This window comes from Heteronotia binoei, chromosome 5 (genome assembly GCF_032191835.1).
Source record: "Heteronotia binoei isolate CCM8104 ecotype False Entrance Well chromosome 5, APGP_CSIRO_Hbin_v1, whole genome shotgun sequence".
Taxonomy (NCBI): Eukaryota; Metazoa; Chordata; class Lepidosauria; order Squamata; family Gekkonidae; genus Heteronotia; species Heteronotia binoei.
The window spans coordinates 127647819-128198957 of NC_083227.1; the positions used below are offsets into that span (position 1 = coordinate 127647819).

At 43.3% G+C, this 551139-nt stretch overlaps 2 protein-coding genes across 2 annotated transcripts; both read left to right on the plus strand.

Moving 5' to 3' along the window:
• The first annotated feature begins 34195 nt into the window (after positions 1-34195).
• Positions 34196-484403, plus strand: ADAMTS2 (ADAM metallopeptidase with thrombospondin type 1 motif 2). The gene is made up of 22 exons (XM_060240368.1): positions 34196-34747; positions 35760-36124; positions 215643-215802; positions 336607-336806; positions 350816-350899; positions 377871-378027; positions 379467-379572; positions 382026-382169; positions 385262-385394; positions 393746-393859; positions 427147-427292; positions 434214-434389; positions 434953-435086; positions 437248-437371; positions 439353-439433; positions 447332-447495; positions 448056-448212; positions 449224-449356; positions 460102-460309; positions 461981-462110; positions 463480-463569; positions 483631-484403. Exons 1-22 carry the CDS (start codon positions 34657-34659, stop codon positions 484092-484094), a joined length of 3561 nt encoding a protein of 1186 aa, XP_060096351.1. The 5' UTR covers positions 34196-34656; the 3' UTR covers positions 484095-484403.
• A 37396-nt stretch (positions 484404-521799) lies between these two features.
• Positions 521800-527179, plus strand: LOC132571521 (uncharacterized). The gene is made up of 2 exons (XM_060238322.1): positions 521800-521816; positions 525211-527179. The coding sequence occupies exon 2, from the start codon at positions 525213-525215 to the stop codon at positions 526176-526178; it is 966 nt and encodes a 321-aa protein (XP_060094305.1). The 5' UTR covers positions 521800-521816; positions 525211-525212; the 3' UTR covers positions 526179-527179.
• The last annotated feature ends 23960 nt before the right edge of the window (positions 527180-551139 follow it).

Genomic DNA, 551139 nt, shown 5'->3' on the forward strand with positions numbered 1-551139 from the left:
CTATTTGCTTAATAAAAGATAAAGGTAAAGGTAATCCCCTGTGCACGCACCAGTTGTTTCCAACTCTGGGGTGATGTCTCATCATGACATTTTCATGGCAGACTTTTTACGGGGTGGTTTGCCATTGCCTTCCCCAGTCATCTACGCTTTTCCCCCAGCAAGCTGGGTACTCATTTTACCAACCTTGGAAGGATGGAAGACTGAATCAACCTTGAGCTGGCAACCTGAACCCAGCTTCCACTGGGATTGAACTCAGGGCATGAGCAGAGCTTGGACTGCAGTAGTGCAGCTTAATAGTGGGATCTTATTTTAGGCATTGGTGGCAAAGAGAGAATAGGAAATGGACAAGATTCACAGTGCAGCTGAAAATGCCACTCTTGGACATGTAAGGAAAAGAATACACTAATCAACTTGGATGATATAGAAGATACTGATGCACTGCAGAAGGAAAAGCTGGAGCTCTCACAATGTTTATAGACCTACTTGCAAGATTGTATTAAAAGCATCTGATGTCCCTGCCAATTTGAATCACAAATCCAATTCACAAAAGAACCCCCCTTTCATTACTCTGACACAATTCAGGATCTTGATTCCAGTAGATCAGGTTTTCTGAAAAAGGAAGTGTAGTAAAACTTACATTTGACCCAAGAAAAATATTTTAGTGTAGCAACTGGTAAAACATTGTCAAAGTGTTTAGCTGTAGAATATTAAAAAGATGTCTAAATCATCAATAGATGGAAACTGATGCTTATTTCAAAAACTTAGTTAACAGTTAATGAGTTATTATTTTAATAGTGTTTAGTACAATTTCTATGAAAGTGTGAAGTTCTTTTCACTGTGCATTTCTGTTCTTTGTTTCTATTCTAGAAAACAAGGATGGCCTACAGTAATATTTTTTTAAAAAAGTAAATGTAAATAAAGCAAACAGGGTCTGAAATAATGGTTTGAAGTTGGTTTGTTAGTCACAGTTAGTCTTACTGATGGTTTCCCATAATGTACAAATGCAGGCATCCTGGTTTCATCCTGGCTTGTTCCCTGCACTGATTCAAGAAGTACTCATGGAGCCAAGTGCCACGACAAAAGGAACTCAAAATCAAAACCACTCATGAATTTAACAATTTAGCACTCTCCCTGACCGCACCCTCAGCTCCTACAGCGCTGAACAGCAGCTGAGTATAGTATTCTGCCCACCTCTACCCTCTTAAAGTACTAGAAATGCCAGTGAACTCCTATGCTTGCATGGTAGGGACAGTAATGCCAATGGATCCTGGACTTGCTTTCAGTCCTTGTGTTCCAGAGTGGTTATTTCCCACATACTGCTTATTCACACTTTTCACAGAGGCAATGGTTCTGGAATGTTGGGGGCAAAGAGAACGAAACAGCTTCTTCACATGTCCCAGCCTTTCAAGGCTCACCGCTCCTCCTTGGAGATAAGCTGTGCACTCTCAGCATTTGAGCCACCCCATGGTCAATCAAGCTTTGGGCAACTCACCTTTCCCAGAAAGTTCCTCACAATAAGGTGTGAACAACCATGTGCTTTTCCTGCTGGACCACCACCCAGCACAGGCCTAGACTTTTTAAAGTTTAAACTTTCTATTAATGGATCTTACAAATTCTGTATTAACCCACCTGAGATGTTGGAGTGCTTCTTAAGTAATAGTACCTAATCATTAAGAACAGTGTCTGTATATTCCTTTGATGGCTTCTCTGACTCAGAAGCTGTGATAAGTAGTTCCTGTACTGTTAGGACACTTTTACTGTCAGGTCTCCTGTTTCTCTGGTACCTTTTATTAAAAGCAACAATCTCTGGAAGATTTTGTGATAGTGCAAAACAGGGACAACAGTTTTGCTTTCCATGTATGGATTTACAACCATGCATCTTGCATTTACAAAACTTAATTTCTGCCCAGGAGCAACCAAGTATCTATGTTTATATGAAGTGTCCTGTCCCTATTTAAACTCTGAGGTAGTAAAAGAAGATGTCACACACTCATACCCTTCCAGGGTTCCTTTGTACTTCTCTGTCACTGCCAGCTATGTGTAGAACTCAAATCTGGCTTGCTACAACCGGTGGAATTAGAAAGTGGTCAAAAAGTGACAGAAATACATTCTTCCCAACTGTTTTGGAGTTTTCCAAAGAGATGGGAAGGACTTCTGGGTTGACAACTACCTACCATAGCTATAAAAATACTGAGAGGTCAGACATAAGCACACTTAGTAAGTCTTACTGAATTTTATAGAATTTACTCCAGAAGTACTCTGCACTGTAAGGTCGTTTTCGCACTCACCTTCTGCCGGCGCGACCCCCCTCTTCACCGCGTAGGATCTGCGCGGATTTTGCACTAAACGCTGCGGAGCAGCCAGAAAAGCCGGAAGCTCCCGGCGCAAAAGCCGCTCAAACTGAAACCGCCAAAAAGCAGTTTGGCGTTTGCGCGGCTTTTGCGACGGGAGCTTCCGGCTTTTCTGGCTGCTCCGCAGCGTTTAGTGCGAAATCCGCGCAGATCCTGCGCGGTGAAGAGGGGGGTCACGCTGGCGGAAGGTGAGTGCGAAAACGACCTAAGAGTTCTAAATAGTTTTACTGAGAATTCTACTTTACAGTGTAATCTTAAGGAAGTCAACTCAGAAGTAAATTTCAGGTAAGTGCGCATAGCTTTGCTTCTGTACAGTGTACAATCCCTTTCTGGCAGTAAGACCCATTGAGTAGACCTCCTTAAGATTGCACTGTAAATATATTTGCATTTATCAAGCTACACAGTTGGCTTGCTATTCCCCATTAGGGTTCTTGCTGACAGGAGGAAATTTCCCCTCCCAACAACAATATTGTGCAATGTGCCTACATCACCCAGAAATGATGTGGGCATGCTGGGGGTGATACCCTGGTTTTTGGGCAAGACTCTGTGGTTTGAGGGCAATTTTACCATAGTTATTTGCAAAAACCCCAGGGTGTTGTCCTTGACGTCCCTACACCACCCAGAAGTGATGAGGGCACATCAAGGGCAATGTGTTGGTTTTTGAGGCAAAACTCTGTGGTGATGTTGGCACATCAGGGGCGATGCTTCTGGCTCCCAGAACATATCCCCACCCCCTGCCAGTGTCTCAAATGGACCTGGCAACCCTACTAAACAAACATCAGAAGAAACAAGAGACAGACATCAAATAAAATTTTCTGTGAACTGTTAAGTTCATCTATCTCATTCCGAACAATGGCCCTAGAATACAGATTTTAAAATCTGCAAAATAAGGGCATGTTCAGGTTGGGGAGATTTTTCTACAAACCTGGAACAGCCCCCAGGTTTGCACAAAAATGAAAACAGGGAATTTAAACCTTTACCGCATGGAAAGAAAAGCCTGAGATCTCATGATCCTGTCATGAGATCTAGGTGACCATTCTACCAGTTGTTTAGTAACCTCATACACAAGCAAAGGCAGCAGGAACAGCAAAGGCACACCACTGCTGAGAAAGCCAGGCAAGCAGCCAGGAGGGGGTACCACCACTGCCACTATCGGAAAACAAAGCAGTGACAGTAAAGGCGGTGGAGCGGCAGTGGCACGAGGGTGAGGGAGAGTCAGCCAGTGTTGCAGGGGCAGAAAGGAGGAAGTGAGAATGAGTGGTGAAGGTGTGTGAAATTTTCCCTTCCCTATGAATTCCACATGGTTCCACACTCTACAACTGGAGTAGATGAATCTGCAGATCAATGAGGTGCTATAGAGCAAATATGATATAGACAAGTCATTTGCAATGGAATGGAAAGGAAAACCAAAGGTTCTTTAAGGATCATCTAATTTTGGTGGCTGACTTAGTCAAAATATCCCTTTTAACCAGAGCTGGAAGCTGAATAAGTTCCTTCAGGGTCTGCTGTATTATGATTTTCTGATCTGGAAGATGAAATGCTTAAATTATGCTCTCATGAACAAAGACTGATTATAATTTCAAAATGCTCCCCTTGTTCCCAAACAATAAATATCTGTTTAACGCTGGAGGATGCATGGGAGCTTTTTGTTTTTCTCTGAAAGGCAGAGAAAGTGTAGAATTACCATTGCTACTCCTGTGGGACAAGAAACAAGATTTTGCAAAATATATCACCCTTATCAACAATGTGGAAATAATAAGGTGATCGATACTAGTACCTTCTATTCTGGCTTACTGGAAATGTTGTACCTCAGCTAGCATTGTGCTAAAAATTCACAGAATCCAGCAAATCAAACAGTTATATGTTCCTTTTTTCCTATTTTATCCCCATCTTCTACTGCTTACAGCATGTCTCTGGAGAGGTGACATTTTTTTCCCTAAAAAAATAGATACTGCCATGTCAGGTAAATTTCTCTTGGATTAATTGTCAATGACTCTTTGGATCAGTGAGGATCATGAGCATAGGAAAACAAATGTGATATGTATTCATCATATCCTTTGTAGTCCCATGGAGGCTGCATACTTATGGACACTTAAAAAAGGTAAAGGTAGTCCCCTGTGCAAGCATCAGTTGTTTTCGACTCGGGGTGATGTTGCTTTTACAACGTTTTCACGGCAGACTTCTTACGAGGTGGTTTGCCATTGCCTTCCCCAGTCATCTACACTTTTCCCCCAGCAAGCTGGGTACTCATTTTACCAACCTCGGAAGGATGGGAGGCTGAGTCAACCTGGAGCTGGCTACCTGAACCAGCTTCCACTGGGATCAAACTCAAGAAGCTGCCTTATGGTGATTCAGACCACTGATTTGTAAAGGTCAGTATTGCCTATTCTGATTGGCAGCAGCTCTCCATTGTCTCAGGATAAGGACTATCATATTACCTACTATCTGATTCGACAACTGGAGGTGCCAGGGGTTGAACATGGGACCTTCTGCATGCAAAGCACATGTTCTAGTCTAAGCCCATACCCTCTTCAACATACCCTTTTTAGCATAGACCTGCATAACTTCTCCTGGGCATCTTGGAGGCTTTTGATGGTATCTTTCTGGACCACCTTTGGGGGTTAGGATTGGGAGGCACTGTTTTGAGGTGGTTTCAGTCCTACCTTGAAAGTAGGTTTCAGAATGTGATACCAAGGGACTGCTGCATCACCCCTTGGCTTCTGGCCTATGAGATCCATTAAGATTCTAGCTTGTCCTCAGGCTTTTTAACATCTACATAAAGCTGTTGGGAGATGTCATCTGGAGATTTGAGCTGAGTTGCCACCAACTGTATCTTGTGTTTCCAGCAGATCCAAAGAAAGCTGTGGAAGCCAAAAACAGATGCCTGGAAGTAGTTTTGGATTGAATGAGGGCTAGTAACTGAAACTAAATCGTGATAAAACACAGATGCCACAGGTGGGTGTGTGGGGAATGGTTTGACCTCAAGAAATGGGATATCTCCTGTTCTTTATGGGGTAGCACTCCTCCTAAAGAAGCAGGTTTATAGTTTGTGGTGAAGCTTGACCTGGGCCTCTTGTTGGATAAATAGGTGGCACTGGTAGCCTGGCATGCCTTTCACCAGTTTCAGCTGAGGCTTTTCCTAGGTAGGAAGAATCTTGACACTGTGGTGCATACCTTGGTAACATCTACATTAGATTACTGCAATCCAGTCTATATGGGGCTGCCCTTGAAGTCTGTCCAGAAGTTGGCACTAGCATTCTGGTACAGCCAGAATATCCACTCTATACTGGCTCCTAATTTGCTTCTGGACTCAATTCAAAGCGCAGGGATTGACATTTAAAGCCCTGTATGGATTGAAACCAGCATACATGAAGAACTGCTTTCCCCCCTATGAACCTACCTGTCTACTTAGGTCATTTCAGGGGCCCTGTTTCAGGAGCCTCCATCATTTGAAGTGAGATGAGTAGCAACCTGAAAAAGGGCCTTCTAGATCATGGCAACAAAACTTTGGAATTTCCACTGTCTCTCTCTATTGTTTTCTTCCATCCATAGGTAAAGACTTACATTGTTTGCATGCCCTTAGTAATGGCCCTCCTCCCTAGTTGTGCTGTTATGTGTGTTTGCTTGTGATATGATTTTATTGAATTGTTTAAATATTCCATGTATACCTTATTTTAAATGTTGTTTGAATTTCTTCAATGTCTTAATATTGGAGGTGTTTTAATGTGTTGACGTTTGCTACCTTGGGGACCCTCTTTGGGTGGAAAGGCAGCATCCAAATGTTTTAAATAAATAAATAAAAAACTTGTAACCCACCAGCTGTAGCCTACTATTAGAGTTGTCATATTCAAGTTTCCGAAATCTGGGTAGCCCAATTTGGTTTTTATGTAAACTGCTAATTATGTAGATCTTTCAAACAAACTGCCAGCAAGGCAGTAAAAATTGAGGGCTTTTCCTACTAGGCTTTGTTAGGGTTAGTAGATCACAGCTTGAACATGAAGCAACCTTATACTGAGTCAGACCATTGGTCTGTCAAGGAAGGTCAGTATTGTCTACTTTCCCTGGCAGCAGCTCTCTGAACTCTCAGGGTCTTTCACATCACCTTTCAACTGGAGATGAAACTGGGGGCTGAACCTTATGCAGGCAAAGCAGATGCTTTACCACAGAGCCATGCTTCTCTTGCCAGCCACAGCTTAAAAAGGCACAGAGTGTAGTGTTTAGAGAGAGTGAAAAGGCTGTCTTTGAGATAAATCTGGGCACTCTGGAAATGTGAACTAAAGTTTATCACACAGCCAGCAGCCCAGGGCAACAGCTTTCATACAGCTTCTGGCTGTACTGCACAAATAGTCTGACAGAACAAAGCACCAGTCTAATTGTGACCCTGAATCTGATTTTCCTAAGATGTCCTTCATTATGTGGGCAAGTATAATGGAGTAACTCGTCCCTGTTTACTGTGGTGTAAAGTTAAGTTTCCTCAGGCCTCACAGAACTCTGATTAACATCAAGGGATAAACAGAGGAGTGGGAAAGTTCCAAATCACCTCTTCACCAGCTACAAAACTAGCTCTGTCCCTACTTACTAAGTTTATAGTTTGAGTCAACAAGAGGAATGCTGGAAGTTAAATATTTGTGTAAATGTAATTTTATTACATTTGTGGGAATGAGGAAAAAGGGTAATTAGAGAGAAATACCCAGATTTCTTTTTTTGTTTCCTGAGGGAGGGGGCACCAAACTGTCCTCTGTGTAGATTTGTGTTTGTTTCAACAAGAATGCTCCTGCACAAAGTACTGCTTCTTTATTATGCATCCTGGGTTTATTTCCTTAAATTTCTTTTCTTTTTCTTTTGCAGTAGCAGAATGCCCCATCCTTCAGCCACAAGCACTCATGTCATATCAAGTTTTATTACATCTTAGAATGAAAATATGCAGTGTGTCCACCCATTTAAAAGACATTCTTACGTTGCAGAGTCACACCGAAAAAAACAAGCACTTATTTACACAATGCCTGATTGATCTACAGAATTTGGTGCCACTCAAAGTGGTCATGGCCAAGTATTTATGTATGATCAAAGAATTCAGGTTTTCACGGCTGGTAACGTCATTAGGGTTTGTAGAATCTTTCGGGATCAAGTGCTGTGTTCTACTGGAGAAAGTTTTCCTTCCAGACGTTTCGTTCTCAGCTGCGGAGAACATCCTCAGTGGCGTTGCAGCCGGAGCAGGCGCTCAGACCTTCTTGGCTGCTGTGCATTGAGTGGGGCCAGGGCTGCTGGAGAGCTACTATTTGTAGGCTGGAGGGGGTGTGATGAAAGGGCAATTGTTTTGTGGATGTGCCCATTGTTTGGTGGGGCTTCCTGGAAGGGTAGTGATAAGGAAACTGGCTGTTGAATGTGACCATTGTTCTGTGTTAATTGCTGGGAAGGTTGGAAGGGGTTTGAAGATAAGGAAGATGGTTGTTGACTGTGCTGATTGTTCTGTGGAATTTGCTGGTTGTTCTGAGACTTTCTGCAATTTATAGTCTGTAGGGTGTTTTGCAGAGCTGGGTACCAAGATTGGTGGATGAAAATGCCTTCTTCCTTTCTGTTAAAATTGTGCTGGTGTTTGTAAATCTCAATAGCTTCTCTGTTCAGGCGAGTATGATAATGTGAGACCGTAGAAAGGACTTCAGTTCTTTCAAAGTGGATGACGTGGTCTCCTTCTTGAAGTGCATGTTCAGCTACAGCTGATTTTTCTGGCTGAAATTATTTATTATGAATTATTTATTTATTCATTTGCAAAAACACATATTCCACCTTTCTGCCCTTACAAAGGCTGCTAGCAATTTAAAACATACATGATAAAACCACATTTTAAAACCATTAAAATAATCCCCTTCCCTAACATACCTCATTAAAAGAACTTTTAATTTATTTGTATATTTATTTGTATGTGTATGTATGTATGCAGGGCTTTTTTTTTTTAGCAGGAACACACAGGAATGCAGTTCTGAGTGGCTTGGCCAGGAGTCCATCGGAGGGAAGGCACTAGACTGCCATGAGCTCCCAGACTGTGAGCTCCATCCTCTCTGCCACCTCCAGCGGGCTTGCAAAGAGAGCAAGAGATGCAAGTCGCCCATGAGCACCCCCTCCCAGGAGAAGCTGGGCCTGCTGCTGCCCAGTCCGCTGTGTGTGGCTCTCTCTCTCCAACCCTGTTTTGTTTTAAGGGGGAGCGGTGAACCAAGGCCTCTCATTGGGCTGTGTGAGAACACACATCCATGAAATGCAACTGTACTGCTCTGTGTCAATATGCAGAAAGTAACCTACTGAATAGGTGACGTCAGTTCTGGTGATGTCAGGGGTGTGTGGGCTAACATGCAAATGAGTTCCTGCTGGGCTTTTTCTACAAAAAGGTCCTGTTTGTATGTATGTGTGTGCATGTGTATTTTACTACTATGTAAAGTTGTATATTGCCATAAATTCACAGCTGATTTAGGGCAATCCTGTGACTGCCTCTGTGTCATGATCCCAGACTTCCTTGGTGATCTCCCATCCAAATGCTGACCAGGGATGAACCCTGCTAAGCTTCTGAGATCTGACAAGATTGGGCTAACCTGGGCTATCCAGGTCAGGAAATGCATATACAATACATATAAAGCAGGTAAAATAAATACAGAACATTAAAAAAAGCTAATTAGGAAGAAGGGATCATTGAAGGAATGCCAAACAAAATGAAAATGAAGAGAAAGATAAATTTCCCTGAGGAGAAAGTTCCAGAGTTTTGGTGCCATAATCTAGAAAGCCCTCTCCCAGGTTGCCATCTGCCTAGCTTAGATGGTTAAGAATAGTTTACACCGAGACATCTATAGGTGGTAGAGGAGATTTCTATCAGTGGCTATTAGCCATTATACTAAAACAGAACTGAGGTGAGTTTCTGAGGTTACATGCCTTTGAATCCTGGATGCTGGAGACAAACAACCTTGTGGGCACCTGGGTGGCCTTTTGGAAACAGGTTGCTGAATGAGAAGGATCCTTGGTCTGATCCACCAGGACTATGTTTTGTTTTCATGAATCTGAGTACATTATTTATAAAATATATTAAGAAGGAGTTAGAGCCCTTTATTGTTTTACAACACAGCACTTCAGCACTACCTCAAGTGTTGGACAGGTTTTCCAGCTAACTTTCTTCTCTTCAAATGTCTCCCTTCAAATACACACACACACACATATCCCCTTCACACACACACACACATATATATATCCCCTTCAAATATATATGTATGTGATCATGGGCACAGAATCCAGGAATATAGCACCCTCTGGAGTTTCCCCCTTTCCAGCCCATGAAGAGCCTCAGTTTTAGATTGGGTAGGGGAGTTCGATTCCACCCTGCTCCCACCAAGTGCCTCTCCCTTGGAATCTTGAGCATTCGGTGGCCTTTCATCCTTGGCATTTCCTGGGTGGCCTAATCAAGGATTGTCTGGAGGTGGGATGATCCAGTACTTCCTCAGTATTCTTTCTTTAGGGGCAGGCCCATGGCAAGTAAAGGAAATTTGGCCAGTGGCTTCCCTGGCTAGGCCCTCCCTTCTCCTACCCCAATATCCTCTGAAATTTTAGGAATGTCTGTCTGTAGTACAATTCTTATTCAGATGATAAAGCTATACAGCTATATAATTCCAGTGATAATAGTGCTATGTAAATAACGGTTGTTTCAGATGCATATTTGAATATTTAACTCTGAATACATTTACCTATCATCAATTTTAAAGTTACAAGTTGCAAACAGGCTTTGACCATTTTCATCACACTCTAGATATCTTTTTCTCTCTTCCCATCTTGTGCTTGTGGATGTAGTTAATCCTCCATAAGACAAACTTTTTATAAATGTTGTTGTTGGGATTTAGGGTATTTGTATACTCTGTTTCTCCTGACACAGTCATGACCCAAGGCAGGTAATAACAACAAATACTATACAAAAACTGTATCAAAATTGTTCTCACACATCGTCATGCAAATAAGCCAGAACCGACTCTTCAGTCTGCACCATAAGCTCCCTAAATAACTCTGTTTTACAGCTTCATCAGGAAACCCCAAGGTGTCTGTCTCACCGCTTCTAGTATTGCTTCACAGCAATGGGGCAACAACAGATCATATGCTTGAAAGAGAGAGGACTGTTAGGGCTGTTATTGTGAGGAGTATAATTGCTGAATAAAAATTGTGACCTAGGCAATTGTTACCTAAGCATAATTCCAGGATCAGGTAATACACTGGGGATATGAGCAGACCATTCTCTTGAATTAAGAAATATGGTCTAAAGTAACTTGTGAACTGGCTTTTATAAAATGTGGTGTTGCTCCATTATTAAAGTCCTGCATGATTAAAAAAATGAGCTTGCTTAATTTTTTTTTAAAAAAACTTAAAGTCAATTGTGAGAATAATACCCCTCTTTCCAGAACATTGTAGTCACCCATTTGGTTGCCAGGGTGCCTGGAGACTCAACTCACACACATCTACCAGGAGAACGTGGGTTTTGTCTACCACACTGGAAGGGACTTATGAGTACTAACAGCCACAACATTGCAGCAGCCCTCCATGTCTCTCGAGGAGGGCTGACCAGGAGAACAGATGGTTTCCAGTCGCTCCGTGCAATCCAGATCTCGGCCATAGCAGTGGGAGAAGGTGCACTGCCAGGAACTGTCCAGGCAAGTGGTTTCTAGCCTTGACCATAGAATCCATCTTGGGAGGCTAACACCACCAGCAGCTATCTTCCTACAGTGCCAGACTCCATAACAGCGAAGCGGGAGGCTCATGTACTCAACAGATGTCACCTATGCATAAAGCCATCCAGCTTATCTTAGGCGTGGATCCTGTCAGACCGCTTAAGCCTTTGTCCAACGGAACTCAAGACAAAGACTGGTGCCAATAAAAGATCGAAGAGGAGGGAGAACATCTTCACCTAGAGCCAAGTTTCTTTGTATAGACCGGGTGTTACCTAGGTAGCAATTTGGCCATCAATTGTCACCTTTTTAGATAAGCTTGATAGACTTAAGTACCCCCCACCTTAATAATTTTTCCCATTCTTTTCCCCAAGTTATCCTGGAGCCTCCCCCTTGGCCCATTGTTACCTGGAAGTCCAATCAGGTAACTAAGGCCAAGTCTGCTCATTGGTTAGCAATGAGCATCCAATCAGGGACTGCCAATTAACTGGCTATTGGCTACTGCATAAGTCCAGCCCTTATGGTCATTGCAGAGCCTCCCCTTTTTCTGATGTCATGTACCAGCTGACCATGGTCATCCGCCCCTGTACCTGCCATCCCCTAAGGGCACAAGGTAGTCCTTATAACCTGTGACCCAGCTCCACACAGGTGTGCATCTAGCAGTACCCCAGTTCCGCTGTCTAGATACATCCCTGATTCTCAGCCAAAAAAAGAGCATTGTGCCACCTAAACTCCAAAGGCTTTTGCAACAGATTATGTTCAGGACTGGCTTAAGATCCATATAAATTTAAGCATCTAAGTGGTACCGAGAGGTAGGTTCTAAATTAAGATTTATAAAGTTATTCCTGTTCGTCTTTGTGTTGTATCTTGTTATAACTGCCACGGTTTATTCCAGGATGATAATTCTGAAAGAAACAAAGAGGTTGCAGAGAGCATTTACCAGTCAAATCCAGAAGGCTTTTGCATCTGTTTTAAGAAGAAGTTAAGGACTGCTTTGCTCCAAATACATACACTGAAATATAACAGGAGGCTGATAACCTTGATGTGTTTAGGAATATCCTTGAGAAAGAATTTGACAAAATGAGCCTAAACCGGGTGCCCATTGGATGGACTTTTTTGTAATATTGTACTTCCTTCTAATGTGACAAATAGCTTTGTAAGATTTGTGATAAAAGTACTTTCGATATTTTTTTTTACTAATATGTTAGCCAGCATAGCAGTGTTTGGTTGTCTGTGTTTTCTCTGTTATGAACTGTGATCCCATGTTGTTGTCCCCCCCCCCCCCCAGCTGGGGACTGGCAACCCTAGCTGAAAACAAAGGAATGGAAGTTGGTTGAATCTTGTCTGGACTGTCCCTTTGGTGTTTTGTTTTTGTGATGAATTTCAGTACAAAATACTCCTGTGCAGGTTCTACTGAAATCTTATTCATGTCAATGAATTTTGTGTAGCATAAAGTTCTCAGTTAATTGTTCCATTTACATTGCATTTATTTTTGAGGAAGCCTGTTGATGTTGTGTTATTTTAGATGCTCACACAATGCTAGAATTTAACATTTAAAAAATCTTGCATTGTTTTCATACACTTATAACTTACAGTTTCTTCAAAGAACATGTGGAATATTATACTTTATCCTTGCAGTCATCCCATGAGGTATGCGAAGTTGTAATAGAGTGGCTGCCCCAACATCACCCAGGGAGCATAGAACAGAACACAAGTTTCCCTGCTACATTGACATAAAAAATGCTTGTTTTATTAGAAATGTATCAGTTATAGTAACATTGCAGGGTTCTGTATTTCAGCAGTAATTTGGCTGTGTCTTTTAGCTGGCATATTAAGATACATGTGTGTTATTTTGGGTATATTTTTCAGTTTCTGGTGTATACCAGCTGGGTGACAGAGGACTGTTCCCATATCTTCCTGTGACAGCAGAGCACAATGCTATGCCAGCAGAAAGTATTTATGTCTTCCTAGCAAACCCTTGTATTTGTGGGAGGCCATGTGGTTTAACATAATCCTTGTGATGCTGAGATTCTGCCAGTGCAAGGAGGAAATTTTAACAGAGTTAAAAATATAGTTTTGGAAGTAGTAGAGGTGTTCTGGACTCCTACACTCTGGCCCAGGAAAATAGTGTAACATTATAAATAAAAAAATAAATGGACTGAGTAAAAACACTGCTGTTGGATTCACTGGAGAACAGCAGATGATGATGCTCCCACGCTAATCCTCTATCATATCCCAACAAATGCTACAGCCAATCACATTCTGTGGTGTGCAGTTCTACTCAGTGTTTTTTTTTAATTTAAAATTTTATTGCAATTTAAAGTTCAGTTACAGTTACAATTACAAATAATAACTAAATTAAAAAACTATAATACATACATTATTGTTCTATTTCAGGTATAGATAATATAATAAAGTTATTATATAATAACATTCAGTTATAAAGCACAAAAGTTACATATAGTTATCTAAAAGTAAATCATATTTTTATGCAATGGGTTTTCTGGTATTGTATTATTTATAGTCATATAACTTAAAGCCGGGAACCATATTGCTACAAATTTTGATTCATAATGTTCTAATGAAGCGTTTGATGTTTGATAAGAAATTTTACTCAAAATAAAGTGTTCCCATAGTTTTGTTTGCCAAATGCTTATAGTAGGCGGGATTTGTCAACCCATTTTAAAGCAATAGTTAATCTAGCCTATTCAGTGTTTGAAGTGTGTGTATCCACTAGAGTACCTGAAGTTGTTCTAGTGGTGAGGCAGAATGATGCAGGGATACATTTGTATATGGTTGTCAGGTGGGGGCTCAACATATATACTACAGAGATCATTTCCCCTGAAGAAACTGGCTGCTTTGGAGGGTGAACTTCATGACCCAGTGTCAGATTTATGTATAGGCTAAGTAGGTGAAGCCTGGGGCCTCTAAATCTAGGGGGCCTCCACAGCCCGCCCCCCACCCCCAGCAGGCAGTCTCCCCTCTCCCAAAATTGCAAACCCAAGACTTCATGCAAGGGCAGAGCAACTCGGACCCAGTAACAATGAGACTCAGGGCCAGCCAGTGGGGCCCAATTTGAAACTCTAGGGCCCAACTGGAAAAATTTTTTGTGGGGCCACGATTCACAGCCAGTCTGCAGAATCTTAGAGATATAAATAAAATCCATCTAGATTGCCCCGGTGTGGGGGCTTCCTTAGGAGCAGCCCAAAGGGCCCAATTTGGCCAAATTGCCTTAAGGCCAGCCCTGATGAGACTGTGCAGGGAATGGACTGACAAGCCCTGCCCCTTCTAGGTCCCTGGTGCCACTATTCAGAGTACAGACTCCAGAGGCAGCAGCCCAGAATCAACAACAACCAGCTAGACAGCCTTCCCCAGTTCAAGGGTCAGATCAGCAGTGGTACATGCTGCACTTTAATCAGTGGGAGAGTACAAGTGGGGGGCTAGCTGGGGCAGATAGACCAGGCAAGCAAGCTCTCCCAAGTCCCTTCCATTCCTTCCCTCCTCCTTGGCTTGTACAGAGCCAGCACATGTGACTGACACTGGCCTCACCCCTCCCAGGCAGGGGAGTCTATCTTTCACACTTCACAGAGCCCTGTCGGCACCTGCAGCATGCACTTGCAACCTCTTTCTCAGAACTTCTTGGATATAAAAAGAAATATTGATGGTGTCAATTGTCATGCCAATAAATCCAAACAATACTGCTGTAAGTCAAAATGCCCTCAAAACGAGGTTGGGGAATTGACAGATGGGGAGGCACTTGGCTTAAAAAATTGACTTTAGAAAATGTCACGAGCAGTCTTATGACAACGCTGCCAACATGGCTGGTAGGTACAATGGTATGCAGAAAAAAATATTGGGGAAAAAAACAATTTGCAAGATTTATTCCATGCGCAGGTCACTCTTTAAATCTGGTGGGTGGTTCAGCTGTGGATTGCCGCCTTGATGCAGTGAACTGTTTTGGCATTATCAATGAAATTTATACCTTCTTTCATCCTCCACAAAGAGATGGGCAGTTCTAAAATCATTTTTGCCACCTCAGTCTAAAGTGCCTAAATATTTGTCAGAGACTAGGTGGGATGCACACGCAAAGGCCACAGAAGCTGTTTTGGAAAGTTACAGTGCTATCACTGATGCCCTCAGTCATTTGTACTCTGTCGTTAATGGGGAGACCAGGCTTCAAGCTAACAATCTTTTGCAGAAAATGGAAGAAGTGGAATTTGTGTTTATGCTGCATTTTTGGACACTGGTGCTAGGTCATTTTCACAAGGTCAGCAAAGCTCTTCAGAAATCAGACCTGTTATTGAGTTCTTGTGCAAGTTTGTACAGTGCACTTATGGATTTTTGAAGGAAAATTAGAGAAGATTTTGATGAGCTTGAGAAACAAGCAAAAGCCACCTTGCCAAATGTTAACTACAAAACAAGGCGACAAAGAGTAAAGGAATAGCAAAGAAATGACAGAAGTGCACCTGATCCCTAGATGCACTTTCTTCAAGAGATAAGTTTAGGATAAAATCCTTTATCCCTATATTAGATGCACTTGAAGCCAATTTAAAAAGAAGTACTGTGTACAGTGATGTTGCACAATTGTTTTCTATTCTTGCTAATCTGACAGCATCTAAGCAAGAAATTCAGCAAGGTGTTGAACTGTTGATAGAAGCATACCCATAAGAAATTGACCTGAAACTTATTGATGAACTTTTGCACTTTCACCTTTACGTGAGACAAAGCCATAGGCTTATGGAAGAGCATTCTCTGTCTCATACAGACCTTTATCAAATTATATACAAGGAAAAAAATCAGATGGCCTTTCCTAATGTGGAAGCAATCTTGCGGCTATTTCTTAGCTTTATGGTCACTAACTGCTTGTGAGAGAGGAGTTTTTCGAGACTCAAAAGAATTAAAACTGAATTAAGGGCCATGATGTCTCAAGAGAGGTTGCCCGCACTGAGCATTCTGTGACATTGAGAGTGACAAACTTAGACAAACAAATTTTGATGAAGTTTTGGATGATTTTGCTATGAGGAAGGCTAGAAAAAAACATTTTTAGTCTTACTGAATTTGATGGTTGTAGTTTACTTCTTAATATGTATTTCAAAAACTGACTGTTTAATGACAACATAAAATAGATCTAAAAGTGCTACTCTGTCAGGTAATCATGATCATATTATTTACACTTCCCAGGCAATATAATTTGTAAACTCAAGGCTGTTTTTTTAAGAATAACATTACAACTTCATTTTCCTAAAAATTAATGCTTATTCCACAAAAGGTTTACAAAGTTCAGTTTTTGCAAAAGTTTTTCAATGTTAATTTTAACATGTATGCATTTTTTTTCAATCACTATGGTATTTAACAATAACATCTTATATCCTTTATAGGAGAAATCGTGAATTGCAGAATTTTAAATACCCGTCATTATCCTTGGCTTCACTCAGTTTTGTTTATAACACTGTTTGTTATAAACAAAACTTTTGCTCAAGGGGACTGCATCTCCTGAATATCTGTTTGCCCTGGTGGCTGTGGAGGCACAGCAGACCTGCTGAATGGCTGCCAACACTCTGGCAGGTGGTCTTCCTATCAGCATGGAGAGCCAGTTTGGTTTAGTGGTTAAGTGTGCAGACTCTTATCTGGGAGAACCAGGTTTGATTCCCCACTCCTCCACTAGCACCTGCTAGCATGGCCTTGGGTCAGCCATAGCTCTTGGCAGAGGTTGTCCTTGAAAGGGCAGCTGCTGTGAGAGCTCTCTCCAGCCCCACCCACCTCACAGGGTGTCTGTTGTGGGGGAGGAAGGTAAAGGAGATTGTGAGCTGCTCTGAGACTCTTTGGAGTGGAGGGCGGGATATAAATCCAATAACTTCTTCTTCTAATTAGGCAGGCCAGGTTTCCTGCTATAGTGGAAGACCTTCCATTAATTACCCCAGTTCCCCACCACTGCTTCCAAGGCCAACAGGAGAAAAATGGGGGGAGGGGGCATGAGTGATATCACTTCCAGCAATACCCAGATGTTATATCCTTACAATGGGGGTAATACTCTAGGACTCATCCACTACACTATATAGTTTGGGATGAATCCTTGAGTGTTGTCCCAAAATAATGATGTCATTTCCAGGGTTTTTTGTTTTTTTTTGCTGGAAGTGATGTTATACACCAGAGCAATGCCAGCACACCTGTTCCCAACCCCTCAATTCTTCCATGGGTGGGTTGTCAGCTGTAATGACTGGCAAACCTAGTCCCAATAGCTTATTGTGAGCTGATATAAGGTTGCTCCTGTAGCTATTATCTTCCTCTCAAGTCAAATGTAAATGTATAACTATTTTATTATTTTTATTTATTTTATTCGATTTTTAACCCGCCCTTCCTGCAGAACAGGCTCAGGGCAGGTTACATAATAAAAGACAATCAACAGTTAAAACCAATTAAAAAAAATATATATATATATATATATAATCTAAAATTACAGAGCAACAATAGAGACTAAAATGGCAAATTCTGCCTCAGAAACATGGCCTATTGTCCAGGTCCAGCAGATCCTATAGCACTGGGATGAAATGAAAGGGGGCCAAGAACAATTAGGCTCACTAATGTTTGTGATGTAGTACAGTGGATTAAATGTAATGGGAGCTGCAATGTCTGAACAGGTTTCCTTAAGGCTCATGGTACAGTAGTCCTGTGGTTGTGTGGTTGGGGTGTTGCTCTACAGACCTGTGGTTGCAGTGTGGCTGCTTCTCTCATTTTTCTATTAATAAACAATGCTTCTATAAGAATCCCCCCAAATGAGCATTGCCTTGTAGAGATAACATTTTCATCTCTCAGGGGTGGGGACAGACACCAAATTTCCTGTTTTCTGTTGCATTATCCTTTCCCACTGAGCTACCAGAAAGCTTATTGTTATGAGTTTTTGAGCTTTCTGTTGTGTATTCTTCCTTGATCGATATAAACTCCTTCCTTTTCTCTAGTGAAAAGCTCATTTCCCATCACCCAAACCCCAATACTAACATGTTGTGTGCAGTGTTATTACTATTAACTGTGAGGAACCTCTGGCACCTCAACTGCGTTTGAAGCCTGAATTCTTATTCTGGAAAGCCTCTGTGTTCTATATGCAAATGCCCTAGCTGTTGGGCCATGGAAAAGACTGAAGGAGAATTCACTGTTCTCTGGTTTGGGGAGTGAGTTGGTACTTTGCAAGTCAGAGGTGCATAGACAGTATTGTGGTATATCTGCATGTGGATCTAGTGCCTTCTCTGCTTAGAAACTTTGGCGTTGGTGAACAACATAATGGGATGGTGATGATGGAGTTTCCCCAGGTTAGGGTTGCCATCTTCCACTTTTACAACTGATCTCCCGCTAGCAGGGATCAGCACATGTGAAAAAAAATGGCTGCTTTGAAGGGTGGAATCTATGGCATTGTACCATGCTGAGGCCCCTCCCCTCCCCAAACCCCACCCTCTTCTGGATCCACCCCCAAAGTCTTCAGGTATTTTCCAACTCAGGCCTGGCAACCCTACAAATGCTATAGAAGTGGTTGTTGATGTTGCTATGTAGTTTTATATTTCTAATCATATTGGTGTGCTTAAGAAGATAGGAGTCACTGGAAAAGGCAATAATGGTAGGAAAAACTGAGGGCAGTAAGAAAACAGGAAGACCAAACATGAGATAAATTGACTCAGTAAAGGAAGCCGTGGTCTCAGTTTGCAAAACCTGAGCAAGCCACCCTGAGCCTGCTTCAGTGGGGAGGGCGGGATAGAAGTGAAGTGAAGTAAAGCCTGTTAACAATAGGACATTTAAGAGGACATTAATTCATAGGGTCACCATAAACTGGAAAACTACTTGACAGCAAAACACACCCACACTGACATGGTTCTGCTGTCGACTTTCTAGCCAGGAGGGCGTAAGATTATAGCTGCATTATTGACACTGATGCTGTAGCCCATGTGCAGTGCAATCCTAAACAAAGTTACAATTTTCTAAACCTACTGATTTTGATGGACCTAGAAGGTGTAATTCTAGGGTTGCCAATCCCCAGTTGAGAGCAGGGGATCCCCCAATTTGGAAGCCCTCCCCCTACTTCAGGGTTATCAGAAAGTGTGGGGGGGGATGTCTGCTCAGCACTCATTATACTCTATGGAGGCTGATTCCCATAGGGTATAATGGAGAATTGATCCATGAGTATCTGGGGCTCTGGGGGGCTGTTTTTTGAGGTAGAGGCACAAAATTTTCTGCATAGCATCTGGTGTCTCTCCTCAAAATACCCCCTCCCCAAGTTTCAAAAAGATTGGACTAGGGGGTCCAATTCTATGAGCCCCCAAAGAAGGTGCCCCAATCCTGCATTATTTCTAAATGGAGAGAAGGCATTTAAAAGATGTGTGGTCCCTTTAAATGTGATGGCCAGAACTCTCTTCGAAGTTCAGTCAGGCTTCTCATGCTCTTGCTCCTGGCTCCACACCCAAAGTCCCCTGACTCCACTCTCAAAGTCCCCAGATATTTGTTGAGTTGGACCTGGCAACCTTAAATTCTGTTTAGGATTGCATTTTTGGTATAGTAGTCTGTTTGTATGATAAATCTTTTTAAAGTTTCCTAAATATACTTGGCTTTTCTCTTCTGTTGATCAAACAAAAGCACCCTATACAGTAGAAACTCAACTGATAGTGAAAAGAAACATTTACAAAGGAAGACAATCAAATGCCCCATTGGTAATTAGCTAAATTAATATAATCTTGATATTGATATAGGGATTGCAAATATTTCTTGAACATCACATCACAGGACTGGAATATTAATATGATGGCGGTAAAATGTTGTACATGAGAAACTGATGGGAAAATACGGGGTAGTGACTAGTGAGTTGCACCAGTAATCAAAATACAATTATACTCATCATTAAATACAGATGGCTAATGAAGGATGCAGTGACAGTGAAGTTTTATGAGTTATGATGGGAGATGAAACATCAAGGGGTGTTAAGCATTTGCCATGGATCATTAAGCCAAGACCTAGCAGCTGAGCTAAATGACAAGGAAGATGAAGAGTTACAAGGCTCATGCCTTGTACCTCTTGGATAGGTGCTGGGAGATAGGGAAAAAAGCACTCTGTTTTTTTCCCACAGCTAATGTCCCACAGCTTGGGAATATTGACTAAATAAGAAGTTATTTGAGAACCAGTAGTTATGGGCTAGACAGCTTCGAGCAGAAGTTTATAAGCTAAATTGAGAATAACAGTGCTATTGCATGTGGACTGAACACCAGAACTGGCAACACCCTTAGTTTAATCAGAAAGCCTCAGATTTTCAGGAGTTTCTAAAAGGCTGGAAGTATGAAGGAAAGAGTATATTTTTTCTAAAAAGCTTCTAACTTTTGTGCCCTTGCAGGCTTAAAAACAAAAATAAATCTGATGAATACATTGTTAAAGAGTGACAATGATTTTAAAGGCAATCTCTAGATTTTGAGAATCTTGTCCATCCGTCCACCTACATTCTTTATAGGCCACCTTTCCCACTGGGACTCAAGGTGGATTACACTGAGTAAGTCAATACAATCAACAGGATGGGACATCAAATCAACAGCACATTAGGATTTGGATTGTAGACATATGGAATGAACCAGAGATCTGGAAACAGAACTTGGGCAAAGCATAAATATTAACAGGATGTGTTAAATGATGCAAAAATTACATAGTAGGATCCGACTTACAGCAACAGGCAATATAAGCTATATACATTAGTACAGACTGCAGTCTCTAACCCTTGACAAAATAACTTTCTGAATCATTTTGTTAAAGTATAGCTCTATTAACTGCGAAGAAAGACCCTCTTGAATAATTCAGTTTGTGGGAAACCAATAGAGCGGGAATCTTCCTGAGCTCATCAGACAGGCCTCTCCTTAAGGTGGGAGCCACAACAGAGAAGGCGTATGTACAGGCAGTTGTGTATGGGGCAGTTGTTGATTTTGCCCATTTGCAGACTGGCACTTGCAGAAGGCCCTACTCAGATGAGCAAAGCTGTCATGGTGGAGCATACAGGAAGAGGCTATGAGGGATCAAGACCATAAAGGGCTATGTATGTTGTAGTATCTTAAATTGAGCTCAGTAACTGATAAATGGCCAATAGAGCAACTGTTTAATATTAAGTATTTGCAATCCTAAAACAGCCATCTCCTAAAATAAAACTAATTAAACCCTCTTACAATTAACCAAATAAAACTGGAGGCCTTGTTTTATATCATTTAGATTTCAAACAATAAAAAGCAGAATCACATGACAACAAAGTTGATTAAATTTATATGACACAACTAAAAATTTGGTGGATTCTTCAATCAGCATAACTTAAGAGAGGAATACAGCTGTGTATCCCAAAGTTGTACACTGGGATTTGTAGTGACTGTTGTAATTTAGAGATACATTCTTATTAGGAATAGGGTTGCCAAGTCCAATTCAAGAAATATCTGGGGACTTTGGGGGTGGAGCCAAGATCAAGGCTGTGACAAGCATAATTGAACTCCAAAGGGAGTTCTGGCCATCACATTTAAAGGGACGGCACACCTTTTCATTTCCTTCCTTCCATAGGAAATCATGAAGGATAGGGGCACCTTCTTTTGGGGCTCATAGAATTGGACCCCCTAGTACAATCTTTTTGAAACTTGGGGGGTATCTTGGGGAGAGGCACTAGATGCTATACTGAAAATGTGGTGCCTCTACCCCCCAAAACAGCCCCCCCCCAGAGCCCCAGATACCCGCGGATCAATTCTCCATGATTTTCTATGGGAATAGATAGATAGATGATAGATAGATAGATAGATAGATAGATAGATAGATAGATAGATAGATAGATAGATAGATAGATAGATAGATAGATAGATAGATAGATAGATAGATGATAGATAGATAGATAAATTTATTGTCATTGTTCTCAAAAAAGAAAATGAGAGCAACGAAATGAGGTACTCTTCCACAAACATACCAACACATCAACACCCCCCAAAAAGGACATATACATAGACCATTTCAATGCATCTAAAAACAAATAACCATTCATAACCCTGCATTTAGCCTAACCACGGCACTTGGATAGAAGCTGCCCTTGAATCTATTTGTCTTAGCCTTCAACACTCTATATCGCCTACCTGACGGTAAGATCTCAAATAGCAAGTGGCCCGGATGTGAAGGGTCCCTTAAGATCATTTGTATCTTCCTTTTACATCCCATATTATACAGATCCACCAATGAGGGGAGAGAACATCCACAAATCTTCTGTGCTCTTACCATCACTCTTTGGAGCACCCTTCTCTCTGCTCTATTCCCTAAATCTCTATAGGGAATAACAGAGTTCCCAGCAGACATTTCCCTCCCCTCCCCCCACTTTCTGATGACCCTGAAGCGGGGGGAGGGCCTCCAAACCGGGGGATCCCCTGCCCCCACCTGGGGATTGGCAACCCTAATTAGGAATAAGCAGGACGGAAGCTTCCAGAGGATTCCTGGTGGCTAGGAGCTGTAGGCAGTAAGAGCCAGAGAATATTCAGGGAAGGGAAGAGAATTCTGTGTTTGGCAATAAACTATTACATTTACTTTTACTTTAGAGCATTTGTTATATCAGTGGTCCCCAACCTTTTTGGCCCAGGGCCAGGATGGGGCAGGATGGGGGCACCCAATTTGGCCTCCCCCCACAGCACTTCCTCCTCCCTCTGTTTTCTTCCCCCATTTCCTCCTTCACTCCCCCAAACAGCCTCCTTCTCCCCCATTTCCACCTCCCTCCTTCCCCCCCCCGCACAGCCTTGCCACCTCTTAGTGCAACTTGACTCCTACTTTGTTCTACTGCTTCATACCAATGCGGCTGCCCACTTGGATCTATCCTCCCCCCCCTTTCACCATTTTAAGGCTCGGGAAGGGGCCATGAAGCTCCTACCAGGCTGACCCCCCCTTGGGTAGGCGGCAAGGGCAGCAGCCTGGTGGTTGGGGACCCATGCGTTATATGATTAATCCCTAACTTGTCACAGGACTGGTACTATTTAGCTGATTCTTATGTGATCTTCATGGAAGGGGAAGCAGAGAAGTTGCTAAGTTGGTTGATAACACTAACTTATTCAGAATACTAAATCTCCAGTAGACTTTGAAAAGAACCAGAAAGGTGTTTCCAAACTGGATGAATGGGCAATGAAATTGTAACTGACATTCAGTACAAATAAGGTGATGTTCCTTGGGGCAGTTTTTTTTTTTAAAAAACCCCAAAACCTCTAAGTATACACTGATGGAGTTTAAACTGAGTGGGGCTATTACCACACAGGGATTTTCTCATGTTTATGGCCTGGTTCAAAAGAGGGACTGTGAAGAGGCTGCAGGTGGAGCATCTATTGTGGATGTCCTGCGCCTGAAGCTAATATGAGGAGGGGGCAGAGCTCAGCTCTTTTCTTCCTTGCTTTGTAACCCCCTAACAGGCCTTTCTTGGTTTCATAGCTGAACTGCAGTGTGACTTTTTACCCTTACCCAACTAGGAAGGGGCAAGGTGGGATTGCTGGTCTGTGGGGTGACATGATTGGTGCCACTTTTCTGTGCCAATACACTGCAGGCAAAGGGAAGATGGTGATGGGTGGTGGCATCAGCAGCATGGGGGAATGAGGATGCTGTTCATGCCCACTTCCAAATTGCTTGTTGCCACCTCTGCTGCAGAAATGCCTCTTGTTGATCCAGTATGATTGTAGCCCCGGAAAGAGATTTTATATGTGTGCGATGGTGAAATGAAATGAAAACATCAACTCAGTGTGCAGTAGCTCAGGAACAAAATGATAGATGTAAATTCAAAATTAGTGTTAGTAAATGGATTGCAAATAAAACTTCACTGAATTCTATGGGATTTACTTCTAAGAAGACATGCATAGGATCTGATTTGCTTCTAGGAAATTATGCATAAGAGTGATACACATTGGGTACATGAAGCTGCATATAGTGACTCATACCATGGGTCCATCAAGGTCAGTATAGACCTGTCACTAAAAGAAGCTCTTCAGAGTCTCAGGCAGAGATCTTTCACATCACCTACTGCCTCATTCTTTTAACTGGAGGGGTTGGGGATTAAATCCAGAACCTCCTGAATGCAAAGCAGATGATTTACCACTGAGACACCGCCCCTCCATAAATCATGCTTCCTGTATGAAATTGTTGCTGAACTGTTGCTAGTGGAAAATTCATCTCATTTGTAGACTTTCCAGACAGCTATATCACTTTCAGCCCAATCCATTACCCAATTAAACTGAAGTACTTGGATTTAAGTTGGTATTTCTATTGACTTAAATGGAATTTAAACTTGGCTTAAATCCAGGTAAGTTAGAATTGAATTGTGCTGTGGATCATGCAGTTTGGAAGGCATGGTCTGAATGAAACACGAAGGCCTCTGTACACAATTGAGTTTCGTGCTCCATTAATTTGGTCCTCTGCTGAATTAGGCTCCACCACTAAACCACCTGTGTGAAAGACCAAATTGTATATTAATGGTAGCTTGTACTACTTCTTTCTACTGACGTGTGTAAATATGGATCTCATCCATGATGAGATCCATGTTTGCAATTCAAAAGCCCAGATGACAGATTTTACTGTTTGTGAGGTCCCCAAATCCTAGTTCACAAATTAGAGATTAGGAGCAGAAAAAGTGTGAATGACGTTGTGTAGCTTCTTTTTACCAAAGAAGCCACACTGAGCACTATACTTTCAGGCAAGGCTGCAAATCAGTAGCATATGTACTTGGATTGCACTCTTGGCCAGATAAGTGGGTGCTCATTTCTGGATGATACATTTTTTGTTACCCTTTCCCTTTTGTGCAAGTTTTGTGGGGCACTAATAGTTCCAAAAGAGCCCCGTGACGCAGAGTGGTAAAGCTGCAGTACTGCAGTCGGAGCTTCAGCTCACGACCTGAGTTCAATCCCAATGGAAGCTGGTTCAGGTAGCTGGCGCCAGATTGACTCAGCCTTCCATCCTTCCAAGGTCGGTAAAATGAGTACCCAGCTTGCTGGGGGGAAAGTGTAGATGACTGGGGAAGGCAATGGCAAACCACCCTGTAAAAAGTCTGCCATGAAAACGTGAAAGCAATGTCACCCCAGAGTCGAAAACAAATGGTGCTTGCACATTTACCTTTTTTAATAGTTCCAAGGGGGTAGCTGTGTTAGTCTGTTGTAACAAAAGCAAAACTGAAGTCCAGTAAAACATCAAAGACATCAACATTTATTCCACCATAACCTTTTGTGAGTTGGAGCCTACTTCATCAGATGAATTTGCACTCCTGTGCATATCTGATGAACAATGTTCCCTCTAAGCTGAGTTAGTGTGAGCGAGCTCACAATTTTTTAGCCTCCAGCTCACATTTTTGTCTCAGTTCAGGAAAAATGGCCCTAGAGCAAACTAATTTATGCAGTAGCTCACAATTTTAATGCCAGTAGCTCACAAAGTAGAATTTTTACTCACAAGACTCCACAGCTTAGAGGGAACATTGCTGATGAGTAGAAAAGAGTAAAAGTCCAGTAGCAGCTTAAACAGTAACAAAATATCTGATGAAGTGAGCTCTGATTTCTTGAAAACTTATGCTGGAATAAATGTTGTTAGTCCCTAAGGTTCTTCTGGACCCTTGGGAATAACAGGTCTTTCTTATTAGCTTGCCTTTGAGTTGAGCCTATTTATATGTCAACTTTGGTGGTCAGTGATGTACCATCCCTCCAATTCATTATGGAGTTCAGGATAAAAAGAGGGATGTACGTGTGTGAGGGAAAGATGACTAGGCTATTATAGTTTTGTTGCTTCTTTGGAGCTGAAAGTTCCCAAATTCAATGGCAGTGACTATGCATATTCTTCTTGGAATCATGCATTGTTCACATCACAGGAGAAAACAATACATGAAGAATGAAAGGGTTGGAAATGTCAAGGAAAGAGAAAATGGCAAACAAATGCTTTTCTTTATTTACTAAGCTTTTAAAATTTTTCTCATTTGCAAGTATGGAAGATCAGGATGGGAGGCAATCTCCTTATATATGTGGAACCTTTTCAGTTGCATCCTAAACAAAGTTATACCCTTCTCAGCCCTATGGACATAGAATGGTATAACTCTGCTTAAGACTGCACTCTTATTCTAGTCCTGCTGTGCTCATTTCTTGGCTGTTACCCATCCATTGCCCTTGCAGTTAATGGTTTATTTGCAGATATTACTTTTATTTTTTGTATTCTATTTCATTGTTGCCTATATCATGACAATTTCTATGACTACTGCTGGGAACTATTAACTGTTCTGATTTTTTAAAAAGTATGTTGCATGCTGCCTTTAGAGCTATTTGGCTGAGAGCATAAGTTCAAAATAATTTAAGAAATGATCATAAATAATGCCCCCCACCATTGCATCTGTTCTGGTATCTGTTCTCTTCACAAATACCAAAACACTGCCACATCTAATGCCCAAGCATCTGAGCCCAGGACAAACATGTAACACATGGCCCTCTCACACACATCCCAATCCATCCTGATAGATAGATGATAGATAGATAGATAGATAGATAGATAGATAGATAGATGATAGATAGATAGATAGATAGATAGATAGATAGATAGATAGATAGATAGATAGATAGATAGATAGAAGTCATCTAATGGGAAAATCTAGTTTAATTCCAAAATGATATAAATAGACCATATCATGATAATGGACTTACAGGCCAGGCCGGTCCCTCCTAGATCCCCAAACCTCAATAAAGTATGCCCCCTAGGGGTGTTCATTTGGTTCGGCCGAACCGAATAGACAGCCGAATACCCCCTGATTCGGAAGTATACGGCGTTGTATGCTTCCAAATCCAGCTCGCATGCATTACACGGGAGCCATATACGGCTCCCCATATATTTCTGAATCAATATTCGGAAGTATACGGAACTCAATGTAAAAGGCGGGAAAGGAGCTTCTGCAGCCTCAGGGAAGCTGCTTGCCTCCTTTCCCGCCTTTGGAAGCCTTTTCCCACCTCTCCCATAGCCTCCCTGGGATCAGGGAGGGAGGGGGAGGGGAAGAGGAGCCCCAGCAGCCAATCCAAAGCATGCATTTACAAAATGCATTGCAAATGCATGCTTTGCAGGGCTGTTGTGTAGCTGATGGCTGGGCTAATCTCCCAGCCATCAGCAACATTGTTGTTCTTTTGTTTACTTGGGTATCCAAGTAAACACTGTTTTCCGGCCAATCACAGAGCAGTGGTATTTTTTGAAACTGCTCTGTGTAGGGCCAGAGAACCTTTTTAAGGAGTCTGCCTGGCTGGACTCCATTCCATTGCTGCTGTGTGTATTGGTGTGTGAAAGAGATTGTGCTGCACTGGCCCTTGGCCTCAGCTGCTGCTGCTCTCTCTCAGCCTTGCCTGACCTGCCTGGAGAAGACATCTAAGGTAAGACAGTCTTGGGGTTCTTGTTTTTATTTTAGTTAGCAAAAGGACTTTTTAAGACTCAGAGTCCCTTTACTTATATAGATTTGGGTGGGTGGGTAGCTTATTTGGGTTAGGGTTAGGAGGTTCCGCTGGGGGTGGGGAGGTTGCCAATTTGTCTATATCTTACTTTAGTGAGAGGACTTTTAAAAGTGCAGTGTCCTTTTACTTTTCCTGATTTGGGTGGCTTGGATTTCTTGGGGTTAGGGTGAATGTTTTTTTGGGGGGGGCAGGGGTTGGTTCAGTTCCTGTATTGTTAAAAGTCAAGTTTTTTACTGTTTTAAAAGGATCCTGTGTTTGATTTGTTGCTGCTGTGTTGTGCTGCTGTTGTTCCTTTTCTCTTCTGGTTCTCGGGGGGGGGGGCTGTTTGGCCTAATTTTTATTGTTAAAAAGTTTGGTTTTTTAACAGTTGAGTTTGTTGGCCTTTTCTCAGTTGGATTTGTTTGGATCTGTTGCTGTTGGTTTTGCATCCTGTCCTGTTGTCCCTTTTCCTGGTTTTTTTTTGGTGGGTGTGTGGGGGGGTTAAGTTTCTTTCTGTCACATTTTTTTAATTACCTCTGGTTGGTGTGAAGGGGGTTGGTGTATGGGCTGCATGGGGTGGGTCACTTTCATGTTTTTATAGAGTTATTTTTGGAGTCTGAGGGTGCTTTTGGTTTGGCTAGGGCCACTAAATAGGCTGCCCCACTATTTTTAGGGATTGTGTTTTTTGAAATTAAAAAAAATCCAGTTTAGGGCTTTATCTTATTTCAAAATTCAACTAGGCCAGATAGGGGCAATTTTAAAGGTTTTAGGTTTCTCATAAAAGGCAGTGTGACTACTAGGCCACATCAGGCTCCCTTCTAAAGAGACTAGGGTTGCAGTGCATCTTGCTTTCAGCCACTGAAAGCTGGTGCATCCTTAGATTTCCATAGGGTAAACCACAGCTTCTCTCTAGTTATAGGGGACACCTGATTTCGAGTTTGCAAGGAAATCCGATTTGTCTCAGGATCTAGTTAGGATAAGTTTAACTAGGAGGATATAACAAGGATTGCCTTCATCTCAAGGTAGCCTTTTAAAAACTGCAGTCAGGTAGAATCAGGATCACATAGTCTCCTAAACTTTACCAGACTACTACCCCAACCCAAAGAAGGACAGGTTAGGGACCAAAAAACAAACAAACAAACAAGTTTTGGTGGGAGGGTTTTTAAAAAGAAGTCAGGGCATCTGTTGGTTCAGGGTACAGTGTAGTGAGTTAGGTTTGTAAAAAAACCCACTCTCAGTTCAGGTTGTGTGAGACTGGCTAAGGGTGACATGAGTGACAGGCAGCAGAAGAGGGGCCCTGGGGGCAAGGCCAAGGAGAAGACTAGAGGGGTGGAGGAGAGGGGAAAGGGGAGAGGGAGGACCCAGTTTCCCCACCACCACCTGTGCGTAGGGTCACTCCACAGTCGCCTTCCAGCACTCCAACCTCTGGCTGGAGTGTGATGAAGAAGGCCCGCCTTGGGCCCTTCATCGAGGCTGCTGCTGGGGTGCCCCCAGCAGAGGTGCCATTAGGTGCTGGCACTGAGCAGGGGTATGCTGCTCGGGCAGTCTCTCCTCCAGCTGATGTCACTCCTCCAGCAAGAACAGCCCTCCTTGGAGATGAGCTTTGGGGACAATTTTCTGTCCCAAACGATCACCCAAGGAGGGTGCAGAGTGTTGTGCAGGAGCTGGAGGAGAAGCTGGTTGAGGAGGACCAGTCCCTTCTTCGGTTCCTTCGGGCACCAGCAGTCCTTCAGGGGAAGGCCAGGAGGGGAGGCCGCATGGGGTGGAGGGAGAAGAAATGGAGACACACGAGCTGCTTCCATCTCTGCCCACTTCCCCCCGGTGGCCAGCCCCTCCTGCCACCCCAAGACATGATGTGTTTGCCCTGAGCACCTCACAGGAGGTGGCTCCAGACACCCAAACTGCTGGTCAGCTTGGGCATCCATACACCACCAAAGTCTGAAGCATTTTTGACTTACGGAGGATCCACACTGCGCAGTGCCAGCTGTGCAGGGCCTGGATCAGTTGTGGGCGGGACAACTAGATAATCCGGGCCCTTGGCAATAACATTCTGTCTCTCAATGTCTTGTAGTCTCTGTTTGACTATGGAGAGATTCAGGTGAAAAGCCAAGCGTAGACAATTTCTGATGGATGGCTCTAACCTAAGAGGAACAATAACTATCCTTTAAAATCAATGATGTGATATTCGTGGGGCAATGGCTGAGATTAAGCCAAGTGGTGATTGAAAGTAGGCTCACCCTAGCCTCTGTCCTTAGCAAACCAGTTTCCAAGCATAGTACTGCAATGGAAATGCAGGTTTGAAAGTGGAAAATGGCTCTCAAGAATTTGGACTGAATTTTCTCAAGGGGATCAAAACTTGATAAGGATGGACCCAACATAGTTCCATAAGTGAGTTGGGGTATTGTTTTGGCCAAGTAGAGTTTTAATGCAACTGGTATAAAATGCCCCCCTTTCATGAGAAAAAACCTAATGGTGGCCTGGGTCGATTTGCGACCAGAATTGGCAGCATATTCGTGGTGAGCCTTCTTTGACCCTGAGGACTGAATCATGACCCTCAAATATTTGTAAATTGCTACCTGTTGTAGACTATGGCCATTTATATTCCATCTCCTTAGCCTGGGTTTTGGGCCAAAAGCCATTACTTTTGTTTTCTGATAATTAATCTCTAAGAGGTTATGATCACAATAAAGACCAAATTGAGCTAATGCCCTTCTAAGGCCTACTGGTGTTCTAGACAGCAAGATTGTGTCATCTGCAAAGAGTAAGGCTACCAGTTGCCTATCTGCCAGGGAGGGGGGATGAGTATCGAAAAGATGGAGGTTGCTGATCATATCATTAATAAAGATGGCAAAAAGGGAAGGGGCCAGCACGCAGCCTTGCTTGACTCCTTTTAAAGTTGGAATAGGATCAGTAAGGAGACCTTGCTTATTGCACCTGACCCTAATAGACGTGTTGGTATATAATGCCTGGATCAGGAATAAAAGTCTCCCTTCAATTGAGGTGGCACTTAACTTCTCCCATAATTTCCCTCTGGGAATGGAGTCAAAAGCAGATTTTAAGTCAATAAAGGCTGCATAAAGAGAAACCGTTCTGCTGGTTGCGTATTTTTCTATCAAATGTGATAGAATCAAATTATGTCCCAACGTGGATCGTCCTTCCCTAAATCCAGCCTGCTCATCTACCAAATACCTTTCTTGAATCAGCCAGCACTGCAATTTCTCTAGAAGATGACTAGTGTATAGTTTGCCCAGAATACTCAAGAGGCTGATTGGCCTATAATTGGCTGGATTATCCTTCTGCCCGGACTTAAAAAAAGGAATGCTGATAGCCTCTCTCCAGGCCTCAGGTAAATCCCCTGTCAAATCTATATATGTAAACAATGGGGCCAAGAGAGAGGACCACCAGTCTATATTATCTTTCAATAGATCTGGGGGAATAACATCAGGGCCTGGAGCTTTGCCTCTCTTGAGTTTACTGATCAAAGATCTAACTTCTCCAGCCGTCACTGGAGGCCAAGGTGGCAGGTCTGAAAGGGCCTCATGAATCTGGGGAACTGCAGAATGGTGGGGATCAGAGTACAGCACTTGAAAAAATGATTCCCAATTCTTGGGGGTGACAAATGAGCCAATGGGGGAGATGTCTCTGCAGGAGTGGCTCGAGATCAATTTCCAAAACCCTGTCAAGATCTTCTCCTTGGATGACTGTATAATGCTATTCCACAGCAGGTTTTTTTGGCCTTGTGGATTTTGTGTGGGACAGTGCCCTGAAGCTGCACAGCAGTTTGGGGGGCTCTCCTCAAAACCCCCTGCTCCTCAGAGCTACTTTTCCCATGATAATTACAGTGGGGGAAGTGGCTCTAATTGTTTTTTTCTCACCATTGGGAACAGTGTTCCTTTTGAGGTGCCCACAGATGGATGCAGTCTTTTTGGGCCAGGGGGGCTGCATGTGGGGGAGTCCTGTGAAGCTGCCTGCAGTTTTCGGGCCTCTCCCTCAAACCCCCCTCTGGCCAGATCCACTTTTCCCACAGCAATTATAGTGGAGGAAGTGGCTAATTGGACTTTCCTCAGCATTGATGGCAATCGGCCTTTTGGGGAGCCCAAATACAAGGACCCCCTGGCCCAATCTTTTTGGGACTTGGGGGTTTTGTAGGGGAGAGTCCCCTGAGGGTTCCATACAGTTTTGGGGGCTCTCCCTCAAACCCCCTGCCCCCCAGTAGTCTCTGATTATGCCCTATGTTGCCATTGAGTTCAATGGTCCATAGGGTATAATGGTGGGATAGGGACTTGGAGGGTTCATCGGGGAGAGTCCCCTGCAAATTTGGGGACTCTCCCTCACACCCCTTCTTCTCCAGGCGGCTTCTAATATACCCTATTTTGCCATTGATTTCAATGGCCCATAGGATATAATGGGGCCGTATATTCGGAAATAGCCATATATCTCCAGTATATACGGCTATTCCAAATACAGATATTCGGAAATATACGGTATTCCGAATATTTTGGCCCTGTATATTTCCGAATCCGATTAATTCTGAATATATTTTTTTTGCACACCCCTCATGAAAGATGTGCTCTGCTTCTTCCAGTCATCACTGGAATCATAGATAGAGAGCATTACTTTTGAGAGAGCAAGAAAAGGCATTTTTTGATTAATTCTTCCATTAACTGTGACCTATCCCCAGCTCACTCTTGGCTTGATACCAGCTATGGTTAATGCAGCCAAGACTCCCTAAATTCCTGGAAAATTGCATTTAGAGCTTTATCCAACCACTGTATGGGACGATCTCAGCCTGCATCTTGCAGATCAGCAGTCTGCAGTCCTAAACAGTTACAGCCTTATAAACCCATTGACCTTAATGGATTTTGAAGGGTGTAATTCTCTTTAGGGTTGCACTGCTAAGGACTCTCTTGCCTATAACCTCTATTGGGATCCACAAACAAGAAGGTGTAATTTTAGTCTAGGAAATTTGCACCATGTCTTTATTGTTTCTTTGTGAGAACTATCATGCTAAGAGTCCAAATGTCACCCCAGAAAAGAACAGGCAACAAAACAAGGTCTTAGGCCTGCTGTTGTCTCAGTCTCCTCTCTACATATGCACAACTGGGATAATAATACCTATTCACCTTATAGGGAGGTAGTCACCTGTGCAAGCACCAAGTCATTACAGACCCATGGGTTGGCATCATATCACAACATTTTCTTGGCAGACTTTTTGTTGCTGAGTGGTTTGCCATTGCCTTCCCCAGTCATCTACACTTTACCCCCAGCAAGCTGCGTGCTCATTTTACGGACCTCAGGAAGATGGGAGGCTGAGTCAAGCTTGAGCCAGCTACCTGAACCCAGCTTCCACCGGAATCGAAAGATTCTGAGCTGATCTTGGACTTCAGTACTGCAGCTTATCACTCTGTGCCATGGGGTTCCTTATCTACCTTATAGGATTGTTGTAAAGATAGTTGATAAAATTAATTGAAGTGCCTCGAATCATCAGTAAATTTCTTATGACTGTTGATGATTATTATTGGTCCTGATTGCCTCCAGATACAGAGATTTGGAAGTGAGGGCAGGTCACTGTTAAGAAACTCTGTGGCCCTAAAGCCTTGTGGGAGTCTTGGCTCCAGGGACTACATTTCCACTTACCTTACAGTTTTTTTTTTAAAGTCCCAGACAAACAATTATATGGGTCCATTTCCATGCTCTGAAACAATTTTAAATTAGGATTGACTTTGGCAATGTTTGACTTCTCTTGTGAAAAGTAGTCATAGCAGAAATATCCTTTCTTGTCCACTTTGCAGTCTGACTGACAGAATACAATGAACCATTGACTTGTCTGTTTGAAAACAGATCAAACTACTACCCTATGACAAATACAATCTGAATTTCAACAGACTCTCTATAAAGCACATTTAACCAATGTTAATTGCTCTATTAGTAACTGAATGGATATCAACCAGCACTTTGGCTACAATCTTAAAAATCAGTATATCTAATTCTCATTATATCTAATCTTAAAAATTAGTATAATTCTAATCAGTATATCTAATTCTCAAAAATTAGTCTATCTCTCAGTATCTCTAATTATCAGTATGTCTAATTCTAATACAAATCAGTATATCTAATTCTCAGTATATCTAACCATACGTTTAGATTTGTGTCATAAAGGACTTTAAAAAAATGTTCTTATGGTTGTGAGAATGAGTCTGTGTGTGTAGGTGTACAGCAAACAAACTGAGCACCTGTGGAAAAAAATCTTGTTTTCATGATACCAAACAAGTTAAATCTGATACATGTGAGTTTTCAGAAAGAGGCCGTAAGTACCTTTAGGAACCTTTAAGATCTGGGATTGTTTTGACAAGCAGGATATGATAGGTCGCAGAATATTTGGTGTAGGAAAATTAGGAGGAGTGGAGCTGCAAGTTCACAACCATGATCTTTCAGGGGTCATTTTGGTGGACTATGATACCACAAAATGCTACATGCTAGAATTTCTTGTATGTACAGTGAGCGTCAGCAATCAGACTTCGCGAGAAAATCTACTTTAAAAAGAACCTGGGTGTCGCTGTCAGAAAGGGAGATGTTGTGAGATTCTTTGAAAGAGCAGCAGAAAGGACCTGACTGATTCCACGAAGCGGGTTTCTTTTTGGTGCAATCAGCGGCGCGATCTCTCTCTCTCTGTCTTTGGAGGAGAGAAGGATTTTCTCGATTGGCTGGAAGAAATGGTCAGGATCCCGCAGGAACCGCCTCTAAGCGGTGTTGGAGAAAAGTGTCCCGTGGTGGGAGGCAGCTGCGGAGTTTGGTCCCACAGGGCTGCAGGCGCGGCGAGAGTCCCAGGGAGCTGCCGCCGCCGCGAGGCCGGGTTCTAAGCAAAGGCTAGGCTGGGCTGTGGCAGGCTTGCAGGCAGCAGCGCCTCTGTCAATCAAGCGGACTTCCCTCCTGCACGCCCTGCGCTTTCCAGCCAGCCGCCTCCTGGTGTCTCTGCTGCCTTCGCCGAGGAGAGCGGCCGCTTGCTGAGCGCTGGAGAGGAGCGGCTGCACCAGCGCCAGCGCGGCTGAGGTTTCCCTGCCGGCAGAGGCGCCGCGGGCAAGAGGGCGGTGCCGGCTGCCCTCCAATGTGGCCGGAGTGCCCTGCAGGGAACTTTAAGGCTGGCCCCAAAGGCTGGGATTGGGCTGCGCTACGCCTGCCATGGGTCCTCCTGCAGCCGAGATCGCCTCGCTTCTCGCCTGCTGGGCGCTCCTCCTGGCTCCAGGGGCCCCTCAAAGTCCCGCGGAGAGAGGTAGGTGCCGGCGTTTCCTTGCCTTAGCCCAGTTGCTCCGGAGGGAGCCCCTACCTCTCTTTGACCGGCGCTTCCCGAGGTTCGCTCACCCGCTCTCAACTTAGGCCGGCCGCAAAGGACTTTTTAAACCTTCTCCCAGCCAGACTTCACCGCGCCACACTAACCCTGGCTGCCTGGAGGAAAGGCTTGGGGGACTCCTCGCCGCCACGTGTGGCTCCTCCTCGTTTGCTGTCTTGGGGGAAGAGGAGGGAAAGCAGGGGAAGAGAGAGAGCTGCTGGGAGCTCGCTGGAGAAACCAGAGTTTGCCGCACGGGGGGGGGGGGGGCGGTGCGGGAAGCGGGAACCTCGAATGAACTCTGTTTACAGTAGGACACATGTGCCAGACCCGAGTTGAGTGTGTCAATTCCTGGAATTCCATGTGTGGAATAAAACACCTGGCAAGGACTTGATTTTCTTTCCTGCTGTTGTTTGAATTAAAATAGTGGGAGTGGATGAAGCGGTTGACTTTTTCTTTCTATTCTTGTAAAAGCTTTCTGTTCCAACTGCCAATTACAAACTTTAACGTTGACTTACCAAGATTCAGAATTGGTTTTCTTTCTGGATGTTCATGGCAAAGTTGGTGGATGGTGAAAAGTTTTTATTGTCCCTTGAGATCTTCGCCCAGGCTGCTTCCAGCAACCACACCATTTAAAACTGGTTGAGGTGGGGTTGGTCCATTTGGAAAGTTTATCCCTGTTGCCCTCATATCCCTGAAAGGCAGCATCCTGGATGACAGATTAACCCTCAGCCTCTGGTGTGTCTTCCAGCTGGACTCAGTTCATAAAGAGTGATGCGAGGGTCTGCACCATAAGTGAGCTTGCCTTGTGCCATAACTGAGTGAGCGTTATGGGATGTGATATATTGAAGAAGGGCATGCCTTCATGCATCTGGGGAAAGGACTACAGTATTCTTAAGGAGGAAGAAGTCTGGAGTGTCTTTTACTGTAACTAATTATTTACTCTCTCTTTCTCCAGATTATATTTTGGGGGCACTAGAAGAATACGGACTTGTCATTCCGACTAGCACAGACTCTGAGGGCAGGTTCCTCTCCAAGGTTGTGTCTGGAGCTCCAAAGGGGCGCTTCCGAAGGGACACTCTGGGGGATCTTCCACATGGAACTGCAAATGAGCACATTTTTTATAATGTCTCTGTTTTTGGAAGAGAATTTCACTTTAGACTGAGACCAAACTCCAGGCTGGTGGCCCCTGGAGCAACTGTTGAATGGCAGGTGGACTCTAATATCACTTACATTGAACCACTCCATGGGAATTGCCTCTATGTTGGGGATATCACCGACTTGCCTAATGCTTCTGTTGCAATAAGCAATTGTGATGGGCTGGTAAGATGCTTTGCTGCTATTATATACCTAACTTAAGAGAACAAATAACCATTTTCCCTTTTAAATGTAGAGCTTCAACCTTTAAAAAAAAATCACACCTCATTTGTTATGTTAATTGAGAAATCAAATGAAAGAAATGTTCCCTTACATGAGGTGATGAAGCCGTGTAAGTAGCAGAGAAGCAAATTCACTCTGAATTGACTTATACTTCATAGCATAATTGCTGTGACAAATCACTAATTATCAACATGATGATCTAGATAGTAATCTTGAAGCTTTTCAACACATCTGAAATAGTGACCTGATGTCCACATCTGCAATTTCTTCCCCTCTATCTTCAGTTTCACAAAGATTGTGGTGGAGGTGCTTCAGAGAACAGATAATAATACCAAAAGAACAGGCTTCATTGCCAATTGATTGGCTTTTGGTCTGTGGAAAAGGGATTTGGGGCAGGACCTTGCCCTTTTAAAAGGTCTCTCGCCTGTTACATTTCTCTTATCCATCTAATCAAATCAGGGGGAACTCTGGAAAAAGTCGTTTAGTGAGTTTCACAATACATGCACCTTTTGTGATGGCTCCATGCTTGATTAACTGTTTATATGTTACACAGCTGGAAACTAGTTATAGTTTCTATTCCAGAACACACGTGCAGAAGTCAAAATGTATGAGCTAAGCTGTGTTTTTGAGAGCAATTGCTATACAGAACAAACTTTGTTTTGATTTACTTTAGGGAGTAAACTTCTAATTACATTCAATATTGTCTTGTTTAAATTGAGAGGGGGAGGTACCATACAGCTGGTACTATTTATATGATAAATGTATTTAAGCTTAAAATGTGAGCTTCCTGTATTGTCTGAGTTCATGGAGTCATACTTTCCTCAGAATTTGATTGAAAAGTAAGAGGAATGACATATGGCTGCCAACTCTGGCCTTTTGGAGGGTTCCTCTGCCTGTAAACATTTAGTAGGTGAAGCTTTTTACATTCTGTGTCTCAAGCAGCTGTTAGGCATTGGAAACTTGCCAAAAATGAGAGAAGCCCTAGGTGGCTATGTCAGATGATGCTTCATAGTGCCAATGGAGATGACCCTTGATTTGAGCCACAGTGGTGCTCAGGACAATATGAGATTTAAGTGTTGTTGTACCAGTTGAAACAATGACCACACCACTATCAGATTCAGCATTTGTGTAGGGGAGAATTGCTCAAGATGTCCAACATGAAGTTGAAAGGTAAAGATGGTAAATTCTCTTCAGGAAATTGTTTATGTTGACAATGATTGAAGTTCAGATACAATATATACCACAGACTGGGGAAAGGACCATCAAAACACTAGCAAGTCATAAAAAGCAAGGCGGCTTCTTTTTAAAAGTGAAAGGAAGACCACATGGTCTGGCAAAACAAGTGTCAGTGGACAGCAGTGTTCCCTCTAAGCTGAGTTAGTGTGAGCTAGTGAGTTTTTTAGCCCCCAATTCACACATTTTTGTCTTAGTTCAGGAAAAATGACCAGAGGGCAAAGTAATTTATGCAGTAGCTCGCAGCTTTAATGCCAGTAGCTCACAAAGTAGAATTTTTGCTCACATGACTCCACAGCTTAGAGGGAACATTGGTGGACAGGTATGTGAAACAAGAATTTGAGGAGCATAAATCATTACCAGAAATACAGATTTGTTTGAATAAATCAATAGCAGAAAACTGGCCAAGGAGGTAGATAGGCTGCAACCCAGGAAGAAATGTTTTGCGACTGCCTTTTATGCAAAAGGTACAGGTTGGCTACCAACTCTGAAACTGCTGTTTTCCAAAAGGGTGCCAGAAGAAGTGAGTCAAAAATGCATTGTATAGAGACAGTTGATAGATATTTTTGTCTCTCAAACAGAGGCGTTTTACATGATACCAGACAAATCATAAAGAAGAAGTCACTGGGTCTGGATGGTGTATACCTAGGAGGTCTTAAGAAACACAAATATGAAATTGTTGCTCTCTTAACAATAATGATAATGATGTGCAACTTGTTACAAAATGCTAATTTTTAAAAAAGGGATCCAGAGGAGATATAGGAAATTGCAGATCAGTAATTGATGGGAACTGCTATGAAAGATATAATGATTGTTTAGAATAACAAGCCCTATGGAGGATGAAGCAGCATTGCTTAAGTCCTGCCTCTCAGTCTTTTGGAGGTTTTTAGAGTGTCAACAAACATATGCATAAGCTGAGCTTGTAGACATGGTATATTTAAGCTTCCAAAAGGTGTTTCACAAAGTCCCTTACCTCAGCTTTAGTATGGGAAATTCCTGGGGATTTTGTGGGTAGAGCCTGGGGAGGGGAAAAAAGTAGGGCATATTTCCATATAATCCACCCTCTAAAGCAGCTGTTTTCTCCAGGGAAATCCGTCTCTGTTGTCTGGAGATCAATGGTAATTCCAGGAACCCTCCAGGCCCCACCTGGAGGTTGGCAACCCAACCTTCACCAAAAGCTCTTGGATAAACTTAACATTCATCATATAACAGAATGGTTCTTCTAATGGACAAGTAACTAGTTAAATGACAGGAAACAGGGGTAAATGGACAATTTGCATGATGGAGAAAAGTAAATAAAGGAATCCTACGGGTATTTTTAATTGTTCTTATCGTAAATGCAATTGAACGAGCACTGAAGCAGCCAAGTTTGTGGATGCCACCTGATTATTCAGGATGGTGAAAACCAAAGCATATTATGAGGCTCTCCAAGAGGCTCTTTCCACATTGTGTGAGTGGGTAATGATGTTTCATGTGAGTAAGTGTAAAGTAATGAGCTTGAGGTAGAAATATCTTACCTTTGTGTATACAATTATGGGGTCTGAGCTAGTCATGACTAATCAGGAAAGAGGTCTGGAACCATGGTGGAGAACTCAATGAAAATATTGTTCTATGGTGCAACTATATTTTGAATTATGTTATAGTCACCATATTTCTGAAATGATATTATAGAACAGAACAAGCTCAGAGAAGGCAACAGAAATGATCAAGACATTGGGTCAACTTACTTACAAGGAAAGTCTTTGTGGTATTTTAGTTTAGAAAAAAGGACAGCTAAGGCCAGGGCTTTTTTCGTAGCAGAAACTCCTTTGCATATTAGGTCACACCCCCCTGATGTAGTCAATCCACCTGGAGCTTACAGTTGGCCCTGTACTAAGAGCCCTGTAAGCTCTTGGAGGATTGGCTACATCAGAGATGTGTGGCCTAATATGCAAAGGAGTTCCTGCTACAAAAAAAGCCCTAAGGCTTATGCATGGTTTAGAACAGGGGTTCCCAACCTTATGGAGCCCATGGGCATGGAATTCTGACGTAGCATTGTGGGTGCAACCACAAAATGGTTGCTGTAGGAGGTGGAGCCAAATGCAAAATGTCAGAGAGTAAATTTATGCATATCTAGTAGCAACTCTTCTCCATTTCAGGCAGCTTTCCTTAACAGGATGACTTTAAACGAACATGTTTAAAAATATTGTCTTGCTTACACACAGTTTAGTTTTAGTCATGCGGTAAAGATCATTGTGCTTTGATGACAGCTGTTTCCAAAGCAATATTGTTGTTGTTTTTAATTTGCACAATTCTCCAGTGGCCAATCAGAAGCCATGCTAGGCAAAAGCCCCACCTTGCCCTTCCCACTTCCTAAAAATACTTAGTGGAAACCAGGGAACGTATCAGTTGGTGCGTGGTGACCCCCTGGTTTAGAGAAAGTGGACAGAAGGAATATTCTCTCCCTTTCCAAAATCGGAACTGTTGGACACCCAATGAAATTGATTGGGAGTTGATTCAAAACAGATAAAAAGGGGTACATCTTCTGTAATTAATGTGTGGAACTGTGCTGCAGGGTGTGGTGATGGACATTGGAATAGATGGATTAGACAGATTCATAGAATAATGCCATACGGAAGGGCATGGCAGAAACAGGTTTTGGCCTTGTGATTTGTGCCTAAAATAGCCAATTCATGGTGTGTTTTGAATCAGTTTGTGTACTCACACTATGTATGACTTGCAAAACAAAGTGGCTTATTTTTTGGGCAGTTTGTCTGTTATTGGTGGGGGATCCTCCTCGCACACCGTGATGTGCTCAGCATGATGACATCATCTGCAAGTGATGCTATCGTGCCAGGCGTGTTGCTCTGGCAAACGTGCCCAGTGCGATAGCATCACTTCCAGGTGACGGCATCACAATGGTCACATTTGTGACATGCTGGCACTTTCTAGCCCTCCCAAACCAAACAAACCAATGAACCACAAAAATAAAACCCACAATCTGAACTGAACCACTGAATCAGGCAAACCAGAAACCACCATTTAAAAAAAAATTAATAATAATATAATTTATTTACAAAGGAGGAAAATATTCAAACAGCATGGAAACCACAATTTTTGCATTTTGTGCCCATCCCTATTATGGAGTATATGTTGTCAGGCATAGCATTACATACAGATGGGTAAATTACAAATGATATGAATATTATACTCAAAATCGAAAAGGAAGACAAAGAAGTGTGAAATATTTGGATTTCTTACAAAATGAAAACAGGATCTCCCCCCCCCCCCTTACGAATGACACTATCAGCAAACTTCTTGCCATAGTGTGATTAAAAGTTCACAGGGTCACCAAAGTTAGATAAAATTGTTTTGTGGGCTATATTGTATACCAACATTGGGCAATCTAGCATATCACCATGAAAAAGTATAGTGTCAGTTATCCTTCCTCTGTAGTACAGGTTAACATGGAAGCACGTCTTTCTGAAAGGCATAAACTTTGAGGCATTTTGTCAGTGAGTGCATTTTGTTAGTGAGGTTTCACTCATGAAAGCTTATACCCTGGGAAAGTTTGTTGGTCTTTAAGGTTCTAATTTTGTTCTACTAATTAATAATTATTATCATATGGCAGTGTGTGCAGTATAACCAGGAGATTCTAACATTGTCTGGCAGGCAGAAGTGCTAGCTCTTTTAGTGTTAAGCACCACTTGACTTGCTTTTAATGCAAGAAATGTTTCAGAGGAGATTTGCCGTCTGTCTCTGTGTCATGCCTCTGATATTCCTTGGAGGTTGCCCATCCAAAATTCTAGCCAGGGCTCACCCTGCTTAGCTTCCAAGATCTGATGAGATAGAGCTACCCTGGACTATTCCGGTCAGAGTTTTGCTTTGCTACTTCAGATTAATACAGCAAAAAGGCAGTGGTTCCTTTTCTGGGCAGTAATAGCTTGTAGGACAGTGCTGATGTTTACCAAATTGGTGATGAAGAGTGCTGTGAACTAGAGATCAGATTGCCAACAATATGGAGAAAGCACGGGAGTATCAGAAAAACGTCTATTTCTGCTTCATTGACTATGCTAAAGCCTTTGATTGTGTGGATCACAACAAACTGTGGCAGGTCCTTAAAGAGATGGGAGTACCAGACCACCTCACATGTCTCCTTAGAAACCTGTATAAAGGTCAAGAAGCATCTGTCAGAACTGGATATGGAACAACTGATTGGTTTAGAATAGGAAAAGGAGTTCGACAAGGATGTATATTGTCACCCTGCTTATTTAATTTATATGCAGAGTACATCATGCAGAATGCTGGCCTGGATGAAGCAGAAGCCGAAATTAAGATTGCCAGGAAAACATCAACAGCCTCAGATATGCAGATGATACCACTCTAATGGCAGAAAGTGAGGAGGACCTAAAGAACCTCTTGTTGAGGGTGAAAGAAGAGAGCACAAAAGTAGGCTTGGAACTCAACATAAAAAAAACTAAGATCATGGCATCCACCCATCACACCTTGGCAAATAGAAGGGGAAGACATGGAAGTAGTGACAGACTTCACATTTCTGGGATCCAAGATCACTGCAGATGGTGACTGTAGCCATGAAATTAAAAGACGTTTGCTCCTTGAGAGGACAGCTATGGCGAACTTGGGTAGTATAATAAAAAGTAGAGACATCACTCTGCCAACAAAAGTCCATATAGTCAAAGCGATGGTATTCCGAGTAGTAATGTATGGCTGTGGGAGCTGGACCATAAGGAAGGCCGAGCACAGAAGAATAGATGCTTTTGAGATGTCGTGCTGGAGAAGACTCTTGAGAGTTCCTTGGACTGCAAGAAGATCAAATCAATCAGTCCTAATTGAAATCAACCCTGACTGTTCCCTGGAAGGTCAAATGCTGAAGCTGAAGCTCAAATACTTTGGCCACCAAATTAGAAGGGAGCACTCACTGGAGAAGATCCTGATGCTGGGGAAGGCAGAAGGCAAAAGAAGAAGGGGACGGCAAAAGATGAGATGGCTGGACAGTGTTACTGATGTAACAAACACAAATTTGAGCAGATTTCGGAGGATGGTGGAAGACAGGAGGACCTGGCGTGACTTTGTCCATGGGGTCGCAAAGAGTCCGACTTGACTGTGCGACTGAACAACAACAACAACATATTATTTTCAAGGCAAGAAACAGAGATGGTTTGTCATTGCCCATCTCTGCATAGCAACCTTGGACTTCTGTGGTCTCCCATCCAAGTACTAATCAGGGCTGACCCTGCTTAACGTCCATCCAGATCAAGGCAATTTTTTTTTTACCAACTTAGAATTGCCAACACACCCAGTTTTTGCGTAAAGTTCTCACACATGCTGAATTGTAAGTGACTGAAAATAATGGTTTGGGGTTTTAAAAACAGCTATACTATCATTATGTCTAGCTAGGCCCATGGCTACAGGAAAAGGTCTTCAAAGAATTACAAGTTACTATGACCTATTGTACATACCTCTGTCATTGTGAACGTTTAAAGAACCCCCTATTTTATACTAGCTAAATATTATATAGAGTTTACAGTAATACAGAAAGGGCATAGATCCAGGTGGGCAGCCGTGTTGGCCTGAAGCAGTAGAACAAAGTAAGAGTCCAGTAGCATCTTTATTCGGAATGTAAGCTTTCACATGCATGCATACTTCATCAGAAAATGGAATGGGGTACAGTGAGCAGAGCTATTTATAGCTGGTGGGCGGTGGTTAAGAATGCAAAGTGGTACAAAGTTAGAATCCCATGGCACAATATTTATTTATTTATTCTATGACTTATATCCCGCCCTTCCCATAAAATGGCTCAGGGCGGCTCACAACAAACGATAAAACAATAAACAAAGTGCAAAATTATTACAATTAAAATCTTAACATTAAAACTATACCGTATATTTCACTAAAGTCTGATAAGCTACATTAATCTAGTCAGGCGTAGGCTAGCCGGAAGAGGCTTGTCTTACAGGCCCTGCGGAACTGAGTAAGATCCCGCAGGGCCCTCACCTCTTCCGGCAGCTGGTTCCACCATGTGGGGGCCATTGTAGAAAAGGCCCTGTCTCTGGTTGTCTTGAGACGGACTTCTTTGGGCCCGGGGATGGTGAGAAGGTTTTGCGTCCCAGACCTCAGTACTCTCTGGGGAACGTGTGGGGAGAGACGGTCCTTCAGGTAGGCAGGTCCCAGGCCATATAGGGCTTTAAAGGTAATGACCAGCACCTTGTACCGGACCCGGTATATTATTGAAAGCCAGTGCAGAGCCCGAAGACCCGGCCAAATGTGCCCCCACCTTGGGAGGCCCAATAACAGCCGGGCCGCGGCATTCTGCACCAGCTGCAATTTCCGGGTCCGGCACAGGGGCAGCCCCATGTAGAGGGCATTGCAGTAATCCAACCTCGAGGTGACCGTAGCATGGATCACTGTTGCTAGGTCGTCGTGGTCCAGGAAGGGTGCCAACTGCCTTGCCCGCCTAAGATGAAAAAACGCGGACTTGGCAGTGGTTGCTATCTGAGCCTCCATCTTTAGGGACGGCTCCAGTAGCACCCCCAGGCTTTTGACCCTGTCTGCCGCCATCAGCGGCGCACCGTCAAAAGCTGGTAGGGGGATTTCCCCCCCCGGACCACGACGGCCCAAACAAAGGACCTCTGTCTTCGCAGGATTCAGTCTTAGTCCACTCAGTCTGAGCCACTCAGCCACGGCCTGTAGTGCCCGGTCCAGGTTTTCTGGGGCGCAGACCGGTCGGCCGTCCATAAGTAGATAGAGCTGGGTGTCATCCGCATACTGGTGACACCCCAGCCCATACCTTCGGGCAATCTGGGCAAGAGGTCGCATATAGATGTTAAATAACATCGGGGAGAGAACCGCTCCCTGGGGCACTCCACAATTAAGTGTGTGCCTCCGGGATAGCTCCCCCCCAATTGCGACCCTTTGTCCCCGACCTTCAAGGAAAGAGGAAAGCCACTGCAAGGCCAACCCCTGAATCCCTGCGTTGGCGAGGCGGCAAGTCAGTAACCGATGGTCGACCGTATCGAACGCCGCCGATAGGTCCAACAGCATCAGCACTGCCGAGCCACCCCGATCCAGATGCCGTTGAAGGTCATCTACCAGGGCAACCAACACCGTCTCCGTCCCATGACCTGGGTGAAAGCCAGACTGGAGTGGGTCAAGGACGGAAGCGTCCTCCAGGAAAGTCTGTAGCTGCCTCGCCACTGCCCTCTCGATAAGTTTGCCCAGGAAGGGCAAATTTGAGACCGGCCTATAGTGTGCCAATTGGGCCGGGTCTAAAGATGGTTTTTTAAAGAGGGGACAGACCACAGCCTCTTTGAGCGGCGCTGGAAAGAGCCCTTCTGTCAGGGATCTGTTTATGATATCCCGTATAGGATATCTGAGATCCCCTTGGCAAGATTTAATAAGCCAGGAAGGGCATGGGTCCAATTTACAGGTTGTTGGGCGGGCAGTTGAGAGAATCCTGTCAACTTCCTCCAGGCTGAGGGGGCCAAAACCGTCCAGAATATGATCCGAAGACATGCTCGGGGCCTCGGTTGCGTTAACTGTCTCTAAGTTGACGGGGAGGTCGAGGCGGAGTGATGCGATCTTGTCCGCAAAATAATTCGCAAAAGCCTCACAGCCTATCTCCAATTCAAAAGAATTTGGTCTGCCCTGGGGCAGCGTAGTAAGATCCCGAATTATATCAAACAATTGTGCCGGGCGCGAAGTTGCGGACACAATCTTATCCGCAAAGTATGTCTTCTTTGCGGATTTGATTGCCATCTCATAGGTCTTCAAACTCTCTATAAGATGTTCGGGTCGCTTCGTCTCGAGTACGCCGCCATTGCCTCTCTAGTCGTCTGAGATCCCGCTTCAGTTGCCACAGTTCCTGGTTAAACCAGGGAGACGGCTTAGGGCGGGGGCGCAGAGGACGCCCAGGCGCGATCTCCTCGATGGCCCTGGAGAGTCCATCGTTCCAGGACTCTACCAGATCATCCAGGGAGTCGCCAGTGGGCCAGGTATCCCGCAGAGCCGTCAGGAACCGTTCCGGGTCCATCAGGCTCCGCGGGCGAGCTAAAATATGCTCTCCGCCTAAACAGGTTTGGGGTGACATATCCATACGAGCCTTGAGGGCAAAGTGATCCGACCATGGCACTGCTTCCATTGCAATATCGTTCACTTGTACTCCAGCCGCGAAGACCAGGTCTAACATGTGTCCCGCCTGGTGAGTGGGTGTTGTAACAACCTGGGAGAGGCCTAGTGTCGCCATGGATGACACTAGGTCCATCGCCTGGCTGGAGGCCGCGTCGTCGGCATGGACATTGAAGTCGCCCAAGACCAATAGCCTTGGGCACTCCAACGCCCAGCCCGCCACGGCCTCCACCAGGGATGGTAAGGCGACGGCTGGTGCGTTAGGCGGTCGGTACACCAGCCAGATCGCCAACCCCTCCCCAACATCCCACATCAGGCCGGCACATTCAATACCTGGAATCTCCGGGGCCGGGAGAGCCCTAAAGGAGTAAGCCTCTCGTATGAGTAATGCCACTCCTCCCCCCCGCCCGCTAGTCCGGGACTGGTGAAAGACCGAGTAACCTGGGGGGGTCATCTGGGAGAGAGCGACGTCTCCCCATCTCGCACCCAGGTCTCGGTCACGCAGGCCAGGTCCGTGTCCTGCTCCAGCAGATAGTCCCGAAGGACAGTGGTCTTATTATTGATGGACCTGGCGTTGCACAACACCAGTGTCGGAGGCGGGTGAATTCGTCTGGTCCCACTACCTGTCACCATCGGGATGGGACGCAGGCTGGAAGGTGGTCGAGCGCTCTCATGTCTCAGCCTCCTTCGCTTATAAGTCTGCCTGCTCCCACCGTCATACCTTCCCCTCCCCAGGAGTACCGGAATCCCCAGGCCAGTCATCTTCTATAGTGGACACCAGTTCGTCGACTGATGGTAGCAGTACTTCGGAAGTAAAGTGCTGCTGTATACAAACTACGGAGCAGTAGGTGCAAGGTGTTAAAATGCAGTTCTTCTTATGTTATAAAGCTCAAAACCTAAAGTGCAAAAAGTGTCCAAAAAGTGCAAGGCGGCAAAGTTTAAAGTGCGGTAGTGTCCACAGAGGTGCATGCGGTAGTGTCCAAAGAGGTGTAAGGCGGCAAAGTCTAAAGTGCGATAGTGTCCAATAGGTGCAAGGCGGCAAGGAGGTGAAAATTAGCTCTCAGTCTTGGTCTTATTCTTGACTGGTATATTTGCATAGTTCTTATAATTGCTAGTATTGATGTTCCCATTGATGTTCCTGTTGGGGAGGTGGGAGAGTCTGAGAACCCAGGCAGCCTCCACCCAGCTCTAGGGCTCCAGGGGGGTATTAATCCTCCCTGTTTCCCACAATCGTGCGGCTGCCGCCCTAATATCTCAGTTACAGGGTAGGTTGTAGTTTACCCTTTCTCCCACTGGGTGTCCTCAGCTCACTCTCCACCCTGTATGCGGATTCCAGGTGTTTACAATTCCGCTAGGGAAGAGAGGAGAAAAGAGGAAGAAGGGGGTGGGGGGAGGAGAGGGGGGGCGTCGTCCCACTGGTAGCCTAGCTACCTGGTACTTCGCCCCCCTTCACCCACAGCTGACTCCAAACACCCTAAAACCACAATCTCCCCAATCAAATGCCGCTCTTAGGCGCTCCTCGCTACTCTCACACTCTCTGCCTCGCACCCCGCCTTGTGCAATCTCCGGCGCGGTCTCTGGCAGGGCGGAGACTCAGGCGGCTGGTTCCCAAGCGGGCAGTCCCCAAGCAGTCAGTCTGCGGGCTCCACCACCTCAAACTCCCGCTTCAGACTCCTGGCCGTCTTCGCTCGCCCACATTCGCGGCCGCCAGTCGGCCGCGCCGTCAGCCGTCCGCCCGCTTCAATCCGCTCCTCCGGCCACACCGTTTCTCACCCTCTCCGATCGTCTCCACTCGCCCACGTCCGCAGCTGCCGGTCGCCAACGCCAGTCGCCGGCGTCGTCAGCCGACAACCCGGCTCAAACCGCACCTCCAGCGGAACCGTCTCCGGCATCTCAGCGTCGGGGCCGGGGACGTCTCAGTCGTCTCCACCCTCGTTGGTAGGCACTTCAGTCTGCTCCGTTCGTATCAGCAGCAAATTAGTTCACCGAAGATGTAGCTTATCTTAGTGATAGATGTTATAGATGTTATGGTGGCGTTTCCAGCGTTCTAATAGTTGTTATTGCTATGGCTGGAGCTCTTAGTACGGAGCCCCTCGCCTCGCCGCCATTATAGATTCAAATGGGCAGCCATGTTGGTCTGGTAGAAGTCAGAAGGGCTCTGAGATGAGCCCTTAGTGAAATGAGCCCAATAGTGAAATTAGCACACTGAAAGAACATTTGGTCTGGATATCATGACTCTGCTGCCACTCAGATCTGTGCTGTGAGCATCAGGTTTAACCTTATAGTGCAGAGGAAAAGGACTTTTATAAATTATGAATGTTGGGACCCTGAAAACCACTTGCAGCTTTTTGTAGGCATTTTCAGGACTGTAATTTAGGACAGGGGCATTTTTGGGATGCTGAGAAACTCTAGTGGGTGGAAGGCAAGTTGAAAAATGGAAGGCAAGTTGAAAAAGTTGGTAGCTGTTAAGCTCAGCATTCTCTTATGAATGGACAACTGTTTCCTAATGGTCACTCCCTCCAGACCCAAATGTGACAGAGTTTTCAGAAGCATCCTTAGCTCTGTTGAGGAACTCATTTGCATATTAGGGCCCACCCCGACATCACCAGTGTTTCACACAAGGTTTTTTTGTTGCAAAAGCCCAGCAGAAGCTCATTTGCATATTAGGCTACACCCCCTGACACCAAGCCAGCTAGAACTGTGTTCCTGCTAAAAAAAAAGCCCTGAGAATGCATAAGATAATATAATTGTGCATTATAACCCATGAAGGTTATAGGAAGTAGTCTATCCAGATGTTCACATTGGGGAAAAACAGCATAAATACTCAAAACAGCCAAGTCAGATGTGACCAATCAAAACCCTGGAAATGTTACATGTGAGATATGCTGTGGATGAAAAAAAATAGCTTGCTCCCTGGAACTTTTAATTACAAAGGTCTCAAATAGACAAGTGAGTTTAAGATGAGAGAACCTTCGAGGGCAATGTCAATATAATGTGTATTTGTGAACCACATATTCCAGTTAGTATTTCTGGGAAATTATACTTGCTGTGACTAAGGCTCAAACTAGGTTTTATGAAGATCACATGGGTACTGTCAAAAACTGCTTTTTGCAGCAAAAAAAGGAAAAGGAACTGTCAGGAGTTTGTTTCTTCTTTCAAGACACTATCAAATTTGGATCTGATTTTGTTTGTGTGGCAGTGTCCATGTCCATGGCAGAACCGCTTCATGCTTTTCATAGCTACATAATGTTAAATTGTGTTTTTTCCTTGCAGCAATTATGCCATATGAAGGGCAGACAGTGTTTCTTACACAAGCAGTAGGCAGGGACTGGGGACTCATAATAACTGGGGTTTCTCGGCCCATGTTCCCAAATATTTAGATTATCTACCTTCCCACTTGACATATTTGTTGCAGGGAACACGTGTGTAACATTGGTGTAACTGTGGCTAAACTGGATTGCTGAGTAAAGTGTAAAAAGATGGTGGTGACACAAGTATTATTTGTTCTTCAGCATTTGTCAAACTTTAAAAAAAAAAAAGAATTTCAAAATAATAAACCCTAATGACATGTAAGGGAAGCCAACTTTCTGGCTGTGTTCCCAGATATTAATTTGCTTAGAAATGTCTGGTACAGCAGAAGTGCAATTTAGACTTCCCTAATAGCAGTAGTGACCACAGTACAAGGCACATTTTGATGAGTTAATGACAATGGGTGCTCCTAGTCAGTCATTTATCTCTAGGAAGGAACTTGTGCTTTATTACTTTTTAAGACCTGTATGTCCAATGACATAACAAAGCCTCTTTCATATGCGGTTTTGTATGAATTTTCTTAGGTGCTAGACACTAAACTACGGCTAGGGGGTTAGAAAAGGACAAGACATATTCCTACATGATTTAAATTAAATATGAGGATATTAGAAGTAACAGCCAGAGTTCTCAGGGCTCTCTAGGGTTTTTCTAGAGTTCTCTAGGGTTTTTCATAGAGCAAATGAGGCACAGCCCCTCCTACTGCCATCTTCCTTACCCCTAGTCTGGGAGGGGGGTGGTATCAGAATGTCGATCTCAATCTTTATTTTTTCTTAATGGCAGAGGAGGTAGGAAGAGGAGAAGGGAAGGCTCATCATAATCAGAAGTCATCTTCATCCATGCAGAAATAGTGAAGGAAGAACAGTCTAGGGAAGATCATGATGGATGGATAGATCTTGTCTTATGAAATCTATTGACCAGTGAGGAACTTGAATGGCAACAGAGGTCTCTGTACTGGCCAGTGACCTAGCATCCTGTACCTGGCCTGAGAAGATGGGCAAGGTCTGGCCAAGGCTGATTGAAACCCTGAGACTCTCCCCTCTTCTGCTCTGTTGGCTTGTCCTCAGCCATCCTGCTGGGTCCTTCTAGTAGGTCTCCCAAGGCTTCAGAATGGGGAAAAGGGGATTACTTGACCTGATTCCTTTGCTGTTGTCTCTGTCCTTGGCCAACAGGTCTTCTTGGCCAACAGGTCTTCATTTGTGGCTACCAGAACTGTCTGCTCACTAGATGTAGCATTTTTACATAGCCGAAATGCCCGGCTAATTTGCTGCTATGGCAGTGCTGCAGTACTTCCTGGCGGAGGCTTTTGGGGACGTACAATTTCCCTTCCCGATACCAAACCTCTCCTTCTCCCTTTATTAGCCCTTCCGGCCGCTCCTTCCCTTCTTGTTATGCTTCTGTGATGAGTTTATTCCCCCCCCCTCCACGGTTCTGGTTTCCCGGTCTTTTTCCCTGACCGAGTGGTCACACCTCCTGCGACATTGGAAGGCGGGATGAGGGAGTCTATGGTCTCCTCCCTCTGGCTTTCGTGTTGCAGCAGCCGAGAGAGGGTGTCGGCTAAGAAGTTTTTCGAGCCTGGTATGTGACGTAACGTGAAATCAAATTTGGCGAAAAACCCCGCCCACCTGATCTGTTTGGCGGTTAGTTTTCGGCGCGTGGTAAGCGCCTTTAAGTTTTTGTGATCTGTCCATATTTCGAATGGTACCCTCGCCCCTTCCAGCCAGGACCGCCAAGTCTTTAGGGCGAATGTTACTGCGAATGCTTCTTTGTCCCAGACTGACCAATTACGTTGCTCATTGGAAAATTTTTTAGATATATAGGCACAAGGTTTTAATCTGCCTTCAGAGTCCTTTTGCATCAGTATGGCTTTAATGGCTACATCGGAGGCTTCACATTGCACCACGAAGGGTTTCAGTTCATTGGGGTCTGCTAAGATTGGCTCACTGGTAAACAGTTGTTTTAATTTTTCAAACGCTTTCTGACATTCGGGGGACCATGCTGGTTTCGAACTTGGTTTTTTCGCCTTGGGTCCCCGCCCCTTAGTCTTTAGTAAGTCTGTGAGCGGTAACATCACTTTAGCGAACCCCTCTATGAACCCCCTGTAAAAATTTGCGAATCCGATGAAAGATTGGAGCTGTCTACGTGTTCTCGGGGGTTCCCAGTCCAATACTGCTTGGATTTTTACTGGGTCCATGGCTAAGCCTTTTCCCGACACCCTGAAACTCAAGTAGTCTAGTTCCTTCTGGTGAAATTCACATTTTGACAACTTAGCATAGAGTTTGTGCTCTAGTAGGGTGTTGAGCACTTTCCTCACCAACTTTATGTGGGAGGGTAGATCTTTCGAATAGATAATGATGTCATCCAGGTACACCACCACCCCTTTGTACAGGTATTCTCTCAGTACTTCGTTAATGAAATTCATAAACACTCCCGGGGCCCCCTGTAGCCCAAACAGCATCACTAAGTACTCGTCCCAAGGGGGTGTTGAACGCTATCTTCCATTCGTCTCCCTCCTTAATTCTGACTCGGAAGTAAGCGTCCCTCAGATCTAGTTTCATAAAGATGCATCCCTCTGATACTGTGCTCAATAAGTCTTTGATCAGGGGGATGGGGTAGGTGTTTGACATGGATATGGCATTTATCCCACGAAAATCTGTGCAAAGTCTAAGCCCCCCATCCTTCTTTTTCCTGAATAGCACTGGGGCTGCGTGCGGTGCCGTGGCTGGCCGGATGAACCCCCGGTTTAAGTTTTTGTTCAAGAACTTCCTCAATTCAGCTTTCTCTGCCCACCCCATTGAATACAGTTTCGCTTTGGGTAACTCTTGCCTCAGGATGAGCTAAATAGCACAGTCTGTGCTTGTGTGTGTGTGTGTGGGGGGGAAGTTCGTCTGCTTCCTTTTCGCTAAACACTTTACGCAAGTCTCGATACTCCTGTGGGATGGATCGTACTTCTATGGTTAAGCATAGTCTCTCATTCTGAGGGGGAGGCAAGGGGCATTTTTTGCTGTCAAAGTCTATGGTTTGCTTGGCCCATTGGATATTTGGTTGATGCCTCGCCAGCCACCCTACCCCCACTACTATGTCGAAGGACGATGAGGGGGCAATTACAAACACTTCCATGTCCCAGTGCTCTTTGATCCCTACTGGGAAGAATTGGGTTTCTTCTACGCACGGTTCCCCCCTCATTACTGTCCCATCCATCTGTTTGAATTGTAGCGGGTGGGGTAGGGGTGTCCTGGCTAACCCTAGTGCTTCGACTAACCTCAGGGTGATGATCTCTCTAGTACACCCGGAGTCGATTAGTGCCCGGGTGTGCATAAAACGTTTGGAATTGGGATTTAATAAAGTCAAGGGGACTAAAAATAGTTCTCCGGATATTCTCACCTGCAGTGGTGCCGGTGTGGTATCGACCTGCCTTTCGGCACCGCTTAGTGCAGGTCGTGCTCGGTTCCTGACGGCTCCGCCTCGTCTCCCAACTTGTTCTCCCTGGTAAAATCCTCGTCAAGCACCGGCAACAATGCGGTGTTGCCCCGACTGGGCTCCTTTGGTCTCCCCAGTGTCTTCTTCGCCTTGGGACCTGCCGTCTTCAGTGCGGGGGGGGGGGCTTGAGGTTTCTTGGGGCATTCCCCGACTAGGTGCCCTGGGTCGCCACACCGATAGCACCTGCGGGTGGCGGATCCCTTTGTGGAGCTGCTCGGGAGGGTAGGTTTTTTGGGCTCAGTCTTTGCCCCTGACTGAGCCTCGCGTCCCCCTCTGCTCCCCTCTCACTGTCGCTGTAGAGCCACCCGATCCATGTCGGTTTCTACCTCGCTTGCTAATTGCACCCACCCCACCAGTGTGTTTGGCCGTGTCTGGTGGAGGGCTCGATCTAAGAGGGCGGATTTAAGGCCGCTCTGGTAGGCTTCGATCTTCATCACTTCGTTCCATCCTCTCACCCGGGCACAGTGGGTCTGGAATTCTGCCGTGTACTCTCTCACCGAGCGGGTTCCTTGCTTCAGGTCTTTCAGTGCATTGAGGGCCCGAGCCTCTCGGAGAGGATCCTCGTACTGGCGCGGCATGGCTTGTAAGAAGGCAAGCACACTCACCAACTCCGGGCCTCTTGATTCGTATAGACTCACGTACCATCTCTGGGCCGCTCCCGTGAGTTTCGATCCTAGATAATCCACCCGCCTTGGCTCATCGGGGAAGGAGTTTCCCCAGTAGTGCATATAGCTGGTCGCCTGGATGGTGAAGTATTCTACTTCTTCTGGGTCCCCGTTGAACTTGAGATCAAGTTCACGGGGTTTTCTTGGTTCTCGAGGTGCTGGACCTCTCGGAGGGGGTACCGGTGGTGCCGGGGTTCCTCCACTGCCGCCTCTGCTTGGATTCGGTGGTGGTGGATGCGTGGGCGGCCTCGATCCCTGCGGTTGCCAGCGTTCCATCTCCCATAGGGACTGCATGCGGTCGATCTGCCTCCCTACTTCCCGGGCAATTGCCTGGGTGTTGCTCTGGATCTCACTTTGGAGGTCCCTCGCCAGCCCCTTCATCTGGGTTTTCACTTTCCCCAAGATTTTTTCTTCTAAGCTGGCGGCTTCATCTTCTTTTCCCGGGCCCCCAGCTCCTTCGTCCTCGTCCTCCGAGTCGGGCAGGCTCATGCGGGATGTGTCGACTTCTTCCCCTAGCTCTCCCGTCGTGGGCCTGGTGAGGAGGGTCTCGTGTTGGGCCGGGGCTGCATCCATCAGTGTGGTGGAAGTCCTTGGCTTCTACTGCTGCGGGCTGATGAATAGGGTTTGGATGTAGGACGGGGATTCGATTCTCACGGCGCGCCTATGTCCAAGGACGTGTCAGGGGGGAGTTTTCGGTTCCCCTGGAGGTTCTCCGTTATACGGAACTTTTTCAGCCATTCGACTTCAAAGTGGCCGGTTCAGATAAATCTCTTTTTAAAGATTAGTCTCAAAATGTCAGGCGATGGAGACTCAAGGCTGTATTCATTGAGACAATGTAATACTTTATTGGAAACTCATAGCTGGAAACAAAAGTTGAGACTAATACCTGGGAATGGGTGACTCTTAGTCTTATGGAATCTGCATCAAAGCGATATCTAAACAAAGACACTATTCTCAAAACAACAGGGAGTGAAGGTGCAAACTTTCACACGAGAGCTTCTGCTTATCTCGTTGCCTCTGGGAAGATGCTGGCCAGCGGTGGTATCTATTAACGGTCACATTCCTTTGCTCCCTTTACAACCTAAACAAAGTTAGCACTTCAAACGTTCCTCCCTTTGATATGCATGCTAGCTACAATATAACAGTATAACAAAAGGCTGTGGGTTAGTATGGAGAGTCCATTTGGTTAGTATTCTATAATTTCTATATAATAAAGTTACAGAGCCTGACAGCCTGGGCATTAACTGGTGCTGGCTGCAGAGGCAGCCTTGATGGTGGAGGTGACTCAGAGTCTGGTGTCTTCCATGAACAGGGGTTTTGGTTCATGCATGAGGAGCTACTTTTTTCTGTTAAGAATTTTCTTCTGTTGAATGGGGGCACCTTCTTTTGGAGTTTGTAGAACTGGACATGCTGGTCCAATCTTTTTAAAACTTGGGGGTTTAAACTAATCTTTAAAAAGAGGTTTAAAACTTGGGGGTTTAAAAAACTTTTTTAAAATTTGGTGTTATTTACCTCAAAAACGGCCCCCCTGATACCCATGGATCGATTCTCCATTATACTCTATGGAAACCAGTGTCACATAAAGGTATAATGGAGTGCCCAGTGGTCATTCAACCCCCTCGCTTCCTGATTACCCAGAAGCAGGAGGGAGAGGGACTCCAAGCCAGGGGATTACCTGCTCCCAACTGGATAGGCAACCCTACAACTCATACTCTTAACAGTCAGATGGGAACTAGGTTTCCAACAGAAGTATAGTGTCCAGAAAACATGATGGTATTGCTGTACTCAGCTCTGGTAAGACCTCACCTGGAGAATTGTGTTCAGTTTTGGGCCCCACATTTTAAGCAGGATATAGACAAGCTGAAACGTGTCCAGAGGAGAGCGATGAAGATGGTGAGGGTCTGGAGACCAAGTCCTATGAAGAAAGGTTCAAGGTAGCTGGGCATGTTTAGCCTGGAGAGGAGGCAGCTGAGAGATAATATGATCATCTTCAAGTACTTGAAGGGCTGTCATATAGAGGATGGTGTGGGATTGTTTTCTGTGGCCCCAGAAGGTAAGACCAGAACCAATGGGTTAAAATTAAATTAAGAGAATTTCTGGCTCAACATTAGGAAGAACTTTCTGATGGTTAGAGTGGTTCCTCAGTGGAATAGGCTTCCTCAGGAGGTGGTGGACCCTCCTTCCTTGGAGGTTTTCAGACAGAGGCTAGATGGCCATTTGACAGCAATGCTGATCCTGTGAATTTAGGGGGAGGTGTTTGTGAGTTTCCTGCATTGTGCAGGGGGTTGGACTAGATGACCCTGGAGGTCCCTTCCAACTCTATGATTCTGTGATTCTAAGTGCCACAGGGGCTCATTTTAGATTGTGACCATGAAGGGCTTCACCCTTCCTCACTCCTTTTTTGCAACCCAATATAGCCTAGGGCTGTCAAGCCCCCGGTTCGGGCGGGAAATCTCCCTCCTGGGAGGTTCTCAACCCACCAGCCCACTTCCACAAGGAAGTGACATCATCAAAATGGCGATGCCCATGTGGGGCTGCTCTAGGCATTTCCTTGAAAACTCTATGATTTCCCCAGACCCTCTAGCCATTTGGGAGGTGAAACGCTATGGTACAATAGGTACCATAGAGTTTTAACCTCCCAAATGGCTAGAGCATCTGGGAAAGCCATAGAGTTTCGCCGGAAATGCCTAGAGCAGCCCCACACGAATGTGCGTGCAAATGAAGAGGATGAAGAGGATTTGGCAATCCGAATATATCCTCAGTGATGTATTATTTGTCCCATTGGCTGGTGGCATGAGGATTATTCCAGTGGGGAAGCAATGACTCTTGAGGACTGTTTCTGTTTGAGAAAACAGAATGAGGGACTGAAGCACCTCTCCCCTGCACCATGGTCCTAATCAAGTTAAAGCAGCTTTTGAGAAATAAGTTCCTTGCAGTTACCATCTGGCTGCAGAGAATGCAGGTTTCTTGGCCCATCTTTTGTCTAAATATATTGTGTAATTTGGACCTAAGCAAAAATATGCATACTTCTTCTTAAAGGCAGAATATTAGCTTTTGAGCCTTTCATTTTTCAAACAAAATTGTGACCTTCTGGGTAGTAAACAGTTTCATAGCCTTGTAGTTCAGTTGAACTGCACTTGGTGCTATCTTTAAGCTGTGAGGCCTTGTGAGCAAAAATTCTACTTCATGAGCTACTGGCATCAAAGTTGTGAGCAAGCGATTTGGCTACTGCATAAATTAATTTGCTCTTGGGCCATCCTTCCTAAGCTCACACAAAGAGGGAACAGTGACTACAAATTATTCCTTTAAGTTTGTTTCCATCTGTGAATTTTCAGTATCTTCATAGTCAGTGCACGTGTTTCAGGGGCTTATTATTGCAACCAGGCTGCTCATATAATTGCATAAAGTTGTACAGCATTACATCTTTCAAAGCATTTATTCATAGTAAAGAAAGACAATTTTTCTGTTTGGTTTTGTTGTATATTATGAAAAAGTCCATGGCCTCTGATCTTTTTGAAGATTAAATTAGACAAAGGGGAAATACCATTTACCAATCTGAATTTCATTGCTTCCTAAATTACACTTGGCAGTCTAAGTAAGGTTACTGCCTCCATTTATTTGTTTTAAATGTGTTTTTCTACCAACTAGTAGTTGAAACTCTTGAGACAGTGTACAGAATGAACACACACTGTAAATACACAGGCAATAAAAAGCAGTGAGATTTCTATAAATGCAATACAGTAGATAAAACTGATATTTTTTAAAAAACCTTTTGTAACAGTTACAAAAACCCATAAAATGAGAACAATTTATTAGAAAACAATGAGTAGTTCATACTCCCCCCCTCCCCAAACTCATTAAATACCATTAAGGGCCTGGGTAAAGAAAGATGTTTTAACTTCACATCTACAGCTTAACAAAAAAACCCTCAGGAAGATAGTGTCCCCCTTCATCTCCCTTGCAGCCACTTGCCTCACTGAATTATGACATACATAAGTGGGCATCTGACTAAGGCTGCTGGTTCTGAGTTGGGAAATACCTGGGTACTGTGGGGTTTGGGGAGGGGAGGGACCTCTGTAGGGTATAGGGCCATAGAGTCCACCCTCCCAGAGCAGCTATTTTCTCCAGGGGAACTAATATCTGCAGTCTGGAGATCAATTGCAATTCTGGAAGCTCTCTAGGCCTCAATTGAAAGTTGTCAAGTTGACAATGTCAGCCCTATATCTGAAGTAGATCTAAGTGCATGTGTAGGGTTGCCAAGTCCAATTGAAGAAATAGCTGGGGACTTTGGGGGTGGAGCCAGGAGATGTTAGGGGTGGAGCCAATATCAAGGCTGTGACAAGCGCCGCAGCCACAGGTTCCCGCGCAGCAGCTGCACTGGCAGCTGTCCCTCCCTCCTCCTCCCGCTGAGGCTGGAGGCCTGGGTGAAGCAGGGCAGTGGCGCGGGCATGGAGAGCAGGGCTGGGGGCTTGGGGCCTCCTCCTCGACCTCCGGCGCTGCCGCGCTGGTGCTGGCGCGCTGGTGCTGGCGGGGCTGTGCTGCACCCCTCCAAGAGCTCCCTCACCGCCCTGGGCTGCGCCTGGCTCCGCCGCCTCCGCTGCTCCGGCGCGCCCGATCTCCTCGCCGCGCTTCTGCTGCCCCTCTGCTGCGCCAACGCCGCCAGTGAAGCCCTCGGCCGACAGCTCCTCCTCCGCTGCCGCCGCCTCCTCCTGCTGCTGGGCGCCGGCGGGCCCGCCACCTACGGCTTCACTGGGCGGGGAGGGGGCGGCAGCGGCTCGCCATTTCCCCCCTCCCCCCCGCTTCCATTTTTTGGGGGAGCGGGGGAAGAGGGTGGAAATCCTGGGGACCCCCGCCAGGGCGGGAGGGTTGGGACCCCTATGCATGTGTAAGCTTGCCAACTGCCAGGTCCTGGAAGGGGATCCCCTGGTTTCACAGACTCCTCCCTGCTGTCAGTCAGTTGGGCAATGGGGGAAAGCCATATCCCAACAGCGGTGATGTGCCTTTGATCTTTAGACGCTTGCTTGTGTTTTGGAATGTGTGTGTGCCTTTAAATCTCAGTGAGACTAAAGTTGTGTGTGTGTGGGAGGGGAGAGCAGGCAGAGCCATGTGGCTCTTTCCAGTGAGTATGTGAGAGAGGGAGACAGCGTAGTCCCTTTGTGTGTTTTGCATTCATTTCAGAAGTGACATAACATAATGGATAGTAAAGAGTTAACGGGAATCTGATTATGAGATGGAGGAAAATTCCACCCCCTAGACCTCTCTCTCCTTTACTTTCATTTTTCTGTGTTAGTCTGAAAAAGTTGGTTAAAATACAGCAGATTGCTACATTCAGCAACTCCTGTGAGTAAAGCAATCTATACCATTGCCCCAGGGAAATCACAAAAGTGTGGGCTTGCAAACTTTATTTTGTCTGCTTTGTGTGTGTGTGTGTTCACTTTCATTTAGTGGAAGTGTAGCTGCTGAGGGAAGGCAAAAAAGAGGAGGAAATGAAGACTGCATTAAGGAGAACTGCACTGCTGTATTTTTATTAATTTATTTTTAGGGAATGGGAAAGTCTACCCCCAAAGTCCCCAGATATGTTCATGTTCAACTTATTCATTAGAGAAGATAGTTGTGAAGAAGCTCTTATCCAGCTGAGGCTTCTTCCCAGCCCAGGCGGTCACTTAAAAACTTTTCTCCTCACAGATCAGCCTGGCTGTCTGACAGAATACCCTGAGCAGAAAGTGGCACACACACAAGTTTTTCATTTTTTTAACCAAAAGAAAAGGTTTATTGGGTTTTCAAAGGCAGGGGATGGGAATGTATTTACAGAAATAAAATGAAGGAATAAAGTAAATCAATTGGCAGAACTTAACAGTATACAAAGAAAACTACAGCGCTCCCACTGGATGCTTATCAAGGCTGGCCAAGCCTACGAAGAAACAAACTGAAGCTTAGGTTATCCTAAGTTTGGCTAACCCAAATAAAATCAAAAATCAGCTGTGCCCAGTATAAATTTAGTTGGCACTATACTGTCCCACACACTCAAAAGCACTTCAAGCCCTGAGGTACTGGTTATCTCTGAAGGTCCACCTCAGACCTTGCTTCCATATCATGCCGTGGCTGAATGGCTCAGACTGAGCTTCCATTCCATGCTGTGGCTGAATGGCTCAGACTGAGCGGGCTGAAGCTTAACCCTGCGAAGACAGAGGTCCTTTGCTTGGGTCGCCGCGGTCCGGAAAGGGGAATCCCCCTACCAGCCTTTGACGGTGCGCCGCTGATAGCGGCGGACAGGGTCAGGAGCTTGGGGGTGCTGTTGGAGCCTTCCTTAAAGATGGAGGCTCAGATAGCAGCCGCTGCCAAGTCCGCGTTTTTTCATCTTAGGCGGGCAAGGCAGTTGGCCCCCTTTTTGGAGCGCGACGACCTAGCAACAGTGATCCATGCCACGGTCACCTCGAGGTTAGACTACTGTAATGCCCTCTACATGGGGCTGCCCCTGTCCCGAACTCGGAAATTGCAGCTGGTGCAGAATGCTGCGGCCCGGCTGTTATTGGGTCTCCCAAAGTGGGAACACATTCAGCCGGGTCTTCGGACCCTGCACTGGCTTCCAGTAATATACCGAGTCCGGTACAAGGTGCTGGTTATCACCTTTAAAGCCCTATATGGCTTGGGACCTGTCTACCTGAAGGACCGTCTTTCCCCGCACGTTCCCCAGAGAGTACTGAGGTCGGGAACACAAAATCTCCTTACTATCCCTGGGCCGAAGGAAGCCCGTTTGAAATCCACCAGAGAAAGGGCTTTCTCTGTTATGGCCCCTACATGGTGGAATCAGCTGCCGGAAGAGGTGAGGGCCCTGCGGGACCTGGTACAGTTCCGCAGGGCCTGTAAGACGACCCTCTTCCGGCTAGCCTATACCTAGCTTGAGAATTTTAATGTAACTTGCCGGATTTCTTTTATATACAGTTGAAATATTTATTAATATTTATTGATAATCATGGTTTTATCTGTTTTTATCTGTTTAAATGCTGATCCCTTTATATGTTTAAATACTGTAATTTTGTTGGATCTATCATTGGAAGCCGCCCTGAGCCACTTGTGGGAAGGGCGGGATATAAATCCCAAATAAATAAATAAATAAATAAAATACCCCTGGACACTTACTCTCCCTCAGGGTTCTATCACTAACCCACAAGTTCAGAGTCAAGCCCCTTTTTGTCTGAAGCCTTTGTCTGTCCTGGATCTTCCCTCTGATAGCCAAACTTCAACCCCTCAGCTATCTGGGTGTGTATGATGATTTGATTTTACACAGGAGTCTGACTATTGGCCTAAACCAGAGCTGTCACCAGAGGCTTACTTGGCCTCTAAAAAGAAATAAAAATCTCCTCAGAACAGAGTCTTATTTGTCGCCAGTTCTGTCCCTCACAGCTCTCAATGCTCAAACAGGTCTTTCTCCTGTCTGTGCAACTCCAGACTGAAGCAAAAAAACCCTTGTCTTGGCCCTGCCCCCTATTTAAGTCACATTGGTTTCTTGGAGGCAGTCCAGTCAATCCCAGTGAGCTTGCTATTTAACTCACTCCAAGCTTGACTGCACGGATTGTTTTCAATCCGTCACAATAGTCCTTAAGATAACTGGGTCCCAGGCCATTTAAGTCTTTAATTTTTAATATAATTTAATTTGAGACTTATACCCCGTCCTATCCAGCAAGGCGAGCTCAGGACGGCTTACAACATTAAAACATTACAATAATAACAATAAATAAAACATATCCAATTAAACACAACAAATCTCATAAACATAATACATAAAAGCAAATGGTCATAACTCCAACAATAATACAGCCAGAAGCCACAGTTCAGCAGTTGGTACGATTTCAGCTGGTTAACACCACTTAGCACAGCTTCAGGTCATTGATACCACTCAGACCCTGATCAACTCAAGCACAGGGATAGTAAAGTGGTCTTTAAGGTTTCAGAGGAAACTCGGTAAATTAAAAGCCTGGCAGAACAGCTCTGTCTTACAGGCCCTGTGAAACTTAAGTAAGTCCCACAGGGCCCGGATCTCCAACGGGAGCTCATTCCACCAGGTAGGGGCCCTGGCCCTTGTTGATGCCAACCGGACATCCTTAGGACCAGGGATCACAAAGAGATGTTGTGTAGATGATCTCAAAGCCTGGGGGGAGGGCTCATATAGACAGAGGCAGTTCCAAAGATATGCAGGCCACAGGCCGTATAGGGCCTGTTTCTTGATAGGGAGCCAATGCAGTTCGTGCAGCACTGGCTGCATTCACGCCCATATAGATTTCAATGCTAATAGCCAGGCTGCTGCATTCTGCACTCGCTGGAGTTTCCGGAGCAGAGTCAAGGGTAGCCCCATGTAGAGAGAGTTACATGGTACCAACACTCTGAATTGTGCTCAGAAAAAATCAGCAGACAGTGAAGTCCTTTCAGAACTGGAAACCTTGCAACAGTACTCTGAATATTGGTATTTGTGGGTTTCCTGTATTGTGCAGGGAGTTGGACTAGATGACCCTGGAGGTCTGTTCCAACTCTATGATTCTATGAATAGTCTTCAAAGACAGTCTCACAATTAGGGTTGCCATCAGGGGCAAGGAAACCCCCACCACCAAGCTGGCAGGCAGGGAAATCCTGCCTACAACTGGCCCAAAAGGTGATGTGATGACATCACTTGGAAGATTGATTGATTGCGAATTTTGAATGTAGACTTCCCAGATAGTAGGCTGATACTGACCACTATACTGACTGTCTCTCTTTTCCTGCACTGCCTCATAGGAGCTGCAGTTATTTTTCTAGGGAAGACTTCAGTTTTGTAGATAAGCACATAGCTCTCAGTCTGTGCCATCGTGCCTTCACATGTTCTTGACCAGCACATGAAGCAACATATGTACAAAAGCTCACAATGCCCAGCCATTTAATGTTGTCCTCTGGGTCTTAGGATCAAAGCATTGACCATGAGATTTCTGTAATAAATGTCAGAACATCAAAAGTAGTTTTGCAGCTTACAGATACACACCTCACAACACCTGAACAGTAGGGACCCACAGCAACTAAGTGACCTACTGCAGTCCTCTTCCCATGGCTGTTTGATGACCTGTGTATCTGCATCTGTATATTAATAGGGACAGTGATTAGACTGCTTCAAAACAAAGACAAAATGTAGAGGTTTGCAGAATCAAGAACTGCCAACTATTCATCAGATACACTCCTCTGTGTCAAGCAGTAGAGGACCTTCATTTACATATGTGCAGAGTTAATCAAGCAGCTATTAAACAGAAATTCCAGCTTTTTCAGGTGTTTTGTTACCCACTGCATGTGTTGTTGATGTATTTCTTTCTGTTCATAAATTTTGTGTTCTCTGAATGTATCATATTTCCAGTAGCCTTTTCATCTGAGGATGGCATTGAGTAATTTCCTACATCAAACAGGTGGATGCCGTCTGGACTGAATGTTTGAAAGGAATCACATTGGATATCTTAGTGTTATACTGAAAGCTTCTGGATAAGTTCTAGGTATTTCCTTCTTGTATGACTGTTTGCTATGCTGTAGTGTCACAAACCCTTTCTACTCCTAATCTGTGCAAGAAGTAGTTCAAAGTTTTAAAAATTTGGTCTGACTGAGGTCTTTCTTTATGCTTCCTACATATTACACAAAGTATATTTATATCCTCTCTATACTTTCATTCCCTGCAGTTCCCAAATATAGTAACTCATTTGGACAAAGTCATAATTACCTCAGTGGACAGACAAACATCTAATTTGTGAAATGTTGGCTCCAGTGTTCAGACCACTACTAGATGAAACATATTTTTCAGTTCAGTGCACTTACAGGTTTTCACTCTCTGTCATGCAGTGGTACTGTTTCCTTAGCCATTCTCTACTTTTGAGTTTTGCATGTTCACTGCCTCAGAGTGAAAAGAGGGTCACCATTCAGGGACTGCTGGAGGCAACAGACTGCTCTGTGTTTCAGATCACATATCATTGTTCCTCAAAAGCTCCTGTATCCCTAGTTATTATGCAGTTTATAAACTAACCAAAACAATTTTTTTTAAAGCACACAGCTTCTTACAGTTTAAAATTGAGTGTTTTGGAGGGCAGGTCTTTGAAGCTTGCTGTGAATCCTACCTCCTCTCACATCTGAAATGATACACCTGAGTAAGAACTGTGCAGATTACAAACAAGTACCTGGCATTAAAAACTATTCTTCCAGTGTAATGGAACTTTCAGGCTAGTCTAGTTTTGGTAGATTTGTTGGTAGCTATGTTATGGGTCCCTATCTTAAGACTGTCCATATTTTTGGAGTAAGTTAGTAAGGCTTACTTTTGGGTAAACATTCAGGGGATTGAAACTAGACATCTTTCTATGTTCTGTATCTGGCAGATTGCTTGACTTTGATGTGAAAATTAACACAGTGCCCTGCCTTTAAAGTATTCTTCAGTATTGTGAATCTCATCCATCATGACTGCATTTATAGCTAACCAAATGCTTTGAGTCTGCCAGATGATTCTGCAGTCTTCCATCTATCTGCTTTGACACTCCACCCTTCCTCCTTTAGGTTGGGTCTATGCATTTTAATGATGAAAGAAACTCTTGCATCTTGAAAAGGTAATGTAATGCACCCCCCCCCCCCCCCCCGGAATACTGAACTTCTTTATGTTCAAAGTTAAGACAAAAGAAAAAGAAATGAAAAACTGAGGCATTATTGCCCTTGTTGGCTAGGACAGTAGGAGAGCAAAAGGCAGTATACGTAAAAGAAAAGAGAATTATCCTGACCTCAGGGTGGAGTATATTGATTTCCCACCTTTTATTTTATTTGCACAACAATGCTGTGAGGTAGATTAAGAGAGTAATTTGGCAGTCGATTGGCCATTAAGGCCACTGAGTAAAGTGGGCATAGCAAAGAGTCATACAAGAAGGAAATACCTACATTTTATTCAAAGTTAAGCTTACAGTGCAACAAATTTAGTGCAGGGGGTCTCTTATAATAATGAGATGGGATGTTGGGCACAGACACAAAATGTCTGCCATAGTTTACATGTTAGTCACACTGTGAAGATCCTTGTGTTGTGGTGGCAGCTGCTGCCAAAGCAACATTTTAAAAAATCTGCACAGCCAATCAAATCTCCAGTGGACTGTCAGAAGCTCTACTAGGCAAGAGTTGCACCCAGCTCTATCCACTTTCTAAAAATATTTGATGGGCACGAGGAAAGGTATTGGAGGGTGCTGCGGCAGGGACCCCAATGTGGCAAGTGTTTTGTTATTTATTAAAAAAATAATTTAGTTAATAAATAATTGTTGAAAGCTTTAAATAGATGTTTATAAATAAATAACTTAATAAACAGATATTGCTCCCAGTCCTTAAAAATGGCACACAGAAAATAGGAATTAAACTCAAAGTTAAGGAGTTGGCTGATGGCCATCAAATGCATGGGTTGATTTAGGGTTGTCAATCCCCAGTTGGGGGCAGGAGATCTCCTGGTTTGGAGGCCCTCCCCCCCTTCAGGGTTATCAGAAAGCGGGGAGAGGAAAATGTCTGATGAGCACTCAATTTTTCCCTTGGAGACCATAATATAGTGGGTTCAACCCATGGAAGAGGCGAGATGGTCATGATAATCAGCGCTTTATTCGATACAGCATGGTATAGGGCTGCACTCAAAGACTGGAGAACTGGCCAATGGGGCCGCAACTATATACAACTCTGGGTTCCTGCGCAAGCATGGTATTGGCTCATTCCAACTGGCTGGGTCCCTGTGATTGGTGCAGGGCAGCAGGTATTTGGATCCTGCTGCCCATTGCTCTCAGTTCTTCAAGCTCAGTCCTATGGCTCCAATGAGTCCGGCAGGAACCCCCACATAAATATTCTTCCCTTTGGTCTGCATATACAACAGAAACCAATTCCTATAGGGTATAATAGAGAATTGATCTGTGAGTATTTGGAGGCCCCAGGGGAGGGGCTGTTTTTTGAGGCAGAGACATCACATTTTCAGCATAGCATCTGGTGCCTCTCCTCAAAATACCCCCCCCCCCAGTTTCTAAAAGATTGAACCAGGGGATACCCCTGTCCTTCATTATTTCCAAACAGAGGGATGGCATTTAACAGGTATGTGGCCCCTTTAAATGCAATTGCCAGAACTCTCTTCAGAGTTCAATCATGCTTGTCACACCCTTGCTCCTGGCTCCACCCCCAAAGTCTCCAGATATTTCTTGAGTCGGACCCTGCAACCCTAGTTGCATTGAATGCATCACATTAATATGTAGTAAATTTATATAATAAATATATTAAAGTTGCATTGTCTGAAGTATTATTTTTATGTCCTAAATTTTCATTTGTGGCCATTCAATGATAATGTTGCCTACTGGGTTGGGGTAGCAGATGAAAGGTTAAAAACCACTGCTCTAGAGTATACTCCAGTGCCATATGGAGTTGTTTTATGCTGAACTGAACTACTAGCCCATCTGGCTCAACTTGGTGTACTCTGATGCTGGTTCTCTTGTGTATTAGATGGAAGATCCCTTCCCCTGTCTTGTTTTGGAAGATCTTTCAAACTTCATGCAAAGCATGTGCTCCACCACTAAGCTATGTTCCCTTCCTAGTGGTTCTGAATATCAGTAGTGATCAGACCAGCAGTCTCTTGGGGAAGCTTGTCCAAAATTACTACTTACCTCCTCATTAAATTTCCAAAGAATCTCCAAGTTCAGAGGACCTTGTTTGAAATCAACTGCAGAAAATTAAGAGGAGCGTCTCTGCCTTCACCTTGAGACAGAGGTCTGCTGATTGCCTTGCAGCATATTTACCAGTATCCTCACTTTAGACAGCTTGCCACATTTTGAACATTAAGCAGCTCCCTCTTGGAAATAAAAGAATTTGGATTAAATTCTGTCTTTTACCTTGAAAAACCACAGTTTTTATAAACTCCTTTTGTTAAAAAGTTGACAGCTTAAGAGAACAGTATAACATGGATATATTAAAAAAAATCTCAACTCTTCTCACTAGGGGGGCATGGATTATTCACAACAGTGCTTGTTTCTTAAAAAGATACATGTCAAATATTTGGCAGCTTCTGCCCACTGAATCTTAGTACAAAGAATATATGAGATTTTCCCAGCACTTTTTTCTCTCTCACTCTCTTAGGGTATAATGATATTGAATCCTGCTTGTTCTCATATTGTGGAACTGTCTTGAAATTACCCAGGTGCAAAATGAAGACCCTGTCAGAAGCCGTATGGTGTGATAAGAGTGTGGACTTGGACTAGGGATACTTTAGTTCAAAATTCCTGTGAGCTATAGAGCTTTCCTTTATATTTGTTTGAAGCCCTCACTCAGTAGACTCTCCCAGGATTATCAGTCCTTCATCAGCTGCAAACAGGAAGATGGGGTGTGTGGCAGTTCTCATCTGAGATTCTTTCTCCTTCTTCTGTCATTAGATAATGTGGGTGCAAGGGAGAGGGTGGGAGTCTTGCTGGTTTACCATCCACCTAGCTTACCAGCTGACTTCCTTCTGAGGCTGGCTGAGGTGTTATTGGAGTCGGCCTTGCATTTTCCCAAACTGATGGTTTTGGAGGACTTCAATGTCCATGCCAACGCTGCCTTTTCTGGCACCTTCTTAGATTTTATGACTGCCATGGCATCATCCCATGCTGTATTGGCCCCCATGCACAGAGCAGGCCACATGCTAGATCAGATCTTCTGTTTAGGAATTGATCTGGATTCAGGGGTTCTTTGTGAACTATTGTCATGGACTGATCATGTGAAGGTTGTTTTGGAATTTTCCTCATCCCTCTACAAGGGCAGCAACTTGCCTCTTGGATCTGTGTCCATCATGGCTGGTGAATGCTGGTGGTGATGGAATATGGAGCTCCCTTGTGGACACTATCAATCTGTTCCGGAGAAACTGGAGAGTGGAGGATCCCCTGCGCTTTTCTTAGTGAGAATTCAAATTGGAAGATAGCTGAGGTGAATAATGAGCAGGAAAGATAGATACGCTCTTATCTGTCAGATTCTATTAATGCTCAACAAAATTTAGAAACATCCAAAATTTTAATTGAACAGGATCAGAAAACAAGTCAGATGAATGAGATTACTAACCTTCTTGGTCTAGCAGAGCTCCTATGCCTTTGATGACTCTGACACTACTCCATAACTGTTAAGTAGTTTGCAAAGGTCTCTCTAGGACAAGAGCTGGTAATTCCAAAGGGAAGAGCCAATGCTCACAAGTCAGTGCTGTTGTTGCTGCAGGGCTTCATTCCTTCATGGACTGAATTGGGAGGAAGGAACATTTTTGATTCTGTACTAATTGTAGGGCTACCTGGAAAGAACCATAAAAAGGCAGGAACATAATGAGCAGGGGCCATTTTGTAGAAAAATAGGTGGTGGAGCTCATCTGGGGATTGTTATGCAGGTAGGTGGAGAGGAGTACGGGGAACCCTCAGAAAGTTTCAGGAGCTATGCTCCTGTGAGCTTCTGCTGAATTCAAGGCCTGATAATGAGTAATGATAAACATCTATAACAGATAGCATATAGCCTCAGGAACTTGGTGGCAGTTTACTGAACGAAAGAAAGAGAAGGCACTATCTAGATGCTGTTCTTGCTTCCATGTCTTGTCCTCCTTCCTCCTAGCTTTAGGATTATTAAAACTAGGTTTTAGAATTAATCTGCAGGCAAAGCATATTGACAGAATCCTTGTACCTTTGTAGAAAGTTGTGGTAGAATTCTTCATTGTGTGTTGTGTTTTATGTGGCCAAGTTATAATCCTGGAGAACAGAACCAGTCCAGCATTACCCTTGGTTAGAGGGGAGTGCCTGGTACTCACTGAGAAAGGTGTCTTGGTTTTCTATTGTCTACTCATGTACCTGGTGAATGCCCTCTAGGGGAGACACTGTAGAGGGAGAAACGGTTAAGTCAAATATTTGGGGGTCATTTGTTACCATCAAACTTTGAGGTGTGTAATCTCTCTCCTCTACTTAACTTTGCAGGGTGCCCTGTCCTCAAGTAGGTCTCTGAAGATATAGCATACCAACTTTTGAAATAAAGAGTCTTTCAAATCCCAAATTAGAGCTGAGGTTCTCAATAGTTGTATGTGTTCTTAGGTGGAGTAGCTGTATGATCTCTTCATATGTTCACTATGAACCTTTGCTGTTTGTGCATAGTGGTCTCTTTCCCATAGAGCTGCTGTCATCAACATGAAGACAGAATGATCTGACCTTTGCCACTTGCTCTGTCATCTGAGGTATGGGTGGCTTTCTAGGGGTTCACTGCTGATAGTGTGCTCCAATAGACTGCAGAATTAACTGGAATTCTATGCTCCCATCAAGGTAGCATAGGCAAAGAAGGAGGTAAGTGATGGGGATAGTTATTTTGATTTCAACTCTTAAGTCAGTAGAAGACTATTTTCATTTATACCACCTCATTGTTGTCGTGGAACTGAAGTTTGAGGAAACTTAGATACTAAGCCCTTCCTGGCTCCTGACATCCTTCCAATGCCACCCATATCTGGCTCCTGTACTAATGAATTTGTGCTAGTAGCATAGCAATGTTACATACCAGCAAGACCACCACTGCCAGCACAGAATCCTCAGTTCCGGGATATCTTCGAGCTATGCTGGTGGAGGTGACTTACAATGCAATTCTAAACAGAGCTACACCCTTCTAACCCATTGGCTTAAAGGGCTTACACTCTGTTTATGATTGCACTATTAACGGGCATTCTGTAGCTTTCCAGCTGGTATAGTAGGATCATAAGATCAAAATATTTTGATGGCTCAGTGTTGATTATATATGCACTGTCTTGTTCTATGTCTACTAGTTTGCTTTTTAGAGAGTTGGTATAGGGAGCTCTTGACTGGGACTAATTAGGTGACAGTTTCATGATGTGTGAAAGTAGTAATAATGCTTAGTGTTCATACAGTAATTTAGAGTGCTCAAAACACTTTTTGTAAGAATCTCATTATCTTGGAAAATAATATGCTTATAATTAACAAGACTAGCTCAAGAAGAACTAGCCAGGATTCCAAGTAAATTGATGGAAACTGTTGTTAAAGAGAGAGCTATTGAGCACACAGAGGAACAAACCATACTGAGAAAAAATTAACATGGATTCTGTTTAGGGAAATCTTGCTTTTCCAGCCTTTTGGAGTTCTCAGCCTGCAGGCAAGTATGTGATAAAGGATGCACTGGTAGATATTGTGTTTTTGGACTTTGAAAAAGAATTTGTCAGTGCTCCTCACCAAAGACTCCTGAGAAAACTTAACCTTCTTGGGATGAAAGGATGGGTTCTTTTATAGATTAGAAACTGGTTCAATGAAAGGATGCAGATGGTAGGTCTAAATGGATAACATAAGAACATAAGAGAAGCCATGTTGGATCAGGCCACACAGTGGCCAAAAAAAATTATATATACACACACACATATATATACACACTGTGGCTAATAGTCACTGATGGACCTCTGCTCCATATTTTTATCTAACCTCCTCTTGAAGCTGTCTATGCTTGTAGCCGCCACCACTTCCTGTGGCAGTGAATTCCACATGTTAATCACCCTTTGGGTGAAGAAGTACTTCCTTTTATACATTTTAACCCGACTGCTCAGCAATTTCATCGAATGCCCATGAGTTCTTGTATTGTGAGAAAGGGAGAAAAGTACTTCTTTCTCTACTTTCTCCATCCCATGAATTATCTTGTAAACCTCTGTCATGTCACCCCGCAGTTGACGTTTCTCCAAGCTAAAGAGCCCCAAGCGTTTTAACCTTTCTTCATAGGGAAAGTGTTCCAACCCTTTAATCATTCTAGTTGCCATTTTCTGGACTTTTTCCAATGCTATAATATCTTTTTTGAGGTGCGGTGGTGACCAGAATTGCACACAGTATTCCAAATGAGACCGCACCATCAATTTATACAGGGGCATTATGATACTGGCTGATTTGTTTTCACTTCCCTTCCTAATAATTCCCAGCATGGTGTTGGCCTTTTTTATTGCAATCGCACACTGTCTTGACATTTTCAGTGAGTTATCTACCATGATCCCAAGATCTCTCTCTTGGTCAGTCTCTGCCAGTTCATACCCTATCAACTTGTATTTGTAGCTGGGATTCTTGGCCCCAATGTGCATTACTTTGCACTTGGCCACATTGAACCTCATCTGCCACGTTGACGCCCACTCACTCAGCCTCAACAGATCCCTTTGGAGTGCCTCACAATCCTCTCTGGTTCTCACTACCCTGAACAATTTAGTGTCATCTGCAAACTTGGCCACTTCACTGCTCACTTCCAACTCCAAATAATTTATGAACAAGTTAAAGAGCATGGGACCCAGTACTGAGCCCTGCGGCACCCCACTACTTACCGTCCTCCACTGCGAAGACTGCCCATTTATACTCACTCTCTGCTTCCTATTAATTAGCCAGTTTTTGATCCACAAGAGGACCTGTCATTTTACTCCATGACTCTCGAGCTTTCTAAGGAGCCTTTGATGAGGAACTTTATCAAAAGCTTTCTGGTCTCCTTTGCCCACATGTTTGTTCACCCCCTCAAAGAACTGTAACAGGTTATTGAGGCAAGATCTTCCCTTACAGAACCGAAGTTGAGTCTTCCTCAATAACCCGTGTTATCAATGTACCTACTCATTCTGTCCTTGATAATGGTTTCTACCAACTTTCCCGGTATTGAAGTCAGACTGACTGGCCTGTAATTTCCCGAATCTCCTCTGGAACCCTTTTTAAAGATGGGGGTGACATTTGCTATCTTCTAGTCCTCAGGAATGGAGGCAGATTTCAATGAAAGATTACATAATTTTGTCAGAAGATCCACAAGTTCAACTTTGAGTTCTTTCAGAACTCTTGGATGTATGCCATCCGGACCTGGTGACTTATTAGTTTTTAATTCGTCTATCGGTTGTAGGACGTCCTCTCTTGTCACCTCAATCTGATTCAGGTCTTTCAACACCCCTTCCAAAATTAGTGGTTCTGGAGCGGGCAAACACTTCTCGTCTTCCACAGTGAAGACGGAGGCAAAAAATGCATTCAGCTTCTCAGCCATTTCCCTATCCTCCTTCAGTAATCCTTTTACCCCTTGGTCATCCAAGGGCCCCACTGCCTCCCTGGCTGGTTTGCTGCTTCTAATATATTAAAATAAATTTTTATTGTTGGTCTTTATGTTTTTTGCAATATGCTCCTCATAGTCCTTTTTTGCCTGCCTGATCACAGTCTTGCATTTGATTTGCCACAGCCTGTGTTCCCTTTTATTAATCTCACTTGGACTAGCTTTCCACCGCTTAAAGGAGTCCTTCTTACCTTTCACAGCTTCCATTACTTTGTTTATTAACCATGCAGGCCTTTTCTTATACCTGTTTGTGCCTTTCCTAACTTGTGGTATATATTTTATCTGAGCTTCTAGGATTGTAGTTTTAAATAGCCTTCAAGCTTCCCCAAGGGTTTGGACTGTATTTACCTTTCCTTTCAGTTTCCTCTTCACATGCCTCCTCATCTCAGGGAATTTACCCCTTTTAAAGTTAAACGTGGTTGTGTTGGTCTTTTGGGACAACTCTCTGTTTATACAAATGGTGAAATCAATAACGTTATGGTCACTGCTCCCAAGCGGTGCGATCACTTTAACATCTCTCACCAAGTCTTGGGCATTACTTAGGACCAAATCCAGGATCGCCCCACCCCTGGTAGGTTCTGAGACCATCTGCTCCATAGCACAGTCATTGAGAGCATCTAGTTCTGACTGGAAGGCAATAAGCAAGGGGGGACTGCAGAGATTGATACTGGAACTGGTGGTATTTATTTATTTATTTATTTTATTTTATTTTATTATTTATATCCCGCCCTTCCCAACAAGTGGCTCAGGGCGGCTCACAACATAAGAATTTGACATAAATAGAATTTAAGCATAAAAACAGTTAAAATAATTAATACATTTAAAATTTTAAGACATTTAAAACATTTAAAACATTAGGGACAGCAGACATCTAGTGTAACTACACTCAGTATTTAATTTGTTCATAATTTAGTTGGTATTGGGGTTGAACAGCTTTGTAGATGACATCAGATTTTAGGATGATGAAAACCAAAGTAGATTGTGAAGAATTTACATTGTGACCATAGCTTCTATTTCTAAACTTGGTGAGTGGATAACAACATGGCTAATGAGGTTCAAATGATGTACATTGTGACAACACATTTTGACTTTTGTATACAAATGGGGATCTGAACTGTTGGTGGCTGATTAGAAAAAAGATCTTGTAGGCATGGAGGGGGACTGAATGAAAAATCACTCAATGTATGGCAGTAGTGAAAAAAAGGCAAATTCTTTACTAGAGATTGAAAACAAAACTGTCACTATCTTAATGCCCTTGTATGTAGTGCTGGCCCAAGTGTTTTTGGTGCCGTAGTCTCACTGTTAGGCCCCAAGCACCTTGGATGGATGTTAAACGGGGAGGAGTAAATCTAGGGTTGCTAGCTCTGAGTCATGAAATTCCTGGAGATTTGAGGGTGGAATAAGGTTGCCAATCCCCAGTTGGGGACAGGGGATCCTCTGGTTTGGAGGCTCACATTTACAGCATGCATGGGCTGGGCACTGCTGCTTGTCCTTCTTGCTAGTTGCCCTCCAACCCAATGAAGGGACTCAGCCTAGAGAAAGGGGAGGGAAATGGCAGCAGCAGTTGATGTGGCTTAGTGGGAGGTACAAATAAGGCAGTGGCCCAGGCTGCACCACCTTGCAAAATGCTCTCCTGCCATGCATTCAAGCCACCACAGGAACTGCGCCATGAACTGTTGCTACTGCCACCCTGGCCAATTTCCTGTCTACCTACAGAGTCAGCAGTACAGAATTTATTTAATTTATTTTATTATATTTATATCCCACCCTCCCCTATCAGGCTCAGGGCAGCTAACAACAGTTAAAACACATAATGTAAAAATAAAATAATGTTAAAAAAATAATGGGGCAAAAGGCAATTAGGGTGACTGGCATGCACACTGACTCTCTAGCCTTCTGTCCCTTTCAGTGGTACTATCGAGACTGGAGGGATGGAAGTTCTAATATGTTTGCCCTGCTCATGTGTGCAGTCAGCAGTTTCCTCCAGCTGTCCCAATGTTCTCCATCTGGGAATTGGTTCAGTTTCTGCAGATTGGCTGCTCACTGCCTAGCATGGAGGAGCAGCCACCCTTCTTGCTACGCTCACAATTCTTTGCCCTGGTGACAAGGGCCATTTGGCTGCAGATGATCAGGGAAGGCAGAGGGGTTCCACACATGTCTCTGCCTTGGCCAGAGCAGCAGCCGCAGGTCAAAGGCACAGGCCAGTGGGCAGAGGTGCGTGGCCCCTAGCTGCATGGTGCTGCAGGGGAGACCTCTGCCTGACAGCACTGCTGGAACCTTGGAGGTATGCCACTGAAATGGCAAGTGTTTAGTCCAGGACTTGGTGAGACTTGAGAACCATTACAACCACAGGGGCAGGTCCAGGTGCACATATCTGAGAGTGCTACCAATGTGCATGGGATGTACAGGAGGGACTTACTGCAAATGTGGCCTTTTTGGCACCCTTCTAAATCTGGCATCCTGCGTGATTGGCTAGGTTTGCCTTAAAAGCCAGGCTGGCCATCCTTGTATAGATCTGTGATACAGACTGCAGTTCTGGTCACCCATCTCAAAAAGGATATAGAAAAGTTGCAGAAAATGCCAACTGAAATGATCAAGTGGTTGCAGCATCTTCCCTGCTCTCCTCAGTACAGAAAAGTGATTTGTTTGTAGGGGAAGCTTATCTTAACACAGCAAGAAAGGGATATGGATAGAGGGTTATGGATAAAGTCATTAGATGCTCCCCCCACCCTTTTAGAAATCTAGTACTTGACATCACCTAATGAAATTGGCAGTACATTAAGGTCAGACAACATAGAGTTTGCAGACATGATTGAGGATGGCCACCCATTTAGATGGCTTTGAAAGGAAATTGGATAGACCTTTCCATATAGGAAAGGCCTATCAACTGTGATTATAGTTTAATGGAATCTCCACATTCAGAGGCTTGTTTGCTGGAGGCAAAGAGTAGGGCAAACTATTGCCTTCATGACCTGGATAAGCTTCCCCCACAGCATCTGACTGATCCCAGCCATTTAAAGCAGTATGCTGAGCTAAATGTGTGTGATTGGAAAAGGTTATATTTTCTTACATATAGTATTAAACAAAAAGTCTAAAACAGTTAAGAGTTCCAATTATTCTGGAATAAATAGGTGTCAGAATGGCTTTCCGTGGGGTTTCCTCTGCTTGGATGAGAAATGAATGTGGGCCAAAAAGAAAAGGAAAAAAATTCAAAGCACAACTGGGCAGCCAGACAGAAAGCTATAATTGAATCCAGAACTCTGGATCACTTTTCTGTGCACTGGTTAGCAGTATGGCTGTAAGATTTTGTATATTGTATTTTAATCTCTGAATAATCTTTTTTTTGTTCAGACAATCATTTTATGTTCCATTTCTACAAATGTCTTTGATCAAGAAATGTCTTTGGGAAACTCCCATTCATAGGGTTTCCAGCCTCCAGGTGGAGCCTGGAGATCTCCCAAAATTACCACCATCTTCAGACTACCAGTTCCTCTGGATAAAATGGCTGCTTTGGAAGGTGGACTTTATGGCATTATAACCTGTTGAAGTCCGTGCCCCTCCCCAACCCTGCCCTCCTGAGGCTGCCCCTCCCCAATCACTCAAGAATTTCTCAACCCAGGGCAGGCTACCTTGCTTATCAATGACTAGTGACAAGCCTACTAAAAATAGTGTGTATTATAGTTGATCTGGGTGACAGCCGGCTCAATTTTTCTTTCCTTGATTTCAGCAAGCCTTTGCCTTGCTGCCTTTTCTCCAGTTTCCTACTTCTTGCAGTTTTTACTCTCTCAAGCCTTCTGCTTCTTCCTCCTTTCTTCTCTTTCCAGCCCCTGAGCTGCTTCTCTCCCAGTATCTCTTTCCATCCTCCCTGCTTCCTCCACACCTTCTTTTTAGTTCCTTTGATGCTTAGGCTTGCCAGCTATGGGCTGGAAATTTTGGGGGTGGAGCCTGAGGAGGAGGGGGCATTGAGGAGTGGAGGGACTTCAATTAGATATAATACCATAGAGTCCAGCTTCCAAAGTGACTATTTTCTATCACCTGGAGATCAGTTGTAATCACAGGAGATCTCCAGCCAACACCTGGAGGTTAGCAGCCCTATCTATCTGCTATACAAAAATGCTCTCTTCACATAAGCCAGTGGATATAAATAAGGAATTTGCATAGATTTCCATGAAGTTTGTACATTCTCAAGAGTGGTATTAGTAGTGGGCATCTTATGTTGTCCTGGCCTTTATCTTTTCAAGATAATAAAAATGTGTGTCCCAGTTCTCCTGTTGCACTGAAATGAGAAGTTAAGGGAATTGTGGACACCAGTTTATAGGTGGAGGGATTGCATCAGACATTTGGTGCCTATGGAGGTTGCCCCTTCACAGTGGAATTTGGACAAGGATTACCGTGACCAAAACAACAGCTGTGGTGGTGTGCTTATGTTAATTTATCTAATTAGATGTAAATAAAAGACTATCCACTGAGTGAGACTGCAGTTAAACTTAAAAGGTCAGGCTGTGCTAAAACTGATCGGGAGACAAACTCAGCCACAGTGTTCTTTCCCTTCCTTGGGAGTGCCAGAGGTTGGAAATGGTCCATGGCAGTGCCACTTGCTGCTGCATATTTAATCCATTGCCACTTCCTCTTCCTCTGTACCTGTGTCTGACAATTTCCATTAGCCATGGCTGCGGTTGCTGTTTTAACTGCATAACAGCTTTCAGTTTCAGTCACAGTGATGTCATAAATCAAAGAAGGAACCCAGATTCAACAGCCATGCAGAAATGCTTGCTTCAGAAGAAGCTCACAGCAGAAATCAGTTATTGCACCTTCCAAGGAGCCTGAGCTGTTCTATACAATCTCCTTCTTTGCCCTTCAGGTTGCCACCCCCCCCCCCCCGGAGAGTTAAGGATGGAGCCTGTGGAGGACAGGAGGACCCAAGGGGGATACAATTAGGGTGACCATAATGTCTGAAGGCCAGCCAGGGACATCTGGGGGGGGGGAGGTAGGGGTGTGCGCGCGCGAAGCGCGTGCGCCGTCGGAAACAGGAAGTGATGTCACTTCCGGTGATGTCATGCCACCGCCGGAAGCAGGAAGTGACACCACTTCCTGTGACATCATTTCCCCGCGTCACCTGCCGGAAACGGGAAGTGACATCACTTCCTCTGACATCACTTCCCCCAAATGACATCATTTCCCCCAAATGCCACTGCCGGAAACAGGAAGTGACTTCACAGCACTTCCTGTGACGTCCCCAAAAATCCCCCAAATATCACCGCCGGAAACAATTTTGTTCTCAAATCCTGTATATACTTCATCAGTATATGGGATAAGGCACTTTCTCAACTGTGCTGCATAATGCAGCCTATTTATTTTGTCCTGTTTGCTCTGTTGGCTCTATCTGCGCCACCTTCATCACTTTCGGGGTGTGGATCCCCCAGTGGGGTGGTCTCCCGACTCCCTCCGCCGGCTGTTTCTGATAGCCCTGCGCCCCCTCTTTCATTTGATATGTGTCCCGTGCAGGTGCCACCCTCCCGCCGGGAGATGCCGCAAAATGAGCCCCCTTGAGGCTTATGGCGGCAGGGCTCGGGGGAAGCGAGCTAGACTGCTGTTCTTTTGAGGGGTTATAGAGTGTTTCGAGCCCGTCCCTGTGGCATCGGTCTCATCGTTGCGGGACCCAGGGGGCCGGCGCAGCGGCCCGCCGAAGCAGCCTGTCACTAATAACACAGGTCGAGATGCAGGACAGGAACCCGGAAGTGACCGACAGGCTGCTTCAGCAGGCCGCTGCGCCGGCCCCCTGGGCCCTACAACGATGGGACCGATGCCACAGGGACGGGCTCGAAACACTCTATAACCCCTCAAAAGAACAGCAGTCTAGCTCGCTTCCCCCGAGCCCTGCCGCCATAAGCCTCAAGGGGGCTCATTTTGCGGCATCTCCCGGCGGGAGGGTGGCACCCGCACGGGACACATATCAAATGAAAGAGGGGGCGCAGGGCTATCAGAAACAGCCGGCGGAGAGAGTCGGGAGACCACCCCACTGGGGGATCCGCACCCCGAAAGTGATGAAGGTGGCGCAGATAGAGCCAACAGAGCAAACAGGACAAAATAAATAGGCTGCATTATGCAGCACAGTTGAGAAAGTGCCTTATCCCATATACTGATGAAGTAAATACAGGATCTGAGAACAAAATTGCACCAGAAGACACAAACACAAAGCTCCCTTACACTGAATCAGTGCTTGGGTCCACCAAAGTCAGTATTGTCCACTCCAGTCACAAACACAAAGCTCCCTTACACTGAATCAGTGCTTGGGTCCACCAAAGTCAGTATTGTCACATAAGAACATAAGAGAAGCCATGTTGGATCAGGCCAATGGCCCATCCAGTCCAACACTCTGCGTCACATAAGAACATAACAGAAGCCCTGTTGGATCAGGCCAGTGGCCCATCCAGTCCAACACTCTGCATCACATAAGAACATAAGAGAAGCCCTGTTGGATCAGGCCAGTGGCCCATCCAGTCCAACACTGTGCGTCACATAAGAACATAAGAGAAGCCCTGTTGGATCAGGCCAGTGGCCCATCCAGTCCAACACTGTGCGTCACATAAGAACATAAGAGAAGCCCTGTTGGATCAGGCCAGTGGCCCATCCAGTCCAACACTCTGCGTCACATAAGAACATAACAGAAGCCCTGTTGGATCAGGCCAGTGGCCCATCCAGTCCAACACTCTGCGTCACATAAGAACATAAGAGAAGCCCTGTTGGATCAGGCCAGTGGCCCATCCAGTCCAACACTCTGCGTCACATAAGAACATAAGAGAAGCCCTGTTGGATCAGGCCAGTGGCCCATCCAGTCCAACACTCTGCGTCACATAAGAACATAACAGAAGCCCTGTTGGATCAGGCCTGTGGCCCCTCCAGTCCAACACTCTGTGTCACATAAAAATATAAGAGAAACCCTGTTGCATCAGGCCAGTGGCCCCTCCAGTCCAACACTCTGTGTCACATAAGAACATAAGAGAAGCCCTGTTGGATCAGGCCAGCGGCCCCTCCAGTCCAACACTCTGTGTCACATAAGAACATAAGGAGGGAGGGAAGGGAAGGGAAGGGAAGGGAGGAAGGGAGGGAGGGAGGGAGGAAGGAAGGAAGGAAGGAAGGAAGGAAGGAAGGAAGGAAGGAAGGAAGGAAGGGAGGGAGGGAGGAAGGAAGGAAGGGAGGGGGAGGGAGGGAGGGAAGGAAGGAAGGGGGGAGGGAGGGAGGGAAGGAAGGAAGAAAGGAAGGGAGGGAGGAGGGAGGGAAGGAAGGAAGGGAGGAGGGAGGGAAGGAAGGAAGGGAAGGAAGGAAGGAAGGAAGGAAGGAAGGAAGGGAGGGAGGGAGGGAGGGAGGAGGGAGGGAAGAAAGGAAGGCCGCCCCCCGCCCCCCCCCCGCGCTTTCGGCCCCCTTACCTGATTCCAGGGCGGCGGAGAGTCCAGCGGCGGCGGCGAGTCCTGCAGGCCTGCGGCGGCGGCCTCGCGGCGAGGGAGGGAGGGAGGGAGCTGCCGGCGCTGGTCTCTGGAGGCCTCCAGGGACCAGCGCCGGCTGCTCCGCGGCTTCCCTGCGGCCTCCGCTGGTCCCTGGAGGCCCTCCAGAGACTCTGGAGGGCCTCCAGGGACCAGCGGAGGCCGCGGGGAGGCCTTCGCTGGCCGGCGCTGGTCCCGGAAGGCCTTCCAGAGGCTCTGGAAGGCCTTCCGAGACCAGCGCCGGGTTCTCCGCGGCTTCCCCGCGGCCTCCGCTGGTCCCTGGAGGCCCTCCAGAGACTCTGGAGGGCCTCCAGGGACCAGCGGAGGCCGCGAGGAGGCCTTCGCTGGCCGGCGCTGGTCCCGGAAGGCCTTCCAGAGGCTCTGGAAGGCCTTCCGGGACCAGCGCCGGGTGCTCCGCGGCTTCCCCGCGGCCTCCGCTGGTCCCTGGAGGCCCTCCAGAGACTCTGGAGGGCCTCCAGGGACCAGCGGAGGCCACGGGGAGGCCTTCGCTGGCCGGCGCTGGTCCCGGAAGGCCTTCCAGAGCCTCTGGAAGGCCTTCCGGGACCAGTGCCGGGTGCTCCGCGGCTTCCCCGCGGCCTCCGCTGGTCCCTGGAGGCCCTCCAGAGCCTCCGCCACCGCCGCCGGGCCCCGCGCGCGGGCGGGGAAGGCGGCGAGTGAGGGAGGGAGCGTCCCTACGCGTGCGCAGGGGCCCTGCGCAGGCGCAGGGACGCTCCCTCCCTCACTCCCCGCCTTCCCCGCCGGCGCCCGCGGCCCACCACCTCCGGGGCTGGCTAAACCGGGACCTTTAATGGTCCCGGTATAGGCAGCCCGGGAGCCGGGATTGGGTGGCCAGAACCGGGAATGTCCCGGGAGACCGGGACGGTCTGGCCACCCTAGATACAATGCCATCGTATCCACCCTCCAAAGCATCCATTTTCTCCAGGGGGACTGATCTCTATAGACTGGAGATGAGATTTAATTCCAGGGGATCCCCAGGTCCTACCTGGAAGCTGGCATCTCTACTTGCCCTTCATGGGTGTGACAGCTTTGTGCAACAATGAGAAAACTATGTTGAGGTGATCAAATAAAGAATCAAGTTGGCTTACAGTGGAGGAGAACAGATCTCCCTCTAAATGTCTTTTTAGAAGACCACATAGATTGAGCCTTTTATTTATATTTATTCTCCTCATTTCTCTCCAGTGGCTTCCAACTTTGTACTTCCTGACTCCATTTTATTTATGTACTTATTTTTATTTATTAAAATATCTGTGTCCCGCCTTTCCTTGTGGTTCAAGGTGACTTCCACATCACAGTTGAAACATTACAGTAAAAAACAATAGATTAAAATCTTAGATAATCTCCTCCCCCCAAAAGATGCATGCAGTTTATAGACCCTATTTTCAGTCTTGATTAATAAAATGGCCTTGCAGAGTATATTGAAGATTTTTTACTGTGGCGCTCATTTCTTCCTGTTTCACAGGAAGCTCACAGCAGGGGAGTTGCAGTGGAAACATAATGGGTTGATGTATCCTCACAGCAACAGCAGTTCAGTGAAGATAGGTTAGGGTAAGAGAGAAAGAGAGTGACTGGCTAATGGTCACTCAGCAAACTGCCATGACAGAGTAGAAATCTGAACCTGGATCTTCCAGATCCTAGTGCAATACTCTAATCACTGCACCACACTGAATATCACAGAAGCCAAACAGAGCCGGATTAACAATTAGGCCAAATAGGCACTGGCCTGTGGGCCCCATGCCTTTGGGGCCCCGGGCTGGCTCCCCCCCATTTCCCCCCCTGCTTGCAGCCCTCCCAGCCTACATGAGCAGTCAGCAACTGAGCTGCTCTTTGCCTGACTTGCCTGGTGTGGCTGCTGCTGGTGTCATCACCAAATTTGCCTCTCTCTGCCTCTCCTCTGCAGCTTAGTAAAAGAGGCTTTTAAGAAGATGCCTGCAGGCTGCAGCAGGGGCTGTGGGCAGTGGGGCATGCACTCAGACTCTCAATTTGTGAGGGACCCCCCAAATTTTGACCGCCTAGGGGCCTCCACAGGGTTTAATCTGGCACTGAAGCCAAATACTCTTTTCTTACCACTCCAGAAAGTTTGTCAGCCATGTTGTTCTCCCTTGCTTTTTTGCCTAACAAACTTCAAGATAAAGTTTTTGTTTTAAAAACTACCTTGTGCTAACACCTTGATGATGTGGTTGCCTCATGACACGGTTTGGCTTTCAGCATGTAAGATTTTAGTTTACACTGTCATTTGATGGTGCATTTTCACTTCATGAAAGTGACACATAGTCATAAATGCATAAGAAAGTGGAAAACTGAAAAATGTAGACTGTTTTGTGCCCTCTTAAGCACTTGAAAGTTTCCCAGTATCTTTGCCTCCTTATCGTAAAGGAAACCAACCCTGGGGATTTGTTCTGGTATTTACCAATGTATAGGTAGAGCAGAAGGACAGCAAATAGCCACACTTGTGGACAATACTAATCCTGAAGCAATATCAAGATCCCAAAAGCACTTCTGGAGCTCTAGAAACTGCTCTCTTTTCAAGCCAGTTTGAACCTTTGCTTTGTTGGCCAAGGTCTGCCCAGTTCATCAACAGGACTTCAGGCACCTTCCATAATGTATCAAATACTATACCAAATACTAGCTTGATGGGCTGTTAACCACTGAGAAAGCATCATTTATTCAACAAGCTCTACCCAAACCTATAAAGAGAAGACTATCTTTCCTTAGCACAGCAGGATAATATGTTCTGTTCACAACCTGCTAAGCTAATGTATATAAATTATCTCAGGAACTTTACTGATGCTGGAAATGATTCAATTTGAAACCTTTAGCAATAGGCTCAGATCATGCAAATAATGAAATTTTTGTTTTGCTGTTCTCAGCCCCATCCTCCAGTAATGGCTCTGCAGGAATGATAAGATTCTTGCAGCAATGGGTAAATTAAGAAAGCAACCAATAATCTCAAAACCTGTAAAAATCACTGCTAAGGGAAAAACAAGTCATGACATTTTCCCATGAATTAAATCTGCCCATCCAACACAACAGAAGTCAGATGGCAGCATCTGGAAACTAAGTTTCTAAGCACCACAGCACAATTTGAATTGCAAATAGGGTTACCAGCCTAATGCTGGAAACTGGCAAGAAACTATGGGAATGAAGCCCTGGTGAAACCGCCTTGCACAATGCCATGATGTCTCTTCTGGCTGTGTAACCAGATATGTTGTTACCATGATGTCCTAAAACTCTGTGGTAAAACCCATGGAGATTGTGGAGTTTCCTGGAGCATCATGTGACATCAGTTTTAGGTTGCTAATCAGAAGTAACATTGTGGCATCATGCAGTGCTGTTTCCCCCTATCTCCCACTTGTTCCATTGATCACTACAGTGGGGGCTGGGGAGTACCAGCATGGGTTCCTCTGCTGGTATCAGGAATCTGGCAACTCTAACTAGGACCATTATGTGTGTTGGGGGCTTCATTTCCTTGAGCTGAAACAGCTCCTTAGGACTATTATTTGCTCCATCGGAGGAAACCACATGCAGGCTCCCAGCTAATAAATAACATCTCCCTGTATTGGGGGTCAGGAAATGGTACACAAGGGGATTCTGAGACCTTTTCCATACTTCAGTGTTGCTACTATTTCCTGCAGGGCTGGCGCATGGGAGTAGGCAAACTAGGCAAATGCGTAGGGTGCCATCTCCCAGTAGGGGTGGGGGGTAGAAGCCCCCTCCCCGCTCACACCTTCCCTGAGCCTCAGACTTGCTTCCCGTCCGCAGTGCCCTCCAAATTAGGCAAGCGCTGCGGAGGGGAAGTGCAGAGTGGGTTTTTTTGGCTTTAAGAGGTTGGGGGAGCTCCCCCAGCCCCTTAAAGCCAAGAAAAAATGATGCTACCAATCTGCAGTGCCCGCTGAACTCAGTGAGCGCTGCAGAGGAGAAGTGCCAAATGTCTTTTCTTGGCTTTAAGGGGTCAGGAGAGCTCCCCTGACCTCTTAAAGCCAAGAAAATGGCACTTCCAGTCTGCAGCACCTGCTGAACTTGGCGAGTGCTGTGGAGGGGAAGTGCTGAGTGTTTTTTCTTGGCTTTAAGGCATTGGGGGAGCTTCCCCAACCCTTTAAAGTCAAGAAAAAATGGTGCTTCCCATCTGCAGCGGCTGCTGAACTCTGAGAGTGCTGTGGAGGGGATGTGCTAAGCACCCAGTGTGATGACATCACCTCTGGGTGACATCATCACTCCGCGTGCAAAGTGCACACGTGAGAAATCTACTGGGGGTGTGTGCATTGGGGTTCTGCTTCGGGCGACAGAACCCCAGGCGCCAGGCCTGGTTTCCTGACAAGTTGAATCCCCAGACAATGCTTCAGCTTTGCAGCATCACTTCTGCAAAAGGCCATGTATTTCGGGGATTTTTTTTTCTTGAATTCAGATCCAACCCTCCCCTTGTGCTCCATGCTTCCTTTGAAAAGGGGTTGTGTGGCTATGTTGTCATGTACTTCATCAGTGATGGAACCTCCTTTTTTTGTGCATGTGCAGTAACATTGTAAAAAAAAAAAAAGGCTGGATGTATTGTGGGGAACAGCATGGTTGCTGCCGTTTCAAAGGTCTGCTGCTCCTCCTTAGTTGCCAACTAAGAAAATGGCTGGTGATCATCGAATTGGATACATCAATTCAGAACACTGTTATTCAATAATCATGAAACATACTAAATGTGTCCTGATGTGCTTCATCAGTGATGGCCCCCCCCTTTTGCATATGCAGTAATATTCTAATATAATATTGCACAAAAAATGAAAGCACAATAGGAGCTATAGAGGAAGAGAAGGGTATGTGTGAAGAAACAATACAAGTGTATGCTGTCAAAACCTACTCACCTCCAAAAAATGAAAAGAAAAGAACTTAATGGATAGATAATTGTGCGGAGAAGGCTACATGAAACCTTGCTGTCCATTTTGTCCCAATGTTACAACACTGCTATATTATAATGAAAAATCATGTTGGAACACAATATTATGCTTGAAAATTAGCAGGTTGGTCAAGGGACAACCTGAGGGGGGCAGGGGTGTGTGTGAATACACAACACTGATGACACAAAAGGGCATTGGGAAAAAAAATGAAATTGGGAATTCCTCATTGGAAAACTGTGAGTTCATATCTGAAGGAAAAGTTGTAGAAAATGTGAATTTGGAAAATGTGGGGCACTAAATTTGGATCTACTCTGAGGGAGGCAAAAAGTGGTATGGAAAGTTTTACAAACTTCAGTTATTTAAGAATGCTGATAAGGAGATTTGAACTTTTGTGGAAAAGGTCTGAAGCTTTTCTTTCCCTAGCTCCACAGTCCCCATCTAAATTTGGCCCCTGTGGCACTTGGCAACTTAATTCCCAGAAGCAACTGCTCGATTGTATGAGAGTCAGTTTGGGGGAAATCTAGATCCAACTTATGGAAGAAGTCATGTTGGCCTTTCTGGAGCTTGCAGCTAGAGGGTTTTTTTCTTCATTCTTCTCAAAGGTACGGACAGGCTCTTTGTGGCTATATTAAAATAAGGAAAGAATGACAGGCTTATTCAATGAACTTTATGGAATTTATTGATCCATCAGAGACTCAAAAGTGCAGCAGCTTCCAACTGTAGTAGTGAATAGTAACTTAAGTCTGATTCAGTGTGTTTTACTAAGACAGGGCTGGTTGGTAATGAGAGGGGGAGGCAGACAAATAGAAAGGTTCTTTGTTTTTTGCTGATCTGTCCTTTCCTGACTCCTAGAGGGATTTTATGGTATAGTGGAAGATAAGGGACACTGAGTTGGTTAGGGTTACCAAAACTTCTCCTCTGAGGAAGGATGGAGTAAAACCATAGAGTTCTGTCCTAGTCTGGAAGCAATGCTGTGCAATCAGTGTGGCACTATTTTTTACAAAAAAATTCTTCTGCTCTCCTCAGTGGTTCAATGCTCAACAGACAGGGAAACTGGGAGATGTGGTCTCCCTGCCTCTTGCCCAGCAGTGCTGGTGAGCTACAGCAAGGGGAAAATAGGGGGAAGATCAGTGGTGCAAGCAGAGGTGGAATTCTAGCAGGAGCTCATTTGCATACTAGGCCATACACCCCTTATGTAGCCACTCCTCCGGCTCTTTTTTGTAAGCTCTTGGAGGATTGGCTACATCAGGGGTGTGTGGCCAAATATGCAAAGGAGCTCCTGCTAGAATTCCACTCCTGGGTGCAGGCCACTTCCGGTGCAAACCCAGAAATGACATCATTGCATCAGAGGGATGGTCTAAGATTCCACTGACACTCTATGGTAAAAACAGAAGCCTGTATCAGATCATAGATCAAGCCCTGTGTTGGTACCCAGTGGGAGACAGTGGGAGAGTGGGATATGTAAATTGCCATGACTCTGAAGGCACAACATCACTTCTTGTATGAACCCTGATTGTGATAATGTCAGTTCTGAGATTGTGCCAGAAGTGATATTGTGCCATCAGCATAAGGGTGATTTGTATGTGCCTGCCCCACTATCTCCTGCTAGTTGTCAGCACTGGCCTGCCAAGTATTGATCTATGATGTGATCCTGGCTTCTGCGAGGGGGTATTTTTTAAAAAAGGAATCTACAACTAGGGTTGACAGATCTGGGTTGGGAAATACCTGAGGGTGGAGCCTGGAGAAGATGGGGTTTGGGGAGGAGAGGGACCTCAGCAGGGTACAATGCCATAGAGTCCACCCTGCAAAGCAGTCATTTTCTCCAGGGGAACTGATCTCAGATGAAAAAATTCCATCTATTTTTTTCTCTGCTCTCTTTTTTCTCACTGCCTGTACCACTGTTAAAATTTAGATTGTAAGCTTCTTGGGGCAGAGGCTTCACTTCAAGTTTTTCTGCTGTTTCTTATGCTGCAGGTACCATGTGAGCATAAGAGAAGCCATGTTGGATCAGGCCAATGGCCTATCCAGTCCAACATTCTGTGTCACACAGTGGCCAAAAAAAGCCAGGTGCCATTGCTCCAGGCACGTTGCACGATGACAGAGCTCTTTGGGGGCAGGGATACCCCTGGCAGCCTGCTCTATGGTGGCAGGTTGGGGGCCCCAAAATGGGAGAAACCCCACCCCCAGCAGGAGCTTGGTAGCCCTATCATTGTTCCCCCATTTGTGCATTTATAGTGCAGTAGTAATATTACTTTGGCATCTGCTAATGGGATGGTAGGCATCTTTAATTAAATCTGAAAGCAGAGGAAACATACACAAAGTACAATCTGCAAAAGATTTTTGTTTTGTTTTGTTTAAGAATGGTTACTTTTTTGGTTGGGATCTTGCCAGAAGAAGGTATAGGACCCACAGAAAGAGTCCCTCTCCCTGGCCTCATTTTGACTTCTCAGGCCATTCCTTTGCCTGCTTGCTTGGAAGAAAACTAAATCCAGTATTTTGCAAGCATGCATAAAATTTCAGCCTGCAACTTTTTATTAACAAAGCTGATTACAATTATGCATAGAAAACAAAATTACATACAAAACAGTGAGAGAGAAGCCATGGCTCACTGGAAAAGCCTCTGCTTTGCATGCAGATGGTCTCAGGTTCAATTCCCTGGAATCTCCAGTTGAAAGAATCTGGTAGCAGGTGATAAGAAAGACCTCTACCTGAGGCCCTGGTCAGCAGCTACCAGTCTGAGTAGACAATACTGACTTCGATGGACTGTTGGTCTGATTCAGCACAAGATAGCTTCATGTGTGTTCAGTGATATGAAGGGCTGTGTGAATAAAGGTGTGTGAAGGAGAGCTGGAGGCCACACCATTTTTCCGTAAGGAGAATCAAGTATGGCAGCACACAAACCTACTGAACCAAGGTAAGAGATTTTTTTTCATTTACATGTTATCCGTTAGGAAAGTGATTACTGTGCTTCTATTAGCATTGCAAGGCTCAAGCTTGGGGACAAAATTAGTGAGTTTGCTCTGGCTCCACCTACTGTTTGTAGCCCTGGCCTCCACCCTCTAGGCCCAGAGAGAGAGAGAGAGGATATTGGATTTATACCCCGCCCTTCACTACCTGAAGGAGTCTCAGAATGGCTTACAGTCTCCTTTCCCTCCTCCTCCCCACAACAGACACCCTGGGAGGTAGGTAGAAATGAGAGAGCTCAAACAAAAATTGCTCTTGAAAGGAAGAGCTCTGTGAGAACTTGTGACTGACTCCAGGTCACTTCAGCAGGTGCATATGGAGGAGTGGGGAATCAAACCTGGTTCTCCCAGATAAGAGTCCATACACTTAACCACTACACCAAGCTGGCACTCTTGAGTTGGATACCACTGCCACTGAAGGGAAGAGAGAGAGAGAGGGGAAAGAAGGAAAAAATATGCTCCTGAGCAGATCAAGTCGGACCATTTTGATATAAAGGCAAGAGAAGTGCTAATGGTTTCAGTGTAACCAGGCTTCATATAGTATTTCCCCAAATGATTAGTTACCAGTTTGAACTTCATGCATATCTGGTACTAAATGGTGCAAACCTTATGAACATGCGTGGTTGGCTTTTGTAATAAAATGCTAGCCTGAATGCCTGTCTTGTCCAGATCACTGAATTGCTGTGTATAGTTTTGCAAAGGAACCAAGACATATTTTGTCCTCTTCTAGCTAAATGCTATGCTTTAAACTGCCGAACATTTTAAAGATATTTTAGTCTTCATGCATTGCCGAAGCAGCCAGCTTTCCATACAACTTTCATCATGTGAAAGAGTTGGACAGGAAAATTCTCTTGGCCCACGCTAGGAATCTTCATCATGAGGTATTCATTTGTTCCACAAATAATGGTTTTGAAAGATATTTGTCCGCCCTACATGTTTTCCAAGTCGCTTCTTTCAACAAAACCTGAAACAAATTTATTCCTTCATTCAGAAAAAAATGGTTTGATGGGAATGGGTAGCTAATGTATTCCTTGTTTATTCATAGAAAATTTTGATAAATATTTTTGAACTTTAAAATGTAGTCCACACAAATGTCTTCCCCCACCACTCTCCCTCTCTCTGTAAAAGTTCACACCCTTGGATGACAGCTTCACGCTTTGTGCAGCAGGATTATTATCGTGCCGGCTTCATGATCAAGTGATGCACACTGAAATATTTGAATGCCTGTATAAACACGTAGTGTGTTGGGGAGCCTGGTAGGTTTCCCAACTTTCAGGTGAGCCCTGGAGATCTCCTGTTGTTATAACTGACCAGCCCCCCTAAAGAAAATGGCTGCTTTGGAGGGGAGCAGTTCTCTGCTGATGTTTCTCCCCCTGCTGCACCCTCAAAATCTCTAGGTATTTCCCAACCCAGAGCTGTCAGCCTTAAATTAATACCTCTCCTCCAGGTGTCCACTTCAAATGCTGCGGTGTCTGCACAAGACATAGTCTGGACACGCTAGAACAATCTGTTTTATAAAGCATAAAATGATCCTGAGAATTCAGTCTTTGACAATGCCTGATCTTGATTTAATTATAACTATTGCTGGTCACAGAAAATATGAGTATGCAAATCAGTGGGCTTTTTTAGAGAAGAAAGATGCCTGAGGTAATGCAGCACAGAAAACCTGAAAGCAGTAAAAATTAAAAAAAAAACTTTCAGAGTCTCTTGCAGCACTTGTCTCAAAAGCAGTGTGAGTGTCCAACTCAAGCTGTAGACTGTGTACATTTAAATTATGTGTTTTGCCCTTGAGTTGGTATTGGGTATGTGTTTTTTTCTTTTAAATATAGTGCACAGTCTGTTTTTGCACAGACTTCATGGGGCCATATCACAGCCTGCTTAATATGTTAACATTGTATGTAAATTATACTTTACACTGTGAAACATTTTTATCATGTATGCTCATTCTGTTGACAGATTAATTTGCTGAGGAAAATTGAGTTCTGGCAAAATCAAAGTTTTTGATGACAAGCAGTCAATTCTGATTATGCTTTCTGCCAGGAAAGCTGGTCAAAACAATAGAACACAATATTTAGTTGTCATATACACGAATGTTTGGCTTTGGCTTGAGACAGAAATTTTCTATCTTGTGTTAGACCGCTGCTTTATGAGGGGGGTGGTCTGGTAAAGCTAAAGGTCTTTACATGTAGTATAGAGCTAGAAGGACCAGGGAATACACATCCAATGAGGCACAGCAACAGTTTTAATTATAAGTGAAACCACATGTCTAATATGACAAAAAAAGTTACTGTTCATACTTAGAAGTTTCTAATACACTGTTGTTGAAGAAATGGTTTGAAGTGAATGACTCGGATCCACTGAAGCTTTTCCACAGACATATTTCCACCTGCTGAACATGAGTTTTCACTTTCCCTACCTTCTGCAGCCCCAAAGAGCCCCTGAACTGTTATTCTGGGGGAATGGAATAGGGTTGCCAGCTCTGGGTTAGGAAATTCTTGGAGATTGGGGCTGGGGAGGCTGGGGAAGGGGGGTTGGGGAGTGGAGGGATCTCAGAGGGGTGTAATGCCACCTTCCAAAACAACCTTTTTTTCCCTGGGTAATTGATCTCTGTTTGCTGGAAACCAGTTGTAATTTTGAGAGATCTCCAGTCACCACCTGGAGAGTGGCAAACAAAGGAAACATTTTGAGGGGACATTTTGAGTTGCACTGGGAGGGCTAAAGTTTTGCTCTCTGGATGGAAACACATCAGTGGACATACTCTGCTGGATCTAAGGAAATATCTGTACGGAACCACAAATTTGACATTTATTTATTTATTCCCCACCTTTCTCACCAGTGAGCTGACTCAAAGCAGCTTACATAATTCTCCTCTCCTCTGTTTTATCCTCACAACAACCCTGTGAAGCAGGTTAGGCTGAGAGGGTGTGACTGGCCAAAGCTCACCCAGCAGGCTTCCAGGGCCAAGGGGAGATTTGAACCTGGGTTTCTCAAATGCTAGTCTGACACTTTAATTACACTACACCATGGTTGTGTTAGCTTTAGGGCAGTTGTGTTATTCATGTATACAGGTTCATTTTAAGATACCATTGGGGTGTCATAGTCCACCCCAAACTCAGGGCTTTTTTTGAGCAAGAATGCACAGGAACACAGTTCCGGCTGGTGTCAGGGGTGTGTGGCCTAATATGCAAATAAGTCCCTGATAGGCGTTTTGTACAAAAAAAGCCCTGTGCAAAATAATGGTGACATCTGGGGGTGTAGCCTAACATGCAAATAAGTCCTGCTGAGCTTTTTCTGCAAAACAAGCCCTGCAAAAACCTATCACTTCTCAGTGCACTGAATTGTTTTAATTTGTGCAGTTCCTTGATCTGCCTTTTATCTGAGAGGGGTAAATCCCCCCCCCCTCAAGGTGTTCTCCATTTTTTATAAGTATCCCTGCGGGCAGGAAATAATGCTGCAGGAAGCAACTAAACACTCTTACAAAGCATGCTTCAGTGTGTTACTGAGCTGGGAAAACAGTGGTTCAAAATGGCATTTGGATGCTGTGCAGCTGACTTGCGCAGTGTTACTTGCAGCAGCTTCTAATTAGTGGAAGATGACCTTGCAGTTCTGTCTTGGTAGTGGAGGGACATGATTGAGCTTAGTACAAAAGCACCTTATTGAGCATCTTGTCACATCTCTCTCTCTTAAAGTTTAGTGCTGCCCTTTCTAGGCCAGGGGCCAGACCACATCCATTTATACAAACCCCAAATTAATCTTAAAAACAAACTCCATATCCTTTCACGAGATGGTTCTGTGCATTATTGGTTTTTTCTTGTTTCTTGTTTTTTTTGGTTGAAAGCGGAGAGGGTTAGTTGGAGGGTTTGTTGGAGGAAATGAATTTCCTTGCACATTTCTTTGAGTCACTTTTGACTGTTTGGTTAGGTTAGATGAAGTTTTATTCTTCACTTTATTTCTGCAAACAAGTTAAAGCTGCTTTCATTTCTTTAAATTGTCACCATTGCAGTCTTCAGTAAATTATAGCATATTGCTATGGATAAAATATTACCATATTCACCTTCCGTATTTGTGCAGAGGGACTCTCTAGCATCTGCTGTGGTTCTTCAGATTTCTCTCTGATATTCTGACGAGTCTTTAACAATCCCAGTTGCCTAAGGATGTGAAGCAGATGACTTTTTGGCAGGTGGTGCCAGGAGGTGGTGGTGAGAGTGCTTTGCCACCACATTTAAGGGCTTTAAATTCCTAGATGGCTCACTGTATTCGAAGTCCAGCTTCCTTATTGGTAGCTGCTAAGCAAGAGCTGCCTCCTTTTCTCATTAGCTGGAAGTATTTCTTTCACTGGAAAAGAATGTGCTGTGGTTCCTGCAGAGCATTTGAGCATCTAAAACGTAGCATTTGCATGAGAGATCTGGGAGATGTATTGGTGGGGAAAAGAAGAATGTGAGACAGCAGAAAATTGAAACACATCTGATCAGAATTAAAAGAAGGGATCAGTAACAATTTTGATTGCTAAGGCATCAAGTGCAAATGTGTCTCATTCATCTTCAAGAAATTTTCAGATACTCCATGTCATTGTTCCTATGTATAAACACAACAGAAGGAGAACACAGAATAACCAAATATTACAATAAGAAAATACTGTTCTGGGATGCTATGGAAATCTCAAAATTATATTCATAACATGAACTCACAAATATATTTCAGAATAACAAATAACACAATGTCCAAATACCAAACTCCATACTGGTAGTGAATAGCTGTGATAGCAAACAAGGAAACCTCCTGAGTAAATAAAGTCTGAAAAAGAAAGTCCTGGCAAGGCCGTGTGAGAAGCTTATAAAGCAGAAGGTCTGTTCCAGAACAAAGGATTGCAAATCCAAATGAAGGCAACGCGGCTTCTGGATAAAATCCAACGTTTCAGGATTGATCCTTTCTTCAGGAAATAAATTCACTTCAAAAATGAAGGTCACATTCATTGAGGTCCCATTCAAATAATTCCAACAGGCACAGCTCTCAGCATCTCAAATTACGGGTAAAACCTCTCCTGGTCCAGTTGTCCCTATGTATTCAGATAATACTACCTTTAGATACCTTTAGATACTCTGTTTTTGGTTGTGGCCCGCTTCTGTGACACAAGGCTTCTGCCATTTGGCAAGGATGTGTAATACAGCCTTGTATAGGACTAAAGAATGTTCAGATTTGGCATTTGTTTGTAGGGTGCTGTAATTGTCACATGATCAATTCTAGCCTATTTGGCATTTGGAGACTTTATCAAGCCTGGTTTGTATTTCAAGAATTCTGTCTTTTGCTTGTAGTTGAATATCATTGTCTGCCTCTCCTGGTCTTAAATCCAGAGACCAAATGCTCTGTTCTGGAGGTGTGTAGATGATGCTTGTAATACATATTTAATGTAATGTTCCTAATTTGTTATTTGAAGTGGTTCCATATTATTTGCAAAAGATTTAAGATAAGATATTGGATTTATATCCCGCCCTCCACTCCGAAGAGTCTGAGCAGCTCACAATCTCCTTTACCTTCCTCCCCCACAACAGACACCCTGTGAGGTGGGTGGGGCTGGAGAGGGCTCTCACAGCAGCTGCCCTTTTAAGGACAACCTCTGCCAGAGCTATGGCTGACCGAAGGCCATGCTAGCAGGTGCAAGTGGAGGAGTGGGGAATCAAACCCGGTTCTCCCAGATAAGAGTCCGCACACTTAACCACTACACCAAACTGGCTCTCCTGGTAGTTATGCTGGTAGTTATGCTTTAGGAACATTGTAAAATGTGGTCAACCTGCCATTCAGATGGTGTATGGATTTTGGATCAGGCTATATATGAGGTTATGAGAGAAGCATCAGGTTGCAAAAATATTGTTACACTGGTAATATATATAATCAATCCAAAAACAACTTTGCTGCCTGGTGCTTTTTTCACAATCACAGCTTTTCTCTGATTTGTGTGCTAGTCTAATGATTAGATATAAGGTACCCCATGGGTGGTGGACAGTGGTGGGAGGGAAGAGACAGCCCAAGAAGGCCCAAGCCACCCTAAGTAGGTAGCTTTTGCTCATGCAGGCATCATTCATATTCTTTCATCTGGTCTACATTAAACCTATCCCGTTTTTTCTTTACTTACCAATTCCCTTGAAAAGAAGATGACACTGAATGTAAGATGACTCCTTTAAAATGTTATACGCACAAAAACATGTATTGTTTGGATACACCCGTAATAAGTTGGCCCTTTTTATTGATGGTACCCCTGTGGAAAAAAAATCTAGTCTTACGTTTGAATAGATATTGTACTGGTCAATTGTTTTGCTGTTGCTCTAAATAGCTTAGATTGCATTCTAGTTCTGAGCCATTGAAAATGCATATAATTGAATGAAACAAATGAGGAATGCCTGGTGCTTCACCAATAGTCTTTTATTACAGATGGGCAGATTTCAGATTTCACAGCATTATCCATAGAGTTTAGCCTTGCCAGGTTGACTGCTATAGCAGATAACCTCCCATGCCCTGCCCCCCTGCTGCTCAGTGGAGCAAAATGGTGGTGGTGGTGGTGGGGCTGGTAGAGCATTGCACAATGCTGTGACATGACTTCCATGTACATGACCAGAAGTGGTGTTGCACAACACTGTGTGTGTCCTTCCAAGGACTGGCAACCCTAATGCAGTGTAATGTGACAGAAGGTATCTAATTATGAGTGATACATGCATGGGGCATGTTACTGTGTGTTGGCACCATAAGAAATAACTGAGACCAAGGCCTGAAGTTTTAAACAACCAACATGCATGTTTCACATGAAAAACAAAAGCCTGGAGGGAGACATGATTATGCTTTTCAAGGGCTGTCACATGAAAAAGGGAAAAGTTGAAAGCTAAGCTGAGTCTTTGCACAGCGGAATTCTGTTGTTTGGCTGCTGGAGGAATAAGGTCAAACTTAAGCTTGTTACTAAGAAAAGAAATAGAAATTCTTTATTGTGGGAGAATTCCGAACTAGATAGGAAAGGCAGAGTAAAGGCTTCTATTTGTCTATGTAAGCTAGTATGGAGAGTGATTTTAGAATATATGGCCAGCCCTCGTGGAAAGAGATAACAAAGAGAGAGAAGGGAAGCGACTGGAAGGAAGAAACCTCCGAGAGTAACATTAAAGGTGGGCATGAACCAATCCATTTGTGCATGGATCAGGCTGATTTGTGGTTCATTCTGAATTGGTTTGTTTGCTTGTGCCGTGCCTAAACTGGAAAACAACCCCCCTTTTTTACCTTGGTGCTTTGTTTGGTTCATTTTTGTGGTTCGTTTTCCCAGGCAGCCTGATGCCAATTCAGTGAATTCCTAGGCAATGCTGGGGGTGGACTTCTGGGAGCCCTAGAAACATCCATAGTAGTTGTCCATAGCTTGCTTGGCAGCTCTGGGAGCCAATCACAGAGCTCCCATTCTGCTGTATGGGAGCAGACACCTTGACAGTGCTGCTTCTGCCTTGCAGCATAAAGAGAGAAGAGTTAGTTGTCAAAAGCTGAGCTATCCTAGGGGCATCTGTTTTGGGGGCCAAAACATGGAGATACCAAATCCAATATTTGCCAAACTTTGAGGGTGGATGGAGGAGAACCTGCTGAAGACCCCCGGTGAGTTTTAAATTTCCTTAACAAAATGAAACAATAAACCATGAACTGATTCAGGCAACCATATGAATCACAAAATGAAACGAATCTCCCACTCGGACAATCACACAAACCATGGACCACCATTTTTGTGTTCAGTGCCCAGTAGCATTCTGGGTAACAAAGGGACAGCAGCAGGAGTGGAAAGGTCCTGGAGCACCCTGTCTACCCCATACTAACTCTCTACTGCCTTCCCCTGAGACTCTGAAGTCTGTGCTAACATTAAGTGACATTGTATGTTCTTTCCAACAAAAGTGTTGCTTGTTGCCTCAGAGGGCAGGGTTAGAACTAATAGGCATAAGTTATAAGAGGTCAGATTCAGTTTGAAGATTAAGAGAAACTTCCAAATGGTAAAAGCAAAGGGTCAATGGACCCAATTCCTGAAGATAAGTTCTTCTTTCAGTGGATGTTTTTAGGCAGAGGCTGGATAGCCTTCTGTTGGGAATGCTGTAGCTTTGGATTTTCTGCGCTGAGGAGATGGTGTTCTGGGTGGCCTATAAGGCCCTGTCCAACCCTTTGAATGTATAGGTCTTTGTGTATTTCACAATGCTATGCAGGGGTTGTTTTGTAGAAAAATAGGTGTTCGAGCTCATCCAGGGATTGTTATGCGGCTGCAATACTATTCAGTGGACAAGGAGGCGGAACTCTCAGAAGGAGGAGGTGGAACTCTCAGAAAGGTTCAGGAGCTGTGCTCCTGTGAGCTCCCACTGAATCTGAGGCCTGATGCTATGTGTTCTACCCTTGAGACTTCATAGGACTGAGGTCTTAATAACAATGACCAGTTTAAATCTGATCTCAGAGTTAATTTACTGTTAATTATCATTTGCGTTATAGATGGACTCTTTCCTTACAAAATCATATTGTGACTTGTGACTGAAAGTTATATAAAAAAGAAAAGATAGCACTTCCTCAAAAGTCCAAGTAGAAAGGCTTTGATGTACATATTTTCAGTATTGTGGTGTATTTCTGGAATTCAGGGTGCTGCATGTTGCCAAGGACAGCAGAAATAGTTTCTCAAAACTATCAACAACATGAGTAAAAACAAGGAAAAACAGTCAAGCCTTTTCTATTCTTGGAAGAGTGGTTTGGTTATTGCTTTCATATTGTGTAAAAGGCATTCACACATCATAACAATCGCCAGCTTGCTATCATTTAAAGTGTGTTGATCCTGATTCTCTGTTACTTTATAATTCACATTAGCTTTTTGCTATAGCAGACCTGCAATTTCTATCCTTACTTTCTTCTTTGTGATATAAGCTGAACAGCTAATACACATGAAGGTCAGAAGCAAGGAAGGGACTGTAAAGTTGTAAATTGTACGCACTGATCCATCCTTTTACTCTTAATGAATCATTGCATCCACCATGTAAGGGAACTCAAAGTGGACAGACATCCATAACATGGTTACTGAAGACCTAGTGTGTCCAATAAGCTTTTAGCAAAGTGAAGTTTTTATACTTCACCCAATTACGATCTCATGAGTTGGATCTCAGGTATCATTTTTGTGGATGCAAGGGCTTCAGTTCACGGAGCGTGACTACCCACTTCCCCTAGGAGCCCAAAATGTCCTTCCCCGTTTTGTTTTTCAGTGAGAGAGAAAATTTTGGACTCCTACTAGGGTGGGATGGGAAAATCACTGTTCATGAGTAAAAGCCCTTTTGCCTGTGGAAGTGTTAGCTGGGATCCAAGCCTAAGTATATATGTTTTCCATGATAATATCCCTACAATATACTAGATAGATTTCAGTGCACACCTGTTTTCTAATCATATCATGGCACTCTAAAAGTCTTTTTGTCCGTCACACTGAGATCAGGCAAAGCTTTGCTATAAACAGCTAAAACTTCTTATATGCTAGGGATTCCAGCCTCCAGGTGGAGCCTGGGAATCCCCTGGATTTAGAGCTGGTCTCCAGATTAGAGAGATCTGTTCCCTGGGAGGAAATGGCTGCTTTGGAGCATGAACTCTGTGGACCCTGTCCTTCCTAGGCTCCATCCCTAATCTTCAGGAGTTTCCCAACCTGGATCTTGCAACCCTACCCCCTTCCCCCCAACAGTGGGCAGAGGGACCTGGCAAATCTACTGCATGCTCATTTCTGATTCTGCATAATGTGGCTAAGTACCACTTGAAAAGCAATTCCATATATTGGGAATATGTGTATATTTAATTGTGATGCCCGTAGGTTGTGAGCCCTTGGCTACTGCAACTGTTCAGCATTGCGTAAATGCAGTGAAATGTGCATAATGACAATATGAGGACTTGCAAATAATTGGTTTACTTTTGACTGCTAAGACTTGAGTTTAATGGGGAGCAAATGACAACCTGAGTTTTTCTTTTATTTTCTACCTAATGCCAAATTTGTACAGTAAAGATACTTCTATAAACAGGGCTTTATTGAGAAGGAATGCACAGGAATGCAGTTCTGGCTGGCTTGGTGTCAGGGGGTGTGGCCTGATATGCAAATGAGTGCCTGCTGGGCTTTTTCTACAAAAAAGCCCTGAGTGAAACAATGGTGACATCAGGGATATGGCCTAAGAAGCAAATGAGTTCCTGCTGAGCTTTTTCTACAAAAAACACGTATGTAAATATTACATTATGAAAAAATTCCATTTGGCAATGTAAATGCTTAAAGGTAACTTTTTTTTTTTTTGCTGTATGTTTGGTGCATTTCTTGGAGAAAAAAATTGCAGAGCATGTGTTTGCAGTGTAGATAGCTTGTGCATATTTCCATAGAAACCACCCTTTTTCAAGTTCCAAATCTGTCGATATTAAGCAGATGACTTTTGAAATGATAAAGCTTTGGGACATATGTTTAATTACCAAAATACAGAAACAGGAGAACTAGTTGTATTAAGCATGCCAAAAAACAGCCTGAAGCATGCTTCTGCTGTTACCCCTGCCAACACTGAGCAGAAGATAAATAGTTAAGATTTACGGTGGTTCCTGAAAGTTAATGTGATTAAAAAAAAAGTTTGTAGTCATTTTAGTAGAGTAGCTACATTATATGATTACAGGGAAACTGCTGCCATTCCCCACTGCCAAATCCCTAGCACAGATGAAAAATTACACAGATATATATTTTAATCATTATTTATTAAGCCTTTGGTACAAATTAGACACTGAACAAAAGATACAAACCATTCCCTGTCCACAGGTTTATTGAGTAATTAGGATTTCCAGGTCAGTCGTGTGATTTTGGGGAAAGATGATGTGACTTAACTTTAGAATATAGTGAGTGTTGTTAATTCTTGGTAAGCTTTTCAGATACTTCTTCCACACACGAACATCAGGACCAGGGCTGAAAAATTAACATTATGCATGCCCACATATATCTTGGACCCCCTTGCCATATCCTAAACTGATTTTAAAAATCAATAGCCATTTTCCAGCTGGAATAAAACAGGGTCATTTTTGTTGTTTTCTTTTAAGAAACTCAAGTCCAAAGCTGCTTTGGGCATAAGGAATTAGCTGTATGTTTGTTTATCTAAGTATATTAAACTTACTTTTTCTGAGTTTTTTTGGGGGGGGGGGAGGTCAGGAGTCTTTTCCCACTCTCCATTTTAATTTTAAAATACCTACACAAGTGCCATCAGTCACAACACATGGTGACCAGCACTGACACTAAGGTGCTGGTGCTAGGCCACATCCTCAGCCAAGGCGCCCCTGTCCACCCACGACACACTCTGCCCCCCCACCTGCCACCACATCATGTTTGCCACCCCACTGGGAATGGCCAAGTGGCTCCTCTCTTGCTGCCAGCCTCCCTCTCTCCCTCGGCAGCAGTGAGTAGAGGCTCCTCCAGCTGCCGAAGCAGCCAAGACAGCCAGGAAGAGAAGAAGGCGACGACATTGGATTTATATTCCGCCCTCCACTCAAGAGTCTCAGAGTGGCTCACAATCTCCTTTATCTCCCCCCCCCCCCACAACAGGCACCCTGTGAGGTGGGTGGGGCTGAGAGGACTCTCACAGCAGCTGCCCTTTCAAGGACAACCTCTGCCAGCGCTATGGCTGACCCAAGGCCATGCCAGCAGGTGCAACTGGAGGAGTGGGGAATCAAACCTGGTTCTCCCAGATAAGAGTCCACACACTTAACCACTACACCAAAGAGGTGGAGTGGCTTTCTTCCTACTGTGCCAGCCTCTTGCTACCTGCTGTTTATATTTGTGAGCTTTCCTGGTACAGATGGGGAAGCTGTGCTGGCTGTTTGGGTCACCTGTGAAAAGAGAGTGGGGTGGGAAGAGGCACCTGGCGCCCCTGTAGGAAGTCTGCCTGACTTTCTGAGATGTGCCAGGCCTGATGGTGACCCCAGCAACAGGCTTTCAAGGCAAGTGAGAAGCAGATTTGGTTTGTCACTGCCTTTCTTTGGAAAGGCTGCCTTCTCAGTCTCCTATTCAAGTATACCCACTGCTTGGCTTCCAAGATCCAACAAGACTGGGCTATACTCCCATAATTTAAAAATAGTCTTGAAACAGATCAAAACAGGAGACTAAGATTTATCCAACCAGTGAAACTATGGTGTGTTATATGTCATAAGGCTTCTGAGTTATAGTGACCCTATGAATTGATGACCTCCAAAACGTCCTATTAGTAACAGTTTTGCTCAGATCTTGCAACCTGAAGGCCGTGGCTTCCTTGATTGAGTCAATCCTTTTTATGTTTGGTCTTCCTCTTTTCCAACTGTCTTCAACTTTTCCTGGTATTGTTGTCATTTCCAGTGAGTTCCACCACAGTACAATAATCTCAGTTTAATCATTTTAGCTTCTAGGGAAACTTGAGATGATCTAGAACCCACTTATTTGTCTTTGTATAGTGGTCCATTTTATCTGTAAAACTGCTCTCCAACTAACAGTAATAATGAGGAATAATGGTAATGCTAACTGGGAAGGCCTTGAAGGACATTGTCCTCCCCACTTTTGATGGAGTTCAGCTGACTTTTGCTGACTCAATTAAAAGCCTTGAGGTTAAACCAGATCCAGCTTTATTACTGTAGAAGCAAGTTAATGCACTTGCAAAAAAAGCTTCCTTCCAACTCAGCGAAGCCTGTAAAATGGCCTCATACTGTGATATGCTTGACCGGGCCACCTGGATCCATACCACAGTAACACTGAGACTAGACTACTGGCATGGACTATACATTGGTCTCCCCTCAAAATCGATTTGGAAACTCCAACTGATCTAGAATGCCATGGCTTGATTGTCAGCAGGAGCTAAACAGAGCATGCATGTTTCTCCCATTCTGCAACTCTCCATTGGGTACCCATTTGTTACCAAGCTCCATTTAAATTATTGGCTATCGCATACAAAACCCTTCATTGGTCTTAGTCCCTCTTATTTTTGGGACTGCCTATTTCTCTGAGCTTCATCACAACAACTCCACTCATGTCAGCAGGGGTCTCTGCAGGTGCCACCCTGCAAATGGGCAAAATCAACAACTGCCCATACACATGCTTTCTCTATTGTGGCTCCCACCTTGTGGAATGGCCTGTCTGAGGTCAGGAAAGCTCCCACTCTCCTAGCCTTCTGCAAACAATGCAAAAATTGAACTATTCAAGAGGGTTTTTCTACATAGGTAATAAGGCTGCATAAAACAAATGGTTTCATAAACCTACACAGATAAAATGGTCAGGACGTACGGACTTTTCTGCTATTCATAGCATATTGTAAATAGGATCCACACCATTCTTCCACCACAAGGTGGCTACTAACCAAACTATAAGCACCAGTCTTCCCTAAGGCCAGAAGACAGTCACAATCCAAATCAAGTGAGTTTAGCTTACATATGAGGAGGCGAACCCATTCAGGTTTTAAAAAATCTAACACTGACAGTGAGACTAGTGATGCCTTACTCTCTAGATTAATTGTAAGCCGTTATTTAATAACCATTAATCAGGCAAGATCTTCAAGAAGGGAAGTGGTGTATATATTACTCGTGATCATTGATATTCATATTATAACCAATACCAATTACCATATTATTTCTATAGTATTATGGTACTATGTTATCACAGATCTTTTTTTTCCTTGCTAGAATGAATTCACTACCACTTGCTGTTTTACATGGCTAAGAAAGGGGAGCTAGAGTTTGTATCTGTGATAGGCCTTGAGCATTTTTTGTGGTATTGGTTATAATTTGGATCTGAGAAGAAAATTTCTGGATCCTCATCTGTATAAGAAGTATGTTTGCTCTTCTAATTATCATTTAATGACTTTGTTAGTGGACCTGGATTTTAATATAACATTAGATAACATATACCGTCATCACCTGCGACTCCTTGAACGCTTTCATCAGCGCTGCCTTCGCACCATCCTCAACATCCACTGGAGTGACTTTGTGACCAACACTGAAGTCCTCAAGCGGGCGGAGGTTACAAGCATCGAGGCACTGCTGTTGAAGACGCAGCTGCGCTGGGCAGGGCATATTTCTAGGATGGAAAACCACCGCCTTCCCAAGATTGCTCTGTATGGCGAACTTTCCACCGGCCATCGAAATAGAGGGGCACCAAAGAAGAGGTACAAGGACTCCTTGAAGAAATCCCTTGGCACCTGTCGCATCAACCATCACCAGTGGTCTGACCTAGCCTCAGATCGCAAAGCATGGAGGGACACCATCCACCAGGCTGTCTCTTCCTTTGAGAACGCACGCATAGCTGGTCTTGAGGACAAAAGGAGATTGAGGAAGAATCGCACTGCTACAGCACCAACCCCAAATGAGACTTTTCCCTGCAGCCACTATGGCCGGATCTGCCTGTCCCGCATTGGTCTTGTCAGCCACCAGCGAGCCTGCAGCAGATGTGGACTACTGCACCCTTCTTAAATCTTCGTTCGCGAAGTCAAGCCGAGAGAGAGAGAGATAACATATAGCTGCTGCAATTAAATGTTTGTTTTTATGAATATTGAACAGTAAGACCTGTTATATTGTTGTCTTTCAATGGATGAACAGCCTATTGACTTTAAGACCTAGATGGGAATTTAATTTTTTTTTTTGGTAGCACTTAATATATTAACACTTACGCTAAGGTTTCCAGTTTTCTAATATCCTAATGCATTCGTTATTGAATATCCCATTTTGTTGATCTGACTCACTATGCATAATCCACCTTGCGTAAATAAAATGTAAATTTTAAATTAACAGTTGCCTCCTGAGTATTTAGCAAACTGATGAATCTGATAACAATTATACAAGTATTTCTATAGAATAGAATTTCCACAGAATGGAAACCAATGCAATCAACAAAAAAATAAAGATGTCAGTGATCAATAAACACAAAATAAACTATATTTGGGTGGCTTTGACAATTGAAACTAGTTTATGTACATTATATACAAATCTGAAACAAAATAAGTCTCTTCCACTGTATCACTATTCCCCACTCTGTATTGCTTCCAGGAACCAACAACTTGTCCATTGGGGTACACATAGGGATACATAATGCAAATAGCAGCCTCTTGGGGCCATTTTAGAGATAGTAGTGCCAGGATAAGATTTGAACCCCCCCCCCCCCTTCTCTTGCAGTATAGTACCAATCTGGGCCCTTGCCAACTAAATTTTCATAAACACTGGAAGCTCTGGATGCACAACTCTCAGATTGATTTCGCACTAACTTTGCTCCACGCAGGCTTCCCCTTTTCTCTGGAACAAGTTTAGCGATTTTGCACAAGTTGCTCTGCACCACCATTTTTCATTGCGGCAGCTCCTGATTTGATGTGCAGCAATGTAAACCTGTTTTTTTCAGGTTTATGTTGCTGTGCATCAAATTGGGGGTTGCCATAATGAAAAATGGTGGTGAGGAACAACTTGTGCAAAATCGCTAAGCTTGTTCCAGAGAAAAAGGGAAGCTTGCCGCGGAGCAAGGTTAGTGCAAAATCAGTCCCAGTGTTAGGGGTGCCAAGTCCAAGTCAAAAAATATCTTGGGACTTTGGGGGTGGAGCCAGGAGATCTTGGGTCAAGCCAGGAGCAAGGTTGTGACAAGCATCATTGAACTCCAAAGGGAGTTCTGGCAATCACATTTCAAGGGACCACACACCTTTTAAATGCCTTCCTTCCATTGGAAATAATGATGGATAGGGGCACCTTCTTTTGGGGCTCATAGAATTGGACCCCCTGGTCCAACCCTTTTGAAACTTGGAGGGTACTTTGAGGAGAGGCACTGAATGCTATGCTGAAAATTTGGTGCCTCTTCCTAAAAAAACAGCTTCCCCCAGAAACCCACAGATCAATTTTCCATTATTCCCTAAGGGAATTGTTCTCCATAGGGAATAATCAAGTGACCAGCAGACATTTCCCTCTCCCTCCCCTGCTTTCTGATGACCCTGAAGCGGGGGGAGGGCCTCCAAACTGGGGGATCCCCTGCCCTTACCTGGGAATTGGCAACCCTACTCAGTGTTCCATCTGTTGTGGCTGGGGTTGCTTACCTCCAGTGTGGGCCTGGTATTCTTCAAGAGTTTTAACTGATATCCAGATTTCAGAAATCAGTTTCCCTGAATGAAATGGCCATTTCAGAGGGCAGAGTTTATGGCACCACTTCCCTGTTGAGCTCCCTTCCTTCCCCAAACCCTTCCCTCCCCAGCACAGCCCCTGAAATCTCAAAAATTCCTGAACTGAAGCTAGCAACCCTACTTAATGTGACCAATTTCTGAGGGAAGTTTTATACTACACAGGAAAGTGTGCTTAGTACTATAGTATAGTATTTCCTGTTTTGGGGCTGTCAGCACATATTTGGTTTCTTTCTTGGTACAGCAACATGGGAGAAAACAGATCTAAATAAGTGGAATCTGTTGCAGCCCATAAACCATAATTATGATGGTAAATTTCAACAGTGAAGTCATAGCATGAAAAATTCTTGTCATAGCATGATTTGTGTCACTGAAGATGGTTGGTAGCAGAGGAAACCACTTCAAGTATCACTGGAGACAGATGGAATTGGTATGTGAGTGGCTCCCCTCCACTGGAATTAAAATAAATTGCAACTGACAACTCTGCAAAAAAAAAAAGTCTGTCTGCAAAATTTTCACTTGCTAATATAGCTTTCTTTGGTAAACTCTGGGGGTATGAAATTGTCTGCTGTTTAAACTAGAAATAGGGAGCTGTTAAGAGAATGTTCTCTGTTACCCCAACTTCAGAGGTCCCGCCATGACCTTTCTAATATCCATTTTGTGCCCTGATAATCAGCATGTTGCATGGAAATGTCCGGAAATCAGCCAAGAAATGCTTGACCTGGTAATCTGGGGGTGCTGCTTTTTCCTTCATCAGAATGCGCATTAAAACAGAGATCTATATGAAAATGCTGTTCATGGAGGTGCATCTGTTTGGAACAATGTGGAAGATGCTCTGATAAAAGGCCAGAGCTTTATTCAGACTTGATTTTTCATACTTGCATGTTGTGTACTAGTTTCTTTTTATTACTGTAACTTAGGGCTCCCCAAGCATGGTGACTGTGGATGCCATGGCATCTGCCAGCACCTTCCCTGGCATTCACCAAGTGTTTTTAGAAAGTGAGTGGGATCAGGTGGGGCTTTCTGGGTTTTTGATGTTTATGGTATAGTGCCAACAGTGGCTTTATTTAGAGCACTTAATCTGTGCAAATAGTGGAGTGAAGTTCTAAAAACACAGTGGAATTTGACTCTGACTAAACATGATGGAGCTGCATGGCAAAAATGCTTAATGCACCTAATTGGAACATCTGTTGAAATCATCCAATCTTCCCAATTTTAATGCACTGTTATAGTTCAGGAGGAAGTTGATAATGACATAATTACATCAAATTTTGTTCATTTTTCTAACATCATTTTATGTTTCTGCCAGAATCTGACCAGAATCTTTGTTCTACTGTACAGTCATGCCAGGTCCAACTCAGGAAATACCTGGGGACTTTGGGGGTGGAGCCAGGAGACTTTCCCATTCCCTAAAAAATAAAAAAATACAGCAATGCAGTTTCCCTGAATACAGTCTTCATTTCTTCATCCTCTTTTTTGCCTTGAAAGGGTTCCCCAGCAGCTGCACTTCCACTAAATGAAAGTAAATGCACACACACTTTCACTCACAAAGCAGCCAAAATAAACATGGTTTGCATGCGCACACTTCTGTGATCTCACTGGGGCAGTTTACTCACTGAAGTTGCTGAATGTAACCATTTTTCATTTCATTTCATTTCATTTTATTTGATTTATATCCCGCCCTACCCCACCAAGGCGGGCTCAGGGTGGCTTACAACATAAAAATACCATCTGCTGTATGTCAACCAACTTCTTACATCTTATAATATAGTGGGTTCAATGGGTTGAAGAGGCGAATGAGTAGTGAACATCATCTCTTTATTAGGTACAACATTAGGTAGGCTGCACTTCAAGACCAAGGAACTGGGCCAACAGGACCAACTATATACAACTCAGGGTTCCTGTGCAAGCACATTATTGGATCATTCAATCCAGCAGGGGGCTTATGATTGGTGCAGGGCAGCAGGTATTTGGATCCTGCTGCCCATTGTTCCCTAGTTCCCAAGTTCTGTTCTAATGGCTCCAATGAGCCAGGCAGGAACACCCTATTCAGTCTTCACTTTAGTCCACATACACAACACATCTTATTTGGATTACATTTATGCACAACGTCATACTTAAAATAAGCATACATCATTGGATGGCTGATCCAATTAGTAGCAAGTTTTTTAGAGGCCAGAGTTCTAGTGGTTAACTCCACTGGCTTTGATCCTTCCTTGTTGGTCTGTTAAAATGGGAACTTAACTTTCCTCTTATATCCTGAAAGCTTCTCTGTGGTCATCTCTCACACGCCCTTCCTTTGCCCTTTTATGGTAGTTGACTATTGTGCTTGCTTATTTCTCAAACCTTCAACTTTAGCTAGATTCACAGATGCATAGTCAATACGTATGATTATTTAGGACAGACACCACCCTATCCTTTGCTAAGACAATGTATTCTGTTGTTCTAGGCACACTGATTAATTTTTTTTTTTAATTACAACATCTTACCCTGAGCTTCAGCTACCTTATCTACCTTAGGAGGAGGAAGGATTTGGGCAGCTGCTATTGCATGGGCTCCAGTGATGTAAAGAGGAAGTATTTTCACTTTGTTTGCAGGATTCATGGTACAAACACACTCTGGAATCCTTAGGGTCTCATCTCTATCCTCTGCCTCCTTGTTCACCTTTGTCACAGTGAAAGGGGGTTCAGGTGCACTTGCATAAACTGAACTGGCACCTTGCTGAGACGGGGCAGCTGCCCTTGCTCCCAAAGCAGTAGGTGTGTGGAGATTTGTACCAGCTAGACTCCCACACACAAGACAAAGCTGGGAATGTACACAGTTCACTCTCCAAGCTACATGAGTGAGGAGAAAGGAATGTGTAGAAGAGACACACAGCACAGAAAAGCTTTTCACAGGCAGTTATACATGTGAGAGGAAGGGACTGAAGACCATACTGGGCTGCCATCATAGAAACAGTTAGCTGGAAGCAAGTCCTGTTGATTGAAGTACAGCTTAGAGTCAAATAAACAATAACACACATAGGATCTGGCTGCAAAGCCAAGCCAGCAAGGTGAAGACCTCTTCACTAGACCCAGTTAGAGTATCTCCCCCTGCCAAAGTTCCATCCATCATTCTTGTCACCTCTTGCCTGGTGCTGGCAGCTTCTGTCTTCATGCTTCTATTGTCCAAGTAAACAGAAAAGGCTCCTGAATTCCTTTTGGGGAAGGGAGAACTAGAGAAGTATCCAGGGCTTTAAAAAGTGATGAAGATGCTATAAGAGAGTGTAGTTACCTCAGTTCCTAGTCAGGCTTGAGGGTGGGTACTTTGTTCTTATTAAAGGAACAGGGTGAGGGGCATCTCACGTAGCCAAATAGAGAACCAGAGCTTCCTTCCAGAGGGCCCCCTTCTAAGTCCCCCATCCATCCTGACCTCTCAACATTGATTAATGTGCTTCCAGAGGCAATGAAGGGAGGGATGGAGGCTGGGGAGAGGGCTTGGACCATCATACAGCTGATGCCTGCCCCCTCCAGCCTGCCCCCTCCTGCCTCTCTACCTTGAGCCATGGCAGCAGCAGCAGCTGGGTTGGAGGTTGCCCCAGTCTCCATTCCTCATACTCATTCCCTTTGGTGGTGGGTATGTGGCGATGAGCGCAAGAGATTGTGGTGGTGATGAGGCTTTAATCCAGCTGCTGATGTGTAACTCCAGTGATAATGAGGGATGAAGTTTGAGAGGATGGGGAACAGCAAACATTTGTATGGCAATGAGAGGGGAGGGCCCCCTAGCTTCTATTCTTCATTGCCATTGCCTCAGGTGGTAGATGAGCAGCAGTGAGTGTGAGAGATGGTGGTGGGGGAACCTCCAACCCAACTGCTGCTACTGTGTGACTTTAGTGGTAGTGAGGGATGAAGTCTGAGGGGGTGGAGAACAGCAAACAGCTGAGTGGCAGTGGGAAGGGAGGGCTCCCAAGCCTCCATTCCTTGGAATCCATACCTTTGCAGCCAGCTAGCCTCCTGTCCCTCACTAGGCCAGAAAGGCAACCAGGGCTGCTTGCTAGGTAAAAGGGTTGGCTGGTGTGGGACCCAGCCAGTGCAGGGCCTGTGGCTGAGGCCCCAGTTGCCTCATGGTTAAGGCCACCCCTGTTGGCTACTACACTTCAGCAGCAACAGTGATATAGGTCAGTTCACTAGTTGCTGTCACAGACCCTGCCAGGACTGAGCTAGGTGACTGCAGGGCTTTGCTGAACTTCTGGGCCATTTTATTTTCCTGGCCGGCCCCTGAATTGCTCTGATTTAGTCCTCTGGGAATATATACACAGCTAAGGAACAAAAGACTTTGCTAATACTCTTCATTATAGTACTATGACAAATAAAGGATAAATTAATTTATTTGGACGTGTACTATTCATACTTTAAATAATGCTTTATTAAGAGTAATCTCTACCAGGGGTGTCAAACATGCTGCCCGGGGGCCGAATCAGGCCCCTGGAGGGCTCCTATCAGGCCCCCAAGCAATTGGCTCTTGTCTGCTTCCTTCTCTCTCTCTCTCTCTTGCTTCCTTCTGCATCTCAGCTTGCTTTGCAAGGCTTGCTCAATGACACAAGAGCTACAGAGCAAAACCTCAATTTTCTCCATTGGTTGAGGCTCTTCTCCCTCCTGGTCCACTGAGGAGGGAGGGAAAGAGCCAGAGCTTCCTTTGCCTAGTTCCCTGGATCCCACAGGAGAAATACAAAGAAAGCACCTTTAAGACCAACAAGTGCTAATGTTTAAAGCATGTTTTAAGTTTTTTTTTTTTTAAATTTAGTTGTGTTTGTCTGTGTCCTTTAAAAGATATATATCTCTGCTACCCAATCTTAAATAGGCGCACACATGGCCCGGCCCAACATAGCCTGGCCCAGCCTGACAAGGTCTCATTTATGTCAGATCTGGCCCTCATAACAAATTTATTTATTTATTTATTATTACCTTAAATTTCTATCTCACCCTCTCCACAAGCGGACTTAGGGCAGCTAACAGTCGGTTCAGACGTTTATATTTATAATTTAAAACCAATAAAATACAGTTACAATTAAAACCATCCCATGGTGCTGTACCACTTCAATATAGGTGGGTTTGACATCCCTGCTCTACACATTCAGTTTATGGATAAGTGGTGTGTGTGTATGAGAAAATGGTAAAAATGCACAACATTTAAAATGAAATTGTCAAAATACACTAGAGATGTATTAAGGAAATGTTTTCAGAACAATTTATGGTAGGACATGCAATGTTCCAGTTCTTATATTCTTTGTAAAAATGAGGTAATTAAATTAAATTTGAAAGATGATAGTGAAAGGGGGACACTTTAAAATATAGCTTTGCAATAATGAGAGCTGAGGTTATGAAAGAAATATGTGTAGCTTTTAGCAGCACTTTCTTGTGAAGCTGAATTACTTTTATTCCTGAACCTATGCCAAACATGCAAATGCTTTCTGTTCGGGATAGTTTCCCTAAAGGGATTTTGACAACTGTTGGTGTGCGTCCTTGTCACGTAATCATACTTACTACACATTGTTAGAATTGGACCAGTTTTGCTGAACATGGTATTCTTGTGATTAGAACCTACTTAAATCACCACACAGACAGATGGACCTTTACCGTGAAAAAAATCACAGACAAATCAGTCCCCCACATGGTGTCACTTCATAGATGCAATAAACGAACCCACTTGAAACAATATTAGAGTAGGATCAGATATTCAGTCCCCATCCAAATAAAAACAATGGGGCTCAGGTTTCTGCCTGCAGCTTTCCATTGTGTTTAGTTAAAATGAGAATGGGCTGGAGTGAGAGTGTTTTTGACTTTTCCCTTCCCGGTTGACAATGTCTAAAACTGATCATGTCTATTTTCTACAAATGCCCAATCACATAGAGTTGCCATGCCAAATCAATCGGACGTGGTATCATCATATGGCATCTTATCCCTGTATGCATATTTGGATGGTACCTCCCCCTGCTTTTTGGTGTGATATTCTGTATGATTTAACTACAAAAGTGAAAATATCCATGTCAAAGAAGGGATATCTTTTCCTGTGACTCCCCTGCCTAGGCTAGTTCTGGAATGTGTTCCATCAACTGTGTAGATAGATTTCTGATAAATGTCAGCTTGAATTGCATGACTTCAAAATAATTCAGAAATATTTCTTATAAATATATACCCAGATCCCATGATAAGCTGTTGCCAGGTTTTAAATATGCTGGAATTAATACTTGGTCTAAAGAAATCATAAGTTTCGTTTTGCAGCTTTGGTTCATGCTGTCAGACGTTTCGTAACCCAGAGCAACACTGTGGCAGTGGGAGGTAGAAATAAGGATTTATAGATGATCCAGGAATGACAGAATGAGAATTAAAGTGCATTGAAGTAAGTAGATTCAGAAGGGCGTGACTGGTTAGGCTTGCTCTGTTGCTCTTTTTTTGAAAAAACAAACAAACTAATAAGTATGTATTTTCTATGTACAGTAGAATTTCTGTGTGTCCTGTATTTCCCATGTGCTCCCATGTAAATTGCAAATGTCTGAGTAGTACTGATTTACTCAGCCATTTTTATTTATTGATTTCCTGTTATGCCTCTACCTGTGGCACTTCTCAAGCCATTCTCATTATATGAGGCCACTTACACATGCATTGTTTGCCCTGGATTAGAAACTATTAAGTAGGGCTTTTACCCACTTCCTCATAGCATTGTGGTAGTTCCATGTACCTTCTTGATTTCCCCCCTCATTCCTGCTCCCTTTCCCAAACCTGCAATGCTGGGGTGGCACCCATGGGCAAGTAGGGTTGCCAAGTCGAATTTAAGAAATATCTGGGGACTTTGGGGGTGGAGCCAGGAGACTTTGGGGAAGGAGCCAGGAGACATTGGGGTGGAGCCAAGATCAAGGCTGTGACAAGCATAACTGAACTCCAAAGGGAGTTCTGGCCATCACATTTAAGGGGACGGCACACCTTTTCAATGCCTTTCTTCCATAGGAAATAATGAAGGATAGGGGCACCTTCTTTTGGGGCTCATAGAATTGGACCCCCCTGGTCCAATCGTTTTGAAACTTGGGGGATATTTTGGGGAGAAGCACTAGATGCTGTACTGAAAATTTGGTGCCTCTACCTCAAAAAACAGCCCCCCCAGAGCCCCAGATACCTGCGGATCAATTCTCCATGATTTTCTATGGTAATAAATCTCCATAGGGAATAATAGAGTTCCCAGCAGATATTTCCCTCCCCTGCCCCCTCTTTCTGACGACCCTGAAGCGGGGGGAGGGCCTCCAAACCGGGGATCCCCTGCCCCCACCTGGGGATTGGCAACCCTATGGGCAAGTCTGAGTCTTCCTGGCCTCACTTACACTGGTGACCTTTTCTCTGGCCTAATAACACATAGTGGCCACAGTGGGCTTTTTTGTTTTTAATCATCAGTTGGCATGTCATACAGCTTTATTTTATAATATAACAATTCATTTTAAAAGTAACTCTGTAGCCTGGAGGGGAGGTTGCATGTTATAGTCCAATCTTGTCAGATCTTGGAAACTAAGGCAGGTCAGTACTTGGAAGGGAGACCACTCTGCCGAGGAAGGCAATGGCAAACCACCTCTGCTTCTCACTTGCCTTCAAAGCCCCTTGCTGGGGTTGCCATAAGTCAGCTGTGACTTGGCAGCACTTTACACACACGTCTCTAGCCCTTTTTGTAGAGATATGGTTTCCCTCTTATACTACAGTAACAAAAGGGGCTACAGATTTTTTTTTAAAAATGAAAGCTGGAAATTATAATGTTATAACGATTTGTCTAATGCAAGTAAAAAGAATCCCCCCTCAGTGTGTGCATGGGGGAAAGGCCACTTTGGAAAACTAGGATAGGGAAAATGTGGGGCAGTGTGGGAGCCCTATAACTGCTGCATTGTAAAAGCAATCACAGAAGCAACATGGAAACCACACATGCCTGTACCTGTGAGGGAAACAGCTAAGACAGTGTTATCATAAATGCAGTGTTCTTGACCTCATCTTGGTAAGAAAAGTACCTAATACAGTCAAGAATCCAAACATGTTTTCAAATGAACAGTTCATTTTATTTATTTATTTATTAATTTACATTAGACTTTTATCCCACCCTCTCCGCAAGGGGACTCAGGGCAGCTTACAACAGTCGTTTACACGATTTAAAACAATAAGTCAGTAAAATCTATAAAACATTAATACAATTAAAATTTAAAAACTATTTGTTGTTTTGGGGGTGAGGGAGGACAAAGAAGAATGAAAAGTTTCAGGTCATTTCTGTCTCCAGTGGTGGCATACAGTAGGCAAGATTTTCATTTCAGCAAACAATGAAAATAATAGTCTATGGCTAAATAGTGAGTGTCACCTTTCTTATTGCAGAGTGAGAATAAAAGTTCAGAGCACTTAGTTGACCAAACAATCCAAAATAATCTTAAATACTAGGTGTTAAAACCTAGGCTGTTGCGGGGTTTTTTCTTGGACAAACATAGAAGCCAGTTAACTAGGGAGGGTAAACATTTATGTTCTTAAACTGCTGAATAAAAAAGCTGACCCATCTCCTTTTTTAATAAATTAAAGTGGTGTCTGCTAAAGGCTGTAATTCCTTCTGCAGAAGGCTGTCTACTCGTGTTTCCCAGGCAAGGCTGTCTGCGCTTATCTCATTCTTGGCATTGTCCCATTTTCAACTAAGACGTGGCAGTAAAGTATTCTGAGGCAGAGCCAAAGAGAGATTGTTGTAGGAAAAAATGTTTCTTGCATGTTAAGCTGAACTCTATAAGCTGCTAAGGCTAACACGTTTGTTCTGGAAGTTTAAGGGATGAGGGTATGCAGTGAAGGGGTTTCAGTTTGCTGGGTTTCATAAACAAAGAAAACCAAGGTGACTTCAATGATATAAACTCCATAGGAGCCAGTCAGCTGGACTGCAACTAGGCCTCAGAATTTGCATTGTGATTATAATCTAGGCTTGCTGGTCCCCAGGTCCAGGTAGAAGATCTCCTGTTTTTTCAGGCTCCTCCCCGCCGTTCTCCAGTTGGATGGCGGGGGGAAGCCCCACTCCAACAGCCACCATGTGCCTTCAAATCTCAGCAGGAAAGCTGCAAGGGGGTGGTGAGTAGACAGAGCCATGCTGCTCTCAGTCCCTGTTTGGAGGAAAACTCCACATCCTAGGCTGTTCTTTCATTTTCCTATTAGTCTGAAGAATTTGATTGAAATACAGCAGATGGATATATTCAGCAACATAAGTAAATTGCCCCAGTGAGATCACAAAAGTGTGTGCTTGCTAACTTTATTTTGGCTGCTTTGTGAGTGTGTGTATGATCACTTTCATTTAGCGGAAGTTTAGCTGCTGGGGGACAAGAAAATGACTGTATTCAGGGGAACTGCACTGCTGTATTTTTATATATTTTAGGGAATAGGAGTCTCCTGGCTCCACCTCCAATGTCCCCAGATATTTTCTGAATTGGACCTGGCAACCTTATTATAATCTAGTATGATTAATAAAACTGGGTATCCTGAGAGAGGTCCAGGGCTTTTTTTTTTTTAGGAAAAGCCCAGCTGGAACTCATTTGCATATTAGGTCACACCCTGACATCACAATTGTTTCAAATAAGAATCGTTTGTGGGAAAAGCCTGGAGGAACTTATTTGCATATTAGGCCACACCCCTGACACCAAGTCAGCCAGAGCTGTGTTCCTGTGCATTCTTGCTCAAAAAAAGCCCTGGAGAGGTCATTTTTGTCATGGAAGAAATAGAAACTGCTAGAAATAAAAGTTTCCAAATCCAAAAAAGATCTTTATCTCTGAGCCAAAAACCACTGATAGATTGTAATGATCTATTAATTAAACAGATTTTAAAAATGGGATTTTAGAGCAAGGTACTTTCCTGTGAAATAGTATTAAACTTGCTGAGTTTTCCAGTTCAAAGTCCCATGGTACTTGACATCTTAAAATATTATTCCAGGGCTGTTTTGACCTTTGAGAGTGGTCTTATCAGGGCCTGACCTGGGAGCAGGCTTTGGACTAGAATGACTCACCCAGGCCCACTGCTTGCTACTGTTTAATGACAGCCATCCCACAAAGGCAAGTATGGTATAGTGGTTAGATTTTCAGACTAGGATGTGGGAGACTGATGTTCAAATCCTCATTCTTCTGCGGTGCTTATTGGGTGATGCTAGGCCAGTCACTCAGCCTAATCTACCTCACAGGGTTGTTGTGAGGATAAAATGAATGAGAGGATGATGATGTAATCTGCTTTGTGTCTCCACTGGGGAGAACAGTTGTGTATAAATGAAGCAAATAAACAATAAATGTAGCTGGGGGCAGACAAAACGTAGATTGGTTGGTTGGTGGGAAAGAATGAATTAGGGAGAAGTGAGGATATAAGGGTTGCTAGGGGAGGGAAAGAGGAAATACTGTGGGGAGAGGATACAGAGAAAAATCACATGCCCTCCACAAGTGCTTGTGGGTTTCCTACTGCACAACTGGGCTGAGCCATGTAGCTGGAACTGTGCAGTTTTTTTTAAAGTTAGGTTGGCTGGTGGGTGGGAAGGTTAGAAGGAAGAAGGAAAAGGTGAAAGGAGATGGGGGCTTTCAGCAAAGAGAAAGAAGAAATAGTGGGGAAGGAGGAATTGAGATGCCAACGGCAAACCCTTGCATGTTCCCACTTGTTTCATAATTGTTGTCATGCTTCAAAACAGTTTTGTCACTGGTTGATGCTGTAATGCTTTTTGTATAGCTAAATGTATAGTAACTCTATTTAGTTAAACAACAACACTTTCTCATTAAAGAAACAAGGAGTTTTTAATGCCTGTGCTTAACTTGTCTTTGTGGCAGTTAGGGAATAAATTATTCCAGTTCCTTGAGAGGAGATTGCTGTAATGTTTGTCTAAACAATCAACTGTGTTGGAAAGCCAGAACACAGGTTCCAAATGAGAAGACCATCAGTGGAAAAAGAATACTTCAAAGTGTTAGAATTATTCCTCAACTGTGTGGGTTTGATTACATATGATCAAAGACCCGCATGAAATACAGAGAAGGGAAGTCAGTGCTCTAGAATAATTGATCATTCAAATTCACCCGTTTTATTTCCAGAAATGAAACTGATCTTCCCAAGGAGGAATTTCCATCACTTAAAGGGATGCCACACTAAAAACATTTCCCCTCTCACATCTGTTGTTTTACTGAATTTTTTGGAGGGGCACTTAGGTTTCCACTTTGAACTTTGTGAGATGAAATATATTGTAAAGTGAGTTCAGTCAGCTCTTAAGTAAGCAGCAGCAGAAGAAACAGTCACAAACTGCACAGGCAACTTCACTCAATATATACATTGTGGCTGAGTTAAATATCCCCCTTTAGTCAGTGGCAATCCCTCCTATTGGTCTTTCCAGGTTCATTCATTTGCATTTCCTGGAAGAAATGCCTCATGTCTTGATTTGCTGTTTTTAAGAGAACAGCCAATCGGGATGCTGGCAGCAGGATCCTGGAGAGTAATGGAAGCATGCTTCAAGCTCAGTCCTACTAACCGTGAACAGTGAGCACAGCAAATACATAACAAAATAGATACCTTCCATCTCTGTGCTCATGATCAGGACTATACAGCACATACATGCATGTGCTTACTCACTAGGTTGCCAAGTCCAATTCAAGAAATATCTGGGGACTTTGGGGGTGGAGCCAGGAGACATTGGGGTGGAATCAGGAGTAAGGTTGTGATAAGCATAATTGAATTCCAAAGGGAATTCCGGCCATCACATTTAAAGGAGCCGCACATCTTTTAAATGCCTTCCCTCCAGTGGAAATAATGACAGACGGGGCACCTTCTTTTGAGGCTCAAAGAATTGGACTCCTGGTCCAATCTTTTTGAAACTTGGAGGGTGTTTTGAGGAGAGGTACCGGATGCTATGCTGGAAATTTGATGCCTCTACCTCAAAAAACAGCCTGTCCAGAGCCTAAGTTACTTGTGGATTAATTCTCCATTATACCCTATGGGAATCGATCTCCACAGGGAATAATGGAGTGCCCAACAGACATTTCCCTCTCTCCCTTGCTTTCTGATGACCCTGAAGTGGGGGGAGGACCTCCCAACCAGGGGATCCCCTGCCTCCAACTGGGGATTGTGTAACTGACAAGGAGCAATGTGGATAATGGAGCAGGAAAGAGGCTCAAAAAAACCTCCATGAAAACCAGCCTCCAAAAGCAATAATAAATGAATTACTTCAATAAATATCAAAGGAGTTTGTTTCAATACAGATTCAAAGCATAATATATAAAGAGAACCCACAAACCCACACCCAAAGTCACTCAAAAGCAAATTAATGTCCAAAAATTCTTAGCAAGAGGGTGCAGGCAGTAATTCCATTGGTAAAGTTGTCCACAAAGAACAGAGCTCCAAAGATTTCTTCCGTACAGCAAGACACAGTAAAGAGAACGCGACGCGGTAGTACTTGATCCCACGTTTCGCAAAGGCTTCTACAAGCTGTACATACAGTATGTCACAGAAGTGAGTACGCCCCCTCACATTTTGTAAATGTTTAAGTATATCTTTTTATGTGACAACACTGAAGAAATGACACTTGGCTACAATATAAAGTAGTGAGTCTACAGCTTGTATAACAGTGTAAATGTGCTGTCCCCTCAAAATTATGAACATATGAAACTGCCTTATACTGAATCAGACCCTCGGTCCATCAAAGTCAGTATTGTCTACTCAGACTGGCAGTGGCTCTCCAGGGTCTCAAGCTGAGGTTTTTCATGCCTATTTGCCTGGACCCTTTTTAGTTGGAGATGCTGGGGATTGAACCTGGGACCTTCTGCTGACCAAGCAGATGCTCTACCACTGAGCCACCATCCCTCCCTTACAAAACAAACACCTTTGATATTTATTGAAGTAATTCATTTATTATTGGTTTTGGAGGCTGGTTTTAATGAAGGTTTTTTTTACTCTCTTTCCTGCTCCAACTGGGGATTGGCAACCCTATTACCCACCCACAGGCACAACCTTCTTGTGCTCTTCTGCTACTATATATCCAGTAAAATCACGGGATTGTATTGCCCTAATACAGGGGTAGGCTTCCCAACCCTCCCGCCCTGGCGGGGGACCCCAGGGTTTCCACCCTCTTCCCCCGCTCCCCAAAAAAACGGAAGCGGGGGGAGGGGGGAAACGGTGCCTGGGAGCATGGTGAGCCGCCCGATCCTGGGCGCCGCGACGCTGCCACCCCCTCCCCGCCCACCGCAGCTGCTCCTCCGAGATGGGCCCAGGCTGAGCCCATCTCGGAGGAGCAGCCAAGAGGCGGCAGCAGCGCAGGGGAGGGCGAGGCAGGCCAGGAGCATGGCGAGCCGTGAATCCGGGCCCTTCTAGGACCCGGACTTGCGGCTCGCCACGCCCCCGGCCCGCCTCCACCCCCCCTCCGCTTCCACCCCAGAGGCACTGCTGCCGCCTCTTCTCCGCTCGCCGTGGCTGCTCCTCTGAGATGGGCTCAGCAAAAAAGCAAAAAAACCAGCGATATTTCCTCCCCCACCCCGTTTTCAGTGCAGAATTGCCAGCCTGTATAATATTTTGTACAGCTATGTCATAGTACTTCAAAAATCTACTTAATCTGTTGGACCAAATGTGAAAGGGGATAAAAATGGGAAATGATACTTCTGCTATGCTATGAAGTTTTTATTTGTTGATCTTAGAAGCAGATCTTTAGGGGTTCACACACAAACACTAAATGATGCACTTTCAATCCACTTTCAAGGCACTTTCCAACTGGATTTTGCTGTGTGAAATGGCAAAATCCACTTTCAGTTTCTGAAGCAGATTGAAACTGCATTGCTTAGCATATGTGACCACACCCTAAGAGGATCTAGCTGAACATGTCTTGAGGTAAATGCCTTTTTTCTATCCAGCCATCGCATAAAATTAATTAAGTCGTGTTAGTTTAAAGAACAACCTTCAGAAGGGCATTCAATGTTGATTGAAGACTGCAGTTGATAGAGAATCTGTAGTCTGTGCCAATGCTTAGTCATTGTCCCTGTTCACAAAAGAATCACACCTGGATTATAATTTGAATTTGTCCAGCTCTGTCTGACTTTTGATTATGGTTCTATATTGAACTCTGATATTTCAGATATAAGTGAAACTTACTACTTTTATCCTAAGAATGTACTAATGAAGCAGAATAATTTTAATGTTGCGTGTGGTCAAAAGATGGAATTTATTCTTTTTCTCTAGCTCAGCAAATGTGAAAAGAGGCTCTGGTACACTGAGTAGTTACACAATGATTCACTGGTAAACAGCGCAAATAACAATAATAGTAACATTAAACTGTTAATTGTAATTCCAGTTTAAGTATATAAGCTCTTAGGTTTTGAGGATAACAAGTTCTGGAGAACTTGCAAGACTTTGATAAAACCATTTTTCTTTTAATTAATTAATTTATTTTGTACATTTATAGTCCGCCCTTTCCCATAAGGGCTCAGGGCGGATTCCAACATGCTAAAACAGTAAAATCAACAATAAAAATCAGAATAGTTAAAACAATTAAGCCAATAAATTAAAATTAATTATTTAAGATGGAATGGATGGTTTGAGCACATGGGGCATAATTATCATGGGCAATCTTAGGTTGCCCTAAGATGTCAACAGTATTGACTCCAGTTGAAATAGCAGTGATTGCTGGGAGGCCAGCTGGATGGTATAATAGGAGGAGGACATCTGCTTGCCTCAACCATAGACCTGGCGGAACAGCTACATTTTGCAGGACATCCAGAATGGTAACAAATCTGAAAGGGCCTGAATCTCTATAGAAGAAGATATTGGATTTATATCCTGCTCTCCACTCCAAAGAATCTCAGAGCAGTTCACAATCTCCTTTACCTTCCTCCCCCACAACAGACACCTTGTGAGGTGGGTGGGGCTGGAGAGGGCTCTCACAGCTGCTGCCCTTTCAAGGACAACCTCTGCCAGAGCTATGGCTGACCCAAGGCCATGCTAGCAGGTGCAAGTGGAGGACTGGGGAATCAAACCCGGTTCTCCCAGATAAGAGTCCGCACACTTAACCACTACACCAAACTGGTTCTCCAGGGATAGGGAGCTGATTCCACCAGGTCGGGGGCAGGGCCGAAAAAGCCATGGCCCTGGTCAAGGCTAGCCGGACGTCCTTTGGGCCAGGGATGGTCAGAAGATGTTGGCTGATTGTAATGGCCGGGGCTCATATAGGGAGAGATGGTCCCGCAGGTATGCTGGTCCCAGGCCTCGCAAGGTTTTAAACGTCAATACTAAAACCTTGAAGCGGATCCAGTACTAAATTGGTAGCCAGTGGAGAGTGTGCAGCTTCGGCCAACTGCTTGCCTATACAGGCAATTCAGTTAGCAATCGTGCTGCTGCATTCTGCACCAGCTGGAGTTTCCGGATCAGTCTCAAGGGCAAGCCTGCGTAGAGCGAGTTACAGTAGTCCAGCCTGGAAGTGACTGTTGCACGGATCACTGTAGCTAAGTCCTGAGGAGCCAGATAGGGTGCTGCCAAAGATGGTGAAAAGCAGATCGTGCAGCAACTGTTACCTGGGCCTCCATAGAAAGGGTGAGATCCAGTATCACACCCAGACTCCTCACCTTCTGAGCTGGCACAAGAGGTGTGCCATCCAGGGTGGGAAGCCGGATGCCCAATCTTGGCCCCTCGCGACTCATGTACAGGACCTCCATCTTAGTTGGATTAAGCTTCAGCCGGCTCAGCTGTAGCCAACTGGCCACTGCTTCCAGTGCCCTGGTCAGATGGTCTGGGGCAGAGTCTGACTGGCTGTTCATCATCAGATAGAGCTGGGTGTCATCTGCATACTGGTGACAACTCAGGCCAAAACCTCTGGCAATCTGGGCAAGGGGGCGCATGTAGATGTTAAATATCATTAGCAAGAGAATAGCTCCCCACGGTGCACCACATTCTAGCGGCTAATGCAGGGAGTACTGTGTACAGTGATGTTGCACAATTGTTTTCTCTTCTTGCTAATCTGACAGCATCTAAGCAAGAAATTCAGCAAGGTGTTGAACTGTTGATGGAAGCATACCCAGAAGTATTTCTTTTTAAATTGGCTTCAAGTGCATCTAATATTTTAATAGATTTTATCCTAAACTTATCTCTTGAAGAAAGTGCATCTAGGGATCAAGTGCATTTCTGTCATTTCTTTGCTGTTCCTTTACTCTTTGTCGCCTTGTTTTGTAGTTAACATTTGGCAAGGTGGCTTTTACTTGCTTCTCAAGCTCATCAAAATCTTCTCTAATTTTCCTTCAAAAATCCATAAGTGAACTGTACAAACTTGGACAAGAACTCAATAACAGGTCTGATTTCTGAAGAGCTTTGCTGACCTTGTGAAAATGACCTAGCACCCGTGTCCAAAAATGCAGCATAAACACAAATTCCACTTCTTCCATTTTCTGCAAAAGATTGTTAGTTTGAAGCCTCGTCTCCCCATTAACGTCAGAGTACAAATGACTGAGGGCATCAGTGATAGCACTGTAACTTTCCAAAACAGCTTCTGTGGCCTTTGCGTGTGCATCCCACCTAGTGTCTGACAAATATTTAGGCACTTTAGATTGAGGTGGCAAAAATGATTTTAGAACTGCCCATCTCTTTGTGGAGGATGAAAAGAAGGTATAAATTTCATTGATAATGCCAAAACAGTTCACTGCATCAAGGCAGCAATTCACAGCTGAACCGCCCACCAGATTTAAAGAGTGACCTGCGCATGGAATAAATCTTGCAAATTTTTTTTCAATAATTTTTTGCTGCATACCGTTGTACTTACCAGTCATGTTGGCAGTGTTGTCAGAAGACTGCCTGTGACATTTTCAAAAGTCAATTTCAAGCTCAGTAGTAAAATAGTTGAACACTAAATCAGCCATGCTTTCTCCTGAGTGGTCTTTTAGCTCAAGGAAAGTTAAAAATCTCTCAGTTGGCAAGCCATCTTCAGGTGATACATATCTGATAATTAAAGTCAACTGATCGGTATGTGAAATGTCAGGAGTGGAATCTACTGAAAAGCTGAAATATCCAGCCTTTCTCACATCAGCCAGAATTGCAGCCTTAACTTTTTTTGCCGTGAGTTGAATAATTTCTTCACATATAGTTTTTGACAAATAAGAGGGATTGCCTGATCCAGAATGTCCATACCAATTGATATGAGCAAGTAAAAATGGATTAAATTTTGCTTCTAGTTCTAAAAGACCAAGATCATTGCCATTATTTGGAGATCCAAAGTGTTCATTGTTTCCTCTGAATGGTAAGCCTCGTTCTACGAGAGTGCATATTACAGCAATAATTCTCTCCATGACACTGCTGTTCTGCTGTTATTTGTTCCTCAAGCTTGGAAGTAGGTGCCGTTCTTGAGGGGCAGTGAGACCCCTCTGACTGACTCCTGGAGTTTGGAGATGAATACTCCTAACTTTGGGTTTCTCTTGGAGGGTTGGCATATGCACATGTTTGGGCTTTTTCCCTCCCAGGACCCTTCTTAAGGCATGTAGTGGGCAGAGCAGGGGAGACTTTATGGTAAGAGCACCAGACTGGGGTTTTAAACAAAGAACAAAGATTTTATTGACTGTTAACAATTAACAGGATTTTAAATAAAAAAAGGCACTTTAAATCAAACACAGAAAGGAAAATACCACCGGGTACAAATTTATTTATTTATTTATTTTTGCTGATTTCTAGTCCGCCCTTTCCCAGGTTGGGCTCAGGGCAGATTACAACATAATAAATAATTAAAATCACATCATAAAACAAATCTAAACAGTTAGACCATTAAAATAAATTAAAATAAGGCAGCGTCAGTGTACAGATATGTGCATCCTTCACAGGTTGAACACAGGATGCGGTCAGTGCAGGTCAGTGCGGGGAGGCCAATTAGCTGGTGTGAGGATGCCTGCCCACCCGCCCACCTCAGCCAAAAGCCTGGCAGAACAGCTCCGTTTTACAGGCCCTCCAGATTAGCAATAAATCCGGAAGGGCCTGAATCTCCTTGAGAAGCTGATTCCACCAGGTTGGGGCCAGGGCCAAAAAGGCCCAGGCCCTGGTCGAGGAAAGCTGGATATCCTTTGGGCCAGGGATGGCCAGAAGATGTTGACTGGCCGATCGTAGAAGCCTCCGGCATGACAATAAGAAAAAATGCATTTCCACTGTCCCTGAACTGATCCCTATACTTATTTTCCCTTGGGATGAGGTTTAGTTACCAACCTGCAGCCTGGCCTCCTGCCTTCTACAGGTAGTTCTGGATCCCTCCAAGGATCCCTTCCCACTGCTGCCTTCCCTGATCCCCAAGGCCTCTCTCTGCCTGTGGGCAATCTGCAGCAAGAGCCTCCTGGCCTCTCTGAGGGTTGCAGGACCCCCCTCCCAGACTGGCTGGAGCATTTATATTGTCTGACTCCACCTCGGCTTTCCTGCACTTTTTGGCCATAGAGGCATCTGGGATTTGTAGGCGTGCCCTGGAGTTTTGCCCTACTTCCCAGGGTGGGTGGCCATTTTAACTAAACTAAACAGCCTAAACTAAAGCAAACACAAGATGGAGTCTATTCTGTCACATCCAGCAAGCCAACCCTATAGCACAACATCATTTTCCAATCTAAACATTTTCAAAAGTTTATAAACTCCCAAAATTGCCAAAAGGATTCAAAATGATTTTCTCCAAGACACACACAATTAGGAGGCTTGAAAATGATGCAAAAACATAGGTTAATAATTAACTATAATTTCTCATCTAATAATTCCAGCAGCAGCGAACACCAAGTTCCCATCCAACAATCAATAATAGCCATTTAAAAGAGCCAACTGACAAAAATGTTGTATAAAATAAATATGTAAAACTTTGATTAGCTTCTGCAATGGCTTTAGAACAATTAATCTACTATTAATGTATGAAGCAGTATTGTTTGGATTTATTGGCATGACAATTGACACCATCAATAATTCTTTTTCATATTCAAGAAGTTCTGAGAAAGGGGTTGCAGGTGCATGCTGCAGGCAACAACAGAGCTCTGTGAAATATGAAAGATAGACTTCCCTTCCTGGGAGGGGTGAGGCCAGTGCCAGTCACATATGCTTGCTCTGTTCAAGCCAAGGGGGAGGGAAGAAATGGAAGGGACTTGGGAGAGCTTGCTTGCCAGGTCTATCTGCCCCATCTGGTCCCCCACTTGCACTCTCCCACTGATTAAAGTGCAGCATATACCATTACTGACCTGACTCTTGAGCTGGGGAGGGCTGTGCAGCTGGTTGTTGTTGATTCTGGGCTGCTGGCTCTGGAGTCCTAGAGTTTGTACTCTGAATAGTGGCACCAGGGACCTAGAAGGGGCAGGGCTTGTCAGTCCATTCCCTGCACAGTCTCATCAGGGCTGGCCTTAAGGCAATTTGGCCAAATTGGGCCCTGTGGGCTGCTCCTAAGGGAGCCCCCACATCAGGGCAATCTAGATGGATTTTATTTATATCTCTAAGATTCCGCAGACTGGCTGTGAACTGTGGTCCTACAAACATTTTTCCATTTGGGTCCTAGAGTTTCAAATTGGGCCCTACTGGCTGGCCCTGAGTCTCATAGTTGCTGGGCCCAGGTTGCCTTGCCCTCGCATGAAGTCTTGGGCTTGCAATTTTGGGAGAGGGGAGACTGCCCGATGTGGGGGCAGGGCTGTGGAGGCCCCCTAGATTTAGAGGCCCTAGGCTTCAGCCTACTTAGCCTATACATAAATCCGGCACTGCACAGGGGACTACCTTTACCTTTTTAGCTGAACTTTCAGTATATTGACCCTCAGCTAGCTTGGTACTCTCATCATGCATCTTGTTGAGGGGATCCTATGTCTTATCTGGCACTGCGTTATTGGGCATCAGGTAGCATGCTCACACGCAACCTGTTCTGTGTCTGCTTCTGGGTTTTGTTCAAGATCCTGGTTCTAACCTATGCATCTCTTCGCATATCCGAAGGATCAGTTCTACCTTTTATAAGCCTATGTACCTGTTAAGAGCTGGACATCTATATTAGCATTGCCTCCATTTTAAAAAGTAAAAATGGTGGCTTTTCTATGGCTGTTCCTGTACTTTGGAAATTAGGAAAGCACTATAACTCCAGGCCTTTCACAAAGGATGAGAAATCCAAGGGACCATTTTCCATCAGACATTTGGTTTATGTGGCTGTTGTATCATGTGGATATTGGGCCTAACTTGTATTAGTTCAGTTATACCCTGTTCAGGATTTTTTAAAAATTGAGCGTTTAGGATTTTCTTTACTATTTCATTACTTCGGTCTTTGTAAAAGTAGTATATAAATACAAATGTTAAATATTTTAAATAAAATAAATAAACAGTTAGGAATGGGATTTATAATTTATATATTCTAAGGAGGAGGTCTTGATTTGATGAGATCCAGAATACAGTGCAAAGTGTTTTCAATCTTCCTATCCAAAGTACAATTCAAAAATACTTTGATGACTTTTTAGGCCCAAATTACATTGCTTAGGACCTATAATTGGATATTTCCATGTGTAGTTTATGTTAGAAGCAATTATACAGTGAAGGACCCGGGCCTGAAAATGGAGGATAGGGAAGGGGAGATAAATTAACTCTTTCTCTACTTAATATTGTCCCATTCCAAGCTGCTATTATCTCTGGTAAATTTCCCTTTGTGAGATCTTTGTAAAATATACTTGTGAGAAAGGGATTAATGTATTCGATGCACCTGATCCAATAAATAACAGATTTTGGGAACTGGACTGTTTTGTATGTTAGTGACATAGACACTGGCATATAGGTTCTTTCTGGATTGCCGTGTTTTATGGACCTTTGCCCTGCCTGCATCATCAGTTAGGGTGTCACACACAGAAGAAAGTCAACCCAGTGTTGAACTCTTCTTTTGCTGAATCTATTACTCACTGGATTTTTCTGAAAAATCATCACTTACTGCTGGCCTGGGACAGACAGTTGCTTCACGTATTCTAAGTGTGGGAGCCAAACAGGGAAGATTGATTTAGAATGCTAAGAATACTTAGTATGTAGTATGGGCATACATACAGCACTAAAACAAGTTAAATGATAAGTTTCATTTGCTGAATTCCACAGCTTTTGACACATTTTCCGCAATGCTAGTCCTACCTATCACATTTCTGTTCTTGTTCATCATGAAGACCCCCTCCACTTTACATAGTATGTTAAGTGCTGCTGATTTATAATTTTATGTCTTCTGGTTTTAAGATGTTCATTTATTTGATCAGTTTCCTTGCATAATTTTTCTATCAGATGAAAGCCCAGTATAATGCATAAAACTACTATCTCCAGCTGTGCTTCGGTTTCAGCAAAGCTGCTCCATTATGTACTGTCCAACCACAACCTGGAACCCAATAATGAGTTAATTCTTTGTGCTATCAGATGTGGATATCCCAATTCATTCTATTCTGAATTCTTTCTAATTACCCAGATGACAAACAGTTCTGGATAACAGCCTTCACTTGGCACTTTGAAACCTAACAATCTTTGTTTCCAGCTGGTGTTTTTGACCTTTTCAACTGGAATGAGAAATGCACAATCTCTTAGAATGAATTGCAGTAAAAAATTTGCTTCTGTGACTATCCATCCCTTATTTTGCAATAATATAATTGAAGGGACTGGATTTTTTTTTTAAAAAAACACACACACAACGTAAGTATAAGGTTTCTGACCTTTTAAAAAAGAGCTTCTTTTTAATTGATAGCGGAAACTCAAACCACTTGTTGGAAAAATCCATAAAATATAGATTAAACTCCTGGAAATAATATGGCAAATGAGCTTTATTCTCAAGGCATCTATATTTGTAGACAACATAATTTGATTTTGAACAAATGGATTTGTTTTAATCCTTTTGCACAAATTCAAGCATTGGAGTTTTTTGCATAGCCTTCTGTGGAGAGTTCTTTGTGCTGTGCTGATCTTCCCAAACAACATATGCACATATGGGTTTAACCCCCCCCAAGTATTTTTATGGTTCTGCTTGGCATACTTTTTACATCTGAAATAATGACTATGGGATGTAAGACTCTATGAGAGAGTACAAGATTATATTTTAAAAGAATGTCATAATTTATGCAAGGTCATAGGTACAGTTAGGGATTTAAATCTAGGAGTTTTTATTTCCTGAGGTGAATTAACAACCCAGTTTCAAGTAACTAGAATTGTTGCAAGTCTCAAAGAATCACTTCAGAACTGGGGCCAACACTTTTTCTTAAGAGCTGTTTATTTTGCCCCAGTATGGTTTATGCCATTCTCTTCCTTAAAAAAAAAATCAAATTGTTCCCCACTAATGTCTGTCATAGGACTTGCTTCATTTCTGTCTCAGATTTCTTTAGACAACATTTCTCAGGCATGTCTGATCAAAGTGGTTGTCTGAAATTTTCCAGAACGCTGACTGTTCCCTGTTTTTTTGGATAAGACAAATCAGTTTTAACAGTGTCCAGTCTTTTGGCAAACTGCTAGTCCAATGATGACTCATGTACTTTAGCTTTCCAAAGTTCTCAACAGATCCAGGTGGGCAGCTGTGTTTGTCTGAAGCAGCAGAACAAAGTTTGAGTTCAGTGGCACCTTGAAGACCAATGAAGTTTTATTCAAGGTGTGAGCTTTTATGTGGGTCACACCTTGTATAGATATGTATCTGAGGAAGTGTACATGCACAAGAAATCTCATACTTTGAATAAAACTTTGATGGTCTTAGATATCACTGGATTCAAAGTTCTCAACAGTCTGCCTGTATTAGAAAATGCTAGGACGCACTACTTCTCACTGCCTTTCCTGACTACTATTTTTTCTTTTTCTTCACTTTTTATACATGCGCTTTACATTTTACTGTGGTCTAATGGAACAAGAGACAAGAATGATGAGTCAGTGGATCTCAACAACAAATTCACAAATGCTGACCTCCAGATCTCTTGATGTGGAGGACTCGTCACAGTTATGTTCTTTTTTTATATTCACTGATACTAGGTTTGCTCTTCTCTTCTTTTCCATTCCGCTTTTTTGTGCATGTGGATCTGCTGTACTGTGCAACCATTGCATACATACAATAGCTCTTTTCACATTCACTGGGTTTCCTATTGTCTGATGAAGTGTACTTCTAGCACACGAAAGCTTAGATTCCGAATAAAACTTTGTTGGTCTTAAAGGTGCTACTTGACTCCTGCTTTGTTCTACTGCTTCATACCAACATGACTGCCCACCTAGGTTTTTTTTACTTTAGGATGACTTGTGGTAGACATCCAAGTACTAGATGGGTGAAAAAAGTGTTCTGATGCAAAATGGTATTTTTTTTAACATGTGTTGGATTCTTTACTGACAAAAGTAAAACTTGGTGTATCAGAGAAGCATTGCAACCATCACTTTCATTGGTTTCAATGGGAAAACACATTTCCAGGCATCATGGGCTGCCTCCCTGTCACTGCATAGGTCAAGCCTCTGGTTTCTATTCTTGCCTTCACTGCTCTGCTTGTCTGTCAACTTATATAAGCAGTGTTTTCTTCTGTCCCCTCTACATCAAGCAGGCTCCCCTCTAGATCTGCTTATTATAGAGTGGGGCAAGTCATAGCTTCTTCACCACTACTTGCTCTGTCTTACAGCTAATACAAGCAAAGCAGTTTCCATGCATTTTCCTAGTTTAGTATGTCTACAATGCTAGGTAATGTAAATAACTCAGCCAGGACTCATGGCTATATAGAAAGAAAAAGCCCTCTCCATACCAGTGAGATGATGTAATGGTTGATAGCAGGGCTTTTTTTGGTAGAAACCCTCTGCAGGAACTCATCTGCATATTGGGCCACACCCCCTGATGCCAAGACAACTGGAACTGTGTTCCTGTGCATTACTGCTAAAAAAAAAAAGTCCTGTGGATAATATATAATGCATAGATATATATAATGTATATATCATGCAGGCAGCCTTAACTGTCACAGAGATTCAGGTGGGTAGCCATGTTGGTCTGAAACAGCAGAACAACCTTTGAGTCCAGAGGCACCTTTAAGACCAACAGAGTTTTATTCAAGGTATAAGCTTTCATGTGCACGCACATTTCTTCCAGATACAATGAAATGAAAGTTACAAGTCCATACATATAGGGCTTTTTTGGTAGAAAAAGCCAAGCAGTAACTCGTTTGCATATTAAACCACACCCCTGATGTCACCATTGTTTCACACGGGGCTTTTTAAATAAAAAATCCCAGCAGAAACTCATTTGCATATTAGGTCACACCCCCTGGTGCCAAGCCAGCCAGAACTGCATTCCGGTGCATTCCTGCTCAAAAAAAGCCCTGGGTGATAGAAAGTAGAAATGCTGAGCATAAAAACATCAGTCAGCACGATCCTTACGAGTGGGAATGTATCCAGTTGGATAGTCTTTCTAGTACCATATATGTTCCCTAAACATTCCACCTCCCACTTCCTGGAAAATGAAAACCAGACAGCAAACTACCAGAATAATTATTAAATCAAAAGGCTTCTACCTGCTCTTCAGTGTTGTAGATAATTTTGATCAGCAAAGGAACCTTCCCAATAAATGGATAGGACTGGATCTTCATGAGTAAATTTCCAACTGTTCAAATTTCAACACATTTAGCCTTGTTCAACATGCTCAAAGCTCAGCCAACCAAATCTTTAAAAAGTCTTCCCATGGTAGACAAAATACTAGTATGAATCAGATCTGACCTGCTTGGACTTCTATCTCTGAGAACATTCTGCTTTCACAGAATTCAGCCAACATGGCATTTATCAGATTTTGCCCACTATTTACATAATCTTTAATTCTGTGTTCTTTTTGTTGAAAAGTCATCATCTGCATGTATAGCTGTTAATCTTGCATAGTCCATCTGCTTATTTATATTTCAGAACATATTGCCTGAGGAGGAAAATAATCCTTTGTTTTTGCTTGCAAGTGTCAAAAAGAGTTTGATTATTACATTATAACTGAGGCTGAGGCTTAAAAGTTTAGATGGAGCTTTCTAAATCTGACTAGGTGGCTGTGTTCTAAAGCAGGAAAGAAAGAACAGGAAACCAGTTCGACAGGATAAAAAATGATTGCTTAGCTAATTCCTAGAGTAGACTGAAACTGTGCTATTCTGTGTTTCAGTGGTTCTGATTGTTTTCTGATTTCTGCATGTGCCCAGGTGGAAATGGCTGTCATATCTCATCTCCTAATGTAAACATTCTGTGCTTTTGTGCTCAGTTTCTTTGATAGTTAGCCTTTACGATCAACAGTAAAAAGGGGTAGAAATTGGCAACATACATTTATTTATGCTGGCTTTGTTCATTGGAATTAACTTCTCAACTATCCACTAAACATCTGTGAACTAAGACAGATCAGCCTCTTGAATTTCTTACATCCCGTTCACTGCTTAACTCTCCATAGCCTGACAAAGCTTTCTGCTGAATCTTCCCCATCTTTCCCTTTTTAAAAACCTTGATGATAGGCAATTGCTCCTTATTTATTTTGGCCATGATATTTTTATGCTATGTTTTTGCCTACTGTTTCCCTGAGGGCTCCTCAGGAAAATAAGCGCTTGCAACTTGGCATATCATATTGGCAATAGTGCTTGAATAATAATAATTTTTAAAAGTCCAGATATTTCTTTGGTGACATATCGCCACGTGTCTGTGAGAAGACAGAGGGGGAAGAGGGAAACCCTGGAAACACAAGAACTGAAAGGATGTTTATGTTCCCCTTTGATGCTGATGAGACAGACAAAATATCCATTATCAATTATCCCTGCTCCCCACTCAGCAGCAGCTTGAAACCAGGTATAAACAGAATTTCCAAGGAAAGCAAGAGAAAACACAACAGGCTCAGAATGTACCCTTCCCATTGCCTGGAGCTTGATGCTGCAGCTGTGCAGTATTTTTGCATCAAAGTTGCTGGCAACAAACCATCCCTTCAGAAATTTGATCTCTTTCTCTTCGTTTTGGTAGAGCCAGTTTCCATCTTACATTTTCAACCATGAAACATGTACTGTGTGTAGTGCTGGAACAGATGAATATCATCTTCGCTGCAAATGGAATGGGTGATGGTGGTGGGACCTCTCCCCCCTTTTAACCATTCTCTTGAAACATTCTCTTGTCATAAATGATTATCAGTTTGTGTGTATGAAGGATGTTGCCTATGTCAAAGGCTAACATAAATGATTACTTTGTGTTTTCTTGTTATGCTCTTTTCCTTGTGTGATTTTCACCATTCAGCATGGGTTCATTGGTCATATGTGGTCCAGGTGAACCTGTTGGAGTTTGCAAGTTCTCTCCCTGAAGTCATGGAAAAATTTACATATTTGTTTATGCATGCTAGTGTCTTCGCTAGTTTAAGTTTAAAGACCAAGAGCCTGCCAGAGCAAGGTGACAATATGCATAATTAATTAGGTTTGGGATTCTCCAATAGATCTGAAGATGTCCCATGGGTGGAAACTGGAAGACTGCTGTTTTGAGATGTTGACCTTTTTAGATTGTATGGGAGTCAGCGACATGCAGGGTCTCTGCCTGCTTACATCGCATCCCCTTTCAGTCTGACCAGTTTGCCATGGGGCCTTGGTATGGAACTGTTCTGTGTTGAATCTTTTTTTTCCTCCTCAGTATCCAAACTGCCTGTTCAGACTGTTCTCAATTAGCTTGCCTCATGCCCTCCACACCTTCAAGCCCTTTCCTTGATCTTCTGGCTTCAGAGTATATGCTACCACTGGCCTTACTTTTTCAGCTCTAGTTATGTTTATGTCTTCTGGCATAACACTGAAAAACTACCTCTGTTGCGGATGCTCCTTGAGACTGAAAATGTTGCTAGGGAGAAAAGAGTAGGAGAAATGTTCAGACCTCAGTTGTAGACACCAGATAGATAGAATGGCAGCAACAGGGGTATTTGCAGTTGCCTAGGCTGCCAACATTGCTTCTCATTGGTTTTCTGCTTTTGACCACTGAACACATGCAAGCTATCTGTTTAGGAAGAAGAAAGAGGAGGAGGAGGAGAAGATTGAATTTATACCCTGCCCTTCACTTGGAGTCTCAGAGCAGTTTACAATCTCCTTTCCCTTCCCCTCCCCACAACAGACATCCTGTAAAGTAGGTGGAGCTGAGAAAGCTATTTCGAGAACTGTTCTTTCAAGAGCTGTCACTGGCCCAGGGTCACTCAACAGGTGCATAGGGAGAAGTGGCGAATCAAACCTGGTTCTCCCAGATTAGAATCTGCATACTTAACTGCTACATGAAAATGGCTTACCAAACTAGAGGAAGGCTGAGTGAAATAAGAGATGCTTCTAACAACCAACATTTTTCATTTGCCATCATGGAGCTGTTACTCTACACCAGATTGATCTAGAAAAAATTTAAAATCAATTATTTTCCAATATCCTTTTATTTATTTATCAGTTTGTGTTTTGCCCTGTGCTTGAGGCAGCATATTACCATATAAACATAAAAACAATAATGTATCATTACTTTTTAAAATAGACTGCTAGTAGGACACCACACGGTATGCTAAGTTGGCATCCTTTCATGCCATTGACTGACAAACACCTCACTGGACAATTGCAAAGCCCATGGTCTCTGAGAAGAACTGCTGACTAGGACCAGGCCTCAGATTCAGTGGGAGCTCACAGGAGCAGAGCTCCTGAACCTTTCTGAGAGTTCTGCCTCCTCCATCTGAGAGTTCCACCTCCTTGTCCATTGAATAGTATGTGCAGCTGCATAGCAATCCCTGGATGAGCTCCACCACCTATTTTTCTCCAAAATGACCCTTGACTAGGTCTAATATCTACCTCAGCCAGGCTGCCTCCCCCATATTTAGACCAATGGGGACACAACAAGCAGAGGAATTCGACAAGGTCATATACAAGCATTCTTGAAACGTTGATAGCAAGATAAGACTTGCACATCAGAAGGTATAAATGTGTGACATTTAATATAACAATGTAGCATTTTTCAGTGGTAGAAAAATGGAAGATTGAACATAACTTTTTCATACTCCTTAGTGAGACCTATGTTGATAGACCCCATAAATGTACTAGTTACACCTGATTAATACTGAAGGTTTTGCAAGGACTGGATTAGTTTTCATTGCATTGGCACATTACAAAATTTGGTATTAAAGTTTAGGTGAGACTAGCTAGTAAACGTGGAATCCATGGTCACTTATAGATAAATTAACGTCTTGGAAATGGGTATGATTATAAGATACAGTTCTCATGTGAAATTGAAACAACAGAACAAAAACAAGTAGGCAGTGACAGTTACTTGCTAGTGTCCTTTCAAGCCAATTGATGTATTTCTTAATTAGAAGGCTGCCTCTTGGGCTAGAGAATAATTAGGTAATGAAACAGAGAGAGAGCAAAGAAATGGGTTAAGTTATTTAAAAGATTATGTTCTCATTACTGGAAACTGTAGACACTTCTGAAAATTGCATAATTTCAGATAGTCACATATGAAATTATTATTTGGAGGGTTTTTTAGTTTACCTTCTTTAATATATACCCTTGATTAGCCACAAGAAAATGAAACTGTTCATGGACTTGGTGAAAGGTTGTCACCTTGAGAAAATGGGAATACTGTCCATTATATATTATGGTGCCACTCTATGGTATCATAGAGTTTTACTGCAAATCCTAGAGTGTTTCTGGTGTGATACGGTGGTAAAAAGGTAAAGGTAGTCTCCTGTGCAATCACTAGTCATTTCCGACTCTGGGGTGACATTGCATTACAACATTTTCATGGCAGACTTTTTATGGGGTGGTTTGCCATTGCCTTCCCCAGTCATCTACACTTTCCCCCCAGCAAGCTGGTACTCATTTTACCGACCTTGGATGGATGGAAGGCTGAGTCAACCTTGAGCCGGTTACCTGAACCCAGCTTCTGCAGGTGGTACCATAGAGTTTTATTACAAGTCCTAGAGCATCCCTACCGTAATGTCTCCAGAGTGTTGACATCACTTCTGGGTGATGTCATTGCACCGGAGATGTTGCGCATTGACAGAGCTCTTTCGGGGCAGGGATCAAGTCCCCGACAGCAGCGGTGGAGAAGAAGAAGAAGATATAGGATTTATATTCTGCCCTATACCCAATCTCAGAGTCTCAGAGCAGTCACAATCTCTTTACCTCCCCCTCCCCACAACAGACACCCTGTGAGGTAGGTGGGGCTGAGAGAGCTCTTACAGCAGCTGCCCTTTCAAGGACAGCTCCTATGAGAGCTATGGCTGACCCAAGGCCATTCCAGCAGTTGCAAGTGGAGGAGTGGGGAATCAAACCCGGTTCTCCCAGATAAAAGTCCACATGCTTAACCGCTACACCAAACTGACTTGACAACCCTATACCATTATAAAAAATGGTAATTTAATAATCATTAGGAATTTTTAAAATTTAGAGGCCCCTATTAGAGGCTAATACATAAATCCAGCTCTCCTACTTCTAAGAAAAACTGTTTTGATTCATCCTGAGCTACAGACTGCTATCAGGTTTAAGTAAGTGCACTTAACTTCCTCAGGAGTATACTCATAATTGTAGACCTTTTGGCTTGATACATGTACAAGATACTTTGAATAGTAAGAAGAGGGTGTTGTGGTCTGTTGAATTGATGATCTCAGTTTAAAGATGTTCTTTGGATTCAGCAACGATTTAAAGTTAAATTGCCAATTGTATAACAGACTAAACTGGTCCAATTGAAACTGCTGTGATGGTATTATGACAGATGAAAATAGCAACGATATAGCCAATCTATAGCCTTTCCTTTGACTCATCTAGAGGTACAGCATTATGCCTGTTATGTCTGTTATTCTCTATAGCCAATTCAGTAGTAAATGTATATATTAAAATTACTTAGATGGTTCAGTTAAAGTTTCTGTTTTATCAGGTTTTTGGTTTCTTCTTTTTGAAGATTAACATTTTGTACTTAAAATGTATGATACATCAAGCTTTCTGTCAATCTGATCAAGATCATGTATACTTTCCCAGATGGTTGCTTTGAAATGGATGTGTATCATATACTGTAGTATTGGATTCTGGAAAAAAAATGCTACTGTTCTAGACAAAAAAGAGCAAATGGAGATGTGGGATTTAAAACTCAGCTAAAAGCTCCTCACAGTTAATCAGCTCTGTGTGTGTGTGTGTGTGTGTGTGTGCGTGCGTGTGTAAAGTATTTAACTAAATCCATTCTTTCTCTCCAACTCGTCCCCTGCTTGGCAACTGATTGGAGCTGTGAAAGACCTCGTTCATTCTGTAAGAATCATGGGGTAGCTGTGACCATGTCATCTTCTTTTCTGTTCATGCTTTTCTGGATCAACCAGCACATTAAGGTTGTACTCCTAAGAACACTTCCCTGAGAGTAACCCCCATTGAATAAAATGGGACTTACTTTGGAGTAGATCTGTGTAGGCTTGCTCCCTAAAGCAAGTAATGTTGCTTTCCTTTTATGAATATTTTATATTGCACCTGAAAGCAAATAAGAATAATCAAAATATATGTCCTCAGAGACATAAATTTATTTGTCATTATGCACAATATAGAAAGTAATGTTAAACATGTAAATTCACTATTGTATATTTGGGTTCCCATGCTTTAAATTATCTGGTAGACCCAAATAATGTTCTATCACAAGAATTCTTTTCTTTTATGTTTCTTGCGGCTTAAGAACAAATAAATCCCCAACCTGATAATTTACACTTTATGGCTGGAAGCTTAGAGTTAATTTAAGCTGCTCTAGCAAAGCTGTCATCTGAGTGTTAGGAAAACTTCTCAGTTATATTTGGAAAGAACGGAAAAGATGAAGGCACTTTAGTCTGTCAGTGTATGATCATTCACCTGCCCCTTCTCTGGTTCATACTATTTTAGTGAAGCATTCTATTTTCTTTTCTACAAGTCTTTATCTGGCAAATGTCTGCCTGAACAAACCTAGCCTTCAACAAAGGATGCATCTAGTGTGGTCTGGTGTGGAGGGTCCACATGTGTCCAGGCACTCTGGAGGATGTTAGGAGCAGCCCTATAAGTCTGTGTCAGCCCAGCCTCCCATGACAGCTGTGACAAGACGTGTATATCAATATTTCTGCTATCTCAGTGATTATTGGGGATGGGCACAGACAGAAAAATTGTGTTTGATCTGGGGCTTATGAACCAAGCAGCCCTGACCAAACCCTGGACAGAACCCCTGGGCCCCAAACCCCACCCAAACAGAACCAGTTCAGGTAGCATCAGGCCCAAGCCCTGATGTGCCCATGTTACCTGGAAGCAACACATGTTCTGAGTAGTTTGCATCACTTCCAGAAAATGTAAACATGCTGGGGGCAGGGCATGATACCATCCAAAACTGGTGGGCACACTGTCATGCTAAACACAATCCTGAGCCCACCTGAAAAGCTCAAGGTGAGTAACCAGAGAAGGCACCTTCTCCAGATCTCAGCTTGCAAGCCTTGAACTGGGCCAAGTCTGGGCCAGATTGTCTTGGCTTTTGGGCCTGTTCCCATCCCTGAATAGCTCATGCTACTCAGATCAAAGGTTTGCTCAATTTGTTAATTTTACTATTCTGTCATTGTACCATTTTACATTCTAAACCACTGCCTACCAGATAATTTTATTTCACTGTCATTGGTTCTTAAATCTGTACCATGTTGCATTCTGGGCCACTGCCTACCAGCTATGTATGGCTCTACTCAGCTATGTATGGCTTTGCTCACTGTGCTGGATTCCTCATTTGATGAAGTGTGCTTAAGAGCACACGAAAAGCTTACGTTCTAAATAAAAATTGGTTGGTCTTAAAAGTGCAACTTGACTCCTGCTTTGTTCAACTGCTTCAGACCAACACGGCTGCCCACTTGGACCCATCCCTAGTGATTACTGTGAATAGATTCAACTCATACAAAACTTCTTATTTCTTTATATCAACCGATTAGTCCTGGGTTGTCTTAAAAATCTAGAGAACAAAAACTCACCTCTGATTACATTGGGGTACAAGCTTTTAAATTGCATGCCCCCTACTCTGGTTTATGATTTAAAAGGGGGGGGGCTGTTTGCAGTTTCTGAGAGCGTACGTGCTGGCCAGAGCCTTTCTTATTGCTTGTTTGGACACAGGAACAAATAGAACACTATGGGATCAAATGGATTTGGGGACACATTAAAGTAATAAATGAGAGGTTTAGTATGATTTGTATAAAGAAACAAAACTCTAAATGCAGGATAATGCTCTCCTTGTATTCCAAGAGATAACCTTAGGAATTCAAAGCATTTTCACTTGCTTGAACCATTTGGTATTTTGCTCAGAGGTAGCTGGTGGTATGAAATCATCAAAATAGACATAGTTTGGGTATAAGACATCTATCAGTTTCATGAAACCTGAGGCAAGTAACTTAATTCTAGGTGCTGAATATGATCAAGCACTTAAACTGATGCTTTAATATGAACTTTCTTTTAAATTATCAGTGCAGTACTCAGTTCTTATTTGGGTTGAATGTTAAAGTTTTGCAAACGAGTACCATATATAAATCTTTTGTGACAGGGTTTCTCAAATTTCCTCAGCTTTTCTCTGATCTTTCTCAAATCTGGTGTGTTCTGAACTTTTGGAAAAGATTCCAGAAAGCCTGATGGGTGCTGTCTGACTGGGTTCAGATCTGTCACAGACTGCAGTTTGTGATACTTCACCCACTGATATTTGTGATAACTGGAGTCAGAATTTCCATGTGAGGCAAAATTGGTCAAACTTTTATTAAAGTCTTCCTCATTAACCATTCTCATTCACCCCACCCCCCTCCATTTCATCTTTGCCTTGCCTGTTATCAAACCTTTGCACATTTGAAATAATGCTTTGCCAGTAATTGATTCCCTGTCACAATTTGATCTGGTTTTGGTTGGTTTCCTTGAATGCTGTTAATTATTTCAAAGATGCTTACATGGCTTAATGGGGGGAGGAAGCAACACAGAAGCAACACAGAGTCACTACTTGGAAGGCAGACCACCAGGAAAGACTCTGCCGAGGAGGCAATGGCAAAGCACCTTTGCTTATCACTTGTCTTGGAAGCTCCTTACCAGAGTCACCATAAATCAGACATGAATTGACAGTACCTCTCTCCCCTCCCCCCTTCCCCCTCTCTCTCACACCCACCCACCCACTCCGTAATGCCTAACAATCCACTCCCATTTAGACATGGCATTCTTTTTTTTTTTTGCTCAACTCCCTTGTGGGAAACATGTTAGAATTTCTTGTGAGGGATGACCAGTGTTGGTTATTCTTAAACAGCTTAGGGACCCACTGACTCTGGGGAATCCTAAGGAATAAATTATTGTTTAATAATGGAGCACTGGGGTCATAGGACTGGGTTGGAAAAGGAACTGAAAACTTCATTGAAAAAGTGGGACATGAAATTGCTGGAGACTTGCTGTTTTCCGTTATCTAATGCTATCATTTGAGGTTCTGATTCATTAAAAGGTAAAGGTAGTCCCCTATGCAAGCCCCAGTTGTTTCCGACTCTGGGGTGACGTCGCATCACAACGTTTTCACAGCAGACTTTTTACAGGGTGGTTTGCCACTGCCTTCCCCAGTCATCTGCACTATCTCCCAGCAAGCTGGGTACTCATTTTACCAACCTCAGAAGGATGGAAGGCTGAGTCAACCTTGAGCTGGCTACCTGAACCCAGCTTCTGCCGGGATCGAACTCAGGTCATGAGCAGAGAGCTCAGACTGCAGTACTGCAGCTTTGCCACCATTCATTCATTACCAAAGCACAAATGCACCCTCCAGAGTGTCTTCTACCAATTAACAGCTCCATTTTCAATGACTGATAGCTTTGGGCAGGAGTAAGAAATCACTTTGAGATCCTGATTTTATGCTTGCAGTGCTGCTCATATTAATAAGGTTCATATAAAGCAATGATGATGGGACTTCATAATTGGCCATGAAGCTTCATTATTACTTATCTCTGGAGAAACTTTTAGCCTGCTGGTAATTAATGTTTAAATGGATTATTGTACCTAGTGGCTGGGAGTTGGCAAGCCTCTTCTGAATTCTTTATGCCTGTTGAGTGCCTTGGCAACCAATCTCAGTAATATTGCCTTTAGAAGTTTGGGGATTTCCACCACCCTTCTGCCCCTCCCTGCATTATTTATTTTACTTGCATGAGGTACATGTCTATTTCATTTATATGGTGTCTTTTTAAAGAGCTGGAAAACCCAGGTGCTTGGTTTCTCTAAACCAGTACAATTTGCCCTGCAGGAGCTAAATAAAGTTGCTTTTTAAGACCAGGCCATTATTAAAATCACTTGCACATTGTTTTTGAACTGTTCCATTCAGGTTGATATGCCTATAACCGTATTAGGTACATTTTGCAGGACTTTTTTTTTGGTAGAAAAAGCCTAGCAGGAACTCATTTGCATGTTAGGCCACACCCCTTGACACCAAGCCAGCTGGGACTGTGTTCCTGCTAAAAAAAAGAAGAAGAAGCCCTGATGTTCAGTATTTCACTAGCATTAAAAAGGCTTGGAAGGATGTAATCCTGATTAGGATGGCACTTTTGGCCATAGGTTTTATGAGGCCTCCACAGTTGCTACATAGTTTAGAAGATTTTTCATTACAACTGTATTGCCACTTGCTCCGTGTTGCTTCCTTTTTTCTTAAACCTTGGTGATATGTAATCAAGCATAACTTTATTGTAAAGATTGTGTTGTTTCCATGTTGATCACCTTCTGCTGTTATTACGATGGATAGCTGGATATGTCCATCATCTTAAAAACCTATTAATTTAAATCATAATTTTGTTGCTCTTATATGAGCAACTGGTCCAATCTTAAATTGGCAAGAGTAGTTGAGTGGATAGAATACATATATTAAGGTTGAATAAAAATACAGGATTCATACGGAGACATTCATCCACTGATGTAGAAATGGTCAAGCTTTCATTTTAACATAGTCAGAATGTTAAAGTGCCTCAGCATACACCCAGTGCTATGTATAATGCATGGTCTGCTTTGAGAGAGAATTCTATGAAAAAATTTAAATTGCTAAATGAAGATTTAGAAAGGTGGCTTTAAGTAGTACATATAACAAATAGGATACTCTTCCTAGCCATTGTTATGACAATCTTTTACATGAGATTATGTTTAAAAATAAAAAAAGAGTTTCAAATAGGTTTGAGGTTTATTTCAATTAAAGGCTGTACCAGTGTTCCCTCTAAGCTGAGTTAGAGTGAGCAAGCTCACATTTTTTTTGCTTCCAGCTCTTACATTTTTGTCTCAACACAGGGAAAATGGCCCCAGAGCAAACTGATTTATGCAGCTCACAACTTTAATGCCAGTAACTCGCAAAGTAGAATTTTTGCTCACAAGACTCCAGAGCTTAGAGGGAACATGATAAAGGACGTTCAGCTATGATAAAGGAAGTTCAGATACTGTAGGTATTTTGGAAAACCTTATTTGCGTTATTGTATGCTTGTTTTGCAGTCTTTCAGCAATTATATTTTCAGTGGAAATCATCTGTTTTTGCATTGTCTTGTTTTATTCAAATACTTCCTGTGATTTAATTCAGTTTCTTTTAAAATCTTTTGAGAAGTCCACATACTTGAATGGGAATTGGATCAGGTGACACTTTTTGACACAGTGATTGAAGTTACCCACACAAACATATAACAGTGTATAGATAGGGTCAAGGATAGTTGTGACTGGAATAATGACTCCTTTGTTTAAGACTCCCTATGTGCCCCTGCAAAGGGCAGCAACTGGCAGAAGACATCCTGCATCATTTTTCATCCCCCCCATCCTCAATAGCCTCTGTGCATAAGTACTGGCCAAGTTTGGCAGCCCTATCTTGAGAGGAAGAGCTCTGTGAGAACTTGTGACTGACTCAAGGTCACATTAGCAGGTGCATTTGGAGAAGTGGGGAATCAAACCCAATTCTCCTAGATAAGAGTCCATGCACTTAACCACTATATACCAAACAAGCAGGGTTTTTGTTGTAGAAAATGCCCATCAGGAACTCATTTGCATATTAGGCAACACCCCCTGATGGCACCATTATTTCACATAGGGCTTTTTTGTAGAAAGGAACTCATTTGCATGTTAGGCTGCACCCCCTGACACCAAGCCAGCCAGAACTCCATTCCTGTGCGTTCCTGCTAAAAAAAAAAAAAGCCCTGCAAACAAGTATTACAAAACCTTAATACCTGATTCATCCCTTCCTGATCAAATCACCCTAATCAATGGGTGATTCTTGCAGCTGAGTAGCCTTTTCTTGCAGCTTAGTAGCAAACATTAGCATTCTTACATTCTTGTCAAAAATCGTGTCAAGAGATATTAACAGTTCCTGTTTATACAAGGAAACCCATCCACAGATGCAAATATGACAACATCTTTGTCCCTTCCTGGGAATGCCATTCAGCATTCCCCCAGCACATTGTTCCATTTCTAGGTAATTCCATCAGTACATTGTCAACATGTTCCCAGGTACCATTTTTGCTTATATCAGGGCAAACATTCCCCCATTGCGGTGTGTCTGACCTGGGCGCCTAATGACAGTTCACCCCCAACTTCGTTTGGGTCACTTCCATCTTCACAACCCCTGCTCCATTGACTTCTGGACCTCTGAATGGTAAATATATTTTCCTCAAATCCCTGCTTTAATTCCCTCTCCCACCTATATTTCTGCTACCTTGTGTGCTTGTTTCTAGTGTGCATTTGTTTTCTGTATGTCCGCCTTATTTTAATATTTCCTCTTTCAATAAAACAAGGTTTCTTGGTTAAGCAACAGTCTGGTTCATTTTGAGAGTTCTCTAAGGGAAAAATCCTAGTATAAAATTTATGGAATGATCTTACTGTTGCTTCTTCTTGCTAGATCAATAGGGTCTCCTTTAAGAGCCAATATTCCCTCAAATATTAGGAGACCACCCCTATGAGTAACATTCTGCAGTTTGTCCAATCCACCATGGTATCTTTGTACATCATTAAAAAATTAATTTACTGTAAGTATTTCATAGCTAGTGTATCTAACCAGTAGAATCTTCCAGGACAATTACATTGACTAAGAATCAAACATTCAGAAAAATTGGTTGGATCCTACAGAGGACTTCCTCTGAAGGAAGGAGTGCAGGAGTTCGCTGATTCCCCGCTCCTGCTACAGATCTATGCCCTCCCAACTTTTCCAGGGGGAGGACTGACCTTGGAAGCAGCATTTTGGAGATGCTTTGGGCTGCAGTGGGGGTGGTGGTAAGGTGAGGAATTTGTTTAGTGTTGACTGAAATCCTTCAGTCAGCTGAAATGTTCAGTGGTGGTATCTATGCCAATTAGAAAACCTCTTATTGTATTTGTAAACATAAAAATAAATCTCTTATTTGTTGCCAACTTTTTTTTCACATTTATCTCCACATGTATGAAAACCTGTGTCTATATACACAGACACAGAGATAATTTACATTGAAGATTCAGATTCAGTTTTATTACAGTCTGCAACCAGATCTAACGCTAAAACAAAACATTCTTTTACATTTAAGTATTTATTGTATATTTAGCTAGCAGCATTCCAGAGAGCTCAGACTTTTGTGGCTGTACAGTCAAGTCCTGGGGCAACCATGAGGCAGTATATTTCCTACCTATTCTTTCTAGGAAGATGTATAAAAGGTCCCAAATAATACACCATCTTCAAATTATCTGCTCTTGGAATGGTGTCTTACCAACTTTAGACAATATATTATGCCATCCCCTAAAATGAGTACAGACCTTCAGCAAAATTAACTTCTATAGCTGGAAAATCTTGTTTGTTGTAAGGAGACATTTCCAGTGGTCTGATCCTTCTAAACAACATTCTATGGTATCCTGCCTGAATGTTTATATCTGTTATACACCTATGGCTCATGTCTGCAGAGACAAATTTCATGAATGACTGGACTATTGCTCGCTTCCCCGTGCAGCTTGTTAGATAACCAGTCCTAACCAGGTCTGCTCAGAATCCTCATTTATTCAATGGGAGTTACTCCCAGGAAAGTGTCCTTAGACACATTTAAGGAGAGATGATAACTAAGATAACTTTTAAAAAGAGAAGATAATTAAGGGGTTGGAAATACAGAACAGAGAGACATAATAGTGTCTGAAGTGCTAGAGGACATTGCTATCTGCAACTGCTAATAAGAATAAAACAAGATATTGTGTGGGGAGGCTCAAGGGATAAAGTCTGTGAACAACAATGACACAATAAGGACAGTGTGGGGGTGTATGATTAAATATTAAGCTACATATGGGAGGCTGGGCACCTGGGCAGCAAGAGCAAGGAAGAGCAATCAGTGAGATGGATGAGCAATTATGAGGACACTTCATAGGATAGCGCTTGGGTAACAGACTCTTAGAATGGACCTGAAAGTGTGGGTGGGGGGTGGGGAGTACAAGGACAATTACTTATAAATATATATTCAGTAAAAAGTAAATCGGTTTGCCCATTGGGGACCCATCTTGGGAACCTGCCGTGGGGACCCTATTTGGATGGAAAGGCAGCATTAAAATGTTTTCAATAAACAAATAAACCCTTTCTCACAAACTGGGTTTGCAGAATACCAGAAAGATTCTTGAACAGCATGGCTCTGGTACATTGGACTCTGAGTCTTGTTAACTGGTGAATTCCATGATTTCTGGATAAAGAGAGGAGCACATCTAGTAGAAAAAATGGCAGCTACTAAATATGGATGGATCATCAGCAGGCATCAGACCGATCCATGAAGTGTGTCCAAGTTTTGTGTCTACTTGCTTTCTGGTTGCATTTGCCTCTGTAATACATTTTACTTTTATATGAATGATAAATTGTTATGTCTAATCAGCAAAATGGTTTGATCAAAATATTCTCTTTAAAGTTCATAAATACAATTAATTTTGGCAGTATTTATGTAATTATCAAGAGAAACCTCATTAGCTGCAATCCTTGCTGTTGAATATGGTATAAGATAACAATGTTAGGAATGTTCTGTGAATTTTTGGCATTAGCAATGCATCCTTGGTATTTAAGGTGGTCTGAACTCCCATCTCTTTCTTTTGTCTAAAATAGAAGGTAGGCTAAGAGCCAGTTTGGTGTAGCGGTTAAGTGCATGGACTCTTATCTGGGAGAACCGGGTTTGATTCCTCACTCCTCCACTTGCACCTGCTGGAATGGCCTTGGGTTAGCCATAGCTCTGGCAGAGATTGTCCTTGAAATGGCAGCTGCTGTGAGAGCCTTCTCAGAGCTACCCACCTCACAGGGTGTCTGTTGTGGGGGGAGAAGATATAGGAGATTGTAAGCCACTCTGAGTCTCTGATTCAGGGAGAAGGGTGGGGTATAAATCTGCAATTCTTCTTCTTCAAATGTTTTGATGACTACGTTGTTTTACTCAGAATAATCAACTCCAAATCGGAGAGGACAAATGAGGCTCTTCACAAGCCTGTACTCGTGAACTGAACACTTCGCACTGCAGGGAACATAATATCATGGTGAAGAGTGCATCTATCTTTTAATTTCCACTGAAACTATGGACGTAAGCATGGCCTGAGAAATTCTCAAGGAAAGCTTGCATAACTAAAAGGAGGCCTCGTTGGAATTCAACCAATTCTAAAATTACAGTATATAAATAGACACTCAGTTTCCATGTGTGTGAAATCAAGGTCAGTGGCATTTCTTTTTTATAATTATTTGAAAACTCATACTTAGCATTTGTCACATTAATACATGTATAATATGTATCTGGCTGTCTGCAGAGCGAAGGTTCTCTACAAAGACTTCATAACCTTCATGATATTTATTTGGCACTTAGTGTTGCAATTGTTGATGCTAAAGACCTGTAGTGTCCTTTGTCAAGGCAGATTGATCTATGGTCAGATTGCAGCCTATGTACAGTTATAAGAGTAAGATCCACTCTGTGGATTTAGTTCTGAAAAATATGCATAATATCGCCTGCTAAGTGTGCTGTGGATCATAATCAACTGGAAGCTAAGCATATAACCTTTCTTCCTTTAGTTGTTTTCCATGCACAGAAAGGACATAAGATAGAATTTAGTCATGTGATGTTTGAAAGATTGATTCAAGGACAGCATAGGTCTAATTTTATTTATTCAGGCTCATTCCCCAGGACATATTGAACTATTCTAAAATGTGCATCTATTCAAGCAGCTGGTATAGGTCATGCTGTCAGGGGACGTACGCAGTGCTTGTTGGCATAGTGATCTGCCCCATGCTTTTTTGTCACTTTACCTTCCTCTGATCCACCTTTGACTATATTGCAACATGTGGACAAGCTTTTCTTAATATATTTTCAAGAAAAGAATATTTACATTTATAGGAAGTATGACTGCTCATCCTACGTACATGCTAGGATTTAGAGAGATGCATCCCTCCATCCATTTTGGCAATGGAAGGCTTATTCTGTAGTCCAAAGATATGAACCTGCTGATGATCCCTGGACCAAAGGGTGTCTGGTTGTGGCTGTCTTCTACCAGAGTCAGGGCCTTTTCAGCCCTGGCCCCAGGGTGATGGAACGCTCTTCCAGATGAGATTTGGGCCTTCTGAATTTCATGCAGTTCTGCAGGGCCTGTAAAACAGAGCTGTTCTGCCATGCCTACGCTTGAGGGCAGCAAGTGGCCTCCCCCTCTACTCTCCTTTCTTTCTCCCCTTTCCTCTCTAACAGATAAATTTTAAGATAGTTACCCTCCCCCCCCCCAGGATTTTATGCCATTGAATAGTTTAAAATGTTGCAGTATTTTGTCTTATTTATCATACGTGGAATTGCTAATATCTATTTTAATTGTATAATATTTTTATATAGCGTTACCTACCCTAAGTCTTGCTTGCAAGGGAGGGTGGGCTATAAATTGAATAAAACAAACAAATAAATAAAAGGAGGAGAGTATTTCCATTGATTTCTACTCCTGACTCTCATTTTTCTCTCTATGCTATCCATGAGGGTTCACTGAGCCGCAGACAAAAAGCAGGGGAAAAGATTTTTATTTATTTATACCTGCCTTTTTTCCAATGGGGATCCAAAGTGGCTTATATCATTATCCATCCTTTCGTTTTATCCTCACAACAACTCTGTGAGGTAGGTTAGGCTGAGAGTGTGTGACTGGTCACCCAGCAAGCTTCCATGACGAAATAGGGCTGCCAAGCCCCCGGTCCGGGCGGGGGTTCCCCTGTCTGGGATGTTCCCAACCTGCTGGCCCATATTGAGTTGGCAGGGGGAACCTCCCCTGACGTCATCAGCGCAATGATGTCACCCGGAAGTGATGTCATTGTGCCAGCAATGTCATGCAGTGGCCAATCTAGGCGTTTCCGGGAATAGGTACCATAGAGTTTTCCCCTCCCAAATGGCTAGAGTGTCCTGGAAAATGCCTTGAGCGGCCATGAGCAACATTTCTGGTGTGATGACATAACTTCCAGGTGACATCATCATGTCTCGTGTGCGAAAGTCCCCCACTGGAGAGCTCTGGAGACTTGGCAACCCTATGGCCAAATGAGGATTCAAGTCTGAGTCTCTCATATCCTAGTCTGGGCACTCTAACCCTTACACTATGTGGTAGAATATAGTAGGTAGGAACTTTCCCACTGCACACAAGCTCTGCTCCATCTGCCAATCTCATAGGATGCAAATCAGCGTATGATGTGCTTTTGGACAGCCAATTGTAATTTTTTTGTGGCTCTTGGTGAAAGCTTTAAAAGGGTTCTTCATGAGTCTTTGTCCTGTGCTGTGGGAAGGAGGTGAGATACAACCAAGGTCTTGCTAATAGAGTTTGACTTTCCAATGTTGGCAAATTCTTATGTGTTTAAAATTTTGTATTTCATTTGAGATTATTTGAAAACAGCACAAAATACTGTTAGTATGCACAGAGACGAGTCTTCTGTGCCAGTTTCTTCTCAAAACATGACCTCTGGGGCATATAAAAGAAGAAGGAATAACAAGCAGATTCCCAGAGGAGGGCATGCAGTGTACCATTGTGAAGACTGAATTTGCAGCTCTCTGTGAGATGTGCTGGTTACAATGTGGTATTAGCTTTCATAAATGAAATGTCTGCAGAACCACATGAAGAATAGAATGCCAAATGTCTGGTTTGTCCCAAAGCTGTTTTTGATATCTTTAATATAATGCAGTATCTAATAGACACATGCACAGCAATGAATAAAAGTTATATTCCAAAGATTAGAGCTATTTTCCTTCTAACAAAGCTATGCATGTGCTTATATATTCAAGAGAATTTTCCACATTCCAATTGTCAAAGCCTCTATGTTGTTCAAAGACAGCAAAATTAAGTAATGTACAGCTATATTTAAGGCTGAGACAAAATTTCCCTGATAAGAACCTGAGAGACAATAGTATGGCTCTGCTTAGTAATCATTTCTACATCCAACATAGCTGGATGTGCAAAAATACTCTCTCATGCATGTATAGTTACGTTAACAGTTACATTGCATAGGAGTTCCAGCAATGCAGTTGCCAAGATATTACTGAGAATTTCAGATAAAGATTATTTAGTGTTGGCTTAAATTCTTCCAGGAGGCCAAAGTACCACTGAGGACTCAGAACCATTGAATCTCTCTCTCTTTTTCTCTCTTTCTCTCTCATCAAGTTGCAAGCAACTTTTGGTGACCACTTGTGGAGTTTTCAAGACAAGAGATGAAGAGGGGGTTTGCCATTGCTTTCCTGTGCATAGCAGCTCTTGCATAGTTTCTCATCCAAGTTCTAAACATGACTAACTGTGCTTAGCTTCCAGACTCTGACAAACCTGGACTAGTCTGGACTATAAACAAGATTAAGGTTGAGGTGCCATAAAAGGGAGAGAACCTTTTAAATAAATGTCAGTTTTTCTAGACAGTCCTCCCCCCAAACCCCGCATGCTCCAGTCATTAGTCTCCAGAGTAGTTTTCACAAACAAAAGTTCAGTGCAGGTACTCAAGTATTAGTTGCCTTACTTTCATACTTTAGTTATAGAGAACCATAGATATTTGTATATTCAAACCACTGTCATCTTATCACTTTAATAGTTTGCTATTGTTCTATTATGTTTTCTTCTAGAATGCTTCAGATATATCATCATACCTTTCTCTCTGAATTTAAATTTCTACCCTTAATACTGATTGCCCTGTTGTAACATGTTTTTCTAGTGGGCTTGTCTTTGTAATGTGTTAGGGTTGCTGTCTGCCTTACAAACTAATACATGAAACCTAGCTAGGGTTGCCAAGTCCAATTCAAGAAATATCTGGGGACTTTGGGGATGGAGCCAGGAGACTTTGGGGGTGGAGCCAGGAGCCATGGGGGTGGAGCCAGGAGCAAGGTTGTGGCAAGCATAATTGAACTCCAAAGGGATTTACAGCCATCACATTTAAAGGGACTGCACACCTTTTAAATGCCTTTCCTCCATTGGAAATAATGAAGGACCGGGGCACCTTCTTTGAGACTCATAGAATTGGACCCCCGGTCCAAACTTTTTGAAACTTGAAGGGTTTTTTGAGGAGAGTCATTGGATGCTATGCTGCAAATTTGATGCCTCTTCCTCAAACAACAGCCCCCCCCCGAGCCCCAGATACCTGCAGATCAGTTATTGATTATACCCTATGGCAGGGTTTCCCAAACTTTTTTTTCCCGTGGTCCTGTTATTTTTACACTTCTCCTTCATGGCCCACTAAAATTTGGGGGTGGAGCCAGGAGGCTTTGGGGATGGAGCTGGGAGACAGGAATTATGTCATTTCCTGTGGTGTCAAGGACCAAGTGATGTCACTTCTGGGGGACACTGAACCAAAACTCCACCTTTTCTTGTGATGTCACTTTCAGGGCACTCCCTCAAACCTGCCTCTTTTCGGAAGTAAATTCATTTTCAGAAAAATCTTTCTGAAACTCATGCTGAGCCAAAATGGGGGTGGAAAGTGGGCGGTCCTCTCTTTTCACCCCCACACCTGCATGTACCTATCTGTTTGTGTATTCTTCTCTAGCTTGCAAGCACTCTTAATGCCCATGTTCAATTGCCTGCACCACCTACACATCCCTTCCTCAACAGCACTGATCAGTGTATGCAGTTGGGAGTTCTGTTGCCATTGCCATTAGGAATGCCAGCACTGTGTACCACCCACACTGGGCCCTGGCAGTTGCTCTACCTCAAAATATGCTGACACATTTAGTAGGCCCTTCCTTCAGCTGCTACTACTGGAACCCTGCCTCAAGCTACAACCAAGTTCGCTTGGTTTCAAGAAAATCTTTTGTCAGCTATTTTCCATAGTTTTCTTTGGTTGAAACACTGGGAAATTGCTAAGATACTTAGCCAGCGAACTACTTTCATCCTTTTTAATATCTACAGGAGGAGTTTAATTTTGGTGTCAGATAGCTGTTAAAAGCAGGACCAGTAAAATGGTGCCAAGTTCATAGTACCATCTCTTCCAGTGCTGTTGAGATATACTGCAGTAATCTCCGATAATCTCTTTCTGCCCCACACCTCTTACTCTCACTCACTCACACAGAAATCTTATAGAAGGCCACCTGGCTACAACTGGGGGTGCCAACTTTTCATTGGCAGAGCTCCTATGTCTGCAACAACAGTATGATGAACAGAAAAGTTTCATCCAGTAAAAATGGAAGGAAAGAAAGCAAAAGGGAAAAAATGAAATGAAAGGAAAGGAAAGGAAAAGAAAAGTAAAGAAAGACATGGAAAGAAAGAACATAAACATAAGAGGAGCCATGTTGGATCAGGGCAGTGGACTTTCCAGTCCAAAATTCCCTCATACAATGCCCAAAAAACACCAGAATTTCCACCAGTGGGGTCAGGGCACTAGAAGCCCTCCCACTATTGCTTCACCCCCAGCACCAAGAATACAGACAGAGCATCACTTGCAGGGAAAGAAAGAAAGGAGGGGCAGCCAAAGAAAGAAAAAGCCTTCCTCACCATCAGATGACCCCAGCCAGCAAAATGCCCAGGGGTCATTTGGTAAAAAAAACAGCTACTGGAATGTCCACTCCCCGCCCCTCCCAGCTGAAAAACACACACACACCCTTCTTTGCCACCCAGGCCTCCTGCGGAAATCTCCCGAAAAGAACATACTGCAAGGCACATGAAAGCTCATACCTTAAAGAACACTTCATGGGTCTAAAGTGCCAATGGATGCCAGCTTTTCTCTCAAACACTGGGAGGAGAGGCAGCCCAGCTCCCCTCTGCACAACACAGAGACAGGGCGGGGCTAGCTTTGCTGGGGTGGGGCTAGCTTTGGCTTTTCTTGTGATCCGGTAGTGAGGCTTTCATGGCCCGGTAGCGGGTCACGACCCTGCAAATGGGAAATACTGCCCTATGGGAATCAATCTCCATAGGGAATAATGAAGTGCCCAACAGATGTTTCCCTCCCCCTTCCACTTTCTGATGACCCTGAAGCAGAGGGAGGGCCTCCAAACTGGGGGATTCCCTGCCCCCACCTGGGGATTGGCAATCCTAAACCTAACAGAAGTACCGTGTAATGTTTTCTATGTTTTAATTTCTGTGTTTTAAATTGTTTTTACTGTTTTACTGTTTTATTGTATGTTTATATTCATGCATATGCATGACCATGTGAGCCGCCCTGAGTGCTCTTTTTTGAATAAATTTCTTTCTCTGGGAGACAATAATGTTACAGCATTACTAGGGACTTAGATAAGTTTGTGTTGTTTAAGCACCCCCCAATATTGTTTAACATGTTTTTAAATAAACATTTTTAGGTGGGTGGAACAAATAGGAAGCAATGTGAATAAAAGCAAGCAAACAATTCCAGCTCCTAAATTGAACCTTTGTCCTCTAGTCAGGTTTTCTATATTACCATTCTCCACAGGGAACTTTTACTGTAACTAAATGCATACCTATCAATAGACTGATGCATTTACATTAGTTGCACTGTTTCTGGTTATCGAACAATCTTTTCCTTCAACAAGGCATAACAATACATAAAAGCACACTCAGCTATAGGATTTGTTATCTCAAAAGAACTTTTGTAGGGGCAGAGGTTGTGAACTTTTGTAACTTTGCATCTTCTCCATGAAATGCATCTGACAATAACCTCCTCAATAAAGGGTAAGATCTTTAATACTGGAATAGCTGACTCTGTTATGCTAAGGATAGCTGTCTCCATGCATCTGCCTCCTGACAGCCTCATCTAGCCATCCATAGAGAGGAGAGAGCTCTGTTACATGAAACTGGAATTTTCTGTTCTGCGAGGGGAAAAAAGACATTTGGAAATAATTTTTTCCTCAATTTGAACTGAAATAAAAAGCTGAAAATTTCAAAATATTTAATAAACCAACTGCTTCTGAAATGTCTTCAATTAGAAATGTCAACAAGAAAAATGTCAGCATTTTAAATCAATATTCAAAATGTTTTATGAGCGGTTTTTGAAGTTCTGGAAAAATCCTACTGAGTTCTAGAATGATTTGGTTTTTAATTGTTATGCTTTTTTAATTTTAAAATTTTCAGCAAGGACCACCAGCATTTCTTTTAAGTTTGATTTGATTTATCCAATTTATAAAATATATACTTTCCAGATGAGAAATGTAGTTTTTTTTAAATTCAGTTTTTAACATCAAACAAAAACAAACCATTTATACAATTCAGTAGTTAGCGTTTGTGCCTTGTAGTGGTAAAGTATATAGCAAAGTAAGTTTAAATTGTAAACAGAAATAAAATAACAGTAATACGAATAGCTTTCCTTCCAAATTGCATACATCAAATTATATCTCAATGCATTTCCGTTGGTTACTCTTATCCTTTACTATAAATACCATTTGTTAATAATATTTGGGATTTCACCTTGTGATGTTAAATATTCGAGTATAGGGAACCATATCGCTACAAAATTGGTAAATCTGAGTTTATTTGTAGCAAGTTGTAGATTATTTATTTTGCACATAATGTAAATTTGCCAAATTTTTTTGTGCCAGAGTTCCAATGTAGGTTTGCATTTATCTTTCCAAAGTTTAGCTATTGTAACTTTGGCTACGTAGACTAAGAAGGCAATTGTTTTTTTTTTACCAAGAGTGGATATGACTCATTTGAGTACAAGTTTAATAAAAGTGTATCAGGAGAGATCTCAATTAGATATTCGGTGATGAGTTGAATTTGCTGTATCACTGCTAGCCAAAATGGATGTATCAGAGGACAATATAGCCAACTATGAAGATATGATCCTTCTTCATAAGAACATAAGAGAAGCCATGTTGGATCAGGTCAATGGCCCATCCAGTCCAACACTCTGTGTCACACAGTGGCCCAAAAAAATTATACACACACACACACACACACACACACACTGTGGCTAATAGCCACTGATGGACCTCTGCTCCATATTTTTATCTAACCCCCTCTTGAAGCTGGCTATGCTTGTAGCCGCCACCACCTCTTGTGGTAGTGAATTCCACATGTTAATCACCCTTTGGGTGAAGAAGTAATTCCTTTTATCTGTTTTAACCCGACTGCTCAGCAATTTCATCGAATGCCCACGAGTTCTTGTATTGTGAGAAAGGGAGAAAAGTACTTCTTTCTCTACTTTCTCCATCCCATGCATAATCGTGTAAACCTCTATCATGTCACCCTGCAGTCGACGTTTCTCCAAGCTAAAGGGAAAGTGTTCCAACACTTTAATCATTCTAGTTACCCTTTTCTGGACTTTTTCCAATGCTATAATATCCTTTTTTTATGTGCGGTGACCAGAATTGTACACAGTTTTCCAAATGAGACCGCATCATCGATTTATATTGGGGCATTATGATATTGGCTGATTTGTTTTGAATTCCCTTCCTAATAATTCCCAGCATGGTGTTGGCCTTTTTTATTGCAATCGCACACTGTCTTGACATTTTCAGTGAGTTATCTACCATGATCCCAAGATCTCTCTCTTGGTCAGTCTCTGCCAGTTCACACCCCATTAACTTGTATTTGTAGCTGGGATTTTTGGCCCCAATGTGCATTACTTTGCACTTGGCCACACTGAACCTCATCTGCCATGTTGACGCCCACTCACCGAGCCTCAACAGATCCCTTTGGAGTGCCTCACAATCCTCTCTGGTTCTCACCACCCTGAACAATTTAGTGTCATCTGCAAACTTGGCCACTTCACTGCTTACTCCCAACTCCAAATAATTTATGAACAAGTTAAAGAGCATGGGACCCAGTAATGAGCCCTGCGTAGGCTTCCCAACCCTCCCACCCTGGCGGGGGACCCCAGGATTTCCACCCTCTTCCCCTGCTCCCCAAAAAAATGGAAACGGGAGGAGAGGAGGGAAACGGCACCAGGGAGCGGGCGAGGCCGCCGTGCCACACTGCTGCCGCCCCTTCCCCGCCCACCGCAGTTGCTCCTCCGAGATGGGCCCAGGTTGAGCCCATCTTGGAGGAGCAGCCAAGAGGCGGCAGCAGCGCAGGGGAGGGCGAGGCAGGCCAGGAGCACGGCGAGCCACAAATCTGGGCCGTTCTAGGACCCGGACTTGCGGCTCGCCACGCCCCCAGCCCGCCTCCACCCCCCTCTGCTTCCACCCCAGAGGCGGAGCGGGCGAGGCCGCCACGCCGCTGCCGCCTCTTCTCTGCTCGCCGTGGCTGCTCCTCCGAGATGGGCTCAGGCTGAGCCCATCTCGGAGGAGCAGCCACGGCGAGCGGAGAAGAGGCTGCTGTGCTGCTGCTGCCTCTTCTCTGCTCGCCGTGGCTGCTCCTCCGAGATGGGCTCAGGCTGAGCCCATCTCAGAGAAGCAGCCACGGCGAGCAGAGAAGAGGCGGCAGCTGCGGGGCAGCTCGCCACGCTTCCCGGCGCCATTTCCCCCCTCCCTTTAGCTCCACCCCAGTGTCTCCTGGCTCCACCCCCAAAGTCTCCTGGCTCCACCCCCAAAGTCCCCAGATATTTCTGGGGTTGGACTTGGCAACCCTAGCCCTGCGGCACCCCACTGCTTACTGTCCTCCACAGCGAAGACTGCCCATTTATATTCACTCTCTGCTTCCTATTAATTAGCCAGTTTTTGATCCACAAGAGGACCTGTCCTTTTACTCCATGACTCTCGAGCTTACTAAGGAGCCTTTGATGAGGAACTTTATCATCGCATTGTTTCCAGCATTTTGGCAATAAGTTTGGTATGAAATGTGATAGCTGGAGTGGTGTAGAATATCAGAAGGTCATAATTTTTAGAGTTGTCTAATTTCCGAGACAGATGATAGAGTTTCATAATTATTTCAAATCTGATCCCAGAGTTCTGAATTTAATGTTGATTCGCATACTCGTTGCCATTTAAGTTGATAAGATAATATCTGTGTATCCCTAGTGCTAAGTATGGCTTGGTAAGATTGTGATAGAAGACCTTTATAATTCGAAGCAGAATTTTGTATGACTTTCTCGAAATGGGTTAATAGTTGTTGGATTATATTATTACGTTTGATTGTTTCAGAAAGATTTTTAATTTGAAAATATGTCAGCCAATTGATTTTAAATTTTAGTTTCATTTCCAATCTATTTTTGTCCATAAATCTTTTTTTATAAATTAAATCATTAAAAGTATCTATACCTGCCTACACCACTGATTATAGTGAGAGTAATTTAGAGCAGGGGAATACCAAGTCTGACCCATAAAGGATGTGAATCTTGAGGTTTGTGGGAGGAGTGTATTTTTCAGTTTTTCCCATATATCTAGTGAAGCTCTTAAAAATATATTATGTTTTGAATTTGGTGGTCTTGCATTAACTGATTGCCAAATTACATCTTTTGCCATATATAGAGCAGAGTAAGCTGACATTATATTTACCCAGTCCAGGATGTTGTTTTTTCTGAGGATAATTAATTTTTTTTGTTAAATGGAATGCTTTATAGTAGTCTACTAATGACGGTTACTCCATTCCACCTTTGTCTATTTTTCGATACAGTGTGGTTTGTTGAATCCCATGTCTTTTTTGAGCCCATAAGAAATTGTTTAATGGCTTTTGCCAAACATTAAGGTAATTTTTGCTATATATATAGCAATTGTATGAAATAAAAATATAATTTTCGGCAAAATAAATGAGTTAATTAAGTGGAACCGATCTGTCCAAGTAAAAAATTTATTTCCCCATTTTTGAATTTGCATCTCAAAATCTTTATGCTATTTGATATGGTTTTCTTTTAATAAATCAGTAAAATTTTGAGTTATTTGTATTCCTAAATAGGATAATTGTTTGGTGCCCATTGGAATTGAAACTTTCTTTGTATGGTTTCTTGCAAAGTTTGTTTAAAATTGACAGGCATTAGTCTAGATTTTTCTTGATTTATTTGAAGTCCCACAACTTCACTATATCCCTGTAAAACCTGTTGTAAGGAGGTAATTGATTGTAAAGGAGAGGATAAAAACAGAAGCATGTCGTCAGCAAATAACGTAAGTTTGTACTGCATGTTACCAATTGTGATGCCAGAAATAGAGACTGACTGCCGAATTTGTTGAGCTAAAGGTTCTATGGATAAAGCAAATAGCAAGGGTGAAAGTGGGCAGTCTTGCCTTGTGCCTTTTTCTAAGATCATAGTTTTAGAATGTTGATTATTAATTTTTACATAAGCTTGTGGTTTATTGTAGTTTGTATTAATAGCGGTTAGAAAATTTGTTCCACAGCCCATTTTTTGCAAAAGTGTTTTTTAGAAATGATATGTTTACCGTATCAAATGCTTTAGCTATATCTAAAGATAGGAGGGCTGAGGGGATTTTATGTTCTTTGATATAGTGCATAATATTTAAAACTTTGCATGTATTGTCTGCAAGGTCTCTGCCCCTAATGAAACCTACTTGATCTTTAGCTATATAATTGTTTACAATACCATTAAGCCTATTAGCTAAAGATGCTGTAAATATTTCTAAATCAACGTTTAAAAGGAAATTGGTCCAAAGGAGGATGGGAGAGTAGTATCTTTTTGAGGTTTAAGTATTACTATAATAGCTGCCTTTTTCCAGGAAAGGGGCATTGTGCCTGTCAATAGTATATTATTACAAACGTTTAAGAGAGGGTCTATTAGATCAATGGCAAAAGCTTTATAAAAGTTAGTAGTAAACCCATCTGGTCCAGGGGCCTTGTTTATTTTGAGTGATTTGATAGTTGTTAAAATTTCTTGTTTTGTGAATGGCCTATCTAGATGTTCTTTATGTTCTTGCGTTAATAAAGTAGGATGGTATCTTTCAAAGTAACTATCGATTTATAATTGGAGGATATCATTTTTAGAATATAGTTCCTTATAGTACTGATAAAATGTTTAACATATTTGATCTGTTTTTGTCACAATTTTGCCCATTTTATTTTTAATCGCGTATAAACATCTATTGGATTTATGTTGTTTGATACGCTTGGCTAGATTTTTGAGTATATTTGGTGAGTTGTTCTACATTTCTTGTTTTAAGAACAGTAGACTCTTGAATTTGCTGTGATTCTTATATTTCAAGTTGTCTTCTTTTAGCTAATAATTTTTTATAGATATCTTGCCACCAGTTTGTTTATGTTTTGATTCTAGAAATTGAATAGATTGTATAAGGGCCTGTCTTAATTGTTCTTTTTGTTTGTTTATGTAGGCTGAATGAGAGATTATTTTGCTTCTAAGGACTGGTTTCAAGGCATCCCATACGATGGCAGGCGTGATTTCTTCAGAAGCATTTTCTTTAAAGTACAAATTGATTTGTTTTGCTAATTCATTTTTAAATTGTGTATCAGCTAATAAAGTTGAATTAAAAGTCCAATTTAGTCTCCGGGGTGTTTCTTTTCCAAATTCTATTATAGTTTCTATCCATGCATGATCGTCCATAATTTGTAGCCAATTTGTGCAGAGTTTAAATATGGGATTAACCCTTTAGATATTAATATATAATCAATTCTTGTGTATATGTTATGTCTTGATGAATAGAATGTGTAGCCTTTTTCTTTGGGGTGCAATAATCTCCAAGAGTCTATCAAGCCATACTTAGTGAGTAATATGGATAATTTAGTATTGGTCTCGGATTTAGATTTGTTTTTTCCAGGCTTATATGTTTAATTTAATTGGAGGCTTGCTATATAATTGAGATCTCCCCCTAGTATCAATTCTTCTTCTGTAAACTTCTAATTTCAGAAAAGTGTCTTCTAAGAAAGATAATTGTTCTGTATTGGGGGCTGTAGATTGAGCCTAGGATTACCGTTTTCTCATTCAAGCTTCCCTTTATAAAGAGGAATCTATCCCTTGAGTGTGTTAGCATATCTTTGAAAATAAAGTGTATATTTTTTGACAGCAATATCGCAACCCCTCTTGCTTCTGATGAGCCACCTGCTTGGTATTGGTACGCAAACCAATTTTTTTTTAATAGAGGTCTACCCATATATCTGAGATGCATTTCTTGGATAAATAAAATATCGGGATGAAGTTTCATTAAGTTTATATAAACTCTTTTGTTTTTGATGGCATTGTTTAACCCTCTAACATTAAGAGAATGGATTTTAGATTGGTATCCCATCTTGATTACTAATTACTTAGAAACACAAGTTATATAGTGTATAGCAATTAAGAGAGGAGAAGGAAAAGTAGATAAAAAGAAAAAAGAATTTATAGAAAGAGCAAAGAAAAGACAAAGAAAAGAAAGTAAAAAAAGAGAGTGAAAGAGATAGGAAGGGTAGATATATTTAAGCTTTTACTAGTGTAACAATATAGTTGCCTTTAATGAACTATTTTACCGCATTTTTTCTATACTGATGAAATATATACAATACATTCACCACTACTCTGTATCCCTATAAATTTCTATCTACTCAATATACTAATTTATCTAACTATTTCTAATCTAATTCTAATCTTATATTCTAATATCTACCTAAATTTATAAAAGAAAAAAGTTCTATAATTTCTAACTACTGTCCTAAACTCCTTAGCTAACTATATTTTTTCTAATACTATTATCCTTAAAATAATTTCTAAAAAAGCTGTGGCTTCTGACCCCTTGGTTCCTGTTAACTCACAGGAGAGTAAAACTTATACTTTACTACCAATAGTAGATCTATAACAATTCTGGGAGCTATTTGCTTTTTTTTTGTTTATAACTAAACTTTCTTCCCAATTCCTACTTTTAGAGTATTTAAAATCAAAATTCTAATTTTTTTAAAAATTATGGTTTATCAATATACACAAAGCTCAAATAGTTACTCAGTATAGGCAGTATTCTTTTCATGTTGCTGTTGTTTTAGAAGCTGAAGATACAAGAATCCTGCTGCTTTTATTTCTCGTGGAGTGGAGAATAAAAGTCTCTTCCTCTTGGCATTTTTCTTATCAGGTTCAGATTGTCCAAGTTTCTTTAAAAGATTCAAACCAGAGTCCACATCTGTTGCCTGGATTCTCATGTTGTTATGTAGAACTTAGCTGGGTAGCTGGGCCGATCCATTTATACTTTTGTTTTGCCTTCTGAAGTTGTAAGGTTATTGGTTTCATTTTTCTCCTTTTTGCTATAACGTCTGGAGGTAGGTCTGGGAATGCCTCTATTTTTAATTCGTTATATTGGAAAGTTTTCCTTATTCTTGCTTCTTGCAGAACTTTATTTTTCACTCTGAAGTCAAGAAAGGCAAGAACTATATCTCTCAGACCTTTCCATTTTGGATTGATAGGAGGTCCCAATCGATATGCTTTAGTAACAATGGGAACCAGATCTTCTTCAAGTTACAGTTCCTTTGCTAGCCATTGCACCATAAAGGATTGTAGATCAGTCATTTCTGGCATATTTTCTGGGAAACCACGAAACTTTATATTATTTTGTCTAAGGTCTGTTCCATCATCAATATTTTTGTAGACATTAAGTTGTGTTCTTTTTGTATAATTTGATTTTCCTCTTGGATGGTCTCAGCTAGAGTCATGGCTGTTTCAGAGTGATGATTTAATTTCGTTTAATTGTGCTTGCACAGGTTCAAAAAGAACCACAATTTTAGTTTATAGGCTGTTTTCTAGTTCTTTCAAGTCAGTTTTATTCACTGGCTGGGCTTCTTCCTCCTGCATTTCTGCATTCCCATCAGCCATTTTGTTTTGGGTTTCTTTTCCGCTCATGGTTTCTTTCTTTTGGGGATTTTTATTGAAAAAATCACTCACCAGCCGCAATTTCTGTGTCGTGCTGTTCCTGATCACCTGTTTCTCGGCTCCGGTAAGTCTTTTGGCCATTAGAGCTTTGCATGGCTGTTAAATTGTTGATTTTTGTCAGATTCGGGAAGCACGATTGTTTTAGGTGTCCATTTAGCAGTCGCGACGCCATGCCCCCCCAGAAATATAGTTTTGATTAATTATATTTTAAGTACAAAGGCTTCAGATAATTATTTTTAGATATATAACAACTATTCTAGAAAGTTGCTTTGGATTCACTTCAGTGAAGATATTTTAAAATTATATACAAGGAATAGCTGGGATTGCTTTCTCTTTTCCTTCCCTTGGCAGTCTCTGTAGCTTCTTCCCTTTCTATGCTTCTTTCACTCCCTTCCTCCTATGACCAGCCTAACTACTTTTTATCTGTCCCCCTTCAGCTTTTCCTCAATCCCTCTCCAGAATCCTCCCCCTTTTCTTCCACCCACCAAAGTACCTTCCCCACTCCCCTTCAGCTCCTCCTCCTCTCTATTTTACAAGGGCGGTGGTGGATAAAAACTCAGCTCCCAGCTGATCCTTCAGTTGGCTTCAGACCAACATGCAACTGCAAACTTGTTGGGCAGCTGTTTGAGTTGCGCTGTGCAATCTCAATATGTCCCTGATTGGCTCATAGTCTGTTCATGAGTATCAAACGAGGAAAGTTTGATTGCCAAGAAATTTTCTGAGAAATTCACAGCATCCCTAATCCAGTTAGGTTCCTGTGGTCTCCTTACCGATGGCAATGAAAATCACAGAGCCTCCTTTGTCAACCTCCTTTGATGGGTGAGTCTGCCACATCTCCAGGTGGCACTTTAATGACATGAGTGGAAATCAGGGATTTCATCTGAACCAACAGAAATCTTTTTTCCTAGCCCAAATGTATGTTAATGTCTATGAATCAATAGGATCAGAAACATACAAGGTATTCAGCTGATAAGAACAGCTTTTTTAAAAGTTCAGAAGTGTCTACTTATTTATGAAAAAAAATTAAAATGTTCTGAAGTTATTTCCCCACATTAATCACCCTGCAATACTCACAGGTATAAACTAAACTGAGATTGTCCCCAAAGGGTGATTTAAACATAAAGGTAACAATGATTTTGAACAATCTATCCAGATCCAGCAAGAATCTCAACTGGACAAATCCCAACAAGTGAAATAATTAATTTGGAGCACTAGGAGATTATAAGCAGCTCTGAGACTCTGAGATTCAGAGTAAAGGGCGGGGTATAAATCCAATATCATCATCTGCTTCTTCCCCTTCTTCTTCTTCTGTTGGATGTGGGTGGGCGGGTATCTTTCCAACTGCCACTAGGGTTTTTTTTTTTCCTTTTCAAGACCAGGAGTATTTCTGTTCTTAAAAGAGCTCTTTCAAATGAAGCTGCTAACATGACAAATTTAAAAGTCTGGTTTTGGATCAGTCCTACCTTTGACATAGCTTCACTGTTGTGGCTTGAGACTCCCAGCCTCATATTCCCTTTATTCTATCCATCTGCTTTTAGGGTTGCAGAGCAAAATGATTAGGACATGTTCAGTAAGTTCCATGTAATGAATGGACCATCATTCCTCCATATATCAAAGAAAATGAATAAAGGGCATTATTATTTTTAGCTCGCATTTCTGTAAGTCATGAGGACATAATAGATTCAATAAAGTCGTTGTCTTATATAACTCTGACTGTATTTATCTGTCTAGGTATCTGGATATAGAACATTTTCAACCCTATGTGTTAGTGGCTTCGACAGGCACAATACAGAGTAAAAGAAGCAAATGAAAAAAGCTTCTGTGCCCCAAGAAGCTTGCCATCTTAATTTCAATGTCTCGATATGTTTTCCCTCCACTTTTGCACTGTGGAGGGGGGTGGAATTGTGAACCTTTATTTCATGTTGTAGTCGTGGTTTTAGGATGCTCAGTTAGTTACATCTCAACCTTGGATCTGATGTTGGAAACCTAATACAAAATGTGTATAGCATATTAGCCAGTAGTACAGGCAGAAAGGAGGGGTATAAATGATCTAAATGAATGAAATTAAGAATGTCCTATATACATTTTTTTTTTTAAAAAAAAAACTAGTTTGCTACGATTAGATGCTTATGCCATGAGTATGTCATAGCAAATGGGAAAAAATAATAAGAGCTATTGATTGTGATTTTCACAAAGAGATCTGTGGAAAGATCCTGGATTAGGAGGAATTCACCTGTGACATCAGTGGAGAGAAAAAGTAAGCTCTTTTGCCAAATTAACTAAAGAAACCATTTTTAAAAAAGTTGCAGTATGAGATCTGACACCATCGCTTTAGGGAACACCTTCTAAAATACATTCTTTTGTGAAGGCTTTATCCTGCACACATCATGCTGTAAAGAACTCTAGATTGGTTTTGTGTGATGCCATGAAAAACAAAATCAGTGTAATATGATTAGCCCTGTCACTGCCATTAAGGAACCTATTTCAATTAACAATTATGTGTCAAAATGTATTTTTTAAAGCTTTCAGTCATATATAGTTATTTCATAAACTCAGTGATGTAAACAAAGGAATTGCAGAGGGTTTTCCTTATTTATTATTTATTTATTTACTTTATTTATACTCTGCCTCCCTCCACCACTGAGATCTCAAAGTGACTTACATCATTCTCTTGTCTCCCATTTTATTCTCACAACAATCCTGAGAGTGTGTGACCTGGTCAGAGTGACCAAGTAATGGCAGAGTAGGAATATGAACCTGTGTTACCCAGATCTTCACTCAACACCATCTACATCACACTGCAGAGTGGAATCAGAATAACAAAGGAACATAAACACCATGCAATTCTTGCATAATAACTGTTACTCTGATTGGTTGTTTTTGCTGACTATCTCCCGAAATTGCTTCCCTTATGCAATTAGTATTTAACATTGGGCTCTTCCACATATGTTTTCTTATTGTTGCTGCACCTGCCAGTTCAGCACAGCAACAATGAGGTTTCCAGATGGTGAGTTTCCCCCATGCCATGATGGTCTTTTTTGTTTTAGTTTTTAAAATAAGTAATAGTTAGATTGCTATAACAGTGTATCATCCTAACAATCTATCAGTTAGGCCCTCTGAATTTCTGACTTTCATTTTGAAATCCTATTTGTCCTTTTCATTGTGGAGATACTCTCTTCTGTCTCCACAGTAAAAGGGCTAGAGATATACTAAAAATGCAATACAGGAATTCGGAGAACCTAATAGATAGCCATTATAACATTACAACACTGCAGTGTTCTAGCTTTCACCAGTAAAAACAAAACAAAACACAGTGGTCAAGGGGATTAAATAGTGGCTGTTAGGGAATGTGACAGGGAAAATGGCAGTGAACGATGTAGCACCTTTTGAAACACAGCTTACCTTCCACACAGAAAATAAATAAGATTCAGCAGGGATATTGGATCAAAGATGGTTTAAGAAAACACAGAGAAAGCATGGGAAACCCAGAGAAAGACAATGGATGGCCAATGATGCTGTTGAGAAGCTCAAAATGTGCTACAGATGGGAGCCCAAACTGAAAGGGAAAAGCTGTGTGGAAGCCACAGTTTTGGTTCTACTACTATCCCTATAACAACATCTCAAATGCCTTCCATTGCTTGAGCAAAGTGTATCTGTTAGAAATTGGTTATGTAGTTAGGCCCAGGCCCGTAGCTATGGGAGGCCTGAGGGGGACAGGCCACTCCACCCAAACCCCCCTTCCACCTGTATGGCCCCTCATTTTACTGCCTTGCTCTCATTGCCCTGCTCTCACCACCGCTGCTCTTGCCGCCCTGCTCTCCATGCTGCAGCTGGTCTCACCATCACTGCTTTTGCCGCCTTGCTCTCCCCAGCACTCTTGCTGCCCCACTCTTGCTGCTTTCGCTGCCCCACTCTCCCTGCCACAGCTGTTCTTACCGCCTTTGCTGCCACTCTCCTGTGAAACATCAAATTGGGCCCCCGGGCCCCTCCACCTAAAATTTTATTCCCTGCCCCCCCCCCCCCCCAAGTAGTCTGGCTATGGGCCTCGTTAGGCCCACATTTTATTTCCTATCCCTGTTCTCACACAGACTACTGCTATCCACTCCCCACTCTTCTAAGAGATTAGAAAAGCTTTGTTGATATGGAAAGTTTTGTTGCTTTTGAATGAAAAAGTATTGGGAACTTATTGCAGCTTTTTATTTACAATTATAGAAGCTGAGTCTACTTGAAGTAGGTAAACTCCTGGAAACAGTTAGCAAAATGGTCATGTTGAATCAGATTCCCAGACAGTCATTGGCTTAGCTCCAAGGCTATACTCCAATTTTAGCCATCTCTGTTTTAAAAAATAGTGCAGTCTTTCTCCATCTCTAAATTTTAGCTGCAAAAATGACTCCAAACTGTTTCTCTCAGTAACTGGAGGGCATCTTTCTAAACTTAGGTCTGTACATGTAATTGATTTGTGGGATTCCAAACCATGGGGGCTCTTGCTGTCATGAGCCCTCAAGAGGGGGAGCTGGAAGGGTTAACAGACCAGGAAGAACCAACAGCTGGCCCATCAATCGCTCTCCCCGCATTCTAGGTACCCGCGCCGGCTGTTGATAATCAGTCTCCTCCAAGGTCTCCCCCTCCCATCTCAAGAATGTGCAGTCGTCTTCGACAAACACTGGCAGAACACAGGCGCGCCACGCACCAATGCTTCCAGTCTTTTAGCCCTGATTATTAGAAAAACTATGGCCACCCAGGGAGCAGGCTGATTGAGGCACCCATATAACTCACACCCGGGACTTGGCAACCTCATGGAAGCAACAAGTCAATTCCCTGGGTTGCATCCACGCTCCTTCCTGATTCCAATTCCTGACCAGTTTGAATTCCTTGGCACCCTGACCCTTTGGCGTTGGACACTGACTTCTGCTTCTGGTTTGCGACTTTGCTGTGGTGACTCGGCCCCTGACTGACTCCCTAAACTTTGACTCCAGACTGGCTTTAGGCTCCGTCCTTCCTGCACCCTGAGAACATGACACTTGCCTGGGGAGGGGGATTAAATATAGTGGATACATCTTTTTCTTATGAAAGGGCAAAATTCGAAGCAGTGATTATTATTCTTATGTTATATTCATCCACAAATACTTATGGTTAGGGCTTTTTTTGAGCAGGAACGCACAGGAATGCAGTTCCAGGTGGCTTGGTGTCAGGGTGTGTGGCTTAATATACAAATAAGTCCCTGCTGGGCTTTTTCTACAAAAAAGGTCCTGTGTAGACCAATGGTGGTGCCTAAGGGTGTGGCCTAATACGCAAATGAGTTCCTGCTGGGCTTTTTCTACAAAAAAAGCCCTGCTTATGGTGGTGGTTGTTTTTTAATTGCACAAATAGTTTTTCATTTAGCTAATATATAATGTTGATTTATATGCCAAAAAGGACACCTTAAGACATCTAATGTAAACTGATTTAAACACAGTATGAGATTTTATTGCAACAGCAGTTTCCCTCATAAAGTTAGAAACATCTATTTTCATATACTTGTCCATTGCACCAGGAACCTGGACTGTTCTGGAGCCTTGCGTCAGCCTTTCTGTGGGAAAACAGACCTAGGGTTGCCAGCCTCCAAGTTCCAGTGGGGGATCCCCTGGTTTTTGGAGCTCCTCTCTGCTTCAGACCAGCTGGCCAGTGGGGGGAACGTTCCCCTAAATAGGGGCATTGCACAGGGACGCTCTGGTATTTAGGCAAACTGTATGGTTTTGAGGGTGAAAAAACCCATAGAGTTTCACACAAATAGCAGAGCATTCCTGTGCAACATACCCACCCCTGAAATGCTCTGCCCAATTCCCCTGCAATACAGGTAAGGGGACCTGGCAACCCTGATTCATATCTTACTTTCCAGTTAAGTGATGTGCTTCTTCCTACTGCGTGTTATACTTCACTCGAACATGGAAATAATTACAGATGCACTTTAAAGGATCACATTGGGTGATAACAGACGGGCAGTTTGGAGGTATGCTGAATTGGCCCAGCTCAAAAAGAGCCCTCTCAAAGCCTCCACATGCTCCCCAGCGAAGCTCCTGCATCCCGTCTGCCAGGTGGTCGGGCACCTCCAGACGTGAAGGTGCCTCAGAAGCCAGATAGCTCTTTCTTCCCCCAACAAGTAAAGCACTCAAGCGCTCTTGTGCTCCCAACCATTCTTAAGGGGGGGGAAAGGTGGAAGTGGTTTGGTGCTTTCACACGTTCACATTGCCTTGCATCTGCCCTGCCTCTTCCAGACACAGACGGGGCAACTGGCTGTTGGCTCAGAGATTTGCTACCACTTTGGAAGTGGTAGCTTTTTGATCTGGCCTGCGGAGGATGGGGTGAGTGTGAGATGGGGACTGGTGGCAGATGTTTGTGTGTGGAAGGATTTTTTAGGTCAATTTCAGAGCCATCTCTGAGTCGGCCCAAAGTGGCAGTCTGTAATCACCCATCATTTATTAGTTATCAGCCCTGCTTTTCTTTATAGGGGAAACGGAGATGTTATGTTTTATTTATTAGTTTATAACCCGCACCCTCTCCTCAGAAGAGCCCACAGCACACACAAACATAGCATTAAGGCTTGAATTGATCATAAAGCCTTTAAATACAATCAAAACAGAATTTAATTAAAATTCAACTGAATGAATGAATGAACTTTTTATTACGGTCATAGACCAATATAAAAACTATAACACATGATGTAAAAACCCTCCTAAACTACATAAAATACAATAAAATACATAAAACTTTTCCGCACCTATAAAGGTCGGGGATAACTAAAATATAATTTAACCAATTTTAAAATCCAGAATCAGTTCAAATTAATATAAAATCCTTTAAATCAGAATATATAAAATTGTTCATAACCTAAAATTCAAACAGATCATACAAAACCTACAATTTCTTGTTTCTTAGTATGGAACTTGACAAGGTAATGGCAGAATTTAGCTATCTGTCTTGGATTTGCATCCACCAAAAGTTTCTCCAAACACGCCCTGTCCGCAACTGCTATTGGTTTGACTACAAATGGGGAAACAAACCTGTCCCTATATGCTTGGTGGAATGGGCATCAAAAAAACATATGAGTCATTGACTCCACCTCTCCCGTAGCACAAGAACAGCGTCGATCTTCGTACGGAACTTTTCTATATTTCCCTTCTAACACTTTTGAGGGCATGGCTGTGCATCGAGCCAATGTAAAGGCTCTTCTGTGAGCTGATACCTCCAAATAAGAAAAGTACTTGGCCATCCTCATAACATATTTGGTCTCAGTAGACGCCAAAAAAGAAGGGGCCTGTTCTAGATCCCTTTGTCTCTCTATATCACAGATTCTTTGTTTGATAATACTTTTTGCTTTGGCATTACTCTGCGTCAAGAGGTTTTTAAGTGAGAATCCTATACTTTCCAAATTGCTTTCAACCAATTGCAGCCACCTTGGCCTATAGAGGTCTTGAATTATTAGAGGAAAGAGGCCTTTTTTGTTTGTATAGATTCTTAGAAGATGAAGATGAAGATGAAGAAGATATTGGATTTATATCCCGCCCTCCACACCGAAGAGTCTCAGAGCGGCTCACAATCTCCTTTACCTTCCTCCCCCACAACAGACACCCTGTGAGGTGGATGGGGCTGAGAGGACTCTCACAGCAGCTTCCCTTTCAAGGACAACCTCTGCCAGAGCTATGGCTGACCCAAGGCCATGCTAGCAGGTGCAAGTGGAGGAGTGGGGAATTAAACCCAGTTCTCCCAGATAAGAGTCCGCACACTTAACCACTACACCAAACTGACTCTTAGCCATTGGTATGCCGAAGATAACATAATTCTGGCCTCAGTTCTCATTTGCCCAGTTTCTAGTCGCAAAAGGGCATTTGGCACACCTGGCGGGAGCTGCAAGATGTTATAGAGAAATTTAGATTGCACTTTCTCAAGAGCCTGTAATTTTTTAGCCGAAATGCCCAGGTTAATACCATAGAGCAGTTGTGTTAAAACTTTATATTGGAACAGTTTCAGTGCTACCGGAACATAAAAGCCCCCCTTAGAACGAAAAAATCTCAGGATAGCATACATTGTTTTCTTAGCTTTCTCCACCCTCCCATGTTCCGTATAGGCACCTGTATCCTGAATTACCATTCCCAAATAAGTAAATTTTGTTACTTGTTCTATTTTCTCCCCTTTCACAGTCCAATACCTCTTCTTGGCTTTTTTACCAAATGCCATCACTTTTGTTTTTTCAAAATTTATTACCAAACGTTCGTTTTCACAATACTTAACAAAGCTGTCTAATGCCCTCCGCAACCCAATAGGTGTTCTAGATAACAGTACCACGTCATCTGCATATAGCAGTACTGAAAGGTGGCGAAGAGCCAGCTTTGGGGGATGTAATTTAATATCAGTCATATGTTCCACCATATCACTGATGTAATAATTTAAAAAGATGGGGGCCAAAAGACAACCCTGTCTTACACCCTTTTTGATTTTTATTGGTTCTGTGAGTAATCCTTGCGTATTGAATCTCACCCTAAGAAATGATTCTTCATGGAGGCCACAAATAAGAAATAGGAGCCTTTTATCAATATTGGAAGCCGCTAGTTTTTGCCACAATCGTTGCCTTGAGATGGAATCAAATGCTGCCTTTAAATCAATAAAAGCCGCATATAGAGCAGTTGTACCTTTGCCAGAGTACTTCTCAATTAGCTGTTGCAATATCCGGCAATGCTCAGTTGTCGACCTTTCTTTCCTAAATCCAGCCTGTTCCAAGGGGATAATTTCTTCTTGTTCCATCCATATTTCTAGTTTTTCTAAAAGATGTCTTCTATAAATCTTACTTATAATATTTAAAAGACTTAAGGGCCTATAATTGGCAGGATTATTTCGATTGCCCTTCTTAAAAATAGGGACAACTATAGCTGTTCCCCACTGCTTTGGAATTCGACCTGTTTGATCAACATAAGTAAAAAAAGATGCCAGAAACTGTGCCCACCAATTTACATTCTCATTAAGCACCTCAGCTGGTATGTCGTCTATACCTGGGGCTTTCCTATTTTCCAGTTACATTATATGGGCTTTTATTTCTTGCGTACTAACTGGTGGCCACTGAGGGAGGTTCTCTATGTTACCTGGAACAAATCTGGACTGCAAGCCAGCTCACTCATTCTCTTGGTTAATTAAAAGCTGCACAAAGCAAGGCAGCCTTGCATGCCCTGCAGAACCCTATAGATTGCCCAGAACAAGAATCAGGAAGCTGGATCCAGAGGGCAGGGGCAGCCACCAAGAAGTCCCTTGCTCTAATAAATGATAAACAGGTTATTTGTGAACCAGGCACCTGCAATAGGCCCTATGGTGAAGACTGAAGGAGTCTAAGGGGGTCATATTGGAACACGTGGTCCTGAAAGTATGAGGGTCCCAAACCATATAGATCTTTATAAATCAAAACCAACACTTTGAATTGACACCAGGAACTAATTGGGAGCTAATGCAGCTGCTGCAAAATTGGAGTTATGTGAGCTGACCAGGAAGACCAGGTCAGTAATCTGGCCATTGCATTCTTGACTAAATGCAATATCTGAACGCGTAGACCTATATATAATGTTTTAGGTTTGCAAAGCAACAAAACAGTTTACTATTGAGGGTGAAAAAGGCTGCATTCATATGTCACATAAGAAGTCAGTTGCAATAAGATTGCATCTTTGGGCCAATAGGATTGCATGTCTATGGTATGCTTTGGAAAGCTATTTCACCAAGAGATTCATGACAATACACACCTTATTATATAGTACTTTGGCATAGAGGAATATTTAGTAGTCATATAGGATTACTGCATAACTCACATGTATTTCTATATTTTGAAACATTTTATTTTTTAGGCCCTTTTAAAATACAATTTCAAAATACAAATACAATACTTGGGATGAAATTATAACAGAAAATGAGAGAGGAGAGTCCTCCCATGGAATATATAATTTAAAGCCCTTTCTTAATTTCTGTTAGCTGCCCGCCTTTGGGGAAGTGGGAATACTTTATCTAACCTGTAAATTCAGGGTACTGGAACTCTTCTCATAACAGTTTGTGACCCCTCAGCACTGGGGTTATTTCTTTATTCAGTCTGAGGTATTAGGCTCATTTTTTTTACAATCCATGCGTGGGAATAAACACATCCTTTTTAGGCAATGCGAAGGTCTGTCTCAATTAATATGCACAGTGTATCATCACTAGTACACAAGCTTCCTGGGGTTTTAATTTCTGCTTCTTTCATTTAAAATATTTATTATAATTTTTTTATTGAAAATAAACGTGAACTCTCTAAACAATGTCTAATTCTTCAATATGAGCACTTTCTATCTCAAGTGTGCTCAAGTTTCCTTTGCATAAACAAGATTCCATTGATGATACATCTTTTTTTTTTAAATATATATTTTAAAAAACAACTACAGTCTTAGGGCTTTTTATAGAAAAAGCACTGGAGGAACTCATTTGTATATTAGGCCACACCCCCTGACATCCCTCCAAGTGATGGCACCCATTCAGTAGATTACTTTCCACATATTGACACAGAAGAGTACAGTGCCATCAGCTGCATTTCATGGATGTGTATTCTCACACATCCCAATGAGAGACTTTGTTTCACCCCTCAAAAATGGCCAGAGAGAGAAAGCCACATGCAGTAGCGCTGGCAGCGACAGGCCCAGCTTCTCCCAGGGTGGGGGGTGCTTATGGGCGGCGCTGCGTGTCTCACTCTCTTTGCAAACCTGTTGGAGGCTGGAGGCAGCAGAGAGGATGGAGCGTGTGGTCTGGCTGCCTAGTGTCTTCCCTCTGTCAGAGACCTTTTTTTGAGCCAGAGTCCTGGCCCTGGCCAAGCCACCTGGAACTGTGTCCCTGCTCAAAAAAGTCCTGTAATTTCAATATTGAAAGAATCAACATGTAAGAATTTCTTGGACTTCCTTTCTATACTCTGAAGAAGCATTCTTTAGATGGACTTTCACAAATACTTGCTTTGTCTGATCCATGGTGGATTAAAATTTGTGTTTAACCAAGAAATCATTGACAAAGGTCCTTGTGGTATCTTAAAAGAATAATGAATTTATTATGCCTTAAACTTTTGTAAGTAAGTATCCACTTGCCAGATTCCTGAACTGTTACATTCAGGACAGAGTGAGATTGATAGTAAGTAGTGATGGGCACAGAGCAGAAAATGCCGGTTCGGTTCACGAACAGAACCAGGCTGGTTCCTGGACCAGTTTGTGAACTGAACCACATTTTTTGTGGGAGTTGTCCTGTGCCATTTTGAGACACTACAGTGTGGACCTGGTTAAGCTACAGGCATCAGACTCCCAGAGTACCTCCCCAGGGACCACCCGTATGGCTGCAGGTGGCTGTTTCTTCCTGGAACCAGCCACCCAGCCCTAGTGATATGATGACTGATTGGGGCCAAGCCTTCCATCCTACCTGGGAAGGTGACAAGGACAATCAAGCCTGGCAACTGGAACTCACTGCACAGCTATGGGAGGGGGCACTGATGGATTAGCTGAGGGAATGTGTGGGAATATGTGGCAGAGGAGAAAGGATGCTTTTTTGGAGGAGCAGAAAGGGTATCCCACAGCCAGGGAAGAGGGCAGTTAATCAAGCCCCCCCAGAAATCTGTAGGTAGTTTGAGTGCCTGCGTGGAAGAGGAGAGTGGAAACCCCCCGGGCAGAGACTCAAGCAACACAGGAAGAAACAAAGTGCTTTTTGGAGGAACAGAAAGGGGACCCCACAGCTAGGGAAGCGGGCAGTTAGCCAAGCCCCCCAGAAATCTGTAGGTAGTTTGGATGCCTGAGTGGGAGAGGATACCCCCCCAGGCAGAGACTCAAGCAATGAAGGAAGAAACAGGGTGCTTTTTGGAGGAGCAGAAATGGGACCCCAGAGCCAGCAAGCAGAGAAAGGGCAATTTTCGGAACCTACAAAAGTGAATAATCCACCCCCAAATCAAATCAAAAACATGTTTTAAAAGAAAAATAATCTATCCATGTTTTCCACTCCTTACAGCAAAGAAAAAGGCAGCCGGGGAGGGGGGGGGGAGAAATGTAGCTCTGAATGCAAGGAAAGGAGAAAAAAAGAGAGAGATGCTTTTATTCTGGCAGTTTGTATAGAGGCCAGGAGATTCAACAGGTTTCTCCACCCACCCCAGTAATTCCCTCCCCCCCCCAGTCCACCAAAATATATTCTTTCACGCGCAAGGAGAACAAGACTTGCAAAAACCAGACACAAACAGAGGAAAGGACTACACCTCCGGTGATTATATACATTTCCCCACCCCCCATCCTGAGGAACTCAGATCAGTGCCTGTCATTGGAAATCAGACTTGCCTGTCAACTTCAGACTGTCACTATTGGTCCCTCGATGGCTGGAAATATCCCACCCGTACCCACTTTTTGGCGCAAAACTCTATGGGTGGAGTTTCTTTGCTGAGAGTGCACACGAGGTTCTGAATCGGGCAGAAAATTCAGAGACTTCCTGGTCCGAACATATGACTTTCAAACCGAACTGTCCGAACCTCAAACAAGGTAAAGTCCAGACGAGATTATAGTTTGGTATTTGGGCCTGTGCCCATCCCTAGTAGTAAGTTAGATGCTTGAGATAATGTTAAACACTCCCTACTTTCCCAAACAGTGAGGTCTTTACAGGGGCTGACAGCCCACAGAATTGATAGAGTCTTTGTAATATTTGATTAATAGCAAATATATGAATAATAGAAGGCAAGGAGTCCTCAAATAAGACAGGAGAGCTGCAGGTCACAACAGATCCCTAGAGAGAAAGGGATGTATGTGGTGTGTGTGTGTGTGTGTGTGTGGAGGGGGGGGGGGGAATCCAGTTATCTCATAGCCATCTCTTGTCAGCTTCATTCTTCCTTTCTGTCCCTGACTGTTCCAGAGCTCAAAACTGTTATTTCTTTATTTAATTTCTTTAACGCACGTATCAGCCATCTTTCTACCTTATAGGAATTGAAGGCAGCTTACAACGTAAATAATAAAATACAATAAAGTACATAAAATAAATAATTTTAAATTGTCTATAGGCAGAAGAACTAATCAAATGCTGTCATGAATAAAACTTCTCTCACATGCCCAAACACTATACACACCTTCCCCTCAATGGGGGAGAGTCACAAATTCTGAAGGTACTTGAACAGAGCTATCATTTCCCAACAATTGGTCCATTAACCTAATGAAGGAATGGTCTACTTTTATCTTTCTGGGAGGATTGCAAAGTTATCTTTGACTGCTTCCCCCCCCATTTAATTTTGTTTGCATCTTTCATGTAACACATTGAGAAATATCTATTGGAAGAGTCCAAACAACCTCACTGTCGAGCATGTAAGAAGGAATTTTTGCAATGTCCAAAGAAAATTGATTGCATGCAACTAGTTCTGGAACTCAAGACAGATATAACATAAGTTGAAAAGCATTGGAGAAGTTTCACCTGCCACTTCTAAGTATCTATGATATGTGAGTAAAGAAGGGTGGCTTGATTAAAATCTTGAAAGCTGTAATAATGACTTTCCAAGACAGATCAGGTTTCCTCTGTGAACTGCAATTTGAAACTTCTGAGTGAAAATCTGCTTTTTGAGGAAAGATAAGAAGTTAGCTTCTTTTGTTTTTCTCTTTTGCTTGGCTTTAGGAGTTTGTATTGCCTAGAAACAAATTTATTCTTTCAGTATTTAATGCACTTTATATATTTTTACCAGACTTTGATTTCTTATATCAAATATATATATACATATATTGTATATGTATATTGGCCACTGTGTGATACAGAGTGTTGGACTGGATGGGCCATTGGCCTGATCCAACATGGCTTCTCTTATGTTCTTGTGCACTTCAGCTCTGGGAACCCATGGGGGTCAAACCAATGGCCCATCCATTTGGATTGCCAGGTCCCAGTGCGAGGGCTTTTTCTTACTGTGGGAGAAACCATTCAGTGATGTCCCTGATGTGATGGCATCACATTGAGGGATGTTGCATGGGGGATACTCCGGTTCTTGGACAGATTCTATGGTTTAAGCCTAATTTAACCTTAAAGTTTGTCCAAAAGCAAGAGCATCCCCCAAACAACATCCCTGATGTGATATCATCACTTCCTGGAAGAGATGCCATCATATTGTCCATTCCCACTCTGAAATGCCCCCCAAATCCCCCTGCTGGACCAGTGAGGGGAACTGGCAACCCTATTTGGGCTCCTTGATTGAGGCTGCATTAGCATTGTCTTCTACTGAAAGGTTCCAATATAATCTAGTGTATAGCTGGCTTGAATTTGTTTAGGGGTGGAGAGGAGAATTGTACAAAGCATAACAGAACTGGAAACGTCAGTAATTGCTTGCCATTAATTAATTATAGCATAGTAATATAACAGGCTAGTTTGAACATTTCCAGTCAACATTTTCTGTCCCTTCTTCTGCCTGTGCAGTTGTCCATATCTCTAGCTACTCTTTTGACAATTGCACTTAGCCATTACTTGCATAGAAAATGCTGCACTCAAGTCTTCATTCCTCAAGACCAGCATGTGTCATGGTCAATCACACCAAGAGATGATATTTCAGTCAAAACTTCTCATAGTCAAACTTAATTCTTTGGTGACAGAAAGCGTTAGGAGAGAATAAGCTAACCAGTTTCCATATTGCTTTATTCAAAGTAACCACCGTTGTTCCACCATCCAGTTATATTCACATAAAGATTCCTGGCTAACACATTCATGAACAGAACTGATGTAAGGTTAGAGCTAAGAAAGGCCAAGAAAACAACCCCCCCCCAAAAAAAATTGGGGAGGGGGGGGAGAGTGGAAGTTCTCCATTCTTCCCAAAGAACTCCCCCTCTCATTGGGAAGCATTGACAAAAATTCTGACAAAATATTTTCTCTTTTGGAATTAATAAAATGCTTTTAAAAACACACTTTGTTTTATATATAGCTCTACAGCAGCATTAAATAATGACAATTCCTGCCTGTGCTGTAGACTTATTTGGTATTTTCAAGGATACATTTATTATTTAACATGACTAATTTTATGTACAAGTTGTGTACTGTCATGTCTATAACAATAATACACTATTGAAAAGTTCAAGGTTTTCAGTGTTATAAATTTTAACATTATCTGAGCTAGTCCTATTGTGACTTTATGAGTCAGATTTTTTTGTCAAAATAATACACTTTCTTTCATTTACTGCAAAATTTGTATTTTCACTTATTTTTAATAGTCTCTCCAATTGCAAAAGTTAATGTTGCCAGCTCTGGAGATTTTAGGGCGGAGCATGGAGAGTGTGGGGTTTAGGTACATCAGTGGGGCGTAATACCATAGAGACTAACTTCCAAAGAAGCCATTTTTTTTCAGGTGAAATTATCTTTGTCAGCTGGAGACCAACTGTAATTCCGGGAGATCTCTAGCCACCACCTGGAGGTTGGCAAACCTGCATGCTAAGATAGGACAGAGTGCAGTAATTTGCAGCTCTCTCTGTTTAATACAGGGTGTATTTGCAGTTTTGCTTACAGAAAATCAAGCTATTTATACTTTTAAATTTCATAACTATGCTAATTAATAAATTTTATATGCTAACCAGGTTGTTAAAGATGCATTTAATCAGGGCTTTTTTGTAGAAAAAGCCCAACAGGAACTCATTTGCATATTAGGCCACGCTGACTCCAAGCCAGCCAGAACTGCATTCCTATGCATCCCTGCTCAAAAAAAGCCCTGCATTTAATGATGTTACAGCAGTAAAAAAAGTTTAGGGTTGATAAGAAAACAGGCATTGTATATTTAAAACACCCCCCCAACCAAGAATAAAACTTTTTTTTCTTCCGTGGCTTCAAAATTTCCAGAAATGTTTCATCTCTAGGTATGATTTATTCACTTGTTTTTACTGTAGCACAAAGGAGGAGGATTTCCAATTCCAGTCTTCTTGCATAGGTACGTCTATAGGGTTGGATCCAGACTACATTTTCTACAAAGTGAATGGAGCTTTCTTGCACCCCCCTCTTCCCACTTTGCCCACTGATCTTTACAATATGTTTCTCCTGAGAAATGACGTAAGGGAGGTCTGCAGCATGAAGGAGGAAACTGGTGGACATTGCTAATTCAGTCTGCATTCAACCCATAGCTCTGCATCTAGGTAATAAAAGTATTGTGAAATGGAAGCAGGAAAAAGATGGAGCTTTTTGATGCTCATGTTAGAGTTTCTGAATATCTACAGTAAAAGCCAGGAGTAAACAAATAAAAAGTTTATTAAGGGTAAACAGAATGTAAATTTAGGCATAAAATAAATACCTAGATGCAGGAAATGTTGAAATGTATGTAGCTTGGCTATTTTGGAGGAGGCACTTGAAATCAGGCAGAAAATTTACAGAAATACCGATTAGCCACACAGGTTTGCATGTCTTTGACTGGAGAGTGCAGTATTTTGGGTGTGATTTGACCTCTATCATCTCTGAATCACAAACCATTTAGCATTACATAATTATGTTTTCTATTCCACACTGCTCTCATTAAGAAATTGATCTTTTGTGATTGCTACTTCTGGTGTTCTTCATAACATTTTTTTTAAAAAAGTACAAAAACAATTTAAACTAACAATATAAAGTAAATTTAAAGTTTTTTTAACCAGTAGTTTTGTGAGGTTTGATAACATCCTGATGCTTGGTAGCTTCCTGAATGTTTTCCAGAAATTACTTTATTATCATTTCTGCCTTTGTATGTTGTGATGCCTTTGTTCTTCATGCAGTGGTCACCATTGCAGGATGCTGTGCCCATAGTTTGGCTCAGTTAATGCATTTTAACTGGCAGTAAAACCATTTTGTATTCAGAAATCTATTGCAACCCTGCTTGCAGAAGGACTGACTATTGAGCATTTGTGTCATTTTTCCTTTGGGCCATTTTCTTGCTTGTTCTCTTTCTTGGAATGACGTCAAGGTTAATGGGCTTTGGTTCAGCAAGCTGCTGGCAGATGTTTGCATGGCCTCTGGAAAAGCATACTTTCCCTGAGTGCTGCAAACCACATTGTTGAAAATGCTAAAATATATGAGGAAACTTTTGGACAAACTTATCTGTAACATGTATGATAGTAGTCAATCTGAATCAAATATTTACAGCTCTATTTTTTTTAAAAAACCCCCATCAGAATATAGCTTTTTAATGACAGCTTCAGTTATAGTAGCAGGAACATGCAACTTGCAATGACAATAAAACGGAAAAGATGAAAATGGACACATTAGACACCAAGTTTATGTTCCCTCAAAAGTGCCCGATAGTATAGTGGGTCGAATGCCAGGGTAGGGTTGTCAGGCTTCCTGCTACGGCAGGAGATCTCCTGCTAGCAATCCTCTCTTCCCAAGTGGCAGCAGGAGGACAATGAAAAGAAATCACCATCGGTCCCAATGAAATCTGAAAGTGATGAAACTCTATGGTTTTCCTATAGAATTTCCAGGAATGCTTAGAGGAGCTGATGCCATTTCCAAGTTCTCCCTGGAAATGACACCATGATGTTGCTGACAGCCCCCATTATGTCCCCCCCCTGGCAACCTTACATAATATATGAGACTTGGGTAGACTTGTCAGCCCCCAGGACCTGGTGAGGGATCCCCCGGTTTTGCAGACTCCTCCCCACTGCCAGTCCGCTGGCCAGTGGGGGGAAGCCTACCCTAACAGCCACAATATGCCTTTTGATCTTTGGAAGCTTGAAATCTGCTTGTATTTTGTAACATGTGTGTGCCTTTAAATCTCAGCGAGACTAAAGCTGGGGGCGGGGAGAGAGAAAGAGCAGGCAGAGCCATATGGCTGTTCCTGGTGAGTGTGTGACCTTTGTTTTACATTCATTTCAGAAGTGCTATAGTAATTTATTTATTTATTTATTTTATTTATATCCTGCCCTCTCTGCCAAAGCAATATAGAACAATTAATGACTAATTAAAACTTTGAACAGTATAACAATTAAAACATCATTAAAACAATTTGGTGCTAATGTTAAATTCCAATATCTTCAGCCTTTGTATCCTCATATATTATTATCAGTTAAAAGCATGTTGAAACAAAGCTGTTTTACAAACCTTGCGGAACTGAACAAGGTCCCGCAAGGCTCTTACTTTTTCCAGAAGTTGGTTCCACCAATACAGGGCCGCTATAGAGAAGGCTCTTTCACGGGTGGTCTTCAATCTTGCCTCTCTTGGCCCAGGGATTGATAGTAGATTCTGTGTCCAAGAACTGAGTACCCTCTGGGGAACATACGGGGAGAGATGGTCCCTAAGGTAGACAGGTCCTCAGCCATATAGGGCTTTAAAGGTAATAATCAGTAGTAAGATTGATAGTAAAGTGTTAACTAGAACCTGATTATGGGATGGATGAAAACTTGACTCCCCTAGACCTCTCTCCCCTCATCTACTTTTGTTTCTTTGTTAGTCTGAAGAAGTTGGTTGAAATACAACATATTGTTACATTCAGCAACTCCTGTGAGTAAAGTGATAAATATCATTGCCCCACGGAGATCACAAAAGTTTGAGCTTGCAGACTGATTACTTTGGCTGCTGTGTGTGTGGGTTCACTTTCATTTAGTGGAACTGCAGTTGCTGGGGGAAGGCAAAAAAAGGAGAAGAGGAAATCAAGACTGTTTTCAGAAGAACAGTACTGCTATATTTTTATTTATTTATTTTAAGGGAATTGGAAACTCCAGACTCCACTTCCAAAGTCCCCAGATATTTCCTGAGTTGGACCTGACAACCCTAGAGGTGGGAGATCAGGGTTCAAATTCCTGTTTAGATAATTTTTTCTCAGTTTTTCACTGTTTGCTTTTTTTACTGAGAACATGTAGATGAATCATTTTAAAAAAATTCTTGTAAGGCACTTAAAATCTGGAGATGTTTCAAAAGCCTGCCACCCCCTTTATTTTCCAAAGAAAAGCCAGATTTGTATTTAGCATGATGTTATAGTTCATTCAAAACTTTCTGCCAAAAACACTATCTCAGCCATAATTGTCCTCATGGAGATGATGCCAAGGTAAAAATGGATGACAGCCCTGAGTTTGTGTAAGTAAATAATATTTTAAAATTGACAGCTAAACAGTTTAAATTTCCCCAAGTTGTGCAGAATAGAAACACTGAAGCTGTATTCTTTACTTGTAATTAAGTAGATAATTTGAGGCAGTGAGATAATTTTTTTAAACATCTTGTGCTTAACCAAATAAAAACCATGATGTGAGAATCTGTAGCAATATGTCCACTGTGTTTGTCAGCAAGTCCTTTAACTGAGATTTAGGAGAGTAAGATTTAGAATTTAATTACAGAAGTAGGGTACGACTATACCTTGAACAAGAATTACTCATACTCTGTCTTCTCTATTATCTTCAGTCCTATATAGCTGCAATCCTATGGAGAAAATGGCTACTCTGAAGGGTGGACTCTGTGGCATTATACCTTGCTGAGTTCCCTTCCTTCTGCAATCCTTGCCTTCCGCAAGCTTCACACACAAAATTTCAAGGAATACCCAAACTCAGTTGGCACTGAATAATATGGGACTTACTTCTGAATTAGGACCTCCCTCTTCTGTGTCTGCTGTCACTTTTTGTGGTAGTGGGTGAAAGATAGCTGGACAAGCAACAGTTCACAGTCAGCAAGTACCCAGTTTTACTGTAGAGTTTTACCAGATCCTAGAGTGTCACACTGATGGGGTGACATCACTTCCAGGTATTTGCCTGAAGTGATAGCACAATGTCATTCCAGCTGTCTCTACCCCTCCCTCTCCCACTGGTCACCAGTGGCTGACATCCCTGTTCTGAATAGACATGCTGATGCTTTCCCCTAAACCAATCATTTGGAAGCTCCTTTATGCACTCAAAAACTGTGAAGCTTCAGTGTGAAGAGACAGATTGAATCATACCTGTCCCTGACTTCCATGTGTTGATCTAAAGGTCAGAACAGAGCTGCTAAACATATGTCTTGTACAACAAGGATGCTCTTTTCCAGCCTCCAGAACAATCTGTTGAGATTGGGGATAGGGGCAAGGATACCGTTCCCATCCCTCTCCACACTTTTTGGCACGTATGGATAGGGCTTGTGTATTTGAAAAACTGGCCTGGCATCCTTTGTTCCTAATTTCTGCTCACTTTCTAGTTTTTCTAGTTAGAATGCTAATAAACAGCTGCAATTTTTCTCTGGCAAGAAATCTTTCATTTGCATGTTTCCCTGTCATTGTCTAAGCTCATCTTCTTTATTGTCTGAGCATTATTCTTACTGTGTGCTGACACTATTATACTAATGCAATTTCTCACACACTGCTGATTAATTTGTGCTGCTAATTTCAAATAAACAGAAGCTCAAACCAGCAATTTTACAATTCCAGAATGAAACTGCTTCATGATCCTGGGATAACTTTTCAACACTAGGCATCTAATTTTCTGGCAGTATCAAAGTGATGTGTTGAAATGAGAGCCTTGCATTAAAAAAGAGCCTAGTGGCACCTTAAACATTAAAATAATGGCCACTAGATTCCTGTTTATTTTTGTTAGAACAGACAAACATGGCTACCCTTCCAGAATAGATTGTGTGTGGCATTTTGCTGGAATTTTCAGGGTTATAACTGGGCTGCAGTGAACTTCCTGCTTTGCTTTGTCCTACCACAGCCTGGAGATTGGTGCTTACTGATTCCTGCTAAATATAAACACTTCCAGGGCAAGCTTGACTTCTTGCCTAACTGTGCACATGCTTCTCATTCCTCCTGCTTTCACTACCATCCGTATCATACTCTGTCATTGCCTATGTCCTGTTCAGGTGGGTAGCTATGTTAATCTGAAGCAACAGATGAAGAAGATGATGATGATATTGGATTTATATCCCGCCTTCCACTCCAAATATCAGAGTCTCAGAGCGGCTCACAATCTCATTTATCTTCCTCCCCCACAGAACAAAGTTTGAGTCCAGTGGCACATTTAAGACCAACAAAGTTTAATTCTGGGTATAAGCTTTTGTGTGCATGTATCTGAAGAAGTGTGCATGCACACAATACCTTATACCCAGGTATCTGAAGAAGTGTAGATGCACACAAAAGCTTATATCCAGAATTAACCTTTGTTGGTCTTAAAGGTACCACTGGACCTGCTCATTACTGTTCATCTGCTCTTGTCTTAATGCCTTGTATTTACACTTCCAAAGAATCTTGTCAGTGAAATAGATTTCTTGGCTGCTACCTGCTGGCTGGTCAGGCCACACCTGGCTTTTGCTCTTAATATTGGCCATAGCCCCATGATAACTCAGAGATGAATGTTATGGAAAGAGGTCATGTAGACCTTTGAGATGGATTTTGCATAGTTACACCGAAAGTTATTTTACTGGCAATGAATCTGCATTCTATAGGAAGGAGTTAGGCTTACTGGGCACCCGCTAATGATGGGCAAACTCCTGGTAACTCTTTCTGATGCCCACCAACACTTGGCAGACAGAAGCTGGCCAGCAAAAGGGAGGAGGGAAACAATCTTTGTTGGTACATGATAACAACATTTCTGATGTTTCCCATAAGCACTGGCATTGCACCAGGGCAATATTCTAATAGTTGACCTGAGCATTGCCCCAGTGCAATGCCGGTGCTTCTGTGTCATGCTAGAAGTGACATCATCATGCATCAATAAAGACTGTTGTCCCCCCATGGTAAGTACCTACCTCCCTTCATCTCCCACACATTGCATGGCAACCCTAGAAAGAAGTCAAATGAGTGGGTCTGGTATCAAAAGATTAGTAACAGGGCAGAGAGGCAAAATGAAACCAAAAGAATTGTGGCAAGAATGCTGTTTTGAACAGCCTGTGATACTACAGCTTCTTTTGCCTCTTACTCAAGATAGCTCCTCTTTTGGCATTTGTCCTCTTTGAGCTCTGTTTTTTTCCTAGTTACACTTTTCAGCACACTGTCTTCTCTGAAGTGTCGTATTTAGGGGTGTGCAGAGAAAAAAACCATTAAAATTCAGTTTTGGGTTGATTAAACAAAAAAACAACAACATTATTCCCTTGGAAAGCTGAATCTCATATTAGGTAAAGAAAAGAAATCTGAAAAAATTGGTATTCCCAATTTTTTTTTTGGCTCCGTTATACTCTATGGGCCATTGTAGTCAATGGCTAAATCCCATAGAGTACATTTCATGGGCTCAGGGGGAGGAGATTTGAGCGAGGGGCACCAAATTTGCTGTGTACCTGCTGGAGCCTCTCTCCAAAAGAATCCCCAAGTTTCAAAAAGATTAAACCAGGGGGTCCAATCTTGTGGGCACCCAAAGAGGGTGCCCCCATCCCAATTGAAATCAATGGCTGCGAAAACTCCATTGGTTTCAATTGTGAGGGGGGGATGACTAAGGTCAAATAAGAGAATCTCTTACCTAAAAACAGGGTTTTTTTTCGGTCAGCAGCAGAACCAGTGCATGTGACCGTCAGAGGCAATGCATTATGCTATTATGCCATTGCCAGAAAACCCCCCAACAGGACAAAGATCAAATTGGGTAGGAGGAATTTCCTTAGGAACCATTGTTGCCAATCTCCAGGTGAGGGCTCGAGTGCTCGCCAGGTGGCAGACATCAGCTCTCCTGGAGAAAACAGCTGCTTAAATTAAGGTTGCCAGCCTCCAGGTGGGGCCTGGAGATCTCCTGCTTTTAAGATCCTACCTGGCCTACAATGTTACTCCAAGAATTTCTTGTCTCAGACCCTAATTATTTTTAAAAACCTACTAATAGGCCTAACTAAGTTGTAAAAACCCAGAAGCACCCACAGAACAACACTCAGACCAACCAGCTTGCCCCTGAAAAGCAACCTTCTGGAAATCAAAACTTTAGAAACCTCTTCTAGCAGTACCCACTAAACAGAAATCTTCAAGAGCAACTGGCCTCCCCCTGAAAAAGCAACCTTGTAAGACTGAGAAACTTACAATAACCTCTAGTAACACAGCTGGTGCCATTGTAGTACAACAAATCTGCACAAAAACACAAGAATCACCCACTACACAGCCAAACCTAGGATCCAGAAACAGCCCAAGTCCAACAGGATAATTTTAAAAACCTGTGAAACAACTTGTTATCTAGGCTAACTGCAGGCCTCTGTCAAGCAAGCCAGTCACATGAACAGGCACACAGTCTGAAGGCACACAATCTGAGGCAGGCAGCCCACACAGCAGAAGACCAGAAGGACTGCTGTCTCAAACCTTTTAAGAAACTCCAAGGCAAGCACAAAATTCAAAAACTAAAACAAAACAATACCCTCAACAACAAGGCAGACACTTCGATACAGCCACAGGCCACTCCACCAGCATGGCACCAGCCTAAGAAGGTCAGGTCAGGCCCCACACCGAGAAAGTACAACAAACTGGCTAAGTTTTTAAACCTCTTTAAAGAGCATAAACTATCACAGACCAGGTAGAGACAGATTATATATGATTTAACTTCAGAGAATATATATATAATTTAAACAACAAATAGTGGAAATTATTTAACTCCAGATCAGAGAATATAATATGACTTTTAAACAACAAGCAGCAAAAATGACTATCAAACCCCTATGCCCCCCAACAAAGCAATTGAATTTATAAAAAAATGCCTAGGCAAGGGCAGCCTACCCCCTCAACCCAAAGTAGTCCCCCCCTTAACAACCCTACCTTTAACCCACTAGGCAAATTTAAAAAGACGTAACAGGAAAATATTTTTAAGCTTTGTCAGGCAAACCAGGAGATGCTTAGTTTTTGTTTTCACGAAGGAAAACACCCATGAGACATTTTCCTAATCTTGATGTCTGGATTTTGTCGGACTTCTCTTGAGCCTTGCAGTTGTGTGTTTTTGTTGCTTTGACTCTGCCTGAAGTGTTAGAAAACTTTTCTCATTATTGTTGTGATAGCACAGATGGTCTGTAGAAGGAACAATGTACAAATGTGAAGTCCTTGTTCCTGAATGAAAAAACAGTTTGCCTCATTAGCTGCAGTACCAAAGCATCTGAGAAAATGATATTCTGGAACAGAACAGGCAATGGAGAATCTCAAAATGTGGATGCAGGAATATCAGAGTGCTGTCTCTACCTGTCAGGGACCCACACAATTTTCCATCTTGGTTGAATAACTGCTTGGGAATATTCCATTCTGAGGAGCTTTCTTGTTTAAGCAAATTACTCGTTTCCTTAGTTTGGCCTTTATCCTACCATTCCTTGATTTGTCTGGTGTTTTTTCCCCCCTCTAGAGTAGTATATAGATGCATCTTTATATTATTTTGTTTAAAATATTCCTGTCCTGCTTCTCCAAGAATCTTTCCTGAGGTACTTGATAACAAACAATATAATAAACATAGATCAGCACAGGTCAGCACTGCTGCTGCTGCTTGACCTGACAGCAGGGTTTGATATGGTTGATTATGACCTGATGGCCCACCACCTCACGGATGCAGGGGATAGCCTTGCAATGGCTGGTCTCCTTCCTACATGATCAGGGACAGAGAGTGGTGCTCAGGGAGAGGGTGTCTCCGTGTTACCCTTTGGTATACAGCATTTCTTGGGGGGGGGGGTGGAATCCTCTCCCTGATGTTGTTCAGCACCTATATGTACCCTCTTGCCCAGTTAATCTGGAGGTTTGGGCTGGGTTGTCATCAGTACACTGATGACACCCATCTATATCTGTTGATGGCCAGCTGGATTCTGCCCCAGATACTTTGGCTGAATTTTTGGATGCTGTGGCAGTTTGGTTAAAATTAAATGGCTGAAATTAAATCCATCAAAGACAGAGGTCCTGTATCCGATTTGTAGGGTGGGTGGGATCAGGAATCAAGTTCCCAGCCTTTGGTGGAGCAGCTTTAGTGCCAGTGCCAACAGTGTGGAGTCTGGGGGTGATCTTCAGCAGCATCTGGATTGAGGCGGGTCAGCAGTGCTGATGTTGTTGGACTTGACGGCGGCATTCGACGCTGTTGACCATCAGTTGCTGGTCCACCACCTTGCCGACGCAGGGATTCAGGGGTTGGCCTTGCAATGGCTCTCCTCTTTTCTCCTCGGTCGGGGACAAAGGGTGGCGATCGAGGGACAATTGTCCCAGAGACATCCGCTTAATTGTGGGGTGCCTCAGGGGGCAGTGCTCTCCCCGATGTTGTTCAATATCTATATGTGCCCCCTTGCCCAAATTGTCCGGAGATTTGGGCTGGATTGCCATCAGTACACTGATGACACCCAGCTCTATCTGCTGATGGATGGCCGGCCGGCCTCTGCCCCAGAAAATTTAGTCCTGGCGCTGCAAGCCGTGGCAGGGTGGCTCAGGCTGAGTTGTCTGAAGCTGAATCCGATGAAGGTCCTTTGCCTGAGTCGCGGTGGTCTGAGAAAGGAAATCTCCCTACCAGCTTTTGATGGGGCACCACTGATATTGGCACCCAAAGTCACAAGCTTGGGGGTGCTACTGGAGCCCACATTGGCAATGGAGGCCCAGATAGCAGCCACTGTGAAATCCGCCTTTTTTCACCTTAGGCGGGTACGACAGTTGGTCCCCTTCCTGGAGTGCAGCGACCTAGCAACTGTGATCCATGCAACGGTCACCTCAAGACTAGACTACTGTAATGCCCTCTACATGGGGCTGCCCTTGTTTCGGATCCGGAAACTGCAGATGGTGCAGAACGCAGCAGCCAGGCTGTTATTGGGTCTCTCTATATGGGAGCACATACAGCCAAGGCTGCGGGAACTGCACTGGCTTCCAATAGTATTCTGGATTTGCTACAAGGTGCTGGTTATTACCTTTAAAGTTCTATATGGCTGAGGACCTGTCTACCTTAGGGACCGTCTCTCCCCACATGTTCCCCAGAGAGTACTCAGATCAGGATTGCAGAATTTACTGTCAATCCCCGGGCCGAGGGAGGCGAGACTGAAGACTACCAGAGAAAGAGCCTTCTCAATTGTGGAACCAACTCCCAGAAGATGTAAGGGCCTTGCAGGATCTTTCTCAATTCCACAAGGCCTGTAAAACAGTTCTATTTTGACTTGCCTTTAGTTAAATTACAGTATAAGTAGATGCCCAACATCGCTGAATTTAATAGTACAAACGCTAGCACCAAAATTGTTTTAGATCATTTTAAATTGTTTAACTTGTTTTAAATTGTTTGATCGGTAATGATTATTGTTAATTTTAATTGTTTGCTATTGTTTTATTGTCTGAGTTTGACTGTTGTTAGCCGCCCTGAGCCTGCTTCAGTGGGGAGGGCAGGATATAAATGCGAGAAATAAACAAACAAACAAACAAACAATCAATCCTGGGTTCCTCGCTCTCACTGGAGACCCAGATCACCAATACTGCCAGATCAGCCTTTTACCATCTTAGGTTGGCCAGGTAGTTGGTTCTTCACCTCTCCTTCTTTGACTTGCCAGCTTCCAGATTGGATTACTGCAATTTGAAGTTTGAACCTGATTTGGAAACTCCAGTTGGTGCAAAATGCAGTGGCATGCCTCCTGTCTGGGAGATCTGTGTGGGTGCCCACACAGCCAGTGCTTTGCCAACTGCATTGGCCGCCAATTGTGTACTGGATTAAATTCAAAGTTATGATTCTAACTAGTGCTTTTTTTTTTGGTAGAAAAAGTCCAGCAGGAGCTCATTTTCATATTAGGCCACACCGCTTTGCCTGGGAGCATGTGGCTGCCACATGGTGGGTCATGCCAGCTGGAGCCCTGGCCAGCCCAGGCAGAGCTCTGCTCCTGTGGCTCCAGCAGGAAAAAAGCCTTGGTTCTAACCTTTAAGGCCCTATGTGGTCTGGGACCAAGATACCTGTAGGAGCACCTCTCCCGATATGTTCCCTAAAGAACTTTACACTCAGCTGAACAACATTTACTGGAGATCCTTGGCCTGAGAGACATACGCCTAGCCTTGATAAGAGCCAGAACATTTTCAGTTCTGATTGCAGCCTGGTGGAACATGTTCCCAGTTGAGATCAGGCCCCTGCAGGACTTATTACAGTTCAGCAGGGCTTGTAAAATGGAGTTGTTCCAACATGCCTTTGATTGAGGAGGTGGTGCCTCACCGTATCTGGCCTGTCTTCCCCTACCAGCCCCCCTCATCCAGCCATGTGAACTAGGATACCAACATATTATTGGATAGGGGCTAGTCCGAAGTATTATCTCAGTGTCCTTGATGCCACACAGTTATATATGGTCTACTTGTTACTGTCTTGCCATCTTGTAGTTTAAATTAGGTTTTTGATTTTTATTTGAATTATATTAATCCTTATATGTTTTATTGCTATGTTGTATCCCACCCTGAGCCCACTTGTGGGGAAGAGTGGACTAAAAATGTCATGCATAAATAAGCAAACAAATACGCAAATAAAAATAAATAATACAATTAATTTAAAACCTTAAAAACGATAAAGTCCAACAATAAAATTCTTAGCAGTAAAATTCTCAGTAAATTAAATAGTTTTTTTTTTAAAAAATTCAAATATAGGGGGCTTAATACTCTAAAGTGAGTAAAATTTATGTAAACCCTGTATGAAAATAAATGACTTCTCCTAGTGTTTATAAGCAAACAAGATTAGGGACCAGATAAGCTTCAAAAGGGACAGATAACAAACAGTCAGCCAATGCAGAATGTCCAGTGCAGAGATGATATATTTCCTTCATCCAACTCCTAATAATCCAGCCATTACACTTTTGAAAAATTGTAGTTTTCAAAAAGTCTTCATAGGAAGCACCATGTGTGGTGCTTTCCATCTTGCCTTTCAAGGAGAATACCCAGCTGGTGTTCAACTGAAGCTGATAAAAGATATTATATGCCACTGAGGAGACCTGAACTTCCAATTGTAGACCATTATCAGTAATGCCCTCAAGACATAAACTTGGTCTTTTGAGAAAGTGCAGACCTCTCCAAGATGGGCTGACTCCTCAGCTCTTGAGCAACTTTGTCATTGACCCAACAGTACCTTGGTTTTATTTGGATTGAGCTTCAGTTTATTGAACTTCATCCACTCCATAGCCTTTTTCAAGCATTTGTTCATAATTTCCACAGACCCACCATATTCTGTTCTTATTGAGAAACAGGACTCGGTGCCATCCACATTTGTGTCACTTAACTCAGAACCCCTGGATGATCACAGTGTTTTTACATAGATGTTAAACAGCATGAGACAATATTGAACCTTGTGGACATCATAACTGCTAGGGATTCAAGCAGTAGTCTTTGAGCACCACCTTCTGGAAGTGGCTGCGTAATAGGAGTTATCTCCAGCTCAGCTAGCTTCTCCAGAAGGATATTATGGTTGATGGAACTGAAAGATAATAAGAAATCCAGGAAGATGCGCTATATCATTCTTCAGGAAAAGGTTATAATACAGGGTGACCAAGGCAGTTGTACTCCAAACCCAGGCAGGATAATCCAGCTCTTCCAGGACACTGCTACTATGCCCTAGAGTGTCTGGTCTGGTGAGGTGATAGTTAATTAGGTCTAGGGATGGTTCTTTAGGAGTGGCCTCACAACTACATCCTTCAAGGCTGCCAGAGCCACTCTTCCTTCAAAGAGGCATTTCTAATTTTCTGGACCCACTCAAACAGTTCGTCAGCCACGAGGGACAAGGATTGAGTCTAAATGGGGTGGGATGCTCACTTCTAAGCAGCTTGTCCACTTCATCAGACCTCCTCAACTAAAAGTTGTTCATAGAACAAAATGCCTGCCAAACAACCACTTCTCTCTGCCCACCAATCCAAGGCTGGTGGTGCACCCAGCAGCCTGAAGGGCCCAAACGGCAGAGATCTTCCCCTTCCTCTTCATTTAACAAGGTCTCAATGATGCAGACCAGGCAGAGTTCCTCACTGTGGATTAAATCCTTGATGATTGTTGATTTACCATAAAGTGATCTGGCATTTAGCAATAGCTCTTTTAGGTCAGCAGATTGATAGATCCCTTTAGTTGGGAGAAGGACTGGAAAACAGGATAGATGTAATCTATGGTGGGAGGCATGCAGGTGGATAAGAGGAAAGGAGGGCCTAGTGGTGGGCAGAGGACGAGAGGGGAGCCCTGGGAACTCTCTGCCCATCCCCCCCACCTGGAACTCATCCTGGATTCACTAAGTGGCTTTGGGGCTTCTCTCTCAGCTGTCCACAGTTGTAAAACCTTTTGTAGTATTTAAAGTATATAGATACTTACTTTCTTAAAAGAGAGAGAGGATGTGTGTGGTCTGTTGTTTGGCTCACCTGCTTGTACTATCTTGAAGTATATCTTCTGCATCTGTCCTGTTAGTTCCTGACAGCTTTCTATGCACAGCACACATGCAGACTGGATTGTGTTGGCCACTGAGACCACTATGCACACATATATGCGTGTGTCAGGGCCATAGCCAGCAGGGGGCAGCACCAGCAATGTCCTCTATCAATTTTGCTGTGCCCCCACCCCGGTCTCTCCCTTTAACTACAAATTTCTGGTGCTGCATGCCAATCTTGATTCACCCCCTCCCTGGTGTTTTTCCCTTCTGCACTGAGAAAAACCAGTACTATCTCTTAGCTAGGAAATGAAAATGAAGTCTCTCCCTCTCTTCTTCTCTTCTCCATGCAGTGCCTGGGCTGATGGCACCCTTGGTGGGCTCCCCATGCACCCTCAAGAAAAGTCAAACACCCTCAAGCCCTGCTGTAGAGTCTGGACAACTCTGGCTACGGGCACTGGCTCACACAATGCCAATTGCCACTTCCTCCCTCATCGCTCATTGGGGCCAGAGTTGCAAGACCCTTAGCAAGCAGGCACAGGCTAGAGCCCCCAGCTGAGACCCTGTGAAGCACCACTCACCACCAGGGGCAGAGCACGCAACTCGCTGCCAAAGCCCAAGGCAACAGATGCAGCCCTGCCTGCCCTCCAGCCAGACAAGCTCACAGGCTTCCTCTCCCTCCTGGCACTCAGAAGACCTGCCTACCCAACCACAGCTCAACCTTATCAGCATCTGCTCCACTCAGAACAGCAAAACCATCAAAATAACTCTCCATCCCTACAACAATTTTGCCTGGAAAAATTGCTGGGGAGGGGGGGAGGCAGAAACCCACCCGTCTCTTTTCTGCCAGGCCATTCTGGGCCTGTTTGCTGCCCCCCCTCCCGCAAGCCGCTGCTATGTGGCTCCACAGAGAGGGGGAAAGGAGTGCAAATGAGTGAAGAAGCCCCTTAATTTTCCCTCATTCCCAGCTGTGCTCTGCATCACAATGGGCAGAGGGACTGTGCAAATGCTGCTGTTCTTGGGGTTGCTGCATTGGGGCCCTGGTGGGGAAGGGAGGAAAAGCTGGAGTCTTTAATTTAATTAGCACAGCTCCTCCCCTGGTGCCCTGGTGTCCCTCCCCCCAAATTCCTGACCGTGGGGCTGGGGTGTGTGTGTGTATGCATGCACACATGTACACACACACACAATTTCATCTGTGAAATGTTGGAGAATGTGGAATCTTACTTTTAAGTGAATCTGATGAATAGGTATTGCTTATACTCAGGCCTCAGATTCAGTGGGAGCTCACAGGAGTGCAGCTCCTGAACATTTCTGAGAGTTCCACCTCCTCCTTCTGAGAGTTCCACCTCCTTGTCCATTGAATAGTATTGCAGTTGCATAACAATCCCTGGATGAACTCCACCACCTATTTTTCTATAAAACAACCCCTGCTTATACTGATCTCTGCAGTATTAGTAGATAACTAATGCTAGTATAATCACTGAAAGACCGAAGATGTTTATTGCAAGTCTTGTTTGCATGATCATGATATAAACTGTATTCGCTGTTTCGACCTTGAATTTGTTTTCAGGGGGCCCATTTAAGGAGAACACATATGGCTTAAACAGCGGGAGCAGGATAGCTTCTTCTTCAGGAGTGCCTACCCACTCTCAGTTTTTATGCACTTCTGTTGTCAATGATTACTTGGGCATGTGTATGAGGTATATAGAAGAAATGCACAAATCATTTTGTGGGTAAAATAGTGACAGTTTGACCTGTTTTAATAACATTGTTATTGCTGCTACAAGTCTGAACTAGAAAATGACTGCAACAAATGCTCTGAAATTGCATCCTTATTTGTAATTTAATCTTGAATATATCTCAGAGTGGGCCTTTGAATCTTGTTGGATGGGCTAAAACAAATATGTCTATTGGAGTGCAAAAAGGAAGGATGTGAATAATCTGTGTCTCTATTTCTAAATGCTTCATGGAGTGTCAAATGGGGAGAAATAAAATGTCAGAGCAAAATTATCAATTAATTATACTTGATAAAATCACAACACAAATTGTTGCATGTGAACATGACATATTTTAATCCTAAAATAACAACATAGAATATAGGTAATACCTGTTCATTCTCATAAATGGAGGTGAATGCTTATCCACAATTATATCTATGGTACTTTACTCAGGGGTGTCAAACATGCAGCCTGGGATCGAATCAGGCCCCCAGAGCCTCCTATCAGACCCCCAAGCAACTGACTTTTGTCTGCTTCTCCCTCTCTCTCACTTCCTTCTGCATCACAGCTTGCTTTGCCAGACTGCTCAATCGCCCAGGACCTACAGAGCAAAACCTCTATTTTCTCCATTGACCGAGGCTCCTCCCTTGAGAAGGAAGGGGGAGGAGAGATAGCTTGCTTTGCCAGACTCAATTGCACAGCTGAGCTACTGAGCCAAGCCTCTCTTCCATCTACTGGCTGAGGCTCCGCCCCCTCCTGGTCCCCTGGGAAAGGAAGGAAAGAGCCAGAGCTTTCTTTGCCCAGTTCCCTGGATTGCACAGGAGAGCTGCAAAGAAAGCACCATTAAAACCAACAATTGCCAATGTTTTAAGCATGTTTTATTTTCAGTTTAAAAAAAATCTTTAATTTTGTTTGTCTGTGTCCCTTATGCAATTTATATCTCTGCTACCTGCCATTACATTTTATGACACAAATGGCCCGGCCCAACAAGGTCTCATTTATGCCAGATCCGGCCTTCATAACAAATGAATTCAACACCCTTGCTTAACATGGTATTTTTCCATGTGGGCTTTTTCTTGTGTGGACTTTTCCACATGTGGGCTTTTTTCTTGTGAGCGTTTATGACTGTGGGGGTTTTCTGTGAGCTTTTCTCCTGTGGGCTTTTTTCCAGTTACCAACTCTATGAACTCTCCTTAGTTGCCACTGAATGGATTGAAAATCTAGATACTAGCAGGGCTTTTTTAATACAAAAAGCCCAGCAGGAACTCCTTTGCATATTAGGCCACACCCCCTGACATCATCACCAAAGGTTCGCACAGGAACTTATTTGCATATTAGGCAGCACCCCTGACACCAAGCAAGGCAGAACTGCTTTCCTGTGCATTCCTGCTCAAGAAAAGCCCTGGATACTAGTATTTAGGGGGATTGTCCAATTAGCCTGCATACCCAGTTTGGTGTAGTGATTAAGTGTGCGGACTCTTATCTGGGAGAACTGGAACCCACTCTTCCACTTGCAGCTGCTGGAATGGCCTTGGGTTAGCCATGACTCTTGCAAGAGTTGTCCTTGAAAGGGAAGCTTCTGGGAAAGCTCTCTCAGCCCCACCTACCTCACAGGGTGTCTGTTGTGAGGGAAGAAGATAAAAGAGATTGTAAGTCTCTGATTCAGAGAGAAGGGCGGGGTATAAATCTGCAGTTGTCTTCTTTTTCTTGTATCAACTTAGTTACATATTTTATATTATTATATACTTCCTGTGTGTAATTTTGCCATATGATAAACAAATAAATAAATGTGCATTGTACTTGCACTCTAATGCACGTTTGGATGTGTATCCAGTGTACAATCCTTGTTCCTTTTCTTGCAAATTAGCGATACATGGAAGCTAGGTTCTGCCGAGGTCATGATTGCGATGAGGAAGAATTAATGGGAGGGATGGAGAGGAAAGGGTTAAGGATTCTTTCTACCCTGCCTCTCTTCTCTCCTACTTAATGACATTTTCCATGAAAAAAAGTGAGTGACCAAATACACAGATTGCAAACATTTTTTGCAGGTGTACACTTATAAAGTATAATTCGTATTCTTAAAGGAGCTAATTAGTGTGATGAGTTGCTTTCCTTTTTCTGGAGTACTTTGTTAACTGTGACTATGTGGGGAGAATGATTTACTTTGTGTAGGATAAATAATGCACAGTTTCCCTTATTGGTAAATGAGGTAACTTACTGAAGACACCTTATGAGAAAATCATATAGGCCAGAGGTGTTGAACTCATTTGCTATGAGGGCCATATCTGAAATAAATGGGACCTTGTGTGTCATAAAGTGTAATGCCAGGTAGCAAAGATATAAACTTTATAAAGAACAGGGACAAACACCATTAGAGATACTTTTAAAAACTTAAAATACAAATGCTTAAAACATCAACCCTCTTGCAATATTTTGTTGCTGATTCTGCTGTGCTGCTTGGAGTGGGGAGTAAACTCTTTCCCCAGCCCACTCTTAAAGTCAATGCTCTGAGCCTAGAACCTAGGGGAAAACATGAAATGACTGGGCATTTTGAGCTTGTGTACATAAGTTGCTTCATGTACTGTTCAAGAATATGTGAGGGCTATATATTTGTCTACAAAACTATAATCTTCCCAGAAAAATAACTGCAGCTCCTATGAGGCAGTGCAAGAACAGAGAGACAGCCATGTATAGTGGTCATTAGAAGCCTGCTAGCTGGGAAAGCCTAGGTTCAAAATCCCCAGTCTACAAAGGAAATGTGCTGGGTGAACTTGGTCTGGACACACATTCTCAGCTTAATCTACCTCACTGGCTTGTTGTTATTCCTCATCTAAATAGTTCACATTGTTTTCCTACTGAGAAAGACTGGCTCATGAGGGCATGCATACAGTGAAAAAGAGGGGAAGTCAGACTCTGTTGCTCCTGGGAAAGCTGTGGCATAAAAAGCCTAACAAAGCTCAAACACATTCACATTCTGTAGCAAGGCGCATGAAAGCTGATATTTTGAATAAAATGTTGTTGGTCTTATTTGGATTCAAACGTTGCTTTTACACACATATACACAAACACACATACACACAAAATAGCAGCAAGCTGATGGCATGGAGGAAGCAAGGGGGGGGCAAACTCAGTTGAACTTGGGACAGTCATGGCAGAATGAGCTTAAAAATACTTCTTCGTTCTAGTATTTCTCTGCTTTCTTCTTTAATTGTTGCATCGTAAGTGCCAACAGACTTTTTAAAAAAGCACAGCCCCTGCATTTTTCTTTTTTGGCCCAGCCATGTCAGAACAGGCTGGAGAGGGCTGGGACGGTAGGAGGGAAGCACAGAGAGGACTGGACTTTGTCTGGGTGGGAAGAGGAAAGTGCAGGAGCCATGTGGGGGCCAGTGAATGGGCTCAGCTGCTCTGCAATTTAAAAGGCTGGTGTCATTCATGATGCAACAATTAAAGAGGAAAACAGAGACATACTAGAACCAAGAATTAATGTTTTAATCTCTGTTAGAGATACAGAGCAAAATATACCATCACAACAAAAAAGACCCCACTTTTCCTTTCCTTTTGTACCCTTAGCAATTCATTGATTCACAAATCTTGAGCACTGTCATGTTCTTGGTGTGCAGGCAGGCAGGAGTCCAAAGCCAGTCCAAGGTCAAAGTCCAGGAAGTCAAGCAGAAGCCAAGTCACCAATGCAGAATCACAAACCGGAATCGGAAGCCAATGTCCAAAAGCCAAAAGGTCAGGGTGCCAAGGAAATCAAGCAGGTCAGGATCAGGAAGGAGCATGGATGCAAGCCAGAGAATAGACTTGTTGCTTCCACAAGGTTACCAGGTCCTGGGTGGGAGCTATATGTGAGTCTCAATCAGCCTGCTCCCTGGGTGGCAGTGACTCTCCTAGAACTCAGGGCTGAGAGATCTGAAGCATCGGCGTGCCTCATGTCTTCGCTCTGAAAGTTCTTTCCAGAGCCTGCTTTGAATTCTTGAGATGGAAGGAGGAGAGCTTGGAGGAGATTGATTGTCAACAACTGACACTGGTGCCTGGAGAGTGATCGATGGGCCAGCCGCTGTTTGTTCAGCTGAGGAACTGGCTGGCAACTCTTCCAGGTCTGTTAACCCTTCCAGCTCCTCCTCGACAGGGCTCATGACAAGCAGCAGAAGACACTTATTTCTTATGCTTTTGATGCAAGGGCTAAAAGGACTGAGGCAAGCACACACCCCACTGTAGCAAGGTGACAGCATGGAGGAAGCAAGGGAGTGGGGGGACGCAGAGCCAGTTGTACCTGGGATAGTTTTTCAGAAGTGGTACCAATTCAGGATTTCTTTTCAGGCATTTCTGGGTGGTCCTGAGAAAAATTCAGGAACCATTATTTCATCATTCTCCCATCCTGAGTGCCCTACCTAAAATCTGGATTTGAAACCAGTACAAATATTTTTGAACTGTATACTGCCAATTGGAAGGCTTCTCCCCAAGGTGGCGATTGGTACACTAGGTAACTTTTTGTGCAGTCTGTCTATAATACAGTGATAGCAGGTATCACTGAGGTAACATTTATATTTTTATTGTATCAGAGAAAATAATGTGTGTGTGTGTGTGTGTATACATATATAATCTCAAAGTCAGTAAAGTTTGGGTTCCAGCTCTCAGTAAACCACATCCAGTTTTTAACAAACTTGTCTGACTGAGGTTCATTCTTTCTCTTTTATAATGTTATTATGGTTAAGAGCCCCGTGGCGCAGAATGGTAAAACTGCAGTACTGCAGCCGGAGCCCTCTGCTCACGACCTGAGTTCGATCCCAGTGGAAGCTGGTTCAGGTAGCCAACTCAAGGTTGACTCAGCCTTCCATCCTTCCGAGGTCGGTAAAATGAGTATCCAGCTTGCAGGGGAGGGGGAAGTGTAGATGACTGGGGAAGGCAATGGCAAACCACCCTGTAAAAAGTCTGCCGTGAAAACGTTGTGAAAGCAACATCACCCCAGAGTCGCGAACGACAGGTGCTTGCACAGGGGACCTTTATGGTTAGAAAAACCACAGCCCAAGTCATATGCTTTAAGGCTGCTTCATAGTTTATGAAATTAGCAGGAACAGGCTTGTATACATATACTGGTAATGTCTAAGAAGCAAAATGCAAACTTTGTCCATTTTATGGCACAGTCCATTCTTGTATTTCTTCAGATCGATATTCAACAATTGGTCATCACCTTTCAGGGGTATATTATTTGAAATCTGTGTGAGAAAAATGTTATGGGAACCCTATGGTTGAGACAAAACAGCATCCCTATATTTTTCTTACTGCTAAGGCCAGAATTTCTCAGGGCTTGAGCCAAGGCCCCCTTCCTGCAATAATTACTTAGACTGAAATTAGATAAATTCAGTTCCATTGGATCTTAATGAGAACAAATTCACAAACTTGATGTTTTCCTGCTTTTGTGCTTCAAAAATGGGGGAGGGGATTAAGATTAAGAATATTGTTTTGGAGGACTGCAATTATTATGCCCAGCTTGCATCTATAGTAATCAAGCTGTGGTCTCTTGAGTCTACAGGATCTGTCGCATTTATCATTTTCATTCCCAACAGTTCTTTTAATAATCCTTTTCCCTTTAACATTCAGTACCTGCATATACTTGTGAGGTGCCAATCTGTGTTCTTGCCAAAGCTTTTTACTGCATTTTTCCTTTGCTAAAATAGAAAAACCTGTTGTTTAACTCTTTGTAGACTCTGTAGCTAGTGACCTCTGTAACAAGATAGCTAAAGCTTCTTCAGGAGTAAATTTTTACTGTGAATTAGTTAACATGCTGTGCCAAACTGCCAATACAGTACATGGCAACCAAGGATAGCTGCTTATACTGATTAACTGCCACTTCTTGTAAATGGAAGCTGCCAGAGCTAAATATACCGAAGGCATCCACCTTTTATACTTGAAGATATAATCCAATGTTTCTGGTAAAAGCATAGGAGCATAGAAAATTGCTCCATGCACGCATCAAAGAAAGCACAGGGTCTGGAGAGTTCAATAACATCATATATGAAAAAGAGCTAAGTCGTATCATGACCTTAGGTTGTATATTAGATTGAAATTGTTCTATAGCTACATTTATTGCTTGGCAAAAGAAGTTTGAATGCTGGGGACTGGGCAGCACTAATACCCTACATCAGAGAGCGGCACAATGGGAATCTTGCACAATGTGTGAGGAGGACTAGGCTTATGCACTGGAAAATATCTGCTTTGATTTTGCATCCAGGTTTTTTGGGGGGGGGGGGGCGGGGAAGGATTTTTGTTGTTGTTATCCCAGTTTCTGGGTTGGCCTGTTACAGTTCCATGATCCTGTTCCTAGCTTCCAGAATTCTGGAATCATTGCTCCCCATTGAGGGGTGTCTGAGTGTTGTTTTAAATGCAATCTATGTTCAGGTGTAGTTGCCACCTAGTGGTCTAGTTAGTCATTGTCAGGGAATATCATTGAGCATGTCTGGGAGGGTGGAGGTGCTCTTTCCTGTTTCTGGTCTGTTTGAAGATGGAGGCCTGGCTGAGGGTTTATGATGTACACCAGCAATAAATATTGTTACACTAGCTCTGCTTGACTGATTATACTAGCAATGAAGGTGGGATTAGCCAGTATCTTCACACTCTATAAGTAACTGCATACTTGCTTGAGGACACAGAATAACTTCCTTAATGGGATCATTAAGAAGTTTGATTAGGATGTGGAGCACTGGGTCCAGTATGCAGAAACACTCTCTCAGTACTTCATTGCTAATGATGTGATGATGTGATGAAGATAAAAAGTGGGGAATTCTGCTGAGTTTTTGTGGAGCAAAGACTTAATCAGAAGCTTAGCAGTCCACGGCAAAATCTCTTGAAAAACTGGTTGAATTGGTTTCAAATAAAAATAACCCCAAACCATCAGAGATTTACAGCATTTTAAATGTAATAGTTTTTCATGACCACCTGGAATATCTATAGCTGTTTTTGTAGCAGAATACATAATTTCTCAGAGTATTGTGGTTTGGGGACACCTTAAATTCCAGTGTTGAGAGATAGGCTGGTCTGTAGCATCAGTGATGAGAGCATTTAGAGATGTTTACTGGCAGAATCTAGCTTAGACTTTCATAAAGCTTTAGACATTGCACAAGACATGGAAGTTGCAGCCCAAAATGCTTTAGAATTGCAGAGCTCTAAACAACCGAGGGATGTCCAGGCACTCACAGCTGCAATGCATAGCTTGTTCAACAATATGATAGTTATGAAGACATTTTCAAGGGAACAGAAAGGTTCCCCCAGAAGTATACAACCCTCTTTTCATTGTGAGAGAACAGAAGAGAAGAGATTGGATTTATACCCTGCTCTTTGCTAGCCAAAGGAGTCTCAGAGCAGCTTACAATTTCTTTTCCCTTCCCCTCCCCACAACAGACACCCTGTGAGGTAGGTGGGGCTGAGAGAGCTGTCGCAGAATTGTGGAGGGAAACATGATGGTCAGCTATGCTGTCACAGGATAGTGAGTGCTGGATATGCCAGAAACAAGGTCACCTGGCTAAGATGTGCCATTCTAGAAAGGCAGAGAAAAAAAGGACAGAAAGATTTCAAGACTGAGGTCCATCAAGCTGATGGTGGAGAGGAAGATTCTGGAGGCATGGATGAACTGTACACAATGATCAGTGTTACAAAAGGTCATAAGAAAAAGCCTCTGCATATGACAGTTACTATGAATAGGAAAAACTTAATCATGAACATGGATACAGGAGATTCTATGTCCATAATCTATGAGGCCACTTGTAAATGCTTGTGGCCAAAGAGGACAGGCCCTCAATTTGGAGCAACAAAAATGGAGCTGCAAAGTGGAAACCAAGACTAAGGAAAATTTAAGATTTATGAGTTGCTCTCCTCTGATAAAAATTGTCTGGTATACTATGGGAGTGAAAAAGAGCCTACCCATTTGAAGAAGAGAGTAAAACTCCTGTGAGTAAACAAACCAGGATGGGGTGCTTTGCTGCTCTATCCAAACACCCAAACAGACCTGATTGCCTGTCTGTGGTCGAAGATGAGGTTGTTTGTTCTGTAGAACAAATAATTATTTCAAACAAGTTTAATGATGTATGACTTGTGCCCATCATCCTCATTAGCTGGCAATACACATTTAATTGCTTGAATGCTGCAGAAAGTCCTTGAAAGCTGGATATGATAACAACTCATATCTCAAGGTGTGGTAAAAAAGACCCATTGATTCAACAATCAAGAGATACTGAGAACATGTGGGAGCAAAGACTGTGAAAAAGCTCTGGACCTAAGCCTACAATACAAAGGGAAAGCTGCAGCTGCTTCCAACAAGAGATTAATTTATGAGCTTGTCTAGTTTTTAACATTTCCCCTTATTGAGGCAGATACATCAACTGGTCTACCAAGCATTCGACCAGCAGACACTTGGCCTCCCCCCGCTTCACCTCCCCAACAAATGAACCCATCTCTTGTTGACCTCATTAACAGAGAACAAATTCCTGGATCTTTGTGCTATAAATGGTTTCTCTTACAATTGCACTCCAATTGAATACCAACTCATGTGTTTGCACATTGCTTCTACCATGCTGAGTTTGAGATTAGGGTTCAAAGGTACTTTAAGAATTCTCAAGTCCAGCAAATAATAGCAAACCCCCACCAACAAATTCAGATCTGAGCAAAACTGAAACCAAACAGGAAAGGCACATTCGACTCCCCAACTGACCTTTCCAGCTCCCTGCACCCATAATCCCCCATGAAAGTCAAAATCCCACATGACTACAGAATGGTAGATCTTCATGTTAGTCAACCAAGCCTACCTACAGTCAAACTCTGAAAGTCCTGTCACAATAGGGCAGGAAGAAAACTTGGAGATCAAGGAGCTGACATAGACCTCATTGGGAGATCTCTGTAGATCCAGTGCAACAGCTGAATTCTGAATGCTGTGCAATAACAGAGCAGGAACACAATTTAATAAAGACCAAGGAGGTACCAGAGAACATAAAGGAGATTTGTATGGAGATGTTTCATTTTAGGAAGGGAAAATAGACAGGAATACCAAAATAGCACTTTTGAGGAAACATCACAAGAATCAGAATCCTAGGAGAGCTGCTCTAAAAACTTATTAATGGCTAAATAATAGCAGAAAGGGTCTTAAAAACAGTGCAGCATGTAGATGAATAAGTAACAGCTTGTTCAGGTCAAGAGGTTTATCTGACTAATTTCCCAATTTTTAAAACTTTTAATCTTATCCTCTATTTCTCTCATTGCCCTATTTTGCCTTAATTATTCCATTTTGTTTTCTGAGTTTAATTTACGTGGTTCCAATGAGAATATCCAAAAAACTAATCACTAGGGTTTAAGGTTATTGCATAGTTAGTACAGCTGCCAATTTTGAAGATTATTCTCAGGCCAGTTTTTCAGTCCTGGCAGTTTGTAGATGGATAATAATGTCCTACTAAATTATATATGACCAATTTTGCATGGTCTCTATTCTCTATAAGGAGTCCCGTGGCGCAGAGCAGTAAAGCTGCTGTACTGCAGTCCAAGCTCTCTGCTCATGACCTGAGTTTGATCACGGTGCAAGTTGGGTTCAAGTAGCTAGCTCAAGGTTGACTCAGCCTTCCATCCTTCTGAGGTCGGTAAAATGAGCACCCAGCTTGCTGGGGGTAAAGTGTAGATGACAGTAGGGCAATGGCAAACCACCCCATAAAAAGTCTGCAATGAAAATGTTGTGATGCGACATCACCCCAGAGTTGGAAACGACTGGTGCTTGCACAGGGGACTACCTTTACCTTATATTCTCTATAAGGGTTTAGTTGATGTTTGGAAGTCTCACTCTGTTTTATCCTTAGCCCAGGAGTGTCAAACATGTGGCCTGGGGGCCGAATCAGGCTCCCGGAGGACCCCGATCAGGCCCCAAGCAACTGGCTTCTTCCTTCTGCCTCTCTCTTGCTTTCACCTGCATCACAGCTTGCTTTGTCAGGCTTGCTCAATCACACAGAGACTACAGAGCAAAGCCTCTGTTTTCTACATTTGCTGAGGCTTCTCCTTTGGGAAGGAAGCGGGGGAGGGATAGCTTGCTTTGCCAGGCTGTCTCAATTGTACAGCAGAACTACTGAGCCAAGCCTGTCTTCCTTCTATTGGCTGAGGCTCCTTCCCCTCCTGTTCCATTGGGGAAGGATGGAAAGCTTCCTTTTCCCAGCTCCCTGGATCCCATGGGAGATATCCAAAGAAAACACCTTTAAGATCAATGAGTCCTAATGTTTTAATCATGTTTTTTAAAAATCTTTGTGTTTGTCTGTGTCCTTTATAAAATTTATATCTTGGCCACCTGCCATTACATTTTATGACACACATCACTTGGCCTGATAAGGTCTCATTTATGTCAGATTAGGTCCTCATAACAAATGAGTTCGACACCCCTGCCTTAGCCCTTGCCAAACAGATCCAGTTGGATACAGATTTTCAGTAGCCCACATAGACTATAATTGTCTTAATTATTTTGTGTGTCTTCATATTTTGTAACCTTATGTTAACTTAATAATTGAAAATTTTGAAGTAACAACATATGTATTAGATAGCATGGATTGGTTAATTCTATGCATTGTTACTGTTCCCTTGTCTATTAAATAAATACATATTTTAAAAATAGCGCTGTGTATCTATACAGAGCAAAACATTCCACTGAGAGATACCACTAATGTGGAAGTGAAATATGCAGATCAGAAGTCATTTTTGCAATTAAGAACATAAGAGAAGCCATGTTGGATCAGGCCGATGGCCCATCCAGACCAACACACTATGTCACACAGTGGTAAAAAACAACAACAAAACAACCAGGTGCCATCAGGAGTCCATCAGTGGGGCCAGGACACTAGAAGCCCTCCCACTGTTGCCCCCCCCCCCAAGCACCAACAATACAGAGCATCACTGCCCCAGACAGAGAGTTCTAACAATACGCTGTGGCTAAAAGCCGCTGATGGACCTCTGCTCCATATGTTTATCCAATCCCCTCTAGACGCTGGCTATGTTTGTAGCTGCCACCACCTCCTGTGGCACTGAATTCCATGTATTAATCACCCTTTGGGTGATGAAGTACTTCGTTTTGTCCGTTCTAACCCGACTGCTCAGCAATTACATTGAGTGCCCATGAGTTCTTGTATTGTGAGAAAGGGAGAAAAGTACTTCTTTCTCTGCCTTCTCTATCCCATGCATAATCTTGTAAAGTTGTATCGTGTCACCTCTCAGTCGATGTTTCTCCAAGCTAAAGGGCCCCAAATGTTTTAACCTTTCTTCATAGGGAAAGCATTCCAGTCCTTTAATCATTCTAGTTGCCCTTTTCTGGACTTTTTCCAATGCTATAATATCTTTTTTGAGGTCTGGTGACCAGAATTGTACACAGTACTCCAAATGAGGCTGCACCACAGATTTATACACGGTCATTATGATACTGGCTGATTTGTTTTCAATTCCCTTCCTAATAATTCTCAACATAGTGTTGGCCTTTTTTATTGCAGTCGCAAAATGACTCGACATTTTCAGTGAGTTATCTACCACGACCCTAAGATCTCTCTCTTGGTCAGTCTCTGCCAGTTCATACCCCATCAACTTGTAATTATAGTTAGGATTTTTGGCCCCAATGTGCATTACTTTGCACTCAGCCATGTTGAACCACATTTGCCAAGTTGATGCCCATTCGCCCACCCTCGACAGATCCCTTTGGAGTGCCTCACAATCCTCTCTGGTTCTCACCACCCTGAACAATTTAGTGTCATCTGCAAACTTAACAACAACAACAACAACAACAACAACAACAATAATAATAATACCTTTTATTTATATCCCGCCCTCCCCGCACAAGCAGGCTCAGGGCGACTCACAACATATGAGTGCAATACAATAAAATCATACATAGCAATAAAATAATCATAAATCAATTTACAAGTTACATTAAAATTAACATTAATGTGCTAACATAGATCTTTCATAAGTTAGTAGGAAAAGTTCAGTAGGAAAAAACATATACAGCGACACTATCTTGACTCGGTATGGGTGAAGGCTATTTTGAAGAGGTAGGTCTTACAGGCCCTACGGAATTGGTCTAAACATCGCAGGGCCCGTACCTCCGCCGGGAGTTGATTCCATGGCAGTGGGGCTGCAATGGAGAAGGCCTGATCCCGGGTGGTCTTTAATCTGGCCTCCCTTGGCCCAGGGATATTCAGCTGGTGCTTTCCAGCTGACCTCAGCCACTTCACTGCTTACTCCCAACTCCAAATGATTAATAAACAAGTTAAAAAGCATTGGATCCAGTACTGAGCCCTGCAGCACCCCACTGAGAAAATTTCCCATTTATACTCACTCTCTGTTTCCTATTAATTAGCCATTTTTGATCCACAAGAGGACTTGTCCTTTTACCCCGTGACTCTTGAGCTTACTTAGGAGCTTTTGATGAGGAATTTTATCAACATTTTTCTGGAATAGGGTTGCCAAGTCCAATTCAAGAAATATCTGGGGACTTTGGGGGTGGAGCCAGGAGACATTGGGGGCAGAGCCAGGAGCAAGGGTGTGACAAGCATAATTGAACTCCAAGAGAGTTCTGGCCATCACACTGAAAGGGACAGCACACCTTTTAGAATGCCTTCCTTCCATAGAAAATAACGAAGGATAGGGGCACCTTCTTTTGGGGCTCATAAAATTGGACCCCCTGGTCCAATCCTTTTGAAACTTGGGCGGTGTTTTGGGGAGAGGCACTAGATGCTATACAGAAAATTTGGCACCTCTACCTAAAAAAACAGCCACCCCCAGAGCCCCTGACACTCGCAGATCAATTCCCCATCATTCCCTATGGGAATCATTCCTGGAGGTGCATAATGGCTGTGGGGGTGGAGTTTCCCCCGCCGGCCAGCTGGCTGGGGGAGGGGGGAAGCCTGTAAAACCAGGGGATCCCCCGCTGGGACCTGGGGATTGGGAAGCCTATTCTGGAAGTCAAGGAAAATAACATCTGTTGGGTCCCCTTTGTCCATATGTTTGTTCACCCTCTCAAAGAGCTCTAACAGGTTAGTGAGACAAGATCTTCCCTTACAGAACCCATGCTGAGTCTTCCTTAATAACTTTTGTTCATCAACGTGCCTACTAATTCTCTCTTTAATAATGGTTTCCACCATCTTTCCTGGTATTGAAGTCAGACTGGCCTGTAATTTCCCGGATCATCTCTGGAACCCTTTTTAAAGATGGGGGTGACATTAGCTACCTCAGTGACATTAGACACTCTCAATGACTGTGCTATGGAGCAGAAGGTCACAGAACCTACAAGGGGAGAGATGTTCTTGGACTTGGTCCTAAGCAGTGTTCCTTCTAGGCTGAGTTAGTGTGAGCTGGTTCACAATTTTTTAGCCTCTGGCTCACACATTTTTGTCTCAGCTCAGGAAAAATGGTCCTAGAGCAAGCTAATTGATGCAGTAGCTCACAACTTTAATACCAGTAGCTCGCGAAGTAGAATTTTTGCTCACAAGACACCACAGCTTAGAGGGAACATAAGTAATGCCCAAGACCTGGTGAGAGATGTAAAAGTGATTGTACTGCTTGAGAGCAGTGACCATAAAGTTGTTGATTTCACCATTTGTATAAATAGGGAGTCGCCCCCAAAGACCGACACAGCCACTTCTAACTCTAAAAGGGGTCACTTCTCTGTGATGAGGAGGCATGTGAAGAGGAAACAGAAAGGAAAAGTAAATAGGGTCAAAACCCTTGGGGAAGCTTAGAGACTATTTAAAACTACAATCCTAGAAGGTCAGATAAAATATATACCACAAGTCAGGAAAGGCACAAATAGGTATAAGAAAAGGCCTGCATGGTTAACAAAGTAATGGAAGCTGTAAAAGGTAAGAAGGATTTCTTTAAGTGGTGGAAAGCTAGTTCAAGTGAGGGAACACAGGCTGTGGCAAATCAAATGCAAGTCTGTGATCAGGCAGGCAAAAAGACACTATGAGGAGCATATTGCAAAAAACATAAAGACCAACAATAAAAATTTCTTCAAATACATTAGAAGTGGGAAACCAGCCAGGGAGGCAGTGGGGCCCTTGGATGGCTAAGGGGTAAAAGGATTACTGAAGAAGGATAGGGAAATGGCTGAGAAACTGAATGCATTTTTTGCCTCCGTCTTCACTGTGGAAGATGAGAAGTGTTTGCCCACTCCAGAACTGCTGATTTCAGGAGGGGTGTTGAAAGACCTGAGTCAGTGTTTAGTAGTGGTTCAAGGAAAGGGTCCGGGTTTGACGGGCTGGGAATGGATATGAATGTTAAAACTGAACTGGGCAAACACTATGTCCACTCACTCTGCACATTCTTGATCTAACCTACCCACTATGGAGTAGAGGAGGGCAGCTACTCTTGATCTAACCTACCCACTATGGAGTAGAGGAGGGTAGAACCATGTGCACTACTCAAGCTCCTTGTGGGAAAAATGAGATAAAAATGTGATAGATTGTGCTCTCAGTTTCCATAATTTATTATGTGAGAATCTGGGTTTCCTCAATAGGGTGTTTGGAAACTTTTGGAACACACATGCTCCAGCAAAGAATAACCAAAGAATATTATGGTCTGCATACACCTGGAAAGTGCAATCCCTCTGTCATTATTATTTACTTAGCATGAATAATTGTTAAATGACTAGCAGCTTGATCTATGAGGCTTGTGCTAGCAGAGCACGTTGAGGTTCAAATTACAAGCTACTGGGTTATCCTGTCAAAACTATATTGCTGCTAAAAGTAAATTCTCATAAGCAGAGATGCTGCAGCCAAACATAAATCATTTCACTTCATTTGCTTGTGGCTGCCCTGTGCTTAATGTAAAAAGCAGGCTAATCGATCAATGCAATGTTTCCCTGGGAAATATGTTTATAATATTTTCATATTTTCTTTCCTAATGGGACTGTACAAGTGTAAACATGTATAAAGGAAGCTTGAAAACCATCATTTTACAGAATGTTAAATAAAATGCAAGATTTAAGTTTAAAACTTCCTCCATGCTCCCTTCCCAAACTGAAGACTGTATAAATTATTATAGCTTTAAGGTGGTAGTAATTTATAATGTAAGAATGTGGCTGAAGGTTCCAAAGCTTTACGACATACTTTCAGTGCCTCTGTTACCTTGAAAGAAAAATGGATTTCCCAGTATTCAGTTTATTCTATGTTTTCATTATTCTAGCAGTCCTTTGAAACAAAGATGCTTTCACGTTTATAATTTTAAAACACTACGTCAATAGTAGATGGAAGTGTACACTTACAAATATACATAGATAAGGACACAGTTTAGGATCACCAGCTGGTGCCCATTGGAAGACTGTGGGGGTGGGGACATGGGGATACATCAGTTCACTGATGGCATGATGTTCTTTCCATGAATGTGATGCCATACCATTCTAGGACTGAGAGTCACTGAATCCTAGAGTGGTGTGACATGACTTCCAGGATCATCCAAGAAATGATGTCATGCCATTGCTGAGATAGTGATTTTTTCCCTCTGACCCCCCTCCCTCATTGGCCTACCAAGCAATAACTGAAGTTGGATGTTCAAAACAGGGGAAGCCCCACTGGAAGCAGGAAAGCAATCCTAGTGCAACTCCAGATATTCATAAATGATTCCATTGGAGAAAGTAAACATGCACAGAATCAGACAGCGTGCTTACTTAAGAAGTTTAAGTGAATTACAGTGCCGTTCTAAGTTTAGTTACACCCTTCTGAACCAACTGACTTCAGTGGACTTAAAGTGGTATAACTCTGCTTAGAATTAGGGTAGCCAGGTGTGTCTTGGAAAATACCTGGAAACTTTGGGTATGGATCTGGGTGAGGGTGGGTTTTGGGGAAGGGAGGGGCCTCAGCATGGTTACAATGCCATAGAGTCCACCCTTTAAAGTAGCCATTTTCTCCAAAGCAGCAGATCTCTGTCAGCTGGAGGTGAGTTGTAAAAGCAGGAGATCTCCAGGCCCCATCTGGAGGCTGGCAACCCTACTTTGAATGGTACTGTAATGGTCCTAACTTTCACTCCTCTCCTCAGTACAGTGGCATAAAGGGCCAGAGGAGGACATTACATTGATCATGATTCAAGGTAACTAACACCAAGTTTACCAAAGCCTTTTCAGCCACAGAGCCCCTTCTGGGTCCTGAAAATTTGGTGGAGCCCTATAATATCATTTTTTAAATTTCAACAGCTTCTCAAATAGGCATTATTTTGGTATGCTATTTTTATTTCTTGTGTATTCCTTATAAACTCTTCCCCCCACCACAAAAATGCTGAGAAAATTAATAACAAAACAACAGAGTAATTTTTTGAATGTACATTTAAAATTTTAATGCAAAGCGTGTGCTTATTTGTTTTTCTTTGCAAATCTATTTACTATTAACAGTATTGTGGAAATCTGGATTATTACATAAAGTGCAGCATTGAATCTGTTTCTGTCTTTTGTTTTTGTTGTGGTGTAATGCAAAAGTATGATTGCACGCAAATATGCTGTGGTAAAGGAGTGGACCATATGAACTGCACATTTCACAACACTTTTGAATCATATTGTTCCAAGACTGAGTTAGCTGGAATTTTGTTTGGCCTGCCAATCAGAAGTCATATTGATCAGTCTCTCAGAAACCTGAGCTGATAAGCCAACTGGTTTGGCTTTTATCAAGAATGGATTTCTGACCCAATAATTGTTGAGGTTTGTGGGAGGAAAGTATTGTAAAAGAGAGGAGCGCAACCCACACAAATGCTGTACGAAGTCATTGCAAATATCTTTATTAAGAGTGCAACTGATTTAACTCAAAAAGTCATGCAGTGTAGGAAAGCAATAATTCTTATCTTCTATGGATGAGGGCCAAAATTCCAGTTTCCACAATAGAGGTAAAAGTTTCTTTTATGTTGAAAATGTTCGCATGTCTTCCTTGCAGCGACAGATTAACTTCATTCAGCTTGGTGAAAATGTCTGCAAGGCGTGCAAGTCTCAGCAGCCATAAGTAATTTGTCAAACCATCAGACAGCGTATGCTCATGATGAAGCTTAAAAAAAGAAAAAAAAACCCTTACAATCCTTTATGATAACCACCTCACCTTTGAAGGAACACTGTATGCTGGCTCTCTTATCCAAATTAGCCCAAGTAGTGACCCAAGTCTGGCATACCAGGTCACTTCCCTTCACATATGCAGTCCGCACACAAGACCTGAGATGAAACTGGAATTGTTTCAGTCTGTGTTTTCATGGCACATGGCTCCTGATTTGACACTGGAAATCTTGAGCAAAGAAATGGTAGGAGACAAATTACTTAACTAACAAGTAACTTTATTACCCTGACAAGATAGGATTAGAAAAGTGATGAAATCTGGTCTAGTGGGCGGCTGTATCACAGAAACTAAACAAGAACAGTCAGTTCACCCAATCCTAATGTGTACATAAATTAAAGCCAGATTTCCAATGAAAATGGCTTTTAATTCAAATTATATTCTTCCCGCTTGGCTAGTCCAGAGCAAAGCAACCCAGAGAGAAGAGATTGACAATGGTCTGCCTGAACTAGGGCCAAAGGTTGCAGTGGGGGAAATGGGAAACAGAATTTAGGAAAAGGGACAAAGTTTCCCTAATGAGGATGGAGTTGGAAAGGGTTGGCTGTAGCAAGATGAACTGGTCCATGACAGGAAATTTATTTATTTAGATTTTTAAACCACCTCTCCTGTCAAGGCTGACCTCATGGCAGTAACAACCGTAAAATAAATTAAATACATAATTAAAATATTAAAAATACATTTTAAAAAAACACAACAATCAGCCTAAATAAATGATGCTCAACACTTCCAGTTGTGCCACTGCCTCATGGGGGGGAAGGCAGGGAGTGGAAGTGCCAGACAGATGGACCTGCACTGTTCTCAACCAAACACCTGGAGGAACATCTCTGCCTTACTAGGCCCCTTGAAATTGTATAAAGTCCAGGAGGGTATGAGTATTGTTCAGCAGAGTTCCACCAGGTTGGAGCCAGGGCAGAAAACTCCCTGGCTCTGGTTGAGGACAGCTGGATTTCTTTCCAGTCAGGGACTACCAATAAGTTCTTGCATGCCAAGTACAATGCTTCTCTGGGGGCAAGCCAGGAAAGGCAATTCCAAAGATACATGGGGGACTTTAAGGTTAACACCAAGCCCTTGAACCTGATCTGGTACTCCGCCGGAAGCAGTGTAGTTTGCACAGCACAGGTTGAATGTGCTGTTCACAGAGTCTGACTTGCTGGCAGGGCTGACAATTCAATGCAGAGCTAATCTGATATTGATATCTGATGAAGTGTGCATGCACATGAAAGCTTATACCCAGAATAAACCTTGGTCAGTCTTAAAGGTTCCACTGGACTCAAACTTTTTTCATTATGGTGTTTGTCGAGACTTTAAGGTTTGTAAATTTTTAAAAAGATACTCCTTGTTCTTTCTTCTCCATTGGGCTTATAGGATTTGCCTAAATACAGAAAAGCTGTGCAGCTAGGCTTGCAAATCCCCAGGTCCCAGCAGGGGTTCTCCCTCTTTCCCAGGCTCCTTCCTGCCCCCAGTCAGCTGGCCGGCGAGGGGAAGCCCCGCCCCTACAGCCACCATGTGACTTTCCACCTCCAGAGGCTTCAGTCTCCGATTGAAAGGCTTCCTCTTGGGATGGTGTGTCTGTGTTACTTTGAAGAAGTTGGCAGCAACTCGTGAGTAGAGATGCCAATCCCTGGCTTCAGAGTCGCCAGAAACACAAGAGAGGGGGGGAAATGTCTGCTGGGCATTTCATTATTCTCTATGTGGAGATCAATTCTCTTAGGGTATAATGGGGAATTGATCTGGAGGTATCAGGGGCTCTGAGGTAGAGGCACCATTTTTTTTTTAGGTAGAGGCACCAAATTTTCAGTATAGCATCTAGTGCCTCTCCCCAAAATACCCCCCAGGTTTCAAAACAATTGGACCAGGGGGTCCAATTCCATGAGCCCCAAAAGAAGGTGCCCTTATCCTTCATTATTTCCTATGGAAGGTTTTAAAAAGGTGTGCTGTCCCTTTAAATGTGATGGCCAGAACTCCCTTGGAGTTCAATTATGCTTGTCACACCCTTGCTCCTGGCTCTGCCCCCAATGTCTCCTGGCTGCACCCCCAAAGTCCCCAGATATTTCTTGAATTGTACTTGGCAACCCTATGTGCAGCCCAATTCTCAAATTGCTCTGGGAAATATAGATTCAGTTCACTTTAGTAGGATTTATTTCTCAGGGCAGTGGCAGCAGCAGTGCTAGTCTTGGGCCCATTCTCATTTTTGGGTAGTTCCTACAATCACATCAGCATAGATTAAAGACCAGCTTTATTTGGTATGTTTGGAAGAATTCCTTATTGCATGTTCAAAAACTGAGATGTAGATCTCAGTGTGTGTGGTGATAACAAAACTTACATGTGCTTGTACTAATGAAGAGAAAATGAGCATTAATTAAAGCTGGAGCTACAGTCTGGGTCTGAACTCGGGAGCCTTTGAGAAGCAGCTGTAGATGCTGTGCAGGTTTGCTTCATTATGAGTCTAGAACATGAAGCTGTGATGTGAATGTGAATGAGGAGACAATTAAGGCGCTTGCAGAGTGTTCAGCCGGAGGAGACATTCAATTAGTAGGAAGACCTCAAAACTGTAAAACCTAAAGATTGCTGTCAATTCCAAAGATGCTGGTGAATTAAACTTTTAAAGGAAGTTAAGTGGATTAAAGACACTTTAGTGACATTTTAGGAGTCTGTGAGAACCAGAGATTGTTTTTTTTTTCAGCAGGAACGCACATGAACGCAGTTCCGGCTGACTTGGTGTCAGGGGTGTATGGCCTAATATGCAAATGAGTTCCTGCTGGGCCCTTTTAAAAAAGCCCTGTGTGGAACAATAGTGATGCCAGGGGGTGTGGCCTAATATGCTAATTAGTTCCTGCTGGGCTCTTTCTACAAACAAGCACTTGGTGAGAACAATAGTGGTTGTTTCACTGACTTTTTAGTATGTTTGTGGCAAATAACACTTTCTTTTGGGGGATAATGTCTATGTATAGAAGGTTAAGAGAGTATATTTGCCTTTGCAGCAAATGGTAAGGAATATTTTATGTTGGTGAATATGAATACATTGGTTTTCATTTGTTTGTAAGTGCTGGCAAGTGCTTCTGATTTATGGCAGCCCTATGAATCAGTGTCCTCCGAAATGTCCTGTCATTAACAACCATGCTTAAGTCTTGCAAATTGAGGGTTATGGCTTCCTTTATTGAGTCAATCCATCTCGTGTTGGGTCTTATTTTTCTGCTGCTACTTTTCCTTGTATTATTTGTCTTTTCCAATGACTCTTGGCTTTGCATAATGTGATCAAAGTATTGTAGCCTCGGTTTAGTCATTTTAGCTTCAGGCTTGATTTGATCTGAAACTCACTTATTTGTATTTTTGGTGGTCCACAGTATCACTAAAACTCTTCTGAAGCTTTCTTCATTGTTCAGCTTTCACACCCATACATAGTAATGGGGAATATTTGGTCACCAGTGGGACATCCCTACACTTAAGAATCTTTTCTAGCTCCTTCATGGCTGCCCTTCACAGTCTCAATCTCCTTCTGATTTCTTGGTTGCAGTCTCCCTTTTCATTGATGTTGGAGCTAAGGAATAGAAATTCTTGAACAATTTCAGTTTCTTCCTCTTCAGCATTAAAGTTGTATAATTCCCCAGTGGTCATTACTTTTGTCTTTTTAATGTTCAGCTGTTATCCTGCTTTGGCACTTTCTGCTTTAACCTTAGAATCATAGAATCAAGAGTTGGAAGGGACCAGGGTCATCTAGTCCAACCCCCTGCACAATGCAGGAAACTCACAAATACCTCTCCCTAAATTCACAGGATCCTCATTGCTGTCAGATGCTAGCCTCTGTTTAAAAACCTCCAAGGAAGGAGAACCCACCACCTCCCAAGGAAGCCTGTTCTACTGAGGAACTCTCTAACATTCAAGAAGTTCTTCCTAATGTTGAGTTGGAAACTCTTTTGATTTAATTTCAACCCATTGGTTCTGGTCCTACCTTCTGGGGCCACAGAAAACAATTCTGCACTATCCTCTATATGACAGCTCTTCAAGTACTTGCAGATGGTGATTATATTACTTCTCAGCAACCTCCTCTCCAGGCTAAACATGCCCAGCTCCTTCAACCTTTCTTCATAGGACTTGGTCTCCACACCCCTCACCATCTTTGTTGCCCTCCTCTGGACATGTTCCATCTTGTACTATATCCTTCTTGAAATGTGGTACCCAAAACTGGATACAATACTTGAGGTGAAGTCTTACCAGAGCAAAGTGATGCCATCGCTTCACATGATCTGGACACTATACTTCTGTTGATACAGCCCAAAATTGCTTTTGCCTTTTTAGCCACCACATCACACTGTTGATTCATGTTCAGCGTATGGTCCACTAGATCCTTTTTGCACCTACTACTGCTAAGAGAAGTCTCCCCTATCCTATAACCATGCATTAGATTTTTTCTACCTAAATGCAGAACTTTACATTTATCACTGTTCATGTTATTGGTTTTAGCCCAGTTTTACAGCCTGTCATGGACATCCTGTATCTTGTTTCCATCTTTTACTGTATTTGCACCACCACCCAATTTAGTATCATTGGCAAATTTAATAAGCATTCCCTTAATAATAATAATAATAATAATAATAATAATAATAATAAATTTTATTTATACCCCGCCCTCCCCACCAAGGCAGGCTCAGGGCGGCTTACAGCTTCTTCCTTCACCTTGGCTTATTCCTTCACCCAAATCATTGATAAAGATGTTGAACAAAACATGTCCCAGGACAGATCCTTGAGGCACTCCACTTGTCACTCTTCTCCAAGAGGATGAGGAACCATTCACAAGTACTCATTGGGTGTGACCTGTCAACCAGTTACAGATTCACCTAACGGTAACAGAATCCAAACCACCTTTTACCAACTTGTCAACAAGGATAGTATGTAGAACCTTATCAAAAGCCTTACTGATGAAATCAAGATAAACTATGTCTACAGCATTCCTCTGATATAAGCCAAAATGCCCTCAAAAGAGGTTGGGGAATTGACAGGTGGGCACCTTTGGCTTAAAAAGGATCTAGAATCTATGTATACAGGATTCCACATCCAGAAATTATTGCCAAATTTGCCTAAGACATTAAGTAAAACAATTAAAAATTTATTACAGCAAAATATAGAACGCACATACAAGGTAATGAATACATGCAACACACATACAGTCCTAACAAAAATAGAGAGAAATGCATGGGGGTAACATAAGGATGGACAAACAGGGTGATAATTACCAATTGTAGTCTTCAAGGGAGGCTCCAATGGCGACAAAAGAGGACTAGGGGGAAGGGACCCTCAAGTGGCCAAAAATCGGGGATGTATCTAAACAGCAGGAATGGGGTACTGCTAGATGCACACCTGTGGGAAGCTGGGTCACAGGTTATAAGGACTACCTTGAGCCCTTAGGGGATGGGAGGTACAGGGGCAGATGACAGGTGGTCAGCTGGTACATGACCTCAGAAAAAGGGGAGACTCCACAATGACCAGAAGGGCTGGACTTATGCGGTAGCCAATAGCCAGTTTATTGGGGGCACATGATTGGATGCCCATACCTGGCCAATGAGCAGACCTGACCCTGGTTACCTGATTGGATTTCCAGGTAACAATGGGCCAAGGGGGAGGCTCCAAGATGACCATTAAGGGAAAGAATGGGAGAAATTATTGGGGTGGAGGTGATTAAAAGGCTACCGAAACTTATCTAAAAGGTGACAATAGATGGCCAAATTGTTACCTAAGGTAACACCCAATCTATACAAAGAAACTTGGCTCTGGGTGAAGATGTTCTTTCTCTTCTTCATTCCTCTACTGGCACCATCCTTTGTCTTGGGTTCTGTTGGACAAAGGCTTAGGCAGACTGACAGGATCCACACCTAAGATAAGCTTGATTGCCTTATGCGTAGGTGACATCTGTTGAGTACGTGAGCCTCCTGCTTCGCTGTAATAGAGTCTGGCACTGCAGGAAGATAGCTGCTGGTGATGTTAGCCTTCCCATATGAATTCTATGGTCAAGGCTGGAAACCGCTTGCCTGGACAGTTCCTGCCTGCGCAACTTCTTCCGCTGCAATGGCTGAGATAGTGATCGCACAGAGCGACTGGAAACCCATCTGTCCTCCTGGTTAACACTCTTCCAGAGATACCGAGTGCTGCTGCAACGTTGTGGCTTTTAGTACTCACATAAATCCCTTACATTCTGGTAGACAAAACCCACGTTCTCCTGGCAGATGTGTGTGAGTTGAGTCTCCAGGCACCCTGGCAACCAAACGGGTGACTACGATGTTCTGAAATTAGGGAACTTTTTCTCACACTGATCCAACAAGATAGTCACTTTCTCAAAAAAAGAGATCAAGGTAGTCTGACATGACTTTTCTTGAGAAACCCACGTTGCCTCTTAGTAACCACAGCCATCCTTTCTAAATGTTCCAGGACTGACTGATGATTTGTTCTAAAATTTTTCCAGGTATAGATGTCAAGCTGATGGGTCTGTAGTTACCTGGATCCTCCTTTTTACCCTTCTTGAAGATGGGGGCAACATTTGCCCACTTCCAATCTTCTGGCACCTCACCTGTTCTTCAAGAATTCTCAAAAATAATAGCCAGAGGCTCAGAAATTACATTCGCAAGCTCTTTTAGTACCTTTGTATGCAGGTCATCTGGCCCTGAGGACTTAGTTTCATTTAAAGAAACTAGGTGTTTATGTACTACCCCTATGCTGATCCTAGGTTGGAACTTCATACCCTCCTTATATGTTCTGTTTTTGCCATGGGCACAGGCTGCACGTACCCTCCAAGCCACAAATTTGTGGCTTGCACGGCAAGTGCGCCCAGCACCAACCCTCTCAGAGAGAGGGAACCGCTTACTCCTGCCTTCCAAGCCTCGATTGAGGCTTGGAAAGGCAGCAGAGCACAGTGCCCTCTCTCTCTGAGAGAGCGGGAGCCACTTGCTCCTGCCTTCCTAGCCTCGATCAGGACTTGGAAGGGCAGTGCCCAGTACCTGTTTCCCTCCCAACCATTTAAAGGGAAGATTCCTTTAAATGGTTGGGGAAAGCTGGAGAACAGCATGTGTGTGCAGCCCTGCATTTCCGGCGTGATGATGTCATTCTACATGATGTCCTTGCATTGAGGACAGCCCCGCCCCTTCCCAGAATGTGCCCCTAATTCCCCTGCTGGGGAATAGTTGGGACTTGGCAACTCTACATTAAGATGCTATTGAACTCTTGCTGTTTTCCACTAATAAAGATTTCAGGCCAAGCTGTTAGGTTTCTTTTTCCTTCCGTCTGTTAGAAATGGAGAGGGGGATCTCTCCAAGTTAAATAATTCCGGACTGGGTAAAATCCACTCAGTGCTAGTGATGATAATGAAAGAGTTTTAAAAAGCAAAGGCTTAAACAGTTTAAAAATAGAAAGGGAAAATGTTCAAGCTGAAGTTAGCAGGATGCTGGCTTCAAGGGCCTCTTTTCAAAGGCTTTTCTTAAACTGCACCTGGGGCAAACCGCACCTCCCTTGGTATGCTATTGTATAGTTCAAAGATGGGGTGCCTTGGTTGAAGACCAATAGCTGCTCATATGTAGAAGAAACTTGTAGGAGCATCTGTTGCCATTCTCAGATGCTTTTTGCAGTGCTAATCTGACAATGCTAATAGTCATAGTACATACAATGGTATATGAATGAAATATTGCATGTAGCAGTTTGGCTTGTGTGATCAATAAGCAAAACAAGGAAATATTTACTTTTTACTTGTGCGGTTCTTTTGCAATCTCAGCCCATTTTCAAACAGTTAACATCACTGACACAGCACTTCTTCAAGTGTATTGGAGAATAAGAGAAAGTGGGCCCTGAGGCTTGGGTTTCTTTAGTGCATGCAAGATTAATTTTTTTAAAAAAAGATCAGCCAGCTTTGAAGGTTGATATTTGTGATTCAACTTGGATAAGATTAAGGAAATAGTATTTATTAAACAGTGGAGCAGAGAGAGTACTACATAGATTTATTGATTTGAGCAACTCCCTTCTATCTCTGCTACTTCTTTACTTAAACGCCTAGGGCTGCCACCCAAATGGCCTACCCATGTATAGCCCTAGATGTTTGGAACATCCCCATTGAATAGTAAGTAGAAAAACACATATGTTATACTAAAAAATATGTTAAGGGAGCACTGCCTATGTATAATAGTGTCCCAAATGTGGGTTGAGCCTTGCTAGGGGAATGAGAAGATTCCCAGAAATAAACTGGCAGAAAATAGAATCAAAGTTTAAATCTTTATTTAGAAAACTAGTGCAAAGGAGAACAGGAAGCACACCAAGAATTGTATTGTCTTCCAAACACACACACAGAAAAGAGAGAGAGAGAGCCTTAATAGCTGAACAACCTAACCCCTAAACAGTTTACTAAAAGAATGAGCCAATTAAAAACATATGATCCTGTCCAAAGAGCATGGAAGTTCTGAAGGGTTTGGAGTGGAAGGAGAACAAAGGAGAGCACACAGCAATGTTGTGAGCCAGGTGATCCCAGGTGGTGATCAAAGGGAAAAGGAAGAAAAGTGGGGCAGTGACAAGACTGGCTCTAAATCTCTGGGAATTTTTCCTTTGATAAGGCATAGGGGCAGAAGGTGGATGAACAGAAAAACTGCTGCAGAGTTCTGTGGTTTAGAAGGCTATATTTATACAATAAAAATGCTGGAATCAGGGTTGCCAATGTGCTCCAGTGCCAAGATTGGATTTGAGCCAAAGAGTTTGAATTCTGTTGGTTAATCTGGATTTTATTACTAGGCAAGAAAATTTATGTATAACAAGAACACACGAAACAAAGGGGAGAGGAAAACCTGGGGGTTAGTGACTGGAATGTACTGGTCATTTGCTGGTCTGGAGGGTGGACAAAAGATCAGATAAAGGTGATTGCTGGCTAGATCCTTCCCTGCATTAAGGGTGGGTTAACATAGGCAACTGTTAAAACACTTTTGGAATTTGAAGTGAGGGAGTGACTCATTTGGGCACTTTCCAGTAGACCCATTTAGGCTGCTTCCAGTTTGCCTTCAACTTGGATGGAATTTTACTGAAATGCAGTCTGGATTTAATGCATGTCACATCACACACCTTGGGAGAGCCTGAGGTAGGAAACAGATACGTGGCCAGATCTGGGGGCTCTCTTTGTGTGGTCCCGTTGGACCAATCAGGGCCTCCTGCTTCATCCATTGTTTCTTGTTATTGCCAATATAATACTATATATTTGTGCCTGTGCATGTGAGACAATGGTGCTCCCTCTAGAGGTATGCTTGTGTCAGTGTACTAGAAGGAGCAGGCAGCAGTAACAAGAAACCAGGAGCCCAGTCTATCTGGGAAGAGCAGCAAATTTCTGAGCTTCCATACCAAAACCTGAGCGTGCGGTAGCACGCTTTAGCTATTATAAAGAAAAATTATGATTATATATAATGCACAGAAGGGTTTTTTTAAAAACAAAAACAAAACCATGCCATACATTTGGGTTATTTCAGCAGTCATTTAATTTCATATGGATAGCTTGTTCAATATTTTGTGTGCCTTTTCTCTAACAAGTTGCTCCATTTAACCTAAACAAACTACATTTTCTTTTGCAAGACAGCATGATGACTGAGAGGAAATTATAGCTTGTTTGTCAATTATAGTTTGTTTACTGTAGGTTGCTGGACTTTGCTGCTTGGATCGGTGTACCTAGTTGTTCTGTAATTATTTCCATTTATTTTGCTACTTTATACCAAATATCAGTATTATTTTGTACCTCGAAATCCCAAATTAAAACTTCAGGAAAGGATCTTTATAGATTTGAAACATGTAATTGAGCTTGGCTAGAAAGAAGGATGATTGATTTCATCCTGAATTGATGTCACATTCAACATGGTTCTCAGTGTAGTGGTAGAATAGGATTGACTCTTAAGCTGCTGGAGGATAGGAGGATAGACATCAGGCATCTATAGCTACAGAGTGGGAACGGTGGAAGGGAAGGGCAGAGGCTGTGTGATAATGGGGAATGGTCAAAACAGGCATTCTTTTCTCATTGGTATGCTATCATGTCACAGTTTCTCATGTTCAAGTACTACTGGAGTCAATGAAACATATTCATAACTGTTGATAGTCAATAAGACATTTCCATGGAATCTATGGCGTATGTATCCTCAAATACTTTAAAATATTCTTCCATCTTTAGCCACTTCAAACACATCCCTGCTCTAGTAGACTGTTGAGCCCTTGAGAGTGTTGACCCAGGTGGTAGAGAACTCAATCTCAAATTTATATGCATTGCTGATCCATACCACTGTAATTTTGGACTTAGACTAGACTATTGTAACACACAGTATGTGGGGCTGCCCTTGAAGAAGCTTTAATCACCTGAATTTTAAACCCTGTAAGCCACCCTGAGCCCACTTTGTGGGGAGGGCGGGATATAAATAAAATAAATAAATAAATTTAATTAGTCATCTGGAGCTAGTCATTTTCAGTCTATAATAACCTATGTCATCATTCTACCTCTGTAGTACAAACAGGGATGATTCTGTACCTTTGTGTAGTTAAAACTCTGTCTTGCTTTTACATAGTAATATTCATACAAATGTTGAAGCAACCATCAGGCTGACAAAACCATGGCTGCTGTGCTTGTCTTAGGGAACAGGCGGTGAAACTGAGACAGGTGGTTTCTTCTATTGGATCAACTTGTATTTGCACAAGAATATGGAAGCTTTTTCAGTTGTACAGGATTTGCAAGCTCAGGGGAGGAAATTTCCAGCTGTTAAGAGTTCTCTGCTTGCATACTCCTACACAAACAGATGCCATCTCAATGAACATGACTGATAAAAAATAATATGCTATGTAACATTAACTCTTGCACTGAAGGCTTGATCAAGACTCCCTGTCTTTCCATAGCCTAATCTCAGCCTTTGCTAATTAGATTCCTGAAGAAATCCCTTCAGTCTAATGCTTTACTGCTGTCCTTCCTTGTCAAGCTGAGACACTGATGTTGTGTTTTCTTGCTCTAATAAAGAATTCACCTTGCTTACTCTTTGCATTCTGACTGCTCTCGGGAGAGCGCTGAAGTGTGCTTAAGCATATTGTAAAGGCTTATTCAAAACGTCTGCTGCATGGGCAGTAATTTGAAATGTTCAATCTTTTTGCCCTGTCACTTCAGGCTGGCATGATTCGCACAGACAAGGACGAGTTCTTCATTGAACCTCTGCAAAAGGGGAAGCAGGAGGAGGAGGAAGAAGGTAGGACGCACGTGATATATCGCAGGACGGCTGCTGCCAAGAAACCACTTCCCAGTGAGCACCCAGATCTTCAGCACAGAGGTAAAGCTGAGATGTTAATGACAAGTTATATTTAAAACACAGCTAAAAGCATGAACCAAGTAGTCAGTATAAGTTCTGAACTATCACTGCCTTGGCGTCCTTGACAGAAGAAATCCCTTCTCTTTCATTACCACATCTCAGCTGTTACTGTTTGGAAGAAGTGAAGGAACTGAAGAAATTGAATTTCAAATACGGGAGCAACCAGCATCTTCCTGAATGGTTCCGGTTCTGTTAAAATAAGCAGTGTAGGTCAACTGTGAAAAGGTTCAATTATTTATTTGAAACATTTCTATCCCACCTTATCTCACTGAACTCAAGGTGGCTGACAATGCTGCGACCAAGTTGTGAGGGCATAAATTGTTAACAATCCTAATCAACAGGGGTAAAATACATTAAATACACACTCAAATTAAAAAGCACTCAAGATTAAAACACACAGGGTATAGATCATATTTGTACATACATTACATAGGGTACAGATCTATCCCTCATGTTTTTCAATCTCTATATAAAGCCCTTAGATCAAATTATTTGTAGTTTTGGGGTCACAGAGTTGGAAGGGACCTCCAGTCCAAACCCTTGCACAATTAAATTAATAAATAAATAAATGCAAGAAATTCACAAATACCTCTCTCCCCTCCCCAATGACACCTGCTCCATGCCTAGAAGATGGCAAAAAAACCCACACAACCCCTCCAGGATCTATGGCCAAACGCGCCTGGAGAAGAATTGCTGCCTGACCCCAAAGTGGGGAACAGCATTTTCCTGGATGTGTAAGAAAGGGCCATGAGAACTAAGCATTGATACAATCCATCCTGCCCTCTTTCTCATGTTCTACCTAAGTTCACAGAATCAGCATCGCTGACGGATAGCTGTCTAGCCTCTGTTTAAAAACCTCCAAAGAAGGAGAGCCCACCACCTCCTGAGGAAGCCTGTTCCACTGAGGAACTGCTCTGTTAGGAAGTTCTTCCTAATGTTTAGTCAAAACCTCTTTTGATTTAGTTTCAACCCATTGGTTTTGGTCTGACCTTCTGGAGCAACAGAAAACAATTCTGCACCATCTTCTATAAGACATGGAGTTATTTTCAGTTGTCATCAATATGCTGATGATATCCTTATCTGATTCTCCTGGCGATGCGGTAGACATCCTAAATAGCTGCCTGCTGTGGTTAAGTAGCTAAAGGTGAAAAAACTGAAATGGAAACCCTGAAAAGACAGAGGTGGTGCTGGTAGGTAAGGTGGAGGCCTTGAATGATGTTCTCCCCACTTTTAATGGTATTCAACTGTCCCTTGCTGACTCAGGTAAACATCTTGGACTTATACTGTCCAACCATATTATTGGAGAAACAAGTCAATGCAGCTGCAAAAAATGCTTTCTGCCAAATCAGCTTAGCCTGTAAAATGGCCCTTACCTTTATATGGCTGATCTTTCTTGATCCATGTCACAGTAACATTGAGACTGGACTGCTGTACATAGGTCTTCCCTCAAAATCAACCCAGAAACTCCAAGTAGTACAGAATGCTGCAGCTCAGGGAAACCCTATCATAAACTAAACAGAGCTAGAGTTGCCAATCCCCAGTTGGGTGCAGGGGATCCTCCAGTTTGGAGGCCCTCCCCCCCACTTCAGGGTCATCAGAAAGGTGGGGGGTAGGGAAATGTGTGCTTGGCACTTCATTATTCCCTATGGAGATTGTTTCCCAGATGGTATAATGGAGAATTAATCTATCATATCTGGGGCTCTGGGGGGGCTGGGTTTTTTTCAGGTAGAGGCACCAAATCTTCAGGATAGCATCTGGTGTCTCTCCTCAAAACACCCCCCAAGTTTCAAAAAGATTGGACCAGGGGGTCCAATTCTATGAGCCCCAAGAAGTTGCCCCTATCCTTTGTTATTTCCAAATGGAGAGATGGCATTTAAAAGGTGTGTGGTCCCTTTAAATGTGATTATCAGAACTCCCTTCAGAGTTCAATCATGCTTGTCACTCCCTTGCTCCTGGCTCCACTCCCAAAGTCCCCAGATATTTCTTGATTTGGACTTGGAAGCCCTAAATGGAGCATGTATATTACTCCCATTCTGCAGATACTCATTGGCTGCCTATTTGTTACCAGGCTCAGTTGAAGGTACTGGTTATCAGCCATACAAAGCCCTTCATGACTTTGGTTCCTCTTATTTGTGGGAGTGCCTCTCCCCTTGTGCCCCACTACAACAGCTTTGCTCATCTGAGTAGGGCCTTCTACAGATGCCATCCTGCAAATGAGCAAAACCAACAACCGCCTATGCATGTGCTTTCTCTGCCACCTCAAGTCCCATTCGTTGGAGAGGAAGTGGAACATATATTTGACAGATAGATAAATAAATAAAATGATAAATAAATTCTCCATTGTGGCTCCTTTATGAAATGGTGTGCCTAAGGAGGTCAGGAAGGCTTCCACTCTCCTGGCTTTCTTCAAATGGTATAAAACTGAATTATTCAAGAGGGCCTTTCTGCACAGGTAATATGGCCCTTCCATACAATGCAAGGGCTTTGTGCCAACATTTATCACTGTAGGCAACTCTCCTGTCATTATTCTTATCCACTTAGGCTGCGAGGATGAAGATAATCAAGACTGATGAGCTTATTCTTATTGTTGTTCTTGAAGAGTCATTGTCTGTAATATTGGGGTTCTAATTTGTGTTTCCTGACTATAATATCATATAGTTCCTTGTAATTTCACCAAGCACAATTGATAAGGGTTAGGGGTTAAGGATAAGTCTTGTGAGCAATGTGAAAGCCGTATTACTACATGGAAATCAGTGTCATGATATATTCAGTGTCGTGATATATGCAGGGGACTTTTCAACATTGATATGGTCATTGTTGTATGTAATGTGGATGCTGACTGAATGACTGCTGTAGTTGTATGCAGTTTTTAAAAACAAACCAACTTGGGGCCCAGTTTGTAAGTGTAGCTGGGGCAGCAGTGAAATCTGGTGGGAAAGAAAGCCTTCTCCGTCATGAGATTCTCCCCACTGCCTCAGCAAAATATATGAAATGGATTCATTTTTTGAAGGGGAAAAATAACATTGGGCATCGATGTATGGTGATGAGTGGTTGTCAACAAGGACAGGATGTAATTAATTCATATTTCTGCAAATAGTGATGTATTGGTTTTCTTAATGGGTCCGTATGCTTGGGTTGCCCATGGAAGTGACATATATCTGAGTCTTTCCCATTCTTTTGACACCGATTGCTGTACTAATAATGTGTTTATACAGATCAGTTTGGTGTCAGAAAATATTTAACTGTATAAAAGTTCCTTTGCAACAAAAGAGCTAGAAAGAAATTCACACTTCATGTCATTGCTTCTTAAAATATCAGATATTAAGTATTCCTTGACAAATAGAACTAGCATAAATACAATTGTGAAGACAAGCTTGACTACCAGGAGTTTGCCCTATACTGAGAATAAATTGGGTAGGAAAAGGACTGAAGAATCATATTGAAAATGAAAAAGAACCCTTGGGTGTCTTGGATTTAGTTTCTGGAAAAGCTGCGTTTCCTTTGGATAAAGAAGTACAAGTGGTCAGTAGCAGGTCAATCTATGGAGCAAATTTTGTTGTTGCTGTTCAGTCACACAGTCAAGTCCAACTCTTTGCGACCCCATGGACAAAGTCATGCCAGGCCCTCCTGTCTTCCACCATCCTTCGAAGTCTGCTCAAATTTGTGTTTGTTACATCAGTAACGCTGTCCAGCCATCTCATCTTTTGCCATCCCCTTCTTCTTTTGCCTTCTGTCTTTCCCAGCATCAGGATCTTCTCCAGTGAGTGCTCCCTTCTCATTTGGTGGCCAAAGTATTTGAGCTTCAGCTTCAGCATCTGACTTTCCAGGGAACAGTCTGGGTTGATTTTCTTAGGACTGACTGATTGGATCTTCTTGCAGTTAAAGGGACTCTCAAGATTCTTCTCCAGCACCATAGCTCAAAAGCATCTATTCTTCTGCACTTGGCCTTCCTTATGGTCCAGCACTCACAACCATACATTACTACTGGGAATACCATCACTTTGATTATATGGACTTTTGTTGGCAGGGTGATATCTCTACTTTTTATTATACTGCCCAGGTTTGCCATAGCAGTCCTCTCGAGGAGCAAACATCTTTTAATTTCATGGCTACATCTGCAGCATCTGCAGTGATCTTGGATCTCTGAAATGTGAAGTCTGTCACTGCTTCCATGTCTTCCCCTTCTATTTGCCATGGTGTGATGGGTCCAGATGCCATGATCTTAGTTTTTTTTTTTAATGTTGAGTTTCAAGCCTACTTTTGTGCTCTTCTGTTTCACCTTCAGCAAGAGGTTCTTTAGGTCCTCCTCACTTTCTGCCCTTAGAATGGTATCATCTGCATATCTGAGATTGTTGATGTTTTCCCTGGCAATCTTAATTCCTGCTTCTGCTTCATCCAGGCCAGCATTTTGCATGATGTACTCTGCATATAAATTAAATAAGCAGGGTGACAATATACATCCTTGTTGAACTCCTTTTCCTTTTCTAAACCAATCAGTTGTTCCATATCCCGTTCTGACCGTTGCTTCTTGATCCTTATACAGTTTTCTCAGGAGACTTGTGAGGTGGTCTGGTACTCCCATCTCTTTAAGGACTTGCCACAGTTTGTTGTGATCCACACAATCAAAGGCTTTAGCATAGTCAATGAAACAGAAATAGACGTTTTTCTGATACTCCCATGCTTTCTCCATAATCCAGAGAATGTTGGCAATTTGATCTCTAGTTCCTCTACCTCTCCAAAATCCAGTTTGAACTTCTGGTAGTTCCCGATCTACGTACTGCTGAAGTCTAACTTGTAGGATCTTTAACATAACCTTGCTGGCATGTGAAATGAGTGCAATGGTGCGATAGTTTGAACATTTCTTGGCATTACCCTTCTTTGGGATTGGGATATAAACTGACCTTTTCCAATCTGTGGCCACTGTTGCGTTTTCCAAATTTGTTGACATAATGTGTGCATCACTTTAACAGCATAATCTTTTAGGACTTTGAATAGCTCAACTGTGCTACTGTCATTTCTGCTCGCTTTGTTGTTGGTAATGCTTTCTAAGGCCCATTTGACTTCGCACTCCAGGATGTCTGGCTCAAGGTCAGCGATTTCACTGTCATGGTTGTCAAGGACATTGAGGTCCTTCTTGTACAATTCTTCTGTGTATTCTTGCCACCTCTTCCTGATCTCTTCTGCTTCTGTTAGGTCCCTACAGTTTTTGTCCTTTATCATGGCCATCTTTGTATGAAATGTTCCCTTGATTTCCCCAATTTTCTTGAAGAGATCTCTTGTCCTTACCATTCTATTATTTTCGTCTATTGTTTTGCATTGTTCCTTCAGGAAAGCCTCCTTATCTCTCCTTGCATTCTCTCATCTGCATTCAGTTGGGTGAATTTTTCCTTTTCACCTTTGCCTTTCGCTTTCCTTCTTTCCTCAGCTATTTGTAAAGCCTCATCAGACAACCACTTTGTTTTTTTGCATTTCTTTTTCTTTGGGATGGTACTGATCGCTGCCTTCTGTACAATGTCACGAACTTCCGTCCATAGTTCTTCAGGCACTCTGTCTATCAACTCTTGTTCCTTAAACCTATTCTTCACCTTCACTGTATAAGGGATGTGATCAAGGTAAAATCTGAATGGTCTAATGGCTTTCCCAGTTTTCTTCAGTTTAAGCCTGAATTTTGCAATGAGTAGCTCATGGATCTGAACCGCAGTCAGCCTCAGGTCTTGTTTTTGCTGACTGTAAGGAGCTTTTCCATTTTTGATTGCAGAGTATATAATCAATCTGATTTCTGTGTTGCCCATCAGGTGATGTCCATGTGTAGAGTCACCTTTTAGGTTGTTTGACCAGTTTGCTATGACCAGTTTGACAAAACTCTATTAGCCTTTGCCCGGCTTCATTTTGTTCTGCGAGGCCAAACTTGTCAATTGTTCTGGTTACCTTTTGACTTCCTACTTTGGCATTCCAGTCCCCTATGATGAGGAGGACATCTTTTTTTGGTGTTAATTCTAGAAGGTGTTGTAGATCTTCATAAAACTGGTCCACTTCAGCCTCTTCTGCATCAGTGGTTGGGGCATAGACTTGGATTAGTGTGATATTGAATGGTTTGCCTTGGATACGGACCCAGATCATTCTGTCATTTTTGAGATTGTATCCTATTACTGCCTTCCTCACTCTCTTGTTAACTATAAAGGCCACACCATTTCTTCTATGGGACTCTTGCCCACAATAATAAATGTAGTGATCCGCTAAGTTAAATTCACCCATTCCCATTCATTTTAGTTCACTGATTCCCAAGATGTTGATGTTCAGTCTTGCCATCTCTTGTTTGACTGCATCCAGCTTACCTTGATTCATAGATCTTACATTCCATGTTCCAATGCAGTATTGTTCTTTGCAGCATTGGACTTTCCTTTCACCGTCAGACACATCCACAGCTGAGCATCCTTTCAGCTTTGGCCCAGCCGCTTCATTCTTTCTGTGGTTACTTGGACTTGCCCTCCACTCTTCCCCAGTAACATATTGGGCACCTTCTAACCTGAGAGGCTCATCTTTCAGTGCAATATCTTTTAGCCTTTTGTTACTGTCCATAAGATTTTCTTGGCAAGGATACTGGAGTGGGTTGCCATTTCCTTCTCCAGTGGATCACATTTTGTCTGGGTTCTCAGCACTTTAAATATCAGGAATTATTTTTCAAGCAAGCCTTTCTTGGATGGTGCCTTTGAACTCTCTTGTAAGAGTTGCTATGAATATTGGGAAGGCCATCTAAAGATTTTATTACTCTTCTGGTGGCTAGTATGTTTCTGCGGCAGTTAAAGTATTTAATGCTAGAGTAATAGACAACATTGATAGACCACTATTAAGATTCCTATACAATATTTTGGGAATTCCTCAGTGTGTGCCTGGAATAGCTCTGACAGCTGAAGTTGATGAGATATCCTTTAAAGCAAAGGCCTGGGGAAGAGCATTCAATCTGAAAATTAGAGTCCTAAATTCAAACTCAGAATCACCTCAACAAATACATCATTCGATTAAACAACTCCTCCCCCATGTGATGGGGAAACTGGCAATATAGGATCCTTAATTCACTGTTGGTGGCACTCTGTAGTGATCAAAAGCTTCTGGAGCCAAATTTTACAGGAAATCAGATTACTGACTGGATATACAATCCCAGAGAACCCAGATATGGTTTTATTAAATAATTGCCAATATAGCAACATTCCTCATATCTGAAAATACTTGATTTTAATATTATTGATTGTTGCCGAAATATGTATAGCATGAAAATGGAAATCTATAGACTCCCCTAGTATTATTCAATGGTACTCAGTTATTTGGGATCATTGCATTATGGATAAGATCACTATGGGTGTCTCCCAAGCAGTTCCATATCAGGAATATCTTAAATATATAACAAAGTGGTTGCGCATATTGGAGAAATTAGACAATATTACACAGGGCACATGCTCCTTTAGAAATCATAAATATTTCAAATTTATGCAATTTTATTTAAATAAATTTGCATAGATTTATAATAAATGCCCAAGTATGATAATTTATGATCCCGCAATCTGTCCCAATCACTTATGTGATGGTCCAACTTGGGTTTTTTTTAATTAAAATTTATTTTCATGGTTAGAAAAATTAAAGTATATGGACAACAACTACAGCATTGTAAAAATAAAAATAATATTGACAATTAAAGTAGGAACTTTAAAAACTATGAGCAAAATCTATAGCATTACCCATGATGAAATAGAAACAATGAGTAGACACGAATTGATGCAGCTCATTAGAAGATGTTTGAGGAACTTTGATTATGAGAGTACCTTGAATACAGGGCTGGTCCATGGGAGTAGGCAGGGTAGGCAGCTGCCTCAAGCACTATCCTGCCTTGTAAGTGCCACCAGGTGCCCCCTTACTCCCCTCTTCCCCCTGCAGAGTGCTTCTCTGAGCCTGCCTCCGAGCCTTGAAGGCAGGCTCAGAGAAGCATTACGCAGTATACTACACTCTTCAGAGGCTTCTAAGAAAGCCTCCAAAGAGCACACTGTTTTAGTGGTGCCTTGATGCTTTCAGGTTAAAAACTGCCAAACGGTGGTGCCACTCAGTCGCTTTCAACCCGAAAGCGACTAGGCACCACTAAAACAGTGCACTCTTCAGAGGCTTCTAGGGAAGCCTCCAAAGAGCATACTGTAGGGGAAAATGGTGGTGTGGTAGCACTTTTGTGCTCCGCCTTTCACTCCCTTGGCCCCACCCGCTCACCCATCCTGTGTGATGATGTCACTTTCAGATTTCCCTCAAGGGAGCTTGCGGGGGGGGGGGGGAGCATGGTGCAGGGGTCTGCCTTCAGCGGCAGAACCCCTACTGCCAAGGCTGCTTGATTAGAGCCCATAGAGTGTGTTCATCTTTCTCAGGAGGCATTCTCCTTCCAACAAAAATGCCAAGTTATTTATCTGAGCTAACTCTTCCAAACTTCAGAAGGGCATTTATGATTGTGTGCCTGAATGCCCTACCTTCAGTAGTGGTTAGGACAATTCAGTGGAATTCCATATTCAGATAGACTTGTGGCAACAACAAAATCGATTCTGTGGTTCATATTTTTTGACTGACCCAGATTTTCAGATATATGAGCTGAACTGATCTCTCCATTATGTAATCAGGACTTTGTCTCTTCGGAAGCAAAATCATTCTGGTTTCTCAGAGATAATCAAACTACTTTGTGTATGGCAAAATTTCTGGCAGTTGTTGTTAATTTACATGATAACTTTCATAGCAACTTTTAGGGATGATGATGAAGAAGACTGCAGATTTATACCTTATCCTCTCTGAATCAGAGACTCAAGAGTGGCTTACAATCTCCTATATCTTCTCCCCTCACAACAGAAACCCTGTGAGGTGGGTGGGGCTGAGAGGACTCTCACAGCAGCTGCCCTTTCAAGGACAACCTCTGCCAGAGCTATGGCTAACCCAAGGCCATTCCAGCAGCTATAAGTGGAGGAGTGGGGAATCAAACCCAATTCTCCCAGATAAGAGTCCACACACTTATCCACTACACCAAACTGACTGAGGGTTTGCTGTTTATGACTTGGGTTGTGAAAACAGTAGACAGGGCTTTTTTTTTTTAGCAGGAATGCAGCTGGCTTGGTGTTGGGGTGATGGTAGTGGCTTAATATGCAAATGAGTTCCTGCTGGGCTTTTTTGTAGAAAACAATTGTGTGAAACAATGGTGACATCAGGCGGTATGATCTAATATGCAAATAAGTTCCTGCTGGGCTTTTTCTACACCCTCCCCCCCCGACAGTAGGTAAGAAGTATGTTTCCTTCTAGTGGTGGCACCAGAGAAAGCACCTAAAATTAAAAATGGTCCTTAGGTTGTTTGGAGGAAGAAAAGTGGGGAGAGGAATTCTTATGAGGTCTGGAAAAGCAGGTCCTTGACCAATGTGGTCCTTGCCTCACTGGTAGATCATATTATGTCACACAATGGCTTTATTAACCTCCCTGCCTTTCACTGTTAACTGGTTCTTGGAGAAATAATTGAAGAAAAAAGAGACAAAAACTAGAGGAGCAGAATGCCCTTGCACAACCAGTCAGAGAAAAAAAAATGATGGAATGCAGCCAGGGAATCCACTAACCCTGCTGAAGTCTGGCAGTAATTAGAACATTCTTCTGGAACATTCACAGAGCATTCAGCAACTGGGTAACAGCTAATGAGGCAGGAGGATGTGAGGTGGTGGAGGAGAGAGGTAAGTAGATTCTTGGAGTCACAGTAAAAAGTGGAAAACAGACAGAAGCCTTATGATGGAAAAACAAAGTAGGTGTCATTTTTAAGAATGGAACACAGCAGACTGGATCCAAGATATCCACTCTTATGCAAGTTGCTTTATCCTGAGGTTATCTTGTGATTCCATGCCTTTGTTACTCACAGACCCACAAAAATCAACCAATTGCTAATAATAGATCAGAGCCTTCTTGTTTAATGCTGGTTTCTCTGGTATCTTTTTCAGAAGAGGCCTCTGCAGTGCCCCTAGATAAGGGACTGGCTCAGTACTGTGTACATATGGTGGTGCCTGCCATGTGTTTGTGTGTGTGTACACATCTGCATGGAAATGTCTATTGGGATAATATTTTAACATTATCATTTTGCCTTGGAAGCACAGAAGCTTTTCATGGTGTCCCCAAATCTCTACATTTCCCAGTTGAGAGGGAAATGCTATTCAAACAAATTACAAAGATGGTCTGACTCCAATAGTAACAAGATAAAGTAATTTTACTTTTAAAATAGAAGCAGATCTTACATGGCATGTTTATATGGGTACATTTAACTTACAGTGAACAGATTAACTTGAAAAAGATTAACTTGCTACAGCTTCAAACCCAGATAGAAGACAAGGTGCAACAGAAGGCAAGCAAGGGCCAAAGAGGCGCAGCATCTAACCAACGAGAGGGAGGGGCCAACTGCTAAGTGTACTGAGAGAATTCCCTTAACTCTTTCCCTCCCAGATCCTCGTGCATGCAGAGCTACAATATCCAACACCCCTTCTTAACATGGCATGCAAGAGTTCTCAAGTTTATTTAATTTAATTTAATTTAATTTGTGATTTACACCCCACCCTCTCCCACAAAGCGGGCTCAGGCTGGCTTACAACATTAAAACATTACAATAACAATAAATAAAACATATCCAATTAAACTACAATTATCTTGTAGTTTTTGAAATCTGTCTCTTGATAGAGGCTTGGTTACCATTTTTCCTGTTGAACAGTACTCCATCTCTATTATGCCCTTCTTAGTTAGGTCACACACTAAGGGAAACTTCATACGAACCAATGTGCTTAGCCCATGCAGCCATTTTTTTTCTGATTGAGAAATCTTAATGCAGGTCTGGTTATCTTCTTGAAGTTGAATTGGCTTTTGCTTATCAATTCCAAAGTCCTTTAATAACTGGTCTAGCCACAACAGTTCTCTGCATGCTTCAGCAGGTGCTATATATTCAGACTCTGTGGAAGTCAAGTTTACTGTAGTTTGCTCTCTACAGGCTCAGGAGATTGGTCCACCTCCATACAGGAATAAGTAAACACTTGTGGATTTATGATCATTAGTTTTCAAGCCTTTTATATTTATTGTTGCCAGATTTATCTTTAGGACTGTCTTAATCTGTATGTCTTCCTTCCACAGTTTGGTAATGGAATCCTATTCATTTGCCCTGCAGAGTGATCTGCTGTGATTCCGTCTATTCCTTTGTCATTGTTCCTTAGAAGAACCCAGGTTGATATGTTATCCAAGACAGATTGCAATATGAGACAGCTGAAATGAAATTCATTTACAGATTTGACACTATTAGTTTTGGGCCCAATAGAGATGAGGAGTGGCTAGCTTGCTATAGAAAGCAGTTGTAAATCTATTTGTCCAACATTGGCAAATCCTTAACAGAGAGGTCCCCACTCACTCTGACTGATGGCTTACAGTTTTGTCTGTATCTTGTTTTTGTTTGTGCTCTGCAGTGTGAAGCATCTGTGTCCTGAGAGGTACTAGACCTTATGGCCTTTTGTTGTGATGACTTCCCTCTCCTAACAAGTCTTCTCTTTGTGTATACATTATACAAGTACATTTGTAATAAACCTGCCAAATGAATATTACACCTCAAGGACCTGAAAAGTGGGCTCTGGCTCATGCAGAACTTATGCCACAATAAATTTACTTTGAACTAGGCTTGAGACAGGAAGGCCAGGAAATTTTCCCACCAAACAGACTTCAACAAATTTCTCTTAGGGCATCAGACACCTAAAACTGTGCTACAAAGTGTTAGTATGAAAGTGATGGGCAGAAATCTGTATGAATGTCCTTCTCCTGACCTTTGCCATCTCATTAAGGCTCTTGCATTTCACAGTGCTGAAGTCTGCATTCTGGCTGTTCCCCAGAATTTGGACTATCTCGGAACACTAGGGATATTAAAATAAATTTTTGTATCAATGTCTTACAGACGTTTTGCCTTTTTAAGAAATGGAATGTACTTCAAGAGAACATGTGCTAATAGAATGGTACAAGATTGTGTCAAGCTGCAGATAATTTCAACTGTAATCAAAATGTTTTATGAGTTTAAAGAAAATAGGAAATGTATCTTGACAAGGCAATCTGTATTTGTCTCAGTAACAGTAAGAGGCTAAAGGATTTGAAATTTCCAGCCTCTGTCACACAACACTTATTTATTAATGCATTGGAGAAAGTACAGCCTCCTATTTTAAATAAGTACTATTAGTTCAAGAACACTTCTGACTCATTAGTATTCAATGTGAGGTTATATGGAATGATAAAATGTAAAAAGGACAGGGCTTTTTTTTTTGTAGAAAAAGCCCAGCAGAAACTCGTTTGCATATTAGACCACATCCCCTGATGCCAGACCAGCCAGAACTGCATTCTTATGTGCTCCTACTCAAAAAACAAAACAAAAACAACCCCCCACCCCACCCCTGGATATGGAACTACAATAACATAGATTCAGGTGAGTAGCCATGTTGGTCTGAATAGGCATGAACAAAAAAAAAATCAGTTTGGGTTTGGGGCAGCTCCTGAAATGAACACCAAACTGACCCAACAGCCCCCCCCCCCCTGAACCAAGCTGGTTTGGTGAGTTTATTTCCCCTTCATCCTGGCCACTCTTACCAGGGCCAGGAGAAACGGGAGGGGAGCCTAGGGAGGGTTAAATGACTTAGAGCCATTTAACCTGTCATTTCCCCCCTTTAAAGTGGAGAAGTGAAACTGAGGAGTTTAATGGCTTGCAGGCATCTAAACCTAACCTAAACAGTCAGCTGTTAAGAGTCCAGCTTCCAGCCGAGCCATGGGATGGAGACGGTACTGGTCGCCCTCATGGATGATCTCTTGAGACATCTGGATTGGGGTGGCTCGGCAATGCTGTTGCTGTTAGATCTGTCGACTGCATTTGACACAGTCGGCCACCAGCTTTTGTCCTGCTGCCTCGCCAATGTGGGGATTCAGGGGTTTGCCCTTCAATCGCTTATCTCTTTTTTCCAAGGCTGGGGACAAAGGGTGGCTATAGGGGAGCAGTTGTCCCAGAGGCATCCTCATATGTGGGATCCCTCAGGGGGTGGTCCTCTCCCCAATGTTTTTAACATCTACATGCACCCCGTTGCCCAGATTGTCTGGAGAAACAGGCTTGGTTGTCACCAATATGCGGATGACACCCAGCTTTATCTATTGTTGACCAGTCCAGCTGCGCCCTGGAAGATCTGGACCTGGCATTGCAAGCCGCAGTGAAATGGCTCAGGCAGAGTTGACTGAAATTGAATCCAGCGAAGACAGAGGTCCTGTACCTGAGTTGCAGCAGCCTGGGTAGGGAAATTCCCTTGCCGACCTTTGATGGGATGCTATTAGTGCCAGTGTCGAGGGTCAAGAGCTTTAGGATGCTCCTGGAGTCTTCACTGACAATGGAGGCCCAGGTAGCAGCCACTGCCGAATCTGCATTTTGTTGTCTTAGGCGAATACGGCAATAATAATAATAATAATAATAATAATAATAATAATAATAACAACATTTTATTTATATCCCGCCCTCCCCGCCGGGGCAGGCTCAGGGCGGCTTACAGGGTGTGGCAAAATCCATGTTAAACAATAAAACAATTATACATTTCTATACCATTTAAAATTTACCATTAAATTTACATAATATACAAGTCTAAAATCAATTTAAAATAATCTCATCTTATTGCTATCTCAATTGTTGATGTTAGTGATGGCATGGTGTTCATTTCAGGTTCCATCTTGGAAGGCTAGCCGGAAGAGGGCAGTTTTGCACGCCCTACGGAATTGGCTAATGTCCCGTAGGGCCTGCACCTCTTCCGGCAGCTGGTTCCACCATTGGGGTGCTTTTATAGAGAAGGCCTGTTCTCTAGTTATTTTTAGTTTGGCCTCCTTTGGCCCAGGTACTTCCAGAAGGTTTTGTGAGCTGGATCGCAGTGCTCTCTGGGGAACATATGGAGAGAGGCAGTCCCTAAGGTAGACAGGTCCTCGGCCATATAGGGCTTTAAAGGTAATAACCAGCACCTTGTAACGAACTCGGTAAGTAACTGGCAGCCAATGCAGCTCCCGCAGCCCAGCCCGCACATGTTCCCACCGAGGTAGGCCCAATAGCAGTCTGGCTGCTGCATTCTGCATTAGCTGCAGTTTCCGGGTTCGGCACAGGGGCAGCCCCATGTAGAGGGCATTACAGTAGTCTAGCCTCGAGGTGACCGTTGCATGGATCACTGTTGCCAGGTCATTGCGCTCTAGGAAGGGAGCCAACTGCCTCGCCCGCCTAAGATGGAAAAAGGCGGATTTGGCAGTGGCTGCTATCTGGGCCTCCATTGTCAAGGAAGACTCCAGTAGCACTCCCAAGCTCCTGACCCTGCGCACTGGTATCAGTGACGCACCGTCAAAAGCTGGAAGGGAGATCCCTCCCTCCGGACCACCACGCCCTAGACAAAGGACCTCTGTCTTCGCTGGATTCAGTTTCAGTCCACTCGACCTGATCCAGTCTGCTATGGCTTGCAGCGCCCGGTCCAGATTTATAGGAACATCGGCAGCCCAGCCGTCCATCAATAGATAGAGCTGGGTGCCATCCACGTACTGGTGACAACCCAGCCCATATCTCCGGGCAATCTGGGCAAGGGGGCGCATGTAGATGTTAAATAACATCGGGGAGAGAACTTCTCCCTGAGGCACCCCACAGTTGAGTGAGTGTCTCTGGGACAGCTCCCCCCCAATTGCCACCCTTTGTCCCCAACCCTCCAGGAAAGAGGAAAGCCATTGCAAGGCTAGCCCCTGAATCCCTGCGTCGGCGAGGCGGCGGGCCAGCAGCCGGTGGTCGACCATATCGAACGCGGCCGAAAGGTCTAACAACAGCAATACTGCCACACCGCCTCGATCCAGGTGTCGCCGGACATCATCCATGAGGGCGACCAGAACCGTCTCTGTCCCATGGCCCGGGCGGAAACTGGACTGGAATGGATCCAAATTGGTTCCGTACCTGGAGCACAATGACTTGGCAACAGTGATCCATGCGACGGTCACCTCGAGAATAGACTACTGTAACGCCGTTTACATGGGGCTGTCCTTGACTCAACTTTGGAGGCTGCAACTTGTGCAAAACAGCGGCCAGGTTGTTAATGGAGCTACCTGTATGGGAGCACATTCAACCTTTGCTGAAAGCGTTACACTGGTTTTCTGTGGCGTTTCGGATTTGCTTCAAGGTACTGGTTATAACCTTTAAAACCCTGTATGGCCTGGGACTTGTCTACCTTCGGGACTGCTTTTCCCCATACATACCCCAGAGAGCAGTACATTCAGGGTCTCAAAATCTCCTTAAGATCCCTGAACCGAAAGCAGCTCAATTGTCCAGCACTAGAGCCAAAGCGTTCTTGGTAATAGCCCCCACTTTGTGGAATGCCCTCCCCGAAAACATCAGGGCCCTGCGGGACCTGTCACAGTTCTGCAGGGCCTGTAAGACCGAACTATTCAAACTTGCCTTCAATGGTTAGGGGGAGGTGGCTGTTACCTTACAGCATTGGCAATCTCACTGAACTAATATAATAGAAATTAGAAACTTGCAATCTTCGACTTTTAATATGTATGGAAATGTTTTATTATATATTTTATTTTTAAAATGATATGTTTGTTAATTGCTACTGTTTTTAAACTGTTAGCCACCTTGAGCCTGTCAGGAGAGGACAGGTTATAAGTCTGATAAGTTCAGGATGTGTTCAGGGAAGGCACCTTTACTGAACATCGGTTCACGAACTCTGAACCATCCTCAATTTGTGAACCAGTTTGTCTGAAGCATGTCTAAAGTAGCAGAACAAAATTTGGGTCCAGTCGCACCTTTAAAACCAACACAGCTTAATTCAATGTATAAGCTTTTGTGTGCATGTACACTTCTTCAGACACAGTGAAATAGAAGCTACCAGTCCATATGTATAGGTGAACAGCAATTTAGCATAAGCATAGTAAACTGAGTTTAACAGATACAAGGACCAAATAGAATAACAAGCTTTGTTTATATGGTCACCATTTGTTTGGGTTTAATTCCATGGCAAAATGTAGTGATGGAAATAAATATATCAAAAATCAGAGATAGATGGGCAGATCTATCCTTAATTGTGAAATGCTGAGAGTAATTAACTGAGACCCTGTTGCTATTCTTTATCCATCTCCTCTTAGTTGTGGAGGTAACTTTACAACATCCTTTTATTTGAGGCAGGGTGATTGGCTGTGACATTGAATGGTAGTTTGGAATGTATTTCTCTGGTTTGGGGACAGAGGAGATATACACCAGGTGCACCACTCTAGGGAGGTTATTCCATAATCATGGGGCTGCCACTGAAAAGACCCTTTCTTATGTGCCCACCAGACAAATGTCTTTGATTGGTGGAAGTCAGAAGGGCCTCTTTCTGCGATATTGATTCCTGTGCAGACATTGTAGTCTAGTCTAGATGTTACTAAGGCATGGATCACAGTGGATAGACCTGACTGAACCAGGAACGAGTGCAAAAGCTGGGCAAAAGCACTCTAAGACATCACAGCCACTTGGTTTTCTAAGGTGACCACTGTGTCAAGACAGGGAAGATCTCAGTCCCTGATCTGTCTTTCTGCTAACCCAGAGAACCTCTGCCTTGTCAGGACAACTGTAAGCAGAATTATACCCTTCTAACACCATAGATTTCAATGGAGTTAAGAGGGCCTAATTCTGTTTGGGGTGGCACTGCAAATTGCTCATATTGCATAGCAAGTATGGTGATACAACTATGGTGATCCCTATCTATGGCCTCACTCATGAACTTGAGCAGCGTTTAGATTCCTATCTCTTTCTCGGTTTACTGCTCCCCAGCTGGCTGGTTCTTGCTCAGCCTTGCTTTGATCATGTGTTAACTCTGCTCTTCCAGTTACAAGTGGAATGCCAAGATCATGGTTTGTTTAACTTGAATTTGGACAATGATTCCAGGGATAGGCCCAAAGACTTGATTTTCCTTTCAATATACTCTGACCAGGTGGATAATTTATATTCAGACAGCATATGATGGGACAAGCTCTCAGGTTCAGAGAAATAGTGAAGACGGAGCCAGAGGTTGACAGTAGCAAGCCAAGCTCTGGTCGCCAATAGAGACATGCCAGTTTCCAAGCATATTACTGCATATGGAACACAGTTCTGCCAGTCTTTTTCGTAGGAATTACGATTAGATCTGTTAGATGGATTGGTCGAAAGCACGGATCCAGATTGAGATACCATAAAGTAATTGTAGAATCACTTTAGTCTTAAAGATCTTTATGACTGCTGGCACAAATTGATTGCCTCTACCATAAAAAAACCATGTTATGGCTGACACGCTAACACTGGCAATTTTCATAGCATAGTTACAATGTACAGACCAAGATGTATTGTTCTGGAAATTAATGCCTAAATATTTAAAATGCTTAAGTTGTTCTAGCCTTTTCCCCACGATGGACCAGCTAAAGGAACTCCTTCTCTTGGAGAAGACTACAATTTCCGATTTCTCATAGTTCAGCTGGAGCTTATTGTGGACTTCCCTTTGCAGAACCCTATCTGTTCAGGTCCTAAGATTTTATGTTGCGACATCCACAAAGTGAGTTTGGCCAGAAGGTGTTTGGCATATAGCTTGCCTATAACAGAAAGCAAGTTTATGGGTCTGAAGTTATTCAGATTAGAGTGATCCCCTTTTTTATAAATTGAGACCACTATTGAATTCAGCCATGCTCGAGGTATCATGCCTGTACTGTCAACAAGAGTGAACTGAGCTGCCGGAGGGGGGGCCCACCAGTCTGGATCTGTGATTAATATTTCAGAAAGAATGGCATCAGGGCCAGGGGCCTTCCCTGCTTTCAATTGTGCAATGAGCTCTTTGATTTCTTCCAGAGAGACCGGAGGCCAATCGGGTAAATCTGCTTCTGAGGGCTCGAGGGAAGTAGCACAGGTAGAGTCATGGCTAAATAGGGCCAAAAAGTGTTGAAACCATATACTCTGGTGTCACTTATAGAACCTAGCACTGACCTTTGCTTGTCTTGAGGTGCCACTGGCACACTTCTAAATGCCATTCTCTCCCATTTAGGTGTTCAGGTTTGTAGTTGTATGCTGCTATATTCTTCCCTTGCTCCAATCTTAATTATACTAAGTGAACCCCCAGGTCTTATTATGCATCTTGGCTCTAACTGGTTCTTCCTGACTGTCAACCAACCCCTACCCCACAACCTATGTGTTATGGCTGAATACTAAATAAAACTTTGCTTATCTTAAATGTCACAATGGACTCTAACTTTGTTCTTACCTGTGATGGTGGTCTAGCTCTCTGGCGTTACCCAGGGTGCATCATGTGAAGGCGAGGTAGGGTTGTGCCCCAATTGTACCCTGAACCAAACAGAGCCTGACTCCTTTTTAAAACCCTCCTACCAAAACTCTGCTTTTTATATATCCCTAACCTGTCCTTTTTTGTGTTGTTTTAGTCTGGTTAAAGAAACTAGGTGGATCTGCCTCTTCCGGGCTACATTTTTTAAAAAGCTACCTTGAGATGAAGGCAAACCTTTTTAGAAGCACTGGTGTGCTCTTTGTTAAGTTTCTCCTGACTAGAGTATGGAACAAAGCAGATTTCCTTGTAAACTAGAAATCAGGTGTCCCCTATGACTAGAGAAAAGCTGGAGTTCAACCTATGGAATGTAAAAATGCCCTATCCTTAATTGAAAGTCAGATGCACACACACCCTGTTCTCTTTTAAATGGAACCTGTTTTGGCCTAATTAACCTGCCTTGGAGAAACCTACACTCTTTTGAAAGTATCCCCTATCTGGCCTGGTCAGCTGAGAATGAGAAACTGAAGCCCTAACCTGGATTTCTTAAACTTGTTTAAAAGTGGGGGGGATTCTGCAAAACACATTTGCCCGCCCACTCCTCGAATGACACACAACACAAGTTTTGGGTTAAACTGGGAATTTTATTTAAACATAAGCTGATCTGCAACACATTAAAACACGGGTTGTATTGTGCTTGCAGAGCAAGCATCCTAACAGGGCAAACCCACCTCGACTCAGAGCCAGGTCCAGGATCTCTCCGGACCTTACTCATCACAGCCCGCACAATAGCGCGTAGAGGGGAGGGAGTACACATTCCGACGCATGACTGCCTTAAGGCTTGTAATATGCTCCCATCTGAGACATCCTGACTGCGAAGCCCATAGGTACCCAGTTTGAGGACTCCCCTTATTGCTGATATCTCAGGGTGCTTACCAACTCAAAATCTTTTCAACCCGTGCTTTTCCCGCCTTCCCAGTTAGAGTCTATCCAGCTTTGCCAGGCCTATTTATCCCTCACCCCTTCTGACCATGCGGAGCAGGCGAAAAAAGGCTTCCCTCCCTGCCAATCGGAGTGAAGCTCAAAAATTCCTGCTCAGCCCCTAAACCGGCGACTAGCTGATCCCACATGGTCTAAAAAGAGGGTGGGTGGGTGAGGAGCTTGCGCTGCACCAAACTGATGCTAAGGGGTGACTGATGCCAGACCTGACTGGCAAGCCAGCATCTCATTGGCCAGCACTCCCACGCTGAGCTCCAATTGGTTTCCCCAGCCTTGTGTTTCCTTCGAGGAGATAGGGGGAGGCCAAATGCCACTGCCTGCTTCAGAAGAGGCAGCAGTCTTCTTAATGGAGCAGCCTATTTACTGGCCTTAGTCAAAAACACCCTCAGATGCCACTGCAGTCTTACAAAACACAATGAAAGAGAACCAAGCTAACACAGGGGCAGAATAAGACCACTGAGAGAAGCCACACAAAATCTAAGCTAACCTTTCCCTAAGGCTAAACAACTGAAGAGCAGAACAGCAGCCCAGCAACACTTCACCCCACCCCCAATAAGGCCAAAATCAACTGAACCTGATTTCAAACTGCAATTAAAATAGTCAAGTCAGGCAACCAGAGGAAGAAAGTCACAAAGAGCAACACAAGACTGTATCAGGAACACTAGCTATAAGGCCCATGCAGGAAAAAAGGGCAAGATCACAAGTATGTATAAGACAAAACAACACAGTGACACACAGCAACCCATTGACACCCACCACCAGTCCTGTCCACCACGACCAGAAGGGGGGGGGGGAGGAATATTTTAAAAAAACAATCCTAAGTTCACAACATATCACACTGTGCAGCAACCCCCCCCCCAAAACACCAGTATCCACTCACAAGACACAACCCCACAACAGTAGCTGCTTACCTACCCCCAAGCAACAAAAAAACACCACTAAACTCTTCAGAAAACATCTGTCAATGTCCACAAAACAGTAACAATAATTAAATAGGCAAACAACCACTAACACAACTTGTGATAAGAAATTTACCAAACAATTAACAACAGTGAAAAAAAAAACACTCGGCCCCCTCCCAGCAACAAAATAATAACACCAATAATACAATAATATCTTGAATGAAAGTATTGAAATATTTCTACAACAAACTTTTAAACCCTACACAAAATTTTAACTTCTAAAGACTTGACCAACCCCCCAACCCTAACCCTAACCCAACCCAAAAGAAAATCCTAACCCATCCCAAGAAGGCACTCACCCTAAATTGGGGACACTTTATAAAAAGAGACCAGTGGCTCTTTTAAAACCAATAGAGTCTGAATTCTGGGGGAAATTAAGAGCTGAGCAAGCTATTATGTCCACTGAGTTAGGAAGCTGATATCTCTATGAAGTCCTGGGTGCTCCTGAACCTTGAGTATTTTTGCAGTGACTGGTCTCTCAGCTTTGTTATTATAGATAGGAATGCTTCAGGTGTGTGCCATGCCAGAACCAAGAACTAAGCTGGCCTTCTGGCTCTCTCAGAACGTTCAGTGCTGGGGTGGGGGCGGCGGGAAAAATGAGCAAGCCGCTGAAAAAGTGGCCGCTGCCACTGCTTCCTCCCCAGATCATGTGGAGGGAAGTGGGGAGGAAGTGGCGGTGGATGACACTTTTTCAGCGGCTTGCTGGTTTTTCCCACCATCGCCGTTCCAGCACTGAACATCCTGAGAGCGCTGGAAGGCCGGCATAGGAGACACCAGCCTTCCTGCGACTTTTCCTGCCAATCAGCTGATCGGTGGGGGAGGGGGGATGCCTTGAAAGAATGCTGGGAGCTGGTACTTCGTTGCCAGTTCCCCGGGCATTAAAAACTGGGTGGGAGGGAGGGGTAAGCAGCCAGCTACCATCCCAAACATACCAAACGATCCATTGTATACAGCCAGGCTCTATGCTACAGTCGTATTTGCTCCAATCCTGCTGACAGAGATTCTCATCTGAGGGATCTACAACAAAGTTTTTTGGAACTAAAGTACCCACCTGTTGAAGTCAGGACACAGATTAACAAAGCCAGAATGATACCCAGAGAAAACCTGTTACAAGACAAACCCAAAAAAGATAATAACAGAACACCACTAGTGGTCGCACACAACTGTCAACTTAAAACAGTTCAACATATAATCAACAACTTACAACCTCTATTGGACAATGACAGCTCTCTTTCAAAAGTACTGGAGAGTAAACCTTTTTCTTGCACACAGACAGCCCTCCAATCTCAAACAACTCCTCACCCACAACTATACAGCATCTCATCTGAGTATGGACACTGGTACCAGAGCTTGCAATAAACCCAAGTGCCAACTTTGCTGCCACATACACCCAGACAACACAATCACTGGGCCTAACAGCATTAACTACACCATCTCAGACTCATTCACTTGTTCATCCTCCAACATTATATATGACATTAAATGCCAACAATGCCCTTCAATTCTCTACATAGGGCAAACAGGACAAACCCTCCGCCAAAGGATAAATGAACACAAATCTGACATTAGGAATTACAGAACTGAGAAATCTGTGGGAGAACACTTTAACCTTCCAAAGCATTCAATGGGTGACCTCAAGGTAGCTGTTTTACTGCAAACTTCAAGAACAGAATGGAGAGAGAAATTGCTGAATTACAAATTATTATGAAACTTGGAACAAACACCTCCCCAGAACTGAACAGGGATATTTGTTTTTTATCTCATTACATATGCTAAAGCCACTCTCAGTGAGTATAGCCATACATCCACAGTATTCCAATGTATTTCTCTTTTATAATAGTGTATCAGAATAATGTTTTATATTGACATACTCAAATAAGGAATATTGGCTATTTATCTCATTACATATACTTAACTCATTTTCATTTTATGTATTCTTATTTTCTAATGGCAGACTAGAATGATGTTTATAATGTATATAGATTGATGTTGATAAGTAAATTAGGTGGACTACCACTAGGAAATATATGTCCTTTTGTGATTTACCTAGATTTGCAGAAACACCAAGTGGCAGGAAACTTTATTACCTTTTATGGCTAGCCAGACCAAATCCAAGCCACACTGTTTCACCATGTGATCACAGTCAGTTTGCCCTCTTAATAAAAAAACTGCATGTATTTCAGCCCACTATACCTGATCCCCTAGTCTGATGAAGTGTGCTTAGAGAGCACACAAAAGCTTATGTTCTGAATAAAACTTGCTTGGTCTTAAAGGTGCACCTTGACTCCTGCTTTGTTCAAGTGCTTCAGACCAACATGGCTGCCCACTTGGATCTATCATCTATAGATGGTCCCTGAAACATCATCTGTATTCAATGATTGCAGTTTACAAACAACATCTGAACAAATGGAAAGAAGGAGTTTGTCACTGAAGTACAGTCAGTTCTGTAATAATGTTGGATGTATGCATGTTTGTGTTTTAATAGACTTTATTACAGTCCAATAAATATGAAACCTAAGCAATTGTATGCAGTGTGTAAATTTGGTATTAAATATATGTTCTCATGAAGCAGTAAATGGAAACTGTTACTGCAGAATTATAAAAATTAAAATGGCTTTGTAAATTTTATAGATATTTGTGGGGAAGAGCCGTTCCATCATAGCCTATCAAATTGACAAATGGAATTGATTTTTTAAAGAACGTATATACATTACTTTTAAGAAGCCAATGCATATTGTTTTTATTTCTCTGGAATTCCTCAAATGACTCATAAACTGGCCCAGGGTTGGCCACAGGCCACTGTAATTTAAAGAAACTCGGCCAGTAACCTTTAAATAGGAATTGCTCTATTAGAAAACTGACTTTCCCCCCAAATTCAGTCAATATTTTTCCTTCAGTGTGTACCCCTAGTGATTAATGAGAGTTCTCTTATTTTGCAGTCAGTAAGGCTACAATGACAATATTTTTGTCTCCTCCTTATATCGGATGTGCATGATAAATACATCTGTCTTTCCCTTGCCTTTTCCCCCCTCTGTTCCTAAATTTCACTTTGCCGATTTGTACAGCTTTTCATGGATGAGATGGATTGTGAATTTTGCTGTGATTCAGCTCTTGAATAAGAAGCAGGGGTTATGCACTTCTGAGGAAATGAGTCTCAAGGGATTGTTAGGCCAATGGCTGTCACTATTGCTAACCACCAAGGTGGCTGATGAAGCTTCTTCTGCTTAAAAAAACCCTTCCGAATAGAAGCTTAGAAGCAGTTTTATCATCAGACTTTGGATACATCAAGGGGCTCTATTTTTATAGTCCAGATAGCATGGTATGATGGATTGATCCCTTGACTGCTTGTTTTTTCCCTCTTTCAATGCATACTGTTAAGATCAGTCTTTAGAGGCTTCTGTATTATTTTTAACCCATGTATCTATTCATTCTTATTTTATTTGTTTTATTTTATAAAATTCCTAAGCTGTTTTTCCTCTTAATAAAGGTCCTGAATGTAGCTGTTTAACCATAGAAACAAAAACTTTTCAGTGTAAGAACTAAAAACTAATAATTTTGTAAACTGCAATCTAAAAACACTCACAAGACCAACCTAACTGATGCGCTCTCTAAGATTTTTCTAGTTTGTTTGTCTTCAAGAAAAGAAATATCTTTAAACCTGTTCTGAAGGTCTGTATGGAGGATGCCTGGTCTCCTCAGGACGTAGTCCAGGGCAGAAGCTAAGGTTGCCAGCTCTGGGAAGGAAAATTCCTGGAGATTTGGGAGTGTATCTGGGGAGAGACATGAGTTTGAGAAGGGGAGGGATGTGAAGGTATAAAGTCCACCTTCCAAAGAACCCCCCTTCCAAGCCCCAAAGACCCCCTTCCCCCAATCCTGAACACTCTCATTTGGGCTGAAATTGGTTCCTGCAGAAAGGCATGTGTGATCCCTTGTGGATTGTCTGACCACCCTTCTGTACTCATTGGGGACTGACCACAAAGAAGTTGCAAGTCTGACATCCTGAGAAGACAGGCCACAAGACTGAAGATTGGCCTTTGGGCAGGGTGTGGCCAGGCATGCATACAGCCAAATGAGGTTGGCTTGCCTTTGCAGCAGCTGTCAGAGATTAGGGCATCCTGCTTGAGCTAAAGTGTAATTGGAGTAAAAGGTCTGGAGGCTGGGAACCTTATCATGGAGGCGGTTCCAGTTATTGTGTTGGGAATTTAAGGTGATGGCTAGGTGGAGTTGGGGCTGGTTGGAGAGGGAGATGGAGGAGGAGGAGCTGCAAGAGCCTGGAGATGTCAGGGAGGGTTTTCAATTACCCTGGGAGTGACAAGAGTCCTATAACATTTGGGCATCAATAATAAAAGGCAGAATTTCCAACTTGCCAACTGTATTGCCTCATTCAACAACCCATGGAACTGGGGCCACTGTCGAGCCTACTTCAAGCCTCAGCCTTACATGTGCCATACCTTTCCACCCCAGTCCTAGCATGCTACATAAATTTCAGGTCTCTGGCATGTGATGGCCATCTTATAATTTAAGACCAGAATTATGACTGAATCTTTGAGTGAAACATCACAAAACAAAGCTCTGTATAGGCAAATGACAATTTTTCTTTCAGATCTTAATTTGTACTATCTGCATGTTTGGTAAATACTCATTGAGAACCGGTGGGTCAGATGTTGGAGTAGGACCTGCAAGAAATATTTACATCCGCATTGAGCCATGAATATAAATATTTTTAAGGGACATCTGTAGTCTCAGAGGTTGTTTAGGAAGACAGAAGGGGGATGTGGTTGTGGCTCAGTGGAAGAGCTCTGCTTTGAATTCAGAAGGTCTCAAGTTCAATCCAGTTAAAGAATATGGCAGTAGGTGATGTGAAAGACCTTTACCTGAGACTCTGGAGAGCCCCAGCCAGTCTGAGTACACAGTACTGATCTTGATGGATCAGTGATCTGATTCAGTATAAGTCAGCTGTGTGTGTGTATGTATAAATGTGGATTTCTCAAGATCCTAGAACAGGAAGAAAAATACAAGACATCTGAATAGCATATAAAATGTAATTTTTAAAATACACTGTATGCAAAATGATTGCATCTTCAGTTAAGCTTTTAAACTGTTTTTAAAATTTCCTTGTATTAGACATAGATCAAATAAAAATATGCTTGGTTTAATTTGAATAAGGAATATTATTATGCCTATGATAGTATTTCTGTGTTCCAGATCAAAAGTGATTAAATTATTAAAGGCTTTTTTGCTTCATCCTACAGTATCGGGCCAGCTTATATGTGTTTCTAAATGTATCCTTCAAACTTCCTCTTCAATTTTAAATCATTTATTTCTACATCACTGATGCAGACTTGTATCCAAAATATAGTTTATCTTGCAACAGTACAGCAAGACTTTCCCCCTCTGAGTGTGCAGGGGATTAAGCTCTTTATTTCCATTATGTCTGGAGGACCTGAAGTTACCAAAGGTGTAGAATTTTAAGAAGAGTTGCTGTTGAAGGCACTGAAGGGCAATGCCAAAGAATGTTCAAACTTTTGCACAATTGCACTCATTTCACATGCTAGCAAGATCATGCTCAAGATACTACAAGCTGGGTTCAGCAGTACGTGGATAGAGAACTACCAGAAGTACAAGCTGGGTTTCTAAGGGGTAGAGGAACTACAGATCAAATTGCCAATATTCGCTGTATTATGGAGAAAGAGAGTACAAGAAAAGCATCTCTTTTTGCTTCATTGACTACATGTACAGCTCTACAAAACATTACATATGTAAACTCATTGCAGACTCGAAAAAAAGTTTGAACATACAAGAGCAATGCAGTTTACATAATGAAATTCAAAGTCCCAGAAAGAACTTTACGTTTTATCATGGAGCTCTACTCCTTTGCATGTGCTCACTTGGGAGTCTGAAGAAAGTAACTCTTGTTGTCCCTGCACCAGATGGATAGGTAGTGTGTACTGAACAGCCATTTTGATGCCAGCCTTCCTGCATGACTTGTAACTGAGGATTTGTATGAATGTGCTTATTTGTCCCTGGAGCACACATTCCTGATGAAACCATGGGGAAACAGCTTGGTACATGCTAGCTATCCATGTGTGGCTTTATTAAGGGACCCCGATGTTATTCAACATCTATATGCGACCCCTTGCCCAGATTGCCCGAAGGTATGGGCTGGGGTGTCACCAGTACGTTGATAACACCCAGCTCTATCTACTTATGGATCGGGCACTACAGGCCGTGGCTGAGTGGCTCAGACTGAGTGGACTGAGATTGAATCCTGCGAAGACAGAGGTCCTTTGTTTGGGTCGTCGGGGACCGGGGGGGGGGGGAAATCCCCTTGCCAGCTTTTGACGGTGCGCCGCTGATGGTGGCGGATAGGGTCAAGAGCTTGGGGGTACTATTGGAGCCTTCCCTAAAGATGGAGGCTCAGATAGCAACCACTGCCAAGTCCGCGTTTTTCCATCTTAGACGGGCAAGACAGTTGGCTACCTTCCTGGACCGCGACGACCTAGCAACAGTGATCCACGCTACGGTCACCTCGAGGTTGGACTACTGCAATGCCCTCTACATGGGGCTGCCCCTGTGCCGGACCCGGAAATTGCAGCTGGTGCAGAATGCCGCGGCTCGGCTGTTACTGGGCCTCCCAAGATGGGGGCACATTCGGCCGGGTCTTCGGGCTCTGCACTGGCTCCCAATAACATACCGAGTCCGGTACAAGGTGCTGGTCATTACCTTTAAAGCCATATATGGCCTGGGACCTGCCTACCTGAAGGACCGTCTCTCCCCACATGTTCCCCAGAGAGTACTGAGGTCTGGGACTCAAAACCTTCTCACCATCCCCGGGCCTAAGGAAGTCCGTCTTAAGACAACTAGAGACAGGGCCTTTTCCACAATGGCCCCTACATGGTGGAACCAGCTGCTGGAAGAGGTGAGGGCCCTGCGGGACCTTGCTCAGTTCCGCAGGGCTTGTAAGACAACCCTCTTCCGGCTAGCCTACGCCTGACTGGGAAATAAATGTAGCTTATTAGACTTCTGTGAATCATACTGTATAGATGTGATGTTAAGATTTTAAGGTTTAGGTTTTAAATGTTCTGATTTTTTAAATGTTTATATATGTAATAATATTTTAAACTCTGTTTCTATTGTTTTCTGTGAGCCGCCCTGAGCCATTTTATGGGAAGGGCGGGATATAAGTCATAGAATAAATAAATAAATAAATAAATAAATAAATGCATATATATATCAATGCAGTTCCCCTGAATACTTTTCTTTTCTTTTCTTTTTCTTTTTGTCTTTAAAGAGCTCCCCAGCAGTTGCACTTCCACCAAATGAAAGTGTAACTTGTCAGGCTTTGGTAGCATTTCCAAGCTTTATTAAGAAACCCATGCATCACCCTACACAAAGCAGCCAAAATAAACAATGAATCCTGTTCCTAACACAGTTTGCAAAACCTCCGTTTTGTGATCTCATTGGGGCAACAATATAAATCACTTTACTCACAGGAGCTGCGGAATGTAACAACTTTCTTTATTCCAACCAACTTCTTCATACTAACACAGAAAATGAAAGTAAGAGAACAGTCTAGGGGTGGAGTTTTTCTCCATCCCACAATCATGTTCTAGTTAACTCTTTACTATCCATTTTTTACTATAAATATGACTTCTGAAGCAAATGCAAAACAAACAGAGGTGCTGTGCTCTCTTCTTTTCTCACATACTTCACACACTTCCTGGGAAGAGCCATGTGGCTGGTTCCTGCTCACCCCCCCTCCCCTTCTCCTGCTGATATTTAAAGGCACACATACATTCTGAAACACAGTTTGCAAACTTCTAAAATACCCTGCCAAAATTTAAAGGCATATCATGATTGTTTGGGGGCTTTCCCCCCCCTAAGCCAACTGGCCAGGAGTGGGGGGAATCTTGCAAAATTGGGGGATCCCACTCTTGGACCTGGGGGCTGGCAAGCCTTTGTTGTTGTTCATTCACACAGTTGAGTCTGACTCTTTGTGACCCCATAGACAAAGTCACGCCAGGCCCTCCTGTCTTCCATCATCCTCCGAAGTATGCTCAAAATTCCTGTTTGTTACATCAGTAATGCTGTCCAGTCAACTCATCTTTTGCCGTCCCCTTCTTCTTTTGCCTTCTGTCTTTCCCAGCATCAGGATATTGATGAGTATTGCACAAATCTGAAAAGTCTAGCAGCCACCTCAAGGATGAACTGCAGAGTATGAGAGAGACTGATGAGGGAAGCTGATTTGTCCTTAGAGAAATGTTTGGAAATACGCAGGGCTGCTGAGTTGTCTGAAGACAGAATAGAACCATGGAGGGACAGATAATGGAGCCAACTCATAAAGTCTAACAGAGAGAGAGGGTGAAACCAAACACAAGAAAACTAGTGAACATCACCGAGCAGTGCAAATACTATGGGGGTGAACACCAAAGACAAAAAAAGAAATTCCCAGTTTATGGAGTGAAATGTCTTAAATGTGACAAAATGAACAACTTTGCCTTCCAGTGTCTCTCCAAACACAACAAGCCCAAATCTAGAGTGATTATAATAAATATAGAGAGTGGCAGTGAAGGTAATAAGAAGTTTTGGCTGACAGATCAAGTGATAATTGCAGTACAGGAAATGCCAGAAAGGTACCAGAAACTCTTGTATGCAAGCATGGTTCTGGGTGATAAAATGATACAATTCCAATTAGATTGTGGTGCCAATTGTAACATTATCCCAAGGCACCTAGTGAATTCCTGTGTTAAACTGGAAGAAACCAATCAGATGTTAGCTCTGCATGGTTATTTATTTTATTTTATTTATTTACCTTGAATTTGTATGCCACCCACTCCATACGAACTCCATACGGTTATACATAGTAATACATAGTAATTCTGAGTTTACATTTTCTCATTAGTTTCAATGTAGTGTGATTAAAGGTGAAAGTAGTCCCCTGTGCAAGCACCAGTCGTTTTCAATTCTGGGGTGACTGCTTTCACATTTTCACGGCAGACTTTTTACGTGGTGGTTTGCCATTGCCTTCCCAGTCACCTACATTCCCACCCCCCCACCCCCAGCAAGCTGGGTACTCATTTTACCAACCTCGGAAGGATGGAAGGCTGAGTCAACCTGGAGCTGGCTACCTGAACCAGCTTTTGCTGGGATCGAACTCAGGTCGTGAGCAGAGGGCTCCGACTGCAGTACTGCAGCTTCACCACTCTGCGCCAAGGGGCTCTTATGAGGTGTGGTTACACCACAGCAAATTATCCTAAAGTTTAATGAAGATGTATATGCAAAGACTAAATAGAAGTAACAAGCTTATAGGTCACAATATATTAGGATTTAATTATGGAAAGAAACAGCCATTTCATCTGTCCATCTTTGCACATATACAAAACTCAGACAATACAACTTACAGTTGGAACGAAAGAGGTAATTAGAGTCTTTTACTGTCCTTCTGAGGTCTTCTGCTGATCTCTCACACTCTACTATTGTTTGATGGCTCTCTGTGATGGTGGTGCTGGTCTTTAGACTTTTTGCGTTGCTGCAGATCTCCAGAGGCTGCAGCTCTCGAGGCTCCTTTTCTTGCATGCATGAAGTGATGACGTCACCCAGAAGTGGCATCATTGCACCAGGCACATCACGTGGGGACACTCTAATAATTTGGGTTAAAAAGCCTCTATGGGTGGCGTCATCATGCCAGGCATGTTGGACGCAACGGAGCTGTTTGAGGACAGGGATCCCCCTGGCAGCCAGCTCTGTGCTGGCAGGTTGGAGGCCTCAAAATTGAGGGAAACCCTGCCCCCAGCGGACAGCTGGGAACTCTGTTCTCAGGTCATTCTGTTCTCTTCCCTCAGACCCAGATGACTTATGTCTCCTTTTTCTCTCCTCAGGAATCATTCTTCTCCCTCAAAACTCCCCTACAGATCCCACTCAGGGACAAAGTACATTTGCCCCCAACTCCAATAGAGGGCAAACCCACAGGGTTACACTTACATAACCTAGAAAGATTAATATTGGGCAGACTGCAAAAAATAGCAATTGTAAAGCTAGAGTGCAGTTCATAATCAACAGATTCAGTAACCAAGACAGAAGAAAATGAATACCATACTGAATATTAAAGACTTACCAGCAAGAACTTTAAAATGACAGACAAAAACACATGCAGTGATGACAGCTTCTCATAAAGTGGTATACTGGTCTGACTAGCTCTCTGGTTGCATATTTACTAAAAATTCTGATAATTTTCACCAGATTTCAGCACTCTGCAGAGACAGAAGCTTGAAGCACCATTTGTCAGCATCTACGCTCTAGACCGGTCAGCTGCAAATAAGTGAACAATACAATTGAAGGGGTCCACTTCCACTTTCCCTGCTTCCCCCTTGCCTCTTAGCATCACCCTGCAGTCCCCTTGTCTCTTCATGCCACCTAGGTAATTCCACACACTCCTGGGGAGTACCTTCCATTTTTGGAACCACTGAGCTACACTGTGCCTCATAGCCTTTTATCCATGGTTCTCTCAGACTTAGGGTTGCCAAGTCCAATTCAAGAAATATCTGGAGACATTGGGGGTGGAGCCAGGAGACATTGGGGCGGAGCCAGGAGCAAGGGTGTGACAAGCATAATTGAACTCCAAGGGAGTTCTGGCCATCACATTTAAAGGGACAGCACACCTTTTTAAATGCCTTCCTTCCCTAGGAAATAATGAAGGATAGCGGCACCTTCTTTTGGGGCTTATAGAATTGGACCCCCTGGTCCAATCGTTTTGAAACTTGGGGTGTATTTTGGGGAGAGGCACTAGATGCTATACTGAAAATTTGGTGCCTCTATCTCAAAACACAGCCTCCCCAGAGCCCCCAATACCTCCAGATCAATTCCCCATTATAACTTATGAGAATCGATCTCCACATAGGGAATAATGAAGTGCTCAGCAGGCATCCCTCCCCGCCCCCCATTTCTGGCAACTCTGATGCTAGGGATTGACGTCTCTACTCACGAGTTGCTTCCAACTTCTTCAAAGTAACACAGACACACCATCCCAAGAGGAAGCCTTTCAATCGGAGACTGAAGCCTCCGGAGGTGGAAAGTCACATGGTGGCTGTGGGGGCGGGGCTTCCCCCCACTGGCCAGCTGACTGAGGGTGGGAAGGAGCCTGGGAAAGTGGGAGAGCCCCCACTGGACCTGGGGATTGACAAGCCTACTCAGACTCCTGGCACTGGTTTTCGGGACTGTTGTGCAAAGTGGAAGATGATCTCCATCTGTGAGAGCCTCCCACATCCAATTCATAGGATGTCAAACTCATTGTTTCAATACTTTTTGGGCTTTTTATTATGTATTTCAATTGTTGGAAGCCTTCTCTTTCCGAAGAAAAAGTACATAATATAATTTTAAATAACCATGGTCCTTGCGAGTATTATTGGCTTAATTAAGTTCATATATATCATGGAAATTAGACTTTAATGTAATGTTCCAAATAATTTCTGTATTGGCATCTGGCCAATTGTCCTTCTAGACCAGTATTGTCATTTATAATTGGAACCATGTTTCCAGGATCAGTATTTCCCAACTCTGATGTCTAAGGGCATCCCAGAGGAATCTGAGATATCCAAGAAAGTAATCTACCACTGAATAGCAGCTCTTTTGTAGAACTCCAAAGTCTAGCATTAACATGGGTATAATAATGTGAATCTGAATTTCAGAAAATATCTTCATTTTTTCCCTGACAATTTAATTTTTTAAAAGTAAGACCTTACAGGGGAGTCATTGCTAAATTTAAATATATATATATATTTAATATTTTTTAATATTTAGTAAGGATCAGTTTAAGGTATAGTAGTATAGGAGAGCCAGTTTGGTGTAGTGGTTAAGTGCATGGACTCTTATCTGGGAGAACCAGGTTTGATTCCCCACTCCTCCACTTGCAGCTGCTGGAATGGCCTTGGGTCAGCCATAGCTCTGGCAGAGGTTGAAAGGGCAGCTGTTGTGAGAGCCCTCTCCAGGTTGTTGTGGGGGAGGAAGGTAAAGGAGATTGTGAGCCGCTCTGAGATTCTTCGGAGTGGAGGGCGGGATATAAATCCAATATCTTCTTCTTCTTCTTCTTCTTCTTCTTCTTCTTCTTCTTCTTCTTCTTCTTCTTCTTCTTCTTCTTCTTCTTCTTCTTCTTCTTCTTCTAGTATTGTACTACTCCTGGTTACATTATGGGATGTTAAAAGTTCAATAGTTTGCTAAGTTAGTGTGTGCCATTTTATCATCTACTTTTGTTCAGACCATGTAGATCTATTTGGATGAATTACACAAACCAACAAAAAGAAAGGATATTAAATCATGATGAAATGGCTATGAATTAGCATGAATCTTTTTGTCATGTTGTTTTTGCCTGACATGCTAAAAATGTAGTAATATGTAATTGAGTGGCTATGGTTAATAATTAAATGCTTAATTTCAGTCTAATAAGATTTCAAACCTGTAGGACAGGGCTGTCTTGTTAGTTTTAATGGGTATGTGTTTTAGGCAGAGTAAAAGTAATTATGTGTGACCTGTTAGAGAGCAAGGACATAAATCTATTCGATTATGCACTTAACATCCATAATTCTGTGTGGTCAGGAACTAAGTGTAAAAGGAGAAAGAGGTTTGTGCGCGCACACATCAATATATCATCTAATTCTCAACATGGCCCTATTTGTAGATACTTATATCTGGGGCCATGAACAGACAAGATAAATATTTATACAAAGCTGAGAAAAGCTCCAAGTCTGCAGAAAAATCTGTAATCTTAAAAAAACATTCAGGGATTAATTCCATCAAATATAGAAGCGACTCTGGTAGCATTAGAAAACAATTGTCATCTCAGTAGCCTGTTGTGGCAATTGATGGGCAGAGTCAACTGCATTGCCAGCCTTCAGTCCATGGTTTCTGTGCGGGTGGGATGGGGGAGGCAGGGCCCTGTTTTGGACTTTGGAAAGAGGACCACTGTGCTGCTTGCTACTATCCAATTTACATGACTCACCCAGGTCTGGCTGCTTGCTGCACAACTCAAAAGCCAGTTTGGTGACGTGGTTAGAGTTTCAGATTAGAATCTGGGAAACCCAAGTTTACATCCCATTCTACCATGTTGCCCACTGGGTGACCTTAGGCCAGTCACACACTCTGAGCCTAGCCTGTATGATAGGGTTGTTGTGAGGATAAAATGGAAAAGAATGTAAGCTGTGTTAGGTCCCCATTGTGAAGAAAAGTGGAGTATAAACCAAGTAAATAATAAATATAACTTGTGGCGGGGGGTGCAAATAAAAGGCTGGTGGGTGGATGAGTGGGAAGGAAAACAGAAGAGGGAAAGAGGAGAGGCTATGGGTGCCTTCAGGAAAGGGAAAGAGGAAATAGTGGGGAAGGGGAAAATGAGATGCCCCTTGCAAGTCCCCACACATATAGATTTTATTCTGGCCTTGCTCTGAATATGTTTAAGTTAATGAAAGAGTGTATTCAAAAAGGGCTAAAATATAAGAAGAATATTGGGTGTTGGGGGAGGTTCTTGACAAAGTGTCCAAACAACAGTTTAAAGTTCTTCCAGAACCATAGTGCCCTTCAGCCAAAATGTTTTGCAGAGGTTTTGATTTTATTCATAAAGCAGGGATTTTTATCTAAAGCCTTTACTGAAGCTGTGTCTCCTTAGCACATAACTCAGTACTTAACTTGCGTTGTTCTATTTTTTCACATTCTTGTAGTTTGTTTTAAAACTGTCATTAGCATTATATCCCAAACAATAAGATATTAGACAAAAACAATAGATATGATTGTGTCTTTGCTGAGTCTTTTGCCTTGCCTGAGATGGAAGAACCACATGCAAGATTTTAAGTGAAGTAAAAATTAATAAGAAAGTCCAGATGGCTTTGAGTATTCTCTGCTGTGCGTTTGTTTGTAGAAGATGTGCTGCGTGGAGTGCAGCCTAGAAAAATGTCTTTCGGATGTGCTGTTGAGGTCTCTGCTTGGCTTGAAATTGTGTCAGTGGTGGCGATGGTGGCAGAGGTTGCCGTGCTATTGGAAAACCTGCGTGCAGAAAAAGGGTGAAGAGTTTACAGCATCTTCAGCTTGACTGTGTTGGCTTTGGCAGAGACAATCATTGCAAGATATGATTTTGCCGCTAATAAATACTTTGCTAGTAAATTAGCTTTGATGCTCCATATGTTTTCCTGATTTTCGCACTTCAGACTTCATCTTGAGCTTGACATATAATGACCTTGACCGATACATGCCACTGAACAGTGACTGCTTTTGCTTTGTGCAACAGCCCTTTTGGGTATCAGCCAGCCTTTGGTGTAGTGGTTAAGTGTGCGGACTCTTATCTGGGAGAACCGGGTTTGATTCTCCACTCCTCCACTTGCACCTGCTAGCATGGCCTTGGGTCAGCCATAGCTCTGGCAGAGGTTGTCCTTAAAAGGGCAGCTGCTGTGAGAGCCCTCTCCAGCCCCACCCACCTCACAGGGTGTCTGTTGTGGGGGAGGAAAGTAAAGGAGATTGTGAGCCACTCTGAGACTCTTCGGAGTGGAGGGCAGGATATAAATCCAATATCTTCTTCTTTAGAGAGAAGCCCTTTTGCATGTCCTTCTGGGCTATTCTAGTATACCTGAAACATGATGAGTGTTCCATGATGAGTGCTCCTGTGATCCATGAGCACAATTCACAGAATGTAACTTTTTCATCCTCCCCTGAAGTATTCAAGGGTCATCCAAGGAACAATACTGGGCATGATGTGGAGGTCTGCAATAGAAGGGGAAATAAGCAAATCACTCTTCTCCTCTCTTAACCCTTGCAATTGCAGAAACTGACAATAGAATCCACCCCTTTGTTGTCCTACCAGCACCATTTACACACTGTTAAAGACTCTTCTCCATCTGCTGTGTATTATTTTATTGTCTGATATCACTCCACTGGCTTCTGAAGTTTGCATGTCAATAAAATGCAGGAAAGGTTCCAGCTTTCTATGGACTATAATAATATCTGAAGGCAAAGTGGATGGTATAATACAAGAATAGACTTCGTTAAGGTAAAAGATCCTTATCTCTCACTCCAGGACTAAAATAAGACTGTTAAAAGAAAAGGTTTAAGATCTAGAACTATGTCAAAACATAAAATCAAGGAGAAGTGGAAGGGGGTGAAAGTGGAATTTTTGGAGCTAAGAGTAAGCAGAAAAGTGCGGAAAAATAGTTGCTGTTTAAACATTCCTGTGGCTTTGGAAAAAAAACCCAGCCATAACATAGCTGCAGACTCTAGCTACAAAACAGGAAGTAGGGTGACCATAATGTCTGAAGGCCAGCCAGGGACACTGGGGGGGGGGGGGTGCGCGCCGGAAACAGGAAGTGACGTCACTTCCGGTGACGTCACTTCCGGTGATGTCATGCCACCACCGGAAACAGGAAGTGGCATCACTTCCTGTGACATCATTTCCCCCGCGTCACCTGCCGGAAACAGGAAGTGACTTCACAGCACTTCCTGTGACGTCCCCAAAAATCCCCCAAATATCACCGCCGGAAACAATTTTGTTCTCAAATCCTGTATATACTTCATCAGTATATGGGATAAGGCACTTTCTCAACTGTGCTGCATAATGCAGCCTATTTATTTTGTCCTGTTGGCTCTGTTGGCTCTATCTGCGCCACCTTCATCACTTTCGGGGTGTGGATCCCCCAGTGGGGTGGTCTCCCGACTCCCTCCGCTGACTGTTTCTGATAGCCCTGCGCCCCCTCTTTCATTTGATATGTGTCCCGTGCGGGTGCCACCCTCCCGCCGGGAGATGCCGCAAAATGAGCCCCCTTGAGGCTTATGGCGGCAGGGCTCGGGGGAAGCGAGCTAGACTGCTGTTCTTTTGAGGGGTTATAGAGTGTTTCGAGCCCGTCCCTGTGGCATCGGTCCCATCGTTGTGGGACCAAGGGGGCCGGCGCAGCGGCACGCCGAAGCAGCCTGTCACTAATAACACCGGTCAAGATGCAGGACAGGAACCTGGAGGTGACCGACAGGTGCCTCCAGGGACCAGCGGAGGCCGCGGGGAAGCCTTCGCTGGCCGGCGCTGGTCCCGGAAGGCCTTCCAGAGCCTCTGGAAGGCCTTCCGGGACCAGCGCCGGGTGCCCCGCGGCTTCCCCGCGGCCTCCGCTGGTCCCTGGAGGCCCTCCAGAGACTCTGGAGGGCCTCCAGGGACCAGCGGAGGCCGCGGGGAAGCCTTCGCTGGCCGGCGCTGGTCCCCGAAGGCCTTCCAGAGGCTCTGGAAGGCCTTCCGGGACCAGCGCCGGGTGCCCCGCGGCTTCCCCGCGGCCTCCGCTGGTCCCTGGAGGCCCTCCAGAGACTCTGGAGGGCCTCCAGGGACCAGCGGAGGCTGCGGGGAAGCCTTCGCTGGCCGGCGCTGGTCCCGGAAGGCCTTCCAGAGGCTCTGGAAGGCCTTCCGGGACCAGCGCCGGGTGCCCCGCGGCTTCCCCGCGGCCTCCGCTGGTCCCTGGAGGCCCTCCAGAGACTCTGGAGGGCCTCCAGGGACCAGCGGAGGCCACGGGGAAGCCTTCGCTGGCCGGCGCTGGTCCCCGAAGGCCTTCCAGAGGCTCTGGAAGGCCTTCCGGGACCAGCGCCGGGTGCCCCGCGGCCTCCGCTGGTCGCTGGAGGCCCTCCAGAGTCTCTGGAGGGCTTCCAGCGACCAGCGGAGGCCACGGAGAGGCCTCCACCACTGCCGCCGGGCCCCGCGCGCGGGCGGGGAAGGCGGGGAGTGAGGGTGGGAGCGTCCCTGCGCGTGCGCAGGGGCCCTGCGCAGGCGCAGGGACGCTCCCTCCCTCACTCCCCGCCTTCCCCGCCCGCGCCCGCGGCCCACCGGCTCCGGGGCTGCCTAAACCGGGACCTTTAATGGTCCCGGTATAGGCAGCCCGGGATCCGGGATTGGGTGGCCAGATCCGGGAATGTCCCGGGAGACCGGGACGGTCTGACCACCCTAACAGGAAGTGATGTCTTTTTCAACTATCGTGGGATCTACAACCATTGAGAACGAGACTTCATGGCCAGAGAGTCAGGAAGTAAGTACTGAGAGAAGAGAAATCTTCAAGCTTCCGGGTCTTTTCTAGAGCCAGAAACCATAGAGAAACATTGGAATTTTAACAACTAATATCTGGAGCTAGGAAGCTTAGAGGACGGCGATTTTGGGCTTGCTGGAAAGGGCATGCTCTAATCTATTGAATGCAACTATCAGATTGTGGTTTGGTGAGATCAGTATAAGACCCCATTATATGCAATGGGTGGACAGTGATGTCTGATCACAAGCTGGGACCAAGGGTCACCCGACTAAGAGCTGCCTCACTGGGAAAGAGAAAAATGGCCAAACAAGTTCAAGAACAACTGGATGCTATGGAGGCAAGATTGTTGAAGGCAATGAAGGATTTAATAACTGGAAGTGAGAAGAAACTAACTAAAGAAATAACTAAAGAAATAAATTCCAGTGCTGAGGAAGTCAAGAAAGAGATTAAAAAAGAGATTGATGATCTCAGAAAAGAGTCTCAAGCAACAGCTAAGAAGACCGAGGAGTTAGAAGTTAAAATAAAGGATCAAGATGCTACTATTAAGAAGATGCAGGACAAAGCAATACTACAAGATTGCAAGTTGATGGAGAATATGATTCGTCTAAGGGGAGTGCCTGAAAAAGACCAAGAGGATTTAAAGAAGTACATTGCTACAATTATTGCTGAATTTATGGAAGATGACCCTGAGGAGTTGGGACGTTTGTGTGATTATGTATACAGGGTCAACTCAGAATTTGCTAGAAAGCACAAGCTACCCAGGGATGTGGTAGTAAAATTTACTACAAGAGACATGGTGGGAAGGATCTTAAGTCAACAATTTGAAAGTCCAATGGTTGTGGAGGAAAGCAGAGTGTGGATAATGAAGGAGCTGCCGAGGAAGGTTATTAGTGACAGAAGACAACTCAAGAAACTGACATACAGAATAATTGAAGAACCATTATGGATTACAAATTAATTTCTTGGAATGTAAATGGACTTAATTCACCACAAAAAAGGAAAGCAACTTTCCATTGGATTAAAAAACAGAAATGTAATATAATTTGTCTACAAGAAATACATATTAAACAATTGGATTACAATTTTTTATGGAATAAATTTCTTGGAGAAGAATTTTTTTCATTAGCTAAAGAAAAAAAAGGGAATGGTTTTTTATATTAAAAAAGAATTAGAGCCAAAATTGATTTTTAAAGACAATGAAGGTAGATATGTTGCAGTGGAGGTGTTTATGAATGAGAAAAAGACGTTGTTATTGGGATTATATGCCCCTAATGGGGCGAGTGATGCTTTTTTAAAAGACATTATGCAACAATTAGACCAAGTGACTTATGACCAAGTAATATTAATGGGAGACTTCAATGGGACTATTAAGAACACTTTGGATAGATCTGGAAATAAAAAGAACAAAGATAGCAAGCTGCCAAAGTCATTTTTTGAACTAATAAAACAAGAAAGTCTGGAGGATATATGGAAAAAGTTTAACCCTAATGTGCGTGACTATACTTTTTTTTCAGCAAGGCACAACTCCTTCTCAAGAATTGATATGGTATGATCTACGAAGGATTTGGGACATTACTAATAAAATAGAGATTCTTCTGAAAATAGGTGCGGACCACAATCCATTAATGTGGTCAGCGAAGGAAAGGAAAAAGATGAGAAGATGGAGGCTAAATGAAGATTTATTGCAAAAAGTCGAAATAGTGAAATCTCTTGAAAAAGAAACCAAAGCTTTTTTCCAAATGAATGAAAATCAAGATGTTAAAATCCAAACTGTATGGGACGCATACAAAGCTGTTATGAGAGGAATACTGATTACATTGAACAATAAAGATAAAAGAGCCAAAGAAAAACAATTGATGGATTTACAAACAGAAATAGGTAAAAAAGAAAATGAACCGAAAAAAGTCCGGGGAAAATAAAAATAATGCAGGAGATTACAATTTTGCAGAACCAATTGAGACATTTATTGAACAAAGAGGTGGAGTGGGATTTAAAAAGGCTATAGCAAAAATAATTTGAAAGCGCTAACAAACCGGGGAAATATTTGGCTTGGCAATTAAAAAAAAGGGAGAAAAAGTTCATAAATAAAAATTTTTGGGAAGTTAAAGAAATTGTGGACCAAGCTGGAATTAAAAGGAAGTTTTACAAATTCTACGCTAAATTATTTAAAGGTCAACAAGTAAATAAAGAGAAAATAGAAGCTTACCTGCAAAGAATAAAAGTGAAACTCCTAAAAGAAAACATGGAAAAAATTTTGAATGAATCAATTGAAGAAGAAGAAGAAGATATTGGATTTATATCCCGCCCTCCACTCCGAAGAGTCTCAGAGCGGCTCACAATCTCCTTTACCTTCCTCCCCCACAACAGACACCCTGTGAGGTGGGTGGGGCTGGAGAGGGCTCTCACAGCAGCTGCCCTTTCAAGGATAACCTCTGCCAGGGCTATGGCTGACCCAAGGCCATGCTAGCAGGTGCAAGTGGAGGAGTGGGGAATCAAACCCGGTTCTCCCAGATAAGAGTCCGCACACTTAACCACTACACCAAACTGGCTCTCCTACTTGAAAAAGTAGGAATAGAAGCAGCAATTTGTTCAATGAAATTAGGAAAAGGTCCGGGTCCTGACGGCTTTTCAGTAAAATTTTATAAAGTTCTGGCAGAAGTATTAGTACCTAAACTTCAAAATTGATGAACAGTATTAGGCAAGATGTGAAGGTGCCAAATACATGGAAAGAAGCAGTTATTTCATTGATACCGAAAGAGGAAAGAGATGTCATGAATGTCAAAAACTATAGACCGATTTCACTACTGAATAATGACTATAAAATATTTGCTAGAATCCTAGCGGAACGACTCAAACAGCATTTGAACATTTCTATTCAAGAGGAACAAGCAGGTTTTCTCCCCAGACGGCAAATAAGAGACAATATCAGAACAATAAAAGACATTGTAGAATATTATGATAAGCATCCTGAAAAAGAGGTGGCTTTATTTTTTACTGATGTAAAAAAAGCTTTTGATAATCTCAACTGGGACTTTATGTTCGCAGTGATGGAAAAAATGAAACTAGGAGATGATTTAATAAGGATGATTAAGGCAATATATACAGAACAACAAGCCAAACTTTGTGTGAATGCTGACTTGACTGAACAAATGATAATTAGCAAAGGCACAAGACAAGGTTGCCGTCTATCTCCGTTGTTCATAATGACCCTAGAAGTCTTGTTGACTCAAATCGATGAAGATAAAGAAATAGAGGGACTGAAGTTGAAAGGTTTTTCCTATAAATATAGGGCCTTTGCGGATGATGTGATGTTTATTAACGAAAATCCAATACAAGTGACACCCTTGTTGTTAAAGAAAATTAAAGAGTATGGAGAGTTGGCGGGCTTTTATATCAATAAAGAAAAATCAAAAATCCTTAGTAAGAATTTGTCACTAAGCAAACAGAAAGAGCTACAAAATGCTATTGGATGCAAAGTTACCTCAAAAGTAAAATATCTAGGTGTGGAGATTACGATGAGAAATATTGATTTATATAAGAATAATTATGAAAAGCTTTGGCATAAAATTGAAGAGGATATGTTAAAGTGGAATAAATGGAATTTATCCATGCTGGGGAGGATATCTGCAATTAAAATGAATGTTCTACCAAGAATTATGTTTTTCTTTCAAACTATTCCAATAGTGAAAGATAAGAAACAATTTAATCTTTGGCAAAGAAAGATTTCAGAATTTGTATGGGTGGGCAAAAAACCGAGAATTAAGATGAAAACTCTGACGGATGCGAAAGAAAGAGGTGGCTTCCAATTACCTGATTTAAGGTTATACCATGATGCAGTTTGTTTGGTATGGATTAAGCACTGGATAACTTTGATTAACAAAAAATTATTGGCATTAGAAGGCCATGGAAATATTTTTGGCTGGCATGCGTATATGTATTATGGGAAGGAGAAGATGGATGGATTTTTCTCACACCATTATTTAAGGAGGAACTTGTTGAATACTTGGAAAAAATATAGTAAGTATGGTGATGAGAGAAATCCACTTTGGATTGTGCCAACAGAAGTTATAAAGTTGTCTTCAAGTCCACAGGAGGGAAAATGTGTATCATATGAACAACTGCTAAAGATTTATGGAGGCAAAGTAGAAATGAAATCAGCTGAAGAGTTGCAGGATAAATTTAACTGGTTTCAATTGCAACAAATTAAAAACTTGGTAGAGAAAGATATCAGGAGTACAGGTATAAGACATGAACAAACAGAAATGGAAAAAATGCTGTTGGGTGAAAATGAAAAACTGATTTCAAGGACTTATAAGCTGTTATTGAAATGGTCTACAGAAGAGGAGGTGGTGAAACCTCAACTGATAAAATGGGCAATAAATTTTAATAAGAAAATACAAATGGAGACGTGGGAACACCTATGGAAGAACTCTATGAAAATGTCAACATGCTACAACATAAAAGAGAACTGTTTTAAAATGCTGTATAGATGGTATATGACACCTAAAAAAATAGCAAAAATGAACAATCAAGCTTTAGATAGGTGTTGGAAATGTAAAAAACATGAAGGTTCTTTCTACCATGTGTGGTGGACTTGCGAAAAGGCGAAACAATTTTGGCTTATGATTCAACAAGAGATTTTGAAAATTTTGGGATATAATATTAAGAGAGCACTGGATATCTTTCTGGTGGGATTACAAATGGAAAGCTTTCCGAAGTGAGATAGGACATTGTTGTGGTATTTGCTTGCAGCTGCGAGAACATTGTATGCGCAAATGTGGAAGCAAGACAAAATCCCTGAAAAATGGGACTGGGTCTTAAAAGTACTAAACTGGAGTGAAATGGACAAACTGACTAGAATCTTAAAAGACTGTAATTTGGAGAAATTCAAAGAAGACTGGGAGAAGTTTCAAAACTATGTGGAGATACAATGGAAAGTGAAGAGACATTTAGTGGTTTTTGATAACATTAATTGAACTTTTAAAGAGAAAAGAAGAACTGTGATTAATGAATTAAGAATTAAGTAGAGGATAAAGCATAGCAATCATATTTGAGTTAAGATAAAGGTAATTTTTAGTGAAGATTCTAGAACTGTGAATTTTACCTTTAGAATGTTTTTAATATGTTTTAAAAACCGGCGGAGGTCTTCAGTTAGAGGTGAGGGGGGGGGAAAGAAAATTTGTAATGTGTTGGCTGATTGCTTGCGGGTCTTGATAGAAGTATATTTTTCAATATATTGCAAAAAGAATAAAAATTTGGTTTACAAAAAAAATAAAATGCAGGAAAACAGATACAAGAGAATTGGAGATCTCAAAAGAAAAGAAAAGAAAAATAAGCATATTTTGGAAATCCAAATAAAACACACCAGAACTTGGGTAGGAGACCACCAAGAAAGTCTGGGGTTGTTACATGGAGGAAGGTACTGAACCACCTATGCCCATTTCTTGCCTTGAACACCTCATGGTTGGGGTTACCATGCAACTTGATGACATTTTATTATTCTTACCTACACAGTAAATAAATTTTGGAACAAATACAGCATCTCAGATTAAGAACATAAGAACATAAGAGAAGCCATGTTGGATCAGGCCAATGGCCCATCCAGTCCAACACTCTGTGTCACACAGTGGCCATTTTTTTATATATATACACACACACACACACTGTGGCTAATAGCCACTGATGGACCTCTGCTCCATATTTTTATCTAAACCCCTCTTGAAGGTGGCCATGCTTGTGGCCGCCACCACCTCCTGTGGCAGTGAATTCCAAAGATTTGAACATTGAATTTTGTAAAGCACTCAAGGAATAAAATACACACTGTATACCTATTCTTCGTTTTTGAGTCCTCTGTTACTCTTGTGACTGCTTTATGGTGTTTTAAGGGTTTGCCTTCATTTCCCCCCCCCCCCTTGTGTTAGTGAAATAAGCATAAATAATTTTATTTTAAAATGTAATGCATATTTAATAGATTGTTTAATCTTGCAATTGATTTAGTTATACCCGTTACATACTAGCTGCAACTTAAGACACATTAATCAAAATGGAGTAACCTTGGAATAGAGAAGGAAGCAGTGTGGTGTCATTGAAGAACCAAAGTATAATGAACTTAGCCTTGGACTTTAGCTGCTAACATGATTTAAAGGGGAAATGGGCCTTTACACTAAAAAAAAAATGTTCCTTTAATGTCTTTACCATACTTAATAGTTCAAAATGAATCTTGCGAAATGCAGCACATGAAATTACAGACACTGTATAACTAAGATCATGCAAAGTGTTTACATACACATGAGGTTCATTGCACATCTGTTCCCCCCAGTGGAAAGGACTCAAACCCCAGTGGAAAGGACTCAAACCTCAAAAGGCAAATATAAGGACAAAATACGGTTTATGACACACAAAACAGGAAATATCCCAGAAACATAGAGTCAGATGGAATGTGTGAATGCTGCATAATATTGTATGGTGCTGCCTTGGTAACGAAGATTAGAAACTGTGCATCCTGTGGCACTGCTGTGTCAATGCTGAGAAGCCAGTCCTCTTACATTACAAAGATTTTTAAGTGTCTTCTTGCAACGGTGCTTGCTGACTTTTGCTTTCCCCATTTTCACACATTTAGAAATGGAAAACATAGCTTAAAGGAGCAGGAACAGCCAAAGGGCTTTGTCTACCTTAGGTGAGCAGTGAGTTGGCACCTTCCATTATGAGCCAGCAACCCACACAAGCTACCCCCCAGACTGGAAGCTGTGCACCCCAGTTAACTGCCTCCCATCCAGAGCCAGGCACTTCCAGAGCAGTGCATGCATAGAGCTGGCAGAGACCTTCTCATTCTCCCTCCCTTCATGTGGGAGTGGGACAGGTGAGGGGGAGCAGGAGGAAGAGGCTGGACAGGCAGGCCCTGGTAGGGTTGCCAGCTCCGGGCTAAGAAATGTCCTTAAATAAATAAGTGGCAAAATACACTGGTATCTAAAACAAGCTTTCAAAAATGTTATGATGTTGTGGATACTTGATGGTGATGTCTAAATGTTAGATGTGGCCTTCATGGGCAAATGTTCTATTAGAAACTTTAATTCTTTTTGCTTTAAAACAGTAGCTTCAAAAGGTATATTTTAAAATAAGGCATAAAGAAACAAATGTTTTCCCTATAAAAAATGCTATTGAAAACTTTGGGAGTAAAAGTTAAAACAATGTAGTAGCAAGTGGCTCCTTGGATGCTTGTTAAATTTTCTTCAAAGATTACTACACTTTTTCGTCTGCATCTGTTTGCCTCTGAAGACTGGTCATAAGAACATAAGAGAAGCCATGTTAGATCAGGCCAATGGCCCATCCAGTCCAACACTCTGTGTCACACAGTGGCCCACATATATACACACTGTGGCTAATAGCCACTGATGGACCTCTGCTCCATATTTTTATCTAATCCCCTCTTGAAGGTGTCTATGCTTGTGGCCGCCACCACCTCCTGTGGCAGTGAATTCCACATGTTAATCACCCTTTGGGTGAAGAAGTACTTCCTTTTATCCGTTTTAACCTGTCTGCTCAGTAATTTCATCAAATGCCCATGCCCACATGGTCCCCCACCCCTGCAGTGAACAGGGAAGATTACAAATGTTATAGTACTGCAGAAAGCATCTACTGACTCTGAATGTCATGAAATGCCAAGTAGTGGTTTGTGCCTGAATGAGCTGCCTGCCTGTAGCTTTCCTCAAAGAGTATCTGCATACTTAGAACAAAGTTGGAATCCAGCAGCACCAACCAAGTTTTTTTGAGAATGTAAGCCATGGGTGTTGAACTCATTTGTTATGAGGGCTGGATCTGACATAAATGAGGCCTTGTCGGGCTGGGCCATGTCAGGCCAGACTGTGTGTGTACCTATTTAAGATTGAAAACAAAGATTTAAACTTTATAAAGTATATTTCTGCCATGGGATTCAGGAAACTGGGCAAATGAAGCTCTGGCTCTTTCCTTCCTTCTCCAAGGGACCAGGAGGGGGAGGAGCATCAGCCAAAAGAAGGAAGAGAGGCTTGGCTTAGTAACCCCGCTGTGCGATTGAGAGAGCCTGGGAAAGCAAGCTCTCCCTCCCCTCCTTCCTCCCTAAGGGCAGAGCCTCAGCCAATGGAGAAAATAGAGGCTTTGCTCTGTAGCTCCTGTGCAATTGAGCAAGCCTTGCAAAGCAAGCTGTAATGCAGAAGGAAACAAGAGAGAGGGAGAAGGAAGCAGATGACAGCCAGTTGCTCACCTGATTTGGCCCCTTGGCCACATGTTTGACACCCCTGATGGCTTTCGTATGCTAAAAGCACACTTCATCAGACAATAGTATGGGATGGAATTAGCATTCCTACATATAGAGAGAGTGAGGAGTGAACCAGTATGCAAAATAGTGGTCGTTTTCGCACTTAGCGTTTGCTCCCCTTATTCCTCGGCGCAATTATGTCCAGATCATTTTCCTCGTTTTCGCACATTGCCTCTTTAGTGGAGTCGCTTTCCATGAAGCCCCGGCTCAAATCGTTTTTGCACTAGCATCGACTTGAGTTCGATGCCCTGTCAATCATTTTTTTTAAGCGCAAGTCTAATTGCGTAACAACGTAACAACGTAACAACGTAAACCGCATCACGTGTGCCGCTTCTGCTTATGGAGTGGCTGCAGCTGTAGTATCCTCCACAGCCCTTTATGTATTAACAGAAGCATTCACAGTGGAGAATCCCAGCACTAGATTCCCCCCCCCCCCAACACAAATTCCAGAGTTGCGTGTGTGTATGTGGCAGCTTCTTCCTTTCCCAGCCTCGCTCCCTCCCGGGTGGTGAAGCTGGCATTTCCTCCGCGCTCTTCCCCCTCCCCGGCTGGCGCTTGCAGCTGCAACGGGGACCTGACTGACTCCTGCTGCCAGAGCTCCCCCCCCCCGCCCCATTCTCTCCTTCCCCTTCTGTGGCGCGTGTGAAGAGCGAGCTCGCGTCTGTTTTCTAACCGAGCGGAATGTAGCCAGGGAGGAGAATGCAGGACTCCAACTTCCCATTTTATACATGGCGATTTTGTGCAGGTCCAGAAATGCTGGTGGCACAGCTGAGGGAGGCATTGCCTTTTTAAAACACACACACATGAACGCTTTGGCCCACGCCGGCACTAGATTCCCCCCCCCCCAACAATGTATAATGTATAATGCAATTTCGAAGTTGCGAAATAACGCAACAGCGGAAAAGCAACCTCACATACCCGCCGCTTCAGGAGGGTTTTTTTTTCTATTTGTTAATTTCGAAATATCGCTATTACACAAGAAAGATGAAGTTTTTTTAAAAAAATGGCCGTGCGGGCACTTTTGGGAAGCGCCGCGAACGGCTGATGATTGGCCAAGGGGGTGGATGGGGTGGGAGGACGGAAAGGGAGAGGGGGACGCCCACAAAGCAGTCGATCCGGCGTGGATGGATTTCCCACAGCAAACTCTGAGGAGTGGATCCGGTGTGGATCTGGAGGTTTTCAAAAACTCCGGAAGGAGGTGGATCTAGATACTCCGGCGTGAAACCCCTGCAGCACCGGAGCAAGACGCAGCGCCGGAGCAACAGGTGCGAAAACCAGGAAAAGATCCGGAGGTAAATGGGGTGCTACGCCGGAGTAAACGCTAGTGCGAAAACGGCCAGTGAAAATGTTTTTAGCAGATTAAAAATACAATAGATTGGAGTCTGGTAATCATCAGTTTAGGTCGACTAGGTGGAAAAAAACAGCAAAGGTAATAAACATCAGAATTGGAGATTGATAGAACCAGACCCCAATTTATTGTTCTTTTAATCTGCTAAAAACATTTTCACTATTTTGCATACTATTTCGTTGCCACTCTCGATATACGTAGGACTGCTAATTCCATCCCATACTATTTTCTGATGAAGTGTGCTTTTAGCTTACAAAAGCTTATGTTCTCAATAAAACTGTGTTGGTCTTAAAGGTGCTACTGGACTCCAACTTTGTTCTATTGCTTTAGACCAACATGGCTGCCCAACTGGATCTATCTGCCTTCTCGGTGGCAGCGCCAGAATTGTGGAATACTCTCCCAGAGGCCATAAGGGCCCTGCGGGATCTTTCCACTTTCCACAGGGCCTGTAAGACCGAACTGTTTCGACAGGCCTTTGAGATCTAACCTAATTTGGGAGAGAGCTGCCACTCTACACCATTAAAGAGTACCATGATCACCATTTACATTTATATTTATGTTAAATTATATCATAGTGATACAGCACCAAAAATGCAATGGAATGTTTTAATGTTTAAGTGTTTTAAATAATTTTAAATTGTAGTTTTATTGGTTAAATTGTAAAAATGTATGTTGTTAGCTGCCCTGAGTCCGCTCGCAGAGAGGGCGGGATAGAAATTTAAAGTAATAAATAAATAATAAATAATACTTAGTAGCTGGGGACCCAACCAGTCAAAGTTCAAAGTAACCTTTAATGGCATACAACAATTTAACAAACAAACAACGGCCAGCAATAGAACAATAATCAAGAGCCATTGTTGGTACAATCTCTCCTCCTAGAGGCAAAATACGAAAACTTGGCGACTGCTTTGATTGCACCAACACAACGACTGAAGAGTAAAAAACGTGTCTTATGTGCATCAGGCTGTTTTCTCAGTAAAGGCTCTAAATACAAAGCACAGAGGTCACAATAATAAGAACAATAGAAAAACACATGCTCTATGGATTCTATTTCATCTGCACCACAAGCACATAGTCTATCACAATACGGGATTTGATGAAACCTCCCATACAGCACCTCAGAAGGTAACACATTAAAGTGGGCTTGCATATAGACTCTTCAAAGATGTGGAACATTTAAGCAAAACAACAACAACAAACACTCTGCTATAGACCTTTGGGGGAAATTCCCTAACCTTATGGTTAGCACTGCTGATAAGCTCTTGTTGTTCAATGTCTATTAACCTTTGCTTGAAGAGAATAAAGGCTGCTTTTTCTGTAAGAAGATATACTTCCTCAAGGCTGAGCCCTAGTAAGGCAATCTTCTTTTCTATATGAGATAACCAAACAGATGATTGGGACTCCACGAGCATTTGTGGGATGAGTGAGCACTGCAGGGGTTGGTTCTAAATAGTAATTTAAGCCAAAATTTGAATGTTGTGATCCAGGCTATTGTAACCAGAACCCAACCAGTCATAGAATCATAGAATTGGAAGGGACCTCCAGGATCATCTAGTCCAACCCCCTGCACAATGCAGGAAATCTCCCCCCCACACACACACACACAGTAACACCTGGTCTATGAAGAAAGGTTAACGCTTGGGGCTCTTTAGCTTGGAGAAACGTCGACTTCGGGGTGACATGATAGAGGTTTACAAGATAATGCATGGGATGGAGAAAGTAGAGAAAGAAGTACTTTTCTCCCTTTCTCACAATACAAGAACTCGTGGGCATTCGATGAAATTGCTGAGCAGTCAGGTTAAAACAGATAAAAGGAAGTACTTCTTCACCCAAAGGGTGATTAACGTGTGGAATTCACTGCCACAGGAGGTGGTGGTGGCTACAAGCATAGACAGCTTCAAGAGGGGGTTAGATAAACATATTGAGCAGAGGTCTATCAGTGGCTATTAGCCACAGTGTGTGTGTATATATATATATATATTTGCCACTGTGTGACACAGAGTGTTGGACTGGATGGGTCATTGGCCTGATCCAACATGGCTTCTCTTATGTTCTTATGGTCTATGCCCAGAAGATGGCAAAAAAACAAAAACAAATCCAGGGTCCCTGGCCACACTGCCCTGGAGAAAATTGCTTCCTGACCTCAAAGTGGCATGTATGAAGGGGCCACAAGAACTCAGCACTGATGCAACCCATCCTGCCCTCCCTCTCATGAGCTGCCTAAGTTTACAGAAAGAGCATTGTTGTCAGATGGCCATCTAGCCTCTGTTTGAAAACTTCCAAAGAAGGAAAGCCCAGCACCTCCTGAGGAAGCCTGATCCACTGAGGAACTGCTCTGTTTGGAAGTTCTTCCTAACATTTAGTCAAAAACTCTTTTGATTTAATTTCAGCCCGTTGGTTCTGGTCTGACCTTCTGGAGCAACAGAAAACAATTCTTCTATATGACAGCCAGGGCTTTTTTTGTAGGGGGAAAAAAATCCCAGCAGGAACTTATTTGCATATTAGGCCACACCCCCTGACATCACCATTGTTTTGCATAGGGCTTTTTTGTAGGAAAAGCCCCCCAGGGCATCATTTGGATATTAGGCCACACTCCCTGACACCAAGCCAGCTGGAACTGTGCTCCTGCTCAAAAAAAGCCATGATGGCAGCCCTTCAAGTACTTGAAGATGGTTATCATATCACCACTCAGTGATGTCCTCTCCAGCCTAAATAAACCCAACTCCTTCACTTTTCTTATAGAATCTGGTCTCCAGAGTCCTCACCATCTTCCTTGCCCTCCTCTTAAATTGTGGTGTCCATAACTGAACACAATACTTTAGGCTAGGTCTAACCAGAGCAGAGTAAAGCAATACCATCCAACCTGGACACTATATTTCTGTTGATACAGCTCAAAACTGCATTTCCTTTTTTAACTAATGCATCGCAGTGCTGACTCATGTTCAGTGTAACGTCTACTAAGATGATGACGCCTCCGTTTTAAAAGTGATTTTAAAATGTCTCAACAAGATCCCAACCCTGATCAGGCTCACAGTGCTCTTGTTTTTCCCCACATGCCTTTTCAAGTTCCAAAACAGCGTGAGGGGGTGGGGGTGGGAGGTGCAGCCATTTTTGCACATAATAAGGTGTGGGGAATGAAACAAGAGCCCCTCAGCCTGCTGCAGTACAGATTAGGACATCACAACACTTTAAAATCACTTTAAAATGACAACAGCATCCTTCTGGAAGCTATGAAGACACTGTCAGATCTAGTTTGGCCCCTAGCGAAGATATTATGGATGCTACTGGATTTTATGACTTTAATTCAGATGTTGAAGTTTCTTGGAATAAAATTGTAGTCAATCTCCCCCCCCCCCCAAAAAAAGAGTCAAACTGACATTAATTGATAGGTGTTTTTTACGCATAAAATGCCATTTAAAATTAGCAAATAATGTAGACTGGATGAAGCTGCTCACAACAGATTCAGACAAAAACTAAAAGAAACAATCAAATGGCATAACCTTGCATCTCTATGTCCTGCCTTGGCTGAATATCCTGTAAGGCACAGCTGACTGAAGGGTTACTGCAAGAACCACTTCAGCTTGGCTGGAGGACAGCTGCAGGACTTCAGATAGCTTTGAGGCACAAAATTTGTGCCAACACTTGCCACAGACTCACAGACTAAGCTTTTGAAATACTGGAGCAGGCTTAGAAAGCTCCAGCTTGGCAGACTCCTATAGTTCACAGTGTCTCTTAAAGGGTTTGCGATCGGTTTTGCACTGACTGGCACTGTGTAGTTTCTTGGCAGATCCTTTGCCATTTTTGGTAAGTTGGACTCAGTTATTGCTAGGCAGAGGTCATCAAGGTGTTTGACTGCCTAGCTGGGGGTTCTGTCTCCAGGCTCTGAAGTTCAGGTATAGAGGTGCTGGTTCTACCAGACCTCTTCTTCCCTAGTTGGGGAACTGCATGGCTTTCCACAGCTGCTGGCTTCATGTTGAAATAGGGGCTTGTACCAAGCATTGGACTGAATGACTCCTCTTCAGAATATGTTTCTGGCTTGCTGAGTGACTCCTCAAAGAAATTTAAGTCTAATTCTCCCTTCTCTCTTTCCTCCTGTCTTCACCTCAATCCACCCTTCTTGTCTTTGAAGTTGCATGGTTGGGCAATCACTTCTAAATGACTAAATATCATAAATTCCCTTAACCGTTCTAAAAGCTTTAAGAAAATGAGATGTTTTTCTTCTACTTGGAAGCTAATTTGAAAAATAAAATTTAATAGTAGGATCTTTGGAACAGCCATGCCGTGCTCAGAGAAACACATTTAAAAACACTACCTAAATCTGTAGTACTCATGACAAGCTGTTTTGAAGCTATTATTGCTAGATTAGTGGTCTTTGTAATCTCCCTGTGCTTTATGTGGTGAATACAGTTCAACATGTGCAGGGAGCCAGACTTTATTGACTTTTCCATGGCAACATTTGGTGACATTTCAGAGGCTGACATGAAGCCTTGAAATTAACACATTATGGTTATCAAGACAAACAAAAAATCTATTGGTTTCCCATGAAAAGCTGCAAATAAATCAAATAAAAGGTGAGACGCAGACAATTAAATTAAATTTTGTCTGAACAATATTAACATTTAAAAGTAACACAGTTTAATGAAACTATACTGAGCTAGAGGGATATGGGATGTAAACCCATCAATGCATCTAATTCTCATTGTGGCCTGAGCAGTGGTTACCTGTGAATCTGTGGATAAAAACCAGAGATTGGAATTATGAATAAACAAAACAACTTTTTTCTACAAACCTAGTTTGCAGCAAAATCTGAATTCTAAAAAATAGTGTGTGGGGGGTTAAAATCCCCCAATAATAAAACCAGTACCTGTAGCTTTAAGTAATGAAAGCCCACAGTAGCTGTTTCTAGGCAACTACAATAGTATTGCCAGCCTTCAACTCTTGATTTCTGTCAGTAAAAATCAGTGGGAGGGGGCAGGGTCCTTTTTCAGGACTGTTCTGGCCTTTAACGGAAGAATTGTGGGGCCAGGCCAGATAGGAACCACTAGTAACTTAATATGACTCACCCAGAAGAGTGCTTGCTACTGTTTAGGGTGTGTGCAAATATATATATATATATATATATATATATATATATATATATATATATATAGGAGGGGGGATATTTTTCAGGTCTGGGTTACTGAACAACAACAACAAAAACCCCACACCACTATTTCCCAGTATTCCAGAATCCCAATATTGATATGATATTGGGGTTCAAGAAATAATTGGGATCAGGGCAGGACCGTGGATGCAAGCCAGAGAATAGACTTGTTGCTTCCACAAGGTTACCAAGTCCTGGGTGGGAGTTATATGGGAGCCTCAATCAGCCTGCTCCCTGGGTGGCAGCAACTCTGCTAGAACTCAGGGCTGAGAGATCTGAAGCATTGGCATGCCTCATGTCTTCGCTCTGAAAGTTCTTTCTGGAGCCTGCTTTGAACCCTTGAGATGGGAGGGGGAGAGCTTGGAGGAGATTGATTGTCAACAGCTGACCCTGGTGCCTGGAATCTGAGGAGAGTGATTGATGGGCCAGCTGCTGATTGTTTGGCTGAGGAACTGGCTGGCAACTCTTCCAGGTCTGTTAACCCTTCCAGCTCCCCCTCATCAAGGCTCATGACATAAGATTCTGAAGTGTTGGATCACAGCATAAATAACAATTTTAATGCAAGTTGTGCTGGAGGGGTTTATTTGGGATACAGTAGAAAAAACCTAGCAGGAACTAATTTGCATATTAGGCCATACCCTCTCATGCCAAGCCAGCAGAACTGCATGCCTGTGTATTCCTGCTCAAAAAAAGCCCTGAGCATAACTGTCACATTCCTATGAATACATATTCATTAGTAGCTCCCATGCTTAGATAATGTGGGAGAGGGGAAATCAGCAAGTGATATTGTGATTGGTGGGTTGTTGAGACACCGTGAACGTGGCTTTCAATGTTTCTGTGTTTGTTTTGTTTCTAATGGTATTCTTGTATTGTTGACTTGACAGCTATGAGTGCACTGAATCAAAGTATTTATACCAACATTCGCCCAGTTATAGCAGTTGCCTTGTTGGATTGGCCTGCCTTTTTCCTGTAATTCTATCTGAGTGGAACAAAACTGACTTAATGGCCTGAAATTCCTCTCAACCCATTAGTTACCATATAGCCTCGAACCATATCTTACAGCACTGCAGTGAAAATTATTTTCAGCAGGTTCTAATGCCAATTACAAATGCTTGTTTAACCAAAGTTCCCTCTCATTTTCCTTCTGGAATCCCAATCAACTTTCCATTGCCCACCCCCCCCCCCCCCGCTCTGTTTGGTGGACTCTGAACCAAAACCTTCAAGTGTTTGTTAATATAGTGGTTTGGCCCTATCTTTCACTTTTAAAAAGAAATGTTTTGCACTGCTGCACCCATAAGTAACTAGTGGCTGAATTCTAGGTTGCAGTTTGGTGGGCAAATCAATAGTCTTATGAATGCACAACTGAGGGTTGGGCCGATGTGCTTATGTTTTTCTTTTCATTATTTGTTGGCCTTTGGTTGCACATTCAATTACAATGACTGTATAATGCAATGGGTTCCATTTTTTAATTTCAATTGTCCCTGAAACTTCAGGAGTTGTGACTAAAGTGTTTATCATTAAATATAAAACTGTTTTTTTCCTGTCAATATCATCTTCATTTTAAACTTTTATCACTATAGGTTGCCTTTTATATCTTCTTAGATAACCCAGAAAACAGTGATGTGGGACAATAAAGTCACTTTTTGTGTCTTTAAGGTTTTTTTGTTTCATTTTAAAAAACACAGACTATTTCGCAACTGAGCAACTCAGTATTCAGTTGAATAAATCTTTGTCTCTGGACAGAGTTCATGCAGTACTGAGTTTCTGGTATTTTCAAATATTGTTTTTGTAAACAAGTTGTATTAATATATTTATATTTTTGAATATATATCAGTGTATAAAACATCCCAGTTAAATAATGATGCATATTTTAGAACTAAATAAAGCAACATTTAAATGTAACTATTTTGTCATGCCTATAGGAGTTATCTATATACTTATTTATAAAGTTCATTTTCTTTAACTGTTTGGATTTCTCTCAATAATATTACAATGGTTAATGTCCACAATTTAAAGAAACGGCTAAGTAATATGACATTTCAGCAATATTTAAGAACTGCAGTGCTGTAGGCTTGAACAAACTGGTCCCAATTAATGACTTGGTGAGGAATTATTTTTATCTTTACAAGCAAAAACCAGAATATTTTAATTGACAATTTAGAAATGCAATAACACCATCTGCTTCAGATGAATGACCCTAGGTTTATATTTGTGAACAACTGAGAGCATATATCTATGTCTGTCAGTTTTTTCTGAAGGGGGAAAAAACCCTGAGAGAATGTTCCTGTCTCGAAAGACTGAATATAAATCATTGTGCTTTGGTATATGCTAACTGCAACACAGTAAATGATGCTAGGCTAATGTATCCACTCTATTGCTTTAAATGGATGGCTCAGCAGTTCAGCACAGTTCTAGCCAGTTAAATTATGAATGTCAGCAGGAAGTGATGGGGACATAAATTAACAGAAAATGGAACTCAGAGGTATTGCATAATGAAAAATCTAGGACTGAATGACATTTTCTAATATTCATTCATATACATTTATTTCCTTCCTCCCTTTTAATACTCCGAAGAGCCATGCTACTAGGGGTTGGGAGGTAGAAGAGAACCTCATTTTCCCATTCTAGAGCCATACCTGCATGATCTGGTTTCTTTCAGTAAGTATGGACTCATCTGGAAATTAACAAGGACGTTGACCCAAGAGAATGAAGATGATAGCATGCAAATAAATGCTTCAGTCCAGTATTACTAGATACACTGGAGGCAGGGGGGGGGGAGAGAGAGAACATGGGTGTAGTCATCATGTAGTTGTAGAGCTTCTGATCCATTTGTAAAATGTGTGCCTCTTTAAGGCTGTGCAGGAAACAGGAAGGGCTACATTGGGAAGGGTCAGTAAGTTTTCATGGAGAACGGTCCCTCCCTTTCTTTTGCTTTTCACAGCAAGCAAAGTTTTTCTTTTCACAGCAAGCAAAGTTCCACAGGAAGAAGTTCTAGTAAGTATTTGTGTGTGTGAGAGAGGGAGGGGGCAGGGATTCCCTGGTTTGGAGGCCCTCCCCCCCTTTAGAAAGCGGGGGGGGGGAGAAATGTCTACTGGGCACTCTATTATTCCCTATGGAGAACGATTCCCAGAGGGAATAATAGGGAATTGATCCGTGGGTATTGGGGGCTCTGAGGGGGCTATTTTTGAGATAGAGGCACCAGATTTTTAGTATAGCATCTAGTGCCTCTCCCCAAAATACCCCCCAAGTTTCAAAACGATTGGACCAGAGGGTCCAATTCTATGAGCCCCAAAAGATGGTGCCCCTAACCTTAATTATTTCCTATAGAAAAAAGGCATTTAAAAAGGTGTGCTGTCCCTTTAAATGTGATGGCCAGAACTCCCTTGGAGTTCAATTATGCTTGTCACATCCTTGTTCCTGGCTCCACCCCCAAAGTCTCCTGGCTCTGCCCCCAAAGTCCCCAGATTTTTCTTTAATTGGACTTGGCAACCCTAGTTCAGAGAATAACTTTTTCAGACACTTGGGCATCTCTCCCTACCCAGGGAAAAACACTAGCCGTTTTCGCACTAGCCTTTGCTCCGGCGTAGCGCCCCATTTACCTCCGGATCTTTTCCTGGATTTCGCACCTGTTGCTCCGGCGCCGCGCTTTGCTCCGGCGCTTCAGGGGTTTTACACCGGAGTATGTTTTTCAGCATGCTGCCGGAGTTTTTGAAAACCTCCGGATCCACACCGGATCCACTCCGCGGACTTTGCAGTGGGAAATCCATCCACGCCGGATCGACTGCTGTGTGGGCGGCACCCTCTCCCTTTCCGTCCTCCCACCCCATCCACCCCCTTGGCCAATCATCAGCCTTTCGCGGCGCTTCCCCAAAGTGCCAGCACGGCCATTTTTTTTTTTAAACTTCACAGTTTTGCGTAATAGCGATATTTCGAAATTAACAAATAGGAAAAAAAAAAAACCTCCTGGAATAGCCTCAATTGCCACTTCAATTGGTTTCGTTAGAATTTTTTTTTATTGACTTTAGTTGCGTTATTTCGCTGTTGCGTTATCTCGATAATGCGAAAACGAACATTGTTGGGGGGGGGAATCTAGTGCCGGTGCGGGCCAAAGCGTTCATGTGTGTGTGTTTTAAAAAGGGAATGCCTCCCTCAGCTGTGCCACCAGGATTTCTGGACCTGCACAAAATCGCCATGTATAAAATGGGAAGTTGGAGTCCTGCATTCTTCTCCCTGGCTACATTCCGCTCGGTTAGAAAATAGACACGAGCTCGCTCTTCACACGCGCCACAGAAGGGGAAGGAGAGAATGGGGCGGGGGGGGGGGAGCTCTGGCAGCAGGAATCAGTCAGGTCCCCGTTGCAAGCGCCAGCCGGGGAGGGGAAAGAGAGCGGAGGAAATTTGGGGGGGGGGAATCTAGTGCTTCAGAATTTGGGGGGGGGGGGAATCTAGTGCTAGGATTCTCCACTGTGAATGCTTCTGTTAATACATAAAGGGCTGTGGAGGATTCTACAGCTGCAGCCAATCCATAAGCAGCAGCAGCACACGTGATGCGGTTTGTCCACGAAAAGAAGGGGAGGGAACAGCTCGATGTTACGTTAGTACGTTAGTACGTCATTACGCAACCAGACTTGCGCTTAAAAAAAAAATGATTGACAGGGCATCGAACTCAAGTCGATGCCAGTGGGAAAACGATTTGAGCCGGGGCTTCAGGGAAGGCGACTCCGCAAAGAGTCACTAGTGGGAAAACGAGAAAAATGATCCGGACATAATTGCGCCGCGGAATAAGGGGAGCAAACGCTAAGTGCGAAAACGGCCTGTAAGTTGGAACTTGTGGTGGTGATTTCCTCCCATTTTCTTCTTTGAATTCCCAAAGGTTACTCTTTACCCATTTGGGATCTAATATTCTGCATGCAACTGATAGAAGAGGGGAAGATCATGGATTTTCTTTTATTTTCAAAAATATTGTAATTCCATAGCTAGGCTGTGATATATGGTTATTATTTTTGTGTTGCTGTGGTTATTAATTAAGAATGATTTTGGTAGAATGAGTCTATGTGACTTCTTATTAAAATGTCCAATACAAGTATTCATTCATCATTTATTTATTTACAAAATTTGTACCCTGCTTTTCTGCCTCATCAGGGACATTAAGGTCATGTAGTCAATATTGTAAATACATAAGGGCTGACTCATTTCTTGGAAAGAGGAATCCTGAGTTATACCTGTGTTGGAGTGGCCAGTTGCCACAGAACTCAGGCACCACTAGTCAACTCCCTAAGGGTCAAGTTACACTGGGGCAGAGGGAGGGGGAAGTATAGCTGGCTGCTTGTGAGGTGGTATCCATGGTGATTCCACTGTAGTGTGGCTTCCTGGTGTACTGTTGAGGTGGGAGTGGTAGGAGGGTAGGCGCACTTTGGATCAATGGGAGTGGCAAGTCCTGGGGCAGGTGCCATCACACATGCCAGTTGGGGGTGGGGAAAAGCAGCTATGGAGAGCCCAACTGCCCCTCCCACCCTGCCCTTGATAGAGACCTATGCCAATCATAGGCAGATGGTCATAGTCATTTGCTTTCCCTGCATGCCAGTATGTTCCATGGGCAAGTTCCCCATGAATACTTTAAGTGCACCCCTGCAATGGCTCCCCCAGCCATTGACTCAGGGAACCCCTGTGACTCAGTGTTCCCCATCCTATTTGTGTAGATGCCCTCCACACACACACACACCTGAGCTGCAGAGGAACCCTGTCCTGGAGCAGACACAGAGTTAGGAGCTTTGGCCATGCATTTATTCCATTAGCGACCACCCCTCATTGGTTGAATCATTCCCCTCTTCCTGTTCCATGAACACAATACCATGAGGTCGGTCAGGTTGAGGGTATGTATTTGGCCCAAGGCAACCCCACTAGCTCCCATGGTGCAAGTGGGGAATAGACCCTCAAGCTCCCTGGTCTAACCTCACACTCTATCCAGCATGATGAAGTGACCCTTTGGGTCTCTCCCCATCACACAGGTGAGCAAGCCCTCCCTCTTAGACATTCCCTCAGGCAACCCACAGGGGGAGTGGCAGATGGGGTGGGGTGGGGAGGGATTTGTAGCTCTGAATGTGTAGCAGAAACCAAGCAGCAGAGACAAAGTTGGGCCACAACACAGACTTTATTGCACTGGAATCCATGACAAGGGGTGATGCCGCCATCCACCTCCACTTTGGTGACTGAGGATGGCTGGCATGGGAAAAGGCTAAGTGGAAAAGCATCAAGGTGGAACTTGAAAAGGCTTGCTGGGCATGAGGCTCTGCTCCAAGAGGAGGGCTGGAACAGCTGTCAGAGTAGAGTGCAGGGGGATGGGACTCACCCACAAGTCTCTCTGTTGAATCTCCACCAGCTAGACAGTGAAACAGATTCATTGCAACCAGGCAGGAGTTCCATGCCAGCCTCATCCATGGATGTCCTGTCCTGACTGGTTTGGCAAAGGAAGCCCCATGTGTGTGTGTGTGTGGGGGGCTTTCAACAATCCCCCCCCCCCCATGAGACACATGATGGAACCAGTCAACTCACACTCACCCTAAGTTGAAGTGCTCCTGGTTTGCTTGCAATCCATCTGCTGCAGCAGCTGCAACTCAAGGCTGTGCATGAGTGCCCGTGTGCATTGAATCTCCAAAGGTCGGGTACCTGTTGGGGTTCTGAAATGGGAGAGGTTAGCCACAGAGTATAGACTTCACTCTCATCCTGGATGTCAAGTGCTTGCCCTGTAGTGCTAAATGCCCTCTCTCTGTGTGTCTCCCTCCACCAAAGTGCCTCGCCCCCTGACCTAAATTCTCATGGCAGGGAACTCCGAGACAGAGACCTGTGCTGCGTGCCCTGCCTAAAAAGTTGTGTGCTGCTCTAGTGGAAGTTTTGGGGGATGGGGGGCCTACTGTTGGGTGCTGGGGAGGGGGCTTGGCCACCTCAGGGAGGAAGGGGATTGACTGAGCCTGTAGTCAGCACCCTGAGGACTTCTGAGGCTAATGGGCGGGGATTCAGCAGCAAGGGAAGACTTTATTTTCATGATCCATGGGTGCCAATGGACTTTGTCATGTTTTTCCTTGTCATAACTTTCCCCCTCTTGCAGTGGGCATTCCCAGGCTGAAAGGACTCAGGGAGCTGACTAACTCTGGTCATGCCCCCAATACCACCCCCACCTGTGCCGGTGTAGGGGCCTATGCCTCTGTCATGCTGATAGCCAGCCAGTCCACCCCTTCACTGGTGCCCATGAGCAACAGGGCACAGCAGCAGTCCTGCACCATTGTAAGTGCCATTTATGCCAATGTAACTGGACTTATGCTGACATAGCTGGCACTTATGCTGACATGGGGGTAAATCGGCTCCCAGAGCACTCCTCCCCCCCCCCCCCCAGATTGCACTGTAAGTCTACCATCAATGTTGAAATTCTTCCTCTGGTGAAGAAATGCTTCCTTCAGAGAATGAAGTCAATGGATCCCAACCACACAATTAAAAAACACTTCAGTAGAATAATAGAATATAAGTACTAAGAAGAGGTAAGCCTGACAGTTCTGTTACAAGGATGTAATGATGGCAGACTTTATGAACTTGTAACCTGCAAGGATAAGAATAAATGAGTATCCATTTAATATCATAATTAGAATCCCTTAATTAGAAGCCCAGCAGAAACTGATTTGTATATTAGGCCACACCCCCTGCTGTTACCATTGTTTTGCACAGAGCTTTTTGTAGAAGAAGTCCAGCAGGAACTTATTTGCATATTAGGCCACACACCCCTGACACCAAGCCAGTCGGAACTGCATTCCTGCTAAAAAAAGCCCTGATTAGAATACTGTATGAAAAGTTTTGAGCAGGATTGTGCTTATTTTTAAAAATTTCTTGCTTGAATTGATACATGCCCTGTTATCTTAAAATGGTATTATTTAGGTCAATTGCCTTTCAGACTCATTTCATTAGCTGTGTGGCATTCAGCAGTCTACCATTTAATCTCAGGAGGTCTGGAAAGAGAAACTGTGTTCTTAGCTGCTTGGCACCTGAAAAATGATACATTTCTAAACCAATTAATGGAATCAGTAGGTACAAATATACAGTGTTATGTACTGGTAATGATTAAGGAGCATCAAGTACTTCTGTAGCCTTGTTTGTAGGGTCAGACTGAGCTAAACAAGACTGAGAAAACTGTTCCAAACGACACAGGAATTTATAGTGTGTAAATGCTAGGTTGAAAGTATGATTATTGAACATGTGAATTATTTGCTTTTAAAAGAGATATGCTTGAGTTTGTTGGTGATATTGCAGAGTGTAGAAACATAATCATGAGCTGATTTGTTATGGTTTAAAGGACAGTGACTTATTCTGTGAATATCTCAGTACTTGGCTATTTTGATAGAAAAACTTAACTCAAGTTTTGCTTGATTGAAAGTGTCTGGATGTGACTTGCAGTTTCTCTCCATGAATAAAAACAATTGCAAAATCATAGAAATCATCCAATGAAAACAAACAAACATTGGATGGCATGCATTTTCTGGTGTTTGTTTCCATTTTTCTCCTGTTTTTATTGAATGCAGGAACTGGACACATTGGAAATTTTCCCACTTCTATAAAACTAATGAGTAAAAGATGGTGCACCATAGAAATACCGCTTTGGAAACTGCAGTGTGCTTTTTTTTATGTTACCATCTTCCTTACATCATGTAACTTCCTGAGCTTGCTGATTTCTCAGTGACACTGAGCTAAATTCTCACAGTGTACATTTAATACAAAGTCTAATTTATTTGCTGAATTAAATTGCAAAGAGACTGAAATACCCAGTGTAAAGACAGTAACAGTGCCATCCCTAAGAACACTTTATTGGAAGCAAGCATCATAAAATAAACTTGATTAGGATTTTTTGAGCTCCCTCCAGAGACTGGCCAGCTGGCCTGTGGGGGAAAGCCTCACTCTTCAACAGTCATCTGCGGCCCTGCTTGAAAAGAGCAGGCACTGTGCCTGCCTGCCCTGCAAGCAGCTTTTGTGGCTTGCAGGGCAAGGGTGTGTGGCCCCCACGTTTTTCAAGCAGGGGCCAGCTGCTTCTGCCCTGCAAGTAAGGAATTCGCAGCTTGCAGGGCAGGCACATATGGCACCCACTTTTTTCAAATGGGAGCTGCCCACTTCTGTTCCTGCAAGTGGTGAATTCACGGCATTTAGCATGCAGGGGTTTTTTTTTTGTATATTTTTGCATATTAGGCCACGCACCCCTGATGTAGCCAATTCTCCTGGAACTTACAGTAGGCCCTGTACTGAGAGCCCTGTAAACTCTTGGAGGATTGGCTACATCAGGAATGTGTGGCTTAATATGCAAAGGAGTTCCTGCTTCAAAAAAAGCCCTGGCTTTCAGGGCAGACATGTGTGTGCAGTGCCTGCTTTTTCCTTAACCATTTAAAGGGAAGAGTATCTTTAAATGGTTGAGGAAAAGTGGGATAGGACATCACTGTGTGTTGTGTCCTAGGCTCAAATGGGAGAACTGTTACTTTTGGAGGGAAGCCGAACAAGCCAGAGCTTGAACTCCACACCAGGGTTCCAGAGAAGGCCTAAGCGTGCCCAATCAGGGGAAGCATTGAAACATAAGTAGCCAATCAACATCCAGGCTCATACTGTACCCTGATAGGCCCTTAGGGCCCTGTAAATAGCCAATCCATGTAGATAGTTAAGGACCAATCAGAAGGGGGCAAGAATTGTATAAAGGAGTGGGAAGTTTGAACAGAGCTCAGTTTGTGTGTGTGTGTTCCTGAAGTAAAGCTTGCTGAAATCACTCTCCGACTCTGGTCTCTTACTGCACCGATCCCAGTACATTACACTGTGTGATGTCATCATGTCAGGGATGGCCTCACCCCCTCTTGGAACACCCCTGAATCCCCCCATAGGGGAGAAGATGGGATTTAAAATACAGTTTAGGAAATAAATGCATATTTTAAAAGAAGATTTAAGAAGATAGCTTTCCTAAACTGCATCAAACTATTAGCTCATCTACATGGGATTGCATATTTTGACTAACAGCAGCTTTCCAAGATGAAGAGGTTAAGAGTATGGTGAGAGCCAGAGTGCAGTAGTGCTTAAGAGCAGCAGATTCTAATCTGGAGAACTGGTTTTGATTCCCCACTCTTCTACATGAAGCCCTCTTCATGACCTTAGGTCAGTCACAGTTCTCTCAGAACTTTCTCAACCCCTACCTCACAAGGTGACTGTTGTGGGGAGGGGAAAGGAAAGAGATCATAAGGTGCTTTAAGCAGCCCCATAGCCAGAAAATTTTGGGTGGAGGGGCCTGGGAGAAAAAAATTGGTGGGGGGCCTGTGGGGCTTGGCTGCTTCTTCCCCCTCTCTCTGTCTGTAGCTCTCTCACTCTCCCCCTCGCTGTCTCTCTTCTGCTTTCTCTCTCGCTGCCACTCTCTCACTCTCCCCCCTCTCTCCCTGTCACTCTCTCGTGCTTCCATTCTCTCTCTCTCACTTCCGTTCTCTCCCTTGCTGTCGCTCTCTTGTATCGCACTCTCTCTCTCTTACTGACGTGTGTGCTCTCCTTCCCTCACTACTGCTTTCTTACGCTCTCTCTCTCTCTCTCTCTCTCACTTGCTGTCTCTCTCCCCCGTTCCTTACAACACAGATATGGCAAATGTATGGGTCAGGAGGCTATTCAAGCGGCAGGGAGGGAGGGGTTGGGCAGGGAGGTTGCTGGTGCTTCCCCCGGAGCCCAAGTTCCTTGGCTTCTAACTCAGTGTGAGATGGAAAAACACGCCAGTAGCCAATGAAGGGGCCCTAGAGAGGGAAGGGTTTTTTAAATAAAGCGGCCTGCCCCCCGCCCCACCCCCCTAGCTACAGGCTTGGCTTTGAGACTCCGTAGGGTAGAGAAAAGTGGGGTGTAAAAAACCAGCTCTTCTTCTAGCAGAACAACTTATTTATTACATTGATATCCTTCCTTTCTGTTGTCAGAGAACTCACAGTAGCTTGTATAAGATTCCCAGGAAATCTCCCCTCTGGGCACTGAGCAGACCCTTCCTTGTTTAGGATCAAACTACAAAAATTCCCAGATACGATTTGCTGCTACACAGTAAGCCTGTGTGAGCCCTATCTGTCTCATAACTGTGGTGTGTGGGTAGGGACTCCCCACACCATTCTCCCAAACCACACCATTCTCCCAAACCAAAATGGCCTTGGTGTGCAGACATTTGCATGCCTTTGAAGCAGAGTGTTTTGTTTATATTCAACATCAAAGATGCAAATAATTGTTCCCCAGGTCATTTCAGCTTGGGAAAATAGCAGAGCAGATCTTTATTCCCATGCCACAGTTCCAAGCTGAATTGGGCTCCTGGTAATTTTTTAAATGATGTTCCTTGCAGCCAGGGCCGGCATGTGGGAGTAGGCTAAGTAGGTGACCGCTAACTTCCCAACCTTGCCAAGGCTTTCCAAGCCTTGGCGACCACAGGAAGACAGTGAGTGCGCTCAAAGCCAGACTCTGAACATGCTTGCTGCCACACTCTCCCTCAATATGTGCCATCAAAAATGAGGGGTTCATGTTAAAAAATTGCATACAAGTTACAGGTACATCTAGTAGTAAAAAAAATGTCGTGTGTATAGAGAGCCTCAGTGAAGTTGGGGGCGTGACAGTGAGCACACTCAGAGCTGGGCTCTGAGCACACCTGCTGTCTTCCTGACCTCGCTGAGGCTTTCCAAGCCTTGGCAAAGTCGAGAGGTGTGTTGCAGCGATCATGCTCAGAGCCCGGCTCTGAGTGCGCCCACTGTCTTCCCAACCTGCCCCATGCCTAGCCCTCTCCTGCTTTAGAGGGAGCTGGGAAGAGGTCTTTCCAGCTCCCTTTGAAGCAGGAGAGGGCCGTGCACAGGGGTGGGCCAAGTGATTGCACTTTATGTCTTGATGACATTACTTCTGGTGATGTCATCAGGCTGCGCGTGCAATGTGTGTGCAAATAAACACCAGGGGGGGAGTGCAAGTTTCGGCCTGGGGCACTAGAACCCCTAATGCCAGGCCTGCTTGCAGCTGCTGTGTGGCCTCAGGGAAGCAAGTCCCAGATCCAAGTCACCCAAAAAACTGCTGTATTTTAACCCTTATTCACCAGTATTGCTGTATCACATATCCTCCAAACATATAATTGGACCCACATGTGCTACCAGGTATCCTTTTAACTGGAAATTCAAAGGATGTACTAAGGACCTCCTACATACAGCTGTATTTGAACTGAACTCAGCGGTGTTTGAATTGAACTACACTGATTTTGAACTTTTTGAAGCTGAAATGCAGTGTAGGAACTGAAATGCCTTCCTTGGTGAAGGAATTCTGTGTTTCCAGGGTATATATAAGAAACAGAGTATGTTCTTGAAATATATTACTGAATTCATAAGATCCCAGTTTCCCAGGAGGAAAGTCTGAAAGAGCACAGATTAAGGAAAGTCCAGGTGCTTACTGTCATCCTGATCCTCCACTGGAAAATCCTTTCAGCCAATAACAAGACCTGCCTTACAGTGGTGCAATCCACTTTCTGAAAAGCTTGGCCATCACCAAGGGAAGTACTGGTAGATGTCATGGCACACACGGACACCATGTTGAAGAATCCTGCACTAGAATTTTAGAATGGCTGTACTATGAGAACCACTAGTTCTGAATGTTCACTGAATGTTCAAGTAAATGTAGGTATAATCCATTTTATTTTGTTGTGACAATTTTTAATGTGAAATTCTTCAAATGTTCATAGCCCCACAAACTTTGGAATGTATAGCACTAAGAAGAAACCACTGTACTGACTAACCGCCCCCCCCCCCCAAAAAAAGATGTGCCATCAAAAATGAGAGGCTCATGTTAAAAATTTGCATAGAGTTACAGGTACATATAGTAGTTAAATATAGTGGTGCAATCCACTTTCTGAAAAGTATATGGGGTTTTTTTTAGGAAAGGGGATCATATTACATTCAGGGCTAGAGATGGGCATGAATCAAAGTATGAATTGTAATTTGCAGCCACAGGGAAAGCAGCAAGGAGGGATGGGAAGGGATGGCCAAGGGGCAGCTGTGGGGATGGGAGGCTGTGGGTGATGAGCCAGCAGCCTGCGAGTATCCTTCCTCCTCAAGCAGCAATGGCAGGAGGGAGGGTAATGGGGGAGCCACTAAGTGCCCCCCCAAATGAAAGCCCCCCCAATTTTTCAAATCCTGGTTACAGGCCTGCCCCCTCAGGATTAACTTCCCTAGTTCTTCTAGACCTTTTTTATTTAAGCTGGATCGCAACAATGGAATGCAAACAATCATTACTGGGATTCTCCAGTATAGCTTTCCTGCATCTTGGCCATAAAGAAACTAGAGAAATTATTAAACATAAGTTATGGGATACAAGCATATAGATCACAATCCTTGTATGTCCTTTCCTTTATTCTGTCTAGTTATCTTTTCTCACTAGAACTTCCAAAATACCACAGAGCTTTTACCCTAACATGACTTAACGTCTTCCCCTCTGCCCTTCTTGAGGGGAGATATGCTCATACCCTGTATGTACATTGTCTCTGTCCAGGCCAATCTGGACTGGTATATTATTGTATATAGCCAAAGGCCATCACAATAGAAAATTAAGAACATGATAAAAAGGTCAAACAAAACTAAAAGCATCATCAAAAAATCCGTAACAAGATAAGATACAGAAGCAAGTCATATTAAATTACAGAAACACAATTACCATTAGACTGAGGCATAATAAATCTAATTAGTTACAAATACGACAATTGTGTATGTTCTTTTATATTGTCATTTTTATCAGGAGATCCAAATAAAGTACATCACTCCAATTACTGCTGCCTTCCCAGGCAGATTCAATCAGTTTTATATTACTCTCCTTTTAGCTGACTGCTACAATGAAACTACTGCCAAGGTAGCAAGATTTTGTGCCCTGGCTAGCTCAATCAGGCAGAAGATTGTAACCTCTTTTAAGAAAACTTAAATATATTTTAACAATTTTATTTACATAGCATATATTCCCAATATATTCTCAGGTCTATACTGATATGCAATCAATTCATTTGTCATATATAAATGTTTTTATTATGTGTTATTAATGTATATGCCACTTTAAATTCTGATCTTGGCTCATAATAAACTGGATTTAAAAACAAAAAGAAAAAACTGACAGAAAAAGTATAATAAAAGTGGAATGTGACCTTTGTTGAGTTTGTATTTTAATGTAGGCTTTTGACTCTCAATCACAACAATGCAAAAAAAAAATCTGTAAGCATTTGTCTTATCAAGAAGGTGAATGTGAATGGGTAGATAGTATGCTGATGTTTGCGTTGACTCTTCAGTATGCGTTGACTCTTCAGTGAGACATGGACAACATGATGCCAGATCATTGGCTTTCACTTTCATTTTCCCCCTTCAAAATAGTAATCACAGATTTCTGCAGATTATAATCTGAATGCCACAATCCACTGTAGAATTAACCATCACTGAACACATTGATTTTAAGTCTCATAAATCTGTTGAATTGTCATCCCGTTGTCTAGGCACTTTTTCTAAAGTCTGATATACTATTTGAAATGACAGTTCTGTCAATCAAAATCATATATAATTGAGAAACAAAAATACAGTTAGAAGTACCCCATATTTGCTTGGAATTTATTTAGTAAGAATGGCATGTGTTTATGGTAGAGGAGAAGATATGTTGTCTATGAATATTAATATGATCTGTTCTTTGACAGTTTGAATGTAGGTTACAGATTTTCAGTTTTTTAGTATAACCAGAAAAAGCCATTATAATTTTGGGGAAGACAGCTAATACTGTGATGGCAGTAGGTCTGTGGAAATGTTTTCTACAAATCTTTTCAAGATTCTTTCAAGACAGAGAACAAATATAAACGCTCTCAAATGGAAAATCCTGTACAAAACCATAAAGAAAAATGAACTAGTGACTTGGTTTCCTTCATTCTTCTTGGATATGACTATAATTAAAGGCACTTGCCTGATACTGAACTTGCCTGATACTGAATAAATCTAGTGGTCCATCAAAGTCAGTCTTGTCTGATCAGGGGTGTTAAACTCATTTGTTATGAGGGCCAGATGTGACATAAATAAGACCTTATTGGGCCAGGCCATGTGTGTCATAAAATGTAATGCCAGGTGGCAGAGATGTTAAACATTATAAAGGGCACAAACACTATTAAAGATTATTTTTTTTAAAAAAACCTTAAAATATGCTTAAAACATTAGCAGTCTTGCAATATTTTGTATATTTAACAGTTTCTGGTAACTGACACCACTTGCTTTGACTTATTGCATCAAAATCTGTAGACAATGTCTGTGTTGTAGCAATCTTGAGTATACTGTTCAGATGTTGTTCAGGTGTATGTCTGTAAGCTGCAAACTTCTAATTTATCGCCATTCATTGTAGACATCTCATGGTCAATGCTCTTTGCCCTAGGACCCAGGGGAAAACATGTAATGGCTAGGCATTGTGAGCTTTTGTACATAAGTTGCTTTGTGCGCTGGTCAAGAACATGTGAAGGCACCATGACACAGAGTGAGGACTATGTGTTTATCTACAAAACTATATTCCCCCCCCCCCCAGAAAAATAACCGCAACTCTTATGAGGCAGTGCAAGAATAGAGAGACAGCAATGTATAGTGGTCAGTATCAGCCTACTATCTGGGAAGCCTAAAGTCAAAATCCCCACTCTCCATCTCAGTTCACATTGCTTACAGAAGCAGGAGGGAGAAGAGCGAGGAGAGGCTGCTTTGCTCAGCTGTCTCAATCCTACAGAGAAAAACAAAAATGGTGATGACAGAAGCAGGAGAGAGAAAGAAGGAAACAGACCATAGGCAGTTCCTTGGGGACTGTACGGAAGCCCTGAGAAAGACTGGATCATGAGGCATGAATATACTGAAAAGGAGAAGGGAACCCCGTTGCAGTTGCACCAAGGAAAGTCCTGGCAAAACCAGTTTAACAACACAGAGAGTGGAGAGGGTCAAGGCAAAAAGCCCTTACTTACCTTGAATAAAACTGTGTTGGTCTTAAAGATGTTTTTTTGTATTTCTCCCCTGGATTGAGGCAGCTGAGCAAAGCAGCAACTCTCTCTTCCCCAAGGTAGGGGGAGGGAGAATGAACCTCAAGCAATAGAGGAGCTTGGCTCTGTAGCTTTGCTATGTGATTGAGAGAGCTTGGCACAGCTCCAGCTTTGATTGAGAGAGCTCTAGCTGTGCCAGGCTCTCTCAATCATGCAGCAGAGCTACAGAACCAAGCTCTTCCATTGGCTGAGGAGGGAAAAAGCGAGGAGAGGCTGCTTTGTTTGGCTGCCTCAATCCCATGGAGAAAAACAAAAATGGTGATGACAGAAGCAGGAGAGAGGGAGAAGGAAGCAGACTGTAGGCAGTCCCTTAGGGGCCAGACAGAAGCCCTCTGGAAGCTGGATCAAGCCTGGTCTATTTTGGCTGGTAGTGTCTCTTCAGAGTCTCAGGTGGAGGTCTTCCACATTACCAATTATCTGATCCCTTTAAATGGAGATGTCAGGTTTTGAAGCTGGGACTTTATGTTTACAAAACAGATGTTCTACTACTGAGTCATAGCCCCTCCACCTAATAAAAGTTGAATTCTTATGGTATCTTTAAGTATTATGTCAGCATGCCATGGAATTTCAGGAAAGGGAAATAACTTGTTTACCCTCCTTGTCATCTTTGAATTTGATTTGCTTAGTGTATCTTTGCACTAAAATTATTTCCTTTAAGTTAGTTTACTCCAGAGATTTCAGTAGGCTCTGGTTTTCCTGCCCAAATACAGTGCTAACAGATAAACACAGTAGTCTCCATAGCTCGCTCTATTTTACTGTTGGGCCACAAACTTCTCTGTGCTGGCTCCCTCCCAGCTTCCAACTTGTGATAGATTGTTGGGCACCATCTGACATAGTAGTTGATTGTTAGGCTTTTTAACTTTCGATTGTATTTTAAAACTATAATGTTGATTTTATTGTATTATTAATTAATTAATTGTTGGAAGGCACCCTGAGCCCTTCTTGGCCAGGGAAAGAACGGGATATATGTTGAATAAATAAATGTTTTCTATTGTCAGCAGAGGGACAAAGGAGGGGGAAAAAATACTTACTTGCTGTTCCAGGGACATCTATGCTTTCAGTATCAATAGCAACACTTAACTAGGAATATTGGCAACTGCTATGTGAATGAGTCCTATGACAAGTAGAAAGGGAGTAGTTCGCTTTTGTCTTCTGCTTATGATTGATTTAATAAGGGGACAACCTTTTAACTGCAAGCTCTATACATATTGCTTTAAAACTCAGCTGTGGGGAAGTGAAATTTGATTAATGAAACAGCATATTTGAAAGAAAATTGCATTGCTTTTTATACACATAACAATTTTGTATTTCACTATTTGGAAGAACTTTTAAAGGGTACATATTTGTATTACATTGTTATATGTTTAAAGTACTGTGTTACCCTTTGGGCAAATTCAGTAGCCTATTTTTAAACTTTTTCAATGGTTTCTTGGGTGGGCAAGTTTGCCTCCTATTTTTGTAGATTTCTGTTAAGTAAATAACAGTAAATAATTTGCAGCTTTTGTAAAAGATTGACCCTAAAAGTGCTGGAGATAAAGATTCATCTCCTATTTAGGGAAATAAAGATACTTTGAACTTTAACACTGAATTTTAAAAAGTTAAATGATGCATAAATGCAATCCAGGAATCCATATACATTTGTGAAATTTCAGTGTTCTGTTCTTGCAGCTCATTTTGAACATGGAAAAACATTTTGTACCGTAATCTGATCAGTTCTGGGAACTTTCAGAGTGGTGAATTAAATCTTCTTCACTGCACCTGAAATCTCTGTTCCCACTAATGAATAGTTTAATAGGGTATTCTGCTGTAGAAATTGATCTGCCGGTGCCCTTGAGTCTACCTGTAATATCTGTAAAGGAAATAGATGATTAAACCATACCAAAAAGTTTCTTGCAGCTTGCTCTTCTAACTGGCAATGCCAGGAGTCAAGGGTGGATAGGTTGTCTGTAATGACATATGAACAGAGTTAAAGGTACACTATATCAGCAAAGCAAGCAAATACTATTGCAGGAAATATTTGAGATTGGGAAATTATTTCCGTTTCGGCCATTGTGCTTGTAGACAACTAAATGAAAATATCCAAGAAATAGAATTTCATTTTGAAACAAAATTGTGCTAGTGGTAGGTCCCATCTTACTGCTGTGTATATGAACATTGCATAAGTTTAAGGCTGCATGAAAATCTATTTCAAAACAACCCTGTTTTCTTTCTTTTGGAAAACTATGAGATATACATTATTCCACCCCCTTCTATTTCTGCTCATGATAAACATGTGGGTTGTTGTTGTTGGAGACAGCTAAGGAAGAACATGTGTTAAACATTGTGGACATTGGCTATGTTACGTTAGTGATGAAGAAGCTTCAAAATGAAGTTGTGGTTTAGATAGCACTAGAAAAGATTTGATATTCTCAGTTTCTTAGCCAAATTTTTAGAGTCACCCCAAAATGCAAAAATTGGGTGGATTCCTTTTGGCTGTTCCCGATTCTCCTTGAACAACAGATGTCATGAACCAAATCTTCTTCAAAATCTACTGTGTCCTTAATTTTGAGTCAAAAGATGCATTACACTGAGCAAAACTGGGAAAGGAAAGTTCTACTGAAGTTCAGAAGAACCATCAAATGAGATTTAGTATGAATCAAAATTATTACTTTTTATTTACTCATTAAGCATAATCCTAGGTATACTCAAACAGGTGTAAGATAAAGGAGTATTTATTTCTCCTACAAGACTGCAAAGAGACAGGATAAAGCCCCAGCTTACTAGTTCTCGCAACAATAACAATTCAGTTTTAAGTGACAGGTAGGGATGGGGATGAACAGGCTTCATTTTGGGCAGGAGCTCATAGGAGTGGCGCTTCAGAACCTCTAAATTTTTAATGTGCTCTTTCTTTCTTATTCCTCCCACCCACCCACCCAAAAATCCCCAGCAAAACTTGCTTCTGGGCTCCATTGTTCAAATCCTCTGCGAGAATTTTGCAGAACTCTAAGATCTGACAAAACTTTTTAAATATTTTTTTTCCTCACAAAAATGAGAAAATAACTAAAACACGTCAAGCAGGCAGATGAAAATCTTCATCATGCCACTGTGGCCACATAGGAGAAAATAATTTTAGAAGTCTGATGGCAGTAAGGTTTTATTGTGACAATTATAATTCAAGAAGCATTTTAAGGTAGATGCTGAGCTGATATTATTTAGTACACCTTCCAGTGATGTCAGGAATGTGTGGCATATGCAAATGAGTTATGCAAATTAGTTGTGCTAATGAGCTCCAGCACCTCTTTTTCTACAAAATGACCCCTGGATATGAACCACCTCTTTTCTAAAGTTCATCATGATTTTTGGCCAGTTCATGGTTCACAAAGTAATGTTCATGGAAGGGCGACCGGAACGAACATTTCACAAACTTTGGTGCTGTTTGCAGTGGTTCCTGAATGGATACATTTACAGACAGATGGTCTCCACTCAATTAAGCTGTATACAAAACTCCCAGGCAACAGGGGGCCAGAATTCACCAGCCTTGGAAACAGCAATAGGAGCCCTCCTATCTATCTATCTATCTATCTATCTATCTATCTATCTATCTATCTATCTATCTATCTATCTATCTATCTATCTATCTATCTATCCATCCAGGACTTTTTTTGAGCAGAAACACATTTCCAGCTGCCTTGGTGTTAGGGCATGTGACCTAATATGCAAATGAGTTCCTGCTAGGCTTTTTCCCTCTGTAAAACAATGGTGACATCAGGGGATATAGCCTAATATCCAAATGAGTTCCTGCTGGGCTTTTCCTACAAAAAAGCCCCCCCTCGTATCTTTCTACTCAGCTCCATACCCTTTTGTTTGTCAGCTGTTTGCAGAGAGGAGGGGACGTTAAAACATTACACATTCATTTATTCCCTCCTGATTGTGAACTCCTCTTCTCTCTTGGGGTTTGGCTGTTGGGCTCTGAGCCACCCCATCTCTCTGCTAATGCTGAGCAGAGGGTCTTAGCTTCTGGCTCTTTCATTGAGTGAGGACTCATATTTTATACTCTCCTGATTGTGAACTTCTCTCCCCTGCTGGGGTTTAGGTGTTAAATGGACTCAGGGTTCATGGTCATGCAAGAGAGATCAAGTTGGATGACAGCCTTGTGTGACCAGGGGATTGGCATCAGCAGTCTCAGGGGACTTGGCAAGCTACTCACTTATCATCACCTCAGCCAAATCCTCCACCATTGCACACATGGCATCCCCACTGCTACTGACCTCTCAGTTCACTACTGACAACCAGTAGTGGGGCTACTTCCTGGTTGGGCTCGTTGAGGCAGAGGTGCTGAGCTGTGGCTCCTCCTCCCCGGCCTCTTCCACCTGCTGTTCCCTCAGGCCAAATATGTAGCCTCCTCAGTCTTTGCAGAGCTCATGATCCCATTGCAAGAACTCTGCATTCAGGAGAGCAATTCTGCTTTTTAGCAGGGGGTCACAGTCTATTCCATACTCCCCTTCATAGCAGACAGGATGCAACCTGGTGGTGATGCCCTCAACATCTATGCCAAGGTCCTGAACAGTAGGAGAACAGCCAGCTCTAATGTGGAGGCCAGTGCCCAGTCCAGCCCTCAAATCGGGGGGGAGGACTTGCCCCAGGGTGGCTGTATGGGCACACAGCATGTACGTGGTGTTCTGGAAGGGCCTGAGGACACACACCATTTGGGAGAGGGTCAGCCAGTTATTGGATTGATGCTGAGCTCCTCTTCTCTGTGCAGGATGGTCATGGAGGAGCTGACATCTTGCATGGCCCCCTTCTGCTCCACGAAATGTGCAATCATGGCATAGGTGGAGTTTTTCATCTCCTTCCACCATGCTTCTCATGCAGCATAAGGGCAGACTTGATGCTGCATGAGTAGTCTCAAACAAGGACCACATCTCAGGGGGGCAGCATCTCATGTGGCCTTAACAGTGCTCCCCAGCCCCAGAGCATCCTTCACAACAAGATGGAGTGTGTGTACCAGGCACACAATACCCGTGGGGCATGCAGCCTTCACCTCTACCAGAATGTTGGTGGTGGCATCCATGACCAGGTAGCCATAGATGATGTTGCTGCCGCCCATTCATTCCCTCAGGCTTCTCTGTATCACATGGCTGTGATGTTTTGTGTTGTGTGGTTCTTCTATCTCCTGCACATGGAGTAGAACCACTTTGTAGCCTGGTGGCAGAACTGTCCTCTCCTGGGGCCTAGGCTGTGCCCCAACTGCGCTGCTGGCTGCTCCAGAAGTCTGCTGTGAAGTGCTTGATTCTGCCTTGCACTCTTGAGACCTGAGCCTTGACCATCACCATTGCAATTAGTGAAAGACTACATCCTCCATGAGGGAGAAAGGTTGGCCTTCCACAGCAATCATCTTGCCACTGACAAGGTGAGTGATGCCTTTTGATGTCTTGGAGGATAGCCCATCTTGATGTTCCACCCATGGCCACCTGAGTGCGGAAAGCCTTTCTTGGAGGGGCTCTCCCTTCACCTCCTTCCTGAGAGGGAGTGGGCCTTTTCTTCCTACTATAGGCCAACACTTTAATGGCAGCAACATAGTTGGGTGCACCCTTTGCAGGTGTCTATGGAGGAAGTCAAGTGTTGAGGCAGGTTTGCACCCCTCCAGACATGCATGTGGCACACCTGGCACCCTGCTACACAAGGAGGATGTGAAAATATTTCCAAACCATGACCCCAGGATTAGAGAAGGTGGAAGGCACAATTGCTTTTTGGTACTGGGCTAGGAGGGGCTACAGAGGGTGAATTTGTGATGGGAGCAGCAACAGGAAGTTGAAATGTGGAAGAGGAGGATGCTTCCTCAACCTTCTGAATCACTGCAACCCTAGAAGCACAATGACTTGTTAGGAACATACTTGAAATAGTTCCCATGCATTATTTTAGTTTATGAAAATATGTCTACACTTCAATCCATAAACACTTGGTTGGGCAAGAAACAGTCTTTCTTTATTATGCAAAACAGTTTGCATCACTATTCACTTAAAATGGAAAACTCTGATTTCCTCTGGTCTGGTGGGGTTGGGTGCTCACCAAGCTGTCATGAGGTAACTTTGAGGAGCCCGTTGGAAGTCTTGTCATTTCTACCTTTCTGTCCTTCCAAATCTGCCTTTGGAAATTTGTGGGTGGCCCAGCCAACCAACACCAACAGGTGTTTATTTTCCTCTGCAGAGTTGAAGAATTTGCCGCAGGTTGTGTCAATCACAGGGCATGCTTCCCTTGCTTTCCTAGTGGGTTGGGGTGCCTGCCAAGCTGTCATTGTGAGGTAACTTTGGGGTGCCCCCATCAGAAGTCTCTTGTCATGTCTGCCTTTCTGTCCTTCAGAATCTGCTTTGGGAGACTTGGAGGGGTAGTTGTTAGCATTGGGGGGGATGCTTGCCTTCCTTAGATTGTCTGGATTGGGGGGGGGGGTCTGCTCTGATGAACTTTTCCTGTGAGTTTGATGTAGGGATGGGCACAGAACAGAAAATGCTGGTTCGGTTCACGAACAGAAGTGGACCGGTTCCCGGACCAGTTCGTGAACCAAACCACAGCTTGGTTCATGAACCAGTTCGAAGACTAGACCGGTTTTTAAAAAAACCCGCACAGGGCTTCGTGGCTCCAAAATGGCAGGTTGTCTCCAGATCACTTTTTTCAATGTACCCACCAAGTTTGGTCCACATTGGACTTTAGGGGGCTGAGTTACAGACCCCTAAAAAGGTCATTCAGTGCAATGCTTTTCAATGGAATGTCACCTCTGCTGGTTCAGGAGTAACAAAAACTGACCTGGGTGAGCTAGAGGCCTTCAACACACACAATTCCTCCCTGGGGTGACCCTCCACATTGCCCACATGTTACATGCATGTCAGATTTGGGGGGATCCAAGTAGCAGACCGCCAAGCAAGGTGTCTCCAGGAAACTTTGGGGGGGGGGAAGTTGTCCTGCACCATTTTGAGACACTACAGTGTGGACCTGGTTAAGCTACAGGCATCAGACTCCCAGAGTACCTCCCCAGGGACCACCCACATGGCTGCAGCTGGCTGTGTCTTTCTGGGACCAGCCACCCAGCCCTGGCAACATGATAACTGATTGGGGCCAAGACTTGCAAAAACCAGATGCAAACAGAGGACAGGAATGCGCCTCCAGTGATTATATACATTTTCCCCACCACCATCCTGAGGAAGTCATATCGATGCCTGTCACTGGAAATCAGACTTGCCTGTCAGCTTCAGACTGTCACTATTGGTCCTTCGATGGCTGGAAATATCCCACCCATACCCACTTTTCAGGGCAAAACTCCATGGGTGGAGTTTCTTTGCCAAGAGTGCTCAAGAGGTTCTGAACTGGGCAGAAAGTTTGGAGACTTCCTGGTCCAAACATGTGACTTTCAAACCAAACTGTCCAAACCTCGAACGAGTTAAAGTCCAGGCCAGATTTTGTTCGATGTTTGGGTCTGTGCCCATCCCTAGTTTGGTGTCACTGGCTTGTTTCTGAGCAGTTCCATACATTCCTAACTATCTTTTCCAGAGAGAACACTGGGGAGTCCTTTCTTGCAGGTCTGTAACCAGGACCCCAGAAATTTAGTACACTCTGAACATGGAGTAATTGTAGAGAAGCAAGCAGCAGGCTGAGGTCCCCTGTGTGTAGGCTTCCCAACCCTCCCGCTCTGGCGGGAGTCCCCTGGGTTTGCAGCCTCATCTCCCGGTCTTCAAGAAGTGGGAAGCGGGGGGTGGGGGGTGGAGGGGGGGGAGAACATACCTGTAGGCTTCATTATAGAGCTCCTGAGCCGTTTGTAAAATGTCTGCCGCTTTAAGGCTGGGCAGGGAGCAGGAAGGGCTTGGGAGAACAGCCCCGCCCTTTCTTTTGCTTTCACTTTCACAGCAAGAGTTCTCCGGAAGAAGATCTGGTAAGTGTGTGTGTGTGTGTGTGAGGGAGGGAGGGAGGGGGCAGGGGATTCCCTGGTTTGGAGGCCCTCCCCCCTTTTAGAAAGCGTGGGGGGGGAGGAAAAATGTCTACTGGGCATTCTATTATTCCCTATGGAGAACGATTCCCATAGGGAATAATAGGGAATTCATCCGTTGGTATTGGGGGCTCTGGGGGGGCTATTTTTTGAGGTAGAGGCACCAAATTTTTAGTATAACATCTAGTGCCTTTCCCCAAAATACTCCCCAAGTTTCAAAACGATTGGACCAGAGGGTTCAATTCTATGAGCCCCAAAAGATGGTGCCCCTATACTTCATTATTTCCTATGGAAGAAAGGAATTTTAAAAGGTGTGCTGTCCCTTTAAATGTGATGGCCAGAACTCCCTTGGAGTTCAATTATGCTTGTCACATCCTTGTTCTTGGCTCCACCCCCAATGTCTCCTGGCTCCACCCCCAAAGTCTCCTGGCTCCACCCCCAAAGTCCCCAGATTTTTCTTTAATTGGACTTGGCAACCCTACCTGTGTGTTTGGTGTGTGTAGCTTTCAGGGAGTAAATTCTATGCACTTTTGAACTTTTGCCTGATTTAGGAATGAAGGCAAGTTGTGTCTTTCTATAATATTAGAGATGGAAATAGTTGTTTTCTTCAGTAACTTCCAATCCAGTCTTTTGTTTCTTTCGCTAATGAAATAGTCTTTATTAGTAATACCTATAACAGCTGTATTATAACCCTTTTTTTGCAATATATCTTTTTTAAGCAGGGCAAAATTCCCAGGTATGGGCTGACTAACACAATTTCACTGTATGTCTAGGCCGTCTTCCATGTTACCTTGGCTGACCTTTATTGTAGCAGATTTTTCACTTCCTCTCATAGACACTAAAATAAGATTATTGTCTTCCTCCACATTTCTGTTTCACATTTAATCATTTGCCAAATGTTAGCCATCTCCAGCAGGATATGGCTGATTGCACTGGGGTGTAAGAATGTTGTCTTAGACCAATTGCTGTCCTGTTTCTCCCTTTTCTTTGGGATGAGCCCTGACCTTTGTATTTTTCTTTACTTAATTTTTCTTCTCTGCATATTCTTATTTTTGTCCACTTAAAAATATCATCCACCTTTATTTAAATTATTCACAAAACAATCCAACCTGAAAAGGAAGATCTAAAATAGGATGTCAGCTAACTGGTATACCAATATCAGGACTTGATTTCCTGAGCAGCTGGTTTAGGTAAGCTCACAGACCAAATACAGGATGATTACAATTTGTAGACCTGTTTTAGGAAAAACATATATGTAGTGATGGCAATGTGACAATCTATTGCTAATTCCAGTGCCAGAAAAAAATGTTGGGGGAGGCCAAAGTTGACTCTGAGGAAGCAACCACTGTGCCAGCTGTTAATTCCTCCCTAACAGAAATACATTTTTGTATTTTGTATTTCACATTCAACAAGATTTGGCAAACTACCAGTAATGCTGTAAATGGAAAGGCCACATGTAATATGCTCCCAAAAGCAGCTAGAAGGGAGAGAACATGGAATATGGACCATGCTGCTGGACAAAGGAGGATCGCTCCTCTGTGCTCTATTTTCCCAGTTATGATGGCCTCCTAGGTTAGGTTAAACTGGCAGTCTCTGGGGAGGGGTAATTGGGAGGTGGGGACAGGCACACCAGTGTCATACCAGTGCTTGACATCACTTCCAATGGAAAAGTGACTACATTATGTTAGGGGTGCCACTCTAGAATTCACCCCAAACACTACTTTTACACTATAAAAGTTTGGGCAAATCCTAGAGCATTGCCCCCAACATTATGTATTTGTTTGTTTTCTACCCTGCCCTCCCTGCTAGCGGGCTCAGAGTGGGTTACACCATAAAAATTAATAATATTGTTATTAATAATATTATGATAACGGCATTAAACTTCCAGAAATATCAATTAAACCCACAAAACAACAATCAGATGGTATATTAAAAATGTCTTGTTGTCTCGATTTTGTATCATTAGTAAATATGGTTAATGCCCAGTCCAAAATATCTGGGGCTACATTCAGCCATCCATCAATTATCAGATAAAGCTGAGTGTTGTCAGCATATTGATGGCACCCAAGCCCGAACTCTCAGATTAGCTCGGTGAGAGGGTGCATATAGATGTTAAATTACATCAGGAAGAGGATCGTCCCCTGAGGGACTCTGCAATCTAATGGGAATCGTGGAAAACCCTCTCCCCTCGTGCTACTCTCTGTTCCCATCTTGACTAAAGGAGTAGAGCCACTGTAGGATGGTCCCTGGAATCCCCACAACAGCGAGGCAGTGAGTCAAAATATCATGACTGACCATGTTGAATGCTGTTATCAGATTGAGAAGCGACAGCAGCACCAACCCTCCTCTATCTAGCTGCCTCCAGGGGTCATATGTCAGGACAGCCAGCACCATCTGGGCACCATGGCCAAGGTGAAAGCCAGACTGAAAGGGATCCAGGATGGAGGTGCCATCCAGGAAAACCTGCAACTGTTTGGCTGCTGCTCTTTCAATTACCTTACCTGGGAATAGAAGGTTCGATACTGGGCAGTAGTTAGCCTGGACTATCAGGTCCAAACATGGCTTCTTTAAAAGCAGATGCACCACTGCCTCCTTCAATCCCCCTGGGGAAATCCCTGATGTCAGGGATAAGAACAATCTCACTTGGGGGGTGGAGCATATCCCATCTCCACAGGCCTTAAACAACCAAGGTGGACATAGATCAAGGAGACAAGTGGTGGGCCTCACAGCTGCAAGAGTCTGACTCCTGTCCCATTTACCTCCTCCTGTGAGAGACAGCTGAATTCATCCATGATAGGACAAGAAGATAGCCAAGTGGCCTTCAGTTCTATCATTTCAGCTGTGATTGTGAGATCGTGGTGGAATGATAAGACTTTTGTCGGTGAAATAGCTTGCAAGATCCTCACAGCCAGTGTCCAGCATTATGTTGCCACTTCCTTCCTTTTTTAAAAAAAACCAGAAGTGGCATTGCACACAGGCATGATACCAGTGCACAACCCCACTGAACCTCTTTGGAATTCCATTTTGGAATCAATAATAGATACTAGAGGAAAGCAGAGGGGTGTTTCACTATAGCAGGAGACCTTGCCTACCTACTGGTAGGGGGGAAAGTCAGAATCTATTTTTTTCTCTGAGTCTTAAGAACCAAAGGGAATATTTTTGATTATAGGTTAGTAACCCCTAACATTGCCACTGAGAGCTCAGTGAGCATTTTCTTAGAGCTACAGATGTTATTTCTATTATTCTGGAGGATTTTAATCCCTGATTATTATTTTTTTAGATACTAGATCCATCTTGTCCATTCATGGCTCAAGTCTCTGGACTGAAGTATCTACAGATTTGCTCTGTTAATAATTAGATATATTGGTAATAATTAGACTTCAAGATCTATTGCTTGTATAAGTGGATCTTGTACTATTAGAAACGTTACCTTTAATAGCTTCATGACAAAAATACTTATCCAAACATTACTGTGATACAAAGTTTGGGTTTTATGTGTTAACTGAACCACTGTTTAGAATATTTGACATTTATTTTTACATTGCTCAAAATATTTTTTTTTTAAACTCTGGAAATGATTCAGATAGGTGCAATACAGAAGATAAGCAGAAATTTATCAAGGGTATTTTCCACAATAGCTCTGGAGTCTTGAGCAGAAACTATGTAAGGGGTTGAACTAATAAAGATTTAGAGTTAAGTCATATAACTGTTCTTGTTCAAAATGTACATTGATGGATTGATAGGAAGATAAATAGGATGGCTAGATAGCAATTAGGAGCCCCATGGCGCAGAGTGGTAAGCTGCAGTACTGCAGTCCAAGCTCTGCTCACGACCTGAGTTCGATCCCGGTGGAAGCTGGGCTCAGGTAGCAAGCTTAAGGTTGACTCAGCCTTACATCCTTCCGAGGTTGGTAAAATGAGTATCCAGCTTGCTGGGGGTAAAGTGTAGATGACTGGGAATGGCAATGGCAAACCACCTCATAAAAAAAAGTCTGCCAAGAAAACATTGTGATGTAATGTCACCCCAGAGTCGGAAATGACTGGTGCTTGCACAGGGGACTACTTTTACCTTTAGAAAGCAATTAGTTATCCTTGGGGCCTAGAGAATTAATAATAATAGAAACTGGCAACTGATCCTGTATGTGAGGTGTTCAAACGATAAATAGCGTTTATAAAAGGCATAAAGTACAGCCAAGTTATAAATGTTTTCTTGGAGGTAGTTTCTGTTGACTTCAATAAGACAATCCTATTATTTAGATAGTAATCTCCTCAACTATATGTTGTATATTCTTTATTTTTTCTTTATATCTCTCAACATAGATTTTTTTCTCCTAAATTCCCAGCAACAGGAAACAGCACAATGGTAGGGGAATAAAGATTGACTTTGATCCTGCCTAGAATTTTTGCACAAATAAGGAGGTAGGCAATTTTTACCAGTCATATTATCTCCCTTCCACAGCCATCAAAAATGCCCCCCAAATGCTGCTCCTGCAAGATGGGGGACTCCCCAAAATGGCTTGAAGAAAAGAGGTGTCTCATAGGAAGGAAGAATTGGTGAAAATTACCCCACCGTACTCAAGGACTATCCAGCTGGAACCAAGCCATTTAAAAAAATGTTCTTGTCTCTCATAATACAGAATGAAGAAACAATGGTACAGTCCACTGTGGCTTGCTGTGTTGCAGACCCACCCATCCCCCTTATGAGAATGGGGGTTTTGCAGCTGCAGTGTTTTGGGGATTACAATCTAAATTTTTATCTATCTCATTTGCAGAGATGATTTGAGAAAAAACAATTACTGGATGTTTTAAGGAAATAATAAAATTTATTAAGTGTTTGAACATGATTTGTAGGGGTTTTTTTACATCTGGAGTTTGAAAAGCTGTTTTATGCCATCATTATCATTATCAAAATATGCAGAACATGATGCTTGTTTTCTTCCTAGATTAATTGAAAAAAGATTTACCAAGAAACTGAACAATCGGCCCATTTAGATTCTCATAAAATTAATTCTGTAGTTGGAGCAAGGACTTTAGAGTGTTATTGATAATATTTTACATTGGCAGCAGTAGATGTGAAGCACCATGGCGGCTAAGTGTTCCAGAGCCTTGTTCCATTCAGCCATGTGATTTGCCTGGCTTCAGAGAGAATTATTGGCCCAGTGTCCTCTGCATCAACCTTGTTATGATAGCCAGCAGAGAATTTTTGAAAGAGTTCAGTGAGAGCTGCTGGGATCAGTTGATGGTATCTACATAAGCATCCTTTTAGACCTGGAGGCACCTTTCCTGACTTGAGGTATACATTCTACAAGGGCCTCAGTGTAGTTTTAAATAGTTTCTAGGCATCCTGGAAGGATTCAGTCCTCTCTATTCTCTTTTTTAACCTCCTTCTCATTAGTCACCTAATTTTTGCAAAGTTCCTTCTTTTGAAGTCAAAAGTCATTGTTTTTAACTTTTGGGGCAACTTTCCATTTATATGAATGCTTAATGTAGTGTTGTTGTGGTCAGTGCTCCCAGTTAGTGCAAAAGCATCTACATTTTGCACCTGGTCTTGAACCTGTAACTGAGCCAAATCCAGAGTCTCTGTACCTATAATTAACTCATGACCAACTGCTCTGATACGCAGTCATTTATGATATCTAGAAACTTTGTTTCTACAGAAAGAATTGAGCACACATTTGCCCAGTCAGTTTGAGGGCAGTTGAAGGCATCAAGTATTACAACATTTTCCACTTTAGTCACTTCCCTTATTTCCCTCTCCATGTCAAGAAGTGTCTCATAGGGATGTGCATTCAGACATATCCAGTCTGAATATAGACCTGAAAAATACCTCATAGGTACTTTTACAGTTACATTCATGTCACTAAATCCTCAGGATGCATAAAACGTGGATTCCAATGTCTCTACACTAATGCACAGAGTATGGGAAACAAATAGAAGGAACTGGAAGTCCTAATACAGGAAGGAAACTATGACATAATAGGCCTTACTGAAACTTGGTGGGATGACACTCACAAGTGGAATATTAGGATTCAGGAGTACAACTTATTTAAAAGGGACAGGCAATGAGAAAGGGTGGAGGCGTGGCAGTATATGTGAAGGAGGTATATACTTGTGAGGAAATGTGTTAATCTGAGCATGGCAGCTCAATTGAGAGTCTCTGGGTAAAAATAAAAGGAGTAAGAAATAATAGTGATATTATTGTGGGGGGTCTGCTATAGAACAACAAGCCAGGCAGAGGACTTGGATGAGATACTCCTACAATAGATTGCAAAGTTCTCCCTAAGAGGCGGAGGACATCTTGGGTGTTTTCCCACCGTCCAATCAGGGAGGCAGGAATCTAAAAGATCTTCCCCTTCCTGTGGCTGTGGGAACCACCCTTCAGTTCTGTTCCTGCCTCAACAGGGAGAGCAAGTGTTTAGAATAGGCTCCTATTCTTTTCTTGTAGAGAGACTAATTTCTTAAAAAAAAAAAAAAAAAAAACTTTCCTCAGATCTTTTCTTCTCCTTCCTATCCTAATCTAATTATTCTACTTTACCCTTCGTCTAAATACTGCAGCCTTTTGCTCACTCACCAGCTCTTCTTCTTTTCGCTACTCCTCCCCCCCCTTTTCCATTTTCCTTCGGAGAGAGGAGCGGCGCCGCGGAAACCGCGAGCGAAACGCAAGCCGCGGCGCGAATAGAGGCCAGATGGCACGTCGGGGGAGAGATCCCTTTTTAGATGACGACTCGGCGCCCGACGCATCGCGCGGGGCCGAAAGGCCGCTTCCCGGAGCCGGCATGACCTTGGGGCTTGCCTCGGCTGCCGGCAACGTGCCCTGTAGGGGCAGAAGAAAAGACGAAAGGAAGCGGCGCTGGTCCTTTTCTGCAGCGGAGGAGGCCTCCTCAGAGCTGCATTCCGGCCACGACGGCCATTTTGAGCGCCACAAAAAGGCGCGAAAGGAAGCGGGCCTGCAGGCCGACAGCCTCCAGTGGCGGGGGACGATGGATGCCAATCTCCAGGCGGGAGACCCCAGCGCCTTCAGTGACCAGCCAACTCAGGAAGCTCCGCAGACCTACCAGCCCCAGAGGGGCTCTGGTAACGTACCCACCATGGGGCCCTCTTTGTTTGCAGAATTTTTAGACTCCATAAAACAAACTGTGGGTGCAGCAGTTATGGCAGCCACCCACAAGAGACCAAGGTCCCCTAGCCATGCTTCCTCCTCCAGATCCCCATCTCCCAAGAGATCCAGGGGGCATTCTAAGGCTCCCAGGGGTTCCTCAGCCAGTGATTTCCGGGGGGGTGAGAGGCTCCCATATGAAGCTCTATCGGAGGAGTCTTATGGGGAAGAACGGGAGGAGGGTGAATTCCTCTCAGATGAAGAAATAGAGAGCACTACTGTGCCAGAACCCTCCTCACGCCTTTTCAAACCAGAGGAGTTTCAATCTCTTCTTCCCAAAGTGCTAGCTGCACTGGACCTTCAGGGGTCACCTGAGGAACAGGAAACAACAAGTTCCCTGACTAACCCCAAAAATAAGCCCAAGGGAAACGCAGAGTTCTTCCCAAGGCACCGTGCTTCGGACAACGTCTTCCCCTTCCCAGAGTTCTTTGAACGTCATTTAAAAGCTGAATGGGCCAAACCAAGTGTCAGCAAGCAAGTTCCCAATTCTGTCAAAAAATTGTATGAGCTTCCCTCCTTTGCTAACGATATGTTACAGGTTCCCCTGGTAGATGCTCCCGTGGCAGCCCTACAGTCCCAGGGGTTGCTAGCTGAGGACGGCCAGGGTTCAGTCCGCGACAGTTGGGACAGGAAAATCGACCTGGCCTTGAGAAGGAGCCACGAGGCCACAGCCCTGGCCATCAAGGCAACTACTGCTACTTCTATTGTGGCTAGAGCAGCAATAGTGTGGGTCAGACGCTTAGCACAACTCGTACCAGACACGGATAAGAGGATTCTGGAGGGCACCAGCAGACTCATGCGGGCAGCAGAGTTCTCAGCGGACGCCTCACTGGACTCTCTTTCGTTCTCAGCCAGGGCGATGGCAGCTAACACCGTCGCGAGAAGGGGCTTATGGCTGAGAGCGTGGCCAGCCGACAATCACTCAAAATCCATCGTGTCAGGCTATCCCTTTCAAGGAGAGAAGCTATTCGGGGACTCACTGGAGAAGATCCTGGTGGAGACGCGAGACAAAAAGAAAGCAATGCCAAAGTTTCTGAGACGCCCCGACAGACGGGGGTTCGGTCCTAGTTCCTTTCGTAATACAGCCAACTTCTCCAAGCCTAAACAAGAATACAGAAGACAATCCTGGAGTCAATCCAAACAAACCTTCCGCAAGAACTTCTCCAACCCCCGATTCCAGAGGAACCAGCCCAACCGATCGGACAAGTTTGAGAAGGGCCCCAAGCCCAGTAAGGCATGACTGGGATCTCATCCCAGTAGGGGGCCGCTTGCTTCACTTCCATCAAGCCTGGAGGGAGTCACGGGCGGACTCATGGACTCTGGACATTGTTACTCGGGGCTACCCGATAGAATTCAAGCGCTCACCCCCAGACCGCTTTATCGTTTCTCCTCTTCGCTCGAACCCGGGTCGGAGGAATGTTACCCTCAGGGCTATAGACCACCTCCTAGAGATCGCAGCTATAGAACAAGTGCCCTTGAACCAGAGATATCAAGGTGTCTATTCGATATTCTTCACAGTCCCCAAAAGGAACGGGGACTGGAGGGCGATCCTGGACTTAAAATTCCTGAACAAGAACATCAAACTTCGACACTTCAGAATGGAGTCCATCAGGTCCATTACAGAAGCCCTACATCACCAAGATTACATGGCATCACTGGATCTAACGGAGGCTTATTTGCACATTCCGATCCTACCCGCGCATCGCAGATTTCTTCGTTTTTGCGTGAACAGATCGCACTACCAATTCAGGGCCCTTCCATTCGGCCTGGCGACGGCACCGCGGGTGTTCACCAAGGTCCTGGTGAATCCGATAGCACACCTCAGACAGAGGGGAATCCACGTGCACCCCTATCTCGACGACCTGTTGATAAGATCGTCGTCGAGGAGGGAAGCAGAATTGGACGTTCAGCGCACTGTCAATTGCCTTCAACAGCACGGGTTCTTAATAAACCTATCCAAAAGCCAATTGCATCCGACCCAGAGACTGGAACATCTGGGCATGATAATCGACACCAACTTGAACTCCATATTCCTTCCGGAGGACAAGATCTCAAAGACCAAGACACTGGTACAGCAGGTGATTCAGGGGTCATCTTCAACGCTCCTGACACTAGCAAGGCTCATGGGTCTCCTGATCTCGAATCTCGAGGCATTACAGTGGGGTCGCCATCACACCAGACAGTTGCAAATGTTTCTACGACCCTATCAACTCCGCATCATGGAGAGATGTGCCATCTCACTGACGGTACCGATGAAGGTCAAGGAGAGTCTTCTGTGGTGGACCAAGACCACCAACCTTCGGCAGGGAAGAATCTACGCCGCAGAGAGAGAACTACAACTGTTCTCAGACGCCAGCCTCTCAGGTTGGGGGGCTACTCTCAACGAGGTTCCCACGCAGGGTCTGTGGTCAGCCAAGGAGTCGACTCTTCCAATCAACCTTCTGGAGCTCCGGGCCATACGATTGGCACTACTCTACTTTCAGGTCCAGGTATCGGGACAGCACGTGCTAGTGCGAACGGACAATATAGCGGCGAAAGCCTACTTAAACAATCAAGGGGGGTCCAGGTCCAGTTCCCTTTACAAGGAGGCTGCGAAGTTATTCGAATGGGCGGAACTCCATTTAAAATCAATAAGAGCGGAGCACATCAAGGGGGCCTGCAATGTCCAAGCAGACTGGCTCAGTCGGGAGAGCATTCAAGCAGGGGAGTGGTCGCTCAACAGGGCCTTGTTTCTGAAGATAGTGAACCATTTCGGCCCACCTTCACTGGATCTCTTTGCGTCTCACCAGAATCACCAGCTCCCTCGGTTCTTCACGAGGTACTACCACAGTCGGGCGGAGGCCACAGACGCCTTAACATCTCCATGGCCGCAGGATCTCCTATACGCCTTTCCCCCGATACCGGTCATTCCCAAGTTGCTCAGGAAGATCAGCCGGCTGGGGGCCGAGGTCATACTAGTTGCACCCTGGTGGCCTCGTCGTCCTTGGTTTTCTTCAATTCAGCAGATGTCGGTGGAAGAACCTCTCCACCTACCAGTTCAACCAGACATGCTATTGCAGGGACCAGTATGGCACCCCCATCCCGAATGGCTGAGTCTGACCGTGTGGAGGTTGAGAGGAGATCACTACTAGACCTAGGCTATTCTAGTGATGTGACCAATACAATTCTAGCTTCCAGAAGAGAATCCACTACGCGGATCTATAACGCGTCTTGGAAGGCCTTCCACAGGTGGTGTAGGAGAAAACAGGTGGACCCGCTACAGCCTACGGTCCCTAGGATCCTACAATTTCTTCAAGACGGCCTCCGATCCGGACTGAAACCTGCTACTCTCAGACGACAGGTCGCGGCCCTGGCATCAGTTCTCCAACAGGTAGATGGCGTACATCTGCCATCCCATCCGCACCTCCGGCGGTTCCTTAGAGGGGCTTCCTTGAGCTCTCCACCACAAATGCATCGCTTTCCAACTTGGCGACTGAACACGGTGCTCTCGGCTCTAACCAATCCACCCTTCGAACCATTAATGTCCGTACCATTAAGGATAATGCGCATGAAGACGATTTTCCTGGTGGCAATAACCTCGGCCAGGAGGATCTCGGAAATCGGTGCGCTGTCGGTCAGGAAGGAACTTTGCGTATTTCATAAGGACAAGGTCGTTCTTTACCCGGATCCCACTTTCCGCCCGAAGATTTCCTCTAGATTCCACCAGAGCCAGGAGATCAATCTACCATCGTTTTGTCCAGATCCCAAGCACCCGAAGGAGCGCACGTGGCATAACTTGGACGTGCGCAGGGCACTCAAGATCTACTTGATTAGGACTGAGACATTTCGTAAATCTGACGCCATGTTTGTCAATGTGGCAGAACCCAGAATGGGACAGAAGATGTCCAAGTCTGCCATCAGTTATGCAATCAAGCAGTGCATAACGGAGGCATACAAGGCGTTACACCTCAAAGTTCCACAAGGAATCACGGCACATTCGACCAGGAGTTCAGCGGCCAACGCGGCCTTCAATAAGAACGCCTCTGTCGAGGAGGTGTGCAAGGCAGCTACGTGGTCTTCAATATCCACCTTTATTCGGCACTATAAACTGAATGGCTACGCTTCAGCAGACGCCGCCTTCGGCAGGCGAATCCTTCAACACGTCCTGCCCGAGTAGGGCGACCCCACCCTGCTTAACAATACTGCTCTGGGAGCACCCAAGATGTCCTCCGCCTCTTAGGGAGAACGACCCTTGGCACTTACCGTGAGGGGTCCTTCTCCTAAGAGGACAGGAGGACATCTTGCCCTCCCATCTATCGCCCTACCTTGGGCAGCCTGTTCCTACTCCTTCATTCTACACCTATTGCTGGTACTTTCTACCAATTATGTCCATTGTCATGGACCTGTTTTTTCTCTCTTACGTTCCTTTTTTAGGGTTTACCTTGAATTTCAATCTGCCGCGTTTAGGCAGTTGTACCTAACGTACCGTTAACTGTTTGCATGATAAGTTCTTTTTTTACTGGATATAGAATTTTCGTACTGCTTCTCGGAGTCACCCGAACTGAAGGGTGGTTCCCACAGCCACAGGAAGGGGAAGATCTTTTAGATTCCTGCCTCCCTGATTGGACGGTGGGAAAACACCCAAGATGTCCTCCTGTCCTCTTAGGAGAAGGACCCCTCACGGTAAGTGCCAAGGGTCGTTCTCCAAGAGAAGGGATACAGTGATCATGGGAGATTTCAGTTACCCACACATCTGTTGAAAGTTCAACTCTGCTAAAAATGAAAAATCAAATAGATTCCTGACTTGTCTTGCTGACAACTTCCTTTCCCAGAAAGTGAGAAAGGAAACAAGGGGATCTGCTATCTTGGATTTGATTCTCACCAAAAAGGAAGAATTGATTGAAGACGTGGAAATAGTGGGCACTCTGGGCAGTAGTGACCATGTGATTTTGAAATTTACAGTCTTAGGGAAGGGAAAAGCTATATGTTGTCAGACTTATAGGTTGGACTTCAGAAAAGCAAACTTCGATAAACTTAGAACTTTGCTGGGTAAAATCCCATGGTCAGAAATACTTAGGAAGAAGAGAGTTCAGGAGGGGTGGGAGTTTCTTAAAAATGAAATACTGAAAGCACAATCACAGATAATTCCTATGAGAAGAAAAAATGGAAAAAGCCTAAAGAAGCCAAGTTGGCTCCATAAACAGCTCTCTAAAAACTTGAGAAATAAAAAAGACTCCTTTAGGAATTGGAAGGAAGGATGAATATAAACAAATCATGCTTGTAGAGAAAACGTTAGGAAAGCTAAAGCTCAGTATGAGCTTAGGCTGGCCAAAGATGCTAAAAGCAACAAAAAAGGGTTCTTTTCTTATGTTCAGAGTAAGAAAAAGAGCAAGGACATGGTAGGCACATTGTGAGGGTAAGAAAGTGAAATTGTAACAGGTAGTGAAGAGAGGGCGGAACTTCTCAATTTCTACTTTTCCTCATTCTTCTCTTCTGAGGAAAACGGTGCTCAACGTGGCAAAAACAACACATAAGGAGGGTATGAAGTTCCAACCTAGGATCAGCATAGAGGTAGTATATAAACACCTAGTTTCTTTAAATGAAACTAAGTCCTCAGGGATTGCATCCAAGGGTTCTAAAAGAGCTTGTGGATGTAATTTCTTAGCCTCTGGCTATTATTTTTGAGAATTCTTGGAGAACAGGAGAGGTGCTGGAAAACTGAAGGCAGGCGAATGTTGTCCCCATCTTCAAGAAGGGGAAAAAAGAGGATCTGGGTAACTACTGACCCATCAGCTTGACGTTTATACCTGGAAAAGTTTTAGAACAAATCATCCAGTTGTTCCTAGAACATTTAGAAAGAATGGATGTGATTACTAAAAGCCAGTGTGGGTTTCTCAAGAACAAGTCATGTCAGACTAACCTGATCTCTTTTTTTGAGAAAGTGACTACCTTGCTGGATCGGGAAATGCTGTAGACATCGTTTATCTTGATTTCAGTAAGGCTTTTGATAAGGTTCCACATACTGTCCTCATTGACAAGTTGGTGAAATGTGGTTTGGATCCTGTTACCGTTAGGTGGATCTGTAACTGGTTGACAGATCGCACCCAAAGAGGGCTTGTGAATGGTTCCTCATTCTCTTGGAGAGGAGTGACAAGTGGAGTGCCTCAAGGATCTGTCCTGGGACCTGTTTTGTTCAACATATTTATAAATGATTTGGATGAAGGAATAGAGGGAATGCTTATTAAATTTGCAGATAATACTAAATTGGGAGGGGTTGCAAACACAAAAGAAGACAGAAACAGGATACAGGATGATCTTGACAGGCTGGAAAACTGGGCTAAAACCAGTAAAATGAGTTTTAATGGAGATAAATTTAAAGTTCTGCATTTAGGTAGCAAAAATCAAATGCATAATGATAGAATGGGGGAGACTTGCATGGGCAGTAGTATGAGTGAAAAGGATCTAGGGTCGTAGTGGACCATACACTGAACATGAGTGTCCCGCCCAGCCCGGGCAGGGACTGCGCGGAGGAGACCCCCCGGCGCCTGCCAGCCGCTCCAAGCCCCCGGCATCGCCCCAAGAGCCCCCCCCACCTCTCCAAGCCCCTGTGGAGGCCCCACCCCTCACCTCGACTGACGGGGCGAAAGCAGCCACCCGAGCGACGCCTCCCAGACGGCGAGCCCGGCTTCGAGTCCGTGAGGTCTGGCCGGGGCAAGACGCCGGAGAGCAAGAGGGAGAGCCATTCAGCTCGTCGCAGCACGAGACGCTCCCTTGCAGCACGCCGCTGAGGGCTGGGACGCCTGAGGCACGCCCAGTCAGCCCGGCCCCGACGCACCTCTCCTGGGCGTCTGGGGCTTTGAAGGGGGGAGGAGCCAGAGAGGGGCAGGTCCTGGGAGGGGGGAGGATGGGTCGGGAAGCATAAAAGGAGGGAGGGAGGAGGTCGCTGAGGAGAGCTGGCTGATGCGCAAAGAGGCTGCCTCGCGAGAGAGAGGGACAGGAGCCATAGCACAGCCAGGAGGGAACGGGGGCCTGCGGTGAAGTAACCCAGTGCCCACCCCCCTGTTTCTGAGACCTCCGGGGAACGCCCCAGAGTGCCCGGGTGGGGCAACGGCGACGCCGGGGGACCGGGAGGGGCACCAAAGACCCGACAATGAGTCAACAGTGTGATGTGGTGGCTAAAAGGGCAAATGCAGTTTTGGACTGTATTAACAGAAGTCCTGATCGCATGAAGTAGTGGTATCACTTTACTCTGCTCTGGTAAGATTTCACTTGGAGTGTTCAGTTTTGAGCATCTCATTTTAAGAAGGATATAGACAAGCTGGAGTGGGTCCAGAGGAGGGCGACAAAGATGGTGAGGCGTCTGGAGACCAAGTCCTATGAGGAAAGGTTGAAGGAGCTGAGGATTTTTAGCCTGGGGAGGAGGTGGTTGAGAGGTGATATGATCACCATCTTAAGTACTTGAAGGGCTGTCATATAGAGGATAGTGTGCAATTGTTTTCTGGGGGACCAGAGCCAGTGGGTTGATATTAAATCGAAAGAGTTTCCGGCTCAACATTAGGAAGAACTTCCTGACAGAGTGATTCCTCAGTGGAACAGGATTCCTCAGGGCTCTCCTTCCTTGGAGGTTTTTAAACAGAGGCTAGATGGCAGCAATGAGGATCCTGTGAATGTAGGGGGAGGTGTTTGTGCGTTTCCTGCACTGTGCAGGGGGTTGGACTAGATGACCCTAGAGGTCCCTTCCAACTCTATGATTCTATGTCTCTAGATGGTATCCAGGATTTTTCAAAATACTAGGAAATGAGGCTCCCAAAATCCCAGAAATAGTCAGGAATAGCAAGAAATATTGGGAGTCAGCTTCTTAAGGTTTTGTTTATTTTTCCAGTATGTCTATATCTTCCTAGGGCTTAAAATCAGCTTGCCATATTGGTTTGGCTTTGGTTGTGTTCTTTGAAATGGGTTTTGTTGGTCTTGCAATGTATTTTTTATGTGAGTTACTTAATGTTGGGTTTGCTTTTTTTGCTGTGGATTCTTAGGTTTGACATTGCCTTCAATTCTCAGGTTGTACATTTGTTCAGATTCTCTGATTTTACATTTGTTGGGCTTGCAAAAGCATTCCTATTTGGTTTGGCTGGGTGAATTCTGGTTTGACATTGATTGCTGCTCAGCTCCTGTTGGCTTCCCCCTGGAGTTATTTAAAAGCTGTTCTGCCATCTTTGTGATATTAGGGTTCTGCTTTCCTATCCCTTTTGGACAAGCTTGGCTTGTTCCCCAGTACTGAACAAATCTAAACTCTTCTTCCTGATACTACATTTTCATCCACACATTGAAATCCCTAAATCAGTGACTGTGTAGCTGATCAAACATGTAGACCAGGCAGCAATTTTGAGAATGAGATCCTGGCCTTGAACTCCTGCCTGGTAAACGAAATGTTTTCCTCAGGACCACCCAACTGCATTTCCCAATGTCTTTGATGCCACAATGACCACTGACTCCTCCCTTGCACTAGCTGTCAGACTGTTGAGACAATCTAAGGACCTGGCTGGCAAATCACCATATGGTTAAAACACCAAACTTTATATATTGGTGATGATAGAGTCTCCCAGTACTAAGAACCCATTTTCTCCCAACCCTAGATGTTTGGTTTGGTAATAGAGGGATATTGGTTTCTTGTACAAGGAGAGGGCCCCTTCTAAGGGATTATTTCTATCCTTTTCAGTCTCAGGCCTTCCAGTTTGAATATCATCAATCTCCATGTCAGCAAAAGAGTTAGATAGTTCTAGCATGCCCCTGAAGATCTAATCTGCATACCCCTCTGCCTTTCTCACCTTCACCAAGTCAACAACCTCAGCCTTAAAGGCAATCAATCTGTCCCCTGATAGGAGAACTGATCCCCTAGATGAGAAGTGTTGCAGATACTGATATAAATATGGGTGGATGAGTGTAAGAACTGGAACCGTCTGGAAAGTGGCACTGAATCCTGGCAAGAATGGGATGCCACTTCTTAGTGCTGGAGAAACGAAGTAAGGCTTCTGGGTTCTCCACTGCTGCTACTTTGTAGTGCTTCTATCCAGTGAGCTTTTTTTTTTAAAAAAAAATGACCTGACTGTAGATGTGTGTTGAGAGAGAAAAAGAACTTCCTTTAGGTAAAGTTCAACAGATGGGTTTTGATTTGTATTAAAGCTCTAAATAGTCATCAAAGTTAAGTTAGAAAAGCTTTTCCTTTAGGTCCCGTGGTCAGTGACCTTACAGAATCCTAAATGGTATTGATCAGGAGAAGGGTGGGATATATATTTTAAATAAATAATTAATTGTACTTCATAGTTCAAATACTTTTCCTACTTCGTGTGAATTGTCATAATTAAATAACCTGATGCATGGAAGCACATGCTCCTTCTCTTCATTTTTACAACTGTAATTTTAATTTGTAGTGCAATAAAAAGATAATGTAAATTTGTTTGACGTGTAGAAACTCCTGATGATTTAAATGCCCCCTCTTCTGCAGCCCACAATCTCTTCATATGATGCTGATACATGACTCAAGAGAGAAGGGGTTTAAAGTTCTCTGAAGTGTTTAGGACTGTTACTGTATGGAAGTTGGAGTCTGTGGATACTCAAGAATGGGTACATCACATCTGTTTTGGCATTGCCACACATCACTTCCATTATAGTCCCTACTTATAACAGGGAAGGGTTTTTTCCCCATTCCATCGTGTAATACACCAGCCATTTCTAAAGGAGAATAAGGAATTCCTGGGTAATATACCACAACCAATCTGTTTTACCTTGCTGTGGAGGCCTGGGATGATGCTTCATCTCCAACCACAAAATTATTACTGTCTGACTGGATGATTTTAGGGTATCTTTTAGCCTTACAATTAAATCTTTGATATAGGATTTTGACTCTGTGATTGAAATATGGCATTAGGGACAATCTGATTTCTTTTTCTTCTGGCACAGCCTTTGTCTAATGGTAGACTGATTAATGTGAAATATGCTTCTGTTTGATGTGTGTATTTTTAACAAAGCTGAAGGGAAGTTGCAGTGAATGGCTTAAATGTAAGAAATCACAGTGGCTCAGTATTCTGCACAGGCAGGAATTAATATCTGAGGTGAAAATGTCAAAATAAAAGGTCAGGGAAGTGAACTGAAAAAAGAAAGTTGAATGTTAGCTAAAAGAATCTGTTTGTTGGTGGAAACTCCCAATAGTATTAAAAAGGTAAAGAGGGGATATATAAAGAGAGAAAAAATCATATTTAATTAAAATGTTGTATGAAAGAAACAAAAAGCTCTGTTTCACATTTAAAGAGGGACAATTGATACAATAAAAATTCATAGCTGGGTTTTGTCTTGAGATGCTTTGTATGACTAAAGTGATTCTTTTCCACAGAGGTGGTTTAAGCATGCAGAAACACACGAGAAAAAATGGAAATTCTATTAAAAACTAATGTGTGTTTTTTTAAAAAAAGTGGTAGAATTAGGGTCCCCAACATGGCAAACATCAAAATATTAAAAGTAGGAATGGGCACAAACCAGGAAAATTGTGGTTTGTTTGGTTTGTGGTTAGTTTGATTGCACAAACTGAACAAACCATGAACCATGACAGTCTAGGAATTTTCAGATCTCTATAGTATAAACCACATAGTTTTGGAAGTTCTTAGAAAATCCTAATGTCACTTCTGGTCCTGAAGCGTGAAATTATGTCACCGTGCTTTAACCATTAGGGTTGTCAATCCCCAGTTGGGGGCAGGGGATCCCCCGGTTTGGACGCCCTCCCCCCGCTTCAGGGTTGTCAGAAAGCAAAGGGAGGGAAATGTCTGCTGGAAACTCTATTATTCCCTATGGAGATTTATTCCCATAGAAAATGATGCGGAATTGATCCGTGGTTATCTGGGGCTCTGGGGGGGCTGTTTCTTAAGGTAGAAGCACCACATTTTCAGCACAGCATCTAGTGCCTCTCCCCAAAATATCCCCAAAGTTTCAAAATGATTGGACCAGGGAGTCTATGAGCCCCAAATTAAGGTGCCCCTGTTCTTCATTATTTCCTATGGAAGGAAGGCATTGAAAAGGTGTGCGGTCCCTTTAAATGTGATGGCCAGAACTCCTTTTGGAGTTCAATTATGCTTTTCACAGCCTTGATCTTGGCTCCACCTCTAATGTCTCCTGGCTCCACCCCCAAAGTCTCCTGGCTCCACCTTCAAAGTCCCCAGATATTTCTTAAATTGGACTTGGCAACCCTACTAACCATAAATATTTGAAATCCTATAGGGACACGATTTCACTTCCTGTTTTGATTTAGGAAGTGACATCCCACCCTCAGTCAATGCTATTTCCCTCCACCACTCCATTCAGCAAGGGCAGATAATGGGAGCACTGGCAAGAATTTCTTGTGGAACCAGCAAAATGGCAACTCTACTGTAAAATTACCTCCAAGCTGTGAATGCAAAAGAAAAACAAAAACCATACCTAAGTACAGTCATTAAACAGTCCTAGGATCAATATAGCTCTGAGATGTTTTAAAACAAATCTGTTACAATAAACCTTATGCTTACAATTTAGCTTCATGTCTATTACTGTCTTGCATGTATGAAATATGCCTATCTTCAGTTTACATATTTCCAGTTTACATATCAAGGAGTGTGTCAGAGATTATGAGTTGCCTCAAGAGGGATATAAGACAACATCAAAAGACAGTAGTCATGGAACAGTTATCTGAACTCATCTCTTTTTTTTAAAAAAATGCCAAATCATGATAGAATTTATTTTTGGACAGAATGTCAGGTTTGGTTAGAAACTGGTCTGGACAGCAGAGAACCTGAACTCAAGGTTTCTTGAGTCATAAGTGATTGGGATTGAGAACTATAAAGTGTTATTTTGCCAAGGATAAAATAATCCCACAATCTAATTCTGCAGTGTGTGATGGAAGGCATTGGTTATTTTTCCACTGAGATGCTAATGCAAGTCTTGCCACTGCCAATAACAAAGCAATTCTTTTGAGCTTTGTTTTGTTTGTAGGCATCCTTGGAATCACCCTAAAAGTACAGTTTCATGAAGAAGTGTTTCTCCTGTTATCACTGTTATTTCTTTAACAATATTGACCAAGAATTCTTTAACTTTGGGGCAGGAATGTTTTAAAAATCATCCACATTCCCACAGTGTTTCCAATAATTTGGAGACTGAGACAGTTTCATTTTGTGTAATTGCAAAGGTGTGTAGTACCACCATGTGGCCATTTTAATGGTCTGAAATTTGATATTGAATATTTTTGAGGTGAAGCCAGGAATTCCACAGTCCCTAAGCTTCCCAGGTTCCCCTACAAAGCAGCATGGTAAAATGATAGCTGTGGGGGGGGGGCAGTCATGGCAATATCATTTTCAGTCATTGTGGCGATAACATTCTAGGAATTTCCCAAATCTCTATGGTCTTTCCCATCGAGATTTGGGGAAATTCCTAGAACCTCGCTGTGCTGTTGCTGTGTTAGCAATACTCCCATTCCCCATACTGCACTCTCCCAAAGCTTCCTGTTAGCCCTGTCTCCTTTTTCTGGAAAGGATGGAATAAATGAATGGCAGTCAGTGAGTGAGTGAGGGAGAGTGCTTTGTGTCATCTGCATGTTGATGATACTGCACTCTAAATCTCTGGCTCATCACCTCCAGGGGCTTCATGTAGTTATTAAAAAGCATGGGAGACAAGATGAACCCCTGCAGAACCTAATAAGCCAATGGCTATGGGATCAAGCAGCAATTCTCCAGTATCACCTTCTGGAACACTCCTCCATGAATGAATGAAGCCAGCATAACATTATTTCATCCAGATCATTTCGGAGGGTAGCCATATTGATCTGCAGTAGAACAATATATTAGAATTATATTACCATTGTAGAGATCAACAAGATTTTCAGGGTATAAACTTTCAAGAGCTAAAACTCCCTTTATCAGATGCAAATCAGAATGGAAATTTCTAAATCCTTATAGTCCAGTCAGAAAGTGGGAGGGGTGTTGCAAAGAAGAGACACAAGATACAGCGGAAGTATGGACATTCTCGGCAGAAGCTGGGTTCAGGTAGCCGGCTCAGGGTTGACAGCCTTCCATCCTTCTGAGGTCAGTAAAATGAGTACCCAGCTAGCTGGGGAGAAAGTATAGATGACTGGGGAAGGCAATGGCAAACCACCCCGTAAAAAGTCTGCCGTGAAAACGTCATGATGCGATGTCACCTCAGAGTCGGAAATGACTGGTGCTTGCACAGGGGATTACCTTTACCTTTTTAATCAGCTTGAATACAACACAGGAGAAATGCTTAGGGGCAGAAAGTTAGCATCTCTGGTGAGATGAGAATCCTGTGTCCCAGTTCAACCCTGAGGGTCCATTGTTCTGAATTTGTGAATGAACTTGAGTTCACCAATCTTACAGATCCCTATCTGTCAGCTGGTCAAGAAAGCTCCATGGTTGAGTACATGGTTACACAACTGCTTTTACAGATAATTATACTTACTATTGTTACTGAGCATGGTTGGAAAGACACATGTGTTAGACGAACATGTTTCCTCACTAACTCTTATTAGTCCTCTATGACACTCCTATCCCCTTTCCTCCCTCAGAGGCAACATTTCCTCTTCATTTTTCTTTCTTTATCTGACTGAGCTGCCCTAGGTATCTGTTTTCTTTTTTGCTGAAGAACTCTGGCTGTCCCACCCTGTCACAGTATGATATTTTGGCTGTTGGCTCAGCCCAGGAACTTGATGGGAGGATCAGGAGCTCACTTTGACTTAAACTATTTAAATGTCACTTGAGGCATTTTGAAATTGTAATTTAGCAAAATATTTATTCAACAAAGAGGGGGGAAGTCAGGTGAAATCAGGGATAAAATTTCTGAGGAAACTCAATAAAGAACTCTGAAGTAAATCAGTATATGCACAAACTTTAGTTCATCTGTTTCAGGCTACTGAGAGTTTTATAAGCTGTTACCAGTGACTAAGGATCTTTAAGATGAAAGCTTTAGTTTCATAGTTTCCCAAACACTCCACTATACTGAGTTTCACTGACTTCATTTAGTTTGCAGAAAGCTGGTACACTCTATCCACTAGTACTTTTCTTGAATTTTAATTGACTTCTAAGATGTAATAAGGCAGTCTCTAACCACAGCAGATCAGGGACCTTCCCACTCTTCAGAGCTATCTCCCTGTTTTGACTGGATAGGGAAATTTCTTCTCCTTTTATTGCCATCTTCTGCCGGTAAATGAAGACTTTTTTGTTTTGTTTGGCATATCCTCAGTGATTCCTCCTTTTTGCCCAATATTTTATTTGTTTTTATGTATTTGTATGTATCTTAGCTCTGTTTTTAATTGTTTTAATGATTTCTGTGGGGGAGAGTGTGCCAAAAATACCTTGATTGGACCAAAGCAACTTGAACAATGCTCTAATAAATGGTAGTGTATAATAAATTGAATTTATCTTGGATTTACATTGTACCAAGGGCCTTCTCCCTGAGTTTGTGGCATTCCTTGCTTGCAGGCCATTGTGTCACTGCAGCTGTAATATGATTAAGCTGAGAATTCCACTCCTACCTATTCTTCTACCAACTTGTCTCCTGTTACTCTGGAAATAGTCTGAGAAGTTTGCAATTGGGGCTGATACAGACCCTAGCAATAGAGACTAACTGTGGAAACTGTGAAGGAGCATGATAACAACCCGCAGTATTACTTTTTGACAAGGCAGAGAAATAATGAGGACATCCGGTAAGCTTTTCCAAATCAGTGTCCTTCAGATTTGTTACATGTAAATTTTGATCAAAATGTCTACCTGGGATCAAAACAATCACATGAAAATCCCATATTCCCACAAACCTTCCTTCCAACCCACTATTTTTAAAGAGAGGCCATGTTTGTCTTTTTTAATTGTGTAATACTTGTATGTGAAATTCAGTCAAAACCAGCAAAACTGAATCTGGTTTCCTCATGGAACTTTTGGGCCCTGATCCATTTAAACCAATGGAACAAATTAGTCATGAATCCTGTTGCTTCCAGTTAGATTACTGATGACTAACTTTACTTAGATTGGAGCTCTGTTCTTTAGGTTTTTTCCCTTGAACAAATGCTACTGAAGCCTTAAGGTGTAGCTATATTAGAGCAGGGGGATTCTTCTTACATGACTTCAGTCTGGTACAACTGTATAGTTTATTATCCAACCCTTCCTTCAAAGAAAGGGCAGCATACCTAGTTCCCTCCTTTTGCTATCACAACAACCCTGTGAAGGACAATAAGAGATGGGAGATGGTGATTTGCCAAGGTCAGTTTGATGTTGAGCAGATATTTGAACTTCTGTGTACCCAAAGTCCAACATTCCAATCTGTACATTACACCGGCTTTTGCTGTGTTAAAAAGGCATCTTCTCTCGCATGAAGAATCCAATAAAAACTTAACAGGCCTATTGGCTTTCCTGGCAAGCTACAGTTTTTTTGGCTCTTTCTGTTGGCAAACTCAGGCAACTATCCTGTACGCTGTGATGGTTTGGGATTTCAAATCAAATTACAGACCAGTTTGTTCCCTGGTACTTGGGAAGTTTCTTTCTCGTTTTCTAATTTTCACTGATCTAAATCTAGATGTTCTCTCATTCCTGCTCATTTTCAGGCAGTTGACAGGTTTTTAGCTTTGTGTGTGCGTGGTTCAGTACTGTTGGCACCATACCACAATCTTGGGATGTGATCAGACAGGCAGGTTACCATGGCAGGATCTTGGCTTTTAAAAAGCCATTTGACTTTGCACCACTTTGTGTTGATCAGATGGTGACCACTAAACTGGCATCATAGCCCTGTAGGCCCTTGGTTGGTTGTCCACATCAATAAAGTGCCACAGCCATGGACTCATGGCTGGGTTGGGTATTTCCTCCCCAAATTCCTGCTGAATGTGCACAGAAGCAGACAAATGTGCACACACTCCTGGTTGATTCTATGGGAGTGCTGACATTTACATCGGAGTGGGTTTGCGGGTGAAAGGACACACTGGAAGTGGAGTGGGATAATCACACTGCTCATTCATTTCCATGGCATGCCAGGGCAATAAGACAGCTGGAAACCCACCATGGAAGCGCTTCACTGGAAAAATCACTGGAATTTGCCAGTGGCTATTTAATCTTCATGGGAGTCATTTTAGCATGAGATAAGGATGAGTGGAGCATGGGAGCCAGATGTGCACATTATCATGCCCATTTAATCTGCTGGGGAGGGGTGGCTGTGCTCATCTGATCGCACCCTTGGTTAGATTAGGATTTAGAAGCAAATGTTTTACTTACGTTGCCTGGATGCTGTTGTTAGTATAAACTACATTGTATTAGGAAGGAAGACTTAATTTGGTGGGAGGTAGTATAAGACTTGAGTTAGGAAATAAAATTAAAACACAGTTTCTTGAACTGAAACTTTGTTGAAATTCAGTAGCCAAAACTCAGACCTTTCTCAGAGAACTAGTGCCCTCATTTTAAACCCAGAGCTAACATTACAACAGATTTATGGCACTTCACACCTAATGACATAGACACCAATCTGCTATTCTGACTTATATTGCCCCCTTGTTGATGCAGCCTAGTTAACATAAACTAACAATCACCAGACCCAGAACTGAGATTCTTTTAATCTGCTAACAAACATTTCCATGATTTTGCATACTAACTCACTGCCCACTTTCTCTGTATTTAGGACTGTTTGCCATTCCATCCTATTGTCTGATAAAGTGTGTTTCTAGCATACTAAAGCTTACATTCGGAATAAAACCTTGTTGGTCTTAAACTTGACTCTTAGGCCCTGTTCACACAGCATGTTGAGCCCGTGTTAAACTGACCCGGTTCTATTCCGAATATCTTTGTTCCAGATATTACTGATTAGACTGCCATACTGCAATTCAAATCACTCTGCAGCAAAACCATCTTTTGCCATCCACACAACGGCACCATGCAGTACTTTTTTTTGTTTCCCCCACTATTGGTTATACAATTTATGTGCATATTGCTAAGTAGTAAAAAAAAAATGACAACCGTAAACCGGATGTCTGAGGCTCCTTTTGCTTCAGACATCCGGAAGTTGGTTGAGAACTATCCAGACGGAGAAAACTATAAGGTGAAACCGGACAACTAAAAAAAACCCCCAAAGGAGCAGGTAACAAAATAATCTGGTTTGGAAAAGGATTGGTGGGGGGGGGGGAGCAACAACAATTGACTACTGGGAGGCAGATGTTGCTGTCTGATCAGCCACCTTTAATCTGGTAGGAAACAGCAGCAACAACTGATTAAACTGTGCGTCTGAACAGACCCTTACAGTAACAGTGTTAGAAGAGACCAGAGGTGTGCTTAATCTAAATCTCTATAAAAGAGGGAATATTTTACTCCAGCACTTCTAAGACAGACTCTCCAGATACATGACTTTCAAGGTGTATTCCCAGAAAGCTCAGGTTCCTTAAAAACACACAAGACATTCAACAGGCCATCAGTGAGGATGTTCAGAAAGATGGAAAAGCTTATCCACCATTAGCTTTTGGTGCACTCACAGTCATGTGAAAGTGTCAGCCATGTTCCAGGATGCACTTTGCAGTTCCCACAGGAGAATGATGAGACCCAATATCCTTGGCCAGTGAACTGCCTAAATTCTCTGTGGATCCTTGATTACATCCCAGAATTTTCAAGTGCCATGAGTGACATTGGGGGTTCTACAACAGAAAGCTCAATGTGAAAACCATTCCCAGAAGTCAGAAGTTTGAAAACCACTGTCCCAGATGAAATTGTGCTGCACACTGCTGCACACTGAAGGCAGGTACAATAAGGGTTCTATGCTTATAGAACAAGGAATAGATTTTCTAAACTATGTCCAGATGTTTCAGGAGAGTGATAGCCTCAACTAACACTTAAATGAATGCAATAAAATTTGCTGATAAATTTTAGTTTATCAATTTAATGCTGAAATTACCATTTTACATTGTTTTCTTCTTATTACAAATTATATGGATTTCTAGGAGCTTAACATGTTATCCCACTAGGGTTGCCAAGTCCAATTCAAGAAATATCTGGGGACTTTGGGGGTGGAGCCAGGAGACACTGGGGTGGAGCTAGCAGCAAGGGTGTGACAAAGATCACTGAACCCCAACGGGAATTTTGGCCATCGCATTTGAAGGGACGGCACACCTTTTTAAATGTCTTCCTTCCCTCCACCCTCCCCTTCTCTGATTTTACCTCAGAGATTTACCCCTTCCTCTTTGTGGTCTTTAGAAATTACAGTAGCTTCATTCATGCAAGAAAGGAGCTTTTCACAGTACTCAGACCCAGGGTCCACATTGGTAAGCTCCATCTAAAACAACAAACACACGACCCTGGCAACGAATGGATCAGGCAAGGACATCTTTCCCCCAGATCCAGAACTGGGACACCAAAATCAGAGCAAACCCCCGAGTCTCACCCAGCTCGCTGTCCCGTTAGCCCTCCAACCGATCGCCCACTTTCTGTGAAAACCGCAGATGACCGCTTCGCCAAACAATGTTCTTCCCCTACCTTAGTTCAAAACCTTGCGGTTGATATGCTAACCAATCAGATCGTCGAAAACATAAGCTCCCAATCAGATGCCAGGGCGTGGTCAGAGGCCAGCCAAAGAGGGGGGAGCGGCTAAGCGGTTCTCTTCCATCTTGGTAACTCCCGGCTGACGGGAAAAGTTATTTTTATACCTGGGAGGAGCTGCTGGGTGACGATGTTTGCCTAGAAGGACCCGGATTCGCGGCACGCCACGCTCCTGGCCTGCCTCCACCCTCCCCTTCTCTGATTTTACGTCAGAGGTGGAGCTGAGGAGGCGATGGCAATGCCGCTGCGCTGCTGCCGCCTCTTCTCCACTTCACCTTAGCTGCTCCTCCAAGATGGGGCAGCTCGCCACGCTCCTTGGCGCCGTTTCCCTCCCCCCTCCCCCCGCTTCCATTTTTGGGAGAGCGGGGGAAGAGGCTGCAAATCCTGGGGTCCCCCGTCAGGGCGGGAGGGTTGGGAAGCCTATATCCCACTAGCTTTACAATGTTGCCATTTTTGTTGTCATGCTCATCATTTTTTCTTCTTTAGTTTATGAACATATTTGATCATATTCATTTACATGAGGATGAGGATGATGAAAATTTATATGCTGCCTCTCCAGAGACCTGGTTGAGGCAGCTTACAACTAAAATCTTAATTAAGATCATGTACTTCTTTCCTGCTACCAGTGTTCAATTAGCATAGCAGCTAGGAAAATGGGATCAACACCAACAGAATTACTGTAGTTGTGAAAGATCACTGTTTTAATCTTGTATACATTTGAGTTCTCTGTAAAATGTCACTATCTGACAGCACCTCTTGCACTGTATCCCTTTTGGACCCATTGTTGATGGTGCACCCATTGTGTGTGTGTGTGTGTGTGTACACAGAGCTTTTTTGCAGAAAAAGCCCAGCAGGAACTCATTTGCACATTAGGCCACACCCCCTGATGTCACCATTGTTTCACACAGGGCTTTTTTGCAAAAAAAAAAATCCAGCAGGAACCAATTTGCATATTGGGCCAACCGCTAACACCAAGCCAGTCAGAACTGCGTTCCTGCTCAAACGAAGCCGCTCCTAGCACATTTTGGTGGGGAGAACAGGCTATAAACTGAATAAACTAAATTATACACACACACACACACACAAATTGTATTGGATGCACCATGAACACTGGATCCAAAAGGAATAAAGTGCAAGAGATTGTGACATTTTGAATGATGTTGGCTCTGGTCTCCCTACGATCCACTCATTCTGTTTGTAGTTTTGTGTATGTGTGGCACTTACTTCACAGTAAACATGCATGCAATTAGGCTCCCAACTCTTTAAGGTGCTGGAAGACTGTATTGGATTTTGCTACAACAATCTAACACAGCAACCTCCCTGGGATAGTGGACTAATCCTAGCAGGATTAGACTGGCCTAGACTGTAGCTAGTATTTTTCTAATAAAGCATTAAAAGAAGGAAGATTTTAGGATGATTGACTGACAAGTTCAATATTATCCTTCCCTACTAGATAACTTTATGCATTGTTATGCAGGCCTATAACAATCAAGTTTATGGAACTTTATGAAGGTCTCTGGAGCACGATAACAAGTAAGGCTTTATTGATTATAGCCCTTTCATATCTTCTGTGGCTGCATAACGCAATAAAAATTGGCCTCTCCAGCCCATGGTATTTTGTATGTCTTATTTAATCCCTGCTAAAATCACTGGGGGTGAATTTTCACTCTGGTACTTTATTTATTTGGCAGAACACCCAGAGAAGTGATTTTAAAACTTTTCCCTCTTACATCATCACCGTGTGCACATTAGAAAATAATACCCCCAAAATACAGTCAATTATTGTCTTCTTGTAAACAAAAAAGCCATCAGGTATACAACCTCAGAAATTTCATGGTTTTGCTATTTTGCTATTGGGAACCCCCAAATATATTGGGATACAAAAATACCCTGTAAGGTTCTCCCACCCCAGAAAGCAAAAACAGCACAGCATTTAATGTTAGGAGTTTTCTGCCTTGTGTGAAAGACTTTCAGGCTCTAAGTGTTTGAGTACTGTAAAAACACAAAACTGTTTTTTTTGGTGTGTGTGTGTGTGTTTTTGATGGGAACATTATTCTGTCCCAAGATACATTGGAATTTGAAGTGCGAGTATATTCTAGAATAAATTTTGTGGAAGTATTTTTTTTCTGAGCACAGGACAAGTGATAAATCATGCTACTCTTGCATAGCATTTTGGAGTGGTTCACACACACTTATTGGAAGACTGGACTTCTGTTATTTAAAAAAATTAATTTGTGTGATTGATTAAAGGGTTGTTTTGGGGAAAGAATTAAATAATTCCCTATGATCAACTGGTTGTTGTTTTATTTATTCTAACCCTACCTTTCTCCCCAATGGAGTCCAGGCCAAACTAGCTTCCATCATTCTCTCTCCATTTACTCCTCACATGGACCCTGTACTTTGCACTGAGAGTATGTGACTGGTTTGTGGTCATCCAGCAAGCATTCATGGCAGACTGGGAATTTAAACCTGAGTGTCCCTCTTCAAACAGAGCCCTCTACATATATGAAGTATGGAACAGGAGGGCAAGTGTTGACAGTGGTGACTAGCTACTTGCTCCCTGTCTTCAAGCTGTCATGCTCACCAAATTGAGACTGGGGAGCCATAAGCGGAGTCATGACCTTCTAAGTCCTGGGAAGTGAATGAACTTAGAAGAGTATAACTATGCTGGGGGGGGGGCACTTCAGTGTTCTGATACTAGTACTGTTCTTCCACACCTTGAGTGAACCTTTTCTTTATTTGTCTAGATGGTTGTTGGGGTAATCTAACCAGTAAGGGTTTAAATTTAGAATTTATTATCGGTTGGAGCAAAACTCCACCCTTAAATTTTTCTTTTCTATTCCTTTCAGTTTCTGCGCAATGTTATCCCAGCAATAAACAGGCAGTTTTGTTAGCCTGCAAATAAAGCCAGTGTTATTTATATATTTTAAAGGAGGTTTAAAAAAAAAAAAGCAAACAAACAAGAGTTGTATCACTGGGTGCTGCAACTACTGCCACCCCTCCCTGTTTTTTCCATCTATCTGTGCTTATTGTACTTTGTTAAAGTATCAAAACATTACTTACCCCTCTCTTGTTTCCATGACACATTCATATAATATGTGCTGCATTATGAAAGCCTCATTTCTGAGCTGTTGCCCTAAGGTCCAGATCAATGTCACACCCACACACCATGAGAGAACAAAGCAAATTTTATATCCATTCGGCTTTCTGTGACTCCAAATATTCTCAATTTGGTTGAATGTTACTACAAAGCAGTATTTATATTCATTTGGCTTTTTTTGACTCCAGATCTTACTGGTATGGCTGAATGTTATGTAGAAGTTTTAGTTACATTGACCTTTAAATAGTCTCCATCTTAACTCTTTGTACAGAGTTAAACAAAAAATTATAGTTAATGATTTTTTTTTTCAGTGCAAGAAAATATTTTCTTCAATAGAGTGGAATTATTTTTACCTTACAATAGAAAAGACTATGATCCAGTAGCTCTAACAAAATTTGTAGCGGTGAGCAGTGACTGATAAGAGCTCATACCCTGCCATAGGGTGGCCAGTCCACAGCTGGGGGTCAGGGGATCCTCTAGCAGGGGAGGGGAAAGTCCGCTGGGTGCTCCATTATACCCTATGAAGATCAGTCCCCATAGGGTATAATGGAGAATCAAATGATGGGTATCTGGGGCTCTGGAGGGGGCTGCTTTTTGAGGTAGAGGCACCAAATTTTCAGCATAGTATCTGGTGCCTCTCCTCAAAAAAGTACTTAAGGGGTCAAAAGAAGGTGTCCCCATTCTCCACTATTTCCAGTGAAGGGAAAGCATTTAAATGGAGCGCACTCCCTTTAAATGTGATGGGCTGAACTCCCTTTGGAGTTTAATCATGCTTGTCACAACCTTGCTCCTGGCTCCACCCCCAGAGTCCCCAGATGTTTCCTGAATTGGACCTGGCAACCCTACCCTGCCACAATTTTTGTTAATCTTTCAGGTGCTAGTGGACTCTTGCTCTTCTCTGCTGATACAGGCGGGCTAACATGGCTACCCATCTTGATCTTTGCCTTATAGTAATGCAAGCAAGGATTCTATTTATCTCTCCAGTAATGGGTACGTGGTGGGTATGCACTAGGAAGTCCTCAGTTGGACTTCCATGACATGTGTCCCCTTCACACTAACAAATATTTGGAAATATACATTGTCCAGTCTTGCTTTTGTACTGCTGTAAGCACATGGTGAACACATTTGCTAATTAAAGTGCAAACTGGCTTTCAAATAACTAAGGGATTAGATACTTTGGATGTAGGTGGGTTTCTCTGAAATGTGGAGCTTTGTGGATTATTTTAATATATTGTATTTTAATCTTTCTAAAACATCATCAGACCTTTTCTTTTTCAAGGCATTATTATAAAAACTTATCTTTTGAACTATACATTAAATCATAACAAAGTTTAGTATATTTAACTTCCGGTGTTTCAAAAACCAGTCAGTATATATATGTATGTATACAGTTAAATTGTATTTCAACAAAGAATTTTTAGATTTGAGTATGTATATCCTTTATTGTGATATCACAACAGTGTTGTTGGTTTTCTAAAACCTGAGATATATCTGTGATATTTCATTGCAAGTAATTCCTTATTTGTTTCATAGGAATCAAATGTAATTTACCTTTTCTGAAAAAAAAATTAGAATGTTCATAGGTTAAAGGTTTGACATTCGCAATAGCCTGTTGTAATTCATGTCTTGTGTTGTGCATCTTCCTCAAATTACTAATGAGATTGTTAAAGGTATCACTCACAATGCTAAGGAGTCAGCTATCAATCATTAAATGTTCTAATTCTCTATAATTTAATGATGTTTTCTTGGAGAATGGACTGAGCATTCAAGAGTCTCATTGGCAAAGGTTAATGAAAATAGCCTTGAACATGTTCACATTATGAACACAATAGGAAAACTTTTTCACAGGTCTGATAATAATATGAAAATGAAATAGGGTTCCCAAATCCCCCCTAGGCCTGGAGACTCCCGATTTGGAGCCTCCTCCCCCCGCTGGCCATAAAAGGGAAAGCGGGGGGAGGGGAGGGGGGAGAACGGCAGCCCTTCCCACCCAGCCCCGATCGCAGCAGCCAGAGCTCTTTCAGGCTGCTTCCCGCCCCCAGTCAGCTGGCCGGTGAAGGAAGGGGAGCCCAGCCACGCCCCCAAAGGACCATGTGCCTTTGCACCTCCGGAGGTGAGTGAGTTCTGTCCCCTGCATCAGATTTCCCAGAAACGGGGGGGGGGCGGGGGGAGGGGGAGGGGGGTGGAGAGGGAAACGTCTTCTCATAGGGTATAATGGGGAATTGATCTGGAGGTTTCGGGGGCTCTGGGAGAGCTGTTTTTTGAGGTAGAGGCACCAAATTTTCAATATAGTATCTAGTGCCTCTCCCCAAAGTATCCCCCAAATTTCAAAACGATTGGACCAGGGGGTCCAATTCTATGAGCCCCAAAAGAAGGTGCCCTTATCCTTCATTATTTCCTATGGAAGGAAGACATTTAAAAAGGTGTGCTGTCCCTTTAAATGTGATGGCCAGAACTCTCTTGGAGTTCAGTTATGCTTGTCACACTCTTGTTCCTGGCTCCGCCCCAATGTCTCCTGGCTCCACCCCCAAAGTCTCCTGGCTCCACCCCCAAAGTCCCCAGATATTTCTTGAATTGGACTTGGCAACCCTAAAATGAAAAGAAATTCAAAGATAATGTTGAGTCTGTGCAAAGGAGAATCCTTTCCATTTTATGGGTCGTTCTTTTTAATTTTATTTTTAATTAAAATTTTAAGCAATAGACATAAAAAGGAATACAAAACATAAAAGAACAGAAAAAACAAAGAACCATGATTTCAATTTTTGTCTATAACTGGTACAATTTAATTTTCTCTAATCACCTTCACTATAACCCAGAGTCCAAAGACAATGAACTGGCCAAGGTTTTAGTCATAAGCAAACTCATAAACAGCTTCTGCTCACAGCTTCTTGTTTTATTTATTTTTAAAGCATTTTATGTTTTTTTAGAACTTAATTTAGAGTTCCCAAGTCTGTGAACATATCAAATATTAAAACTTCAGACATTTAAAAGCATATACATAAAATATTTTTTTTTAAATTTAAACAATTAAAAGAGGGGCTAATAGTGAGGAAACTCCAAATGAAACAAAAAGTCTTTACCCACTGGTGGAAAATGACAATAGAGGGAGACAGATAAATCTCTCTGGGAAGGGAGTCTGTTGTGAGTCAATAGACGATCAGGTCCAAGATCTGAGGGCTGTAGGAAGTCATCGTCTGTCAGGCTGGAGAGCAGTAGCCTTGAGTTCTATTCTGAGAGATAAAAGAACAGACTCAGAAAAGTTTTGTAGCTGTGAGCATAATCTAGAGAAAGGAAACAAAGCATCACTAAGGGCAAATTAGGGTTGGTCAGTGCTCACTGAAGAATCTGTCTAGGGATAAGATATATATGAGAAGCAGGATGCAGTCAAAGGCAGATGATGGATGAGGTGGATACACTAGAACATAAGGAGCAACAAGGACAGAAAACACAAGGGGGGCAAGCAGAGTTAGCAGCACCCAATGAACAGATAAAATAATCTATAGCTCAGGCAAGGGATTTCTTCAGTGAATGATCAGAGCAGCATCTGCCAAATTTATTTACTTATTTTAGTTACATTGTTTATAGCCTACCTTTCTTACTTGGACTCAGCATGGATTACGCAGATTGAGTCAATTACTTGCAGGGCTAGGATCTCAGATACATATTTATATTCTTTGATTTCTCTACCACTCCCCCTGTATTTTAAATGAGTCTTCTCAAGAACATTAAATTAAAATAAAAGCACTGGCAGCCAAATTCTATCTGCCACAGCAACTTAAAATATGTAATCTAATATGTTACACAGGATCATAAAAAATATGCTGGCTTTGGGAAAACAAATTGCAGAATTCTCCATTGGGAGAATCAGAGCGCAGAGGGAGAATCATTTTCATACTACATTTGGCTTCATTTCTATGCCCATGGTTAGTTATTAACTAAGGATCCGATTTTAGTGAGATCACATCTGCCACCAATGTAAAGCCATATTCTGGTTGATTTCTGTGAGTGCTAAAATGAGCTTTGAAATAAGATCTGGATATATGAGAGTTTCATCTTTTCTTATTACTTTTGTAACTGCAGAAAACTCTATGTACAGTTACAGGGGGGTTTTTTGCGGGGGTGTATGTGTATGTGTGCATGCATGTGTGTATATACCCTGTAGCTTCAGGAGCTATCTTATGTGTATCAACTATATTTTTAACTGCCTTGACATGGATAGCCCATGCTAGCCTGATCTCATCAGATCTCAGAAGCTAAGCAGGGTTGGCCCTGGCAAGTATTTGGATGGGCAACCTTCAAGGAATACCAGGGGTGTGACACTGAGATAGAAAATGGCAAACCACCTCTGAAATGTCTCTTGCCTTAAAAACAAGTCTAAGACACCACCTGGTGGTATATCATGCTAAAAGAGCTAGAATTTCTGGCTGCCAGACAATCTTAGGCTCTTCTGGCTTACAACACACACTGCCATACTATTGTTGTTGTTGTTATGCTTACATTTTGTAAGCTGCCTTGTGCATTGTGGAAACATGGGGTATAAAGAAGGGATACAAAGATGGAGTGCAAATGAATCTTTCCGCATTAACTTACATGCACATCTGCAATGGAACCTCTGTGAGTTTCAGAGGATTTTGAAAGTTGCACTCGATTAACTTCTTGTCATGGGAAAGGGTGGGGCCTGAGTGGGGTTTTGCTGTGGACAGGAGTCATTTCAAGAATCCCTACAGTCCCACATACCCCTCCTTCCTTCTTCCATCTATTTAGTTCTGGAGTGAGCAAGGGCCTTATCTGGCTGCCACCACTCTGGTTCTGTGGCTTAACTAAACATGCCAGCATGGCAGGAGACCTTCCACCCCTGGCTCTTGACTCTCACTGCTGCTGTATGGAGCAAAATTGGGAAACTGCTAGAGCACCACTGCGGCACCATGATGTACACAACTGCAAGTGATGATACAGTGGCCTGCATCTTGATGTCACATTACTTCTTTCGCCGATGCTCTGGGGGTTGCTGGTGGATGGCTGGCAACCCTGTTTGCCACTTTGGTTGCTATCACACTGGGAAACTGACACAATAGTATCCTGAGACAGCAAATCCTGATTCAGACAGGTCCGTTTTAGGGGGATCAGACAGCTGCCATTGAAGCGGCAGCATCCCAGCAGCCATCCGTGCTTCCGCCTTCAGACGGCTAGCCTGGCTCCTCTGTGGAAAGGGTGGTTTTTCTGTGAAGGATCCCTGTGTGTGTGCTTATGCTGAGAAGCACACAAGCGCATCGTGGAGAGGGGCTAGGGAAAAAAACCCACCTTGACTGTGCCAGGAACAGCTTGGTGCGATCACACCGCTCTTCCGCCCATGAGTCCCGCCGGGACATTCAGACAGCAGCCAATTATGCGACCTACAATTGATTCAGGTGGATGCTACCAGGAGAATCCAGGTAGCTTTAAAAAGCAGACAGGATGCATCTGAGATTGGGCTGGGAACGGGCTGGGCTCGGAGGGCAGATGTGCTCGTGTGAACGTGCACCTTTGAATCTAATGGGAGGCGATCCTAGGTCGGGCCAAATCTCTTGTGTGAAATCACCCTTTGTCCCCCAGTCAGTTCCTTCTTTGAACAGGGCTTGCCCTACTGTGTGGCTGAATATGAGGTGTAAAAGACCCAGGAAGAATGAACATAAAAACTAGTTTATTTATCAAATAACATAACAGTTAAATAAGAGAACAGTTATAAAATGGAACAGAATTAATACAAGGTACACGAAACACACACATTGCAAAACTCATATGGAAAAGAAACCATCTGGAAAACAATTACATTCCCTAACTCATTGATATTATTTCCTTATTAACTTTATTTCAGTGCCTGATCCCCTTTAGGGCCCCACATTGGGATGAGGGATCAGTTCCCTCCAAATGCAGCCTCACTGAATCCCAGCTTCAAAGAGTAAACACCCTCCCCAACTGTGCAGAATCTTATAGAGCCAGCTTGATATAGTGGTTAAGAGCAACAGACTCTAATCTGGAGAACCAGGTTTGATCTTCACTCCTCCACATGCAGCCAGCTGGGTGACCTTGGGTCTAATATGCAAAGGAGCTTCTGCTAGAATTCCACCCCTGGTTCTCTCAGAGCACTCTCAGCCCCACCTACCTCACAGGGTGTCTGCTGTGGGGAGAGGAAGAGGAGATGATTGTAAGCTACTCAGATAATCCTTTGAGTAGTGAAGGGTGGGGTATAAAACCAGTTCTTCTGTTTCTTCTATATGCTCCCTGTCAAAGCTCTGCCTCTTTAACAGCATCTGGTTTCTATTTTTCCCCACAGTTCCACCAGGCCTAATCCTGAGGTTTGGAGGGTAAGGGTACTAGGCTTCTGTTAAAGGTAGGGAACACAGGAGGGCAGAAACTACCTGCTTCTGCCCTCCTGTGCCCACTAGGGATGCCAGCCTCCAGATGGGACCCAGGGATTCCCTAGAATTATAGTTCATCTTCAGACTACGGAGATCAGTTGCCCTGGAGAAAATGCATGCTTTGAAGGGTGGATTCTATGATATTGTACCCCAGTGAGGTATCTGTCCTCCCCAAATCTCCAGGAGTTCCCCATCCTGGAGCTGGCAACCCTAACCTGTCACCCTCCATCAGCCAATGGGAGAAATATAAACTAAAGAATCACTGTTGGCTTGACATTGTTACATCAGTTCCATGAAAAACCTGGAAGTGGCATAGTGTCTCTCTTAGAAATGCAGGAAATTTTGGCATGACTTCTAGGTTTTCCATAGAAGTGATGTAATGCTCCAGTATTTCCCCACCCCACCATACTCTTGCCAGCTAGCGTGATGGAAAAGCTATCTTGTGTCTAGGATTTCCAGGCCTCTTCACCTGTCTGGCAGGGGGATTTGGGGGTGTTCTGGGGGTGGGCAGTGATGTTGCGTGATGTCCCCGATACAATGATGTCACCTGGAAATGATTTCATCACACTGCAGATGTCTCACAGTGTCATCTTTCTTTGGGGGTGGGGTTTCCCATGCTAGCCAGATGGCCAGTTACAGTCTTGCATTTTCTCATTGCAAAATGAAAATAGGAGTTCAAGCAGAAGTTATTTATAGGCTACAGGCCACAGGCTACCTTCATTTGTTGTTCAGTGGAGGATATATCCCTGTGTATATACTTGTGCATAAAATGCTTTTAACTTTAAGAATACCCAGGCAAGTATTTTTGTCTGTTTATAAAATTGTTTTCTGAACCAGAGCTGAACAATGTAGCATTTTGTCCATACTTGATATCTGATGTTTACTTCAGATTTCAGTTTAGTTTTCACCTCACAACACCTCACTTTAATTTTGTTTCTGGATTAGTCCAATTTCCTTATGCATGATATACAACATCAAGTTCCCAGTGCAACCTGTGCTACGAAAAGAGGCTTTATGAATTATGAAGAGGCTTACGTGGCTTAGGGGAAAATGCAGTGGGAAAGATAAAAGGCAAGTAGAGGGCATTGAAATACAAGCTACAAAAATGGTGAGGAGAAATGATGAAGCAAATTTATGATTACCAGGGTCAGAGGGTGTGGTGGTAGATTTTTGACAGGTTCCATATCATTGCTATGCAGGCAGTGAGCTAAGACTCAAATGTGCTGTCGCACAATGGAAAAGTGGAACTACACCTGATGGTGGTATATCTATGACACAGAACATGAATTGCTGCCAAATAGCAGCCTATCACTGGGAGTAGTATGTGCTGAGGAGTGTGGGGGTAGTGTGTTCACTAATTCCCTGTGTGCAAATCGCATGCTTGTAGATTGTTGGTTTGCTGAAGGGTTGCATATTCTTGCATGCAGGGTTGCTTGCCTGTGTATCTGTCCATCATATTTTGAACTTGCCCTTTTTTTCAAAGAGCTCAAGGTGGCATCTGGAGTTCTCCAGTTTATCTGTTACCACAGTCTTGTGGGAAATTTTAAGCTGAAAGATAGTGGCTGGACCAAGGGCATCCAATGGACTTTAATGGCTGAATTAGTCCAGCACTCTAACCACCATTCAGCACAAGTTGTAAGACATGTGCACAATGTAAGGTGTAAGATATATGTAATATATGTGCACAGTTTGGAGGGGAAGTTGTCTGAGTGTTAAAATATTTTTAGCCATCATCCTTATTATAGTTGTAGTACATTATATTTAGGGTTGTTTGTATTGGTTTCAAGGGAAACACATTTTATAATTGCTCCTGCCATCCAATAATTCGGATAAAATTCTCAGACTGCAATCTAAATGCCAAGTTTCAGACATTCAGTTGAAATTTTACTTGTCTTACAGGCAATTAAACATTCTAGCTTGCGGGGTGAGCACAGGGAGGCATCACAACATTTACATGTGACATTTTCCCTCTTTTTTTGGACTCCTCAGATGGGGAGTGTTTTTTTAAAAAACAAGACTGGGGCAGGTGGGCAAGGGGAGTTAATCCTTAGTATCTTTCTTACCTCATTGTCTTTGATTTCAGAATGTTTTCTCCCTTCCACTACTAGAGGTGCTCTGGGAGGAAAATTCTGAAATCAACCAGTTGAACATAGCTAAGTAAGGCACAGAAGGGAGGGCAGTGTTTAACTCCCTTTATCCACTTGCATACTAAACTTTTGCTAAAAAAATATATCCTTCATCTCCCCACTTTGTCTACAAGTGAAAGAGTGGCCTAGTGCATAAATGTGCAGGCATGGCTGTGTGTAGTCCTGAATTCTTTTAATTGCCTGTCTTCCCCCACTCAGCACCATAGTCACAATCCAGATTGGATCCCTTGTGGTTAGGAATGGGCATGAACCAAATCATGAAGCAAAATTCATCACAAGTTTTGCCCTGTTTGTGGTTTGTTTGTTGAAGTTTGTGATGGGTCTAGCATTAGAGCTTCCACAAATTTTAAAAGCAGTTTGTGGTAGTACGTGATAGTTCATGGATAGAACAGAAAACAGCAGTTTAAAACAGTGGTCCCCAACCTTTTTGACACCAGGAACCAGTTTTGTGGAAGACAGATTTTCCACGGATTGGGGCGGGGGGATGGTTTCAGGATGATACAATTGCACACTTTATTTCTAAAGTGTTTGGTGTAGTGGTTAAATGTGCGGACTCTTATCTGGAAGAATTGGGTTTGATTCCCCACTCCTCCACTTGCAGCTGCTGGAATGGCCCTGGGTCAACCATAGCTCTCACAGAGCTGTCCTTGAAAGGGCAGCTTCTGGGGAAAGCTATCTCAGCTCCACCTACCTTACAGAGTGTCCGTTGTGGGGAAGGAAAGAAGATTGTGAGCTGCTCTGAGACTCTGAAATTCAGAGTGGAGGGCAGGATATAAATCTAATGTTTTCTTCTTATTACTACATTGTAATATATAATGAAATAATTACACAACTCATGGCCCAGTTGCTAACACACCATGGACTGGGACCGGTCCATGGCCCAGGGTTTGGGGACCCCTGGTTTAAAGGGACTTTGAATTCCTTTAAACTCCTGCTTTCTGTTCCTTGCAAAAACAGATGAGTGGCAGGGAATGCCTTCCCATCACTCAGCTGTTTTTCAGGGTTTCCTGTGCAGTCCCTTTAAATGGACTGCACATGAAAGCTGAAACAGCTGAGCAGCAGGGAGTGCCTCCCCACCACTTAGCTGTTTTTCAGGATTTCTACAAATTCCATTGAAAGGGACTGCACAAGAAAGCTGGAACAGCTCAGATTTTTTCACGCTTTCTGCAAACTCTGTTGAAAGGAATTGTGGTCCCTTTCAGTTAGTTTGCTGTGTCATGAACCAAGAACCAGTTAAGTTTCTGAATGAACCTCCTGGTTTGGTTTGTGGCTTGGCCATGAACCACATTTTTTCTGGTTCATGCCCATCATGGCTTTAAAAAAAATTAAAGACATAAAGAGATCACAGTAATTTTAATCCTCATTGCTGCTCATTAATGTTGAAATATCTCATGTCCTTCCAAACAGGGTCCCAGGTTCCCCCCTATGATGGGCAACCTCTGCCCAAGCTGTGGGCTCCCACAGCTGCTTCATAGAGCATTGGGGACGCACTAAGGGAAAGAACTGGCATTGCATTACATTCTATAAGTTTTCAAATTCTCTAAGGTAAAAGCCTTAAGAAGAAGGGAGTTCAAGAGGGGTGGGAGTTTCTTAAATGCAAAATATTGAAAGCACAATCGCATACCATTTCTATTAGAAGAAAATTGGAGAAGCCTAAAGAAGTCAAGGTGGCTCCATAAACAGCTCTCTAAAGACTTGAGAAATAAAAAGACTCATTTAGGAAATGGAAGGAGGGCCTTATAACCAAGGATGAATATAAACAAATCACCAGTGCTTGTAGAGAAAGAGTTAGGAAGGCTAAAGCTCATTATGAGCTTAGGCTAGCAAAAGATGCTAAAAACAACAAAAAAGGTTTTTTTCTTATGTTCAAAGAAAAAGAGCAAGGACATGGTAGGCCAATTGTGGGAACAGGAAAGTGACATTGTAACAGGTGTATGAAGAGAGGGCAGAACTGCTCAATTCCTGCTTTTCCTCAGTCTTTTCTTCTGAGGGGAACAATGCTCAACATGGCAAAAACAGAACATATAATGAGGGTAGGGAGTTGCAACCTAAGATCAGCATAGGGGTAGTACATAAACACCTAGTTTCTTTAAACAAAACAAAGTCCCCAGGGTCAGATGAACTGCATCTAAGAGTACAAAAAGAGCTTGTGGATGTAATTTCCGAACCTCTGTCCATTATTTTTGAGAATTCTTGGTGAACAGGTGAGGTGCCGGAAGATTGGAGGCAGGCAAATGTTGTCACTTTCTTCAAGAAGGGGAAAAAGGAGGATCTAGGTAACTACCTACCTGTCAGCTTGACATCTATACTGGAATAGTTTTAGAACAAATCATCAAACAGTCCTGGAACATTTAGAAAGGATGGATGTGATTACTAAGAGCTAGTATGGGTTTTTCAAGAACAAGTCAGACTAACCTGATCTCTTTTTATTTTGAGAAAGTGACTACCTTGCAGAGGAATGCTGTAGACATCATTTACCTTGATTTCAGTAAGGCTTTTGATAAGGTTCCACATACAATCCTTGTTGACAAATTGGTAAAATGTGGTTTAGATCCTGTTACTGTTAGGTGGATCTGTAACTGACTGACAGGTCACACCCAAAGAATGGTTCCTCATCCTCTTGGAGAGGAGTGACAAGTGGAGTGCCTCAAGGATATGTCCTAAGACCTGTTTTGTTCAATATCTTTATAAATGATTTGGATGAAGGAATAGAAGGAATGCTTATTAAATTTGCAAATGATACTGAATTGGGAGGGGTTGCAAATACAATAGAAGACAGAAACAGGATGATCTTGACTGGCTGGAAAACTGGGTTAAAACCTGTAAAATGAGTTTTAATGGAGATAAATTTAACGTTCTTCATTTAGGTAGCAAAAATCAAATGCATAATGATAGAATGGGGGAGACTTGCCTGGGCAGTAGTATGAGTGAAAAGGATCTAGGGTCATAGTAGATCATACACTGAACATGAGTTAACAGTGTGATGTGGTGGCTAAAAATTCTGGACTGTATTAATGGAAGTCCTGTTCACATGAAGTAATGGTATTGCTTTATTCTGCTCTGGTAAGACCTCACTTGGTGCGTTCAGTTTTGGGCATCTCATTTTAAGAAGGATATAGACAAGCTGGAGTGGGTCCAGAGGAGGGCGACAAAGATGGTGAGGAGTCTGGAGACCAAGTCCTATGAAGAAAGGTTGAAGGAGCTGGACCTGTTTAGCTGAGAGGTGATATGATCACCATCCTCAAGTACTTGAATGACTGTCATATAGAGGATGGTGCGGAATTGGCTTCTGTTGCTCCAGAAGGTAGGACCAGAACCAATGGGTTGAAATTAAATCAGAAGAGTTTCCAGCTGAACATCAGAAGGGACTTCCTGACAAAGCAGTTCCTCAATGGAACAGGCTTCCTCCAGAGATGGTGGACTCTCCTTCCTTGGAGGTTTTTAAACAGAGGCTGGATGGCCATCTGACAACAGTGCTGATCCTGTGAATGTAAGGGAAGGTATTTGTGAATTTTCTGCATTGTGCAGGTGGTTGGACTAGATGACTCTGGGGGCCTCTTCCAACTCTATGATTCTATTATTCTTTCTTATCCTTTTTGTAGTCAATGAAATCAATGTTGGAGAAACGTCTTCTGTTTTCTGAATATCAGTACAGGGCATGCTTTTGTATCCATTAACTTAAAACGTCCCAACACCAGGGTTAAGGGGAAGGCATGTGAGAATGGAACCTACATGTGTATCCTCTGCACTGGGTAATAGTTCCTTGAGGAAAAGCTTGTGTGTAAGGAAGAGATCAGCTTAGGTTTGCCCAGCTTCTATCATAAGACTCCTTTAGTATATTCAGAAGAAGCATGTGATCACAAGACTGTGTCTTGCCAGACAAAAGTGGATAGGCAGTCCCTGAGTAATTATACTTCATAAAATAATGGTTCCCCATTTTTCTTGCAGCCATCATAATTTGAATTAATAATATATAGTCCTTTCTCAGGCCTCAATGTTCTTTCCTGTCAAGGTCACATTCCACATGCTCTTCCCATTTCAGTTGGTTCATATCAATGTTGCCCGAAGAGATCAGATTAGAGCTGTCTCCCCGTACTCCCTTTCCACCTGTCAACCAGGAACATCCCACTACACACAAAACACTAAATGTCTATGAAATACAATGGATATTAGTGTTCATGAATACATTTGTGGTATGGGATTAGCGTTCATGAATACATTTGTAGTAGTCATCACCTGGATGCAAATACACCAGCAAGGATGATCATAATGAGCAAGGAGAATCATACCAGCAAAACAAGTAACAGTGCCATCCCCAAGCTATACTTGTCAGGGACCTGTTCCTGACAGGTTCTCAGTCAAGACTGTTCAATCAAGTTTGCCCTTCCTGGTTTGGATGCCATCCACCTTCAGCAAAGCAGTCTAGCAGATGCATATTTCCTCACATTTCCCATCACAGTCCCTGGAATTATGGGACCCGTGTGAACAAAAAGCCTTGCACTCTGTTAGGCATTATGAGGAGGAGGGGCAGTTTCATCCTTTCCCACTCTGCAATATGCTCCCAGCATAGAACACCAAGTCCCTGGCTTTTTGTTCATATGGCTCCACAGGTCCAGGAATCCTCCTTCTTGGTGTTGAAAAGGACTGCTGGCTTGGAGACAAATGTTGGTGAAAGTTTGTATCTGACAACTCCGTTTGGTCCAGTATGTTGGATCTAAGCCACTACCTCATATAATGTGTCCTGTGGAGCTCTTCAGCCCAGTCACTACTAAGAAAGCTGCAGGGCACTTATTCTTGTATTTTAAAATAATTGCTGAAACTTTGGGACTCAACTGGCTGCAGGTGGAGATCTTTTGCAATGAGACAAGTGACTGCCTACTCCTTGCACACCTGTAATTGCTGGACATTCTTTCAACAAATTTCAAAATTAAAACCCTCTTCTGTTTTCAATTGTATGTTGAGGCTCTTTGAAATGTATATATTGTGTAGCAGCATTATGTGATACACTTTTGAGCTGCGATCACTGGTAATTCGTTTATTGTTGCTGTTGTTTGCCTCATCCTGGCTTGTGCAATGTATATTATGGGTAATGTACAACATATAATTTAAAACAATATAAAGAATAATTACAGCACATAGATTAATTAAAATGATAAAAGCTCAGATGGTGTCCAAGGGTGTTCTGCTGGGGGTAGGAAGGAAAACTTTCAAAGCATGAGGGGGTGGGGAGGGAAGGAAAAAGGAAGGTGCCATCTGAACCATTGCTGCTCTCAGCTAAAAGCCTGGCAGAACATCTCTGCCTTACAAGCCCTGTGGAATTACATGAGATCTCGCAGAGCCTTGATGTTATCTGGCAGAGTTCCACCAGGTTGGGGCCAGGTCTGAGAAGGCTCTGGCCCTAGTTGAGGACAACCAGACCTCCCTGGGGCCAGGGATCACCAGAGTGTTGCATTTGTGCTTTTGCATGTCCGGAGTAAACTTTTTTATTTGTATGTCTTCTACTTATTTATATATTTTAGAATTTCTAACCCACATTACTAAAAGTGGCTTATTTAACAGCTTATAAAGAAACAAAAATATATCAAAATTTAAACCAAAAAGGTTACAGAACTCCAACATACTGGCTGGTCCTGGATCCACCTGGCACAGTCAATTTAGGGCCTCAGACTGTTAACTATAGATTAACAGTGTTTTGGTTCTTACACTTTGGTTCATTCCTGTGGCCACACTCGGGCTTAAATTCCCAAAATAAAAGACAGAACAGAAGCTCAGCCCAGGTATCAGTTAGGTGGCAGAGATGCTCCCAAGTGTCTCTGTCCTACTGTTTCTAATCATTCAAATCACTAGAATATTGGCATGCAGAGATAAGCAAAATATTGTTATCTGTTCCTAGTAGGCTTGCCAATCCCCAGGTACCAGTGGGGGTTCTTTCGCTTTCCCAGACTCCTTCCCACCCCCAGTCAGCTGGCCGGCGGGGGGAAGCCCCGCCCCCAGAGGACCATGTGCCTTTGCACCTCTGGAGGCTTCAGTCTCCGATTGAAAGTCTTCCTCTTGGGATGGTGTGTCCGTGTTGCTGTGAAGAAGTTGGCAGCAACTCGTGAATAGAGAGGCCAATCCCCTTCAAACGGGGGGGGGGGGGAGGGAAACGTTTGCTGAGCACGTCATTATTCCCTATGTGGAGATCAATTCTCATAGGGTATAATGGGGAATTAATCTGCAGGTTTCGAGGGCTCTGGGGGAACTGTTTTTTGAGGTAGAGGCACCACATTTTCAGTATAGTATCTAGTGCCTCCCCCCAAAGTACCCCCCCAAGTTTCAAAATGATTGGACCAGAGGGTTCAATTCTATGAGCCCCAAATAAGGTGCCCCTATCCTTCATTATTTCCTATGGAAGGAAGACATTTTAAAAGGTGTGCTGTCCCTTTAAATGTGATGGCCAGAACTCCCTTGGAGTTCAATTATGCTTGTCACACCCTTGTTCCTGGCTCCGCCTCAATGTCTCCTGGCTCCACCCAGATATTTCTTGAATTGGATTTGGCAACCCTAGTTCCTAGTGGTATTGTAGTTGTGTGAATTATCCTACAAAACCTCCATAATGCTGAATGCAGTAATTGAAGTCATGTTATTCATGTCTTATTTCTCACATTCTTCATGTCTGAATGTAAGAGGATTTTGAAACAACAAAAAGATGGCATTTCAGAAAGTTGTATTTGTTGTATATAGCATAGATGTATTTCTAACAGTACTCAATATTCTATAACTCTTGTTGCAAGTACAAATTCATGCTATCTGTTTTACAGCAACAGCTTGGGTGGTGGGTTGCAGGGAAGATTCCCACGCCTACCACCAAATGCTGCTGAAGTGAGTGGGAAATGTGGCACCTTCAGTGGAAGTTGTCAGGAGGCTGTAATGGAGATATCTTCCCTTTTCTGTGGTGTTCTGTTGTCGCAGGTTCAGAACTACTGACCCAAAGAACTATGACAGCATCCCAGAATGTGTCCATTCCACTGCAGATTATGATCAATGATCCACTCGCACAACTATACATCGACAATCTGTCCTGTACACATTAAATGACCTATTTGTCCATGCAGATATGCTCTGGAATAGGATATCTCTGCCTTATATTGCGGAAGAAACCTGGGTTATCCAAGTGAATTTGCTCCAAATTTGTGCAAAACTGAAGCTGGAATATGATTTTTTGGTCTCATTAAACATTTCTTAATTTTAGTTTGAATTGTTAATAAATTATTTTTGTTGCAATTTCTTTCAGAAGCTGACCTAAGCAATCTAGACAGCATGTTGAACCTCTTACATGATGAGATCAATAATTCCAGAAGAAGGAGGAGATATCCAAGGCATGCAGCTGATGATGATTACAACATAGAAGTCCTGCTGGGTGTTGATGACTCTGTGGTACAGTTCCATGGGAAAGAACATGTTCAGAAGTATCTTCTGACACTGATGAACATTGTGAGTAATTTATCAGTGTTTCAGACCAGAAAATTAACTAAATCTAATTTGCCTGCTTAAATAGAATCTCTCTTAAAATGAGTGCTGGGTTTCAGAAATGTAGTAACAATAAGGAACAATTAATAAGCTTTCCCATGTATTTAAAATAAATTTATGTTATGTGCTTTCTAGATTGGGGTAAGTCCTAGAATGTCCTGGGTGAATCCACCCTTCTCCTTTCTTTCAGCACTGGGATGGATAATATTAAAAGCTATCCTCTAAGCTACATTCATTAGGTTATCTCATCGACATTTGACAGGAAGAAAGAAAATCTGAAAACCTTTTCTGAAAATTCCCTTGAAATGCACAGGGTTTTTTTTTTTTTTTTACACTTTTTTCTGCTTGAATATGTCCCAAAGCACACATCCTTGCTATGAATCTCCCCCCACTTCACTGGCATTCTTAAGTCACATGTGATTATTTCTCCAGGACACCTATATTAGCAGTTATGATGAGAAAAATATAAAAAGATAGATGGCAGGAGGTCCTGGGAAAGTTTGCCAGCTTCCAGAATTAAAATTATTCTCCATACTACAGAGATTAGTTCACCTGGAGAAAATGGTAGCTTCAGAGGGTGGTCTCTTTGGCATTGCTGAACTCCATCCCCCCCACCCACCCCAACTCTGTACTCCGTAGGCACCACCCCCAAATCTCCAGGAATTTCCCAAGCTAGAACTATGCTATCAGGGCAGATGAATGGAAGAAGTCAATTTGCCCATGATCCAGTCAATCCTTCCTCTAAGCTGTGGAGTCTTATGAACAGAAATTCTATTTTGTGAGCTCCTAACATTAAAGTTGTGAGCTTCTGCAGAAATTAGTTTGCTCTGGGGCCATTTTTCCTGAGCTAAGACAAAAATGTACAAACTGGAGGCTAAAAAACTGTGAGCTAGCTCACACTAACTCAGCCTAGACTGAACACTGGATCCAGTGTCTCCTTGTGAATGCAACCACACTGATGTGTATGTAGAACTATGGGCAATGGTGTCCCAATCACTTCAGTGGATTGGCATGTATATGCATACAAAGGAGACGGGCTTTTTTTGTAGCAGGAGCTCCTTTGCATATTAGGCCACACACCCCTGATATAGCCAATCCTCCTAGAGCTTACATTAGGCCCTGTACTAAGAGCCCTGTAAGCTCTTGAAGGATTGGCTACATCAGGGGTGTGTGGCCTAATATGCAAAGGAGTTCCTGCTACAAAAAACAAACAAACCTTAGAAAGGAGGTTTAATTAAAATAATCTAATGGCACAGTGTCCTTTACGACTGTTTTAATGAGCTATTAGAATTGCTTCCCTGAATGTTCTTTGCTTATATTATGGTGTCCCAATGCTATTAGATTCCTTAGAACCCTAAAACTAAAGTAGACCCCATTGTTCCCTCTAAGCTGTATAGTGTTGTGAGCAAAATATTTAATGAGCAAAAAAACTTGTTGTATTAAAGTTGTGAGTGAGTCTACGAATCTCATCAATTCATTTTAAGAAGATTTATTTCCATAACCGTGTCAAAAGCTCAGAATGAATTCTTTTAAACTATATTTTTAAAATAATTTAAATATTATAAGAGAAAACAGAATCAAGTCAAATTTCATTCATTAGACCTGGCCTCTGCAGAACAAATCTAGCTCCCCTTTCCATTATATTGGTAGATCTGGCTTCTGGAGAACAGGTCTATCCACTCCTTTTCACTATGTTGGTAGATTTGTCCTCTGACTGCCACCTTGCACTGAGCCTTAGAAAGCATACCAGCACTTTTTTTGGAGGGAGGGGGGGATGGTGTTAGTGAAATATGACACATTTATAGGAAAAGGAGACTGGATTTATACCCTGCCCTTCACTACTTGAAGGAATCTCAGAGTGGCTTACAATCTCCTTTCCCTTCCCCTCCCCACAACAAACATCCAGTGAGGTAAGTGGGGCTGAGAGTGCTCTGAAAGAAAGTGCTCTTGAGAGAAGAAGACAACTACAGATTTATACCCCACCAGAGACTCACAGTGGCTTACAATCTCCTATATCTTTTCCCCCCACAACAAACACCCTGTGAGGTGCGTGGGGCTGAGAGGGCTCTCACAGCAGCTGCCCTTTCAAGGACAACTCCTAAAAGAGCTATGGCTGATCCAAGGCCATTCCAGCAGCTGCAAGTGGAGGAGTGGGGAATCAAACCTGGTTCTCCCAGATAAGAGTCCGCACACTTAACCACTACACCAAACTGGCTCTCCAGCTCTGACAGAGCTATGACTGACCCAAGGTCACTCCAGCAGTTGCATGTGGAGGAGCAGAGAATCAAACCTGGTTCTCCCGGATTAGAGTCTGTGCACTTAACCACTACACCAAACTGGATCTCAGGTCCAGTATAACAAGGATGGAACAATCACTGCCAGAATTCTGCCTAATTTAACAAACAGGAAGTTGGTTAAATGTTATCAACCTGCCCCAAATACTTATTAATTCAAATATTTATATCCAACTTTTACTGTATCTCATACTGAAAAGCGTAACAGGGGAATGCAAAAAAAAAAAAATCAATTTTTCCCTGCTCCATTTTACCCTTGGGGATCATTATAGTCAATGGGTCCCATAGGCTATAATGGAGAATTGATCTGGGGTATCTAGGACTCTGGAGCTGGCTGTGTTTTGAGGTAGAGGCACAAGATTTGTAGCATAGCTGCTGGTGCCTCTCCTCAATCTCTCCCAGGGGGTCCAATTCTATGGGTCCCAAAAGGAGCTGTTCCCCCATCCTCCATTGTTTCCAGTGGAGAAGAAAATGCTTGTGAATTGGAAGCTAAAATCCCCAAACAGCCAGCTACAATTTTGTGTGCTAGTGCTCCCTCGCTAAATTAGAGGGAACACTGGAGCCAGGGATGCATTCCATGCTTAAAGTGCTGCTTACTGAATAGTACTGCTTACTTTTAAACTTGAATAGGTAGTTGATAGGAATGTCTTGAACACACAAAACCTAAAGTGGATTTGCCATAATGAGAATGGCTGAGAGAGTGCTTTTGTATATATATTAAAGGGAGGATGAGGAAAGAAAAAGAGCTTAGATATGGTAGAAAGACAGCATGAAGAGAACAGATACAGAGAGGATGGTGGGGAAAGGGGCGAGAGAACATATTTTGTAGTTTTTACCAGTCCGTTATTGCATTTTATTTGAGAGAAATTAGTCTGGTTCTTTCAGGTATTAAAAATAGAATACTAACTTTCATTCTGAAATACAGAATGAACTATTGCATTATCACACTCTGAATTTAATTTTTTTTCTGCACTGGTGAATATTACTTTGCCTGGATTAATCTTTCAGAGCTCCAGTTCCAGTAGTCAGTTCTCTTTACTGATTTTAATAAGACATCCTAAAGCCAGTCTTTCTACCTTGGTATGTGAGGGACTTTCATTCTCAATATGCTTGTAATAACATATGAGCCAGTGTATGTATTCTGTTGACTGACAGAGTCTAGATTTACAGTGCAAGTCTACAGAGTTATTCCAGTCTAAATTCACTGAAATCAACAATTTAGTTTGGAGTAACTCTACGTAGGATGGCACTGTTAAAGTGATTTGGAAATGAAACACATTTTGTTCAGTAACTTCTTATGTATTAATTTAAGGAAGTCATTAAATATGTAGCCTTGGAATACATTGATTCCAGTTCCTGGTGAATTATCTAATATGTATGTTGATATACAGCAGATCTTTAACACTTTGTACCTATAGATGTTTTAGAAAGTATAAAGTATGTTTTCTGTACATCTGTACCTACTTCAATTGGATTCTGATAGCTCTTAACACAATGACTGGTCATTCTGTCAAAAACATCTGAAATAGTATCTTTGAGGTTTGGAGAAAAGCTTTTCCCTTTGATGAGTCTTGAGAGGTTTCCAGCTTGGTCTGAATCTTAAGCTGTTAGACAGCTCAACTGTTTATTTTTAAAGAGGAATAGTCAAGACTATTCCATCATTTGCTGACTGGACATGTTGTGTGCTGTCCTCTGCTATTTTTTAACCTGCCAAAAAGCAGCAACAGAGGTTGGAAGATTTAACTGCAAAATCAGTTTCATTTCAAAGAAAGCAATTCTGGGGCCTTTGGTGATTCAGAATAGTGAGGGGCTTCTTCTTCTGAGGTGGAACTCTAGTACTTTGGAAAGTTTTAGACTTTGCTGTGAGAGAGTAGTGGGGAAAGTAAGTGTCTTATTTCACCCAGTCCCTACAAGTTATGGTCAATTGATGTATTTGTTTCTGATATGACAAACCACATGTATGGGATCTTTATCAACTCTTGCTTATATGAAGAATGATTTGTGCAGTAAACGTGTACGTATAACATTTGAAAATTACTGCATCAGGAAAAAAATCCTTTCAGTGAGATAATTCTTCAGTTTTACAACTAAGCTGCTGAAGAGAATGTTATTTCCCATTTTAAACATTTGCCTCAAAATAAGGAAGCCAAATCCAACTTCACCTTTCTCATAAAATTTAAACAAAAAAAATTCTTACATCAGCCCAGTCACAGAAATAGTTATCTCAAACTCAACAGCGTATTCCTCATTCATCTGCTTTGTATTGTCTGATAGATCAATATCCAGAGTAAAGTGAACAAGAGAGGGGTCTTTGAAATAGTGTGTCCAAGGTGGCTTAACTAGATACTATTATTTTTTATTCCTTGTAAATGAGTTGTCAGTCCCCAAATCAGTCATGATCAGAGAAATGTCAAAAAAAAATTTCACACTCTTGGATCTAGCCAGTTTCAGCCTGACTAATCAACAAAGATTGTGGCAAAGTAAAGCAGGCCTCTTGCCATCTAGATTTCGGCTTCAGACCATTTTTACACTGCAAAATTGTTGTGTTTCCATTAAAATGACAGTATTTTTCTCAATAACTGTTAATCTATCCTAATGGACAAAATCTATATTAGCTAGTTACCCAAATGTTTTTAAAGAAGCTGTTAAGAATGTTCCCAGCTTAATTATTTTACAACTAAAATAACATCTGCTGTTATGACAGCAAGAGTATGTTTGAATGGTTGAGTTATTATATTTCAGGTAGTCCTCTGGAGTGCAGGGTATCTTTGCATGATCTACACACAAAGCCACATTGCAACCGTCCATGAAATTCCTGTCAGTCATGCAGCACTGAAGTGTGTATTGGGGGCAGACAGCAGAAAATGTAGAAGTTTGTATACTCTTTGTCCATTTAGAATTCTTCAGAATTTTGGAGGTGAATTTCTGGTTTATACATACCTCTAGAACCAGGACTGTAATTGCATGGTGAAGGAATGGTAAAATCTTCTCTTCTTCATGGCATAGATTGCCTTCAATGTGAGCTCAACTTTCATCTGAGTTTACAACCAAAAAAAAATCAGTATTTCCCAATATTCCTGAATCCGAGTTCCAGAATGGTATATAGATTTGGTAAATATTCAGGATTCCTGAATTTTTTCAGGTCCAATGGACCCAAGGAAAAAAACGAGAGGACCAGCTGGAATAGCAGGAGATGAGAGCTCCTTGCCGCCCCAAAAATCCTGGGCTGATTCCTCTTTGCAGTTCTGAGCTGCAAAGAGGAGCCAATCCCAGTCAAGGCAGCATGGAGCTGTCAACTCCCACTGCCCCCCCAATCCTGAGCTGGATCTTCTTTGCAGCATGGAAAATGATATTTTCAGGATCTTTCAGGGCAGCCAATTTCAGATAGCCAAATCAGTAGCCCACTGGGTAACTGACTGAGAAAATACCAAGAAGGTATTTATCAGGCACTTTTCTGGCTCAATTTATACCCCTAGTTTGTACACAGGTCTTTTTGGCTTGGTTTATAACCCTAGTCTATACACAGTGATAGTCATCAGCCAATCATGTCAGTAATATACTTTTCTCTCTACCCTCTGCAGTAATATGAAGGCACCTGCTCTGTCTGAGTGGTGATACTGCACATTTAAAAGCTTCTTACCAGATATGTGTCAATCCAGCCCAACCAAGGCTTTTTTGGTAGAAAAAGCCCAGCCAGAACTCATTTGCATATTATACCACACCCCCTGATATCAGCATTGTTTTTTGTAGGAAAAGCCCAGCAGGAATCATTTGCATATTAGGCCATACCCCGTTGCCAAGCCAGCCAGAACTGTGTTCCTGTGCGTTCCTGCTCAAAAAAAGCCCTGAGCCCAACCATATACATCCTCCAAATGTCACCATAACTGTCAGGCATATGTAACTTTCTCATCTGCCACTTGCCCATAGCAAACCTGTATCTTCCCTGTGATGGTGTGGGACTCCTGTAGCTCCCAGACATCTTCTGTCAGACCCTTTCCTCCATTGAAGACCAAAGAATAAGAAAACATTAGGAGACACCAAATATTTACAGAGTTGGGCAAAAAACTTCTAAGACATCCACAAATAGATTCCTAAAATAGTGATATTAATTGTTGTCAACAATTTGTCTTTTCATACAGAATAAGCAGTTAACAACTGATGGTACTGATGATTATTATTACATAAACTGGAGGCTGCAATGTGGTAGGGTTGCTAACATCTATGTTTATGCATTTAGTGCATGTTTTTTGGAGGCAAAAGTTGAAAAGGCCAAGTCGCTTAAGGGAGGAACTCAACAAAATAAATTGGTCACGAAGCCAGCAGAAAGCCCATGACCTTTCTAAAGCTGGTTCCTGTCAAAGATGAGACAAGGTCTTTGTAAACTAGCTAGCTTTGCCAGCCCATCTGTTTTACGAAATTTTAAAAGTTTTCTTCAGGAGCAGAAAGCTTGGGTTTTGAAGTGCTTGTTGTATAGTCATATAAACTAAAATAATTTGGCCTACTGGTATTTTGTTAGCACATTTGTGTGCACAATGCTAGATTGCTGTTTAATATACAATTGTCATGCATTTTTAGACACACACCCTCACATTTCTGCACTTCCAAGTCCCAATAGTGCTCTTTCCCTCATTCCTGTTCATGGATCATCAGATTAAGTTATCATGACCAGAAGCTGAAAAGCTGTATCTATAAGTTCACAGTAATGAGAATAATGGAAGTGTTTAGGATGAGTAAATTTTCTTGTTTGCCACTAGCAAACATCCGCCTGTCTGTTACATTTTGAGTCAGGTGTTGCCAAATTTGCTTCATGTCAGAATAAGCATCAAATGCTTGACAGCCACAAGACATGAACAAATATCACACACACATCTTTATTAAAACTCTTTAATAATTTCATTGCACAGAAAGATAAAATACATATGCATTTACAACATGATTGTGCTAGGAGACTTTAAAAAAAAAGTTGGGAATAACCATCCCTACAAGACCAGCCTAGGAAAAGGTTAGGGAATTATTTTTTGGCACCAGTGGGAGAAGGAAACACAGATGTACCATATAAATCACTGACCACCATTTCTATCATCTTTGCCTTGACATCAAAGTTAGTAAATACAGCTCCTACAAGAGCTACAAAACTAAGGGGGAACCCTGTGCTACCCTCTTTAATTACGTCCCTCCTTCCAGTGGCTCTCTCAGCTCTTGCACTCTCTTTCCCTGCTCTAAGTCTTTGAGCAACTTCTGTGGTGGAGAAGAACTAGAGTAAGCCTTCATTAGGTTCCTCTTAGACCTCACAATATGTGTGAAAGAGCTGCATGTGGCTCCCGAGCAGCAGTTTGGCCATCCCTGTTTTGAATGTTCCCATGAAGCTTAGGACAGTTGTACACAGTTCCATCCTTCTCTGTTTTATCTTCTCAACAATCCAATGATGTACAGCCAAACTAGACATGAAAGCATCTATGTGTCTGCCATGAGGATGCCACCACTATTTTAAAGCAATTTAAAAATGCTGTGAATGCATGGTGTCCTGAGATGTTCTTATTTCTCCTGCTCCCTCCATGACTTTTCAGATGTTGAAATGGCTATAGGCATGCCTGCTCAGCTATTTTGGCATGTGGAACACATGGGGGGGGGGCAAGAATGACTCAACTTTTGCCACACTGTAGTCATATCCTTGCAGTATTTTAAAATTGTTTTAAAATGGTGGTGGCATCCCCATGACAGATATTAGGGTGCTATCATTTGGTCCATAGATTAGACTGAGAGTAGTTGACTCAGGTTCCCCTAATTCTTTACAGTGAAGCTATTTGGATTAAAGCTATCTCTGATACTATCAGCCAACCCCTGCCCCAATTCTTAAGGAAAATATTGAATATTTCCTGTTGTATGTCAAACATTGTATTACAGGCAGAATTTGGACAGATAGCCTTGGAAGCAAGAGCACGGTTATTTGCCTTCAAACTGAGATTAAAATAGCTATTTGCTGAAAATGGTTTGTTAGCCACTTTAACTTTCTGCAATTTATAGTCTGTAGGGTGTTTTGCAGAGCTGGATACCAAGATTGGTGGATGGAAATGCCTTCTTCCTTTCTGTTAAAATTATGCTGGTGTTTGTAAATCTCAATAGCTTCTATGTTCAGGCGGGTATGATAATGTGAGACCGTAGCAAGGACTTCAGTTCTTTCAAAGTGGATGACGTGATCTCCTTCTTGAAGTGCATGTTCAGCTACAGCTGAGAGCTGAAGTCCTTTCTACGGTCTCACATTATCATACCCGCCTGAACATAGAAGCTATTGAGATTTACAAACACCAGCATAATTTTAACAGAAAGGAAGAAGGCATTTCCATCCACCAATCTTGGTACCCAGCTCTGCAAAACACCCTACAGACTATAAATTGCAGAAAGTCACAGAACAACCAGCAAATTCCACAGAACAATCAGCACAGTCAACAACCATCTTCCTTATCTTCACACCCCTTCCAACCCTCCCAGCAATTAACACAGAACAATGGTCACATTCAGCAGCCAGTTTCCTTATCACTACCCTTCCAGGAAGCCTCACCAAACAATGGGCACATCCACAAACCAATTGCCCTTTCACCACACCCCCTCCAGCCTAGAAATAGCAGCTCTCCAGAAGCCCTGGCCCCACTCAATGCACAGCAGCCAAGAAGGTCAGAGCGCCTGCTCTGGCTGCAACGCCACTGAGGATGTTCTCCGCAGCTAAGAACGAAACATCTGGAAGGAAAACTTTCTCCAGTAGAACACGGCACTTGAGCCCGAAAGATTCTACAAACCCTAATGATGTTGCAAGCCGTGAAAACCTGAAATCTCTGATTAATGATATTTTTGAGATGGGCAAAACCAAAGCATTTTCTCTGATCAAAAAGCAAGTTCTTGAAATTGACCATAGTAGTTTGAACCTGAGAGCCCGCAGGATATGCTCACCTGTATTTTTTTGGTCTTTCTTATCCCAGATCTTTACCCGCCCCCATGTACTATTTTACCATCCAACATTATTGAAGAGTTTTTTTGTTTGCAAGAATGAACATTATATCCACAGTGGTTTTGCAAGGGAGATTTTTAAATAGGCCTGTGACCAATTATAGCAGCGCCCGCCTCACGGCCTCACTGGACCTCTTTATTTCAGTCTCTTCGGGGTATTTTACTTGTTTATTTGATGGGACCACAGCAGCTTTGTTTGTTCTTCCCACAAAATATAGGCTCTTGAGAACTTTAACTTAAACCACAGATTTATTATAACACAAAGTTCTTAACTTGGGGATATGGGAGATATTTACACAGGCTAATACGTTGCTCAGTTGTTTCAGGCTTTACAATCACTTTTACTTTTCTTGGAGTCTCTCACAGTTCACAGTTTCCCTTTAACTCACTCTCCACCTCTAGCCAAGGTCTGGCCTCTTGGGATTGATGTGTCTAGTCTCACCCCTCGACTGGAGTCCCTCTCTCAGCCCTTCTTGGTGTCTCAGACCCACATTCACTCCCTCAACCTCCTCACTAGATCTTCAGAGTAGTCTCTAGGTGTCTGTGACCATTCCGGTCTTAACTGACTCACACACACACAGCCCTCTTGGCTGATTTTGTCGAGCTTGCAGTGTCTGGAAGACTTCCCCGTCTCCGCCTCAAGCTCCTTCACAGGATCAGCTGCCCTCTCAGCCTCTCTGGTAGGCTCGAACTGACCCTCTCAATCTCTGTCAGGTCCCCACTGACAGACTTCTCTGACAGGCACCTTCTCTGTCAGAAGCCAACTTGACTGACCCCCTGCCTCAGCAGTTTCTCTCACTCCACTACTTTTCCTCCCTGAGAGCTCCGAGCACTTTGCCCCCACCCTCAGGTCACCTGACGCAGCCCTGTGCGTCTTCAGTTTCTGGTTAACCCCTAGCTTTCCGTCACAAGGCCCAATACTGATAGAATCTGCCCTTGTTTAACAGGATTGATACATTCTTTCACAAACTACTGGAATGCAGTTTATGTTTTCAAATTCCGAGGAATTACTATGTTAAGCAAATTACTATGTTAACCAATCATTCCCCCCACCACCAGCATACTCCAGAAATTCTGACTGTTTTGCTCAGTGATAAGGTTCCTAAAATCACACCAGCAATTGCAAAAATTGTCTGTCCTTTTAGCCCTTGGAAAGGAAGGAAGGAAGGAAGGAAGGAAGGAAGGAAGGAAGGAAGGAAGGAAGGAAAGAAGAAAGAAAGAAAGAAAGAAAGAAAGAAAGAAAGAAAGAAAGAAAGAAAGAAAGAAAGAAAGAAAGAAAGAAAGAAAGAAAGAAAGAAAGAAAGAAAGAAAGAAAGAAAGAAAGATCATCTGCTGCCCAGGATTTGAGAATCATTGCGCTTGTAAGGGTACATAAGGAAAGGAAAGTGGTTGGCTCAGGATGCCAATGTTTCTAAAGTAAAAGTACTGAGGGATAGCTGTGTTACTTTTTCACATTCTAGGAAAAAATTAAATATACAAGAAGTGGAAGAGTTCATGCTCAAGTTTATTAGTAATCTTGGTGCACCTGTATCAGTTTTCTTCTCAGTAATGCAAAATAGAAAAAATTAGTTGGATCCCAATTGGATTAGATCCCATGATCCATCTGTCAAAGGTGCTACCTAGGGATGGGCATGAGCCTTCCCCCAAACCTAAATTAATGACAAACATCACTGGTTTGTGGTTCATGAACTGAAAGTTCATGCCCATCATGATCCTCCCACGACCCTCCATGTGGTTTTTGGGAGGTTTGTGGGGTTCCTGTTGAGAAGTGGGGGGGGGGGGGGGGACTGAAATAGATGCAAGCCATTTCAGAAATCCCTTTCCCCCCCCCCCCCACTTTTGCAAATGGGTGCCGTGCTTGCAGAAGCTCACTTCCAAAAGCATTTGCAGGCAGGCTTTGCACACGAGTGAAGTCAAAGTGACAAGTTACTGTGCATTGTCTAAATCATAGCAATCTGAATTTTGATTTTGCAATGCAAATTATTAACTCAAGTAACAGAATTGTCACTTGTTTTAACGACTGTTGCACTGAGAATGATGCCAACTCAAAATGGCAGTAACATGTTCCATGAATGTATGTATAAAATTCTATAGGCATATGCACAAGTTTAGTTTGAGCATATGTATACCGAAGCAAACATACATGTTTTAAAACAAGCTTCTATGCATGCATTCTTAACAAGTAGTTAAAGTAGTAGTTTCTTTCCTTATTCAGCAGCTGAGGCTGCATACACAGAACTTTCTTTATGAAGCAGTAATCATGGTGGTTATCTGTTGTTTGAAAGCAGGGTTTTGATCAAGGTTACATATACATAGTCCTGGCTCCTGTGCTCGCAAACAGTCAAACTGGCACCAAAACTTTAAGAAATCACAGCGTGACCAAAATATACATAAGATGCTTTGCTTGTTTAAGCTTACAGAAGTTACCTTCATTTTCCTAACCTGTAGAGTTGCTTCGGTGCTACTAAAATTGGATTTTTCTTCCTTTTCCTTTTCCCCCTGTTTTTGTACTAAAGCTGCGAACCCTCAAATTCCTTTAGCTTTACAGAAAGTCATGTTATTTTGATTAACACTTATCCATACAGCATCATTGATGAGCATGGTACTTTGGTGAGCAGCATAACTAGAACTAGAAAGGGAAAACGTGATCCTACTAGTTATATTGACTTTGTTCTCAGTTGCCTTTGATACCATCAGCCATGGTATCCTACTGAGCTGCATCTCTCAGTGCTGGGACTAATGGTCACCATGTTACAGTGGTTCAAGTCATATCTGGGAAGGTGGTTCCAGAAGATACAGCAGGGGGGATTCCTGCTCTGCCCATGGCAGTTGGCCTCTGGAACCCTGCCGCCAGGATTTAATCATCCCTCATGCTATTTAGTATCTACATGAAGTCCCTGGGAAGGATCATCAGCTGGGTTCTGACTGCAGTGTCACCAATATGCCAATGATTCCCAGTTCTACATTTCTTTTCCACCCAATTCCTAGTAAGCCATTGATGTTCTAAACTGATGCTTGGAGTCAGTAATGGTTTGTCTCCCAAAGGAGTTTGTGAACCTCAACAGCTTAGCAAGCATACACTTAGCCTTTTTGTATGTTGCTAGTTACGCAAGTAGAAATGGCCAGCATGACCCTTCTGATATTGTACAGGGCGGAACATATAGCCATAACATTTGTTGTTTGCAAAAGCCTTACATTCCTTAGCTTACACTTCCTGTGGCATAAGGTAGCTGTTGGTAATAAGTGTGTATAAAATATGTGTTTCTGTTTCATTGTCTTCCATCCAAATAACTTCGCAAACATGATGGTGTAAACTTTTGTTCAAGCTCCTACTCAGACATTAAGTATGTAGTGTAAAGCAAAGCATGATGGGCAAGTTGCTTGTCCTTTGTACATTTCCATGGATGTTCCCATTTGTTGTTGGCTATCAAAAGGGGAGGGATGGTGGCTCAGTGGCAGAGCATCTGCTCGGTAAGCAGAAGGTCCCAGGTTCAATCCCCAGCATCTCCAACTGAAAAAAAAGGGTTCAGGCAAGTAGGTGTGAAAAACCTCAGCCTGAGACCCTGGAGAGCCGCTGCCAGTCTGAGTAGACAATACTGACTTTGATGGACCCAGGGTCTGATTCAGTATAAGGCAGCTTCATATGTTAATATGTTAAACGCATGAACTGTCAAGTAGAAACTGAGCACTCTACTGTCTACATGTTTTTTGCCAGACTTTAATTTGTTATGCTTGCATAACACAGTTATTACATTTGCACACTATTATCAGTAAGTGTTGAGAGCTTATGAGGACTGAGAGTAGTTATTCTGGGTCAATTCAGTATTTATTTGATTGTTGCTTTATTGCTGTAAATATACATGTTCTCTTTTTTCTGTTATCAGTCCATGCACTCTTAAGGCACAAAAAGAACAAGTAAATGTGGAAAGTGGAGCTTTGTGAAGTACAAGATTGAGATAATGGTTAATATTGGTAATCATGGGGATACAACTCATTTTGTCTGTAAGAGAGACAACAGGAGAAAGGATGGTGCTGGTGGCAGGAGCTTTGTGTATGGTACGAGGAGCAGAGATGTCACATGAATGTGGTGGGTGTAACTGATAGCACATGAAGTAGGGTTGCCAGGCTCCTGGTGGGACCTGAAGATCTCCTTCCATTACAGTTGATCACCGGACATTAAAGTTCAGTTCCTCAGGAAAAAAATGGCTGCTTTAGAGAGGACTCTATGGCATTGTACCCTACTGAGGTCCCTTCCCTCTCCTAAAATCTCCACCCCTAAAATCTCCAGGTATTTCCTAACCCAGATCTGGCAACCCTCCACATGACTGATGATGTCAGTTGTGGGAGTAATGATGACAACAGCTATGTTTCACCTAAAACTTTTAGCATCGGCTTCAAATTAGTATCTAACTTGTTTTCCTGTATTTTGTTGAGTGTATGTTTGGCTGGGTAGGTAGGTAGGTAGGAGTGGTCTCTGTCAGAGATTTCCTGTGGGAGTGTGGTGCTTCAGTCAAAAGCATCCTTCTGTCTCCTCTTCCTTAACCCTTTCATGGGTCAAGGGTAAAGATAAGGAATTCCTTTTGGAGCTGATACCAAAACATTACAACACAGATATATTATCTGCACTGTGGTCAGTTATCATTGATACAAGATTATCTTTTCGCTATTGTTTTGCAGGTTAATGAAATCTATCATGATGAGTCCTTAGGAGCCCATATTAATGTTGTCTTGGTGAGAATAATCATGTTGAGCTATGGGAAAGTAAGTATAATTTTAGAAAAAAAGTCTGAAGTTCATGCAAACTTCATACGCTTTTGTGGCTTATAATATTCTGTTTTTATGAATGTGCTTGATAGTAAAAGTCATATTGGCAACATAAATTATTTGTAATTATTTTTTTTTCCATTGGGTTCAGTTCCAGTTCAGGTGCAGCACTATTTTTCATATGTAAAGTAAGCAGAAGCCTGCATTTATTTTTGAGCAAAAATATAAGAAATAGACAGAGAAATCTTAACACTCTCATGCTCATTGTGCCCCAGTGGATTCCACTTTTTCGTCTCTGTCATGCTCACTTCTTGTATCCGAGCAGGGCTGGCAATGCTGCAAGGTATGACATGAGAAGGGATGAGATGTTGTTCCTTTTTTCTGCAGTTTTTTTTTTTTAAAGAAATAGTTCCTCACCTATTTGTAGACATAGGAGTCAATTGTACCTTTAAGACCAACTTAGTTTTATTTAGAACGTAAGCTTTCATGTGCTCTAAGCACACTTCATCAGATGAGGAAGCAATATCACATCCTTCCCAAAACCCACCTTCCCCACCAACAGCCCCACAAATCTCCTAGCATTTGCCTAGATGGGGGTGGCCAAACTGTGGCTCTTTCACACATATTATGTGGCTCTCAAAGTCCCCGTCACCCCATTGGCTAGCTTGAAAAAGTCATCTGTCTCTTTAAATCCCTTCTCCAAGCCAAACCAGCTGATGTGGGGATCTTGGAGAATGTAGTGAAAGTTAAACTTGTTTTCTTTCCACCTCTCCCTCCCTCCCCCATCTATCTTATTTCTTTCTATCACCTCCCTCTCTTCTAAATCAGGAAGAAATTTAACACTGCTTGTATTTGAATGAAAGTTGCTCTTAGTTAAGTATTGCCTGCATCAGATAATTTTATTACTACTTTGATGGTTGTACATAGTTATTATATTGTTATGTGATATTTTAGCTTGGTGTTGTGTTGTGTTGTACTGTTATCGATGTGTTGTGTTGTTGTTGTTGATTGGCCTAGAGCCGTATTAAACTGACTGACTGACTGACTGACTCTCTTCTAAAGTTAAATGTGGTCTCCAAGTCCCACCCCCTTGCTGCACTGGCTGGCTTGGCGGCAGGCTTGGGGAACACATTTAAAGGTGCGTTCTTTCCACCTCTCCTTCCTCCCCCATCTGTTTGCTTTCTTTCCACTTCTTTCTCTCTTTACCCCTCCCTCTCCTTCCTCTCCCATCTATTTACTTTCTTTCTTCCTTCCTTTCTCTCTCCCCTTTTCTTCCCTCTCCTTCCTCATTCATTTTTCTTTGTTTCTCTTGCTCTTCCCCCTTCCTTCCTCCCTCCCCATCTATTTACTTTCTTTCCACTTCTTTCTTTCTTTTCACATTTCTCTCTCTTTCTCCCTCCCTCCCTTCCTTTCTCTCTTCCTCCCTTCCTTCCTCCCCACCATGCCTCCCCATCTATTTGCTCTCTCTCTCTTTCTCCACCTCTTTCATTCTTTCTTTCTCTCTCTCTCCTCATTTGTTTCCAATTGAAAGTAGCTAGAGATGCATGCCAAAATATATCACTTTAAAGAAAAAAATTCAGGAAATAAATAGTTCTAGTATCTAGTAGTTGTTTATTACCATCAAAGATAGTCAAAATTGAAATAAATAAGATGTGCCAGCACTTCAAAGGTAATTTTATTCTTGCCTGATGCTCGCTCTCTCTCTCTCTCTTTCTCTCTCTCTCTCTCTGTATGTGTAATGATATGTAACTGCAAAGTGAATCACTAAAGTTTTATTCAAGGTGTAAGCTTTAGTGTGCATGCATTCTTCTTCACATACAATGAAATGGAAGTTACCAGACCATACATATAGGTATGATGAACAATAAATTAGCATACAGCATAATGAAGATGTTTAACAGATTCCAAGACCAAACAGGACCAAGTAGGAATAACAAGCTTAGTTTATATGGTTACCATTTGTTTGGGTTTGATTCATGTTGCATAATATTCCTTCTAAAACTGAACCTGCCAGACCATTGCAGCATCCTGACCTTGGTTGGAACTGATTTCTGTTGTATGTAAAGGTTGCTCTGAATTTCCTTCAGCTCAGGGAAATAGAAGCAAAATAGGAGTGAAATAACACTCATGTAACTAGTAAATGAACACCAGAACCAATAATTAAAAATAAATCATAACAGGCATATCATTGTTCAGAATGTAAGAGGTGTGTTTCTTTTCTTCCAAAAAATCATTTTTCCCCTGACACTTGATTGGCTTTTTACCAACCGCAGAGGTTTTTCAAAGAAAGATTGCTTTAGTTTATAGGGTGTGCCATTCAATGTTGAGGATGACATAGACAGTGTCATATGTTGCATGGCAACCAGTTTCTGAATGGATGAGAGATTTCTTGTCGCAACCTAATGCCTACACAGTGTTAGTTTTTAATATTATCCATCACAGTAAAACAAACACATAACTAAATTCAAATCAATAAATCAAAGTAAAATGCCCTAACTTTTGTAATTTAAGAAAAATGAAGAAAACAAGTTAAGTATGAAAAGATACTCCCTAAAGTGGTTTATAATGGCATTCTGGAAGTATTGATAAATTGAACCTGAAATTGGTGATGGTAATTGAACATGCATCTCAGACATATCAGAAAGAGTGTCTGAGGCATCAGGAGAAAGGGATGGATTCTTCTGCCCACCTGCCACTACCAGCAGCAGCCCCAGCCTAAAGCAAGTGAAGAATGGATGATGACTGAGTAGAGGTAGAGGCAGAGGAGGGAGGAGATGAAAGGTGGGAATTTAAGGGCAACAAAGAACTAGAAATAATATGTGGCTTTCTCCGTTTGTTTCCATTGTCCACATAGACTGAATGGTCCTTTCTTTCTTCATTTTTTCATTTGTTTGGGAATGGAGGTACTTGCTGGCACTTCCGTGATATGCTTTGAGGGTTCATGGCAAGCAAGAGTGCTGAGCATACTGAACAACTGAGGACTTCAGTTATGGAGCAGCATTATTATAGTACCCCAACCACAAGGTTACACAATTTGTTCACTTGCTTTTTTTAGGAACAGTCCCTATGGTGTCAAGATTAGCCCATTGCATTCCATTATTTTATATGATTTATTATTATGCTTCCTTCAGACTGATTTCTGGTGATGCGGTTGCAGCATCAGGGTATTCCATGTAATCAGTCAAAAGTTGCTGTGGCCTTCCCTTTAAAATCATCTTAGATGCTAATTAGCAGGGCCAGCGTGTGGGAGTCGGCGAAGTAGGCAGCCGCCTGGGGCACCACCTCACAGCAGGGGTGGGGGCAGGTGCCCCCTCCCCATGCCCACTCACGCCGACCCAAACATCCCTTGCCTAGCCTTCTCCCACTTCAAAGAGAGCTGGGAAGAGGCAAGAAAGAAGTAGGCAGCCTCTTTCTGGGTCCCTCTGAAGTAGGAGAGGGGCGGGGTGGGCTTCTCATTCTTTCTTCAAGAATGCACAGTTTGGCCCACCCAGTTTCTTGCCCGCCCCTCTCCCACTTCAAAGGGAGCCCGGAAGAGATCGTGTCCTTTCTTTCTTTCTGGCGGGGCAGACTGAGCCACGTGTTCTCGAGGAAAGAACATGCGGCCTGCCATGCTCCTTACCAGGCCCTCTCCTGCTTCAGAGGGACCCAGAAAGAGGCTGCCTCCTTCTTTCTTCAGAAGAAGGATATGGCCTCTTCCCAACTCCCTTTGAAGCAGAAGAGGGATGGGCTGAGTGTTCGTGTGAAGCACGTGCAGCCTGATGATGAGCCCAAAAGGGGGTGGGGGCATGGGGTTTGGCCTGCAGTTCCAGAACTCCTAGCGCCAGGCCTGCTAATTAGATGCTGCTTGTCTTGCCACTTCTCTCATGGCATTTATGAATAATGAGTAGCTCTTGTGTAAGGTGGACTGAGATTGGAACAACCTTTTTTTAACTTTTGTTTTTACTTTGAGCAACCAAATTACCAAATTACTGATCTTATAAAAAGCACCATGTTTGTGATGTTATTACAGTGATAAAGAATATTTTTCAAACTTAAATGGTGATTCTAGCTTGTGTTGAAGCCTTCCATCATATAATCACTGATTTGTTCATATACAGGGCCGGAGCGTGGGAGTAGGTGGGGTAGGCACCTGCTTAGGGCACTATCCAGTATCGGGGCACCACCAGGCACCGTCTTACACTCTTTGGAGGCTTTCTTGGAAGCCTTTAAAGAGTGCGATGTTTTATTGGTGCCCCACTCTTTGGAGAGCGTGCCATTTTAGCTGCGCCCCGCCATTTTCGTCCCAAAAGCGGCCAGGTACAGCTAAAACGCCGTGCTCTTCAAAGAGTGCAGTGTTTTAGTGGTGCCTCGTCACTTTCGAGATGAAAGCGGCCCAGTGGCGCCTTTCCACGAAGGCGTTGCTCGGCCACTTTCATCCCAAAAGCGGTGGGGTGCTGCTAGAATGCCTAACTCTTTGGAGGCTTCCAAGGAAGCCTCTGAAGAACCAGGTTGCTCTGCACGATGATGTCACTTTGTGACGGGGGAAAAAAATGACAGGGGGCCCGGCGTAGAGGTCTGCCTCCAGAGGCAGAACCCCTAGCGCCGGGCCTGTTCATATATATTACCTTGTTATCAAGTGGCAGCTGCCTTACACTGAACTTGTGGTGATTTCAAGGCAAGAGACATTCAGAGGTGGTTTGCTATTGCCTGCCTTTGTGTAACAAGCAACCCTAAACTTCCTTGATGTTGAAGAAGAGCACAAAAAGTAATCTCCAAAGCTGTTGAGCTCTTGATTGTATAATTGCAGGAGACAGCAAAAGCAGAATCTTGGAGGGGGAGAGTATGGCCCTTTTCACACTTACCAGTGGAAGCCGGAAGGGAGTCGGTATTGTGCCGCCTTGCAGTAATCCGAGACAGGGATGGGAGTTTTCAGACACATGGTTTTTTTCCCGGTAGGGTTCCGTGATTGAAGCAAGCCATTTCACACTGTTCCGCTTTTATCTCGCTTCCACCAGCGCCAGCCGTTTTCACCTGCCGGCGCGCGATCTCCGGCTTTTTTTGGGGGGGGGGAACGTCGGGCAAAGATCGCTATAGCGCTATAGCATTGTATCACAACAGCACCACCATAGAATTTTATTTATACCCCGCCCTCCCCACCGAGGTAGGCTCAGGGCGGCTTACAGAGTGTGGCAAAAGCCATATTAAACAATAAAACAATTATACATTCAGTACCATTTAAAATTACCATTAAATTACATAATATAAAATCTAAAATCAATCTAAAATAATCTTATCTTATTGCTAACTCAATTGTTGATGTTAGTGATGGCATGGTGTTCATTTCAGGTTTCATCTTGGAAGGCTAGCTGGAAGAGGGCGGTTTTGCACGCCCTACGGAATTGGCTAATATCCCGTAGGGCCCGCACCTCTTCCGGCAGCTGGTTCCACCATTGGGGTGCTTTTATAGAGAAGGCCTGTTCTCTGGTTATTTTTAGTTTGGCCTCCTTTGGCCCAGGTACTTCCAGAAGGTTTTGTGAGCTGGATCGCAGTGCTCTCTGGGGAACATAAGGGAACATAGTATATTTATAGTCCCCTGGTAAGCCTGTATGGCAGGGTTGCCAACCTCCAGGTGGCAGCTGGAGATCTCCTGCTATTTCAAACGATCACCAGGCAACAGTGATCAGTTCACTTGGAGAAAAAGGTCACTTTGGAAGGTGACCTCCATGGCCTAATACCCCAATAAAGTCCCTCCCCTCCCCAAACCCTGCCCTCTCACCCCCAAAATCTCCAGGTAATTCCTAGCCCGGGAACCCTAATGCATATTTAGAACTTAAACTTGGAATTTTCCATTGAAACTGACTGCCTCTGGTCAAGGCTTGATAGTTCTAGTTTCGAGGTCACTTATTTTTGCAGTCACCCATCTAGCCTACGTAACTTCATCATAGCATGCCTTACATAGTATCTAGTATGTCTTCACTCTGGTTCATTTGTTCCGCACAGTAAAAATTCAGGAAGAGCTGGAGGAGATTTACTTCCTGTAGTAAATCCTTCCTTCCTGGGAGCAAGCATTGCCAGATTTTTAAGTGCAGCACTTTGTTAATTCTGTTTGCAACTCACTGTGGAAAAAGGATCTTCAGCTGTGCAAAAAGGCTGTGGTTTAGAACCCTCTGAACATCGTGCCTCCTAAATGCACATGCTCCAAAATGTGAAGAATACAAATAAGAATAGTTTTGAATCTGGTGGTCTATGAAGAGGCCACTTTGTGTGGCCAAATGCCTTCTGGTCCCTGGGTTACTTTCAGAAGAACAGAGTGGCCTCCTTGGAACACAGAAGCTTGCCATTCCTGGTCCAGTCATGAACTTCTGGAGTAACATGAGCTTCAGCTTTAGAATGGCAGCTTCAGGAATGCCTTCAAACACTTAGATCATGGTAAAAGTTCGATTCCCGTTGCTGTTCATGCTTCTCACATTATTAACCTTAGCTAACTGATAAGTATTTAAATACTGTTCATGCTTCACAATACACAGAGAATTTTATGATTATTAAAACAAAATGTTGAGAGAGAATTTTCTTCTTTGAAGCTTCAAGCAAAGCAGCTGCAAGTTTTCACGAAGTTATGTGTAATGCGCCTTTGAACAGTTATCTTGTTCCAAGCTAACAGCTTCCAACAAAACATGTTATGATGGATTTGGACAGGAAAAACATAGCGAAAATAGCAAAGCCAACCATGCTGGAAAGCAGATTTTTGCTGTGATCCAAGGTCATCTTTCACTGCACCTTTTCCATATGCTGTGTAAGAAATTGTGGTTATAATGTGGATGGAACTAAAGCTTCAGCAATCACCATGCATGGTCAACAAGGTCTGTTGGATACCTCACAGTATCTGTATATTTACTTCCTCCTCTAATATCTTTCAGGTATTTTTTTTTAATGTCCCAACCACTTTTCAAATTGCATTTATTCCCTGTACTCTTACACATCATTTGAGAATTTAACTGGATTCCTTTATCGAATCCTTCTCTCTGCCTTTCTTCTTGGCCAGCTTCCAACTACTTATTCCCAAAAGCTGGAATTATCACAGATTTCCATCAGCACACAGGGAGACAGAAGTCATCCTGATGAGCGGCTTTCAAAGCATGATGTAGCTTTCTTGATTAAGCACAATACCGTTAAGTGCACTTGGACACAGAACTGGAATTCAATGCAGACAAGAACTGCAATGCTTATCATATATATGGTTATTTCTCTTCTCTCTCATTTCTGAATGATAGATTGCTTTCATTTTTTATAAGATTGACAGCATGCCATGGATTTTTAAAAACTGCATTACCTGCAACATGCTGCACTAACATTTTATACTGGATATATTTTTTTCTGTGGGGCAATATATCTATATGGTGATATTAGAAGTAAAAAGATCTAACATACTACTACCATAAGTTAATGTTCACACGCCTTTAAAGAGAAAATCTCAGTTTGCTGATTGAGTTTTGCTGTTGTTCCACTGCTGTTGTTGACTTTGTTACCATGGATACCAGATGCTTTGTTTTCCTTTTTGTTTATCTTTAAGAAACAACTTGCCTGGTTCATGGGGCAGAGGGAAATAATCTAAGTAAGCATTTGAGAGAAATATTTTGAAGAGGATTGAAGTCCTTTGTCATTTTGATGCCTTATGAATATATTTTAGGCTGTCTCTGACCTGGATGCTACCTTATTTTAAAAGCTGCCAGTAACATAAACACTTGCCTATTTATAATCTAACAAGATAAACTAAACCCCTAGCAAGTTGCATGTATTTTAAAGGAAGATGCAGAATCACCAGACTTTACAGCTGGAGCACCATCTAATGGATTGGTTTTGAAAGGTCCTTTACAAGATAAAGCATAGATGTTTGACATGCTTACCTTGTTTACTGGTAATAGCCAGTCATTTCTGCCAGCAGTGAAACAGACAAATACCATTCTTCAAAAAACCCAATTCAATGAACCTTTAGTTAAAAAATCAGAGCCACTTTTCAAATTTTTCCACCCCATTTCTCAGTGGTATCCCCATAGCAGTTCATTCTTAAAAAATCCTAATAATTGGATCAAAACAATAAATGAAAAGAGCAGAATAATATTTAAATAATAATAAAGGCAAATAAACAGTAGGGAATCATTGATTAGTCTGTTCACCAATGCAAAAAAGGGTCATTCAGATTGTGCTATATGCTAGTCAAACCTTTTCAGTATGCTTTCATAATGCAACCTACAAAAATGTGAATCACTCTCTTGGTTTTACTTCAGCAATTGTCAGACGAGAAACAGAGTGGTATTTACTCCAGGTTCATCTGCCTGTCTGGATTACAAGAAAATGACTGAGGATGTGCCCTCATTTCTTCAGCTGTACCAGGAAGGAACTGTTTTTCTCTCTCATATCAGAAGTTTGAACAGTCAGTCAAATAGAAATCCTGCTGGCAAATGTGTCTCCCTTTCACCCTCACCAGCTTTAATTCCTACGTGCTCCTGGTAGCAGCATAGCCTAGCAACATATGCTGCTTTTACTTAGCCAAGGTTTAAGAACTTTCTTTCAACAGAAAATCACAGCATACTGTTTTCTGCGTTTCTGCCCAAGTGCTCAAACCATCCCATAGAGCATCACCCACAACCCTGCTGTATACCTTGTTAGTTTTCTGTAGCTCCCTTTCATCACTGTTGAAATTACATTTTGACTGCCATAACAGAGTTTCTACTGCTGGTATTTGTTTCACCAGGATAATGGGATTTGAGAAATACATCAAGATTTGTATAAATTATTACATGTTGGAACCATTCTTTTCCCTTGAACATCAGAATAGCATTAGTGGCTAGACCAATGTTTTCATTGTATCTGGAATCCTTCCCTGACAGTAATTGGTTGCAGAGGCTGTAGAAAAAGACAACAACAGCACCGGGTATTAGAATGACCTAGCCTTTGTTGTTCATATCTACTCGCCTAGGATCTAAGGCAGGGGTCCACGTGGTGCCCACCAGTGCTTTACTTGGTGCCCACTAAGTTTCTCTAGAGAGTTGGCAGGGCCAGGTTGGGCTTTTTCCTGGCAAGGCTTGTGACTGGTCATTGGAGATTTGATTGGCTGTGCTGATTTTTAAAAACATGGCTTTGGCTGCAGCTGTCACCACAACGCAAGGATCTTCAGTGTGTGACTGAAGGTAAGCTGTAGCATTTTTATGACTGGCTCCATCTCCAGTGGCAGCCATTTTGGGGCTGTGCCCGCCATACTGTAACAGAATTCCAAAGGTGCCTACAGGTACAAAAAAGTTGGGGACCCCAATCTAAGGTTTTGAGTCACACTCTGTATGAGGCCAAGTATACTCTGGTCACGAATTCATTGTAACTCATATATTGCTATTTTTAATGTGCTTTACAAGTAAATTCTAAACCCTGGCCACTTGCTCAGAAGAACCATTGTAGCTTGCTGGTATCCCATTCTTTCTCAATAGTGCCAAGAAATGTCAAAGATTTGCATACAAGATGCTGAGAGCATAGCAAGTGCACTGGGTTCTATAGCAATGTTGCCCACACTCACCAGTCGTGGAGTGATGTGTCAGCAATACTATTATATTAGTAGCATGTGGAAGCAGCCAGCTAATACACAGCAATGTCAGAAAGCCTCTGAGCAAACACCCACAGAATACAACAGAGGAAGGATCAAAAACAACACAACACCCTCTGCCATAGGGAGGATTGTGTCATGCCCAGCAAGAGCCTACAAACTATCATATGCTTGCCATCTCTGCAGATGCCATCAGATTGAGTCTGCTTCTGCAAACATATATCCCTTTGGCAGGCAGACACACAGGGAAGAAAGCATGGTCACTTCTCCCATATGACCTATTACTGTTTCTCCCCAAATTCAACATACATTAATTATTCAAATATGGACAAATTTTCTAAGAGGAGGGGAACACCAATAAGCTAAAAGACATTCATTTATACAAAGATACATACAAGATTACTATATATATATATATATATATAATGGTATTCCAAAAAATAACTATAAAATAATTAAATTCCTAAAATTTATTTCAAACATATATTGTTATATTCATTTTACACATTCCCCCCCTACTTTCAATAGGCATAATAATTTCCACATTTTTTTTCAAATTCTTTAGATGTTTGTGTGTTGAAACAAAATGGGATGGGGGACTGAGGTTGTAGTTGACGAGACATTGTGGAAGAGAGCTGAGCTCTATTGGTACTGTGAGCATCCCAAGGGCCTCTCTTCAGTCTCATAAGGAGAGAAAAGGCATTGCATGCCTAGCAAAATAGTCTGGTATATTGCTGTTTGGCATACATGCTGAAGGTTTGTGTACCCAGTTTTAGGATCTAAAGAAAACTCTGTTCCTTTCTACAAATTATTTTTTATATTCCAATATTGAATGCTGTGATAAATTGGATTTGGTTGCTATTATTTCCCTTAAGCATCGTCATTCTCTTCATCCATTCATGTCTCTTCATCCATTCATGAAGGCAATTGGCTTGAATGTTTTCTGTTTTCCAGTGCAAATAAGCTCTTTATTTATAATCTTTTAAAATCCTTTGTTAGTGATATCGATAATGCACGATGATGAAATGCTTCCTAACATATAGTACCTGACTTTTATTTCAGTTTTTTATAAAACAGAAATGTCATGAGAGTTGCCCCTGCCATAATCTTGTTTTATTTCCACATTCTTTGCAAAGCAGATAAAATCTTAAATAACTTGATCTTGTTGAATTAGATCAGAGATATTAAATAACACCAGATTGCAATAGTGGACAGCAGCATGTCAGAACACAATGATTGTGATTACTAATTTTTTAGTCTTATCAAGACTTTCATAATAGTAATATTTATTACATGTATATCTGCTTGTTTCCAAATAAATCCAAAACAGCTTACAAAATTAAAATAATAAAACAGGTAAAATCCAACATAAAATATAAATAACAAAGGCATGCCTTTATTAAAAGCTATTTGGTCAAGCTCTATATATCAGTTTGGCTTTGTCCTTATATCTGTTACACAGTGTTCCTTCCCAGTCAGTCCTTTGTAGGACTATTATTTCACGTACTCTCTGTTTTTCCTTTGAAAATAGCAGCTGCATCCTCATGTCCAAATGTTTAAATTAAAAAAAATATCTTGGCAAAGTATAATTTATGCTTTATGTTGAGAATACTGAAATAATATGGATTTAGAACACTGAGTTGACGTATAAATAATGGTTGTGTTTCTTGTTATGATCACACTGTTGCCCTGGCAACATTATTTTTGAAAGTGCAAGGCTGGAGTTCACATATGTATTTCTTAAAAATTCTGGAAGTTACTGGATGTTACAATTAAGTCACTCATTTTGTAACATCTTACAGACAGTACTTTTTTATAAATTGCAGCAAATCCTCTGGGAATATGCTACAAATGTTACATGCTTCATTCTCTTCCCGTTCAAATTATTTTCCATTCACAACGCACATGAACTATTAACTCTTGTTACATGAGCTCAATTGTACCATATAAGAATTATTTTCTCCAGTAAAGCATTTGCTCTCTGTATCCTTTTGTTAGAGATGTTTTTCCATTTAGCCTCCTGCAGAATAATCATGAACCATCTTCACATAGTACATGCACACAGAAAGAACATGGTGAGAGACACAGAATCATACCTACTGGCCCTGTCCTCCGTTTCGATATATTCAAGGATCGAAAAAAGAGCCTAGACATGTGCAATTGGGGCCCATGCAGTTTGCACATGTACAGAATCTTGGCACGTATGGGGTGTTTGAATGCAGAGTCTGTTCTAACCATCAGATGAACATGTGAAGGCTGAGAATGGGACCAGCAGATACCTTGTTCCTTCTTCTCTACATGTTTATTGGATAGCATTGCCAAATGCCTAGAGAAAATATGTTCTGTCCCTTTAATGGAGGTCTTATGGTAAGTTATTTATCAAGTGCTGTTTCTTACTTCCATGGCCTGAAAAGTGTCATCTGCCCATTTCCCTACATTAAAGCTCTATTAAAGGGACAGAACATTTTAATCCTGGATGTTGATTCTAATATGGGGTATGGAATGAACAGGAGATGTCAAAAGGGCCAAACAATGGAGAAGGAAGTTTCTTTTAGAGATGTTAAAAGAAATCAGACCTGATGTTTTAAAACCTAGGAGACATAGGAAGGTGCACTTTACAATAAGAAATCTAGGTTATTTTAGCATTTCGTATCCTTTTGTTGACTTTCAAATCTTGGGGATTTAGAGCCAGGGCTTTTTTTCTGGGGGATTGCAGTGGAATAGAGTTCTGGGAACTCTTCATGGAAACAAAATCCTCATTTTTTTTTTTTTAAGTTCATGACGACCATTGTGTTTCTCTTTCATTTCCCTCTGGAGAGTTTAAAACCCTGCTTAGAACTAAACTAAACATGATGATGAGAGATCTGTGACTGGAACTTAAAATAGCAGATGATGAGAGAACAATCCTGATCAGGACCATAGTGCCAGGGAGAGATGTGAACACTTTCTACCATGACATTGTCTCAAGCACATCACACATGCCTCTTAACAGGGGCTCAGGTGTGTGTGGAACTGATACCTGTTTAGTCCTTGTAAACCTGTGAGCAAATAGCAGCTTCAGAGAAGAAGTTATTTACATGGAGGGGAAAGCACAGAGGGTAAGTATCCTTTCTTACAGTAGTGCAGCCCCAATCTGAATCCCCCTATTACCTGGTACTTTTTTCAACCTTAATAGTCCCAGCCAGTATAGTGGTAGAAAAGATTACTGATAGGCTGGCATGAGTTCATTGACTGTACCTGACCTGCATTGCCTTTTAATTTTGATTTTCTTTGGCCTGCATTTTTTGAGCATTATCCTTCACCCTGCTACTTGTCTTGAATTCCATTCTAGTTGCTCTTGGTCTGACATTCTGGTGAGTTTGTATGTATATTGGTGCTATATAATCTGAATGATTTAATGGCTGATACAGAACTACTGACAGTTCTCACTAACAGAGCAACCCTGACCCACACCTGTGCCACAATGGCCAGCTGCTGTGTGAACACAATGGCGCTAGTCTATTCCCTAGGGCGTAAGTTGCACAACGGCCAGCAAAGTCATTGTGTTTGCAGTGCTTTTCTGTTCATAACATAGCAACTGTGCCATGGTAGTGTTGTATGGAGGTGGTGGCACTATGATGGACAGTGCTGCCAGAACCAATCAGAGGCCATGTGGTAAGGAGGTAGAGTTCAGCATCCATCTGAGGCAGGGGGCAGAGAGGGATGAGCTGCAGGAGTTCCTTTCATTTTCAGGCACACCCCCTCCCACTTGCTTAAAGGGGCCAGTTCCTGTCAGCAGGGCCAGACACCTGATAGAGGGAAGGGGGGTTGGTGAGAGTCAGTGGTGGGGCAGAAGAGGGGGCTGCCAGGGTTGGCTCAGATATGAAGGTATGCAATACCACCCTCAGAGCCCCAAATTCCCTCCTCAATATCCTGTGTTGCTCACAAATTGCTGGCCAGGCCCATAGCCAGGATTTTTGAGTTTGGGGGGCATGTACTAAAGCACTTGGTGGCTTCCCCTGCCGCCACCACACAGGGTGCGCCAGACTCAGAGCACTGGACCTTCCCTCCCCCACACTGCTGCTGGGGTCATGGGGGGTGAAAGCTTAGAGGACAAGGGTTCCCCTCCTTCACCTGTGATTTAAATCATGTGAAAGGGGCACTCAGGAACAGCCACTGTGCCTCCTGCACCATTTAAAGGGCCAGCTGAGGGCCCTTTAAATCACACAGGAGGGGCAGCAGCTGCTCCTGGGCACTCTCCTGCATGATATAAATTGTGGGGGAGGGAGGGCACAGCTGCCACCCTCTCAGCTTTCACCCCCACAACCCCACAAGCAGTGGCAGTGGGGGAGAAAGAGAGCTCTTAGGTGTCCCTCCCATGTGATTTGGATCACTGGGGAGGGAGCGGGCGGCCACAGCAGTGGGGCGATAGGGAGGGAAGTTCAGGAATCCTGAGTAGGGGCACCCTAAACGGAAGATGGGGTGGTGCCCCTAGAGCCCCTTTGTATCTATGGGCCTGCTGCTGGCAGTCCATCTGCAACAACACCTGCAGTTGCTGCTCGAGGCTCTGATTCTGCAAAGAAATTAGTTAAAGGGTCACATGGCAAGCTGGCTCATTTCATACAGAGGAACAGCTGCCAGACCCACCACCACCACCACAAACACACCCTGTCCTCTACCAAGAGTGGGAATCAGGCAAACAGAACATTCCCTCCGTATCTCCTGGGAAACTTTCCTGGGATCTTTTCCATGGGAGGTGATGGAGCTGTGCATCCATGGCTTGTACTGCCCCTTCACAAACTCAATGTTGGGCTTGAATGCAGGAGATGCTGTTGTGGTACCCAGCCTCAAGTGAGGGGGAGCAGGTGCGCAGGTTTGGGATCCTTGCCCTTTCAAACCTGTCAGTACATAGTTGCCCCTTTGGGTTGAGCCTTCAATGATGAGGTACCTGTTAGGGTTCTGAAATGGGAGAGGTCAACCACAGAATATGCTCTCCTCCCTGGATATTAGCACCAAGTGCTCACCCTGTAGCGTTAAGTGCCCTCTCTTTGCTTTTCCCACGACCAAAATACCTTGCCATTTGCTCTACATCTGCATGGCAGGGAGCTCCAAGATAGAGTTCCATGCCACACACTCTAACTAGTATGATGTCCTGGCTGAAGTTTATGTAGTGTGGAGGGCGCAATTGAGTGCTGGGAAGGGGCTTGGCCACCACAGGGAGGGTGGTGATTGGCTGAACCTGTAAGCATCCTGACCTGCTCTGATCAAAATCAGCGAGGCTGCATTGGCAGGGGATGGCCTGAGTTTTCAATTCCATTGGTGCCTGTGGGCTACGCCATGTTTTTTGTTAGCATAACTTTATGCCTCTGGCAAGGGGCATTCCCAGAACTCAAGGAGCTGACTAATTCTGACCATGCCCCCAAACTGCCCACAACCACACTGATACAAGGGTTTACGGCTTTATTATGATGACAGGCAGCCACCTCAGCCCTTCATTGGCACCCAAGAGTGACAGAGCGGTGCAGTGTAAGCCAAGATGCCCTCAAAAGAGGTTGGGGAATTGACAGGTGGGCACCTTTGGCTTAAAAGGGACCTAGAATCTGTGTATACAGGATTCCACTTCCAGAAATTATTGCTAAATTTACCAAGGACACTAATTATTACAGAAAAATATAGAACACACACATACAAGATAATAAACTCATATAACGTACATACAGACCTAATAAAAATAGAGAGAAATGCATAGAGGTAACATAAGGATGGACAAACAGGGTGATAATTACCGATCGTAGTCTTCAAGGAAGGCTCCAGTGGCGACAAATGAGGACTATGGGGAAGGGGACCCTCAAGAATCGGGGATGTATCTAAACAGCAGGAATGGGGTACTGCTAGATGCACACCTGTGGGGAGTTGAGACTGTGGTTATAAGGACTACCTTGACCCTTAGGGGTTATGAGGTACAGGGGAGGATGACAGGTGGTCAGCTGGTACATGACCTCAGAAAAAGGGGAGGCTCCACAATGACCATAAGGGCTGGACTTATGCGGTAGCCAATAGCCAGTTTATTGGAGGCACATGATTGGATGCTCATACCTGGCCAATGAGCAGACCTCGCCCTGGTTACCTGATTGGACTTCCAGGTAACAATGGGCCAAAAAAGGGAGGCTCCAGGATGACCATTAAGGAAAAGAATGGGTGAAATTATTGGGGTGGAAGTGATTAAAAGGCTATCAAAACTTATCTAAAAGGTGACAATAGATGGCCAAATTGCTACCTAAGGTAACACCCAATCTATACAAAGAAGCTTGGCTCTGGATGAAGATGTTCTTCCTCTTCTTCATTCCTCTACTGACACCATCCTTTGTCTTGGGTTCCGTTGGACAAAGGCTTTAGGCAGTCTGACAAGATCCATGCCTAAGATAAGCTTGATTGCCTTATGCATAGGTGACATCTGTTGAGTACATGAGCCTCCCGCTTCGCTGTCATGGAGTCTGGCACTGCAGGAAGATAGTTGCTGGTGATGTTAGCCTACCAATATGGATTCTATGGTCAAGGCTGGAATCCACTTGCTCAGACAGTTCCTGGTGGCACAACTTCTGCTGCTGCAACCGCCGAGATGGTGCACGCACGGAGCGGCTGGAAACCCATCTGTCCTCCTGGTTAGCACTCTTCCAGAGATACCGAGTGCTGCTACAACGTTGTGGCTGTTAGTACTCACATAAGTCCCTTACATTCTGGTAGACAAAACCCACGTTCTCCTGGCAGATGTGTGTGAGTGGAATCTCCAGGTACCCTGGCAACCAAACGGGTGACTACGATGTTCTGAAATTAGAGGTCTTTTCTCACAGCAGGGGGCCTGCACTATCATAATTAGCTCTTATGCTGTTGTATCTCAGACATAAACAGACACAAGGGTCAACTGGCTCCCTGAGCACTTTAATTCCCCCACCCCCTGGATTGCTCTGCCCATGTGTGAATGCAGCTATGTAATGTGCTATATCTTACAGATAATATTTCAAGTAATATTAGTTCTGTATACATGACTGGCGCTTGCACAGGGGATTACCTTTACCTTTATATTTCCCTTTTGGCTGACTGTTCAAATATGCATTTATTCACTTCTGCAATAAAATCTATCATTTTATTGAATTTTTAAATAAGAGAAAATGATACATACCACCTTCCCTGAATCACAGCATTTTGTATTCCAATATTCTATAAACAAGATCGTTTTTAACAAATCTGTTTGATGCAAGTCTTTCATCCTCCCTTTTATAACATACAGTTTTCATCCTCCCTTTTATAACATACAGGAGAGCCAGTTTGGTGTGGAGAGCCAATTTGGTGTAGTGGTTAAGTGAGCGGACTCTTATCTGGGAGAACCGGGTTTGATTCCCCACTCCTCCACTTGCACCTGCTGGCATGGCCTTGGGTCAGCCATAGCCCTGGCAGAGGTTGTCCTTGAAAGGGCAGCTGCTGTGAGAGCCCTCTCCAGCCCCACCCACCTCACAGGGTGTGTGTTGTGGGGGAGGAAGGTAAAGGAGATTGTAAGCCGCTCTGAGACTCTTCAGAGTGGAGGGCGGGATATAAATCCAATATCTTCATCATCTTCTTCTACAGTTTTCACAAAAATCCCAGTTTCTTCCATTCCTTTTGTTTTGTTTATGTTTTTGCAATTAGAGTAAATGTTCTAAAACTGAAATTATCAAAGGTGAATAGTATTAAAATATCAACAGAGTTCTCAGTGTCACAATCTTTAAAGTGTCTTTAAAAAAAAAACAACTGTAAGCAATGAGTCATTTTGATGTACATTTTAATGTACTTTCTGTAGTTTAACTGAGCAATATAATGTTACTTTTTTATTAAATGTATATTTTTATTATTATTATACATTATCCATTTCTCTACATGGTTTCTAATATCCATTTTACATTTCCCCCCAACCCACCCCCTTAGTCTATACATCCTTTTCTTCTTCCAGCCAGGGACAAAGGACTTGAAGCTTCCACTGAATGTCCACTCTCCTTTCTTCCTTCGCCCATTTCAGATAGGTCCGCCACTTTTCTTTAATTCTTAATCTTCTTTCTTCCCATGATTCTTCTTGCAACATTATAGCAGCTATATCTGACTGGACAAAATCAAAGAGGTAGATATGCCAAGTACTTTCCTTCCATTTACTTTTATCCTTCCATCCTGCCGCTATTACTGCTTTACCCGCTGATATCATTGCTTTTAGTAAATCTTGGTTGTTCTTCCCTATTTTTTCATTCCCTAATAAACTCATCTGCATTAGTTCAAAGTTAATTCTCGGCTCTACCTGAAAGAATTTCTTTATCATTTCCACTACCATATCCCATAGTTTCTTGGCCTCAGGACACTCCCACCACATGTGGGAATACCATCCCTCCTCTTTCTTACAGTGCCAACACTTAGGGCTCAACCCAGGAAACATATTGGCTAAAGTAGCCGGAGTTCTATACCATTTGGTGAAAAAATTCAATTCCATTTCTCTAACCTTATGTATCTTAACTTTTTTTAAACCTTCCATTATCTTCTCCCCTGTTCGTTTCGTTATTTGGCCTTCTAAACTCTATGACCGTTGAAGGTAGCTTATTGCTCCTTTGTTACCTGAATTCATGCTCCTGTATAGGATGCCTACTAATCCTTTTTTTGTTTTACCCATTAATTTATAAAACTTTTCCATAGGTTCTTCTTCATTTAAGTTACTCTTCTCCACTTCCTTCTTAACTTTAGTATACAATCCTGTAGCCTTAAGCCAGTATTGGATTCCTATGACTTCTTGAAACTCATGTAATGGTTTTAACTTATCTAGTATTAACAAATCTTCTACCCTTCTAAATCCTTTAGCCTTAAGTAGTTCGCTCCACCTATGCTCCTTGTCTCCTTCCATCAACATTTCTAATGGCGTCCATCTAGATACCCGATTCAGCCATTTCGGTTGCCATTTCTTCCAAACATTTAGCCCATTTTTCCTTGGTCCCACGTTTAAATTAAGTTCCTTCGCCCCCATGTTCGTAAAGATGCCATGTTTTCCTACCCCATTATTAGCTTCATTCTCAAACCTTATCCATTGAATCTCTTTGAAACTCATTTCTTACCATGGTTTGTTTTTTCCATAATGCCCTCGAATCCATAAAGTCCAATTGTTTCCTAATCTCTTCGATCTTTTTTTTCCTATCAGGGCAGAATCTAATACCTTGACTGCTCTGCAGTGCGCCTAATTCCTGGAGTTTCTGTGTCTTGTTAGCATACCATTCTTTTTTATTTCTTTCTCCTTCATCATACAATGACCTCTTAACACTGCTTTTGCTGCTTCCCACAAGATATTTGTGGCCACTGTTCCCTTATTTTCTCTAAAATATTGTTTTACTTGATTTTCCATATATTGTCTATTTTCTTTTTTTAATAAGACCATACTGTTAAATCTCCAGGTCCTTCTAATTTGCTCGTTTTTTATCACCAGTTCTATATTTAGTGGAGCATGATCTGAGATCCATATTGGATGGGTTGTTACTTTCCTCAACTCCCAATTATTTGATTTTTTAAGAAATATATAATCTATACAAGAAGCTGTCTTGTGTCTACTTGATAAATATGTCGGCTTTGGAACCAAGCCTAAGGCCTCATGCGCTTCTACCAAATTCCTTTTCCACCTAGCCTCCTTCTCCTTGGTCATATCTATGTTAAAGTCTCCTGCTATAATAACTTCTCCCTCTGAGAATTTCTGAACTTTTGCATAACTTTATTCAAAAATCTCCTCTGTCCTGTATTTGGGGTATATATATTTATAAGCGTTATTACAAATATCTCCCTTCCCTATCACTAATGAGATCTAGTATCCTAATATCGATCCTTGTGTGTACTAAAATTGCTACTCCTCTCGTCTTAGTTCTACTTCTTGCTTCAGCCAATACTTTCCATCCTGGGTGTTTAATCAACGGTTTAATGTCATCCTTTGCCTTATGTGTTTCCTGTAAACACACTATATCTATATTTTGTTGTTTTGCCATTCTTGTTAATCTATATCTTTTCAGGTCTGAACTTAGTCCATTGACATTCAGTGAGAGCATTTTCAAAGTTTTAGCCATAATCATTCACCTCCCCTCCCTTCCCTGGCTGGATAACAAGGTCTATTATGCTTCTCCCCTTTCTCCCTTTCCCCCTCCCACACCCTTTCCCCCCACTCTTCCCCATCATCCCCCCTCCCCTCTTCTGGTATAGGGCTCACGTTTTGGTTGATCTCTCCACCCTCCCTATACCTTTAGGTGGGCACACCTCCCCCCCTCCTGGATCTTTTATTATTTCCTTCCTTCACTTAAGACCGTGATATTCCCTCCCTCTTATTAGTGGGGTACTTCCCTTTTTTTTTTTTAAGTTCCTCCTTCTCCTTGGACGTCTTATAGTCTCGTCCTCTGTCGTTTCTCCTGACGTGTAGAGGGCCCCTCCTCTGGTTCATCGACATTAAGCTCTTCCTCTGGTTGAGTTCTTGTTTCTCCTGGGTCCAGACCCATCTTCTCCAAGAGTTTCTTTGCTTCAGCTGGGTTCCTTGCTGTGAGTCTTTTGCCTTCTTTATAGATTACAATAGTGGCTGGGTAAGCCCATGTAAACAATATCTTGTTCTGAAAGAGTTTATCTGCAAATGGCTTCATTTGTCTTTTTTCTTCCAGTGTCTCACTGCAAAAGTCTTGTCTCACATACACCCTTTTACCTTTAAATTCCAGTCCCCTCTTCTTCTTCAAAGCCAAAAAGACTTGCTGCTGCACTTTCTCTCTTGTGAATTTAACTATCACTGGTCTAGGAGATCCTCCTGATCTTCTAGATCTAAGTCTATGAACTCTCTCAACCTGGTCAGCATTAATCATAACACCTGTTTGCTGTTCTGAAAGCCAGTTTATTATCCCGTCTTCCAAGTGTCGTGAGTCAATGTCTTCTGAAATACCATGAACGATAAGGTTTGCCCTTCTTGCTCTGTCAGAGAGGCTCTTAATCTGTTCCTTTAAATGAACTATTTCCTTCTTATTTGTTGACGCTGCCTTATCTGCTTTGTTGGCCAGCTGCCTAATATCTTGCAGATCCTTATCTGACTAACTTCATTTTTAATTTCAGCAACAGTCTCCTCTATTTTGTTCTGAGAATGCATCATTAAAGCTTGGAACTGTGCTATCTGTTCGGAAAGCTGTTTCACTGTAGTGGCAGCCATTTTAACGGTGCTAATCACTGCCTCCGGTTCTTATCTGTTTTCCAAAATACTCCCTTTTTCTCAGTGCTAGCTGTCTTCTGAGCATGCCTTTAACTTCTTTGACTGTCTAGCTTCACTGCCAAATATTATGACCCCAAAAACTTCAATATTTACTTATCTTTCGGTCCTAATCTCTTTTCTTGTCCGGAGAGGGGCGAGCCAAGGCTGCTTCTCTTCAGAGCGTGCACATTCCACCACCCATATAATGTTACTTTTTAAAGCGCTAATACTACACCCATTTTGCTAGTAACAGAGCCAGTTTGTTCTCTACATATTTCTTAAAGGTCTCAATGTACATTTTCACAGGGCTTTGGGGGGGCAAAAAAGCCCAGCAGGAACTTATTTGTGTATTAGGCCACACCCCCTTGAAACAAAACCAGCCGGAACTGCATTCCTGTGCATTCCTGCTCAAAAAAACATCCCGCATACTTAAATAAAACCCTGTAAGAACTTCTGAAACTTTGCTGAATGTCATATGTTGCAATTGGAATTCAAACACAGAACATTTAATACACATTCCTTACCCACACATGAAACATGGCTTTACTTAGCATTGCTTTTGGACCTGTGCGATCTCATTTGTGAGGTACTTGGAAAGCTTACTGAATAATGAATTTCTTCATATTAGAGTTCTACATAAGGCAACACAGATCAACCAAGCTGTTTTCAACCAGAGACAGCTGGCTGAAGTTTTTTATATGTAGTGAAAGAGACTTTCCTCAAAGCAAAAAGATATGTATCTATAGATACAGATATACATATATTTTGCAGGGTAATAATAGCTCCATTGAAATCAGTAGCTTTCCAGATTTTCTCATCTATGCAGGGAGTGGTTCTGTTCTGATCATTCTTTCAAATCAAATCAATTTTAATATGGTCAATTACCAGCACAAATCAAAAAGCAATTAAAATGACTTAAGTGTCACTTAAAATGTCAATATAAACCATTTAAAATAACACTTAACATTTTGCTTCAATACACTGATCATGATTCTGTTTTCATCCATTACAGAGGTTGCCAGGCAACTTAATCTGAGCATGGAAAACCATCTTGCTGGATCAACCCATTCACAAGGCCACAATCCTTGCCTGCTAGATCCTGCTCTAGACTGTGCCTGCTCCAGCCCTTGCCCACTACAGTCCTTTCCTTCTGCATTCTCTAGACCAGTGCTCCCTCTAAGCTGTGGAGTCTTGTAAACAAAAATTCTACTTCGTGAGCTGCTGACAAAGTTGTGAGCAAGCAATTTGACGGTTGCATAAATTAATTTGCTCTGGGGCCATCCTTCCTGACCTAAGACAAAAATGTGTGAGCCAGAGTCTAAAAACCTGTGAGCTAACTCACACTAATTCAGCTTAGAGGGAACATTGCCCTAGACCCTGCTGGATAAGTGACCATTTGCTGGATAAGGCCTGGCTCTTGAGGAGATCAGCAGAAGCCTGAGGTCAGAACACTTCACTGCAGTCACAGCTATTTCTAGTTGGAAGCTCCAAGTTCTCCCTTTCCATTTTTCTTCTCAGAAGCACACACTGAGAAATTGTAGTAATTCTTAGTAGTATGAAAGCACCAATAAATATTTCTTTAAAAACAATAAACTGCTGCTGCGATAGCTGTCACTATATTGCTCAGAAGTTGTAGGTAAGATGAGAAATGACACTGATTAGAAGATAAAGCAAAAAGACCATCCATACACCTTGTAGGACAGGGGTCGTCAACGGTAGCTCTCCAGATGTTTTTTTGCCTACAACTCCCATCAGCCCCAGCCAGCATGACTGATTGCTGGGGCTGATGGGAGTTGTAGGCAAAAAAAACATCTGGAGAGCTACCATTGGCCACCCCTGATGTAGGGGGTGGGGGAGGGAATGTTGCAACAAAATGGCTCCTGGGAAAATTGAGAGTGTAATGTGAAAGGAATTAGGAGAACAGCAGACTAAGGAATCATCTGGAACTACCATTTATAACTGTGTGTATGAATGAAGGTGATTGGGCAACTAGTGTGAAACCATCCGGACATCAATTTGCCTTCCAAGTGGGAAAACAGGATAGAGAAGATCTCAAATTCAACGTCTTTCACAGCAAGCCAACTCTTCAGATTCAAAATCTTTAACAGCCAATTGCATACTGAAGTTATGATTACATAGACCATTGCAGTATAGGTATAAAACTATATGTAAGCAAGCCAACTGGTCAAAATATGCCTATGATGTATTCAAATACACATCCAATCAGTATTTACATATGATTATTATGATTGCACTTTCACTCTGATACTGATTCCTCACTAGCAGTCACTCCACTCCCAGGCTTCTGCTTTCATTGGAGCAAACAACCAGGGCTTTTTTTTTTTAAGCAGGAATGCACAGGAATGCAGTTCTGACCGGCATTGTGTCAGGGGGTGTGGCCTAATATGCAAATGAGTCCCTGCTGGGTTTTTTCCTACAAAAAGCCCTATGTAAAACAATGGTGATGTGAGGGGGTGTGGCCTAATATGCAAATGAGTTCCAGCTGGGATTTTTCTACATAAAAAGCCCTGCAAACAACCAATTCCCCACTACTTGCCGCACAGCTGCATTTTGACTCACGGCTCCCTCCAATTCCCCCCATGGTGACTTCTTCTTGTTTTTTGGATATCTGGAAGCTGCGAGGGAAATTGGAAGGAGCCGCAAGTCAAAATGTGGCTGCACAGTGGGGAATCAGTCACTTGCTACAAGGAAAGCCGAAGCCTGGGGCAGAGTGTCTGTTTGTATGAAAATACAAGCTTTTTGTACTGCCGGATGTTATGCTGTGTTCATCTGACAGTACAGGGACATTTAAATTGTAAAATATAAGTGTTTAAGACAGTTTCAATTGGATAGAAGACAGTTTGATTAATTGGCTTGGCTTTCCAATCAAATTACCTGTCCACATAACTTTTACATTTACTAAAATTTAAAACAGTTAACCTCTTGTGGTAAAACTAGTGTCACTTTTACCAATATTAACTAAGAGAAATTTTGCAGCAGTTTCCCCGCCCCCAGGCAATTAATTTTAAACAAAGGATGTAGTTTAAGACAAGGTTGCAACAAATCATCTCCCGAAAACCTGGGAGTATAACAACAGAAATCCAGGGGAACTTGGAGGGTGCCATTGGGTAATGCCATGATGTTGCTTCTAGGGAAAACCCTGAAGTGCTGTTGTGCTTCTCTAGGAATCATTGGAAACTCTGTGGCCAAATCACAGAGTTCCAGGTGATTCCTAGAGTGGACTGATATCATTTTTGGGTTTTACTCCAAAGTGATGTCATGCTGCAGTGAGTTTTAAAAATTATTTCTCTCATCCTGGCCACAGGAATGGTGTTGGGAAATGGGGGGGGGGGGGGGGCAAAGGATTTTCTATACTAAACATATATCTATATTATCTATCTACCTCATACTACTTAATTTATTAGTTCTAAGCAGATTACTAAAATATAGGAAAAAGCCAGACCAGATTTGAATGGCCCTGAAAATCTACTGCCGATGCATAAAATTTTGCAGGTGAAAGAGTGATAGGTCTGCTATTGTTTTCTAATCAAAGAGGTAATGTCTCCATATGTCTATTTTGTGGAGCAAAGGAAGAATTAAAAGATTTCTAAACTCAGAAAAGTAATTACGTGACATAGGATGTCTACCTGCAGCACAGTTGCATACAGTATCAGAATATGATATAATAACATACTTCCTTTGCAGAACTCTAGATGGTAGGGCATGAAGGTACAACAACATAAAGGCACGTCTGTAGCAAGGAACAGTCAAATACAAGCGGGAATTGGGAAACTCTCCAAGTGGAAGAATATCAACAAATTGAGTAGAACCAACACATTGTGGTCTACATATTGTGCTGTTATAACCATACTTAAACAGATGTTTCTTAATAATTTTTATGACTTCCTGTCTGATAACTGAATGAAGGGAGTTGTCTGGTTCCTTGACAATTGGGTCAAAGCGGCAGGTGGTTGTACTACATTGTACTGGTTGTACTGCATTGTGGTATTTGTGCATGTTCAGTCATTCTTGTTTCTTGGAGTCAGATCTCATATCCTGGTCTGTATATTTATTTTCTACCTTGCTCAAACGTGTATCCAATTGTACCTACTTTGGCATTTCGCTTGCTGTAACTTTTCACAAGATGTGCAGGAGGAAGACTTTAGCAGTGGAACTGTTATCTGGTAGCCATGGCAATGTCTGGCTGTGGCCAGACAGCCATGAGTGCCCAAAGAAGACTCTGTATGTTATACATCTTAACCCTGGGAACCTTAATGGACAGTGGCTGACTTCAGCTTGTGCACCTTTTTGCTGGGTATATTATTGGTTTTGTTTGTAAGTTACCCTATTCTTGGCAGTAGCCTAATGGCATGAAGGTCCATTGCTCTGTATTGATCTCCAATGAACTTCTGACCATTTTCACATGTGCTGAGTTGACTGGGATCAGTAACTGGCAATACCTTACAGGTGTCCAAGGAAAGATTGAAGAACTGTAGTCATTGTTTGATACGTTTATCCCAGTGGGAAACATAAGAGTTTTCTCTGACTAAGCTGAAGTAGCCATCTTGGATGTTGGAGTGTATAATTTTAACTTAAAGGGGGAAAGCCTTCAACCAAACCTGCGTGTCAGGAGATAGTTGTACCATTTCAGCTCAGAGGGCTACCCCTGCTTCACAAGTCAGAATTCCACAGATGGAACATAGGAATTTAAGAACTTAATTCAAGAACTCTCCTATTGTGTCAATCCAGATACCAGCCCCACATAAACTTTGCATGGCCACCTTAATGTTAAATAATTTGATGGAGGCTGGGTTATACTGAGTCTCAGATGAATAAAAGAAATGGCAGATAATATATGATGTCACTGTACCCAATTTTTTAACATGAGCAGCTTGCACTAATCAAGTTAATCTCTGGTCAAACCAAAGATATTAGCAAAGTGTTCCTCCCATATATGAAAGGAGATATGAGATGGAAGAACTGAGTTGTTTTAATCACCCATATAGATCATCTAAGGATAACAAGATCAATATATCTGGTAAAATATGATCACATTTATAAGTAGTAGAAATTGATTATTTTAAATTATCTGAAGGAGAGAGTAGACCACAGGGAGTTTGCCTGTTTGAACAATTTTGGGGCAAGTGTTATTTCCTTATGTCCGCTGATTTGATTGATCTGGTAAACTATTGTGAAGTGGAGAAAACTATTGCTAGTGATCATATGCTCTTACTTCTATTAACATGTCTATATGTTTTAATATAGCCTGCTCCGGCAGGGAAGGCGGGGTATAAATCAAATCAAATTAAAAAAAAATTAATCCATGCCCAGTATAGATCAGCTAGAACATTATGGTAGGCACTCTATGTAATTCATGGAGTGGGAGGAGAACTGCAGATTCATCATATTGACTAGTCAAGTAGTATGTGTGAAAGGGATCTAGTGGTCTTAGTGAACCATACACTGAATATGAGTGAATATGAGGGATACTGAATTTAGCACTAGCTAAAAAAGTCCAGTGCAATTTTGGACTTTGTCAACAGAAGTATGCAGTCAAAATCATATGAAGTGATGGCATCACTTTACTCCATGAGACTTCACCTAGAGTATTGTATTCGGTTTTGGGCACCACAATTTAAGGATATAGACAAGCTGGAACATGTCCAGAGGAGGGCAACAAAGATGGTGAGGGGTCTATAACATGTTACTGAAATGCCTTCAGAATACCAGTCCTCCATGGGGGTCAGGGGATCCTCCACCCCCAGCAGATACTTCCTCACCACCAGTCACCTGGCTGGAGGGACAAAAAACGGCAGCAGACAGGGGAATGCCAGCAGTATCTTGATGTGGTGATGTCTCTTCCCATGTGCCTGGAAGTGATGTAAGTGATGTGAGGCACCAGGTGACCTTGGGAATACGCTGGTATTTGTCCAAAACTATGGTTAAACTGGGTGCACTGACATCACTATTGGCTGCATAGCGAATGATGTCTGTGCATCACCAGAAATGTCATTACATCTCTAGTGAACACTTCCACAACACATATGTCCCCCTGCTGGTTGCTTTTAATCCTAAATATCATAGAGGCTCTTGACAGAGACAGGTAAGCTTAAAACAACTCATATTGTGTTGTTTTTTTTCCTTTAATCATTTAGTCCATGAGTTTAATTGAGATCGGTAACCCTTCTCAGAGCTTAGAGAATGTATGTCGTTGGGCCTACCTACAGCAGAAACCTGACACTGGGCATGCTGAATATCACGATCATGCTATTTTTCTCACAAGGCAGGATTTTGGCCCCTCTGGAATGCAAGGTAAGATCTGTATGGAACAGAACCTGCTGTAAAAATATCATCACTGCTAGATCATGATACAACAGGCTGTGGTAAACCAGCATTTCATAAATTATGCAGCAGCAAAAGCTACTTTTGCCATCAAGCCTCCCTCCTTATCCTGTTCCTCTTGTTGTGGACTTCTGATTCTCCTGTGACAGTTTCATAGACAATTTTAGGGACCCCAGCTAAGTTTTTGAGAAGCACTGCCTCAAATGAAGCTTCTGATTATTTTAGTCTGTATTTACTTGTCAGCTCCAAAGGCTTTATTTTGAGGACAAATTCCTAATTCTTAACCAGAACAGGAAAAAAAAGTCACATCAGCAGATGGATCAAAAGAAACTATGAGCATTTTGTAAAAAGAACATAGATTTCTTAAGTGGGGAGTGGGCATAATATATAATTCTAACAGAGAAGAATATTTCACAGAGGAATTTCCAGAAGTGCATTGCTCAACCTCAAGCGCATAGCAATTTCTTCAAGGAGACTCTTTCTGAAAATATGATAAAGAATGGTAGTTCAACTTCATTGCTTTCCCCCCTTCCAAACTTATGATCTGTTTAGCTTGCCAATTGCTGGTAGTAGCGCATGAATTTTGGACCTCTTCCTTCTCCATTCACTGTGGACTGTTTAGTACTTCCTGGTATTTGACTGGCTGACTGTCACTCCAAATACCTTGGTCTGCTTTCCCACATGTAAATAATTAAATGAAATTATCAAATGCTGTTTTTCCACCCACTGTATCCCAAGTTGCTAGTTTGTTTCACTTGCTTAAATTTTGTTTTCCTGGCTAGTGATTTTGTAGATTTGACTCTGTGTAGCAAATAATGGACAGGAAAGAAAATGGAGTGGAGTGCACATTGTAGTTGGAATTAGTCTTCTTGGGGGATACAGTTTGGGTTGCACCCTGAATGGTAGGAAAACTCTTCAAACTCTCTGTGTCAGTTTTGTCAACCTCTTGCCATAACCAACTTCACTCCATTCTTAAAGATTTTAGTAAGAAGCCAAACTATGACAATTATTTATCTCATGACAGATTATCTGTCAAAATGTTTAGGTACTACTGAGATGTTACACAATACTATATAGATGTTTAAAATGGGGGGGGCGTGTTCCTGTTTTTGGTTTGGTGGTTTTTGTTAGGGTTTTTTTTTTTGAGATAACAAAAAGTGGCAACAAGTCACTCATCTCAGTGACTTAACTGATGGATGATACCTGGAAGTCATCATTTAATTTTTTTCAGAAGCCTGAATAAGACAACACTTCTAGAAATTGTCATGTTTGGTATATAGTTAAACAATTAAGGCACCCTGATTAGAAAGTACTGCAAGATTCTATGTAGCTACTCTTTAGGGTACAATCCATAATCCCTTGTATTGAAGCAACCTATATTTTTCTAATTGTTACCTTTTCTCTGACAGGTTATGCCCCTGTGACTGGCATGTGTCATCCAGTCCGAAGTTGCACACTCAACCATGAAGATGGCTTCTCCTCAGCGTTTGTGGTAGCCCATGAAACTGGACATGTGTAAGTAACACTTTAATGGAAAATCCAAATCCAAATACCTTTATTGACATAAACACTTTAATCAACTTAATCCAGAAAAATGATATGGTGGTGGGGTAGCTCCATTATTTCAATCCAGGAAACAAATAGCTATATATAATGGAAGACATTCACAAAATGGGGTTTTCCACTGAAATGTATGGGGAAGCTATTTGTAGTCAAGGCTGCTGCAGGGGTACACTGAAGCTCCTGAACCTACAACATATTTTATGTTAAGATTAGTGTCCTTTAAAAACAACTTTCAATGTATTTGGGTTCTGTCACAGATACTCCAATGTACAAGTGAGATTGTGAATCAGATAATATTTATGATTAAGGCAAGAACAACAAAGCTTCCCGAGTTGGGCCCTATATAGCAGGAGTGGAGTAACACTTTCAGATCACTCATCTCCCCCTGGAGCCATGCTGTGCCCACACAAATCATGTCTGATGATGGTTGTAGTCAGAGGACCACAAATAATTGTGTTTGTGGGTGAATGTCTATAGTAGAGGTCTGCAATGGGAGGAAAGCAGCAAACTGACTGTTTAAGCCTCACAAGTTGAAGATAGCATCTAATGAGAACACAGGTCTGCAAGAACAGGGTTTGCACATGCAGGGTTTTCAGTAGAACTCTGCAAAACACCCCCATCTTATGGCCTTGCTTTCACTGGAACAAAAAGGGGGAAATGCCAGGTGATAGTTGATTTATTGCTTATTGTATAAAATCCCTATGCTTTTCACCATACATGCTTTGTCAGGGTGAATGCTCTGATTTCCCCTGACAAAGCCTGCACTTCGAAACACATAGGGACTTTATACAATAAGCAATCAATCAACTATCATGAGGACAGCTCCTTTTGTGGTTTAAAAATTAGACCCCAGAGGTAACCAATGAAGATGATGGACAAATGATTCAGAACTGATAAAAAGCAGTCGTTATTTCCCCAACAAATAATAAAATTGTAGAATTCACTGCCAATGGACATAGAGAGGTCACTAACATAGGTAATTTTAAAAGCAAGTTAAAAGACAACAAGGGGGAGGGTATGAAAGGGATTTATAAAATTATGCTGGGGTGGAGTAGAGAAAATGGATAGAGAGAGCCTTTTATACTGATGCATAGAGACCATCACTGACTACTAAGGAGATCTTCTGCATCCAGTGGCAATAAAGGCCTGAATACCAGTGCTAGGAGGTTACTTCAGGGTAAGGCTTAAGATGGAATCTATTGTATTTTGGCCACAAGCCTGAATCTAAAAGCATTAATCATGTATTGGAGCACTAATCTTGCCTGCATATTGTAAACTTTCTTCTGAATGTGATGTTGCTAATGGTGATAGTATCTACCTTTGAAAGCAGTAGATAGGAGTTGCATGGTGCATCTTGGAGCTTTTCTAGAAATGCAGGAAATGATCCTATGCAGAACTAAGTTCCATTTTTTGTTCCATAGGGCTTACTCCCAGAAAAGTGTTCTTAAGACTGCAGCCACAATCTCTGCATTTTTCATCTAGTTAGTGTATTGCCTGAGCTAGACTGCAGAAATGCTATGCCTGTTTTGGAAAACTGGAGGAGTGGAGCTTTCAGTTACTTTTAGTTCCCTTTACTCATCCTCCGTACATTTTTGACTGGCTGATGTGTATTTGTTGCTAGAAAGGACAGTATGGTTGGAAAGGGTGCTAAAGAGAGAGCAAGAAATAGGGTGCATTCACTCCCTTGCATTTGGTAACTGGATTTTTGCTATTCTTACAGAGTAAAAATTCACTTGCTAAACACATTGTTTAATGTAGTGTGAACACACCCATAATCTTCACATATGTTTTGGATTTGTGAATTCTACCAGCAAGCACTGGATAGTATTGTTCCCTCCTTTCCACTAGCTGTTCATCCCTCCTACCTATGTACAAGAAACTCTGGGACTAGTAGTTGTTGAGAGACCATGTGACACAGAGAAGCACAAATTTATCTTAAAATACTAGCCCCTTTTGACTTTACAAGCATAATCTATGCTCTACAGAGGGGCCTTTGCTGGACCAGCAACTCAGTGCTTGGCCTGGTTGGTCTGTTCTAACACTGGTTCTCACTGGCTCCAGCAAATCACATATGATCTGAACACCCCATATACATACATATCATTGGTACAGGGAAATAAGGCCAATTGGACCCTTGGGGTTTCTGGCCACTGGAAAAGGGCCATTCCTCTTGCTGCTTTGGTCCTGTGTGAACCTGGTAGGTACTTGGGTGAGAGAACTTTGGAAATCATGTGTGCACTGTTTTGAGTTTCTCAAAAGAAGAATGACATAAATATAGAATGAATAAACAATAAATACATTGAAAATACTGATTAATGACTGCTGGAAAAAGACAGGGAATATTAAAATGATAAGGCATTTGAAAAACCCATCAAGAGGCTTTGTTCTACCATGTTTTCTTCTAGATTAGGCATGGAACATGATGGCCAAGGGAACAGGTGTGGGGATGAAGTCCGTATGGGAAGCATAATGGCTCCTCTGGTCCAGGCTGCATTCCATCGCTTCCACTGGTCCCGATGCAGCCAGCAGGAACTGAACCGGTATCTTCAGTGAGTAAAATGATGAAATGTAATCTATTATTCCAGATTGGAGCTTTATAGTAGCATTGATATATCATCATTTCACTAGGCATGAAGTTGAGAGATAAACATAATACAATCCAGCTAAAAATATAGGGATTACTTTCAGGAGATGAAAGCCATAAAAATATAAATTACAGTATTTAACCATTTGTACAGCAGCAGCATTGCAAATAATGTTTTCTCACTTTTCAGTGTACGTTTTTTATCAGTTCTCTTAAAGTAATAATTTTAGGTATAGATCCTAGATAGAATAGATGAAAATAGGAATAAATGATTTTAAAAAAAAAGAAAGAAACCCAGTCTTTTAAAAAAGATTAAACTTATTCAATAAAGTATCTGTCCCTTTTTTAACAACAGGACAAAAATCCTTTGATGGATAGATGTAATTCATTGCTAACAAAAATGCATTGTGCCGCCTTTTGAAGTAGAAATAGTTGTATAGTGTGGATACCATGGGAAGTATCTCTGAATCTTGTAATTGTCATTTCTGGCTTTATAACTTTGAGGATTGACTATTGTAACAGGCTCTACAGGGGTCTTCCCTTGAAGATGATTATGAAATGTCAGGTGACATTGAATGCCACAGTCTGCCTCCTCAGTATGATGAGGAACTTGAAAAATATTCAGTGTTACTTCAATAACTGTGCTGGCTTCTAATTTGCGCTCAATATAAGTTCTAAATGTCTTTCCTTCATTTATTCCTTCCTTTTCCCCCTAAAATTTGTTAGTCACCTTTCAACTAAGAAGCACTCAAGGTAAACTATAAAAATCTGATTTCTCTGGCAGCTGTTAAAAAATAGAGAAGTTCACAGGGAAAGGAGATGCTCCAACAGGTGTGCTGCTCCTAGGTCATTGTGGAGTTTAACAGTGCAATCCTCAGTAGTGTTACACTCTTCTAAGTCCATTGAAGTCAGCTTCTCAGGGTTGCACTGCAAAGATAATAACCAATCCATTGAACTAGGCCTGGTAACTGACAGGCAGATGGTACAGCAGATCAGGGCAGTGTAACACGGGTTTTAGATGTTCCTGTAGTTTGGGTGCGTCCATATGTAGGTCTACTGTTTCCAGGCCATCTTTAAGGCTAGAACACATGTGAGGACATAAATGTATGGGTAACAGTGGCAAGGTTATATCCTTGGGCAAGGGGGTCCAATGGCTCACCTGTTTAAGCTTTAAAAATAGAGCTCCTGGCCATATGTGACCAGTACCAGAGCAGGGAAACCCAGAGCTGCAACTCTCAAGAGACTGAGCACCAATTTACACGAAGAGGAAGAAAGAAGATTGTAGAGCTGGAAGGGACCTCCAAGGTCATCTAGACCAACCCCCTTCAAAATGCAGGAAATTCACAAGTACCTCCTCCTTACACACACACCCAGTGACTCCTGCTCCAAGCCCAGAAGATGGCAAAAAAAAAAGAAGAAGAGGAAGAAGAAGAAGAAAGGAAAAATTCCTCAGGCTCCCTGACAAAACTGGCCTGGAGAAAAATTGCTGCCTGACCCCCAAATGGCTAACAGCATTTCCCTGGGCATGTAAGAACTAAGCACTGATGCATTCCTTCCTGCCATCCTTCTCTTGATCTGCCTAAGTTCACAGAATCTGCATTGCTGTCAGATAGCCATCTGCCTCTCTTTAAACACCTCCAAACAAAGAGAGCCCACCACCTCCCGAGAAAGCCTGTTCCACTGAGGAACTGCTCTAACAAAAGAAGAAGAGTTGTTGAATTTATACCATGTCCTCCACTCAAAGTCTCAGAGCAGCTTACAACCTTCTTCCCTTCCTCTCCCCACAACAAATACCCTAAGAGCTGAGAGAGCTCTGAGAGAGCTGATCTTGAGAGAACAGATCTGAGAGAACTGTGACTGATCCAAGGTCACCCAGGTGGCTCCATGTAGAGGAGTGGGGAATCAAACTTGGTTATCCAGATTAGAGTCTGCTGCTCTTAACCATGCTGGCTTTCTGGTCGGGGGTAGGATGATCCAGAGAGAGTTCAACAAATGTGGCAATGGAGCACAGATAGCGTTGCCAGCTCAGGGTTGGGAAATACCTGAAGATTTTAGAGGCTGGCGTCTGAGAAGGATGTGGTTTGGGGAGTTCACTTCCCAAAGTGGCCATTTTCTCCGGGTGAACTGATTATCACCTGAAAATCAGTTGTAGTAGCACGATAGATCTCTGGCCACCACCTGAAGGTTGGCAACCTTAAGTAGAGAGTCCATATGCATTTATTTCTCTTCTTTTAATTCAGAATAGTGCTTTCTATTCTCTAACTGAGATTTCAGGGACAATACTGGGTCATTCCCAGACTGTAATCACCTCCCTCAAAGGAAATGCAACTGTATCGAGAAGAGGCAAACATACCAGAACTGCCCACCATCGACAATTCTGCCTTGTCATAGTTGAGTTTGACCTAAAAAGCTCTTTGTGGCCTGGGAGTTGTCTGCTGTGGTTCTAAGATACAAGGAGCAAACTCTAATGAAGTGAAAAGACAGTAGAGCACATGACAGCTCAATGAATGTTAAAATGAAACCAACCTGAGCATTCTCAAGAGAGCAATAAACTAGAGAGAGCACTGGAATTTTATGTATACTTGCTACTTGTGAATGCCAACAGCAAATCATTTATTTATGTAGCTTGGCAAGCAGTGTTCCTGGATGACTGCATTGACTTTTTTTCCTGAAGTTTTACTTGAAAGACAGATCATTGGCATAAATTCCACAAATGGAAACATAATCAAAGTTTTTGTCCTCCTCTCTATTTCTCATGATTTATATTCTTCTGCTGCTGCTATTTTCAGATAGCCCTTTTGAGGTAGTTGCTATGATTCCTTGTCTTCCCTTAGCATAGTGGTGTAACATATGAACACAGCATGCTATCTTTTCTCAGATGCAAATCTGTTATAGTGAGATGCCTTGTTCTCTATAATGAAGGTATTAATTGTGCTTTGTGGAACTCATTTCTGTGAAAATATGCCCTTTATTATGCTTGGAATAAATATGAACTGACTACAGACACTGTAAAAGTTTCACATTCCCATCTTTGGCTATAATTTTTGCCCACTGCAGTTCCTACAATTGCTTGCGGGATGATCCTTTTGACCATGACTGGCCTTCCCCTCCTCAGCTGCCAGGAATTTATTACTCAATGAATGAGCAGTGCCGCTTTGATTTCGGCTTGGGCTACATGATGTGCACAGCTGTGAGTAGACACAATCCTGCTGTACTTCAGCCTGGGGTTTTGTAGCTGCCAACCTTGGGCTGGGAAATTCCTGGAGAATTTCCTGGGGTGAACCTAGGGAGGGTGGGGTTGGGGGGAGGGAGGAACCTTGGTGGGATATAATGCCATAGAATACTGCCACCAAAACAGCCATTTTCTTCAGAGGAACTGATCTATGTACTTTTGAGATTAGTTGTAATTCTGGTAGATCTCCAAGCCCAACCTATAAGCTGGCAACCCTACCCTACAATGGTTTCTAAAGAGCATTAAAACAGTCTGAGAATGGCAGTGTGTTGGTTCCATTCATTAGCAGTGGCTTCTTCTGCCAGAGGAGAGCACCTCTACTAGTGGAAGAGATCTATGGGCTCCGATTTAGGTCCTACCTTCATGCTGGGGAAGGGATTTGGTGAGGCATTCCTGGAAGGGGTGGGGACATCATGTGATGTCCCCCTTATGATGACATCATCACACTGGGGGGTCACAATGCTCTGCTCTTTGGGCAAAACTCTGCAATAAAGTTGCCCTCAAACCACTGAGTTTTTACCAAAAAAGCAGAGCATCACCATGTTACATCCCCTACATGATGACATCACTTACATTGGGGACATTGCCATGCAATGTTGCCATTTGTGGTGGAGTTTCCCCCACTGACCAGCTGGCTGCTGTTGAGCAGAAGCACCAGAGAGCAAGGGATCCCCCACCCAACCTGGGGATTGGGAACCCTACTTCAACTCAATGTATACAACTAATGCAAAGTGTGAATAACAGCAAGCTCTGAGGTATCATCAAATTGGGGGGGTGGGATGGTTCAAAATGGTTTAAGAGGGTATAGTTCATTTAATCATTAAGTGCGGGCCCTGCGGAGTCTTGACCAATTCCGTAGGGCCTGCAAGACTACTCTTTTTAAAATGGCCTTCACTTAAATGTAGACTTAAGGTGGACCTGCTGTAGATATAATCCACTATATCCAGCCACCAAACCCACTGAGGAAAATATCTGAGATGTAGCACCGCAAATGTTAATTTTAAATTTTAAATGACGGTTTTAATTATGATGGTTTTATTTAATAAACTATGTATTAAATTGTATTGATTTTTTTATATTATAAACTGAAATTTTATATGTTGTAAGCCGCCCTGAGCCTTCTTCAGCGGGAAGGGCGGGATATAAATAAAAAATATATAGTATGTTAACTTGTCACAGTGATGAAAATGCTCCATGAAATATGCTCCATGAGTTATGGATTAACTCCTGCTCCGTTTTCTGAAGTACAATGCTAGGGAGTACATTGAAGTATATTGACAGGGACTTCCTAATGTGAACACGAATATAAATAGATCCAAGTGAGCAGCCATGTTGGTCTGAAGCAAAAGAAGAAGAAGAAGAAGAAGAAGAAGAAGAAGAAGAAGAAGAAGAAGAAGAAGAAGAAGAAGAAGAAGAAGAAGAAGAAGAAGAAGAAGAAGAAGATGATGATGATGATGATATTGGATTTATATCCTGCCCTCCACTCCAAAGAGTCTCAGAGCGGCTCACAATCTCCTTTACCTTCCTCCCCCACAACAGACACCCTGTGAGGTGGGTGGGGCCGAAGAGGGCTCTCACAGCAGCTGCCCTTTCAAGGACAACCTCTGCCAGAGCTATGGCTGACCCAAGGCCATGCCAGCAGGTGCAAGTGGAGGAGTGGGGAATCAAACCCGGTTCTCCCAGATAAGAGTCCGCACACTTAACCACTACACCAAACTGGATCAAAGCAGTAGACAAGTTTCACCTTTAAGACCAACTAAGTTTTATTCAGAATGTAAGCTTTCATATGCTCTAAGCAGACTTCATCAGACAAAAATGGAATCCTAAATAAAGAGAAAGTGGGTAGTGAGTTGGTATGTAGAGTCATGGAAATGTTTTTAGCAGATTAAAAGAATCACAAATTGGGGTCTGTGTTTGTTAGTGTTAACTGGGCTGAAACAACAGTGGAGGTTGATAAAAAGCAGATAGATGTCATAGGTGTGAAGTGCCATAAATCTGGGTATCATTCTGGCTTTGTTAGTTGTGGGTTTAAATAGAGGGCATTAGTTTCTCGAGTGGTTATAACATCATTATAGTTTGCCATTAGAAAAAAAGAATACATTAAAATATAGTGAAAGATGGGCTAGTATATGTAATAGGATAAACAGCCAATATCTCTTATTTGAGTATGTAAATACAAAACAACCCCAATATTCTGATACACTGTTCTAAAAGAGAAATACATTCTAGTTTGCCATTAGGAAAAAAGGGTACATTAAATATAGTGGAAGTTGGGTTAGTATATGTAATGAGATAAACAGCCCAAATCTCTTATTTGAGTATGTCAATGCAAAAGAAACATATTATTCTGATACTCTGTTCTACAAGAATAATACATTGGAATACTGTGGATGTATAGCTATACTCAGTGAGAGTTGTTTTAGCATATGTAGCATAGTGAAAATGGGTAAAGCATATGTAATGAGGCATACAGCCAATATCCCTATTTTGAGTATGTCAATACAAATAATTATACTGATACACAATTCTAAAAGAGAAACACATTGGAATACTGTGGATGTATAGCTATACTCATTGAGAGTATAAAAAAACAATATCTCTGTTCAGTCCTGGGGAGGTGTTTGTTCCAAGTGTCATAATAATTTGTAATTCAGCAATTTCTCTCTCCATTCTGTTCTTGAAGTTCCTTTGCAGTAAAACAGCTACTTTGAGGTCACCCATTGAATGCTCAGGACGGTTAAAATAATTTCTGATGTCATATTTGTGTCCATTTATCCTTTGGCATACCCAGATTTATGGCACTTCACACCTATAATAATAATAATAATAATAATAATAATACATTTTATTTATATCCCGCCCTCCCTGCCGAAGCAGGCTCAGGGCGGCTAACAGGACATGGTATATACCATGATATTATATAAAACAATTGTAAAATACAGTTAATAAATACATTAAAACAGTTACATAAAATTTAAAACTACAATAAATTAAGGTGCTATATTCAATAAGTATATTCCGATGGCTAGATGTTGCATTCAGGGTTCCTTATAAGCTTGCAGAAAGAGGGTGGTCTTGCAAGCCCTGCGGAACTGATTAAAGTCCTGCAGGGCTCGCACTTCCTCCGGTAGTTGATTCCACCAGTGGGGGGCCATTATAGAGAAGGCCTGCTCCCTCGTTGCTTTCAATTTGGCCTCCTTTGGTCCAGGGATCCTTAAAAGACTTTGGGAGCTAGATCTTAGTGCTCTCTGGGGATCATATGGAGAGAGGCGGTCCCTAAGGTAGGCAGGTCCTTGGCCATATGGGGCTTTAAAGGTAATAACCAGCACCTTGTAGCGAACTCAGAATATAATTGGAAGCCAGTGCAGTTCCTTCAGCCCAGGCCGCACATGTTCCCACCGAGGTAGTCCCAGTAGCAGCCTGGCCACCGCATTCTTCACTAGCTGCAACTTCTGAGTTCGGCACAGGGGCAGCCCCATGTAGAGGGCATTACAGTAGTCTAGTCTCGAGGTGACCGAGATGTATGGCATCTATCTGCTTTTTTATCACCCTCCACTGTTGTTTCAGCCCAGTTAACAACACTAACAAACACAACAGACCCCAATTTGTGATTCTTTTAATCTGCTAAAAACATTTCCATGACTCTACATACCAACTCACTAACCACTTTCTCTATATTTAGGACTGCTTGCCATTCCATTTTTGTCTGATGAAGTCTGCTTAGAGCATACGAAAGCTTACATATTGAATAAAACTTAATTGGTCTTAAAGGTGCACTTGTCTACTGCTTTGTACAAATATAAATATGAAGTCCATGTTAAGGATGGCTCATCTTAGTATTTACTATTAACTATCTGCAGGGCTTTTTCTGTAGAAAAAGCCCAACAGAAATTCATTTGCATATTAGGCCACACCCCCTGACACCAAGCCAGCTGGAACTTCATTCTTGTGTGTTTTTGCTCAAAAAAAAGCCCTATCTGCCATTCAGTGTTTCCAAGGACAAATCTAGGTCAGTTGAATTTAGTATTATGAGATCTGCTTCTAGCTCAGTATATATGTGGCTTTCTTAGACTGCAGTGGTAAAACACTATGATGTGTTTCCTTTCACCCCATCCCTATAGTAAATGGCCACAGGATTTAAACTGTAAGAAAATTCTACATTTTGATCTTGAGAGTAGCATATGGGTGGTATAAAATCACTTTAAGATACACAGTTTGTCACATAAAAATTCATGAAAGCAATCTGTTTCATTTTGCATAGAATTAGTGCCTAGATAAAATTACTGCCGTTGTTTTTCCAGCCCAGGCTCCATATTCCCATATAGATTAATTTTCCTCAAAGTACAAGCCTCCTGAAAAATATTATCTATAGTTGCATGTGCCTACATGTATCAGTAATCCCCATGAGTACACCTATACATAGAACAGAAAAGTCCCTGCAACTGTGTGTGCTCAAGTGGCGTTGCTAGAACAGGGGTGTCAAACATGCGGCCCAGGGGCCGAATCAGGCCCCCAGAGGGCTCTTATCAGGCCCCCAAGCAACTGGTTCTTGTCTGCTTTCTTCTCCCTCACCCTTGTTTCCTTTTGCATCTCAACTTATGTCAAAATTCTTGTGTAGCACCAAATATTGAGTTTTAAATTGTTATTATTAAGTTTTATCGTTATAAAATTGTAACTGAAATTGTTGCTTTAACATGACTGTTAGCTGCCTTGAGTCCGCTTGTGGAGTGGGTGACATATAAATCTAAGGTAAATAAAATAAATAAAAAATAAAATAAACTTGTTTTGCAAGGCTTGCTCAATTGCACAGAAGCTACAGAGCAAAACCTCTATTTTCTCCATTGGGTGAGGTTCCTCCCCCTCCTGATCACCTGGGGAGGGAGGGAAAGAGCCAGAGCTTCCTTTGCCCAGTTCCCTGGATCCCATGGGAGAAATACAAAGAAAGCACCTTTAAGACCAACAAGTGCTAACGTTTTAAGCATATTTTGTTTTAAGGCTTTTTTTTAAAGAAAATCTTTAGTCATGTTGCCTGTGTCCTTTAAAAAGTTTATATCTCTGCTACCTAATCTTAAATAGATACACAAGTTGCTGACCTGACATGGCCAGGCCCAACAAGGTCTCACTTGTGTCAGATCCGGCCCTCATAACAAATGAGTTTGACACCCCTGATATCTACTGACTTTTACTTTATCTTCAAAGCATTCCCCCCCACCTTCTATTCTATCCCCCTGCACCCCCAATTCTAGTTTAGACCCTGGTATAATTCATGTGATTCAAGACTTGGTTCGGTAAATTAGCATAAATCTAATAAATAGAGATATTTAATATAGACATTTGCTAACTTCACCAGATGGAGGGAATGGTCAGATAAAAATATAAGAATTCTACACATTTTTCTAATTCTTCATGCGCATATGTGTATATGTGCACATCAAGAAGGGGAAGGGAATTATGCAGGACTTTTTTTGAGCAGGAATGCAGAGGAATGCAGTTCCAGCTGGCAAGGCATCAGAGGGTGTGGCCTAATATGCAAATAAACCCCTGCTGGGCTTTTTCTGCAAAAAAAAGCCCCATGTGAAACAGTGGTGGCGTTACTAGAACAGGGGTGTCAAACACACGGCCCAGGGGCCGAACCAGGCCCCTGGACGGCTCCTATGAGGCCCTTAAGATGCAAATGAGTTCCTACTAGGCTTTTTCTACCAAAAAAGCCCTGGTCCTATGATTATCTTAAAGATCATTTCCTTCACTGATACTTATGCTATTTAGATAATTATCAGATTTTTAACCATCAAGGTTTAGAACAGGTTGTCAATGTTTTAAAGTCATTTCTATATACTATATAGTAAAAATGAATCTGCTGTAGAAGAGACAAAGCAATTTCCAAGTCCTTTTCAACAGTGGGGAGGTTTAACCTCCCCTCACCCAACAGCCCCATTCTGAGTCAATCCCCTCCCCTCCCCTCTGCCATGTGCCTGATTTTTACAGGGTGGGGAAGAGGAGATCATATTGTTCACAAAACTCCCAGTATGTCATCTAATAAATCTGAACTATACTAAAGCAACAGAAACTATGGATTATAATGTGCATGTCCTAATCCTGGGGTATAAAACACCAAAGAAGGGAGAACAAGCATCACTTCAAGTTAGAACATACCCTGCTTGTTGTTGTCATTGCTTGTCTATTGTTTCTGTTTTATTACTGGATGTATGAGACCAGTTTTACAAGCTGTGCTTCCATTTAGTGAAGTGTATGGGACAAAACAGATGGCTTTCAGGTCTTTTTGTATGACAAATATGTTCCATTTATCATGTGTATATGAGCAGTAAGACGCTTTAAGCTTTGTCAAGATCAATCTATCTGCTTGGTGCAAGAAGAGTTGGATTTCAAAACCGCTTGGTGATGAGTATTATAAACACTATTTGTTCTAGCTGTGAGTGGAAGGTTCTGCTTGTGCCTATGCATTTCCAATCTGATTCTTTTTTGAGGCAAGATACTGCTATTGAATTTCTAAAGTAACTGCTATTGATCTGTAATCTAAACCTATGTTTGCTGCATCCTAAGAGCCATCAGAGCAGACCGTAATTTGTCATTGCTGTGCAGGACCGCTGACCAAATGCTGCATTAGGAGTGCTGATGACATGCTCTCTTTTCATCATTGTTGTCTTGGAATATGCATAGTGTCTTGTCAATGGGGGAGTGGGCTGGATGCAAGGAAGCTGGCTGAGACTGAATGTGGACATTACTGGACTGATAATAAGTGGCATGGAGGGAAAGCAATACACAGTTGGTTAGGGATGGGCACTAACCAACTTACAAACCCCAGTTTAGCATGAACCAGGGGTTCAGGAGACCAGTTTGTCCCCAGAGCCCACCCATAAACCTCCCTGTGTGCAGGTTTGGATGTAAGCTTCAAAGGCACTTAAATGCCATTGGGCTGCCCCACTAGAAGTGAGTCCCAGAGGCATGTTGCCTTTGGAACTCACCTTCAGGTTGGTCTAGCCCAACTGAGCTCCAAGAGTGAGCTCTGGAGGCTTTTGAAGGTCTTCGGAGTTCACTCTTGGAGCTCAGTTAAGTTGGGTGAGCTCTGAAGGCTTTTATATTAAGCTCTAAAGGCTTTTATAGGCCTTATATGCCCTTATATGAGCAGGCCCCACCCAGAAGTGGCTCAGAAAGCATTTAAATGCTGTCGGAGCTCAATCTGGCGAGGGTTCTGAGTTGTGATGTCATTTAAATACCTTCAGGGCTCACTTCAGGGTGGAGGTCCCCACAAACTTCCTGAAGCATGAACCAGTTCATGCAATGGAGAAGTTTGTGAAAGTTCATACTTCGGGGTTTGTGGAAAAACCCCAATGCATGAATCTCCATGAACCTCCATTTTTGGGGTTCATGTCCATCCCTACAGTTAGCATTCAGGCTGCCTTGAGCCATCAGGGTTGTAGCCTTAGATGTGTAGCAGTCCAAATCAGGTTACTGTGATATTCAGGATTGACATTAACTTAGCCCATTAAGTAAGGCTGAGTGACCCTCATCTACCCAATCCTGACCTAGTGGCTGTCAGCGTAGTGTTCATTGAGATTCCAGGACAAAAGAACTCTTTCTTTAGAAATAAGTTTCTTTATTGGATGCACAATGTTTCTACTGGAGAAGACCATTGAAAGTGATAACATACATTGGACGGGGCTAGCATATATTGAGATACATCAAAGGCAGGTCAGTTTAAATCACCCTTAAAACAAAAGCTGCTTTCTGTTCAGAAGTGTTTGATTCACACGCCTGCTATCTGTCTTTCCTGAGTCGGCCCACACTCCCACTCTCGCCTAACGGCCTTGCCTGGCCTGGGAAACGGCGTGGTGTCTCTCTATGTGTTACCAGCCGTTTATGGCCTCCGGCGCCCAAGGCCTCCCTCCCTTCCACTGCCTCTCCCCGACATACCTTGCATTCTACTAAAGGGCAAAAGGGTTAGTCTTGAACAAATAAGCAGTATAGGCAATATGGTTAGCATTGATAGGGAGCAATTGAACACAAGCTGACAGTGGCCATCATTTATGCTTTTTTATCCTCAAGACTGATCTACTTGATCACCAACAAAACTATTGCTAACAGAGTGTTACATTAAAGTTTTTCAAGAAGCCTTTTATTTATAAAATAAAAGCCGCCCTGAGCCCACCTAGGCGAGGAGGGCAGGATACAAATGGAATAAAATAAATAATTAATAAATAAATATTTTACCAACTATTTTGTTCATGTAATAGAAATATTAATATTCTTTTTTTAGATGCAATTTATGATCACATGTCCTTTTCTTCCAGTTCCGTACCTTTGATCCTTGCAAACAGCTATGGTGTAGCCATCCTGATAACCCTTATTTCTGCAAAACAAAGAAGGGACCTCCATTGGATGGAACCATGTGTGCTCCTGGAAAGGTGAGAAATTGTCTCACTTTACTGAATGTGGTGAAAAAATAGGAACAAAAATCTGCCAGTTATCACTGTTTCATCTGAGCCTGTATGTATTTTCTGGAACATCATATTTAGAATCAGAAACAGTTGAAAGTTGCAGAGTTTGGAGCTTGGGAGCAGTGACCATAATGCTGTTGATTTCACCGTTTGTATAAATAGGGAGTTGTCCAAAAAGACCAACACAGCCACTTTTAACTTTAAAAGGGGTAACTTCTCTGAGATGAGGAGGCATGTGAAGAAGAAACTGAAAGAAAAGGTAAATAGGGTCAAACCCCTTGTGGAAGTTTGGAGACTATTTAAAACTGCAAGCCTAGAAGGTCAGATAAAATATATACCGTAAGTCAGGAAAGGCATAAATAGGTATAGAAAAAGGCTTGCATGGTTAACAAACAAAGTAATGGAAGCTGTAAAAGGTAAGAAGGATTCCCTTAAGTGGTGGAATATTAGTCCAAGTGAGATTAATAAAAGAGAACACAGGCTGTGGTCAAATGCAAGTCTGTGATCAGGCAGGCAAAAAGGGACTATGAGGAGCATATTGCAAAAAACGAAGACCAACAATAAAAATTTCTTCAAATACATTAGAAGCAGGAAACCAGCCAGGGAGGCAGTGGGGCCCTTGGATGACCAAGGGGTCAAAGGATTACTGAAGGAGGATGGGGAAATGGCTGAGAAGCTGAATGCATTTTTTGCCTCCATCTTCACTGTGGAAGATGAGAAGTGTTTGCCCACTCCAGAACTGCTGATTTCAGGAGGGGTGTTGAAAGACCTGAGCCAGACTGAGGTGATAAGAGAGGAGGTCCTATGACTGATTGAAAATCTAAAAACGGATAAGTCACCAGGCCCATATGGTGTATATCCAAGAGTTCTGAAAGAACTCAAAGGTGAACTTGTGAATCTCCTGACAAAAATATGTAATCTTTCATTAAAATCTGCCTCCGTTCATGAGGACTGGAGGCATTAATGATTTAGAGCTCGGAGTAAGCAGAGAAGTGGCTAAGTTTGCGGATGACACTAAATTGTTCAGGGTGGTGAGAACCAAAGAGGATTGTGAGGTACTCCAAAGGGATCTGTTGAGGCTGGGTGAGTGAGTGTCAACATGGCAAATGAGGTTCAACGTGACCAAGTGCAAAGTAATGCACATTGGGGCTAAAAATCCTAACTGTAAATACAGGTTGATAGGGTGTGAACTGGCAGAGACTGACCAAGATCTTGGGGTTGCGGTAGATAACTCACTGAAAATGTCTAGACTCTAGACAGTGTGCAACTGCAATAAAAAAAGCCAATGCTATGCTGGGAATTGAAAACAAATCAGCCAGTATCATCATGTCCCTGTATAAATCGATGGTGAGGACCCATTTGGAGTACTGTGTACAATTCTGGTCACCACACCTCAAAAGAGATATTATAGCATTGGGAAAAATGCAGAAAAGGGCAACTAGACCTATTAATGGGTTGGAACACTTTCCCTATGAAGAAAGGTTAAAACATTTGGGGCTCTTTAGCTTGGAGAAACGTTGACTGAGAGGTGACATGATACACGTTTACAAGATTATGCATGGGATAGAGAAGGTAGAGAAAGAAGTATTTTTCTCCGTTTCTCACAATACAAGAACTCATGGACACTCAATTAAATTGCTGAGCAGTCAGGTTAGAACTGATAAAAGGAATACTTCTTCACCCAAAGGGTGATTAACACATGGAATTCACTGCCACAGGAGGTGGTGGCGGCTACAAGCATAGCCAGCTTTAAGCGGGGGTTGGATAAATATATGGAGCAGAGATCCATCAGTGGCTATTAGCCACAGCGTACTGATGAAACTCTCTGTCTGGGGCAGTGATACTCTGTATTCTTGGTGCTTCGGGGGGGGGGGCAGTGGGAGGGTTTCTAGTGTCTTAGCCCCACTGATGGCACCTGGGTTTTTGGTCACTGTGTGACACAGAGTGTTGGACTGGGTAGGCCATTGGCCTGATCCAACGTGGCTTCTCTTATGTTCTTATGCTTTTAGATTTGGTACATCTGGAACATAAGATTCATTCTAAAGATGCACACCCCAGACTTTTATAAAGTATCACACAGGTAGTTGTGGGAGTAGAAAAGAAAGAATATAGCAAAACAATACATTGATTTGGGCACAAGTATCCCACTGCCAGAGCCAGCATTTGGCTCAATTATAGTCCCAGGCTGCAGGGGTTGATGGCTTTTCAATCAGGTGCAGTTTCTTTTGGCCTTTAAGACCTCAAAAAAGCTGTACCAATATCAACATGGCCCCATCTGTGGATATTTATATCTGAAGACTGATGATATGAATAGATAAGACAGCCCTTTCTGAAAACCTGAGGAAAACCTCTGATCTGCAGAAAAATCTAAAATCTTAAAAAATAAATAAATAATTGAGGTGTTGTATGAGTATAAAATGCTGTTAAGATGCAGCCGGTTTATGGTGATCCAAGCAAGGGACTTTCAAGGCAAGTGAGAAGCAGAAATGGTTTGCCATTGCCTTCCTCTGCAGAGTCTTTCTTGGAAGTTTCCCCTCCAGTTATCAACCCTGCTTTGCTTCCAAGATCTGATGAGATCAGGTTATAACATGATGCTTTCCCTCACATGGGGGAGTGCTGTACCTTTAAGAAATGCCTTTTAAGATTTCAGTGGCCATTGTGGGGGTTGCTCAGTAACCACAATATTTCGAGGCTTCAGACCTTGTTTTATGTCATTAAAATGCAAGGAGGGGGGACAGAGCCTTCCAGGTCTATTTTGGCTTCCAAGAGCACTCATGCCCAGCAGCAACTACCAAGCAACTTGCTACCAGACAATTTACACAACTCACTCAGTTGTGACAGTGACTATGACTTGATGCCACACAGCTTGCCTGGACCCAGCAGCAGCCTGTGCACAACTTGTATGACTTAGCCAGGCCTTGCAGTGGCTACCATATAAATTATCTGAGCAGCATGCTACCACAGAACTTTTGCCATTTGACCAGAATTTTCCCAGGAACAGGTTGGCGGGGGCGGGGGGGGGGGGTGGGCAGAGCTGAGAGCCAGTGTTGAAATTGTTAGAATGATACTATGATCAGATACCCAGGTGCAAATCCCCACTCTGCCATGGAAGTTTGCTAAGTGAACTTCGGCTAGTCACTCTCTCTCAGTCTAATCTATCTCACAAAGCTGTTATAAGGATAAAATGGAGGGGGAAGAGAATCATGTAAACTGCTTTGGAGGTTTACTACTAGGGAGGAAGGTGGGATATAAATCAAATAGATAAATAACAATGCTTATGACCAGGAAAAGGCATGGAGAAAGGGGTACAGGAGTATCAAGGTGCCCCAGAAGTCCATGTGGGTTCTCCCCTCATCTTTTAATAATATGCACTTGTACTAATTTTGCATCAAAACCTTCTCTCTCAGCTTTACTTTGCAAGTATCATTTTAATTCTTTTGTAGTTAGTTTCTGCTTTTTAAAATTCACTGTTCTGACTGTATGCTTAACAATGAAAGAAGTCTTCGAATGGAAAGCTGGAACAATCTTTTACTCAGATTCTCCATATGTAAAAGGATTGGCAGGGCTTTACCTGCTTGTTTATCCCACATATTAAATTTTCCATTGAATTTTTGCTATGTATTTTGTGCTGCTGTTTTACCTGCTGTTTCACTAATATGATTTATTGATGATTTAAATGTACCTTAATATTTTTACTGATTTTAGTATAAGCCACTTTGGGCCTAATTTATGGAGAAATACCTAAATAATTGGTAAGAAACTGAGACCAGTTCCCCACTTGCCTTGTTCCAGTCTCGTTGCTCCTTTTCCTGCTGCGTTTATGCTGGATTTTGCACAAGCTGCCCCAGGGTGTCGAGTTGCCCCACCTCTTTTCAATTTCTCTCTGTGGCAGGAAGGATCCTCTGAAAACTAGTTTCTGCCTACCGTGGAGGGAACTTGAAAAGAGGCAGGGCAACTCACTGCGCTGGGGCAGCTTGTGTGAAATCCAGCAGAAGTGCCACGGAAAAAGGAGCAACAAGACCGGAACAAGGCTAGTGGGGAATCGGTATGAGTTGGATCCAGTGGAATTCCCATGAATAGAAGGAAGTGTTTTTTGCCAGTTTCCCCTCATGTTGACCCCATTGGGACTGCAGTGTGAGGATGAAGGTGAAGAAGTTGGTGGAAATCTATAATATAGTTGGTTCACATACACAACTGTAAAGTACTGGGGTTGGCGCAGTAAGAGACCAGAGTCGGAGAGTGATTTCAGCAAGCTTTACTTCAGGAACACACACACAGACTGAGCTCTATTCAAACTTCCTGCTCTTTTATACAATTCTTGCCCCCTTCTGATTGGTCCTTAACTATCTACATGGATTGGCTATTTACAGGGCCCTAAGGGCCTATCAGGGTACAGTATGAGCCTAGATGTTGATTGGCTACTTATGTTTCAATCCTTCCCCTGACTGGGCACGCTTAGGCCTTCTCTGGAACCCTGGTGTGGAGTACAAGCTTTCGCTTGTTCAGCTTCCCTCCAAAAGTAACAGCTCCCTCCAAATGTAACAGTTCTCCCATTTAAGCCTAGGACACAACACCCCTCCCCCCATAGTTCCAGCTATCAGGTGACATAGTCCTGGAGATATGCCGGAGGGCGGCGGTCTCGTGTCGAGCGTCAGAGCTCCGAGGGGACTGGGCGTTCCGACTCGGTTGGTGGTTCCGCGGCTGCAGAGCTGGAGACATCTGGGACGGCGGCCCCGGGAGACCTGGGTTCAGCTGCGCGGTCGGGGGTCTCCTCCTGCTGGGCAGAAGCGGGCTCCACGGAACCCTGTTCTGTGTCAGGCTCTCGGGGACTTACGTTGTCCGGATCTGGAGCCTCTGACCTTGGCTCCCCGGCAGGCAGGCGACCTCGGAGTTGGTCGATGTGTCGCCTCAGGAGATGTCCACCCTCCAAGGTCAATGCATAGGAGACCGGTCCGGTGACATGGTCCACCTTTCCAGGGAGCCAGGCGGGGCCAGTGGTGGCATAGTTCCGTGCCCACACTGTCTCACCTGGGTAGAACCCTCTGGGGGCTTTAAGGTGTTCCGGCGCCGGTCGCCTGTCTGGGGCTCGGTCAGGGTGCAGCTTGTCCAGCAGGGTGCAGATGTGGCGGCCCATGAGGAGTTCTGCTGGACTGCGACCTGTGGAGGCGGTAGGTGTGGTCCGGTAGGCCATTAGGAAACACGCCATGTCTTTTGGCCAGTCTGAGGGGCCCAGATGGTTCAAGGCCTCCTTTGCCGTGCGCACCATCCGCTCTGCCTGGCCGTTGGTGGCTGGATGAAACGGGGCAGAGCGAATGTGCCTGATGAGGTTCTTGGCCAAGAAGTCCTGGAACATTGCGGACATGAATGCTGTGCCGTTGTCGGTGACGATGGTCTCCGGCAACCCGTGGGTTGCAAAGATGGCCCTCAGAGCCGTGATGGTCGCCTGCGATGATGGCGAGGGCACCTGGACCACCTCCAACCACTTGGAGTATGAATCCACTAGTATGAGTAGAGTCCGCCCATGGAAGGGGCCAGCAAAGTCCATATGCAGTCTTGACCAGGGGGTTTTGGTGGATTCCCATGCTTGCACTGGGCCACGTGGGGGGTCAGGCCTTGACACCTGGCATGTCGGGCACCTTTTAACCCAAGCCTCAATTTCTGCATCGAGGCCGGGCCACCAGACATAGCTCCGTGCGACAGCCTTCATGCGGACTATGCCCGGGTGTGCCTCGTGCAGGGCTCTCAGCACTTGGTCTTGCAAGGGTTTGGGGATGACGACTCTGTTGCCCCATAGTAGGCAGCCTTTGTGGGTGGATAGTTCGTCTTTCCGGGCTGCAAACGGAGTAAATTCCGGCCCAGTCGAGCCCTTGGGCCACCCCCTCCCCACCCAGTCCAAGACACGGGAGAGGACTGGATCACGAGCGGAGCGGGCAGCAACGTCGCGGGCGAGCAATGGCCTGTCCGAAAGCATGTCCATCAGTAGGATCTGATGAGCCGGGGCTGGATCGGGATCCACGTCAGGCAAGGGCAAGCGGCTCAGGGCGTCAGCATGGCCCATTGCCTTGCCCGGGTGATGCACTAGGTTGTAGGTGTAGCCGGCTAGAAAAATGGACCAACGGAGGACCCGTGGGGACAACACCTGAGGGGTCTGCCAGTCCGATGCAAAGAGGCCCAAGAGGGGTTTGTGGTCCGTATAGAGGGTAAAGGGCCGGCCGTAGATGTAATCATGAAATTTTTTGACGCCGGCCACAACTGCCAACCCTTCTTTGTCGATTTGGGCATAGTTCCGCTCTGCTGACGAGAGGGTCCGCGAGTAGTACGCGATAGGGACTTCGGTCCCATCAGGGAGTTGGTGGCCCAGAACTGCCCCCACGCCATAAGGGGATGCATCGCATGCAAGGACCAAGGGCAGGGTCTCGTCGAAATGGGCAAGGACGGAGTTGGACATCAGGAGGCCCTTGATATCCTGGAAGGCTTTAGCGTGCTGGCGGCCCCATGCCCAGGGTCGGTTCTTGTCTAGAAGTCGGTGCAGGGGTTCGGCCACCGCTGCCTTGTGGGGGAGAAAAGCATGATAAAAGTTTAGGAGGCCGAGGAAGGCCTGGAGTTCTTGCTTGTTGGTGGGCGCTGGAGCATCTCTGATGGCATGCAGCTTGGTGTCGGAGGGGTGGACCCCCTGGGCATCGATGGAGAACCCCAGGAATTCCACCCGATCCACGCCCAGGAGGCACTTCTCCCGTTTGACCTTGAGGCCGGCTGTTTCAAAACGTTGTAGGACTCCTCTAAGGCGGGCGGCGAATTCTTCAGGCGAGGCTGCCGCGATCAGCACATCATCGAAGAATGGAGTGACTCCGGGAAGTCCTTTTAAAAGAGAGTCCATGAGTTCCTGGAACAACCCCGGAGCCACACTCACGTCAAATTGCAACCGCTTTACTCTAAAGGCCCCCCGGTGGGTCACAATTGTTTGGGCGCTGGCCGTGGCCTCATCCACCGGCAGCTGTTGGTAAGCTTGGGCCAAGTCCAACTTGCCAAAAAATTTTGCGCCGGCTAGGGTGGCTAAAACGTGGCTGACGATGGGCACAGGGTATGTGTGGGCCTGAAGAGCCTTGTTGAGGGTGCACTTATAGTCTGCACAAATCCGCACCTCCCCACTGGGCTTGACAGGAGTCACGATGGGAGTTTTCCAGGTTGCGTGGGTGACAGGCTCTAGTATTCCCTGTGCAATCAGTTTATCCAGTTCCTCCTCAATTTTAGGCTTGAGCGCAAATGGAACTCGCCGCGCTTTAAGCCTAATAGGCCGCACTGTGGGGTCAAGGTGTAGTGTAACCGGGGGACCCGTGTAGCAGCCCAAGGTGCCATCGAAAATGGCCGGGAACTCTTCGCAAACCTTGTTAAAGTCCACTCTGACAGTCTTATTGACCCCCCTGATCTCTATTCCCAGGGGCTTGAACCAGTCGAGACCCAAAAGGTTTGTAAGGTGGTTCTTGACCACTAGCACTTGTAGCTGGCCCTTGAACCCCTTGTATTGGACTGGGACCGGGCCCACTCCCAAGATAGGCACCTTATTCTTCTGGAAGTCCACTAAGGTAAACCCCGGGTCCCTGAGACGAGGCCTCAGCCTGGTGGGAATTTTAAAAAATGTCTCTGCCGCTATAATAGATGATGCTGACCCAGAGTCCACCTCCATTTGGCAGGGCACCCCCCCCCCGATCCCTACATTGACCCGGATTTTGGAGGGCCTGACTGGCGAGGGTAGGTACTGTACCGGGTATGGGTGGGCGTGGAGAGCGTCGGTCTCGAAGTCTGGCTGGCCTTCGGAGTGCGCAGATCTTTGCGGGACGCGTGCTCGGGATTTGGATCTGCAGGTGCAGGCGATGTGGCCTTCCTTGTTGCAGAGTCGACAGGTGGCATTCCGGAATCGGCAGGTCTTCCGCTCGTGCTGGCCCCCGCAACTTGCACATGCAGATAGTGTCTTGTGTCTCATGCCCTGTGGGACATGGGTGGTCTTCCTTCCTGCTGAACGATAGCCGGTTTGTAGAGCTTTGTCCTCGTCTGAGTCCTCTGTAGATGGTTCAGGGTTGATCTGGTGTGCCGCAGCCTGCCTTGTCAGCCGTGGCTCTGCTGATCTGCCCTTCTCCCAGCTGGTGGCCACATCGATTGCCTTTGTTAGGTCGCACTCGGAGAGGGACAGGAGTTTCTGTACTAGTTTTTCGTCCCTCAAGCCCCATACAAACTGGTCGAGAAGGGCTTCGTTGAGGTCTGCGAAACTGCATCGGCTTGCCACCCGGCGCAGGCTTGTCAAGAACGCCATCGTGGTTTCGCCTGCCTTCTGTGTCCTTTGTCGGAAGTCCCAGTGCCGGGTGAGCTTGGTTGGCTGGGGCTGGAAATACTTCTCCAGAGCGCTCCACCGGCGTCTCTGAGAGCTTCCTGGGTTGGAGAAGAGCCCTGGCTAAGTCCACGGTCTCCATGCCACACGTACTGATAAGCAGAGCTCTCTGCATGGTAGTCTCTGTAATCTTCCGGAAGGTCAGGTATGACCCACGAGTCCCACAGCTCGGGGCGATCGATGCTAAAGGGCTGTAGGAGGTTGGCTGGAGCCTCCATTCTTGGCAGCGTGTCTAGGCGGCTTGCGAGCTGGGGTGTGCGCAGAGCGGAGGTGCGGACCCAGATGGCTTGGATTTAGCCACCTTTCCGTGTTCCTGGTTCTGTTGCTGGTTCTTACTGGCATCCCACCTTCATCGCCAGTGTAAAGTACTGGGGTTGGCGCAGTAAGAGACCAGAGTCGGAGAGTGATTTCAGCAAGCTTTACTTCAGGAACACACACACAGACTGAGCTCTATTCAAACTTCCTGCTCTTTTATACAATTCTTGCCCCCTTCTGATTGGTCCTTAACTATCTACATGGATTGGCTATTTACAGGGCCCTAAGGGCCTATCAGGGTACAGTATGAGCCTAGATGTTGATTGGCTACTTATGTTTCAATCCTTCCCCTGATTGGGCACGCTTAGGCCTTCTCTGGAACCCTGGTGTGGAGTACAAGCTTTGGCTTGTTCAGCTTCCCTCCAAAAGTAACAGCTCCCTCCAAAAGTGTTCTCCCATTTAAGCCTAGGACACAACAACAACAACAAAATCCTTTCCATCAGTGATAATTTTATGCAGGATTAAATCTATTTTCTCCAGTTCATGGACTAGGGATGCCAGTCCCCAGGTGGAGGCAGGAGATTTTCCAGTTTTGCAGGCGCCTGTCTGCCACTAGTCAGCTGCCCCCAACAGCGACCACCTGTGGCCACTCCTCAAGCTCCCCTCCTGCAAGATTTAAAGGGCCTCCAGCTGAGGCCCCCACTTCTCAAAAAGCATTTTAAAGGAACATTTAAATGCTTTTTGAAAGTGAGGGCTGCATGCACCTGAACTCCAAGCAGTGAATTTGCCACTTGGAATTCAGGCAAGTGTCTGGTGGCTGCCCTTCTCCCTCACCTCCTGCAAGATTTAAAGGGGCCTCCTGCTGATCAGTGGGAGCACATATCTCACCAATTAGCTGAAGACCCCTTTAAATCTTGCATGAGGGGAGGAAGAAGGGCAGCTACCAGCCTCATGCCTGAACTCCAAGCAGCAAATTCACTACTTGGAGTTCAGGTGTGTGCAACCCTCACTTTAAAAAAGCATTTAAATGTTCCCTTTAAATGCTTTTTGAAAAGCAGGGGCCTCATGCACCTGAATTGTAAGCGGCAAAGTTCATTAAAAACCTTTTAATGGTTTTTGCAAGTAGGTGCCAAGGGCACCTTCCATGGGGCAGTATCCCCAATGTGATGATATTACATATGCATGACATCATCCCATTGGGGACATCCCCATTCCCACCAGGAACAACCCCCCCCCCCCAAGTCCCCTGCCAGGGAGGAGGCAGAACCTGACAACCCTATGGATATCGCCAGGGCCTTTTTGTAGAAAAAGCCCAGCAGACACTCATTTGCATATCTGGTCACACCCCCTGATGTCAAACCAGCTGGAACTGTGTTCCTGTGCGTTCCTGCACAAAAAAAGCCCTGGATATCACACAGCTGCATGGAAATTATTCTTGTGTCTTCTTCCTGTGTTGCTCTAGAGACTCACCATGTAAACAGGATCAGTGACATGGATCTTTTCCATATGTATGTCATCTAGCCAAAGAAGGGCAGCATGGACTGATAGGGAAGGAACCATTTCTTTGGCCCTAGCTGAGTGGTTCCTTCTTTCAAAATCTCCCAGGACCACATGAGATCATAGAAGAGTGGTTTTTGTGCTGATATTGGAAGATATGAAACCTCCTCAGACTTTTCCTTTATTTAAGAGTCATGTGTTATTTTATCTTGTCTGTTTTTCTTTCCATCTGAACTGTTAATTAATGACTTTATAGCCTCTGCTGTAAAATGAATCCATAAAACAAGTGTTTTATTGAACAAATTAACCAGGGACAAGGCAGCTCTTCTGAATTCCAAAACAAGGTTTTATTTGTGTTTTTTAATATAACAATTAGCCTTTATGTGACTGGTCTAATAAAAACCCTAATAGTTTACTAAAATCCCTGACAAGAAAGAATAAATACGAGTAATGAGCCTAATAAAAAGTATAATAATAATGCAATGCTGAAAATTCCTTCTCTTGGGAAATGTTTTTATTGTTGCTATATAGCGCAAACTTTGCATGTTAAAATAACTGAGTTATTATCCCTTTCTGAAAATCCAAGGATAAAGAAGAAAGGATTATGACTAGACAAACTATTGCAGAATAAAATAGACAAAACTAATTTGAACTGCTGGTGTAAGAAGTTGGCAGATCTGACCTTGTAGAGCTTTCCTGTTCCTCATTTGTATTATTCTCTGCAAGCCTGAATGTATACATATTTTATGATGTTATTAGACTGCTGCTGAGCAGGTGGAGAGGAAGGGGGGAGCCAGTTTCATTACACCCATATGCATTACCTAAGAGGAGAAAGTTGAATTTGTGTTGCAATCTCATCTTTTGCTGCTTAGTTATTAGAAAACAGATAATAGTGCTGCCTACTGCCAAGCAGGCCACAGATGGGAAGTTCATGCAGGTTCAGCAAAGTAGGCTTCCCAACCCTCCCGCCCTGGCGGGGGACCCCAGGATTTCCACCCTCTTCCCCCGCTCCCCAAAAAATCGGAAGCGGGGGGAGGGCAGAAACGGCACCGGGGAGCATGGCGAGCCACCCCATCTCGGAGCGGGCGAGGCCGCCGCGCCACACCGCTGCCACCCCCTCCCCGCCCACCGCAGCTGCTCCTCCAAGATGGGCCCAGGCTGAGCCCATCTCGGAGGTGCAGCCAAGACGTGGCAGCAGCGCAGACAAAACCAAAGAAGGGAAGGGCGGAGGCAGGCCAGGAGCATGGCAAGCCGCGAATCCGGGCCCTTCTAGGACCCGGACTCACGGCTCACCACGCCCCCGGCCCTCCTCCACCCCCCCCTCCGATTCCACCCCAGAGGCGGAGCAAGCGAGGCCGCCGCGCCGCCACCGCTTTTTCTCCGCTCGCCATGGCTGCTCCTCCGAGATGGGCTCAGGCTGAGCTCATCTCAGAGGAGCAGCCACGGCGAGCGGAGAAGAGGCGGCAGCTGTGCAGCGGCGTTGCCCGCTCCGAGACGGGGCGGCTGGCCATGCTCCCCGGTGCCATTTCCCCCCTCCCCCCTAGCTCCACCCCAGTGTCTCCTGGCTCCACCCCCAAAGTCTCCAGATATTTCTGGGGTTGGACTTGGCAACCCTACAGCAAAGGCATCACATGCATGGAATCAGACTTCTACATAAAGGTTTGGTGCCCAGTGGGGAAATGTGCTGCATATGTGGTACTCCATGTGGCATTGAGGAATGCTCAGACTAGATGAGGATCCCACATGTGGCAGCAAACAGAAGGCTGGCATTGTTGGAGTTCTAGTGAGCCATTATGGAAAACTGGAGTTATGTGTAACAGATTTGAATCACCAGGCTTACTGTAAGGAACTCCTTTCCATAAATACTGACAAAAAGTTATTGGGAGATAATCTTAGTGCCAGCTGCTGCCTCCGCCCTTAACTGGGAGCCAGAGCAGCTAATTGTCCTTGCTTCAGCATACTTCACTACCCCTTGGTCTCTTTAAAAACAACACAGCAAGTGTGCCTAGTAGGGCTTTCATGGCAATTCAGCCTAGGGTGGCCAGACCGTCCCGGTCTCCCGGGACTTTCCCGGTTCTGGCCCCCAATTCCCGGCTCCCGGGCTGGGTATACCGGGACCATTAGAGGTCCCGGTTTAGCTAGCCAGAGAGCCGGGGGCCGCGCGCGCGGGCAGGGAAGGCGGCGAGTGAGGGAGGGAGCGACCCTGCGCGTGCGCAGATCGCCCTGCGCACGCGCAGGGATGCTCCCTCCCTTACTCGCTGCCTTCCCCGCCCGCGCACGGGGCCCAGCGGTGGCGGCGGAGGCCCGGGAGGGCGTCGGAGAGCCTCCAGCGACCACCGCGGGCCTTTCCGACGCCCTCCCGGCCTCTACCACCCCCCCCCGGTGCTCCTCCGCCCGGGAGGGCGTCGGAAAGGCCCGCGCTGGTCGCTGGAGGGCCTCCAGCGACCACCGCGGGCCTTTCTGAGGCTTCCCCGGCCTCTACCCCCCCCGGTGCTCCTCCGCCCGGGAGGGCGTCGGAAAGGCCCGCGCTGGTCGCTGGAGGGCCTCCAGCGACCACCCCGAGCCTTTCCGACGCCCTCCCGGCCTCTACCACCCCCCCCCGGTGCTCCTCCGCCCGGGAGGGCGTCGGAAAGGCCCGCGCTGGTCGCTGGAGGGCCTCCAGCGACCACCCCGGGCCTTTCCGACGCCCTCCCGGCCTCTACCACTCCCCCTGGTGCTCCTCCGCCCGGGAGGGCGTCGGAAAGGCCCGCGCTGGTCGCTGGAGGGCCTCCAGCGACCACCGCGGGCCTTTCCGACGCCCTCCCGGCCTCTACCACCCCCCCCCCGGTGCTCCTCCGCCCGGGAGGGCGTCGGAAAGGCCCGTGCTGGTCGCTGGAGGGCCTCCAGCGACCACCGCGGGCCATTCCGAGGCTTCCCCGGCCTCTACCACCCCCCCGGTGCTCCTCCGCCCGGGAGGGCGTTGGAAAGGCCCGCGCTGGTCGCTGGAGGGCCTCCAGCGACCAGCGCGGGCCTTTCCGACACCCTCCCGGCCTCTCCCACCCCCCCCGGTGCTCCTCCGCCCGGGAGGGCGTCGGAAAGGCCCGCGGTGGTCGCTGGAGGGGCCCAGGGGTCCGGCGCAGCGGCACGCTGAAGCAGCCTGTCGGTCACTTCTGGGTTCCTGTCCTGCATCTCGACCGGTGTTATTAGTGACAGGCTGCTTCGGCGTGCCGCTGCGCCGGCCCCCTGGGTCCCACAACGATGGGACCGATGCCACAGGGACGGGCTCGAAACACTCTATAACCCCTCAAAAGAACAGCAGTCTAGCTCGCTTCCCCCGAGCCCTGCCGCCATAAGCCTCAAGGGGGCTCATTTTGCGGCATCTCCCGGCGGGAGGGTGGCACCCGCACGGGACACATATCAAATGAAAGAGGGGGCGCAGGGCTATCAGAAACAGTCAGCGGAGGGAGTCGGGAGACCACCCCACTGGGGGATCCACACCCCGAAAGTGATGAAGGTGGCGCAGATAGAGCCAACAGAGCCAACAGGACAAAATAAATAGGCTGCATTATGCAGCACAGTTGAGAAAGTGCCTTATCCCATATACTGATGAAGTATATACAGGATTTGAGAACAAAATTGTTTCCGGCGGTGATATTTGGGGGATTTTTGGGGACGTCACAGGAAGTGCTGTGAAGTCACTTCCTGTTTCCGGCAGTGGCATTTGGGGGAAATGATGTCATTTGGGGGAAATGATGTCACAGGAAGTGATGTCACTTCCCGTTTCCGGCAGGTGACGCGGGGGAAATGATGTCACAGGAAGTGATGCCACTTCCTGTTTCCGGTGGTGGCATGACGTCACCGGAAGTGACGTCACCGGAAGTGACGTCACTTCCTGTTTCCGGCGGCGCGCGCACCCTTACCTCCCCTCCCCCAGTGTCCCTGGCTGGCCTTCAGACATTATGGTCACCCTAATTCAGCCATCATTTTCAGCTGCCAGTTGCCAGGCAGCCAAAATGGTGGCCAAACTCTCACAAAAGGAAGGAGTCCAATGAGAGTTCAAGAAGCACTATAGGGCATGAATGGCTTGCTGCTCTGTTTGTAAGGAGGCCTGTTGTAGGAAGAAGGCAAGGAGGATTATCTGCTTCAGTTCCACCTGGAAGGCCATGTGAGGCAGTGGAAGTGAAGCATGCAAAGGAGAGGTGAAAGAAGGCTGTTGCAGGATGAGAGGCTGATGAAAGTGGACTGAATGTTGCTACCCCCTCCCATCTACCACTTTAGGATCACCTTATCCTGCATCTATGTCGACCATCCTCTAGAGGCTTCTTTTATTATAGAAACCTATTTGACTAATTGTAGATATCCTTGAGTACATTTAAACATATAGAAATGGTAGTCCCTAGCCCTAAAGATATCTGGCTTTCCTCAACCCGAGCCAAGGCTTTTTTGGTCCTGACTCTGACCTGGTGGAGATCTTGGCCAAACACCACCAGGGCCCTGCAGGACTTAATGCAATTCTGCAGGGCCTGTAAGGAAGCGATGTTCCACCAGGCCATTGGTTGAGGACAGCAACAGTTCCATCATAGCTGGTGCCTTCCTCCTCTCTTCTTTTTTTCCTCCATCTTTGCTTTGTCCTCTTCTCACCTGCCTGCAAGTTTACAGTGCAGTCCAGAGTGGGGTAGTAAATATCTGACACCATCTGAAAAAAATGTAGTTGTCCATTTGGGGTTTTTTCTTCTTTTCTTTCTAAATTTTTTATTTTTATTGAAATATTTTCAGTGTAAAATTAACAACTGAGCTCTATATGTTTTTGTAAAAAACAGGTGGAACAATTGTGTAGATCTGAACATATGCTATCATTAAACTACCCTGATCTGTTTCACACAAGGCTTGTTCTGGGTGGAGAGCCCTTTTGCTCCCGGGGCTTCTCTCCATTTTCTCACAAGTTGCCCCGGAGCTGCAAGTTGGCGCAGTGCTCTTCCGCAGCAAGCAGGAACCTCTTCCAAGCAGCAACTTCCGGGGCAACTTGTGCAAAAATGGACAGAAGTGCCAGGATCAAAAGGGCTCTACACTCGGAACAAGCCCTAGTGCAAAATCGGTCCCTGTTTGTCCAGCTGTGTGCAGCTTTTGAAAGATTTAAAGATCTTTATCATGCCTCCATCTAGCTGAGACACCCAGTTTTCTCATCCTTTCTAATAACTGCTTTTGAAAACCCCTTTTAATTTTAATGTTTTGTATACGCTTTAAAGTAATATTTTTACTGGTAACCTCTCTTTTCAAAGTGTTTTCTGATTGGCTGATGGTTTCCAGAATAATAAAAATATCATATAGCAGTGCTTCACTGCTATTATTTCTAATGTGTCACTTTGGCAAGATTTTTTTCTGGCTCCTTAAAAGTGATGATGGGTTCCTTGTGTGAACTGGATTGATTTCTCTCATGAAACTTGTTTGGCTCTTGTGTGGCAAGAAGAGAATCAATTTTGTGACATCTTGTGCTGTAAAAGGGTTGCCTATCATCTCATGCCTTCTCCAAAGCCTTTTAAGTAGAAACAGAACTCAAAAGGCTGTTACTCTTAAGAAAACACAACAGACTTTTATGTGTATTATAATGTTTTATTTAGTTATTTCCATTGCACAAGGATTTTCAAGACGTTATGTAAGGCAGCTAGTGAAAGTTAGGCTCATGCCTCATCCACCTCTGCAGTTGGAATTGCCCATTCTTCCAGATTCTTCTGTTTGGAAGAAAGGATATTCATCCCTCCATTGTAGGAAGCAGCAGTGGAACACTGTCTGAAGCTTCTGTTTGTCCTGCTGTATGTGGACAGGTGGTGATCCTGCAAGACACAAAGGATCATAAATGTTTGACAAGAAGTAGCGTAGCAAAATGCTCAATGCTCAGATATAAAGTTATTGGTGTTGTGTGATGCATTCAATAGGCTAGGTGAAAATTTATGTAGATGTGAAGTTTCATGAACCACAGGGTGTCTACACAGTACAGTAAATGCATGTCATGTGGCTTGTATGGGACAGTGCTAGTGCTTGTGGGAGAGGAAGGGTTGTTAAGTAACCACACTGCTCGACTGAGAAGGAGATCGTGGGACACTGGCATTTTGGGAACTATGGAATTGTATTCCCTTGCTCATATGTGTGTGTGACTCAGTTAGAATTGACATGAAGTTCCTGCTGGGGTTTGTGTACAAGTAAGAGCTCTAAGGAGACAGATATTTGCAATATGTTCTTCCTGCATTTATCAGTTTTTGTGCTTTGTGTCCTTCCTAAGTATTCCCTTTACTATAAATCCATTTTGTGTGCCCCATCTGATTTACAGGTGTTTTTGGCAGGACTACATACTATTGTTGGTCTTCCATGACTGACTGTGTAGAGTTAGTCAAACTCTAAGCACCATCATATTTATTTATTTATTTATTTATTTATTTATTTGTTTGTTTATATCCCACCCTTCCCACCAAGGTGGCTCAGGGCAGCTTACAACAGATAAATCAAACATAAAATTTTAAATTAGGTATTTAAGACATTTAAACATTTAAAACATTTAAAATTAAAACATTTAAGCATTGCAGCAGTATGCATAACAAGAATCTGATAGAACTACACTTAGTTTCCTATGCCAGTTAGGTGTACGCCAGCCGGAAGAGGGTTGTCTTACAGGCCCTGCGGAACTGAGTAAGGTCCCGCAGGGCCCTCACCTCCTCCGGCAGCTGGTTCCACCATGAAGGGGCCATAACAGAGAAGGCCCTGTCCCTAGTAGATTTTAAGTGGGCTTCTTTTGGCCCAGGGATAACGAGAAGATTTTGGGTTCCCGATCTCAGTACTCTCTGGGGAACATGTGGGGAGAGACGGTCCTTCAGGTAGGCAGGTCCTAGGCCATATAGGGCTTTAAAGGTAATGACCAGCACCTTGTACCGGATTCGGTATATTATTGGCAGCCAGTGCAGAACCCGAAGACCCGGCCGAATGTGCTCCCGTTTTGGAAGCCCCAATAACAGCCGGGCCGCGGCATTCTGCACCAACTGCAATTTCCGAGTTCGGCACAGGGGCAGCTCCATGTAGAGGGCATTGCAGTAGGCCAACCTCGAGGTGACCGTAGCATGGATCACTGTTGCTAGATTGTCACATTCCAGGAAGGGAACCAACTGCCTTGCCCGCCTGAGATGAAAAAACGCGGACTTGGCAGTGGCTGCTATTTGAGCCTCCATCTTTAAGGAGGGCTCCAATAGTACCCCCAGGCTCTTGACCCTGTCCGCCGCTATCAACGGTGCACCGTCAAAAACTGGCAGGGGGATTCACCTCCCCCGGTCCCCGATGACCCAAGCAAAGGACCTCTGTCTTCGCCGGATTTAGCCTCAGCCCGCTCAGTCTGAGCCACTCAGCCACGGCCTGTAATGCCCGATCCAGATTTTCAGGGGCGCAGACCGGTCGGCTGTCCATAAGCAGATAGAGCTGGGTGTCATCAGCATACTGATGACACCCCAGCCCATACCTTCGGGCAATCTGGGCAAGGGGACGCATATAGATGTTGAATAACATCGGGGAGAGAACCGCCCCCTGAGGCACTCCGCAATCAAGCGTGCGCCTCCGGGATAGTTCACCCCCAATCGCGACCCTTTGTCCCCGACCTTCAAGGAAAGAGGAAAGCCACTGTAAGGCCAACCCCTGAATCCCCGCGTCGGCAAGGCGGCAAGTCAGTAACCGATTGTCGACCGTATTGAACGCAGCCGAAAGGTCCAACAACATCAGCACTGCCGAGCCACCCCGATCCAGATGCCATTGAAGGTCATCTACCAGGGCAACCAACACCGTCTCCGTCCCATGGCCCGGGCGAAAGCCGGACTGAAGTGGGTCAAGGACGGTGTTGGTTGCCCTGACAATAGACATAGAGTGGAAGGGTATACATGGTTATTTTTGTTTCTTCACTGGTTTCAGAGGGAGCATTTTAACTTACACAAACCATTATAAGGGGATACAATTAAGGTCTGCAAGAACTTGGGATACTCAAATTCCATTCCCCTCTATGACACCTCCAACATTACCCAACTCTTAAGCTGCTATCTTATGCCAACATACTTGGAAGTAAAAAAAAAACAATAATCAGAAAATATGTAATAAAAGCTCTAGTGCAATAGCCAAGCAAATCTGCCCTGAGGAATGACTGGATGGAAAATCACCTTATGTAGATGCTCTGAATTACATAAAGGAGGATCTGGGAACAAACTGTAAATCTATCTGTCTGTCTGTCTATCTATCTATCTATTTTAGTAGATTTATATTCCACCCTTTCCCTTAGCGGGCTTAGGGCAGATTACATACATAATAAATAAGAGTTAAAACCTAATAATAAAATAATTATAAAACAATCAAAACAAGCACAACAAGATAAAATACAACATAGGTGGTGCCGGCACATTTTGCAGATTAAAACATAGATATTGACCTGAAATATAATAGTCAACATGGTAAATTGATAAGTCATTGTAGGGGAGGGCAAATAGATGGTATAAGCAGTAGAGTAAGGACGTCCACTTGCCTCAGCCAAAAGCCTGGTGGAATAGCTCCAGAATAGATTTAGGAATCCAGAATAGATTTAGGACTATGTTGCAAGACTCAGATGTTATTTGAATGGCTAGTAGCCATGGTCACTAAAGGAAACCTCCATGTTCAAAGTAGTAAACCTCTGAATACCAGTGTCAGGAGGCAATATCATGGGAAGACCTTGGCCTCTTAGTCTTTGCCCTGTTGTTGGACCTCCAGAGAAACTGTGGGAGACAGGATGTTGGACTAGATGGACCATTGGTCTGATCCAGCAGGCCTCTCCTTAAGTTTCCTGATATCAGTGTTGTGAGCAGCTATTAATACCAAGAGTTCTCTCAGTAACTAAATTAGTTGTGGTCAACAATGATGTGTAAATCAGGTCTTGCATATTCCGTTTCCCTAAGCTTCAAAGTAGGTTCCATTTCAGTTAAGTGTATGAAGGAAGTAGCTCAACTCTGTCAGAATATTTTCATTGGAAGTTTGTCAGGGAAAAGGAGAACAGCATTATAATCAATTAAAGATGTTGGTTCAGAAAGATTTCCCATTTCTCCCCACTTTAGAGATTTGAAGTTTTCATGATTTCATACCTCTATTCCCATCAGCCATTATTGAAAATGCAAGCCAATCTAAACATGGCCAGTGCGTCACAAAAACATCCTGGCTTTGCAACAGCTGAAGGAATTAAGTGCCAGAAATGGTTGTTACATTGGTTTTGTTTAGTTAGCATTAGCTCACCGATAGGTCATCTTAACTCTTCTGAGCCTCAAATACTGATATAGAGTAGAAAACTGAAAGAGCAGCCTGTCCATCAGCAAGAAAACTATCAACAGATTTCTTTCAATGTTGAGTAACAGCATTTGTAGAGGATTTGGTAACTTAGACTGGAAAGGTGAGGTCTGAAGAACTGGTTGGAAGTGGTTAGGCTTAGTAGGGTTGCCAGCTTCCAGGTGGGGCCTGGAGAGCTCCTGCTTTTACAACTGATCTCCAACTGGCAGAGATCAGCTTCCCTGGAGAAAACAGCTGCATTAAAGGATGGACTCTGACATTGTACCATGCCAAGGCCTCTCCCTTCCCCAAACCTCATCCTCTCCCAGATCTATCCCCAAAGTCACCAACCCTATGTTTATGGTAAAGTAGTTTGTGAACTCACTCATGAATTCGGATGTTATGGTGCTTGGAACATTCTGTGATGGTATAAAGAATGAAAGTGGGAGGTTTCATTGCAAATGTAGGGAAAGGAAACAAAGTGTGTCCAACAGAAACTTGATCCTTGCAGTCCATGGGCATTTTGGTTCATGCTTGTCCCTTAGCTGAGGCTATTCATTCACACCTTAGATATACAGAATAGACACTTTATAAAATCAAATGGTAACCCAGGCTAGCTTGATTTCATCAGATCTCAGAAGCTAAGTAGGGTCAACCTTGGGAGACCACCAAGGAACTGCAGGGTCGCTATGCAGAAGCAGACAATGGCAAACCACTTCTTGCTTTGGAAAGTCAGCAGGGGCACCCTAAGCGAACTGTGACTTGATAGCAAAAAAAGAGAGAGAGGAATCTTTCCAAAAGTGCAAATGTTGCATTTTTAAAAATAACTAGCATTGGGAGGGGTTGCTGGAAACTATTGTTGTTTTTAATTTGCAGCATCTGAGGGCTCTTTTGCAAGGGTTTTTTTAAAAAAATCAGTGCTGGCCCCATACAGCTTCAGTTTATTTCCACATGTATTTTTCTGCCCTTAGTTTCACCTCTCCCCCCCTCGTTTGAGACCACTTTTACCTTGATTTTTTTTTTCTGAAAGCTGATTTTGATTCAGTTTTTTTTCCTGGTGTATAATGTTTCTACCAGTTTTCTTTGTCCCACCATCTCTAGCTCACTTTTTAATGATTTGACTTTTGTCATAATAAAACACTCCTCCCCTCACTGAATACAAGTGATTTCAGGATTTTTTAAAAGCCTTAAAATTGTGGTATATCAATGTACTGTTATAATGATAGTTTATGCAGGTTCCCTGAATTCCCAGCTTTCATTTTTGTTTTAAAAAGTAAGTATCTAGCTCTTCCTCTCACAGGGAAACATAAAATATAAGGGAAAAGGCATATCTCTGTGAACCACCCAGAGACTTTCTTTTTAAAAACCCACCACTGACAATGACAGCACACTTCCTTGAAAATCCTCATTATTTAAGCCAGGAGTGTCAAACTCATTTGCTATGAGAGCCAAATCTTGACCTTGTTGGGCCTGGCCATGTGTGTCATAAAATGTAATGCCAGGTCAGGGAGATATAAACTTTATAAAGGACACAGACAAACACACACACACACGGCCTAATCCACCTCACTGGCTTGCTGAGCCTCAGCCAACAAAAGGAAGAGATTGATCAAAGCCACCAAGTAATACACCATCTTAAAGTTTGCAAAAATATATTACAAGAATTGTGTACAACGCATAACAAACAATACAATATTGATAGAGACCAGTGGTGCTATGGCCTTTTAAAGTAACAGAAACCCCAAGGGGGCCAAAAAAACCCGTCCCCAAATGAATAGATATAAGTACAAACTTGGAAATAGTCCAACTGAAATTCACAAGGTGGGTGCTCCTAAGGAACATAGCGTCAACAGTGGCTGACCTAACCCTGCCTAAACTAATTCCAGTGCTTCTGGATCAACTACCAATAAAATCAGGAGTGACTCAAGCATGCAGAAAAGATCTGAGAGTTCTCAGATGTGACATGGTGGCATTGGGGTCTTTCCTTCCATTGTTTCCTATTCGTCCAGTTTTTTCCTTCATTCTGTGGTTGCTTCAGAGAAGAAAGTAGGCTGATCCTGCCTCTAAAGTTAAAATGGTGGTGGTGGAAAATGTTGTCAAGTTGCAAGGGCTTATGGCAACTTCATAAGGTTTTCAAGACAAGTAGGCTTGCCAATCCCCATGTCCCAGTGGGGGTTCTTCCACTTTCCCAGGCTCCTTCCCGCCCCCAGTCAGCTGGCCGGTGGGGGGAAGCCCCGCCCCCGAAGAACCATGTGCCTTTTCAGCTCCGGAGGCTTCAGTCTCCGACTGAAAGGCTTCCTCTTGGGATGGTGTGTCGGTGTTACTTTGAAGAAGTTGGCAGCAACTCATGAGTAGAGAGGCCAATTCCTCGCTTCAGAGTTGCCAGAAATGGGGGAGGGGGGAAACATCTGCTGAGCACTTCACTTCATTATTCCCTATGTGGAGATGGATTCTCATATGGAATTGATCTGGAGGTCTCGGGAGCTCTGGGGGAGCTGTTTTTTGAGGTAGAGGCACCAAAGTTTCAATATAGTATTTAGTGCCTCTCCCCAAAGTACCCTCCAAGTTTCAAAATGATTGGACCAGGGGGTCCAATTCTATGAGCCCCAAAAGAAGGTGCCCCTATACTTCATTATTTCCTAAGGAAGGAAGACATTTAAAAAGGTGTGCTGGCCCTTTAAATGTGATGGCCAGAACTCCCTTGGAGTTCAGTTATGCTTGTCACACCCTTGTGCCTGGCTCCACCCCCAAAGTCCCCAGATATTTCTTGAATTGGACTTGGCAACCCTAAAGGCAAGAGAAGTTCAGAGGTGGTTTACCATTGCCCACCTCTATATAGCAATCCTGGACTTTCTTGGTGGTCTCCCATCCAAATACCGATCAGTGCCAACCCTGCTTAGCTTCCGAGACCTGATGAGATCAGGCTAGCCTGGACCATGCAGGTCAGGGTGAAGTGATAAATGGGAGGGGGGATTGGTCTTAAAACTTTTCTGAGCCCCATCTTCCTTACTTCTAATAATTAATTCACTGCAGGGAAAGCCAAAGGAACAAAGGGATATTTGAAAGTCCATGTCCTTTTCATTTCCTTGCATGTTATCACATGCCATTTAGTTTTCTTCCATAAAAGCTGGAGAATCAAATAAAAAAGACAGTAAAAGAAATTAACCAAGGAAAAAATGTTTTGCAACGGCAATCAACACAGTCCAGATGATTTCACACTGAGAAAGCTGACCTCAGCTTCTCCCAGACAGGAGACAGATGGATAAATATGTGCTGTGTTAGTCACCGCAGAGAAAGAGAAAATTGGACTTTCCAAAAGAATATTCATGGCTTCCACAGTCTTTTTGTTTGGTACAGCCCTTGCAGGCAATCTTTAGCAGATTAACAGATGGAATGGGCTAAACCCGCACTGTCAATACATCACTGTGTCATAAAAGGACACAGTAATAACCTTCTCATAGGTAGGATTTTGCCACATTAAACAAATTGAAAATTTTAGTCATGGAGAAAAATTGTTTGCACTTCACCACAGAAGTGTCATACGTAGTGGTTCAAGTTCATATGAACCAATTATACTTTTTTCCTTTGTGTAACTGATCTACTACCCAACACATTTCAGACCACCCCAGTATGCATATTGATTCCTCAGGTTATTTCTTTATATATTGCTTTAGTCATAATCTCACAGGGTTAAATAGTCAGTGAATTCTAGGTGTCTAGGACTGGTTTTTTTTTTGGGGGGGGGGCATAAAGTCATAGCTAATTTATGGTGAGCCTGTGGGGTTTTCAAAGCAAAGACATTCAGAGGTGGTTTGCCGTTGCCTGCCTCTGTGTTGTGACTCTGGACCTCCTTGATTGTCTTCCATCCAAATGCTGAGGGCTGTTGCTGTGTAGCTCCCAGAATCTATGTCGCCCTGACATCCCCTGCTATGTTCACGGAACACCTCCCCCGGGGGACGCAGAACTCAGAGTGTGAGCCGCTGGGCATGCATTCACTTCATCAGCCCCCCCCCCTTTGTGCCCTGTGCACAACAGCCCAGTGGGGTCAGGTAGGCTGTCAACCTAGCTAGGCTGAGGGGCGGCAACCCTCCCTCCCCTGTCCAGCCATGCAGGGGCAGAGTGGTGGTTCATAGCCCACTCCCCACCCACCCCCAAGAACCAAGTGTGCCCACCCTCCCAGGCATTCCCTCAGAGAGGCCACTGACAGAGTGGCGGGGGGAGGCACCCAGGGAACATGCAGCAGATGCCAAGCAGGAGAGACAACGGAGGGCACAGCTCAGACTTTATTGTTCCGGAACAGAGTGCAACGGTTTTCCCGGTGCACGTTGGGCAGTCTCGCTGGGGGCAGGGCTCCATTCAGAGCAGCAGGCTGGAACAGCTGAGGGAGTGGGGGGGGGGGTGGAGCACTACACATGGAAGCCTCTGTGTTGGATTCCCACCTGCAAAACAGAAACAGAGATCAGGAGCACCTACAAGGGTGGCAGCTGGAGGAGCAGGCTGCGTTTCAGCCAGGCGCTCTCTTAAAAAGGCAGTCTCTGCATCACAGCAGCTGCCAGACACACACACCCCGCCTCACCAGGGGTGGGATCGCGGCAGAGGACAGATCAAGGGAAAGGAGCAGGCAGCGGCACAGGGGAGCAGGGCCAGCAAAAGCCCCCTGCCTGAGCCCACTACCTGGTTCAAGTGCCGGAGACGCTCGCACACCACCCAGTCTTGAGCGAGGGGAGGGGGAGGACAGTGGGGTACACACTTGCCCAGCCATGGGCAACAGTCCTCGCAGTCCTCGCACACTGAGCCTCTGGAACTGGGAACCTGTGGAGACCTGGAAACAAGAGCAGTTTGCCCCAGGGGAGAGACCTCGCTCTCCCCCTTGCAAGTCAAAGATACTGTCAAAGCAATCACGCAGTGAAGAGCCTGTCACCAATGTGCCTGTCCCTCACTCTAAGTCCGCATGGCAGGGAGCTCCCCTGCAGAGCCCTTTGCCACATGCGTCTGTCCCTAACAACTGAGTTGTGCGAGGCCAGAGCAGAAGTATTTCTAGAAGGGGGGGAATGATGATTGGCTGTTGGGGAGGGGGCTCGTCAGCCTGGGGCACGAGGGGATTGGTGAAGCAATTACACCACTCCCTAAGTGGTTTGCGGGCTCCTGCAGCTGCGGGGACAACCTTCGTTTTCAGTTTCAATGAGTTCCTATAGGATACGCTGCTGTTTTTGCAGATGTAACTGTATGCCTCTCAGGGGGCGTGTCATGTCCCAAACTCCTTAGGGAACCGCCTAAGCCTGGCTGCGCTCCTGACTCCACCTCCTCCTGCGCCGGAGCACCTCACTCCACCGCATTTCCGCCAACGCTCGGGCACAGCCCTCAGGCGCCGCTGCTCTCAGGCGGGGCAGTGCTCCAGCAGCCCCACGCCAATGTAAGTCCCCTCCACCACCACAGAGCAGTGGATTAGTAATAATCTGTCATCTTTTCATATTTTTTTCTTCTAAAATACTGGCCACCCTTTGCTTAAAAAGATTTTGCATTATTGCTACTTATGCCAACATAGTGGATCATCTGCTCCAAAAACACTTTCCGCCCTGCCCCCCTTAGGATTGTGCTCTAAAAGACCCAATCTCTACTGTAGTGCTGTTCTTTAGATTTTCCGACTGAGCTTTGAACATTTTCCATGGAGCAGTTGTTCCTGTTTACTTTATCTTGTAGAATTTAGTGGGTGGCATTGAGAACCAAACCTTTCTACATAGGTTAATCCAGTTTCCTCCTTTCCTATTCCTGAGTCCTTTTCATTTGTGAATTGTTGAACAACACCATTTTATAGTAGAAGTGCATTTTCTCTTACTTTTGTAAGACAACTGAGTGCCAAAGGACATAACATGATTTCCAGAAATGAAATCTCTCCTTTGAGTGATTCCCATGACCAGATGCTTATGGGTAATGCTTACAATGTGCTCCTTCATCCTTAACTAGTGTAAGAACACAGCTGGTAATCTCAGTTGCTGTTCATAGTTAAATTTAAAAGGTCTTCCTAAATAACACGTCTTTAAATTGTGAGAGAACGCCAGAAGAGATGGTGCTGCTAAAGGTTATCTTCAAAAGAAGGAAGTTCTACAGTTTGGGAAACGGTCACTGCGAAGAGTCTCTGTTGGTTCCTTGATAATGAAGCTGTGGCCTGCAGAGTCTCTCAACAGAGCCAGCTGGCTGAACTCAAATGCTGAGCAGGTTCATATAGGTGGAGATGGTTCTTCAAATTATTTAGAGCCTCAATTAAGTGTTGACATCAGTATAGCTGGATTGTATCCTGCCTTCGAAATGTATATCAGTGAACTAGTGAAACACATTTCTGTGTGTGGACTGCAGTCACTATGAAAACATCTTCTGTTCTTTGATGAGACAGTATCAGGGGGTATTCAGCTTTTGCACCTTCCCCTCATTATATTCTTCATTCTTATACTCTGCTACAGTAATTATCACTTAATTGGGTTTTGACCTCAAATATCTTGCTGGCATATTGAAGAACCCCATTATGAAGACACTGCCTTCTCTTTTCTTATCGGCTGATGACCAGACAGTGTTCTCATTGTCACAGTGCTACTAATTGTAGCCTTTCTCCCTCATTATTAGTAATAATCTGTCATCTTTTCATACTTTTTTCTGCTAAAATACTGGCCACCCTTTGCTTAAAGATATTTTGCATTATAAATACTTTTCCTTTGTTTTTGCTAGCAGTGGGTGTTCAGCCATATGTTTTGCATATAGTGCCTGCCAAGTGCTTAGATTTGAAGGCTGGCTCAACAGCATAACATTGGTTTTGAAGCTGATTTTTCAGAAACGCAAGTGAATGATTATGCTTGCTGTTATAGCCATCTGTGTGTGTATGTGTGTGTGTGTGTACCAGGCACCCATATTGACAGAACTGCAACCTAATATGAAGCAATGATATGACATTAAAAATACTTCTCAACCTCAGATTTTAACAGTTATCTGCACGTAACAGTCTATTAAGGGCATCCTACTCAACTCTTTGTTGGGCTGCTACATCCTGGTGCTTATTTCAACAGGAATCTTGATTGATGTGTTCTTTCAGAATCCTTCTTTCCTCATTCTGATATCATCTGGGAAAGGAGGAACATACTCAACTAAACCTCTGTTATCTGAAATTGTTCTTGATTTTGCCTTTAGGGTATATTCCCCATCTCAGTTAAAAGCAATCTAAAATAGAGTTTCTGTTTATCAGATTTTGTATTTATTTGAACATTTTGAATCTTCCAATTGGGATATTCCTAGAAGCTTGACTGTAGTAGAGTTCTGTACCAGTGCTCTACTTCTTCCTCTTATTCTGATTAATCTCTTTGCCATTTCATAAATTATGGGTCATAGGTGTCTCTTTTTCATCCATGGAACAGGCATTAGGAAACTGCATTAGGAAGACACAGTATGTGTAAGTTTTCCAGTGTGTGCATTTCCAACATGTTAAACATACAACTTGCTTGAAGTCAATTGGTAAATTTATTAGGTTATTTGGGAGTCTTGGATAAAGCTAGTTGGTTTCTCTAAACCATCTGACCTTCGTTCTATGGAGGTAAACCTGGAAGAAAAAACATAAGTACTGCACTCTTTGACATGAACAAAACCGCCAGAATTACTAGCTAAATTTATCTGGACTGAACATGTTGTTTGCCCTTGAGCACCTTGATGTTTCTGTTTGATGTCCAGCTGAAACATCTTAACAAGTATCTGTATGGCTATGCAACAGCTTAAAGGAGGGATGGTGGCTCAGTTGTTGAGCATCTGCTTGGTAAGCAGAAGGTCCCAGGTTCAATCCCCGGCATCTCCAACTAAAAAGGGTCCAGGCAAATAGGTGTAAAAAAACTCAGCTTGAGACCCTGGAGAGCAACTGCCAGTCTGAGTAGACAAGACTGACTTCAATGGACCGAGGGTCTGATTTGGTATAAGGCAGCTTCATATGTTCATATATAACATCATGGCTTGTTTACTCCTCCGTATGTAAGCTTCATTTACTGTGTGCTGCAGTTTATGGTTAAGGATCATGGCTCAGTTGTAGAATATCCACATGGCACACAGAAAATCCCAGGTTCATTCCTGGGCATCTCCAGTTAAAAGGGTCAAGTAGAAGGTCTGAGTAGACAAGACTGATCTTGATGGGCTGATGATCTGATTCAGTATAAGGCAGCTTCTTGTGTGTTCATGTGTATGATGAGTCCTCAATTAGGGTATGTGATAACCTTTGCATGAGAAATTGGCTGATTAGCACTTAATCATATGTAGTTGAGATTATAGTGATTTACATACATGAGATTATAGTGATTTACATACATTCTGTGGTTTCCCCATTACTGTCGTGGCTACAAATAAAGTGCAACACTAATGGGACATCCACATGATAGATTTCCCCATAGTTTCCCTGTCCAAATTCCATAGAAGTGCCTAGCCCCCATCACATAGGTCACCAGGGCTTTTACATTTTTTAAAAAAATCATTACTAGAATATCATTATTCCAATGTACCTGAATTTTAGTACATTCCACTTCTTGGAAGCCAGTATGACAAAATATATTCATGCATAAATTTGAGATAAATTAATAATTTTCTATAAACAGTTTTTATTCTGAAGAAAGTCTCATTTTAGATCAATTATATTCATTCTAGAAAAATACTTATTATAGCTATATTTTCTCATACTCCACAGAAGAGTCAAAATAATTGTTACCCCCAATGTACTACGGGTCTTAAATATGCTATTAAAATTGGAAATGCTACTAATTTCATGCTGTTTGCCATAGGCTTAATATAACTGTAGCTTTTCTTTATCTGGATTTTACATACAATCTTACTGTTTGCTGGAACAATATTTTTCAAAAGTCAATAACACCTTTGCTATACAGCTGAGCAAAGCCAAATAAGACACCAAGATTTTGTCTGTTAAAATGGTGCAATTTCAACTCAAATAAAAATATAAATTTAATTTTTGTAATGTGGATACCTGCATCCAGAAGAAGCTACCATAATCTTCTGTTCAGGGAAGGCATTTCTTTTAGTGAAACTGAACTTTCCTTTCTCCCCCACCCTGCCCACAGCCCACTTATCTCCCTAAAGTGCTTCTCTTGAGACACAGGGCACCCTCAGGAGCAGCATCAGAGGCAAATTAGAGCTCAGCAACAGGAAGAGGGAACTGGTGAAAATCACCATCTCTGTCAGTAGAAACTGTAGTCTAGATCAGGGGCGTAGCTAGGGCTTTGGGGGCCCGGGGCCCAAGATTTATGTGGGCCCCCCTATGTGTGTGCACGCCGCCAGAAACAGGATATGATGTCACTTCCGGTGATGTCACTTCCGCAAGATGGCCACCACTTGCGAGGGAGCCCTGCTGGAAACAGGAAGTGATGTAACTTCCCCAAAATGGCCACCACTTGTGGGGGGGAAACAGGAAGTGGTGTCACTTTGCGGGCGGCACCCCCCCCAAGATGGCACTGCTGGTGCGATCTAGGTCATGTGATTGATAACCTGATTACCCCACCACACCATGTGACAGGGGGAAATGCCACAAGCAGCCTGCTGGCCCAGCTGTTCCCCTTGTGCCCTGAACTTGTGGGACTTCTATATTAAGCAAGCTTACAAGAAAAACAAGGAAAACAAAAACAGGCATACTGATGTGGTTTTCAACAAGCAAAGCTATAAGGAGGTCCCCATGGAACGTCTAATCACTTAGATTTTCTCCCAAGCTAGGATTTCCCTTGCCTTTATGCTAGTTGCTACTATCAGATCTTTCCAGGGATCCCTGGATGTCCCATAAGTAAGAATAAGCCAGTCAGCTATTTGTTAAAAGCAGTTCTTTATCTATTCCACCCTTTGGGTGAAGAAGTACTTCCTTTTATCCGTTTTAACCTGACTGCTCAGCAATTTCATTGAATGCCCACAAGTTCTTGTATTGTGAGAAAGGGAGAAAAGTACTTCTTTCTCTACTTTCTCCATCCCATGCATTATCTTGTAAACCTATATCATGTCACCCCGCAGTTGACGTTTCTCCAAGCTAAAGAGTCCCAAGAGTTTCAACCTTTCTTCATAGGGAAAGTGTTCCAGCCCTTTAATCATTCTAGTTGCCCTTTTCTGGACTTTTTCCAATGCTATAATATCCTTTTTGAGGTGCGGTGACCAGAATTGCACACAGTATTCCAAATGAGACTGCACCATCGATTTATACAGGGGTTTATGATACTGGTTGATTTGTTTTCAATTCCCTTCCTAATAATTCCCAGCATGGCGTTGGCCTTTTTTATTGCAAACGCACACTGTCTTGACATTTTCAGTGAGTTATCTACCATGACCCCAAGATCTTTCTCTTGGTCAGTCTCTGCCGTTCACAACCCATCAACTTGTATTTGTAGCTGGGATTCTTGGCCCCAATGTGCATTGCTTTGCAGTTTGCACTTGGCCACACTGAACCTCATCTGCCCACTCACCCAGCCTCAACAGATCCCTTTGGAGTGCCTCACAATCCTCTCTGGTTCTCACCACCCTGAACAATTTAGCGTCATCTGCAGACTTGGCCACTTCACTGCTCACTCCCAACTCCAAATCATTTATGAACAAGTTAAAGAGCATGGGACCCAGTACTGAGCCCTGCGGCACCCCACTGCTTACTAGCTTGGTGTCAGGGGGTGTGGTCTCATATGCAAATGACTTCCTGCTGGGCTTCTTCTACCAAAAATGCCCTGCAAAAACAATAGTGATGTCAGGAGGTGTGGCCTAATATGCAGATGAGTTCCTGCTGGGCTTTTTCTACTCAAAAAGCTCTGGTAATGCATGACATTTTCTCTGTATAAAAAAACCCTTGCTTACAAGAGCTAGGTGACTGGTGTCTGTACATTTCAAGTCAGTGTCCCTAAGAGCATAAGAGAAGCCATGTTGAGTCAGACCAGTGGCTCATCCAGTCTAACACACTCTGTGTCATACAGTGGCCAAAAAGACCCAGGTGCCATCAAAAGGTCCTCCAGTTGGACCAGAGCTCCAGAAGCTCCCCCACACTGTTGCCCCCCAAGCACTAAAAATGCAGAGCATCACTGCCCTAGACATAACAACGTAACAGAAGCCATGTTGGATCAGACCAACGGACCAACGGCCCATCCAGTTCAACACTCTGTGCCACACAGTGGGCAAAGCCCAGGGGTTATCAGGAAGTCTACCACAAGCAGGGCCAGAACTCCAGAAGCCTCCCCCGACCACTGTTGCCCCCCAAGCTCTAAGAATGCAGAGCATCACTGCCCTAGACATAAGAACATAACAGAAGCTACATTGGATCAGGCCAATGACCCATCTGGTCCAACACTCTGTGTCACACAGTGGCCAAAACCCAGGTGCCATCAGGAGGTCCATCAGAGGAGCCAGTACACTAGAAGCCCTCCCACTGTGCCCCTCCAAGCACCAAGAATATGGAGCATCACTGCCTCAGACCTAAGAACATAAGAGAAGCCATGTTGGATCAGGCCAATGGCCCATCCAGTTCAACACAGTTCAACACACTGTATCACAGAGTGGCCAAAAAACCCAGGTGCCATCAGGAGGTCCACCAGTGGGGCCAGAACTCCAGAAGCCCTCCCACTCTTGCCCCCCAAGCACCAAGAATACCCGGCACCACTGCCTCAGACATAAGAATGTAAGAGAATCCATGTTGGTTCAGGCCAATGGCCCATCTGGTCCAACACTCTGTGTCACACAGTGGCCAAAACCCAGGTGCCATCAGAAAGTCCACCAGCAGAGCCAGACCTTGGCCTCTTATCCAAATGAAAGAGCAATTCGATGTAAGTAAAAACATGCTAAATACATACAGCAAAGTTGCCAGGATGCAGTCCTCTTGAAATATGTCTAATGCATTCTCAGCCCACAGAAGACTGTCTCTACTCCAGATCCCACCCCTGCCCTCCCTCGGACAACTTACAGGCCCTCCATTTTGAGACTGAATTGCTAATTCAGTTTCACAATGACACAAAGCTATCCAATGTGAAAAGGCACATTGTCGCCAATGTTGGAATTTTAATTTAAATGCTGTCCTTTCGGGGGGGGGGGATAAAAATACCATTGCTTTGGAGAGGCTCAAAGAATTCTTTGGGGATCCACACACTAGGATATTTCTAAATCCATTCAAAATTAGTCACCACAGCCCCAGATGGTTAGCATATTGAAAACGAGAAGAAGGGGACTCTAAGCTATTTTTCTCCTTCGTGAAAATTGGATTTCTAATTGTTAGGAAAAAAGGTTCCAAAGTCACATTTAGAGGGGGGAAAGATGCAAGTTTCTGGTTCCACTGGTGAACGGTATGTCTAGTCATGAAGCAATGTATCAAAGAACTTGTGTGTGTGTGTGTGTGTGTGTAATTTGGGGTATAAGCTTTAGAAGCAATAGTAGGAAGTTTGAGTCCAGAGGCACCTTTAAGGCTAAAGAAAGTTTAATTCTGGGTGTATGCACACTTCCTTACATTCTGGGTGTATGCACACTTCCTCAGATACATTATCAGGAGTTGACAAAATTCCTTTAAGTCAGGCGCCCAAGTGTTCCGAGCATTTTAAACAAAGCAGGAGTCAAGTTGCACCTTTAAGACCAACCAATTCTTATTTAGAACGTAAGCTTTCGTGTGCTCTTAAGCACACTTTATCAGACGAGGAATCCAGCACAGTGAGCAAAGCCATATATAGCTGAGCAGAGCCATTCATAGCTGGTAGGCAGTTTAAAGTCAGGCCATTAATAACAAGGCTTATGCTGTATGTGAAGAGCATCACATATGCTCAAGTGACATCTTGGAGGCAAATGCAGAATACTTGAGACTGTTCCCAGCTTGCCCGGACATGTCCAGGCGACAAGGTTTCCGCCCAGGGGAGGGAACATTTGAAGAATCCCTTTCCCTAATGATGGGCCCTGGCTCCAACTCGCAAGCACCCTTGACAGCGGCAGGGACTGGAAAAGGGCAGAAACCAGCCACGACGCTATCCCATGCCCTCTTACCTGGCCCCACAGAGGATAGCGGCAGCTGCTGTCTGGCTGCCGCTTCTGCAGACATGCCCAAGTCGGAGCACAGGCCCGCGCACGGCTCTCCTCGGACTGGCGCCTCCCCTCGGCTGAAAAGGCGCGCCAACGCCGGCCTTCTTTCCCGCAAAGAACCGGCCTCAAGAGGTCAGAAAAGAGACTTGCTCTCGCCGAGAGAAACGCCTCGGGACCGATTGGGGCAAGGAAGGGAGATAATCATGAGCAGTTGGGACTTCGCGTTGGTCTGGCAACTCATGGAACCTGGGATAAGGCCGCACACGTGCATTCTGAGGCGAGGGAACGAGGGAGGGGGGTGGAGAAAAAGCGACGCGCCTTTCCCGCGCTTTCAGCCCGATTGCATGAGAGAGAGGGGGAAAAAAGGGGAGAGGGGGAAGGGAAGGGAACGAGGAGCCCCGCCGTGCGCGCGCGCTCCCCCTCGCAGCGCAGCAACATGGCTATTGTTTGGGGGCCCCCTTGGCAATGCGGGGACCCCACGGACCTGGGGCGGCCCGCCCCGCCCGCCCCCCCCCTCCCAACGCCATTGGTCTAGATGCAGCCCATAGAATTTTTCAGTGTGTTATTTAGTGAGCTGTATGTCCGTGTGAATTGTTCCTAATTTATTTTACAGGCAATGTGAATAACCTATGTCTAAATGTGAGGGTCCGTGTTTTATTACTGTACACTGTTACCAGTTATATGATATGCTTTGGCTAATGTCCAAAAAGTAAGAAGTCAAGAGCTACTGGACATTAAAACAAATTATGAAAATATACATACTTTTATATTTTTCTTTTCTTAGCATTGTTTTAAAGGTCACTGTATCTGGTTAACTCCAGATATCTTGAAACAAGATGGAAACTGGGGAACATGGAGTAAATTTGGTGCTTGTTCTCGAACTTGTGGAACGGGAGTAAGATACAGAACACGGCAGTGTGACAATCCTCAGTAAGTTAAATCTAAGCAATAATTCAGATGAAAATATTGGTAAATTATACAAATTTTGCTGTGGTCTGAGACTCTGCTTTGGTATCATATGGTTATTTCATTCTAGAACTTGGGTTGAGAGGAATAATGCAGACCCACTCAATGTTATTTGGAATGCCCTCTCTCTTCAGGCTTGCCTGGTGCCTGCCTTACTGTTTTTTCTTGCTTTGTGTGTTCAACTTTTAACTGACAGGTCAAACAAAAAAAGTTTCCTTTTTCTTAAATCCTTACTTATTGGGGTCACATTGATGGAAGGGAGATTTTTCTTTAACCTTGGGGTACCTAAGTTTGCAGAGAAACTTGAAATCTTGAAAGGACTGCAGGGTTTCCAAAACACAGAGAGGTTGTCTGTGTTTGCAATTGCCTGCTTCTCTTCTGCCTGCCACTGAGGGAGCTTCACTGGAGGCATGCAGGTGGCTGGGTGAGAAGGGCGAGACTCTTCCCACCCCAACTGAAAGTGGCCCTGAGGCAGCAGTTCTGGAGGTGGAAAGAAGCCTCAGTCGTCCCTCTCCTGCAGCTTGCTGCCACTGATACTAAGGCGGCATCACTGGAGGCAGGTCATACCCTCCACTGCCACAAAATTGCCACTAGGGTGGCAGCACTGAAGACGTGTTGGAGCTTTCCTTGCCCCCTGGTACTTATGAAATCAAATCTATGGAGGCAAAGTGGAAGACATCAGGAGTCACCTCTGCTCCCCTCTACCATCCCACCCTCTACTAAGGCAGCAGTGCTGGAGAATGACAGGTGAGCGAGAAAGAGAAGGACCCCCTTCTGTCACCAGACCTGAAGAGAGTGGTGAGAGAGGGACAGCTAAGTGAAATTCCCCCCTGTGAGTCTCTTTGTGATAGAGGGGTGTGATGAGCTGTCTAGCAAATATTTCATTTAGCCATATAGGCATTTTCAAGTATCTGGAGTAGAATTCATGGGAATACTAGTATTCAGGAATATCCAGAGCTAGCATATCAAGTATCCTAGGCCTATTTTTCCCCATTAACAGGTGTCTCAGACAATGGGGAGGAGGGTGACATCTCACCTGGAAGAAAGGCAGCTTGCAGCTGATGGGAGTCTCACTTGGACTGAGAAAGGTGGCTCCTGACCCAGACAAGCCATGACTGGGGCCTAGCAAAGCTGCTGGTCTGCCTCCTTCTCCTTCCTTCCTTCTCTCACTCCTGTGTGAGAGGAGGGCCCTTACTCCAGGGCTGTTTTTTCAGGGCCTCTTGGTCTTTAGTGGGCAGAAAGCACTAGGTCCCCTGCAATTTTGTTATCATCTGCTTGAAAAACAGTCACTTCAGCCCACCCCCACCCCCAAAGTGTAGGGAATAGTGGAACCAAAATAATCCCAGAATTCCAGAAAAGTATGAACTCAAATTCCAAAATGGTATCAGGGGAGCCAAATACAATCAAATATCAGTATTTATGCTATTCTCAACATTTGAATCTGGAAAATACTGGTGTTTTTATTCCAGCACATATCCCTAGGGCTCACTGCTGGACTAAAAACAAAAATACAAACCTCAGCTTTGTGCATGCAATTGCTAATATTAAATATTTGCAGGATTACAGCCATAAGGGAAGACTCTTGCATTCCCAGCGTGATCCCAGTTCATTTTACTGATGGGAATTAGTCCTCATATATATAAATCCAGCTCAGGGCACAAGTGGGCTTATTCTCAATGAACTCAGTGGCGCCTATGCTCAAGTAAGCATGTGTGGAGAGGGGCACTTCCAGGATGAGCCTGCTCCATCTCCAGGGCTTGTGCCCTTTCTTGAGGGAGCGGCTCCATGAAAGCCTCTTCCTCGCTTCACTCTGCCACGCCATCAACTTCACATGAAGTGGTGGTTGATCTTCCAAGAGAAGCTCTATGTTTATGCACACAAATGCCAACCCCTCTGGATGGATCTTTGGCCAAACAATATTATGCTTTCATGCTTCCATGAGGGCCAAAATCTCCAGGCTTTTATTATTTATTTATTTGGCTTATATCATGCGCTCCCCGCCAAAGTAGGCTCAGGGCGGCTCACATTCTCATAAAAACATTGTATAAAAGCCAGTAATCAATATAAACCATAAATAACATATAAAAACACAAGAATATAAAACATAAAAAAATATCAGGCGCCTCGCACTAGCACTTTAAGAACTGCTGCCTTGTACCTCACACTAGCACTTTAAAGATCTGCTCCCCTACACCTTGTGCCTTTGCACTTCACATCAATATTCCAAAGAACTGCTGCCTGCACCTCGCATCAGCACTTTGAAGCCTCCAGTATTTTGAAACATCTACAGAAATCGCACCTGCACTTTGAGTGGTCTTCTAACTAACTGATCTTGTTCCTTGTTTAATATTGCTCATCTTTTGAATTTAGAAATTAACTGTTTTTGGATGTAATGGAAATATGTTATCTACCAAAGGATTGATTGTATAAATTTTGACTAGTTAATTGAATAGATTCGGGAGAGGGTTTTTTAATTAATTAGTAGGATAGAATATTTAGTAGTAGGAAATAGTTTTAGTAGACCTTGGGAGATATTAGTAGTAGTAGCAAGTAGTAGTTCTTTATTCACGGTCATCCGACCAGCTTAATACAAACAAAAACAAAATCATAAAAACAAACCCATCACCTCTTACACAAAATTCCTGACTCCTACTATTACACATATTGTTAAAACTCATAACCAAGATTAACATTCTCAATTTCCCTCCTTTCCAACTGAGCAGCATAACAGAAACGGGCAATCTTAGATGAAACATCAGAATGAGCGTCAGACAGGAGGAAGGCAATTTGCTCATCCTCCTGCCTGCCCACCAAGGACCCAAGAGTCGGAGAGATTAATCTTGCCCTCAAGTCATTGTAATTTGGGCAGTGCAAAACAATGTGGAGAGTTGTTTCAACCTCATTGCAATTGCAGGGGCACAATCTTTCCAGATATGGGTACCCAGCGTAACGTCCCAAAAGCACGGAAGAGAAAAGTGCATTGAGTCGTGCTTTTGAGAAAGCTATCCGATATTAGTAGATAGAGCATAAGGTTGAGCAGGTGGGTTTGGAGCAGGACAAATATTGAGATACATACTAACAGCGATCTGAGGCTCAGTAAGACTAGAGAGAGATGTCTGGTCAGGGGATTCCAGTGCTCCTGGGGAGGGTAAAGTACAGCGGTGGGAGCAGGTGGGGTTGGAACGGAAAGAGACTGAGACATAGGAGGGCTCACTCACCTTCCATTAGCCTGTGTCCCATCCCAAGGATAGCAGGTATGGGGGCCAAGTGGAAAAACTCGCCCCTGTCCTTGGTGTTGCGCAATGCCAGGTCCATAAACAATAAGACCTCAGTCCTGCAGGATTTTTTAATCAGGCTGGATATGGACCTGGCTTGCATGACGGAGACCTGGATGCGAGACGGGGAGATGGTAGCTCTCTCCCAGGTGACTCCACTTGGGTTCTCTGTCCTTCACCAGGCACAGACTAGCAGGCGGGGGGAGGGGTGGCATTTTTCATACGGGGGGCTTGCTCCTTTTGGGCACTCCCACCCCCAAAGATCAGGGATATAGAGTGTGCTGGATTGATGTGGGATGCTGGGGAGAGTTTGGCAATCTGGCTGGTGTACCGTCCGCCTAATGCACCTAATGCACCGGCCAGTGCCTTATCATCCCTGATGGAGGCTGTGGCAGGCTGGGCACTAGAGCACCTGCGGCTTATTGTCCTGGGTGACTTCAATATCCATGTTGAGGACGTGACCTCCACTCGGGCGACGGACCTGGTGTCTTCCATGGTAGCACTAGGACTCCCAATATGTAACAACATCCACGCATCAAGCTGGACACACATTAGACCTGGTGTTTGCAGCGGGAGTTGTAGTGGATCAAATTTCTGCTGATGCAGTGCCATGGTTTGACCACTATGCCCTAAGGGCCCATGTGAATACTTCACCTCTACCCCGTTTAGGTGGTGAGCAGGTTTTGGCTCGCCCACAAAGCCAGATGGACCCTATGTGCTTTCAAATGGCTTTGCAGGATCCCTGGCCCTCTGGTGACTTGTTGGATGAGCTGGCAGAGACCTGGAATAACCAGCTCTTGGCAGCCATTGACGAGATCATTCCTCGATGTCCTCTTCATCCCCGGTCATGATCCGCATTGTGGTATACCCCGGAGCTGCGATCAATGAAACAGCAACTAAGACAACTAGAGAGATGGTGGCGACATACTCGTGATGAAGCTACAAGAACATCTTATCGGTCATTTATGCGGATCTATGAGATGGCAGTCTGAACCACAAAGAAAACTTACTTTGCGACCCAGATTGCATCTGCAACTTCGTGCCCAGCACAATTATTTAGTATAATTAGGTCATTGACAACCTTACCGCAAGGTAAACCAAATGTTAGAGAACTGTAAATTGGCTGTGAGGCTTTTGCGAGTTTTTTTACAGATAAGGTCTTGTCGCTCCGACATGACCTCCCTGCCACAATTGATACAGTGAAAGAATTTGAGGCACCGAGCACGTCTTCTGGTCCATTTCTGGATTCCTTCGCCCCACTCAACCTGGAGGAGGTTGACAGGATCCTTTTAGCTATACACCCTACAACATGTGGGTTGGAACTGTGCCTGTCCTGGCTTATAAAAGCTAGCCAGGTGATCTTACAGGAACCACTACAGGTCACTGTCAACAGATCCCTCACAGAAGGGATCTTTCTCACACCCCTTAGAGAGGCTGTGGTCCGCCCCCTCTTTAAAAAACCATCTGCAGACCCGGCTGTATTGGCAAATTATCAGCTGGTGTCGAACCTGCCCTTTTTGGGCAAGGTCATAGAGTGGGTGGTGGCGACTCAGCTACAGGGATTCCTGGAGGACACTTCTGCTCTGGATCCATTCCAGTCCAGCTTTCAGCCGGGTCACGGGACGGAGACGATTCTGGTTGCCCTCATGGATGAGCTCATGCGACATCTGGATCGGGGCGGCTTAGCAGTGCTGTTGCTATTAGATCTGTCGGCCACATTTGATACGGTTGACAAGCAGCTACTGTCTAGCCGCCTCGCCAACACGGGGATCCAGGGGTCAGCCTTACAATGGATGGCCTCTTTTCTCCAAGGTCAGGGTCATAGGGGAAGAATCATCCTGAAAGCACCCGCTTATATGTGGTGTGACACAGGGTGCAGTTCTATCCCCAATGTTATTTAACATCTATACACGCCCCCTTGCCCAGATTGTCAGGAGGTATGGGCTGAGATGTCACTAATATGCAGTTGACACCCAGCTCTATCTAATGATGGATGGCCAGTCCAACTGTACCCCAGATAATCTAGACCTGGCTCTTCAAACCGTAGCCTCTTGGCTCAGGCAGAGTCGGTTGAAGCTGAATCCGACGAAGACGAAGGTTCTCTGTCTGGGTCAGGGTGGCCCAGGAAGGGAGATCCCTTTACCAACTCTTGATGGGGTGCCACTGATACCGGCCCCTAAGGTCAAGAGCTTGGGAGTGCTTCTTGAGTCCTCTTTGACAATGGAGGCTCAAGTTGCAGCCACTGCCAAATCTGCCTTTTTCCATCTCCAGCGGGCTTGGCAGTTGGTCCCTTTCCTGGAACATGATGACCTAGCAATGGTAATCCATGCCACAGTCACATTGAGAATAGATCACTGTAATGAAACATTCCAGTGCTGGCATGATTTTTTTTTTTAAGTTCACCGCCTCAAACCCACTAAGCGGCAATCCATGAGGTGAAAAATAAATGTTCAGATTCTGAGCAAGATGCTGTCTTGCAAATTCATTAAATTGGGAGGGGTGGGAGAACAGGAAAAACTAGTTTAGGAAAGAATGGAGAGAGAGACAAGAAAGACCAGAACAGCATGGGGATGTTCATGAAGTTGTCTGGACACAAGAAAAAACCCCAGTAACATTGGGGAATGAAATGGAATGTTAAAACAACCTTGAATATGCCTTAGGGGTTGCTTGGGTTGATTCCACAGTAAGCTGCCCTTTCTTTAAACTTTGGAAAACTATTTTGTTTTTTGTGACACATTAAAAGTTGGTAAGGGAGATGGCAGCCATAGTACAATTACTTGTGGGACTGCATCGGATTGCCAACTAAGTCTAACTCAGATAATATTTGGGGACTTTGGGGATGGAGCCAGGAGACTTTCACATTCTCTAAAACAAATAAGTAAAAATATCCCCTGAATATAGTCTTTATTTCCTCATCCCCACCCAGTTGCACACCCGGTGTATACTCTCTCTCTCCCCTCTCTCTCTTTCTCCCACACACACTCACACACACAGAGCACCCAAAATAAACAGTTTGCAATCCTACAGTGTGGTCTTACTAGTGCAATTTACTTATGAGTTGCTGAAGTTCCAAGTTCTTCAGACTAACACAGGGAAACCAAAGGTTCCAGTTTATCCTTAACTATGCAAACAACTTCTGAAACGATTGTAAGACAAACTAAGGGACTGAACTACTTTCCTTCCTTTCTTACAGTTTCACAGGTCACTGGGAGCAGCCATGGTATTCTGCCGGCTCACCCCACCCCCATTCAGCCTGGCTCCTAGATTTAAAGGCACACACACACCAGCTAAAAAGCAAGCCTTTCCAAGCATCTTCTTAAGCCTTCCAAAGTGGAAAGGCACATAGTAGCTGTGGGGGCGGTGCTTCAAAAGACATATGCTAGACTTTCTAGAGACATTTGCTGACATGAGACAGCATGTGTCACAGATAGCCAAAAACTGAAAAAAGGAAAAAGGAATCATTATAGTGGACTGTTCTGATTCTCTCTTTCTGTTTTTACAACCAAAGTAATAATTTACAGGTAAGTGAAGGATCTGACACAATGGTAATTGATGTGATACAACGTAAACTTCCGTTGTTGCTTTTCTTTTTCTCCCTTTAAATTCTTAGCCCAGCAAATGGAGGTCGTACATGTTTTGGACCAAGCTATGAGTTCCAGCTTTGCAGTACACAAGATTGTCCTAAAGATTATGAAGATTTCAGAGAGGAGCAGTGCAAACAGTGGGATCCTTTCTTTGAGTATCAGAACATGAAGCACCATTGGCTTCCATATGAACATAATGATGGTTAGTACTTTTTGTCTTCATCTGTGTATTCCTTTAGAGGATTTGGTGCCAGTCTGTCACATCTAGAAGACTGGAATGCCCTGTCTGGAAAAAGTACTAGTAACATTAGCCATTATAATAGCACTCAGGTTATCCTGCCATATGCCTCAAGCATCTTTTGGAGGGAGAACACGTTCAGGGAAGTGAGTGTGCCATTGTTAGGCTTAGTCATTAATTAGTTCCTCCACTGAGCATGTCAGTGCAGCCCTTCAATGGCATCGTTACAGAAACTTTGCTTTGTTCAGAATCTAATTAATTCTGCTGAGGTAGGATATAAGCATCCCTCACTACTGATCACAGATGCAGCTCACATCTGGTAAACTTGGTGGAAATCCTCATGGATCTAAATTCTTCCTTTGATGAGTTGATGGGAATCTTTGAAAATCTGAACTTTTTTGTTTTAATAAATAAGAAGAGCATAATGGTCCCATCATAAGCATGTTCACTGAAACACCAGCCATGTGCTGGACAAATAATAAACCATGTGTTGAACAGAAAAATCACAGGAGTCTTTGTTCTTTTAGCCAAAGAGAGGTGCCACCTTTACTGTGAGTCTAAAGAAACAGGTGATGTTGTTTATATGAAAAGACTGGCGCATGATGGAACACGATGCTCCTATAAGGATTCCCATAGTATCTGTGTGCGAGGAGATTGTCTGGTAGGTGCTATCTATTTCAAAACTTATTCCAGTTTTCCAGGGCTTTTTTTGTAGCAGGAACTCTTTTGCATATTAGGCAACACACCCCTGATGTAGCCAATCCTCTGGAGCTTACAGTATACCCTGTACTGCAAGCCCTGTAAGCTCTTGGAGGATTGGCTATATCAGGGGGTGTGGCCTAATATGCAAAGGAGTTCCCGCTACAAAAAAAGGCCCTTCAATTTTTCATTGGCAAGAATGAGCATAACTTTAAAATGATATAGGAATTTTACTAAGAATTGATCACTGCCATAATTTGCCATTGTTATGACAAATTATGACTAAACGTTTTTTTCTGAAATGGAACTAGGCTTGGACTTCAGCAACTCCTTGCATGCTAGTTTCAGAAACTGAATATATGGTGTGATTAAAAAGAATACTTGAACAAGTGGCCAAATTTATTTCTGTGTAAGAAAACATTGTGGTTGCAATCTATTGGTGCATATGTGCCTAAGATTTTTAGCAAGTTCCCAGTCCAGCTGCTAGACCCCAAAACTACTTCTTAAGGTCCACTTTTAAAAAGCTAACTGAGCAAAAGTGAAAGATGAGGGGTAGGGGTTTTTGTGCATGAGTTCCTGTATAACTCTAGCAACACCAGAAGCTCCAGGGTATGTGGGAGGAGCCTATAATGCAAGCACCTTAGAGGGGCAACACTGATCTGTGCTTGAGACAAGTTGCCAGCTCTTGCGATGTGATCTGGACTTCCATTGGTTACCAGAGCAGCACAGGAAGAAAACAACTTACAGCACTCTAATGCCACTGAAGCAACATAGGTTGCCCTCAGACTTGGAGAAAAATGTCCTGCCTTTTTAATAGAGGCCAAATCTGTACAAATGGGAAGCTGAAGCTTGTCATGGCATGGAAGTAAATAAATCACCTGGTCAATGATATCTCATAAAGACTTAATTATAGGGAGAGGGCCTTTTTTATTCAGGCCTCTGGGTGACCATAGGAGTAACTCCATTTAAAGGCCCTTCACTCACTAGGTAATTTTTTTATAAGCCTGTCTTTTGCCCAATAAGTTTTCTGTGTTCATAAAAGAAATAAAGCTTGGGACTTGACTTAACTGCAATTGGTGATGAGTTCCTCTGCCTAAATGCTATTGAATTCAGCAGTTCCCAGCTTGCAGTTTTGAAGCAAGATATCGCTCAGAAGACTATGGGTGTTTTTACACTGACAGTTTGTGACTCTCTATCACTGCATTGGAAACTCACCTTTTATATTACCTAACGTTCTCACAACTGTTTTGCATCGTTGCTGCCCGAAGCATCTACATTTGTTTCAGTGAGATGAGTTTCAGAGCTGCCGCTGCAACGTTTTTCTCCATACTAGTTTTGATCTGGTCTTTTCTCTACAGGCGTTTCAAACTTGTGTAGTAGAAGTTTTCATGCATTTCAAAAGGCTCCTCCAAAAGCCACCACAAGGTGCAGTAATTTGCATGAGAACTGAAAGCACTTGAAATTTTTACATATCATTGCTTGCCTCATATAGTAATTTAAATGTGTATTGTTTTTGCAGTGTTGACATGATTTCCAAGCAATCGCATACATTTAACTAAGCACTAGTATTCCAGCTGCCCTCTGATCAGACACACACACACACACCAATTGAAACGCTTAAATGTAAAAGGAAAATAATTAAAGCGGAACAGTGGCAGGCGATTTAAAGACTCTAAAACTCTGGATCAAACTGAATGTAAAAACACCCTTTGACTTGGGTTTCATGGTCACAGAGCACATCTTGAGGCTGGATTCACTGGAGAACCATTTCTTCAAGTTATCTGTGAAAGGAATGTGTACACTCTTGCCCTCAGTGTAATTTGCTTGCTGGTGTTGCCCCATGGCTATCAGAGGCTGGTGTGTATTGAATTAAATAGCAGCATAATTTCACATTCAGAATAGTAATATGCTCCTGAAACATTATGAATTAATATTAGGATTTGGTTAAGTAATCAGCTGTAAGCAGATTTATTTTAAAATGCCAATATTTAAACCGTGTGTGTGTGTGTGTGAACATGCCCTTTCAGGGGGATACTATTTTTTCTGTGTTTAAATATCCTCTTTTTAATATCTTGATCTGGAAATTCAAGTAAATTTCTGACTCTTTTGTTCTTTGTTTACAGAAAGTTGGTTGTGACAAGGTAATAGGTTCCTCGAAGCAAGAAGACAAGTGCGGTGTGTGTGGGGGAGACAACACCCACTGCAAAGTTGTGAAAGGAACCTTCTCCAGGGCACCAAAGAAACAAGGCTAGTACCCCTGTTCCAAAGAAGTATGCTAGAAGGTCACAGAGGGGCTTTTTACTTGCTGCATCAGATGATCCATCTGAGCACACAAACAAGCTTAAGAAGTGACTTCTAAGGAGAACTGCAAGGGTGTTATTAAAACAGAATAATAAAGTAGAAAGCTCCACTGAGCATGTTCAAGGCCATCTATATGCGAAGAGAGGCTTAATGGATCAAATCTTTAGCTTCATGTTTGTAGCTTAGTCTGGGTCTAGAGCATCTACTTGATTATTTTTCCCCTGACTTGCAGCATCTCTTGTTTTATCTCAGCTTTCATGTTATCCACAGGGCTATTTTACATTTGCATATACTTACATATTTTGGCATAAGCATATGAACAAGGGTCTTCTGGAAATTCTGGAACTGGCTGCTGTCCTCTCTAGATTGCCCTTCTTTTTGACACATACAGGATGTGAAGGAATGGACTCACAAGCCCTGTCCCCTTGGGACCTGGGAGGTCAGAAAACCCTACAACCATCTCAAGTCTCAACTCAGCCATGCCACTCCTTTCCCTTATTCTGGAGGGGAAAATACCAGTTTCTACCAACAAATGAAAGATTATCTCTTGCTAGACAGATTTGTACATTTAGCACTCTATCACTGCAGCCCTTCACTTGTACCAACTAGAGCAGGGACAATCTTTCAAGCTATTGTGTTCAAGGGATGGTGAGCTCACTTGCTGCCTTTACTGCTGGTTAACAGCAAGAATGAATAGGCATGGTGTGCTTACAGATACTCAAAATATAAGAAAGATTAATAAACAAAAATAAAAATAGTATGCATCGTCTGTTCAAGTTTCATGCTGAGCATCACACAGTGCTCTAAACTCTAAACAAAGTTTAATTAGGATAGGCTAGTAATTTTTGAAGTTGCAACATTTTAAAGTCTTTCATTACCATAGTTATCAGAGGCAAGTCTTCTGTTGTCCCTCACAACAAGCACAAGGTGGTATCCCTCGGTAAAGGTTTAGTCCTTCATGACTTGTGCCCACCCAAAGGAGAGGAACAAGGAGAAGAAAGACTTCATCCCCTTCTGGGGTCATTCTGATTTTGCTGCCTCAAGAGGAAGAAAATGCTACTTACCCATTTGGCTGTTCCAGTCAGATGTGACATTCTAGCATTTGTTCTTACTTTTGGCCAGAACCATGTTCATAACTTACAGCAGGTGAGCTCTGTGTTTGAAAGAGATAGAAGAGTCACTACCTATTTTCCATTTGTTTAGCCTTTTACTAGCATTGCAGCCTCTGAAGTGTAGTGGAGTGTAGCCCCAGTTAATGAAATACAGAGATTCTATGGTGGAGGGCATTTCTCCACATAGGAATATCCTATTATATCAAGAAGACAGGTTATCTTATCTGTGAAGCAAGTTGGAGACTTATCAAAGATTTCAGGTTTTAACAGCTGGTAACATCATTAGGGTTTGTAGAATCTTTCGGGCTCAAGCAATTAACACAGAACAATGGTCACATTCAACAGCCAGTTTTCTTATCACTACCCTTCCAGGAAGCCCCACCAAACAATGGGCACATCCACAAACCAATTGCCCTCTCACCACACCCCCTCCAGCCTAGAAATAGCAGCTCTCCAGCAGCCCTGGCCCCACTCAATGCACAGCAGCCAAGAAGGTCAGAGTGCCTGCTCCGGCTGCAACGCCACTGAGGATGTTCTCTGCAGCTGAGAACGAAACGTCTGGAAGGAAAACTTTCTCCAGTAGAACACGGCACTTGAGCCTGAAAGATTCTACAAACCCTAAAGTTGTAGACTGCACATTATTGTTCTTAGGCATATAAAATTATATCCATGCCAAAACTGGCAAGGAATAACATTGTACAATAATATGAAGACATCATTTTCATTGCAGACAAATCAGATATTTGGCCCTTGACACAATGATTACAATCCCTTTATTAATAATAACACATGTTGTTTCAAACTGCATTCTACAGGTTACATTAAGATGTTTGAAATTCCAGCAGGCGCAAGGCACTTGCTTATTCAAGAATCTGATGCCACCATTCATAATCTTGGTGAGTATTAAATTGTGTGTCGTTGTTGTCGTCATCCTTTTATGTAAGTGTGCTATTGGAAATAGTTTTTTGTGTTTGCATACATTTATTATTTATTTATGCAAGTATTTGTACTCCAGTTTCTCTCCAAAGGGTCACAAAATAGCTTACAACCTTCATAAACTAATATACAAAACATCAACACAACTGCAGACTACATTTTGGGGTGGTCCTGTACTCATATGATGACTTGTCTGAAAGCCTGGGCTAGAAGCCATGAGTTAAAGAGCTAGGGAGCTCGTGATTTCTGGCTCATTCCCAAGAGCTTACTCCTATGGCTATGTTCAAGCTTTATAGGTAACTAAATAGGAAGGAAGGGAAATCATCAGCATTATGGGGTATCTGATAAGGTGTTCCTCCCCTCATTCCCTCCCTGTTCTCCCCAACCATGTATAATCTGGAATTCAATACCCAAAAGTAACCCAGTGACAGCTGCTTTATTCAACAACCCAGAGCAAAGAGTTTGAAAAATTACATAGAACATAGCACTATTCCATAACTATATTTAACATTATTTTGGTACAATCTTTATTCTGGTTGGCAGTCACTCTGCAGCAGCTCAAACAAGGATCTGGCCAGGGCTGAGATGCCAGAGACAGAAACTAAATGCATGCCTAGCATGTTCTATGGGATCCTCTCCATAACACTGCCCCTCCCATTCTGAGCTTCATGTTATATTTTCTCCCACTGATTGACAAGAGCCAGACACCTACTCTTTTTACAGCCTGCCTTTCTACACATTTGCTTTGAAATGCCACACGTGCAATGGGCTTAACTGTCAGGAAAATGGTCCTCAGGATTACAGAGCCCTGACACCTGGATTTTCTGTCTTCTACTACCAGATCCATAACAGGCCATAATTTGTACTAAACAACACTAACAGTGCAATCCTAAGGAGAGTTACACCCTTCTAAACTCTCTGACTTCAATGGATTTAGGCTATGAACATATGAAGCTGCTTTATACTGAATGAGACCCTTGGTCCATCAAAGTCAGTATTGTCTTCTCAGACTGGCAGCGGCCCTCCAGGGTCTCAAGCTGAGGTTTTTCACACCTATTTGCCTGGACCCTTTTTTGGAGATGCCAGGGATTGAACCTGGGACCTTCTGCTTCCCAAGCAGATGCTCTACCACTGAGCCACTGTCCCTCCCCTAAGGCTATAACTCTGTTTAGGATAGGATAGTCATGTAGGCTCCCAGATCACCTATTGATTGTAATTAGACACTTCAAATTTCATCTGGCAAGATCTGTCTGGAGTCAGTCTCCTTTCAAAACTCATGTCTTCTGTGATGTGGTAGATAACTGCTCTGCAGCAATGCAGCCCTGCTTTTCAGGATTGTTGCATAATGTTCATTCTCTATCCAAGCTGCTCACCAGATTGTCTTTTGCATAAATCTACACAATCTTGTTCTTGGTCCATTCTCTTTCAGATGCTGAGCCATAAATAACAAGGATGTTCAATCAATCACAAAGCTTAAACAGTAATTGAAATCCACTCCTTGCAATTCAGTGAATCAATACCAGACAGTGTCTTGTAGATTGTTATTAATTAGAAGTGGATTCAAACCAAATGGCCTTGATACCTATCCTATGAATCACCCAAGTTTTTGCTATAGTAAATGCTTCCTCAGACTGCTATTCTGTGCAGCCTCATAGGACTAACAGCATTTTTGGCATGGGCTCCTTACTTGTGCTAGGAAAATTGCTTCTGGAGAATCACAAGCAAGATGTAAGCCTTTGATTTTGTAAGCCTGCAAAACATATTGATGCTGACAATTCTATGAGTGGATCACACTCTCAGAAGGTGTATGATTTGCTGAGCATCTGGGAAGGCAAGCTATGTGTAGGAACCTGTCATGTTCAGGATTACTATTTTAAAAGCAGAAGCAGGAAGACAGTTAAAAGGGGCCTTAAAATTTTATGTGGAAATTAGCAAGGGATATCAACAGTGCCAAGGTCAGCAGTAAAAGCTGCAAAAGAAATAAGCAAAAAAGAGGTAGGGTAAGGTCATGGAATCCTCAAGTTCAACTATATCTTGTTTAATCCATTCACCTTCACAGAGGAAAGATCTGTGGTATTTACCATATCTATCAGGTGAGTCAGTGAAGGAGATTTTCTTTGCCACCTTCCCTTCTAAAGTTGTAGGACTATGTACTTCTGTATAATTAAACAGAGCTTAGATTTAGGTAGGTAGCCATGTTGCTCTGAAGCACCAGAGCAAAGTTTGAGTCTAGGGGCACCTTGAAGACCAACAAACCTGGTGTTCTGATTTCCTCCATGGGATGCTTAAAACAGGACAAACTGCCAAGTAGCTTAGTGAGCTGCATTTTGTCTTACCTTGAGGCACACTTGGCACTTAACCCTCCCGCCAACATTTCTTTTCACCCAGGCTTTTAACTGAGGTTTCCCATCCTTTCTAGCTGTTTCTATGGTCTGAGGACTGTTTTATTAATATTACTTCAGATCGCTGAATGTTGCATTAAGCAGTTTTTATACTCCTGAATCCTGGCTTAGTTTGATGGTTTCAGTACTGTTATTTTTATACTTGCTCAAGAGGTGGCATACAAATTTTCTCAATAAATAATCATTGTTGTAAATTAAATCTATTTATACAAATTCAGTAGTAAATCATAGGCACAGGAGATGCAAAGCACCAATAGAATTGTGGACATAGCAGCCATACACATACAAACAGCAGCTCTTTGAGACACTGAGGCAGGTGCCCAGTGAAAAATTCTGTGCCTCAGAATGCACATGGAGTTCTGTACCAGGAGTGTTATCTTTTGTCCTGTTCTTCAGGGCAGCAAAGTACAATTTATCCCCATCATTTTGTAGCAATACATTAATAGATCTGAGGACTCCTACCAGTTCTGAATTAGTTTATTCTTGTCTCAGGAAAACTTATTCAGTGTGTAGCAGCAACCTTAGCTGCTGGTGGTCAGGCAGAAACAAGGCCACAGGCGAAATCAGGAAGAAACAGCGGTTTATTTAACGTGTACCCGGACCCCAGACCAGACTCATGTCTGAACACATCTGGGAGCCCCGATTGCAGGAAGGTCTACAGTTTTATAGTCACAGACAATCATTTCCAGTAAACACTCGCCCGATTACAGGAAAGGACAACTCCACATCCTATACATCATTACAAGCGTCATATTACTAAAGGAACGAGGAGACAGGGAGGGTCTTTCCATACATGGCATTGATGTTGCTAACACTCTTGCAGCAATATCCTTCATAAAAAACACATTTGCCCCTTTGACCTGCTCCCAAGATTTTCCAAGGTATATGACTCAATGCTTATTCCAGCAAGTTTGAGGTGGTTCAGCAGTACTGTTGTTATTGGATCTGTTGGCTGGGTTCGACATGGTCAACCATCAGTTACTGACCCACTGCCTTGTCAATACTGGGATCCGGGGGTCAGCCTTACAGTGGCTCTCTTCTTTTCTCCAGGGCCAGGGACAAAAGGTGGCAATAGGGGAGCAGTTGTCTCAAGGACACCCGCTTCTATATGGAGTGTTACAAGGGACGGTTCTCTCCCTGATGTTGTTCAACATCTACATGCACCCCTTTGCCAAGACTGCCTAGAGATATGGGCTGGATGCCATCAGTATGCAAATGACACCCAGCTGTTGGTGGGTGGCTGGTCTGACTGTGCCCCAGAAAATCTGGCCCAGGCTATACAAGCCAGAGCAGAATGGCTCAGGCTGAGTTGACTGAAACTGAATTCGATGAAGATGGAGGTCCTGTATCTAAGTTGTGGTGGTCCGGAAAAGGAGATTCCATTACCAGCTTTTGATGGGGTACCACTTATGTTGGTGTCAAAGCTGGTTAAGAGCTTAGGGGTGCTCCTGGATCCCTCTTTAATAGTGCAGGCCCAGGTAGCAGCCATTGCCAAATCAGCCTTTTACTATCTTCGACTGATAAGGCAGTTGGTTCCCTTCCTCGAATGCAATGACTTGGTGACAGTGATCCATGCTATGGTCACCTCGAGATTGAATTACTGTAAGGCCCTCTACATGGGACTGCCCTTGTCTCAAACCCGGAAGCTTCAATTGGTGCAGAATGCCACAGTCAGGCTGTTACTGGGGCTTCCCTTGCAGGAGCACATTCAGCCTGCGCTGAAACCACTGCACTGCACTGCACTGGCTACATATTGCATACTGGATTTGTTTCAGGATGCTGGTTCTTACCTTTAAAGCCCTATATGGCTGTGGACCAGCATACCTTCGGGACTGCCTTTCCCCACACATTCCCCAGAGAGTAGTATAGTCAAGGTTTTAAAATCTGCTTTCGATCCCCGGCCCTCAGGAGGCCAGTCTAAAGATGACCAGAGCCAGGGCCTTCTCTATTGCAGTTCTGCATTGCTGGAATGAGCCTCCTGAAGAGGTTAGGGCCCTGCAGGATCTCTCTCAATTCTGCAGGGCCTGCAAGACTCTGCTCTTCTATCAAGGCTTTGATAGCTAAGATCGGAGACTGCAACATTGAATGAAGTGAACTGAACCACCTGAAGCACAGACCTGATCCTATGTTCGTTATGGAACATCTGGATGTAACTAGGGTTGCCAAGTCCCCTGCATTCTGGAAGCAATGTCATCACTCCGGCGATGTCTCACGCAGCCACTCTAGGCGTTTCTGGGGGAACTCTATGGTTTTTCCAGATGTTCTACCATTTGGGAGGGGAAAACTCTATGGCACCTATTGTACCATAGAGTTTTCCCTCCCAAATTGCTAGAGTGTCCAGTAAAACCATAGATTTCCCCAGAAACACCTAAAGCTACCACTGTGCAACATCGCCAGTGCAACGACATCACTTCTTGGTGACATCATCATGCCAGCAACATAGGGGGAGGTTCCCGCCACTGGCCCAATGTGGGCCAGCAGGTTGGGAACCTCCCGGGTGGGGAACCCCCGCCTGGACCGGGGGCTTGGCAGCCCTAGATGTAACAATTGAAGATGCAAAATAGATATGGAATGTGCATGCTGTTATCTGGCATCATTAAATATGCCATCATTTTAAAGATTGTTATAGCACCTGCATTATCTTAATGTTTGAATGTATTATTATGTTTGAATGTATTATTGTTTATATCTGTTTTAATTGGTTTTATGTAATGTTTAATTTGTATGTAAGCTGCCCTGAGCTTGCTTCAGCAGGAAGGGTAGGATATAAGTTTAATAAATAAATAGTATCAGGAAGAAAATAGATGCAGGTAATTTATTATTCAAGCTCAACATTGCAAATCCATGAAAACCTGAAACCACTTTCATATTTCTAAATAGAATTGTCAGAGGGAAAATCTGCATTCCTTGAATTTAAATTTCTATGGGTTTTGCCAGCAAATCTGGTTACAAATCTAGTTAGACAATGGAAATTCTGGTTCAATCAAACTTTTGTCTCTGATATGGTGTCTTTTGGCAATGTTTTTGAACCTGTAGTAATAAATGGGTTGTGTTTTAACTTCTATATATATTCTTCGTAAAGCATACGTTATAAAATCTTGCTGTTGTCATTTAAAATAAATATCTGCTTTGGCTTCCAAGGCCTTCTCTGTTCTCCTGAGTCCAAACTGTTGCCTTTTAGGCACCACACAAAGGCATTTTTACTCTCCTTGGCTTTCAGATTCACTGTCTTCCCTTTTCATGCTTTTGCCATTTGTTTCTCCTACCGAAAGTATTTTTTTATCTCAGTATTCAAGGTTGTAGCATGTATTACAGTATACTGCTATTTTAGGAATTTAAGGTTTTATATTTTTATCCATTGGCAAGTTGTTTTAATGGTATCACTCTTACTCTTTATTTTGTTATACTGCTGCTTTTATACTTTGAGGTGTTTTTTTTTTTAATTTCTGTAAACCACCTCAAGAATATTGGATCTAACTTCATGTTAGAGCTCTGTGAAGAGCAGAGAAACTCCAGGGCTTAATACAGTGCCCTCAAGAAGGGTGATAATAATCTCTTTCCTCTCTCTTATATTAAGAGATGGGTTATAAATAAATAAAATCTGTGTAAGCCACGATAAAAAATAGATTCCAGAAATTTAATCCACAGATACATGTAATGCAATAGTCAGAGAAATGTTCAAATTAAGGGTTTAATCCAGTAATATGCAAGCAGAAGAAAAAATCTACTTAGCATACTTGTGCTTGCAGAAGGAATTGCAAAAAAAAAAAAAAAAGAGTACATCTCCCACTGACCTATGAAGTCAGCCTTCAGCTGTTTCCACTTGGAACAAATTTGGGCAATTTTCTTATGGATAGGTATGTGCTGTCAAGTAGCAATTGACTTATAGTAACTGCTGAAATGAGCTTTCAAGGCAAGCAAGAAGCAGAAGTGGTTTGCCATTGCTTTCCTCTGCAGAGTCTTCCAACCATACTGAGATCTGACAAGTTCAGGCTTTACCATACCAACCTCTGGTTTTATCAATATGTCCTTTATCCTTGCCCACTGCATGTTAGAGCTCTGTGAAGAGCGGAGAAACTCCAGGGCTTAACACAGTGCCTTCAAGAAGGGTGATAATAATCTCTTTCCTCTCTCTTATAATGCAAGTGGGGATACAATCACATAATGCAAGTGGGCATAACTTTGCTCTGGATCCAGCCTTAGTACAGGTCCTAAATCTGGAGCATAGTTTTTTCCATGTTTAGTTAGGGCTTCCTCAGATAGGATGCCTTTTTAAAAACTTGTAGAGACAGATAGATTGGTGTATCTGTCAATTTATAGGGTTGCCAGCCTCCAGGTGGGGCCTGGAGAGTGCCCACTTTTACAACTGTTTTCCAGCTGGCAGAGATCAGCTTCCCTGGAGAAAATGGCTGCTTTCATGGCCTTGTACCATGTTGAGGTCCCTCTCCTCCTCAAACTCCACTCTCTCCCAGATCCACCCCCAAAATCTCCAGGTATTTTCCAACATAGACCTGGCAACTCTACCATTAGAACAAATTTAATAATTCACAAAACAATACTTTAAATGTTGATCAAACAAGGGAAAACACAGTGTTCAAAAGCTCTTGCAGCATGGTGATTGTGTGTTCAATTAGACCTCAGAAATCCCCAATTTCAAATCCCCCTTTCCCTTTAAACTCACTTAGATTCATCTGCCTAGAGCTTCGCTTGCATGCTTTCAAAGCAAAAAGCCAATATGTAAGATTCTCAGTTCTTTCAAGATAAGTAGCCACATTAATCTGTCTGTAGCAGTAGAAAGGAGTAAGAGTCCAGTAGCACCTTGAAGACTAACAAAATTTATAGCAGGGTCAGAATGTGAGTCCATCTATCCTATATACTACTACCTCTCTGCATATCACACCTAATCTAATCACACCTTCTGTTGTAATTGGCGTGCTAATGTCATTTAGCATCTGAAATCATGCCATTTTCCAATATATAGAACAGATGGACTCACATTCTAGCTGTATCTGAAGAAGTGAGCAGTGACTCATGAAAGCTCATATCCTACCACAAATTTTGTTAGTCTTTAATGTGCTACTGAATTCTTACTCTTTTCAGTTTTTTTCAGTACCTAATTGGCTGGGTTCTTGAGTGACAGATATTTAAATGGTATCTGATAGGCTGATCTTCCCTCGCTTTTTGCAAAACCAAAAAGATGTTTTAATTTTGAGTTTTGCTTTCATGTTTGTGTGTGGAGAAAACAAAATAAAATTCACAGGCTGTGTATCAGCAGCAGACACTTAACAATAGAACAGTATGTAATATGGTGATCAGTGATACTTAATACACAAATAAGAACTGGTATGGAACCACAGAAAAGACTGTTCCTTAAATCTTCTAGTCTCTTTCCTTCCTCCTGAAAATTAAAATAAGAAACAGCTCTGAGAATTTAATATTTGTCCTGTTGTTTCTAGCTATCAAGAACAGAGAAACAGGGAAATTCATTTTAAATGAGGACAACTATGTTCCAGACTCCAAAGTGTTTGTTAATATGGGCACAGAATGGGAATATCGGAATGATGATGACAGAGAAATGGTACAAACTATGGGTCCCCTGCGCAATGGAATCATTGTTCTGGTAAGTTGCTTGAAAATAAGGATGCCCAACTTACATCAAGTCATACAAGTTACTGTTACTGGTAGGCAGAGAATACTGTGTTCTGCCATTGGATATAAGCTGATGTTGAGCTTCCTGTCTTTAGTGGCACCCTGTTGCAGCCACAGTGGGTGGGGTTGGGATGCATCAAGGGGAAGCCATCCATTCATGTCAGCAAGTCTCACCTATTTGCCCTCATCCCATCTGGGCACTTGCTGACCACCCTGGCAGGGGTGGGGAGACTTGACAAGCCACATCAGGCCACGAAGAGGAAGCAGAAAAAATAAAAAGAATTGAAAATGCCACAGACTGAATTATGTTTCTGCTCTGGCTATTCTCTCACTGTATGTCTTGTCTCTCTTCTGATTTTCAAAGAAGTGGTTTAGGATGATCATGATTTCAGGGGAATCAACATTTTAATTAGGGTTGAATAGTTTTGAAAATGTAAGCCTTGCATATCATGATTTTTTTTTCCAAAATGCCATTGTGAGATTCAAAAAGATCTTGGTTGCTCAGAATGTATATCTTATTTGTCTGCTAAGGTAATCCCTCACGGTAATGTCAAGATTTCACTGACATACAAGTACATGATCCATGAAGACTCTTTAAATGTTGATAACAACAATGTTTTGGAAGATTCAGTAACGTATGAGTGGGCCTTGAAAAAATGGTCACAGTGTTCAAAACCATGTGGAGGAGGTAAAGAACAAATGCTGAACTGATTAATAGATACACCTTTCTGTGAGTTGCAAATCCATGCAATTAATTGTGTAATTTACATCTGGTTCATGCATCCTTGTATATCATAATCATTTTTCATTTCTTGATTGTCCATCATTTGGTGATTTTCAGCTGGATGTGTGAAAAGACTTTACTGAGAACACCATGCCTGAACTGTTGTGATGGTTTTATCTGTGGTATTACCTCTGTAAATACTCATTCACTCACTTGATGCTGCATGTATAAGATATATATATAGTATGAAACTGGAGGGCTAAAAACAGTTAAGGTTACATTCAGAACAGAGATAAATGAATAGTAATACACTTCTGAGGTATTAAAAATACCAGCAGAACATATAAACTTTATCCAATAGTTCTTTATCCAAACCATCTGCTTCAGGGAAATGTCCGTATCTAGGTCACATCCTGTTCACTCATTTCTACCTAGGCTAGTAGTCTACCTAGTGTGAAACTGTCATGAACTGTCTACTGTCTTGTCTACTCTTTCCCTACCATTCCCACATGACAGGTGATAAGTATATTAGGAGATCCTATGATTATTTCTCTGGCCCAGGCTTGAAAGGTTTGCTTGTGGATAGTATAGTGGGACACCATGAGTCTTGCAAACCAACTGGAATTACATGAAAGTTATGATTTCATGAACTAATGGCTGCATGTGGGAGGTGGAATACAGTCATTATTCCTGCTGAAGTGAAAGAGCCACCACAATCATCAAACTGTGGAAATTACATACCTCCCCCAGTCCCATACAACTGGTACTATCATAAGATCCTGGATAAATTGTGAGTTCACTAGCACCTCCACAGAATCCCATAAATGAGCATCATTTTCCCTGGCCCAACAAAATAGACGCACCCACGGAATTTGTCTAGAGGTATGCTCCAAAACATTTTGAACCATAGAAGTAAATCTGGGTCTGAGTGGAAGGGTTTTAGAAGTTGAAGATAAAAGAAGTCTCTTTCTTAAGGTCATCAGTTTACAAAGTATGGTTGTCGGAGGAAGACTGACCACAAAATGGTTCATCGTAGTTACTGTGAGTCCATCCAGAAGCCAAAGCCCATCCGTAGAGTGTGCAATCTCCAAGAATGTTCACAGCCAATGTAAGCATTTCTCTTTGCTGGAATAAATAATCATAATAAATGGAAACAGAAGTGCCTGTGGCTAGCCTTGGATAACCTCCTACACTCCACTCTTATGTGGTTGCTTTTGGTTATTTGCTTGTTTAAAATCTGTATTTACTTGCCTTTCTTTTAGGCGTCCCAGAACAAAAGGTGCATAAACAGTATTCTTGTGTGGTCTTTGGATATCATGATAGAACATAGAGGAATATAATAGCCAAGCCATTTAGAGAGAAATTCTAAGTAGGCCTACTCGGAGTCTACTAAGGCGTATTCAGTGCGGCTTGCTCTCAGGAAAGTATTCTTTGGATTGCGTTTTTTGTTTTTCACAGTTGAAAGCGTGCCTTTGAATTGTACCTGGAAGGGAAGTCAGTGAAGCCTCTGGAGTGCTTGTATCATGTGATCTGGGTAACCCATACCAATCAACAGCTGAGGTGCTACATTATACACCAAAGGAGGTTTCCAGTTAATCATCAAGGGCAGACCCTTTTGGAGTGCATGATTTTTAAAAAAATGTGTTTAAGTTTACAAAAGAAGTAAAGATGTATTTTGGTAGGAAATCTACAGAGAACTTCCTCAAACATGAAGTTTATAAACTAGCATAATCTAGAATTCCAGAAGTGAATGTAGTGGCACTTTAAGCTTGCAAACCACCACAGAGCGGAAGTCAGGGAGACCTAAAGCTCTCACCTGTCTATGTTTCTTCTTTTTTGACTAACACCATGTATGATAAAATATAATTTCCCATTTCCCATAATTGGCATCTGACCAGAACCAATGGGTTGTGATTAAATCAGAAGAGTTTTCAACAAAACATTAGAAAGAACTTCCTGACAGAGCGGTTCTCAGTGGAACAAGTTTCCTCAGGAGTTGGTGGGTTCTCCTTCTTTGGAGGTTCTTAAACAGAGGCTAGATGGCCATCTGACAGCAATGACGATTCTGTGAATTTAGGCAGATCATGAGAAGGAGGGCAGGAAGGGTTGCATCAGTGCTTAGTTCTCATAGTCCTTTCTTACATGCACAGGGAAATGCCATTCTCCATTTTGGGGTTAGGCAGAAATTTTTCTCCTGGCTAGTTTGGCCAGGGATCCTGGAGGGGTGGGTGTGTTTTTTGTTTTGCCATCTTTTGGGCATGGAGCAGGTGTCATGGGGGGGAGTGGAGGGGAGCTATTTGTGAATTTCCTACATTGTGCAGGGGGTTGGACTAAATGACCCTGGAGGTACCTTCTTCTATTATTCTAAGCAGGATCAGGGAAGCACACTCATTACACTAGGTGTTACAGGACAAGAAGAAAGAGCAATGCAGAGTGGTGGCAGGCAGCTACAATTATATTGTTTTAGTACCTACCCTTGAGAGACCAGGAGGAATTTAAGCATTATGTTATGTCTCTTTTTGTTTGAACCACAAGCTCTGTATGCCGCTTGGAGTATTCTGTCAGTGATGTGCTCTTATCATTTTTCTGTCCTCCACTGGGCATAAGAAACATGACACTGGAGCAACACATACAGAGCATTCTCTCTTTCCTTTGTCAAAGTTCATTGTCTGATCCAGAGTTTTGTAGTCTTTAGGTTGGATTCAGCAGAAAATTTCTATAAGCAGAAAAGGGGATGATTTTTGCCCATTCCAGGCCAGCAACTACTCCTCATGCTGTTCCTTGGATTCTCATGTCTCCAAGGAGCAGCACTGGGGAAAGCATTAGAAAGTAGAACTGAGGAAGTTCCATGGGATTCAAGCCTTTGTGGTTGGTTGGTTTGGTTGTCTCCATTCTCAACTAGGGTTGCCATTTCTGAGCAGAGGATCCCCTGGTTTTGCGGGCTTCTACCTGCCATCAGCCAGCTGGCTGGCAGCACTCTGATTTGGGATGGACCATGGTGAGTGCAGAGTTTGGGGAGGAAAGGGACCTCAGCAATATATAATGTACTGTGGTGTACTGGTGCAGAGACCTGCAGCAGTATTTTTTTTTAATTCTCCAGGCAACAGTGGACAAGAGTGACAGGCTGTGGGAAGCCTCCTATCACTGTGGGAGGCTTGCAACCCTATTTCCAGGGGAACTGATCCCTGTCACGTGGAGATCAATTGTAATTCTGCTAGAATTCCAGGCCCCACCTGGAGGCTGGCAACTGTAATTCCAACACATAATCACCAATCTGTGTCTCAACTAGGGTTGCCATTTCCCAGTTCTGAGCAGAGGATCCCTGGTTTTGGGGGCTTCTGCCTGCCACCAACTAGTTGGCTGACAGGGAAACCCTGCCCTCAAACAGTGACATCACTACACGATTCCCCCAACATGCTGATGTGATGCAGGACAACACTCGGGTTTTTGGGCAAAACTGTATGGTTTGATGCCAATTTTACCATACAGTTTTGTCCAAAACCAGGTGAGGGCCCTGCGGGACCTTGTTCAGTTCCGCAGGGCCTGTAAGACGACCCTCTTCCGGTTAGCCTACACCTAGCTAAGATGAGAACTCAATGTAGCTTGCCAGACATCTGTTTTATATGTAACTGGAATGTTTATTGGTTTTAAGGTTTTAACTGTTTTAAATATTTAATTGCCTATATATTTAAAAGTGTTTAATTTTATGTTGACCAATTTTTGGAAGCCGCCCTGAGCCACTTGTGGGAAGGGCGGGATATAAATCCTAAATAAATAATAAATAAATAAATCTCCCTAATGTCACTGATGCAATGACATCACTTCCGGGTGATGTCAGTGCATTGTGTGATGTCACCACTCACTCCTGAAACACTCCCCCGCCCCATCCCCCTGTTGGCACAACAATCCCACCTGACAACCCTAGTCTCAACAACAGAGTTGTTCATGAATCTTCTCTTAACTCTAATGAGACTTGTGATCTTACATCCTATAAGGCTTTAAACTTCCTGTTGCTTTTTGGCATTTGCTGACTGTAGAAAAATGTAAGAAACAAAGAGGCTAATCTTCCGTTTGTTAATATATTACAGTCAGGATTTGGAAAGGCTTTTGTGCTGTTCCTGAAAGAAACAAATATATTGTTCTGAAGGCTTTATAATGGCAAGACAAAATGCTTGGCTGTGGCTATTTTCCTTTCTAAACAGTTCTTAGCTGAATGTTGCACTGTTGTTAAATTTGAAACAGCAAATTAATCTCTATGAATGATACTGCTACTGAGCTGGCATCTGCTAACGACCCTTGTTTTAGCTGTTTATTTCTCTGTTGGCTTCCACGTGTTTTACTTAGAGTATGACAGATAGCTAGGTTAGGAAGCTGGGAGGAAATTCTATTATTTCACTTCCAAGGCAATTGAAAAAAAAGGTTACTTTGGGAAAGACACTATGTGGAATAATTGGGGTGTGAAAAGAGAGCCTGTATTTTTTTGTGTTTATGTATTATATGATTGTTTATGGTTTCATGGATCTGATTTGTGTTGTAAAGAAGTCAGCACAATGAATGAAAACCATGGTCATATGGAGTTTGCCTGCTGTGGGTTACAGGTCTTATATTTAAGGTTTTGTTTTTATTTGGTTTTGAAAATGGTTAATCAGCAGTAGGTATTTAGCAAAAGGTATTCTCAAAGAACATTCATTAGGAAGAGGGAGTTCTGTTGAAATAGATCACCATCTCCCATCTAAAAATAAGGGTGTGAGATCAGTGAGGATTCTACCATCATATACTTTTGCAGGGTTTCTTCAATAGGCACAAGACCTGAACAGACACTGAATCCTAAGCACACTTACTAAGGAGTTAAGTCCCTTTGAACTTAGTGGGATTTATCTCTAAGTATACTTTATTAGTATTGCACTAATAATGACTAACTTGTAAACATGAAAATGAATAAAAGCATTCCTGTATCATATGCACTTCTAAAATAGGTAACATAAAACAATTTCATAGAATCATAGAGTTGGAAGGGACCTCCAGGGTCATCTAGTCCAACCCCCTGGACAATGCAGGAAACTCACAAATACTTGCCCCTAAATTCACAGGATCTTCATTGCTGTCAGATGGCCATTTAGCCTCTGTTTAAAAACCTCCAAGGAAGGAGAGCCCACCACCTCCTGAGGAAGCCTGTTCCACTGAGGAACTGCTCTAACGGTCAGGAAGTTCTTCCTAATGTTGAGTGGAAATCTTTTTATTTAGTTTCAACCCCTGTCTTCTGGTCCTACCTTCTGGTGCCACAGAAAACAATTGCACACCATCCTCTATATGACAGCCCTTCAAGTCCTTGAAGATGGTGATCATATCACCTCTCAGCTGCCTCCTCTCCAGGCTAAACATCCTCAGCTCCTTCAACCTTTCTTCATAGAACTTGGTCTCCAGACCCCTCACTATCTTCATTGCCCTCCTCTGGACACATTCCAGCTTGTCTATATCCTTAAAATGTGGTGCCCAAAACTGAACACAATACTCCAGGTGAGGTCTTACTAGAGCAAAGTGATGCCATCATGTCACATGATCTGGACACTATACCTCTGTTGATACAGCCCAAAATTGCATTTGCTTTTTTAGCCACCGCATCACACTGTTGACTCATGTTCAGTGTATGGTCCACTACGACCCTAGATCCTTTTCGCTCATACTACTGCCCAGGCAAGTCTCCCCCATCCTGTAACCATGCATTGGATTTTTCCTATCTAAATGCAGAACTTTACATTTTTCCCTGTTAAAATTCATTTTATTGGTTTTAGCCCAGTTTTCCAGCCTGTCGTCATCTTGATTCCTGTATCCTGTTCTTGTCTTCTACTATATTTGCAACCCCTCCCAATTTAGTATCATCTGCAAATTTAATAAGCATTCCCTCTATTCCTTCATCCAAATCATTAATAAAGATGTTGAACAAAACAGGTCCCAGGACAGATCCTTGAGGCACTCCACTTGTCACTCCTCTCCAAGAGGATGAGGAACCATTCACAAGCACTCTCTGGGTGCGATCTGTCAACCAGTTACAGATCCACCTAACGATAACAGGATCCAAACCACATTTTACCAACTTGTCAACAAGGATAGTATGTGGAACCTTATCAAAAGCCTTACTAAAATCAAGATAAACAATGTCTACAGCATTCCCCTGATCCAGCAAGGTAGTCACTTTCTCAAAAAAAGAGATCAGGTTAGTCTGACATGACTTGTTCTTGAGAAACCCATGCTGACTCTTAGTAATCAAAGCCATCCTTTCTAAATGTTCCACGACTGACTGTTTGATTATTTGTTCTAAAACTTTTCCAGATGCAGGTGTCAAGCTGACAGGTCGGTATTTACCCGGATCCTCCTTTTCCCCCTTCTTGAAGATGGGGGCAACATTCACCTACCTCCAATCTTCCAGCAACTCTCCTGTTTTCCAAGAATTCTCAAAAATAATAGCCAGAGGCTCAGAAATTACATTCACAAACTCTTTTAGAACCTTTGGATGCAGTTCATCTGGCCCTGAGGACTTAGTTTCATTTAAAGAAACTAGGTGTTTATGTACTACCCCTATGCTGATCCTAGGTTGGAACTTCATACCCTCCTTATGTGTTCTGTTTTTGCCATGTTGAGCACCGTTTCCCTCAGAAGAGAAGACTGAGGAAAAGTAGGAAATGAGCAGTTCTGCCCTCTCTTCATTACCTGTTACAATTTCACTTTCCTGCCCTCACAATGGACCTACCATGTCCTTGAACCCTTTTTTTTGTTGTTTTTAGGATCTTTGGCCAGCCTGAGCTTATACTAAGCTTTAGCTTTCCTAACTTTTTCTCTGTAAGCACTGGTGATTTGTTTATATTCATCCTTGGTTATAAGGCCCTCCTTCCAATTCCTAAAGGAGTCTTTTTTATTTCTCAAGTCTTTAGAGAGCTGTTTGTGGAGCCACTTTGGCTTCTTTAAGTTTTTTTCCATTTTTTCTTCTCATAGGAATCATCTGTGATTGCACTTTCAGTATTTTGCTTTTAAGAAACTTCCACCCGTCTTGAACCCCCTTCTTCCTAAGTATTTCTGACCATGGGATTTTACCCAGCATAGTTCTAAGTTTATTGCAGTTTGCCTTAAAGTCCAACCTATAAGTCTCACTACGTATAGCTTTTCCCTTCTGTAAGACTGTAAATTCCAAAATCCCATGATCACTTCCCAGGGTGCCCACTATTTCCACTTCTTCAATCAATTCTCCCTTGTTGGTGAGAATCAAATCCAAGATAGCAGGTCCCCTTGTTTCTTTCTCCACTTTCTGGAAAAGGAAGTTGTCAGCAAGACAAATCAGGAATCTATTTGACCTTTCGTTTTTAGCAGAGTTGAACTTTCAACAGATGTCTGGGTAATTGAAATCTCCCATGATCACTGTGTCCCTTTTCTTGGAGAACTTTGCAATCTGTTGTAGGAGTATCTCATCCAAGTCCTCTGCCTGGCTTGGTGGTCTATAGCAGACACCCACAATAATATCACTGTTATTTCTTACTCCTTTTATTTTTACCCAGAGACTCTCAAATGAGCTGCCATGCTCAGATTAACATATTTCCTCACAAGTATATACCTCCTTCACATATACTGCTACGCCTCCGCCCTTTCTCATTTGTCTGTCCCTTTTAAATAATGTGTACCCCTGAATCCTAATATTCCAGTTGTGAGTGTTATCCCACCAAGTTTCAATAAGGCCTATTATGTCATAGTCCCCTTCCTGAATTAGAAATTTTTTTCTTCAAACAACAGCAAAATGATATTACTTGGCTCTAATGCCATGAGAAGACATTCTTAGGGAAGTTTCATTGGCTTTTAAGTTTCTAATTATCTACAGCAGGAACTCATTTGCATATTAGGCAACACCACCTGACACCAAGCCAGCCGGAACTGCATTCCTGTCTGTACCTGTTCAAAAAAAGCCCTGCTCATAGTCCATTTTGGGTAGCTCAGGTACATTAGCCTCTGGAATGCAAGAGTGCATCTTTGTAGCAGTCAGATGAAAGAAACTTTACTAAAAGCCAGCACCAACTTATCTCTATACCTCCAATTGCTTCCTCAGAGCATAGAAAATGACCTATTGTTCATAGTCATACACATTTATTCCAGTTCTTCAGAACAGAACCTGCCTGAATTACTTGCCCTTGTGCTATCAATTGAAGGAGCCAGAAAAAAACAGGAAAAAGATTTCTTGTCTGTTCTGGAAAGATTTGTATTTGTCATAATGACCTAAATGATATAAAGCAGGAGTCAAGTTGCACCTTTAAGAACCAATTTTTATTTAGAACGTAAGCTTTCATGTGCTCTTAAGCATACTTCATCAGATGAGGAATTCTCGTCTGATGAAGTGTGCTTAAGAGCACACGATAGCTTGCGTTCTAAATAAAAATTGGTTGGTCTTGAAGGTGCTACTTGACTCCTGCTTTGCTCAACTGCTTCAGACCAACATGGCCGCCCACTTGGATCTATCTAAATGATATAAACAACTACTGCCCAGTGACTAATGTTCCATTGGGCAAGCTGCTCAAGTGGGTGATGGCTAGGAGATGGAGTATCTAGACTAGGGGTATGCATTCAGATCCATCTGAGCCAAAAAATATACCCAAAAAATACCCTATCAGTATCTTGGGATATATTTTGGCAACACAAAGGTATCAGGGATTTTCCTGGAAAACCGGGAGTGGGGATGGGGGGTGGGGGACAGAATTCCTGAAAAAATCCCAGATATATTTGGGAATTACCAGGAAGATTGGCAAAGTCCAAAAACAGCTGAATGGCTGGAGCAAATTGCAGAAGACAGCCCAAAAGCCAGCTGAGCCAATGGGAAGAAATCTCCCTGCCAGCTCAGCTCAGGCAATCTTGTGGCCTGCTAGCTCAGCTGTTTTTTCAGGCTGTCTTCTGCAGTTCCTGTAAATGCACCCTGTTTAAAAGCAGGGCCAGTGCTAGGGTTTTTGGTGCCCTAGGTGAGCTGCCCACTAGTGCCCTCCCCCCCGAAATGTAAAAAACAGCATTGTAGGAGAAATGAAGAAACTTGAGACTATTTACATTTTTAATTTACAGTTTTTTATTTTAAATTTTAATTTTTTTAAAAAAGAAATTGAAATTAAGTAATAAAAATTGTGAGAATACTACTTGATCCTTTTAACTGGAGGTGCCAGGGACAAGACCTTCACGTGACCATTTCTACTTGATCCTTTTAGTTGGAGGTGCCAGTGACAAGACCTTGTGCATGCGAGAAAGATGCTCTACCATTGACCTGTGACTGGCTCTGTTGAAGTAGAGAAGGAAGGATGAGTGGCAGCATACAACTTCAACAGGAGCCAATTTTTAGAAACTGTAGTTGGCTCTTCTTCAGCTTTTACAATTGGTTATTTTATCCCTGCCGGGCTCTGAGGAGCACACTGTGCAGGCGCCGTCTGCTTTTGCATTTCCTGGGTCTGTAACAGACCTGGGAAACACGAAACTGGCCAGGCAGCATCTGCGCTCCATGGAGCCTGCTTTCCATTAGGGAAGGCAGGCTCCAAGCAGCACACACACTGTGCGTGGGAAGAAGGGGGACATGGTGGCGCCTCCTAGGCAGCTGCCTACTTGGCCTACTCCAATGCACCAGCCATGTTTAAAGGAGAGTGCAAAAGAAAGCCTGAAATACAGATGAGCAGTAGGAGCAATCTGCTCCCACCTCTCATCTGTGTGTGTGTGGTGGGGGGGGGGGGGGGCTTTACTGCTACTTTTTTCTATTTTTTCTTTCTTTTTGCATCTATTTGACCTGGAATAAAATCAGGATTTAAAAAAAAATCACTGGATCTGAATACTTTATCAGTATTGAAACACAAGATTTTTTGGGAATTCCAAAAATCTTTTGGGTCCAATAGACCTGAACTGAAAAATACCAAGAAAAAAAAAATTGTACACCCATAATCTAGACCAGTTACAGTCTAGATCATTCAAAGTGCTGGTTCTTACCTTTAAGGCCCAGATGGCTTGGGGCAAGAGTACCTAAAGGAATGTCTCTTCCCACACTATCCAGTCTTTAATTTAAGATTCACCTCTCACCCCCTGCTCTCTGTACTCCCAGGGCCAGAGATGAGGTGTATAGTGACTAAAGACGAGGTACTTTCTGTTGTGGCACTCCGCCTCTGGAAGGCCTTCTTCTTCAAGGCTTGCCTGGCACTTACTTGACTGACTTTTAGGCATCTGCCCCAAATACATCTTTTTCCCCATGGTTTTTATTAGCAGTTTTAATCTGCTTCTGTTTTACAGATAGTTTTTATGCTGCTTATGTCCAGTGTCTTGTTTTTTATATTGTGATGTTGTTTTAATTGTAAGCTGTTTTGACCAGGACCAATACTTAAATAAATAAATATAATATAATATCAGTCTACCTAAGTGGAAGATATGTGTCCCATATTGATTATGAAACACACATATGTAAAACCTTTTAGAAGTGGGGGCCAGACTTTTTCTGGCCTGCTTCTGCATTATAAGCATATTCCATCTCCATTGCAAATGCAGAGACATGTGAATTGGCAATGTATCTTCCACCTTGGGAGTCTTCTGTACACTTTCCTCTGTCAGCCTGTCATGGCCAACATTTTTCCTGCATATTTCCCTGATGAACCAATGGAGGGATTTTTTTAAAAAAATCAGTACTTGTTATAGTAATTACTGGTTTTAAAAAATCCCATGGTAGCTGCAAGGGACTGATAGTGGGGAAATGGTGCTGATGTGAAAAGGAGCTTTGCAGAGCACAAAATTGTAGATATTTCTTTCCAAACAGTGTGATAATAGACATGTACTGCACTCTTTCCAAAATATCAGAGTAAAGAGGTTTTGGGAAAGACTCTGTTGAAGGCAATTAGTGCATGATTACAGCATGATGTGATGTGAATGCTCCAAAAAAGAGCACTCCAGTTTAGAAGCCAAAGTAGAGAAAAAAAACCTTGGTATGGAAGTGGCTAGGGTTGCCAGATCTTACATGGCTGCTGGTGGATCATAGAGTTTTTTTACCCAAAAGCTAGAGCATCCCCTGAGGAACATGCCCAGCATGATGTCACTTCTGGGTGACATCATTGTGCCAGACACACTGGGTGACAATGGAACCCTTCAGGGGTGGGATTCCCCTGCTGGCAGGTTGGAGGCCCCAAAGTCAGGGGAATCCTAGAAGTGGCCCTGGTTAAGACATACATATACCCTGACAGTAATTTACAGAGGTGGAATTCTAGCAGGAGCTCCTTTGCGTATTAGGTCACACACCCCTGATGTAGCCAATCCTCTGAGAGCCAGTTTGGTGTAGTGGTTAAGTGTGTGGACTCTGGGAGAACCGGGTTTGATTCCCGACTCCTCCACTTGCAGCTGCTGGAATGGCCTTGGGTCAGCCATAGCTCTCACAAGAGTTGTCCTTGAAAGGCCAGCTTCTGGAAGAGCCCTCTCAGCCTCACCCACCTCACAGGGTGTCTGTTGTGTGACGAAAAGATATAGGGGATTGTAAACCACTCTGAGTCTCTGATTCAGAGAGAAGGGCAGGGTATAAATCTGCAATTCTTCTTCTTCTTACAAAAAAGAGCCTTATAAGCTCTTGGAGGATTGGCTACATCAGGGGTGTGTGACCTAATATGCAAAGGAGCTCCTGCTAGAATTCCACCGCTGGTAATTTATATATATTCATCCTTCTCAACTGGTATAGTATTTTGTTATTAGATATGTATGCAAGATATAGAATGAAAGCTGTCCTGAAAACTGGGCGTTTTAAATTAATAGATATTCAAAAAATATTAATGAGGCCTATGATGAATAAACTTACATGCCAGACTCTTTTCATTAAATCAGATGGGTTACTGGGGACTGGGAACCCTGCAGTAAAAGTTGTGGGAAAACAGGATATCAGATGCGTTCTGTACGATGTATCCAGCCTCTTCACGACAATACAAACCGTTCTGTTCATACCAAATACTGCAGCAGCGATCGTCCAGAGGGTAGGAGAGCTTGCAACCGAGAACTTTGCCCTGCTCAGTGGCGGATAGGGCCCTGGTCACAGGTAAGCAGCACTCTGTAGTATTGTATGGTTTTAATTTAGTACTGTAGTATTATCAGATAATTGCCATTTGTACCAATCAACAAGCTTTAACATTGCCCAGAGGCCCAAACAGTTTACATCCTTGTCATCTACCAAGGTCCCTTGAAAAATTCAGGGAAATGACTTGAACAAGATTTGTGTTTGTTGGATTGTTTCCATAACTTTGCTGCCTGAAGTTTAAAATTGTGTGTGTGTGTTTCAAATTTTCCTGAACATTTATGTTTGGCTAATATGTTGAAGGAGGGAGCCCCATGGCACAGAGTGGTAAAGCTGCAATACTGCAGTCCAAGCTCTCTGCTCATGACCTGAGTTTGATCTCGGTGGAAGCTGCGTTCAAGTAGCCAGCTCAAGGTTGACTCAGGCTTCCATCCTTCCAAGGTCGGTAAAATGAGTACCCAGCTTGCTGGGGGGAAAGTGTAGATGACTGGGAAAGGCAATGGCAAACCACCCCAGAGTCAGAAACGACTGGTGCTTGCACAGGGGACTACCTGTACCTTTTTAATATATTGAATGTTGATTGCAGATGATCAAAAGTGGGTCTAATGGGTCAGATAGATCAGGTAGGAGCATCCAGCTCTAGAACCAAGGCAAAATAGGGTCCTGGGACTAGTGCTGGAGAAGCAGAGGCCATGAACCAGACAGACTCAGGTAGTCAGTTCAAATATTGCAGGTGCTTAACAGGAGACTATATGAAGACTAAATCAAAAGAACAAAACAAGGATCACATCAAGAGTGAGGTTAGAGAAGCCAGTAGGAAGGCTGAGCATCCTGTCACACGATAGCCTAGGTTACCTGGAATAAACAGACTAAAGTGCCTTTATCATCAGTTTGGGAGCCTGGCCTCTCCAGCAGCCATACCAGGTTTGCTCTATTACTGATAAATTGCTAATGATAATTACAAGCTTTTCAGCTGGGTGGATACTCCAGTCCAGAGTCCACCTGCATTTTGATGTGCACATGCATCACATGCTTATGAACATTGGTTTCCATATTCATTTCAGTAAAGACGGTAAATCCATAGGCACAACATAAGAAAAGAATTGTGCTTATCCGTCTAGGTGTTCTATGAAATCAATGAAAAGCATTTGGTGTCAGGAAGTGCTATGTGAACAATGTTGCTTGTGTGTTTAGGGATGATGATTGGACTGGGATAGTCATATATAACTTTAGTATATATTGCTAGATCTAGTTATAGTGGGATGATGAGGAGGATGAGGAAGAAGAAGAGTAGCACTAAGTGATGCAAAATAATTGTGTCCACAAAAATCACTATGAGTTGGATCCTAAAGTTGTGTCATGCTAAGAAGGCTTCTACAAGCACAACATGTTTCTTCTTTTGGATGAAGGTTGCTTCTGTCAACTGTCATCTCTTTGCATTAGAGCAGGGGTGGCCAACGGTAGCTCTCCAGATGTTTTTTGCCTACAACTCCCATCAGCCCCAGCCAGCATGGCCAATGGCTGGGGCTGATGGGAGTTGTAGGCAAAAAACATCTGGAGAGCTACCGTTGGCCACCCCTGCATTAGAGGAACAGGAACTAAAACCTTTGGTCAAAGCCATTGCTTATAATCCCTGCTGACTGTGAACAAATTTGCAAAAGAGACATTGATGCTCAATTTGTGTTTTCTCTCCAGTGTTCTGTCACCTGTGGTAATGGCACACAGGAAAGGCAAGTTCTATGCAGGACAAGTGAAAATGTTATGGGTTTTTGCAAAGAAGAAAAGCCAGATACAATAAGGCTCTGCAGATTGCCTTTATGTCCCAGTGAGTATTTTTTGAGGATACTGTCCTTTGTAATACTTGAGAAATTGCTAAAATTACATTTATCAAAGATTTCAGGTTTTCACAGCTGGTAACATCATTAGGGTTTGTAGAATCTTTCGGGCTCAAGTACCGTGTTCTACTGGAGAAGTTTTTCTTCCAGACGTTTCGTTCTCGGCTGTGGAGAACATCCTCAGTGGCGTTGCAGCCGGAGCAGGCGCTCTGACCTTCTTGGCTGCTGTGCATTGAGTGAGGCCAGGGCTGCTGGAGAGCTGCTATTTCTAGGCTGGAGGGGGTGTGGTGAAAGGGCAATAGGTTTGTGGATTTGCCCATTGTTTGGTGGGGCTTACATTTGTTTGGAAATTCCAGTAGTGGGAGTATTTACATGTGTGGGAATATTTCTGGGGGTAGGGGAAGATACCAGCTGATAGGTACAGTAGCACAGTCAAAGGGGAAACAGTGGATTTAAAAATAGTTGTTGCCAGGGCTTTTTTTTTGTAGCAGAAACTCCTTTGCATAGGCTACACTGCCATGATGTAGCCAATCCTCCTGGAGCTTAGAGTAGGCCCTGTAAGAAGAGCCCTGTAAGCTCTTGGTGGATTGGCTACATCAGGGGTGTGTAGCCTAATATGCAAAGGAGCTCCTGGTTGTTGCTCCTAAAAAACAGCTGCCTTTTGTCAGTGATTTACAATTGATCAAATTCCTTGCTTGCTGGAAGATCTGGCAGTGGAAAATGGGTAACAAGGTGCTATATTGGTGGTGTTGTTGTTTTAAAAGATGACCAAGAATCTTTTCTTTTTTTCTACTCTCACTTTTTCATCTCTTGATAAGTTAATTTCCCTAACAGGGTGTAAGAAAAAGAGAGAGAGAGAGAGCTAATTTACCTTGTTTGATACTCATAGGGCTATATCACATCATATACAGCAGTAAATTCTGGTGTGATTCAAAGGCAATTGGAGAACAGTCCTTTTGCAGTACAGTTGTCTGCACCCAACTGTGTCACATGCACAGTCTACATTTTCATGCATATACTAAAAAAAACCCTTATAAATATTCACATAAACAAAAGTGTTTATGTAATGGATTTGTTTTCTGCTTTTGCTTTTCTGGAAATATTTCTAGTCATTACTTTTTAAGCTGGCATGTGATGAATTTGAACAGATGCCCAAAATCTTAAATCCTTGAAAAAGACTATTGTAAGAATATCTTCCTAAGTGTAGCTATTTCTTTTTAGAGAGAGTTGTCTTTTTTATTATTAAACTGGCAACTATTAATTCTGTTTATTCAGCCAAGCATTTTAAATGGTGTAGTATAAAGCTACAAATGTGCTTATATTTCCTTCTTCCCAATTTCTACCTCATTTATGTTTCAGAAAATTCATCAGATACGTCAAAGAAAACTTACATGATACAGTGGCTGTCAAGACCGGACCCAGATTATCCTATCCAGAAAATATCTTCAAGTAAAAGACCCATTTATAACTCTGCCTTTGCCCTTAAATGCATGCCACATCAAATGTGGACTTTGCCTTCTGCTCTATTCTTCTTTCTATATGGAAAATTTCCTTGAATCTGCCTAGTTTTATCTTGGGCTGAATCGTTTTTTCTCCTGGCACTGAGCCTTGGCATACAGTGTCTTTCTTCTCTGGAGATTGAGTAGCAGTGGTAGTGAAGGTGATGCAGGTGTTGGATGTGTGATGTAGGACCTCTACAGTGTATTGCAAGTCCTCTACAAAGTGAGCTGGTATCAGTTTGCTTGGTGATGGTGAAAAAAGGTTCTTAGCTGGCTCATGATTTCAGTTTGATGGTGAAACTGAGAACTTATTGTGAATGTGATCACATCACAATAATGACACTTTGTAGTGCTAAAGTTCTCCTTTTATCTAACGCTCCTCTATCTCATAACAGGTTAGCTTCAGTTTTCTTGCAGGGTAGCAAAACAAAATTCAAGTTTTCATTTCCATCTTCCTTTTAGTCTCATTGCTTCCACAATCATGCTTCACAATTTTAAAATTCCTGGCTTTAAAATATGCATTTGTTACCATGAAGAATTTCTTTTTACCAGTAGCTGAAGCTCTCTCAAATACTGTTACTGGGTGATGCTTTGAATGAGGCTCCTTCACTTGTGTGTTTTTTCTTTCCAAAAACTGCAAGTGTTTCTTCACACAATTTTGCCAGAATGTTTCTTATGTTCTTTTTTTAAAGCCAACTGAAAAACAATACAACAACAACAACAAAAACTAAGTGCTCTATGCTCTAGGTTGTGTGTGTAGTATTTTAATATGGTTGAGACCATAAGGCATTGTTGTACTGTGCAATGTCAAAAGTTGCTCAACGTGAACTCTTTATACATCGTTGCATCCATCAGTCTTTTTTCACCATTTGCATGTTTGACTTGACTGGTTGTGTGTGTTATGTATGTGTGTGGCCTATCAATGTGTGTCAACTGGCAAACATAACAATGTGTGAACAACTACAAAATTACCTCAATTTTTATTGCTTTGTTTCATTTTGTGTAGGGGAGGGGAAGTAAGAAACTATATTTAGAAAAATGCCTTAAAATTTAATTGTGTTGGCATTAACCACCAGTTCCAGCTTTAAATATATACCCTGGTACCATGAATTAACCTTCATGTACAGCATTTTTACTTGAATGATAAAACACTAAAGAATGTTTGCATAAGAAATGAGAAGGGTATTCCCAAACTACAAAAAGATCTAACACGAAATTTTATGTTTTTATTGGCATTATTGCTTCAATATGCATTTGGATTGAAGATCTATAACTAATTGTTCATGAAACCCGATTATAATATCAAATAACATATTACAAAATGTATCAATTTCTAATATAGCAGTCCCCAAGTACCATAGTGAATTGCTTGCTACCTTCTTCAACCAGATCATATACTTTAGGAAGGTGGCTTTGTGAATCTTTACAATGTAGCACATCAAAATTGTCATTATCATGTGATCACATATTTAAATTTTGCTGTTATTATGATTTCCTGCAACATGTGAGTAATTTTACATGGCAATGTCAAAAGGCAAAGACATGTTATCTGGCACTGAATACTGTTATGTAAAATAATTGGTGTTTAACTGTTATAAATTTATTCATGACTGTTACTTACCTTTAAATAGACAACTGTTAAGTGATGTTCAAGAGATGGGTGGCTATAGAGAATGGTGCAATAAGGTGCCTGGGCATTGTGTGCTAGGTCTATATGCACTTTGGTTTATCAGGGATATTTTATTAGTGTTTTGTATGTATTTAACATAATATATTAAAGATGTGCCAATTCAGTTTGCTTTTCAATATTTTTATGAAGCCAGTTGAAATGTGTACCAAAGTGACTGTGCAAATGACTATTTTTTTCTTACTGCTGAGTTGGAGACATAGTGACAGTCTGTCATGCATACTGAAAAAAATAATAAAATGGGATGAAAGTTCAGCTCTGGCGGTTTTGCTTCAGGAAGACAAATGTGCATGTTATCCTGATGAGTATGAGTTACAAGGTTTAGGACAATCAGCAGCGTATCTTGTGGCATGCTAAAGACTTTGTCAGAAGCAAGTGGGCTCTTTTCCACAACAGCTTCAGCCACAATAAATCTGTTAGTCTTTATGCTGCCTCAAGAGTCACTGTGTTTGTGGCAAGAGACTAATAATGGCTATCTCCAGGGCTTTTTTTTGAGCAGGAACGCACAGGAACACAGTTCTGGCTGGCTTGGTGTCAGGGGATGTGGCCTAATATTTAGATGAATTCCTGCTGGGCTTTTTCTACAAAAAGCCCTATGTAAAGCAATGGTAACATCAGGGGTGTAGCCTAATATGCAAATGAGTTCCTGCTGGGCTTTTTCTACCAAAAAAGCCCTGACTAGCTCTCTGGAATTGTCTCTATGGAACATCAAACGGATTTCTTTATATGCATCCTTTTTGTATAGGACCTAAATGTATGGTAGAAATTCATTCACCTCACAAGTTGGACTACATGTTTCGGAGCAGTTGTTTTTCTACCAGGAAGTAAGGCATTTTTCTAAAGATGCTTCTTCAACTGTTTTTTTATACTGAAGAGCCAAAAAAAAAAGATCCTAGCATAATTACTAGTATTATATATGCGTGTGTGTGTGTGTGATGACTCTCTTATATTATTCCATCTTTTATAAATATAAGGAACAAACTTTAGCTTTAGTGAATTTTACAGAACATTATTGTATCTTTCTGAGTCTGATCTAAGAGGACTTTGATCTCATAAGAAACTGGTTAGCACAAATTCAAGATCAACAAAGAAGCACCTCTCTATTCCCCTCCTCCACAAAAAATTGACAGTTTCCTACCCACCCAAAATTGGTAGCACATAAAGGGGTTAATACAAGGAAACTTATTTTCAGTCTTATAAATCAATGCAAAATTTTCAAAAAGTTTAGCTACACTGATATGTTTGCCAATTAAACATGCACTTGTTTTATTTAAGCAGCGGATGAGTGAAGACATCATGTATCCTTTGTAATATCCATGAATGCTTCTGGAATTTGAGAAGGCTGTGTTATGTGTTACAATGTGTCTGTGCGACTGACACTCACATTGCTTTGCCTGTAATGCTGTTCTAATAGCCCTGAAGTGTTACTGTTGCACCCTTCCCCAAAAGCTTTGCAAGTTGCAACTGTGCATCTGAAACTTTTGGGAAGCAAAATTTTGGATTCAGCAATCCATCAGCAGAAAGTGCTACAAGTTCCTTTCCCCTCATCTCAGTGGCTCCTTCCAACCCAGGAGTAACTTCCATCCCTCCCTGCCTCCTGCTACAGCAAGCGTTACTGCTATGTAAAGTGTATAGGTACTCCCATTCAGTGGCATAACGATGTATGACTGTTGGGTTCTAAGATGCATTTGAGTAAAATAACCAAATATATCACTAAGACAAACACAGCCATACATACATAATTTATTTCTACAGTCATTGACCAAATATATATTTAAAAAAAGAGTAAAAGGTTTCGTATAAGCCAGTACTCAAACACAGCCAAGTTTCAGCCAAATGTACTGTGAATTAAGAACAAGCTTTCAAGAGAAAACATATGCATCCAGTTTAGTATTACAAGGAAGCACATGGTTTAATTTCCTTTCTGAGAATTTGGAACTTCATTTAACTGATAGCAGTATGGCAGAGCAGTGAACCTCCCAGTGAGGCATGTAGCCAAGTGATGCACACTTTTATGCAAACTTCTACTCTCTTTCCTAGCCTTTTCTTCCTAGGAATAGTTGGTGTGTGCGTTCTCTTTTAAATCACTTTGCCCAAATTACATTTTGAAGGCATGATTACACACATCTATATTTTGAGATAAGTATATGAATGAACGCACAAACAACAATACCTGTCTATTTGCTGGGGGGGGTGGGGTGCATTCTACAAGACTGCAGTATTAGTTTTATAAATGGGAAATGAATCATCTGGGAAATGAATACTTACCTTCATCTTTGTATGTTTGTATACATATCATGGGCATGCAGCATGCCAAAGTACTCTTAGGCAATTCATACCTCACCTAAATAAAAACATGTCTACCCCACTTTTGCACCTTCTTTTGCTTTATATGAATTTGAGGTGTACATTTGATTTCTTCATGGTCTCTGTACATCATACTGATAGGTGTGGTCCCTGCACAGATCTTCAGTTTGGAAATTTCTGGAGCTAGCTAGCTTTTAGATGTCAAAATCCTCTTCTCCCAGAGGCACCATCTTGACCACTCATGCCCAAGGGAAAGGAATGAGATCTTTCCACTCAGTTTTTTTTCCATCTGCAATGGCAGTGATAGCATTTAGAAACACTCTCTTCTGACTTCCGGTTTCAGTGACCTAAGATAGCGAGCGATCCAGGAAGCCTCCTGAGAATCGCTCACTAATCGAGCAGCAGAGTGGCTCAGTGTGTCGATGCGCGTAGAGAGACCCAGAGGGTGATGCTTAGCGACGCAAGAATGAAGGCTGTACACAGTAGCTGTAAAACCACTATATACATTTATTTGCACCAACTCACTCTCCTGACTGACAATATGCTCCACTGCATCTCCAACTCCATAAACCCACAATCACCACTGTTGCTCTGTACATTTATACATGGGACAGCCAATCAGCAACTTGCTGTGTCATGCTGACTCTGCTTGGCTGATGCAATCCTTCTGGCAGCCAGCCACCAGCTGTCAGGTAGATCATCTAAGCCTCTCAGATCTACTTTCTGTTTTGCAGCACATGCTATAAGCTGTCAGTTTACACATAATAGTGACACCCCTCCTCAGGTTATAGCGGTGCTGCCATCCATCCATTACACCATTGTTTATACATATTGATTATTTCTTCACCAATATATTGATTACATAGCTTTCCATATATACATTTCAGTTCAGTTACTTTTACAGTTCAGTCGCTCCCATTCTTCCTGGACACACACACATTTTTCTCCGCTTGCCAATTAACCTGCAAGCACATCCTTATCAGTTGACACTCTGCCCAGACTGACCATATCTCCTCAGATGGCTCTCTGCCCAGACTGAGCACTTGCCTTATCTTTTTTTCTGGCTTGTTTCCCAGACTTGTTAGTAACATACATTACCGTACCTTGTGGTGTAAAGGTGCACATACATTTCAAATCACATTTGCTTGCAGACTTGTTACAGATTTCAGGGTTTTTTCACACATTTTTACAGTTTTTTTAGAAATTGTTACATCTCAGTCCAGTTTAATTTTACAATAGTCACATAGTTTAGTTACATTTTCAAACAGTAAGTTTGTTTAACGCTACAGCATTGTCTCTTACATTGCAGCACTTTACATTTGTACACTGCACCCTTTTTAATTCAGTTATTGCTTACAGCCTTTCCTTCCAGGCTTTGCTCAGGTGTCTCCTTCCTCTCCAAGACCCATCTCATTCAACAGTTCCAGCACACTGGGATATGTTTTGGGATGGTCATCATATACATAAGTATATCCTCCTTCTTCCTTAGTGAAGGAAGTATCCACATGTACCTCTGGTGCACTTACACAGCCCCTTGGCTTTCCATCTGGCAAACTGTTGCCCTTGCCCAGATAATTAACATCAGTATCAAAACCATATCTTTTTGGCGGCACACCCTTATTTTCTCTTGCAGAGACTCTGACCTCAACCGGCTCCCTTTTTACAGCCTCAGAAGTCTCTTGCTGTTGACTGCTGCCTGCTCTGCTGTCACTGTCTTCCTCCTGCTTCAGTGAGCTTTCTGGCTTTTGCCCCTCCTCACTTGTCAAAGACAGTTGCAGTTTATTATCTCCAGGCATTTCATTTGCATGAATCTTAGACCAGTTTTCATCCTCGCAGAACGAGGCAGACCTACTCAGCCTACTCAAATCATTATTGTCCACAAACCTCCAGGATTTCATGCCATTTTGGTACCCTATAAACACAAGCTTCCTGGCTTTGGGACCTCCCTTTCTCCTCTTATCCAGAGGGATGTTCACCCAAGCCTTTGAGCCCAAAATTCTGAGGTGTTCCAGAGATGGCTTTCTCCCATACAAGACCCTGTAGGGTATATCGTCTATAGCCTCTGTCCATAAATGGTTGGAAATATAACAGGACACCTTTAAGGCTTCACCCCAATATGCCTGCCTGAGACCACTATCTTGCAACAAAGCATGGCAAATACCTTGGAGTACTACCCCGTTCTCCCACGGAGAGGAAACATTGGCCACCCTGTGCTCTATGCCTTCTTGCCTCAAATAGTTGGCAAACTCTTTATTCAGGAACTCACCCCCCTGGTCAGTCTGAATTGAGGCAATCTTAGCATTTAACTGTTTCTGCACTCTCTTTGCCCAGTATTTGAAGGTGGCACAGACATCACTTTTGTGTTTAATGACATACACCCACGCAAACCTGCTGTGGTCATCGACCAAAATTAAGCCAAACCTATTTTTAGAAACACTGGGTGCATACGGCCCCACCAGGTCGGCATGTACTAACTGGAGTGGTCTCTGTGACACACGCACACTCCTTGTGGTCGATGGAACTGCCCTTGATTTGGATTCTTTACATACATTGCAATCTAAAAAGGTATTGCACTTGTCAACCTTCACTCCCTCTAAAATTTCCAGAGTTTTGTTTATTGTATTATAGCTGGCGTGGCCCAGCCTTCTATGCAGCCTGTGAATGCACCTGTTGTGTGGCTGCCTATTCCACACAGTATGAGCTTTTCCCACATTTTGCATGAGCTCATACACATTGGCTTTTAGAGTGCCTTTAGCCAGCTGTTTACCCTGTTTCAAAATTGCACAGCCCTGCTTATCAAATACTACGGTAAACCCAGCTCTTGCTAGAACAGAGACACTTAACAAGTTAGTTTCTAGCTCGGGCACACATAATACATTTTCAAACCTGTGTTTGAGTCCAGGAAAATAGACTGCACCTTGGCAAAGAACACTAGCTTGCCTCCCATCAGCTAAGCTGACAGTCTTCTGCTCAGCTGGCTTGCAGTCTTGAAGCTCCTCTTCACAGCAGCAAAATATCTGAGTAGCCCCAGAATCCACAACCCAAGGCTGACTCTGCAGTCCCGGACCAGTTCTTACTAGAGTCACCTGGGGAGTCCTTGAAGACTGCTGCCGGCTCTTCCTCTGTTGCTGGGGACAAAATCTTTGTAAATGTCCAAGCTGTTTACACCGATAGCAGCGCCTCCTCCGCACCTGTAAGGCTTTTTCCTCCTCCTCGGCTTGCCAGCTGGAACCAGCCCCGACAGACCTCGGCTTCTCTTCTTCCTTGGCTCGAGTCTGCTCTCTCTTGCTTTCCAGCTGCCTCTGCTCTTCAGCCAGGAGTTTGCCGGTCACATAAGGCAAAGTTAGCTTGCCAGCATCCTGCCCTTCAAATGCTAACACCAGCATGTCATATCTCTCGTCCAGAGAGCTCAATAAGATGTACACCTTATCTTCCTCAGCCACGGCCTTCCCTCTTGCTTCAAGGTCTTGGAAACAATTAGACATACCGTCGAGGTGGTCCCTCATCGACTCCCCGGCCAGCATACGTTTCCTGTAGAGCCTCCTCCATAGGGATATCAGCGTGCCTGCTGACTTTTGCACATACACAGCCTTGAGAGCTTCCCAAGCCTCCTTTGCTTTCTGGTGCCCACGGACATGCACCAGCTGGTCGTCTGCAACACTTAGGATGATGTTGGCTAGAGCCTTTTGATCCTTAACGGCCTCTGCCGCTGTGGGATTAGTTGGAGGAGCTGACACACAGTCCCAAAGCCCCTCTTTCTTCAGGAAATGCTCTAACCTCAGCGACCAGATGTTGTAGTTGGTAATGGTGAGCTTATCCACCAGCACTGTAGCTGCTGCTGTAGCCATCCTGCTCAGACTCCTCTCAGCCACTGCTGGTCTCACCTCCTAGGCAGCCTCTGGAGCAAGTCAGCGTCCTTCCTTTACCACCTCTCTCTCAGGTCTCAGGTTCTAGGCACAGCGGAAGCTTGCTGGACCCATAACCCTGTCGATGCGCGTAGAGAGACCCAGAGGGTGATGCTTAGCGACGCAAGAATGAAGGCTGTACACAGTAGCTGTAAAACCACTATATACATTTATTTACACCAACTCACTCTCCTGACTGACAATATGCTCCGCTGCATCTCCAACTCCATAAACCCACAATCACCACTGTTGCTCTGTACATTTATACATGGGACAGCCAATCAGCAACTTGCTGTGTCATGCTGACTCTGCTTGGCTGATGCAATCCTTCTGGCAGCCAGCCACCAGCTGTCAGGTAGATCATCTAAGCCTCTCAGATCTACTTTCTGTTTTGCAGCACATGCTATAAGCTGTCAGTTTACACATAATAGTGACACAGTGTTGGGGGGCTCGATTCCTGGACTCAGGGAGGGTTCGGGAAGGCTGGTGGCTTGATGGTGTGAAGTGGGATTAACAGTGGCGACTGTTTCCTGAGCCCACTGTCGCTGCAAGCCTCACTGCCCCGATCACCATTTTAATGGCATCAGGGTTGAACACTGGCTCTCTTCTTCTTCTTTGATCTCAACTTTAAACTGCTGTTTGGTCTACTTCCTTCAGACAAGTGGATTGTAAGTGCCTTCTTATATCTTTACTCACTTTTAAAGTCGGATAGCTATGGTGACTGGATCTGGAGAGTGGGCAGCTCAAGTGGCAAAAAGACAAAGGCGATCATGAAGGAGAAGGGGGAGGAAATCCCCCAGCTCCCTCTTCCCTGCTTCTGAGGCCTCCAAAAGACTTGCCCTGAAGTTTGAGCTTGTTATGATAACTTTGTGCCTTGAAGATTCTGCAGGTTATCAGTAACCCTAGCAGGAACATTATCTAACTGATCTCTATATGATTTGATTGGATCTGCTTCTCTTTTATTTCTCTGTGCATGTGGAATTGTGGCAGACCCACAAGGAGTTTAAAAGACTGGCAACTGGGCTGAGAAGACTTGCTGTGTATAGCCTTGGATTTAAAACTGTGGCTCCAGAGATGATTTCTAGAACCTTTTGGTAACAATTTGAGGATATAGATTTTGAACAAAACTTTGTTGATCTTAACTATATATATATATATGTGGAGCTATCTGGTGTCTTCAGTGGGATAGCTATTTGGCTGATTTTAAGAAGATTAAGTATGAAGTTCACAAGCCCTTAAGTAGATTACAAAAATATTGGATGGTCTATATGGTTTTCAGCATCTTTTTTATTTTTTTCTGTGTTTGTTGTTTTGACTTTTAAATTTCCTTTTGGATTATAAAAAACTGGATGTTTGAAGGAGATCCTTGCATTGCTCTCAATCTTTCTTTCTTTCTTTCTTTCTTTCTTTCTTTCTTTCTTTCTTTCTTTCTTTCTTTCTTTCTTTCTTTCTTTCTTTCTTTCTTTCTTTCTTTCTTTCAGGATACCTGGACTTTTTCCTTGTTTTTGCTTTTTTTAAGTATTATTTTCAGCTGCTACGTTTGGAGATTGCCTAAATTGGGCAGTCAGCCTTGGGTTATAACTGTTAGAACTCCTATACCTTTTCTCTTTGGAATACCTGATTGGACTTTTGAAGGATTGTGAGCTAGACTGTGTGGTGTCTGAGTCATTGGGAGGTTGGTTTGGCTAAAAGGTTTTGTTTATTATATTGCCTAGTATTGTTTGGAGCTGGTTAAATTGTTTTAAGCGAGGTTCTGTTCCCAAACAAACTACTGTTGTTTCATAACATTGATATTTTCTGTTGAACTCTGAGTTTGATACAACTTTGAGATTGTTGATACAAATAGGAACATTGTGTTCCAAAACAGGTTGATTAAGTGAAAAAATCCGAAGTGGTCTAGGTCTGAGGACCGATTTACTAAAGGAGATGGACAATAAAGCATCCACTGGGTTTAAGAAGCCACAAAGGAAAAAAGACAATCAGGAGAGTAGACCATTGACCCCTTCACCCAACTTTTCATCTCACCCTGGAAAGTTCACACCTGCAGCTATGCAGGGTGACATGAAGGAAATGCAAAATACCCTTTTGACTGCCATAGCACAAGGTAGATAATATAGGTGAACAGATGGCAGAGATTAAACAAGAACCTCAAGAGAATAGAAAGCAAATGGCAGAGACTAATAAAGCTTTGAAGGTATTAGATGTACAAGTGTCTGATAATACTCAAAAGGTGGAACATCTGGAAAAAGAGCAGAAAGTATATGATAGTAGATGTCTTCAACTTGAAATGGATAGAGCAGCTTATATGCTGCGGTTTCAAAATGTACCAGAAGAAAAATCTGAGGACTTCTATAAAATACTAAGTGAAGCTCTTGCAGAAATCCTACAAGTGACACCTGACAAAATGGAAGAGTTTGATCAGGTTAGGAGGGTACCATCAAGTTTCATGAGAAGAAATTAACTACCTAGTGAAATCCATTTGAAGCTGACAAAGGTGACCAGAGATAATATTCTGAAACAAACAAGAGACAAACATGGTGAAGATTTTAAGAGAGGTACCATGGCCAATTAGACAAAAGAGGAGAGACTATCAAGACTTGAGAAATTTTTTGAGGGGAAGAGAAATACCATATACATGGCTAATGCCAGAAGGCCTTCTTTTTACATATGAAGAGAATAGGTATAGGATCAACTCTACCTATAAAGCTAAGAATTTCCTATAGAAAGTTGAGAAGAAAGAAGGGAAGAAAAAGAAAGACGAGGAAGAAGAGGAAATCTCAGATGAAGAGGATCCAAGTGGAGTAAGGAAATACCCAACAAGACTACAGACGAAAAAAGATTAAAAAGATAATGATAAGAAAAATTCATAATGGCTTCAATTGTTTCCATTAATGTAAATGGACTTAATTCTCCTATTAAAAGGAGGAAGACTTTCAAATATTTGGCAAAATTGGGGATGGATATAATTTGCTTACAAGAAACGCATATTTTGGCAAAAGATCAACATCTATTGAGAAATAAGAAACTTGGCAACCTATTTACAGCAACAGATTCAAAGAAAAAAAAGGGATTTGGCAATTTTTATATAGGACAAATTTAATCCACAGTTGCAGTATGCTTCAGAGGATGGAAGAATTTTATTAGAAATTGATGTGGATAGCAAAAATATTTTACTGGGAAATATTCATGCACCAAATGAACATCAGGAAAAAAAATTTAAAAGATCTACATCTCAAGCTAGCAAACCTGGAATGTGAAGAATACTGCCTAGTAGGAGATTTTAATGCAGTCTGTAACAGACAATTGGACAAAAAAACACATAAATGTACCAAAGCCAAAGGATTTTAACTGTAAATTATGAAATGTTAATTTTAATGTTTAATTTTAGATTCCATGTTAGTTTTATATGTTGTAAGCCGCCCTGAGCCACCTAGTGGGAAGGGCGGGATATAAATCTTAGATAAATAAATGAGAAAAAAAAAATTTCAATTACCAGCAAATTTCTGGAAACTTGCAGAAGAATTGGATCTAGTGGATGCATGGATAACAAGGTACCCAGAATCCAGAGACTTTACATATTATTCTGCTAACCATCAGTCATGGTCAAGAATTGACATGTGTTGGCTGTATACAGACTTGGTTAAAGATCTAGTGGAGACTGAAATTCAACCAAGAGTTATATCAGACCACAATCCTGATTAAGGGATCCCAGTTGAAAAGATCTTGGAGGCTAAATACCTCAATTCTGAAAGATAAAGACTTTCTTCAAGAAACCAAGATAGAAATGGAATCCTATTTCAAACAAAATATAACTCAAGATGTGAAGATGCAAGTGGTGTGGGACACAGCCAAAGCTTATTTTAGGGGGCTAGCAATCAGATTTAGTGCTAAGAAAAAGAAGGAAAGAACTGAAAACTTCCAAAAGCTAATGCTGCAGAAAGCTGAAGGAAAGAACTGAAAACGTCCACAAGTTAATGCTGAAAAAGCTGAAAAAAACTTAAAAGCACAACCTACAAAACAGGAGTTCCAAAATAAGATTTAAAAAGTACAGCACCAACTTAACCTACTTCTTGTAGAGGAAGTCAAGAAGAAATTAAGATTTTCCAGGCAGAACTATTTTGAGAATGCTAACAAGTCGGGAAGATGGTTGGCTAACAGATTGAGAAAAGAGAATGCAAAAAAATTAATTCCAGTATTGAAAGATGAAAATAATAAAGAGAAATTCCAAAGACAGGAGATATGCCAGATTGTGGAGCAATTCTATAAAAGATTATATGAAGCCAAACAAGTCCAAAAGGAAGACCTGGAAGAGTACATTAAACAGAACAATCTCAATAAATTTACAGAGGAGCAACGAAGAATATTTAATGAGCCAATAACAATAAGAGAAATTGGAGATGCAATTGCATCCCAAAAGAGTGGTAAATCCCCAGGACCAGATGGTTTACCTGCAGAGTTCTACAAAGCTTTTGAAGATTGTTTATTGATACCATCTAAATCTCTTATTGGAAAGATTCAAATTGAAGCCCAAATTCCAGTCTCATGGCAAGAAGCCACAATATCGTTAATTCCTAAAGAGGGTACAGACTTGACAGAAATAAAGAATTTTCAACCAATTTCTCTCTTAAATGTGGATTACAAAATTTTTGCCACAATATTGGCACAACATTTAAAGAAAGTATTAGTGAGCACGATTCATCAAGATCAGGCAGGATTTCTTCCCAGAAGATATTTGAAAGACAATGCCAGAACAATATGTAACATAATGGAATATTATGAAAATTACCCAGAGAAACAATGGGCATTAATTTGTTTGGATGCAGAGAGAGCCTTTGACAACGTTCATTGGCAATTTATGCTACAACAACTGAATGATATGGAGTGTGGTGAGAACTTTTTGAGATCAATACGATCAATATATTCCTCACAAAGGGCTAAGGTGATGGTGAGTGGAGAATTAACAGAAGCAATTGCTATTCAAAAGGGTACAAGACAAAGTTGCCCACTATCACCACTTTTGTTCATTCTGTCTTTAGAGATACTGAACAACCAAATAAGAGAAGATACAAGTATTAAGGGAGCGTTGATCAAGGGTGAACAATAAAACTGAGGGCCTTTGCAGATGACTTAGTTTTTATACTAGAGCAGCCAATAGACTCTATTGAACATTTTCTGAACAAGATTAATCAATTTGGTTTGGGGGCAGGATTGAAGATAAATTATCACAAAACATAATTCTTAACCAAGAATATGACGACAGAACAAATTCAGTTCCTTCAACAAAAATCAGAATTCTCTCATGAGAAAAGAGTTAAGTATCTGGGTATTTATATTACAAATAAATGCAGTAATCTAAAGGTAGACAATTATGATAAACTGCTTAAAGAGATTAAAAAAGACCTTGGGAAGTGGCAAGATTTGAATCTATCTCTAATGGGAAGAATTGCTTCAGTAAAAATGAATATTTTACCAAGACTGTTATTCCTCTTTCAAACTATACCAGTGCTTTTAACTAACATATTTTTTCAGGAATTAAACAAAATTAAACAAAATGGTCTCTGAATTCATCCGGCGAAAGAAAAAAAACCAAGAATTAAACTGAAGGCATTACAGGACTCTAAAACAAGAGCGGGCTTGGGTCTACCTGACTGGCAATTGTACTACAGAGCTTCGGTGTTGACCTGGGTAAGAGACTGGGTCCTTTTGAATGATAGAAGACAATTGACATTAGAGGGCCATGATCTTATCTTGGGTTGGCATGCATACCTATGGTACCAAAGACTAGAAGGACATTCATATTTTAAAAACCATTGGTTCCGGAAATCTCTGTATCACACATGCTTGGTTAAAGCCAAAAATTTATCAGAAAATTCCAAGATGGGTGTCTCCTGTGGAAGCATTTACACCTCCAAACCTTATAAAACCAAACGAGAATTACAGATATGAAGAACTGTTGAAAAAAGATAACCAATTGAAAACCAAGGAAGAATTGGAAAACATAGATATTAAAATGAGTTGGTGGTTGAGAACACAAGTAGAATCCAGTTATGCCAAGGATAAGACAATAGATTTTAATATGGACCAATACCCATTAGATAAAATTTTCTTGGGACCCCAAGAAAAGTTAATTTCCAACTTATATTCATATTTACTACAGATGAAGATGCAAGATGAGACTGTAAAAGAGTGTATGGTCCAATGGGCTAAGAATGTGGGTCGTAATATTATGCTAGAGGAATGGGAGAAGTTATGGAAACTTAGTGTCAAGTTAACTAAGTCAGTAGCTTTTAAAGAAAACTTGTATAAGATGTTTTACAGATGGTATGTAACCCCACAAAAACTTTCCAAAATTTACTCAAATAAGTGTTGGAAATGTACTAAGCATGTTGGGTCTTTTTACCATATGTGGTGGACTTGTGAAGTGGTGAAAGGCTACTGGAAGATGGTCTATGAGTTATTACAGAAAATTCTGAAGACACAGATTCAATTTAAACCAGAACTATTTTTATTGAATATATTTCCTAATGACTATATGAAAGAGATGAGACATTTATCAGTGCATATTAATACAGCAGCTAGAATTCTTTTGGCACAGAAATGGAAACTTCAAGAAATTCCCACAAGATTGGACTTGATGGAGAAAATACTGGAAACGGCTGAGATGGACTATTTATCCCAGTTGCTTACCGGGAAATCTAAGGAAGAAGCAAGAAAACTTTGGCTGAATCTTTATGTGTGGTTAGATACATAAGATTCTCTGGTGTTAACTTTTATCCCCTTCTCCTGTAATGAAAATTATAATGTTATATATATTTGAATGTAAAGCTAACTAGATAAGGGGTGTTAACTTTTATCCCCTTCTCCTGTAATGAAAATTATAATGTTATATATATTTGAATGTAAAGCTAACTAGATAAGGGGAGGAACGGTGGCTCAGGGATAGAGCATCTGCTTGGTAAGCAGAAGGTTCCAGGTTCAATCCTTAGCATCTCCAAAAAAGGGTCCAGGCAAATAGGTGTGAAAAACCTCAGACTGAGACCCTGGAAAACCGCTGCCAGTCTGAATAGACAATACTGACTTTGATGGACCAAGGGTCTGATTCAGTATAAGGCAGCTTCATATGTCCATAATCTAGCCATTAGGCTTACAATTGTTAAAACATTTTATTAAGAACGTGCTGACATAAAGTGATAATAATATTTGATAAGGTGTGACTTTAAGGAAGTATTTCCATACAGGCTGAACTATATTGATACTGACGCTTATATCTAATTCTTTATTTCCCTTTTTCCCTGTTCCCTTTATTTCTCTGAAAAATTAATAAAAATATTGGACTAGAAACACTCTCTTCACAGATTCCTTCAGTGAGAACTAGGTTTTTCTCCTCTGAAAAAGAATACACAGAGTTCTCTTCCTTCCCTTCTTTTTTTGCTCCAGTTTCTTCCCTCCTTTCTAGCCTCTTTTGATTCTGAGGCACACAGAACATCTTCTTAAAAGTGCTGGCAGTGCAGAGCAAAGTTATCATTGACTGATTGCCATGTTCAATATATTCTGTGGCTCAGAGAGCAACACAAAGATGACTTGCATCCACTGCCTGGAACTTTCTAAACAGGCAAGGCACAAACAGTCTTCCCGGCTCTGAGGCACTTGCGGGAGGGGGGGGGGCATTTTTCAGCCTCTAAGGCAGCATTCAGCAAATCTATATTGACCACATAGAAGCCCATCAGCTCAGTATCGATACTGCCTTTTGATGCAAAAGCCATGAATACCATTCACTAGGAGCTGAAAAGGCACCTCAGCTTCTTCCTCTCAGGAGAAGAAAGATAATAACACTTCAGACACTGACAGGCCAAACTCTTTTCCCAACTCATCAATGACTGACATCAAGGCTCTATCCCACATGGAAGATATAAGAAAGTATGGAGAGCAGCCAATCTGAACGTTTACTTCTTGGAGTTGAAGATAAAACAAGCAGTTCCCAAAATGTCAGGAACCCATCCTCAGCTCATAGATGTTAATACATAGGCCATGGTGGCAGCCCCTGCATTGTTGCAGGTGGCACAGGACTCCTGGGAGAAACCAATTTAGGTACTTCCCACATGCAAACTGGACAGCCAATACAAAGAAGAGGTAACTTTTCCCACATCCTCCCCCACTTTCCATTGTGATGGATGTCTCACAGGGCAAGGGGAGTCAGACACCCTACTCTGCTCCTACAGATAAAGGGGGTAGAATATTGGATGGCATGGGTAGCAGATTTCACTCATCAGATGTGGTATGTTACACAGTATCGCTGTCAGATGTCCTCAGGAAGATACTTCTGAATGCAAAGGAACTATTTATCAGAGTGCAACTGGAAATCCTTTCACATCTTTGCTTCAGTGCAGGGAAGGGATCCATCTAGATCTTCAGTGGCTTTCACTTTATAGTACCTTGTTCACCTTTATTCTCTAGTTTTAGGACATTCATCTCTCCAGGACTAGTGGCTATCTCTTCATCATGACCCCTGTTGGCAGGGCTGTTTAATATTGGTTTAACACATGGGGAACAATTTTTAAGGGCCTTTACCTTCCAATAATTTTACAGCTTACAGTTGGGCATTCAAACATCTGGTGGCAACCGGTGAACTCGAGTAGAAATGTAAAATTTTCAGAAATTTTCAAACCATATTTTTTAAAAAAAAAAACACACACACAAATATTTTTTCAGGGCAAAATGAAATGTTGGGGGGAAATTGAAATATAGCAAATATTTTCCTATGGAAGAAGTAAACTTATTTTACTGATTTAACAGTATTATTTATAATTTAGCAAATAACATTGTATTATTTGAAATATTTATGAAATTTAAAAGTATAAAATCTTCATTTTCTATAAGAAAGATTGCAATTATACCCAATACTTGAGAAAGAGCTGCCAACCATATGCTGCCATAGCACACCTATCTTTATTTTTTTTTCCATCTGTCAGGTAGGAAAAAAAAACAAATTGAAGGTAGAAAATAAATTCTAAAGTAAGAAAGTATATTCTGGGGACAGAAATTCTTACATAGAGTCACAGTAGGTAGGACTGCCAGCTACTAAGCTAAACTTTAGAACAATAAAACACTGAAGATTTTAATAACATGCTATCACATTACTGCATATTAGTTGTTCCCCAAATTATTTACATTTAAACTAAAAACTCTTTAAAATATTGTGTATGTCTACAGCAGACTTCCCCCCCACTGCTCCCCCAAATTCCCCAGATTTTCCATTGGAAAAATAGGAAAAGACCACAAATGTTTTTCATGCTATGCATTTTTGTTTTTTGGAAACCTTCCCTTAAGAAGGGTTTTACTTATTCTAAAATTGAAAATAATTCATCAGAGCGCCTCTTCTGTGCTCCCCCAAATTTTTCCAGCAGAAAAAAAACTGAGGGGGGAATGTTATTTTTCTGGTCCCCCACACACCCTCACATTTCTAAACTTGAGGTTCCTCACCTGAGGTTAAGGTTATCTTCCTGGCTGCAATCTGTTTAGCAAGGAGGTCTGGTGAACCCTTTGTGTTCATATCCTCATCTGCAACTTCATATGAACAAGACAGTCCTGTGCTTAGACAGCTCTTACCAAACATTGTCACGGAGTTCCTCTTGAATCAGGGCCTAATCCTCTCCACTTACTTCTCAGGCATACTGTCTGATGTAGAGAGAGCCCCACATTCCCTGGTTACCTGTAGAACATTATCATTGTACCTGGACAGAGCTGGTGTTTCAATGTGCATTTGCTATAGTGCTTTGTAATGGCCCCTAGTCTTATCTGGATTTGTTTTGGCAGCCACCAGACAGGATGGAAGCAAAGAGAAAAGATTCCCCTCAGCTCCATGGCAGCAGCAAGGAGCCATGCAGGCTGACCCTAGCTGCAGCCCAGGCCAGCCAATCAGGCGCTTGGACCACTGGAGATCGGTGGAGCTTTCAAGAGGACCTGGATGTCAGGATTTTCACTCCAGTCCACCCTTCTCCTATACAGCCAGCTCTGCCACTGGGACCCAGCTTTAGGCTGGATCCATAGTGGGGGAGACTGAACCTCCCCTGGTCTGAGGGACCCCCATAAGGGGGCTTGAGAGTGGGACCATTTTGTGATATGTCCAACCCAGGGGCTGTGGTTTGACTTTCACCTTCAAGTGGCAAGAGAATCATGCAGTGGCTTGCACCCATGTGGGATCTCAGTGCTTCCCTCCCATATTTCTCCCTTGACAAGTGGGCTGAATGAATGGTTGGTGGAACCAGCTGATAGATGGGTTGCCCAGTGCTTTTGGGTTGTGTTCAATAACAGATGTAGCATGTTCTTCTCTCTGGTCATGTTGTCTTCCTTGTTTGTTCCCTTTGGCCCTCCCTCCTCCCCAGGACAGCAAATTAATATAGTGCTTTTATCATATTGCGTTATTTAGCTACATAAGTATTTGATCCTAATTTACTCATTCAGATTAGCAATGGCAAATATAGTATGAAGTCAATTTCTATGGATTTAAACTTCAATGTACTGAAGACAATAGAAAACACAACTGCATTTATCTGTACTGCATAAAGCTTTACTGAGGCAGGGTTTCCTTTGATGCATTCAAATAAGAGTTTGAATGTTTTTTGAAGTGTGGATATATGACTTTGTAGCACTTCACCTCTCACAGATGGAGATTAGCAGGTTATAGAATTGCTTTGCTACTTTAATAATTTTGTGTTAATGGGAGTTAGCTATACTTTTTAGTGAAAAAAGCTATACTTTTTTAGTGAAAAAGCATGGAGCAATACAGAATATGCATAGGTTTCTTATAGATGCAGTTAGGCCTGAAAATGATATGATGATGGGCTAATTTCTTACACCTTCTTACCTGCAACCCTAAAATTCACATTATCCTGATTATAATCCAACAGAAGTAGAAAGTTAGTGCACACACAGTGCATCAGCTCAAAGATATATGTAAAAGAGCACATTAATATGTCAAATATTTTTATTAGAATTATTATCACCAGGGCTTTTTTTGTAGCAGGAACTCCTTTGCATATTAGGCTACACACCCATGATGTAGCCAATCCCCCAAGGGCTTACAGGGCTTTTATAGAGCCTACCATAAAATCCAGGAGGATTGGCTACATCAGGGGTGTGTGGCCTAATATGCAAATGAGCTGGACAAATTTGAGGTGACCATTCAAGTCCAGAATTTTGATATTATGGCTTCTATGTGAAAAGATACTATAAATATTTCCATATGTTTAAAAGCTATTCATTGTTGTAATTGTATAGTGTAAGGCACTATATAAACCATGTGGGCTCCCTAGAGTTTCCACATTTCAGGGTCACTGTTGATAGGAGTGTGTCATGTTTGTATGGAAATTCTCCATGCAATGAGGACAATTCATATGGTGAGTGATTCTCACAAGTCTTAAAGATTGTATGATGTCTGATTTCCTTCTACATGGTAGCCATGAGATGCCAGTTTGAGGCTAAGGAGGTCTTGAATTAGGGCTGCCAAAGTCCTGAGCTGGGCCAGGGTTCTCCCACTTGGGAGGTCCCCAACCCACTGGTCCAATTTGAGCTGGTGGGGGTATCCCCTCCCAATGTCGCAGCCGTGATGACATCATTCACAAGTGACATCATCATGCTAGCCACTCTAGGAGTTTCTGGGGAAACGCTGTGGTTTTCCTGGACACTCTAGCAATTGGAAGGAAAACTCTATGGTGACATGACGTTTTCCCTCCCAAATTGCTAGAGCGTCCAGAAAAACCATAGAGTTTTCTTAGAAGCTCCTAGAGCAGCCAGCATGCAACATCACTGGTGTAATTGCATCACTTGTGAGTGACGTTATCACACCGCGCATGCATAGCGTACTCAAAAATAGGCCATAAGAGACTTGGTAACCCTATTTTGAATCCATGACATTTGGAAATATAGTTTTTAGTCCTTAACATGTGTATCTCATGAAAGTCTGGCCAATATATAACATTTCAATTGAAGTTTCTAACCAGCAAGAATTTGAGAGAGCTTCAGTCTAGCTATATTAAGCCTGTTGTTGTAAATCAACGTATACATAATTTTGTCTCTTGTTTACAGCATACACATTATTCTATTTTTTTTCCAGAAGAACGTTGCCAAGGAGACAAGTCAATGTTTTGTCGCATGGAAGTTCTCTCCCGATACTGTGCTATACCTGGTTACAATAAACTGTGTTGCAAGTCTTGTAATATATATAGTAACAAAACAGGAAATGACAATGCAACAGAATCTGATCAAAGTAAGATTAATGATATTGAAGAGAACTTCACTCCCACACGTACAACACGTGTTGAAGTTCACATCCCACATCCTTCTTCAGATCCACCAGTTGTTTCCAAGATAAACACCACCAGTTCCAATGTGACTGAAGACCAACCAGAAGTTAATGCAGTGGATGTTCCATATAAAATCCATGGACTAGAAAATGAAGTACCACAGCACAATATCATCTTGAGGAAGAGGCCACCTTATGAAAGGACAAAGAACCAGAGAATTCAGGAGCTGATTGCTGAGAAGAGGAAAAGAGAGCTGCTCAGGAAATTGCATTAAAATGGAAATATAACACACAAACACACATATGTTTCTCTCTTATAGAGATGTTACCAACACCACAGTAAGGCCTATGTCATCAAAAAGACTAGATAATGATAGTGGTGCTATGGCAGACATGCCAAATGCTGTAGCCTGCAACAAATGGAAATTTACGGTTATTTAATTAAGGTTAATATAAATACTATAATAATGGCTAGGGTTAGAGGTTGCCATACACAAAAAAAACCTAGTGCAATATCTTTATGCATTTCACTGCAACCACAGGAACAGTGCTATCTAGCTGTGGTCAGCAGGATTCTCAATTTTCTGGGTTCTGTGTTTGAATCCAATGGAATGTTACTGAGATACAATCAGAGATACTAATAGATTGATCCAGGGTTTTTTTTTTTTAGCAGGAACACAGTTCTGGCTGGCTTGACTTCAGGGGTGTGTGGCCTAATATTCAAATGAGTTCCTGCTGGGCTTTTTCTACAAAGAAAAGCCCTGTTTGAAACAATTGTGACATCAGGGTGTGGCCTAAAATGCAAATGAGTCCTTGCTGGGTTTTTTCTACAAAAAAAAAAAAAAGCCCTGGATTGATTCAAAGTCCTCAGTGACATTTGGAAGCATCTACTGCAACCTATAAAACCTCACCTCTGGGAAGGTATATCTTTGGGTTTTTTCTCCCTTATTTGAAATGTTAGGGTGATTTCCCACACATCTTACCGAGGAGCGAAGTCCCTCCTCACCGCACAGCGTCTGCTCGGATTTCCCACCAACTGCTCCGCAGATTCAGGAAGTGCCGGACCTTTTGCGTTGCTAATGTAAACTAGGGTTTTAGCGATTTCCATTTGAGACGCAAAAGGTCCAGCACTTCCTGAATCCACGGAGCAGTTGGTGGGAAATCCGAGCAGACGCTGCGCGGTGAGGAGGGACTTTGCCCCTCGGTAAGCTGTGTGGGAAATCGCCCTTAATTTCAGTGGATCAGACGGCTTGAGCAAATGATCAGATCCTCCTGGTGTTTTAAAAAAAGCCAATTGCAACTGTCTGGGGCCACACATTTCAGACAGGGATTACAGCAGGGGTGGGGGGAACCACTACATGAATTCACCAATTGAAACTGTCACCACACTATGTCATTTCTAGCCCTAAAGGGGGAGGGGGGGGAAACAGCACCAAGTATTTGCCTGTCATTTTACCTTCCCAGGGCTAATTACAGTGTAGAGGATCAGGGGTGGGGTGGGGGGTTGATTAGCACTACTGCGTAGGCACAGAAGAATGATTAATTCTGAATTAAACCCCTTTTCTTACCCTGCCACTGGCCTTTAAAAAACAGAACGATCTGATCAGTATTCTGTGTGCTTATTTCCTTACTTTAGAGTTAATGTGCCTGGGTCAAGTATGCCAATCAGACCTCTCTTTCCATTGTGTTCCATGGTGCTACTCCCATACTCAGGTGGCAACAAAGAATACTGCTGCAAAATCACGACTCTTAATTTAGTTTCTGTTTCAGGAATCAAGTTTAAATACATTCCTCATGTTAACCACTTCAGGAATAAAGCAGGTAAGTGGTTATGTTACCCTCTTATATTATTTCTTGCAGAAAGAAATGTTTACACACCAGCATTGGAGGCTGCTCCAATGAAAGGTATCATTCACTGTATCTGCTTTCTTGTTGTCACACTTAGGGACCAACACAACCATAACATTCCTTAATTTGTTAGAGCCTATTGAAATAAAATAAACCAGTCACATGTTATAGTTTAATACTTCCTTTGAAATGGTACTTTCTATTTATACTAGTGGTATCTGCATGTTCCCATAAGGTGAAAGCAGTCTAATAAAACATTTGAAATAATCATGAATATGCTAAATCCCAGGCTGAAACCTAGATTAGCCAGATGATTCCAAATGTCATATGAATTTGTTTTAAAATACAAATATTCTGTAACCTTAAATGCTTACAATGCATTTCACCAGTGTTTAACATTTTGGATCATTTCTCTCTAACCCTTTAAAACACATGCTGATTAATTTAAATGACTGGATTTCCCTTTTGTTTCAGTTGTTACTTTTGTGAAGAAAATGTTTCTTTCCTACATTTTCTACGGCGCAATGTTATGTCGTTGTAGTGATGGACAACTTGTATTATCAGCAGTTCATTAGAAACAGCTCTGCTGTAGCAGAAGCAAATGCTTTTCATTGTGTATACATATATAAAGATATATGAATACACAGTACTGGGTCTGCTTAGATCTTAGCAGGGTAGAGTTTGACAGCCCTTTGAGTACTGGTTTCATCTCACAGCACTTTTTGAAAGCTTGTACAGATGTAAGCTTCATCACAGTTTGTCGCTGTTCATCTTGTTCAAAGGCAAATGCACAGCCCAGCCTTAAAACATGTTTCTTCTTAGTGTGTTTGCAATTCCAACTTTTTGATCAGCCCTATATGCCTTCTGGCTTTCAAACATCTGCATAATGTTTCAGGCTATCCATCTTAGCTGACCGAATTAAAGCCTGAGCCAATTGTATGAAAGCCATTATGAATTAGAAAGATTCTTAGAACTCTCTAAGAGTTCATAGAGAAAAGGATTGATGATTGATTGGTTGATTGATTGATTGATTGATTCAACTTAATGAATTGGCCCGTCATGGCTAGTGCCAGGCTCTGGGCAATGTACTACAATAGATAATACATACATTTAAAACCAGTAAATTGTAAACACACTCAGAGGAACATAATCACAGATTTTGGATAGTGGCATCAGGGATCACATGGACTGAAAAGATAGTTTATTACTTTCTATCTATCTATCTATCTATCCATCCATCCATCCTGTCTTTTCTTATCAGAAATGAATAATCTGCTGTGGCTACAAGGTTGTTGAAACAGATCTTTCCCTCAGAAAGTGTACAAGAGGTCTGACTTTAACCAAGAACAGGCAAAAATATCCCAGTTGTGGCTCACTGAAGCAATTCAGTTTGTGGTATATAATGTTAGTTTTTTCATTAGGATTCAACAGCTGACATCCTGGTCTCCCAATTGATAATGCTACTTCCTTTCAGTTAAGCTCGATCCAACAACCAAGTGGGGTACTTCAGATAAACACCATGCAACTTTTTAAAAATATACATTGAGGGTGGTATGCTGTATAAATTGTGGCATACAACATAAGATTTGGCATCACATTTCAGCAGTACATTCCTGCTTAGACTATGGCCTTTTCACTTTTCCTTTTAACACCTGTTAAAGGGCCCCGAACTGTTTGCTGTGCAGCAGCTACTGCTGCTGGATACGGATGCACACATTCTAAAAGATGCTCCTATTGATATGGATGGTGCTCAGTGTGACTTTCATATTGCATGTGGTCTACTGTGCCCCTCCCATACATTCTTAAATTAATGCCCATAAATACTTACATGACCATCTCAGTGTGAAAAATGACAGTATGTTGTGGGAGGGGCCTGCTATCATCTGACATCTGCCCCGATTAATCTTGGTGGTGTATGGAAGGCTCTTCACTTTCCCATATGACGTCCCACCTTTCCTCCAAAGAGCTCAAGACTGTACATAGTTCTTCCATTTTATCCTCACAATAATTCTGTGTAGTAGGTTAGGTTGAGGGAGAATAATTCATCTGAAGTCACCCTTTGAGCTTCACAGCTGAGTAAGGATTCAAACCTGGATCCTTGTCTGACATTTTAAACCACTGTACCATGCTACACTGACTTCTGTCCCATTTATTGCAAACACAGCATTTTAATCTGAAATCTGAAGATCTAATTAATCAGTCTAATTAATGACATAGGAAATACCAAGTCAAATATAAAGTCACACTTTAAACATTTATGGGTGTATGGTTGCTATATTTTTCTTGTATGTAATCATGTCCTTATCATATGAAAAGCACAAATTCTGGGCTCCCATTAGCTGCATGTACATTGTACAAGTCAATCAATATGCAGAATTAGTATAGTGAAAAAAGACCTGAATGTCATTTTCTGTTCAACTTCTGATGTTTCTTGACTGCACTCTGCTTCCAGTAATGGCACTTTTATATCTGGAGTATCATTTTGCCATGGTCGTTCATGATGCTGCACTAGCCTGGCTCCCTCTTCTCTATGTATCTTTTTTCCATAGTACTCCTGTGCCCTTGAAATGCTCCGTGGATGACAGAACTGAAACAGGGCCAACCTTTCCCATCACCATCCGTCTGTGTTAGGAAACGTTGTAGCTGTTGCATTCCTTACTGCTGCCTTGCATAGGGGAATTGATTGGGGTGGGGTGGGGTGGGGTGGGGGAGAGATGACAGCTGTAGGCAACAGCGTACAGTTCTGCTTGACACTGACATTTACACAGCGTCTAATCTTGCTAACGGCTTAGAAATGTACTCACTCTTTAATTGGCAAGAGGTCCACGAGCCACAGTAAAGTTATCTATCCATCCATCCATCCATCCATCCATCCATCCATCCATCCATCCATCTACTTTTTCTGTCAGAAGCCAGAATGTTGACAAGTTTAACACAGGATAACTTATTTGCAATTCATCTGTCTAAGCAGAAAAAAATGCAGATAAGCCCTTAATTAGGGGGAAAAACAGGTGGCTGGAAGAGATTCAGCTGTCTGCTGCCTGGCCTAAATGACTTCCACATTTCTCTTGTACGGGCACAACTGGGATGCTAACTGTACTGTGATGCTTTAATAACTGGCTGCTTACTTTGCTGTGAAGCAACATGTTTTGTTTTTTTTAACCGTGCAATGCTTTCTATATATAGCTACATTTGGTCACTTGCCTGTTTAATGTTACAGTTTCATGTACAACATACGGTAGCTATGCCTGTAGTACAGATGACATCTATTTTGCTCCCAATGGCTTTAGTTTCCCTGTTGCAATAGCTCAGAAGATGCGGAGTGATTCTTTTCACAATCTCCAAATGGCACATGGTCCACACACTACGAAGGGAAGCTCACTTTAAACACCAGTATTTTGAGCCTGAAAACATTTGCACAACTAGGGTTGCCAACTTTTTTTTTAATTAGCCCATTTCTGTGCCCCAGCAATAGTTTGATCTACAAATGTTAGTGGTGCTACAATGCTCACCTCTGTGCTGTGAAAAGCTTCAGTGGATCATTTCTGAAGCTTGGAAACTCTGGTTTCTCACCTCTACAGCTTTGACTGGACCTCCCCCCCCCCCCACCCCAGTACAATTTCACTTCTCTTCTGCAAATGGAACCTATGATTCTTGGTTTTCTCACCATGTTCTGTTTCTTCAGTCTGAATTTTCCCCTCCAAAATTATTTTATTGTTCTTTGTGTGGCAGTGAATCAGCATTATATCTTACATGTATATTAAAGGTATAAGTGACGTATGTGGTATATGTAAATACCATATAAATTATGTATAAAATTGTACAATAGGCACACAACTACAAAACCAGCAGCAAAAAGTAAAGAACTAAAATTGTTCCCCAAATCAGAAGTCCATCAACCATCCAGGTTTCAGAAGATATGCTGCGGTTTAAGCCACCAGAGCAGGACAGGATGTTTTGGGGGTCATCTAGAATCCTACATTCAACAATCTTGAACATAGTCCATGGTACCTGGATTCCACTTATTTTCTCATTGTGGCAACATGGAAAAGAAGAACTTTTGCCATCTTGCATTTCATTTTATCCACAAAGACCACATTTTTACCAATTCATATACTAGGATTTTCAAGGCTTAGCACTTGATTGTATTAAGGAACTTTGTTTATCAGGTATAAAGGATTCCATTGAATAATTGTATTCCCAGGGAACTTACTTAGGGCCTCTTAACATAGCCACCCAGAACATGATGGCTACATGAAATCTTGCACATGCTGGTTCTTGCCAGTGGCCAGCCAGTAATAGATACCCCCATCACACTGTGTGAGACCCCACTCACCATTTGCATTAAAAAAAACTCCACACATTTGCAGTAAGACAAAAGCTGGATCCTGTACATTACAATAAGTCTGCACAACTGGCTGTCCATGGGCAAGAGACAGAGGCTGCCGGATTTTCAGCAGCTACCATCTTCCCCCTGGGGGTGTGAACAGGCCCTTGGATACCTTATTTGAAGAGTCTTTAAATGGTGCTTTACCCAGTACTCAAAGGGCTTTTGTGATGTCTTTTTATTATATGATGCATTTAATACTTTATTTACTCACTGCAATGCACAGCTGTATTCGTATGGCACAGCCATTCACATACAATGCATATGCCTTAACATCAGCTGCAATGAATAGCCATGAACTGTATATTAAAATGTATATACAAATCAAAACTTTTTATTTTATAATTTATTAAAAGTCCAGATGTCTGAGATTGTTTTTGCAATGGTGTTTGACTTTTTCACTTATGCAAGGGCCATACAACAGCAATGCTTCTTACACTTGTAAGTGTAAGCTGTAAGCAAAGAGGGGCAGAAAGTGAGCACAAAATATCAGTATAGAAAATGTCGACAATTTAATATTTTACAGGTTCCAATAATAAACATGAACAAGTGGAGACCTGCAAGGAACTTGCGGGGAGGGGGCATCCCATTCCCATTGTTTCTAATTCATCTCCTCCACCCCTTTTCAGATACTCATCCCCTTTTTTTTTCAACTCCACCACTTAACTCACTCAACCTCTGGCTGTCAACCTCTCCTGTGTTGCCAGCTTGGTGGGAAAGCAGTGATAGCTCCCCCCCACACACACACCTCCAGCATTGCTTGGTTGATGTGGGGGATGCTACTACTCCTCTTCTTCCTTCCCACCACAGCCCCACCTCTAGATTTGCCATGTCAGTGGGGGAGGGGGGACAGCCACAACTTCTGCACCCCTTACAGCTTTGCCTGCATCTTTGCCAGCTGTGCCGGGGCAGGGGTAGTGATAACTTCTCCATTCTTCCACCCTCCTGCTCATGCTGTGGCAAGATCTGCAGAAGTGATCCTGTGCAGTTTTTGGGCTTTGTTACTGGGATATCTAGACCCAGCACAGCTTTTGCAGGCCACAGCCAGTGCATCTGGGCCCAGCATGGCTCCTGAGTTTTGCTAACAGCTCATCCAGACCCAGAGCAGCTCTTGCAGGTTGCTGGCAGTGTGTCTGGATCCAGCACGGCTTCACTGTCATCATGTCTGGACTTGAACACAGGCTGGTTCGCTCAGGCTGCCAGCGGTGCATCTGGGCCCAGCATTGCTTCTGGGTTTCGATGGTAGTGTGTTCAAGTCTGATGTGGCTCTCACAGGCTGCTGCTAGCTCGTACTTGGTACAGCAGGCCACTGCATGTGGGCCCAGCACAGCTCTCTCATGCTGCTGAGGCTGGGCCGACATCGATCTGGGTGGTTACTGCCACCACAGAGGGTGGGCCCAGAGTAGCTCTCACAGGCCACACCGCCTCTGAGTCTGGGCCTAGAGTTGGGGCCAGTGCCAGGTTTTTTGGTGCCCTAGGTGATGCTACCTAGTAGTGCCCCCCCACACCAATTTTAAAAACAGAAAAAATGTACGGAAAATGAAGAGGGCCAAACTTGAAACTTTTTACATTTTTAATTTAACTTTTTTAAATTAAAATTTTTTTAAAAAAAAAATTGTGAGAATAAGTAACATGACAACATCAGCAATCTTTGCTTTACTTTCTCAAATAGAAAACAGTTTTATCACACAAATCACAAATAACTGAACCATCCTGTGAATTGGGATGTCAAATGTTAAATCTCTTGCATGTTTCCATGGATGTTAAGGGAAAAGTATTAAACAACATCTCCACTCCATGACAGCTTCCTATTACTACTTTTCATTAAGAAAGAAATAAAGTCACTGCTTTTATGAAATGTTTAATTTGGTCTTAAACTTGCAGTGCTTAAAGTCCAAGGAAGTGCAGTTTCTCAAGCTTCTGTTTCAGCCTCAATCTCCACATTGAAAATCCTACCAATTCACATCTTTTTTCAGCAACAGGACTTTGATCACCCACCCTGTGGTGGGAGCAGGACAGCTTCAACATGTTGCACAGAACAAACCACCTGATGAGAACCAGACTATGGTGAAAGAAACCTGTCCATCTACACACCATCAAGGACACATCAGTGTCCAATTCTGACATGTTTATTGCCTTTGCTGTCTCCCCTTCACCCAGCTGAACCCAGGCAGATGATAACCAGAACCAAGCTTGTTAGTCTTTTAATCTGTTAAAAACATTTTCACAATTTTGTGTACTATTTCATTGCCCACCCTCTATGTAAGCTTCCCAATCTCCAGGTCCCAGCAGGGGATCCCCTGGTTTTACAGGCTTCCCCCCCACCCCCAGTCAGCTGGCCGGTGGGGGGAAGCCCCATCCCCACAGCCACCATGTACCTCTAGAACTCCTGCAGCTTTTGAAACCTGCAAACAGGTCCCATTTTAAAATCTCTGTGTGTGTTTCTGTTGTTTGTGTGCCTTTAAAGTTGAGCAGGAAACAGGAAGCACTTCATGGGGAAGGATCATCAGCAGCTTCAGTTTGTTTTGCTTTTGTTTTCAGAACAAGTAACCAGACCCAGTAAGTGTGTGTGTGTGTGTGCGAGAGAGAGAGAGGGAGTGTTGCCAATCCCCAGGTGGGGGCAGGAGATTCCCTGGTTTGGAGGCCCTCCCCCCGCTTTAGAAAGTGGGGAGGGAGATGTCTACTGGGCACTCTATTATTCCCTCTGGAGAATGATTCCCATAGGGAATAATGGGAAATTGATCCACAGGTGTCTGGGGCTCAGGGAGGTGTTCTTTGAGGTAGCAGCACCAAATTTGCAGCATAGCATCTGATGCCTTTCCTCAAAACACCCTCCAAATTTCAAAAGGATTCGACCAGGGGGGGCAATTCTATGAGCCCCCAAAGAAAGTGCCCCTATCCTTCATTATTTTTTATGGAGGGAAGGCATTGAAAAGGTGTGCAGTCCCTTTCAATGTGACGGCCAGAACTCCCTTTGGAGTTCAATTGTACTTATTCCAACCTTGCTCATGGCTCCACCCCCAATGTCTTCTGGTCCCACCCCCAAATCTTCTGGCTCCACCCACAAAGTCCCCAGATATTTCTTGAATTGGACTTGGCAACCCTACCTCTATGTGTAGGACTGCTAATTCCATTCCATTCTATGATTTGATAAATTGTGCTTGGCACACTGAATAAATAAACATCCCACAACTCCCAACTCAGACAGATTCACAAGGTAGCATCTGTTGGCCATAAAACCATATAATGCAATACAATAGAAACTCATTAAATGATAAAATGGCCAGACAGTTAAAATGCAGTGAATACTAAATACACAACAATCATAAAACCATTTAGAATACAGCAGCACCAGCCAGAAAATGATCTCAAAACAGTAGAACTGACATGCAGTGAGTTGACAAGCAGGAAGAACACACAAAGAAAACACTAAAGACCTAGGCAACAACCTGGTCCCGCCCCCCCCCCTCCAGCAGCAGCCCCCAGAGCTCTTACTCCACACACGCTCCTATTTATTCAAAAAGAGGAACCTCTAGGAGTTTCCGAATCTGGAAGGCCCATCCCCTGCCTGGAGAAGAAGAGCGTACTTATTTGGGAGTAAACTCTCAGTCCCACATCACTCCAGAAGCTCCCAGGCAGCCGAAGGTAGGGAGAGCTCAGCCAGCCAGCAGCAGGAAAACAGCCCTGTAGAGGATCCTTAACAAAAACAGCTGTTGCTGCATGTGTGTGCCCGCTCCACCCCCTCCGGTGCCACCATCAAATCACCACCAGCCCAGGAAAGAAGGATGTCAGTGGGATGCTCAGTCAGCACCATGGTGGGCTAGGGCTTGCCTTGTTAAAGTTGTAGTGCCCCTATGCCCAACTTTTCTGTGCCAGCTTGCTTGCCAATGGAGACAAACCATTTGGAATTCAAGTGATGTAGACCTGCAGTAGCCACCCCTGCCACTAGATGGCACCCTAGGTGGTCACCTACCTCACTGACTCGGTAGCGCTGGCCCTGCCTAGAGCAGCTCTCAAAGGCTGCTTCCATGGACAGAGGAGGTAAGCTCATTGTTTGCCCATGTGCAGAGGTAATTTAATCCCTCACCATGTAATTGTTTACAGATACCAAATTTTTCTGCAAATCTGGGTTTTCCACCAAGTTAGGAGAAAAATGTCATTGTGCAAACCATTTCTTATGTAGATAATAGGACTATAAATTGCTGCATACCCACAGGTTCTGGAGGAGGGTGATTGTTCTACGAGGAATGAAAAATTCCCTTTCTACAAAGGCCCAATCAGAGGAAGGTCAAATTCCTTCCAGACTCCATGCATAAGTGGCCACTCAAATCCACAGCAGTCAGGGGACAATGAAAGAATAAGCGGAGATTGTTTCAGAGAAGGAGAGGGGTCCAGATATAACAGTGTAAAGTAGGGGTGCCAGCCTCCATGTGGTGTCTGGAGATCTCCCACTTTTACATCTGATCTCTAGCAGGCAGAGATCAGCTCCCCTGGAGAAAATGGCTGCTTTGAAGGATGGATTGTATGGCATTCTACCATGCTGAGACCCCTTCCCTCCCCTCTCCAAACCCCACCCTCTCCTGGATCCACCCCCAAAGTCTCCAGGTATTTTCCAACACAGACTGGCAACCCTAGTGAAAAGGCCACAGCTACATGCAAGACTTGCCACAAATAGGCTGGGCCTGGCCTGAATGTCACCCCTCTCATGACTGTATGATCCCACTCATACTGAAGCAGAGACATGGCAAATTACCCAACCACTCTAGCACTGGAAAGAGGCATGGGCAGAGTAGTGAATACTAAAGAGATACTATAAACAGCCTGCTGTGTGTGTACCTATGGCTCACAGAAGTCTTCACATGGCACCCTAGTAGGGTTGCCAAGTCAAAGTCAAGAAATATCTGGGGACTTTGGGGGTGGAGCCAGGAGACATTGGGGTGGAGCCAAGAACAAGGGTGTGACAAGCATAACTGAACTCCAAGGGAGTTCTGGCCATCACATTTAAAGGGACAGCACACCTTTTAAAATGCCTTTCTTCCATAGGAAATAATGAAGGATAGGGGCACCATATTTGAGGCTCATAGAATTGGACCCCCTGGTCCAATCGTTTTGAAACTTGGGGGGTATTTTGGGCAGAGGCACTAGATGCTATACTAAAAATTTGGTGCCTCTACCTCAAAAAATAGCCCCCCCAGAGCCCCCAATATCCGCGGATCAATTTTCCATTATTCCCTATGGGAATCGTTCTCCACAGGGAATAATAGAGTGCCCAGTAGACATTTGCCTCCCCCCTCCCTGCTTTCTAAAGTGGGGGGAGGGCCTCCAAACCAGGGAATCCCCTGCCCCCCCCCTCTCTCTCACACACAAATACTTACTGGGTCTTGTTCCTGCAGAATTTTACTTGCTCTGAAAACTGAAAGCAAAAGAAAGGGAGGGGCTGTTCTTCTGTGAAACTGTTAATGATCCTTTCCCATGAAGCCCTTCCTGTTTCCTGCTCAGCCTTAAAGGCACACAGACCTGTTTGCAGGTTTTTAAACCTGCAGGAGCTCTAAAACTTCATGGTGACTGTGGGGGCGGGGCTTCCCCCGCCGGCCAGCTGGCAGGGGGTGGGGCAAGCCTGTAAAAACAGGGGAACCCCCGCTGGGACCTGGGGATTGGGAAGCTTACACCCTAGTGGCACCATTATAAAACACTAATGTACCCTGGGATGCAGGGCCTTAATGGAGTAATTATTCAGGCGCAACTATTGATAGCCCTCATCCTAAGCATATATGCATTAAAACAGAAGCTCTTTGGAGTCGTCTCTAAACACTTGAACATTTCCCTGCAGTATTATGCTAAGAAAAACTATTTTGTGTTTTTCTTTTTTTCACTGAAGCACTTTAAGGCACTAGAGAATTCTTTTGCTTGGTCTGTTTAAGCCTCAGACATTATTCATTCTTAAACACATTACAACAATCTGGTCAATATCTAGCTTGCCCCCAACTAATATAATACCCTGAACTTTAAAAAAAAATCCAGATGAATAAATTACATTCTGGTTTCATATTACCATTTAGCAGGAGTTCTCAAGAGCAGTAAGGAAAAAGAGTGGCTCAAGAAATTATGCATAACAGGGACACCATCCAACCAGAACACTTAGGTGCTCTTTTCACAAACCAGGATCATCTTGAATGTTGCTTCTGTGCAGAGTAGTTCCACTTTCTACCAAGCAATACTCCCTCTCACTGGCTTTTAGAGGGGCTTCTGGTTCTACATAAAAGGTTCCACATACATAGGCAGTAGGCTTCCAAAACCTCCCACTCTGGCGGGAGACTTCTGGGTTCGCAGCCTCATCTCCCGCTCTTCAAAACTCTGGAAGCGGGGGTGGGGGTGGAGGGGGGGGAGAACATACCTTTAGGCTTCATGTTGTAGAGCTCCTGAGCCGTTTGCAAAATGTCTGCCCCTTTAAGGCTGGGCAGGAAGCAGAAAGGGCTTCTGAGAACGGCCCCTCCCTTTCTTTTGCTTTCGTTTTCACAGGAAGTAGAGTTGTCCGGAGGAAGATCTGGTAAGTGTGTGTGTGTGAGAGGGAGGGGGCAGGGGATTCCCTAGTTTGGAGGCCCTCCCCCCCTTTAGAAAGCGTGGGGGGGAGGGAAATGTCTACTAGGCACTCTATTTTTCCCTATGGAGAACGATTCCCATAGGGAATAATAGGAAATTGATCCGTGGGTATTGGGAGCTCTGGGGGGGCTATTTTTTGAGGTAGAGGCACCAAATTTTTAGTATAGCATCTAGTGCCTCTGCCCAAGGGAGCTCTGGGGGGGCTATTTTTTGAGGTAGAGGCACCAAATTTTTACTATAGTATCTAGTGCCTCTCCCCAAAATACCCCCCAAGTTTCAAAATGATTGGACCAGAGGGTCCAATTCTATGAGCCCCAAAATATGGTGCCCCTATCCTTAATTATTTCCTATGGAAGAAAGGCATTTTAAAAGGTTTGCTGTCTCTTTAAATGTGATGGCAAGAACTCCCTTGGAGTTCAATTATGCTTGTCACACCCTTGTTCTTGGCTCCACCCCCAATGTCTCCTGGCTCCACCCCCAAAGTCCCCAGATTTTTCTTTAATTGGACTTGGCAACCCTAATAGGCAGGGGCAATTTTGCTTATATTTTCTAGAAGGTATAACAGTATAATGATTTAGCTTATAGGGCAGAGGCCCAGACTTTGGCACAGATTTGCCACCCTTTGCAATAGACACTAAATCTGGCATGTAGAAATACAGTGTGCTTGTACACACTGGCAGGTAGGCAGAGCTACAGCTACTGGGGAGAGGGAAATAACTGAAACTGGTAAAACCATGTAGGAACAAAATCCAAATCCAAAATTTTTATTTTGCATACATATTATAAGATGCTGGTTTTGCAAAGTGGACTAACGAAAATTCTAACAAAGGGGCCATCCCTAGGATTTGCAACAGCTATAGTGAGGCAAACATATAAGTCAAACAAATGTTTAGCCCAGTCTTTTCTAAAGGCCTACAGGAAAATCACTTTCCTAGAAGAAAGCAAAAGAACAAATATTTCTGACAAAAGCACAGTGCGGGAGCAAAGACAATGAAGACAGAGATGCCAGTCAGATTCATTTAGTAAACACACACGCACACACACAAAAGAGGAAGTACTAGAATATTTGGAAACATTTCCTACTTGCCATCATGAGTTAGTTACTTGCAGAATAGATGTGAAGTCAAAAATTTAACTAGTTCTGTACAGTAGGTCTGTTTTTTTTTTTAAATGATAGTGGAAACAAAAACCTGTATCTCGTTAACATTTTCACATTGTGTCCTGAAACAGCCGCAAATGGCAAATCCTCTCATGGAGAGCATATTATTAAACATGAAGCTATGATGAAGCTTATTCCTTGCAAATGTCTTGGTTCCATAAATTAAAACTGCAGATTCACCACTACTGTTAGGAAAATGATGAAGCTAGGCTATTTTTAAAATACATAATTTGTCCTGCTGTATCAGACTCACCTCTTGAGACAGGTATCTAAGCTTCTATGAGCAGGGAGGGAGACACCTGATGACAACAACTGAAATCTCCTTATTGTTATGGTTGCCAGCTCAGGGTTGGGAAATACCTGGAGATATGGGGGGGGGGGTGTTTAAGGAGTAGAGGGGCTTCAATGGAGTATAATTCCTTTCAAAGCATTCTGTCACCTGAAGATCAGTTGTAATCCCAGGAGACCTCTACTGACTGCCTGGAAGTTTGCAACCTCACTGTTGAATTTTTAAGCTAGCCATGAAAATAAACCAACAAGAAGAATTTAGTGCTTCATCTCTAGCAGACAGATGTCCAACCTCCTAAAGCTTGTTTTTAAGGATCCAGGGTAATTGCAGCAACACATGCAGCAAGAATGAAATTTAAACACTGTGGCTCTGCTCGAGAGTTTCACAGGTTGTTCTTACAAGTGGCAGACCATGCGTGCAGATCCAAGTAGTAAACAAATCTTGTTGCTGCTGTTTTGGTCATGGGAGTATGGATGAGAAAAAGGCCAGCCCCATCAAGAAGCAGGAGCAGGTTGACCAGCCTACCTCTGGTGAAAGATTTTGGGCTGTCATTAAAAGGCAGCAAAATTTTCAGTTTCAGTTAGTTAGTTTTGTATTTCCCTAACCAAAGAATTCTCTCCCACCCGTACAAAAATGTTTGGTGATTATGTATGAAAGTGAAGGCATTGGTTTCTACCAAGACCTGTTTCTAGCGTCTCCCTTCTTTTTTGTACACGGCAGCCTCACGGATAATGCAGCAGACTGGTATAGGACGGGAAGTCTCTTGTACTTATCTCTGTCCACTGTCCAGTCCTCCTGTTCATTTGCTTCCAGAACTTAACCAAGCAGAATCAGGGACGGCTAGGGCCTTTAAAAAAAACCAGGAACACAGAGGAATGGAGTTCCAGCTGGCTTGGTGTCAGGCAGGCCTACAGCCACAGGGGGGTCTGTGGGGGCACTCTCCCCTGACTTCCAGGCAGGGCCCCCCAACTCCCAGGGAGCCCTCTGGGGTCACAGCCTGCTTTTTTCTTTTTCTTTTTGCCATGGCTGAGCCAGTGAAGTGTCATCAGTGACAGCCAGAGCCAGGAGAGCTGAACAGATCTCAGTGCACTGCAGCAGTAAAAGCAGCAGACAGAGAGGAAGGAGGTGGCAGAAGCTGTGTGGAATGGGCCGGGGAGGGAGAAAAGATGGAGCTGCCAGCTGCAAAGTGCCAGGGTGGGGAGAGGGAGGTGGAAGGAAAGTCCTCTGCTTGCACGGAAGGTGCAGTTCCTTCTTTACTCCACAGTCTTAAGGTTGACTGCCTCGACTTAACCACATTCAGAATCTCCAGCTTTTGTCCCTACCCCAGAAAGCTTCTGAGAAGTGGCAAGCCCTGCAGTGGGTGGGAAAGGGTGCCCCCTGACTTTTAAAAAAGCCCCTCAACTTTTAAAATCCTGGCTACGGCCCTGGTATCAGAAGTGTGGCCTAATGTGCAAATGAGTTCCTGCTGGGCTTTTTCTACCAAAAAAGCCCTGGGGACAGCCATTCTTTCACTTGCCCACTGCTGTGCCTGCACATGTGCCCATAGTTATAGTGAGGGAGGGATGGGGAAAGGGTGGTGTAGTTTTTTTTTAGACCAATGGGGACTCATCCGTGTGCAGTTTGTTTGCCTGTAGGGCAGAAGATGTACAAAATGTCCTGGGCTACTGCTGAAAAAGCTTTTTTTCCCCATCAGCACCATGAACAGATGAGGGAAGTCTAAAGAAGGGGAAAAAACAGTCACTTGTGGTGCATTAAAAAAATTACACTAAAAACACAGTCACAGATCAGAAAACTCAGAACTGTGGTATGCTTATTCCAAAATAAGTACAGTGACAAGTCACTCAACAGAGTCTATTTCAAAGCTGACAAGACTTTTATGTTACTTTACCTATATGACTTGACTTATATCTGACCTATATGATTACTTCCTACAGAGATTGCTAGACTGGTATAACACACAGAAGGGGCTCCAACATCATTATGATTACATATGAGCCAACCCATATGCTACAATCCTGCACTGAGTCAGTGAAGACAATGGGAATTAGCAACATAAGAGAAGCCATGTTGGATCAGGCCAATGGCCCATCCAGTCCAACACTCTGTCACACAGTGGCCAAAAAACCCAAGTGCCATCAAGAGGTCCACCAGTGGGGCTAGAAGCCCTTCCACTGTGCCCCCCAAGCACAAGAATACAGAGCATCACTGTCCCAGACAGAGTTCCAACGATAAGCTGTGGCTAATAGCCACTGATGGACCTCTGCTCCATATGCTTATCCATTCCCCTCTTGGAGCTGTCTATGCTTGTACCTGCCACCACCTCCTTGCTGTCTTGAAATATAACCCATGCAGGCAAGACTGTGGTGCCTGTATTTTCAGTTGCATCCAACCTGATTCAAGCCAAACCTTGTGATTCACCACACTCTGGTTTGACTTTTCCAACATCTGACAAGTCACAATTTGCTTCTGGACACACATCTTAAATGAGTGTCGGAATTGGAAGCATTATGATGAATTTCCACTAGGTGGTGTCAAAAGACAGTAAACAGAGTAAAGAAGGGCTCAGAGAGGCTGCTTCATTGTGCTGTCAGCTTTTGTTTCTTGTACATGAAGCAAACATTATTCGTTACCACTACTCACTAGGCAATACTAAAGCTGATTTTGAAATAATAATAATAATATTTAATTTGTATCCTGCCCTCCCCACCGAAGCAGGCTCAGGGCGGCTCACATAGCATAACATAAAATACAAACATTACAATAATACAATAATAACAGCACACTGGTTACATAACAAATTACATATTACAGTTCACTGGTATATATTATTACATAAAAACCATCTTATTAAAACCATCACATTCAAAACCAACAAATTAGTTTGGTGTTACAGTCCCAATGTTACTCATCTTACAATTTTGCGTGACGATGGTACAATATGTTCCACATTAAGGAAAAGCCAGCTGAAAGAGGGTAATCTTGCAGGCCCTGCGGAACTGGGTAAGGAAATATGCAGACTATCTTACTCATTCTCTGATAAATTAATAAATCTAATAGTTTAGTGAGAGTGAGGAAAGCATCGACTTTCCAGGAGCAGTGCTGCTTATTGCACAGTAACCCGTCTAGGCAACTAAGGAGTACATGAAGACTTCTTGCAGGGGAGGGAAATCTATGAACTCCAAGATGGGAGAAGAAGAAGAGCCTCCAGACAGCACATACAAACCGTTTATGAAACAGAAGGGAAACGACGATTTGGAGAGAGGCCTGGCAGATAGTCTTTTTCATGTTTATCACAAGAAGCTGAACTGAAATGAAAATCATATGGAAACTCAATGTCAAGCTGCAAGACTCCCTCTCCCCTCACTCCCTCCTTTGCCTTCTATGTTTACTTCATTTAAGATGCCCATTAAAGTGTTTCATACTGACGTGTGATCTTGCTGCTATGACTAAACATAACAGCAAAATCATGTTTCCCTAATGGGTTTATTTTTTTTTTCTTAAAAGAAAAGACTCTTATTATTTTCCTTCATGTTAGTATTCTGAATCTTTGGTGATTTTATACCTGCAGCTATTAGCAAAATGCTTTGAAATAGTGCTGGAACTCCTAGCAAACTGGGGGCCCCTCCCATCTAGTTAATATCCCGTGACTCATTAATGTATGCCTTGGATGCATACTTGTCACCTGTAAATCAAAAAAGGTTAATGGGCTAAGCAAATATAATTAGGAAAGGCAAATCAACTGGGAAGCAGCATTCATCTACTTGGCCCCCTTTTAATATGATGTATGAAGATTGAATTAAATCAAAAGAACTAAAATCAGTGATTCACTTTTACCCATAGCAAGTCCATGTTTACCCAGTGTTTAATCTACAATTGTTATATACAGAAAATATAAAGATAATTTCTTGAGGTCCTGGAGGAAAAATTTAGACTGCTAGGTGGGAGACTTAAGGCCAGGACCTCCAAGGTAGCCTTCTCGGAAGTGCTACCTGTTCCATGTGCAGGGCTGGAGAGACACGCACAAATTAGAAGTATCAATGTGTGGATGAGACGATGGTGCAAGGAGGAAGGGTTTAAGTTTGTTAGGCACTGGGATGCTTTCTGGAACAAGCGGGAGCTGTACAAAAAAGACGGTCTCTACTTGTCCCCAGATGGAACCAGGCTGCTGGCGCTTAAAATCAAAAAGGTGGCAGAGCAGTTTTTAAACTAAATCTGGGGGGAAAGCCGACAGGAGATGAAATGTCTCTGGTTCGGGAAGACTCATCTCAAAGAGATGAAGGGTTAGCTGATACTTTTCTACAAGGTAATGGAACAGAGTTGTCCACTGAGACGGTGACAATCAGAATGGACTGCCTGCCAGAGTCTTGCAGCGGCAGGAGGAAGGTGGCGGGCCTAGCTTGCCTAGGAAATTATAGATGTTTGTATGCAAATGCTAGAAGTCTTCGAAGTAAAATTGGTGAGTTAGAATTCTTAGTGTTGAGAGAAAACATAGACATTGTGGGAATTTCAGAAACTTGGTGGAATGAGGAGAATCAGTGGGACACGGTGATTCCTGGATATAAGTTATACCGGAAGGATAGGGAGGGAAGGGTTGGAGGTGGGGTGGATCTGTATATCAGAGAGGGCATACAGTCCAGTAAGACTGAGGTCAGAGAATTAGACTCCCTTATAGAAATGCTTTGGGTTGAAATAGAGGGCCCAAAAGGCAATTTAACTATGGGTTGTTATCGCCCACCAAATCAAAAGACAGGGGACGACTATAATATGATGGAAGGCTTAAAGATGGTGGCTAGACGAAAAAACTGTGTCATCATAGGTGATTTTAACTACCCGCAGATTGATTGGGTCAATATATGTTCTGGTCAAGAGAAAGAGACTGAGTTTCTAGATGCTCTCAATGACTGTGCTATGGAGCAGATGGTCACAGAACCTACCAGGGGAGGGGCGATCCTGGATTTGGTCCTAAGTAATGCCCAAGACCTGGTGAGAGATGTAAAAGTGATCACACCGCTTGGGAGCAGTGACCATAATGTTATTGATTTCACTATTTGTATAAATAGGGAGTTGCCCCAAAAGACCAGCACAACCACGTTTAACTTTAAAAGGGGTAAATTCTCTGAGATGCGGAGGCATGTGAAGAGGAAACTGAAAGAAAAGGTAAATATGATCAAAACCCTAGGGGAAGTTTGGAGGTTATTTAAAACTACAAACTATACCTACAGGTATAAGAGAAGGCCTGCATGGTTAACAAACAAAGTAATGGAAGCTGTAAAAGGTAAGAAGGACCCCTTTAAGCGGTGGAAAGCTAGTCCAAGTGAAATTAATAAAAGGGAACACAGGCAATGGCAAATCAAAGGCAAGACTGTGATCAGGCAGGCAAAAAGGGACTATGAGGAGCATATTGCAAATAGCATAAAGACCAACAATAAAAATTTATTTAAATATATTAGAAGCAGGAAACCAGTCAGGGAGGCAGTGGGGCCCTTGCATGACCAAGGGCTCAAAGGATTACTGAAGGAGGATAGAGAAATGGCTGAGAAGCTAAATGAATTTTTTGCCTCCGTCTTCACTGTGGAAGACGAGAAGTGTTTGCCTGCTCCGGAACCACTTCTATTGGAAGGGGTGTTGAAAGACCTGAGCCAGATTGACGTGACAAGAGAGGAGGTCCTACAATTGATGAACAAATTAAAAACTAATAAGTCACCAGGTCCGGATGCCATACATCCAAGAGTTCTGAAAGAACTTAAAGTTGAACTTGTGGATCTTCTGACAAAATTATGTAATCTTTCATTGACATCTGCCTCCGTTCCTGAGGACTGGAAGGTAGCAAATGTCACCCCCATCTTTATAAAGGGTTCTAGAGGAGATCCGGGTAACTACAGGCCAGTCAGTCTGACATCAATACCGGGAAAGTTGGTAGAAACCATTATCAAGGACAGAATGAGGAGGCACATTGATGAACATGAGTTTTTGAGGAAGACTCAGCATGGGTTCTGTAAGGGAAGATCTTGCCTCACTAACCTGTTACATTTCTTTGAGGGGGTGAACAAACATGTAGACAAAGGAGACCCAATAGATATTGTTTACCTTGACTTCCAGAAAGCTTTTGATAAAGTTCTTCATCAAAGGCTCCTTAGTAAGCTCAAGAGTCATGGAGTGAAAGGATCAAAAACTGGCTAATTAATAGGAAGCAGAGAGTGAGTTTAAATGGGCAGTCTTTGCAGTGGAGGACGGTAAGCAGTGGAGTGCCGCAGGGCTCAGTACTGGGTCCCATGCTCTTTAACTTGTTCATAAATGATTTGGAGTTGAGAGTAAGCAGTGAAGCGGCCAAGTTTGCAAATGACACTAAATTGTTCAGGGTGGTAAGAACCAGAGAGGATTGTGAGGAACTCCAAAGGAATCTGTTGAGGCTGAGTGAGTGGGCGTCAACATGGCAGATGAGGTTCAGTGTGGCCAAGTGCAAAGTAATGCACATTGGGGCCAAGAATCCCAACTGCAAATACAAGTTGATGGGGTGTGAACTGGCAGAGACTGACCAAGAGAGAGATCTTGGGGTCATGGTAGATAACTCACTGAAAATGTCAAGACAGTGTGCGATTGCAATAAAAAAGGCCAACGCCATGCTGGGAATTATTAGGAAGGGAATTGAAAACAAATTAGCCAGTATCATAATGCCCCTGTATAAATCGATGGTGCTGTCTCATTTGGAGTACTGTGTGCAATTCTGGTCACCACACCTCAAAAGGGATATTATAGCACTGGAAAAAGTGCAGAAAAGGGCAACTAGAATGATTAAAGGTTTGGAACACTTTCCTTATGAAGAAAGGTTAAAACGCTTGGGGCTCTTTAGCTTGGAGAAACGTCGACTGCAGGGTGACATGATAGAGGTTTACAAGATTATGCATGGGATGGAGAAGGTAGAGAAAGAAGTACTTTTCTCCCTTTCTCACAATACAAGAACTCGTGGGCATTCAATAAAATTGCTGAGCAGTCGGGTTAGAACGGATAAAAGGAGGTACTTCTTCACCCAAAGGGTGATTAACATGTGGAATTCACTGCCACAGGTGGTGGTGGCGGCTACAAGCATAGCCAGCTTCAACAGGGGGTTAGATAAAAATATGGAGCAGAGGTCCCTCAGTGGCTATTAGCCACAGTGTGTGTGTGTGTGTGTGTATAAATATATATAAATTTCTGGCCACTGTGTGATACAGAGTGTTGGGCTTCTCTTATGTTCTTGTTTTAAACATGGCTTCTCTTATGTTCTTGTTTTAAAAATCAAGAAACAGCAAGCCATATGCTGCTATGTAATCAAATAGCACAAGAGATCTCATAAGCCATGCAATAGCTTTAGGATTACAAAAATCAGAAACAATGCAGAAAAAGTATGATATGTCAAGTGTTGCAGAAAATGGAATTACAAAAATAGAACACAATGTAGTAAGAGTAGAATAATAGATAAAAGTAAATAAGAATACCATCCACAGTTCCTGTTCTCTATCTAAAAGTGACTTACCAAGCACCATATCCTAAGGCTAACCAACAAAGCAGGATGCTGTAATCCTGAAACAATGGGTGCCTTTGTGACAGGTGGATCAAGATGGGGGGGAGTGTCAGCCCCATAGCTAGGGACCATGGGAGAAAGGGGCCATGGGGGGCCATGAGGGAGGAGCCATGGGATAAGAGCAGGAAGCCAGAGACTCCATCCCCCCTCCAATGCAATTTAAATCATGCTGTGAAGGAGGGGCATGCAGGAGCAGCAGCTGCCCCTCCTGCATCATTTAAAGGTCCGCTGATCAGCTGTATAGAGCCCACTCACTTTAGAAGCTGCCCAATCAAGGGCCACTTCAACTTGCTGATGTACTTTGGCAATGAGCGTGGAGAACGTGTGTGGCAGGGCACTAATGGATGGCCTTGCTTGGCCAGTGAACAGTTGCTACCTGCCTTAAGCCTGTCCCCACCCACTGGTGCTTGCCACCCTCCCCCGTGCCCCCTCACTTCCCCTTGCAGCCACACTGCTTTGAAGGCTTCTGAAGCACACTCCAGGAGGAAGGCCTGCCTGTTTCCTCAGTGACTGCTCTCTTCTGAGTGCTGAGACAATTGCTGAGGCTAGACTGTTCAAAAAAGTCGTCACCACCCTCATCCTTAGCCCTGCCCCTCCCTGCTCACTAGCACCCACTGCCCTCCTGCTCTCATTTGCACACTTGGTGTGCTGCTTTGGAGGCTGCTTGGGATGAGGCAACTGGGAGGGAGAGGGAACTGAGGCTCAGGAAGAGGGCCCATAAAAATCACTAAGAGGCCTGGGCCCCTGGTTAGCTGTGGGGTTGGGGGGTGTAGAGTTCTTAGCTGCCCAGTGGCCCAGGAACAGTGCACATGCTGTACTGCCAAGTCCAGAGGCAAGTCCCCAGCAGCCACACCCTGGGACATGGAAGCCCCTTGCTTCTAATCATAAAGATTGTCGCAACTCAGTAATTAGGGAAAGGCGCTCAACACATAATAGCCCCATCATGCAGAGTGGTAAAGCTGTAGTACTGCAGTCCAAGCTCTCTGCTCACGACCTGAGTTCGATCCTGGTAGAAACTGGGTTCAGGTAGTTGGCTCAAGGTTGACTCAGCCTTCCATCCTTCAGAGGTCAGTAAAATAAGTACCCAGCTTGCTAGGGAAGGCAATGGCAACCCCCCCCCTCCCCCATTAAAAGTCTGCCTTGAAAACGTTATGATGCGACGTCACCCCAGAGTCGGAAGTGACTGGTGCTTGCACAGGGGACTACCGTTACCTTTTACTCAGCACATGCTCAGCTGCACCACTTTTTATCACATATTTCAGGCTAACCTCTGGCTTTTAAAAATTGGACTTATGGCTAAACTGCAGACTGCAATTTCAGGTTCAGGAAGCTAGCATTAAGCCATACAGTTTGTAGAAGCTGTATGTGTAGGCTAGAGCCACATAGACTCTTCTTGAGCCACGGTCATCATATTTGGGAAAGGCAGGTATGACCCCCGCCCCCCTTTTCAGGCAATAGCTAGCTGTTATGTATGTGAATACATGTGTTCTGGCCTGGCTCATGGGAGCCAGAAGGATGAGCTGTGGACATAGGAACAATGGGCAAAAGGATCCAAATCCCCTATTCCAATCACAGGCCCCGGCTGGTTTGAATGGCCCTATCAAGCACTAGCACGGGAACACAGTACTTTATATAGTTGGCCCTATGGGGCCTGTTCACCAGTTATGTAGTGCAGCCATCTACCATGCTGTACTCAATAAAGAGCTTGTTATCACTAATGCCTCGATTCCTCAATGCCTAGAACCCACTATATTATAGTGGCGACGAAGGTGGGATCCTGGTGAGCGAGAAGCCTAGAACCCACTATATTATACTAGCCTTCCTTGTTAAGTGAGGCTTCAAAGAAACAAATGGAAAATAAGCGATTTCCTCATAAACTTGAACCCTCTCACCAAGCCTAAATGTATATATTTTGCTATAATGTCTATGTATTGTTAGTGTATGTCACATTCAAGTAGTTCTTCATTTTAGGAGTTGGTACTTCTACTGAACACCTTTGCACTATAAACTAGTTCCCCTTTATCTCATTAAAGCATTCAGTCATGTTCATATTCATAGTAGTAAAGGGGAGGGGTCAGGAAGCATATCAAAATCCATTCTCACATGAGGAAATCTTGGATGGGTAGAACCGGCAGTAGCCTTTGGAGTATTATTCTGTGGTGTGTTAGGGTTGCTAGGGGGCTCCTGGCCACAAGCAGGGGATGGGGGGCATAAGGTTGCCAGCTCCAGGCTGGGAAACTCCTGGAGATTTAGAAGTGAAGCCTTGGGAGGACAGGGGGACCTCAGTGGGGTATGTTGCCATAGTGTTCAATCTCCAAAGCAGCCATTTTCTCCAGGGGAATCGATATCTGTAGTGTGGGGATGGGCTGTAATTCCTAGAGAGGCCTCACTTGGAGGCTGGCACCACTTGCATGTGTGGATGGGGTGTTAAGAGCCACTTTTTTTTTAACTAGAGTTTTTCACAGCCTGGTGGGGGAGGCATTTCTTTAAATAGACGCAGTTGACTTTCAAATTTAAAATACATAACTTCTGACAGACTCTCAGGAGGGGCAAATTAACACCCAGTGATTTCTATGAGGCCCCACCATGGGTTAGCTCTTCCCCCACCCCACCCCAAATTAAGTGCCTGACTCTGCTTAGTTGCGTGGATGCTGTGTGTGTGTATGTGACTGTGGGGCTAATACAAGATTATTTTTCCACACAAAGTAATGTCTAACACCCAGGAAACAACCAGGTGTACAGTAGCCCTCCACTATGCCTATCTATAGGAGCTGAGTATCTGAAGACTGAAATTACTTGTTTTCAGAAACGTAAGTTAAGCATGTAACAACAGCTAAATTAAGCATGTAACAACAGCTAAGGTAAGCATGTCTTTGACCTCCTGCATCTACAACAACCCCACAATGAATGCCAGACTTCCAGACTGAAGAGTGCTTGTGAGAAAAAGACCCCTAATTTCAGTAATATTCAGACATCGTAATCACCCATTTGGTTGCCAGGGCGCCTGGAGATTCAACTTACACACATCTGCCAGGGAAGTGTGGGTTTTGTCTATCAGAGTGTAAGAGACTCATGTGAGTACTAACAGCCACAGCGTTGCAGCAGCACTCTGTATCTCTGAAGGAGTGCTAGCCAGGAGGACAGATGGGTTTCCAGTCACTCCGTGCACACACCATCTCGGCCATTGCAGTGAAAGAAGTTGCGCTGCCAGGAACTGTCCGGGCAAGCGGCTTCCAGCCTTAACCAGGAAAGCTACGTTGGTAGGCTAACATCATCAGCAACTATCTTCCTGCAGTGCCAGACTCCATAACAGCGAAGCAAGAGGCTCACGTACTCAACAGCTGTCACTTATGCATAAGGCAATCAAGCTTATCTTAGGCTTGGATCCTGCCAGACTGCCTAAGCTTTTGTCCAACGGAACCCAAGACAAAAGATGGTGCCAGTAGAGGAGTAAAGAAGAGGAAGAACAGCTTCACTCAGGGCCATAGTTATTGTATAAATTGGGTGTCACCTTAGGTATCAATTTGGCTCTCCATTGTCACATATAGATAAGTTTGATAGCTTGTTAATCACTTCCACCCCAATACCCTCACCCATTCTTTACCCTCATGGTCACCCTGGAGCCTCCCCCCTTCTTGCCCATTGTTACCTGGAAGCCCAATCAGGTAACTTGGGCCAGGTCCGCTCATTGGCTGGATTTGGGTATCCAATCAGATGTCCTTAATAAACTGGCCATTGGCCACCACATAAGTCCAGCCCTTATGGTCATTGCGGAGCCTCCCCTTTTCTGAGGTCACGTACCAGCTGACCACCTATCATCCGTCCCTGCACCTCCTACCCCCTAAGGGCTCAAGGTAGTTCTTATAACCTCTGACCCAACTCCCCACAGGTGTGCATCTAGCAGTACCCCATTCTTGCTGTTTAGATACATCCCGGATTCCTGATCAGTTGAGGGTCCCTTCCCCCATCTTCCTAGTTTGTCGCCATTGAAGCCTTCCTAGAAGACTACGATTGGTAATGATCACCCTGTTTGTCTATCCTTATGTTACCTCTATATATTTCTCTCTATTTGTATTAGGTCTGTATGTATGTTATATGTATATTATCTTGTATGTGTGTTCTATATTTTTCTGTAATAAAATCATAATTGTTTATAATTAGTGTCGTCTGTAAATTTAGCAAGAATTTCTGGAAGTTGAATCCTGTATACATAGACTCTAGGTCCTTTTGAGCCACCTGTCAGTTGCCCACCTGTCAATTCGCCAACCTCTTTTGAGGGCATTTTGGCTTACATGCTGCTTCAAGAAACATCACATTCTAAGCGATCGCCCAAGCCTGAAATCAAGGTCAGAGCTGCAGGCACCTTGTGGACCTGATGTGTCACTTCCTAAATGCTTAGATAGCTCAGCGTGCCCAGACATGCTTTTGTGCGGAATGTGAAAGGATTGCTGCCTTGGCAACATGGCTGCTTTTAGCTCAGGACCAGTCATGTAATTAGGGGGTCACATTTCTGCAATCAAAGGCACATCCTTTAGTCATCAAAGTGAACATGTCCCACGTTTTGAAGAAATCACTGAAACTGAGCCCCCAGGACTGAAATTTTCTGCCATTTAACATTCCCAAACTTACTATCCACTGGCTGAACCTAACCTTTCATGTCCAGAATGCTGCATCAAAATATTTTAACACCCAGGTTTAAGTAATAATAATTGGGGGGACAGGCTGGGTAGGAGTTGTTTTCAGACCACAGCAGGAGTTACTGGACTCCAGTTACAGACACTATGTCTCTTGAGGTTCACACCCTGAGACAGAGAATTCACAGGTGGCGACTGGAGGAAAAGAAACATGGGGTGCGGTCACACTCACCATTAAATCCATCTGCAACGCACCTCTATTATAATCCGCACAACCAATTTCCCGATCAGACAACAGCCAGGCTCCCATTCTATCCCATGTGGGTCCTGTCGCTGGTCGATCAGAGTGCTCTACCGGACCTCGTTTCATGAGACGTCAATCTGCATTAGCACAGGTGCAGTGATGCCCGCTATCTGCACTATCGAGCAGATCCAGCGTCTCCTCCCTTCTCCACGAGAGACCTCGCACACCCACCATGACCTCGTTCTTGAGGGCGGGGATGCACGTCACTTTTAAATGGGTCGGATCACTAACAGTTTTGCTAGTCCGTTGGCACTACTTTTCCAGCATAAGCACTACGCGTGCAGAAAAAACCCCAGGAATTCAAATCTGCTTTCAAAAGTGAGTTTTGTTTCTGGACATAGGGGCGGGTATACGATTTATCGAGCCAACATTCGCTCGCTCATTCACTGGTGCAGTGATATCACTTGCAGGGGGCTTTTAGAGGGAAGCGGTGGTACGTTTCCGACGAGTCGCCAACGATGGAGCGTTCAAACAGAGAAATTCTGCTCAGGAAACATCAGAAGAATTTTGTTCCGGATTTAAAGCAGTATCAAATTAGTCTGTGCCCCAGTCATCTCAACGCGGGACTCGAACGAGCTAACCACCATTCACAGATGCTGATGTTTGGACAACCACTTAAAATCCGACATGCTTCCGGACTCCACTCATGCCCGTGGCGGGATTTTCTGAACGTCTGACCTCACCCATGGAGTCTCTTATCTCCAGGTGATTTAAATAAGCAAAAGTCAAATCTTTAGAGCACAATAATTGCTCTTTTCTATATGTAAAATATACTTACTATGCTTTCTTTCTGCACTGCTCTCCCTTCCACTGAAAAAGATAGAAAATTATGCTGGGAAAAAGAGGTTTAAACTTTAGAATGGAGAAGCCTGAGGATAGGCCTTATGAATACAGCCTTCTCCCTGGGCTGCTAACCTGGAATCCTAAGCCGTTATACCTGCATGTCCACTGCATTCATCTTCCAAGGCCCTGCTTTAGGTACCCCTGCTTTGCAAGATTAGACAGGTGGTAACCCAAGAGTGGGCCTTCTCAGTCATGGAACCAATGCTACAGAACTCTCTCCCCAGGGTGAGTTTTCTGACCCTTTCTTTTCTGATCTTCTGCCAGTAGATGAAGACTTTGTTTTCGGCATTCCTTCAGTGATCCTGCCTTATGGTTGGAGTTTTTTAATATGTGTATTTTAGCTTCAGCTTTAATTATGTAATTTTTAATCTGTTATCTACTTTGGTAGCCCTAATGAGGTAAGGTTGCCAGGACCAACTCAGGAAATGTATGCAGACTTTGGGGATGGAGCTGGGAGACTTTCCCATTCCAAATAAATAAATAAAATTACAGCAGTACCAGTTCCCCTGAATACAGTCTACATTTGCTCATCCCCTTTTTTGCCTTCAGAGGGTTCCCCAGCAGTTGTATTTCCACTAAATGAAAGTGAATACACATACACTCACAAAATAGTCAAAATAAGCAGTTTGCAAGCCCACACTTTTGTGATTTAACTGGGGTAATTTACTCATGGGAGTTTCCACTGTATTTCAACCAACTTCTTCAGACTAACACAGGGAAACAAAAGTACTGAGCAGAGCAGTCTAGGGGGTGGAGTTTTCCTCCATCCCATAATGAGGTTCAAGTTAACACTTTGCTATCCCTTTTACTATGCAAACGACTTCTGAAAGGAATGCAAAACAAAGGGACTGTGCACTCTTTCTCTCTCTCACACACACTCACTAAAAGAGGTCGGCTCTCCTTCCTTGGAGGTTTTTAAGCAGAGGCTAGATGGCCCTCTGACAGCAATTCTGATTCTGTGAATTAGGTAGATCATGAGGAGGAGGGCAGGAAGGGTTGCATCAGTGCTTAGCTCTTGTGACCTAGGGAATACTGATTGCCACTTTGGGGTCAGTCAGCTATTTTTTTCCAGTCCAGTTTGGTAAGAGATCCTGGGTGACTGTGGATGTGTGTGTGAGAGGAATTATTTGTGAAGTCCCTTCCAAAACACAAACAGTTTGCAAGTTTCTAAACCTGCTGAAATGGAAAGGCACATCATGGCTGTTGGGATGGGGCATGGCTGTGGGGGTGGTCAGCTGGCTGGCAGTAGGGAAGAGCCTGCAAAACTGGGGGATCCCCCACCACGACCTGAAGGCTGGTACACAAGCCTATGATGAGGGCACAAAGGGAGAGTATAAGTCTTGTAAAATAAATAAATAAATAAAATAATAAATCTTTGCACAGAGTGTAAACTCTCCTGGGATCTAGCATACTTAATCCTCGTAGGTTCTGGTCCCATTCCAGAAGCCATGACAGGTTTCTTGACACACATACACAGAAAAGCCTTCATGCAGTGATATCAGGAAAGGAAAGGCAACATGGCATAGCCTGATCATATCAGATCTCAAAAGCTAAGGAGGGTTGGTACTTGGATGGGAGATGTAGTGTATCGGACTCAGCGCAAGCGCCGCGCGACCCGAGCCACCCTCGGGTCGCCGTGCGCAGCGCGGGAAAAGCAACCGCCAATCCTGACCAAGGGCGGGAAGTTTAACTGGCCAGGATTGGGCTGGCCAGCCAAGGGGATGTTCCGGGATGCATGTATATATTAGCGGACCCGGCCGCGTGTTCCCAGTTTTGTGATGTACTAACCAATAAAGACCTATGCCTTCACCACGTCTCGTCTCCCAGTACATTACACTGGCGACGAAGGTGGGATCTAGATAGGTCCGGCCGCCCCGAGGGGAACCTGACCGGGCCGGAGACGAGGAAGGCGTGAGACCGCAGGATCGCACAGCCCGCCGCCACCATGGCGAACACTACGGTAACGACGGGCCATCTTGCGGAATTCAACCCGGAGCACCCCGAGAGATGGGAGACCTACACAGAAAGGGTCGAGTGCTACCTGCGGGCGAACCTGATCGAAGATGACGACAGGAAGAGAGACGTCCTGCTGAGCGTCTGCGGAGAAGAGACTTTCGAGATCGCACGAGGCCTCTCCGCTCCAGCTAAGCTGACCGAGAGGACCTACCGGGAAGTCGTGAGACTCCTCACGGGCCACTTTTCGCCCCAACCGTCCATCGTCGCCCGCCGATTTCTCTTCCACAAGAGGGACCAAAAGTCGGGGGAGACAGCGGCAGTCTACCTGGCGGCCCTTCGGCAGATCGCCGGGAACTGCAATTTTGACAAAAGGGACGAAGCCCTGAGGGACCGTTTCGTCTGGGGCCTCCGAGACGAACGACTGCAGCAGAAGCTCTTCGCTAAGGAGGAGCTCACGCTACAACAAGCCTTCAACGAGGCGACGGCGTTCGAGAGGGCCACCAAGGCGTTCGGCCAGCCACGCGGCGAAGCAGTCCACCAAGGAGAAACGGAGCTGGAAGACCGAGCAGAGGAAGAAGCGTTTCAGCTCCGGCGGCCTCAGAGAACGGACACACGGGCCCCCGCGAGACAACGAGCGACGGAGAGGGCCACCGCCACCACCGGTTCCAGGTGCGCCAGCTGCGGCGACCCCCACGAGCGACGGGACTGCCCGTACCGCAACCTGGACTGCCGCAGCTGCGGAAAGACAGGCCACATCGCCCGGGCTTGCCGGGCCAAGAACAGCCGCCGCCAACCGTCAGCGCATCAGGACTCCCTGGACACACACACGACGGCATCCACCAGTCTACAGGTATTGAACTTGCCCCTCGCGACCCCAGACAAGGTCAAAATGTCGGTCCTAATCGAGGGCGCCCCCTGCATCATGGAAGTAGACTCGGGTTCCTCCATCTCTATCATTTCGGAGGAAACCCTCAAGAAACTATGTCCCCGCCGCCGCATCCAAACGAGGCCAGCGGACTTCGTACTGAGGGACTTTCAGAAGAACCCAGTACACATCGTGGGGTGGGCCCGGGTGCATGTAGAAAGAGGGGGTTTTAGGGGGCCCCTAGACATCCTAGTGGTCAAGCGCCAACTGACCACACTTCTCGGGTTGGCGTGGTTCAATCCACTGGGAATCCAGCTGGTGGGGGTGGACCACTTGCAGGCCAGCAATTTCGACGGGGTCTGCCGGGAGTTCCCCGAGGTCTTCGACGGGTCCTTGGGGAGCTACAAGGGTCCGCCCATCACCTTACCGATAGACCCAATGGTCAGGCCCATAAGGCTTAAAGCGAGGCGCGTCCCGTTCGCCCTTAAGCCTAAAATAGAGGCAGAACTGGACCGCCTAACAGCCCAGGGCGTCCTAGAACCTGTAACGTATGCGGAATGGGAGACCCCCATAGTGACGCCAGTCAAACCCAACGGGGAGGTTAGGATCTGCGCGGACTACAAGTGCACGATCAATAAGGCGCTGCAAGACAACCCCTACCCAGTCCCGGTGGTTAGCCACGTCCTAGCAGCACTAGCCGGGGCGAGGGTCTTTGGAAAGCTGGACTTAGCACAAGCATACCAGCAACTGCCGGTCGACGCTAAGACAGCGGAGGCGCAGACGATCGTGACCCACAGGGGCGCGTTCAGGGTTAAACGGCTGCAGTTCGGGGTCAGTGTAGCTCCGGGGATATTCCAGAGCATAATGGACTCTCTCTTGAAAGGGATCCCCGGAGTTCAACCCTTCTTTGACGACGTTTTAATCGCCGCCCCCACCGAAGGAGAGTTCAGCTGCCGCCTGCGAGAGGTCCTCCGACGGTTCCAAGCGGCGGGGCTGAGAGTCAAAAAGGAGAAATGTTTGTTGGGTGTTCCGCGAGTGGAGTTCCTGGGGTTCGCCGTGGACGCGGCTGGAATTCATCCGACGGCGGACAAGACCAGGGCCATAGTCCAGGCCCCTGCCCCCAAATGCAAGGCAGAACTACAGAGTTTTTTAGGATTATTGAACTTTTATCATGCATTCCTGCCACACAAAGCCGCCGTGGCGGAACCGTTGCACCGCTTGTTAGATAAACAGGCCCCGTGGGTCTGGGGTAAACGCCAAGCCGCGGCGTTCCAGGCAGTGAAAGACCTCTTGGTCTCTAACGCGGTACTTCATCACTACGATGAAAACCTACCCCTGATCCTGGCTTGCGACGCCTCCCCCTACGGAGTAGGAGCGGTCTTAGGGCACCAACTCCCGGACGGGAGAGAGGCGCCGATCGCTTACTACTCCCGGACTCTGTCCCCTGCCGAGCGGAACTACGCCCAGATCGATAAGGAGGCCCTGGCGATCGTGGCGGGGGTGCATAAGTTCAACGACTACCTCTACGGTAGGCGTTTCACCATCGCCACTGACCACAAGCCGCTCCTCGGCCTCCTAGCCCCCGATCGTCAGACCCCCCAGATTCTGTCTCAGAGGGTCTTAAGGTGGAACCAGTTCCTGAATTCATACACTTACGCACTGATACACCGCCCCGGTAAAGCAATGGGACATGCAGATGCCCTCAGCCGCCTGCCGCTACCCACAACGGACCCAGATCCCGCCCCGGCACACGGGGTGATGCTCATGGAGTCGCTCCCCGAGCGCCCACTGCACGCGGACGAGGTGGCTCGGGCGACTGGGAGAGACCGCATCCTCGCACGGGTCAGGGACTGGGTGGGAAGGGGGTGGCCCTCGGGCAAGGTGGAAGAAGCATTCCGGCCGTTCGCGTCCAGGAAGGACGAGCTATCGACACACAAGGGGTGCATACTCTGGGGGAGCCGGGTGGTGGTGCCCCCCCCCTGCGCAGACAGGTATTGGAAGATCTCCACGAGACCCACCCGGGCATCGTGAGAATGAAAGCCCTGGCCCGGAGCTACGTGTGGTGGCCGGGCATGGATGAGGAAATAGAGGGGTGGGTAAGAAGGTGCCAACCATGCCAGGAGTCCAGACCCAATCCGCCGTCCGCCCCGGTCCACAGGTGGGAGTCGAACGGGCGGCCGTGGTCCCGCCTCCATGTGGATTTCGCGGGGCCGTATCAGGGCCAGATCTTCTTTATACTTGTGGACGCATATACAAAATGGCTAGAGGTAATCCCGGTGGCCTCGACCTCCACCGCAGCAGCAGTCAGGGCGCTCAGAAGGGTCCTCTGCACACAAGGGATCCCGGACACCCTGGTGACGGACAACGGCACGGCATTCACCTCCCGGGAATTCCGGGAGTTCACCGACCGGTACCTCATAAGGCACATAAGGTCCGCACCATTCCATCCAGCCACCAACGGCCAGGCGGAGCGCATGGTGCGGACCACCAAAGAGGCCCTTGGCCGTATAGTACAGGGGGATTGGGACCACCGCCTCTCAGCATTCCTGTTCCACAACAGGATCACCCCAAACCCTGTAACCGGTTTCAGCCCCGCAGAACTGCTCATGGGGAGGAAACTGACCACGCGTCTAGATAGGCTACACCCGGACCGGGCGCCGGATGTCCGCGGGTCCCCCGAGGTCCGGGAAGCAGTGAGAGGATTCTTCCCGGGCGACCCAGTGTATGCGAAAAACTTCGCAAGCGGCCCCGAGTGGTTGGCGGGAAGGGTTCTGAGGGTGACAGGCTCCCGGTCATACGAGGTAACCACCGCCGGAGGCCAGGTGCTGAGACGGCACATCGACCAGCTGCGCCGCCGCACCCTACCCGAGGAGGCAGAAGAGGCAGAGAGTAGGGAACCGCCAGCAACGGAACCGCCAGAAGGGGCCCCGCCAATACAGGAGCTACCCACGTACGAGGCCCCCGCAGCCGCGGGACCAGAACCGGAGCCAGCACCAGACCCGGGCCGGCAACAGCCAGAAACGGCGCCACCCACGTTGGGATCGGGCCCCACACCAACGGCAACCCCGAGGAGATCAACACGGGAACGCAGGGCGCCAGCATACCTACAGGACTATGTAGTTTAAACTAGGAGGGGAGGAGTGTAGTGTATCGGACTCAGCGCAAGCGCCGCGCGACCCGAGCTACCCTCGGGTCGCCGTGCGCAGCGCGGGAAAAGCAACCGCCAATCCTGACCAAGGGCGGGAAGTTTAACTGGCCAGGATTGGGCTGGCCAGCCAAGGGGATGTTCCGGGATGCATGTATATATTAGCGGACCCGGCCGCGTGTTCCCAGTTTTGTGATGTACCAACCAATAAAGACCTATGCCTTCACCACGTCTCGTCTCCCAGTACATTACAGGAGACCACCAAGGAAGATTGCAAAGGAAGGCGAAGACAAACCACCTCTGCTTCTTCCTTGCCTCAAAAGCCCCTTGCTGTAGGTTAGTTGCAACTTGACAGCACTTACATGCATAATAACGTCAAGTCAGGTTATGTATATCCATTAAGATACTGCGGGGAGGGGCGGGGGGGGGGGTCAATCAGTCTATTGGAAATAAACACTGGCTGCTAAAACAATATATAACAATGACCTTTTTCTCAGCCATTATGATTTAAAGTGCTTTATAGTTACAACACTTTAGTTTGTCAACAGGTTTCTTGAAGGATAAGCCCTCCTTTTGTGGTTGTGGGAAAGGATGCAATTAGGGTGGCTAAACGACCTTCCCAGTATCCACAACCCTGTGAAATGCTGAAGCATCTGAAAACAGAAAGAAGGAATAGATATAAGATACATCCATCACCTTAAAGAATGAGTCCTTCTACTCATTTGCCATTTGTTCAAGTAACCTGGGCTCTTAAGCATATCTCAGGAAAGTTAAAAGTTAAAGGATCCCTAACAGTGTTCCCGGTCTGTTAACTAGTTATTTGCTTCTTTGCACAGGCATGCTCGTACTGTTAACTGCTTTCCTACTCTATTCCATGCATTCCCAACCAATGTATAAATAGTGATGCTTTCTTCACATGAGAGAATCTTCAGACCCTGTAAAAAGAGAAGACAGAGAATCCTTCAAAAGGCTCTCATTGATTTTTGACAACCACCTGGTGAAAGACAAGAAGAAAAACAGTAGTTGGAGAGGTAAATAAAAGCCTCTTGTATTCTCTATTAGAGAAATAGATCCAGATGCAGCTCTTTGAAATATGCATGTGACATTAAGATTTAGAAGTGCTTTTAGGAGATCAATAATTAAACCAGCCAAGCAATATAGGGAAAAGGCTGCATTCTGGTCTTCATCATGCATTATTTACTTTTTTCCATTTGAACCAATACATCTTATGACTTACATTTTTTTAGATAAATGATTTAAATAATTACGCAGATTTTATAATTCTTCAATAAAAATGCCTTTATGGAAGTACTGAAGGAAAGGTACAGTTTAAAAATGAAAATATTTGAGGGGTTTCATACCTATGTGAGAGTCCAGAAGTTACAGTAAGTTCCTACAAAAGATGCATTTATACATTTCAGCTGAGTACTGCCTGTTCCTGCAGTTCTCACTGCTAGGAAAGCCATAATGGTTGCCTCCATAATGGTGTCTCTAGACAGGCTTAGATTCTTTTTCTAGAAATTAAGCCCTGGGGCTTCATGGGTAAAATATGGATGGGGGCCTATCCATATTTTGCCCACAAAGCACCAGGGCTTAATTTCTAGAAAAAGAATCTAAGCCTGTCTAGAGATATCTCCTTCTGATCTAGAAGCATCTGAACAAATTCCTGTTGTCTGGGGATGCTCTGTTAGATGATCAGCACTGAGAGAAATATTCCCTTTACATGGTCACTGGTCTTTTAACCTGTTCTTATCACCTGTGTTCCCAAGCTGAGTCTTAACACTGGAAGTGGAAATGGATGCTGGGACTGACAGGCACAAATTGAATCCTGTGTTACACCACAATCCTGACTAAAATTCTATAGTAACAGTGCACAAACTGTGAAGTATGGAGTAACAGTGCACAAACTGTGAAGTATGGAGGTGATTTTTTTCAACCTCCTGGACGAAAGGAAAATATATTTGGAAGCTTCCACTCTATGCTGCTGAGACAGAGTTGAACAGAGCTGTAGAATCCATGTGCATTTTTTTAAAATGCCACTTCCCCCACAACAATGGGAGAACAGCTTGGAATTTGGTTTAATGTGCTGCTAATCACTTCCCACGATGCAAACACAAGGCATGTATAGTGCGCCCTTCCTAGTGCACTAAGCATCTTGAATAATTCAAGGTAGAAAGCAAAACTGAATGCTTTTACTGTGCCAAAGGAGAATGATTTATTTGCCCCGGGGATTGTCATCTTAGAACAGTCTCCCCAATTCCCTGTGATCGGCCTTTCCAGTAATCTGAGGCACTTATCGAGCTCAGATTCTAGGGAAACAGAACGGCACACACGAGTCTATATTTAGCAACAACAACCCAAAAGCAGCTGAATCAGCTGACTGGAAGCAGCTACCCTGATGTGAAGCTTTCGTTTAGATTCAGTGCTAAAACCAAGGCAAGAAGACGGCACAGGGGTGGTGCTGGAGGTTTCAAAACAATCAAGCCTCAGTCTCAGGTAAGGAAAAAGTAGAATAATTCCATTGGATAATTGTGGTTAGCAGCAGCGAAAATTGTGTAGGATAGATGACAGTGAGCAGAACTTAGATCTCAAAAAGGGAAATGTACTAAGTAAACAGGCAAGAAAAGGCCACTGATGCCTCAGTGCTTCATCTTCTTGTGGCCAGAGGGGCAGGAAAACCAAAGACTGTTTGGTCATGCCAAACAGCAACATGATATCTTCTGTGTGTACAAGTAAGAGTACTTGTGAGAGCTTCTCCATCCTAGGAGTCCAGCTATTCCTTGTGAGGCTTGTTATCTATTTAGGACTGGCTTGAAAAGGGTTGTTACATCTGGGTCCAGATAACTCTGTTAAATGCATTTGAATCAGCTGCATTTGAACAGGGTAATGGGGTTGTTGTTCTTTTTCTACCTCTCAATATTTAATTGTGTTGCTTTTTCTGACAGTGGCAGAGTGACTGTGAAGAAATAACAGGGCTACTGCCCTTTAAAGTTAAATTTCCTCTCACCTAACATGATGCAGCACACCCAGAGATAGGCAACATAAATCTCCACAAAAGGTAGATTTAAAGTGTGATGTCCTGTAAGGTATGCCCTCTGATAGTTTCTTTAAAAGAAGCTTCTCCTCTAAGTACCTAAACAGTAGCAGTTTTACCAAAGTGGCAATACAAAGAAAGTTCCTGGTGAGCAAAAAAGCGCTCAAATGTAGACATAAAAGAAGAGCGTGGTGGTTGTAAAATACATCTTCAATCTGGGTGAGAAGAGGGGTCCCTTCTGTACCGTGGGCTTAGGTGGCTTTGAATCAGCAATGGTTTCCCCGAAGAATTTTGAGAATTTGTGAGGAGATTTGACAAGACTACCAAGGATTTGTTTAATTACTAGTAATTTAATGACTAAAGAGTTTAACTAGATTTCATTTGTATTGTAAATAATTGTGGTAGACTATTCCTGCTCTGATCCCTCACTCTGAATATTCCCTTATAATAATTAAGAATATTTTAATACCTCCCCCCTTCTCATATGCCTGGAAAGCTCAGTTCTAGCCCCAAGGGATGAAACTAAAGGTTCAACAAGATGATGCATGGGACATACATGTGTCCCCCAAACCAATTTGTTTTATACATAACATCAAGGAACTAATGTTCCTAAAATACTGCAGGCCTGGATTTTGCTCACAAATACAACGCAAGAGGGAATGAGCTTCTGCCTTCCTTATCAAGCTAAAATAGTGGGGAGGGGCTATTTACCCCACTGTGGGGTGCCATGTGCTTTCAGTCAGTACATGTGGAGTCCCACATTAGGACAAACAGCACACGCACACACAAACACCACTGCAACTGTTTCAGCATGGGGAAACAGCACAGGACGTCATGCCCATAAGCTAAATCTGGCCTTGTAGTACGGTTGCCAGGTCTGTGTAAAAAAATACCTGGAGACTTTGGGGGTGGATCTGGGAGAGGGTGGGGTTTGGGGAGGGGAGGGGAGGGGACTCAACATGTCACAGTGCCATAGCATCTACTCTTCAAAGCAGCCATTTTCTCCAGAAGAGCTGATCTCTGCCAGCTGGAGATCAACTATAAAAGTGGGAGATCTCCAGTCCCCACCTGGAGGCTGTTAACACTACCATGTAGTGCTCAGGAATGTTAATTTCCCAGCGTTCCATATGACACAGGTCGGGGCATCTCTGACTCAACACCAAGTCTGCAAGTCAAATCCTGGTTAACAATGGTTAAATCAAGGATGCTCAGTCATCCTGGTTCAGCTTGCGCCCTTGTTCGTGGACTATAATCACAGCAGCCGAACATTTATCACACTGTTTATCTGCATCCAAACAGCTCAGACGTGTCCAGCTGCTGCCAACACCACCCTGCTGCACGTGCCACTACTGCTGCCACCTCCAGAATAAAGGTACATCGTTAAAAGAAAACAAATAACATTTGTTTGTTTTTTTAGTTGAATCTTAGTACCCGGGAGCCTCTAGGTTCTAGTTATTCAGCAACTATCAATAACTGCCAAGATGTCCAGATTCTGATCAATTTGTGCATGCCCATTTTTGTACTTGATGCCTGCATTGACAACTAAAAGAAAGGCAGTACTAAGTAGGAATACATTTTAGTCTCTAAATAAAAGTGCATGGCCAGCCCATGGACCTAGGTAATAAATTGTATTAGTCCTTGAACTAATGATACATGCCTAACTACACAAACCCCCAAACCAGTCAACAAACTCCTTGCCGGTCATTTACATGATATATCCAACGTTCAGGTACAAAAAGGGGCAAGTTATCATTTTCTTAACAAGTAGCTTATTTTAATGACCTGACCAAAGTTTCAAGCCACCACAGTGGAGCCTCTTTTTCATTTCGTTTCTTCTTTCCTGTTCTTGAATAGATACAATGGTTGTAAGGCTTACTGAAACACTCCAGACCGTGTTCCCGGTCATGTGCCCACTGGGTTAGGCTTGCCACTGGCTATAGACTTGCCTTTGCTATAGAAGGAAAAGGGGCAAATAAGAGGAGATAAAGGTGAAAGAGAGCCTGTCTGGCAGGTCTGAGGCAGCATGACCTTGATAAGAAATGAATTTCTCCCACAACCACAAGGAACAAGTCAATTTCAAAAGAAATCTTCAAGTGCATAAATTTTGCTCATTCCAACAAGCTGCTTTGTCCACGCTGATCTGAAAGTCTGTTAAAATCGCCTCTGAATGGTCTTGGGCTTTTACTGTGGCTGCCCTCAAAAGAATGCTTGTGGGTTTTATAGAAAGAGAAACAGGAAGCTTTTGAGGGAAGTTAAATACTAAGGAGGCTAGTTTTAGCAAATTTGCATTGTAATCTTAAAATTGTTGTAAGATTTTTTGAGTCCTTTTCAGAAGAACTGCGGGGGGGAGGAGGGGGGGCAGAGCATCACTGACACAGGAGACATGTTCTGAGAAGGCTCTGATCCTCTCCCTTGTTACTTCATGTACAAACCTCAACAGAAGAAAAGCAGAATAAAAACGTTTTAAATAACTAAAGAAAAGTGGTGTCTGGGTCATGAACTATAACTGAGTTCCATCCCAATTAAAAGAAATGTTTTTAAGAGGAGAAAGAGAAAAGGGGTGGTTTAATTAAAGTTTGAGACAGAAAGCAACAGATACACATGCAAAGGGTGCATACATTTTCCACACTAATGGCAAAACAAAACCGATAAAAATATTTTTGGATAACTTTTAAAAACAGGGAAACAATGGTGTAATGCCTTTCATTTTATTTCCATGTATTTTGCCTTTATATGTCTATAAGACTAGGATCTTTGCTTTTATGTGCCTGAAATTTGTTTCCCATTGAAGTCAACAGAAAGAAACAAAGGTACTAATGGATATAATGAAAATGAATGAAGCTTTTAAAAGAAAAGCAAAAAGAAACTGCACATCTTTATCACACACAGAGAGAGGGGAAAAAATTCTGGGCATATGAGAGAGGGCCTTTTTGGTGGCAGCACCATGATTCTGGAACAACCTCCCTTCACTTTTGATCTTCAGGAGGCAGTTGAAGACAGTTTGAGTAATTTAGTGTTTACATACTGAGATTTTAAATTGTGGTATTTTATTTTTATAATCTTTGTTTTATTTATATTGTAGGCCACCTTGAGTTCTGCAGCATAAAAAGGCAGCTGATAGATGTTTTCAAATAATAAATAAAACAAACAAAAATTAAAGTGGATAGTAGGGTTGCCAGGTCCTTCTAATCCCCTAGTGGAGGACTTTGAGGGGTGTTCCTGGAGGGGGCAGGAGATCCCCAATGTGATGACATCACACAGAAGTAATGTCACCACATTGGGGACTGGTGTCCTGCACATCTGAACTCCAAGTGGCAAATTTGCCACTGAAGTTCAGACACACACACGCTTCTTGCTGATTACAAGAAGTGGAGGTCGCGTGTGCCTGAACTCCAGCTGCAGATTCGCTGCTTGGAATTCAGGTGTGTGACTGGTGGCCACCCCTCTCCCTCTCCTTCTGCATGACTGGAGGGGCCCTCTAGATGATCCATGGGAGCACATCAGCTGGAGGGGGCCTTTCAGTCTTGCATGTACATGTGTTCCTGCAGATCTGCTAGAGGACCCTTTCAAACTTGCAGGAGGGGAGGGAGGGGGTGACCACTGGAGGTCACTCTTGGAGGTGGGGCTTACCCCCTGGCTGCTGGTGGGCAGCATGCAGGAGCCCACCAAATCAGGGGATCTCCTGCTCCCATCTGGAGACTGGCATCCCTAGTGCTGCAGGTTGGTGATTCCTAAGTCGCTTGAAAACTATTGTCTTTTGATTGACTTCAAGCAGGCAATTTTTTTCCTTGAAGGTGCAACAAATATATTGATGATCTTTCATTGCCTTGGATGAGATGAAAATAATATGAGTGTAAGACATGCAGTAAAGCACAGCCTTTAAAAAGAAAAACAATGAGTTTCATTTTGATCATATGTTCTAGCTGCAGCTTCTTTCATGCTTGGTTGAAAATAGGTAATCATAATAATTCATTTCCAACATAAAGCTAAATCACTGTATAATATAACTACCTCTGCATTTACTGTAGATGCAAGTTGGCATTTCGCAAATCGTCTATGATAATGCACTCAATAAAAATGATTTAGTTCCATGCAACATGTATACAACTTGACAACTGAGACCAGTATTATTTTAAGAAACTTTGCTAATAATATAAAAACAAAGAACCGTTTATTTAAAAAAAAACCCTTTTGGAGGATAGTTTATAGCTTTAGCAGGCAACAGGCAGTTTGAAGGAGAGAGAGAATCTAGGAGCAATGTCTGCATCTTTGGCTTACAAGCTCCATCTTTACTATTCAGCTACATGGACAAACAGTCCAATTCTGGGATAGCCCCTTGTTAATTGTGTAGCCTATTGGCAGGGCTTAAAAAAAAAAAAAAGCAGAAACGCACAGGAATGCAGTTCTGGCTGGTTTGGTGTTGGGATGTGTGGCCTAATATGCAAAACAGTTCCTGCTGGGCGTTTTGTACAAAAAAAACCCCTGCCTATTGGGGAACCTGATTAGAGCCATTTTAGGTATGGGATAAGATACAATTGTCTAGTGGAAATAGTTAGGATCTTTGCTCCTATGAAAAGTATTGAGTTAAGCATAGTATCCTTTTTTTAAAAAATACAATAATGTGTGTTTTGAGAGCTTCACATACATCCATGCCCACTTCTTCCGCAAAAAGCATTTTACATTTATTTGGCTACAGTGGTTAGAAAATACTCCATCGAAATCTTTACATTTACACTGGCTAATTATATCCTGTATTTTCTCTACAGTAATGGCTCCTCGGATAAGACTAAACATAGCAAAGTCTCTCCCGACCATAAATGAAGCCCGAGAAGATACTCTTGAAGACACAATGAGCAATACAAAAACCTTTGAAAATGTTTGTGTGAGCCCAGACTGTTCCTCTGGTGAAGACTACCTTCAGTCTATTTGCCAGCTGGCAAAACCCACATTTCCTGTATCACCAGGAAGTCAGCAAAAAATCCAAGTAGAAATGTTGCACAGTGGCCACAGAGGCTCAAATTTGTCTGAAACACCAAAAATGGCCCCCAGAATTAAAGTAACCAACACCCTTCTCAGTGTGAGATCACTGCAAAGAAATGTTCTTGATCATGTCAAAACCTACTCTCATTCTAGGGCAGACCCACTGGAAGAGCTGTATACAGATCCTCAGAAGACCAATTATTGGAGATGTCCTAACAGAAATGAGAGTGTTGTTTTTGATTATTCACAGCACAGTTGCCATGGAACCAGACTATCCAAATCTCAAGAAAAAAATAAAGATAAAAAAGATGTCATCAGTTTCCCCAGGCTTCCTTCCCCAAGACCAATGCAGAGGGGAAACAGTTGCCCAGAGCTAAAGAGTCTGCAAACCCAAGGGAAGATGCCTATTCTGGAACATGGCCCCAGCCAGAAAGAAAATGACCCTCTTGTTATTAATGGCAAACCGATCTGGCTGTGTCCATCTCGAGAAAATCCAGTGAGTGCCAAGTTTTTGAGATGCTCCCATAGAGAACAGCAGCCTCTGAATGCAGCGACAGTCCCTGAAAAAGAGCGACTGAAATCTTTCACTTATAACCAAAATATAAGGAGCATAGCAAGTAGCAGAGAAGGATGTGTGGGGTTCTTCCACAACAGTCAGAAAGCCTCTACCCATCACTGGATTTCAGAATACCAGTGTGCTTGGAAAGAAGCAAAGCTCAGAGCTTGCTTGCTGCCTTCTATTTCAGAATCATGACTTGCTACTTTATTGGTTGAAAATATTGACATCTCTTTTTGTCTTTTGTGAAGTGCGTTCTATGATGGGTTTTTTTAAAAAAAAATATATACAAAATGATGATTTACAGGTAAATGTAAATCACAATCTCTGTTGTTCTATGACCTATAAAAATGGCTGAGAATCAAAGTGTGAACAAACAGCGGTGACATCTGGAGCATATATTGCAGGCTCTGATGTAGAATTGTAATTATTGTACATTTTGTAACTTGGTGTGTGAAAACAGAGACATAATTGATATGTCAATTCCTTTAAGCTCCATGGGGCTAGGGCTGAAGCCTATTCATATTTCAGGTACATAGGGGGTGTTTATGGGAGGGGGAAATCTATGGCAGCACAATTTAAAATTCTGCATGTGCTGATCCTGAAAAAGCATCAAAGAAGGAGTAATACTCAGATGCCTTCCCCACTCCCCCAAGGATGCCGACTACATTGCTGTATTTAAGAACATAACAACAAAACAGAAGCACAGGACTCATTCATATGCTTTGCTGAACTCCCCCCATGGCGATTCATGCATACATCTGCGCCATCAACTTATAGTAAACCTAAACTGGCCTCCATTTCATCTCCTCATTACGGAGCAGGCACCTTTATGTAAGCCCTTCTTGCCATCTAGCACTTCCTCAGAGGAAGTAAGGCCCCTTGTGCTTCCCAAACAGCTTCTAGCCCTATTGCAGAGTCTTCTTCTCCCCCATAATCTCTGTTATGTTATATAACCCAATGTTTTTTGTTTGTTTTACAAGAATAAAAGAGAATCTACAACCATGGGAGTGGGGCGAAGGCTAAAATGAGCCATTTAGGAACATTGTATGTTCCTTTTTGCCCTGAAACAGAAGAAGCCCTGTCCACATGTTAAAGTAAATCCTGCATGTATGCATGTATGTATGCCTGTTTGGAAAAACAAGCCAACTTGCATTCACTTTACAAATAAAACCCGTTGGTGTTTACATTACATTTAATTTACAGCAGTTCGTGCATTGAATTACTGAACATGTGCATAAAGAAAACTCAAGTGGGCACGGTACGCAGATTGTTCATTGTAACTTGTGAATAGGGCTGCTCTTATGAAGTTTCTCCTATGAGGAAGGGAAGTCCTCAAGCTCAGTCTTGTGAAAGAGTCAGAAGCATGGCTTTCTTATTTGCTCTCACAGGAGGGATACTGGATGATTTTTGCGCACTGTTATGTCGCTGCTGCTGCACAATGTGATACCTTTAGTGACAGACAACTGGTTAACGGAGCAAAATGCCCAGGGTGGGGGAGGCTGAACTTCCTTTTGACTTTTCTGAACTGAGCTGCGCTAGGTATGAGCTGACAGTTTTCCTGGTACCAATGAGGCCAAATTAATCAAGAGCTCTGTATTTGACTGTATCTGCTAACTGCTGGTTTGTAATTTTGAGTTTTCAGTGGCTTTAGCAACGGACTAACAATCCCCCCTCCTTTACTGGATCATGTTCAGCTACACAGGGTATAGCTTTCTGTTTATATATAGAACCTATAACAGTCCATGTGACTTCAAAGAACTCCTTCATGTGCTATCATATTAGTAGGAACAGTGCATGCCCCCATAGTGTACCTTGTTGTATTTGACATTCTTTTTATTAGTTGTATGCTTACATGTGGATCTGGGACCTGTACATGGTGTGTACAAACAGTACAAAAGGTTATGAATAATTTTGGATGCTACAGGGATAATCACAGATGTCTATGCTTTACTGACATATCCACTAATCTGTAAATTGTGAAGCAGACTAAATGAGGACCCATGCTGCTCTAGGGTTGCCAAGTCCAATTCAAGAAATATCTGGGGACTTTGTGGGTGGAGCCAGGAGACTTTGGGGGTGGAGCTAGGAGACATTAGGGGTGGAGCCAAGATCAAGGCTGTGACAAGTGTAATTGAACTCCAAAGGGAGTTCTGGCCATCACATTTAAAGGGACGGCACACTTTTTCAATGCCTTCCTTCCATAGGAAATAATGAAGGATAGGGGCACCTTCTTTGGGGGCTCATAGAATTGGACCCCCTGGTCCAATCTTTTTGAAACTTGGTGGATATTTTGGGGAGAGGCACTAAATGCTATACTGAAAATTTGGTGCCTCTACCCCAAAAAACAGCCCTCCCAGAGCCCCAGATACCCGCAGATCAATTCTCCATGATTTTCTATGGGAATAAATCTCCATAGGGAATAACAGAGTTCCCAGCAGACATTTCTCTCCCCTCCCCCCGCTTTCTGACAACCCTGAAGCAGGGGAAGGGCCTCCAAACCGGGGGATCCTCTGCCCCCACCTGGGGATTGGCAACCCTATGCTGCTCTGATGACTCCTGACATGGCCTATAGAGCAGATTTCATTGGTAAATTATTCCTAAGAAACCTTGATTTGAAAATGACGCATTTTAGATTAAAATGATAACCGTCATGCTGGAAAAGGCAAGTGTTATTAACCACCCCAAATGAGCTTTGTCTTACAAAACCTCCCTTTTGACAGATGAAGAATGTCTTGTTCCTCGCAATTAGGGTTGCCAACCTCCAGTTGGTGGCTGAAGATATCCTGTTATGACAACTGAGCTCCAAGGGACAGAGGTCAGTTTGCCTGGAGAAAATGGCTGCTTTGGAAATTGGACACTATGACATTATGTCCCAAACTCTGCTCTCCTAAGGCTCTACCCACCAAATCCCCCGGTATTTCCCAACATGAAGTTGGCAATTCCACTTGCAGCCTGCATATGAGGGAAAAGCAGAGAATCATCATGTGGCGCTGAAGGCAGCCAAGCCTCGATTCAATGGACATGCAAATCTATGAATAAATAGTTCCTTAAGTGCCTTAGGTTTGGCAAGCATGCATCGCAATGAGGTGGTGAATCCTGAGGTGGTAGATGGATTCCACCTCTTCCAACTGCATATAGGAAGTAGCACTTTTTGGATGTTACAGGCTCTTGTAAATAGAAAACTAGTGCAGCAAGCAAAGCACTGAGATAGAACCTCTCTCCATGATGTCCTAGTTTTGTTTTTTGGGTGGGTTTTTTTTTTTGCAAGGTAGAGTTGCCAGTCTGAGGTTGCCAAGTCTGGGTTGGGAAATTCCAGGAGATTTGGGGTTTGATGAGAGGAGAGATATGATTCCATAGACTCCACCATCCAAAGCCTTCGTTTTCTCCAAGGGAACCAATAGGGTTGCCAATTGCTCAGTGGGGATGGGCAATCCCCCATTTTTGTGGGCTGCCCCCCCCCCCAAAAAACCCCAGCAACATCATCCAGAAGTGATGTCAGTGACATTGGGGGGGTGATGCTCTGGTTCTGGGGCAAAACTCTATGGTTTGGAACTGATAAGAACATAAGAACATAAGAGAAGCCATGTTGGATCAGGCCAACGGCCCATCAACTCCAACACTCTGTGTCACACAATGGCAAAAAATTTTATATACACACATACACTGTGGCTAATAGCCACTGATGGACCTGTGCTCCATATATTTATCTAAACCCTTCTTGAAGGTGGCTATACTTGTGGCCGCCACCACCTCCTGTAGCAGTGAATTCCACATGTTAATCACCCTTTGGGTGAAGAAGTACTTCCTTTTATCCGTTTTAACCTTTCTGCTCAGCAATTTCATCGAATGCCCACGAGTTCTTGTATTGTGAGAAAGGGAGAAAAGTACTTCTTTCTCTACTTTCTCCATCCCATGCATTATCTTGTAAACCTCTATAATGTCACCCCGCAGTCGACGTTTCTCCAAGCTAAAGAGTCCCAAGCGTTTCAACCTTTCTTCATAGGGAAAGTGCTCCAGCCCTTTAATCATTCTAGTTGCCCTTCTCTGGACTTTCTCCAATGCTATAATATCCTTTTTGAGGTGCGGCGACCAGAACTGCACACAGTACTCCAAATGAGACCGCACCATCGATTTATACAGGGGCATTATGATACTGGCTGATTTGTTTTCAATTCCCTTCCTAATAATTCCCAGCATGGCGTTGGCCTTTTTTATTGCAGACGCACACTGTCTTGACATTTTCAGTGAGTTATCTACCACGACCCCAAGATCTCTCTCTTGGTCAGTCTCTGCCAGTTCACACCCCATCAACTTGTATTTGTAGCTGGGATTCTTGGCCCCAATGTGCATTACTTTGCACTTGGCCACATTGAACCGCATCTGCCATGTTGACGCCCACTCACCCAGCCTCAACAGATCCCTTTGGAGTGCCTCACAATCCTCTCTGGTTCTCACCACCCTGAACAATTTAGTGTCATCCGCAAACTTGGCCACTTCACTGCTCACTCCCAACTCTAAATCATTTATGAACAAGTTAAAGAGCATGGGACCCAGTACCGAGCCCTGCGGCACCCCACTACTTACCGTCCTCCACTGCGAAGACTGCCCATTTATACTGACTCTCTGCTTCCTATTACTAAGCCAGTTTTTGATCCACAAGAGGACCTGTCCTTTTACTCCATGACTCTCAAGTTTTCTAAGGAGCCTTTGATGAGGAACTATATCAAAAGCTTTCTGGAAGTCAAGGTAAACAACATCTATCGGGTCGCCTTTGTCCACATGTTTGTTCACCCCCTCAAAGAAATGTAACAGGTTACTGAGGCAAGATCTTCCCTTGCAGAACCCATGCTGAGTCTTCCTCAATAACCCGTGTTCATCAATGTGCCTACTCATTCTGTCCTTGATAATGGTTTCTACCAACTTTCCCGGTATTGAAGTCAGACTGACTGGCCTGTAATTTCCTGGATCTCCTCTGGAACCCTTTTTAAAGATGGGGGTGACATTTGCTACCTTCCAGTCCTCAGGAACGGAGGCAGATTTCAATGAAAGATTACAGATTTTTGTTAGAAGATCCACAAGTTCAACTTTGAGTTCTTTCAGAACTCTCAGATGTATGCCATCCGGACCCGGTGACTTATTAGTTTTTAATTTGTCTATCAGTTGTAGGACCTCCTCTTTTGTCACCTCAATCTGACTCAGGTCTTTCAACACCCCTTCCAAAATTAGTGGTTCTGGGGAGGGCAAAAAGTTCTCGTCTTCCACAGTGAAGACGGAGGCAAAAAATTCATTTAGCTTCTCAGCCATTTCCCTATCCTCCTTCAGTAATCCTTTTACCCCATGTTCATCCAAGGGCCCCACTGCCTCCCTGGCTGGTTTCCTACTTCTAATATATTTGAAGAAAGTTTTATTGTTGGTCTTTATGTTTTTTGCAATATGCTCCTCATAGTCCCTTTTTGCCTGCCTGATCACAGTCTTGCATTTGATTTGCCACAGCCTGTGTTCCCTTTTACTAATCTCACTTGGACTGGTTTTCCACCGCTTAAAAGAGTCCTTCTTACCTTTTACAGCTTCCATTACTTGGTTTGTTAACCATGCAGGTCTTTTCTTATGCCTGTTTGTGCCTTTCCTAACTTGTGGTATGTATTTTATCTGAGTTTCTAGGATTATAGTTTTAAATAGCGTCCAAGCTTCCCCGAGGGTTTTGACCGTATGCACCTTTCCTTTCAGTTTCCTCCTCACATGCCTCCTCATCTCAGTGTATTTACCCCTTTTAAAGTTAAACGTGGTTGTGGCGGTCTTTTTGGACAACTCCCTATTTATACAAACGGTGAAATCAATAACATTATGGTCACTGCTCCCAAGCGGCGCAATCACTTTTACATCTCTCACCAAGTCTTGGGCATTACTTAGGACCAAATCCAGGATCGCCCCACCCCTGGTAGGTTCTGAGACCATCTGCTCCATAGCACAGTCATTGAGAGCATCAAGAAACTCAATCTCTTTCTCTCGACCAGAACACATATTGACCCAATCAATCTGCGGGTAGTTAAAATCACCTATTACAACACAGTTTTTACGTTTAGCCGCTATCTTTAAGCCTTCCATCATATTATAATCGTCCTCTCTCTTTTGATTTGGTGGGCGATAACAAACTCCCATAGTTAAATTTCCTTTTGGGCCCTCTATTTCAACCCAAAGCATTTCTAAAAGTGAATCTAATTCTCTGACCTCAGTCTTACTGGACCGTATATCCTCTCTGACATACAGAGCCACCCCACCTCCAACCCTTCCCTCCCTATCCTTCCGATATAGCTTATATCCAGGAATCACCGTGTCCCACTGATTCTCCTCATTCCACCAAGTTTCTGAAATTCCCACAATGTCTATGTTTTCTCCCAACACTAAACATTCCAATTCACCAATTTTACTTCGAACACTTCTAGCATTTGCATACAAATATCTATAATTTCCCAGGCAAGCTAGGCCCGCCACCTTCCTCCTGCCACCTCGAGACTCTGGCAGACAGTCCATATTGTTTGTCGCCTTCACAGTGGACAACTCTGGTCTGTTACCCGGTAGAAAAATAGCAGCCAACCCTTCATCTCTTTGAGACGAGTCCTCCCGAACCAGAGACATTTCATCTCCTGTCGGCTTTCCCCCAAGATTTAGTTTAAAAACTGCTCTGCCATCTTTTTGATTTTAAGCGCCAGCAGCCTGGTTCCATCCAGGGACAAGTGGAGACCGTCTCTTTTGTACAGCTCCCGCTTGTTCCAGAAAGCATCCCAGTGCCTAACAAACTTAAACCCTTCCTCCTTACACCATTGTCTCATCCACACATTGAGACTTCTAATTTGTGCCTGTCTCTCCTGCCCTGCACGTGGAACAGGTAGCACTTCCGAGAAGGCTACCTTGGAGGTCCTGGCCTTAAGTCTCCCGCCTAGCAGCCTAAATTTTTCCTCCAGGACCTCACGACTGCATTTCCCCACATCGTTGGTGCCAACATGCACCACGACCACAGGCTCCTCCTGTCAGAACTTGGATGAACTTCAGACAAGTCCAATACTTGTTACAAGTTAGGATCTTTATTGAAGAACTACAGTGCTAGGTTAACGAAATAACAGTAATGCCAATTCCTGGCAGCTGGTTACATTTTATGCCATCAGCAAAGCATAATAAAACAATCATTCACACGGTTTCAGACAAGAGTCTCCTCTTCCCAGCCTTCGTTATCAGGGGAGAGGATGCTCCCCCGTTGTGAAGGCCAAACGGCCTGTCTTCAAAGGGCACCTGTGGATGTTAAGCAGAGACTATCTGCCGCCTGCCCTATTGCCCTAAATATTTGGCATAGCACAGGGGCCAGGGTTAATGGCTGTGGTCAAGCACTCTATGTTATTACTAAGTTACAGCATGGAGTCAGTTTGGTCAAGGAACATAAAGCAAAAGTTACAAGTTCTGACACCTCCCCAGCACTGTCTATCAGTCTATCTACTACACGCGTAATGTCCGCTACCTTCGCACCAGGCAGGCAAGTCACCATACGGTCAGTACGCGGTTTCGCCACCCAGCTGTCTACTTGCCTAAGGATCGAATCACCAACTACCAAAACCCCCCCTCTCCCCCTGCTCAGGGATGGTTCCTTGGCGCGAAAGGATTCCCGCTCACCAACCGAAGAAGAGGTCCCTTCTGAGGGCGCATTCCCCTTGTCCTCAGCATGGTGCCCTGTTCCCTCTCGACCCTCTCGCTCTCTGGCAGCAACGGGGCTGCTACGTTCAGAGCGGGGCTCATCTAATACGCCCCCGAGAGTCTTCCCCAAGTGCCTAACTGACCGTCTCTGCTTCTCCAGGGCAGTCACCTCGGCGTCAAGGGTACGAACTCGTTCCCTGAGGACCAGGAGCTCCTTGCACCGAGCACACACCCAAGACTTCTGTCCTTTGGGCAGATAGTCATACATGTGACACTCAGTGCAAAGCACTGGAAAGCCCCCAACCCCCTGCTGGCATTCTATCTTCATGATATATATATATATATTAAAATATACAGTCCTCTTTAAATGCTGTTTGTTTAAGTGGCTTCCCTTCTGGAGGGTCAACTTACCTTACCTCAACTTACCTTATTGGGAACTTACCTTATTTGGAGAACAAGGAAATCAGGGATCTGGGTTCCTGGCCCTTAGAGAGCCCCTAGGCGAAGAGCCCTTTAGCTCTCGCCCTTCGGCTCGCGCCTTTGGCAAGGCGCAGCTTAAAATGCAAAGAGGGTGGAGCAGAGGCACTCCTCAGCAATCAGCAGCAATCACTCTTAATCTCTTTCACCCTTAGGCCAGTCAACCAAACAAAGAGCAGTCAACCAAACAAAGAGCAGTTCCCCAGCTATCACACCTTAGAATTTTAGGCAGCCCCACAAACCTTAGAATGAAGTCCTTCAAAACTCAGAAATTCTCAGCAATTTCTCCAGCTGTCTCAGCTATCAGAGCTGCTCTGCTCCTCTCAGACCTCTGTGAGATGTGCATAGAGTTTTGCATAGAGTTTTGTGAGTTTTGCATAGAGTTTTGCCCCAGAACCAGAGCTTTGCCCCTGAGGTCACCAATGTACCCATATCACTTTCAGGTGATGCAGGCACATCATGTGTGACTTCACTGTAATGATCCCAGAACGTCCCCCCATCCTCTCACCCATGGGCAATCCAGACCTGGCAACCCTAGAAACTGATCTGTCATCTGCAGGTCATTGTAATTCCAGGGGATCTCCAGGCCCCACTTGAACAACCTACTACAAGGGACCTGGGGTTCTCCTACAATGACAGCTATCTCCAGAGTACAGAGGTCAGTTCACCTGGAAGAAATGGCAGCTTCAGAGGCCAAACTCTGTGGTATATCACAGATCCTAGGCAAAGTCCCTCCCCGAATTTCTCCCTCCATATACACTGCCTCCAAATCTCCAGGAATTTTCCAGGGTGCTTTAAGGAGTAACAGTGGGTCAGTATGTGGGGAGCTCCAGTCTCCGTCTGCTGCAGTCTGAACAAACCATGCTGCATTTCATTCCACCACCTCCTTCTTACATGTGTAAGCCCTGTGGATGACTCTTCTTGCCCCAGTTTTACAAACAGCAAGTGCTTTATTATCATTTGATAAATCATTTAATTCGCTGATCCAATTTCTACAAAGGCTAATAATAGCAATTCAGACTATAGTGAATCAAACTGTGATTATGCTACCAGTAGCAGTTTTTTGTTTCCCTCCAAAACATTTGCCTTCTACCTACCTACAGTGATCCTTGTAATGTACTAAGAGTAATAGTACTCACCAAGAACAAAGCACACTGCAGCTAAAAGGCCTATTTCATGAGTGAAATTCCATCAAGCTGAGCACTTGACTTTAAGATACAACATTAAGTTGTCTAGATGTGCCTTACTGAGTTTTCAAATTGAAGAAGAGTTTTCTAATTGAAGAAAATTCTTGTTGCTGCTTCAGGTTCCATCAACAGTTTTATTGCTTGTAAATTTTATGTAGGATTGCAGGTTTTGAGGCTAGACAACTGACAAAAACTATCAATTGCATAGTCCAAGATGCTAATTGCTTCAAAAAAAAAAAATCCTAGAATGAACACATCTCCTTAACTGCTCTTCCATGAGTCTCTGTGAGAAGCCTTGTGGGCCCTGCCATAGACTGAAAACAAGATAAATATTATGCTCTAAAACTGCAATCCTAAAATAAAAGCCCCATAGCATTATGCCCTATTGCTTTTAATGAGACTTCTGAGTTTAGAGCTGAGACGCAGAATATCGTTTAAAAACAGGAGATATGTTTAAAAAAACTGCTTACTTAGATTAGGAAAGAAAATGTATTTGGGCACACCAAAAGGCTTGTATATGTCCAATGGGATAGTAAAAAAAAACAACCTACAGATCCATGTCATATAAACAGTCTGCCTTAGAAACCCCCCTCAGTGTTTGCCATGTGGCATGGGGCAGCTACAATTCAAGAAACAAAAATTCAGCAGCAGGCTAAACAGAAGGAACACTTGAAGTTCTTTGGAGCCCAGCCATGGATTGGATCCAATAAAGGGCCTGCAGAAAGCACTTGTCAAAGCTGAACTTTCTTACCTCCTCCTCCCCAACCCCCAAATTTCTGAAAAGCTGCTTCTGAAGATCATGAGACTTCTGCAAGCAATATGTCTCACAGCCTGGTCAAAGAGGGGTAGAAGCTAGGCAAATAATTTACCACGTTGCTCTTCTACCAATGGAAATATCAGAAAGATAGGAGGATTTCACTCACTTTCCCCTCCTCACTATCGTGCCCCACACCAGTGCCATTGCTTTTCATCTGAGTTCTGTGATTTTCAGCATTAGCTTTCAAAGGTCTCAGAGGCTGCTACAGGAAAGGGGAGAGTGTGGGAAATGTCTGAGTCCTTGAATATCCCAGCATTCATGCTTAGTTAGGTCTGTGTTCCCCAAATTCTTTCCATAACTGTAGTCCTCCCAACTTCAGAAAGAAACTATTTGAAGATTGCTGATCCTCATATGAATTCTATAGGCCTTTTATGCCAAGAACAATCTTTTTCTTTAGGGTTGCCACCAGCAGGGGGTGGGGAGGTATGGCTGCCAGATCTAGGTTGGGAAATTTCTGGAGATTTGTTGGTGGAGCCTGGGGAGGATGATGATCTCAGTGGGGTACAATCCCATAGAGTCCACCCACCAAAGCATCCATTTTCTCCATGGGAACTGATCTTTGTTCTTTGTAGATATGCTGTAATTCTGAGATAGCCCAAGGTCTTACCTTGGAGTCCCCATTTTTCTTCTTTGTGTCTAGTCCTTACAGTATCCAATCATGAATTTGTGAAAGGTCAGTGTGGCAAGGGTTAAAGACACCATTGCAAGGGTTAGCAACAGGGAGGAGAACTATGACACCCATAAGTCCTTGGGGGAAAGGCGGGATAAAAATGTAATAAAAGACAAAGATGATAAAAATGTACAGTAAATTTAATAAATAAAAAAATGTAATAAATAGCAAGTCCACTGCGCTGTGTAGGATTCATAGTCTGAGCCTTGTATATGCGTGCTTTGAAAATGCATGCGACTATTAAAAAGATTTGTTTACCATAGCGATCGGTGTTACATTTCTCCTTTGTCACAAAGCACAAAATGAAAGAAAGGGCATATGGGAGAAGACAATCTCCTGGAGCTAGTAGGACTCATAGCGGAAGACAGCATCATTGCTGCTACTACCAAGTACAAACCCGGTTTGTTTCTTTACACAGTGAAACATACATACAATCCAGATCAAAACAGCCCTGTTCAACATTACATTTTACCAAACACACAGGAAAGATGTGCTACAAGTGATCCAAAAAGTGCAATGGCTATTTACCCTGAAAGGGACAACAAACATACATTCCAGTTTCAGAATGTGTATCAGACCGCAGATTAATCTGGTGTCTACTATTTGTGTTCCAAGGCAAAAAAAAAAAATCCACCCACTGCCCTTTTCAGAGGAAGTGGTGTTTGTGCATACCTGGGAGGTTTGTACCTAGCATGTTTGTTCTATATACACGGTCACAGCACCAGAAATGTAACAACTGAAGAGGGCTAACATAACACTACAACGCATGCAACTCTATTAGGAAAAGATGCTGGATACACAGGGTTGCCAGCTCGAGAGGTTGGGAAATACCTCAAGATTTTGGGGGTGGTACCAAGGAAGGCAAGGGTTGTCAGAGAGATGGAACCTCAGCAGGGTATAATGCATGAAGTCCAGCCTCCAAAGCAGCCATTTTCTTCATCTTTATCAGCTGAGGATCCATTGTAATAGCAGGAGATCTTCATGTGCTATCTGGAGGTTGGCAACCCTATTATACATCTATATAACCATCACCTAATTGGGTTAGGTGCATCACCAGAGGAGTCAATACATAGTTTCAATAACTTAGAAGGATTTTTTAATGAATACAAGAGAGCTGTATCACTATGTTAACCGTACAAAAGCATTTTATTAGTTTTAATTCTTTTTTTCTTTAACAAATTCTACTGAAATGTTTTCCTCTCTGAGTCTCATAGAATTCTCTCTTCTACCTCTGAATCTTTTTTTCCCTTTGCAGTATTTCCAATCTATATAACTCAATATCTAATATTCTCTCCTTTTCTGTTTCTCCACTCAGTGTTTGTTTGCATTCCCATTACCCAGTCAGCTATCCCCTTTCCTCAACTGATTGACCAGTCTGAACCCCCAGAATTACAGTTCATCTCCGGACTACAGAGATTCTTTCCCCTGGAGAAAATGGCTGCTTTGGAGCATGGACTCTGTGGCATTGTACCCCACTGAGGTCCCTGTCCTCTCTGGGCTTCACCCACAGATCTCCAGGAGTTTCCCAACCTGGATCTGCCAACCCTACCCCCCACATCCCCTGCCAGGAACCAGGGGGGACCTAGCAAACCTATTTCAGCCTCTTTTTTTGTTTTGCTTTGTTTATGCCTACCTTGACAGCCAGCATAGTATACTAGATAGAGTGTCAGACTAGGATTTTAGGAGACTGGGTTTTGACTCCTCACTCCTACCATGAAAGTTGGCTAGGTTACCTTTGTAAGCCAAACTGCCCTCAAAAGAGGTTGGGGAATAGACAGGTGGGCACCTTTGGCTTAAAAAGGATCTAGAATCTATGTATACAGGATTCCACTTCCAGAAATTATTGCTTAAATTTACCAAGGACACTAATTAAGTAAAACAATTTAAAAAATTACAGAAAAATATAGAACACACATACAGGGTAATGGATGCATATAACACACATACAGTCCTAATAAAAATAGAGAGAAATGCATAGAGGTAACATAAGGATGGACATACAGGGTGATAATTACCGATAGTAGTTTTCAAGGAAGGCTCCAATGGCGACAAACAAGGACAATGGGGAAGGGGACCCTCAACTGGCCAAGAATCGGGGATGTATCTAAACAGCAGGAATGGGGTACTGCTAGATGCACACCTGTGGGGAGCTGGGTCACAGGTTATAAGGACTACCTTGAGCCCTTAGGGGATGGGAGGTACAGGGGAGGATGAAAGGTGGTCAGCTGTACATGACCTCAGAAAAAGTGGAGGCTCTGCAATGACCATAAGGGCTGGACTTATGCGGTGGCCAATAGCCAGTTTATTGGGGGCACCTGATTGGATGCCCATACCTGGCCAATGAGCAGACTTGGCCTTAGTTACCTGATTGGACTTCCAGGTAACAATGGGCCAAAGGGGGAGGCTCCAGGATGACCATTAAGGGAAAGAACAGGAGAAATTATTGGGGTGGAGGTGATTAAGGCTATCGAAACTTATCTAAAAGGTAACAATAGATGGCCAAATTGCTACCTAAGGTAACACCCGATCTATACAAAGAAACTTGGCTCTGGGTGAAGATGTTCTTCCTCTTCTTCATTCCTCTACTGGCACCGTCCTTTGTCTTGAGTTCCGTTGGACAACGGCTTAGGTGGTCTGACAGGGTCCATGCCTAAGATAAGCTTGATTGCCTTATGCATAGGTGACATCTGTTGAGTACGTGAGCCTCCCATTTTGCTGTAATGGAGTCTGGCACCGCAGGAAGATAGCTGCTGATGATGTTAGCCTTCCAATATGGATTCTATGGTCAAGGCTGGAAACTGCTTGCCCGGACAGTTCCTGGCTGCGCAACTTCTTCCGCTGCAGCGGCCAAGATGGTTAGCGCATGGAGCGACTGGAAACCCATCTGTTCTCCTGGTTAGCACTCTTCCGGAGACACGGAGTGCTGCTGCAACGTTGTGGCTGTTAGTACTCACATAAGTCCCTTACAGTCTGGTAGACAAAACCCACATTCTCCTGGCAGATGTGTGTGAGTTGAGTCTCCAGGCACCCTGGCAACCAAACGGGTGACTACAATGTTCTGAAATTAGGGGTCTTTTTCTCACACCTTGGGCCCATCACATACTCTCAGCCTGACCTCTCTCACAGGGTTGCTGTTTTTGTGGGGAAATGGAGGAGGGCAGAATGATGTTCTAAGCCATTCTGAGTCCCAAATGGGGACACAATTTGGAAATATATAAATAAATGCATACCTTTAATCCTCTTTGCTGAGTTTGACTTTCACTCTCCCAGCTTTCAGCAGGCTTTCCCTCCCCCAGCATGTCAAAGTAGTGCAGGCATCTCAGGTGCTATGGGCCATGCAGTGAAACTTCCAGACATCATCTGGCTGGAAAAATGGGCACCAACTCCTTGATAAGCTATTCAACTTTGGGCAAGGCAAAACTACACAGATGTATTGATGCCTATTTCTACCCCAGTGTTGATATTTTCCTGTAAAGTAGGGAGTAAATGCTGCAAATAATGAACATTTGGAATCAGTTGCAGTTAACAGACTTTTCAGTGGGTAGGACTGATAGCAGTAGGAGAGACCATTCCCACTATGGCAGAATATTGATTTATTTATTTACAATAGGGTTGCCGGGTCTGATTCAAGAAATATCTGGGGATTTGGGGGGTGGAGCCAGGAGACTTTGGGATAGAGCCAGGAGCAAGGGTGTGGCAAGCATGATTTGAACTCTGAAGGGAGCTCTGGCAATCACATTTCAAGGTACTGCGTGCCTTTTAAATGCCTTCCCTCCATTTGGAAATAATGAAGGATAGGGACACCTTCTTTGGGGGCTCATAGAATTGGGCCCCCTGGTCCAATCTTTTTTGAAACTTGGAGGGGGGCATTTTGAGGAAATGCACTGGATGCTATGCTGAAAATTTGGTGCCTCTACCTCAAAAAACAGATACCCATGGATCAATTTTCCATTATACCCAATGGGAATTGGTCTCCATAGAGTATAATGGAGTGCCCACAGACATCCCCCCCCCACCAATTTCTGATGACCCTGAAGTGGGGGGAGGGCCTCCAAATCAGGGGATCCCCTGCCCCCAACTGGGGATTGGCAACCCTAATTTATAACATTTATAATCCACCTTTCTGCCCAGTCAGGCTCACCAAGATGGCTATATTCTGTTTCAGAACTCTAAAATTCTCTAACAGTAGAGAAATTCAATCCCTTAAAGATCTGTCAGTCCCCAAAGGACTACCTTTAAAAAGAAGTAATTTTAATCTGATGAATAAGGACTCAGCATGCTACAAAAAAATTAAGAACACTAGATATCGCATAGTACACGGTATATCCACCCCTTGCTTGTTATAAACACAGTAAATCTGCATGGCAAACCCATGGTAGGTAATGTTCATGCAAATATCACATGCATTCTCGTTACACTCTGCTGCCACCGCCTCTTCTCCTTCTGTTATGTTTTCAACATAGAGAAGCCATCAATCATCAAGGGGACACGTGGTTCCTTCTGAATGTATTAAGCTGTCCAGAAGAAAGCTGACAGCAGTGAAACAAGATAATCTTCTTGCAGTTCAGAGAAGCAATGTCAATCTCATCTCGTATAATTTTTCTCAGTTCCCTTTCTAGACTGTTGGACTAATTTCATATTGATCTCCTCCAGCATGTACAAGAAAAAGCATCTGCAACCCATAAAACCTGCATCACACAAGTACAAACTTTTTTTTTGGGGGGGGGGGGGATCAGGACACTGAGAGAGTTCATTAATCCCACTTGAATACACGAGGAAACCACAGAAACAGGATTTTGCTTGGCCACAGTAACACCCACCCTAGATTGTTCTGCATTAGCAACAAAAGGATACTTGATGCTCAACTTCACATGAAAACTTTATGCCTGCAGAGAAGCGGTGGATCTCTCATCATCTTAATCACACCCCTCAGAAACAAATACAGTAAAACTGATAGCCTTTGAAATGTGCAATTCCATGACATCTAAAACTGGGTCACTTCCCTCAAAGAAAAAACTGCACAATAACACTAAAAACCACTGCCATTTCTTCTTATCATTCTTCCTTTGGCCAAACAATAATGCTGACAATATGATCAAAGCTATGATTATTGTTCCCAAACATCAGGGCCATTCTCTCCTTCCAACATGGCAGACCAGTCAGTGTCTCTTCTGCCGAGCTCTGAGCACACACTGCGAAGTCCTTCTTTACAATGATATGAAAGCAATCACTTCAGCATTAATCAGTCCCTTCTGCTTTATAACTAACATTTGCTTTTTTAGTAGCAATTCACCTGTTTAACTTCTTATTCTAAAGTTCACTTAATACACTAGGAAGTTTCCTAATTAAGAAAAGGGTAATATTATAGCATATTACCTGAAATAGAGCAAAGACTATCCTGGAGCCTTCTTTTCAGTTGTCACTTCTGGTAGTTCCGGTAACAGCACACACACAGAATGAAGTCTTCTTGTTCTCTTTCAGGAGGGCACTATAGGTGGCCACAAGTGTCCATCCTGACAATAAGACAATAGCATAATTAGCCCATTTATTAAGACCAGTGCTTGCCAGCATAGGGGGCTTTCTTAGCGTTTATAATGCCATCTATTGAGACAAAATAGTGCTTTAACAAGAGCCACATACCACAGCTGGCATGAGCAATAAATAGACTCTAGTATAGTCAAAAAATAATGGCTAGGACAACAGGGAGAGAGCAGGACAGAAGCCCTGGTGATATTGAATAGGTAACCTCTTTCAGGGATCTAAGGTAGGTGCCCCCAAATTTTGTTGGGGGCTGATGGTGGCATATATCCCAATTTTGAATGCCAGGCAGCCCAATCCAGACATACGTGGCAAGCGGCGGCTTGGGCATGAGCGGATCTATGGCGCCGCTAGTCGGCCTCCAAAAGGGTTCGGGGCAGTGGAGCGCAGCATGCCCAAACAGCGGACGCCGCCAGTAGTTTTGTAAGATACGCTGGAGCGTGGCCTCCCTGAGCAGCGTGAGGGGGGGGACAGGAGGGGGAGCTTCCGCGGGGACGGCAGGCATTGGTTGGTGGTGGCTGGGGAGCCGGCCCACATGACGCCTGCCACTGGAGAGAGTGCTCCCTGGCTGCCCGCATGCCCCACCCCCTCACTCACACACCGAGCCTCATGGTGTGCCTGTGTAATCCTTGGGGAAGTATCCGGTCAGCAACTACCGCTAGTTCCATGGAGCAGGCTACCTGTCAAAGGGGTGAAGCTGAGCCCCCATCAGTGCCCCCCCCCGTGGCCTGCATGGGCAGATGGCCTCCCAGGTGCTACGGGGGGCTCCCTGCCAGGACACAGTATGCCACCCGCTGCAGGCACCCGTGCCCCAAAGGTGCCAGCAGCAGTCCCCGTGGTGGCTTACGATCATGCCTGCCCGCAGAGAATCGGACACCCATGAGGGGCATGTGACGGTGTTGAGGTGGCTGTGTGCCACACTCGCCGCCCCCAGATCCCACTTGATTAAGGACTCAATGCTATGTGCAGGAATCAGATTTATTGAAGCACAGAGCTGCAGAGGGGCTGCCGCGCGGACTCCTTGCAGGAAGCTGCCAGCATCCGCAGTGGGCAGAGGCAGCTGGTCTCCTGTCAGGGGCGGGTGCGCCATCCCGGACATCGTCCCCGATAGAGCCTGCGTGTTGTGTCTCCCTGTCCGCCTCACCAGGACAGGCCGCCTCGGGAATGGCAGAAGCAGCCCCCTTGGCGGCGACCAGAGACTGGTCGATATTGGCGAGCAGCCGCTCCACCCTCATGCCCCACTCCTGCAACTACCTCACCATGGCCAGGAGACTGGACAGGTGGCCAGTGGCTGTGGACATGGTCCCCTCCATCCTCGCCATCCAGCATTGTCCTGTGGCCGTGGCCTCCTGCCATTCCCGGTGCCCCTCCAGCCTGTCCCGCTCTATGGCTGCCCACATGGAGGACAGGGTGGCGGGGATCCTTTGAGCTGGCCGTGGTCTCTGAGCCCTGGATCCCGGGTCCCTGCCACCTGCGCAGCCTTCAGCATCGTTGCCACCTTCTGGATCGGGTCTGACAGGGGGCCCATGGGATGCCCCACACTCAAGTCTGTTGTGGCCAGCCCACCTGGATTCCTGGGCTCCGGGGCATGGGGTGGGGATGAGGGCAGATCCAGGGTTCACAGCATGAGGGAGGCGGCTAGGGCTGACCATCTGCGTGGGGACGCCCTTCATAGGTTCTCCACCATGTCGGCCATCAGAGTCACGGTGCAGCTACCTGCGGGATGGAACAGGGGTCAGATGCTGACACGAACAGCCACTCGTGGATTCCCCATCCCCGTCTTGCAGCGGATTCTCATCTCCCTACAATTCCTGGTGACCAGCTCCTTCCAGGGTGTGGTGGCTGAAATCCTGGAGGTCTCCCACTCGTTGGCCAGCTGCTGCCTCCACTCCTTCCTTGACACCATGCTTCAGCACCTCCAGCAGCATGTGCGGTTCCCAACAGGCAAGGAGGAGCTGCGGGCTGCCAGAGCTGGCTTCACAGCGGTCTTGGGGTTCCCCAATGTTGTGGGGCTGTGGACTGCATGCATGTCGCAATGGTGGCCGTGTGGGAGGATCCCATGGTGTACTGGAACAGGCACCACTTCTACAGCCTCAACATGCAGGCATCCTGCGACCACCAGGAAGTCTTCACAGATCTGGTGGTGAAGTTCCCAGGGAGTGTGCACGATGCCCAGATCTTCAGGTCCTTGGGCCTCAACCACCTCCTGGCAGCCTGGCCGGATGGCCAGAGGTGGTTGCTAGGTAAGGCCACCAGGCAGCGGCATGGGACACCCCTCCCATCTCCTGTCCTCACCTTCCTGTCCTCCACAGGTGACCAAGGATACCCGCTGCTGCCCTACCTGCTGACGCTGTACCAGGAGGACATGCCCGAGGACCGGGCATTATACAACCAGGTGCAGAGGACCACTCACATGGTCATCGAACGTGCCTTCGGGCAGCTGAAGATGAGGTTCCACTGCCTGCACCACACAGGGGGCCGACACAGCATGCAGCCCCTGCCTGTGGCTAAGCTGGTGGCCATGTGCGTCATGCTGCACAACATCACCACCCAGCAATGCCTGCTGGCCCCCCAGGACCTTCCCCTCCCAGATCCTGGGTCGCCGATGTGGGAGAATGTCGAGGCAGAAGCACCATCGCCCAGCAGGACTTTGGGGGGCACTTGAATTGGGAGTGTGTACGAGCTCACATCTGGGCCACTCAGCATGCAGGCAGAGCACCCAGGGAGGAGAGCATGCCGTGAGTGCAGCCTCTCACATGCCCGGGGCCACGGGGGGGACCCCGCATGCTCCCATGTATGCTGCTGTTTCTTGGGCCCTTCAATCTTTTATTGAACAAGAGTTGTTGGGACCACTCCCGGGATTCCTTCAAAAGTTCATGCACTTGTTGGAAAAGGCATGGGGAAGACGATGAAATGGTAGGCAGAGCTGAAGTCCTGGGGGAGATACAAAAAACAATGACAAGGTAGAAAAACATAGGGAGGGGACCCGGGGACCCCAGTGCAATGCCGGGAGCGCCTTGGCAGGGTTCCCGCATGCCTTGGCCGTGGGATTGTCAGGCAGGGCACCACGGCAGTTATTCTGTGAGGTGTGAGTGGCCACAGACTCGACTCCCAGCTACGACTGGCCCTTGGCAGCCAGCAGCCACCAGGGACAATAGCTGCTACTCACAACTCTCCACGTGCTCCCTGGGCTGAGCAGGCACACCTTCAAGTCCGCAGGTTTCCCTCATTTGCATATCCAGAAGCCCCTGCGCCGGCCCGGGCTGCCCCCTGCTTGTGGCCCCTTTGTGACCCCACCGAGGCTGCTCCAAAAGGGAGCCCGAAGGAGCCGATCATGCCGACACTCTCAACCAGTACTGACCCCACCCCGACATGTATTGGCTGTAAGCCACCTCAGCACACAGTGGAGGTGGCTTGGCTTAGCGAGCTAATCCCACCACTTCATAATGCTGGGACTGTGGGTTCGAGCCCACCCTGCGGCAGGAATGGTGACACAGCCAGCTTCCCTCTTTATTGAGCCTGCAATCCAGCCACCATTATTTTTGGTTGGCCAAGTCCCCTCCCTGGGTCACCCCCCCTTTTCTGTGGGCACCCACCCCAACCATGGCACCCCTGTCAGCTGCATCACAGACCCAGATGGCGTGGACACATGATGTGGCCCCGGACAAGTGTTTGCCTTGCTGCCTATCAGCCCCCGCGCTTCACCGATATTGCCCACTGCAGTTTCCACACATCTTCACTAAGTGGGTGCCCCAAGAGTCCCCCCAGCCACAGAACCATGCCCTTGGGACGGCCATGAGCAGAGTGTGCAGGGGATACAGGGGGCCGGGGCGAGGTGGGAAAACTGAAATACACAGACGAGATGAGTGCGCTGGGCTAAGTTTATTTATCTGCTGGTGGAGAGACCAAGCTCACACGTGGAGGTTCCTGACTCCCGTAGTCCGAGATGCCGTTGCCGGAGGACACACCCACAGCTGCGGGGCTGCTGGGGCCACGTGGCTGTGCTTCGGCGACCGCAGAGGCTGGTGTGCAGCACACACACCTGAAAGACAAAGAGACGGAGGAGCCTCACTGGCTGCAGGCATAGAACTCCAACCCTGGGCAAGCCTGTGGTGAGCAGGGCGAGCGTCCTGGCTGCCTCCAGTGGAGCCATCCCACACATTTCCAGCTGTCCTGCATCATGGTCCAGCTGCATTGCATACGAGCCTGCAATCACAGCAGCCACGGCAGGGGCTGGCGCGAGTGTCAGGACCTGCCCTAGATGGCGAGTCGGAGGCTGGGCTGGGGAAAGCTGCAACACGTGTCGCAACCCCTCACCCTGGCACGGGGATGGCCGAGACACAGGGTGCGGGGGATGGCAGCGGGATGGGTGGCCAGGGCGCACCCCCACACGCACATGTGCGGGGGCCCACACCCTGCCCAGAGCCACAAACACACTGGCCGGTCTTGGAGGCTGGGGGCTGCGAGGACTCTGAGCTGGATTTACCTGTCCATACAGAGGGCTCCGGGAGTGAGACCTGTTAGGGCTAGGAAGCAAAAGTGGTTAAGTAGACAGCCCAGAATTAGCTCACCTCCCCCCAAGTCCAACATCTATAACTTAAGTAACATCCTTCTACGTGCCATTCCCGCCACCAAGTGCACCCCTCCTCATGCTAAGTCTGCACGGCGCGGCCCTCCGGAGCAGAGTGCCGTGCCGTGTGCCCTGCCCTCCCTGGGGAGATGTGCGTGGCCAGAGTTGAAACCTTTGTAGGGTGGTGGTGGGGGGACTGATTGGGTGTGGGAGGGGGGTCGTGGCCAGCCCGCAGCGGGTGGGGATTGGTGGGTTGATAACATGACTCCCAAAGGGGTTTTCGTGCTGCCACGCCAGTGCCACCAGCGTGTGCCTCCTGCTTCCACTACTGCCTATGGGGTACGCTGGCATTTTCCGTGGCGCAGGTTTTTGCCTGGCGGGGGGGCGTTCCTGCACCAAAAGCTCTGTGGGAGCCGACCAGCAGCGGCCACGCCCCTGGTTCAGCCCCCTCCTACACCAACATTCCGCCCTGTGCCTCTGCTGTGCCCCCAGTGTGGCATGGCGGTGCTCCGCCATCAGCCCGCGGTGGTGGCACGCTGCAGCAGCCGGAGAGTAGTGCACACCCCATTTCCACTGCTGCGGAAGAGGATCCGCTGGCATAAGTCTCCAGACTGCCGGCGTAGCGGTAAGTCCACTTCCACAGCGCTTCCCCCCCCCCCCCCCCGGATTGCTCCATTAGTGTCCCAAAGAGCAAGAAAGAAGGCAGTAGCTGGGGGAGGATTGAAAGTATAAACCAGTGACTGATGAGGTGGTTTTGCCAACCTTCAGGTGGGTTGTGGAGATCTCCCAGAATTACAACTGATCTTCAGAAGACAGAGATCAGTTTCCCTGGAGGAAATGGATGTTTTGGCGGTTGGGCTGTATGGTATGATATCCTGCTGAAGTCCCTCCCCACTTAATCCCTGCCTTCCCCAGGCTCCACTCCCAAAATCTCCAGGAATTCCTCAATTGGCAGCTGTGCGTGGGGGGAGATTTTCCTCTACTTACCCCTCCCCTGCCCCTGTAAAATTTCACAAGTACTTCCCTGATGAAAAAAAAAAAACAAGACATTTTGTAGTATTAGGCATTACCATAGCCTGGTTGAAACCGATGCAAAATATCACAAAACTGCCTATTATGTTTGCAGTTGAACACATTTAGAACTTCATGGAGGGAGAGCCACTGGCAGGGGGTAGTTATATTTATTTGCATGCAAAATGTACTGGGCCTCAGTATGTAACATTTGCCAATAGATTCTGCAGCATGAACTTCTTTGGGATGCCCTAAGCACTATTTGCCCTTTTGGAGACATCTAAAAAAACCCCCTCATTCCTCTTACATTTCTCTTCCTACCCTGTTAGCTGCTTTCCTTAGTAAACATCCCTCTGATTGTTCTCAGAGAAGTTAGCCTGGACTGACTTATAATATGTTGCTTCTTTTTTCAGTGCTGGTCATCGAGCCTAATGGAAACACATCTCAAGTGTGAAAACTTCGTTGACGTGAATGATGTTGTTTCATATATCTAAATATGTAGCAGATGCTGATTTCATAATCTCCTGACTACTCCTATCTTACCATCTCCTGAGGGTCAGAAACTGAAGAACAAAGGAGAGCACTTTCACTTCACTTGTCAGATATACTGAGCAAGAAAATCTAGGAAATGGGCTACCCCAGGGCTACATTGTAGATCCTGCCTACCAGGGAAAAAGCCAGATTTGCAAAAAAGTATGAACACTTTTAAAAAGTGGTTTCATACACACACACACACACAGAGAAAGTGCTGTGATGTGCAGACATTGCCCCCCAAATGTTCCAGTGGTGTTATGGTTGTGCTATAGCAAACATTAAAGCAGTGGTGCCAGACAGCATGGGGGGTGGGGGACACAATGAGGCCAAGAAAGCAAATGTGACCAGAAGAGTGGGTAGGGGATAGAGAAACAAAGCCAGTGGCAAGCATGAAGATGTGTAGGGAGGCAATGGTTCTGAGCATAATGCAAACAGGGAAGATGGGAAAGGGGCCCAGCATCAGTCGGAAGAGAGATGGAAACAGCAGGAAGAAGATGGGAAACAGAGGAAGCATCCACAAAGAAGTAGAAAGAAATGAGGAAAACAGCATTTAGAGGGACTGCTGGAGAAGGAGATTTCCTCCCCCCTTGCTTGTTATCTTCTAAAGCTCTCTGGACTAACCATCAGGTACCATTTCAGACACTGCTGTTACAATGAGAACTGTGTGGACAAGTCTGACAAGAACCAGCATGGATTCCCAAGGTAAGAAAACTCTTCAGCCCTCCTTCCTGAAGAAACAGACGAACAAAAAAGCCAGTGCAATGTGGGGTTACAGTGTCAGGCTAGGATCTGGTAGACTCCCCACTTTGGCGTGGAAATGCTGGGTGATGTTGTGCCAGTCACACACTCTTGGCTTAATCCACTTCAGGTTGTCATGAAGAGAAATTGGAGAAGGTAACAATGCAAGCTGCTGTGGGTCCTCATTGAGGAGAAAGTGGGGTATATTATGAAATAAAAGGAAGGAAGTGCTTGCCAATCTTTAATAGAAGGAGCAAGGAAGCAACCTCTCTAGGAATCTGCAATTGCTCACTTGAACTATTCTCCTAACAGGGGAACATAGCAAGTGCTCTCTTAAGGCATGATGGTGGTTATGATTTCATTCAAGAAAAGGGTTAACATTAATCTTTAAGAACAAAATTACCCACATAGACTGTCTGGCTTCTCTGATATACCCATAGTCTACCTTTATCGATAGCCACAGTTTACCTATCATTCTGTAGCTATCATCCATTGTCACCTAGCAAGGGTTTTTGTTTTGGAGAATCCTCATACACTACTACTAAAACTGATACTTGATACTGATGGTGCTGATCTAGTTGTGTGGATCTATGCTATGGTTACTTCGAGCCTCGACTAATGTAGTAAAACCCACATGGGCCTGCCCTTAATGTCAATTTAGAAATGGTAGTACAGCCCAGTTGCTATTGGGAGCGAGGCAGGCAGGGCATTGTGCAGTCACTCTGTTGGCTGCCAATCAGTCACTGGGTTCAGTTCAAGGAACTGGTTACCTACCACCTCCAAAACCTTGAATGGCCTTTGACCTGCAGGACCACCTCTCCCATTATGCTTCACTGTGATTTTACTCGTCATCTGAGCAAAGCTTTCTGAATGTGCTGTACAATGGGCTCGTACTCATACATTCTCTGTTGTGGCTCCCACCTAGTGGAACAGTCTGCCTGACTTCAGGCAGAATGTGCAAAATAGAAATGCTGAGGAAAGCATTTTTACAAAGGGTGTTGCAGCATGATGGAACAGTTCAGAAGAGTACTTTCATGAGTGAATAGGATTTCAGTCTACTGCAATGATTGCTGTAAATATCATCTTGCTTTTGCTTCTTTTAAAATCTTTTTAATGCCCTTTCTGCATTGTTTATGGCATATCTTGCTGTAAGCATTTTATTTGCATCAGAATATCTAATTCTCAACATGGCCTCAACTGTGGATGCTTAAATCTGAAGACTGGGGCTATGGACAGACAAGACAGATCTTTCTACAAGGCTGAGAAAAGCCCCAGGTTTGCAGAAAAATATAAAATGAAACAACTCATACTCTCCAAAATGCCAGAAGCAGCACCTGTCGCTTTAAAAACAACAACAGTGTCCTCAGTGGTTACTGCTAGGCAATCAGAACAATATTGCCAGCATTCAAGATGTGGTTTCTGCCAGTAAAGTCATGGGGAGGAGGAGGAGTGGGGCCCTTTCCAGGGCTGTTTTGGTCCTTGAGGGAGGACTTAGCCAGGCCTGGCAGCAACCACTGACAACTTCATATCACACAACTTACATGATTCCCCCAGGCCTGGCGGCTTGCTACTGTCCACCAGCAACCACCTGCAATAGCTAGTTAGGTGTGGTGGCTAGAGTTTCAGATTAGGAACTCAAGGTCCCAGGTTCAAATTCCTCTCTGTCATAGAAGCTCACTGGGTGACATTGGAACAGTTGAACACTCTCAATCAATCCAAGTTCTGTTTTGTTAACATGGATAAAATGGATAAGAAAATGATGTAAGCTGCTCTCGGTCCCCATTGTGGAGAAAGGGTATAAAGTAAGTAAATCAGTGGAGAAGGCAGATAAAAGGTAGGTGGGCTGGTTGGTAGGAAGGAGAGAAGTTAGCAAGGAAAATTGAGAATATAGAGGCTGCCAGGAGGGAACTGAAGAAGGGCTGTGGGGCAGA

Bases quoted from the DNA above. Each gene is read 5' to 3' on its own strand.
- ADAMTS2 (XM_060240368.1), top strand. From the start codon at position 34,657: ATGGGTCCTCCTGCAGCCGAGATCGCCTCGCTTCTCGCCTGCTGGGCG. The intron at 379,573-382,025 runs GTAAGTAACACT...GTTTTCTTCTAG, and splicing joins GCCCATGAAACTGGACATGT to ATTAGGCATGGAACATGATG. The intron at 427,293-434,213 runs GTAAGTTAAATC...TTAAATTCTTAG, and splicing joins CGGCAGTGTGACAATCCTCA to CCCAGCAAATGGAGGTCGTA.
- LOC132571521 (XM_060238322.1), top strand. From the start codon at position 525,213: ATGGCTCCTCGGATAAGACTAAACATAGCAAAGTCTCTCCCGACCATA.